The following is a 576,716-nucleotide window of genomic DNA, read 5'->3' on the forward strand; positions in this document are numbered from 1 at the left end:
GCCACCCAAGGCCTGTGAAAGTGTGGGATCATTGTCCAGGATGGATGGTAGATCCTTGATGATGCGTTGGAGGGGTTTTAGCTGGGGGCTGTATGTGATGGCCAGTGGAGTCCTGTTGGTTTCTCTCTTGGGTTTGTCTTGCAGTAGGAGGCTTCTGGGTACACGTCTGGCTCTGTTGATCTGTTTCCTTATTTCCTCATGCGGGTATTGTAGTTTTGAGAATGCTTGGTGGAGATTTTGTAGGTGTTGGTCTCTGTCTGAGGGGTTAGAGCAGATGCGGTTGTACCTCAGTGCTTGGCTGTAGACAATGGATCATGTGATGTGCCCGGGATGGAAGCTGGAGGCATGAAGGTAGGCATAGCGGTCGGTGGGTTTTCGATATAGGGTGGTGTTAATGTGACCATCACTTATTTGCACCGTGGTGTCAAGAAATTGGACCTCCCGTGTAGATTGGTCCAGGCTGATGTTGATGGTGGGGTGGAAGCTGTTGAAATCATGGTGGAATTTTTCCAGAGTCTCCTTCCCATGGGTCCAGATGATGAAGATGTCATCAATGTAGCGTAGATAGAGAAGGGGTGTGAGTGGACGAGAGCTGAGGAAGCGTTGTTCCAGGTCGGCCATGAAGATATTGGCATATTGTGGGGCCATGCGGGTGCCCATAGCAGTGCCACTGATCTGGAGATATATATTGTCATCAAATTTGAAATAGTTGTGTGTAAGTATAAAGGCTCAGAGCTCAGCAGCCAGTTGTGCTGTGGCATCATCAGGGATAATGTTCCTGACAGCTTGTATTCCATCTGTGTGTGGGATGTTTGTGTAGAGAGCCTCTACATCCATGGTGGCTAGGATGGTGTTTTCTGGGAGGTCACCAATGCATTGTAGTTTCCTCAGGAAATCAGTGGTGTCGCGGAGATAGCTGGGAGTGCTGGTGGCATAGGGTCTGAGTAGAGAGTCCATATATCCAGACAGTCCTTCAGTGAGAGTGCCAATGCCCGAGATGATGGGGCGTCCAGGATTTCCGGGTTTGTGGATCTTGGGTAGTAGATAGAATAACCCTGGTCGGGGCTCTAGGGGTATGTTGATTTCTTCTGGTGTTAGTGTAGGGAGTGTCCTGAGTAGATGCTGTAGTTTCTTAGTGTATTCCTCAGTGGGATCTGAGGGAAGTGGCCTGTAGAATTTGGTATTGGAGAGTTGTCTGGCTGCCTCTTTTTGATAGTCAGACCTGTTCATGATGACAACGGCATCTCCTTTATCAGTCTCTTTGATGATAATGTCAGGGTGGTTTCTGAGGCTGTGGATGGCATTGCGTTCTGCACGACTTAGGTTGTGAGGCAAGCGATGTTGTTGTTCCACGATTTCTGCCTGTGCACGCCGGCGGAAGCATTCAATGTATAGGTCCAGGCTGTCATTTCGACCCTCAGGAGGAGTCCATGTGGAGTTCTTTTTCTTGTGCTGTTGGTGGGAGGGCACCCGTGTATCAGTGCACTGTTCAGTGTTGTCCTGGAAGTATTCTTTGAGTCAGAGACGGCGAAAGTAGGCTTCCAGATCGCCACAGAACTGTATCATGTTGGTGGGGGTGGCAGGGCAGAAAGAGAGTCCCCGAGATAGGACAGACTTTTCTTCTGGGCTGAGTGTGTAGTTGGATAGATTGACGATATTGCTGGGTGGGTTAGGGGTACCACTGTTGTGGCCCCATGTGGCAGGTAGGAGTTTAGACAGCTTACAGTCCTTTTTCCTTTGAAGAGAGGTGAAGTGAGTAATGTAGATCTCCTGTCTTATTCTAGTGAAGTCCGTTTGTATAGAAGTTTGGTTATTAATGAGAGTCTCCAGGTTGGAGAGCTCTTTTTTGATGTTTTCCTGTTTGCTGTATAGGATGCTGATCAGGTGGTTCCTCAGTTTTTTTGATAGAGTATGACATAATCTCTCACTGTGGTCTGTGTAGTATGTAGATAGCAGTGGATTTTTTACCTTTAGTCCTAAAGGACTTTAAGTTCATTTAGTGCATTGGATGAGGTATACCACATGTTATGACAGGCATGTGTAGGACCAATGGATTTTGAAAGGAGTGTTGTGGAGGGGTGGGGGTGGTGGTGATCATCGTAGTAGTGGAAATATGTCTAAAGGTTTTGCATCTGTTGTTCTGTCAGGGTCTGGTGCTGCTTTGAGATGGTGTGTCCTGGTGTGTGGGGAGCTTGCTTCTGATGCTGATCAATATTGTCTCATTGTTTTCTTTGTATTCCCCCTCTGTCAGTCTGTATCCAACTGTTGTCTCTTGTTTTCTGTTAAGGGCTGTGCCTCTGTAGCACTTCAGTATAGACACTCCCTACGCTGATGGGTGTGATTCTCCCGTCAGCATAGGTAATTCAGCTCCCCAAGAGGAGGTATTCTTCTGTCGATCTAGTGCTGTCTACACCAGGGGTTAGGTAATCTTAACTATGTTGCACAGAGGTATGGATTTTTCACACCACTGAGTGATCAGTGTAGCTGGGTTGACCTAACTTTTTAGTGTAGCCCGGTCTTAGGCCATGTCTGCACTACCACTTATGTCAGCAAAACTTATGTCATTCAGGGGTGCGAAAAAACACACTCCTAAGCGACATACATTTTGCTGGTATAAATGGTAGTATGCACAGTCCTATGTCGGCAGGAAAGCTTCTCCCATCAACATAGCTACTGCCACTGCTGAAGTGGTTTTATTATGTCGACGGGAGAGTTCTCTCCCATCGGCATAGAACAGCTACACAAGCAATCTTACAGCAGCTCAGCTGCATCGATACAGCTGTGCCACTGTAAACTCGCTAGTGTAGACCTGGTCTAAAATTGAAAATCCTTTGGGGCTCAGACTGCTTTTTTGTCCTGTGTTTTTACAGTGTCTATCACAGTGGGATCCTGGTCCATGACTAGGGCTTCTAGGTGCTGCAGTAATACAAATAACTATCATTAATAATAATAACCTGGTACATAGAAATCTTGTGTAGTCTCATATTGTACTCAAGAGCTGGCTGCATTTTTAGTTGGTAGAGTAATTCCTGTATATATTGTTGTTAAATCACTTTGAGATTTTTCAGAATGAAAGGAACTATATAGAAGTAAGGCATTCTTATTTATTGCATTACTTTCTTTGTGCCAAAGTACAGCATCTCTTTTGTTTTTAACACTCATTTTAAAAAGATCCTGTCTGGTGATGTAAGCCAAAAATAGAAGTCTTGTTAAAATAATTATTAAAAAAGTAGCATTTTTGAAGGAATTCAAATATTACATTAATTCTTTATGTTTTGATGTAAATATTGCCCTATTATTTTTGAATCTCTTACAACCACAGGCCTTGAACTCTAGTGTACAGAGCTCTTAGGAACATGTAAGTTCTGGCCTGCTATCCAGTGATCTGCTAACAGTTGCTAGAATAGAACTCTGACAGGGGAGTTCAATCCTGGCCTCTGACTGGCAGAACACTGGGAATCCTGATTGGTTCCCAGCTTCTATTTAAAACATGCAGAGGACTAGAAAGTTGTCCATATAACTGGTTCCCTGTGCTTTGGACTCCATCACTTGCACTACCTGACCCTGCTTTCCTGGTAACTTGGCCTTGCCTAGCCTAACTGCCATCTGACTCCTGGTTTGCCCCCTGGCCTGTCTTGAACTGTGACATCCTGGTATTTGACTAGGCCTGGCCCCTGACTCCTGCTCTGACCAGTAGATCAAACCACCTATGTCCTGGTCCTGACAGGAACCAAACATGGTGCTAGCACATGATAAAGAGTAAGTAAAACTGACTTGTCTGTCTTAATTCAGAAATCAAATTAAATGCAAAAAAAGGGGGGGCACCATATAGGGTAAAAAGTACATTAGACTTTTAAAATTTCCTTGAACTTGAATAATCTCAGGTGTTAATGACAAGAAACAGGAAAAATTATTTAATTTTAAAGATCTTTAACATTGGCTATCAGCCTTAATGAAATGTTTCATAATATACATGATCATAGTTATAATGAAATCTAACTTTGATAAAACATGTATTACTCACTTATACAATTGTGAAGACACCTCCCAGTATATCTGTGTCTACAACAGAGAACTGAACTGTTTTCAGTTAAGCCTGTTAAAATGTACCAGTGTAAGCACAAATAGTTCATTGTGTCAACATTAGCCATACTGAATAAGTTACAAGATTAGAAACCCTTGCAGTTTTGCCATGCTTCCACATAAGTGCTGTTCTAAACCACTTTCAGTGCTGTCTGGGTACCTATCCCACAATTCATGTTACAGCTCCCAGAAGCAGTGCTATGTAGGGGATTCCAAAAGGCCTGGTGCCCAAGACAACAGTGGGAACAGAGGACAAACTCCCACAATCCCACAGAAAAATTCCTTTATTGCCTGTACCACTTTATGACCATGGAGATCAGGAGAAATGCTCAGCAAGAAACTTTTCTGTTGGAAAAGGGTAAAATATATGTTGGAATTTTTGAGAAGCCACTACAAGGAATCTGAGGTAGTATCCTTAGAGAGACAGGAACTGAGACCAGGAGCTCACCAAGCAGGTAAGCAAACATAGCTACCAAGAAAGCAGATGACTCTACAGTACTTGTGGAGAAGTTTTACTGGGTGAAGTAGCACTGCTGGGTCTGTATCTAGGTGACAGGTTGTTGGCGACATTTATCCTCAAGACCTATGATGATAAGCAATGGCTGCAGAAATTCTAGGTATGGAAGTAAATTTTCCTGGAACTCATGTTGAGCCTGACCTAAAACTGTAACTACAAACCAACAGAATGAGAGTCCTGCTTCATGTAGAAAAGATGGTGGTGATAGCCTGTGAAAGATGGCTACCCCCAGTTGCTAATGGCTTTATGGAAAGTAGTTTGGTTAAAGAAACCCAAGGCGGCTGCTGTCATGGTGGAGGTTTGCAGAGCACTGTGCTGCAGGACAAATTATCTGATCTACTAAGACCACTTTGCTCTGAAAATTACACAAGTGGTGGAAGTTAGAGTAGGCCCCTGCTAACTTCTGCCAGGCTTAGTGACTGGAGGTCAGGGAGCTGAAATCTGTGCCCTATTGCCATGAGTGACCACTAGTAGAGTCAACACCAAGATATTACAGGGGGGTTGTGATCAAGGTGGCAATGTGCTGAGGTCAATCAATTCTTAGAACAATAAGTTTCTCTAGTATAGACAAGGCTTCACATACACTTTAAAGCCTGCATATAAAGCTGACTTGTAATATATATTTCATGCATCTACGTGTCTTTCCTGTCTGGGGCACTCTGCCTGTAAATTATATTTGAGTGCTGGTTACTTTGGACAGCTGCACTGCCCTAACATTCTGGAAATGCCCCCCCTTCATCAGAGAGGGCTGTGTTTTACAAATAGACTTTGGAAGCTTTTGACATGAGACAAGTCTGGCAGTTTTACTGGGAACTTGACCGGTAGCAAATAGAATGCTTTCTATATCTTGGCATAAACAAATACTGCCCTGAGATGCTCCTGTTTAAAATGAACCCAGGAAGTTGGGGCAGAGAGAACATGTCCTTGAATCTCCTCCTACAGTGCAGTATTTGGTGCTAACTCTGGCACATCTATAAATTAATTTGTGTCTCAAATGATGGACCTAGCCCTAGGGAGGATCCAGCATTCATAGACAGAACCCTGTGTGACACTCTGTACCTCAGGGGAACACCCTACACCCCCATCTTATCTTTATAAAATGATTGTGTGGTAGCCAATGCAAACTTTGTCATGTTGGGTGTCTTCAGAAGGCTCATGATGCACTGAGCATGGTTGTTATAGTAATCATTGTTATAGTAATGTTATAGGTTATAATTTCATGTACGTAGTTATGAGGCTGAAAATGTATCCTCATGGTTTAAAATAAGCCCAGGCAAAAACTCTCCAAGAGCAAAAAGGCAGTTCACACCTCCTCGGGGCAGGTATGGGAAGAACTCAGCCCAGCCTCACAGGAACAAAGGACGCTAGCCTAGGCAGCAACAAAAGAATCTGTTAGACTCTCAAGGGAGTCACCCCCCCCTTCCTTTGGTCAGTTTGGAACTGTGATGAGGTAATGCTCACCTGACTCTGAAGGGGGGCGGGGACAAAGCCAAAAGAGAAGAAAGGACATGATAAAAGGGAGAGACATTTGCCATGCTCTCTCCCACCTACATCTACAGACACCACACCAAGCGACTGAAGCACTAATCAAAGGGCAGAGCCTGACTGAAGAGCAACCAGGCAGGCAGCAGTGAGAAGCATCTAAGTTTGTAAGGGCATTGAAAGTGTTTAGAGCAGCTTAGAATGAGTTTTGCTTTTATTTCATTTGAGCCTGACCTGTTATGCTTTGACTCATAATCACTTAAAATCTATCTTTATAGTTAATAAATCTGTTTGTTTATTCTACCTGAAGCAGTGCGTTTGGTTTGAAGCATGTGAGAGACTCCCCTGGGGATAACAAGCCTAGTACATATCAATTTCTTTGTTAAATTGACAAAGTCATATAAGCTTGCAGCACCCAGTGGGCATAACTGGACACTGCAAGATGGAGGTTCCTAGGGTCATGTCTGGGACCGGGGACATTGGCTAGTGTCATTCGCTTGCAAGTAGCTGGGAGCAGCTTACATGCCATAGGGCCTAGCTATGCGTGAACAGCCCAGTAGTAGGGGTTCTCACAGCAGAGCAGGATAAGGCTGGCTCCCAGAGTCAACGATTGGAGTGACCTAGCAGATCACCAGTCCAGATAACACCAGAGGGGAATGTCACACCCTGCCATGAGATTGACCCTTTTTTTCTGGATAAAAAAAACCTCAGCCACAAACTTTCTTTTAAAAGGATTTTTTCTCCTTTCCCCCTCATTCTTCTTGCATATGTAACCCTTCTGCCCCTCTGAGTTGGCAGCAACAAGGGCCTGGTTCAGTATCCAGGGGTTCCGTTTCAGTAACACAATGCATAACCGGCTCGAGCCCCCACCCAGTGACCTGGGACACTCACATACCACACCCCCCTGGGCGCCTCTAGGAGGCAATACTTCCCCTCTCGCAAGCACGGAGTCTGAGTGTAGCAAAATCTTTTTAATAAAGGAAGGAATTAATGCGGCATCCCATTGGAGAAACACCACAAACAGGGTTATAACACAAACCATAAACAAAAACCCACCTCCAAGTACTTTTGGCACTGTCCTTTTTCCCCTTAGGGTTTTAAGTCCAATCACCCCAAAGTCCAACAACCCAAAAGTCTCCGGTCAATGCCACCCCAGAGTTCGAGAGTTTATCTGTAGAGGTCCCTCCCCCCAGCCTGGATAGAAAGGGGCACCTTACGTGGTCCTGGGCCAACTGCCCTGCCTCTCCGTGGGTTCTGCTTCCGCCTTCTCCACGAACTGCTCCGCTTTACCAGCCGCTGCACGCTGCTCCTCCAGCCGTCCTCAGAAACTGCTCCGCTCCACCAGCTGCTCTGCTCCATGAGCTGCTCCGGTTCTCTCTGCAAACTGCTCGGCTCCACTCGCTCTGTGGGCCGCTCCACCCGTCCCACAGCTATTCCGCTCTGTCAGCCACTCTGCTGCCACCAGCTGTCCCATGATCCACTCCAGCCATCCCCACAAACTGCTCCACTCCACCAGCAGCTCTGTTCCACAGTATAGCTTTGGGCTCCCCACTAGTTAGCACCATACTCAGTGCTCTCAGCTCAGTTATTTTAGCTTTTTAGTGGTTTTCAGCTCATAGTAGGGGAGCCCCAGTACTAGTGCACCATTAGCCCAAAGTGATTTCAGCTCAGTAACCTGTATTTAAATTATTGAGGGAATAAAAAACTCATCTCTAACATTCCACAGTGGAGAGAGGAGGGGGTGCAACTGGTGCTTCTAGCTCCACAAGGAGCCTGCACCACCAGGCACAAATACCTGTCCCCAGCCTCTCTCTCAATTCCCTGGGTTTTGGAACCCATGTTCCATGTCTAGCCAGTACTGCCCAACTGAGGGTGAGCAATTTGTCACCAAGCAGTCCCACAGCTTGGGAGTCTGGGATAGGGTAGGCGTGCCTATGCAAATACACTCTCTGAAATTCTTTCCACCAGATGTCAGTGTAAAGCTTATCCTGACTCTGCTTACACATAATTATTCATGGTTATTTAGAGAGGGGAAAACTCCCTCTTTTCTTAGGGCAGGTCCACATTTACAATGGTGCACCGGCAGCTGCTGCACTGTTTTAAGTGAAGATGCTCCTATGCAGAGAGGAGAATATCTCCCATTAGCATTGCTAGCTACTGCCTCTCGGGGAGGTGGTTTGTGTCAGTGAAACAAGCTCTGCGAACAGGAGCTGCTAACAGGGAGTTTTGCAAGGGAGTTCAGAAGGGGAGTAGGAAGGAAGGGGGGGTCCCTTGTCGGTCCCATCTGTGACCCATTGGTCCCCTGAACCTATAAACTGAGCCACATCCAAAACCTTTCTGTTTACAGCAGAGCAGACAGGGAGCTGTAGACGGGAATTTGAGAGAGTTTGACAGAGGGAAGCTTACAATGGTGAGGAGGACCCGCAACACCTGTGCCAGCACTGCTTCTGTCTCCTCCACCTGCGCCTGTAGCCAGACAGAGCACCAAAGCATGGATGCTTCTACCCAGATTCTGGTGTGGGCTTGCGAAGACTGTAATTTGCAATTTCCACTTACTGATATCCAGACTGGGGGTGGCATCCAATGTGAAAGGTGCCTACTGGTGGAGTCTCTCAGGCAGCAGGTGGGAGAGCTACAGGAGGAGGTGGCTAGGCTGAGGAACATCCATATCAATGAGCAATTCCTGGACAGTATCCATGTGGAGACAGCTGACGGTGCTGTCCCAGTTGACAGGACTACCGACACACCAGTGGAGGAGGAGGCTCAGGGTGGACACAGCCAGCTGGTTACTTCTAGCAGCAGGCAGTGCTCCACCGCTGCTGCGAACCCTCCTGCTGTGGTAAAAGATAACTGTTATGCTCTTCTTGATACAGGAGAGAAGGAATCACCCCCAACAGTTAAGGAGGTGAAGCCTCGTATCCTTAAGGCTGGGAGGTCTGCTGCCACCACTGATAAGAAACGTAGGGTAGTGGTGGTTGGAGACTCTCTGCTGAGGGGGACAGAAACACCCATCTGTCGCCCTGACCGTTCATCCCGGGAGGTATGCTGCCTGCCAGGGGCCCGTATCCGAGATGTTACAGAGGCATTGTCGAGGATTATCCGGCCTCCTGACTACTACCCTATGCTACTCATCCATGTGGGCACAAATGATACTGTGAGGTGTGACACTGAGCAGATCAAGAGTGACTACAGGGCTCTGGGAGTACGGGTTAAGGAGTTTGGAGCGCAGGTGGTATTCTCTTCAATTCTTCCTGTTGAAGGTAGGGGTCCGGGCAGAGACAGATGCATCGTGGAGGTGAATGCCTGGCTGCGAAGATGGTGTCGCCAGGAGGGCTTTGGCTTCCTCGACCACGGGATGCTATTCGAGGAAGGACTGCTAGGAACAGATGGCGTTCACCTTTCGAAGAGGGGAAAGGTCTTATTTGCGCACAGACTGGCTAACCTAGTAAGGAGGGCTTTAAACTAGGTTCGACGGGGACAGGTGAGCAAAGCCCACAGGTAAGTGGGGAACAAGACCTGGGAGATGGGTTGGAAACAGGAGGGAGCACGGGCTATAATGGCAGAGAGGAAGGAGGGTCAGGGCGAAGCTGGGAGGCAAGATCAAACCAGTATCTTAGATGCCTATATACAAATGCAAGAAGTATGGGTAATAAGCAGGAAGAACTGGAAGTGCTAATAAATAAATACAACTATGACATTATTGGCATTACTGAAACTTGGTGGGATAATACACACGACTGGAATGTTGGTGTGGATGGGTATAGTTTGCTCAGGAAGGATAGACAGGGGAAAAAGGGAGGAGGTGTTGCCTTATATATTAAAAATGTACACACTTGGACTGAGGTGGAGATGGACATAGGAGACGGAAGTGTGGAGAGTCTCTGGGTTAGGCTAAAAGGGGTAAAAAACACAGGTGATGTCGTGCTGGGAGTCTACTACAGGCCACCTAATCAGGTGGATGAGGCTTTTTTCAAACAACTAACAAAATCATCCAAAGTCCAAGATTTGGTGGTGATGGGGGACTCCAACTATCCAGATACATGCTGGGAAAATAACACCGCGGGGCACAGACTATCCAATAAGTTCCTGGACTGCATTGCAGACAACTTTTTTATTTCAGAAAGTTGAAAAAGCTACTGGGGGGAAGCTGTTCTAGACTTGATTTTAACAAATAGGGAGGAACTTGTTGAGAATTTGAAAGTAGAAGGAAGCTTGGGTGAAAGTGATCATGAAATCATAGAATTTGCAATCCTAAAGAAGGGTAGAAGGGCAGCAGAATAGAGACAATGGATTTCAGGAAGGCGGATTTTGGTAAGCTCAGAGAGCTGATAGGTAAGGTCCCATGGGAATTAAGACTGAGGGGAAAAACAACTGAGGAAAGTTGGCAGTTTTTCAAAGGGACGCTATTAAGGGCCCAAAAGCAAGTTATTCCGATGGTTAGGAAAGATAGAAAATGTGGCAAAAGACCACCTTGGCTTACCCTTGAGATCTTGCGTGACCTACAAAATAAAAAGGCGTCATATAAAAAATGGAAAGTAGGTCAGATCATGAAGGATGAATATAGGCAAATAACACAGGAATGCAGAGGCAAGATTAGAAAAGCAAAGGCACAAAATGAACTCAAACTAGCAATGGGAATAAAGGGAAACAAGAAGACTTTTTATCAATACATTAGAAGCAAGAGGAAGACTAAGGACAGGGTAGGCCCACTGCTCAATGAGGAGGGGGAAACAGTAACGGGAGACTTGGAAATGGCAGAGATGCTTAATGACTTATTTGTTTCAGTCTTCACTGAGAAGTCTGAAGGAATGTCTAGAATAGTGAATGCTTACGGGAAGAGGGTAGGTTTAGAAGAGAAAATAAGAAAAGAGCAAGTAAAAAATCACTTAGAAAAGTTAGATGCCTGCAAGTCACCAGGGCCTGATGAAATGCATCCTAGAATACTCAAGGAGTTAATAGAAGAGGTATCTGAGCCTCTAGCTATTATCTTTGGGAAATCATGGGAGACGTGGGAGATTCCAGAAGACTGGAAGGGGGCAAATATAGTGCCCATCTATAAAAAGGGAAATAAAAACAACCCAGGAAACTACAGACCAGTTAGTTTAACTTCTGTGCCAGGGAAGATAATGGAGCAGGTAATCAAAGAAATCATCTGCAAACACTTGGAAGGTGGTAAGGTGATAGGGAATAGCCAGCATGGATCTGTAAAGAACAAATCGTGTCAAACTAATCTGATAGCGTTCTTTGATAGGATAACGAGCCTTGTGGATAAGGGAGAAGTGGTGGATGTTGTATACCTAGACTTTAGTAAGGCATTTGATACAGTCTCGCATGATATTCTTATAGATAAACTAGGAAAGTACAATTTAGATGGGGCTACTATAAGGTGGGTGCATAACTGGCTGGATAACCATACTCAGAGAGTAGTTGTTAATGGCTCCCAATCCTGCTGGAAAGGTAGAACAAGTGGGGTTCCGCAGGGGTCTGTTTTGGGACTGGTTCTGTTCAATATCTTCATCAACGATTTAGATGTTGGCATAGAAAGTACGCTTATTAAGTTTGCGGACGATACCAAATTGGGAAGGATTGCAACTGCTTTGGAGGATAGGGTCAAAATTCAAAATGATCTGGACAAATTGGAGAAATGGTCTGAGATAAACAGGATGAAGTTCAATAAAGATAAATGCAAAGTGCTCCACTTAGGAAGGAACAATCAGTTTCACACATACAGAATGGGAAGAGACTGTCTAGGAAGGAGTATGGCAGAAAGAGATCTAGGGGTCATAGTAGACAACAAGCTTAATATGAGTCAACAGTGTGATACTGTTGCAAAAAAAGCAAACATGATTCTGGGATGCATTAACAGGTGTGTTGTAAACAAGACACGAGAAGTCATTCTTCCGCTTTACTCTGCGCTGGTTAGGCCTCAACTGGAGTATTGTGTCCAGTTCAGGCACCGCATTTCAAGAAAGATGTGGAGAAACTGGAGAGGGTCCAGAGAAGAGCAACAAGAATGATTAAAGGTCTTGAGAACATGACCTATGAAGGAAGGCTGAAGGAATGGGGTTTGTTTAGTTTGGAAAAGAGAAAACTGAGAGGGGACCTGATAGCAGTTTTCAGGTATCTAAAAGGGTGTCATCAGGAGGAGGGAGAAAACTTGTTCACCTTAGCCTCCAATGATAGAACAAGAAGCAATGGGCTTAAACTGCAGCAAGGGAGATTCAGGTTGGACATTAGGAAAAAGTTCCTAACTGTCAGGGTAGTTAAACACTGGAATAAATTGGCTAGGGAGGTTGTGGAATCTCCATCTCTGGAGCTATTTAAGAGTAGGTTAGATAAATGTCTATTAGGGATGGTCTAGACAGTATTTGGTCCTGCCATGAGGGCAGGGGACTGGACTTGATAACCTCTCGAGGTCCCTTCCAGTCCTAGAGTCTATGAGTCTATGAGTCTGTCATTGACATAGCACTGTTTACAGTGGGGAAGAGGGGGCCAAGGTCAGTATAACTATGTAGCTCGGGGTGTGGATTTTTCACACCTCTGAATGACATAGTTTTGCCGGTATAGGTCTGTAATGTAGACTGGCCTTGGTTTTCTGAGACCAGAGACTTCTTTTCCATTTCAGTGTCTTTCCATTAATTTTAATGGACCTTCATTTGTCTTTTCCTGAGTTGTATAATTCTAGGTGCTTGGAGCTAGTCTCATTTGATGGCGGAGGCAGCCCCTCCCTGCCTGGCTCATTTGGCTACCTTGCTGTTGTGAGGTGGAGCTTAACTACTGCAACACAAATTATAAGCACCGTTTTATATCTACACAAATACATGCATTCATAACCACTGGGTATATATAGGTCACTATGACCATCAAGTTCAGAGCATTACCAGCATTCATAAAAGACCTTACTTTACATATTTGTATCCACAATAACATTGTATACAACCAGTTGATCAATTGCTTAGTCTTTGGGGGTTCAGTAGGTGACCAGATACCAAGTGTGAAAAATCAGGACAGTGGAGTGTGTGGGGGTAATAGGATCCTAAGACGAAGCCCTGAATATTGGAACATCTGGTGACTTTAGGGTCCAGACCTTCCTCCCCCTCCATTCTCCTCTTGGATTGTCTGGACCCTGATCGTTAGACATTGCTCCATTTTACTTTTAATTCTAATTTGTTTTACTTCCTGATACTCATGCTCAAGCACATTCGTGGTGATTGAATTCACTACACTGGACGAGAATGGTTAAATACCTTCTCCACCACACTAAAAAGTCTTTAACTTTTTTTTTAATAAAAAAGCCATGAAAACATTTCTATCCATATTAGCTTTGGTAAATTATGGGGCTTGTAGATGAGATGAGGCACTCCACAGTATCACACATGGAAAGATGCACACACCTGAGCTGAAGGAAGTACATTTTTATTTAATGAGCATAGTTTGAAATAAGAATTTAAGTAAAACACTTCAGAACAGATTATAATGAGATTCTGGTGTATCAGAATAGCAGAACTTCGATCTAACTGGGACTGGCGCCAGATCGGATAATCAAAAAGTCAGATAACGGACAAAGCTTTTTTACTTATCTTTCAGGATTAAGGAAGTGTGAGGTTGCAGCTCCAGTCTAGCAGTCACAGGAGAGATCACGCACTTCTAGACCTGAAGTCAGGCTCAACTAAGGTTGCTTTCCCCACTCTTCCCATTGGGAGCCATTTAATCTTGCAATCCTGCTCTTCAGTATTAAACCCTTGCTTAAGTAAACACTACCATGTTTCCTGAATGGCTGCAGTGCTTCCTTTTTGCAGGAGCAGCACCTCTTGAACATACATAATTAGAAAGCCAGGGCTTCTCTTCCAGCCAGGTCTCTCAGAGTCAGCACCACTGGCTTTGGGTTGTTAATTTCAGGCTAACAGATGTGCTGGTTGTTTGGTTAATGGAGAGAGCCAGATAATGGAGGCTCAAATAAATGAGATTCTAGTGTATATGATGTGTAGAGATCACTATAGTGAGGAAGTCTAATGATACTGGGCTTGAGAGCAGAATAAAATGTGTCACTAAACATATTGGTCTGATCCAAAGCGTGCTGAAGTCAATGGGTGTCTTAACATGCATTTTAAAAGGCTTTAAATTAGCAGTTTGCTTGAGCCTAATTTTGAAGCCTTGAACTAGATCTAAACCAGACCCATGCTCATCCAACCAAGTCATTTTCAACCCAACCCTTCACCCTGAACCTGAGTCAGTGCCATCTCCCCCCACACACCCTGCCTGTTGGTTTAGCACAGCAGTGTGTGCATTGACTGCTACTGAGGATGCTGGAACAATTTTTACAGGGGGCTGAGAGCCATTGAACCAAATTGTAAGCCCTGTATTATAATGGAAATCACTTCAAGTCAGCTGATGTGGAAGCACCTATGGCTTCTGCAAGTCCTGTGCCTGCTGGCCATTGCCCTCAGCTGTGCTTTGTGTGCTGCAGAGGTGCTGTGACTCACTGACGCATTTAATTCTGCAGCACATACAAGCAGAAGTAGGAGAGCCAACTCAAGCCCAAGAAGGTTGGGTTGTTTTCTGACCCAAACCTGACACTTGTAGTGGAGCCCCATTGAGTTTGGATTGGGTTGCAGGTTTCTGCTGTGAATCAGAGCCACATAGCTTGATTTTAAGAAATGTCAGCCACCTGCAGCTCTCATTAAAATACACTGAGTGCCCATCTCAAAATCAGGCCTGTATTGCCTGGAGTTCTACCAAAGTGGGAATGGAAGATCCCGCTGCTGTAGGGTGTCTGATGTTGCACTGGGGTTCCCATACTGGTTGGTGCTGAATGTGTCCTTTAACCAATTAGCTTAGTGCTTTTCCCACTTGTGACTTTTTGTGTCATGCTCCATAGATGACAATGCTCTCCCATTTTCCTCGTCCATCAGTTGCCACAGATTGATTTGTAGTGTTTCAGCCTATGATTTCTTCAGGTTTCTTGGGTTATTTAGTAGTTCAGGATGTGGCTTTATATTCTGCTGCTAGACGGGTTGTTCAAAGGCTTCCTTGGACATGAGTTGCTCTTTTCTCTCTATTGGGAAAGGAGTGGTGTGAGAGGGAGGACAGAGGAAAAAAGGTCTGTCTGAAAGGCCCAGATACACAAAGGTATTTAGGCTTCTAACTTCCATTGATTTCAACGGAAGTTAGGAGCACAAATACCTTTGTAGATCTGCACCAAAGTAATTTTTAAACATGTTATTATTGGATAGAAATGTGTGTGCACTCACAATGCTGCCTAATTGCAAGTGCTGTGTCAGGAGAGGAAACTATCTGATGATGCTGGTGGACACATTTATGCACAAGAACATGTTCAGCCAGATAAAAGCACTTCTGAACTCAGACAGATGATAGTCACTGCTGAGATCATTGTTCAGTGGTATGATTCAATTAGTTTTTAATGAGATAGTGGAAATAAATGCCAGCCATACAAATTGGTGCAGAAACTGGATTAGTTGGTGCCTGATAGATTCTGCACAGTGACAATGGCAGACTGAGAGACCAGAAAGTGACAGCTAAACTATTCTCTCAGTTAAATATTTGTGCAGACTCTCAGCTGTCATTTTGCTGCCTGGACCGCTGCCGGCTGCCCCTCAAAAATAAGCTTTGCCTCATTTTTCATAGTTTTGCGTTATGTCCCTGAAAGGGACGTGGTCACCCTAGCTGAAGGGAAAGCGCGGGAAGCGCGCCATTCCCTCCTCAGGCAGCTCCCTCCCTTCTTTGGCTGGGGAGAGGGGGAGGACACCCCCTTCTGCTCAATCCACTGTAACCACCGCTAGAGGAACCTGTGCCGCGCAGCCCTCGCCCTAGCTTCGGGCGGCCCTGCCCCTGGGGAGGGGCCAGTGAGAAGCGGCGACCCCAGAGACCAGGGTCGCTCCCTGGCTGAGGACAGGCGAGGGTTAGGAATCGAGGGGGCGCCCCGAGCCCACTGCTTCGGAAGCTGGGCGCCACCAGCCGCCCTCGAGCCGAGACGGGGCCGGGGCACATACAAACCTCTTGCAGGCTGCAGCAAATCCCAGCCCAGGGGGCGGGGCCAGCGCATGCGCAGGAAGCCGGGTGTGAGCCGGCCGGCTGGCAGCAGTGACCAGAGCCTACGGGAGTTCTCAGTTGGCTTCATGGTGCGGCACCTGGGTAGCGGCGGCGCTGCTGCTCCCCCCGTAGGAGGACGGGAGCCGGCGCCGCCGCGGAGCGAGGAGGAGGAGGGTGCGAGACAGCACCGCCAGTGCCAGGCGGGCGCCATGGAGGCGGCGGGCGCCCCGGAGCCCGGAGGCGGTGGCTGTAGCTGTTGCTCATCCCGGCCGTGCTGCAGGCTCCCGTGGGCACGGAAGGCGCCCGGTGAGGAGGGGAGCCCGGCCGGCGGTGGGGGGGAGTTGTGCCCTGCCTGCGTTGTGGGCTCCCCGCCCCTCGGGGGGACACCGCCAGGCGGGGGAAGCGGGCACCGGGCGCTTCCGACACGGTGCCTGGCGCAGGCTGCGCTCCTCGGGCCGCACTCCTGAGGGCGCCAGGCAGGCGAGTGGGCGATCTCCCGTCCTGGGGACAGCGCGGCCGCTGTCTGCTCCGCCTTCGCCTGGGCTAACGGCCAGCGAGCCCTGCGCGCTCACAGCTCGCTCCGCTGCCTCAACGCTCGCCCGCAGGCGCCCTGGAAAGCGGCCCAACGTCGGCTTTCCACAGGGGTTGGGCAACCACGAAGACGTGGCACGTGAGGATCGGGACACGTAGCTACCGGCGTTTGGACATCTTGCCCTCAAGTCTCCTGTTCCTTCAAGCTCTCTGGTTTGTCCCGTTCCCTCAGGCTAAAACAGTCTTAATTCGTTAAAGGTGCAAGTATGGAGAAGTGAAGTCAGATTGCTTGGAGCCACCATCTTAGCTTTCCTTAGCACTGTGTAACTTCGTGTTCAAAGGGCTTTAGGATCCTCCCCTAATAAGACCCCAGCATTCTGCACAGGTACAGAAATATCACTGTCCATTTTACATACTGGGAAACAAGGACACACAAAGCTTAAGTGATCTCTCCTGCCCCAGGCCACCCAGCAAGTGAGAGTCCAGAAGACTGAGAGATTCCTGGTTCCTAGCTTAGTGTTCATTTAACAAGACTGCACTTGCCTTACCCCTTACATCAAAGTCTCTGCTTTTGTTTTACCAAGCACTGAGATTGGCTTCCGTAGAGCTTATCTTGTGGGGACAACCAGTGCAGAGGGCATTTGTTCTTGGATTGTAAACTTTGTGTGCCAGTTTTGAATGCTGAGTAAATTAAAATGACTTAGAGATAACGGATAATGAACTTTGGCCATGTAAGCAATATTTTCTGAACCATACTCTGCTTATAATGAAGAAGTATGAGGGAAAATCCATATACTTGTGAGGCCTCCACTATGAGTCTTCATTGGCAATACAGATACTTTACTTCACTTTATTTTCTTTGATAGTCTGAGGTCATTTTTACATTTTATATTTGGTTATTTTGATTAGAGCCCCATTAATTTCTTTGTTTTTTTCTGGATTTTTGTGATTTCATTTTATTCATATGGGTGGGTCAGATCCTGCTTCTTTTAGGGATGAGGTGGGAGATCCTGCACTCACCATGCTCTGCAGGTTCACGTAGTTTCTCAAGCTGGTCACAGTGCGAGACCGAGACCCACACCCACACCTGACCAAAGCTGAGTGGGGCTGCAATCCCATGCCCAGAGCAGGGAGCTAGGCCCAGTCCTGTGGGGCAGGAGCCATCAGTGTGGGAGAGTTTTTCATTTCATTTAATTTTATACGTTTTTTGTTTTGCAATTGCGAAAAACATAGGGCTCTAGCCATGTTCCTGCGAAGACTTATGCAAGTGCTTGACTTTAAGAATATGAATACTATAGATGGGTGCTTAACTGACTGAGCTGTATTATAAGCAAGGGCCAATGTACCGAGCTTGTCTCCTGGAATTTGGGAAGTCCACAGACACAAACTTATTCCTGCAGCTTTCCTTAGGTCTGCCAGATAACTCCTCTCTCATGAAGGTTAGGAGCTCTTCTTCTGGCCTTCCCTGCCTTCTGGCCTTGGACAATGTCCTTTACCTTCTCTTGCCACCTCTCAACTACCCATTCAGTTTTTTGTAAACTAAGCATTATTTTTATCTGTATATATTTTGCAAGTATAACAATTACACATATGAAACTTAGACATATTAAATGTAAATGCTTACAAGAAAACTGAATGGGGCATGGGTCAGGAGGTACCTGTCTAGAGCTTAAAACAAGGGCTGGAGATTATGTAAAGGACTGGGGAGTAGAGCTGATTAGGGAACAGAACTAGGGAAACTAGTTCCCTAGAAGCTGCTGTAACACCTGCTCTGTTTAAATCTTTACACATCTAGTAGAGAAAGCTCAGGTGTCATTTAAAGCTTTCTTTTCCCAGTTCTCAGAGCTTTTCAAGTTGCTAGGCAATGATATTTTTGAACTGAAAGCATGTTTGTTGGAGTGGTTGAGTGTCATGTGGTAGAGGTTAATACAGGGGTCTGCAACCTTTCAGAAGTGGTGTGCCAAATCTTCATTTATTCACTCTGATTTAAGGTTTTGCGTGCCGGTAATACCTTTTAACATTTTTAGAATGTCTCTTTTTATAATATATAACTATATTGTTGTATGTAAAGTAAATAAGGTTTTTAAAGTGTTTAAGAAGCTTCATTTAAAATTAAATTAAATTAAAATGCAGAGCCCCGCAGACCAGTGGCCAGGACCTAGGCAGTGTGAGTGCCACTGAAAATCAGCTCATGTGCTGCCTTTGGCACACGTGCCATAGATTGCCTACCCCTGGGTTAATATTTGCAGACTGCTATTAGGAATGTTGCCTTACTGTACTTTCTTTTTGGTATGTACTTTGAAAGAAAATAAACTTGAACAACTTTAATTCTTGTGTGGGGAGGGAGGGTCTTATTTAATTTTATTAGTATTTAGTGTATTGAGAAGCACTGTATTATTTCGTAAGTTCTTGCTTTGATAATCTGAGATACCACTTTTTCAGTTCTAGTGTTCTCTGATATCTTTTTATTTTTTTGACAGTCCAGTGTTAGGTCACGATGGAGGAGTGCATTTTTCAGACATGCATAGTACACTGGATAGATTACTAAAGCTAAGAGTTCCCAGGAAATTTTTCTTTCTTTTCTTCAAATCATAAACTTATACCAGATGTGGAAGCTCTTGCTTTAATTTGATTGGCTATTCATTTCAGGGTTCCCATTATTTTGGTTGACTTCTACTTGTTGTAGTAATGAAACATGCTACCATGCAGGAAATAAGAATTTGATATTCTGTTTTTGTGCTTCTTTCCCTGACCCAGCATGGGTTTGGATTTCCTCTTCCAGCTGTAGGTCACTGAGTCTCCTTACTTTAATATCTCAGGCAATAATTTTGAAGCGTGTGTGTGTGTGTGTGTGTGTGTGTGTGTGTGTGTCAGAGAGAGAGAGACTGACTGACTTGCACAATGGGGACAATTACATTATTCGGGGATTAAAATTTATGCTAGTCTTCAGTTGCTAAAATCCTGGGCTAGTGCCAGAATAGCATAGAGGAATGAGTGACCGTTTTAAGGGCTGTTTTCTTATGAGCTACTAGAGCTAAAACAAATGTTGCAATCAACTGGAAATGTCATTAATTTCCCCCTCTAGTGTGGCTTGAGATTTTGAACCTTAAAGTGACATCATTTTGCCTTCCCTGTTCCCTCTATCCCACTTCAATTCCAATCTGATTTTAATGTCTGCTATCTTAAGAACTGTTAAAGCTGGACCCAATGTCATAAAACATTAGGCCTGCCTGGAATCCCATCTTTTAGATCAGAAGTGAGCAGACTACAGCCTGCTGGCCATATCCAGCCCATGGGACTGTCCTGCCCGGACCCTGAGCTCCCGGCGGGGGAGGCTAGCCCTCAGCCCCTTCTCTGCTGTTCCCCTTCCCCCACAGTGACACTGCCACGCAGGGAGCACTCTGGCCCGCCACTTGTGCCGGGCTGTGTGTCTTGCGCCCGCCCACCTCCCAGGCTTTCCAGTAAGCCAGTCTTGCCTCTCTGAGCGGCATGGTAAGGGGGTGGGGAGCCGTGGGGTTGGATAAGGGATAGGAGGTCCCGGGGGGCAGTTAGGGGCAGGTGGTCCCGGGGGGCAGTCAGGGAGCAGGAGGCGGTTGAATGGAGTGGAGGTTCTGGGGCAGGGGGTGGTCAGGGAATGGGGAATGGGGGAGGTTGGATAGCCATGGGTGCCCCAGGGTGGGGGCCTGTCAGGGGGCATGGTGTGTGGATAGGGGACAGGGAGCAGGGGGGAAGGGTGGATGGGTCAGGAGTTCTGAGGGGGCAGTCAGGGGGTGGGAAGTGATAGCCTGGCCCCCACCCCCTATCTGGTGTGGCACAGCCTTCCCTACCTAGCCCTCCATACTGTTTCTCAACACTGATGTAGCCCTTGGGTCACAGAGTTTGCCCACCCCTGTTTTAGATGGTATAGAGCAGTTTCTCAACCTTTTGAGTCATGATCCCAAGGAGGGTCAAAATGGGCTGTGAACAAACTTTCTTAATTAAATATTACAAATCCCTGTTTTGATTCTTTGTTGCTTGCTAGGCAACCTTCTGCTGTGTCCTGCCACATGGTTACTTCTGCTCCCTGAGATCTGTAAGCCTCCCTGCCTCTCCCATTATCTAAGAGGAGACATCTTTAATCACAACTAACTACTTTAGAGAGTGCCTGTTCCATTTATTATCTTAACACCATGACATATTATGCTTTTTGATATGTACAATCATGTTTTCCCTTCTAATGACATTAGAACTCCTTGCTGATATTGTACCCTTGTGAGTCTAACCTTCCTTCAATTAACAGTTCAGTGAGTAGAGTGTTCATCTTATTTTGCAAAGAGCTCCTGCTTTCTCTGGAGGCATGTTGGAGGTCACCAGCAGTTCATCTCCACCCCTTTTCCCATTTCTGAATCACTGGGGAACATGAAGGGAGACCAGGAAGAGAGAGAAAAATGTCACTGAACGGTGCCTGAAGTAGCAGGGAGCCTCAAGACCAGCAGAGAGGCAGAGTTAGGGATCTTCTTAAGGGGGGAAACTGGAAGAGGGAATCAGATGAATTCAAACTGGGATGAAACTCCTGTCTATAGAACTGGCAAAGATGCAAGGACTATTTAACAAGGCCATGACAATTGAACACTTGACTAGTTTTAAAATTATTTTAATTAAAAATCTTTCCATTTTAGTATCTGTTACAAGAAAATATTGGTAAATCCCCAAAACTCCAGAAATCCATAAAATAGATTTAAGGGGGCTGTGTTATGATGAAATGTGTGTTGCTTTATACTTGTTAAGGATAATAAATGTTTGTTTATATAGACAATGTAAGTTTCATGTTATACTTAATGAATCATTTCCTTGATTTTAAGTGCTTAGATTTTTTAGACAATGTGATAGGTAACTGTTATCAGTTAGCAACCTTAACTGGCTTGTTAAACAAAAATTTTGTCTTTGGAATTTTAATGAAGTAAGGTGACATATATACCTTAAGGTTCACTGTTTCATGACCTGGCAGGAACCAGTACACTTCCACAACCAGTTATATTTTGTAAGCCTCAAACCTGGAGCAGTGGTCAGAAAGAAACCTGATCCATGTAATCCAGTGGTCCTTAAACTTTTTCACATCATGCCCTCCCCCTAGACAAGTGTTATGGAGGCTGGGAGCGGGGCCACGGCTGGGAGCTGAGGTTGAGGGGCTGGGCTGGGGCCGGGAGTGGAGCCATGGCTGGGGATTGTGGGCAGGGGAGGGGCTGGGAGTGGAGTTGCAGTCGGGGGCTAGGGTGCAGCTGGGGCCAGAGTAGGACTGCGTGGTACTCCCCCTTCCCCTCCCCACCTGCCATGCCCCCCTGAATGTTCCTCCATGCCCCTCTAGAATGGTGTGCCCCGTGGTTTGGGGACCACTGATGCAGTGAATTTCTCAAATTACAATCAAATATTTTGATATTAGCCAAATAAGCTGACAATAAAATGTGATTTGTAAGGAGTTTAATGCCAGTATGTATTGAATTTCACCTCCTATACATCATATCTAAAAAAATATTAATAAGGGGCTATGTGGTGGACACAAGTGACTTGGAATGTACTTACAATAAAAGTGGTAGTTTTCTCTGTTTCTTTTGCCTTCCCACCCCTTGCTGCTTCCCCCATATAACTACATCATTTGGACAATCATACGGTATTTTCAAATACAACTGAAAAACCCACCATTAGCTAAATTACTATTAGTTACTAACTGGAATTTATTATCTGTTGCAGGAACAAAGAAGAAATTCACCTGCCCGGGACTTGGCCTGTTTTATACCATATTATCTGCCTTCCTTTTCTCAGTGGCTTCTTTATTTCTTAAAAAAATTGAAGATGTACATTCAGTGGAAATCAGTGCATTTCGATGTGTTTTCCAAATGGCATTTGTTCTTCCTGGTTTAATATACTATAAGTAGGTATTGTGGCTAAATACAAAATCTTGTGAGGTACCTAATGTTCTGTAGGTAATATTATATCCACAGCTATCATTAACTAAATTGGTGGGTAAATCTGACTGCAAGTATTATTTTAATACAGGCTTTAATTGAAGAAGTGAAATGTCTCAAGAAACATTTGTAACCTCACTAAATAAATGGCATTGGTTTTTTTTTTAATGACATTGAGATTCAGAAAACATGTCTGAGGGTTTTTTAAGTCAGGCTTGACAAAGCCCTGGCTGGGATGATTTTGTTGGGGATTGGTTCTGCTTTGAGCAAGGGATTGAACTAGATGACCTCCTCAGGTCCATTCCAACCCTGATATTCTATGATTCTATGAAATATTTTTAGCCTCTGAGCAGTAGGAGAAGGGACCATTCCAAAAATACCTCACTGAAACTCTTTGATATTATCCTTAAAAATAGAAAGTCATTAGTAGGATTTCTCTTTATATTATTTTCAATGGGGTCATTTTGCAAGCAGTACTACAGTGCCTAACACAATGGGATCTTGATTCTGATGGAGGCTTCTGGGTGTTACAGTAATTCAAAAAAATCTCTGCAGAGAACCAAGTTAAGGTATTCTGACAGTTTCATGATGAAAAGTCCCTCATTTGAGGGTATGAATGTAGAGAAATGTAATTAAATGTTTGATTATGAATCATCAGACAATGAGATCAATGTGATTATATCTTTGTTTTTCTTTAATTTTCAGAACAGGGTTTTTGGGACCTAAAGGTAAACGAGTTTTTCTTTTCTTTCGAGGATTCCTTGGCTCTGGTGCAATGATTCTTCTCTACTATGCTTTCCAAGTAATGCCTCTAGCTGATGCCACTGTTATAACTTTCAGCAGTCCAGTTTTTACATCATTATTAGCTTGGATATTTCTCAAGGAGAAATACAGCCTTTGGGATCTTCTTTTCACCCTCTTTACAATCACTGGAGTGGTGCTTATTGCAAGACCGCCTTTTCTGTTTGGATCCAGTATTACAGGGATTGAAGGAAACTATACAAATCATCTTAAAGGAACAATAGCTGCTGTTGTAAGTGCAGTATCAACAGCTTCAACTTTTGTTATATTAAGAAAGATGGGAAAATCTGTGAGTTATTTTTTGTCTATTTGGTATTATGCAGTAATTGGATTAATTGAATGCATTGTAGCACTGTTTGTAATAGATGAATGGACTTTACCATATTGTGGTACAGATAGACTTCTCCTAATATTAATTGGACTGTTAGGGTTGGGGGGTCAGATATTTATAACAAAAGCATTACAGATAGAGAAGGCTGGTCCTGTTGCCATAATGAAAACAATGGATGTGGTGTTCGCTTTTATCTTACAGATTCTTTTCCTCAATCATCTGCCGACTTGGTGGACAGTGGGTGGTGCCCTTTGTGTAGTAGCCAGTAGCTCTGGAACTGCCATTCGTAAGTGGCAACACAATTCAAAAAAGGCTAAAGAAAATGAAATCTAGCAAGTCAGACACTGTTTTATTACAGAAACAAAGATAAGCATCATAATCTTGGAAAAATATATTTTATAGTAAGATATATTTTATTTATTTAAAATATTTCATTTATTTAACTATTACCAAATTGTCCCCAAGAAAAGGAGTCAGATGACTTTCAAGCAGCATAGCAGATGTTTTAACTAGCTGGTTCTGCCTATGCTACTCAGTGTCATACTGAGCAAGGCATTGGTGTATTTTCACAGATCTTGCTGTCTCTGTTTCCTGATTGCTATTTTAAACAGGCAGTAACTATCTACAGAAGCTTATACTTTTCTTTCCCACAAACTAGTGTTGTTCCTTAAACATTTTGGGCCTTATTCTCCACTTCTCATACTTTGTATGGTCACTCATCTTTAAAGTGGGAGTAAAAGTCTATCATTCTAATGTTGTTGTTTGCATTCACTTACTACAGGTATAGCTGCATAGAATAGGAGCAAGGCAGTGGTATCTAATTATTTTTTTCTTAATTCTACACCAAGTTTTTTTATTTTTAATCTTACAAGTATTTAGTGACAGTTTCATGGATACACTTGCTCCAAGAAGTTAGGGCCCCATTCAGCAAAAAGAAACAACAACAAAATAATCTAGCTTCTGTACAACAGACATGCGAGGCTAACTTTTAATTTAAAGTGACTTTCCCAATAGACTGTCACATTTGATTTACTACTACTTTAGTTGCTACAATTTCAGTGATTAAAGAAAATGGTTGTTATTATAGCCCTTTGTTAATTGACCATTTCTTATGCTACAAAATGTTATGCTGTAGTTGCACTATTCTGAAATCTATGCAAAAATATATTTTATTTATATTTTTAGGTATTTAATTTAAATTTCTCAAAATGCTGTTCAACAAATTTTTTAATACTTTGTATACAAAGTATTTTTGTGAAAAAAGTTGCACTTTTCTTGGCTGTAGTTATGTTGTTTTAAAGTTTTATTGTAAAACCTCCCATTTCTTGTTTCACTAGCTAATGAAGGGTATTTAGAGATTCCACAAACAGCACTGATTAGCCAGCGTCATAGTGACAAATATACAAAATGTACCCTGCACTCCTCACATGTCGTCTTTAATGTTTGAAGACTACTTTTTGATAGCAATGACTACGGTAATATTAAAATATAGAGTTCAGTTTCCCAGTTATATGGGCAGGAAGAGAAGATCACTATAATACATAGTGGTTTCCCAAATGGATTGTGATCTACTGGTGGGTCTCAGTCCAATAGAGTTTTAAGATGGATTTAATTTTTGCTTTGGTGCCACCCCTTACACTGTGCCCTGTGGAGTTTTTCAGTCATTTTACATTGTTTCCTCTTTTCTGAAAGAGGAAAATCTTTTATACAAGAATACATCCTGTGTGTGGAAACAAACATAAAATAATGGATATAGTCTTATCTTGATGCACAGATATTTATACATGTACCATCACTTTCATGAGAGAAATTGTTAAACAACTGTTGCATTCCACTCGGCGGTGGTTTAGGTGAAGTGATTCCTGCATGTATAACACTAGTAAACTGCTTTAGGATGCTTCTAGAAGAAATGAGCCATATTTGTGTAAGATTGCCTCAGAATATATCCTGTGGGCTTGAGGCTGCTTTTGTTGATGTCAGGATCAAAACTCTAGGGAAAGGAATTAAGGAAACTTTTTTTAAAAAGATGAAAATATAACTGATCCAGTTTCAACAATACAGAATCATAAGTATTATGGAGGGTTGTCTCTTTTAGAAACGATGTTGAAAATGTTTGAATCCTATATTGACCCTGAATTATTATAAATTGATGCATATGATTTAGTAGCCTGCATTACCGAAGAAAGGTTATGTTGTCTTATTGTATATGAATATTTACTTAAGCATAGAAAATATGCAGATCTGAAGACAGTTTATTGGTTTAGTAACTTTGGAACAAATCTTTTTCTCAAGTTTTCTTGTTCAAACTTTCATCTTAAATGTAATTTACTGTCTTTGGTAAATGAGATATAGCTAGTCAGTCTTAAAACTGAAATTTTCATTAATCCTTTGTTGGTATCTGTTAGCAAACTGGCAAAGTAATTTTTCTTTGTCCAAAGCTATGAGATTTCTTTGGGGTTCTCCATGACCATTCACACTCATTACTCCCAAACTTTCTCACAATATTGCATGTATAGAAAGAAGGAAAACAATAAACCTGGTTTTGCTATCTGTTTGAACTATACATTTTTTTTGTTGTCCCAGATGTTTTAGGGCATGATGATGCAAGGTGTTGAGTATCTGGATATGTGCATCTCCCAATGAAATCAGTGGGAGTTGTAGGCATTCACTATCTTGCAAGATAGGGCTTATATTGTGTTACTTTCTTTATGAATCAAGCTAAGCAAATTTCTTTTATAACACTTTTTGCTCTTTAAAAAGGGCAATGCCTTCGTTTGTATTTTAAAAATCTTTTAGATGGTGGTTGCTCAAACAACATGGAGAGGAAGAGCTTCATTATAGTGATATATAGTAGTGCTGATATATTTATTTGTCCTGTTTATAAAGCATGATTTTAGGCATCTACAGCTTGCCTTCCCAGATTCATTTTTAATAGTGTAAATAATTTTAAATATTGTATGGTTTTTGAAGCACCTCAAAACAGATTTTTTAAAACCCATTTCAGATGCTTTTTTTCCTTCTCAAACTATAGCTAAAAAGTTAAATTTTATGGACAGTTTTGAAGAAAATCATTATGAAATGGCTAAAATAACTTCCTTAAAATGCAGTAGCTGCTGAAAATGCTTCTCTTTTAATAAGTTATACTGGGCATTCAAATATCTGTTTTTCAGGCACTTATACTGCAGACTTTAAAACTATATCAGGTTGAAACTTAGTTATCAGGTAATTTTTTTGGATTTCAGGTGCTATTTTGCCAGCCTCTAAATTAGAAACATGGCATTAATGTATAACATCTTTTAGTGTCCTTTAAAACGTTTTTATTAAGTTGGACAAATGTACTGTATTTCTTAGGAATTTTTTCTTAAGGAATATTATGCAATATTACTGCGTACAATTTTTATCATATAAAAGTCTGTTGAAATCAATGGGACACTTGTAACCACTGATTTCAGTAGCTCCTAAATAGAAAAAAATTATAAATAAAATGTTGTCCTGCACAAAAATGCAGGGTCAAAAGACTAAATATTTACTGGTGCATTGACCGGAGCATGTGCTATTTTACTAAGCAAAAATCAAATGAAATCAGCTGCTATGACTTCAGTGGGACTTTACAACTTTAGAGCCTTACTTTCCTGAATTATACTCAAGGCTTGTGGCCCAAAAGTCTTCATATGGTGACTGTAAAGCAGGCCAACATATCCAGGGTTTATTTGGTTGTGAAAAGCCCTAAAGAAAATCCAACTTCTGCACCAGGGTTTTAAGAACGTGCGTAAGGAAGAAACGGGATATACATGTAACTGAAATCCCTGCATACTAAACTCCCTGTCCAGTGTCTGGTTCTCTTTCCTCCTAGTATCCTGGTGCTGCACAGGCTTTGGGAGTTACTGCACCAATAGTGTTTGAGTAACCCCTTGTGTAGCACCATTGATGGGTGATGTGAGTCCAAGCCAGTTATGAGCTTTTTGCTGTCAAACTTTGTTAGAATCATGTTTTCCCACTTCCAAATGCTCAAATGTTGTTCTTCAATAGATAGAAGCTTCTTCCTCTGATTACATGTCATGATGAGATGGACTTACCACTCTTGATCACCATTTGGTGGGAAGAAATCTCTTGTTGAGCTTCGTTCAGGAACTGTCTGCTAGGGAAATGTTAATTTCTAGCTAGTCAGTCTCTTCAACATTTCTCCCTTTGCTGACTGGCATTTAGTCAGCCAGGAGAATCTGTTTCCCAGCTCCAAGTTAGGGACTCCACTAAACATGCAAGATACATCTCCAGCATCGATCCCGTAAGCACAATTGGATGCAGTCATGGACTCTGGAAGGTGGTAGGGTTGGCAATGCTGGTAGCAAGAGTGCAACATTGATTTTTGCCATTACATAGCTGCTATCAAGAAAGTTAAGTCTCTTGACTGTCAGCATGTCCAAAGAGGAGTGTGGTGGCTCTGTGAGCTTGCAGCTGGGGAAGGGATTTTGCGGCTTGATGTACCTCAGCACATCAGTATACAGGCCATACTGTATTGTCACTCATACAATTTATTGGAGTGGGTAATTTTATATACTACATGAGGTACAGTTTCACAAAAAATGGGCTAAAAATCAGATATTCCTAGCACTAATTGAAGAGTCTCTGTATTTATTATGTAGTTAAATGTCTGTGAAATTGTACGTTTTGTAGAAGTTACTGTTTCTGGTGTCTACTGATATATTTTTGAAAGATGACTTTAATTCCTGCATCTTGAAATGTTAAGAATATTTTCATAAGAGGTTTATATTTCATAATTGCTAATAAAATGAATATGAAGAATAAACAAGTTTGGTTTTCATTTGGTTAATAGAACAACTCTAGACATAACCTTTAACAGAGAACAGCTGATCAACCAGAGTCTATGGACCTAATTTTTAAAGGTGTTGAGCACCTACATCTCCAGTTGAAATCAATGAAAACTGTGGGTGCTCAGTATTTGTGAAAATCAAATCTATTTTTTCTGCTTCTGGTTTTCTTTAAACTTTGGGAATCAGGGCCTGATTACACCGAATCCCTTGTAGTCCATAGTCCATGCTTCACCTATTCTCAGAATGTGGTGAACCAGTATTGGCTAAGCTTCCCTAATTAATTGTGCCAATACATTCAACAACTTGCACGCAATGACCTGACTTTGTTGCTGTGTGCTAACTGTACATTTATACACAGATACCCATTGCTGAAGTCTGTAGCAGCACTGCTGCAGACTATTTTTTATACTGTGGAACCCACTCACTGAACAGTGTATACAAATATTACACACCAACTATGTTAAAAGAACATTAAGATTATAAAGTGAAATAGTCAAAAGGTTAGGAAATGCCAGATTTAAGGTTTCCTGTGAAACCTTTAATCTTGGCATTTCCTAAGTTTTGAGCATTTAATCAGGTCATCCTGTGGTATGTATTATAATACAGTCTGTAATTACATGATCACAACTATTTTTCCCCTCACAGGATCCTAGTCTCATCTAGTGTCCAGGACCAATGGTACTGAATTAATGGGCAGCTAGTCAATGTGTGACTTCAGGCCTTATCTACTGCACAATATTCAAATCCTGCTTTGAAGGCAAAATTTTTAATTTCTGCATGAGTTTTTCTATGGTGCTATTCACTGTAGTATCCAAGTACTTCACAAACATGAATGAATTATCTTCACAATGCTGCTATGAGTTAAGGGGATACTATTGTCCTCATTTTACAGATGAGGAGCTGAGACACAGAGAGATTTAAAATCAAATGGATCAACTAATTTTGGGTGCCCAGTTTCAGATGACTAGAACATGATTTTCAAAGTAATTAGCATTATGTAGCACTGTGTTCAAATTACAGCACCCATTGACTTAAGTTGCAGCTGTGAGTGAAAATTAAACCCCAGAGTCTCAAGTCAAGCACCCAGAAAATAAGGAACACACAATTTATGACCACCTATGAAAAATTTGGTTTAAGTGATGTGCCCAGCATCACACAGGAACTGTGTGACAGAGGCAGGGATATTAGTGCTCCAGAGCAGCATTCAAGTGTCTTAATCATGAAAGCATCCTTTCTCTTCCAGCAGTCCGTTGCCTCATTCACTTCACACTTTCCAGCTTCTGCAACAAATAAAGCAGTCCTCCTACAGACAGTAGCCTCCTTCATGACACAACCTTGACTCATCCCCAGAGTAAGCCTATCGTGTACTGGGAGACAGAAGTGATACAGAAAAAAATATATGATCATAACTTATACACAAGGGGCAAAATTAAGGTTGAGATCAGGCTAAAACATTTTAAGTTATGTTAACTGGCCATGTTTTTGTGTAGGCTCCCCCCAGGCTAAAACACGGACAGCTGACATGGCTTCAGATATGTTGGCCTTCATTTAAACACAATTTAAAGCCCTGTTAAAATTAACACAATTGAAAAACACCCTTTTTGCCTGTTAAAATGGTGGTGATATCAGTGCCTAACACAAGCAATGTACTTGGGTTAATTAAACTTCACATCACATCAACCTTCATAATCTATCCATTATGAAGCTCATGCTGTTTTATTAAAAATAGTACTTAATATGGTAAGTAAAGTTTAGAACAGCTTTTAAAGTGGGGAAAGGAAAACTTGCCATGGAAGAGTAGCTCTGCTGGCAATTGATATAATGGAAACTTTACAGATTTAGGTTGAAGTTATTTCTCATAGCAACACCATCATCTTTAAAATAAATACATTTAAATAACTAGATGTTTATAATTATAGCACCAGTTTTCTCTCAATCGGAATTTTACATCTGACCTAATTTGGGGAAGGGCTGAGCCAGTTCAGCTAAAACAGAAACACCCCTCATACTTTATCGGTATCCTGGATCAACCCAGAAACCACTTAATATTTTGTGATCCAAGTGTTACTTCCCATTTCTTATCTTCATGGAAAATTTGGAAGACAAGCCACAGTGTTCAAATGCCAGCTTTGTCCGATACCACACAAAAGCTACTCTAATTTTGTTCAGATATAACTCCTGAACATGTTAATTTCAGTATAGTGCTCCTGGATTGTGTTTAAAATTGAACATTAGGCTTGTCTGCACTAGAGCAGTTTAGTGTTGAAACAGTCATTTACGGCTCCCCAGAATGCCTAATACATATCACGTGCTTAACACATGAAAGAGAAAACAAAAGGAGAGAAGGTTCATTATATAACAAGAAATCATTAATAGTATCAGTTGTGCTACCCAACACTTGCTCCTTCTTCTCCCCTTCCAAAAAATTAACTTAGCATATAGTGTCTTGTTTCCTCCCATTCTTTGAGCATACAGCATAACCCCTATAGTGACCTCTGTCACAGATATGGCAGGAGGCAACTAATTCTAGGTTGAGGAGTCCTGTGGAGAATCTTGCTTACCCTTGAACCTGACCTTGGAGAGATCCTTTTCTGGATCCTATGGAGAAAATATCAAGAAAAAGGAAAGTTACTTACATCTCAAACTCCAATTACAAGGTATGGTCTCTGTCTGTATTCCACTGTGACTATGCATGCTCTCCTTGCGCCTGGGACTGGAGAAATCTTGCAAGCAGTGTCTTTTGGTCAGCTCCTGCACCCCTTGCTCTCCTCATACTCCATACAAAGGGTATAATGGGAGGGTGAATTGACCATCTTTACAATTCCTTCACTATTGAGAATCTAGTCATGATCCAAAGCAGAGGGGAAGGAGTCTGGGTAGTGGAATACAATAGGAATCACACATCTTGAACTCTAGTTACAAGGCAAAAAAGTTCCCTTTCTTTTTTGAGTTCTGATACCTATGTGTATTCCACTATGGGTCATTGGCAGTACTCAGAGGGGAAGTGGGTGCAAGGATGCAGCTGTTAAAGTTGCTTGTGGAAGCGCTGCCCCAAAGGATGTGTCAGCAGAGGAGTGTTGGACCAAGACATAATGTCTCTTGAATGTCTTAATGGATCTCCACATAGCTGACCTGCAAATATCAAGGGCACTGTTTGCCATTGGGGCCCTTACCCCATCTGGGAGAGGGAGCTGTCTCAACTGATACAGTAGGATACAGTGAGAGATCCACTTGGAGATCTTCTGATGGGATGTAGCTTGATCTCTGACTTATTCTGGTATGGCAATGATCTAGATGACTTACTGATCATTGTTGCTCAGGTAAAATGTCAATGCTTGTCTTATGTTGAGGGAATGAAGTCTCCTTTCCTTGCCAGAGGCATAGGGCTTTGGAAAAAACGCAGGTAAGTGAATTGACTGGTTTATGTGAAATTCTGAAACTAACTTAGGAGTGAATTTCAGTCATAGTAAGATTTTGTCTTTATGGAATATTGTCTATCATGGATCAGCCCTTACTGCCTTGAGTTCACCTACCCTTCTGGCTGAATTTGGGCTATAGTTTAGTTGGGCTTTCTGTTTGATTAGATCTATGTATGTACATTATATTAGTGTAGATCTGACACTAACAAAGCCCCATACTGTTTTATAGGCTATTGAATAGGATATCAGGATTTGGAAGGGACCTCAGGAGATCTAGTCCAACCCCCTGCTCAAAGCAGGACCAGTCCCCAGCTAAATCCCCCTTAAGGATTGAATTCACAATGCTGGGTTTAACAGACCAATGCTCAAACCACTGAGCTATCCCTCCCCGTAATCTCTGCATTGCACTCTAAACCTGGGCTCTGACTCAGGTTTAAGTCCAAGTCCCTCTTTCTTCCACACACAAATCAGTCTGACTCAGTACCCTGATAGGGGGGTGCATCAGAGCCTAAATTGTGTTATGTCTTGGGTCTGTTATTTTGCAGTGTGGATGCAGCTCAATCTGCAGACTCAGCCAGAGGTCTGTGTCATGCAGTATTAATTCAGTGTAGATGCTCAACTACATGCTTGGAAATAGAGTCCACAGCCCTGGGTTTACAATGCAGTGCAGTGTATGCGTATCCATAGAGTCTGTGTCAGCTAGATGGGAACCTGTGTATGTTATGGCAAGGATGGTAGGTGACACTAAACTAATGAGAAAAGGCTTTGTCAGCTGAATCACAGCACTGTGTATCAGCAACATATGCATAAATATTGTTCCAAATAGGCAGCTAGCTCTTGGTTAAGCAATGGCTTTGTGCAAAACACTCCCACAGTCATATCCACAGTCATTGGTCCTGCCTATTAGGCAGGGGAAAACTTAGAACTGCTTTTAATTTCATAGCCCTGCTAGTGCACAGCAATTTGCCAACTATTTAGAGGGCTGTATGTGGATCTTGAGAGGAAGATATAGCCCTAACAAAACATTATATACATTTTCTCGGTAATAAGGACTATGACATTCTTTAAACTACAGTCCTTCCTTTGTATTACAATGCCCATACCTCCTTTCTAACAGTAGATGGTGCTAGGCCTAATCATAATGAATCTAAAAAACTGCTCAAGGGTATGAATTCAAACACAAAATTCAGGTCATTCAAAAGTTAAGATTTGCTCATAGTGTCTTAGCACTGTTGTACATATTGTATATTATGACTAAGTTTCAGTTGGCCTAAATTGGTGTCAAAACACTGTATGCAATATATGCCATTTTTCAGTTAATCTAGGTGCATGGGCCCATGTGCTCTTCTCCACTGTTTAAAGCAAAGGATAGCAAACTGCACCTGGAAGCCAATAGAGACTCCTCTGCATTCTCCCATGCTCCTAACAACATCTCACACCCTGACTCAAATTAAAAACCTGTATCCCCAAGATAGGGGCATGTTGGCAGTGCCATCTCTGAAATTTGTCCTTTGTCCTAAACAGTCCTTGCAGATATGCTCTGTGTGCTACTACTAGGGTGTCAGAGAATAACTAAGTTCTCACTTTTTGGTTGAGTAAGCAAAGTCAGATACTTTATTTTTTCTTTACAATTGTATAAAGGGAGGGAGTGCCCTAGGACACAAGGTTTCCTCAGTCCTAGGCAGGTCTCTCTACAGGTAAACAATTACAGCAAGCATTTATACTTTTTGTTACATACAATAATAAGCAACAGCTGCGTTTTGTTTATACATAGGCCATTTTGATATTTTATTTTTTTGTTTTTATTTAGATGCCAGTTTACATTTCTTATTATTAACACAAGGTCGCAACAACTTCTCACACAGTTCTTTTCCATTTGCCTGACACAATCCTTGCTTCTACAAATCTCGCGTTATTAGGGTTACAGCTAGCCTAACTCTTGCTAACAAAAACTGTCATGCATTAAAATCCCTGTCAGTTCTTTCTCAATTTCCACAAGGGTGATCAGATAGTGTGAAAAATCGGGACGGGGGTGGGGAGTAACAGGCACCTATATAAGAAAAAGCCCCAAATATCCGGACTGTCCCTAAAAAATCGGGACATGTGGTCACCCTAGCTACTACTCAGGCAAGGGCTATGAGTGTTTCAGATCCTATTTCCTAAGCCTCTCGCTCTAGACGGGTGTGCCAGATGCCTCCAACTACCAAGCATTTCCCAGGGCTCCTACCCATCCTGTCTGCATGACCCACTCCTCCCCAACTGCTGTAGTACCTTCCCCTCCCAGTGATCTATATTCTTCCAAAGCAAAGAAGCAAGAGGTTCACTACTAGGTTTTGTTTCTTTATTTCAAACTCATAACAACTTAAATGGGCTTCAATCGCATCAGTTTCAAAATCAGCAGAACGTGAAGGATTCTGAACTAGCAGACTAGAAAGTATCTTCCATGCATTTCTGGTATTGACTGAAGTTTAAATATTATCTCAGAAATCAACATGCATCACTTTAAAAGTAAAGAACAGCCTCTCTAAGGAAGGAGGGTTATATTGAAATGAGAGAGCTGCAGGCTGGGAGAGGAATTTTTGATGAATGAGCATGAGGGGCCATGGCAAAGGCACGACTGCTTATTGGGACCAGCAGGTGTCACTATAATAGAATTTGTTTTGATAGTTGTCTGGGCAATTTACAAATATGAACAGAGAATAAAAGGGAGTTTAGAATTACTTGTAAATTGTATGATTAAAGCCCCTTGCTCTGTTGCAAAATACCTAACTACTTTATATTTTTATTTTCAAAAGAAAATTACAAGAGGAAATATACATTCCCATTAAGGTACCATAAAACCTATTCAACCACAATCAGGTGCTGATCAGAAACTGAGAGAAAAAGCCTTTTACTTAAAATATATATATATATATATATATAAATCATTGTGAAGGTCCACCTATTTATGGAATTTCTTTGTTTATTTTATGCAATTTAATTTTAGATTCAGATTTAAAAAAAAACTTTAGGTTAGCTCACAAATCACACTAACAGTAAAAAAAGATTTATATATTGCTGTTCCAGCTTCAGTATTTTCAGAATCTTGATTGGATTTAGTTTTATGATACTTGATTGCTTTCTACAACAGGGAAGTCCCTAAAGTAGAATATTTTGCAGTGAATCACACCTGTATAATGTACCTATTCAAACAGTGTATTTCTTTTCATGAAACAGTATTTTTACTACATGATAACAGGACAGAAAGCATAGAACATATTATGAAAGGTACATTGGAATTATGAGAACACTGTTAGACAACAGTCATTACCCCTGCCATATGGTAACATAGTCTTCTTTATTATTAAACAAATAAAGCTATAAAGAGAAATCTGGAATAGCATATACAGGAACTTCAAAGAACAAGGTAGTATTTTTTCACTCATCACCTTTGCTTGCCAGTCACATAGTTTTATTTTCCCAGCACTTCATTATCTCCTACCCTGTCCCAGAAAAAGTAGCTATTTGTGTAAGGGCTGGCCTTAAGCACAAGCAAAACAAGTAGCCACTTAAGGCCATGCTTTATTGGGGAGTGGTGGAATGGGGATCTCCTGTGTAAGGTCTAGAATTTATGAGTGAGTCTTATCCCCTCTCCATCAGTGGGACCGAGGTGGAGGAGGCTACTTACTGCAAATTTCCTTTTCTCTTCCAGTTTAAGACTCTCCAAACTATAACTTAAGATCAGACCTATTTGTCTCAGTTTTACTGGGAAAAAAATACCAATGCCTCTGCTTCTTCATTGGCAAACAAACTTCTGAGCACAACTATCTTCCTGCATACTTCCAGTGTGCCCAGATACAAATTGGGAGAAGGGAAGGAGCAGTTTGTGCTCTTCCTATGTATTCTATAGTAAAATTCTTGATAGTGTGCTGCCCTCTCTTAGATTACGTCACCTATCCTAAGAATTGGATAGGATAGGAAAACCAGTGTTAAATCCACAATTTTTTTTCTTCAAGGTGTTATCCCTTAAATTTGGAAAACCGGCTGGCTATGTAATTAATCTTTTTGAATATTACGTTTTAACATGTTAGAAACTAACATTTCTATCAATGTATCAGGAGCTCCCTTGTGTATTGGTTTCCCCAAGAGAGATACACATGTGTAAGCAGAGTCAGGATAAGCTCTACACTGACATCTGGTGGAAAGAAGTTCAGAGAGTGTATTTGCATAGGTACGCCCACCCTATCCCAGACTCCCAAGCTGTGGGATTGCTTGGTGACAAATTGCTCACCCTCAGTTGGGTGGTACTGGCTAGACATGGGACATGGGTTCCAAAACCCAGAGAATTGAGAGAGGCTGGGGAGAGGTATTTGTGCCTGGTGGTGCAGTCTCCTTGTGGAGCCAAAAGCACCAGTTACACCCCCCTCCTCTCTCCACTGTGGAATGTCAGAGTTGATTTTTTTTTTATTCCCTTAAGAATTTAAATACAGGTTACTGAGCTGAAATCACTTTGGGCTAATGGTGCACTCGCACTGGGGCTTCCCCCACTAAGAGCTGAAATAACTGAGCTGAGAGCACTGAGTACTGTGCTAACTAGTGGGGGAGCCTGAAGATATGCTGTGGAACAGAGCGGCTGGCGGAGTGGAGCAGTTGTGGGGACGGCTGGTGGCAGCAGAGCAGAGTAGCTGTGGGACGGGTGGAGCGGCCCACAGAGCGAGCGGAGCCGAGCAGTTTGCAGAGAGAACTGGAGCAGCTCATGGAGCAGAGCAGCTAGTGGAGCAGAGCAGTTTCTGAGGACGGCTGGAGGAGCAGCGTGGAGCGGCTGGTAAAGTGGAGCAGTTCGTGGAGAAGGTGGAAGCAGAACCCACGGAGAGGCAGGGCAGTTGGCCCCGGACCATGTAAGGTGCCCCTCTCTATCCAGGCTGGGGGGGGGGGAGGGACCTCTACAGATAAACTCTCGAACTCTGCGGTGGCATTGACCAGAGACTTTTGGGTTGTTGGACTTTGGGGTGATGGGACTTAAAACCCTAAGGGGAAAAAGGACAGTGCCAAACGTACTTGGAGGTGGGTTTTTGTTTATGGTTTGTGTTATAACCCTGTTTGTGGTGTTTCTCCAATGGGATGCCGCATTAATTCCTTCCTTTATTAAAAAGATTTTGCTACACTCAGACTCCGTGCTTGCGAGAGGGGAAGTATTGCCTCCTAGAGGCGCCCAGGGGGGTGTGGTATGTGAGTGTCCCAGGTCACTGGGTGGGGGCTCGAGCCGGTTATACATTGTGTTACTGAAACGGAACCCCTGGATACTGAACCCGGCCCTTGTTGCTGCCAACTCAGAGGGGCAGAAGGGTTACACATGGCAATTTGATCTAGTGCCCTAAATTTCTAGAGGTCACTATACTGTCTTTCCAAGTTTCATGGTGTCCTCGGACTAGTCTGTGACATGTTTAATATTTGTATTTTGTCTTCCACCTTCTCATTCCTTCCATCAGATTTAGCCAGCTGCATATCAAACTTAGAACATTACTCTGCAATCTTTACTAACTTAATTTTTAGTGATAAAAGAGTAGGTCTTCTTCTCATACCTGATGAATTACTTATAATACATAATTGCAAGATACATATTTGGCAAATAGGTATGTGCTGCCAATTCATTTTTGAAGCAATCTTTGATAAGCAATGGTACTTGATGTAATGGGACTTTCTAACAGAGGAAAGTGGAAATAGACTGCAGCCTTTCTGGTTCAGAAATAGTTAGTTCTGCTTCCTTTGAAGTCATTGGCAGCTTTTAGGTAAATCATAATATATGTATATTGTTGTGTAGAAGGATATGTGAATCTGTTTGGTACATTTGCAAATGCCTGCATGTGCAAATTTTAGAAATTGTACCTGCAAAACCAATTTGTCCCTGTGGCTTTTGCAGGTGCGCACAAGAATTAGAATTGATCAATTGTATGCAGAAGGATTTGCGTGTGTGTGTATATATATATATATATATAATACAATTTTGTAAGTGCAAAGTGGAAGTCACAGGCTAAACATTTGACTCAGATATGCTCCCCTGCAATGTAAAACATAGAGAAGATCCAAAAGAGTAAGCAAAAGTAGATAGTCCTCTGAGGTTGGGAAAGAGAAAGCAGTACCCTGAGCAAGCTAAAGTTGAAGCACCTCTGTGTCAATTTCACTCAGTCAGTTAGGGTCAATACACAGCTGCCCTGTGCAGCGTGTTTCTCTTTGGCCTTGGTACATATGTACATGTAAGTTAATATAGCTCCTATGCTTGCATCCAGGTATGTCTACACTGCAATCAAAAGTGTGATTGCAGCTTGTGTAGGCATACCCGCACTGGTTTTAATCTAGCTGGCAAGACCGAAAGTATCTCTAAAGCATATGCTGCACAACCCCACCTGGTCCACTTAATCATAGGATAGGGGAATATTATGTGGGCAAAGGAGCCAATAGCAGTACAATCCATAAAGGATTCATGGAGCCAGGGGCATAGAAAGGCTTAGCAATGCTGGAGATTGGTCAGCACATTAGAAAGCTGGAACTTCCAGTCCCTGCATATCCCCAAGGTCTACGGTATTTGGAGGCCATATCTCTTCCTTCTCTGTGCCCAGGGCTGGCTTTAGGCCTATTCCACCAATTCCTCCGAATCAGGCCCCGCACCTAAGAGGGCCCCGCACCCAGTGAGAATCCCTTCCCTGGCTAGAGGCGCCTTTTTAATTTTTAGTCACCTGGCGGTGCTTTGGGTCTTCAGCGGCACTTCAGCGATGGGTCCTTCACTCTCTCCAGGCCTTCAACAGCACTTCAGCGATGGGTCCTTCGCTTACTCTGGGTCTTCAGCGACACTTCGGCAGCGGGTTCTTCAGCACCGCTGAAGACCTGGAGCGAGTGACAGACCCACTGCCGAAGTGCCGCCAAAGACTCAGAGCACCGCCCGGTGAATAGAAGCCCCACGTGTTTTTTTACATGTGTTTTTTTTTAAGTCATCCGTGCCAGGGCCCCTCGAAACTGTTTGAATTGGACCCCGCACTTCCTAAAGCCGGCCCTATCTGTGCCCCCTCCAAAATCATCCCCATAAGTGGTTTATTCACTGGAAACTGGTTTAAAAAGGGAGTAAAAAAGGGAACAGAACACTTTGGCTAACCAAAGGCAAACATAACCCACAAACTAACAGTCAGAAAAATGAGAACAGAACAGAATTTGGGTAACTTCAAATTGGAACAGAAATGGAGAGAATGTACTGTCAGGAACAATCCTGCATTGTTGAAGAAATGTATTAATGACATATGCCTTTTCTCACCTCTAACAACTTCATTCTACAAAAAAAATCACCTAATTTAAGAAAATTTTTGCATAAAGCTGTAGATCAATATTGTGACATGGTACCTGGTCAGTTACATTTTTTCACAACTTCTAGGTGTAGTTATGTTAATAAATGTTAACATGATCAGGAATTACTGAGTGGGTCAGGGCTGTTTCCAGTTTCATTGTTAGATTCCTTATTATCAGCCTATGATGGGGTTGTTTAGCCTTGGTGAGTGATCCAATTTATAATTCATATGTCAGAGTTATAATGTAATGAGATGTCTGAAAAAAAGCACAATGTACAAATATTTTGAAGAAAGGAAATAAGGGCACATTACTTTTTGTAAAGCTGAAAGCTGCTCAGCAGATGTGGAAGGAATTACAGTAAAAGGAACCTCAAATGGCATATAAAGCAGGAGCTATAGTTTATTTTGTTTTTATTATGAAATAGAAAGAGAACACTCTAGTAAGATTCTGTTCCATTTAAAATTATATGGCTATATATTAATAATGGAACTAAACAAATTGTCCAAATTTAGGCTAGGTTATCTGGGGCTGAATATAAAATTCTTTGTAGTAATAGGATATTACAAGTAGAACATGACAAGTATTTACAAAAGTATTTAGAGTAAAGGTTTCACAGTTTCTGCATTGACATTCATTGGCCAAGCTTGCAAAGGACTTACCTCTGAGGTGAGTGGGAGGGAGTATGGGGGACATGTAGAGCTGCTGACATAGGGGAAGAATGGGGGACCCTAATATGGGATGGAATGGTGGCATATAAAACCCGTGGGGGGGAGATTGTGAGAACCTGGCATGTGGTGGAGCAGGAAATGCGGGAGGGGAGCACAAAGGGGCCCAAGCATTAGAGGATGGTGGGAGTTGCAGGGAGTCCCTGAAATAGAGGGGGATGAGAGGGTGGCACATAGGGAGCTTGTGGGGGGTGGGGCAGGGACTAATGCAAGGAACCCCTAGTAGGTTCAATGAGCTTGTCCAACAGAAGCTACAAAATGTGCAGTCCCCTATTTGTAAAATAATCTCCCCAGAAATTGGATTGATAGCAAATCACATGATAAAATGGGTTTTATTTTTTCATGTGATGATCAGTTCTTGTAAAACTCCACTCTTTTTCAGTTCACTAGTAAAGTGAAACATAGTCATTGACCTTTTTTTGTAGACTGATTGCCTGGCTAAGTTAATGGAAAGCTCTGGTCATGTCAATTCATTTCTGACTACCCATTATGTGTAATTGTACACGTTCCCACATTCTCACATTCTAAACACCTAATCAGCCAACCTGAAATTGGAAAAACAATAGGTTATTGGAATCTAGAGGAAAGAATGAACTAGAAAAAAATATTAACACTATTAAACTGTTAAAAGATCTATTTCACACGCTATTTTCTTTTTGTTGAAATCTTTTGCGGAAAAGTTATTTTGGAATTAAAGAAAAGAGTGAAGTGCTATTCATGACCACCTCCTTTTTTAATAGCCAGCATGTGACAGATAGCCCAGCAAATCTGTGGATATCCACTTTATATCTGTGGATATCTGCATCCGCGGATATCTATATCTGCGGATCACATTTGAGGATCATGGATGTACGCAGATCCAAATTATATTTCTAGAGCCCTGCAAATCTGTGAATATCCATTTTATATCCACAGACCATGTTTATGGGTCATGGAAACGGTTAATGTAGAGTCAGAAGGGGGCTAATTAACCCAACAGACCGCAGCTGAGGGGAATCAGGTGGCTAAATAATCCCCTGACTGAAGGAGCCAAGCTAGGGAGGAACGAGGAGAGGGAATTGGGAGGCTGGCAAATTTAGGTGGGGAGCGCCAGATGGTAAGGAAAGGGCTCCGGGAAGACAGTAAGGTCTAGAAAGGAACAAACTTTTGCTGTTGACTAGCAGGTCCCTGAGCTGGAACCTGGAGTAAAAGATTCCCCTGACAGCCACTAAGGATGTGGTACCATTTGGCAGTGAGTGAGAAGACTGCCTAGGATTGCTGAAGGAAGACTTTGAAATCCTGCAAGGGGAAAACACATACCATTATCTGGCTGGAGAATCAAGTCATGAAGCGGCAGCTCCTGAAGCAAGAGAGGGGCTGTGACTGAGAGAAGGAGAGAAAGATCTCATGCAACCACAGAAAGGGGTGCTGACAAAGCTACTTCCCAGGACAGCCAGGAGGAGGCACAATCCTAGTGGTGAGTAGAGCACCACATCACACAGGGAGATCAATTAACCCACTCTACTGTTCATACTTGATCTCCTGTCCATAAATCCTTTGCTGTATATAGACAGCAATCTTACTCTTTTAAATAACAGACATAAATTGTGGAGCACTGAGTACCAAAACCAAATGAGCCAGTAATGGGTTTCTCAGACATGTCTCTCAAGTAGCAAAGATGTTGTTGAATTAATGTATGAATCAAGTGCTACCAGGAATGCAACTATATATAGTACTTGTGACAAATGGTAGACACATAAGAATGCAACAATGGTAAATGAGAGTCAAATGTATGTCATTATTCTACTCACTTGTAAGTCTCAATCTAAGAAGAGCTTTGCTCTTAAACTTGAAATTACAGAATGCTTTCTTCTGACAACTGATGGGAAAGATAGCTCCCTCAACATGTCACTTTATAAAGACTTAAGTTTATTTTGCAGGTTCTTTGAATTGTACTAATGTAGAACAGTAGTAGACATCAAAGCAGTGGATAACATGAAATCTTTTGCAATGCCCCCTCACTTCACACGAGTTAGCCAGTGCCAAACAGTGCTGGCTGCAGCAGATAATATTGTGTATTGTGGGATATGCCAACCATATATTGCCTTACTGAAAACACACTATTTTACTATTGCCAAATTTTATATTGCCAAATTGCAGTAAACTGTCACTTTTAATACATCTTGGAATCTACATCTGTTTAATAGGTTTTAATGAGAAAACCAGAGAACAGTATTAAGTTGTCATAAATAAGTTTCACATAAGCTCAGGCTTTTTTACCACTATGTTGTGTAACCAAAAACACCTCAGTCCTTCTAAGATCTTTATACACAACAGCATCCACTGGCATGAGGCTACATCTGTTTGGAATGAAGGCTCAAAATCCTAGTATTGACCAGGACTAATTTGTCTTTGAGCTTTGTTTGCAGTGTATTGTAGCTGTGTTGGTCCGAGAAGGACATTAGAGAGATCAGATGGGTGAGGTAATATCTTTTTATTGGACCAACTTAAATAAAAGCTCAAAAGCTTGTCTCTCTCACCAACAGAGGCTGGTCTAATAAAAGATATTACCTTACACACTTAGGTTTTAGGGACATTAATGCAAGGTTTCCAAGAAAGATTAGGCTTTTCCTTGCCCTTGATAACTCTAGGGAAGATGTATACCATGTAGGCCCTCAAAACACCCAACAGAGATCCATGAAAATTGGGCCAGTCTGATTGGTGATTCTGGGATTGTTTTATTTGACTTCGTCTAATCTACTATTCCGCACTCTGTTATCTTCCTTTCCTCTTCCTGTTCTTAAAGTTTTGTATAGCTCTTAAGGAAGTTATATTATCAGAGTAGTATTTTAATGTGCTATGGGAGGGGAGAAAAGTCTCCTCTTGTTTTACAAGAATAATTCCCAGTTACACTAATGGAAGTCCTGTGCATGGGTTGTGGGGAAAATAGTCCACTAGCAGCAGCTTTATATCTGGATTCACCCATTTCCATAGTAATAAGTAGTTTTGTTCCTAATCTGATTTTGTAATGGCAGTACAAGTTAAACAAAGTGCATAATGTGAGCAGGTCTTTCTCACAAATATCTAAGATTTCCTTCCTTACAAATCTGTATAAGATATATTCTTGGAGGAATTCTGTGCCAAAACATTAAAAATTCTGTGCACGATATTTTAAAATTCTGCATAGTTTATTTGTCAAAATAACACAATATCATCACAGCAGTTTCAATTATGTTGATAACTTACTCGTTGACAAGTATTTTGAAATATGTCTAACAATACAGACAACAGCAAGGATTCAGGAAATCGTTTTGACAAACAAGATTCCTTACTAGGTATATTAATACAGAACTTTGAGTAATAGTTCATTTAAACTACAATACAGAATTATATTTCCTGCATCTCTCAGAAGCAGTGAAAAGGTTTGGGAGAGTTGGGGTAATGGAGGAGCTGAGGGACAGGAAAGTGATTGCTGGGAAGGAGCATGGGAGTGAACCTGGAGGGTTTTGTTGGGTGCGGGTGCAATAAGTACACAACAATTTTTTTCAGGGGGAGGGATAGCTGGGGAGCCTCCCCCATGCAGACACTGGCTGATGCCCTAGCCTCTCTATTCAGTCAGGCATATTTGTTCCCATGTGTCCCTGCACGTGCCCACATATCCACACCCGGATGTCCCTGCACCTCCACTCAGCAATGTGTCCCTGCACCCCAACTCAACCACCTCTCCCCCCCTTCCCTGTGGCCCTGCACCCCCACTCAGCCACCCCTCTTCCCCATCCCTGTGTGGCCCTGCACCCCCACTCAGCCATCCTTCTCCCCCTGTCCACATGTATCCCAGCACCCCAATTCCCATTCAGCTTCTGCCTCAGTCTGTCCTACCTTTTACTCCATTCTGTCTGACTCCCCATATCCTGTGCCTCCTCACCTGGTCCACAGGCAGAGCGCTGTGAGGAAAACAGACTCTCCTCCTCCCTTTGTTTGTTGTTTCTCAAATAGTCTTTGAAGAATCTGAGGCTATTAATATGAGCCAGAACTGCAGGATTGATCCTAATGTATGCAAAAAGTTCTCTAATTCAGTCATTATATCCCTAATTTTAAGAAAGGAAAATATGGGTTGTATAGCCCTAAATTCTCTTTATATTTTGATGCTAAGTTACTTTTTTACCATTTAATCAAAGTCTTGTTACATTTTAATTTGGTTATTTCAAATATTAGAAACTTATTACAGGGAAGTCTTAGTCTTGACTTGAAACGTCTCATTTACAGTCATGTTCCTAAAGGGCAATTTGAGAAGAAGCGCACAGACAAAAGAAGAAAATTCCATAAATACAGAACTTTGTATGCATAACTCTATAACCTGGTCTGTTCTGGTTGTGACTGTTAGATTCTACTGTGATATGTTAAATTATGAATATAACTCATAAGAGGCTCATGAAATTGCAGAACTGAGCTATAAAAGAACAGAAAGGTCCAATCATGCTTCCATTGGAATTGCTGGCAAAACTCCATTCACTTCAGAGGTCATAGAATGAGCCCCCAAAAGACAGATTTTTTCAGTAAAATTGTATCTTTTCCTTTGTGCAAAGGAACATCTTTTTCTCATTTTCAGAAAACAGAACTCAGTGGATTTCAACTTTCTTTTTGCTGAAAAGACTGTAAATGATCCAAGATAAAGTACAATATTAAAGAACAACAAAAAAGATTAATTTCCATCGAAACTATATTATTTACAATGCTGTTTCCATCATTGAATTGTTCTGAGAAGCCTGGATGCCAAACAAAAGCAAAATGTCCTAACATTAAAATATGTATGTATGCATTACATAGCAAATATATTAAAAAACTCATGGAAGATGAGAGAGATTCCAGAGAACTGAAAGAGGGCAAATATAGTGCAAATTTATAAAAAGGGGAATAAGGACATCTGGGGAATTCCAGACCAGTCAGCTTAACTTCAGTACCCAGAAAGATAGTGGAGCAAATAATCAAGCAATCAATTTGCAAACATCTAGAAGATAATAAAGTAATAAATAATAGTCAACATGGATTTGTCTAGAACAAATCGCTTCAAACCAACTTAACAGCTTTCTTTGATGGGGGAACAAGCCTTGTGCATAGTGGGGAAGTGGTGGATGTGGTATATCTTCATTTTAGTAAGGCTTTAATACTGTCTCACGTGACCTTCTCATTAACAAACTAGGGAAATATAGCCTAAATGGAGTTACTATAAGATGGGTGCATAACTAGTTGGAAAACCATTCACAAAGAGTAATTATTGGTGGTTCACTGCCAAGCTGGAATGTCATATTGAGTGGGGTCCTGCAGGGATTGATCCTGGGTCTGGTTCTGTTCAATATTTTCATAAATGATTTCGATAATGGCATAAAGAGTACACTAACAAAGTTAATAGACAATACCAAGCTGAGAGGAGTTGCAAGTGCTTTGGAGGATAGGCTTAAAATTCAAAATGATTTTGAATCTGGAGAAATGATCTGAAGAAAATAGGATGAAATTCAGTATGGACAAATGCAAAACATTCGAATTAGGAAGAAACAATCAGTTGCACAGACACAAAATGGGAAAATGACTGGCAAGGAAGGAGCATTGCAGAAAGAGATCTAGGAGTTTTAGTGGATCATAAGCTAAATAAGAGTCAAGAGTGTAATACTCTTGCAGAAAAAGCAAACATCATTCTGGGAGAGGGTGACCAGACGTCCCGATAAAATTGGGACTGTCCCGATATTTAGGTGTTTGTCCCGCGTCCCATCTGATCTTTGGTTGGGATGCAATTTGTCCCAATATTTCATTCCACAGGCAGCACTCGCCTTTTTTATTTATTTATTAATTTATTTATTTTGCTGCTCTGCTGCCAGCACTCGGCTTTTTTTTTCTCTACTGGCGGACCCCTGACCCCTCCACATGTGTCCCAATATTTTCTCCCTCTCATCTGGTCACCCTATTCTGGGATGTATTAGCAGGAGTGTTGTAAGCAAGACACGAAGTACAGTAACTCCTCACTTAACGTCCTCCTGCTTAATGTTTTTTGAAGTTATGTCGCTGCTCCATTAGGGAACACGCTCGTTTAAAGTTGTGCAATGCTCCCTTATAATGTTGTTTGGCTGACTTTACAAGGGAGCATTGCACAAATTCTTCTTCTCTGCCTCCTCCCCCTCCTTTCCTCCCTCCCTCCCTCCCAGAGCTTCCCCCACTGCCAAACAGCTGTTTGGCGGCACTTAGGACATCTGGGAGGGAGGGAGGGACTGAGCGGGGAAGCTCCCAGCCCGGCAGGCAGGGCCACTCGGAATGCAGAGGCTTTAGGGGCTGCAGGGCCCTGGGCTAAGGGGGCCACGGGACCCTGGCTTGCAGATCTAAAGCCTCTTTTGGAATGCAGTCCTGCAAGCATGGGCCAAAAGACTCAGGAGGAGCAGGTGCAGCCGCGCAGCCTGTGGCTAGAGAGAAGCTGCTCTTTCCCCTTCAAAGCACCACTTCTCTCTGGCTAGCTTTGAAGGGGAAAGAGCCACTTCTCTCTGGTCACTGGCTGCGTGGCCGCCCCTGCTCCTCCTGAGTCCTCCAGCCCGTGCTTGCAGGGCTACATTCCAAAAGGGGCTTTAGAGCTGCAGGTCAGGGCCCTGGGTCCCCCTTAGCCCAGGGCCCTGCAACCCCAAAATCCCCTGCATTCTGGGTGGCCCTGCCTGCTGGGGGGGGGGGAGGGGCAGCTCCCAGAATCGCAGCTCCCAGAATCGTGGCCATGGGGGCGGTGCTGCACTGAACAGAGCCACCTGCACACCCCCTGCATCAAACAGGAGCTGCCCCAGGTAAGTGCTCTGCACCTCCTGCCTGCCCCAGCCCTGAGCCTCCTCCCACACCCCCACCCTGAGCGCACTCCCACACTCTGCCTCCCAGACCCCGCACCCCCACTATGAGTGCCCTCTGACACCCTAACTCCCTTCCAGACCCTGCACCCCCAGCCCTGAGTCCCAAGAGGAGAATGGAGAAAAAAAGAATTAAAAACAGGCGGGAGGGAGATAAGATAAAATGCTCCCCCCACAGGGTGGCCCCAAAGATGAAGCAGAGCATAGGGCCCCACTAACTCTAAATCTGCCAATAGTTGGAGGGGGAGGAGCTGGGAAGTGCCATGTCTCTGCTCCTCTCCCTCCCTCCCAGAAAGTCCTAAGTGCTGACAAACAGCTGTTTGGTGGCAGGAAAGCCCTGGGAGGAAGGGGGAGGAGCGTGCTCTGGGGAGGAGGTGGAGTGGGGATGAGAAGAGGCGGGCCTGGAGCATTCCCTGGCAAAGTCAGCACCTGTTCTTCTGGGGGGAAGCTGCTGCTGTGCAAGGTGCTTCCTGGTGTCCTTGCCTGCCTCATTGTCTGCAGCGGGCTGTGCCTGTGTGGGGTAAGCCAGGGGCACCTCCCCACTGTAGTCCTGTACAGTATATAATGTCTTTTGTCTGCCCAAAAAATTTCCTTGGAACCTAACCCCCCACATTTACATTAAATCTTATGGGAAAATTGGAGTTGTTTAACATCGTTTCACTTGAAGTTGCATTTTTCAGGAACATAACTACAATATTAAGTGAGGAGTTACTGTAATTTTCACTCTGCTCTGCGATTATTAGGCCGCAGCTGGAATATTGTGTCCAGTTCTGGGTGCCATATTTCAGGAAAGATGTGGACAAATTGGAGGAAGTCCAGAGAAGAGCAACAAAAATTATTAAAGGTCTAGAAAACATAACCTATGAGGGAAGATTGAAAAAAAATGGGTTTGTTTAGTCTGGAGAAGGGGATATGATAACAGTTTTCAAGTACATATAAGGTTGTTAGAAGGAGGAAGAAGAAAACTTGTTCTCGTTAACACCTGAGGATAGGACAAGAAGCAATGGGCTTAAATTGCAACAAGGGAAGCTTAGGCTGGACATTTAGGAAAAACTTCCTGTCAGTGTAGTTAAGCACTGGAGTAAATTGCCTAGGGAGGTTGTGGAATCTCTGTCTAACTTGCTCTTAAAAATCTCCAATGATGAAAACCTGTCAGGAATGGTCCAGTTGTTATCTAGTCCTGCCTTGAGTGCAGGAACTGAACTAAATGACCTGAGGTCCCTTCAAGTCCTACACTTCTATGATTCTGTGGAGTGGCAATCCCATTGGATAACTAAAGGCCTAGTCAAATAATGTTGCACGGCTTCCTTAAGAATGCGAAATGTGACTCTGGGACACTGCCAGGGAAAGCAGGTTCTAGAAGTATATGCCCTTCCACCAGTCAAGGAACAAAATGCAAGAATGACCCATCAGATTGTAACAAAGGGAGAGAGTGAATCTCAGTCAGAGGAGTCTAAAACCACGTAAGATTTTTTTAATCCACATAATCAACACCTTGAACTGTGCTTGGAAGAAAATAGGCAGCCAGTGCAGAACATAGAGCTCTGATATTGAGCTAATTCGTTGGTTGCTTTTCAAGGGAAGCCCTGAGCACTGCAATAATTTTCCTCTAAGTTAAAGGCCTAGCTCACAGAGGTGAGAGGAAGAACAGTCACTGGGCAAAAGTGTAGGGGAAGAAAGACTCTTTAGAAATATCAATCATAAGAAACAGATCTAAAAATAAAGTTAAAATACTGTTAAATGGGATTAGACAGGTGAGTCTGAAGACATAATGAGATTATACAAATATAGACACATCTAATTAGATCAGATCAGTCAGACTTTGTTAGACACTCTTTGAACAATATTCACTGCCTGTTGAATTTCAATGTACTTCAATAAACTGGTAAGTTGTAACAATATTTTTAGGCACCAAAAAGGAATTTAGTTGCAGGGAATGGGACATTTATGTGCCATTTGGGGCAAACTTAAATCTGGCACTCTGTGTGGGGGGGGGGAAAGTATAGTCATTAGATTGGTCTCTCAAGATGAAAGGCTTTAATATATATCCTAATCATCTTGATCTACAGTGGTAGCCACTCTTCGTTTTAAGTGATCTTTGTGTTTAACTCATGGTACAAATTCCCTTGGGAATTAATATACTAAAAGATTTATCTTCCATTTACAGATTAAACGAGCTTCTGATTTTAGCGAGAACTACAGATAATCTCAGAAAATTGATGCAGTTCCTTTTATCATTATTAATAATTCTGTAGTAGTAAAGTAAGATGAATTAAAAGTTCATATGCTTAAAATATTTGTACTAAACCCCACAGCCTCATATTGTAATTTTTGTAAGAACTATTCCTCCAAGATTTTGAAAATATGTATTTTAAACAGTATTTAACTAGGGAAGGAACTTCCTGGAATAGTGTAGAGAAAACATTTGAACAGAAACACAGATAAGTAATAAGATGACAATAATAATTAAACATATTGGCTCAGATCTTCAAAAATAATTCTGAGGATCTGGACCATAGAGTCTGATATTCCTAATTTAATCCTATTTAAATGAGAGAAACTCCATTTAAATCAAAATGAGTATAAACAAGAAGAGAATCAAGATGATTGATTAAATTAATTAACATATTTACAATAAAATTATTATCCTTCTTAAAAATGTTCAATCGTAGTTAGATTTGAAAACAAGATTTCTCTTTACAAACTACTCAGGAAACTTCCTGATTGATTCTAAATATCAGAGATTTTACTGATGACTTGACTATATTAGGCAGAGGAGGCATATAACTGTTACAGCCAATAGAATACATTTCCTTGACCTGAAGAATAGCTTAATGAAAGCTTTCAAGCTTGTCTATCTCACCAACAGAAGTTGGTCTCATAAAAGATATTACCTCTCACACCTTGTCTCTAATAGACAGTAGATACATTTTGTGGTGTATTTTTGTTCAGAGATTAAACATTTTTCTGCATTATGATGTCAAAAGAGTATTATTATGTCTCCAAAGTTATTCACATAAGTCCAACAATATAACAATCAGGCTGGATGGAATCAGACTCACCCTGGTGAAGTGACATTATATGGTTGTTAACAAAGAGGTACTTACTGTTCTAACTCGGTTGTCTCCATAGACACATGGAGCATTTGTAAGACAGCAGCTTTGGTTAGGACCTTTTATGTGCTAGAGTCAAAATCTGAAAAACTCAGACATAAGTCCAAAATACCAGAACAGCTCTTTATATCCGCAACTTTGGGTTTTCTACTTACTTATTGTTACTATAGGGTATTGATTTAAATCAGTGTTTCGCAACCTTTTTGTCCTGATGACTCTCTTTGGACTTAAAAAAAAAATGTGACTAAGACTAAAAAAATTGACCCCCTACCTTAAATATTATTAAGTAAATTATGACTAATACACAGGGCCAGTATTAGTGGGTGGCAAGCAGGATAATTGTCCAGGGCCCCACACCACAGAGGACCTTGCAAAGCTAAGTTACATGCTTGAGCCTGGGGTGGCAGCGCTCGGGCTGAAGCATATTACTTAACTTTGCGAGGCCTCTGTGGCATAGGGCCCTGGGCAGTTTCCCTGCTTGACACCCCCTAATGCTAGCCCTGCACTTGCGACGCCCTAAACCTGTCCTGTGACAGCTCCCGGGAGTCATGAATCCAAGGTTGAGAAACAGTGATTCAAACTTCCTTTTAGCAGCTCAAACCATTAGAAACCATTTGATTTGAAATGAATACTTTCAGTAAGGCAACAGCCTTCAAACCTGAGACTGTGGATTTCCCTAGAGAACTCTCCTATAATGGGCAAGAATGTATCCTCCCTGATACAGAGGACCTGTCAACTGTGTATGGAAAGGGGATTGCTCAGCAGAACTGGTGGGCTATTCCATGTGTGCAGAATCTGTGCTGCAGTAGGAAAGAATGGGCAGTATAAGAGGTGAAGTGGATTGGGGACAATTAACTTTGTCCCTTGTGTGGCCTTATATACCTTCCCTAGCAAAGATCATTCATCTCCAAGCTATATTACCTTTTCCACATGACCCCACTGTAGATTTTGGAAGCCACTAGAAACAATGGGAGTCTCAGCTAGCATGACTCCAGTGGAACAGTGCTTCCAAGGAGCTAGGTGGAGTATAACTTCTTGAGGGTCCCCAGGGCTTTGCTGAACTTGTCAACAGACCCCATATTTTTTTTCTCTTGGGAAGAGGGCAAACCCCACCTCCCTGGTAGGATGATATGGGTAGAACTTCCACAAGAAGATCCTTACTGAAATTTCCTTCCCAAAGGCTCTTTCCTGTGTCTCTTACTGTGGAAGGAAGTGATCTGGCCCAAAATTAGTAAAAAGCAAGACTGTTTGAATAATAAATGTAGGTTTTTTGAATTCTAATATTGTGGTAGTGATACTATAGTTGAATTTGAGATACCCTTTTCAGTCTAAATGTGTGTTCATGTGTTTCTAACTCTTTTTTTTTTAATTTTTATTTTTAATTTCCTTGTGTGTGTTCTTAACTCATGGATGCATTTTGGAGGAAAACTTGAAGAAAATATTGACATTTTAAAATTATATAAACGTTAAAATGTTTTAAAATAGTTTGAAAATATTGTTATAAAATATCATAATTAAAGACAAAACTTTCCTCTACGCTCGATTCTGTAGATTTTACACCAGAGGGGGTAGTGTAGACCAGGGGTCGGCAACCTTTCAGAAGTGGTGTGCTGAGTCTTCATTTATTCACTCTAATTTAAGGTTTTGCGTGCCAGTAACACACATTAACATTTTTAGACGGTCTCTTTCTATGTCTATACTGTATAACTAAGCTATTGTTGTATGTAAAGTAAATAAGATTTTTAAAATGTTTAAGAAGCTTCATTTAAATTTAAATTAAAATACAGAGCCTCCTGGCTTGGTGGCCAGGACCCAGGCAGTGTGAGTGCCACTGAAAATCAGCTCATGTGCCGCCTTCGGCATGCGTGCCATAGGTTGCCTACCACTGGTGTATAATTATGTTGCTTAGTGAAAATCCACACCCGTGAGCGACATAGTTATACCAACCTCACTCCCCATGTAGACAGCGCTATGGCCCATCAGTATGGCTACCACCTCTCATGGAGGTGGATTAACTACGCTGAGAAGCTCTGCACTGCTGTAGCATTATATGAAGACAAGCCCTATGTATAGCACTAAAACCAGGAACTCTTGAGTTCTAATCCCAGCTCTTATACTTACTCCCTCTATAGTGTTGGGCAAGTCACTTAATTAATCTCACTTTGGACTAATTTCTCCACCTGTACAAGGGGAGTAAAACTTACCCAGTCACTGAGTTGCTATGAGAATTAATTAGTGTTCATTCATCACTTGGCAGTTCATCTGTACACTCATTTTGTACCTAGAACTCCAATTGGAAGGTTCCATATGGTGCAAGCTAAAAGGGAAACTATCAACTTGAAACTGATATTTATCTCTGACAATGTACTCATTTAAGCTACAAACAACACCTAGGATATTAGCCCAAATAAGCTTAGAGTTGATAATGTATTTTCTCTAAGATGCTAGCACTTACGTGGTAAATTTGAGTTGATTTTCTCCTCTCTCTATCATCAGGCCCACAGAAGCTATGAGCATTGTGTTGGCATTACTTTCAGCCTTGAATCCTAAAGAAGCTCAAAAGGCCAAGTAAGGAATAAAGGCCACCCTATCTAATCCTCACATAAAGGGATGATGAGTGTGATGTGGAGGCTTAGAGAAGAAGAAATGGAAGAATTTTCCATCTTGTGAGGGATTCCATGGACCCACATGACAGAAAAGTCTTTCAAAAGACTGTGATCTGAGTCCAACCCAGCAGAAGATAGTTTTCATAGCTGCAAAATGCTAGATTAGAAGCTGTCAATCAGAAAGAAGAACTCAGGCAGCCCCAAAATTATCACCTCAAAAGTCAACATTTAGAATGCAACACTGAAAGGGATGGAGCCCCTGAAGCAGATGTATAATTGTAGAGCATCGCCTCCTGAATAACACACAAGTTTTCAATAATTTTCCCAAAACTTAGTTCAGCAAAACCTTTTTTGTAGCCCCATTGATAAGGAGCTAAATATGAAGCCAGACTTCCTAAATGTCAGTTGTTCAGAGGAATTACTCTTGTTATACAATGCAGTAATGCCAGTGGACTATGCAGCGAAAAGTGAACTGTCCTGAAAAACCAAGTGATGCAATGTGGAGGGCAAAGAGATCATCTGAATGAATTATCCTCTAATTGGCAGCTTTAGAACTTGCCACCAAAGCCCTGGTGGTTATATTTATGCAGAATGTTTTTCCTGGATAAATCTTCACAAGCTGTTGCAGGCAGATCAGAAGGTCATATATACTTCTCTTCATTTCCTAAGTTACTACAGGTGGCTTACGTGAACCAGTAAGGCTTGTCTTTCTTGATCTGCCAACGACTTCCATGCAGTTTTTTAACCAGGAAAATCATGTGGAATACATAATTAACCATGGGGTTACATGAAAACTAATTTTATAGATATACCTATATATGCTATTCCTTATATTAAAATTTTATTTTAGTCTGCAACACTTTTCTGGACTAACAAGCACATAAAAATAGCTTGGAGGAAGGAGTCTTAATGCAATAGTTCTGCAACTCCATGGAAAGAAATAATCAAGATGCTAAAAAATTGGAGCATGTGTCCCATCTAATCAATCTAGTATTTCTAATGTGCCTATCACCATGGTATCAGACATGGACGTTTCACAATGTTTGCAATTTTCTATCTATTTAGGTATTTCTATGGTCATAGTATCTGAGAATCTCAAATATTAATGAATTTATCCTCACAGTACCCCTGTGAAACAGAAGTGTTATCCCACATTTACAGATGAGGAATGCGGTTACAGAGAGATTAGTTCCCCAATTCAGTAAGGTACTTAAGAATGCTTACCTTTGAAGCGTGTGAGTAGTCCTATTGACTTCTCATGTGCTTAACGAAGGCACATGTGTAAGTACCTTGCTGAATCAAGGATTAGATGATTTTCCCAATTTTTTCATTTTATGAAGGTTACAACCTTTTATTACTCTTCAGTACAATAAACATATACTCTCGCCAAGTTAATAAAAATCAAGTGCTAATATATTGTGAAGGAAAATGGCAGATACATTTTCCACTGGAATAATTTGATATAAGTTTCCTGTATTTATTGAAACAATTGAAAAAGCAGAGAGGCTCTATGAAAAGTTCTTTAAAGAGGCTGCTATTGCTTGTATTTGTACTCCCACTGCATGATTTTTACTAAACAATTTCTAATCCTCTTGTACTGAAATTTGGAGCTTTAAAAATTTAAATCTCACTATTTTATTTATTAAATTTATATTTATATATACACTGTTACAATATTTGTAAATTAAATATACTTGTGTACAAATAAAACATAAATAGTGCCGAAACACAATACAAACATTTTCAATTCAAAATGTGAATTGGCTAAGGTGAAAGAACCAACAAAATTTCACCCATGGCAAAAAAGGGCTATTACTATTAATGCCATATACTATGGGTGAAATCCAAACCACACTGAAGGCCATAAGGATTTCACCCAATATATGGTACATTTCAGAAGAGAATTATTAATATAAAGTATTTTGAATTGGTGTAACTGTTTTAATTTTAACTAAAACATAATTCAGATTAAACTAAACATAACAGTATAATCATATTAGGAAGGCTGAGGTGATCTGTTGTGGCTTGCACTTTTCATTCTTTACTCTAATAACCCTGCAGTTTAAGCTTGTTGAAAGAACCAAGCTTAAAATAAGTAGCTAGTAAAGCCATGTAATGTTAAGTGAATATTACAAATATCTAGCTACAGTAGTAGTAAAAAAAACAACCCTATGCTTTCAGAAAATATATGTCTTTCCTAGGTTTTACTTCACTAGACAGCTATGTTTACTGGTTTTAAAAGTCTGTTGTAACACATCTCATAGTAGACTCATTACACTTTGATTCACAACTATGCTACACTCAGTATAGGTGCCCACACTATCATAGTGTCGCCAATTTATAAAAAGCAACAAAGATTCCTGTGGAACCTTATAGACTAACAGAAATATTGGAGCATATCTGACGAAGTGGCTATTCACCCATGAAAGCTTATGCTCCAATACATCTTTTAGTCTATAAGGTGCCATAGGACTCTGTTGCTTTTTACAGATCCAGACTAACAGGGTTACCCCTCTGATACTTGTCACCATTTTATAATACTTGTCCTCTAAGCATGGTATAAAGAGATACTTTATTTCAGAAAATATATTGTAAGTGTTTAATATACAATAGTAAATACCTAATCCTCAAGTGTTAGATACTTTTCCCTTGGAAAACAGTATGAATTCCTTATATTAGAAGGGACTGAAGTAAATTAAGTGTTTTACAACTCAAACACTGGGACATCATCTCCACCCACCAGTTATGAGAATTTGTATTCTTTATATAGAAAAGTCCCAAAATAAAATTGCATGTTGTCTACAGCCAACTTTTGCTTTTTTCAAAATTAGAATACTACTTTTAAAATTAAGTTATAAAAAGATTGACTCTTTTTCTCCTTGTTGGACTCTGCAGGCAAAGACCAGAAAGTCTTGCATGCAAAGATGCACAGCTGAGTTAATTTAAATTGTATTTTTCCATAAAGTACTTGGAAAGTGTACAGTATTTCCCCCTTTCACAGACTTTAGCTAAGTCTTTCTTCCCACAGATAATGGTTGGCAGCAGTGCACAGTGCAGAGGTTGTGTGCTGCACTTCTGAACAAAGTCGTGAATTGAGCCATTGTTTTCACTGAGATAGCCTGCATTTTTCGCTGGACAGAGAGCAGGGTGTAAAAAAGGCACCTTGTGTGCAACTGTTGGCAAGGCTTGGAAGTGAATTAAAATCTCCACAAGGTCTGGGCAGCACAGCTCTGCTCGGTATTGAGCTCTTTGGAAGCACAGTTAGCTCAGACATTCCATTGCAGTGAGGCAGCAGCAGGGACACAACTCGACTCTACAGTCGAACGGGGGAAAAAAGCCAACTCTTTCACAGAGATTAGTCTCTAGACTGAACTTTCATTCACAACGTGTGAGACACACAATGGCTCTGGACCAGTTTCTGCTCTACAAAGATTTGGAGAAGGCTCTGTTATCCAGTGATCTTGAGTCACTGGGTATGACCACTTAAACAGAACGAGTTGCCTGCCAGAGGTAAGCAAAACTAACAGGAAAGGCTGAAAACAAATCGACTGAAGATGCACAACAGAGGTGGTGTAGGAAATTTTTGGGGAAGTAACTCTCTCCTTTTGAGTTTGGTCTTTACCCAAGTCCTTTCCTGCTTCCAAGCTCCGACGTTATTTGAGCTTTACAAACCAAATCAAATGTAAAAATAACAACTGAATGTATTTAGCAGTTTGGAAATCCCAGGCCCCAAATAGTTTGCTGTAGTGTCCTTGACACTCTAAGCTCAACATCTTAATTGATTTCAGCACCGAAGTTCTGAGCTTGAGCCTTTGAAGATGCACCATAATTCCAGAGCAGGCTGCAGCTCTAAAAGCGATGACAGGCACCGGGATACTGTCCTATTGCTTAAAAAGCAAATGCGTTACAGCTGGGAGGAGATAAATGCAGAGGTGTTTCTAACAATGTAAACTCTCGCTCAGGGCAGGTCGTACTACACACAATGGCGCAAACTCTTCGGATGTGGGTATGTATTTAATATTGCATTTAAGCATTTTAACCTGGATGGAAGAAGGGCAATGTACCTAACGCCTCACAGCGGTACATATAACCGGGGAGACCGGTCTGTGTGGAAGGCTCAGCCCCCATCTTGCCCTGTTGGTTATGCAGGCGCCCCCCTCTTGTGCTGTTGGGTCGGTAGAAAAACCTTCTTCCCTGCAGCATGTGTGATTTGCGGGAGGGGAGGAACAGGAGCCCGCTGGTGGAGGCACAGACATCCTGGCCCTGCAGTGTGCTAGAGGGGGAGGCTGCGGACCCTTTGGCGTTGTGACGCGCTGCCCTGCACTGTGTGTGCCCGTGAGGAGACTCCTCTGGGCTGTGCTGGCGGTGTAATGCAACCCCCCCCTGCGCGCTACAGTGGGCAGCGCCAGTTCCCGGGGCAGAGCGCGCAGGAGGAGGCGGCAGCAGCAGCACCTAGCGCTGCGCTGTTTGCCCTGGTGCTAATAACACAAGGTGCTTCCCTGCTCTGGCCCTACCACGCTCCCCTCAGGATGCCTGTGGCTGAGTGGGGGGGAGAGGGCTGGCCGGCCGTAGTCCTCCTCTTCTTCCCCCCTCCCCAGCCCCCGGGCTGAGCGAGCCCCCAGTTCTCCCGCTGCGCCTCCTTCCGCCCAGCTGGGCGTTACGATCCCGCAGGCCACCTCCCCCTCGGTCAGCGCGCGCTCCTCCTGCCGGCCCGCTCAGCGGAGCCGTTGAGTTCGGAGGCTGCCCTGACCCGGAGCCTGCCCTGCGCAGCCAGCCGGGGCGAGAGCCCTCGGGGCTGCTGCAGTGACCCGCCGCCCGGCCTCAGCTGCGGCAGCTGGAGGAAGAGGCTGGGGAGACGCTGAAAGTTGCCGTCTCCTGCTTATCCCTGGCAGCGGGTGAGGCGCTTCCACAGGCTCCTTGCCTGCGTTCGTGGGGCTCGGGTGGGTGGGTCTCCTGGTTGCCCAGAATCACTTCCAGAGGCTGTTTTGGGGGTTCGGGTGGTGAGAAAGTTCCCCCCCCAGTCACTGAGATATGGGGCCATGAGTCCACACCTGCACTACAGCAGCCTCATGGACATCAGGGGGGTTGTATTAGGTCTGACATCCTTGCATTGGCTACACTTGCACTCTAGTTTGTCACTCCCTTTGCTCCCCATATATCAGTTCTCCATTAGGCTTGTGAAGATGATGATCCACACTAACATGCAGTTTGTATGCAGTCACATTGCAATATTTAGTTGTAAAATATCCTCTTTCTCTGGAGAGGGTTTGAGGAAATACAGAGAGGGGGTATTTTTTGGGTGCGGATTGTAACAAACTTGTTATAAATTACAACCGGGCATAAAGTCCTCACTATCTTCCCCCTGAATTTCTCACTTTATAGCCTGGTTTATATCAGTAATAAGTTTCATATTTCATTGCTTTAAACATTCTGGCTAATCACATCTCAGTGGATTATTCTAGGTGAGGTGCAGCATCTGATCAACTACAAAGTTTTAGGTTACTGGGGTGAAGTGGTCTCTCCCCAGCATTTCAGTGGTTTATAATAATAAGTGTTCTCAGATGTTATAAAAGTTCATTCTGAGATGAAACCTGGCAATCAAAACAGCAAAGTGAAGAAAAAAAAAAAAAGATCCCCCTCCCCCGGTTCTGGCCTTGCCTTTGATATGTTTGAAAAAGTTTAGCTCTGTGAGTAACTTTGCATTCCTTACTAGTCCCATTTAAGTGTTTGCAGGACTGGGGACAAACTGTGCAAGATTTGCTAGTCTAATTCCCCAGAGTGTACAGTATACCTGAGAATCAGCAGGATAGTAGGATGATAACTGAAATGATACAGAAACTCATGAAAGGGTTGGCTGTGTTTCAAGGAGCAGGTAAATGTTCAGACTGGTTCTTATTTTGCTGTGCGGTTTGCCTATCCCTAATTGTAATGCACATTTGTGAGAGAATAGAATTAAAATTGGTATTTTATGTTTATATCAAGATTTTGTTGAATGAATAAAAACATAAATTTTATAAGTATTTCAGAAGTGGGGATGAGGTTTTGCCCCACTATAAACTTTTTTTTTCTCAACATCTGAGAATGATTAAAGAATTTAAATTCCAGAATTTATATTTACCTAATAATTATCTTAAATCAGAAGCCTTCCTTTTTATTTTTGAATCATCCTATGAGAAATAGAACTAACTACAAACAGTATATGTATATTTCTAATTAGATGAAAACAGTGACAAGATGAGCAACACCTAGACAAACAAGGGAGGAAAAAATAGCAAACAAAATCAAACTACAAATAACTTTATCACAGGAAACTGATTATATTGTAGATCACCAATAGAAAGCTGTTGAGAGAAACAAACTGGACTGCGTAAGTCATGAGAAACCGTGCCCAGTTTGCATAGAAATTAACAGGGGATTGCTAAATTCTTCCATTCTCCTCTTAGTCATCTGAGTAAAAGAAACTTCTCATATTTTGCCATGTTAAGACATTGATCCAATACATTATTACGAGTTCATTTTCACTTTCCTGTGTGTTGAGACAGGTTTCTTTGTAGCTAGATTTGCTCTTAGAACCCTCCCCTTTTTGAACCCAATTCTACAAAATGCCAGATACCCTCAACTCTGTACACTTTTATTTGGTATGTGTTGGGCAATGTATTTTTGTCAAATTAAGCACAATTTCATACTAAATACAGTTTAACCAATATATTTTCTATATTTTTGCATAATTTTGTTGATACATGAGAAAAGACAGAAAAAACTCTATCAGTAAAGTAAGGATAAGAAAAACAATAAATCGTCAAATAAAGTATTTCTAATAGATGTATCCATTGAGAGTCATGGAAGGGGTTCAGAAAAGGGCTACAAGAATGATTTAACATTTGGAAACACAGACTAGAAATAAGGCACAATCTTTTTAACAGTGTGGAAAATTAACTTTTGGAATAGTTTACTAAGGGTTGTGGTGGAGTCACTATCACCAGTAATTTTAAAATCAAGATTGGATACGTTTCTAAAAGATGTGTTGTAGTTCAGCCATAGATATTGGACCTGATACAGGAATTAATTCAGGGAAGTCTGAGTCTAACTTCCTGCATAACACAGTACATAAGTCACAATGGTCCCTTCTGGTCTTAAAATCTATATATCTATGAATAACTGCATTAAAATTCTAATTCTTGCTGAGCATTTCTCATTAATCATTAAAATAAAATATTTACTTTCTATTGATCTTTGAAATAATCTTCCAGTAGAAAAAGTATTGCCATATTGGTTGGTGTTCATTTTGAAAGAATCTTATCAGGAACCAGGCTCTTCAGGCAGGAACCGTCTTTTTGTTCTGCTTTTGTACAGCATCTAGCACAATGAGGTTCTGGGCAATGAATAGGTCTCCTTGGCACTATGCTAATACAACTAATTAATCATAATGTTTGCTGTATTTTTATATACTTTTTAAAAAAAATCCATAAATTAAACATAGTGTTTAATCATGCAACTCCAACATGAATAGAACTTATCCTCATAACTAGTCCCCTTGCAATCATTTGTTGTTAGTTGTGTGAATAAGGGATGTGGAATTAGGTCCACAGTCTTTAACTATGAAATATAATTAATTTGTAAGAGATTGCACTTTCAATTGTTTTTTTAATTATAAAAACTATTAGTATGCAAAAGCATGAGCCATGTTTGTCAGTGGTCAAATTCTGCCCTCAATTATGTTTTTAATCCCCTTTAAATTAGCATTCTTGTACATGAGTTCCTGAGGCCATAAGTGACTGAATACACAAATAAGAGCAGTATGATTTACATTGCATACTGCTTTGTTTGTCTTGGCAGACCTGTGTGGAGATCTGACTGTGGGTGGGGTTTCCAGAATCATGCTTCTGCCAAACGTGGATCATATTGCACTCTTGATTTCTGAGCAAAATTCCTATTTACTTTGAGAGTTGCATGTTGTAGAAGTGGGTCATTGTGTTAGCACTACCTATATATGGATCTCTTTTCTTTAGTGACAGAATTCTGATCTCTCTTGAAGTAAGTGACGTTTCTTCGGACTTACACCAGTGTGAGATCAGACTCTGGCTGTTAATGGTCTATTATGTTCTAACGCTCTAGTATTTGGGTGAATGACATAATTGAATGCAACTAGATACTAAATCAAACCATCTCCAATATTCCTTCCTGAACTATCGTAACCAGTCATAAATAATCCACCATAGTCAAACAAATACTTAACCTAAAAGGTGTCCTGTACTTGTTTCTGAAAACCTGTAAAGGTGACCTCTAACAGATTGCTCGGGGCTGAGCTTCAAAACTAAACTTTCTCCTCCAGAATCATCCAGTTTCCAAGTCCCCAAGACTGCACACCTACCAACTATCAGCAACGGTGCCTCAGGTGATCGTAGCTGTTGTGGTGATTCATTGGGTCATAAGCGAACTAGGCATCAAACCTCAGGGCATATATGAATATACCTCAAGGAAAATCTGTCTGCATCCAAATCTCCTATTCAGTCTAGGGAAGTTTTGGGTGTGTGAAATGCAGAATTGAGCCTTACATGAAGATTGGCATTCTGAAGGCTAGTGTTTCAGCTGTGACATTTTACTCACAGTAGTTTGCGGCACGCCTTACTAGACTAAATGGGTTCTGGGCTCTGGAATGTCTTTCGCTGTATATTGCAATCCACAGAAAAGTAATCTTAAGTAATTTGGTAAGAAAATTGCAGTGGAGATCTTTTTTAAAAAGGTAAAAATGAGCCACTTAATTTTTCCATTGACCTGTAAAGTTTTTTAATAAATACTTTAAAAAGATATTGAAATGGTATTTAAATATTTAAAGGTATTCTGATGTAAACTTCCAGTTAACTTCTTTGTGTTTCTTTCTGTTAATTCTTAATAACATATTTAAATACTTCTGGTTAAGCAGAAAGGTGAAAATGTTTGTGTACCAAAGTAAAGTTACATGAAAGGTATATGTGAAAGGTATTTTTAAATATTTATTTTGGGATAATATTTTAATTCTGTTAGTATGCACAAGTGCTGTATAACTTGCGTCTAATAATAGTATGTTTTGTTAAACAGATGACTCTCCAGTTGCATGTGACCTTGCCTAGTGTTGTAGGATTTTGCTGTCTGTTTTAGACAATGCTCTGATGTGGGACTTTTCCTCCCACAATATTTTTCTCCATCTGTGCTACAGTGTACAGCAAGAATGCCTCTGAAGTGAACTCTGGTATTTCTGAGGTTTGTGCTACAATACATCTTTATTCTAACATTTTTATAATGCATTCCTTTATTTCAAATACAAAACTCAGTTATTGGTTAAAATCAGCCACTTAGTTGGCCGATTTCCCCTCAAAACAGTGCGGGTAGTTTCAAGCAGCATTAACACCTGATTGAATTTCCACTTGGAAATCAGTGGGGTGTGAGGGAATCATGCTGTGTAGAGTAACTGCTCTGTGGATCTACTTCATCTACAGTGCTCCCAAATTCGCATGAAGGAACAAGCTTGTGGAGCTCCAGTTGAGAAACTTCCATGGTGTCAGCTCTCACCTTTTAATTTCTCTGGCTTGGTTCTGCTTGTTTTGGATCCTGCCTGCTTATGAAAATGAAGGGAAGAAAATTTTCATGTTTTTAATATCCAAACTAAAATGCTTTAAGAGCATATTTTGCTTCTTTGCTTTCCTTTGCTAGTTTTCATTTTCTCATTTTTTCTCAGATATATTTATAGCTAGATTAAGATAATGAATTGTTTAATTCATGTGAGTATATTAAGATAAATGTATTCGATAGGATGCTTCATTTAGTGGACAGTGATATTTTAATATTTATACTTCTAAAACTGTTTAATATTTATACATTTTACTAATAAGGTTCATGTCTGATGAATTTTCAAATAAACTAGACAGCTGCTGTATGTCTATATATCTCCCTTCTGCTCAAAATTATATGGGTGGGAACTAACTAATACAAACATTTCCTGGTCCTGTAAAAGTTGCAGGTCCATGTAATCTCATCTCTGTTAGTGTATGGAACTGAAAGAGGTGCAGGTGTAAGGTAAGCGATAAAAGCAGGGAAAGCATGTATCCAAGACTCCAATTCTGCAGATTATTGGCCAGCTGAATCCCTCTGCATTTCCCTCTGGCTCTTGCCAGTCATGCCTATTGCTTGATCAGGCCAGTAGGTTCACAGGTTGCTTATCCAAGGTGGTTCTGTGACATCTTGGGTAGTAAAGGGTTAAAGAGCAAACAGGATTGTTTGAAGTCCTTTTCCCCCCAGTGGTTCTTCCATAATTCTTGGAGCAAATATTGCTTAATGTGGCTCCTTCGGAGTTCTGGGACAGAATCTACTGTGTAGTGCAGCTTCCATCCAAGTCCGTCTCCCCGCCCCCAATGCAGTCTGTTGGTTGCACAGTTCTTTTGTAGTGGATATGCAGAAGGGGGAGTACCCTGCGTAGCTACCTTCCCTCTGTATGTGGTCATGTCATAACAGTGTCTGTAGTCTTGCTTCCCTTCACATGAAGCAGCTGGAAGAGGAGGTGAAAATAGGAGCTTTAGAAACTATTGTGTATAATTTTTATTAAAATGTACATACAATGAGGCCAACTAATCACATATTAAGGGAAAAGTTTTGGATACACACAATCCATAACATGAGTGGGAAATCTCTCAATTTCCATGGTGGTGGTTGTACTCTCAGGCCAGGTTTCAGGTAGATGCTTATACCAGGATTGTTTTAGATTTAATGACCTCTCAAAATGTAGGTATTGTAATAGGTTTTGATTTGGAGATCTGTTTCAGTTCTAGTTTCATGTAATAGTGTACTCTGCAATAATTAGGTGATGTCTAAACAAAAAATTCTACTTAAATCTTATTGGCCATTCAGTACACATACAGCCTAGATCTAGAGAAACTTGATCTCTTTCTGGGATCTATGGTCTCACTTGTATAATAAAACCAGTATCTCAGGGCTATGGCTTTTAAAAGACATTTTTCACTCTAATTAGCATGTATCATTTAAATATACAAGGTAGGCTTATGGGCCTTTTTTGTTGTATACATTTATAAAGCACCTGTCACCATATTAGTGTCTGTCACTGAACAATATATATTTCAAGTTATACAGCTCAGACTTAAGTATCTTGTTCCTTCTTTATTATTGCTATACAGCCTCACACTATACAATCAGTCATGTACATCTCGTTTTCTTAATAGTTTTTAAAAGGCAGTTAATCATGTGTTAGTAAGTGAGACTTCATCATACCACATGGGTGTCTTACAAAATATAATTTCTAATATTTGGAAATAAAGCTCATAAAATTAATTGTAGTGTTGGGTATAGCTCTTTTGTCTGGCAGAACATTTGGCAGAGTTCCAAAACTTGTATGCATTTCTGTATGTACTAGGTGGCAAAACATTTTGTCCAGTTCTTTCCTTTCACAGTCATCTATTTGCACTATGCAGATCTAGCTGTAGGAGGGATATGATAATATACATTGCTCAAAAACAAGGTCATTATGCAACCAATAACTAGTTCAGTATCTAATTCCTCTCTTGTGTTTTTGCTTTGGACTTTTCCCAGTTTCCCTCTTCTGCCCATAATGTCAAATCCTGTTTGTTACATAGAGGTTAGATTCTAAAAAAAGAGCAACTGATGTTGTAGTATTTTGTGGCACATATTGCCTGCTACAACAGAAAATCAGTTGTGTGATTGTACTTTCATTACTGTGTATGGTGACTGAATGAATGATCTTGAACACCAGTAATGGCTCTGTTTTCAGGGCCTGTTTCAATGTCCCTATCAGTACCCCAAAAAGTCTTTTGTTCTAATTTTTGAATCCCTGCAGACCAGTGAGCCACCTGAAGAAGCTGCCTATCAGCTGAGCTGGTGAAATCAGCAGAAGGCTGGCTGAAAACATAGGCCACGTCCAGACTAGGTATTAAAATCGATTTTAGATACGCAACTTCAGCTACGGGAATAACGTAGCTGAAGTCGAATTTCTAAAATCGAGGTACTCACCAGTCTGGACGGCGCGGCATCGATGTCCGCGGCTCTCCGTGTCGATTCCGGAACTCCGTCTGGATTGATGGAGTTCCGGAATCGATGTAAGCGCGCTCGGGGATCGATACATCGCGTCCAGACTAGACGCGATATATCGATCCCCGAGCTATCGATTTTAACCCGCCGATGCCGCGGGTTAGTCTGGACGAGGGCATAGAAACCAAAGACTACTTATCCACCAGCACATCACATACTAACACCTTGCCCTTCCCCCCGTAAGGCCTCTTCACAATCCTCAAGCTAGCCCTTCCCCAGCATAAAATGAAATCTATAGGGGGTTTGGGCAGGAGAGGGAAGGGGTGACTTTGCTGAGGAGATGAAGGAAGAATGAGCAAAAGTCTGTTCTATCTTCCCTAGTTGCCAAAACCCATCCTATGTCCACATCCCTGACCCCCACTACAACAGACCCTGCATCTCCCCACTTTAAACATTAGAGCAATTCATTGCCATGCCGGCTATGTTACAAAAACATCGTCCCACATTTTACTTAAATAATTTGGATGAGATGCTCTATTACAGATTGTATTACTAAATAGTTAACGGAAAGATGTATCTCTTTTACTCATTGCACGCTTTAAAAAACATTAGTTTCCATATGTACTATATTAATTCATTCATGCTGGGGGGCTACCTAAATTTTGCTATTTCACAATATTGATCTGAAGTAAATGTATAAACTTGTCTTTTAAATAGCATTAAAGACAGGGTGAATTATAGCTGTCAAACTGTCTAAATAGACATTTTCTATATCTGCTGCAAATTGTATTGACATTATCCCAGTACTATAACATTGGGTGGTGATGTTTGTAGTGTAATATTTTTTCACAGTAGCAGAGACATGGTGCATATAAAAACTCTGCTTTCCATCCAGCTGGCTCTTGGTTCTACATCAGAACAGATTTCAGAGAGGATTCCATTAAAGAGTTTGATACCTTGTTATCTGAGACAGATTTAACTGATTTTTAAATGAGAATGCCCCTTTTTGTCCAAACCATCCCTCCTTTGGTGCTTTGCCATCAGAATTTGATAGACATTAGGACCTGGAGTTTAAGACGTATGGGAACATGGATGAACCCCAAGATGTATTATTTAATACTGTCAGCCCATGTGACAAATGAAGGGGGAGGGGACTCCTTTTTATGGACAACCAGCCAGCCAGCTAAAAAATCCGTCTTCCTAGCTGTTCTCTACTTGCCTTACCTGTAAAGGGTTAAAAAGTCTGACTGCATACATAGGTAAAGGGAATTGAGTGGGAACCTGGCCAAAAGAGCTAATGGAAAGGTTAGAACTCTTTAAAATTGAAACAAGACTCCCCTTTTGTCTATCTGTGGTTGTTCTCTTGGAGAGCAGGGACAGAGCTGGAACTATGCTGTAAAAAGCTTTGTCAGGTATGAAAAATCATCAGATCATACCTAGAAACTACTTATTTAAAACCCCAGATATGTAAGTAGATCAGGAAATGTCTAGAAAGATGCAATTAGGTTTATCTCTTTTATTTTTGTATGGCATGTGGACTTCTCTGTACTAACCTCCAAATGCTTTTTGTTTTGCTTATAACCATTAAGCTGGACCTCAGGAAAACCATTCCTGAGGCCTAATCATTATATTTGCTTTTTTTAAATCTAGCAGTAGCCTAAATTCCAGATATATTTTCTTTCTTTTTGTTTTTAATAAAATTTACCTTTTTTAAAGAACAGAATTTGGTTTTTTTTGGGTTGTTTTTGTGTCCAAAGAGGTTGTGCATATGTTGTTTAATTAGCTGTTGGCAACCGTTGTTTTCCTTTGTTTTCTTTCTCAGCTCTTCCACAAGGGGAAGGGGGAGAGATGAAAAGGCTTGAGGGTACACCCCAGGGAGGAATTCACAAGTGTGCCTTCCTGGGCCCAAAGGGTTTTTTTTTGCACTTGGGTGGTGGTAGCATCTGCCCATCCCAGGTCAGAGAGAAGTTGTAAGCTTGGGAGTTTAATACAAGCCTGGAGTGGCCAGTATTATTTTTTGGAATCCTTGCGGGCCCCCACCTTCTGCACTCGGAAGTGCCAGAATGGGGAATCAGCCTTGACAGCCCACAACTTTACTTACACCATCTGAGAGTAAAGTATGTACAGATTTCATGGCAGAATGCTATTAACATCTAAAATCAGTTTTGCCACATAGTGACTCTAGCTTGGGTATTTGTTAGTTAATGAATGTAAAATATTTGGTTACTTAGATTAAATTTGCTGTTGCTTATTTGTGGTTAAGTGTATTTATTTTTTTAAAGTTTTTTGTTGTTTTTTCAGAGAGTGAACATTTTTATGGGTCCTGAAATTATTTGCACTGACATTTTTCTAGCAGTGGCAGTTCTATTGGACTTTAGAGGCACTTTAAAAATAAAGTTTTTAAAAAAATTAAATCACAAATATTTAAAAATTTAAACTATGTACATTTAAAAAATAGTACTTTCCCCTCTGTGGTTCCCTTTCCTGGCAAAACTGGAAGGCCCTTAGAGACTCAAGTTGCTGCTCTCTTAAGGGCTTCCTTTTTCTGTGCTCAAAAGGAACTATAGTAGCCCAAGGAATTTAGAGGAAAATATTGGGTTAAGGAAAAGATAAAATCTGTTTACACTACTTCAGTAGGCTCTTGTGAGTCTTCTTGGATGTGGAATCAGGGACTGCTTAGATGTCCACAACAGTGTGGGATGCAAATAGCTTTTTGTACTTTTCTGTGGGAAAAATTTAACATTTAAAAATGATTGTGAAAAATATTTTTTTTGCATAATTTAAACAATTTCCCTCATCATGGTACCTAAGAGCCCCAGTCATGGACCAGGGCCCTGTTGTGCTTGACGTTATACAAACCTAGAACAAAAAGACAGTCTTTGCCCCAAAGAGCTCACAGTCGATGTATAAGGCTAGAGACAACAAATGGGGGGAGTACAAGGAAGCAGTGAGACAATATTGTCTAAAATAAATAGACAAGACAGAGAGAGAGAGTGGGGGAAGAAGTACGGCACACAAGCAGAGTGAACAATATGATGGCTGGAAATGTCATGTTAGTTCCACATTTTATTTTGGAGTGTGTGCAGCAGCAGCTCCAGGCACCAGCACTCCAAGCGCATGCCTAAGGTAGCAAGCCGCAGGGGGTGGCTTTCTGGTCCCTACAAGGGCGCCAGTCAGGCTGTCTTCCTGGTGACTTGGCTGCGGGAGATCCCTGGTCCTGTGGATTCGGCAGCAATTTGTCTTGATTAATGTATGACTTCCCCTCTTAACGTCAGTTCTAACATGTCATCAGGCAATTTTTTTTACAATGAAAACAGTGTTACTAGCCCTCTAGGGTTCAAAAGTCACTTGATATGCCATCCAACATCATTAGATGGGGTGAAAAATAATAATTTTGGGGTCTTTATCCTAAGGTTCCTGAATCTTTATAGGTTACCACAACTATGAACATATTTTAAAAAATAAGTTGAAATTCTCAGCAATGACATGACTCCAGGAGCTGGAGCTTTAAGAGAAAACACAAAATTTTGTGAGACTGGCAATATGATGAGTTTTCAGGGTATTGCCAACCTGGTTAGAGATGAACACTATATACCGTTTAAGAACTGGGATTCTGAACTTGCGTTTCATGTTCTGCATTGATTGTAATCCTGATAGTTCTCAAGACAGCAGCTACTAAAAACAAGTCTGAAATGAGGTGGGCAATTCCCAACTTTCCAATGGTTGTATAGCATTAGACTCCTGGATGGATTCAGTTTCAGAATGAGGTACATAATTTCTAGTTTTGGTAGTTGGTAGATCAGTAGCTGTTTTAATATCCCTTGTCTCTCAGCTCAGTAGTGCCTTTTTTTATCTTTTAAGCCAATTTATTCAGACTGAAAAAAATTGGTTTTCCAGAGGGAAGACCACAGTCTATGTAGGAATAATGTTTTAATTGATCCCCAGCACGCTATTAGGAGGTACTCGAGGGAGTGGTATTAACTGATATTGCAGGCCAGATTCTCCTTAGGGGAAAAAGGATAATGCTAGCTGGAAAAACTTTCTCTTTTTGAGTCCATTTAAAAAAAACAAAAAAAAGCTTTGCCTGAACAAGTGTCCCTTGTTTTGTTCATTTGTCCAAGTTCATTTAAAAACCAAGCTGAAGGAAACTAATTAAACTTGAATTTTGAAGTATTGACTGTGCAGAGACTTTCTTTTGACCAGGCTCCAAAAATCCTGAATACATCAGGAAAATGGAAGTCAAAGCCTTCAGTTGTTGGTACAGACTGAAATGTTCCAGAGACCATCTATGGTGAACCTTATAATGAAAATGAAATCTAATAAAATCTTTGCCTCCATCTTTAGGCTCTATACATCTGCACAATCCTACTCCTTACCCTCCAGCCGTCATTCATACACACCCTTAAAAAGCTCATTTAGGTTATTGTCAGTTGTCCTCCTCATTTTCAAACAAGCACCTTCATGCTTCCTCTCCTGTTTGGGAGAAACTCCCTGTAAATATCCACAGAATGACTCATTATCACCCTTCAAGTCTCTCCCTAAAACTCTTATTTGCTGTGACACCTACACATACCTAACAATGGTTAGGCTACCAGTGTACTGAGACCACATTCTATCCTGCTGACCAATATGTTCTCAATGTTTCCTTGTACTCCTGTCATAAACAGATAGCTAAGGGTTAATGTCTCTTTCACCTGTAAAGGGTTAACAAACGGTGACCTGCAACACCTGACCAGAGGACCAATCAGGAGACAAGATACTTTCAAATCTCGGTGGAGGGAAGCCTTTGTTTTTTGGGGTTTTGCTTTGTTCTCTCTGGGCTCTGAGAGTGACCACACATACCTACGGCTCTCTAATCTTCTATTCCAATTTTGTAAGTATAAAGGTAGAAAGGCGGTATAGTCTTCTTATTTGTTTTCCTTTATTTGCAATTGTATTTGGCTGGAAGTATTTTAAATTGTATTTCTATTGGAGAAGGCTGTTTCTCCAATTTCTTAAGCTGACCGACCCTGTAACTTTTTACCATCTAAATTGCAGAGATAGACCTTTTACTTTTTTCTTTCTTTTTATTAAAAGTTTTGCTTTTAAGACCTGTCTGATTTTTTCCCCTTGTTGAGGCTCAAGGGAATTGAGTCTGTACTTAACAGGGAGGGAGGGGAGAAAGGGGAATCTCTTTATTTTAGATTCACGGAGCTTGAATCTGGATTGCCTCTGGGTGAAGGGAAAAGAGGAGGGGGGAAGGTATCATTCCTCTCTGTGTGGTGATTCAAGGAGTTGAATCACGGTGATCTCCTAGTGTACCCAGGGCGGGAAAGAGCTGGGAGGAAGAAAGGAGGGGGAAGGGAAATGGTTTATTCCCCTTTGTTGTGAGACTCAAGGAATTTGAGTCTTGGGGTCCCCAGGGAAGGTTTTGGGGGAGACCAGAGTCTATCAGGCGCTCTACTCTAAGTCCCGATTGGTGGCAGCATTACAGGATCTAAGCTGGTAATTAAGCTTAGGGGAATTCATGCTAGTACCCATATTTTGGACGCTAAGGTCCAGAATTGGGAAAGATACTATGACAACTCCCTCATCTATATATAGCCATAGTCTCTTGTCTTTTACTTAGTTCCTGACCCAAAGAGCCAATCTGTCTTTTTTTTTCCCTGTATTTCTACAGTGCCAAGCACAATGGGAGCCTGGTCTACAACTGGGTCTCCTAGGTGCTACGATAGTAATAATCATAATGTGGACTTGGAGGACTCTGGGTTGAAAGACAAAATAATAGATTTTACTACTCCATTAGCCATTACATCTGTTTTAAAGTTCTAAATACTCTTTATTTTGACATAACACTCTTCAATTAATGTTTAAATCAGGTATAATGTAATAAACTAAGTTCTTTTTGTCATAATATTTGTACTTCTATTGTTCAGCACCATTTGTCTGAGCAAACAAATTACTTAATGTTGTGAGCCTTAACAAATAGTTAAGTTTTATTCTTCCCAGATTTGGAGAAGAAAATTGAAGTACAGAGAGGTTAAGGTATCTTAAGTTGGGCACTCAAGAACTGAGAGACAGAGAATTAGAAGGCACTTCTAAAAGTAATGAGCCAAAATGCATGCATACTGCACTGGGCATCTATGAAATTTTCTTTGAAATTGGGACCCAATTGACTTATCTAAGGTCGCCCACTAAATCAGCAGCACCATGGGAATGGTCTCCTGACTACCAGTCTTGCATTCTAACCATCTGATAATGCTCACTGCTTTTAGTTAAGAAGACTTATGGCATTATGTGATGTAAGGAGGAAACAAAGGAATGGTCAAGTATATTCATCAACTCTGTATTTTATGATGAACACTTACTCTTAGCTTTGCAGTCAAGAGCATATTGCAAGTCACATCAGGATCATAAGCGAAGGATGAAGGTTTCTGGCAAGGGGAGTTTGGGCTGGGATTCCCTGGATTGAGAAGTTACTTCCCTACCCTGTTTATCAACTGTCATGAATCCTCTCTCATCCTCTTGCTAGTTTCTAAGAGTTAACTTTAAGGTTTTAATACTTATCCTCAGTCTTCTTTTAATAATAAAATGTAAGTATTGTAGTTGTTTCAGCATCCTCATTAGTTTGGTTTTCCTTCCTTATTATGTAGTGTTCATTACTTTTCCCCCTTTAGATTCCTCATACCCGTTGTGCACTGTGTTGATACATTTTCTTCTTGTTTCTTTAACCGTTATCCAACACTATTTAAGTTTACAATTCAATTTTATTCTTGCAACTTTTCAATGACATTATATGCCTAATCGTGTTGCTTCACCCTTTTTTCATTTAATTTAGTTTTTTGGGTTTTTTTAGAAAATTGTCTTCCTCATCACAGTGGGTTACTTTTGTTGTTTGTTTTACGTTAAACTGCAATGGAGTCAGTTTTTTTTGTAGGTGGTATAGATTCCACTAATTTCAGAGGGATGGATTGGAACAATAGAAGAGTAACTTCTTAATTGTAAATTTGTTCTGTGTGGCTCAGATCCATCTTTCTGGAGCCTATCCTAACTTCCTGAAGTCTGCTTGTCATTTTTGCCTTATAAAGGAAGGAAAGTTTTGTGTGTATATATAATAAGAATGAATGAGAGAGAAAAAGCTATAGGCAATATAATGGTTGGAAAAAACCTGAAATAGTTGTGGTCATCTTCCTAGCTGGATTGTACATGGATATCCAGCTATTCCTGAGGGTACATCTGATTAACTGTAGCAAGAGTCATTTTATAGATGAGTTATCTTTACATTTAAATGACCATTCTTTCAATAATTACACACATTTACATTAAACTAACATTATTAATATTATAAAGACAAGCACTTAGAAGTTAGCATTTCAGAATGAAGGGTGCCTGTTCAATTTTAATTTTGCATGCTCTGCTGCCCTCCACATATGTATTATGGTACAGTCTCATTCATTGCTCACAGTGGATGATGCCCACTGCATGAGCAGCTATTCCATATTTTGTTTCATCTTCATTACTCAATGTGTGGCTCTATCACTTATTTACTACATAAACTTCTATGCTAAAGACAGAATTCTTAATTTTCTCATGGGCTTTTCTATGGCACTTACCACTTTAATGTTCATGAAGCACTCTGATTCTAATCAGTTAATCTTCACAATACCCTTGTGAGGTAAGGAGATGCTGCTTTTCCCATTTTATAAATAAAGAGCAGAGGCATAGAGAGAGAGAGGTAAAAGTATCAACTAATTAGGGTGCCCAATTTGAGATGACTAGAACTTGATTTTCGGAGTATTTAGCATTCTATAGCACTTTGTGTTCAATGCACAACCCCTGTTAACTTAAGTTGGAGCTGTGACCGCTCAGCACTTCTGCAAATCAGACCCCCAGGGTCTCAAGTCAGGCACTCAGACCAGCTGTGAAAAGTTTGGCTTAAGTGACTTGCCTCTACCACAGAGTTCCTGTGTGATGCTGGTTAAGGATAGAATCCAGTTTTCCAGGATGGGATTCAGCTGCCTTAACCATAAGACCATCATTTTTCTTGCTATAGTCTTCTGCCTCATTCACGCACATTCCAGCTTCTGCAACAAATGAAGCAGGGGTCCTACAAACTACAATCTCCTTCATTACATAACGATGGCTCCTCTCTAGGGCAGGTTAATCTGAATGATGCAGGGATGGGGTGGAAAAATTAGTATGTGATTATGTAATTAAAGACTATCTTAATCTATGCACACAAAGGGGCTAAATTAAGGTTGCACAAGCAACTTTAACTCTGATATGTCTTAGGTTTTGAGTGACTGACTTTGTTACCTTAATGTTTTTTAGTGTAGTTATGTTTGTATGTAAAAATAAAAAGCTCCACAAATTCCATCATGTAGCATCATTTTAACACCCACATGAGTCATCTGTAGGATTGGAACCTTTTTAGGTCCAGTGCATGGACCTCTCCTTTTTGAGCTAATGGAGTAGTGCTAGCAGTAGATTGGCATATTTTATATGGACTGATAGTAGAGGAGACGGACACACACTTTGCTACTGGGGTTCAATGATAATGGCTGGCAGCAGGAGTCTGACACTCACGAATTTTGGGTCCCATATCATGCTCTGTATTTGAATGTACTCTGGTAGGCCCAGACTCTTCTGCTTGTTTCACCAAAAATTGTTCCCTTCTGCCCGAATCCTGACTCTTACCCACTCCTGGCTCTTTGTACTAGTCTTAGTCTCCTTTCCTGCCTAGTTTCAGTCCCCAGTCCTCAGGCTTTTTGACCAGCTAGTCCTAGTCTCCCGCTTTGGGCTTGATATCTGAGTATAATAACCCAAGTTTCTGTCCCTCTCTGCACTCAGTTCTAGTCTCTCGACATTCCATCTAGCTCCTCTTCTGTGCCAGCTGTCCCAGTCTCTTTCCCCCACCTCCCTTGGCTTCCAGTCTCCTTTCTTCCTCCCCCCCCCAGCTTTCTGTCCTAGGCTTGTCCCCCAGCTTCCAGTCAGAGTTTCTCTCCCCCCACCTCCAGTCCTAGTCTCACTTGATTTCTTGTCCCAATCTACTACTTTCCCTTCCTCTTAGGATGGATTTTGTCCCATCTGCATTTGAATCGTATTGCTTTCTCCTCCATGCTGCCTGGGCACCAGCCAGGGGACCACAGAAAGGACAAGTTCCCTGTTCTCATTTCTGATGCATGGCCTGGCCTGGAGCAGCCATTACAAGGAAAGTCTGGCTTTGTTGCTGTTGTCCTGGGCTGGAGCCTTCTGGTTCTCTCTATAGGGATGGTGCATCTAAAGTTTGGTCAGCACTAGGAGCTGTGAGAGGCTCAAGCATGCTCAATGAAGATGGGATCTCGGGAGATTTACTGCTGATATTGAAGAACTCTGATCGTCTTGTCTGGTACTCTTTAATATTTTTATTAATGACTTGGATGGTGCAGTAGAGAGTACACTTAAAATTTGCAGATGACACAGCTGAGAGAGATTGTAGGCACTTTGGAGGACAGGATTGGAATTCAAAATGATTTTGATAGATTAGAGAATTGATCTGAAATCAACAAGGTGAAAATAAAGACAAATGCAAATGACTACACTTTGGAAGGAAAAATGAAATGCACAAATACAAAATTGGGAATAACTGATTGGACAACAATACTGCAGAAAAGGATCTGAATCTTATAATAGGTCATAGAATCATAGAATATCATGGTTGGAAGGGACCTCAGGAGGTCATCTAGTCCAATCCCCTGCTCAAAGCAAGACCAGTCCCCAGCTAAATCATCCCAGCCAGGGATTCATCAAACCTGACCTGAAAAACCTCTAAGGCAAGAGATTCCACCACCTCTCTAAGTAACCCATTCCAGTGCTTTACCACCCTCTTAGTGAAAAAGCTTTTACCCAATATCCAACCTAAACCTTCCCTTCTGCAACTTGAGACCATTACTCCTTGTTCTGTCATCTGGTACCACTGAGAACAGTCTAGATCCATCCTCTTTGGAACCCCCTTTCAGGTAGTTGAAAGCAGTTATCAACCCTCCCTCCCCCATTCTTCTGCAGACTAAACAATCCCAGTTCCCTCAGTCTCTCATAAGTCATATGCTCCAGCCCCCTAATCATTTTTGTTGCCCTCCGCTGGACTCTTTCTAGTTTTTTCCACATCTTTCTTGTAGTGTGTGGCCCAAAACTGGACACAGTACTCCAGATGAGGCCTCACCAGTGCCAAATAGAGGGGAATGATCATGTCCCTCGATCTGCTGGCAATGTCCCTACTTATACAGCCCAAAATGCTATTAGCCTTCTTGGCAACAAGGGCATGCTGTTGACTCATATCCAGCTTCTCGTCCACTGTAACCCCTAGATCCTTTTCTGCAGAACTGCTGCCTAGTCTGTAGCAGTGCATGGGATTCTTCCATTCTAAGTGCAGGAATCTGCACTTGTCCTTGTTGAACTTCATCAGATTTCTTTTGGCCCAATCCTCTAATTTGTCTAGGTCCCTCTGTATCCTACCCCTACCCTCCAGTGTATGTACCACGCCTCCCAGTTTAGTGTCCTCTGCAAACTTGCTGAAGGTGCAGTCCACACCATTCTCCAGATTATTAATGAAGGTATTGAACAAAACTGACCCTTGGGGCACTCCGCTTGATACCAGTTGGCAACTAGACATGGAGCCATTGATCACTATCTGCTGAGCCCAACGATCTAGCCAGCTTTCTATCCACCTTTATAGTCCATTCATCCAGCCCATACTTTTTTAACTTGCTGGCAAGAATACTGTGGGAGACCGTGTCAAAAGCTTTGCTAAAGTCAAGGAATAACAAGTCCACTGCTTTCCCCTCATCTATAGATTAAACATGAGTCAACAAAGCAATATGGTTGTGAAAAACCCAAATGTCATTCTGGAATGTATCAACAGTTTTGTAAGGCACGAGATAATTATTCCACACTACTCAATAGCGGTGAGGCCTCAGCTGAAGTACTATGCCTGGTTTTGGGCACCACATTTTAAGAAAGATATGAACAAACTGCAGCGAATCCAGAGGAGAGCAACAAAAATTAGACCTCTGAAAAATTGAAGTTCGTATATGGTCAGTAGAGGTTGGTAGACATAGAAAAATAGGGCAGGAAGGGTTCTGAAAAAGTCCTCTAGACCAGTGGTCTCCAAACTTTTTTGATCGTGCACCCCATCAGTAACATTTTTTTTGAACACGCACCCCCATATATGTATATTTCTGTATAAATCATATGCATGTACTACTGTGCTAATATGTACATTCTATTTTTGTGTTTTTTATAATTAAAAAAAGATGAGATAAAGATGAAATAAACAATTTTAATTTTTTTTATTTTATTAATAAATAAAATAAAATTTATTAAAAAATAAAATAAATAAAAAATATTATTTTTTCGTGAGAGCAATGTGATTTGAATATGCTTAATTATTTTTGAAAATCTTGGTTTAACACTTTGTGATACAGCAATTCGAAGGTCTGGTTCTAAGTTCAGTTTATTTCGCACCTTGGTTTTAATGGCTGTCACAGCTGAAAAAGATGCCTCACAAAGATACATAGATCCAAATGGAAGAAGTGCATCATTGGCTGCACTTACTAAATTATGATACTCATTTTTCAATCCCATCCACCAATTTTGCAAAGGTTTTTGTTGAAATTTGGCCAGTAAATTTCCATCTTCCCTGATGTCAATCAGTTCTTGAAAACTAATTGGAAGGTGTTGCATTTTTATATTTTTAACAAATGGGTTCAAAACCCATTGAAACTCTTCGTTTGGAAGATTTTAAACAGGTTAGAAAATTCTGTTTCCAACTTTAAGTGTGCAGATCTGAGAGTTTTTATAGGTGACACACTTACATCGTTTTTGGCAGCAAAATCACATAACAGTGGAAACATTTCCAAACATCCATTTTGAAAATGCTCTCTCCGTAGCATGAGTTTCTTTCCAAAAGCAGTTACTTTCTCACTCTTTGTTAAAACGTCACCTTTACCTTGAAGGGACAGATTAAGTGTGTTTATTTTTTTTGAAAATATTTGCTAGGTAGCATACTACTGACAGCCACTTGTCATCACAGAAATTGTCAGTCAAATTTGGAACATTTTGTCTTTTTTTAAAAGAAAAATGTGTAACTCATCTTTAAGTTTGACAGCTCTTTTAAGCACTTTGCCGTGAGATAACCAGCGAACCTCTGTATGGTACAAAAGATTTTCGTGGTCACTCCCCATCTCATTAGAAAGTATTTTAAAGATTCTACTATTTAAAGGTCTTGTTTTTAAAAAAATTAACCATATCGATGACATCCTATAGCACTTTGTGCACTTCTGGCTCCAACTTCTTTGCTGCAATAGCTTGCCTATGAATGACGGAATGAATGAATTTCACGTGTGGTGCTATCTCTGTAACCTTACCCTGGAATCCTTTCTTTATTCCACTCAAAGCAGCCGCACCATTAGTGGTTACACTTACACAGTTTTTCCATAAAACATTGTTTTTATTTAAAAGTCACTTATTGTTGAGAATATATCTTCTCTGGTACATTTTTCCTTTAGTTGCTCACAAAAAAGTAGTTCTTTGTGTATTTCATATTGAAACAGAATCTAGCAAATACCATAAGCTGAGACATGTTAGAAACATCTATATTCTCATCCAACTGTACAGCAAACCTCCCAACTGCATAATTTGTTCTAATACTTGTTTCTTCAAATCTTCAGCAATTTTTTCTATGCATCTTCCAACAGTATTTGCAGACAAAGGAATGCATTTTAGTTTGTTGCTATATTGTTTTCTGTGTATTATTTCATCCATTTTTACCGTGGCAGGAAGAAGTGTTTCCCCAATGGTATGTGGCGTTTTGTCTTTCACTATTAAGTAAGAAACCTCAAAAGAGGCTTCTAAACATTTATCATTAAATTTAGTGAAATTTTGTAAAGTACTAGACTGAGTATCGCACGACTTTAAACATCGCTGAAAAAATTGTAGAGGTTTGTCTTCATGTTCTGGATGCTTAGTTTTTAAATGTCTTGCTAATCGTGATGGCTTCATATTATCATTAGCTAATATCTCAAGGCACAATATACACTTAGGGTGAGGTTCATCATTAATGATAGTAGATGTAAATCCGTATTTCACACTCTTCTTGATAATTTTGAATTTTTTTGGCCGACTTCTTGTCAGATCTGATTAGATCATCGTTGTTTTTACCTCGTAATGTGGCTGACGAAGAGCTCATACTGGGAGTATTTGAATAGTGGAACAGATTCTACCTTTCCCAACCCCTTACTTCAAAACAAAATATTTCAAAGGGGACACTTCCCTCCCACATCCCTTTTTTAATAAACTCTTGGGTGCTGCCTACTCCTGCTAGCACTCGCCTCCCTACAGATTTTTGTCTATTAATTTCTCTGCCATCTTCATTGTTCAAAGGTTTATACAACTGCATTCTTCCTATTCAGCTAAAATGACAAAATATCTTAAAATGTAATAACTTTGAACTTGTTAATATTAGATAAGTGCACAGGTAGCTTTTGCAACACATTATTTATTAATTAATACAACTTGTCCCAGTTAGATATACTATGAAGGCTAAAGTAGGAAAAAAGAATCTTAAATTCTCTTGGGTAAATTCCTATTCACAGGTCAAACAGTGAATGGTTCCTGTCTTGTCAAGGTAGCGGCTCTCCGTTTTTATAGTTCCACATTTTTTTGTGAAGCAGTTAGCTCAATCACATTCCCCAGGACTGGGTTGTCTGTCAATTACTGCAGTCAGGGCACACCTAATGAAGGTATTGTGCTACTTTGCCAAGTATAGGGTGAGGTTAATGGATGCAGTCATAACCTATTAACTGGAGACCTGAATGCAGTGAGGAATGCACTTATGAGAGAGTCTTTCCCCCCACCCCTCCTAAAATGGGTAGCAAGTAAATATTTCATGCTCTTTGTGGTTTAGCTGCTGCTGCAGTACTGAAATGCCTTTGGATAGGATCACTTTTAATACAGAATGCCCACAACAGCTGCAAGGGCAGAAGAGAAGTGCTCATAAGCATCCAAAGATACCTAACAGCAGTGATGGGCTAATAAGAGCCCTTGTGGTCCTCACAAAATCTGTGGCTAGCTGTTGATGCTCAATGGTGTATGAAATTCAACCTATGTAATGGTCTTTTGATACCATTCTCATTCAGTTCCTGGCTTCTTGTTTTCCTCTACCAATGCCTATATTGGGTTCAGGCAAGAAAACAGTAGAGGAATTCCATATCTGCCTGTTAGGTTCTTCCTTTCAGAGCATGGATTAGGCAAAACTCCGCTTATTTTCTTCTTCTTAGGAGCATAATAGAACTGTTAGATCAGTTGAGGTGTACCCCTCAGGAATGGGAAGTGGATGGTGATGGGAGACTGCCATGATGTCAGCTGCCAAAGGGAATGGTTTTCTCCTTGCAGCTATGGAAGAAAGGGGGGAAAAAGTGATGATGAGTAAACTAAATGTAATTTTAAATAATTTTGGAAGGCCTTTTACACTTTGAGATTGTATGGGTTTTTTTTTGTTCTTATTTTTAAAAAGCTCAGTATGGCCTTAATTTTAAAATGTAAGATCATGGAGTAAAAGCTGTATACCCATGCTTTAAAGAGAAAGGGTGTCAAAATCAACCATCTTCTAAAAGAAGTCTGAGTGGGTTATGTTAAGCATATCAAAGTCCTGAGTAGATACACTGACACATGTGAGCTGTGTAGTCACATTTAGAAACATCCTGCTCTGTTCTTCAGTAATTGATAGTCTCCTTCAAGTAGGCTAACAAACAAAAACAAAATAAACCCTTAAGCAAAATGGAGAGTGCTGCAAAGGCATTCTTTTTTCTGTTTGAGTTCTGTTTATCTTTGATTGATTGAAAGATACTATTGCACACTAAGAAGTCTACTAATAGAGACCCTGGGATTTTGTCAATATTTCTATAGCTCATGGACTCATTCAATCCATGTGAATTTACGTTAGAGTTTACAATGATTCCCATGACAGTTGTACATGTTAAAGCCTTGTTTTTGTTTTCCATTTGATCAATTAAAGAATATTTGGTTAATAAACTCTTAAGTTATACTAGAAAACACCTTGCAACACAACTAAAATATGCATTTTCATTTTTGCATAGTTTTGCTTTTTCAGTGTTTTAGTTCTAGCAACAGTAGATCTCTCAGAGATGAATTCACTGCCTGAATGACACAGATGTCAGGGTGGGCTTCCTCTCAGAGACTGATGTAACTGACAGGGTCACCACAAACAAAAAGCGAGCTTGGTTTTGCTTGCTGACCAAATATTATTGGTGGTAATTTTAAGTGGTGCTGCTGTTAATACCACAGTTTTTGAAAACACTTTGAAATTTCATAACGGAAATGTTTATGTGACTGATTGTCTTAAATATGTTAAGGAATGCTTGAAGTTGCAGACATGCACATGCTCTTCAATTTTTGGGTTATTAATTTTCCTCTAGGCAAAAATTAGTTTGACTTCTTGTGCTTTTTTTAAAAACAGGAATGATAAAATGCAAGCTGGATGGCAGATGTTCATAAAAGGGGAAGAAAACAGGTTTCAGAAAATGAATTGTTCGATTTAATATAATGTATTCTGAGAATGGCAGTGTAGTGGAGCAGTTGATGTTAGCTTTTTCTATTCAGAAATGTTAATTTTTCATCACGTCTTTCCAAAGTACTAAAAATATGCTGGCATTGATTGAGGAATAGCCTATGTAATGCCTTTCTCAAAATTGAACAATAAATGTTGTTTGAAACATACCAGCTAAGGGCCCAGTATCGGCAGCCTTACTCACTTTTGTTAGTACTTGGCTGCTCAAGTAGTCCTGTTTATTTTAACGGGTCTTAACTTTTAGAGCAAGGTACTGCACAATGTGAATAACTGTTGCGGATTGGGCCCTGTATTATTTTGAACTATTATGTTGTGTATTCCTTTTATGCTTTCTGCTATACCATCAGATTATATTTGCTTTAGTAATTAGGGATTTTAGATCTGGGCATAAAGGTCCACTTCCTGTTAACAGAGCCTCACTGTGTTTTTGGGTTTGTTTTATTTTGTGAGGGCCTCCTGCTTATTTTGCTGCCCCTAAGAATTCAACTATCTTCCAAAGCGTGCAGACTTTTCATTTCTGGTGCTGGCTTCCTTTGTGGGGCTGATTCTTTTGAGAAGAGATGTGTTTTGATAATAGAAAAAGAAATGGATGGATGCAGCAGTCATGTCAGTTTTCCAATATTTACTCTTTGAATTTTGACAATTAGGATTCTAATTCACAATTCTTAATAGAAACACGATATTTTGGAGTGATAAACAATATCCAGCTTTTCCATGCACATAGACCCTTAGCTATAAAAATAGAAATCTCTGACATTTAAAAACCTCTTATAGTCTTTTATCACCACCTCTAGCCAGATCTCCCAGAGCTATCCGTCCCTCCACTACATGATTTGACAGTGATTGTTTCCTCTAATTTCCATTCTAAGTTCTTGAGTTTCTCTCTTGCCCCATCCTTTGAATCATTTGCTCTCTGGAATTTCTGGTAAATCTCTGGTAAATGTGTTCATTTTCATTTAAGGGTTTGTGGTCTTGTATGCAGGACTTTCAGAACCATGATAGGTGAAAAAGCCTTCCATTATTTACTAGCATGTTTCATTCTTGGCTCATGAGTTTTCAGGTGTTAAACTGCCCAGAGTCTCAGGTGCTGTTCAGTTCCTTGACCTCTCATTTGACTTTAAGGCAAATGTTTTAGCAGACTTTTTGGAAATTAAATAATAGTAGGCCGTTAAGACCGTGACTTTTAACTCTGCTGGATATAAAAGATCACAAACAATGGTAAAGTTTTTGACTAAGGCTTTTTTGAACAGCTGTCTCTTTTGTTGGCTAAATAAAAATGTGCACTTAGCATATTATGGAACTATCAGTATTTGAATTTAGTATAGAAGTGGTGATGATCTCATACCGTACAGGTACGTTATTAAGGGCATCAGCAATATGTATGTCCGGGGATGTCAGGTTTAGGACCTGGCATGACTGTCTGCCTGTTTTGTTTTACCATCACTTACTGATTTCTTCAAGATAAGCTTGGTTGTTGCTTGGAGAATATCTTATCCATTATTTCCTAAACAGTCTGCACCTTGGAGGCATTATACTGGTGGGAATTGAAGTGGTATGTTACAGGTATGTTAGCAACAAGATGAAGGTCAGGGAAAGTGTGGGACTCTTACTGAATGGGAGAGGCAGCATAGTGACAGATGATGTGGGAAAAGCTGAAGTACTCAATCCGTTTTTTGCCTCGGTCTTCACAGACAAGGTCAGCTCCCAGACTGCTGCGTTAGGCAACACAGTATGGGGAGGAGGTGAGCAGCCCTCAGTGATGAAAGAACAGGTTAAGGACTATTTAGAAAAGCGGGACATGCACAAGTCCATGGGCCCATATCTAATGCATCCAAGGATGTTGAGGGAGTTGGCTGATGTGATTGCAGAGCCATTGGCCATTATCTTTGAAAATTCACGGTGACCTGCGGAGGTCCCGGATGATTGGAAAAAAGCAAATATAGTGCCCATATTTAAAAAAAAGAAAGAACTCAGGGAACCATAGACCGGTCAGCCTCACTTCAGTCCCTGGCAAAATCATGGAGCAGGTCCTCAAGGAATCCATTTTGAAGCACCTGGAGGAGAGGAAGGTGAACAGAAACATTCAACATGGATTCATCATGGATTCACCAAGGGCAAGTCATGTCTGACCACCCTGATTGCATTCTATGATGAGATAACTGTCTCTGTGGATATGGGGAAAGTGGTGGATGTGATATATCTTGACTTTAGCAAAGCTTTTGATACAGTCTCCCACAGTATTCTTGCCAGCAAGTTAAAGAAGCATGGATTGGATGAATAGACTATACGGTGGATAGAAAGCTGGCTAGATTGTCAGGCTCAACGGGTAGTGATCAACGGCTCAATGTCTGGTTGGCAGTCAGTATCAAGTCAGTTCTGGGGCCGGTTTTGTTCAACATCTTTATTAACGATCTGGATGATAGGATGAATTGCATCCTCAGCAAGTCCGCAGATGACACTAAGCTGGGGGGAGAGGTAGATATGCTGAAGGTTAGGGATAGGGTCCAAAGTGACCTAGACAAATTGGAGAATTGAGCCCAAAGAAATCTGATGAGGTTCAACAAGGACAAGTGCAGAGTCCTGTGCTTAGGCAGGAAGAATCCCATGCACCACTACAGGCTGGGAACTGACTGGCTAAGCAACAGTTCTGCAGAACAGGACCCGAGGATTACAGTGGGTGAGAAGCTGGATATGAGTCAGCAGTGTGCCCTTGTTGCCAAGAAGGTCAACGGCATATTGGACTGTATTAGTAGGAGCATTGCCAGCAGATTTGAGGAAAGTGATTTATTCCTCTCTATTTGGCACTGGTGAGGCCACACCTGGAGTATTGTGTCCAGTTTTGGTCCCCCCACTACAGAAGGCATGTGGACAAATTGGAGAGAGTCCAGCAGAGGGCAACGAAAAAGATTGGGGCACATGACTTATGAGGAGAGGCTGAGGGAACTGGGGTTATTTAGTCTGCAGAAGAGAAGAATGAGGGGGTATTTGATAGCAGCCTTCAACTACCTGAAGGGGGTTTCCAAAGAGGATGGAGCTAGGCTGTTCTCTGAGGTGGGAGATGACAGAACAAGAAGCAGTGGTCTCAAGTTGCAGTGGGGGAGGTCTTGGTTGGCTATTAGGAAACACTATTTCACTAGGAGGGTATTGAAGCACTGGAATAGATTACCTAGGGAGGTGGTGCAGTCTCCATCCTTAGAGGTTTTTAAGGCCTGGCTTGACAAAGCCCTGGCTGGGATGATTTAGTTGGTGTTGGCCCTGCTTTGAGCAGGGGATTGGACTAGATGACCTCCTGAGGTCTCTTCCAACCCTAATATTCTATGATTCTATGAATGTGTTCTCTTAATTTTATTACTTCCAATATCTGTTCCCTTAAAGTTCAACTTCTTGGCATTTTTTGCCTGACGTACTTTGAGCCTAAGTTCACATACTTTTTTTTTTTTTTTTTTTTTTTAAATTTAAAGCCTAGAAGAAGATAGGGTTATATAGTACATGCTGATGAGGCCATATTACACCTTGATGGCTATTGAGCCACTGTAAATGCTGTGCAGGCAGTTGCAATGTAGAAAGTATAAGGAATATTAGGTCAGACCAGATGTCTGTCTCTCAGCTATGACTTCACAACTTTCACTCATAAATCTTTCTGTTAGTGTTGAGCTGTTGCAATTAAGACCGATCTGTTACTTAAGGAGAGAAAATAGACACATGAATACACACTTTGTAACTGCTGTCATTAACTCTGGGATGGATTTAATTCGAAAGAGCACACCAAACACCAGAGAACGTTCATCTGAACTTTTGTTAACCATAAGGTAAAAAACAAATGAAAGTAAACAGTTGAATTTGAGATAATTTCCTTCTGTAAGAGACAGTAATTGTGTGAACCCATATGGAGCCAACACCTTAAACTGGGTAAGACTTTGGGCTACCAGGCATCCTTTTGTCTTGTAAGAGATGCCAGTAATAACTGTGGGGAAAATAGCTTATCTGTTGGTAGACTTCTTACTTCTGTGTAGTTGCTGCAGAAATGAGAGAGGCTTAATAGGATTCCATACAGTAGGCCAATAAGTGACCTGTTGTAGATGGGTGGAAGTGGTCCTCAACAACTGTATTGCTTGGCATGTGTGGTCAGTTAGGTCTTGGAGTTTTCTGGTTGGGAGCAGACAAAATGGATGAGTCAGGAATTCCATCCAGGCGAAGGAGAGATGATTCATCAGGTGATGTAGGGGAAAAATGTGGGAGATGAAGAATAATAATAAATTCAGGCAATCTAAATACATTCCTCATGCATCTATACAGTAGATGCCACTAAAAAACAACCAACTCAGGATTCATCCTCCATTCCAGGTAGTGTATTTGAAGCGACCAGGGGAACTTCAGAACTACAGAAACTCTGAATTATCAGTGGAAGTAATGGTACAACTACATGTCTGTCTTCAGTGCTGTTGTTGCTTTTCTCTATAAAATATTGAAAAGTGTAGATAGTAACTGTAGGTAGATATGTTCTTTTAGAAGTCTAGAGTATTTTTAGGAATTCATTTTGATCCTCAGAAAATAAGACTCGGGTGAGATAAAGCATAAGCACATTGCAGTCTGAGTATGGAGATAATGATGCACTGTAAAAAAGCATTAGGGTTTATGGTGGCATGTGTAGATCTGTGGTCAAAATACAAATGCTCACTGCAAAGTTTGATGCAGTTGGAATGGAAGAAGGATCCATAAGCCTGCATTGCACAAGTTCATCTGTTACTACCCTGACTTTAGTTGCTACATTATGTTGGTGATTCCAGTGAAGCAAAGGGAGATCTCTAGATTCTACAAAATCTTTGAACACTGTTGACGTTCCTGTTAGTCAAGATTGTAGTGGAGATTGGCAGGTTAAGTGTATGGCAATGTAATTAGCATGTCCCATAAATCTTCAAACCCGGGCAGTTTCCCTAGCTATGATGAAATGACAGTGTCCGGTGAAAGGGAAGACTATCTACAATATATAATGCAATGCAATTTTTTGTCATGGTTTCATTTATGAAAAATCAGAGAAAATGTACAGTATAACACCTTTGAAGGTCTCTTCCTATTTGGGTAGAGAGTCATCTGAAAAAAATCAAGTGTCTCACTTAGCTGGACATCTTGATATGAAGTTGGACTTGTTATCTTCACCCCCTTAAATCCAAGGGAATTAACAGTACATCCAATGATCTTTACTCAGTTGTGTGAGAAGTTGGAATTTCACGACTGGATTTATTTACGTAAAGTCAACACTGCCAGTTCTTTCAGCAACTGGGAAAAGGTGTGCAATAGTGAAAAATGTTTGGTCAGCAATGAAACTGCTGTTGGCACGTGCATTTTCCTGGGTCTGTGATTCACGACAGCCATAGAGAATGGAGAGGGAGATTAGTAATCTTGGTGGATTTGACTGAGATGGCGGATGATAGAAGGACTTTGTTCATTTCATCAAACTAGATCGGGATGGGCAAACTTTTTGCCAGAGTTGTGCAACTGTATGGAGGGCTGGGTAGGGAAGGCTGTGCCTCCTCAAACAGCCTTGGCCCCGCCACCATCCACCCCGTCCCACTTCCCGCCCCCTGACTGCCCCCCTCAGAACCTCCAACCCATCCAACCTCCCCGCTCTTTGTCCCCTGACCACCTCCTCCTGGGACCCCCACCCCCATCCAATCCCCCTGTCTTCTGACTGCCCTGACCCCTAATCAACACACCCGCCCCCTGACAGCCTCCCCGGGACTCCCACCTCTATCCAACCACCCTCTGTTCCTCATCCCCTGACCACCCCCTCCCGAAACCACCCTGCCCCTAACTGCCTCCTGGGATCATACTCCCTTATCTACCCCCCCCCCCCACTCCCTGTGTTCTGACTGCCCTCCCGACACCTATCCACATCCCCACCTCCTGACGTGCCCCCTGGGACTCCCACTCCCAACTGTCCCTGTTCTCCATCCCCTGACCGCCCCCCTCTAACGGACCACCTTGCCAACCGGTATGTAAAAGCGCAAGGGGTACTTTTCAGTGGTGCTGCAGGCACTGGTGGATCACAAGGGACGTTTCACCGACATCAATGTGGGATGGCTGGGAAAGGTGCATGATGCCTACATCGCATTCTCCTTCTCCTCTTCTTCCTCATCTGCAAAATTCTCCTCCCTTTTGTGTGAGGTGTCCACAGACAAGGGTGGGGTAGTGGTAGGATCCCCCCCTAGAATGTCATGCAGCTCATCATAGAAGTGGCATGTATGGGGCTCTGACCCGGAGCAACCGTTTGCCTCCTTTGTCTTTTGGTAGGCTTGCCTGAGCTCCTTAACTTTCATGTGGCACTGTTGTGAGTCACTATTGTAACTTCTCTTCACCATGCCCTATGTAATCTTGGCATATATATTAGCATTTCTTCTTTTTGATCGGAGTTTGGCCTGCACAGATTCTTCTCCCCATACAGCAATCAGATTCAGTGTCTCCTTTTCGGTCCATGCTGGAGCTCATTTGCGATGCCAGGGGACTGCATGGTCACCTGTGCTGCTGAGCTCGCCATGCTGACCAAACAGGAAATGAAATTCAAAATTTCCTGGGGCTTTTCCTGTGCACCTGGCTAGTGCATCGGAGTTCAAAGCGCTGTCCAGAGCGGTCACATTGGAGCACTCTGGGATAGCTCCCAGAAGCCAATACCATCGAATTGTGTCTGTACTACCCCAAATTTGACCCAGCGAGGTCGATTTTTAGCGCTACTCCTCTTGCCGGGGAGGAGTACAGAAGTAGATTTTAAGAGCCTTTTAGGTTGATGGAATGGGGTTGATTGTGTAGACGCACTCCTTCTTAAAATCAACCTAACACAGCTAAATTCGACCTAACCCCGTAGTTTAGACCAGGGCTTAGGTTGGTAGGGGTATAAACACATTTTTACCTAGCTTCTTTTTATAGCCTATGTCTAGATTTTTTTAAAATTTATTTAAATATGAAGTTATTAAAGAATAGTCAGTACTAGCTGGCACTTTAAATCTTAAAACACTGTCCCAGTAATTAAGCTAAGTGAATATAGATGAAAAATGTCCTTTATTAAATTGGTTTCAGTGTCTTATGGTTTGCAACCTAAAACATTTTGTGAATGTGAGTGCTGAAATGTTGCCATGTTATCTTTTAATTATTCACTTAATAATAATAATAACAACGTTGGCTGACCTTTGGATCCAGAGTGATTCACCTTTTGGGTCTAGTTTTCCACATTTTTACGTTTCTGTACTGATAGAGGGAACATATTTCATTTGAGGCTTAAATGATGTCAGAAAGGTACCAGTGTAGTTATTAGTGGATTTCTTTAGCTATTTAGTGCCTTTAGAAAATCTCCATGTGAGGCTATAACCAAGGTGCAGGCGTTTGTAGGTTGTCCTGTGTGCTTTCATATTCAAAATTATTTATACATCATAATGTTTTGAGTGCTTTTTGGCAAAATAATATTAATTGGGATAAGTTTAATAATAATTTAAACATTGTTTGCATATTTGTGGTGGTGTGTGTGTGTGTGTGTATATATATTTATATTTTAAGTTTTCTATACTCCCACAGATTTTGACTGCTCATGTGCAAGTATGCAGAAAGGGAGACTTCCGTGCCCTCCTTATTTGCATATCTCTGCAGAGGTGGTAACTAGTATCCTGGTGCTAGTTTTCCATAGGTGGAGGAATGCACGCTATACTTTAAAAAAGGGTTTAGCAGATGCTGTGCTCCCCTAGTATCCCTGGAGACATTCTACCCACCTCTATGTTCCTCAGACATATGCCCTTGTACAGCTGCAGTCTGTGAAGCACTCTCCCATGTGCCTGTGGCTTCAAAAGCTACATGTAATTCCCATGTTCCTGGGTGCGTCATTAGCAGCAGGGATCAAACCTGGGGCCTTATGGATCTTTATGCATGAGTCTCCACTGCTTGAGCTAAAAAATCCCAGCTTTTAGCTAGGGTTGTAGCAGATTTGTTAATCTCTAGGCCTAGCAACTACCAGAGGGGGACAGAGTGCCCAACTAAGTGAGCATGGATTAACTACAATATATAATCCTAGCCACAGAAATGTTTACGATTGAAAATGCCCATAGGCTTCCAGAATGTTTCAAAATATTATTTTATTTTAGTAGCTTCTTATGCTGGTGCACAGGTACTATGTTAACGTCAATGTTTTTACATTTTGAATGGTGTAAATTACCATTTATTGATCAGTTTTCTGGTCTTGAGTGAATGCTGTAAAATTAAGTTGCATACCAATGTTGTAAGCTTTTTCTGCCTTAAATAAATTAGTTGCTTTGAAAGAATCAGTTACTGAAGCAATAAATACATTATTCTTAGTGACCATTCATAGCATTTTCTCTTTATTTCTGGTTTAGCAGCATTACAGGAAATATATTTATGAATATGGTATATTAATTTACCTTTTTTAGGTTGGCTGGAATTTTCTTGTGCAGACAGGAAAGGTGAATTGGTAGTCTGAGGTGTATTGATAGATGAAAGAAATTCTCCAAAAATAGTACAGAATTTATGTATATATTTTGATCACTACAACGTCGTTCTTATATTAGAAGAGATCTAGTGCAGTACGGCACAGGAGTTGGAAGAATATAAACAAGGTATCTAGAGAAAGCAAAACTAAAAAGATGTTTTTTTACCCCATACTTTAAAATTGATTTTAAACACAGAGTGTTTAAAATAGTAAGCCAATCATGTCCTCTACATTAAAAGCCACAGGAGGCCAGAATGTAAGTAGAAAAGTCTATTGACTTGAACCGGGAGGGATTTCAGCTGCACTATCCCTTAAAACGGGGGTTTGGCAGCTCATGAAGGTGAGACTGCAGATCCCCATGCCGGTGTCTCCTTGCCTGTGCCTGACCAGAAGCCACACTAGTGGGAGGGTTGTACACTAGGGTAGTAATCCATAGAGATTAATGCAGAAAGATTCAGTGGAAACTCCTGTAGGCATTTTCCCTAAGTGTGATGTGGGAAAAGTTGCAAAGAAAAGTTTTCATGTCTGTTTAGGGAGATGGGTCAGGGTAGATAAAAATCAGTGATTTAAAAAAAAAACAGATTTTTCTGTTTTAAATTGGAATTTTTTTAATTAAATGGAGTACAGGTTTTTTTTTTTAAATCAGTTTAAAATTGAATTTGAAAATATAACAACCTATGTTCAGGCCTGAATATACCACTTATTAACATTTACATTAATTAAAAATACATATTTGTTGCCAGGTTTTCAAGAACTTAAGTCACTGAACTGGTAAAGTCACCAGATAGGCACCTTGCACTAGAGTTGTTTAAAGCACCTTTTGATAACAGTAACCTATTATCCTGTTAACTTATTAACCTGTTATACATGGAGAGGAGAATATTTTTTTAAATTTCAGCTTAGTCAATTAGCTCAATTGAATGACTAGTTCATTCAGAGTTAAGAAAAAGATTAGGAGTTGAAAAAGGAAAGCTTGTTGTCCTCTTCTAATCTATGAATAAAAACTAGGTATGAGAGAATGAGACCTGCTAATTCTAAAATCTGGAAGGACATAGTGACCAGAAACAATCAGTTTGATTCACTAACTACAAGTCTTCCTTTGTTTAGTAAATCAGTTAGTTTTAAAAGCAAAACGTTTTGATAAACCTTTTGGGTTTTTTATTATGTATCTAGCACATTTAGGGTTTTTTAATTAAAAAAAAAGATGTTATTTGTGCACAATTCACTATTTTCTAAGATTAAAAAATACAAACATTAAGAATCTGATTAAATATAACATAAGTATATAATAGCTGAAATAGATATGTATAGCTATACATATCCTCCTGGTTAGCAAAAAGAAGTGCCAAATTTAGTGTAAAGGCCCATATTTTGTTGCAAATCAACACTTTTACCAACCAGTGAGGTTCAACCTTCCTTTTGGTAAATAAGTAAATACCAAGGGAAAACAAGATTGAAACTGATTTAAATCAGTTTCCCCCATTGCTGAATTAAATCATAATTAAAATGGTGTGGTTTAAATCAATCCACCTTGAGGGCAGAGATGTGGCATGTAACATTATTGCTGAGGCACCCCTGACCCCTGGACAGAGTTTTGGGCATTGGCGGATGCTTTTTCTGATCCATTCATTCCCCAACTGGCTAAAATTGAGAGAGGTGATCTAGGCAGAAGTAACCAGTTTTATTTAAAATATTTCATTTGGGGAAGATTCTCTAATGGTAAGAAAATTGGTCAAGTGTACTCAGATTTTCAGAATTAAATGAAACCTTGATTTTACTAAAATGCTGTAACTGCAGGTGGTAATTAAAAAAATAATTTGTTTTAATAGTTAGGTGACAAGAAACAGCTGTTTAATTTAGAATGCTGCTTAAAAAAAAAAAAAGAAGCCAGGGGTTCTAAAAGCAATCTTTTCCTTGCTAAATATCAGGGCTTCTACTCTGTTGCCTTAGACACTAGATCATAATTCCTCCCCCCCCCCCCTTTTTTTTTTATGCCTTATCCTCTTTGGACTGGCCTCTCTCGGTTCTACTTCTATCTCTCTGGCCGTTCCTTAAACATCTCTTTTTTGTCTGGTCATCCTCTGTCCCGCTTGCCATAGTGATTCCACAGGAATCTATCTTTTGGCCCTTTTATTTTCTTTGTCATTTCTTTAGATCAGTGGTGCCCAGCCTTATTACACAGGAGGGATACATAAACCTAAGCACAACCTTGTGTGGGCCAGAGAGATTTAAAGTCACCTGTATTGATTTATATTTAGGTTGTTTCTAGGTACAGTATTGTCTTTTTACACACTTGTGTAAACTAAAATCATGTAAACACAATGACAAAACTCTAATGACTCAGCTGTTAGTATATTGCGTTGAAGCAGGCTGCCGGCCTTAGGAAATGCTCTGGTGGGTCATAGGTTGGGAAATGCTCTGATGGGTCATAGGTCAAGCACTCCTGCTTTAGGTGATCTTCTCTGCTCCACATGGCTTTAGTTAATATCTCTATGCTGATGACTCTTTAATTTGTTTGCTCCTGAGCTTTTTTTCATCCATTCATTTCCACATCTGAGCTTGTCATTCTGACATCTGCTGGATTGCTGTTCAAATTCAGCATTGTCAAAAGTTAACTCCTTATTTTTCCTCACAAACCCTCCCAATTCTTTGTCATTTTGACAAAGACCACCAACCTCCCTGGAGCTCAGGCTTGTTGTTAATTATTTGTATTACTATAATACCTTGGAGTCCAACTCCTGCTTTTAAAGGTGTTAGTTATGTGGAGTTCCTTCTAAACATGAGGTCCAGCATGAGAGAAAGAAGTAAGGAGCTTGTTTGAAAATGTAATAAATGGGGATAGAGTCTGGCTTCATGGGGTGACCACAGGTGAGAGTTGACATCACAGTGGTAAATGGGAGATGATAGATAAGATGGCAATAACTTGGGAGGGGATTAAAGTGAAGACCGGTAGCTTATGTTTGATGTGATAGAAAAGGGGGATGCAAAGAGAGTGGAGATGTGGTCAGAGACTGGCTAGGAAAATGATCTTTGCAGCAACATTCTGCATTAATATGAGTGTACAAGTTTGCTTTTGTCAAGCCCTGAGAAAAGGATATTACAATAGTAGATATGTGAGATGAGTTTTAGCTGTGTGGCTGGATAGGAAAGGACATATTTTAGAAATGTTTTGCAGAAGCAAGGGAGTTTGAGTTGATTCAGAACAGAGAGCATGTGCTTGTCTAGCTAAGCATGGGAGGGTTGTATGATATATGTTGCGCCAAGGAGAAACTATGTAACTTATGCTAGAGATCCTTACCTGGTTTTACTCCTGGTGTTGTCTCACCACAATAAGTATTTTATTGATTAATATAGAACTTGTTCCAGGTGTTTAACTCTTTCCCTCCTTCCAGGAGAAAGGATTGGGACTTGGGCAGAGGCAAGTGGCTGGTGACCTGGGATCCCCTTCCTCAACTCAGGGAACTTCCCACCTCACTCATTTTCTTTCAGTCCCTATTGCAAAAACTGTCATCCAGGCTCTCATAATTTCCCCTTTTGATACCTCCTCTTTGGCCTCCACGATACTCACATTAACCCTTCCAATCTGTACAAAATGTACATACAGTAACTTCTCACTTAATGTTGTAGTTATGTTCCTGAAAAAGGCAACATTGTTCCACTTAATGTTAAGTGACTCCAATTTCCCCATAAGAATTAATGTAAATGGCGGGGGGGGGGGTTAGGTTCCAGGGCAGCTTCCCCTACTCTGCAAGCACCAGGGGTGGGGGACTCAACCCTCAGCCTGCCCACTCCACCCTTCCCCCAAGACCCATCCTTGACCTGCCTCTTCTCCCCCCCCCACCTCATCCCCCTTTACTTTGCACGCTGCGTCCTGGCTCCTCCCTGCCTCTCGCCTCTCCCTTCTAAAGGCCACAGACCAGCTGATTGCCATGTTCGGGAGGCAGGGGAGGGAGGGGGAGCCTGCACACCGAGTCCTCGCTCCTCCCCCCTCCCTTCTGCCTGGGCAATCAGCTGGCTTGAGGCGTTCAGGAGGCAGGGGAGGAAGGGGGAGCCTGAGTGCTGAGTCCTCGCTCCTCCCTCCTGCCTCCAAAATGCTGCAAGCCAGCTGATTGCTACAGCCAGGAGGGAGGGGTAGGGAGGGGGAAGACACTGATCCGCGGGGTCTGCCGGTGGGTGGGAGGTGCTGGGGAGGGAGGGGGCATAGGGAGGCTGCCAGCTGTGGAGAAAGCAGGCACCCAAACAACGTAAGAGTAGAGCATTGCACAACTTTAAATGAGTTTGTTCCCTAATTGATCAGCAACGAAACGACGTTATGCGGGACGACTTTAAGTGAGGAGTTGCTGTACTAAAATGCTTGTTCTGACTGTGACAGGTTGGACTCTCTCTCCTGTCTGGGATGACACCTGATGTACTGGGGTGTAAATGAGCCTCTCCTTCTCAACCAACCTGTGTTCCCTCTCCCTGCTTTGCTGAATTAGGCTCTCTGGCCTCTTGTAGCGCACACACATGCAGGTAGGGCTCCACCCCGCTGCAGACACAGACTGAAGTCAGCTCTGTGTGGGAGGGCTACCCCAGCACTCACATGCCCACCCCTTTTGGGAGACAAACCCAAAATAATACTGTCTTGCACTGTATAGAAATATCTGTACAGTGGAGGCTCATAAAATTTTCCCTCTTCCTCAACGTGAAGCGAGAGATGCATGACTTCCCTCCCCCCACATTAGAAATTGCATAAACTGGGTTTAATAATAAACAAAACTAATTTTATGAACAATAAAAGGCAGTTTTCAAGTGGTTCAGGAGATAGTGAACAGAACAAAGCAGATTACTAAACAAATGAAACAAAACACACAAACTAAGCCTGACACGCTAAGTAGGTAGGATATAAATTAGAAATTTTTCACCCTGAATGATAAACAGGTTCTTACGGTTGCCTTGTTTTTTCCAGGTTTTCATACACAGGCTACAGATCTTAGCCCGGGACTATCACTTCTGACAGTTCAGTCTTTGTTCCTCAGGTGTTTTCAGGTGTGTTGTTGTAGGAAAAGTGAGGACCCTGCATGTTGTCATTGTCCCTCTTTTATATCTCTCTCCCTCCCATCCCCCACTTACTGTTTTTCTACAAACTTAATGGAAAGTTTTTTTTACTTTGACCTGGGTCAAACAGTTCCCATTGTGTAGAGCTATCTCTAAGAGGTTTCTATTGCAAACTGTTCCTGGGGTAATCTTTATGCTTGTGTTAATTTCTTCAGTAAGCCACTAACATTGTTTGACCTCATCTAATGTGGCACATTTGAAACACAGAGACATGGTCAATATTCCCAGCTTCAGATACAAAAATAATACATGCATACAAGTTGGATAAACACATTCAGTATATCATAACCTTTAATGATACCTTACATGAGTCATCTTGCATAAAGTACATCTCAGTTATGTCCATACCATAAGCATATTTACATAACGACTATGAAGCGTAATATCACAGTGGCCATGTCATGTTCCATTAGATCTCTTCTCTGGCTTTTCCTCCTTCATACCAAGTTCAATCCTCAGTCCTTGCCCTCAAGTTCCTGCACAACTGTCTTTTTACTTTTCTTTCACATCTCCTCTGCTGTACCAGTGGTAGCAGCCTTGATGCAAGACACTTGACTAGAAGAAATGAGTTACCTCGTAGTGGCAAGGTTTAAGGGCAATTAAGGATAGTCATGTAATCTTTAAAAAAAAAAAAAAAAAAACCCTGGTAGGGCATGATTATTCCATGTGTGTTGTAACTTCCCCCCTACTGTGTGTCTATCTCTAATTTTGATGAAAAGAATCAATTATTTTTCAAAGGACATCAATAATTAAACTTTTCTGAAAATATTTTACCAAATTTAGTGATAAGTAACCCCTAAAATAATTCTGAAAGATACAATATAAAAAAATGTATTTTTCACTTTGTTTATATTATGCATGTTCAATTTCACAGTTTCACCCCATACAGTCAAATTTTCCTGTTTGTGTTTATTTTCATACAATAGTGTGGAGAAGAACATGTTTTAAAATAAGAAAATGTGGTTGTAAAACCGTAAATATTGATGGAGGGAGTTTAAGGGGATGTCTATACAGCAAAAAGGCCTGTGGCAGTGAGTCTTCAAGCCCGATCAACTGATTTGGGCTTGCAGGGCTCATACTACGGGCTGGAGCCCAGGTTCTGAAACCCAAGCCCAGACATCCATACTATTGTGTTTAGCCCTGCAATATAAGCCCTGCAAGCAGGAGCGGCCCCAGAGTTTCTGGCGCCCTAGGCAGAATTCGGGGGGGTGGCATTTTGTGCGCTCCCCCTGGGGCGCGTGGGAGCTTCTGGTTCCACTCCCATCGCGCCGCCGAGGAAGGACCCTCCGCTGAAATGCTGCAGGCGACAGTGGCAGTCATTGAGCTGCTCAATTGCCGGCCGCTGTTTTCCGCAGCACGTCGGCAGAAGGTCCTTCTTCGGCGGTGTGACGGGAGCGGAACCAGAAGCTCCTGTGCGCCCGGTGGGGAGCGCACAAAATGCTGCCCCTTGAATCCTAGCACCCTATGTGACCGCCTAGGGTCGCCTAAGGGAAGCGCCAGCCCTTCCTGCAAGCCCAAGTTAGTTGACCTGAGCTCTGAGGCTTGCTGCTGCTCGTTGTGTAGATGTTCCCTAAGACAGATACTTCCTGAAACTATTTTCAACTTATTTTTTTTCAGATCATTAGATCTCAAGTTGACTGTGTCCTCTTAACATTCTATGAACAGCTTTTACATACTATTTCTTGTTGTTATGACTATGCATTTCATACCATGGAATTTAACACATTGTCTTTTTCTTGCAGGAAACTAATTACTATTGGATTTTATATGGTGAGATACATCTTTGTGATGGATTATATGTTCAAATATGCTCTTTTTCTACAAACTGTAGCAACAAACAGTACCCTGTGTATGACAGAGATGCTGACAGTGGAAAGAAAATCGTCAACTGGCAATATCACATTTAAAAACTGCTTTAAGAAAATCTGTAGTTCACATCAGTAATCCACAGCTGGTAAAGCTTTGTAGTTCGTAATAAAGGATTCAGTGTGTTTTTACACAGTGTGTCTGCACTGATAATTTAGCACTGGATTTTCATACACTGAAATCATGGTATGATTATCAGTAGGAAAAACAGAATATTATCTAAAAACTGTGTCAAAATGACCTCTGAGGAAATGGCAGCTTCTGTACTTGTGTCTGTGGCACAGGGTAAAATGATACCTGCTCAGTCAGCTGGAGATGAAAATAGTGAAAATGCTTTGGACACCAATGTTATAAAAAGACATATTGCTAATCAAGGAAGGCAGACTACGCATACTTTCTCGTACTTACACAGACTTAAAGAAGAACATCTTCAGGGCTCGCTGCCCAAAATTTTCTCTTTGGCAAATGGAGAAGAAATGACAGATAACAGGAGTAATGAAAACTTCTGGGAGAAAAACACATGCATGGAGTTTCTTAACATGAATTGCAACATTATAAAGAAAAAATACAAGAGCAATGTTCCGCATAACAAGTTACATAAATCATGTGATTCTTTAGCAGAAGAACACACATGCTTGGAAACTGGAATTTCTACTTCACAGGAAAGGACCATGTTTGCTGAAATTCAGTTGAAGATGGATGGACCTTCAGTAGAGATGAAGTCAAGAAACCAGTCAGTGGTAAATAAAAGTGGCACCGATGATGTTGATAATGTAACAGTGTTTCACTTTCGCTATGCTAGTGAAGGAAATATATCAAAAGCTTTGTGCACACTACACAACAGCTTCATTTTGGGTGATTGTTTACAGCATGTAAATCTTGGTGATGATCACACCAGCGATTCAACAGCCTGCACTTGTAAATTAATGGAATTGACAAATGATTGTGACAATAAAAATGGACAACAGTTGTGTGATAACTGTGACACTTTAAGGGACAAGTATTTATGTGTCGAAAGAGCAGCACGAAAAGTTAGAGTGGCGTGCTCAAGTCACAGCTTCTATGGTGGTAATTTTACTGGAAAAATGCCCTCAAAGCCCTTTCTGAGTCATTTTGAAGATTGCAGTGATAACTGTGAAGAAGGGATGGAGGAGTTTTATAGAAACAAAAAGGAACGTTCCACTTTACTAATCAGACGTTTTTGTAAAAATGATAAGGAGGTTAAAAAATCAGTTTATACGGGAACCAGGGCAATTGTTAGGACTTTACCTTCAGGGCATATTGGAGATGTTGCTTGGGACTATGTGGAGCAGAGGAGAAACAAGAGTGACTTAAAGCATTGTAGGATTATCGCAAAACATGTAACTATTCAAGCCCTAAGTCAGAAATTAAATTCTGATCTTGTGAAATCGATATGGTGTGAGGTAAGCTTTTAATATGTTTTTTCATGTAAACATGTACTGAACTGATGTTTTGATTTAACAAAATTATTACATAGTTTTATTGTTTAAGCTCTTGAAGAGGGTGTCAAACTAATGATTTAACTAACACAAACCTTGTAGATAAGACATAATACAGCCACAACCACTATGCAAAAACAAGCTTTTATTATGAATAACATTTAAGATGCATTTTATGATTGTCTGTTGGTACCAACTAGCATAACAATATGTTTATTAAGTCTTCCATTTTCTATGTTGAACACTCCTTTTTAGAAGGGTTTGTCTCATCCTTAAACTCATTTTGTCTAAAAACTGGCACAAGAGTTTCTAATCAGGGGTGCAATAAAAATAAATGATCCATTTTTATGAACTTTCTAAAAATGAAAGAGACATTCTTAATGTTTCAAAATTATTTTTTTTTACAATTTTCACACTAATACTATAATGTTCCATGATATGAATTGATATAGCACAATTGTAGTGAAACAATACAGGTTGCAGTAATAAGTATTTTAAAAAAAATCTAGATATTTCATCTGAATTTTCATGTTTGAACATTACATATAAATAACTATATCTTTATAATGTAGATTATGACAGTTGCATACTGTGTATTGATATATATGGTGTCTTAACTTACATTCTATTGACTAAATATCATTCTAAGCCTTCATCCACAATTAATACGAACTCATAAAAAGTTGTAGAAATGATATGGCACTTCCAAAATAAATAATATTAATTGTGAAGTACTTTTACATCATGCTGTTCAAAGTTCTGCAGTTCCATCACTATAGAACTGGAAGCAGAAACTGCACTTGGCAATGGAATTTATAAAAAAGCTTTTTTTTCACAATATTGCTAACAAAATGCCATTTTAGAATGGAAGATTAAAGTGTTTTTCTTTGGTATCAGGTTCAGCCAGCATCTAATGTCGGTGTTGCTGGGTATTTGACTTCACTTTGCCAACCATATGCTGCCATGACATTTAAAATAATTTAAAAGTCAGTTGTAATAAGTTTATATAAAATGAACTCTGATTATATTAATCATAGCATTACTCTTTAGTCGTGTTGACATCTGTTATTTTCATGCCACTAATATGTGTAAGTGATGTAGTATTTTGTGATTGGGCAATCATCTCAAGGGTATAAATACTGATATCAAATCCATTCTCCATTTTTGACATGGTTCTTGATTTTACAGTTTGACTAGTGAGCTGTCATTTTAACATTCACTTTGGATACCTGTGGTTCGGGCAGAATCTTAGTAAACAATATGTCCGAAGAACAACAAGTGTATCTAGATCTTGGAATGCAGCAACCAGTCACATATGGAGTAGTGGTGGAATTATTGCTACTCCAAAGGATATTGTTGCTATTGTCAGATCACTATATCAAGACTGAGAAAAGGCCATGTGACTGCCTGTTTAAAGAAAGAGTTTTAATTTCATCTTTTTTAAAAAAACAAAAACAAAACCTCTGTCCATATCCAGAAAAAGTGGAAGAAGTTTTCAAAGGCAACTAACTGGCATTTTTGACTTTGAAAATCTTCTCCAGTGTGTGTGTGAGTAATTCTCCTGCAGTAGTCCATATTGCATTTAAATATTATTTATTCTCATTCATTATTCAGTCGCATTTTCCTGGTATAATTTACACTTCCTATATACTTTCATTTTACTTTTTTCTAAATTATTTGAAGTGTTGAAGAAAAAATAAATTTGAAATACATTTATAGGGACTTCTAATTTTTGTTTCACATATCATATGGGAGAGGGTGAGCACTTTCTTTTTGTCCCTGATTTAAGTACTTAAGCATGTGAGTACTCCATAGGATTTAAGTGCGTTGCTGAATTGGGGGTGTGGAGCAAGCTGTTCCAGCTCACTACTGTGTAGAGAAATTTTCCTCAATTTCCTGAATAAGGTTTTTAAAGGAAAGCCAAAAATAAAATGAAAGACCTAGAGGTTTTCACCTTGTTTGTCTGTGCCTGACTTTTTGTTGGATCTCCGAAGTTACTGATTTGTTTACAGTTGAGTTAAGCAATTTTCCTGTGTTATGCTTGTATCTTCTTCTTTAATGAATTCTCCTATTCCTATGTTCATGAAGACTCTAAAAAGAATATAAGATAAAGAAATAAAGAAAATGTATCAGTAGAACTTTTTACATAAGCTTTTGCTTCTTTTTATGCTTGGCTGAAGTTATGAGAGAGATGAAGAAAATGGTATTTCTCAAAGCTTAGTTATTTATCCAGTATCTGAATGCTATTTTAGTGAGTTGGCCATGAACAGATATTGTACATCCAAAGTAGAGGAAGTCATCAACTCTTCCATATTCTTCTTCATCAATCACATATGTGCCTGTATTGACAGCATTCTCTCCTGCCTCCATAATTTTGGTCTTCTGTGTACTGACACACAATCCCAGTGTGTAGTTTCTGCTTTTATGCTCATAAAGAGTCTTTTTTTTTTTCATTTTGTCCAAGTTGGTATCTAGTATGACAATATCATCTGCAAAACCTAAGTTTGACAGCTTATTTCTTGCCCAAACAATACCATTGTCGTTGGCAGCAGCTGTCACTCTACTCATCAGAGTCTGTGATGTGCAGAAGAGAAGTGTGGATAATTATGCAATAGCAATTTTTAAGCATTCCATGTCTACGCTTTCTGTCCAAATGCAACCTGCAGACTAGTCATACAACGCTTTCATCAAATTCACATCTTTGCTGGAATTCCAGAGTGCCTCAGGATCTTCCAGCAGGCTTCTGTTGACACCATATTAAACACTTCCATAAAAATCAAGGAAGTTAAAAACCACCTTCTGCTGGTATTCTAGGCTTTTCTCAAGTCTTGTTGTGGTGAAAATCTGGTCTTGATACGACCTACTGGATTGACATCCAGTCTGATCTTCCCTGAGTATTTAATCAACAGCAGTTTTCACCATATTCAAAATGATAATGCAGAATGTTTCACCAGGTACAGATAATGTTATCTCTCCAGTTATCACAAATAAGCTGGCTCCCCTCACCCTCGCTTGGGAATTTTGCAGATACACCTTTTGTCTTATCTTTAGGACAGGTCTAGGATTCCTAAACCATTCTATACAATCTGCAGGTGCAGTTAATCATCACTTCCTCCCCATCTTTTAATGTTTTGGAATCTATCTTATCATAGTCTTGTGTTTTACCTCTCTCTTCAGTTAGTTTATGACTTTAGTTACTTCCTCAAAGACAATTACTTTTAGTGATATAAGTTGTCTGCTATTTCTTCACATTTCTCTGTGTTAGTGTTCTGGCTGATTAAGGGCAGCTGGAAATGTTTCGTCTAATGGGCTCTCTACCTTTCCTTTGTGTCTAAAATTATACCATCTCAAGTCTTCACAAGGCCACAACGGTTTGAGAATTAAGTCAGTTTTACAGATACTAGTAAAACCTTTTTAGAATCCCCTCTCTCGTATGCCACCTCAGCTTCTCTTGCTTTAGTGTCCAACAGTAGTGTTCTCCAGCTTCTTCTAATGGTAACACTTTCAAGCTGTTTCTGGGAGAAGTTATCATTGGATTTCCATATCAATTTGCTTTTCCTTGCGTGGAAATAATGTACTCATAATGCAAAGATTGCATGGACCATAGAATTTAACTAAATGTTCTCCATTGTCAATCTGCCCTGGCATGCCATGTCTGCCCATAATGTGTTCATATTCAGTATTATCATCACCAGCCTGTGTTATCCTCATCGGGATGTTTAAAAGCAATGTCATCTTTATTGGTCTGACTAAGGACATGCTGCAGTTTTTCATGGAAACAGTTTTTGACCTGTTCATCATTGTCACTTGTTGGCATATAACACTGAACAGCTGTGACTTTTGCATGGTTCATCACAAAGCAAGCAGTTAGTATTCTTGAGTTTACAGGTTCCCATTCCTTCAGTGCTTTAGATTCCTTGCTGAATAATATATCTAAGGCTTCCCAGTGTTTTTTGTCATCTTGTCTTCCAGAATATAAAACATTCATGCTTTTCAATGATGATTTGCCTTGTCCAGTGCCTCATCTCATTCAGTCCAAGTATACGCAGGCAAATATTTTCATTTCTCTGTAACTTGAGTCCTACCTGTGCTCCAAAGTGATCTAATATTCCAATATCCAATTCTTGTGTTAACCTTAGCTGTGAAGATACCTTGTTTCACTTTCACTATGATGATGATTCTCCATCATCATAGTGTTGGCTGGTTGGCCAGTACTATCTTGTCTTGTGTCCAGCAGACTGTGGTTCTCTATAGTTGATTTGTATTAGCAAGTTTGTGACAGACTCATCTTGTCTCTGGGGTGATTCTGTAATAAGAGAGAGTATTTTTATATGATCAGGTTGTTAGCCTGACTCTCAACCCCCTACCAGAAAGACTGGTGGACTGCCTTTAGTCTGGCTTCTACCTTTCGAACCATCTGGCTTTGGTAACCCTACTGGGAGCTTTGCTTGAAGCAGCATTTAACATCTTCTGGAAACGTCATACTGTGCAGCTACAGAAGGACTCTGCTATTGGCAGCAGAATTCCTGCCTCTGCTTGGTACCCAAAGCCCCCCTCTCAAGGGGAATATTGAAGGAAAATTCCATAGCAATGATCTCATGGAGTTCCTGTACCTCTCCCGCAGGTGTCTTTTTATAGGAGGCTACAATTGGCTCCCAATTTGGTATTTTATTGTGAAGGGATTTTAAAAAGTGCTATAATTCTGAGAAATCTCATTTTTCCACACCTTAAAACAGTATTTTATTTCACAAACCAATATATGCCTTAAAAGAAAAATGTTTTTTGTTCTGAAGATTGTGTTTATTTGACTTCATAAAAATATCTAAGATTCCTTGTAGTTAAGGATAGAGTGATTTTTACCTATTTAGAAATCAGAGATCAGTCTTCTCTACTAAAACTTCTCACCTGCTGGATGTTAGAACTTTTTCATTTAAAAATATGTAAAATTACCTCACTGTACCATACAGTGTTGCTCTGTGGTAAGGTTCACTAATGTTATGTCCCCAGTCATAAATAATGAAAGTATGCAGATGTCTGTACTTATGTATGACTTGGTAGATGGGCCACATTCCAATGAGGGAATGAGTCTGACCACATATTTACACAAATCTAGTGAGTGAATGTCAAGTTATGTATCTTTTCACTTAACAGACATTAGCTGAGATCAGATCACATTGTCACTTGCTCATTTAAGGAATGGGTGTATTTTAAATTTCTTGTAGGCATTTCTACCTTCAGTTATTAGAGTCCATCTCCTTTTACATGCACACTGCTTTCCCTGACCTTTCTGCCACTGCCACAATCAGTGTATATAGTGCAAGATGTTGAACATTTTGGTTGTGCAGATTTAATTTTAATTTATGGTCACACATCTACAAATTCAAGAAAAGTATCAGCAATACATAAAATTGTCATACAAAAGTAGTTTAAAAACAGACAAAATAAGAAAATAAAATGTTCAGTAAAATTTCCAGAATAATTATTGCAAAAGTGAGTAGCTTTTTTGCTCTAGGACTGAAGACCAGACACAACAGTGACCTAAATCTGCAAATTTCACTGTTCCCCAACCTATCACCTTCCACATGATGGTTTCTGATATTTCCTTTACTTATCCTATTCTGTAATTGACCTATTGTGCATAGTATTCAACAAGCATTCCTAGTATCTTTTTTATAAAAGTGTAGTAAAAAGTTGTTCTATAATATTGCTCGTTTCTTTATTATAGTATCCTTAATAGATGTTTTCCTATACCTGGAAATGAACTGTGTACTAGCCAAGTGTTTTTAATACATTTACTGAGTTTAAAAAAAAATTAAAATCAATCTTAGAGGGAAATGATAGCCAATAAATTAACGTGCTTTTTTTCCCATACTTTTTTCCCCTTGGTTCACTCTGAGTATGCATGTTTTGTTGGAACAATTGAGTGAACATCAGTATAGTCTTTTGAATAAGAAAATCAGAGCACTTATCCACACCAGTGAGATTGCCTTGTCATGGTAGAATAGCTGTGCCACTCAGCATAGTGCTGTCTGTGGTCTGTGGAACATGTGGGTACCATTGATAAGTATCTCTTTGCATGTTTGTTTCAGTGTTGGTTTGGAAAAGGCACTGTATTGTCTTGCTAAAAATGTTCCTGTTTGCTTGGACTACTGTAGTGTTAATAAGAGATGTAAGAAGGTGAGTTGAGGCTTCAGATGTATAGATAATATGGAAATTATTAGTTTCCTTGTATAGTGTATGGCTGCTCTTTGTGTATATTCCATGTACAGGTCTGCTTGTCCAACAGATACCTACATATAAATAGGAGATATCAATGTTCAGTCACCACATATGTTTAGTTCTCCCTTTTTATTTAGTGTATAATCTCTGTAGTGACGAGTAAAATGGAAAGAGGCTCCATTCAGTTATAGTCTACCTGTCACAGCATCTTGGATATGGAATATGAAGTCCTGTTGTTCTAGACCAGTGGTTTTCAGACTGCAGGTCGTGACTCAGTACTGGGTCACGGAATGGGTGACCGGGCCATTAAAAGTTCCATTGGTGGTGCTGTCTGGCTAAGGCAGTCTAGTTCCTACCACTTCTGACACTGCGCTGCGCCTCAGAAGCAGCCAGCAGCAGGTCTGGCTCCAGCAGCAGGTCTGGGGGCTGGCCAATGGGAGCTGTGGGGTTACGGAGCCTGCGGGCGAGAGCTGCACAAAGCCGCTTGTGCGCCTCAGCCTAGGAGCCAGACCTGCTGCTGGTCGCTTCTGGGTCGCAGTATGGTCCACAGAGTCAGGACAGGCAAGAAGCCTGCCTTAGCACTCCCTTTGCACCGCTGACCGGGAGCCGCCTGAGGTAAGCCCATTCCTCAATTCCCTGCCCCAGCCTGGAGCCCCCTCCTGCAACCCAAACTCCTCCTCCCCAGCCCCACCCCAGAGCTTGCATCCCCAGCCCAGTGCCTTGAACCCTCCTGCACCCCTGCCCCAGCCCAGAGTCGCCTCCCACACGCTGAACCCCTCATTCCCGGCCCCACCCCACAGCCCTCACCCCTGCACCCCAACCCTCTGCCCCAGCCCTGAGACGCTCCCACACCCCAAACCCCTCATCTCCAGCTCCATTGGGTCACAGGCATCAACAATTTTCTTCAACTGGGTTGCTGAAAAAAAGGTTTGAAAATCACTGTTCTAGACAACATATTTCGTAACTTTTGGATGATGAAATAATGTCAATGAATTTTGTAAAACAAATAGTTCTCTTCCCACACATATTTTCTATGATGTTTGAGCCTACAAAATGCTGAGCCTACAAGATGCTTTGCATCCTAACCCCAAGGCAGCAAAGTACACACAGCATTTACTGAATTTTTAAGTGCACAAGTACTCCAACTGACTTTCAAGTTAAGCATGGACTTGCATGATTTGCTGGTTTGGGGACAGAATGCTCATCTCTTTTGGAGGAGCAATTCTTTAAACAACTAGGCACAATGCAGTTCCTGAACACAAAACCTAAAAGGTCCAAAGAGGAAAAGCTAGTGAAAACAGGATGCAAAAATGACCATTGTAATACCAGCTTGTATGTAAAGGTCTTGCACCTAACTCTGAAGACAGCGAGAGAGACATTGATTCAGTATTGCCTACTCCAAGTGTTCAAAAATCCTGAATCAGGCCCCAGAAATCTTTAAATTGGTTTGAAGATAATGGAGCTTAAAAATAACCTCATTTTAAAAAAAATTACTTTTACTTATTAAAAAAAAACCTTCGAGGTACACTCTGTTCAAGTCTTCAAGCTTTTTTTCACAGCCATGAGGGCCAAAAATTTTAAAATGAAGGCTGAGATTCTCACATATCACATGACTCCAGGACATGGGGCTTTAAGAAATACATCAAATATTTGTGAGGGTTGGCAACATTACCTGTGGTTATGCTTGGGAACGAAGTTCTAAAGTTTTCTTGAATCAAGAAAACACTATCCCTGGCTTGATTCAAGAATAGCACTGTGATGGTGCTTAATTCCCATCACCTGTAAGGCAAGGGGGATGAGCTATGCTTTGCACCTAGGAATGTTTAACTGATTGTCTCTTGGCCAGAGGAGGAGGAGCTAGGTGGTATAAGGAGCAGAGAGAGCTCCCTTGGAAGTGGAAGATCCAGGAAAGAGAAGCTAGGTGGAAGAGTTCCCTTCCAGAGTAGAGGTTTGAAGGAAAGGCCAGTAGTTGTGATTGGCTTCTGAGTTTCAGGCGTTAACCTCTGAACCCCCTTAAACCACCTTCTTAAAAGACAAGGTCTGGCTGCGTCCTGACCCAGTTTTTTTTGCCCAAAGTGGTGTCGCAATTTCACGTCAGACGATATCTTTCTACCAGTCTTCTGCCCGAAACTGCACAAGTCAGAAGAGGAACAGTGTCCACATTCCCTGGATGTAAGACGGGTCCTAGTCGTTTATATTGACAGGACAAGACCCTTTCACAAATTGATGCAGTTTTTTGTTGTGATAACGGATAGGATGAAGGGCATTCTGCTGTCAGCCTAGAGGATTTCCTCCTGGATCATGGGCAGTATCTGAGTCTGCTACGAGCAAGCAGGGATCCCTCCCCTGGCCATTGTAAAGGCTCATTCCACCCTCAGTAGCCTTCCTGGCTCATATTCCTATGCAGGACATTTGCAGGCCCATGACTTGGTCATTGGTGCATACGTTTGCATCGAACTACACCATCACCCATAGGCCAGAGATGATGACAGCTTTGGCAGAACTGTGTTGCAAGCCGCATGTCCATGAACTTTGAGCCGACTTCCAGGGATGCTGCTTGTGAGACACCTAATATGGAATTGACATAAGCAAGCACTTGAAGAAGAAAAAAATTATCTGCCTTTCATAACTGTTCTTTGAGATATGTTGCTCACGTCCATTCCATTACCCACTCTCCGTCTCTGCCCTCGGAGTTGGCAGCAAGAAGGAACTGAGAGGGTGCGAGGCCGGCAACACCTCATACACTGGTGCATAAGCATGGCGCTCCAGAGTGCACCGGAGCCGGACCTACAGATCCCATTGTGGGGGTGGGAAATCTGGCAGCAGTGCACGCGGCACATGCACACCTAACATAGTATGGACATGAGCAACAGTTATGAAAGGTAGGTAACCGTTCTATTTACATCACTGTATAATAAAAATGTAATGAAGTTGTCTGTGGAATAATATGCAGTTAAACTGTACTCGAATACAGAGGTTCCCAAACAGTTTTCTCCGAGGACCACCCGTACAGCTGCAATAGGTGCTGTGGCCCAGTATTAACATGTGTCCACTATTAACATGTGTGAGAGGGATCCCGTGGGGGCATATGCAGCTCCTTGCCTTAGCAGGAAGTAGGGCCCGTGAGAGGGTAAAGGGGCCGGACTGGTGCCACAGACAACCCTTGCTGATACCCTCTGCCTGAGCAGCCTGCTGAGTGCCTTGAGCTGGTCACCTGGCAGCTTTTACCAGCAACCTAGCATGCCTCTCAGGGACCCCTTCTGGGGAGCGAGGGAAGGGCTTAGGGCCTGCCAGTGCACTCACTGTCGATCCTCAATTCCTGGAGGTACTCCAGGGGGCTGAACAGCCATGGATCGTGGGGTGCAGCGTCTCACAACAGGAATGGCCGCGAACTCTCCAGCCTCCCTGGGAGTTGTTGCTTCTCTGGGGTGGCCCCTTCTTCTGGCCCGGTGCCTCTGCTTCACCCTCTGCCACCTGCCAGGGACGCTGGACTCCTTCGGCCCTGAGCAGGGGCCGCTGCCACTCTGCCAATGTGTACCGTTTGGGAGGGGGGAACCTCCCCAAATCTGCTGATGGCGGACTGTCATAAACAGATAGCTAAGGGTTAATGTCTCTTTCACCTGAAGCACCTGACCAGAGGACCAATCAGGAAACCGGATTTTTTCAACTTTGGGTGGAGGGAATTTTGTGTCTGGGGTCTTTGTTTTCTGGCTGCCTGCTTTCTCTGAGCTTTGGAGAAGTAGTTCTGTTTTCTAATCTTTTGTTTCTAAGTGTAAGGACAAAGAGATCAGATAGTAAGTTATATGGTTTCTTTTCTTTGGTATTTGCATGAATATAAGTGCTGGAGTGCTTTGATTTGTATTCTTTTTGAATAAGGCTGTTTATTCAATATTCTTTTAAGCAATTGACCCTGTATTCGTCATCTTAATACAGAGAGACCATTTGTATTTTTTCTTTCTTTTTTATATAAAGCTTTCTTTTAAGACCTGTTGGAGTTTTTCTTTACTTCAGGGAAATTGAGTCTGTACTCACCAGGGAATTGGTGGGAGGAAGAAATCAGGGGAGATCGGTGTGTGTTGAATTGGCTAGCCTGATTTTGCATTCCCTCTGGGGGAATAGGAAAGTCCTTTTTGTTTCCGGGAACGGAGAGGGGGAGTCCCTCTGTTTGGATTCACAGAGCTTGTGTCTGTGTATCTCTCCAGGAGCACCTGGGGGGGGGGAAGGGAAAGGATTATTTCCCTTTGTTGTGAGACTCCAGGGATTTGGGTCTTGGGGTCCCCAGGGAAGGTTTTTCAGGGGGACCAGAGTGCCCCAAAACACTCTAATTTTTTGGGTGGTGGCAGCAAGTACCAGGTCCAAGCTGGTGACTAAGCTTGGAGGTTTTCATGCTAACCCCCATATTTTGGACGCTAAGGTCCAAATCAGGGGGCTGAACAGCCATGGATCGTGGGGTCCAGCGTCTCACAACAGGAATGGCCGCGAACTCTCTAGCCTCCCTGGGAGTTGTTGCTTCTCTGGGGTGGCCCCTTCTTCTGGCCCGGTGCCTCTGCTTCACCCTCTGCCACCTGCCAGGGACGCTGGACTCCTTCGGCCCTGAGCAGGGGCCGCTGCCACTCTGCCAATGTGTACCGTTTGGGAGGGGGGAACCTCCCCAAATCCGCTGATGGCGGACCATCCCGGATTGTGTTGCAGCCTATCTTTGGGCCACGACCCACAGTTTGGGAACCCCTGCTCTGAGTAACCATCATACCTTTCATCACAGTGCACAGCTAGAGTAAATAGGATGTATGCTCAGGGGAAGGGGTGCAGGGTTGAGGGACAGCTGCATACTGTAGTAACTTGCACTGAGCCCCTGTGCTGCAACTAAGCGAGGCTATGGCGCAGATGGTGATATGAATTGCTGCAGTCTCCCTATATAAGCTGTGGGAGAGTGGATCTCTGTTGTGACTGGGGAGTCCCCACGTACTGCCATTCCGATGATCCGCAATTTTACCCTTTTGACTTCATATTGCACAGAGCACTGGAATTCCCTGAATGGCCTTTTTTTTCTTTTTTACCCCAGTTGCCCCACACATGCATTTCCACTGTTTTAGGTCTTTTCTGATTGCAGGTGGAGCTAAAGAATTTGGCCCTAAACCACTAACATTTATGTTAAAACCTGTTTAGCACGAAACCTGTTATAATATATTGTTTACAGTTATTCTACTATATACATTATTTCAAAGTGTGAAAATACAGAAAAAAAAAACCAACCTACCCCGAAACCATATATAAATGGTTACGGGTTAGGGGTTGTTTTTTTTCTGTATTTTCACACTTTGAAATAACAATTTCCTCCCTACAGTCTGGAGGAGGGATTTTCATGACAATGTGGTATAAAGCAAATCTGCAAGTGCTGTTTCCCCCCTCTCTCGGGAAATTAATTTTCTTCCCTTCGTCTCCTCTGACCCTTCCATTACCATATATAAATATCTCATACTGGGAAGGGGTATTTCTAAATTTTAAAAGTAAGTTTGATATTTAGACGTTTAAAAATATTGAAGACTAGATAAAATTTTCCTTTATATCGTCTGAAACTCAAGGTGTTCTTAATCTTTTTTTAAAATTAAGAATCTGAGATCTTCAAACACATGTCTTAAAACATAGGTTCATGAACAAACATAATTAACTGGTGGTGTGGGGAGGAGAAGGGGAAGGAAGTAAAGCTCCAGCAGCAGCAACAGCAATGAAGCCAAAGGGACACAGAATGAGGTTTCTGCTTTGGCAAATGCTGTAAAAATTAAATTGAACTGGTTTAAATGAAACCCTATACTTCTATTTGCTTTGGTTAGGGTTATTCCATTTTTATGGCTTTGCTTTAGATATAGAAACTGTATACTGTTAGCATAAAATAGTCAATTGTACTACTATCATAGTTGATAGGTTTATCGATAAATTTATTTGCACTTATATGTGGTAGTATCTTAATGGCCTTCTGCTTCAAAAATATTTTGGGACAAATTTTTAACAAAAAGTTTTAGCTCTGAGCACATTCATGTATTTAGAGCCAATAGTGTGGGAGTCTTGGCAGGAGTAATAAAATATGCCTTCAGTTTTTCCAGCTTTTCTGTCCTTCCTTCTAGTGGTTATGTCTTAACTATAAAGAAGTACAGAGCTCTGTTTTAGAGAGTGTCACCTCTCAATATATTAAAAAGTTCATCTTAGGTCTTCGTAAATCAGGTTTCTGTGAATTATTTGTCAAACTTTTTAAAATTTAAAAACTTCACCTGCCTGTCAAAAGGACAGGATCTGATAAGCTATCCACTCTATTTAATATTGGTGGATAAAATCTGCTCATGAGTCAAGAAAATATTGGATATTGAAAACTGGAGTCATATATGTGAGTTTAGCAAGATCATAATGTTTTGAATTTATCTAACACACTTAATTCCAAGGCATCTCAGAAGGCTGAAGAAATTATACACCTACAAGCCTACTGAAATATTTGGGATAGATAGTCAGTGGGCATAAAGCATACTGTTAGGAAATTTAAGGCAAGGACATGTAGGAAAACCCCTATTCTTAAAAAGTGCCATGCTATCATCAGTGTCATTACAGAAAAGAATGGAGGACAACTTGAAAACTGTCTTTCCTGACATTCCATGGTGCTCCATTTCTTTACTTGTGAAAGAGTGTTTTTATCTTACTAGAATAGGAACATGTGGCTCCAGAGAGTCTAGTTAATGCAAATTATAGACCATTCTCTTCATTCTGTTTCACATTCATCCATGCACATCCATTCTCTTCAACAAGGTGGTACTCAGCATCAAGATATCAGGGTCACAGGCATAGCAGGCTCTCAATGAGCACCCTCCAAATGGTTGTGCTTGTTGATTGGGCAAGGGAACCAACAGTCTGCTACCTGAGCCTTGCAGCAGTCATACGGTAGCTGCTCAGTGCATACCATGTCTATAGCTGTGCTTTTCCTGCTCTCACTTCCAGTCCTTGCTCCAAGCCCTACTGCTCTAGCTCTATCACCAGCCTGTACCTGCTCCATTCTGGTTTGACTCCTGGTTCTGACTCTGGCTAAATCCCCGACTATGACTTCAATCTCCCCTTTGGCTTAGACTTGACTTTTGATTTTGGTTCTGACCCCCTGGCTACATCTGACTATGATTCCTGCTTAGGCTTTGGCTTCTGACCTTTGGCTTAGCTCCTTGATCCTGAATCCGGCTTCAGCCTTGGACTAGTGCCTGATCCCTGGATCTTCACTTGCCATTACCTGAACTGTCACTTCAGCCACCAGGCAAGGTCCTGCTCCACCCAGTAGGTAGACCACCCATAACCCAACAACTTATACGAGCTCCCGGAGGACAGAACTGACATTGGAAAAACAAGTAATAACAGCATAGTCCAGCAGTTAGGAACAATCACGATTAATCACAGTGGTGGTGTGCAATACTGTATAAGACATTAGGAAAGACAGAGTGTTAACATAGAATAAAACTGAACACATTGTCAAAGTTAGAATCAGGACTCACAATTTGTCAGACCACTCTGTTTATTAGTGCAGCGCTCCGCCAATAACATTCAGAATATGTGAGTGGCCATGCAAGGCCCAAACAGTCTTATTTATACAGATAAAAGAGCAGGAATTTAGACAAAGAGACAAAGAAATCAAAACAGTAAAATTCACCTGGGGGGCACAGCATGCATATCCTATTTCCTTACTAACTGTTATCGATCTAAGGCTAATGCTTCACCAATTGCCCTTAAACGGTGCAATTGTTCTATGTTAATGTCTGTATTCCTGACACCTGGTTGCAACATTCCAACAACCTTTGCTTAAAGGTACAGACAAAATTTCTTTAATCCTTTCTATTCTTACTATATAATTCATTCTACTTTCACAACATGAATGCAGCAGTCAGACACAATCATGATGACTCAGGATGGCATGGCAGCACAGAGCATTCATCAAGAATACCGGCAATAAGATAGGTCTGGAAATATAAAAATTCAGTCTCTGAGACTCATAGCTTATTGTTTTCTTAATCTGTATGCACCTAATAACTTCACCAGCAACTTGTCTGATTTTAGAAGTAATTTTCTATACAAAACATTTACCATACAATTGTTACATTTTGCATAAAATATTGTGCAAGTAGTCAGTTTCATAATACACCTCTACCCCGATATAACGCGACCCGATATAACACAAATTTGGATATAACGCAGTAAAGTAGCGCTCCAGGGGGGCAGGGCTGTGCACTCCGGCGGATCAAACCAAGTTTAATGTAACATGGTAAGATTTTTTTTTTTTGGCTCCCCAGGACAGCGTTATATCGGGGTAGAGGTGTATTTAAAAAGCACAACAGGACACAATTTTTAAAATGTAAGTCAAAAGTCAACATCTCTCATCTTTTTGATTCCTCTTCTAATCCTGCAATTTTAGTAGTCACAGTCATTCTAGCATTGGTAGAAGGGTCTGGATTCTTTTCCTCTATGGCAGAGGGAATGCCTAATTGATTCAGAGTGATGACAGGATGTCCAGCCCATAGCCATGTAGGTTATGATAGGTAATAACCACTTTAAGAAACTTTTCAATATCTGTTAAAGATTTCCTTACTGTTTATGCTTAGTCTCCACCTTCACTTGCTCTGGATCTAATTGAGCAAACTGACTTTTTTCACAGCAGTACGTTTTGAAGACCTTTTTTCAGCTTTATTTTTCAATGAGTGCGTTGATTGTTTATTAACAGCTGAGGAAAAATCCAATCTATTGGCCTCTATGCCAGGCCCTGGGGCTAGTCATTCTTGACATCTTTATTTCTGAAGCCTCTTTCATGCTTCTCCTCTTTGATGTAAGAGAGAGGCAGGAGAACCTAGGCCTGCGTCCACTCTTCTGGGTTCCAGGCCAGTGATCCTGTATGAAGTGGCTGGCAGCAATCTCTCCCAACCCCTTACAGTTTCCGTGGCATGCTTTCCTACCATGCCTCACCTGCAGACCATTCCTCAGAGTCATACCGTATGGTTGACTTCTCCAGAAGATCTGGTTTCCCAGGCTGCTTCTCACCTGTCTGTTGCTTTAGATCTCTGCTTTTGGTGGTTCCTCAGCCTCCGTTGCAACTGCTCAACTCTGTTACGAACAGGCCTTCTGAGCTACTTCTGTATGACAGGAGCTCTCCCCCTAGCCTTCCTCCTGAAGCTGAGGTCGTGGTTCAGATGATTAATAACTCACTCTTTCAGATAGCAGTTTCCCCAGCTCTCTCAAACATTGTTTATTCCCAAGATTGTTTCCTCTCTCCCAATTTTGACTAAGTCCTTGTATCTCAGGGCTGCCAAAATTTTAAAGGGTCCTGTCGTGATGGTGGGCTGACCCCCAGTCACCACTACCCTTAATGGGACAGATCACCCCAGATGATTAATTAGTAAAACATTGTTGCATTACCAGTTGTATGTAAGAGAATGTTCTTCAGTTGCATATATTCATTATTTCTTATTTTTATTTATGTGTATTACCAGAGCACTTGGAAGCCCTAGTCAAGGACTAGGACCACACTGTATGCGCTGTACAAACACAGAACAAAAAGATGGTCCCTGCTGCAGAGAGCTTACAATCTGAGTTTGAGTGAAATAATAATGGTGTCTCACTCCAGCACCTATATTTAACAGCTCTAGGTGATTTTGGAAATATTAAAAAAACAAACCCCAAAGTACAAGGATAAAAATCCAAAAATATACAAAGATCTTCCCCCACCATCCAATCGAGACTAAAATAGTATTAGCCCAAATAAGGGTCATAATGTGAACCCCCTACAGCACAGTTCTCAACTTCTTGCCATTAATAAAAGCTTGAGAAAATAGATGAGCTTTGCAGCATATCCTAAACATATCGGTTCTGTTGGATCTTTTGGGATCCTGTAGTAGAAAATGTATCACCAGCCTTCTCTATTTTAAATCAAAAGATTTAGTTTGAGTGCCTCTGTTGGTTACAGTTGTTAGTGTCACAAAACAAAATATAGGCAATTATAATTTTGATCTATTGCACATATGTAGTGTGTTCATTACTCTGTGTAACAACATTAAAAATACATGTGCTATGTAAGTAATTACTGTTGGTGTTCAAACCATAACTTTGAATTTCCTGGCTTTTATAGGTATACAGTTTCAATTTTAACATTTCAGTGAAAATTTCTGCATATCACTATTTCTTTTTTTTTTTTTTTAAAGGAACAAACAAACCCTTTGCACATTTACATAAACACATTCAGTATATTTGCTTCAATGTATACTTGAATATGGGTACAATTCCACATTCACTTGAAACTCATATTACATTAAAATAAACCCAGTTGTGTATTTCAGTAATCATGGATCCAGAAATGAAGTATTTCCATATGCAGACATTCCATTTAGTACGATCAGGCCCTATATGTATGAATCTCTCCAGCACAGTATGTTTTTTATTTTTAAAGGGAAAAGTGATGTATTGTGAATATGCAATATGAGACTTTCAAATCCAGTTTTTAAAAACACAATATGTGAAGTCAGTATTTCTCATTGAGGCCTTGGTACATGCCAAGTTTGAACTGAGTACAAAACTGCTTTTGTTATGTGGTGGGAAGGGGATAATCCAACAACCTAACTTTTTTTTTTAAAAGGTGAAGCTATTTTGGATAACAAAAATTACTAGAAGAAAATCTTTTTTTTAAATTCACTTTTAAACATGACTGTACTACCATATGGCAACAATGGTACTGTAAAACAGCAAATATTTACTCTTTCGTAAATGATTTTTACAGAAGCACTAGAAAAAAAAATAAAGTCCTGCTGGTACGTATATGGCATTCTGCAGCAATCTATCACAATAATTAACATTTAATGTATTTACTGTAAGTGTATCTTACAGTTTCATTCATATAAAAATACTGCATGTGTAAAAGGACACAATTTCCATATTTATTTCAAATTAAAAACAGTTACTTTGGTGGTAGGGCTGAAAACTATGATCAGTTTCCCTCTGTATAAATGCAGGACTCACCTGTGTGGTGCCTCCTGCTGGTTGTCTCTGGGAATTACCTCATCCAGCCTCCGGTGTGCCCTCTGCAGGTCAGTGTCCCGCTGCCGCTTTGCTCCTGTGTCCCTCCTGGACCCGGTACCATGTTAGCTACGGTGCTGCCCCTTGGCAGTAACCCCTTTGTCTCCGGGTCTCCCCTCCCTGGGGAGTCCCCACCCACTATTTCCATCTCACCTTAGTATAAGGTTACTGTCAGTCATTGTCTAGCCCCCGTGCCCTGGGGCAGACTGCAGTATCAGCCTACTCATCACCGGCAAGGTTGGGTTTGGACCTGCTGCCTTTGTCTACCCCGGGCTGCCCTCTGCAACCCCCAGTGCCCGCTGGCTTCTGCTAGGCTGCAGCCTGGGGCTTTCCAGGCTGGAGCTCTCCAGCTCCTCTGCCTTTCCCCAGCCCCGCTTCGCTATACTCTCTCTAACACAGGGAGTATGTGCTGCATTTCTATTGTATAACTATTTAACACTTGAGTGCAAATAGTGTTACCCCGGTATTTAACTCAAAATCATTTAGAAAGAAAAACTAAGTTTAATATTGCACAAGATTAATACCTAAATATAGCAATATGTGACTTTTCTTGGTTGTTAACTGTCCAGAATTATATCCTGGTTTATCAAAAGATTGGAGACAGAATTTAACAATATGATTGCTTCCCTTGAGCAATAAAGTAAATTAAGCTTTCATATTTAGCAGGCCATTCTGGAGCCTTTCAGATTTACTTCAGTTTGTCCAGTATATTTCTGACTCTGGTTTGGCATTCTGGAGCCTTTCAGATTTACTTCAGTTTGTCCAGTGTATTTCTGACTCTGGTTTGGAAAGATTGTGAATCCAGCCATTGCAGGTAATTGCTTCATTTCTGAATTTTGAAAACATTTATTTCTCTCAGCACTTTTGCTGTAACCAGCTGTTTCCTGTTTTTTCTCTCTGAGGCCCTGCTGCAGTGGAGATAAAGGCAGTGATGGTATGTTGCAGAATGAATATTGCTCACCTTTATAAAAGGATGGAAAGATGAAAGAACAAAAAAGATGGACTTATTACAAGTTAGCTTATGGAGAAATTCAGGAGACAATGCTGTCATTGTTGCACCTGTGAGGTCTTGGTACTGCTGTTCTCTTGGCTTTCACCCAGTGTTAGATGACAAGGCTGCTTCTACTAAAATAGGATCTCTTCCCATGAGGTGAAATTCAACACTCATCACAAAACCTCGAGCAGTGCATCTTTGTGTAGAGAATTCCACAGAGTTTGGGGGAACTGAATCCTCCAACCTCCAGAGATGTTTCAGGGCTACATCACAACACCTTGGTGTGCCCAAGATGAGGGTTTTTGGGTTGCCTGATTTGCATAAGGTCTTCAATGGGAGTACTCATAATGCATGAAGTTAAGCACGTGCATGAGTTTTTGCAGGATTGGGGACTAAATTTGTATCCATTACCCTTCTTGGTTTGCCACTCAGTGGTCCCCTTCACAGTGGCCTATTCTGGACGAGGGTGGAGCCCCCTTTGCAGTGCACAAGAAGCACTGTGATTTCCATCTGCTAGATATTCTGTCTCCATCACAAGAGTGAATTGGTGTGGAAACCTTGCATATACCCTATTTTGTATATGAAATTCCTCGATAAAGGCTAAAGTCTTCACTGACCTTTCCTTAGAACTCTTGACTCCCTAAAAGAATTTCAAGAGAGGAAAATGTATACATAGACACAGAGCCTAAGAGATTATTGTGCATTATTCTGTCATAAGGGCAGGCTGTGTATTGAGTGCTGCACAATGCACAAAAATAAAGACTCTTCTTACCATAAGTCGCTTATAGCGTAAAAGTTAGATGCAGAGAAAACAAGACACTGGGAAGTCTAGAATATCAATTTACTATAAACATGTTAGCAAACTTCTTTGGATTTTGTAGATTTTGTTTTTGTTTTTTTTTTTTGAACCACCTGAGCTCTATTTGAAGTTTGCAACTCCAATTAGTTTTCAAACTTTTTATCCTTCACTTAACCAATTTTTTCTAACGATGCTTCACTAATTAATATTTTTTAAAAGTCCTTTATTAGCTTAAAGGAAGCCTCTATTTCCTGTTAAGTAGTACTTTTAGTAGTCCTTTTACCCCTTCAACTTCAAATGTGAGGCTACCACAAATGAGTCTTACCAATATGTATGATGTTTTATATTTTTATTAGAATTTGTTCTCTTCCTTTCCATTCCTTTTAAGCAGAACCTAATATGAACTTGATAAGTGAGTCCAGTAGTGTTAGTAGAATGTTTAGGGTTATGGGAGGCAATGTGGCCTACCGGGTAGAGCACTGGACAGGGAGTCAGGAGACCTGAATTCTGCTCATGGCTCTGCCAGTGGTCTGCTGGGTGACCTTGGCAAGTCACGTCAACAGCCTGTGCCTTAGTTTCCCCATCTATAAATGGAGATCATGATACTGAACACCTTTGTAATGCTTTTTCAGATCTAATGATGAAAAGTGCTATAAAAGAGTTAGATATTACTATTATTAGCAGTGAACAGTTGAAAGGTACACTATTCTCAGTAACACAGTTTTAGACTGTGAAACTATTGTTTTCCAGGAACAAGCAGGTGTTTTGATTGAGGCTGAATATCCTTTTCATCATATTGAATAGCTACTGTATGTTATATTTTGTAGTGCTGTTTGGTTTTAGCTGTATACATTAGATGAAGATGCCCGTGTGCTTACGTCTACAATGATTTTGTTTTCTTCCAGGTCTTTGATAAAAATGTTAAATAGCATAGGGCCAAGAACTGATCCCTGTGGGACCCCACTAGAAACACATCTGTTGAATGATAGTTGTCCATTTACAATTATATTTTAAAACTATCATCTAGCTGTCTTCTAATCCATTTAATGTGCCATGTTAATTTTATATTCTAATTTGTAATCAAAATGTTGTATGATACCATGCCAAATGCCTTACAGAAGTCTAAGTATGTTACATCAATGCTATAATATTTATCAACCAAACTTGTAATCTCATCAAAAAGTTTAGTTTGATGAGATCTATTTCCTGTAAACACATGTAGACTGGAATTAATTATATTTCCCTTCTTTATTTCTTTATTAATCAAGTCCTGTATCAGCCACTCCATTATCTTGCCCAAGACTGATGTCAGACTGACACCTATAATCAGCTGGGTCATCCCATTTACCCTTTTTTCAATATTAATACAACATTAATTTTCTTCCAGTCTTCAGGAACTTCACCAGTGTTCCAAGACTTATTAAAAATGAACATTAATGAGCCAGCAAGCTCCTCAACCTGCTCTTCTAAAACTCTTGTATACACATTATCTGGACTTGCTGATTTTAAAATGTTTAATTTTAGTAGCTGCTGTTTTTAATATTTTCTTGAGATACCAGTGGAAGTGTTTATATGATTAAATCATTTGTGTCCTCCCCTCCCCCCGCAGTATTGAACAGAAATTTATGTAACACTTCTGCCTTTTCTGCATCATTATTGATAATTCTACCATTTCCATCCACTAATGGACTAATACTGTTAGGGTTCATTTTGTTCCCAACATATTTAAAAATCTCATTGTCCTTAACTCTTCTGCCCATACATTTCTCCTTTGTCCCTTATATTTTTTTCTACAATTCCTAGCTTTTGTTTTATATTCATTATTATCAACTTTTCCTTTCTTCCATTGGTGTTTATAGATAATATAAACTTCACTTCCTCTATATACCAGGTCTTTTAAAAAACAAACAAACAAACAAAAAAACACCACGACCACCTTCCTTAATGGTGGGTTTTTGGGCATATAGTAAAGCGTGCGTACACAATTGTCATTCATGTTTTTTCTGATGAAATTCTTCTTCCCAGCTGATATGGCTCATAGTTGCTTTCAACTTCGTGAAATTGGCCCTTTTAAAGCACCAAGTATATATATCACTGGTACGGACTTGAGTTGCTTTGCATATTATAAATGTGACGGAGTCATGATCACTTATACCTAAGCAACTATAATTTTTTTAGTCCTATGATCAGTTCCTCTTTTATCTCAACATAAGGTCTAATACAGAATTCCCCCATGTTTAATGCAACACTTTTCAGTTAAAAATTATCTATAATATTTTGAAATGTCAAGGATTTTTTAGGACAGGCAGCATGAAACCTCCAACATATGTCACTCAAACAGAAGTCCCCCATAATCACACAGCTTTCCCCCCTGCACATTATAGATAGGTGCATACAGAACTGGTCATCCTGTTCCCTAATATGATTTTGGTGGTCTGTAGCAGATACTAACTGATATCCCATCTTATGCTTTATGTGGTGGGATGTTGATCCATAAGCATTTAAGGTGATTTTCTTCTAAAATTATCACTGACTAAGAAACAGATCCATTTTTGACATTGTGCCACTCCCTCCCCCTTCCTAAATAGGTTACCACCATTGATTTTTAACAGTCCAGTTGTGTCAATGAGTGGTTCTCAACAACGGGTACGTGTACCTCTGGGGGGTATGCAGAGGTCTTCCGGGGGTACATCAACTCATATTTGCCTAGTTTTACAATAGGCTATAGAAGAAGTATTAGCAACAATTTCATACAGATAATGACTTATTTATATTGCTCTATATACTATGTGCTGAAATGTAAATACACTGTTTATATTTCAATTGATTTATTTTATAATTATATAAAAAAAAATGAGCAAGCAAGCATTTTTCAATAATAGTATGCTGACACTTTTGTAATTTTGTTTGATTCTGTAAGCAAGTCGTTTTAAAGTGAGATGAAACTTGGGGATATGCAAGACTAATCAGACTCCTGAAAGGGGTACAGTAGTTTGGAAAGATTGAGAGCCACTGGTGTGAATCATTCGACTAGGTTTTAGTAATACCAACTAGATTAGATTAAATTTATGTTAATAAATGAGCAATTCAAATTCTTGGTTTGTTACTCAAGATCTGAGTATTGGTATATTAGGCAATTAAAATGTTTCAGTTCATTTCTAGAATCTTCTGCCTTCTATCTTCCTTTGCTTGTGGGACAGGAAGGACCTCAGGGAAGATTGTTGCACACACTTCTTCTTTGTCATGCTTGAGTTCCCTGAGGTAATCTATTATCTAGACTGTGAGATATCTTGCAGTGCAGTGGCAATATGCATCATTACCAATAGTTCCTTGTCCATCGACTTAAGAAGTCTGTCCAGTCTTAGTGACATCCTATGTCTTGGCTCTGAGAAGGGAGCACACCATGCTGTTGTCCTCCTGCCCCTTGCAGATTGTTCTTTCTATTCTTCTAATACGGAATCCTTAATGAGGCTAGTCTATTTTCATTGGATGGTTGGAGAACTTTTTTATAGGCAAGCTTGATTTTTCTTACAGGTCGGGCTGTGCTGCTATCCACAGGTGTGTCCTCCTGTTCCCTTGGACTAGCTGGATCTTGAGAGGCCCCTTCCAGTTTCCACACTGAGAACATGACATTAATTGGAAACTTCTAGCTGTGTAGAATTCCTCCTTGTCCTCTTCTCTGTGGTGGCCACAGCCTGCCCATCTTTGTATGTCTCTAGCCAATTAGATTGCTACTGTGACCTCTTGCATCTGGTGGTTATGAATTGCCAGGTGTCCTTTCTGACTTTCTCTGATTTGCTTGGTCACCAGCTGCTTTCTTCCTTGAACCTGAGTTACTGATGTTTCCCAGATCTGGTTGTCTAGGAACTCCTCAGCTTCTCTGATTCTCCATAGCATCTCTACTTCAATTCAAGAATCTTTTCCTTTAGCACAGCCACCAACTTGCACTTCATGCATAGGAAGTCCCTTTTGGCTTCAGGTAGGAAAGAGAACATGGCACATCCGAAGCAAGTCACCACCACTAAACACTTGTTGGCTTTCTTGAAATTGTATGTATAGCTGACCCTGGAAAGAGAGCCTCTCTCACTCGCTCTCTCTGCCTTTGTTTGCAGCTCTCAAGCTTGCCTAGCTGGCAAGTGATTTTTATTTTATAAGTCTTCCTGCTTCTTGCAGCTCAGCTCTGCTTCTCACCACAAGAGCGCGATTAACTACTCAGACTTCGAAGAGTAGAACTGATCGAAGCTCCAAGGGCCAGAGCCTTGCAGCCCTTAGTAAGCCCTTGGCTTCTTACTCAGGGGCCTACGTATCAGCTATGCAGTTACAACACAGGGAACACTGACAACCTGCAGATGGACGAAATACACCACTCAGAGTTCTGCTACCTTCAAGCACAGAGTTTGCAGCCATGTTCTGCCCTCCATTAAACTTATATAATCTCATGGCATAAATAGGTTTCCCTGAAGGCAGAATCTTGCTCATTGTTTTTAACTTGAATCAAAGTAGTTATTTACATATGCATGCTTTAATTTGCACTCTATGGAGCTAAGTTTTTTCACAGAAGAGCTCTAAAAAGTAACTAAATAGGATCCATCCCAAAAGTTATTCTTAACATGAAAATTTGAAAAGTTGTTCTGTCGTCGTCTTTCATTTGGCTTGGATAGGTAGCAACGTTTACCAATTTTTATCTAGATTTGATAGTCAGCACATTGTTGCAGCAGTGAGCTGGTCAATGTCCTTCAGGCCCCTGGGAAAAGAACGAAGGGGATGCTCAGATATGAAATGCTTCATTGTTTGTGCCTGGTGACTTCAGGTGACCATTTAAAGAGGGTTTTTCCGCAACTCCCATGAGATGTCCTGATGTGATTGAATCTGCACCAGTCTTTCTGACATAAGTCAAAACCCGATGGTTCCTTGGCAGGATCAAGGAAGAGCTGTTTGTTTTGAGCTTTCGAAATGCTCCATGTGACTCTCCATTGAACCTCAGCGTCCAAGTTGAATGTAAAGGTTTTGATGTGGTTCCATAAAGGGATCTGGGATTTTAATCTTCTTTAGCGGGTTTGCAGGTCATTGTGTAACGGGATCCTTGTGTTTGCATCGACATGATTGAGACAGCGAGATGTCTGGGCAGCTTTTCTAATTTGTGAAGGCTGTATGTGCGATAGACTCCAGTTGACTGTTTCCCAGTCCTATCTTAGAGCATCTTTGATGCTATGCGCATGGCGTTTTTGAGCTGAGTATCAATGACGTTAGTGTGACTGCTATGGGGCCACACTGGCACACAGTATTCAGCCACGGAATATCCCAAGGCAATTGTTGTGGTTCATAGGGTCTGTGGACTGGAACCCCATGATGTTCCGGCCAGTTTTCTGATATGAGACCTGACTTTGTTTTGTCTCTTAGTAATATAGGTTTTAAAGTTTTTGTTTTTGTTAAACTTTTTTAAAAATTGTTTGGCTTACCGTGGACGGTCCCATGCTTATTTTTCTGAGCTACCCATCTGAAGATTCCATGTCCAATGAGCCCCCTCCTCTCGAAGATAGAGGAGCCCTATATTCATGGGTGTAGGGGCGAGGGGAGGGTAGAAGGATGCCAAGTACCCATGAAGGCCAAGGGTGGGGTGGCGAAGAGAGAGGTGCCCAGTACTCAGGGGGGATAGGGCTGGTACGAGGGGTGCCTGGTATTTGTGGGGGGGAGGGGTACCTAGTACCTATCGAAGGTGAGAGGTTACTCATAGGGTTGCCAACTTTCTAATAGCACACATAGGTGGAGTGGGTATGTCTATGCAAACGAGGTCAGCTCCTTAAGTCCTCTTCCCCAGCTCACCACTAGATGTTAGGGGAGAGCTCATTCAGACCCTGCTTACATATACAATGGCAGAGGATTTGTGTTCTAATATTGAGTTCTGTATACATCTTGTTTTCTCTAGATAATGTTTCTATTTGAAATTCTTCAGCTTTCTCACTTAAGTAATTGCAGGAAAGAAAGTCCAATATAGAAATTGATTCAGACTCGAAGCATTTTCTGATTGGAGAGTGAACCCACATTTCCATTTTGTGGTGGGGTATTGCCACAGGACATCTCACAATTTGTGTGTGACAAGTAAAATAAAATTAGAAAATTGAAAGATAACCAAATTACTGAAACTAATTTATATTTGCCATGAAGCACACTAAATCTGTTCCTCTACCTTCTGGCCTGTCAAAACATGGAAGCTCACTTTAGTAATATGTCCATTAACAGATGTGGTTAGCTGTTGGCCTTCCATACTTATACATTAGTGACATAAATAAGGATGGGGGGTATAAAAAGAATTTTATTTGATTTTTTTCCTACCTGGCTCAAGTTAAATCTCTGATCTGGTATGGGTCAGATGGCTCTATAGATTGGTAATGGGCCACGGAACCTTGTAGATCACTGGTTCAGATCCTGGTCAGCTTGCTAATAAATGCAAATTGCTGCCCTGTGAACAGCTGTTGATGCCATACCTGAAAAATGGTTAGAGGTTTCAGTCTACTTCTTATGGATAGATACCAAAGCTCTGGTTGGCAGCCTCAGTAGAAAGGACAACAGTCAAAGAGGAATGGAACTTCAATGGCACTCTTATCAAGAGTTGATCCTTCAAGAACAGGAAGGAGACTGAAGAAGCTTGCACTTTGGATAGTTGCTCATTGTGTAACTGTTCTGCAATAAAAGTGGCCTGATCTCAAAGTTGACTAACCATAGCTTCCATTAATGTCTGTGGGAGATCTAGATGCCTAGCACTTCTGACAGGCCTCTTATAGTTAGGTGCTTAAATACAGATTTATGTGCCTAATTTAGGCTTACAGATCTGAAAACTAGGATTCAACTTCCCTTGAAATGTTACCCTAAAAAAACCACATCATCTGTATGAATAGACAAGCTTTTACCAGCTATCCACATTCATATCCACTCAGGCATGATCTATATTAAGTTTTCTTGACATAGTTATATCGGTTTAGAGTGTGGAAAACACCACATACCTAACTGACAGCTGTGCTGGCAAAAACTCTGAGGTAGACAGTTATGTCAGCAAAAATGCCTTATTTTGTTTGAGGAACTGTACAAGCTGTACCTAGCAAAAGAACTGCACCTGCATATCCACTCGAAGGGTTTGCCAATAAGGCTATAGTGATATGGGCTGTCCTTAGCCATAGGCAGAATAGGCAGCCGCCTAGGGTACCACTAGGTCTGGGGGCACCACTCTGCGAGAGCCTCAACAGACGGGAAGCAGTGGAGCATGTAAGAGCAGGGCTGCTGGGTCCTAGAGAGAGCCGAATGCAGCACAGTCTGAGGGAGGGGATTGGCTGCTGGTGTCTCTGGGAAGGGGTGGGGGAAGGAAATCACCTTTGAGTGTGACTCTTTCCCCTGGCGTCAGGTGAGGCAGGCTCTGCGGCGCTGGCAGTATCCTTTGTTGTCCCCCATAACGTCCATTCTTCTCCCCTCTGCCCCACAGAGTACCCCCCCCATTTCTCTCTCCCTGCCATGGAGCACCCCTCTCTTCCCCCACCCCTCCATCAGGGCTGGGTTGGTGAGGTGCTGGGGGGGAGGGCAGGCTGGCTGGCTGCCTGCTGAGGAATGAAAGTGAAAGTATCTCACTTCCTTGGCAAGCAGCCAGGATTGGAATGGTTGCACAGGGTTGGGCTAGGGATAGCCAGATAGCATGTGTGAAAAATCAGGACAGGGGGTTGGGGTAGGGTGAGCAAATGTCCCACTTTCATAGGGCCAGTCCCAGTTTCGGGGTCTTTTTTTTTTTTTTTTTTTATGTAGGCTCCTATTCCCCCCGCCCACCTCGTCCTGATTTTTCACACTTGCTGTCTGGTCACCCTAGATAGGGGTAATTGGTGCCTATATAAGACAAAGCCCAAATATTATGACTGGCCCTATAAAATCAGGACATCTGGATCTGATCACCCTAGCTGGGGAGCACATCTCTCCCCTGGGCTGGCAGTGATCCATCTCATCTGGGGGGAGCTGCACAGGGCAGGATGAGCTGCTGTGGCTCCATGGGTGCCCCATCCCTGAGATCAGATGCTGTGCTGGGCTGGCGGTGGTGCCCATTGGCGTGTGATTGGACCTGAGGGTTTGCTGCTGCCACTCTGCACCCCAAGAGGTGGATTCTGAGGTCCAGCAGTTTTCCACCTATCTCCTCCTCTACTGCAGCTGATGGACCAGCAGGCTGGGGGGTGAGCCAAGCATGAAAGCAGTACTGTGTTGCCATTTAAAGTGTCATTTAACAACTTTGTTTGCCAAAAATGCTTGCTAACAATCCTGAATTCAATTTCAATATTTTTTTATATCGGTGTCTTAGCCAAAAACAGAAAATTAAGTTGTTGACAATTATTTGTGACAAGTTTGGTATGGGGAAGGGAGTGGGCCAGTTTTCATCAGAGAAACAAAAAATGTTGACTGACTTTCCTGTAGTCCTGTTACTGCTAAATAGAGCCCTCCAACAATTGTAATGTGCTCATCTCCTTATTAATGTATAGAGCAGGGGTCGGCAACCTATGGCACGTGCCAAAGGTGGCACGCGTGCTGATATTTGATGGCATGCAGCGGCGAGCTGAGCGGCTCAGCCTGCCACTGCTCTGGGGTTCCGGCTGCTGCCCCATTGGCACCCAGGGTCCCGGCTGCTGGCCCCACTCAGCACCCACTGCTGGCCTGGGGACCCCCAAAGGAAGACTGAGACCCGGGCTGAGCCACTCAACCCACTGTTGGCCTGGGGTTCCATTCACTCAGCTGGCAGCGGGCTGACGGGACTAAATTCAATGAAATAGGAAAACAAGAGCAACTAATGACAAAGTGCAAGAGCCTAGAGCAGTGGTCCCCAACCTTTTTCGTCTGGCGGGCGCCAGATGAAGTACCATAGTGGCGGACAAGCATCTGCCGAAATGATGCCTAATTTTGGCGGCATTTTGGCAGATGCTTATCCTCTGGCTAGTACGTGGGTGCACTGAGAGGCCCCTGTGGGCGCCAGGGCACCTGCGGGCACCGCGTTGGGGACCCCTGACCTAAAGAGCTTCTTGAAGCACGGTGATCGTTTTGATTTAAATGGACTTGAACTGTACGAAAAATTGAGTTGTTGCCACATGCAAAATTGATGATGGACATTGTACAGTTTATTCATACCAGCAAACTTGTTGACCTATATCCTAATGAGTACATTGCCACTCGTATTCTACTAACAATTCCTGTAACAGTAGCATCAGGAGAACAGAGTTTTTCAAAACTAAAGCTCATTAAAAACTATCTCCGCTCTACAATGAGTCAGGAACCCTTGACTGGTCTTGCTATTCTTGCAGTCGAACAAGACATCACTTTGTCTTTGTCATATAATGACATTATTACTGATTTTGCAACCAAAAGACGCCAGAAAGATTGCTTTTAATTAAAAACTAATCCTTGTTTCAATACCTCTTCATAGAAATTTCCAATAAAATGTTGACAAATTAAAAAAAATGATATTATTTGCATCATTCTGTCAAATCAGAATTTTTTCTATAGTGTTACTTCTTTAGTGCTAGTCCATCAGCATTACAGTGTGCTTAATTAAGTTAAACTGCCACATGCATGTTGTTAAAACCAAGTTTTCTAGTACTGTAAACTTATGTTTGTGTTGCTAAGAGCAAGACAGGCACGGGGGCACCAGTTTAATAATCTCGCCTAGGGCACCATAAATCCTAAGGACGGCCCTGGTAGTGATGGCCACTTTTTAGTGCAGACAAGGTCTAAATTTCAAAGTCTGCTTACAGGTTGTTATGTGGCTTCTAAGATTTTATCTACACTTAGGAGGGTTTTGTGGGCTTAGTTACACTGGCAAAACTTTCTACTATGGATGTGGTTATACTGGTATGCTTGTTCTGTCAACTAGGATAAGGCCTTGTCTATACTGTGGCAAAGTACCTGCTTCTCCTCAGCTGGCTCAGTCCCTTTTTGCCTTGGAAGCCTGGGCTTGGGCAAAGCAAAGTCCTTCTGGGTCGCGCAGGGTCTGACTGATCCTTTTCTCAGTCAGTCCCTTGCTCTGTTTCTCTCCCCTTCTAGGGACAGAGTGCAGTCTTCCTTGCTGGAAGAGTTCAGAGTCTTGCTGCACTTACTCGCTGGCAGGTTCTCTGCTTCTCTCACTCCCCCCTCCGCCCCGCTTCTCTGCCAGGGAGGGTTTGAAAAGGTCTCCAGCAATTGGGGCCAGCTGAACCTAATTAGTTCCCTGGTAACCCGTGTCCAGCTGAACCTTATTTCTCCATGGCTGTCTTCCCTCAATGGATAGGGAGAGGCCTTTTAACCCCTCTGGGACTAATTACTACCCCTCCCTGGGTAGCTATTTCTCCTGGGTTTGCCACATATTCTCCCTCTCCCCCCGCTCAACACTGTGACTTGGGCTACTTGGGTTGGAAAGCAGTGCACCCTTGACAGGCCATCCGCATTGCCATGTTGGGTTCCAGACCTATGTCGTACTGTGAAGTGGAAGGGTTGAAGCGACAGAAACCATCTGGTTACTCTCGCGTTTTTGTCCTTGTTTTGGTGCATCCACTGCAAAGGGGCATGGTCCGTGACCAGAGTAAACCTCCATGTAAGTAGATAGTAGCGGAGGCTTTCTATGGCCCATTTTACTGCCAGGCATTCCTTCTCCACTGTGGCGTATTTCCGTTCTCTAGGTAGGAGCTTCCTACTGAGGAAGAGGATGGAGTGTTAGTCATCGCTGACCATTTGTGAAAGCACTACTCCCAGCCTTACTTCCGAGGCATCCGTTTGTAGGATAAACTCCTTCCCCCAGTCTGGGGCTGCTAGTACGGGGTCCGTGCAGAGGGCCGTCCTCAGATCTGCAAAAGTGGCTTTGGCTGCGGCAGACCATTTTACTATGTCTGGGCCCTGAGCTTTGGTTAGGTCCGTTAATGGGCATGCCCTGGTGGCGAAGTGGGGAATGAACTGTCTATAGTACCCCACTAGTCCCAGGAATGCTCTGACCTGTTCTTTCCGGAGTGGTCGGGGCCACTTCTGTATAGCTTCTAACTTGTTGAACTGGGGCTTCACCACGCCCCTCCCCACTATATACCCAAGGTACTTGGCCTCAGCTAACCCGATCAAACATTTGGCAGGATTTGCAGTCAGTCCTGCCTTCCTCAAGGTGTCTAGGACTTCTTCTACCTTCTCCAGGTGCGTCTCCCAGTCGGGGCTATATATGATGACGTCATCGAGATAGGCAGCCATATACTTTCCATGGGATGGTAATAGTTTGTCCATTAGTCTTTGGAAAGTAGTGGGGGCCCCATGCAACCCAAAGGGGAGAACAGTGTACTGATATAGTCCTTCTGGAGTTGTAAAGGTCGTCTTCTCCTTGTCGGCCTTAGCCAGGGGGATCTGCCAGTAGCCCTTAGTAAGGTCAAGGGTAGACATAAACCGTGCCTTTCTCAGTCTGTCAATCAGTTCATCTATCCTGGGTATAGGGTATGCATCAAATTGGGACACCGCATTCATCTGGCTTAGGCACTAAAACCACGGGACTGGACCATTGACTATGAGATTCTTCGATGACTCCTAAGGCCAGCATCTTCCTGACCTCTTTCCTAATCTCCTCCCTCTTGGCCTCTGGGATCCTGTATGGCTTGACGTTCACCTTCACTCCAGGCTCTGTGAAGATGTGATGGTGAACCTCAGTAGTCCTGCCTGGCTTTTCCGAGAACACATCCTGGCTGCATTTGGTCAGGCTGATCACTTCTGATTGTTTTTCCGGAGTCAACTCCAGAGATATTCCCACCAAGTTGGGCTGATCGCCTTTAGGGGCTGGTGCCCCCAGCGCAACCACCGGAGCTTCTCTATCTTGCCAAGGCTTCAGCAGATTTATATGGTAGATCTGCTCCAGCTTCCGGCGACCTGGCTGCTGGACCTTATAGTCGACTTCTCCTATAGCTTCTATCACCTCATATGGCCCCTGCCACCTGGCCAGGAGCTTGCTCTCCACTGTGGGTATGAGCACAATCACTCGGTCCCCCATCTGGAACTTCCGGGTCATTGCTTGACGATTGTAGTACGTCCGTTGTGCCCCTTGGGCCTTCTCCATGTGTTCGCGCACAAGGGGGGTGACTTGGGCTATTCGGTCTTTCCTCTGCACCACATGTTCCACAACGTTTCTCCCTGGGTTCGGCTGTTCTTCCCAGTCTTCTTTAGCCAGGTCCAGTACGCCGCTGGGGTGTCGACCATATAACAGCTTGAAGGGGGAGAATCCAGTGGATGCTTGAGGAACTTCCTGTACAGCAAACAGTACATAAGGCAGCAGGGCGTCCCAGTCTTTCTCGTCACGACTAATCACCTTCCTAACATGTTTTTCAATGTCCTATTAAAAAGTTCGACGAGGCCATTGGTCTGGGGATGGTAGACCGATGTTCTAAGGGTCCGTATGTGGAGCATGGTACATAAGTCCTTCATCAGTTTAGACACAAAGGGGGTCTCTTGGTCAGTTAGGATCTCCTTAGGTATTCCTACTCTGGAAAAAATCTGGACTAATTCTTTGGCTATGGTCTTGGACATGGTATTCCATAGGGGAATGGCCTCGGGGTATCGGGTGGCATAATCTAGTACTACTAAGATGTTCTGATGGCCCCGGGCTGACTTCTCAAATGGCCTTACTATGTCCATAGCTATTCGCTCAAATGGAACCTCAATAATTGGCAGAGGTACCAGAGGGGCCCTTAAGTATGGCCGGGGCCCATGTATTTGGCATTCAGGACAGGAGATACAATATCACCAGACGGCCGCATAAATGCCAGGCCAAAAAACCTCTGTAGAATCCGATCAAAGGTCTTATCTACCCCTAGATAGGCCCCGAACAGATGACTATGGGCCAGATCCATTACCGCTCTCTGATGCTTCCGGGGGACCAGGAGTTGTTCTATGACTTGCTCTTGGACACGGACTACTCTATATAGCAGATCCTTCTTAATCATATAATATGGCCCTGGGCCCTTAACTCTCCCCTCCACTGGGACCCCATTTACCTCGACTACTTCCTTATGAATATTGTGGTATATGGGATCATTGGCCTGATCCTGACCAAAATTCCTGCATGCTGTCCCTATTTGTCTAAATTCGGGTGGGGGGGGTCTACCTCTGTCTCCCCCTCGGGGAAAGCCCCTGGGGAATCAGGTCCAATGATAGGGTTGTTCATGGCCGACCCAGTCCCGCTGTCAGCTGAGCCCCTTCTTTCCCCTGCCAGTGTAGACTTCAGGTACTGGGTCAGGATCCTCGTCCCCCTCCTTTTATCTGCTCTCCGTTCCCTCCGAGTCTTTCTGGACTACCCTGGCGGGGAGAACAAATTCTGGCTAAACTTATGGAAGGCGGGGGGAGGCTCACCTATCTGGGCCACACATTGGGTTCCAGGGTCATTATTTTCTTCTACCTCGTCCCTGGGGCGTAGGCTATCAAACCCCGGGAAGTCTCATCCGATAAGGACAGGGTAGGGGAGTTTCGGAACTACTCCCACCATCAGTTTAGTGGGGCTTCCAAGAACTTCTATGCTTATGGGGATGGTCGGATAACAGTTGACATCCCCATGCACACAGGATATTCCCGAGCGTTTGGCCTGGGATAGCTGGCCTGGCCTGACCAGCTTCCCTGAAACTAATGTGATTGCACTTCCCGAGTCTATTAAAGCTGTGGTCTCTATACTGTTCATCTTAACGGGCCTAGTGTATCTATGAGGGGCCATCGCAACCCTGACTAGACTTATTAGCTCGCGTGGTCCCCCTATATCTCCCAGTTCACATTGCATAGGCTCGCCTAGATTTGGGCATTGGGCAGCAATATGCCCTAGTTCGCCATAGGCATAACATCAGTACCCTGCTCGGGGCACCCCCTATTTTTTGGGCTGCTGCGATTTATCCCCCAAGTCTTTCTCCCCCAGTCCTCCAGTCTCTCCGAGACTGCAGGTCGCTCTTCTACCTCCTTCCTCCCCTCCATTGCCCGGCCTGGCGCTAGGGTAAACCGGGGCTCGGCGCAGAGACTGGTCTCCGATTCTGGCGTCTTCCTTCCCCGGTGGTCTGAGAAAGTTCTTGGGCTTCTAAGTGTCTCTCTACGAGAGCAACTAGTTCATCATAAGAGGAGGGATCATTCTGGCGGACCCACCCTCGTATGTCCAGTGGCAACCCCCTCATGTACCTGTCCAATACCAGGATTTCCACTACTTTCTATGGCCCATGGGTCTCGGGGCGGAGCCACTTCCAAGCGAGGTGTATCAGTTCAAATAGCTGGGACCTTGGTGCTTTGTCATCCCAGTACTTCCACTCATGGAAGCGCTGGGCCCTTATGGCCAGCGTCACGCCTGTCCTCACCAGGATTTCCACCTTCAACTGGGGGTAATCCCTAGCTGCTTCTATGGACATGTCAAAGTAGGCTTTCTGGGCCTCCTCACACAGGAATGGAGCCAGGAGGCCTGCCCACTGGTCTTGGGGCCAGGCCTCCTGCAGTGCCGTCCTCTCGAATACAAGGAGATATGCCTCTATATCGTCATCTGTTGTTATTTTCTGTAAATAGTTGCTCGCCCGTAGCAGCCGGGTCCCCTGGGCTCCATGCGTCAGCGTGGTCAGGGCTTTCAACTGGTTCACTACTTCATTCAGGGTGGCTCGATCTTGGGCCACTTGGCTCAGCAGCAGCTGGTTTGTCTCCTGTTAGACACATACTGACTCTTGCTGGGCCGCTATCTGTGCTCTGGTAGCCTCTTGTTGAGCCGCAGTGGCCTGTATTAGCGCCTTCACTATGACCTCCTCTTTTGATTTTACCTTGCCCTGAGATGGCTTTCCACAGAGCCTCACTCACTATGACTTCCCACCCCTGACACCATGCTGTGGCAAAGTACCTGCTTCTCCTCAGCTGGCTCAGTCCCTTTTTGTCTTGGAGGCACAGGCTTGGGCAAAGCAAAGTCCTTCCGGGTCGCACAGGGTCTGGTTGATCCTTTTCTCAGTCAGTCCCTTGCTCTGTTTCTCTCCCCTTCTGGGGACAGAGTGCAGTCTTCCTTGCTGGAAGAGTTCAGAGTCTTGCTGCACCTACTCGCTAGCAGCTTCTCTCACTCCCCCCCTCCCCTGCACTTCCCTGCCAGGGAGGGTTTGAAAAGGTCTCCAGCAATTGGGGCCAGCTGAACCTAATTAGTTCCCTGGTAACCCCTATTCCAGCTGAACCTTATTTCTCCATGGCTATCTCCCCTCAATGGATAGGGAGAGGCCTTTTAACCCCTCTGGGACTAATTACTATCCCTCCCTGGGTAGCTATTTCTCCTGGGTTTGCCACAATACTTAAAGGGGTTTATCGGTATCTATATCAATAAGACCCCATAGTGGACCCACAGCCCATCCTAACAAAAGAACTTTTTGCCAATACCAGTTTCATGCTTTTAACTGACATAGTTACGCCACTTAAGTGTAGACCAAGCCTAAGCTATTTTGGTATAAGCACAGTTATACCAGTATAATTGTGTGTAAACTAGAGCTTTTGCTGGTTTAGATATGTTTGTTTAAAAAAAATTACGCCCCTAACCATCATAGCTATGCCAGTAAAACTTTAAAGTGTAGATGGCCTAAGTGTTAAAATACATGTATTTATTCCAAATCTTAATCACAGCATGTATCTCCATCTCATGCATTGTGTTAACACAGTATTGTAATAGCTAATCTGTCTGCAAATCTTGTAAATTACAAGACCAAACGGGCAGAATATCTGAAATCAGGTAGCCCAAGCTTAAGTATATTTTTATTGAAACTGAGATGCACGTGCCCTCTAGTGGATAAAGTTGTTAATGCAATTTTATTGCAAATTTTGCTGTAGTTAATGAATAATTAATACAGGGAAACCCCACTATAACGTGCCCCGCAATAATGCAGATTCATCTATAAGGCAATCGTAAGGTGGCTCCAGTCATCCCAAGCAAAAAAAAAAATGAAAAAAAACAAAACAAAACTGCCAGAGTGCCGCTGAAGCGCAAAAAAGGAAAAAAGAGGCTGGAGCGCCGCCAAAGGAAAAAAAAAAAGGAATGTGCCTTCCCCACTGCCTGTTCACCCCCCCCCCCGCTTCTTCTTTTGGCTAGAAGAGCCATTCTCCTCCCCAGCTGCTCCTCGCTCTTCCTCTGCCCCTTGCACGTCTCCCCTGCTCTCCCCAAGTGTTTTCCTCTCTCGCTGCATGGCTGAGAGCCCCCGCTGCTGGAGCTGCACTCTTTCAGTTACTGTTATGGGCAGTTCGCAAATGCAAGTTGTTTTCTGCCCTAGAGAAATTGACCAGCTTGAAACGGACTTCGCTATACCGTGACCCCGCATTTATCGTGATTCAATTTTTTGTACCTCAATCTTCGTGTTATAGCGGGGTTTCACTGTATTCACATTCTGGACAACCTGGGTTTCAGTGTATCTGTTTTAGGTAGAACTTTGTTTATGTTTTTGTAATAAGATGTGAAAAGCATTCTGGAAAGGCTGTTCCCGTGTTTGTTCATAGGCAGAGGGTCAGGCCTCTGCCACCAGCTGTACTGTATATCCTGATGATATAATAACTTTGGAAATGAGTTCATTTTCCAGCTTCTGTTGTGATCTTTGACTTTTCTTACATATACAGACTTAACAATTCTATTATGCTGTATAGTTTTGTGATACAAAACAGCAAATTACTATTGGGATTTATGAGAATTGCATGATATGCTTAACATGATATCAGAAGTTTAAATATAGTGATTCATTTAATAAATTCCATAGCCTAACACTTTTTAAATATCAAGTTGGAAAAAATTAAACTGTTGTTAACAGGACAGAATTGAACAGTGTAAATGCATAATCTCAAAGAATAAGGACTAACTACTGAATCACTTACACCTATAAAGTAGAACCTCAGTTTTGAACACTTGAGGAATGGAGGTTGTTTGTAACTCAGAAATGTTCATAACTCTGAACAAAATGTTATGATTGTTCTTTCAAAAGTTTACAAGTGAATGCTAACTTAATACAGCTTTGAAACTTCACTATGCTGATGAAAAAAAATATTTTTTTAATAGTTTATGTTTAACATTGTACTATACTGTATTTGCCTTTTTGGGGGTCTCTGCTGCTGCCTGGTTGTATACTTCTGGTTCCAAAAGAGGGGAGTGATTGACTAGTCAGTCTGTAACTCTGGTGTTCGTAACTCTGAGGTCCTATTGTAAATCACAGAAGTCACTAAGATATGTGGGTGTAGCTGAGCATAGAATTTGGCCTTACATTTCCTTTTTTCACATCTTTCAGGAAGGTATACCATGCTGTTTATTCTATCATTGCAAAAAATGTTCTAGTACTGTACACAGTAGTATTGAGGTTCAGACTGGAACATCGGAACAGTCTTTGACTGTAGTTGCAGCGTTGCATTCAAACATGAACAGCAGGTTACATTTATCCTTTTTTCCTCCTTTCATTTGTGTTTAGGCAGTGCATTAGAAGAGTGGGTTTTGACCTGTGGTTTGTGGAACCCTGGAGGTCTGCAGACTGTCTGGCTAAGATTTCCAAAGGGGGGTCTGCACCTCCATTTGAAATTTTTTAGGGGTCCACAAATGAAAAAAGGTTGAAAACCACTGTATTAGAAACGGAAAGGATTTATTTAAAAGATATTACTACTCAGCTCCTTTTTAGAATTAGAGGATGCAGACACACAAGCAGTCCAGATATTATTAGTATATAAAATCAGAAAGCAAAGTGGTTGAATGGCTTTATCTGAGTAGCGGAACTGTGAATAATTAACTTCAAAGATACGTATAAAGTGTTTCTAGAAGTAATTTGTCTAAAATTGAATTAAAAAATCAGTTTTCCCCACTCTCTCCTAGTCATACCATACAGTCTGTTGCTAGAGTTATCATTTTACTATGTATGAAACATTATGGTAACCAGGAGCACCGGCAGACTTTTTGGCGCCATAGGCGGTGGAAGGTCCTGCCCCCAAAATGCCGACGACCGCGGCGGCTGGACGTTCGGCTGCCACGGTCGCCACTCACCAAATGTTAGCGCCCTAAGTGACCGTCTAGGTCGCCTAATGGGATGCGCCGGCCCTGATGGTAATTCTTTGGTCTATGTGAAATGAGTTGATGGTGCCAGCTGAGTTATGGTGGACAGGTATTCACCTCATAACACCCATCACCACAATTGGCACTAGTTGTATTTGTTTGTTTTTGAGTTGTACTAATAAAAAAAGCAACACAGCCCAAAAGTCTGTGTGCCTTTGGCAATCTTTATATACAGGCAAGTTGCATCTTAGGCACGTTTAACATGTGCAAATTCAGCTTTGCGCGGTCGGCAAAAACAGAAAAAAAAATAAAAGAAAAATTACAATATAAAAACTCCATCTGTAGTGCGGGCGATTCCGCCCGTCATTCAACTCAATGAGCATTTCACTATTCACGGTTTTCGCTTTACGCGCTAACCGTGGAATGTAACCCCTGCGTAAGATGAGACTTGCCTGTACTCAACAATACCGTTAATAAATCTCTCTCAATACATGAGAGAGGGCAAGAATTGATTGGGCATAGATTATGAACTATCCTATGACCCATATAGTCCCAATTCCACGAGGCACCCCTATTCAGGACAGTACCTAAGCATAGGCTGAATTGGGGCTACATTTAGATTTATAAGGGGCCAGTCAGAAGTGCTAAATGCATCCACATGCACATTTAGAATTTTAACTCTTTGATACAGGGACTCTATATGTTTGGCTCATTTTACTCATAGTATAGCACTGTGTATACATACGGTGCTATGCAAATAATAAATAGTTTAACAAAGATGTAAACACTCTGGTAAGTCTATGGGGAAACTTCCACTAGTGCCGTCTATGCTGCATCTGCACTGAGGACTTCAGTCTCCTGAGATGTCAACGTGGTCTGATTGATCATAGCAATACATCTGTGTAGATAATTAATATAATTCCCTATTTACAAAGGAGAATGTTAAGACACAAGGGTCAAATTTACCCTGGTAACTAACTTGTTGAGCTCAGTAGTGTTACATCAGGGATGAATTTGGGCTAGAGTGTGAATCCCTTAATCAGACTGGTGCGCAGTTACTCATACAAGTAATTTAATTGAAATCAGTGGAATAATTCATGGATAACTCAGTCTCTGTGTGATTTGCCCAGTCAGAGATGATTCAGTGTTATAAATGGAATAAAAACTTGGGATGCTTTGACTCCTACCCCCTATGTTTGGTGAACTAGACCACAGTTTGTCTGAAAAAGAAAAGTCAATTTTATTTAAAAGTATAAGATCAATAATAACATAAAAAGTCAAGCAATATAATTGACTGAACACAATTTTGTGCATCATAAATATTCACAAAACAGATGCAGCACAGGCACCAGTAGTGCACCTACTTCCACTCACTGACCTGCCAATCCACTTCTTGGATTAGTGTGTAGTTTGTCCTGATTGTCCTTGGCCTATGTGCTGAGACTGCCCATACAGATGCCAGATGCAGTGCTGATTTTAATGATATGGCAGCTTCCCCACTAAAATTACACAGGGATCACTAGCTCATTTTACAGTGGTCATTAAACAGTGGTCAGGGGAAAATGTATTTAGTACTAAGCTAGATATATGAAAAGGTGACTGCCAACAAGTCTTTCAGCCATCCAGCCTTCTAAACTTGGGGTCTTTTTTTCTTCTAGTATTGGGAATTCGGATGAAGAAATTCAGGGGATGAGTATCTCTTTTGTCAAATGATAAATATATCTTAATTATGTAAAGGTCAGAAATCATATTGTGATATAGTACTGTTAACATGTTTTATCAAATTAAATTAGGTTTGTAGCTGTTACTTCAAAAGAAAAGATTTTGGATCTCAGTGTAACAGAGGCAAAAAAATCTTTCAGCTTATTTCTGAACTAAGCTGCTTTATGTACTTCATGCTTCAACTATTTCAAGATGGAATAGCATGTACGGGTTTTCTTTAACTATTTTGTTGCCCTGTTCAAAAAAGTATCACTCAAGGGGTTCTATGCATGTGATTCATGTGGTCCTGTATCTTTTTAAAATGAACACTGCTGCTTTAAAATTACTTGGTCCTTTGATGCACTATGGAACGTACGTATTGAGCCAAAAATAGCTTCCATGGTTGTTTACCCTTGGAAGCTCAGAGCTTCAAAGGTCAAAACCACTGAGATGTATTGCCTATTCAGAAAAAGAACTTCCCCTTCAGTAGCGGTCATTGACATGATAGTCACCTGTTGCTGTCCTCTTTCCAGGCAAGGGTCAATAAGTCATTCAGGGTTGTAATATGGGGAGCAGGATTTTCCCAACATGACTAAATATTGGTCACTGAAAGGAGAAATATAAAGAGGGGTCCCGCATGAAGCAGGATGGGTTCCATAATGAGATCCAGGGAAATGAAATGGGCCACTGTAATTCCCCGACATTAACACACTCATGGAAAATAGTGTGATCAGGATTAATTAGAAGGCACTCGTGTCAATGGACAGATGATAGATGAAGCCTCCCCGCCCAACTTCCATTGGCGGACTGGAGTAGAAGTTTCTCACTCCCAGTTAAGGAGGTAAGGGGATGGAGGCTGGTCCTTTTCAACCATAGGGAGCCATGCAGAAGAGTTAGTTCAGCCCTATTTATTTATGTACAGGCTATTTGTGGCCTATAAATTAGTTACTTCACATCTAGAGCTGCAGCAAATCCCCCAGGCTGTAAAATCCAATGGGTTAAGAAGAGCAGATCTAGTAGAGGGAGTTTCATAGAGTAGAAGATGCGCAGCTAATTTTTATGAGCCTCTTTCGCCTGCCTCTTCTTCTGTACAGAATGGTGAAGAGTTACTTGGTTTGGTGTGTGTGGTTTTTGTCTTTGTATATGGGGTGGGGGTAGGGGTGGAGGTGAGCAGGGTATATGTGTGTTGTTGATGCCCTTTTTTTTTCAAACCTGAAAAAACAGTCATTCCCTGGGTTGTTTGCCAGTTATTGAGCCAACATCTATGGCTGTCCATTGCTTGGGGGAAGACTTTTTGCTGGATAGAACCCTATGTCATGACTGTTATATTAATCTTAACTGAAAAGAAAGATTTACTGCATGCACATCGTTTTGTCACTTAACATTTTGCCTGTTTTCATCTATATGAAATATATTGTATGAAAATGTTGCTAATGGCTAAACTGCAAAGATTATATTTTGCATAGTATGGAAAAGTCTTAATTAGTAGGATAATAAAAACACTGAGAGCTACATTACATTTGTACAAAGTTTTTTGTTTTTTTTCACTATGCAATATTATGTATTGGATGTAGTAGCCCTTAAAAAGACATAATCAAGTTCTGATGGGACCAATATCTAATACATTTAAAATTTTAAATTTTGAGAGTCATTGTTTTCTTATTTTATACCCTGTTGGGTTTTTTTAATACCATGATTCTTCAAGCACTGAGCAAGACCTTCAAACCTAAACATGGCAATTATAGTTCTATATGTGAATAAATCACTGAATATGAGATATAATGGTGAATGGTATGACTTGAAAAACTTAAAGTATATAGTGAGATACTGGTAGCTAGAAATTCTGGGGTGATGGATCTACATCTCTATTATGAGTATCAAATTAATTTTCCCCCAAAATGTAAAAATAGGCAATGACAATCGGACTAAATAAGATAAAATAAAATCTGAGACTGCTACCCTCAGTGCACTTATTGGGATGAAATAAGGATCCTATATTTTAACCTTCAAGCAAATGATACTGTACAGTACTTTCAATAAACATAATTTGGCATCCTTTAGCTTCTCACATTGTTTATTTTTTCTTGTTTTACTTCTGTATGGATGATAGTGAGAACAAACGTGTTTTCTGTACTGTTCTCAGGTCTATAGAAGTCATTTTCCTACCAGCAGATAGAAACAGAAAAAAAGCTTAAATTTTAAGCACTTATTCTGTATTTGAACTTCTCGGACTTGGGCAAGGGAAACCATCTCAGAGCACCTTCAATTTTGCAGTTCTTAAATAGTGGCAGTTTTCTTAATGCCAGTCTGCTCAGAAGAACAGCAGTCAGATATACATAAAGTCAAGATATCTGTTTAAGAAAGAGACAAGTTTGACACTCTGTGCCTTTGTGTTATGATCACAGTGTGCGCTCGGCTAAATTTGTTTTGTAATCGTGTGATCCTCACCATTGTAGGACTATAAAACATCCTCACAGACAGCTGGCATGTTACAGTTAGCTTCATATATTTTTGGAGGATTTACTTGAGTGAAAGAAAATCCTGAAGTCCAGTGGCAAACCCAGATCTGCCCGGTAGGTAGCTGCTTCTTCCCGGGTTTGTTTTTTCTCCACAGAAGGTTGTAACTGAAGTCATTACAGCTGCGGTTGTTGACCTACATGATCCAATAATAAAATCCCAAAAGACCTGGGAAAGGAAGGAACTTCTGTAAACAATATTGTAGGAGATAAACATCATTCTAAATCTTTAAAATTAAATTTACCTTTGGTGATTTTAGGAAGAATGCTGGCACTCTAATCGCTCTGCTCTAAGATAGTCATAAGACATTAATAAAATACAAACTGTGAATAATGGAAACTGCGGTTTCCTGGTTGTATTATGATACTCTTTATATAGTGTAAAACGATGATTAATGATAATTCTTGTATAAATGTTATATAAAAACAATATTGTCCTGTTTGGAAACAAATCTCTCAGCTATGAGAAAATACACATTTGTTATAATTTTTTACCCTATGAAGTGGTAGTTTCTCTAGAATATATATTATAGGTGAGACTGATTATTATTAAGGTTGCCTGACTCTTCCTATTAGCATTCCTGACATTTCCGTCTGTTTTCAGTTGCTTATAGACTTCAGTTGTTTGGGCTGAAATTTTCCATGCTGGGTATCTGCTTCGGGCTGATTTTTTGGGCAGAGGGGGTGCTCAGCCATTTCTGGGAATGAGGTTAGTGGAAAATACACTATTTGTCCCATGTTAAAAGATTCTCCTCAGTTTTTCCTTCAGTAGCTCTTGTGCTTCCATATTTTGGGCCAGGGACTTGAAACTTAGTAGGGTACTGGCTTTTGCGTTAAGTACTGTTGCTGCCCCAGTGAAAATCTGCCCAAATTTAGCCAAGTTATTTTTTGTTTAAATTGCAGTTCATGCATGTTCAGTAGAAACTTACTAGAACTTGGAATCTTTGGAGAATTTAGAGGCCATCTGCAATAAGCATGCTTCAGCCTGGGGCTTAGCAGGATTTTCCCTGTGATTGCAGCTCTGGCTGTGTGGGCCAAGCTAGGGCTGGTTGCCAACCTTGAGAGCAGGGAGCCTGTAATGGAATACTAAACTGTTAAGCCACTAGCTGCCATGGGGTGTAAAATGCCTTATTTCAGCTCACTTTAGCTGTATCTGGAAGAGCATTAAAGGATCTTACGATAAACACATCTGGTGTGTATCAGTTAGCTCTGTGACCAGTCCATATCTGATGTAGGGGAAAATGACATGGTGTCAGGTGTAAACTAAGAACAAAAATTAAAGAAACACCAACAAAATTTGCAGGATCTCATCAACATGCCACTCCTAGTGTCCCAGATAACTTCAGCTTTGACAAACTTTCACAATGGACAGACTGGAAACAATATTTTGCAAAATTGCATATTGCTACCAAGCTGCACAAAGAAACTGGAGATGGACAGGTGTGATAAATAAAGGGGCGGAGGTAGCTCCTTTTTATGGACACCCAAGTTCTAACTGTGGAAAACAGGAATTTCTTCCTACAGATGAAGCACTTGGAGGTGGAAGTGAAGGCAAAGCGCTTGGAAGTGGAGGCGAAGCATTTCGAGGCGGAAATGGAGCTGAAGCGCTTAGAGCTGGAAAGGGCTAAGCTGGGTCATCCAGGAAGCCCTAACAGTCCTCCTACAGGTACCACTCCCCGTTCCAAGAAATTCGCCACATACAGGGTAGGCGATGATACAGAGGCCTTCTTAAATTTTTTTGAAAGGGCCTGCCTTGGGTTCAACGTCCCTACAAACCAGTGTATGGTGGAGGTGAAACCACAACTCCGTGAACCCTTAGCAGAGGTGGGAGCTGAAATGCCTAAAGAACACATGAACGAATACAAACTTTTTAAACAAAAGGCCAGAATTAGGATGGGGCAAACACCCGAGCATGCCCATCAGCGATTCAGAGCCCTAAGGTGGAAACAAGACATGGCATTTTCCTGACATACTTACCACGTTGTAAAAAATGAGATGCCTGGATATCAGAAGCAAATGTTAAGTCTCTGGAAGATCTGTCTGTCTTAATACAAATGGAGAAGTGCTTAAAGGGTGTTCCTAAGAAAATAGAAAGATACATCCTAAATGGGAAGCCCAAGACTGTAATCGAGGTGGGGGAAATCGGAACCAAATAGGTGAAGGAGGCGGAGAAGAAGAAAGCTAGTAGCAGTTGGTGGGAATACCAGAAGGGGCAACCCGAAATGACACCCCACCATTGGGGTCAACCCAATGCCCCACCTCGCATGGAGAAGCCCTCCACACAGCCAGGAAGACCCCAGATGCCCTCTTGTCCCACCACCCTACTCTCCAACCATCCACCTTGCCCCAGCCCACAATCAGCTGGGCAATGTTTTAAATGTAATGAGCTGGGGCATGTGATGGCCAACTGCCCCAAGAGCACCAAACTCAGGCTATTGTTAGATTTTAAAAGAGCAACTACAAGGATTAAGCACCAAGAATAGCTTTCTTGAGGTCCATCTTAAAGGTTACAAGAAAACAGAAGCACCAGGGGTTAGCACAAAGAAGTCCACAAGCCATAAAGAAATAAAAAGAGAAACCTTATCACATCTTCCTAGACATTTCCTGATCTATTTACATATCTGGGGCTTTAAATGAGTAGTTCAGAGGTATGATACTGATAATTTTTTCATACATGGCCCAAGCTTCTCACATAGCTCTGCCCTGTCCGCCTCTCCCCAGGAAAACAACAACAGACAAAAGGAGAGTCTTTGTTTCAGTTTTTAAAAGTTCTTCTTCGAGTGATTGCTCATATCCATTCCAGTTAGGTGTGCACGCCGTGCATGCACGCTCGTCAGAGGATTTTTACCCTAGCAACTCCAGTGGGTTGGCAGGTTGCCCCCTGGAGTGGCGCCGCCATGGCGCTGGATATATACCCCTGCCGACCCGCCCGCTCCTCAGTTCCTTCTGAGTTCCTCAGTTACCGCCCGTGTTGGTCGTTGGAACAGTGAAGCGCGGCTTCGCTGTCCTCCACTTCCCTAGCTTCTCTCCGTTCGTCTGATCTCTTGTTGTGAATAGTTGATTTAGTTCATAGTATATTAGTTTTATAGTTTATAGTTGTTAGTTAGTTGTTGTACATAGTTTAGCGGGTTTTGGGCTCTAGCCCTTCCCCGCACCCGGTGCCCGGGCCCATGCCCAGTTCACCAGGGTTTAAACCGTGCTCGGCCTGTAAAAAGCCGATGCCCACAAGCAATCCCCACGACTCTTGCTTAAAGTGCCTCGGGGAATTGCATATCTGTGACAAGTGCCGCATTTGCAAGGCCTTTAAGCCACAGACTAAAAAGGAGAGGGACTTTCGGTTAAAGACTCTCCTTATGGAGGCAGCCCTTAACCCTCCGTCCTCGGCACCGAGCGCTGACAGCGCTTCTCTGGCACCGGACCGCGCCAGCCCCGCCAAGACACCTCGGCACCGGCCTTCTCCGGTACCGGGACCTGACCGAAGGCCTTCAACTTCTTCCACACCTTCGGTGCAGACTCGCCCGGATCGCCCGGTACCTACCCCTGCCGCAGCACCGACGATTGTGGTACCGTCGACTCTCCCAGGTCTCCAGCCTCCCATCGAGTCCGGTCTAGGAGAGCTCCCCGGTGAGACCTGTGGTCGAGCTGACGGGTCCCCTCCACGCTGGAGACATTCTCCTCGGCCAGGGTCCTTATTGCCATGACTGAATCGGCCCTGCCTCAACCCCCGGCACCGCCGGTGCGGGTTCTCCATTCCAGAGGCAAGCCTGCCGCTGTGAGGCCTCCTTCACTGGAGTCGACTAGCCGGCACCGATCCCGATCCAGGTCTCGGCACCGCTCCAGGTCTTGCGGTCGGTCCCGATCTCGACGCTGCTCACAGTCCCTGCACCGCTCACCCAGGCGGCACCGGTCGTACTCGCGGCGCAGATCCACCTCTCGTCCCGGTCGGTACTCTCGGTACTGCTCCGGCTCCAGGCACCGCTCCCAGCACCGAGACTCTCGCAGCCGGTCCCATCATAGACGATCGAGATCCAGGTCGACCTCCTGGCACCGCGCTGGTTGCAGGTCCCGGTCTCGATCTTGGCACCGATACGATTCCGGGTACCGATCCCCGGCACCGAGGAGGTCTCCAACGACGGGAGTGAGGGACTCATACCAGCCTCGCTCGGCTCCTCCATGGCCGTCCTGACGGCCGTCCCTGTCCTCTCAGACGGACAACGTATATGCCCCGGACACCGTCGTGCCTGCTGCCTTGTTCAGCGAGCCCCAGCGTCAGGATCATGGTCCGCAGCAGTGGGGATTCTGGACGCCCTGGGTGTACCATCAAGCCCCAGGTCCTGCCCCAGGTCCACCACGTTCGACGGCCTCGGAACACAGGGCACCAAAGGCCAAGATTACCCGCCCTATGGAGGAAGGGGTGACCCAGCCACAGGACTCTGAGCTCCCCAGGGAGACGGACACGATGCTTCAGGCGGAGCCCTCTTCAGACCCGCTCGTTGCAGGTCTCTCATCTTCGTCCTCCCCTGACGAGGCGGTAGCTAGAACCTCGTCAGCCAGCCCTCCTCCAACTGACCTCAGGGCCCACCAGGGCCTCCTCAGGCGTGTTGCACAAAACATGAACTTACAAGCCGAGGAGGTCCCAGAGGTCCAAGATCCAGTGGTGGACATACTGTCATCCGATGCCCCCACTAGAGTGGCTCTCCCACTTATCAAAACCATACAGGCCAATGCCACTACAATATGGCAGTCTCCGGCCTCTGTTCTGCCTGCTGCGCGAGGAGTAGAGCGCAAGTACATGGTGCCCTCAAAGGGCTATGAATATCTATATGTACATCCTCCTCCTTGCTCCCTTGTCATCCAGTCGGTTAACGAGAGGGAGCGCCGTGGCCAGCAGGCCCCAGCCCCTAAATCTAAGGATGCGAGGCGTATGGACCTGCTTGGGGGTAAAGTTTACTCTGCGGGAGCTCTCCAGCTCCGGGTGTCCAACCAGCAAGCCCTCCTTAGCCGCTATAGCTACAACACCTGGGCGGCGGCGGCGGACAAATTTAAGGAGCTGCTTCTGCAGGACACGCAGCAGGAGTTCTCAACGATCCTCAACGAGGGGAGAAAGGTCATGAGAACTTCCCTCCAAGCTTCCCTGGACGCCGCTGACTCAGCCGCTAGGACTCTGGCCTCTGGCGTGACTATGCACCGTATCTCGTGGCTGCAGGTCTCCAGCCTCCCACCGGAGCTCCAGCACACGATTCAGGACCTTCCATTTGAGGGTCAAGAGCTGTTCTTGGACAAAACTGACCCTAGGCTGCAGAGCCTAAAAGACAACAGGGTCATTATGCATTCGTTAGGGATGCACACGCCTGTAACTCAGCGCAGGCCCTTCCAACCCCAGCAGCACCGCCCTTACCCTCAACCCCGGCAAAGACAAGACTTCGCCAGATGGCGAGGCAGAAACGGCCGCCAGAGACAATCGGGCAACCAAGGGGGCCAGAACCAAAGCTCCTTCAAGCCTCCCTCCGGGCCAAAACCTTCCTTTTGAAGGTGCGCCCGAGGGCGTTGTACCAGTTTCTTTAAAGGATCCGTCTCCGCCCTTTTCCAGCCGGCTTTCCTTCTTTCTCCCTGCGTGGTCTCAGCTAACATCAGATCGTTGGGTCCTACGCACGTTGGAACTTGGATACCATCTGCAATTTATTTCAACCCCCCTCCCTCGTCCCTCTTCAGGGACCCCTCTCACGAGCAACTCCTCCTACAGGAGGTGCAAGCGCTCCTCGCCAAAGGAGCCATAGAGGAGGTACCAGAGCACAAACGGGGCAAGGGGTTTTATTCCCGCTACTTCCTGATCCCCAAGGCGAAGGGAGGACTCAGACCAATCCTCGATCTGCGGGAACTCAACAGATACATGGTAAAGTTGAAGTTCCATATGGTATCCCTGGGGACCATTATCCCATCCCTGGATCTTGGAGACTGGTATGCTGCCCTCAACATGCAAGATGCCAACTTCCACATAGCCATCTTTCCACTTCACAGGAGGTTCCTCCGGTTCGTGGTCAACTGGCAGCATTTTCAGTTCGCGGTCCTCTCGTTCGGCCTCTCTACAGCCCCAAGGGTATTCACCAAATGTATGGCTGTAGTTGCCGCCCACCTTCGCCGCAGTCGGATACACGTCTTTCCGTATCTAGACGACTGGCTTATCCGCGGGACCTCCGAGATGTGAGTCCTCAGTCACGTCCACATTGTCAAGAACCTTTTCCTACATCTAGGTCTAATGATCAATGTGGAAAAATCGACTCTAATCCCCACTCAGAGGATAGAATTTATTGGTGCCACCTTGGACTTGACTCTTGCCAAAGCCTGCCTACCACTGCCACAGTTCCAGGCTCTCACGGCCATCATCTGGAGGCTGCAAGTGGCGCCGCTAACTTTGGTACGCACTTGCCTCGCTCTCTTGGGCCACATGGCGGCCTGCACGTTCGTAACGAACTATGCAAGACTGCACCTATGGCCCCTCCAATCCTGGCTCAACTCCCAATACCGTCCAGCCAGGGATCCTATGGACATGGTCGTCACCATTCCCTCGACCGTGCTAGACTCCTTCCAGTGGTGGCTGGATCCCTCCATGGTGTGTGCGGGGCTCCCGTTCCACCCGCTCCAGCCCTCGGCGTCCCTGACAACGGATGCATCATCCCTCGGTTGGGGGGCTCAGCTCAGGCACCTACGCACCCAAGGCCGTTGGTCACCTCACGAGCTGGACCTCCACATCAACGTCCGGGAGCTGAGAGCGGTCCGCCTCGCTTGTCAGACGTTCCGACAACACTTGCAGGGCCGTTGTGTATCGGTATTCACCGACAACACAACAGCCATGCACTATATAAACAAATAGGGCGGCACGAGATCTTCACCCCTGTGCCAGGAAACCTTACAACTATGGGACTTCTGCATAGCCCATTCTATACACCTCGTCGCGTCCTTTCTCCCAAGAATTCAGAACACGCTGGCGGATCGCCTCAGCAGATCCTTCCTTTCCCACGAATGGTCGCTTCGCCCGGATGTTGCTCTTTCACTCTTCCGGAAGTGGGGGTTTCTCTGGATAGACCTCTTTGCATCCCGCGGGAACAGGAAATGCCAGACATTCTGCTCCTTTCAAGGCCTCTCACCGGGTTCAATGGGAGACGCCTTCCTTGTGCTGTGGACGACGCACCTGCTCTACGCCTTTCCACCGTTTCCATTCGTCCACAGGGTCCTACTGAAAGCACGCAGGGACAAAGCCCGCTTGATCATGATAGCTCCAGCGTGGCCTCGACAGCACTGGTACACCATGCTGCTAGACCTATCCATAGCCGACCCTGTTCCCCTGCCTCTTCACCTGGACCTGATTACCCAGGACCACGGCAGGCTCCGTCACCCGGACCTTCAGTCACTCCACTTCACGGTGTGGCTGACTCACTCTGAGCTGCGTTGCTCCACCTCGGTGCAGCAGGTACTCCTGGGTAGCAGGAAGCCTTCCACTAGAGCTACATATTTGGCCAAGTGGAAGCGCTTCGCGTGCTGGTGCGTGGAGCGGAACTTCCTTCCCACCGAGCTATCCATATCTAACATCTTGGATTACCTCTGGTCCCTCCAAACGACAGGGCTTGGCGGTATCATCTCTGAGGGTCCACTTGGGGGCCATCTCTACATTCCACCCAGGAGAGGATGGCCGCTCGGTTTTTTCCCATCCGATGGTGTCTAGGTTCCTTAAGGGCCTAGAGCGCCTCTACCCTCAGGTACGCCGCCCTACCCCAACATGGGACCTTAACCTGGTTCTTGCCAGACTCATGTCCCCTCCGTTTGAACCATTAGCAACTTGCTCCCTTCTCTACCTCTCCTGGAAAACCGCTTTCCTGGTGGCCATCACATCCACGAGACAGGTTTCGGAACTTCGGGCCCTCATGGTGGACCCCCCGTATACGGTGTTCCACAGAGACAAGGTGCAGTTGCAATCACATCCGGCCTTTCTCCCCAAGGTGGTATCGGCCTTCCACGTTAACCAGGAGATCTTCCTCCCTGTTTTCTTCCCAAAGCCGCATTCGTCTCAAAGGGAGCAGCAGCTACACTCCCTAGACGTTCGTAGAGCGCTTGCTTTTTATATAGAACGAACTAAGCCATTCCGCAGAACCCCCAACTGTTTGTCACGGTGACTGAGCGGATCAAAGGGCTTCCTGTCTCCTCGCAGCGGATTTCCTCCTGGGTAACGTCATGCATCCATGCATGTTACGACTTGGCTCACGTCCCATTGGGCCACGTGACTGCACACTCCACCAGGGCTCAAGCATCATCAGCTGCTTTCCTCGCTCACATGCCCATTCATGAAATCTGCCGTGCAGTGACCTGGTCCTCGGTCCACACTTTCGCCTCCCACTATGCCCTGGTTCAGCTGTCTAGGGATGACACAGCCTTCAGCTCCGCCGTATTGCACTCTGCAACATCTCACTCTGACCCCACCGCCTAGGTAAGGCTTGGGAATCACCTAACTGGAATGGATATGAGCAATCACTCGAAGAAGAAAAGACGGTTACTCACCTTTGTAACTGTTGTTCTTCAAGATGTGTTGCTCATATCCATTCCACACCCGCCCTCCTTCCCCACTGTCGGAGTAGCCGGCAAGAAGGAACTGAGGAGCGGGCGGGTCGGCAGGGGTATAAATCCAGTGCCATGGCGGCGCCACTCCAGGGTGTAAAAATCTTCCGACAAGCGTGCATGCGCGGCGTGCACACCTAACTGGAATGGATATGAGCAACACATCTGGAAGAACAGCAGTTACAAAGGTGAGTAACCATCTTCTAGCCTTCCCATTGGCTCTTTTGGCCAAGTGCCCACTCGCTTCCTTTTACCTGTGCATAGCAGTGAGATTTTTTAACCCTTTACAGGCAGAGCCATTAGAGAACTGCTACTAAGAGGGATTTTATAGTTACCGGCTGGCTGGGTGTCTGTAAAAGGGAGCTGCTCCCCTCTTTATTTATCACAACAGGTATCTTCTTCAATGTGTGCTTTGAGGCAGAGCACAATAGGCAGAGCATATCTTTAAATCCTTTGACTTTACTGAAGACAGTCACATAGATAATTATGAAAAGGTTCTGGTTATGTTTGATGCATACAGTAGAACCTCAGAGTTATGGACACTGGGAATGGAGGTTGTCCGTAACTCTGAACAAAGTGCAGTTTGGACTCCAGATCCAGCAGCTGGCACTCCAGGCCAGGCTTTAGCGGCAGTTGATGACCCAACTCAGTGCCTACATGAGTTTGCATCCTGGGGGTGGGGGAAGGGAGAGAGAGAGAAAAAACATGTCCCCCTCCTGGTGGGAGAAGTGAAAGCAGCGCAGACCCCAGAACTGCTCCTGCTCTGCTGGCTCTGGCTGCTTTGGGCTAGCAGCCCCAGCCTCTTGCTGTAAGTGGCTGCCCCGTGTGTGGGGATGGGAACAGAGGCAGGAAGCCCAAATGTGCCTATCTTTTAAGATGCAATATAGGCACAGTACAGTATTTGCTTCCCTCCTCCCCCCCACGTCTCTGTTGCTGCCTCATTGGGTATTTCTGGTTTCACATGGTGTCTGGTTGACCAGTCAATCTGTAACTCTAGTGTTCATATCTTTGAGGGTCTACTGTACTTTGTACCTCCAGAGAAATGTGGTTTATGGAAGAGCATGGTTTCCCCAGAGAACTGAAGAATGAGGGAAAAATGCTGAATGTTAACACTTGAGTGTTAAGGCATTATTGTAAAACCTCTGAGGCAGGGGTCCCCAACGTGATGCCCACGGGTGCTGTGGCGCCCGTGGGGGCATATAAATGCGCCTGCGTCCTGGCCGGTGCTGGAGCATCTGCTGAAATGCCGCTGAACTTTGGCGGCATTTCGGCACCCATGCCTCTCGATGACGCCGCTTGCCGCCGACAAGCGACGTCATCGAGAGGCGTTGGCGGCATTTTGGTGGATGCTCCACCGCTGCCACGGTCCTTCATCTGACGCCTGCTAGACGAAAAGGTTGGGGACCACTGCTCCTGAGGCAATCAGAGGGAACTCCCTGGCAAAGAGGGACAGATTCCAGTCTACATGCACAAGGAAAGTCATATCCCAAGAGATGATCATGTCCAGCCAGAGAGACACGGTGTAATAAATACATGAAATGTGGAGGTTTTGCATCTGTTTGCCACACCAAAGCACTCAGGGAATTAACTCATGCTACAGACAATGAGGAGTATTGTTTCTGGGATATATCCCTTGTGATGGCATAGAACCTGTCTAGAGAATATTCATGGCAAGACTATTGATTTTGAAATTGACTTAGGAGCTGATATCAGTCATATCAGAAGGGGCTTACAGTCACCTTCAACCCCTCCCAGAGCTGAAGTCACCTGACACAGCTCTAACTAGCCCTGGAGGTATTCTGAACTGCAAGAGACAGTTCACCACAAACGCTAAATGCATTGAGTGCATGTGATCAGAGGATCAAAGATCAACAACTTTCTCAGCTGCAGCATGGCAGCCAGGATTGGCCAGTGAGAAGGGTGGAAGAACTCAACAGAGGATTTAATGATATTGGGCTCTTGAAAGGAGATACAATACAAATCAGCTTGAGACACTGCTCAAACCATAAAGTGTACAAACACCTTTACCAGAGAGACCTTAGAAGAGACTAGCTGCAGATCTGTGCAGAGTCAGAGGACATCATTACCTGGTCATTGTGCATTATTTTTCCAAGTGCTGTATATCAAATAACATACTTGAAAGATGTAACTTGCTGCAGTGTTATCGAGAAACCAAAGTGCACTTTTGCTCACTTCCATTTTCTAGAACTACTAGTCGTGGACGACAGACCACAATTCACTGCAGCAGAATTTGTCATTCTGAATGGGAATGGAGGGGCTGAGAAAGCTGTACAGACTGCCAAAAAAATCCTACAGTAGGAAGATCCAGTCCTTCCTCCTCTGCGTTACACATAAACACCAACAGGGGCTACTTGACGTAGTCCAGCACTACTGCAGATGCAGAACACAAAAACGACGACTCCGATTCCAAACCAACCAGAGACCCTCATTGTAACTAATGGACAGCCAGATAACCAAATTGTTGTGCATTTGGGTCATGTAATTAGAAATCCAGTATGATTCAGAGACACTTAACAGACTTTTATACGTATTGAACTTCAAAGACAGTGTGATATTGTAAATTCCAGGAATGTAGATCTTTAAAGGGGAGATATAATGGAATATTAGACTGTATACTCTTTAGCCACTAGGTGGCACTGTGTGTAAAATGCCTTATTTGAACTAACCGCAGTCATACCTGGCAGATCTTTAGAGTTCTACAGTGAACTTATCTGGTGTGTGTAAGAAAGCTCTGTGACCAGTCCATATCTGGTAGAGAGGAACATGACAGTAGGGTGACCAGTTGTCCTGATTTTATAGGGACAGTCCCGATTTTTGGGTCTTTTTCTTATATAGGCTCCTATTACCTCTCACCCGCATCCCGATTTTTCACACTTGCTATCTGATCACCGTACACGACAGGTTGGGCAAGGAGACTGGGATTGACTAGGCAATTAGATTGGAAATGGGAGTCAGGGAGGGAAACAAGAAGGAGGGAGTGGGATCAAATGTTTATGGGGAGACTGAGATCAAATGAGGAGCCAGGGAGACTAGGAATGCCTGGGCAAGTAGACTGAGGCTGGAAACCTTGTGGGCAGGGAGAGGAAGGAAGGAAGGCAGAACTGATGAAGAGCTGTGGAGTGAGAATTGGGACTGACTGGGCAAAAACTGGTAAAAGGAACTGGGGTGGGGGTGAGGGACACTGAGATATGATGAGGAAATCAGGGAGGGAGACTGGGGACCAGTAGGAATGGGAAATGGAAGCCAGGGAGTGGGGCATGGAGAGAGATTAACTGAGGAGCTGGATGGGGGGAAATTGGGACTGGCTGGGCAAGGAGATGAGGGTCAAGAACCTGGGGGCGAAGGGGGAAATGGCTGGATGTGGGACTGGGAGTGGGAGATGAGGGAGTAGGATGGAGAGTCTGGAAGGGTGAGAGTAGGACTTGCAGGGCAAGAAGAATGGTATTGGCATGAAGAGCCAGGTGGGAGGAAGAGACAAGACTGGGATAGGGACAAGTTGGAGGGGATGAGGAAGTAGGGGCAAACTTGGGGAGAATAGAAGGCTCTGTGTCCACTAGGAAACACTCCCTCCAGAACCTGGAATGGGACCCAGGATTCCTGAGTTTCACCATTCGTCTGCTATCAGCACATATCTCTGAGACTCACTGGCAAAATGAGCCATCCTACGCTAATGCTAGTCCATGCAGAACAGAAGTCCCCAAACTGTGGGGCGTGCCCCCTGGAGATGTGGAGGAATGTCCGGGGAGATGCAGCGGGACCTGAACCAGCCCCCACGGGGAGGGGGAGAGCCCTTCCCTGCCCCCAGTTCTGCTGTGGTCCTGCCCTAACTGCATCCCCAGCTCCTGTCCATGTCCCTAGCCTTGGCGTGGTTCTGCTCCCGTCCCCAGCCTCTGGCCATGGCCCCCCTCCTGACCTCAGACCCAACCCCAGCTGCAGCCCAGCCTCTGCCCCTTTGCCCTGTCCGTGTCCCCCACCTCCCAGAGTCTCAGCCCCACTCGTGGCTCTGGGGGAGTGGGGGGATGCGGACAGGAGTAGGTAGGGTGCAACCCTCCAAAGTTTGGAGGATGACAACCTACTACTGCTATAATTTACTCTGTTAACTTAAGTGGGAGAGGTCTGTAGGAGGTAATTAAAGGTTCCAGCCCTGCTAATAACTCTTGTGGGTGTCACCATAATGCCATGCGATTAAATTTTCTGGATTTTTTTTGTTTCCTTTTTTAAAAAACCTAAGAAGTTTCTCTCTGACACACAAATCATGTTAAAAGAATATTATAAGGTTGCAAAGTCTAGGACGCAAAAGTTAGGAAGTGCAAGAATTAAGGTTGCCAATGCAACCTCCGTTTGCCCCCCCCTTATACCTATGCATTCTGATGCGATGTATAATTACATGATGACATGCTATTTTTTCCACAGGACTCCTGGTCTCATTCAGTGCACAGGATAGACCTGCTCTCAGGATGAATCAGAGTTGTTTAGTGAAGGTTACTGTTGTCTGTAGGACCTCTGCCTCATATGTTCTAGATTCTAGAAGTTCACATTCGAGGCAGTGAAGGACCTCATTGAGCTGTCGGTGCCAAATCTCCTCCCATGCAGGGAGAAGCCTCCGGCACCACCCAGGCGCATGCCGTCTAGAGGGAAACCAGCAATAGTGTGCCTCTCAAGGTCACGGATGCGGCACTGCTCACAGCACCGTTCTCCTTCAAGCTCGGCACAACGCACCTGCGACCCAACATGAGGTTACAGCACCAGAGGTGGATGAATCCACGACACCCTCGTCAGCATCTAAACATCGTTCCACAATGCCATCAGTCGCCCAGCACTGGAGTGAAGTGCCAGCCACCTACCTGGCACCGCATGAGAGGCACTGGTCCTGGTCCCGAGACTCCCAATACGATTCGTGGCACTGGTCCCTGACCTGTACCTCATAGCAACCTATGTGGCTGCTCAAGGATTGACACTGGCTTGGTCCTCTCCATCTGCATCCTCTGGTTCTGAGGCCAATTCTAATCACTCCAGCTACAGCAGGCACCAGACCGTGGCCACCAGAGAGTCCCACATAGCTTGGCAGCCACAGTGGCCCTTCAGGACCCTATGGGCCTACCATCAAAACCAGGGCACCATCTCCAGAGCGTCTAGGTCCGGGCAATCCATGCGACGCCACTCCAGGTCGCCATATAGGGCACGCCTCAATGGCAAGAGAGGCCACGCTCTCTAGATCGCCCTTGGATCCCCAAGAGCAGCCAACAGCAGCAGGCCCAATGCCTGTACTGTTGCCAAGTCAGACAATGCCTCAGGAGGTAGCAGCCTCGTCAGGCCTTGATGTGGCCCAGGCCTATAGAGACTTACAGGAGGGTCAGGACCAGGGCAACCAACAGTAGCTCACGTCTTCCTCTTCCCCAGATGAAGTGGTGATGGGTTCATCAGTCTCAGGACTGCCACTGATCGACCCTAGGGCCCACCAAGAGCTTCTCCACAGGACTGCCCTCAACATGGGCCTCCAAGCAGAGGAAACTGTCGAACAGGAGGATCCGATGGTGGACATCCTGGATCTGATCACACAGGACCACGGGCACCTTCTCCACCTGAACCTGCAGTTTCTGAACCTCATGGCTTGGAAACTCCATGGCTAAATCCTATGGAGAGCCAGTGCTCTCAGCCAGTGAGACAGATTCACCTTGGTAGTAGGAAACCTTCTATCAGGGCAACTTACCTGGCAAAGTGGAAAAAGTTCTTCTGCTGGTGTGAACCCAAACATCTGTAACCATTCTAGTTTTTTGTCCTGGTTATTTTGGACTACCTCCTACACCTCAAGCAACAAGGCCTGTCTCTTTCGTCCATCAGAGTGCACTGGCGGCTATCTCAGCTTTCCATCCAGGGGAATATGGGTGCTCGGTGTTCTCAAATCCCATGATGGGGCGCTTCCTTAAAGGATTGGAGAGGGTGTTCTCATATTCTTGTCCACCAATCCCAATCTGGAACCTGAATCTGGTCCTCTCCAAACTTGTGAGGCCACCATTTGAGCCCCTAGCCACTTGTTCCCTTCTCTTCCTTTTATGGAAGGTAGCGTTTCTGGTGGTCATTACATTGGCAAGGAGAGCTCTCGCCTCTGAACCGCCTTACATGGTGTTTCATAAGGGCAAAGTACAGCTTAGACTGCACCCCAAATTCCTTCCCAAGGTAGTCTCCCAGTTCCACATGGGCAGGGACATTTGCCTGCTGGTGTTCTTTTGAAAGCCTCACAGGAGCCTGCAACACTGCAGCTTACACACACTGGATGTTCAGAGAGCCTTAGCGTTCTACATAGTGTGCATGAGGCCTTTCCACCAATCAACCCAATTGTTTGTGGCCATAGCCGATAGAATGAAGGGCCTTCTAGTTTCTGCACAACGCATATCGTTCTGGACAGGAGCGGCGCCAGGGTTTCTGACGCCCTAGGCAGATGGCCATTTTGCCACCCCCTGCGCGTCCAGTGGACCTACCGCAGTCATACCGGCGGACGGTCCGCTGCTGGAAAGCGTCTGGTGGAGCTGCTGCAGTGATGCTGGCGGGCGGTCCACTGGTCTAAAGGCTCCGGTGGACCTACCGCAGGCATGACGCAGAAGGTCCGCCAGAGCCTTTAGAGCAGCGCACCGTCCGCTGAAATGACTGCGGCAGCTCCACTGGAGCCTTTCCAGCAGCAGACCATCCGCCAGCATGTCTGCGGTAGGTCCACCGGACCCGGGTGCTGCGCCCCCTGGCAAAATAGCACCCCGTCCCAATTCTGGCACCCTAGGCCATTGCCTAGGTCGCCTAAATGGTAGCGTCGGCCCTGGTTCTGGATCACAGACTGCATTCGCATGTGCTATGAGCTGGCCAAGGTCCCAGCCCCAGTAATCATGGCCCATTTGACCAGAGCGCAGGTCCCCATCCAGGAGATCTGCAAGGTAGCTACCTGGTCTTCAGTGCTCACGTTTACAGCCCACTATGCTGTCAACCAACAGGCCAGAGATGATGCGGCGGTTGGCAGAGCTGTCCTTTAATCAATTGCTCATACCCACCTCCAATGGTAAGCTTGTAAGTCACCTAATTGGAATGGATGTGAACAATCACTTGAAGAAGAAAAGATGGTTATTTACCTCTTGTAACTGTTGTTCTTCGAGTTGTTGTGTTCTCATTCATTACAATACCCACCCCCCTTTACCTCTGCCGGAGTCAACGGCAAGAAGAAACTGAAGGGGGGTACTATATACTCTGCCATAAGGGCGCCACTCTAGGGGGTTCCCCTGCCATCCTGATGGGAGCTGCTAAGAGAAAAAGTTTCCGATGTCCATACACCTAATTGTAATGGACACGAACAACACATCTTGAAGAACAACAGTTATGAGAGGTAAGTAATGGTCTTGTTTCAGGGTTGAGAAAGCTGGATTCTGTCAGAATTCTTATGTGATGCTGGTAAAGACATTTGAACCAAACTTTTCACAGTTCACACTAATTATGTGTTCATTTTCTGGGTGCTTGAATTGAGGCTGTTTAGTCTGATTTGCAGAAGAGCTGAGCACTCACAGTTGTAATAGAAGTCAGTAGGAACTGTGTTTGAAAAAATAAAGTGCTGTATAATGCTATGTACTCTGAAAAAATCAGGTCCTGGTTGTCCGAAATTGGGCACCCAAAATTCATGGATATGATTCCCCTAATCTTTGAGTCTGTTCCCCATCTGTAAAATTGGGATATATCCATTCAGCTTACAGGAGTGTTGTGAAAATTTGTTTGTGAAGCACTGTGTTATAATAACGAACACCATAGAGAAGTCCATGAGAAAATTAATAATTCTGTATTTAGAGCAGGGTTTAAATGATGGTGCAGTAAATAAGCTCTATGACCATATATTGAACACAGAGAAGAAAATGAAAACAAAACATTGAATAGCCATTTATTAGTTGAACACCATCCATTTTGCGCACTGAGATAGGCAGGATCCTGTGGACAAAATAGTATGGGATTTGTAATTAAAGACTATCAGAATGCATGCTTGTACTACATATGCACAAGCAATTTTAATTCTGGTAATTCCTAACTTTTGAATGCTTGACTTTGTTCTTTTAATATAGTTTTTTTGCATGTGTGTAATATATAGTATCTTGGGTCAAATATGTTTTTGCATGGTACTACATACAATATATAGAAAAGCTTTATCAATGTGAACCATCAAATATATACCTGTACCCCAATATAATACAGTCCTTGGGAGCCAAAAATCCCTACCACATTATAGGTGAAACCCTGTTATATTGGGGTAGCAGCAGCAGGGCTCCAGTGGTGATTTAAAGGGCCCGGGGCTCCCCGCAGCAGCCAGAGCCCCAGGCCCTTTAAATCACTGGCTGACCCCGCTGTTGCAGCCCCGGGGTAGCAGCAGCAGGGCTCCAGCAGTGATTTAAAGAGCCCCGGGCTCTGGCTGCTGTGGGGAGCCCGGGCCCTTTAAATAGACGGCTGAGCCCCACTGCCGCAGCTCCGGGGTAGCAGCGGCAGGGCTCCACCGGTGATTTAAAGGGCCCGGGGCTCCCTGCAGCGGCTGGAGCCCCAGAACCTTTAACAGACCAGCTGAGCCCTGCTGCCGCAATCCCAGGGTTACTGCATTATATGTGAACCCGTGTTGTATTGGATTGTGTTATATCGGGGTAGAGGTGTATTTATTTTACTTGTTCAATATATGAATGCATAGAAAAAGAACAGATAAATATGTTGTTCTTACACATCTCTGGAATTCAACTAAAATACTGAAATTTTAGAACAGAAACAAATCTGTTATTATACACACTTAGCCCGTTCTTCTTCAATCCTGGGCCAGTGCTGAACGGAGACAACTAATAGCCAAATTAGGTGGTAATGTTAATATGTTGACAACTGTAAAGAAGGATGAAACTTTCAAATTTATTTCCAGTTGTGATGGGCAGAATTTGAAAGCCAAGCCTCTACTCAGACTTCTTTTGAATGTCATGGAACATCTTTCCTGCTTGAGATTTTCTATATCATTCAGATTTGTTGTGAACGATTTATTCTAGAAGTTTCCTCTCCAGGTTTTCATTATTTTAAGAGAAGTACAATTCTAAATTATATAGAAACAGAAGACAGTGGGGCCAATCTGTAGAACTGAGATAATTACTATATAGTAGGGCTGTCGATTACTTGCAGCTAACTCACATGATTAACTGAAAAATTAATCACAATTAATTTACAGTTTTAATCGCACTGTTAAACAATAGACTACCAATTGAATATTTTGGATGTTTTTCTGCCTTTTCAAATATATTGATTTCTATTGCAACAAAGAATACGAAGTGTACACTGTTCACTTTATATTATTTTTTATTTCAAATATTTGCACTGTAAAATAAACAAAAGAAATAGTATTTTTCAGTTCACCTCATACAAGTGAACAATTTGCCAGTAGGTATCTGAGGGGCTCGTGGTGTCACACCATGACAATCAAAGAAGAGACAGTTTAGTGGTTAGAAAAGGGATTGGAAGTTATGTGATCTGGATTCGATGCCAGACTCTGCCATTTACTATTTCTGATTTTGGGAGTGTATTTTAACTTCTATATGCTTCACTTTTTCCACATTAGCAAAATAGAGAGATTTACTGTCTTTTGGACTCGATTTCTCCTTTCCCTTGGCCCCCTCTGCAACTAAACACACCTAGTGGGAGGTAAGAGAAATAATTGGCAAACTTTAGAAATGATAGCATGGAGAAAAATAAATATTAAAAATATTAATGACAGATATTTTCTACAAGGAATTAACACAGACTTTCCAGTGGATCCCTGTGAGATGCAGAAAGCTTGGGCTAAGCTTTAGTCTTTTTATGAATCCCTCTACAATGGCTTTCTGGACTTGGTCATTGTGTCTTTTCTCCTTACCAGTAACTATATGGGCAGGAAAGCTCTTGGTTATGTTGTTGTAGGCAGGAATTTTTTCATTAGAAGTTTTCTCTCCCTTCAAAGGGGAGAAGCTATTCAGGGATGCTCTGAATCAAAACCTTCAGGATTTCCATGATGAAATACATGTGATACTGGAGTTTGAAAGGCCATTCTTTCTTTCTCGGTGGTACAGGCCCAGGTTCCAGAGTGTGTACTAGGCTATGTCCTTTTAGGTAGGCCGGCAGACATGCAGGCTTAGTGAAGCCTATGTAAGAGAATTTTTGACAGTTGTGGTGTCTCCCTTGGTTCCCCAAGACAGGCTTGATGAAGAGAACAACAGTTGCTGGTGGATTTTAACACCTTTTCATCAGGGCTTCTCCCCCTATGTGCCCTCCTCCATTTCCACTCTCACAAGGAAATGGGAGCCCATGGCAGAAACACTTAATCGTCCATAGGAAATGAGGGTCATAATGCCACCTCTGGAGCACCAAAAAGGTCTCAGGTATTTATTCTCTGATCTTTGCAGTGTGAAAGAGGCCAGTAGCATTGAGATTAGTGTTACATTCCATGTGACTGAACTCTTTCATGATATACAGGCACTTCATAATGGAGGCATTTTGGTCAGTCATCTGCAGGGATTGTTTGTCCCTCTCAGGCGCAAGAGAGTACAGATGACCAGGAAACCGTTCAGGTGAAAGCATCTCCAAGTTTCTGCTCAAGAGGATCCCACAGCTGGAGAATCATATCTTTTGTTAATATGGTTCTTTGAGTGCTTGTTCATGTCAATTCCAATCAGGTGCGCACACGCCTGGCAGACGGAAGTTTTTTCCCATAGCAGCATCCGTCGGGTTAGCCTGGGCGCCCCCTGGAGTCACATCTTCATGGCACTCAATATAGAGCCCTGCCAACCTGCCACCCCCCGAGTTCCTTCTTACCACCTGTGATAGTTAGTGGGAATGTCCCATAGCTTTTGCCTTGGCATGTTTCGTTAGTTTCTGTTATACACGGTTCTTATAATTAGTGTTTGTGAGTAGTAACTTTAGTATAGCTTGTTAGTGTTGGCATTTCTTTGAGGGGTCCCACCCCCCGGCCAGCGCTCCCAGAGCTGGGGTATGCAGTGGTCCCCGGGTTTTAAAACTTGCGAGGCCTATGGCAAGTGTATGCCTAAAAGTAACCCGCACACCTTGTGTTTAAGGTGCCTATGGGAAAGTCAAGAAAAAGACTGGTTTAAGATCTGTTGAGGGTTTTCACTGGTGCTACAAAGGAAAAGGAGGCTGGGGAGGGGCTGCTCTCCCCCGGCCAAGACCAAGCGCCTGCTGCTGTGAGACCCAAGGTGGACCATGCCACCTCGTCCCCACCACCTGTATGGGTTGCGTCAACTGCTGCCTCAGTAGGGAGCCCAGTAGAGTCTGGACCTGCCTCACTCTCTGGCCCTGAGTCAAGAGCTGCACCTCCCGTCAACCCCAGAGACTTTTGAAGCGGTGCAGGACTTGCTACATCTCATGGTGCCGTTCTCCCCGCCTAAACGGGATACGTCACCAGCATCAGTCGGTCTCTGGGCACCATCAAGGGGGAAACCGGCCATGATACCACAGCAGTCCCCATCGCCGGAGTGCCACTCCTTGACACGGGCACAGGTCCAGGAACCACATCGCTCCTGTAGCCCACAACATGAACTGTTGCCACCGTGAAGCACCGCTCCTCTCTGGTACTCCTTCTTGGAGACATTGGAGTCAGACTCCTACCAGTCCCTCAGGAGTAGAAAGTTGTGGTCAAGACGAGACTATCAGCCATATCTGGCACTGTGGCTAGCACAATGGCAGCCCCTGGGCCTTTCACCAAGGTCAAGGGCGGAGCCAGGTGTCCCTCTCCGGAGCGACATCGGTAGCCTTGGCTACCTTCATTCCCAAGCGGTCGACATCCGATGCCAGGGTTCCAATGCCCACACCACTGCCATCAGCACGGGCACCATCTACATCAGTGGTCCCAGCACTGCCTGCTCTGGTACTGCTGGCTCCAGCACCATCAGTGGCAATTGCAGTGCCACAGCAGCCGTGGGTGCCACGAGACCCCCTAGGCACTGAGGGAAGGGAGCATCCACCTCTCATCTGCCCTTCATCGTCATCCTCCCTGGATGAGACAGTGGCAGGCATCTTGGTGGCCCCAGCACTAGAGGACAGCAGGGTCCTCCAACAACTGCTGTAGTGGGTGGCCCAGAACTTGAGGAACTGGTAGCCCAGAGGCTGAGGAAGTGGTGGAGGATGCAGACCCAGTGGTGGACATCTTCAGCCCCTCAGGCCCTGCCCACATTGCCCTGCCTTTAATCAAAACTATTTCTGACACCACAATGACCTTGTGGCAGACTCCAGCCTCATTGCCTCTGATGGCGAAGCAAAATGAGAGCTGTTACTTTTGTGTTGTTGAAGGGTTACGAGTACTTATATACAACCCACCCCACCCCCCTCAATTTCCGATGGTGGATGCTGCTAACCAGCATGAGCATCAGGGCTACCAGGGTCCTCCCCTAAGAACCAGGAGGCAAAAGGATTAGACATTTTCGGGAGAAAGGTGTACTCGACCAGCGGGTTGCGGCTCTGCATCGCAAACCAGCAGGCCATTGTGAGCAGATACTGCTTTAACACAAGTAGTGCAGTGGCCAGGTTTGCGGAGCTGCTGCCTCAGGACTCCTGCTCCAAATTCTCTGCCCTGGTGTGTTGTCAGAGGTGTTGTCAGATGCTACCAGTGTGGTGCTCTGCTGTCTCCTTGTTGGTATTACTCGGCTGCGTGCGTGTGCTCGCCCCGTGTGCTGCCCCAGCTCTGCAGATAGCTGATGCAGCAGACCCGACGAGAACCCCCAATGACCACAGACTCTAGTAAGGTGTAAAGTCACATCTGTTAGGTTTATTGCGATCTCGGACACAGTGGCAGTTCCCTGTAGGTTTCTTAGCCTATTTCAGGGCATACTACAAGAAAGTGACTCTTGGCAATGGACCCAGCTCAGTCAGTGGCGGGACTTTCCACTGCCCCCTCGGCTGGACAAAGACACCTCCCCAGGGATGCATTCTTATACACAGGTACAAACAAGTTACACATCACTCCTGATGTATTGAGGTGCAACCCCTTTATGCAGTAAGGTGCAACCCCTCTACGTAGTAAGGTGCCGCCTCTCACCTTGTACATGTTGGTTCGATCAAAACAACTCTATCCATCAATTTACCCTTTTGCCCGTCATTGGGATGGGTCGGCCTGTTCTTTCTTATCTGTGGAATGTTCCAGTATAAGGTGTTCTGGTACCGTGTTTACACTTCAATATGCTAGGTGAATATATGTTTATGCATCATCATCCCTTTCCTTGCCAGCATCTGTGAACTGAGCCGGCTTCCAGCTCACAGCTTGACTTTGCTTTTTAGCTAAGTCTTGACCATTACTTTAGTTCAGGCCTCAGACCTCATACTGGGCCTTTATCAGGGCCTTCACTTACTACATGGTGGAGGAGGGCAGACTGATCACCTGAGTCTCCCTACAGGCCACTCTGGATGGGGCGGATGCGGCCACATAGCTTATGGCTATGAGAGTGGCCATGAGGAGGAGCTCCTGGCTGCAAGTCTCTGGTCTGCTTTATGAGGTCCAGGAGACCACTTAGGACCTCCCCTTAGAGGGTTCGGCTATTTTCTCTGAAAAGACGCATAAAAGACTTCACAGCCTGAAAGACTCCAGAGCCACCCTCAAGTCGTTGAGCCTCCATACTCTCGCCACGCAGCGGAAGCATTTTAGGCCACAACCTCCTCCGTGGTTCAACCAGCCTCAGAACCGACAGGACAGTTCACAGAGGACAAACAAGAGCAGCAGGAAGAGGCCGTACTCCTCCTTAGGCCAGGGCTCTGGCCAGCCCAAGCCTTCATCCGGCCAGAAGCAGGCCTTTTGAAGGTGCGAACAAGGACGGCACATCAGTATGTGAACTGGATCCAACCTGCTTTACCTTCTTGTCCCAACTATCCCTTTTCTACCATGCGTGGGCCTGTATCACATCGGACTGATGGGTGCACTGCACGGTAGAAAGGGGATACTCACTCCAATTCTCAGCCCTCCCACCCTTCCATCCCCACTTCCTGTTCCTCTTCAGGGACCCTTCTCACAAGCAACTCATCATACAGGAGGTGCACTCGCTCCAGTTGCTAGGGGCAATACGTCATCCCTCTATCCTCCCTTGCCTGGATCCAGGAGACAGGTACAGATGTTTCCGTACCTTGATGATTGGCTGATCAAGGGCCACTCCAGGGCTCAAGTGGAGGCACAAGTAGACTTCATAAGACTGGCGTTTTGATGAACTAGGCCTTCTCCTGAATCTGGGGAAATCTGTGCTGTCCCCAGTTCAGCAGATAGAATTTATAGGGGCGGTAGTGGACTCGACACCAGCCAGGGCATAGCTCCCACAAGTGAGATTCTGGACCCTGGCCAATATCATTCGAAGTCTTAGGTAGTTCCCCACTACCACAGCAAGGAATTGCCTGAAACTCCTGGGATACATGGCTGCCTGTATGTACGTGTGCAACACGTCAGGGTCAGACTCTGGCTGCTCCAATTGTGGTTGGCCTCAGTGTATCAGCCAGCTCAGGACAGTTTGGACAGGGTCATAAGTCTTCCTCACCCGGTCCTTGACTCCCTCTTGTGATGGCTCGACCTGCAGGTAGTGTGTGCAGGAGTCCCCTTTACTAGCCCTCAGCCATCCCTCTCACTAGTGACAGATGCGTCAGCCTTGGGCTGGGGAGTACATTTGGGAGACCGCAGGACACAAGGCCTCCGGTCTCAGGTGGACTCGCTTTCCATATCATCGTCAGAAAGCTGAGAGTGGTCCACTTAGCATGCCAGACTTTCCAAGCCCACTTGGCCAGCAGATGCATATCAGTTATGACAGACAGCACCACAGCAATGTTTTATATCAACAAACGAGGATGTATGCTCCTCTCCCCTGTGCCAGGAAGCCCTCAGACTGTGGGATTTTTGTGTGGAGCATTCTGTACACCTGCAAGCATCGTACCTCCCTAGAGTACAGAACGAGTTGGTGGATCATCTTAGCAGGTCATTCTGCAGGGACAAGTGGTCCCTACACCCGGATGTTGCAAACTCCATATTCCAATGGTGGGGCTTTCCCCAAATAGACCTGTTTGCCACATGATGCAATAGGAAGTACCAGCAGTTTTGCTCCTTCCGGAATCACAGCCCGGATTCCATCGTGGACATGTTCCTCCTCCTATGGGGAGGCCATCTCCTATATGCAGTCCTGCCCACCTTCCTCATTCACAAGGTGCTCCTCAAGATATGGAGGGAAGAAGCTTCGGTGGTATTGATAGCTCCAGCCTGGGCCTGCCAACACTGGTACACATCTCTCCTGGAAATGTCCATGGAAGCCCCAGTCACCTTGCTGCTCTTCCCAGACTTGATGACTCAGGATCTTGGCCATCTCCAGCACCCGGACCCGAGTCGTTGCACCTCACGGCATGAAAACTCCACTACTGAACCCGATGGAGCTCTCCTGCTTGGACCCAGTTTGCCGAGTCCTTCTTGGCAGCAGGAAACCCTCCACCAGGGCTACCTACCTGGCCAAATGGAAGAGATTTTCAATCTGGTTAGTGCAACACTGTACATCGCTGATGCTCATCTCTATACCACTTTTATTAGACTATCTTCTCCATCTTAAGTAGCAAGACCTGACCATGTCAATAAAGGTTAACTTGACCGCCATTCTGGCCTTCCATCCAGGTTCAGAGGGACAGTTGGTCTTTGTCAACCCTATGGTCAGTTGTTTCCTGAAAGGTCTCGACAGATTATACCCACGTCTGACAACTGGTCCCGGCCTGGGGCCTTAACCTGGTCCTTTCCAAACTGGTGGGGCTGCCCTTCGAACCACTGACAACTTGCTCCCTGCTCTACCTCTCGTACAAGGTGGTGTTTCTGGTAGCGATAACCTTAGCCAGGAGGGTGTCTGAGCTCAAGGCCCTAACATCTGAGCCTCCTTACCCGGTGTTCTTTAAGGACAAGGTTTAGGTCAGGCCACACCCAGCTTACCTCCAGAAGGTTATCTCCCAATTTCACATCAACCAGGACATATTCCTCCCAGTATTCTATCCTAAGCTGCTCCTAAGCAGCAGGAAGCAGAGGCTTCACTCACTGGACGTCTGCAGAGTTCTAACCTTTTACATCAAAGAACACAAACGTTCCGGAAGTCCAATTAACTGTTTGTGGCCATGGCAGACAGGATGAAAGGTCTTACAGTCTCCTCTCAATGAATTTCATCGTGGATCATGTCCTGCATCTGAGAGTGCTACAGCCTGGCAGAGATGCCTGCATCTCCACTCACAGCACACTTCACCAGGGAGCAGCTCCTTCAGTAGCATTCCTGGTGCAGGTTCCCATCCAGGAAGTATGCAGAGCTGCAACGTGGTCCTCAATACATACTTTTATGTTGCATTATGCTATCACTCAGCAGGCTAGAGACGATGCGGCTTTTGGCAAAACAGTGCTCCAGTAAATGGACATCTGAACTCGGACCTCGCCTCCAGAGCATAGGTTGGAATTGACGTGAATAAGCACTCAAAGAAGAAAAAATGGTTACCCACCATCTCGTAACTGTTCTTCTAGATGTGTTCATGTCCATTCCAATACCCACCCACCTACCCCTCTGTCAGAGTAGCTGGCAAGAAGGAACTGAGAGGGTGGCAGGGCTCTATATTGAGCGCCATGAAGATGCGACTCTAGGGGGTGCCCAGGCCAACCCGACGGATGCTGCTAGGGGAAAACAATCTTCCGGCTGCAATGCACGCGCATGCACACACCTGATTGGAATGGACATAAGCAACACATCTCTAAGAATAACTCTTATGAGAAGGTGAGTAACCGTTTTTTTATTGGTCCAGGCAGCAGATTAACCATCTGATGCATCATGCACTGAGGAAGGAGACTCCAAATCACAGAGATGCAAAAGCAGTCCTTCACTTTTTTCTGGTTATCAAGAAGTCCTTGGAATGGTGGAAAGAAGTGACCTCTCTTCCAAAAATTGGAATAACAGCAAATGCCAGCCTCAGGGGTTGAGGTGGAAGGAACAACCCTGCATGTCCATTAGACACCAATGAGAGTGGTCCCTATGCATAAATCTGTTGGAACTTCATCCAGAGGCAGTCACATTTTAGTCTTGAAAGAGCAAGTTCAGTCCAGAAGGGGAGTTGATATGAACTGACAGTACAGCAGTGATGTCCTGCATGAAGAAGCAGAGCTGTATGAAGAGCACAGTGGAACACAATTAGCTAACCTTCAGAGTAGCTCATTTGGTTGGATCTCCCAGCACACAGGCAGACAGGCTGAGCTGCTGAAGACTCCATTGGGGAAAGCAGTCCCTGATTTCAGAGGTCTTCTAGTAAATCTGCCCAAGCTGGGACATCTGTTTGATGGAGTCGAGCAAATTCTGTACCTGGTTAAAATAGGCCTTCACACCAAGTGCTTTCTTCATCAGTTGGACTGGTCCACTACTGTATTTTTATCTTCCCTTCCCTCTCAGCCATCAAGACCTCTACAAATCTAAGACAGACCAGGCAGAAATATCCAGTTATTTCTGGAAGAGCTACTGAGCTTGAGTTCAATATGTTTAGATTCAGGTCTCAGTGTGCCTTTGTTTTGCAGAAATGTGTCAGCTGAAGGTCTGCTGTAGGAGAGGAGATCCCTGAAAAGTCAGAGCTTAACCAGAAAAGTAATTAGCTCTCTCTCTAGGCCTTGGAAACCCTTTATGTCCATGATTTACTACCAAACTAAGTAAAGATTGTATCACTGGTATACTATCGGGAGATAAAGTCTGTAGCTGTCTAGAGACTTTCCAGGAAAAGCTGCAGAGAGGAAGCCTTCATACCTTGAAAAGATACGAGTCATATTTACAAGCAATAAGGGACTTCTATTACATTTCTATCCTGTAATATCAAGACTTGTGAGGGTGGTGAACAATCTGACAGCATCACCATGTAGCTCTTGTGTATAGAGTTAATCTGATTCTTCAGACTGTTTTCCTCCCTTTGAGCCCTCAGACATGGTCTTTCCTTTCTTGTTTTCCCTTAAAGTAGCCTTTTGGATGGTTATTCTCTCTGCTAGAAAAGTTGAAGAAATTTGCTGCTTTGCTTTTTTTATGATCCTTTTCTGATTTTGCATAAAGATTAGGTGGCCCTTAAGACATTGCTCCATTTTGATCCCAAAGTTAATTTGGAATTTCAAAGGGAACAGACATTTAACTTCCCATCTTTCTGCGCCAACCCTTTCTTACCCAGAGAGGCCCTTTGGCACATTCTGAGTTTAGTTAAAAAGACAAATAAGTTCACTGAAAGAAGAGTATGTTCATGTCCATAGAGACGCAATGATCCCAAATACAACTGATGAGTTCATTCCCAAACCAAACACAAAATTTCACAGGACGATGAACATTTTTTGTCCTCCTTCTGCCCAATCTGAGTCCCCAAAGAGGAAAGGGAATTTCATTGTTTATATGCCAGAAGAGCAATTTAAATTGCGTTTGAACAAATCTGATAGACTTTTTGTTTTGTTGGGACTGCCAAGGACAGATTGGCTGCCTTGAAATCTTTCATTGCAAGGTGGTTCATACTGCACATTAAAGAAGCTTATAAGAATAAAGCAGTTTCTGTACTAGATGGTATCAGGGTTCATTCTACCAGGACAATGGTGTGGTCATAGGCACTTAGAATGAAGCTTTTATTACTGATCTTTGCAAATCTGCACTATGGTGCTCACACCATACCTTCAGTTTAGATGCTTTAGTCTAAATTTCAAAGAATTCATGTTACTTCAGTTGTTAATATACTGCATTATAATGATGTGACATTTTGAAGAATACACAGTATCTTCCCTAAATTTACATCGCATAAATCTGGGTAAAGTTTGAATTTTCTGAGGATATTCAACTAAATATGATACTTAATGTATGAGTTTAAATTAATTAAAAATAGGACCTGTTGAATTTATTTTTTTCTTTCTCACTTTGTGCAAAGCTATTTTGCTAATAAATGGCTAGTTTGTATCCTTCAAATGTTCTATGTAGTTAAAACTCATTTAAAACCAATGTCAGATACACAGTTGAAGAAATTACAAGTAAGCACACTTATTAATTGTTGTGTTCTAACTTTCATAGAATCATAGAATATCAGGATTGGAAGGGACCTCAGGAGGTCATCTAGTCCAACCCCCTGCTCAAAGCAGGACCAATCCCCAACTAAACCATCCCAGCCAGGACTTTGTCAAGCCTGACCTTAAAAACCTCTAAGGAAGGAGAGTCCACCACCTCCCTAGGTAACCCATTCCAGTGCTTCACCACCCTCCTAATGAAAAAGTTTTTCCCAATATCCAACCTAAACCTCCCCCACTGCAACTTGAGACCATTACTCCTTGTTCTGTCATCTGGTGCCACTGAGAACAGTCTAGATCCATCCTCTTTGGAACCCACTTTCAGGTAGTTGAAAGCAGCTATCAAATCCCACCCCCACCCCTCTTCTGTAGACTAAGCAATCCTAGTTCTCTCAGTCTCTCCTCATAAGTCATGTGCTCCAGCCTCCTAATAATTTTTGTTGCCCTCTGCTGGACTCTTTCCAGTTTTTCCACATTCTTCTTGTAGCGTGGGGCCCAAAACTGGATACAGTACTCCAGATGAGGCCTCACCAATGCTGAACAGAGGGTAATGATCACGTCCCTCAATCTGCTGGCAGTGCGCCTACTTATACATCCCAAAATACTGTTAGCCTTCTTGCAACAAGGGCACACTGTTGACTTCTATCCAGCTTCTCATCCACTGTAACCCCTAGGTCCTTTTCTGCGGAACTGCTGCCTAGCCATTCAGTCCCTAGTCTGTAGCAGTGCATGGGATTCTTCCATTCTAAGTGCAGGACTCTGCACTTGTCCTTGTTGAACTTCATCAGATTTCTTTTGGCCCAATCCTCTAATTTGTCCCTCTGTATCCTCTCCCTACCCTCCAGCATATCTAACACTCCTCCCAGTTTAGTGTCATCTTCAAACTTGCTGAGGGTGCAGTCCACGCCATCCTCCAGATCATTAGTGAAGATATTGAACAAAACTGGCCGTAGGGCCGCCCCTTGGGGCACTCCCCTTGATACCGGCTGCCAACTAGACATGGAGCCATTGATCACTACCCACTGAGCCCGACGATCTAGCCAGCTTTCTATCCACCTTATAGTCCATTCATCCAGACCATACTTCTTGCCGGCAAGAATGCTGTGGGAGACCGCATCAAAAGCTTTGCTAAAGTCAAGGAATAACACGTCCACTGCTTTCCCCTCATCCACAGAGCCAGTTTTCTCATCATAGAAGGCAATTACGTTAGTCAGGCATGACTTTCCCTTGGTGAATCCATGCTGACTGTTCCTGATCACTTTCCTCTCCTCTCAGTGCTTCAGAATTGATTCCTTGAGGACCTGCTCCATGATTTTTCCAGGGACTGAGGTGAGGCTGACTGACCAGTATGTTCACCAGTTTCTTTATTCAAAATGGCTGCTGTTTCTTAATTTGCAGTGGGATGGGAGGGAAGCTCCTCATGCCTTCAATAAAGATGGCCACCATTTCACTAAAGCCATCCATGTGAAAGTGGGGCTTGCTCTTCTGATATCTGTTTCTGTAATTTTGTGTCATCTTTTGATCAATGTCTTGCAAGCCAGTTTTTCATGTATGGTACTGGATTGAAAGAATGAATAGAAGGTCCAAGCAAGCTAATGCATATCAGCAGTGCAAGCCAAAGTATTTTGGCATTGTTGCATAAGGGGGAGCAGATACTGTCCTTGTACTAAACACTCTTTCTGTGTCAGCTGACAAGGGATTCGCTTCAATAGCAAAGACCATAGGTTTGAGATCCCTCTGAACATCTTTGTCTTCACTGTTGATATAAACACAAAAGTGTTCTTTAACTGGTTCTAAACTCAGATGTAACTTTTCACATACTCCTTAGTAATGATGGCCAATGTTTCCCCATTGTTTTCAATAAAATGTAGTTACAGGCTATCCCCATAGAATATGACTGCCATCTAAATGCTTGGCATGTGCAAGTGAGGGTGTTCTAGCCATGTCCTATTGTTTCCAATGGGACTGAAGCCACACTGCCAAAGGAGAGAGCGCCACTCTCTGTGATTTGTGGTTACAAAAACTGGACAGTCAATTGAGGAGCTAATCAATGCTCTAAACCCCATCTTGGTTAGAGGGAGAGTAGTTCTGAGCTCCCATGCTGGGGTTTGTCCAGCCTCTTTCAAATATCTGTGTCTTAACAGATGCTCCTTCACTCTGAAGCAAGGCAGAGTGGTTTCACCACGTCTCCTGGCCAGGAATGCAGGCTCCATTGTACTTGAATTAGACATGGTAGAAACAGGCCAGTCATTCTTTCCCTCAGAAATAAGCTCCATGATCCTCCCTTCAACCTGCTGTCTGCTCTGTCCCTTTCTTCAGACATCACTAATTCCATCCTGATTCCCACACACTACATAGGAAATTGTATGTGTGTGAGAAAAAGGGAAGACGTGCTTTCCAACACTTCTGTGCCCTTCCAGTGCTCTTGTATACTTGCCATATCAGAAGTCTTGGAAATTCCACTGCAAATTCCACTTTTAATTGAATTTTTTTGAGCCATTTATAATGACTCTTTCACAACAAATATAATGGACATTAGACTAGTTTAAAGCTATAAAAGGAAAGTTTCACTGAACAAAATATACAGCGACATTTACCAGTGCAGCTGTTTGTTTTTTTTCTGTCCACTTGTTATCAGAGAAGCATTACCTATAGGCAGGTGGTATGGTGCAGAGCAGGGGTTCTCAAACTGGGGGTCAGGAACCCCCCAGGGGGTCACAAAGTTCTTACATGGGGGGTCACAAACTGTCAGCCTCCACCCTAAAACCCGCTTTTCCTCCAGGATTTATAATGCTATTAAATATATAAAAAGTGTTTTTAATTTATTAGAAGGGGTCACACTCAGAGGCTTGCTATGTGAAAGGGGTCACCAGTACAAAAGTTTGAGAACCACTGGTGTAGAGGAAGTAAAATAAAATCAATGACCAGAAAGAGAGAAATTATTTTTCTTAAAGAGATTTTTTCTTAAAATACAGTTATTGTGTAACAGCTATTTTCCATTGCTGTTTGTGAAATCAAGGGCTTTATATCAGAAGGGGCAAAAATGGATCCAAATAGCTTGTACAGTAGAACCTCAGAATTACGAACACGTCGGGAATGGAGGTTGTTTGTAACTCTGAAATGTTCTTTTTTTCCCCCAAAAGTTTACAACTGAAAATTGACTTAGTACAGCTTTGAAACTTTACTATGCAGGAAAAAATGGTGCTTTTAACCTCCATATTTTAAATGAAACAAGCACAGAAAAAATTTCCTTACCTTGTCAAATCTTTTTTTAAACTTTCTCTTTATTTTTATAGTAGTTTGAATTTAACACAGTACTTTATTGTATTTGCCGTTGTTGTTGTTGTTGTTGTTTTTGGGGTTCTCTGCTGCTGCCTGATTGCATATTTCCGGTTCTAAATGAGTTGGGTGGTTGACCAGTCAGTTCCCAACTCTGATGTGTGTAACTCTGAAGTTCTACTGTACAAAGAAAACATGAACATCATGTTATTTTTGTTTCTATTTTGGAATAGTGAGAGATTTTATAGTAATATCAATTGTAATGCAACATCCGCCTATTGTATTTTAAATTGCTGTTAGCTATTGTATCACTGAAGTATCTGATGACATCCCCATTGCTTGAAGGAGGAAAAAGTGATGTTGAATGGGTTGTAGAAAAGCACTGTTAAAGTTAGTTAAAATATCTGTATATATTCCTTTCTTCAACACACACTTTATTATCTTCATGTCATTATCTATAATGGATAAAACAAGGGTATACTATGCAAGCATTGAAATATAAAGAGGAGTATAAGACTTATCTTCATATGGAGAGGAAGATGGAGAGAGAAAAGAATATTCTAACTATACTAACAAATTTGTTCTAAAGTAATGAAGCACACATACTTCTGTAGAATTTATTCTTTAATTTTTTCCTCTTGTTCATAGGTTGTCTGACATAGTGTCAGGAATAAATATTTTTCATTTGGTTAGTAAATAATGGACTGTTTACTTTGTTCTAAGTCTGAGTATTCCAAAGAGAAAAATATAAGTAATGCTTGATATGTTAGTACATTTGAACTGTACTTAAATTGCACAAAAATGCATAGTTCTATTCATCCTGTGCCATCCCTTTGCGAAAGACAAGGTGTACATTTGAGTAGTCTATGTAATAGGTTTTTTTCAACAGCATTTACTGACTGTAATGGGTCAGAATCTCTATAGAGCAGCGGCTCTCAAACTGGGGGTCATGACCATTACATGGGGGGGGGGTCATGAGCTGTCAGCCTCCACCCTAAACCTTGCTTTACCTCCAGCATTTATAATGGTGTTAAATATATTAAAAAGTTTTTTTTAATTTATAAGGGGGGCGGGTTGCACTCAGAGGCTTGCTATGTGAAAGGGGTCACCAGTACAAAAGTTTGAGAACCACTGTTATAGAGCATTCAGAGAGATTTGTAAGGCCACATTGTTATTGATCAATATGTCCGTCAGTACTGAAAGTAGATTTACAAGCTTTCATGAATGTGACATTTGACACGAGTGCTGCAAGCTGTATTATTTTTGCGGATGAGGGAAAATAAGAATGGGAACTGTATATGTAAACATAAAACATAATGCCTCCCCCCCTCAAAAAAAAGTTCTGTTAATGCTCATAAAATCACAATTTTAGGGACTGTGGTCCTTGTCTCCCTGAAAAACAGAAAAAATTTTCTGTGCTTACCTGAAAATCTCCCTCCTCCAAGTACTTAGGTCGTCAGATACAGCATCCTTTTAGTGAGTTTGGAACTCTAAAGGAGCAGATAATTTTTTTTAAATAAAAGGAAGGACTCCATTTCCTTAGTTTTGTTGTAGGTATGTATTGTTTAATGTTAATTTAAGAGCAATTTTAGAAGCTGAAACAGCTGAACTCCTTAGCTTGGTTATTACATTTTCTGGACACTCAGTGGTTCAGGCATTGGTCTGCGAAACTCAGGGTTGTGAGTTCAGTACTTGAGGGGGCCACTTAGGGATCTGGGGCAAAATCAGTACGTGGTCTGCTAATGAAGGCAGGGGGCTGGACTCGATGACCTTTCAGGGTCCCTTCCAGTTCTATGAGATAAGTATATCTCCATATAGATAGGTAAGAGGAGCAGCTTAACCTATTGCCAGTAACTGACATCTGTCTGTATATGTAGTCCGCAAAAAGGCTGAAGATTCAATGTTAGGATCTGTGAGCCTTGTTACCTGAAGAAAATACATTTCTTTAATCTTAAGCTTTGTGGTACAGCCTAAAAACAATTAGAAGAATTCCCTCTGATTGTCAAAAACTTTCAAAATGTTCTCCCTAACAAATCTCTGAGGGGAATCAACATCCTGAGTGGAGAGAGAGAAGATGTATAGAGCTCTTGCTTTTTGTTCATCTGTGGAGGACATACGTGACTGATCTCAAGTGCCAAGTATTTTCTACCTAGCTACTTGAATATATTTTTTAACCTTTGAATGGGGAAACCGGTTTATTTGTTGAAAAAGATTAAAATCTTAATGTCACCATTGTATGTAAATTAGGTTTAAAGATTCTAGATCCCCCTAAATTTAATCCCTCTATTTATTGAAAAGCTCCTTAGTTGCAGAAAAAAAAGAAAATCCTGTAAAGTGAACTTAGTTATGAATTGCTCTAATTGCAAAAGCATATCCATCCTCCTTGCTTTGTGTACCAGTTATTCTGACCTATTTAAAATAAGTCTTTTATTTCAGTGACAAAACATCCCATTAAAGGTGACGGTTGGGCATTAAGACAGAGACTGAGTTCTATGTTTCTTCCTTTTATATTTAACTTCTTGTCAAGGTCCCTTCCCCACTCTGGACTTGAGTACAGGTATGAGGACCTGCATGTGAACTCCTAACTGAATTACCAGCTTAGATCTGGTTTTGCTGCCACTACTCCCAAATACTAGCTCCCTTCCCTTGATAGTCTTGAAAGACTTCTTCACCAAGTTCCTGGTGAACACCGATCCAACCCCTTGGATCTTAACCCAAGGAAAATTTAACCAACCCCCCTCCTTTCCCCCACCAATTCCTGGTGAGTCCAGATCCAGTCCCCTTGGATTTTAAAACAAGAAAAAAATCAATCAGGTTCTTAAAAAGAAGATTTGTAATTAAAGAAAGAAAGGTAAAAATCATCTCTGTAAAATTAGAATGGAAAATAACTTTACAGGGTAATCAGATCCATAGAGCCCAGAGGAACCCCCTTTGGTTCAAAGTTACAGCAAACAGAGGTAAATCCTCTTAGCAAAAAGGAACATTTACAAGTTGAGAAAATAAAGATAAAGCTAACACGCCTTGCCTGGCTGTTACTTACAAGTTTGAAATATGAGAGAGTGGTTTAGAAAGATTTGGAGAGCATGGATTGATGTCTGGTCCCTCTTAGTCCCAAGAACGAACAACCCCAGAACAAAGAGCACACAAACAAAAGCCTTCCCCCGACCAAGATTTGAAAGTATCTTGTCCCCTTATTGGGCCTTTGGGTCAGGTGTCAGCCAGATTACCTGAGTTTCTTAACCCTTTACAAGTAAAAGGATTTTGGTGTCTCTGGCCAGGAGAGATTTTATAGTATTATACACAGGAGGGCTGTTCCCTTCCCTTTATAGTTATGACTCTCCTTTATATGAAAGAGTAAATATTTTGCAAGATATAAACATTTATTTCAACCAAAGCAACTTATCTAAAGAGTATTATATCAAGTTTTTAGTGTTTTAGATATGACTAAACAGAATTCATTCAAATCAGTATTTTCTACCAGGTGTAAGAAAGTGCTGTACTTTACATAAGAATGATAATTTCATATCTTCTGAGGGGGCAATCAGTTTTGTATTTTACAGGTGCGTATGTCTCTTTTAGCAAAGCAATGGGTTCACAGAGATAGAAGATTAATAAATTATTCTAGTTTACTTTTAATGATAATGTGGCACTCTTCCTCTTAGAATTTTAGTTCACTTAGGAAAAAATAGCATGGCTTAGGCTTTTGTACTCTTAAACTGAAACAATGTCTTATCAGGAAAAGATTTCTGTATTTCCCAACTAACACACAGTTCATCGATCCTGTTCAGCTCCAATATATTTAATTACTTCTGTTGAGACACTCTACTCACAAAAACTCTTGAGTGTGAAATAGAAGAAGAAGAAATCATGGCAGAGTGAGGGTTTTAAAATGGTCAACTCTTCTCCCACTGACAGATGTTGCTGCTCCTGGATTTGGGCACTGGGCTGAGTTGGAAAGTGACTATATTCTGGAATAGTCCTAGAAAGCATCATTCAAACCTATCTAGGTAGTTTTTTGCTGTAAAGTTTTTATCCCTTATGCTATTTCTTAGGGAAAGTTTTTTATCTTTTTTTAAAAACTGTATCCTTTTTTAATTGCTAATATAATGAGCTGTGATTTTTCACCTTCTGAGAAAGATTAGATCCTGGAGTGTAAATGATTTCCATTACTCTGTAGCTATAACTTAATGCATTGAGCTTTTCTGGTGTTTCCCACTCCCTTTACTATGCTTTCAAGATAAGAAAGTATGCGTTATAAATATGACTTTTGACCATGTTGTCTCTCCCCATTACTGAGAGGACAAATCATGAATAAGGCTATGTTTTTTCATGGGTATTTTTAGTAAAAGTCATGGACAAGTCACTGGCAGTAAACAAAAATTCACAGTCCATGACCTGTCCATGACTTGTACTATATATCCCTAACTAAAACTTGGGTTGTGTGTGCCTGGGGGTGGAGGGCAGGTTGGCAGGGCTGGCAGGCTCCCTACCTAGCTCCACACAGCTCCCCTGAAGAGACTGTCATGTCCCTGCAGTTCCTAGGGGGAAGGAAGGCCAGGGAGACTTTGTGTGCTGCCCCCACCATGAGCGTTGGCTCCGCAGTTCCCATTGGTCAGGAACCGCAGCCAATCGGAGCTGCAGAGATGGTGCCTACAGGCAGGAGCTGCAGGGACATGCTGGCCATTTCCGGGGAGGCTCCCCCCTGAGATAAGTGCCGCCCCTCACCCCAACTTCCTGCTCCAACCCTGAGCCCCCTCCCACACTAAAACTACTTGGGCTCGAGCAGCCCCACATCTAGCCACACCGGCCGCTGCAGAAGTCATGGAGGTCATGTAAAGTCACAAAATCCATGACCTCCAAGCAAGATGCTCAGCCTTAATCATGAACAATGGTGCTTGCATCCATATATCTTTTTTCTGTACTGTTGCTTGTTATTCTGATAGCAGCCTGGTAGTTTGCAACTAGTAATGACTTATCTATCCTCAGCCTTTCTTCTATTTTTTGAAATATTTTATAATAATAATTAATGATGCCTAGGTTGAGGGACTGCCATGGGTAACTGAATACTTATTTTAAAAAAATAGCTTCAAACAGTTTGGAACCATTAGAACCATGAGAATTTGAAAGTGGAAGGCAGCTTGGGTGAAAGTGATCATGAAATTATAGGAAAAAAAACGGAGTCCTTGTGGCACCTTAGAGACTAACAAATGTATTTGGGCATAAGCTTTTGTGGGTTAAAACCCACTTTATCAGACGCATGGAGTGGAAAATACAATAGAGATGTATAAATACACAGCATATGAAAAGATGAGAGTTGCCTTACCAAGTGGGGGGGTCAGTGCTAACGAGCCAATTCAATTAAGGTGGAAGTGGGCTAGTCTCAACATTTGATAAGAAGGGAGGAAAAATTACTTTAAGTACTAATGAGTTCAGCGTAATCAAGGTGGCCCATTTCAAACAGTTGACAAGAAGGTGTGAGTTTTTGTAGTGACCCATCCACTCCCAGTCTTTATTCAGGCCAGTTTGCAAATTAATTCCATTTCTACAGTTTCTCGTTGGAGTCTGTTTTTGAAGTTTTTTTTGTTGAAGAATTGCAACTTTTAAGTCTGCTATTAAGTGTCCAGGGAGATTGAAGTGGTTCACAGTCATGCTGGAAGGGCATAACAAGTGAGATCCTGCAGAGATCGATTATGGATCCAGTTCTGTTCAATATCTCCATCAATGATTTAGGTAACGGCACAAAGGGTACACTTATTAAATTTGCAGATGATACCAAGCTGAGAGGGATTGCAAGTACTTTGGAGGATAGGATTAAAATTCAAAATGATCTGGGGCAAACTGGAGAAATGGTCTGAAGTAAATAGGATGAAATTCAATAAGGACAAATGCAAAATACTGAGCAGGGTATAAGTTTCAAGTACATAAAAGGTTGTTACAAAGAGGAGAGAGAAGAATTGTTTGCCTTAACCTCTGAAGGTAGGACAAGAAGCAATGGTCATAAATTGCAGCAAGGGGGTTTTAGATTGGATATTAGGAAAAACTTCCTGTCAGGGTGGTTAAGCATTGGAATAAATTGCCTAGAAAGGTTGTGGAATCTCCGTCATTGGAGATTTTTAAGAGTAGGTTAGACAAACATCTGTCAGGAATGTCTAGACTTAGTCCTACCGCGAGAGCACAGGTCTGGACTAGATGACCTCTCAAGGTCCCCAGGGCCGGTGCAAGGATATTTTGCGCCCTAGGTGAAACTTCCACCTGGAGCCCTCTGCTCCCACCCCTCCCCCTAGAGCATTGCTTATTATAAACTTTCAAAAATGAATACTGCATAATGTGGCATTGTTCATTAGAATTAATACATATTCAGCTTGAAAATTTATTAATTTCATTATTTAGCCTACATATCTAATGAAAATAATTGAATAACCTGACAGGGTGTGGGGCTGGCTGGCTCTGGGCAGGGCAGGGGATGCGAAGCTGGTTAGAGATGGGGTGTGGGGTTGGCTGGAGACAGGGGGTGTGGGGCTGGCTGCGTGCAGGGCAGGGGGTGTGGGGCTGGCTATGGACAGGACAAGGAGTGCAGCAGGGGCTGGCTGCATGCAGGGCAGGGAGTGAGGGGTTGGCTGTGGGCAGGGCAGGAGGTGTGGGGCTGGCTGCGGGCAGGGAGTGAGGGGCTGGCTGGATACAGGGGTGTGGGGCTGGCTAGAGACAGGGCAGGGGGTGTGAGGCTGGCTGTCGGCAGGGCAGGGGGTGCAGCAGGGGTGGCTGCGGGTAGGGCAGGGGGTGAGGGGCTGGCTGGAGGCAGGGGCAGGGGAAGGGGTGTGGGGCTGACTGGAGGCAGGGCCGGGGATGAGGGGTTGACTGCAGTCAGGACAGGGGGTTCAGCTGCCATGGATGGAGCTGGAGCACAAAGAGCAGCTGCAGAAGAAAGAGCTGTTGGACAGAAAAAATCGGTTATGATTTTAATGGATCCAGAAGCAAAATAATTCTGTAATCAAAAAGACAAGTTTCCTGCTTTCCATTCCACAAAGATCTATTTCCAACCCAGGTAACTTATTATTTATTATATGTAGTAACTATGTTCTCACATTTGAATGATAAACTGTAGTGGTGTCGGAGTTCTTTGAAAATCCCTCAGCTCTTTTGCGGTGTTAGGAGTGAATGCTAGACCCTCGATTAATTACTTTTACCTTACTTCACGTGCCCATCTTTTGGTCATTAATTTTTGAAGTTAAATTAGATTTTCAAAGCCCAGCTTTAAAATGATGTTCATGCCGACAATTGCAATTTAATTCTCCAAACAGGGAAATCGATGCCTTGAAATTATGGGATCTAATTTTAAAATTGTATTAAAAATGTGGCAGTATAAAGGGGAAATATTTTAAAAGGTTTTACCAGCATCCCCATTACTGTTACCCAGGATTCTGCTTCAAGCAGTAACACAGGAGGGAGAGGGCAATGGACAGATTAGTGTTCAGTGGTACTTCAAACAAAAAGACATTTACTCTTAAATTATCTCGTTGATGCCTAATTGACGATCTAATAGCATGTATCAAGTACATCAAAACTTCCCTGAATAAGCTTGTTAGCATTTCTAAGGGGGACACTGAACCTTCCAAACAGTGATAAGGTTTCTGATCAGCCATATTTCAACCCTCCCCTCACCCCCCACTATTCCCTGATTGGGCAGGTAGGCAGCTCCGGTGCTGTCTGTGGGAGGTCTACTGGAGCTGCACGAGCAGCCGACTGTCCACGGGAGCTGCCTGCCGCCCCTTCCGGACCCCCTGGGCTGCCGGCTGCCGCGGTGGCACCCTGACCCATGGGACCCCCGGACTGCCGGCTGCCGCGGAGGCGCCCTGACCCAGGGGACATCCTGGGCTGCCGGCTGCCGCCTGGCAGCTCAGACTCCCTCTCTGTCCCAGCAGCAGTGGCTGCTCAACCATTTAAAAAAAAATGTGAGGGCGCTTTTTGGCGCCCTCAAATCTCGGCGCCCTAGGCAACTGCCTAGTCTGCCTAAATGGTTGCACCGACCCTGAAGGTCCCTTCTAGTCCTATGATTCTATTATTAAGTTTTGTGCACATAGCTAGTTAGCCTATGAATTTTGTCCATCTTTTTAGTCTAACCCTGGTCCTCCATATTTTGCTCTTTCATCCCATTATTTATTATTCTTACTTATTGCATGTTGTTTTAAATTCAATTTTGCTTTACATTTATCTTAATATACTGGTTAAACTTAACATGAACAAGGCAAAGCAGTCTTATTCTGGAATAAGAGTGTCCACACATGTTGTTCAGAAAAAGCTATTCCTGAATAACTCCATGTGTAGAAAAGCCTTTAGATTATTAACTCTTCAGGGAAGAGATTGTGTGTGTACAGTGTTTAATATTAGGGGGCTGTGATATATTGGGCCTCTGAGTGCTATTGCAATACAAAAACTTAATAACAATATTGCCGATGTTAGGTTGATAACTGCTGATGTTAGGTTGATATATTTTTTCATCTATCATGCATGGAACACTACATCCTTATTTTGAATAGTAGCTAGCATGCTCTTTGTTACTGTGAGAACATTGCAACCTCTGCTGATATAGGATGGCTGTGCTTTGTAGACACTTTGTCAAGCCATTTGCAAAAGTTTCTGTGGAGAATAGTGTGTCTGTGTCCCCATCAGAACAGATTAATTTAAATCACCTGTTGTTGTTTTTTAGCATGATTGAAATCCATGGGAGTTCGTTAGGAGCCTAATTTGCTAAGGTGCTTTTGAAAATCCCACTAGGCATCTGTCTGCATCTTTATTTGCCCAAATATCTTTAAAAATCTGGCCCTCTGTCCTTCAAGTTTTTAGAACTGTGGTAGATCTCATGCTGTCCCAACTGGTTTTTAGTCATAGATTAGAAGAGGAAAAGAAGCTTTCCTGCTTTTTCAGCACCCAAACAGTTTCTCAACTTTGACTGAACTCGTCTGAACGAGGAAAATATTTCTCTGCACCTGGTAGCTGAAAAAGTAATAAAGGCAAAAGCTTTTCTGTGCAAGAGAAACTGAAAATACTTTCATTTGGAAAAATGCATTCATTCCATTGTGAACACTGAAAATAATATACTTATTTAATGCAGTACATAACATTATAATGTATTTATAGAGCTTTAGTTGACCTCAAAAGCTGAAGTTGTTTTCCCCCGGTTTCTGTGTATACTTAAAAAAGCAGCAACTTTTAGCTCATTGAAATTTGAGGAGAGTTCAATGATTATTTAAATGATTTTTAATAAATTACAGGAAGTTTAGGCCTTAACATAGGTTGTCATACTTTCTAATTTTAATTTTGAGCAGGTTTATTTTTAAAAAGAAGAATGTACTTAAATAAAAAAAAATCATTAACTTTTATTTACCATGGCATAGTCCTTGGGCAATCCTGGAGCTAGAATGTTGACACAACAGAGTTTAAGGTATTGGCTGTGATCTAACAAAATCCAAAGTGGCCTGGGTCCAGGCTGCCTGAGGTATTGGCTGTTCCCAGATTCCATTCTGCCAGACCACAGAGCTGGAGCCCACTTGTTATCTAAGGCCATTATTCCCTGTGAGGGCTCTGGAACATGCTTCCTCCTGGGTCTGAAATAGTCCAAATTTGGTGACCTTTCAGGCGCACTACATAAACATATGTTTGATAGGGAGTTTGGAGGTATGCTTCCAGTAGTGATGAAGGGGCAGAACTGAGTTTTTGTAGGTGGCTATCAAGGTTGCTGTTGAATTGATCATTTTAATGATGCTGAGATTTAATTGTACACCATTACCTCGATATAATGCTGTCCTTGGGAGCCAAAAAATCTTACGTTATAGGTGAAACCGCATTATATCGAACTTGATTTGATCCGCCGGAGTGCGCAGCCCCACCCCCCCAAGAGCGCTGCTGTACTGCGTTGTATCCAAATTCGTGTTATATCGGGTGGCGTTATATCGGGGTAGAGGTGTATTGTTAAATGTTGTGTTAGGGTGCAGGGAGTCTTGGAGAGATGTCTTTGTAGTTACTGAAATAAAAATAAATACATAAATAAAAATGAAGACCAGATGTATTTTTGCACAGGGTGGGAGCAACTGACTTTTACATTGGTATGGTCAACATGCTAGGATATCATGTGCTGCTTTTCGGTAGACCCATGTTTGATTAATATAGGTGACTGGTGCCTTCCTAATTTTCCCTGGTTTCCTGATTGCAGTATTTTTGCTGCTGTCTTCAGCGCTAATCTCGGGTGGTTCTGAGCTTGTGTCATATAGTTGTTATGCAATGAAAATTTGATGCCATGGAGCTCTGGCTGTGTGATATTTTTCATTCCCTCTGAATTTCCTTATGGAGCTACCTTCCATTCACACCACTTTTGAGGAGTACAGTTTTTGCTGTGTTGCCTATCCTTCCTTGTCCTTTAAATCTGTTATAATAATAATAATTAATTAATATTTTTACTATTTATGTACTGCTTTTACATGTTCAAGTGCTATACACACATTTATTAATGAATCCTCACTACTCTTGTATTGAGTATGTAAATTGTTATCCTGTTTAGAAATGGGGACACTGAGGCAAAGATGGAGAGACTTGCCCAAATCCTTACAGATCAGGGCAGAGCCTGGACTTGAGCTCAAAGATCTTAACTTGCAACTCTGTGCTTGTTTCTTCATATCTTGCTGAACATCACTTTCCTGTCGTGCTGTACGGGGGGGTGACCTGTGGTGCATATGTAAGTGGCCAACTAGACAAATCAATGGGAAATTAAAGAACACCTTAATTCCCACACGTAACTCCTTTTCCAACAGCTTGGGAATGTTTGCTACCATGGCTGTAGAGAAATATTCATTCTTCTCTTTTTATTATATATTGAGGTTACCAACTGCTTATGTCTACATGTTTATGTCCTTACAGAACTTCTGGGTATACTGTAATTTATAGCATCATAAGAGTGGCTTTGAGTTACATATCCCAAATATGGCCTCTTTGTATCTTTTTTTTTTTTTTTTTTTTTTTTTTTGTCTTCCTGGTTCAGGATACCAACAACTTTTTGTTTCCTTCAGACCATGCTTTCTTTAAAAAATAAATAAATAAATAAATACAAAACAGAGACACTTTTCCTTTGTATACACTCAGTGCTGTGATCAGACCATGTAAAAGCTGTTGCACTGATCTGGGAATGGTTCAGAATGCCTGCCTTCCTGGACTGCTTTTTACTGTAACTGTGCTTAGTCACTTCTGATGTAGACAACTGGCTTTTTGCATACATGTCTCTACATTTTGTTAATAAATGCACAACTGAAATAACTGCACAGCCCAGGTTGCTCCTTTGAAGGTTAGTTGTAATGTGATCTTTCCCAGATGGTAAAGATTCTAGAACAGATTTTGCTATGCACTTCTTGGGAGAGACAACACAAAAGGCAAGGGGAGGGGCGAGGTGTACATCACCTTTTCACACTCCATATTCTGGGCTGCTATAAGGGGATGGTATGTTCCCCTGTGTAAACTGGAACAATCCCCAGGCCTGCTTTCACTGATGATGGCCTTAACAGGGGTGCCTAAAGACTTTGCCTCAGCCCAATCCCCTGCAGAGGTAAGCACTATATACTCCTACTTCTCCTCCTCCTATGCTAAGGACTGTAGGAGGCTGTTGCATAGGGCTTTTATGACAGCTCCTGCACTGGAGAAATTCTGCCTTGACCATTTGAGAGAACTCTTAAGAACTCTATATGCCTCTAGAGTTCTGCATAGGGTTACTCCTTCCCTTTTTAAATTGATAGGATTTTAAGAAATTGTTAATGAAATATCCACATTCTCCCTAAACAGTGCCCGCCTTTGGAGATCTGAAATACAATTATGGATGGTCAGTAGAAAAGGAGATCTGTAGCCGTTAGCAGTGCAGCCTACAACATCAAAGTGCGCTGGGAGACTGTGCACTTGCAGTAATAAGCTGAAGTCATGCTCTTGTGATATAGTTCTGATGGTAGAATTTGGTTCATAATTTGTACATGGTAATTCTGTAAATTTTCTTCAGCAGTATAACTATACAATACAGTTTAACTGCATATCTAGAAGTGATGGTTCCGAATTTTGGAGAAGAGCAATTTTTTTAAGTTCAGAGTTACTGGTTTGCATTGTATCAGTGACTTCATATTCTGGACTTGAAAATGATTTCTAATTAAAATAAGCAAAAAAATAGTTCCAGTGCTAAATCTTTTTAAAAGATTTTATTTTGCAGGAATGCATGTGATACCATAAGTCTGAAATGGTGCTTTCAGATAAATTTAACGTTACATCATTTAATTTGCAGAAATGTAAACATTAGCAAACATGCGAGCTCCTGTAGGTTTCAGCAAAATGATATATTCCAGATTTTCTTTGTGTGTGTTTTTTCGTTTTTACAATGAATTAAACTGGCTATAGGAGAAATAGCTTTCACAGGAACTGAAGAAGTGAGGCAGTACCATGTGAAATTCTGCAAAGGGATTAAGATTTGGCACTGTGCTTCGTTTCTCTGCAGGCTCTTAGGCATAGTCTCTGTAGACTAGAACAGACTGTCCTCTTGTGTAGCCGAATGCTGTTTGCTTGTTTTGGATGTTTGTTTTTTTTCCAGTTTCCATACTATTGTGTTGTTTTTATTACAAGTTAGTATGATATGGATGCTGTGGTGCACAAGAGAAAAAGGTATGGTTTATGTAGTATTGAATATCAAAAAGTTTTTTTATTTATGAATTGCAGGAGGATCTTTTCTTCTGCAGAAAGCAGAATGCAAGGTTGCAGCATATTATGTTCTTCCTTTGCATCTTGAATCAGTGCATTTTTCACTTTGACATGCTTCTGTTTTTCACTGCTTACTAATCTTTGCAGATATAAAAAACTAATAATACTCTCATAATGTTTGCATTAATTCTTTTTAATTTAAGTTGTGCACACAGAATTGCCTGCAGGTTTCCTAGCTTGTTGCTGGTTAATTCATTTTAAAGGATCTTGCAGTATTTTAGTATTTTAAAGTGATAAAACTCTAATGAAATTCTAACTGCTTGTATTATGTGGTTAGTAGAGTGTTTCATTCTCAACATATAAATATGGTGTAATTGGTCAACTTGCCTTGCCCTGACTCTCTTTTTCTGTTGTTTGTTTTTTGTAAAGAAAATTCTTGCACTTAGCCACAGTTTGTAATGTGAGCATTAAAAAACCTCAACAGATATTTTACTGATATTTAGAACTGTAATGTTAATTAAGCAATATTATATGTACAGTTAGAGTTTGGTAATAGAAGCATGGTGTTCACTGGAAAATGTATAAAATCCATAAAGTGAACATGTGAAATGTGCTTTTCTCTGTATTCAGTAAAAGTACATATAAAAAGTACAGGTACAAATTATGACTTATTGTGGTCAGTAGATGAGACTTTAGTAGGAAAGGATTGGGACCTATGCTGGGTCATTAAGTATTTCTTTATGTATGCTGAAAACAGGTTTGTGTTTAGATCTTCCAATGTATACATGTAAAATTAAAAACATAGTGGCACTTAACTGCCCACTAGTTAATCAAAGTGAAAGCATTATTTCCTTTTCACTGCTGTGTGTTGCTGTTAAACTCGTTGAATAAAACTTGAAAATTGTGTTATGTTCAGTATACTTGGCTAAGCTCTTAAAGTAATGTATTTCAGGAATTTAAACTATGAACACTACTTTTGACTTGACCTGGACAATTTGCTTTGGTTATTGAGGAATCATACTACCTATTGTTTTAAATAATGTGATAAAAATTTTAAAAGTGAAATAGGTAGTGATGGCTGTTTCTCATTTTCATTTGTATAGCAGTGGGATTATGCTGCTCTACATGCTAGAGGCTTCTATTACTGTTTAACTTTAGAGAGGTAGCTTACTAACTGTGCTAACATCATGTAGGCTGCAGAAGTGCTGGAACTAGGGGTATGGGGTGCTACTGCACCCACGGCCTAATGTGATTTCCATTAAATACAGGATTTACAGTTTGGTTCAATCAATGACTCTCAGCAGCCCCACTATACAAATTGCTCCAACACCCCGGTAGGCTCGGAATGCTATGATAAAACTTGGTGGCCTTGAGAATAGGGCTCAGATATTGACATGTTCCTTAGTGTAACTATGCAGTAAGAAAATCATAGAGGCAATTAAATAACAAAACAACTTCACACTGGTATTTACATAAATAATGTATATTATTATTATTGTGGTAGGGGCCAAAGGCATCAGGATCGAGGCCTCCTTGTGCTGTGAGTTGTATGAATGCACAGGAAGAGACAGTTTCTGCTGGAAAGAGCTAACAGTCTAAGAGTAATAAACACAAATGACTTATCCCATGGGATATATGGATACAATTCAATTATCATAATGATGATTGCCACACATCTGGTTAATTATGGGTGTGTGTGTGTGTTTACTTGTTTGTTTTATCAAGGCCAGAAGTGAAATGAAGAGGAATGACCTGGTCAGGCCATTAATATAAGCCACAGAGAAGGAAAGAAGAAGAAAGACATTGAGGAAAGATTTCAGAGTAGCAGCTGTGTTATTCTGTATCTGCAAAAAGAACAGGGTACTTGTGGCATCTTAGAGACTAACATATTTATTTGAACATATGCTTTCATGGGCTACAGCCCACTTCATGGGATGCGTGGAGTGGAAAATACAGTAGGAAGATATATATACACACAGAGAACATGAAAAAATGGGTGTTGCCATACCAACTGTAATGAAAGTAATCAATTAAGGTAGGCTATTATCAGCAGGAGAATATATCTATATCGATATATGGATATGGAACAGCTTCAGCAGAAGAGACTGAGCCCCACCACAGAATACCCTAGTAGCTAGGGCACTCACCTGGGAGGTGGAAGGCCTGAATTCAAGTCTCTGCTCCTCTCAGGCAGAGTAGGGATTTGAACTTGGGTGCTCCTACATGCTAAACAAGTGCTCTAACCACTGGGCTGTTGGGTAAGGGGATGGGGGTGGCTATGGCTTAAACATTGTGTCTTACATTTTGAAAAGCTACAACTAATTTTCCATCTCTGGTTTATCTTAATTTGTCCCAGGTTATAGATGCCTTATATTTTAGAAGACACTGTACTTGTCCAGTTTTCAGGTGAAGTTTTAAAAACGTGAACCACAGAGACTTGATTTCAAAGCAGGTTGTAATATGGTGTTTCATCAAAGCATTGACCTTTGTTTTTTTCCACGAAAATTCATGTTCTTAGCCTAGAAGGTTTCTATATGTACATAAAACAGCTTGGTGTTTAATGATACTTGTATAATTGACTGAACATAGCATCTTTGTGTTCAGTGGGAATTGTTTGCTCAGTATTCTATTTATGTAGCCAAGGACTGAAAAATACATGATTTTCTGTGAAGTCCATACCGCAGTAAGAAACACTGGAATGTGTGGAACCTCTGTACAGTTAAGAGTAGGGTATTCTAGTTTTTGTGGACATTAATGAGATGAACCTATAAAAGGGATTCCACACTAATTCTGCTCAGGTTCATATACCTCTCTCATCACAGTGTTATCTGAATGGATAAAGTTGTTTCAGCGTTCCTGTTAATTCCCAGGGTAATGCTACTGGAGCAGAATTAAGGTTGGTTCTGTGTTCTTAACAGTATATTTTCATACTTCAGAGCGTTTAAGGCTTTATAAAAGCGAACTTTAACCTTGAATTTCCAGGCAACCATTTTGTGTCTTTTTTATATTTATATATAATGTGATTTTGGCAATGATTTTCTGGCCTTTGGTAGATGACAATACTTTCAACTTTAATTATAGAGTAAACAATTTTTAGCTTGTTTTTTTTGGTTTTTTGAAAATTTGTCATATCATCCACTAGCATTTCTTCTCCCTGTTCTCCTACAGGCCTGGTGAGCTCCACAGAAGACAGTTCCTATACTGTGTGGGAGGAACGGTGGGGAAACTTTTACTTAGGTGGCATTTGGAAGCTTCACAGGCATGCAGCTCCTAATTCTTTACTTTTTCCTCAGTCTCTCCACAAAAAATTAAACAGCAGATTTATAAACATAGACTCATAGACTCATAGACTCTAGGACTGGAAGGGACCTCGAGAGGTCATCGAGTCCAGTCCCCTGCCCTCATGGCAGGACCAAATACTGTCTAGACCATCCCTGATAGACATTTATCTAACCTACTCTTAAATATCTCCAGCGATGGAGATTCCACAACTTCCCTAGGCAATCTATTCCAGTGTTTAACTACCCTGACAGTTAGGAACTTTTTCCTAATGTCCAATCTAAATCTCCCTTGCTGCAGTTTAAGCCCATTGTTTCTTGTTCTATCATTAGAGGCTAACGTGAACAAGTTTTCTCCCTCCTCCTGATGACACCCTTTTAGATACCTGAAAACTGCTATCAGGTCCCCTCTCAGTCTTCTCTTTTCCAAACTAAACAAACCCAATTCCTTCAGCCTTCCTTCATAGGTCATGTTCTCAAGACCTTTAATCATTCTTGTTGCTCTTCTCTGGACCCTCTCCAATTTCTCCACATCTTTCTTGAAATGCGGTGCCCAGAACTGGACACAATACTCCAGTTGAGGCCTAACCAGCGCAGAGTAAAGCGGAAGAATGACTTCTCGTGTCTTGTTTACAACACACCTGTTTATGCATCCCAGAATCACGTTTGCTTTTTTTGCAACAGTATCACACTGTTGACTCATATTAAGCTTGTGGTCCACTATGACCCCTAGATCTCTTTCTGCCATACTTCTTCCTAGACAGTCTCTTCCCATTCTGTATGTGTGAAACTGATTGTTCCTTCCTAAGTGGAGCACTTTGCATTTATCTTTATTGAACTTCATCCTGTTTACCTCAGACCATTTCTCCAACTTGTCCAGATCATTTTGAATTTTGACCCTGTCCTCCAAAGCAGTTGCAATCCCTCCCAGTTTGGTATCATCCGCAAACTTAATAAGCGTACTTTCTATGCCAACATCTAAATCGTTGATGAAGATATTGAACAGAACCGGCCCCAAAACAGACCCCTGCGGAACCCCACTTGTTATACCTTTCCAGCAGGATTGGGAGCCATTAACAACTACTCTCTGAGTACGGTTATCCAGCCAGTTATGCACCCACCTTATAGTAGCCCCATCTAAGTTGTACTTTCCTAGCTTATCTATAAGAATATCATGCGAGACCGTATCAAATGCCTTACTAAAGTCTAGGTATATCACATCCACCGCTTCTCCCTTATCCACAAGGCTCGTTATCCTATCAAAGAACGCTATCAGATTGGTTTGACACGATTTGTTCTTTACAAATCCATGCTGGCTATTCCCTATTACCTTACCACCTTCCAAGTGTTTGCAGATGATGCCTTTGATTACCTGCTCCATTATCTTCCCTGGCACAGAAGTTAAACTAACAGGTCTGTAATTTCCTGGGTTGTTTTTATTTCCCTTTTTATAGATGGGCACTATATTTGCCCCCTTCCAGTCTTCTGGAATCTCCCCCGTCTCCCATGATTTCCCAAAGATAATAGCTAGAGGCTCAGATACCTCTTCTATTAACTCCTTGAGTATTCTAGGATGCATTTCATCAGGCCCTGGTGACTTGCAGGCATCTAACTTTTCTAAGTGATTTTTTACTTGCTCTTTCGTTATTTTCTCTTCTAAACCTACCCTCTTCTCGTAAGCATTCACTATACTAGACATTCCTTCAGACTTCTCAGTGAAGACCGAAACAAAGAAGTCATTAAGCATCTCTGCCATTTCCAAGTCTCCCGTTACTGCTCCCCCCTCCTCATTGAGCAGTGGGCCTACCCTGTCCTTATTCTTCCTCTTGCTTCTAATGTATTGATAAAAAGTCTTCTTGTTTCCCTTTATTCCCATAGCTAGTTTGAGCTCATTTTGTGCCTTTGCTTGTCTAATCTTGCCTCTGCATTCCTGGGTTATTTGCCTATATTCATCCTTCGTGATCTGACCTAGTTTCCATTTTTTATATGACGCCTTTTTATTTTGTAGGTCCCGCAAGATCTCAAGGGTAAGCCAAGGTGGTCTTTTGCCACATTTTCTATCTTTCCTAACCATCGGAATAACTTGCTTTTGGGCCCTTAATAGCGTCCCTTTGAATAGCATCTATCTGATAACAAATTTTAATGGTTGCATGAGCCATGCATACTTTATCATGTGCATGTAAACCGCTGTTAATATCTAAATAATTATGTACCCTGCTCTCCCAAAACTAGTTAATGGCATATTCCTCACTAGAGTCAAGCTTTTAAAAATGTACCCTAAGGTTGATATGTGAAAGTTCAGATAGATCAGTTTGACTTACGATGATGTCATAATGATGTTTATAATAGGAAGCTAGTTTTAACCTTAGTTTTGAGGAGGTTAGCATTTGTCCATAAAGTCATTCATATATCACTCAATATGATATCTTTTCCATTTATAAAAATGGTTGCATTGGAACAGAAGTGTCCATGAATTTTGGTAAAGAAGTGCTTTGTATATACAAAGTTTCAGTTGAAACTAACACTAAAGCAAAATAAATCTCATGGATGCCTAAACTGTAGTCCTTGCGTCTGTAACAGTCCCCAGAGAATAAGGAAAGTTAATTTAAAGTATTTTTGTTCTTCTGGGCCTAAGCCAGATGTTTTAAATTCAGAAAATGAAGCCTCAAATGACATTCAACTCCAGTGGAAAAAGACAAAAGAACATATATATTTATCCTTTAATATCAGATTGGCTTTAGTAAAAGTTAAATATCACAATTTAAATATTTCGGGGGGGGGGTTGCAAGAAAGGCACAGCTACTTTGACGATTCACTAAATGTTAGGTTGGTTATCTTGTATAGACTGGGGCACAGACAATAAAACTAATAAATATTCATTTGTTCTCCTCACGATTCTGGATCTTGGAATTGCTTGCCGTAACTCCAGTTGGAGGTAGAGCATGATGTAACATATGAACTGATCAATTTTCACCAAACCTGACAGTGGTTACCATTGTCTCAGCAGAATTAAACACTGGACCTCCATATCTTTAACTGCCAACCATTTCTGGAATTATAGCTTTATTTTGTATAAAGGAGTATTCATTATTCTCTTCTATTACTACTGATATAGGTTCCTAACCTCTGTTTGCTTTGAGTGTCTTAATAGAAATATGGCCTTCTGGACATGATTTGTAGTCTGCAGTCCAAGTTACATGGGTCATTTTTGTACGCAGTACAGAAACATGATATGTGACAGTATAATATGCCTCCTTCTGCCATTCTCCCAAATAATAGTTGTTTTCTTAAACCAAGTGCAGGGCAAGTATGGCATGTGCTATTGGCTAAAAAGACCACAAATTCTTCTTCTTTGAGTAGATGCAAATGTATATTCCACGTAGGTAGCAGTACCGATGTCTGTGGCCTCTCCCCTAGCTATAGCTCCTCCTCCCAACCCCGTTCAGTTCCTTGTTACTGCCTGTTGGCGGGAGTTGGAGCTCAGTATAGTTGTTGTCTCCCAGCCTTGCATTGTTCTTTGAGTGATTGCTCATGTCAATTCCGTTTAGGTGTGTGTGTGCAGTGTGCATGGTAGCCGGAAGGTTTTTCCCCTAGCAGCATCCATCGGGTCAGTCCAGGTGACCCCTGGGGTTGTGCTTTCATGGCGCTGAATATAGGGCCCTGACGACCCACTACCACTTCAGTTCCTTCTTACCACCTGTGATGGTTAGCTAGAACGCTGGTAGCTCTTGCTTTGCAAGCTCAACTTCTCCAATAGTTTGAACTTTTGCCCTGTAAATAGTTAGATTTAGTATAGTGCTAGGATAAGTTTCAATTGGAGGTAACCCCCCTCTTTTGCTCCCTTTCCCTGGTACTGGGGCATGCCTCAATCCGCAGGGTTTAAGCTCTGTGCAGCGTATGACAAGTCTGTGGCAAGAAGTGACCCCCCACACACACACACTTCCTGCTTGAAGTGTTTGGGGGAAAGCCATCAAAGAATGCTGCAAGATCTGCAGTGGATTTTGTCCAAGGACTCAAAAAAAAAAAAAAAAAAAAAAAAAAAAAAAAAAGAGGGGTCAGCACCTCAAGATCCTGCTAATGGAGGCTGCTCAACATCCCCACTTGGACCTTGGCTCAGACACTGAGCACCTCAGTATTGGTGCGCAGTGCACCAGCACCGACGAGGTGTGAGTCGACGCCGAGGAAGGACTCTGCCAGAGACCCTTGGCACAAGCAGGGGTCCCCACATAGCAGTTCCACACAGAGCAGTGGGCAGTGCCATTCTCAATCCCTGGTGCCGTACAAAAACAGGAGACATGAAAGGGGCCACTCCCCCATGCCCAGGCCTGTGCAGAAGGAGCCCATCACCGTGACACCTGCATTGGGCCATGGGAGTTCGGCTCGACCGACTAGGGTCGCATCAGCTCTTGCCCCAGCATGGGAACAGTCAAGTCTGGGCCCCCAGCACTCCCCTCTCCAGGAGAAATGCGATTTCCAGTTGCCTTCCATGCATTCGAAGCCACCAAAGACCTTATCTCCTTTATTGTGCTGCCTTTCCCTCCGAGGCGAGACAGGACGCCAGGCTCAGTCTCAATGGCAGCCGTGAGACCCTCGGTGACGTCCAGAGGAAAACCGGCAATGCTACCATATTGGTTGACATCTCCTTGGCACTGGTCACCGGTGCAACCCACCAGCGGACCAGTAGGGGAACTGCATCCCTGAGTTCCAGGCACTGCTCCCCAGCATCGTGGGGCACCGTTGCTCTCTGGTCCTTGTATAGTGAGTCCTCAAAGTTGGAAGCGGAATCCCTACAGGTCCAGGAGGAGAAGGTGATCCAGGTCCAACAGATGTGGGCAGCAGCAGACTCACCCGGTGCCGTGTCCTGGTCAGTGGCAGGCCCTTGCTCAGTGCCCTTTCTCGACCCCCTGGGCGTTCCACCAAGATCAGAACCAGAGGTCCTACTCTAGGTTGGCGTCAATGGCCTCAGCTTCAAATATGCCTCTGGAACCTCACCATAGGCAGGACCTAGTGTCTGCCATGCCAGCACTGGCACCACCAGCACCCATTGCACTAGCACTGACATCAACCTCACCAGAGGACCAGGCATTGCATGATCCCCTCAGTGCTGAGGACTCACTCCCAGCTAGGGCTTCATCCTCGCCTGATGAGGCGGTGGCAGGAACATCAACGGCCCCCATCCTGGAGGACCATAGGGTGCTCCAGCGGCTGCTGGGGCGGGTAGTGCAGAACCTGGGCATCCAGACGGAGGAGATCGTTGAGATCACAGACCCTATGGTGGACATTCTCGCTCCCTCTGGTCCCTCCCACGTTGCCTTGCCGCTCATCTGAACAATTCAAGATGCTGTGGCAAACCCCTGCTTCTTTACCACCAATGGCGAAGAGGAATGAGCAGAAATATTTCGTTCCCTCTTAAGGAACATTTTCACACATCCCCTGCCGGACTCCCAAGTCGTAGCAGTGGCTAATGAACGGGAGCACCAAGGCTGTTGGACTCTCCCTGAAAAACCAGCAGGCCAAAAAGCTGGACCTCTTTGGGGGAAAAAAAATCTATTCCATCTCTTTCCTCATTAGGTACAGCTACAACTCCTGCAGAGTGATGGAAAAATTTAGTAAGTTATTGCTGGAAGACTCCAGGGCAGGATTCTCTTCCTTGTTAGAGGAGGGCAAGCTCATTGCCTGGGCTTTGCTGCAGGCAGCCTTAATGTTGCAGACTCAGCCACTCACACTATGGCCTCTGGGGTAGCCATGAGAAGGAGCTCCTGGCTACAGGTCTACCGTCTGAGGTCCAACAAACCATCCAGGACCTCCCTTTTGAGGACTTGACCGTCTTTTCAGAAAAAATGGGCTTGCGGCTTCATAGCCTCAAGGATTTGAGGGTCACCCTCAAGTCCCTTGGCCTGCACACTCTGGCTACTCAATGGAGGCATTTCAAGCCGCAGCCCCCACCTCATTTTTACCATCCTCAAACAGACTGGATTTTTCTTGAAGGCGGAATAGAAATAACAGAGAGAACCTCACCCTTTGTCAGCCCTGCGCTCTGGTCAGGCAAAACAATCCTCTGGACAGCAGCAGAACTTTTGAAGGTGCGCCCAGGGGCGACACATCAGTCTGAACGGTGTATCCATCCCACTTCATCTTTTTATGCCGAGTGTCCAATTTCTACCCTTCATGTGCTTGAATTACATTGGGTTGCTGGGTACTCCACGTGGTAGAAATGGGATACTCCCTCTAGTTCTCCCTCCCTCCCCATTCCTCTTCAGGGACCCTTTTCACAAGCAACTCCTCACACAGGAGGTGTATTTGCTCCTAATGCTGGGGGCAGTGGAAGAGGTTTCTCTTGCTGGTGATGGACACATCAGCATTGAGGTGGAGTGTACACCTGGGAGATCTCAGGACTTCACATCATCAGAGAGCTGAGAGCGGATCGTCTGGCATGCCAGACATTCCAAGTTCATCTGGAAGGTAAATACGTATTGTTCATGACGGACAATACAATGGCAGTGTTTTATATAAATGTGGCAGGGAGTGCATGCTCCTCTTCCCTGTGCTGGAAAGCCCTCAGACTTTTGCATAGTTCACACAATACACTTGGAAGCATCGTACCTCCCTGGAGTACAGCATGAGTTGGTGGACTATCTCAGCAGGTACTTTCATGGCCTCAAACGGTCCCTTTGCCCCGATGTCGTGAATACCATCTTCCAACAGTGGGGGTTTCCTAGATCGACTTATTCATCATGTGTCACAACAGGAAGTGCCTGCAATTCTGCTCCATCCTGAATCACAGCCTGGGCTCCATCATGGACGCGGTCCTCCTTCCCTGGAAGGAACACCTCCTGTACACATTTCCTCCGATACCTCTCATTCACAGGGTGCTCCTCAAGGTCTGAAGGTATGAGGCCTCAATGATATTGATAGCTTCAGCCTGACCTCGCCAGCACTGGTACAAATCCCTCCTGCAAATGTCTGTGGAAACCGTGATCATCTTATCACTGCTTCTGGACATGACAACCCAAGATCACAGCTGCCTCCAGCACCTGAACCTTGAATCGCTTCACCTCACGGTACGGAAGCTCTGCAGCTAAACTGGATGGAGCTTATGTGTTCGGGTCCAGTCAGGGAAGTCCTCCTTAGCAATAGGAAACCCTCCATTAGGGCTACCTATCTGGCCAAATGGAAGAGAGTCACAGTTTGGTCTTTGCAATACCTACCATCTCCAACGCTTGTGTCCATACCTATCATATTGGACTACCTTCTCTACCTAAAACAGCAAGGGCTTTCCATGTCATCAGTAAAGGTTTGCTTGGCCACCATATCTGCCTTCCATCCAGGCGTGGCGGGCCGGTCAGTCTTTGCCAACCACATGGTTAGTCATTTCCTAAAAGGCCTTAATAGACTCTACCCTCACAGTTGACAGCCAGTCCCAGCCTGGGACCTTAATCTGGACCTTTTCAGACTAATGGGGCCATCTTTCAAACTGCTGGAGACATGTTCTCTGCTGTACGTCTCATATAAGGTGGTGTTTCTGGTAGCAATAACGTCGGCCAGGAGGGCGTCTGAGCTCAAGGCCCTATCGTCCAAGCCTCCTTACACAGTGTTCTATAAGGACAAAGTTCAGCTCAGACGGCATCCGGCTTTTCTCCCGAAGGTTGTCTCCCAGTTTCATGTAACTAGGATATTTTTCTCCCAGTTTTCTACCCTAAGCCATACTCAAGCAGCAGGGAGCAAAAACTTCACTCATTGGACGTTTGCTGGGCGTTAACGTTCTATATCGAATGAACAAAACCATTCCAGAAATCCATTCAGCTGTTTATCACAGTAGCAGACAGAATGAAAGGGCTTCCAGTCTCCTGCCAAAGGATTTCTTTGTGGATCACATCCTGTATCAGGGTTTGCTAGGATCTGGTGAAGGTAGCAGCCCTTCTGCTGACAGCGCTCTCCATGGGGAGGATTAGCAGCATTCCTGGCCCATGTTTTGACACAAGAGAGCTGCAACTTGGTCATCTATGCATAGTTTTACCTCACATTATACTATTACGCATCAGGTTAGAGATGATGCAGCCTTTGATAGGGTGGTGCTTTAGTCTGCGAACCTTTGAGCTTTGACCCCATCTCCAAAACTTAGGCTTGGTAATTACTTAATTGGAATTGACATGAATAATCACTCAAAGAAAAAATGGTTACCTACCTTTTTGTAACTGTTCTTTGCGATGTGTTGTTCATGTCCATTCCAATACCTACGCACCTACTCCCCTTGTTGGAGCAATCCAGCAAGAAGGAACTGAAGTAGTGACGGGTCAGAAGGGCCTTATATTCAGTGCAATGAAGGTGAGATCGCGCAGGGTGCCCGGATCGACCTGAAGGGTATGGCTAGGGGAAAAACCTTCTGGCTGCGGTGCATGCGATGCATGCATACCTAATTGGAATGGACACAAGCAACACATTTCAAAGAATAGCAGTTATGAAAGGTGGGTAACTGTTTTTTCATCCTTCCTTAGCCTAGTTAGTTAGTTTAAAAGAAAAAAAGGTTATAGAATATATTGTTAGTGGTAGTTCTCCCCAGTCATGCCCTCACCGACGTTCAAGCATTGCCTTTTGTGTCCAGTGGCAAATCCGAAAAGTGATCCCCCACACACTGTGCTTCCTCTGTCTTGGCAAAGGCCACCTTGAATAGCATGGTTTGATCTGTAGCTTACTCAGAAAGAGGACGCAGGTGATGTGAGACCTTTGCTTCAAGCAGCATTTGCTTGAACAGGCCATGCAGCCACACCCAGTATTGAGGCCCTCCTTAGGCTCAAAGTGCTGCTGCTTCTTGTACTGTGGCAAGTGCAAAAGCTGTTCTCTGTCATTGGCACCAAAGAAGAGGTATCATAAGACCAATTGTGAGTGTTCCAGGTCATGGCGTGTCTCTTCTGCCTCCTGTAAGAGGAGTGTAGGCCAGCATGGAACTTGCTTCAGTGTGTGGGATGGCATGGGTACCTCCTATCCTTCCTCAGAACCAAGTAGGCAGGTCAGAAACCCTGTACTGTCAACTCTGGGTCTGGCCTCCAAGTGTCTGTTGAGTTCAGTACTGACAGGGGCGAAGCTGGTACTGACTATGCTGTGACATCAGCATACCATGCTGCAGCAGACCTACTGTGCCTTTCAGTCCCATCTTCGCTATTGGTTCAAGACTTGTCAAGACTGGCAGCTTAAATAGCCTCTCAAATGGAATGTGCTGCTGAATCCTCTGGCCCCTTGGCACCACACTCAGTGCAGGGAACCTCAGTACTGTGACCCTCTTCGGCACTGACGCAATTAACACTACAGATGCTTCGATGGTGGCTGTCACCCCCCTAGGTCAGTGCAGTCAGGTGCTCCGGTACCGCTGTTTGTGCTGGACTGACCTTGCCTACAGCACAGTATATTTGGTACTGGCAATATCGGCTTCATAGGGAGCGCCGATACCATCCTTGTTCTGGGCAACTGGTGGGTGGAATTTCCCTTTGGCTTCCTCCGGAGTTGCTCCGCCTGTGTCACTGAGGCCCAGGGCTCTAGTGGTTCAGAGTCAGGATCATCATCCTCCCACTCCACATCACCTGAGGAGATCCAGTGGACCTGTAAGTCTGCAAGGGTTGGCATGTACCCTGAGGCTGGGATGGAGGCCCTGGCACCTGTGCCTACTGGCCACCAATGCCGTACCCCTACGAGTGGGCCCCAGGACTCAGTGGGAAGCTCTTGACTCTCAGAGCCCTCATTCTTTGTCCCAATCAAAGGTGAGATCCCATCCGGTTGATATTCGTTGCTGTGGATCAGCTGCAAGCCCAGGCACCCAAGGTTCCCTTTCCTGCAAAGCCTCCAGAGTTTCCTCATCTGGATACATTATCCTAGGAGTAAGACCCGGCTGTGGCTCAGTTAAGGGCCTCATCCCTGGATGATGCAGTGCTGCCTGGTTTGTCTTCCCCTTCCATCCCAGAAGACTTTAAGGCATACCAGGACCTTTTGCAGTGTTTCTCCAGGAGACTATGCATAATACATAAACTAGTGGACGTTCTCCAGCACTCTGTCTCTAGGAGGGTGTCCCTCCCAATTAATGATGCACATCTTGAACCAACAAGAGCCATTTGGGGTACAGTGGCCACAGGACCACCAGTGGCCAAGCGCTGTTTTGTGCCTGTGCAGGATATGAGGTTCTTGACTTTAGTAAGGCTTTTGATATTGTCTCACATGGTCTTGTCATAAACAAACTAGGGAAATGCAACCTAGATGGAGCTACTATAAGGGGGGTGCAAAACTGGTTGAAAAACCATTCCCAGCATAGTTATCAGCGGTTCACAATCAAGCTGGAAGGGCATAACAAGTGAGGTCCCTCAAGGATCGGTTCTGGGTCTAGTTCTGGTCAATATCTTTATCGGTGATTTAGATAATGGCATAGAGAGTACACTTATAAAGTTTGTGGATGATAGGGGAAGGGTTGCAAGTACTTTGGTGGATAGGATTAAAATTCAAAATGATCTGGACAAACTGGAGAAATGGTCCAAAATAAATAGGATGAAATTCAATAAGGACAAAGGAAAAGTGTTCCACTTAGGAAGGAACAATCAGTTGCACGCATACAACATGGGAAATGACTGCTTAGGAAAGAGTACTGTGGGAAGGGACGTGGAGGTCATAGTGGACCACAAGCTACATATGAGTCAACAGTGTAACACTGTTACCAAAAAAAAAAGAAAGCAATCATCATTCTGGACTGTATTAGGAGGAGAATTACTTCTTGCGTCTTGCTTACAATACTTCTGCTCTACTCTGTGCTGATTAGGCTTCCACTGGAGTATTCTGTCCTGTTCTGGGTGCCACATATCAAGAAAGATTGGAGAAAGTCCAGCGAAGAGCAATAAAAATGATTAAAGGTCTCGAAAATATAACCTCTGAGGGAAGATTGGAAAAAAATTGGATTTGTTTATTCTGGAAAAGAGAAGACTGAGTGGGGACATAAGAGTTGTTCTTCGAGTGCTTGTTCACGTCCATTCCACATTAGGTGTGCGCGCGCCACGTGCATGAGTGTCCGGAAACTTTTCCCTTAGCGGTACCCGTTGGGCCCCCACCTAAGTGGCGCCACTGCGCCGTGCATATATACCCCCTCTGGCCCAACTCCTCCAGTTCCTTCTTACCGTCTGTGGAACAACCTCTTGCTCTCGTTCGAGAAGCAATACCTTAGCTTTAGAGTACTTAGTTGCTATCAGTTCGTTAGCATTCTATTGTTGTGGGCACTTGATAGATTAGGTGTTTGGAGGCTTCCATCACCTGCCCCGGGCTGCGGGGCTTGCCACAGGCCCACGGGTTTAAGGCTTGCTCTATGTGCCGCAAGCCTATGCCGGTTAGTGACCTCCATGACTCCTGTCCACGTTTCCTGGGGGAAGCACACCAAACAGAGAGATGTAAGCCTAGAACAAAGAAAGCGAGAGATTTTTGCTTGAAGCAGTTGTTGACGGAGGCAGCGCTGCAACCATTGGGCCCAGAGCGCCTGATGCTGGCTCCAGCCTCCTTGGTGCAGAGTGCCCCGGAGTCATCAAGAGACCTGATGCAAGACAAGCACCGCAAGCTGCTGGCCCCAGAGAAAAGTAGGCCCCGGCACCGCTCATCCTCCCCGGTGCAGCCCAAGGCCAAACCAAAAGAAGGGTATGGACGTTCCCCACAAAGGAGATCGGTGCCATCTAAGGGCCCGGGCATCGGAAAGAGCGGGATGGACATTGTACCGGCACCACAAATCCCTCTGAGTCAGGTCATAAGTGAACTCAGTGAGGACAATGGGGTCAAGGGAATATTGGATCAGCCCTCCATGCCCGACACCTTTTGAGGTGGAAAAGGACCTCATCGGGTTGTCGGCGGTGAGCCCTCTCCCAATCAGGGAGAAGCCGCTAGCACCCGGGCCCGCAGTGCCGTCGAGGGGAAAGCTGGCAACGGTGCGCGGTTCGAGGTCACCATCCCGGCATCGCTCCTGGCGTTGGTCCCAGTTGAGCGTTGAGTCTGCGGACTCTATTACCCCTGACAGAGAGGGAAACCTTGGTACCGGAGACAAGTCAACACACGGGGTTGGTGCAAGGGACTCGATGCTCTCTGACACCCTCCAGAGACTGGCACCAGGAGAAGGTGAGCCGACCATCGCTGAAGGCTTCCGGAAGTCACCGTTCCCAGTCCAGGTCTCGGGAGCACCAATACCGGTCCCAGTCCCGATTGGCAAGAAGCTGCTTGTAGACCTCCTGCCAGCACAGATCGAGGGCAACACCATGGCCTTTGTGCTCAGCATCGCCAGAATTGGGTGCTGGTACAGTTACCCGCACTGGGCACTGGACAGCAGAGAACACCTGGCTGTATGGCAACCCCAGTGGGGACAGCTGGAACACTGGCCCTTCTGGACTCCTTGGGCCTACCGCCCGCAGTGGCAAGGGGCTCCCTCCAGGGCCAGCTACTTGGTGCACCGGTACCAGTCCCCGCACCGATACTCCTCCATGCGGGAAGCTATGGTGTCCAGACCGCCTGCACCATTGCCGAGCAAGAAACAGGAGAAACTGGCACCGAGTCCAGTGCCTCTCTAGGGTCAGCTGTCCAGGCCTGAGCTGGAAGCCCTTCCTTTGGGGGAGGGGGACCAAGAGGACCAGCAGGAGGAAATGGAGCAGCTGCTGAACTCGTTATCCCCAGATGAAGCGGTGACAGACACAGTGGTATCACGACCTCCGCCAGTAGACCACAAGAGCTACTGCATAAGGTTGCTCATAACTTGGGGGTACAGGCCGAGGAGACGGTGGTGCAGGAGAACCCCATGGTGGACATTCTGAGCCCAGAGGGTCCATCCAGAATAGCACTTCCGCTTATTAAGACCATACAGTCGAACTAGAAGACTATATGGCAGACCCTGGCCTCCAGTGCCCCAACAGCCAAAGGTGTGGAATGCAAGTACTTTGTCCCGTCAAAAGGGTACGATGTCTTATTTTGCCACCCAAGCCCATGTTCCCTGGTAGTCTCAGCGGTAAACGAGAAAAAGCCCCATGGCCAGCAGGCCCTAGGCCCTGGCCCCTAAGGCCGAGGAAGCGAAGCGCCTGGTCCTGTTTGGCAGGAAGGTGTATTCCTCAGGGGGCCTCCAGCTGAGGATTGCTAACCAGCAGGTCATCGTCAACAGGCATAACTTCAACTCCTGAGTGGTAGTGGAGAAGTTTAAGGGCAGCCTCCCGCAGAGATCCCAACAGGCGTTTACGGTGCTGGTGGATGAAGGCAAGGCTGTAGCGACCTTTCTCCAGGCATCCTTTGAGTGGTCACAGCGTGACAGTTCTGATGGACAACACAACCGCCATGTTTTACATAAAATAAGCGGGGCGGAGCCTGCTCCTCGCCACTCTGCCACGAGGCTCTCCTCTGGAACTTCTGCATAGCCCACACCATTCACCTCGAGGCATCACGTCTCCCAGGGGACGAACTGGCGGACCACCTCAGCAAGTCGTACCGCATGCATGAGTGGATGGACGCTCAGAGCTGACATTGTGTATTCGCTCTTCCGCAAGTGGGGGTTTCCCTGGGTAGACCTCTTTTGCCGCCAGGGGCAACACCCAGTGCCCCCAGTTCTGCTCCTTCCAGGTCCGCATTCCGGGCTCAATAGCAGTGTTCACAGTTCCGTGGGGAGGGGAATTAAAATATGCCTTTCCCCCGCTTCGTCTGGTGCACAAGGTCTGCTCAAGGTGCGCAGGGATGGGGTGGTGGTCATCCTCATCGCCCCGGCCTGGCCCTGCCAACACTGATTCACCATGCTCCTGGAGCTATCGATGGAAGCCCCAGTAACCCTGCCCCTACACTGGGACCTCATCACGCAGGACGGAGGGCAGGTCCTCCACCTCGACCTGCAATCACTGCATCTGACAGCGTGGAGACTCTGTGACTGAACGCTTTGGAGGGCCAGTGCTCCCTCCCTGTGCAGCAGGTTCTACTTGGTAGTAGGAAGCCTTCTACCAGGGCAACATACCTTGCCAAGTAGAAAAAGTTCTCGTGCTGGTGTGGGCCCCAACAGGTCCAGCCATTCCAGACTCTGGTGCTGACCATTCTAGAGTACCTACTGCACCTCAAGCGGCAGGGACTGGCCCCGTCCTCGATCAGGGTGCATCTGGCGACCATCTCTGTCTTCCACCCTGTGTTTTCGGGGGGCTTGGTGTTCTCCCACCCAGTGGTGGGGCAGTTCCTTAAAAGGACTGGAGGTGTTCCCTTACTCATGCCCCCCGGCTCCCCCATGGAATTTCAACTTAGTCCTTTCTAAGCTCATGGAGCCCCGCTCGAGCCTGTTGCTACCTGCTCCCTCCTCCACTTTCCTGGAAGGTGGCATTCCTGGTGGCCATTACCTTAGCCAGAAGGGAATCTGAGCTGAGGGAACTTGCCTCCGAGCTGCCATATACAGTATTTCATAAAGACAAGGTTCATCTCTGCCCACACCTCAAGTTCCTCCCAAAGATGGTCTCACAATTCCATCTAGGCCAAGACATTTGTCTTCCAGTGTTTTTTCCCAAACCCCATGCGGACCCGAGTCACCACAGTCTGTGCTCCGTGGATGTCCGCCGAGTGTTGGCATTCTACTTGGAGTGCACCAAGCCTTTCCGTAAATCCACGCAGCTGTTCGTGGCCATGACAGAAAGGATGAGATGCCTCCCGGTGTTGGTGCAGCGAATCTCCTTCTGGGTTACAGACTGCATTCGGGCGTGTTATGACTCCACAGATGTTCCGGTCACGGCCCATTCGACCAGGACACAAGCAGCTTTAGCGGCTTTCCTGGCACAGGTCCCGATCCAGGAGATCTGCAGAGCAGTCACCTGATCATCAGTGCATACCTTTACGACCCTCTACGCGATCAACCAGCAGGCCTGAGGACGCAGCAGTTGGCTTGGTGATCCTCCGATAAATTGCTCCGTGACTCCTGCCCTCCTCTGAAGGTAACTTGTAATTCACTTAATGTGGAATGGATATGAACAAGCACTCAAAGAAGAAAAAAACGCTCACCTACCTTTTCGTAACTGTTGTTCTTCGAGATGTGTTGTTCACGTCCATTCCACCACCCGCCCTCCTACCCCTCTGTTAGAGTCGCTGGCAAGAAGGAACTGGAAGGGGTCAGGCTAGCTGCGGTATATATGCATAGTGCAGTGGCATCACTCAGGCAGGAGCCTCACTGGGCTGATGGGTACAGGTAAGGGAAAAGTTTTCGACGCTGGAGCATACGGGTGGTGCACACCTAATGTGGAATGGACTTGAACACCACATCTCGAAGAACAACAGTTATGAAAAGATAGGTAACCACTTTTTTTTTTCAAGTACGTAAAAGGTTGTTACAAGGAGGAGTGGGGAGAAAAATTGTTCTTTTTAACCTTGGAGGATAGGACAAGAAGCAATGGGCTTAAATTGCAGAAAGGACAGTTTAGGTTGGACATTACCCTGACAGGAAGCTTTCTGAGTTAAGCACTGGAATAAATTACTTAGGGAGATTGTGAAATCTTGGTCATGGGAGATTTTTAAGAGCAGGTTAGACAAACGTCTGTCAGTGATAGTCTAGATCAGCATATCTCAAACTGGGGTCTGCGAAGGTACTCCAAGGGGTCTGTGAGCCCTGCTCATCAACTCCTCCCACTCCCTCCCTCAACTCCTTCCCTACCCTCCCAGTGCCTCCTGCATGCTAAAAGTCCGGCGGTGCAGTGGGGTTAAGGCAGGTCTATCTGCCCTTGTTCAGTGCTGCTCCTGGAAGTGGATGGAATGTCCCTGTGGCCCCTGGCAGGAGGAGGGGTAGAAGGTCTCCATGCGCTGCCCCTGCCCTGACTCCACAGCTCCTCTTGTCCAGGAAATGCAGCCAATAGGAGCTGTGGGGGTGGTACCTTGCCCCCTCCCCTAGGAGCCACTGCCAGAGGGATGTGCCGGTCACTTTTGGGAGCCTCCCAGATAAGTGCCACCCGGCTGGAGCCCACACCTTCTCCTGCACCCCTGCCCCAGCCCAGAGCCTGCACCCAAACTCCCTCCCACAGCCTGCACCTCCTCCTGCACCCCAAACCCGTGCCCCAGCCTGGTGAAGGTGAGTGAGGATGGGAGAGATCAAGCAACGGAGGGAGTGGGGATGGAGTGAGCTGGGGATGTGGCCTCAGAGACGGGATAGGGCAGGGGTGTGGCCTCAGAGGGGGTGGCGCTAGGGCTAACTGGAGGAGCTTGTGGGTCCCTGAAAATTTTTAAATCAAAATGAGGGTCCTCGTGTTGCTAAAGTTTGAGAACTGCTGGTCTGGATAATACTTAGTCCCTTCCAGTGCTACGATTCTATAATTCTATTCCCATGTGGTCCCAAGGTCGCTGGCTGTAATGGCGGTGAATGACAGAGCTCGACAGGGCAGACCCACACCCATACCCAAGGACAGAGACTCTAAGCAGCCGGACCTTTTAGGTAGAAAGGTGGACACTTTGGCCAGTGTGAAGGCCTGCAGTTACTATGAGGAGGGCTTTCTGACTGCAAAACTCTGGCATTTCATTGGATGTCCAGCATCCTATTGAGGACTTGCCTTTTGATGGCAGAATGTTTTCAGGCAAGACAGATGACATACTGCATTCCTTTAAAGGTTCCAGGGCTACCTTGGAGGGGTACACGCCACCTGTGCAGAGACTCCACTACAGGGTGCAGCAACAGCATCCCTTTGTGCAGCTCTTTCCCCCGAGACAGCGAGACTACCCCAGGAAAAGGGATAGGTCTCACAGGGGGAAACGCTCGAGCTCAGAGGTTGGCCAATACTCGAAGAAGAAACAGTTACTTATTGTAACTGGTTCTTTGAGATGTGATGCAGATGTGTATTCCATACCATACCCTCCGTCCCCTCTACATTGGAGTTTTCCCCAGGATGTTCGATGGGGAAATGGGGTTGTGGCAATGCTGTCTCGTATAACTACTGACATGAGGCATGAGTGTCGCCCCTTTACAGGTACTGCTAGACAAAAGTCTCCAGCTTCAGCGCATGCATACACCTACCTGGAATACATGTGTGCGTCACATCTTGAAGATGTACAGTTACAGTAAGTAATCATTCCTTTCTTTAGGAGACTAGTGTTTTCACTACCTGCTCCCAGCTGCTCTCTTTCCAGCTGGAACACTCCAATACTCATACTCCTTTTGGAAGTAGATCATAATCTGACACAAATGTTATTGATGTTACAATATAGAAAAACACTTGGCACTTGTATTGATATTTATGTTCCAAGTACTGTACAAACAAACAATTTGCACAGCATACTCCCCTATATGAGATGGGGATTATTACTTGTATTTTTGCAGAAATTAAATAATTACTGGCAAACATTGAATTAATCATATACTTAAAGTAAGCATGTTCTTAAGTGGTTGGCCAGAGTGCTCAATGTCTTGCTAAATCCATCTCTAAATAAAAAGGGCCCTAAGAAGATGAAGACATTTAGGCCCACTTTTCAACTGCTTTGAAGGCTGAGGATTAGAATTGTAAGGATGCTCATGCCAGATATTTATGCTTTAAAAAAGGGGAAAAAAGTCTAATTCATTGAGGGCTGAGTAAAAGTAAATAAATAAATGTGGTACTTAGTGCAGGTTTCAGTATATATAAAGTTATTCCTACAGTTCTGTTAGTATTTGAAACCTGTATTTAATGCTGAACTTGTTTCTTTTCTTGGTTTTGAAATGTAAAAATAAAAAATACACCCCAAACTCTTAAATAGCATCACAAGCTCATTTGTCACTATAACATTGAGCTTTAAAGGGACTAAATGTAAAACTGGGAATGAAATACTGGGACATAGTTCCTTTAAATATTGAAATCTGGCAGCAGTAAACCATTTTAACTTTAAACATCAATTTCCACTCTCATAAATTCAAAGGAAAAATGGGATTTTTTTGGAAGGGTAAGATTTTTTTAAAATTCTTTCTGGTTATTGGTAATCCAAAGTGATAAGTGGGAAACTCATGATAATTTTGTCAAAATACACCAGCACTAAAAATTTATCTGATGCTGTTGATATTGTAATGTTAGTTTGGGCAAAGGATGGTACTTTTTCTATTTCTAGTTAATTAAAAAAAAACCCTTAGAATGGAAAATGTCTCTTTATAGAACAGATTTATTTTGTTTCATGAAATCATGTTCTGTAGCCTGACCTAAAAGACTATTAAACAATTCAATCATGAAAACACAGAATTTCCTGGCCCCTAAGTACTATCCAAAATGATCTTATAATTATTCATGTGAACCCTGTGAATCCAACAGCTGAAGTCCAAACAAACAAATAGGAACAGATTCAGTGTCTCAAAGTATACTGAGAATACTATCACAAAAAGTAGAAAATGAGAACTAGTTTTCCTGTATTAAGCAAATTAGTCCTGGTTACCCATTTATTAGCTATGCACCACAGAGATGATCTGGAAACATTGCAGATACAGTATTCACATAAGTCTCTTGCATCAGTATTTACTAATTTATCATAATCCAAAATATTTACAGCATCAACCAACTGTTGTGTGGCTGTAGTTTTATAATGTTTTATGTCTCTGATTTTGAACCATGTTGGTATACAACAATAGGTTTACAGTAGAACCTCAGAGTTACGAACACCAGAGTTACGAACTGAGCAGTCAGCCACACACCGCATTTGGAAACAGAGGTATGCAATCAGGCAGCAGCAGAACCCCCACCCCACCACCCCTACCAAAAAAACAAACAAACACATTACTGTATTTGTTTAGTAGTTTACGTTTAACAAAGGGAAAGCAGCATTTTTCTTCTGCATAGTAAAGTTTCAAAGCTGTATTAAGTCAATGTTCAGCTGCAAACTTTTGAAAGAACAGCCATAACGTTGTGTTCAGAGTTATGAACATTTCAGAGTTACAAACAACTTTATCTCCCACAAAGACCATAGACTTTATAGGAGTGACCTAGACTCAACTACAGCAAGAGCCTACCTCTCAATGGAAAGATTCCAAGTAATGAGCAACTTGATAAGACAAATCAACCGCAGTCAGAGTTTGCATTCCCTCTACAGTGCGTGGCTGCACAGGAGGCTACCAATTAATTAGTAGAGCCGCGCAGGCATACACACTGCACTCAGGGGCATGGCCATAGTTGGACCTGGAAGATGGCAGTGGAGTGAGATGGGGGGTGGTGATGGGGCGAGCTTGCAGCAACTCCCCCAACTCCGGGGCAGTTGTGGAGGGCCAGACACCTCATTCTCCCCACCTCCAGCCCCGGGGCTTCGGCGGGGAGAGAGGAACCCCCCCCCGCCCTTTCTCCCCACCGCAGCCCCAGGGCAGTCTTCACCCCAAACCCTTCATTCCCAGCTCCACCCCAGAGCCCACACCACCAGCTGGAGCCCTCGCTCTCTGCTCCCCAGCCCTGAGCCTCTTCCCATGCGCCGAATCCCTTGGCCCAACCCCCACCACACATCACCTCCATATTGGTGCACATAACAAAATTCATTCCTCACATGGATGGGAAAAATTAGAGGGAACATTGGTCAAGATCTGCCTTAATTACAAGATATGACCTCCGTTTGACAGCTTCCACGTATATTGCTTAAAAGCTTGGCTTCAGTCTGTTTACTCACCAGAGACAACATGAATACCAGGATCACAATCCCTGCCAAGGTCAGGCATCCTTTGTTTGATGGATGAAAGCAGAACAAGTGTGTTAGGGAGTCTCTTTCCTTACGCTCACACCTGATTCAAGCATGTTTATTATCATGCTTCCTATTTTTCCTATGCATTGGTGTAGTTTACTCTAGTGCCCTTAATTATCTCTTTAAAAGACTGCCAACTCTCCTGAACTCTTTGTTTTCCTCTTAGACTTGCTTTCTGCCTCTACTCACTACCATTGTAGACACCTCAATGAAAACCTCTGCTCAGTAAGCAGTGGCAGGCAGAACGTGTTGTGTGCCTAAAGAAGAGGATGGGAAATAATGCTGAAAATAATATAGTCTAAAGAGATGACATACCTCATTTGGAATACTGTGTTCAGTTACGGTGTCTCCATATTGAAAATTTAGGAATAGAAGTGGTGCAGAATCTGGCAATAATGGCTAATAAATGGGGGCTAATTTAGCTACAACGAGTCAGGAGAAAGATCTTGGCGTCATCGTGGATAGTTCTCTGAAGATGTCCACGCAGTGCGCAGAGGCAGTCCAAAAAGCAAACAGGATGTTAGGAATCATTAAAAAGGGGATAGAGAATAAGACTGAGAATATATTATTGCCCTTCTATAAATCCATGGTACGCCCACATCTCAAATACTGTGTACAGATGTGGTCTCCTCACCTCAAAAATGATATTCTAGCACTAGAAAAGGTTCAGAAAAGGGCAACTAAAACGATTAGGGGTTTGGAGAGGGTCCCATACGAGGAAAGATTAAAGATGAAATTAATAGGTAGCAGGTTTAAAACAAATAAAAGGAAGTTCTTCACACAGTGCACAGTCAACTTGTGGAACTCCTTACCTGAGGAGTTTGTGAAGGCTGGGACTATAACAATGTTTAAAAGGGAACTGGATGAATTCATGGTGGCTAAGTCCATAAATGGTTATTAGCCAGGAAGGGTAGAGAATGGTGTCCCTAGCCTCTGTTCATCAGAGGATGGAGATGGATGGCAGGAGAGAGATCACTTGATCATTGCCTGTTAGCTTCACTCCCTCTGGGGCACCTGGCATTGGCCACTGTCGGTAGACAGATACTGGGCTAGATGGACCTTTGGTCTGACCCAGTACGGCTGTTCTTATGTTCTTATGGTAAACAAAGGAGATTGAAAAGACTGAAACTGGTTAGTTTAGACAGAAAGAGACATGACTGAGTTGTATACAAAATAGATTTCACAGAAAAGATAAATCAGGAGCTCTTATTTATCCTTTTCATAATGCAAGAACAAGGTATACAATTAGATTGAAAGGCAATACATCTAAAGTTGGTTAAAAGGATTCTTTTATACAATTCATAATCACACTGTGGAACAAGATACCATTGAATCCTGCTAAGCTCTTGGACTCAGAAAAGGATTAGACATTTATATGGATAATGAAAACATCAAGTTACATAAGAGAGCATAAAAATATTAGGGATGTAAGTGCTTATGCTTTAGGAGACAAGCCAGCCAGCACTGGCTCAATCTTGCACGATACTGAGCACTCAGGCCTCAGTTCAGCAAAGCACTGAAACTACTAGGAGTACTCACATGCTTAAAGTTAAGCTCGTGCTTAAGTGGTTTGCTGGATTGGGGCCAGTGTGTCCAGTATCTTTCAAAATTGCTGCAAGATTTTCCTGCCCTAATTGCTTGGATAGGGAAAATTTTTATATGATTCCAAACTGTGCTTTTCACACATCCTTTGCCTTTTTCATCTTTGGATTTTTTCTATTTTATTTCCTAATTTTCCATCCCTATAACAATTTCAATATGACTTTTCAGTAACAAAAAGCATGAGCAAAGTGTTTATATTTATTTAGCTGCTGTAGTTGAGAGTAGTAAAGAGTGCCCTGGAAAGATCAGGTATGCGGTCAACTTTTGAAGATTGATAGATATTTGTATTGTCCAATTTCTTAACACTTGAGATGTAGGGTTATTTATCTGTAGAACGTTGTGAATGTTGGCAAATTTGACTCATAAATTCATCCAACAGCTTCTGTACATTTGTGTTGACCTTACAAGTTTTACAATGTATGCTGGAAACAAAATCAACAGTTTGGGTATGTCTACACTGCCCATGTTAGTGTGGCCGTGCTGTGACATGGGCAGTGTAGTCACACTTTATCGCTGCAGGAGAGCTCTCCCGGTGATGATAAATAACCACCCTGAACGAGCCGTGCTCCCAGCAATAAAGTACTGTGTATACTGGCGCTTTTCAGTGTGAAAAATGTTGTCACTTGGGTGGTTTTTTCACACCCCCTGAACGACTAAAGTTTTAGTGCTGAAAGTGGCAGTGTAGAGACAGCCTCACTTATGGCCTGATTTTCCAGCAGTGGCTGAGTACCTGTGGTTCCCATTCAAAGCCCTATTGTTTAGCCACCTCTAAAATCAGATCATTTTCATCTCAGGCCTTATCTACACTATAGAATTTTATCAATGCAAGTTACCCTGACAATTAAAAACTGGTATAATTACATCACTTGTGCATGTTCGCACAACTCTCCTGTTGGCAGAATGCATCTACGGTTGGTGCTCTAGCATTGACAGAGAGAGCAGTGCACTGTGGTAGCTATGTGACTGGCTGCTTGCCACATTCTACAGCTAGGAGTTGGGGGAAGGCAGAGTGGATCACAGTGCACCATTGGTGCAGGCTCAGTGTTCCATGATGCAGTATTTTCTGTCCCATAATGGGCTTCCGACTGTGTTTTGTGGCATTTTTCAGTGGTCTCTGTTTACTGTGCACCCACCATCTCTCTCTGACAGGATGGATCATGCACTGCTCTCTACTGTTGTGGTCATTGTTACGAGCACATTGTGGCTGGTCGTGCAGTATATCATGAGCACCCAATCTGAACAGGAATCACAAGTGCCTGACCTGCTGTGTGCTATGGAAAGAAACAACACCAGAGCAGCTGCACAGGGTGGACCATCACTTGCGAGTTTGGGAAACAAGCACTGAGTGGTCAGATTGCATCATTGTGCAGGTCTGGGATGATGTGCAGTGGCTGCAGAACTTTCAGATGCGGAAAGCCACCTTTCTGGAACAGTGTGTGGAGCTCGCCCAGGCGATTGCTATGTGGAATCAGCAACTCCAGACTGCTACCAGTCAGTCACAAATCAGTTTGGAGTCGGGAAGTTCACTGCTGGGGCTGCATTAACGCAAGTGTGCAGGGCCATTAATCGCATCCTACTATGAAAGACTTGACTCTTGGCAACGTGTGTGAAATAGTGGATGGCTTTGTGGCAATGGTATTCCCTAACTGCAGTGGGGCGATAGATGGCACACATATCCATAGGCACTGATTTGTTTTTGCTGGTGGGTGCTTTTGAAGAAGTGTATGTGTTCGGGGGGGTACTTCGCCAATGTTGGGAGGGATGTTATTTCATCATATTTATACACTTATTTCATATTCTACTTATTGAATGTGTCTATTATTGGTATCTTTACTATTTTAATAATGATTACGTTGTTATGAAGTACATCATTATGTTACAATAAATTACAATATATTAAAATCATTGCAATCACCTTCACTAGCATCTCAGTTTAAAGAAATGTCTCACTGTAGCTTTCTGGATGAAACTGTCAGCAATTTGATTCACATCTAATTCCCTGGTATTGTCTTGATGCACGTTAAGGACAGCTACATTACTCAGTTGCATCTGTCCCATTGGTGACTGGAGATAATTTTGAAGTTGTCTGAAGCTGGAGAGTGAATTCAGGATGATACAGGCACAGTGAGGAGGATTCAATTTGCCGTACTCTGGAAACATAGTACTTCCAGAGTACTGCAGATTACTCCAGGATCATCTTTGATGGGTAACAGCTGATTTAGGCACCATCATTTTGTATGTATGGTTGGGATTATATTCTGCCATGTGCATTACTTTGCATTTAACATTGAATTTCATCTGCCAATTTGTTTCCAAGTCTCCCAGTTTTGTGAGATCCCTTTGTAATTCTTTGCAGTTTGTTTTGGACTTAACTATCTTGAGTAATTTTGTATCATTTGCAAACTTTGCCACCTCACTGTTTACTCCTTTTTGCAGATCACTTATGAATATGTCAAACCAACTGATCCCAGTACAAGCCCCTCGGGGACACCGCTATTTTACTTCTCTCCATTCTGAAAATGGACCATTTATTCCTTCCCTTGGTTTTCTGTCTTTTAACTGGAATGTCTGGGAATGCTTTCAGGATCATCTAACAATCCTTAATTTAATTTAATGACAAGCTTTTTCTTATCTTAATCACCCTGCCTCTGTCTATAAACAAACTCCCTGCCCCAAGAGCAGAAGTTTTTAGCAGCACAGAACTCGTCACATTCCACACTCAAGCTCTGGTTCCTGGGTGCTGAGCACCCACTATTTTTTTTCTGTGGGTGCCTGAGCCCCAGAGCACCCACAGAGTCAGTGTTTATGCACATATCCCAGTTTTGTCCCCAGACCATCTTGCGATGGAGTACATCAGTAGAAATGGGTACTTCTCTTTTGCAGGTGCTTGTGGATCACCGTGGCCGTTACATTGACATAAATGTGGGGTGATTCGGGAAGGTGCAAGATGCACACATCTCCAGGAACACTGTCCTGTACAAAACACTGCAAGCAGGGGCTTTCTGTCCATACTAGAAGATTCCAGTGGGGGATGCTGAAATGCCCATAGGGTATGCTGGGTCTCCCAGGAACACTTTCTCCCACGGCTTATGAAGCCTTACACAGGAAACCTGGACAGCAGAAAAGAGCGCTTCAACAATAGGATGAGCAGTTGCAGAATGACTGTAGAATGTCCCTTTGGCAGATTAAAAGCATGCTGGTGCTGTGGTATGGCAGGCTAGTCCTAAATGAGGAAAATATTCCCATGGTCATAGAAGCCTGCTGTGTGCTCCATAACATTTGTGAAGCTATGGGTGAAAAGTTTCCCCCAAAATGGAATGAGGAGGTGGATTGCCTGGTGGCTGATTTTGAGCAACCAGATACCAGGGCTATTAGAGGAGTACAACAGGGTGGCTATTTGAATCAGGGAAGTTTTGAGGCACCATTTTGACAATGAGATCCATTAATATGTCATTCTATAAAGCCCTTTGCCATGCTTTGTTAACTAGCTGCCTTGCATTTAAAGTTTGATTCCTGACTATTATTTGTACTCAGAAAATGATCAAATTGCCACAGATTAATTGCAGCAGAAACCATAGTGTGTAGGAGACAAATGATGGATTATCTTTCAAAGAGTATGTTTTTATTAAATACCAACTAACAACATACACAAAAGGCTTGGTAGGAAGGGAATAACAATGAAGGGCAGTGTAGGCTCTTATAGCTATGTATAACTCCAGTTATCATTGTGGAAGCTGTCCAAAAGGGTGAAGTGAGACAGGCTGGGAAGTTGCAAGGAATGTGTGGGAAGAAGGGAGGCTGAGCATGCATGAATTCTGCTTGCAGCGTGATTAGGGACTTTAACATCTCCATTTGCTTCTCTATCACTTTTATCATCTGCTCGTGGCCTGTTAAAATTTGCTTCTGACTCTCTCTTCTGTCCTATCTATTTTATAATTTTCTTTTAAAGTCTATCTCCACACACTGTGTTCTTGTTTTTAGGCCTCTGAGGATTGGAGCACCTCTCGAAACATGACCTCCTTGCTACTTCTTGGTCACTTCCTTATCTGGTGGAGATGCTCCGCCAGTGAGTGGGGGATTTCACTGAAGGCCACATCTGGAGAAGCATAAGAAACAATAAACAGAAATATGATTGTTAGTGCATGCACAGCAAAGGGTCTCTGTTTTTTTTTTAACGGGATCACTGCAGGCAACTGGGGACAATATTGTAAATTCTGCTACCATTTTGCACAGGTTGGAGTCATTAAAACTGATATCTCACTCCTTGAGGGTAAGCAAGGGTGCATCTGCTGCATGCATGTGGCTTGAGATTAGGTGCCTATGTTGCTCACTTGTGTGCCACTTTGGTCCCTGCACAAGTGATTGCCGATTGGTGCAGGAAAGTTTCATACAATGGAGATGGATCAAAGTAGCTCTGCCAGGGAAAATTCGGCAGAGGATTGGCAAGTACCTCCAGGAAAATTTCCTAGAGATCTCTCTGGAGGACTCCCATGAAATCTCTGTGTGCGTTAACTCCTTGTTTCGATGCACTGCTTAGCTGCACAAGGGAATGTGAAGCACATGCAAACACAACTTGTCTTGTACATTTCTATCCCTTGACCCACTTCTAGACTATTCAAACCAAAAGGCAGCTCTACCTCATATAACCGAACAACAACAACTTAAAAAGATCGCTTTCCAGAGCTCTCTTCTCCTGCATTATTGACCAGAGCAATCAGGATGGGCATTGTCGGATACCTCCTGGAGGCCATTTACAGTGATGTAACCAAGCTCAGTGTCTACACTGACACTTTGTCGAAATAACTTTACCACAAAAAGCTCTGCGCCTCTTATTGAGGTGGTTTTATTTGGTCAGCATAGCAGGAGAGTTTTGTCAGCGGAAGGAGGACAAAAGGGAGGAGTGGGAGAGGGATAGCTCAGTGGTTTGAGCATTGTCCTGTTAAACCCAGGGTTGTGAGTTCAGTCCTTGGGGGGCCACTTGGGGATCTGGGGCAAAAATCAATACTTGGTCCTGCTAGTGAATGTAGGGGTCTGGACTCAATGACCCTTCAGGGTCCCTTCCAGTTCTACAAGATAGGTATAGCTCTATATTTTTATTAAGGAGCATTATAGTGTCTGCACCTCCTCTGTTTTGTTGATGATAGCTGACTTTTATCGATAAACTCTGTAGTGTAGACAAGGCCTCAGTCACACAGTATGTGAGGTGTTATGGAGTCAATAGAATTAATCTAAAGTTGTTAGTGAAGCAGTTTTTGTTATAAGCCTATTTTTGATTTCACATCTAACCTTCTGAAAAAAAGGTGGTACTTCTTTCCTGTCATTTTTTCATTCTTTCAGTTAAACAGAGAAATTTTGGGGAACATTAGATGTTAGAGACATGCCATTTTGGTATTAAATGGACATGGTTGGTGAGAATGTGAGGCAAAGTTTGTGGAATCTTAATTAGAAATGTTCCCATTTCCAATTTTAAAATCAGTTTTTTGTAAAGATTTTTATCAATACATTTCTTTGTTGTCTTAAAAACTTAGCAGCATTATTTTAATTTTTGGTATGAAATGGCAATTTTTTTGGTAGTTTTCTGCTGTTTTTAGTAAGCAGTACCTATAAGGTTTGATTTATTTGGGGGAAAAAATCAAGGAAAAGGTGGTAGGACATAACTTTGCAAAGAATATTGTTAATACAACTATGCAGCAGTACTGCCTCCAGCTGTGCTCTGATGAAAGAACTCTGGGAAAATACATGGTCCTTCAGAAAAAGATGTCGATTTTTGAGCAAATGGTATTCTTTCTTCCAAGTCATTACTGAACGTGTTCTCCAAGAGGTGATGTTGAGATGCTATTTTTCTGGACAAGACATAAAACCGAGATCTTGATTACATCTGGTCATCAGGGTCTCATGGCACTTCTTGAAAGTGTAAGGATTACAACGGTGTTGGCTTGGTCAACTTCTCATCTCAATAATTACTTTCTTTGTCTAAATTCCCCCTGAAATTTGTTTCCTGTAGCTTTCACTTCCTGCCTCAAACTACTACCAGGGTATAGTGTTAGACAAATCATGTTCTATCCCAGAGGAGATGAGTTTAGTGGTGAGAGAAGCAATTCTTGGCTCTAAGAATTTGTAAATTGCTTCAAGATGAAATGTAAGATGCTATTGTTAAAACTAGAACTCATAAATTTTCTGATTGAATTTTTTTTTATTTGGAAAATGCTGTTTTGTTGAAAACAAACTTCCAATGGGAATATGTTGATTTTCATGAAATTTTGTTTTTTCTTTGGGGAGGGAAACGAAGCATTTAGATAAAGTCAAATAATTTTGTCTCAACATTTTTGGAATTGAATATTTTGATTTTTCATTTTCAAAACAAAAAGTAATTTCAAATGTCTTTTATTTTCTATTACAATTTTTAAATGTCAGAACACAACATTTAGATTTTATCAAAACATTTAATTTGGAAATTTTGTTGGAGATTTTGAAATTCTTTGTTTTAATTCCTACTTGGAATGAGACAAACTGCAAAATCATGGAATTTCCCACAAAATAGAAATTTGTGGTTCCCATGCAGCTCCGTTGTTAACCCTTGACAGAACTGTGTTTTGTGAAGTTTTCATGTTCTCAAAAAATTATTTAAAATGATTTTTCAAGACATTTTCTAGGGAGAACTGCAGTCTGAAGGATCCTGGTTATCTCCCCTTCTTGCTTGGTTAAAAAAAACTGATAACAAATCAAGTCTGTACATAATAGGAATGCCACACTAGTGCTGTGCATAGTATTTTACTATACAGAGATTGCCTGTTATAATTTCAGGATAGTGTCATATTATAGCAAGATAATATTGTTACCATTCAACCAACCAAGTCTAATTTAAGCTCAGTCTATTATGTACATTTTGTCAATACTATGTTGCACTTTGGGATATATGTCAAATAATCTACATTTCTGCAAAATTTCAAAGGAATAAACCTTCATGTTTTGGCCATAACAGTAAGTAAGAACCATATAGTAGTAAGAAACATATTTATGCATGCTTTCAGTTTTACCCTTCTTAGGTTTGAGTAAGCTGTATCTTTATGACAACGATCAAGTTATAGAGAAAGTATCCTATATTAGGCTACAGAATTAATATTTGACTTATTCTTGTTTCAAAATGTTCTGGACTTTACACAATTAACAGCTGTTAGATATTTGGCAAAATAATTGCATTCCTTAAGGTCCTAAACTAAATACCTGAGATAAAAAGAAAATATGAAAAGAGAAACAGCTAAGCCATTTTAATGAATATAGGGAGTCATGCAGAAGTTTATAAAAAAGCAAAACAGATATTCTTGAGAGCTTCTGTATCCAATATTTGGAATACAGCAATGCTCAGGAAGTCATGTTTTGTTTTGGAGGAACATCAGTCATATCCCATAGTGCCAAGAACTGCGACAGTATTTAAGCTGCTGCTTCTCTTAATCTGCAAACCTACAATAACCTATCTGGAACAAGTACAGAATCATCCTTATCTTATAATTGACTAAATAGAAAAACAAGATTTAAGAGAAAAATATGCAGTATTTTCAAATGAATTAATTGACTTTGTAATTATAGTAATGTTGGTTGTTGCTCTAAATAAGTTTTTATCCCGAAAGGTTATCAACTTTCTGCCTTGCAAATGCCATTTTAAGTTTTTAGAAGCAAGGCTGAGTGCTGGGGTTTTTTTAGTAGTGATGTAATGATTGATTAGATATTTTATTAACAGTCATCTTGTTTCCAGGTATTTCCCAAATATGGATTTATTTGTGAGCTTATATAGATGGAATTCCTTGCTGAATTTAATCACATTTCCCAATATTAATTTTCATTTTTGTGTCAGAGACCAGTTGTCCTTTGGGAGTTTTTTGTATAATTTTGTATTAGAAGTTTTTCTATATTTTCTTTATTAACCACGAAGGATTCCACTCAGAGTTTAAAAAAAAAACGAGACAAGACAAAACAAGAAATTCTTTAAAGCAGTAATACATATTTAAATTCATGGGCACCAAGGGTACAGTAACACGCGGAAGACAGACACCACTAGCAATCCCTTTCCTTTTGGGTATGTTATGTAAAAAAACCCAAAGGATTGAGGTATAATGCTTTTTTTTTTAATTAATCCAGAGAGGTATTAATTATGGCGCACACAATTTTATCCATCCATATATATGCTTATCACGGTGTTAGAGATAAGAATATCCTGCTAAGTACTCATTGCTGTAATCAACTCTGTGCTGAGTTCTGCACTGATGATACAAGTAATCTGGGATAAATTCAGTGTTCCATAGTATAGCAGCACCTCTTGATCCATATGCTGCTCTCAATACTCATGGGAACTGTTAAATAGTGGTATGTGAGAGAGCTCAGTCTCAGGCAATAAAAAGCTTTGAAGACCCTGAATTTGAAATTGAGATCATGTGGGAAGCCAAGATAGTTTGTAGAGCACTTTGGTAATGTGTTCTTGTCAAACATTGTTCTTTAGTGCATAGACTGCCATATTCTAAAAGTGCTGGACCTCTTCTAGCCCATCATATTAATTTCCAATTACAGTAGTCAAGCCAAGGTAGAGATCGTGAATGGTGTTGGTTGGCTAAATTCACATCTGTCAGAATGGACCATAATTTGATAGTTAGCTAGATAGAAGAATGTGGTTTTGGTTGTTGTTTGCATGTCCAGTAGTAGTGAAAGGCATCTAGACCAGGGGTGGGCAAACATTTTGGCCCGAAGGCCAGACCTGGGTATGGAAATTGTATGGCGGGTCATGAATGCTCATGAAACTGGGGGTTGGGATGTGGGAGGGGGTGAGGGCTCTGGGGTAGGGCCGGAAATGAGGAGTTCAGGATGTGGGAGGGGGCTCTAGGGTGGGGCTAGGTGGTTGGGGGTGCAGGAGGGGGCTCTGGGCTGGGACTGAGGGATTTGGAGGGTGGAAGGGGCATCAGGGCTGGGGCAGGGGGTTGGGGCATGGGAGGGAGTCAAGGTGCAGGCTCTGGGCGGTGCTTACCTGAAGCAGCTTCTGGAAGCAGCCGCATGTTTCCGCCTCCGGCTCCTACATGGAGGCATGGCCAGGCAGCTCTGTGCGCTGCCCCATCTGCAGGTGTTGCCCCTGCAGCTCCTATGGTTCCCAGCCAATGGGAGCTGCGGGGGTGGTGCTTGGGGTGGGAGCAGCGTGTGGAGTCCCCTGGCTGCCTCTATGCATAGGAGCCGGAGCGGGGACATGTCACTGCTTCCAAGAGCCATGGCACTCACAGAGCGGGGCAAGACCCTGACCCCACTCCCTGGCTAGAGCATTGGAGTGAGACAAGCCCCGGACCCTGCTCCCCAGCAGGAAGTCAAGAGCTGGATTAAAATGTCTGAAGGGCCGGATGCAGCCCCTGGACCATAGTTTGCCCATCCCTGATCAAGACAGTGCAAGGACAGATGCCCTCATCAGCTGAGCATGATATTTTGATGTTTAAACTGTTTTCCTTTTCCTACCACCATCCTTTCAATCTTCCATGGCATTACCTTCAGTCAGCTGTTCTTTTTGTGAGTGATGGTCTTGCTTAGGTACTAGTGTGACTGCAAAATGGTGCTGTATGCATTCAGTGTTAAGGAGGTATAAAGCTGGGTGTAATCTGTATATTTCTGGTATTTACCGCCATCATGTCCGTTCTATGCTCCTTTCTTTAAAGGGCCCTTTTTGTAGGGAGGAGGGATAGCTCAGTGGTTTGAGCATTGGCTTGCTAAACCCAGGATTGTGAGTTCAATCCTTGAGGGGGCCATCTGGGGGGAAAAATACCTGTCAGGGACAGTACTTGGTCCTGCTAGTGAAGGCAGGGGACTGGACTCAATGACCTTTCAAGGTCCTTTCCAGTTCTATGAGATAGATATATCTGCACACCATTTATTGGAGGTAGTCCTCTGACTAAAATAAAAGGGAGCTGTATCTACACTCAATAACAAAGCAATACAAACCATATCTATGAGAATCATAGACATCAATTAAATAAATAAAATGTATAAACATTTTTATAATGGTTCAGTCCTCCAAATACACATGTGCATAAACCAATGAACCTACTCATATGAGTAAAGTTACGCATATTTGTGTTTGCATGCTGAGATATAAACTCTTTTCAGTCCTCCAGCAATTGTAGGTATTTACTTGTGCGTTAAGTAACCTGAACCTTTTAGACATTATTGTATTCAGAGCCCATACCTTTAAATTAGGTCTTTCTTGATCAAGGTAGTTTTATCACAGTTTGGACTTGTACAGAAGCTATGGAATAAAGGAGATTTGGGTATCTGTGTATAGCTCACTGAGGTGAAAAAAAAAAGTGAAGAACTAGATCACAAGTTTGTATGAGATGTCACCTGTAATTCTTCGCACATGTTCAAATGTTACAAAATAAATACATGATTCTTTGCAGATAGTGTTATCAAGTTCTGAAGTAATACTTTGATGGCCTCTCGCTAAATTTTTGTGTTTTAAGTGCGCATAGACTAGTCTGGTAAAGAGAAATTTTGCTACAGTAAATTTTAAATTTGTGAGCACTTATAAAACAGGTAAATTAGCCTTTTACGGGTAAAAATGAATTGGATTGCAGTTATTTGCGGTTGACTATAATTATGTACAGTGTCAATCTGTATTTTTTCAAAAGCTCATCTACATAAAGCAGAAGTTACATATTCAGTGCTTTAGCACATCAAAACAGACAGTGTTAGAAAATGTTATATGAAGTGCAGAGTCTTTGGAGACAGCAAGTGCCCTGAAGTCTACTTTATACAATAGGGATTAGCACCATTATTCTATATATATCTCTCCAACAAAACACTGTCGCCTATTTCTGTCAACAAACGGTTTCTTTGCTTTGGCAGCTGTAGGCAACAGAATATGCCTTTATAAATTGCCGAACCCGATTTTTAAAGTATTTTGGGAAGGTAACTGCAGTTTTTAGAAATTGTAATTATTTTAATTAACTAAATATTTTTCAGAACAAGCTAGAAAGACTAACTGTGCCTGCTCCTAAGGTATTCTAGAGACAGTCATTTATCAGTAAATGTGGTATACATAAATAAAAGTGCTGTGCTGTACTGTAGTTACACCTGAAGTACTCCTAAATGTTTGTAAATAACCAACATGAGACATAGTTCCAGTTTAAGCAGGATCAATATACAAGAATTAGTGGGAAATTGACACTTCTTAAAATCTAAAATTTGACAAACCCTGAAGTTTATTAGATCTGATCTGAAAAGTTATAAGCATACTAAATGCCCTTTTCCACGTTTCTCAGTTACTACGGATAATTTATTTTCAAAGTGTTATTTCCAAAGCAATGGGAGACTTGTATTGAAATTGTCAGTGATGGATATGTGAAAAGAGATTGCAAAAAGTCAACATTAGGTCTTGAGATCTTTCTTATAACTCTTCCCTGAAAATACAACATGTTGTATTCCCAGCAATGCAGGAAGTTGCCGGGTGTGACGTGTATGCAGCATTAATCATTATATTATAGAAATGTAGGGCTGGAAGGGATTTTGAGAGGTCATCTAGTCCAGCCCCCTGTGCTGGAGCAGGTCAGCTACACCTAGACTATCCCTGACAGGTGTTTGTCCAACCTGTTCTTAAAACCTCCAGTGATGGAGATTCTACAACCTCCCTTGGAAAACTATTCCTGTGCTTAACTATCCTTATAGTTAGAATTTTTTCCCATGATATCTAATCTAAATCTCCCTTGCTGCAGGATTATGTCTATTACTTCTTTCCTATCTTCAGTGGCAAGGAGAACAATCAATCACCTTAACATATTTGCAGACTGTTATGTGGTTCCCCTTCAGTCTTGTTTTCTAAAGACAGAAAATGTCCAGGTTTTTTCGCCTTTCTTCATAGGACACATTTTCTTTTATAATTTTTGTAGCTGTCCTCTGGGCTTTCTCCAGTGTGTCATTGTGACATTGCACTCGTATGATTTAATGAAAATATGCTAATGAGCGTGAATATAATGTAATTGGAATATGCTTCATGCGAAAGGTCTCTTGTAAGGTATCATTACAAAGCTTATAATCTACTGACTATGTTCATCCTATTTGTATGAATGTATCATTCTTGTATCTGAAACTAGGAATATGAAATATAATTCTGAGGTCCTATTCTAGTTATGTAAAGTGTGGGCCATTAATGGTGGTTTAGAATCTTGATGGCTCCCATCAGCTAGGACAACTGACTGTAGATGGCTCTGTTTACTTGCAAGCCTTCCTGTGAGTCGGGTGGGGAAGAATGAAGGCTTGGGGTCTCACAGGACAGGTGACCGTGCCACCTGGTACTGGAATCCATCTTAAACCTGGTGCTTTACCATTTATAAGGGGGGGTGGGGACCCAAAGAGACAAAAGATTCCCACCTTATGCCAAAACTATATAAGGGGAAGGAACAGAACAAAGGGGCTGCAGTCATGAGAAATCCCCTAGCTACCACCTGAGCTGGAACAAGGACTGTACGGGGGGAAGGATTGGGCCTAGACTAGAAAGGAGTCGAGTCTGTGAAAGAAGCTTATTGGAACATCTCTAAGGGTGAGATTTACCTGCATTTAGTTCCCTACTGTATTAGGCTTAGATTTGCGTGTTTTGTTTTATTTTGCTTGGTAATTTACTTTCTTCTGTCTGTTATTACTTGGAACCACTTAAATCCTACTTTTAATATGTAATAAAATCACTTTTTGCTTATTAATTAACCCAGAGCAAGTAATTAATATCTGGGGGAGCAAACAGCTGTGCATATTTCTCTATCAGTGTTATAAAGGGCAAACAATTTATGAGTTTACTCTGTATAAGCTTTATACAGAGTAAAACAGATTTATTTGGGGTTTGGATCCCATTGGGAATCTGGTGTCTGGGTGCTAGACACAGGAGTACTTCTTAAGCTGTTTTCAGTTAAGTCTGAAGCTTGTGGGGAATGTGGTTCAGACCTGGGTCTATGTTTGTAGCAGGCTAGTGTGTCTTGCTCAACAAGACAGAGTACAGAAGTCCCAAGCTGGCAGGGAAATCAGCTCAAAGGTAGTCTCAGCACATCAGGTGGCAGTCCCCAGGGGGTCTCTGTGACCCAACCTGTCACAATCATGTGTTTCTTAAAGTGTGACACCCAGAACTGGATACAATACTCCAACTGAGGCCTCACCAGTGCCAAGCAGAGCAGAACAGTTACCTCCCGTGTCTTACATACAACTCTCCTTTTAATACATCCTGGAATTATATTAGCCTTTTTTTCAGTTTTGCATCACATTTTTGACTTGTATTCAACCTGTGATCTACTATAGCTGCCAGATCCTTTTCTGCATTATTATTGCCTAGCAAGTTATTCCCAGTTTTGTATTTGTGCATTTCATTTTTCCTTCCTAAGTGAAGTACTTTGCATGCATCCTAACTGAATTTCATCTCGTTAATTTCAGACCAATTCTTGAATTTATTAAAGCCATTTTAAATTCTAATCTGGACCTATGAAGTGCTTGCAAGCCCACCCAACTTTGTGTCATTTATGAATTTTGTAAGCATATTCTCCGCTCAGCTATCCAAGTCATTAATGAAAATACTGACCAGTACTGGACCCAAGACAGACCACTGTGTGACCCTGCTAGATATGTCCTAGTTTGACAGCAAACCATTAATTACTTTTAAATATGTTCTTTCAATCAGTTATGTACCTACTTTATAATAGTTTCACCTAGCCCACATTACTCTAGTTTGCTTGTGATAATGTGTTGTGGGACCTACTAAGTAAAAAGCCTTACTAAAATCAAGATATATCGTGTCTACCAGTTTTCCCCTATCCTTTGACATAGTTACTAGCCTAAAGAAGGAAATTAGGTTAGTTTGACCCGATTTCTTTTTGACAAATCCATGCTGGCTAATATAACCCTATTATCATCTAAGTCAGTGGTTCTTAGTCCGCAGGCCACTTGCAGCCCAGTCAGCATGCAGCTGCAGCCCACATGACATCCTCTGACCCATACAGGTAGTATATATATTGTGCGGTGCAGCTATAACACACGGAGAGCTGCATATGCATCCCACAGTGATAACAGGTTGAGAATCACTGCACTAGGTGCTTAGAAATTGATTGTTTAATAATTTGTTCCAAGTAACTTTCCAGGTATTGAAGTTAAGCTGACTGGTATATAATTCACCTTTTAAAGATTGGCACTATGTTTACCTTCTGCAGTCTTCTGGGACCACACCTGTTCTCTGTGAGTTCTCGAAGATAAATGCTAACAGTTCCAAAATTACTTCAAGCTAGTTTCTCAAGAACCCTAGGGTCAATTTCATCAGGTCCTGCCAACTTGAGTACATTTAACTTATCTGAATATTTTTAACCTGTTCTTCCCCTATTTTGGCTTGAGTTCCTTCCCTATTACTGCTAGTATTAATTGTGTTAGGTATCTTGTCACCATTATCCTTTTTAGTGAAGACAGAAGCAAAATAGGCATTAAATACATCAGCTTCTTGACGTCACCTGTTATTTGGTCTCCTTCACCGCTATGTAGTGAACCTGCAGTTTCCTTCCATTTTCTCTTGCTCCTAATTTATTTATAGACCCTCTTCTTGTTACCGTTTGTCTCTTGCTAAGTGTAACTCATTTCGTGCCTCAGCCTTTCTGATTTTGTCCCTGTCTGAATGTAATTAATCATAACAAAATCCTAGACCTAGTGTAGGATCTAGAATTTTTACTATTAATTTCTCTTTATTTTAATGGTATATATGTGTTATACCTGAATGGTTCTTGATTTACTGAAAGAAGAACATTTTGTATCTTCAGAGCCAAGTCTTGAGAAACACTGCCTATACTTTGGAGAGGTTTCAATATCTACTGATATGTTTGCTCTGAGAGTTAAGGTTATATAATTCATAATTAGTAAATGCTAATAACACTTTTTGCTTAAACCATCAATTAAAATAGACAAAATTAGACATGGTCACATTTAAAATCTATCTGTGAACTTGTGGTGTATATTCACAAAGTAATTACTTGTGCAACACTTATACCATTGGGAATTGAGCATATTATTATAGGCATTTCAGTTAGTGACACCTATAGTTACAGTTGTATGGTGCTTTCCATTGTAAGATTATAGTGTTGGTTGCTTATAACTTTGGCATACTTAACGCTTGACCTGAAATTTTCCAGGTTGGGTATGAGCCTCAAGTTTCTTGTTGATTTATTTTGTTCTTTTAATATTTTGGCTAAAAATGTTTAGCTATTTCTGAGAACAAAGTTAGGGAAAATATATTGTTTTGTCCATGCTGGGAAAAAAGTGCATGCGTCTGAGAGAGCACAATCTCCTACAGAACCCTTCGTTTTTCCTGAGTCTCAACAGTCCTTGGCTGTCTAGAAAATAACTGTGAAACCTACTTCCAAAGTGTGACTCTCCATCCTTTTCTAGTGGCAAATGTGCAGAGAAGATAACTTATCTTCTGTTACCATCTATTCTTAGCTCAAGTGGTAGAGGACTATGTTGGGGATCTTCAGATATGAGGCCTGATGATGACCTGTGGAGGGGGAGGGGACTAGTATGGTTCAACATGGTGAATTTTTTCTTTTCAATTTTTAACTTTTTAAAAAACTTGGGAAATAACATTTTTTAAAAAGACTACATTAAAGAAATATCAAGGTTGCAAAGTCGAACACTCAAAAGTTAGGAAACACCAGAATTAAGGTACCCTATGCAATCTTTATTTGGCCCCCTTGTGCGTGCGAGTTATGGGCAGTCTTCAATTACATGATTACACTATTTTTTCCGCAGGATCCCTGCCTTACTCAGTGCACAGGCTGGACCTGGTTTGAGGATAAATCACGGTTGGGTAGTGAAGAGGAGTTCTCTTTAGGATCTCTGCTTTATTTGTTACAGAAACTAGAAAGTATGTGGTGAGTAAGGCAGGGAACTGTAGGAAAAGAAGGGTGGTCTCATGGTTTAGGCAGTTGAATTTCACCCTCGAAAATTGGATTCTATGCCTGCTTCTGCCACAGGATTTCTTTGTGATTTTGGGCAAAACACACTGTGACGGGTTCTGTCACAGAGATCCCTCCCAATCACCTGATGTGCTGAAGTTACCTCTGAGCCAGTTTTCCCTGCCAGTTTGAGACTCCAGAACCCTACCTTTGTTGAGGCAGACACACTAGTTTGCTGAAACACAGATCCAGGTCTGGTCCACACCCCTAAAGCTGCAGGCTTTAACCAAAAACTCCTCAGCAGGTCATCTATCTCCAACGTCCAGACACCCAGTTCCCAATGGGATCCAAACCCCAAATAAATCCATTTTACTCTGTATAAAGCTTATATAGGGTAAACTCATAAATTATCCACTGTTTATAACACTGATAGAGAGATATGCACAGCTGTTTGCTCACCCAGGTATTAATCACTTACTCTGGGTTAATTAACAAAAATGATTTTATTACGTATAAAAAGTGTGATTTAAGTGATTTTACGTAATAGACAAAACAAAATAAGTCACCAAGCAAAATAAAGCAAAAACACACAAGTCAAAGCCTAATACATTAAGAAATTGATTACAGGTAAAATCTCACCCTCAGACATGTTCCAATAAGCTGCTTTCACAGACTAGACTCCTTCCTCATCTGAGCCCAATCCTTTCCTCTGGTACAGTCCTTGTTAGTTCCAGTAGACATCTTAGGTATTAAGCAGGGGCTTTCTCATCACTGGTCCGCTTTGTCCTCCTTTTATAGCTCTGGCACAAGGTGGGAATCTTTTGTCTCCCTGGGTCCCCACCCTTCCTTCTGAACCACCATTAATGAGTTATACTTCGTATTTTTAGCTTCAGATACAAGAATGATATATGCATACAAATAGGATGAACACACTCAGTAGATTGTAAGCTTTGTAACGATACCTTACAAGAGACCTTTTGCATAAAGCATATTCCAGTTACATGATATTCATAAACATATTTCCATAAAGCATGTGGAGTGCAATGTCACACACACAAACCAATGTTTTCACAGCTGGCCCACAGTGTGTTCCTTGTTTTCTGTATACCCAAACTTGAGACACCTAGATTGTGCTTTCCAGAAGCTCTTAGAACTTACAGCGACAACTGAGGATAATAAAAGCTGTGCAATAAGCATATAAAGTGCTATAAAATGCTATGTACTCCGAAAACCCATGGTTTCTCAAATTGGGTATTCAAAATTTGTTGATAGTGTTAACAAGTTTAGGTTCAATCTGTGTCTCAGTTCCCCAGGTGTAAAATGAGGATAATACCACTACTACACCTCACAGGGATGTTTGAAGATAAATTCATTAATGTTTTTAAAGAGCTGAGATATATGAGATCACTATAGGAAAAACCCTTGATGAAAGTAATAGTTCTGTTTTCTGTGCAGGGCTTGGATGATATGCAGTAAATAATGCATGGGGCCAACATCAAATTATGAGGATTGAAATAATTACATATCTACAGTAACCATTCAGTGAGCACACTCCATTCCATGCGCTAAATGAGGCAGAGGTCCTATGGAAAAATAGTATTTGATCATGTAATTAAAGACTGTATCATCATGCATATATATAAGGAGGCTGGATTGAGGTGGCATGGGCAACATTCTGGCATTTCCTAACTTTTGTGAGCTTGACTTTGCATCCTTAACATTCTTTTCATAAGTTTTTAAAAAGTAGTATGTATAGGCCTATGTGGTATGGTGTAGAATACAATGGAGGAGGAACTCTCTTTTCTCCTGAACAGCATGGAGAGAGAGCGATGTCTCCAAGGGCTCAGTGTTCAGCATTTCTTGCTACACCGTTTTGAAATGTGTGGCATATAATCACCCCATTTTTCCCTGCAGTTGTTTACTGGAGGAAGTACCTCCTCTGAGAGCACCTCTTCTTGCTTGGTAAAAATTAGGACTGTGTTCTTGCTTAGAGTTCATTCTTGCTTTCCTTGAACTAACTAACTAGTTTCATGCCTATATAGTCCAACCTCCTGCTTTGAGCAGGGAGTGGGACTAGATGACCTCCTGAGGTCTCTTCTAATCCTAATCTTCTATGAGTCTATGTTTGTGTAGAATTCAGAAAACAGTTTTATTCTAAAAAAATAAAATAAAGTGGCACAATTAAAACCTTAATGCTTTACGTAGAATGTTAGAAAAAGTTAAGAAACAAGCCGAAAAATAATATTAATTATGGAAAAGTGACGCGGTCTCATGCCTTTATATCAGTATACTATTACATTAATGCCACAATCAAATTCTCACTGGGATTAAGAAATCTATATTTGTTATCTAGTAATAGGTTAAGTTTGATTCATCCTGTTGACATCAAATGCCTAAAGACCTCATTCATTGTTTTCTAATTTTAGAAAGGAAGAGCCCTTTGAGGTCAGTCAGGTTGCCTCAACATTGGGTTATGAGTCACAGATGCTGTATTTCTAATAAAATTAAAAGCTTCAAAAGTGACTCACCTTGGAAAAGATTAAATCCATAGAGATCATTTGTGGTTTATATTCTGTATTAACAAGTCTGAGAGTTTTCTGTCCAGGAGTAATTGAATTGCATTACTAAATGTGATTTTAAGTGATCAGTTACATAATTTACTATTATATTACAGACTAAATAAAATTGAAATTGCTTCCCCAAAGTTGTTGTACTGGTAATAAACAAATACTAATTTTAAGATTAAAATATGTATTTTAATAAACATTGCATTATATTTGAGTCCCAAATATTATGGCTTAAAATGAACACTAATGTATTAATTGGGGGCCAAATTCTTCCACACTAGCTCAAACAAAACATCAGTTGCTTTCAATGAGTGTTTTGCCTGAATTAAAACTGCAGAATTGGTAGAAGGTATCAAAAATATTACCACATTAATTAATATATTTTTATGCATCTGTTCAAATTATGTTTAGAGTTTTAAGCCTGTTACAACCATGCCTTTAACTATAGGTCGAGTCTAGTAGTACTGTAGTAAAACTGTGTTCATATTGCTGTATGGTAAAACAAATGAAAGTAAACCACTAATGGTTGCTGTTTATCTCCCACTGATATAATACAGAAAGGGCAAAATGGAGTGGGGTTTGTCAGTGAAGTAAATTGAAGCCTAATGCACACATTTATAGATAGAATTTTTCTGTAATTTCAAGTTAAATTCTAATTTTAAATATGTGTGAGGAGGCATTGGGAGTAAAACACACTGCCGAGGGGCAGGGGAAGGGCAGTTGACCAAAAGCAAACCTAGAAAAAAACTGTTAAGCAAGTAGTACTGTTTGTGCTACCATCACATTACTGTGCATGTCTATAGCACCTTTCACTTGAAAATTACAAATATCAGAGGGGTAGCCGTCTTAGTTTGGATTTGTAAAAAGCAACAAAGAGTCCTGTGGCACTTTATAGACTAACAGATGTATTGGAGCATAAGCTTTATATTTATATATCATTATAATTAATTATATGAAAGTTAAAAGAACAAATAGAATTCAGCCCAGTATATCTAAGAGAAGCAGCCATTTTGTCAGTAACGTAGTCAATGAATTAAAAAAACCCCAAACCCTAAATAGAAAGTGCTTGTGAATAAGGAAGGCAAAGTGGACAAGCCTGAACTGATAGCCTTACACCAAAACTTTCAGATAGTTAGAAGACTTTGGTGAGGAAGATCCAGGGATGAGGTCCTTGAACTGACCAGATTGTCTCCAGTCTGATCAAAATGAAAGCTGGTGTTGGAGAACAAGGACAACATGACTGAACTAACATTGCTCTTTTTAATTGTGATGGGACTAAATGTAGAGTGTTTTCAGTGAGGGATCCTTGACACTGGAATTTGCTTCTGTTGGTGTTCCAGAGTCTGGATTTGTTAACCTTCAGGTTGTGCTGCAAGGCTCATCTGTTTTATGTGTTTCAGGAGGCGTAATGAGTAATTGGCTGGTACAACTTTATAGTCTGAGCTGGGGTGGTTTGGGAGAGTCCTTATTTTGGGACCTTGGACCCCATTTTATATTGGTTTTATAAAGATTGTACGTTTGCCCCTGGATGGGAAATTTTGTAGTAAAAAGAAATGTATACATAAGTTGGACTTTGGCCATAACACCATGGCTAACACTCCCAGATCGAATATAAAAGGGATCTTTAACGGAACAAAGTGTCAGAGTTTTGCATCTTATCCGGAAGATGGTATCTCTAGGGCATTGGTTAAAGAAAAGTGCCTGAATCGCTAGCACCACTCTCTACCACTTAGGGTTTTTTGGTAATCTCGTATCTAAGCAATGAACCAGCCTTATACTGATTAGCTAGCAAGATCTGATGGAATCACAGTACAAAGTTATTGAAGGGCTGAACTAATGGTCTGAGTCTAGATATCACAGTACTATGCACCTTTACAAGGTGGTCTGGGCTCAGGACTCTCTCATCTGTTCAATTAGGGCTAAGAGTATTATGGAGATCGAGTCTTTTGTAGGAGGAAGATTTGTTCATGGTACAATGACAAATAAGTGCTTATCCCTCCCATGGATTTTCATTAAAGTTAGGTGCATAACTATCATCTGTAACTTTGAAAATCTCCCTTCAGACGCACTTCCATTCTGATTTCAGAATGCAGCAGAATTTGTCTTGTTGTCATACATAGTGTGTGAGGCAAAATCCATTGCATTTATAAAAAATATTCTAGTAACATTAGTACAACCTTGGATGCCATATTTATAGACAAACATTTGTGTTTGTACATTTTGTTGATACTTTCCCTCACAGTTCATCCTGAGTAGCCTATCTTCTGCTGCTCCTTATCTAGATTTCCCCTTTCTTTATAATGTGTTCTCTTTGCTTTCATGTCACCATCTCTGGAAATACTGTAGCAGTGAACTTTGCTGTGAGGGTGAAGAGAAAGGAAACCCAAGAGTTAATAAAATAATTTTAAAAATCAAAGCAAATACAGTCAGTCTCTCACCTAATAAAATTCCTTCCTTAATCTACAGCATTAGTAAGATTAACTTGTCGATTTTAAAACTACTTAAATGTTAAATTCAGAAGTAATTATTTCAGGTAAAGTAGATCTATTGAGTGAAGTGAGAATAATGATTTAACTCCAAAGGTGTAAATTGCTTGCACTGCTGTCTATTTTCGGAACAGGCCTTTGTAAGCTATCTCAGTATCCATACTGGTAACTATTTAGATGACCTTTTGCTACATTAATTTTTGGTTCGCTAATTCACATTATTTAATTTAAAAAAGTAAACCTTTAAAAAAGATTATTAACATTAATCGACAATTTAGCCATATAAGAATGTGAAAAATCAAGTGTTTTCTTGTATATTACATGAGAGAGATTTCTGGAAGCTTTTTGCTTTGATCATTAGGCTCTTTTAAAGTAAACAAAAATTACTTGGTTGCTAAGCCATAGAATTACTTAGTGTCTGAGCATGAGTATTGAAAAAAGAGAACTAAACCAATATTAGGAAGAGAATCTAGGCATATGCTGGATGTAGGTAATGAGCATGACACCAGAACATCTTGAAAGATTGTTCTTATGGATTAAAAAAAATTCTTAAACCAAAAAAACCCTCTTAATGAAACTGTTTTTACTGCCATTGAAATCAATAGGACGTTATTCATTACTCAAAAAAAGTCTAGTCTTATAATAATGTTAATAATTATTAATTTAATGTTGGCTAAGTTTCTCTTCATTGCATATTTTAATAATATGATGAACAGTAATGCCTCTTTGGATTGGGACACTCTAAAGTAGTAGTTTTTAAGCATCCTATTAGGAAACAGCCTTATTTAAATAGCTAGTTTAAGATCCACACTCAAAATCTTTGCAAATCAGATTTGGATTCTTAGAATTTTCCAGTTTAATATATAAATACAAAGTTCTAGCTAGTAGAGTGTTTGCTGTTTGAGCCCACTGAACTTTTGCATGCTGATGTTTTTTCGAGAGGTTCAGTTTATTGTCGTCAGTAATTGAACTAACACTTCATGCTTTTATGTTCTTCACAGATCTACAATGCAGTGAAGGAGGAAGACGTGGCAGAAGATACTTTTGAATATTCTCTCCATCCTCTGAGAGAACTTCCAACACTAAATGCAGATTGCGGATGCAAAAATGTCTCTTTTGTAAAACCCTTTGTAGAAAGTGCTTGCTCTGAATACCGTGCCACTTTACAAAGGACGTCACTCTCTAACTTTATCACTGGTGCTCTACTAGAAGCAACTACATCACTGGGAGCAAGAAATGGTCTTCTAAACATCTTTGGAGGGTCAACTGGAAGGACGATGCTTAAAGGTAATAAAGGAAAATTTTGTTGTTTTGAACCTTTACACAACTATATTAAGTACAGAAAATCTTTGTATTATAGAATGCTGCACTGTGTACTATACTTTATATTCCCCTCTGTGGAACTGGCAGAGATAGATGAAAGTACTGTACACTTGCAGAGGCTTTCCTGTTCAATTCAGTCTGTGTCGAAGTGGCTATCTGTGTCAGTTTGGTGAGAAGGCTAAAGTGCTTATAAACTGAAATATTCCATACTACAAAAGAAACATGAATATTTGTTTCTCTTTAGAAATGTTCCAGTCACCATCCCACTAATTAAAGTTTATGCTATAGTTGTCAAGAAGTCAAATGTTTCTTTGTACTGTAATGAATTAAATGGACTCATTATTTTAGACAAGTCTGTACTAGATCTAATAATTTTTGTTTTTGTTATTATTTTACACAGTATTATGCTGTAAGTGTTTATAGTTCATTTACTGTTTTTTCTGTGCCCTCATCTCTATTGTATCTGAGCACCTCCGATACATTAGTGTACCCCTATAAGAAAGGGAAGTGTTTTTCTCAGTTGAGGGATTGAAGCAATAGAAATTCTTACTTGCCCAGAGTCACTCAGGAGAGTTGGTGACAAAATTGGGAACAGAATCAAGATCTCTTGAGTCCCAATCCAATTCCTTAACCAGAAGATCATCCTTCTTCTCTTTACAGACGAATAATGGTATAGTTCCTGCTTAGAAGAGTTTACAATTCAAGGCCTCACTTCTGCAATCTGATCAGTGTGATTGGATCCTTGAGCCTGCATGAAATCCCTTTAAAATTATTGAGACTATGCATGAGTACAATTGTCTGCTCATGCAAATCAGATTATAAATTAAAGCCCTAAAATGAGTGGGGGGGATTAGACTAGGTGGTAAAACAGTGTGTGGAATAGGGCTGGTGGAGTGTCAGCAATAAGAAGTTGCAGTTTAGGTGATTATGCACAGGTCTTGAGAGTTTCATTTATTATTATTCTAATAAAAGAAGAGTGCTTATAAACCTTCCTTGAAGAAGTCTGTTTTGAGGAGGCACTTGTAGGGAGAAAAGGGAGAAGTTATAATGGGATAGAGACAGAAAGGAAGCCCCAGATATAAGCAGTCTCGTGTAAGAAGGTATGAAGCTGAGTGCAGAAGAAGGAAAATAAAGTACTGATTAGTGAATGGATTGGAATGGGATAAGAGGAAGAGCTGGAGAGTGTAAGTGTAATGATAGTACAACAGTAGCAGTGCTATAAATAGGACTAGAAAATGTTCACAAAAACAGAATTATATACATTTATTTGAAAGTTTCTTGAAAAGTAGTTACCAGTGTTGTATATGTCTAAATATGGAAACCTAGAATCATCTAGTTACTAGTTTTCAGTAACAAAAAGTACATCTAAATTTAAACATTTTTGTTCTGTAGTAGCTATCTGGATCTTGATAACTGCAGATATTGATCAAAATAGCATTATATCGGGCAAAGATTGAAGGGAGTAGTTAATTGTTATGAAGCAGTACGTTCATTTGTTTAGCGAAACATTCATTTTGTGTGCTTTATCTAGTTCAACAGGGAGTTATCTTTTGGGTTGTTTTTAGGGATTGCGAAGTGCTTTAGGATATGCTGTATAAAAGGCAGTAGGGAAGGATATATTGTTTGGCACTGTATTGATAGTACTGTATGTTGACAAATATTCGTATATAATAGAACAGCAGATAATAAGATATGAGTTAAAGATCGTTTAAAAAGTTGTTACAATTTTGGATATACACTCAAGATACATTTCAGTCTCTGTCAAATGAACCAGAAACTTGTTTGTTACTGAAAGTTAGCAGGTCTTTTGTCAAAATGTTTATATGTAACATGGGAAAAATTCTGTTATCCATGTTTAAAACATGCTGTGGTGATTAAAAATTTTTGGACCTTAATTTTAAACATGTATATATTAGTACATTTAATTGAAAAATACATTAGCGATTTTATATAGGTACTGTATTCTACCAGGGTCCAGGGAGGGCCAGGTGGCCTATTGGTTGGAATGAGTGACTTCCGGTCCCTTGCTTCTCTGTTCGAGGTGCCTGAGTCTTTGAGGTAGTAGAACCTGGTCCCTTCCACTCCAGCTGGTCTTAGTCCGTGGCCTGTATGAATCAACCCCTGAATTATGGATATCCTGCGGAGAGTCTACATCCACTGTCCTGTGCTCCTTCCTACTGCTGTCCCTTCAGTTTGGGGCATAACCCCTATAATCCAAGTTGTTGGGATGGCTTGTCTCTTGCAGTGCCCCCTTGTGCACCTTGGGTGGTATCCTGCTGTGGTCCCAGGTTCATTCTGGGTAGGGCAGCCTAAGTTTGGCAGGGTTGGAACCCAACAAGATCTCTGTGCTACAGTTACCAAGTTATCTCTTAAGCCAGTTGCTCCTAAGTCTCTCCTCCACAATCTCCTTTAGCCAGGGAGATGGTACTTATTTCCTGGTGACTGCCTTCACTGGCAGGTTAGTGATCCTTTCCCTCTGGTAGGGAGGCAGCTAGCTCCTGCCTCTTTGACAGTCAGCCCTGAACTGAGTCAGTTTCTCTTTTTCCTCCCCCTCCAGGCCAGGCATTGGCTGCAGGTATGATGAGTCAGGGCTGACTGGACCCAAAGGCTCTCTTTAGCCCCTTCCATGTCGGAGAGCAGTTTCTCCACTTCATGACACATGCAAATGCTTTCTTAAGCATAAACTGATACCATTTGTTCTTTGATGGGAAAATATGGATTGTCTAGCTAATTCTAAGTTTCTTCTATAATATTCATGAGAGCAGGAGTATTATAGAATCATAGAACTAGATGAGACCTTGAGAGGTCTTCTACTCTAGTCCCCTGCATTCATGACAGGACTAAGTATTATCTAGACTATCTCTTACAGGTGTTTGTCTAACTTTCTCTTAAAAATCTCCAGTGATGGAGATTCTGCCTTCCTAGGCAATTTATTCCTGTGCTTGACTGCCCTGATAATTAGGAAGTTTTTCCTAATGTCCAACCTAAACCATCCTTGCTGCAATTTGAGCATGTATCTTATTCTAAAATCACCATTTAAAAGTTGAATGGATCAAAACTGACTTTGATGGAGAGATGCCTGTTTGTTTAATTCTCAAAATATTAACTATAAACAAGAAGGTTACTAGTTTTATACTACACCTCTACCTCAATACAATGCTGTACTCGGGAGCCAAAAAATCTTACTGCGTTATAAATGAAACCGCATTATATTAAACTTGCAGCCCTTCCTTCCCGGAGCACTGCTTTACCACGTTATATCCGAATTCGTGTTATATCATGTCGCGTTATATCGAGGTAGAGGTGTATTTATAAAAAGTTTGTTTATAGATACAGTAGAGACCTAAATGTACTACTGGTAAAATGTCATTATTAAACAAGCATCTGTCACAAGAGAGTTGGCTTTATCTAGAGGATTTGAGTGGTAACGTAGAATTGACCAGGAAGAGTTCCTGGCTGCTGGGAGGGAGAGCATGTTGGAATTCTTGCTCGTAGTCCTGCCCTTTTGTTGCCATAGTTCCTTGTGATTCCCTTCCTTGACCTACATTTTTGGTGACAATCAGGAACATTTCATTTACAGCCGTGATGTAAATCCTGTTTTACTTCTATCCTAGTGGTCACAGCAATGGCCACTTCTAATATTTTAGGTGTTATGTTTGTCGCGCACTTGCAAGGAATTACTTTTCTGTCCTACCGAATATTAACCTTCCCATCTAGAAGTGGTAAGCAGTGAAAAAGACGAAACTTCAAGGAATATAGCAACTCACTCCATCTTATCTGTACCATGGCAGGCAGAGTTTAACCTGTAGTCAACATAACTTGTAGACAAGCCCTTACATTACAAAACTACAGAAGTTATTAAACTATCTACGCAAGTGGGATAAATACTTGCAAGCTTCTTTTTAACTATAACATAAGATAAATTTACCCCATATGGAACAACTTATTTACCCATGCCAGAGCTCTTTCTTCAAGATGATGTTTAATTTTTTTTAATTTTTACAGTTTGTACACGTATGTTACCTTTTTATCAATTATTAAAACAATTTATAATTCCTAACAGACTGAATCCTAAAATTTGATTTCCAGTGAAAAGTGCAACTCGTTAACTATAGTGGTACAACTAGTGACTAACAGCCTGCTTGTTATGGACACTTGTTGTTTGTTGTTATTATGCTTTATCTGTTTTATTTTTCCTTTTTCTACAGGTGAATATCACTCTGTCAGTAATACAGTGATACTACTTTATTAATATGCAAGCCAAGCACCTGCTGCAACCCAGGATACATGAGACAGGGCATTTAATTCCTGACTCATTTAGTCATTGACTAAATCCATAAAATAACTGAAGAATACAGAAATACTTTTTAATAACTTAAGAATCTGGAAATGTCAAATATTTTGGTGGTTTCAGCTGCTCTGTTTTCCCCATTGTGGTTCAGCAAGCCATTGGTCAAAGTTTTACCTTAAGGCTTGCTATCTCTGTACATTGTATAGTATTTTACAATTTGAAAAATAAATGGAGCCAAATATAAAAAGGGTAGCAAGACCCATGACTCAGGTGTCTCTGGTGGGAACATTTTGTGTCAGCTATGATTCCAGTAACTGATATTAACTCTTTATAACTCAAAGAAGCCTGATGTTTTGTCTAAACTAGTGAAAATGGCCATAGGTCTGATATTTTATTCACCCACAGACTCAGTGACGCAACTCTGGCAGCCTGGAATCTTGTGAAACATTATTGTTAAGGAGAGAGGTTCCCAGAGGGTAAGAGAATTCCCATAGTTGACCAGAAATTACCAGATTAGTAATTTAACATTGACCCAGTTTAGATTTGATAACTATTCAGATGTAAACAGCAGGAATTTCAGGCTTACAACGCAATCATTTCACAGATTCAAGTTTGACAAGAGTTAAGAAATTAAAATTCTGAGGACTTGTGTGTTAATTATCACAATCAACTTTGCAGAAGTATGGCTAGAAGTATGTTGTTTTTCCTGATGTTTTTACCACCTCTTTATGGCTGATTCTCTTACTTGACCAATTTTTAAATAAACTCCAAATAATATTTTAATTATAATTTATAATTATAATTAATAATTATAATTAGTCCTTAGTAAATTGATGGATATAGTATTTGTTCACTACATACTATTTGTTTCTCAGGATTTTCTTTTTCATGAGTGCATGTAACAGGAAAATTTGAGGAGGCTTATTGTAGATTTTATTTTGCTGCCCTGCAGTTTTACATTTCCATATGGGCAAGATGGTGACGCGTACTGTTTGTGACTGGGCCAGATATTTAGAGGAATTTTGGTGTCTAAAGATGCAGTTAGATACTCAGTGTGATTTTTCAAAGCACCTAAGTGCCTAACATCCATTGAAATCAATAAGAGTTAGATGTGTAGGTGCTTTTGTTTCCCACCTGCATTTACAGAGAAAGCTGTATCAGAGTGGGATAATTAACCCCCAGGAAAGGTCCGTGGCAGTACCACCTTTGCCACCATTTCACAGGACTTCTGCTGTGCGAAATTACAGCTGGGGTTCTATAGGAGCCTGTCCCAATGGCAGCTGGTCAGGAGAAGTGAATTAGCATGTCTCCTGGACATAGGGTGACCAGATGTCCTGATTTTATAGGGACAGTCCTGATTTTTGGGTCTTTTTCTTATACAGACTCCTATTACCTCCCACCCCCTGTCCCAATTTTTTATACTTGCTGTCTGGTTGCCCTACGTGGGTGCCACGTTTCAGCCTGCACAGGGTGTTGTCAAGGCTCAGGCAGAGCAGGTGCTATATTTTTGTAGTTGAGTCTGCTGCTGCTTCAGGCACATTTTCTGTTGGTGGGGTCTGTGTCTTTGTTTCCAAAAGCAAAAGAAAGCTTACCCCAGGACATGAATCTGGCCATATTAAGATTTCCTCTGTTGTTAGCTGTGAAATTAAGGGTTTGCTGAGTATGAGTGTGTGGACCATGGCTAAGATCTATAGTGTGTGCAAATGCCGAAGTTAATTTTAAAATGAAAGTTTGTACATTTTATGAAGTTTAATTAGTCTGAAAAAAATAGAATTTTTAGTGCATGTGTTTAATCCTTTAGAGTGTGTTTTTAAATTGCTTATTATTTTAAAAGCCTAAAACCTCATTTGAATGAGCCTTGTAAAAGTAATATCCATGGGAACATTTATAGTGTAGAGTGGAACTTGCTTGGTATGTTTATGTTAGCTTGTCAGTCAGAAGCAAAAAAAACCCCAAGGACCTCAAGACATTGAGTCATCACTAAAGATTCCCTTGAAGTTTTGTTTCCAGCAAACAAATGAGAAAGAAATCAACACTACATTTACAGTAAAATGCAATTTTATTTATCATCAGATAAAATATGTGGGATACTAATATGTGCTTTTGGTTAAATTCCAAGATATCCTATTCAGTTTTCTTATTAAAACAAAAGAAATTCTGAATTTTCTTTAGCCTTTCAAACAGACATTTGGTTTCAAAATATATCTAATGTTGTTTTACCAATTGTGAATGATCTATTTTCTACTGATAGAGAAATAATGAACAAAAATTCATATTTTTGTCAAATTTTCATTAACATAATTTTATCTCTCCTTTATCTCCATGATGAATCTTATAGTATAGTATGAATCTTATAATATTTAATATTAATTCCTCAGGGATATAAATTTAATAGATGTCAATTGTAGAATTGAAACAACACCAAATGTATATGTTTCATGTCTAAGAAAAAGAAACATAGTGTTGTTATTATCAGGCTTTATTTCCAGTTCCATACCAAAAAAGTAAAGTTTTTTCAAACAAAAAGTTTATGCCGCATATAACCAAATCATGCTTAAGTGTAGTATTTGAGTTCTAGGTCTAACCAAGTTGTTTTCTTGAGCTTCCAGGGGAAATTGAGAGAGGTTTCTCATGGTGGCTTTCCTTTCTTAAATCTTCTTTACCCTAGCTAACTTTATATACCTGATTTTCCATTTGTGTAGTTCTGCTGCTTCTAGCAATGGAAAAAGTTGGAGTGTAGACAAAGCTCAGGTTAAGGTAAGATTCATAGACTCTAGGACTGGAAGGGACCTTGTGAGGTCATCGAGTCCAGTCCCCTGCCCTCATGGCAGGACCAAATACTGTCTAGACCATCCCTGATAGACATTTATCTAACCTACTCTTAAATATCTCCAGAGATGGAGATTCCACAACCTCCCTAGGCAATTTATTCCAGTGTTTAACTACCCTGACAGTTAGGAACTTTTTCCTGATGTCCAACCTAAATCTCCCTTGCTGCAGTTTAAGCCCATTGCTTCTTGTTCTATCATTAGAGGCTAAGGTGAACAAGGTTTCTCCCTCCTCCTGGTGACACCCTTTTAGATACCTGAATACTGCTGTCATATCCCCTCTGTCTTCTCTTTTCCAAACTAAATAAACCCAGTTCTTTCAGCCTTCCTTCATAGGTCATATTCTCAAGACCTTTAATCATTCTTGTTGCTCTTCTCTGGACCCTCTCCAATTTCTCCACATCTTTCTTGAAATGTGGTGCCCAGAACTGGACACAATACTCCAGTTGAGGCGTAACCAGCGCAGAGTAGAGCGGAAGAATGACTTCTTGTGTCTTGTTTACAACACATCTGTTACTGCGTCCCAGAATCACGTTTGCTTTTTTTGCAACAGTATCACACTGTTGACTCATATTTAGCTTGTGGTCCACTATGACCCCTAGATCTTTCTGCCACACTCCTTCCTAGACAGTCTCTTCCCATTCTGTATGTGTGAAACTGATTGTTCCTTCCTAAGTGGAGCACTTTGCATTTGTCTTTATTGAACTTCATCCGGTTTACCTCAGACCATTTCTCCAATTTGTCCAGATCATTTTGAATTTTGACCCTGTCCACCAAAGCAGTTGCAATCCCTCCCAGTTTGGTATCGTCTGCAAACTTAATAAGCGTACTTTCTATGCCAACCTCTAAGTCGTTGATGAAGATATTGAACAGAGCCGGTCCCAAAACAGACCCCTGCGGAACCCCACTTGTTCTACCTTTCCAGCAGGATTGGGAGCCATTAATAACTACTCTCTGAGTACGGTTATCCAGCCATTTATGCGCCCACCTTATAGTAGCCCCATCTAAATTGTATTTGCCTAGTTTATCAATGAGGATATCATGCGAGACCGTATCAAATGCCTTACTAAAGTCTAGGTATATCACATCCACCGCTTCTCCCTTATGCACAAGACTCGTTATCCTATCAAAGAAAGCTGTCAGATTGGTTTGACACGATTTGTTCTTTATAAATCCATGCTGGCTATTCCCTATCACCTTACCACCTTCCAAGTGTTTGCAGATGATTTCTTTAATTACTTGCTCCATTATCTTCCCTGGCACAGAAGTTAGACTAACTGGTCTGTAGTATCCTGGGTTGTTTTTATTTCCCTTTTTATAGATGGGCACTATATTTGCCCTTTTCTAGTCTTCTGGGAATCTCTCCCGTCTCCTATGACTTTTTCCAAAGATAATAGCTAGAGGCTCAGATACCTCCTCTATTAACTCCTTGAGTATTCTAGGATGCCTTTCATCAGGCCCTGGTGACTTGCAGGCATCTAACTTTTCTAAGTGATTTTTAACTTTCTCTTTTTTTATTTTATCTTCTAAACCTACCCCCTTCCCATAAGCATTCACTATGTTAGACATTCTTTCAGACTTCTCAGTGAAGACCGAAACAAAGAAGTCATTAAGCATCTCTGCCATTTCCAAGTTTCCTGTTACTGTTTCTCCCTCCTCACTGAGCAGTGGGCCTACCCTGTCCTTGGTCTTCCTCTTGCTTCTAATGTATTGATAAAAAGTCTTCTTGTTTCCCTTTATTCCGATAGCTAGTTTGAGCTCATTTTGTGCCTTTGCCTTTCTAATCTTGCCCTTGCATTTCTATGTAGTTTGCCTATATTCATCCTTTGTAATCTGTCCTAGTTTCCATTTTTTATATGTCTCCTTTTTATTTTGTAGATGATGCAAGATCTCGTGGTTAAGCCAAACTGGTCTTTTGTCACATTTTCTATCTTTCCTACCCAGTGGAATAGCTTGCTTTTGGGACCTTAATAATGTCCCTTTGAAAAACTGCCAACTCTCCTCAGTTGTTTTTCCCCTTAATTTTGATTCCCATGAGAGCTTACCTATCAGCTCTCTGAGCTTACCAAAATCCGCCTTCTTGAAATCCATTGTCTCTATTTTGATGTACTCCCTTCTACTCTTCCTTAGAATTGCAAATTCTATGATTTCATTATCACTTTCACCCAAGCTTCCTTCTACTTTCAAATTCTCAACGAGTTCCTGCCTATTTGTTAATATCAAGTCTAGAACAGCTTCCCCCCCAGTAGCTTTTTCAACCTTCTGAAATAAAAAGTTGTCTGCAATGCAGTCCAGGAACTTATTGGATAGTCTGTGCCCTGCGGTGTTATTTTCCCAACATATATCTGGAAAGTTGAAGTCCCCCATCACCACCAAATCTTGGGCTTTGGATGATTTTGTTAGTTGTTTAAAAAAAGCCTCATCCACCTCTTCCAGCTGAAACAGACATAAAAATGCCACTATAGCTACGACCAATGGACATAACCGGGGTGGCGCCATGGTGCCGGGCCCAGAGTCAGAAGGGGCCCCAGCCAGCCTGATCCCCCGACCGACTGAGTCGGCCACGAAAGCTGCCCTCACCCTTGCTCCGCCCCGCCTCTTCCCACCCCTGCTGCATATCAGCCCTGCCCCCACTCCATCTCTTACCCCCCCCCCAGCCCTCTCTCCTGAGCTACGCATCCTGGGAGACTGCAGCAGGGATCGGGCCTGCCCTGCACACACCGGACTGCAGGAAGTGGAGCAACCCAGCCCCAACCCGCTCAGCTCTGCTGGCTCATGCTGGGGGGCAGTTTCCCCTCTACCTCCCAAGCCTGGGAAGAAGATGGAGCAGTGGGGAAGGGGCATGGGATGGGGGAGAGAAGGGGGCAGGGGAAGTGGGGGTGGGGGGAAGCGAGGGCTGGGGAAAAGAGGCAGTGGGGAAGGAAGTGGCTGGGATTAGGAGGAGATGGAGCGATGGGGAAGGGGCATGGGATGAGGAAGAGAAGGGGATGTGAGAAGCAGGGGCAAGGGGAAGCTGGAGCCCAGCATGCGGCATCCCCTTGGCAGAAGCTGGGGCTCCCCTGTTAAGCAGGCCCATCAAACCCTCACCCTGACAAACCCCACCTCTCCTGCATTTGTACCACCCTGATGAGCCCCCCAACACCCTCCCCACTGAGCCCCAAACACCTTCATCTATACCCCCCTGCTGAGCCCCAAACACCTTCACCTGGATCCCCTGCAGTGTCCCAATGAGCTCCTGTACGTCCAGATTTCCCATTGAGCCACCTCCACCCAGATTGCCCCACAAAGAACTCTTTTACCCCCACCTGGATTCCCCCGCCCCACACTAAGTCCCTCTGCACTTGGATCCTGCTGCTGGGCTGAGCCTGTTCACCCACACTTGGTGCACGGGGGGCAGGGCTCTAGGGTGTCTCTGTGACAGATCTGGCCCTTGCACTGTGTCAGAGTCGGGTGCAGCCTCACTGTCTAGTCCCTGTCCGGGGGTGGGGTGGGGGTGGGGGTGGGGGAGGCTGTAGAGTAATCTCCCACCTCTATGCAACCAGTGGCCTATGCTCCCCACTGCCATGTTGGAGCCTCCACATCTATTTATTGGCAAATAAAATTTGCAGAATTTTAAAATATTGTGCACAGAATTTTTAATTTTTTGGTGCAGAATCCCATCAGAAATGTGGTGTGATGTGCAGCTGTGATGGTGGGACTGTGAGGAAGGTGGTCAGCAGTGGGGAGTCTGTGGGCGAGGGGTGCTGGGCGAGCAGTGTGGTGCGCAGGGTGCTATGCTGGGAGGCCAGTGGGGGAGATCTTTGGGAGAGTTGGGGGTGGGCATAGAGACCTGTCATGGAGGCCTCTGGGCGAGGGGCTCTGGGCATAAGGATGGGGCACTGGGCAGGGGTGAGGTGTGGTGTGGGCTTGCCCTCAAGGGGAAGGGGAATGCTGGGAGCACAGGGCTGGGCAGGCCAGTGTGCGTCTGGCATCTGCAGGTTTGTAAACAGTGCCCTCCTGCTGGGCTGCGCAGAGCAGGGCTGCTCCTGCTGCGCTGTGCCTCATTGCTCCCTGCCCGCCCTTCGCTCTGGAGACTGACCATCCTGCTCCCCTGCACCTTGCCCCATGGGGAGTCCACAAATATGTTTGGCACTGGGCCCACAAAAGTTAATCTGGCCCTGTCAATGGAGAATTATGATATCTATGTAATTTGTTAATTTAGATGCAGTCCAAGAGGTGGCTATCTCTTTATAGGCCCCTCAGTTAGTGTTTTTGTTTGTTTTGTTTTTGTTTTTGTTTTTCTAGTGAATCAGGCTTGCTGAAAGATTCAGAGAGGTTTTTGTTTTTGTTTTTGTTTTTTCCCTCCCCACTTTTCCAAGCTATACTGGAATATAGCTGGAAAATAACTGCCTTGGATCCTAGCTTTCTCTCTAGCTATTTCTCCCAATATCTAAGTTGATGCCATATCACTTTATTGGTAAAACTGGGATGGGGTACATACTAGGTGTTTCAGGCAGGAAGTCTTGTAATTTAAAAAAAAAAAAAAAAAAAAAAAAAAAAAAACAACCCTAACCTGCAGGTTTTGTAGTGCTTAGAATAAAATTTCCCAAAGCAAAATTAATTCAGTTTATTATTTTTACAGGATGACTGGTACCGTTTGAGAGAATGCGTTCAATTCCACTTGTGACTAATCAGCTGCCTGATAGAAGGCATTAAGTGTGAAAACCCAGGCGTGTTAAGACACAGAGGAAGCAGAGGCGGGAAGGGGAAGCAGGGAACTGGTGAGTTCCCTGGAATGAGCTGTATGAGAGTTTCACTACCCCCTCCCTCAGAAAAAGCACAAGTTGGGAGCTGCGGGGGGACGGGAGGTCAGGGGAGAGCTGGCACAAAGAAAGAACAGAAGAGAGTTGGTGGGACAAGACTGACCAGAGCTGCAGAACCCTACCTAGCAGAAGGATCTGAGTAAAGAGGAAGATCTAGCTCAGCCAGGAGCAGGCCAAACCCAAGAGAAGATGATGATTCTGGAGGAATATGAGGGATAGGACTCAGGCAAAGGAAGTGTGGGGAATGGAACAGCAGGGTTCCTCCTCACAGAAGTCTTGAGGGAAGGGATGTAGCAGAAGACTTGTAAGGTGCTTGGAGAATGACCAGCATGATAGAGGCCCTGGAATAGGGACACAGGAACAAGGATTGTTACCTCTTAGGTAGGTGAGCTGGAGGCAGGATGAGCCTGGGATAGGGACAACAGAACTAAAGAACAGCTTTTTAACTATTTTTACTTTGGGGTTTGTGAACTGTTTCACTTCAAAGGACCTGTGAATGATGCACGTATATTAATAAGGTGATGATCAGAAACAGTGCTTACATCAGAGGGACATTATTTCTTTTCTGGGTGGGCGAGATGGCTGCTGCTCTGATCTGTGGCCAAAAAAAAAAGGGGGGGGGTAACTCCAGTCAGCTCTGGGGGCTGAAGAAGGAGTAGTTGAGGCAGGACTTGCGTATATTGCCGTTCTTTGCTGCTTGAGGGCTCTATGCCCGGGTGGGCCCTGTAACTATTACCTTTTGCCTACTTAAACAGCACTGATAAAAATAAATTTCACTTGTGCCCAGTGCTGTGGGTAAACAAACTTATTTCCTATATAAGGCACATAAATATAAAAATCTAACATGATTAAAAACTATTTTGTTTATAATTGTGTTACCAAAATCAAAGGCTCTTTTGAATCCCAGTATTTCAACTTTTTTCGGAGGAGGTGGGTAACCTGACCTTTCAGCAAGCGAGCCAAATGCATGTCTTCTTCATGGCTTACACAAAGCATGTCAGTTATGCATTTTGCCACAGTTTGTAGCTTTAAATGGAGCAGCTGCTGCCTAACAGTGTGGACAAGTGCTGTGTGCTGTCTTTTTGTGGTATTGAAGTACCTGTTCTTCTGGCATTTTAGAAAGAAACTAAGATTCAATAAAAGATACTTTAGCTGGTAAGATTTACATTTTTATGGGCTGTAAAAGAAAGACTTAATGTCTTTATGAAGCAAGACGAGTTTTGTAGAGAGAGAAGTAATGAGTTGTTTTTTAATCTAGTCAACTCATCAATGTCTGCTATTTAATAACACGGCTTTGAGGACACTTACACTGTTGCTAAGTGGAAAATAAAGCAGAGACACAATTTAAGCAATGTTAAATACAAAGGCCTCTCAGACTTGTAAATATGTATTTTGTAGTTTAATCTATGTTTGAAATGAAAAGGAGTCTTTCTGGGGTCTGTAGGTATAATTTGTGTTGATTTTCTTCTCATTGCAACTAATTTAGGTTGATTGGTGAAATATATTTGTGGGACATGCTTTTATTTCTTACTTTATAATGGTAAGATTACATAAAACAGTTGAAATATTTATATTTGCTCCAATTAACTTTTGAAGAAAACTAAACAGGTGATTGTGCCTCATACAGTACAACCTCAGACTTACAAACACCTTAGGAATGGAGGTTGTTCATAACTCTGAACAAAACATTATGGTGGTTCTTTCAAAAGTTTACAAGTGAACAGTGACTCAATACAGCTTTGAAACTTTACTATGCAGACGAAAAATACTGCTTTTAAATATCTTAATGTAAATGAAGCAAGGAAAGAAACAGTTTCCTTACCTTGTCAATTCTTTTTTAAAAACTTTCCCTTTATTTTTTAGTAGTTTATGTTTAGCACAGTACTGCATTATATTTGCTTTTTTGTTTTTTGGTCTCTGTTGCTGCCTGATTGCATACTTATGATTCCAAATGTGTGGTTGACTGGTCAGTTTGTAACTCTGTTATTGGTAGCTCTGAGGTTTTACTGTAGTTCATAAATAATACAGATAAGATGTCATGATTTAGCAAAAATTTTGGAGTGTAAGAATTAATTTCTGCTTTGGTTCTTATACATGGCCAGGTTTCGATCTTTTGAAATTATGCATATGATTTGCTGCAGATTTGTTCTTTGTAGCTGCAATAGTGTTGTCAATAATTTTCCCTTTTCCTGTGTAAAGTTCTTGAGTTCATAATGTTACTAATTTCATATATAATTGTGGAGTAACTCTTCTCCTACATTATTAAAAGTAAATTACACAAGTACCAGTATTTTCAAACACATTTAATAAGATTCTTTGAAACAGGAATCAGGGGTATATTTTGTATGATAATGTTTATGCTTCCCAAAATTGACTGTTAGTTAAAGTATATATCAAACATGCACCATTCAAGGCGATAATATGCCATTGCAATAGGAAAATTATAGCTGCTATCAGTAGCTACATTTTACTTTACAATGTACACCGTAAAAGCCCTGATTTGAGTCATGTCTGCATTAATAGCAACATAATAGGATCTACTAATAAAAATGTAAACTATTCCTGGGTTTGCAATTCAGGGATTCTGAGAATATGCCATGATTCAATTTTAAATTCCACATTGTTTTTTTTTTCAGCTTGCTTGCTTTCAGGAAGAGAAAGTATGTTGCTTTTATTGCCCACCACTTTAGTTGATTTTTTTCTGCACAACGCAGGAGGCACCCATCTTCCATTGCACAGATATAAAGTACATGATACCACTACTTGACTAACAAAAGCAATATTCACATTAATTACATGACAGAGCTGTGCTAGATTACAGAAATTTTGCAAGGATCTGAGATGTGCAGTGTACAAACAGCATAATTTGATTCTAGATCTCTAACTCTGACAATATGAAAGTTTCAGTTATTTTAGAAGTTTAAATAAAAGTTGAGAAGAATACTTTAAGTTATCAAAAAGAAATTTAAAGTTACAAAGTTCAACTCAGCCCTCAGATACATAGAAGTATCTTCCATTGACTTCAATAGTCTGATTTGGTATCATTATACTAGCTTTTTTTTCTAAAATGAAGGGAGGTGTGAACAGTTTCTGTTAATGCAAATTTGTTATTAATAAATTATTGGATTACATTAACTACAGATTCTCTAATGTTTGTACACTATTTTCTATGAAAAAAGTTGCATGTATAAAAATGCATTGTTCTAAATTTTAATAATTACAGAATAAATGAGCCATCAATGTGTTTTCTCACATCCAAATTGTGAATGTTGTGGTTTTCCACTTGTATAAATATCTAAGCCTAAACATGGATTTTCAGTTCTTTGAAGCACTTAAAATAATGACAAAAGTTTTTTTTTAAATTAATTAGAAGAATATTGGGGGTTGCACAGTTTAAGGCTCAGTGCTACTCTGAAACTACTGGATTTCTGTATACCTGATTTCATATGAATTGAAATTAGAAGATTTTAATACAGATTCTTTTTCTTTCTTTTCAAATTTAAGAAGTAGATCTGCTTCTGGAAGTAGATCTGCTTCTGATGCTACTACAGTAGTTCTTCCCCCTTTCTTCATTTATTTTTTTCTGTGGGACTACTGAGCGCAAAATAGCTGCTCTCTTACCTTCCACATTCCTCCAAGAAAAAGGAAGGAATTTTTAAAATTGAATTGCTTGTTAATTTATATAGAATATTTGGGAGCAAGGACGCTGGAGGATATTGCAAACATTTGCGCACTAGCCACTTCCATTTAAATTCAGTGAATAATCTGTGTACATGGCCACGCATGCTCACAAATTCCAGTTTCAGTGTGAAGAATCAAAGAAGTGAAAAATTGCTTTATTTTAGTTCATTCTGTCTTCTGTATAATCAGTCCTGTTATAGTACTTCTGTACATATCTCCTTCCCAAAATGGCATATTTTTCAGCTTGTGCATAGATTATCTCTCATTAGAGTGGGGGGAAATTGTAATAATAGAGGCAAGGAAGTTTGGAACTTGTGTGTGTGTATGCGTGTGTGTTACTATTACTTCTAGAGAAGACATGGTCTAAACTTATTTAGCGGTCTTTTACACAGGGATTTTGCATAATATTCTTTGTGAAACCTGAGTGGGTACCTAAGTAGGGCTGTTATATGGACAGATTTTTCAAAGGTTACTTAGATAACGTGTTCAATACTTTTTCTCCTAGTCATTTTTCAAAAGGAACAGAATTTGGCTTTGTGAGAGTCTGTAATTAATTTTACAACTTTACAACTAATGCACAAGAGTAGCATTGAACTACATGCTTTGTCATGTGAGCTGTTGCCCTGTAGAAGTTTTGTGGGGAGTTTCTGGCAGAGTATGGCTAGTGCTGTTCTCTGCAATCTCCTGCCCATTTATGGAATCCAAACAGAGAGACTTCTGCAAGACAAAGCGAATTATAGAATCGTAGAAATGTAGGCCTAAAAGGGACCTCAAAAAGTCATCAAGTTCAGCTCCCTGCTCTGAGCCAGGACCAAGTAAACCTAGACTGTTCCTGACAGATGTTTGTCCAGTGTGTTCTTAAAAACCTCCAGTGATGGAAATTCCACAGCTTCCCTTGGAAACCTAGTCCAGAACTTAATTATCCATACAGTTAGGAAGTTTTTTTCCTTAATATGTAACTTAAATCTCTCTTGCTGCAGTTTAAGTCAATTACTTCGTGTCCAATCTGGAATAGAGAGCAATCAATTATCAGTACTCCAGCTGAGACCTCACCAGTGCCAAGTAGAGCAGGACAATTAACTCTCATCTCATACATACAGCATGCCTGTTAATAAACCCCAGAATGATATTAGCCTTTTTTGCAGCTGCATTACACTGTTGACTCCTGTTCAGTTTTTGATCCACTGTAACTCTCATCATTTCCAGCAGTACTACTGCCTAGCCAGTTATTCTCCATTTTGTAGTTGTGCATTTGATTTGTCCTTCCTAAGTGAAGTACTTTTTGTTATATTTACTGAATTTCATCTTGCTGAATTCAGACCAATTTTCTAATTTGTCAAGGTCTTTTTGAATTTTAATCCTGTCCTCCAAAGTGCTTGCAACCCCTCCCCACTTGGTGTTATCCCAAACATTTTAAACATACTTTCCATTCAGTTGTCCAAATCATTAATGAAAATACTGACTAGTACCAGACTTAGGACTGACTGCTGTAGCACCCTACTAGATAAAACCTCCCAATCTGGCAGGGAACCATTGATAACTGCTCTTTGAGTATGGTCTTTCAAACAGTTTGCACCTACTGTGACGTTGCACTCCATATGATTTTATGAAAATATGCTAATAAGTGTGAATATAATGTAACTGGAATATGCTTCATGCAAAAGATCTCTCATAAGGTATCATTACGGAATCCATGACTTCCAGCAATCTCCGTGACTTCAGCCTACAGTGGTCAGGGGCTGCAGGGTCCCCCGAAGCCTGTGGGGGCAGGAGCTGCAGCGTCCGCTGCCACCTCTGGTGGCTCCTGTAGCTCCTGGCCACTGCCCCCTCCTCACATGCCCCCAGCCCCCTGCCATGACTCTTGCACTCCCCACATCCCCACCCCCACCCTGAGCACCAAACGGGAGCTCCTGCACACACACCCCACATTCCCACCTGCACCCCTCGCACCAAATGGGAGCTGCCCAGGTAAGTGCCCCACACCCAAACCTCCTGCCCCAACCCTGAGCCCCCCTCCTTCATTCTAGCTCCTGGCCAGACCCTTCACCCCCAGCCCTGTGCTCAGTGCACTCCCACTCTCAGCTCAGTGCAGAGAGAGGAAGAGAATGGGCCAGAACCAGGGAGAAGGTAGGTACCCACTGTATGTGGGCAGGACCAAGATCCCAGACCGGCAGTGGGCTGAGCGGGTCCGGCAGCCGGGATCCCAGCTGGCAGGAGCCAGCAGATGGAGCCCCTGAGCGGCAGTGGGCTCAGCCACTCAGCCCACTGCTGGTCTGGGGTCCCAGCCGCTGGTCCCGCACAGCCCACTACTAGTCTGGGGTTCTGGCTGCTGGACCCTTGCCAGCCGGGGTCCCGGCCATGGACCCCGTTCAGCCTGCTGCTGGCCTAGGTGAACAGAATCCCAGACGAGTAGCGGGCTGAGTGGGCCGGTGGCGTATGATCAACATTTTAATTTAATTTTAAATTAAGCTTCTTAAACATTTTGAAAACCTTGTTTATTTTACAATACAACAATAGTTTAGTTATATAATATATAGACTTATAGAGAGAGACCTTATAAAAAACATTAAAATGTATTACTGGCACGCAAAACCTTAAATTAAAGTGAATAAAGGAAGACTTGGCACACCACTTCTGAAAGGTTGCCGACTCCTGCAACATACTTTGGCATAACTCCATTGAAGTCAAGTGGTTATACTGTACAGAAACCATGCACTTGACATGTTTTTTGTGTGTGTGTCTATATACTTCTGAGCGAGCATAACCTTAGCTACCATCATTGTTCAGTCACACTGTTCTTATCAGTATGCAGGTTTTACTGAATTATGTTTGTGTGTCTTTGTATAAATTGAGCCTCTGCATCCTGTAATTGAGCCGCTGGCATCGCTTTGTGATTCCTGAGAGCTTGCTAAGAATAACTGGCCAGTAGCAGTACTTTTTTAAAAGAAATATTGGCATGATATAATACTTATATAATATAACAAACATGAGCTACTGTGATAGGAAGTTGTAAAATGATATGTTAATCTTTAAGAAAACAGATTTCCAGTAGCTTCCTAGAGCTCCTTTCATCCCAGTCATATAGGAAAAATCACTTTGAGAAGGAAAGACTGCTATTATTATTATTATTATTATTTATTTAGGATGTTGACTGCTAATTGATTTAACTAGATATTAGAATAAAATCCACCTATTAAAATTTACAACAAGCGTGCTTTAAAATATTTTAAAACCAAGGAACTTGGCTGTTGCCTGAGAACAAATCCCCTTTCATTTGCCGTGTCACTATGTACTCGATAAATTTAGCTAGTGGTGGTGTTCAGTACCAAAATGTTGTTCTGGCATGCTGGAAACTTGGTTCAGGTTGCAATTCAGGAAGAACCCAGGGTCAGGGGTGACTAGGAGCCTCTCTGAGCTGTGCGGGTGAGTGGGCTCTGCCTCCCTTAACACACTGATCAGAGCACAAAAATGAAGATATTCTAGAAATGTGGCCTGTTTTTTTCTGCATTGATTTCTTTGGGTCATGAATGCTATGTGGTATATATGTGAGCTACTCTCCAACTAGCCTAATCCACCCGTATTGGCAAATGCTCCTGTCCTGTCACTCACAGCTTTCCAGCTCACTTTGCACGGGTCTTCTGACTACTTCCATGGTGACATTGCAGAATACCTATTTATGTTTAAGGAAAAAGCAAAGTTAAAAAACACTTCTCTAAGTTGCAGGTATTTGCTGGCTCATTTTTTAACCTTTCCATGACTTGAGAGCAGTCCCAGTGTTTAGTCCATGATTTGTAGAAGAAATAACAAAACCTGCTTCCATCTCCAGAGAAGTGATGTTCACCTCATCTCCATCTCCTTTTGCACTCTTTTCATCAGACCTCTCCTTCCCAGACTGTAACTTTCCAAAATCATTGTATCAGTTGATAGAAAAAGTATTTTGAGCCACAATGTATTTTCACACACCAAATTGCCACTGAAGACTGAAGCGGCGGCGGTAGAGATGCAGATCGCGATCGCAGCTTTTTTTTTTTTTTTTTTCCTCCTCTTGCTTGAGGCAGCAAAAACCCTGGAGCCAGCCCTGCCTGGGGCTTCCCAGCCCACAAGGCCTTTCCCCAACCCTACCTCACTTTAGGTCCCTGGGTGAGTTCTGTACTAACAATTATACTAACAATTAGGAAATGAACAAAGTACAAAACAGCTATGTAACAATTTAAGACTATAAAATGGAAAGTGTACAGAACTAGCAGCACGTAAATAAAAAATCTGATTTAAATTAAACTGATACACATTTAAAAATTTATTTAAATTTTTTAAACTGATTTCTTTTAAATCATTATTTTACCACCCTGCCTACAATTGGGGCATAAAGTATATTGTATAAAATAAAGCTTTTTTTATAACTGTCAAACTTTTTATAAAATTTGTTGAAAAGCATATTAACCACTAGGATGAGACTGAACATGCCAAATTTCAGTCTGGAATTCTGATATCTGAATCATCAAACTGGCAAGGGATATTAAAAAAAATTCCCCTATGACATAGTATTGCACAATTTGTCCAGTACAGACATGTTATGCCCTCTTCTGATCATTTTTGAAGAAAGCCTACCAAAGTGCATAGATCATTGTTCATTTGCATTATAAGCATTTCTATAGCACCACTGAAAAATGTATTGATAGCCTCACAACTATAGTTATTAGGGGGCAGAATAATACTTTCCTTTGGTATAAATACAGGAATAGAGTCTTCATCTTGGTTTACTTCTAACACTGCTTGTAAATGTAAGGGAATAGATATTTTTCAGCTTGTGCATAGGTTCTCTCTCATTAGAGTATTCATGCACACCTTTTATGGTCAAAACAGAATGCTTTCCCATGCCTATGTGTGTTTTCTCTGTAAATCTGATGCACTTTGACCTATCCAAATCCTGATATCTGGGTCATTTTTGCAGTCAGTTTTAAGTCAGAAGTAGTATAGGCAGGTTGTCTTACAAGTAATAAAGTTACTTTATTCTTATAGATCAAACCCTTTTTATGAACATTGGTCAAAAATATTGCAATAACTGATATAAGGAAAAGAGCAGTGTTTAAGGACTCTGATAGTTAAAATGAAGCCATTGCCTATCCTTAAAATACACACTGATTTTTAAAATATGTAATTTTTTGTGACTTGCTGTCCTGGTTACTAGCACTCCATATTTTGCTTTCTGCTGACATCCAATATGCCGGTCAAAGCATAAGCCGATATTGTTTGGCCCACAACGAGAACCTAATTCAATAAAATATCAATTTGGTGGCTGCCCTTTGCAAGCTCCTCAAATCAGATTCTGTTTGAGAGCAAAGCATCATAAATGTACATCAGTATACATCTGCAGTGGTTTTGCTTGTGATGTGAGGTTCAGTAGATTAACATCATAAAAACTGATTGCTTTACTTGTTCGCTCTTCGCTTGTTTTGCGTTGTAATTGTATTTAAATAAAATCTTGATCTGAAGGACATTGTAAATTTGCAAATTTGATCTAACTGTGAAGTATAGCAAATACACAGTGCATCAGATCAAAACTGCAGAACAATTTGAAGTGTTGAGAACAATGGTTGATCTAAGTGATATGAGATTTTTGTGTATCTAAATGTAATATACTAAAGCACGAGTAACAGCCAGCAGCAATATGAAGATGACTGCCACTGTGGAAGCAGTAGTTGTAATGGTACATAAATAGAATGAAGTTGCATTATATTGCTATTTATGAAAAAGTTACTGCCATTCTTGAGTGTGTTACGTATAGACGTGCAGTGTTTCCTGTGAAACTGTGGAGAGGATTACTAGAACCTCAGCTCTGTTGATTATCTGCACTTGATTTAAAGTTCAAGATCCATTTTATTAAATTACCACATATACTTGTTCATAAGCTGAATTTTTTTAGTAAAAAAAGGGCAGCACCAGGGAAGGGGGTTGGCTTATGAATGGGTATACAGAGGGAGAGGTGGGACACAGCCCCTCCTCCCAACAGAGGGAGCAAGGAGAGGCAGCACAGCCAGCAGAGCCAGAAGGGAAGAGGCAGGGCCAGAGTGTCTCTGCTTCTGGCCATGCTGCTCTCCTCCCAGCCTCCAAAGCAGATTCAGCTCCAGGACTGGCAGGCTGCAGCCATGCCGCTTGGTTCCGCCCCTTAGAGGAGGCTGTGGCTGCGCTGCTCGGCCCGCTGGAGCATGCGGCCATGCTGCCCGGCCCAGTCCGCTGGAATATGCTGTGGCTGTGCCGCCTGATCTGGCCCACCAGAGCAGGCTGTGGCCGTGCTGCCCAGCCTGCCAGAGCAGCTCCAGCCAGGTCAGAGACATCCTCCCCTGGCCCTCCACAGATAAGGTGGGATGGGATGGGGAGAGTATGGGGGTCCTGGGCTAGGCATGAGGTCATGTAGGGGGTAGTCATGGGTTACTCCCCTGACCTCCAGCTTCTCCCCCCCCCCAAAAAAAATTCCCCACAGTTGCTGTCCTGGCCCATCAGGGTAAGCAGCTGGCGTGCTGGGACACTTTGTTTACTTAGGTTTACCTCCGTGCCTGCGGACACTCGTAAATAAACGATCTTGGCCCACCAGCAGCTTATCCTGATGGTCCGGGAGCTAGAGTTTGCTGACCCCTGAATTATAGGGTCGGCTTATGAACAAGTCATTAAAAATTTCCATTTTTACTTATCCATATTGGGTGGGGGGTCAGCTTATAAACAAATCGGCTTATGATCGAGTATATATGGTATTCCTTTTTCCTCTTATTTTCCTTTCAAATGTAGATCCAGGAATCTCTCCTTTAGTCCAGGCCTGTAACCACTTGCCTCTGCTCCTGTTTGTAATTCTTAGATCATGTTGTACTACTATTTTATTAATCCAAATCTCATGTAATTATAAGTTTCGCTGATCATACTTTCATATGCATTCTGGTACTCACTTTATGGAGGTACCCCAAATCACTAGTTTTAGAAAAAGAAACCAGTGTCCCCCCAGGAGAGAGAGAATATTCTAAGCCTCTGAATCTTTGATTATTTTAGTAAAATATAATTTTTGAAAGAAGGTGGGATCTATCCATTTCAGTTGTGTATGCAATGGAGTTTAGTCTGAACCTGCTGGTGGTGAAGGCTGTGGCAAACTTCCCATTGACTTCAGTGAGAGTAGGATCAGGCCCTTAGATATTTTTATCTACAACAAGTTTTTTGTATACAAAATTGATGAACAGTGGATTCAAGTTCATTTTAAAAAAGAGCAAAATGTTTTAAATTATATGCAAAATGAACAGGAAAGTAACATAAGCTTATTGATTTGATTACTATGGTGCTGGATGATTTAACGCCCCAAAGACTACAATAACCACTTTCCTAGTTATGCCATTCTTTATTTGAAGGCCATGTTTGTTTAGCAATTACAAGTTATGTATAAAACTTATTTTTCTGAATGTTTTCTGTATTTTAAGTATGTGTCATGAATAGTCCGGACAACATTCTTATAATAATCCTGTTAATGTACATTGTTAGGAAGCTGCTTTTCCCTGTCTCTTAACAAAACTAAGTATGGAGAAAATATTTCTTCCAGAAACAAAAACAACCTTGCAATAAAATAAAGACCCAGAGTGTAATCTAGCCCTGTTGAAGTCAATGGCAAAACTCCCACTGACTACAATGGGGCCAGGATTTCACCACAGCTTGCTGATACCATTTCATTGTAACATAATGTTTGTTTTCATGGATCTCTGGGCTGAAATTTAAAGCACATACAAATCTGGGTGAAATCTTTGGGTGTAGCTTGTTAAAATTATATTTATTATTGCATTCTTTTTACCATGTCTATTGGGTGATGCTGGAGTAGATGGGGCATTAGCGTGTGATGCTGAGGATAGGTGTTTAGTCATTTTATCTGCTGTATGTGTTACCTTTTGATAACAGTTGAGAAACAGAGCTTTATGGATTTTATATCATGTCATTCAGAATAGCCCAATTTAGTGGAAGCAATGTCTGTTATTAAAAAAGACAGCTCTGTTTGAGGTTTTCAGTGAGGAGATGCTATACTAAATGAAATAACTACTTTCATTACCAAATCTATTTGCAATCCACATGTTTTGTTTTAGAACACACAGTTTGTCACAATCCAAAAATCTTTCACTAGCAGCCTTCTGGAGAGTGCACCCTTTTTTTTTTTTTTTACATTTCGTATTGTTTTTCTTCCCTTGCATTACTGTTTTTTAGTATATCTGAGGTACTATTTTGCTTAAAATAGATGTTGGTATAAAAAACAGCTAGACAATGAAGGCAAGACATTAACTGCATGTTCTCATTTATAAACTCATCAAACCCTGTTGAAAGGCAATTTTCATCTCAGCATGAGGTTCACTGTTTCTAAGTTGTACTTCTTTTATTAGTACAGTTGCTTTACTGTGACCATCCTGCTTCATTATGATTCTGCATTTCATCTTTTCTGGGGTATCAAATTTGAGTTCTTGAATTTGAGTTTGGACAATAAGGGCTCAATACTGCAGTCGTTACTTGATTAAATTTCACATTGGAAGCGGTGTGATTTTTGTCTGAATAAGAACAGCAAGGTTGAATACTAAAATGGTAACCAGGATTAATGCTGTTGACATCTATGTGCCCGAAGTTTGGGCTATTTATTTTCTTTATATCTTTCTACAAATTCCATATATTTAAAAAAAATATTTTTCAAAATCAATCCTGAAACTTTATTCACATAAAAAAGTTGATGCCAGCAGTCCTGAAGTTATATAACCAACCAAAGAATAACAAATTTCTGTCTGTGAATTATAAGAGCAATTCCATAACTAAACAGATGTTAATTTCAAGTTTATAAAAATATAATATAGTAAACAGTGAGATAATTTATCTTAAATTTAGTAGACAGTAATCAAAGAGGTTCTATAGATCCTGTCATTAATACAATATGCAGGCATAGAATAGTGATATAAATGGTAACAGATAGTTAACACAGGCATTCATTTGACTTCTTTTCCACGTTTTCTTAAATTTTTGAAAAATACCTTGGCAGTGTCCTTTTAAGTAAATTCCCTAGTTTTCATATTTAGAAAATCCCAAATAAATTGCATGCAAGTACTTCAACCACAAAAATGATAGAGCCCAACAAGAGAAATGAGGTCAACTAAAACAGAGGCTTTCAGCACTTCACTGTGCTCTTTATATGGTGTTCTGTCCCTCCCTCCATCTCTCATGGTGTATTCCATCTATGGAATTTCTCATATATACTGCATATGTACAAAATGTGTTGAAATTTAAAAAGATAAGGTAATTAAGATTGTCTGCTTGTTGAGTTTCTGTGAAAATAGTCTGTTGTTAGAAATACACTAGCTCTTTATAGATCAGTGCAGGCCTCCATGCAGCATGGTTCAGAAAAGTCAGAGATGCACTGTGTCTAGGGTGAATTTTCTTTTTCGGTTAAGGACACTTTTCTGTGTTTGAGTCTCCAAGGGCAGACTTAACTATATTTCTCAGATTCTTAACTAGATAATTCCTTTAGTAGGAAAGAAAAGTAGTAAAAAAGTTTGTTGTTCTTCACGTATATGTCTCTATGGGTGCTCCACTATAGGATGTGAATTCTCCAGTGTGCTCTCGATCGGAGAATGCAAGTAGTGTCCGTGGGCTCACGCCAGAGCATAGCAGAGCCTTGTGCATCCAAATGAGGGCATATACGGAGGCACGGACTCACCACTACTGAGTTCCTTCTCAGTCCCCTGCAGCTTAAGATGGAGCAACCGCATGCCTGCTGTTCTCAGCTTCCCACCGTTTCTGACTGTCATAAACAGATGGTTAAGGGTTAATGTCTCTTTTACCTGTAAAGGGTTAAGAAGCTCAGTGAACCTGGCTGACACCTGACCAGAGGACCAATAGGAGAACAAGATACTTTGAAATCTTGGTGGAGGGAAATCTTTGTTTGTGCTTTTTGTTTTGGTTCATTGTTCGCTGTTAGGGCTAAGAGGGACCAGACATACACCCAAACTTTCCCAATCTTTCTGAATCAGTCTTTCATGTTTCAAAATTGTAAGTATAGCCAGGCAAGGCGGATTAGTCTTATGTTTGTTTTATTTCAACTTGTGAATGTTTTCCCTTTTGCTGGAAGGATTTTTACTTCTGTTTGCTGTAACTTTGAATCTCAGGCTGTGGGCGGGGGGAGTCCCTCTAGGCTATATGAATCTGAGTACCCTGTAAACATTTTCCATCCTGATTTTACAAAGATAATTTTTACCTTTTCTTTCTTTAATTAAAAGCTTTCTTTTTAAGAACCTGATTGATTTTTCCTTGTTTTGGAATCCAAGGGATTGAGTCTAAACTCACCAGGGACTGGTGGGGGGAAAAGGAAGGGAATGGTTAATTCCTCTTTGTTTTAAGATCCAAGGAATTTGGATCTGTGTAGCTTCCCAAGGCAACCCAGGGAGGGGAAAGTCTTGGGGGGGGGGAAATAAGGGGAGATGGTTTATTTCTCCTTATTTTAAGACCCAAGGGGTTTGGGTCTTGGGTTCCCCAGGGAAGGTTTTGGGGGAACAGGAAGTGTGCCAAACACTATATTTTTGGCTGGTGGCAGCGTACCAAATTTAAGCTAGTAATTAAGCTTAAAAGTGATCATGCAGGTCCCCACTTTTTGGACACTAAAGTTCAAAGTGGGGAAAAAAACCTTGACACTGACATAGCAATTTTTTCTTAGTCTTTTTCTTCTACTTTGTTTGTTATTAGTTATTTTATTTCTTTTTTAGTTCTAGTTGGAAGGGGGTTACCGTCCTCCCCTTCTTAGGACCCCTGGTTTTGGTCCTTTAGCACTCTGTGTTATGTCGAAGACCCTGGGGTTTAAGCCCTGCCAGACCTGACACAGGTTCTTTCCCCATAATGACAGGCATGTCTCTGCTGCCTCGGAGTGCCCACCTCTAAGTATAAGGTCTGTATGGGATTTGAAGGCAGGTCTCAAAAAGGCAGAGAGGCTGACTGAAGCTCCTTCTAACTGAGCATTCAGTAGCCCCAGCAATGGCTGCTCCTCCAGCCCCCATACATCAGCCTTACCATTCCCAAGCTTCCCTAGTCGCAGCAGCCTTTTTGGAAGCTAGGACTTCTAAAAAGAAGATGCCTCTTTCTCCTTCCAGTTAGCCTAAGAAGAGGGGTAGTCACTCCATAAATGCCACTCTAAGGATGCCGCATGTCCTTCAAGGGATACACCTGAAGCTCCATCTGATCCCAGAACCGAGCCACCGGTACCACACAAGAAGCAGTGTGTGGACAAGTTGTCTAGCAGGCATCAGCCTGCCTTGATACCGACTGACAGGCACCAAGAGATGGATGGGCCTCCTTCACATGCCCCAGTACAGTTATCTCCATTTCACCAGGCCTTTAAAGTTAGAGAAGCTGATACTGTGCTCACCATCTCAGCACTGCCAACTCTTGGTACCTACTCAATCTTTTCAATATCATAGCCCTCCATATTTCTTTCCTTGGAGGTCTTGGACTCTCCCTTGCTTCACTCCTCTACCAGGGCCCCCTCTCTGGTACCGCCTAGATGGATTGAACCTTGGTCATATCTCCAGCCTTCAGTATGGGTACTTATCTTTGAAGCTGCCCAAGGAACAATTCTACTTCAGGTCTTGGTATATTGCTCTTTTTCTGTGCCTTACCACTGTACCCTGCTGAGTCAGCACTCTGAAGGAGCTCTTTTGGACCTCACCAGATGCCCTAGAGCTGGGGGCTATGACTATCCATGGGGACCCTTTCCCCAACTGCCTCCTTAGTGGGCTTACTGGAATCCCTGGGGCCATCTTGATGAACAATTTTATAGGGTTCCATATTGTATCAATCATTGGTACTGACTGACCAATCTTTGGTACCATTGGATCTCCATCTGGTACTGTATGATCTCCCTCTGGTAGCTTATGCCTCCTCTGCATCTGGAGACACAGAGGTATAGCAAGACCGACAGATGGAGGGAAACTCACCCTATCAGCTAAATTCTTCTCATCCTTAGATGAAATGGTAATGCCTCCATCACCTTCTTTCATTGGTGACTTTCAGGCCTTTTAAGACTGCATGAAATGCCCGGTGGAATCCCTCTAGATACTATTAGAGGAGGTTCAGGAGTCTCAACACTCCTTGGTGGACGTTTTAAATATTCCCCTCTACCCCCTCAGGGAAAGATTGCCCTCCCAATAAACGAGGCTCTGTTATTGCCTGCCTGTACAGTCTGGCTGGCACCTGCCACTATCCAGCCCACTTGTAAGTGGGCAAATAAAAAATATTGTATTCCAAACAAAGGAATGGAACATTTCTTTCCCCACACTGCTACCAATTCCTTGGTGGTGGATGCAGCTAATGAAAGGAATAGGCAGGCCCATTCCAGATTTCTCCTTATGATAAGTAGACAAACTTTTAGATATCTTGGATGGGAAAAGCTATTCCTTGACAATTCTCCAATTTTGCCTGGCAATCTGCCAAACCCTGTTGGCAAAATATGACTTTAATACATATTCCAGGTTCACTCTTTTATTGAACATCTGCCGCAGGACCAGAGGGAACAATTTTGACCCCTCATTTTGGAGGGTTAAAACCTCCCTCCAAGCTCCCCTAGATACTGCGGACATAGCTACTAGATTCCTACCCATGGGTGTGGTTATGCGAAAAGCATCCTGGCTCCAGTCTTCCAGCGTCTTGAAAGAGGTGCAGAATACAGTTGAAGACCTTCCTTTTGAAGGACTCAGACTCTTCAGCTCTGATTCGTACTCCTTCCTCCATCCTCTGAAGGACTTGAGAGCTATCTTATGATCACTGGGAATTTATGTTCCTGCAACAAAAAGATATTTTAACAGGTGTCAAACATCACAGTGAACTAGGCCTTTTCAGTACGACCTGCAACAAGGGTTTCCAGACCTTCAGACATTCAGAGGAGATCTAGACCTCAGAAAAGGGGATCTCCCTCTTCTACAGCAATACCTTTCTCTAAGGGTATGTGTATACAGAAGAGAAAAATCCCTGGGTGGCCCATGCCAGCTGACTCAGGCTTGCAGGGCTAGGGCAGTGGGGCTGTTTCATTGCTTTGTAGTTTTCCAGGCTCAGGCTGGAGCCTGGGCTCTGGGACACAGCAATGAAACAGCTCCACAGACTGAATCGGCTGGCATGGGCCAGCTGCGGATTTTTGTCTGCTGAGTAGACATAGCCTGAGAAACAGTTCTGACATCTTGGTTGAAGATCTCAAGCAATCTACTTTCCTGGATCCTGTGCTAAACGATTCCATCCATCCTCCCTTTGGAGATTGGCGATCACTGGAGATCATTTCCTCCCTGACTGAGAACAGACTATTTTGGACAGATGGATTTTGGAGGTGATTGATGTGGGATACTCCATATGATTCCACAGTATTTTCCACCCTGAGGAAATCTTCCTTTGAACTGATAGCTTCCTGTTCTCCCCTCCACCTCTACCTCAAGACTTGGTTCCTTATACATCACTTCAGCTAGATGAATGGGAGCACTCACCTGCCAAATACCACCTTTTATAAAAACTGAGTTACACTTTGTCCCCATCCTCGCTTTCTCCCAAAGGTCTCTTCAGAATATTTCATTAATCAAGTGATTTGGCTGCCAGTGTTCTACCCAAAACCTCATGCCTCCAGAGAGGAGACCAGCCTACATATGCCAGATGTCAGAAGGGCCCTCGCTGTCTACCATGACAGGACTAAGATCTTCTGGGCCTGTCCTAGGCTCTTTGTAACATTTGCTGAGAGAATGAAGAGTCAACTTATTTCCACCAAGACTGTCAAAATGGGTTTAGGGTTTCATCTGAACTTGCTATGAATCCAGTGGGATGCAGCTGCCTCAGAGTTGCAGCATAGTCCACAAGAGCTCAGTCCACATTTATGACTCCACTGAAGGACATTCTCATAACAGACATTTGTAGGAGTGCAAGTTGATCTTCCATCCATACCTTTGCCAGGCATTATGCCATCTTAACAGCCTCCAGAGATACTACATTTGGTGTCTCAGTCCTCCAAACTGGACTTGCAAACTCTGCCCCCACCTTTTTGCTGAGTTACTGCTTGGGACTTTCCTATGGTGGAGTACCCATAGGGCCATATACTTGAATAGATATTACTTACCTTACAGTGACTTGAGTTCTTTTAAAATGTTTTATCCCTATGGGTTCCATACCCACCTTCCTTCCTTGGCTGTGAAGGCTCTCCTCTATATGCCCTGATTTGGAGACAATAATTGCTTTTGGTACAGGCACAGGCCTGTGGACACTGCTTTTCATTCTCCAACTGAGAGTGCACGGGCATATGAGCATCCTATGTTGGAACACTCATAGGGACAAAACATCTCAAAGAACTCAAGTTCAGTGTAAAGTATGTAACCTCTCCTCCTCATGTCTATCAGCATAAGATTAGGATGACCAATGAGTCCTCTAAAGCTAGGAAGAAGTTATGAAGCAGTGACCAATAGTTAAAAAGATTCTCTGATACAACTAGTACCTTCACTCTTCAGAGGAATATTTTGGGTTAAATATTGAAACCTTTCTTCAACTAGTCAGTATCATGAGCTGACAACTCCATGTGAGAGGTACGCCTGTATTTCCTGTATCTGTACCCACAATTCGTTCTCAACTCCCCCCTTTTTTTAACTTAAAATTAATTTTTTCTACCAACATAACCAGCCCTTTTCTTCACACCCTGATCTCTGCCCACTTGAAAAAGGAGGATAATTAGCTCCTTTTTCCTTCTCTATATAATATTGGTCACAATAACAATAATAATAATTAATAAATGACTGCACTTTACATGTTCAAAGTACTATCTGAATATTAACTAATCAAACCTTGCAATATCCCTCTGATGTAAAACTGACACATTTAATTTTAGTATGTTTTATATCCTAAAAAGGCTGAATGCAATTAGTCTGGATAAGCATTTGAAAGCTTACTCTAACTGAATCTCAGAACCTTTCATAATTGTTCAGCACAATGGATAGATGAGATGATCCTGATGCAAAGAGTGAACAGGGTATGTTGTCCAGGCTTGCTGGAAGAAAGGTAGCGGTGCTTTACTGTTTGGGGGTGGGAGGGTAAGAGGAAGTCAGAAGCTGCATCAAAAAGAGAGGTGAGGGTCAGCATGGCAACACTGGCTCATACCCTGGGAATGTAAGTGGGAAGGGTTAAAACGGGCATGCCAGGATGTTAGAAGGCCTTTTTCCACTCAGCCCGCAAAGCAGCACCCAGCCTCCCTCCCCTGAAGGTTGTGAATACCAGGTTTGGTTAGTACCTGCTGTGGGCATTTTGCTAGTTGCTTCTTTTTAGGGGGGCTGGGAAGGAATTTTTCCCTCACTACCATATTGGCCTAAGTCAGAGGTGGGCAAGATATGGCCCACGGGACTATCCTGCCCGGTCCCTGAGCTCCCGGCTGGGAAGGCTAGCCCCCGGCTCCTCACTCACTGTCCCCCCTACCTGCAGCCACGCTGCCGACTGGGCAGCACTCTGGATGGCAGAGCTGCACGCTCCTGCAGAGCAGCACAGCAGCGTGTCTGGCTCTGGCTGGGCGGTGTGGCTACCAGACATGCTGCTCTGAGTGGCATGATAAGGGGGCTGGGGCCAGGGGGCTCGATAAGGTGAGGGGTTGGATAAGTGTGGAATGGGGGGTTGAATAGGCATGGGATCCCTGGGGGCTTGTCAGGGGACAGGGAGTGGGGGGGGGTTAGGATAGGCGTCGTAGTCCCAGGGGGCCTGTTGGGGGTGGGGGTGTGGATAGGGGTCGAGTGGCAGTCAGGGAACTGGGATCAGGGGGGTTGGATAGTGGGTGGGGTCATAGGAGAGCAGTTAGGGGCAGAGGGTCCTGGGAGAGGGTGGTTAGGGGACGAGTGGGGGCGGGTTTAGATGGGTCGGTGGTTCTTAGGGGGGCAGCCAGGGGGCAGGAAGTGGGAGGGAGCGGATTAGGGGTGGGGGCCAGGCTATTTGGGGAGGCACTGCGTTCACTGCCTGGCCCTCCATACAGTTTTGCAACCCCAATGTGGTTTAAGTAAAAAAACAATGTATGAGAACAAAAAAATGCAGTCTTAGTATGTTTTTGCACAATCAAGTATAATAGATGAAGGAAAGAAGCTACATAATATTTTGTTTTGTTTTGTTTTAGAACGTCAACCGTGCACATCTATGGCTGGTTCAAATGTGCTCCCCTCCAGTGTAGCTGGTATCAGTAAAGAGCTGATAGAACTTCAGCACCTCATTCAGTTCCCAGAGGAGGTTGCTAGTATTCTGACTGAACAGGAACAGGATCTCTACCGAAAGATCTTGCCCATTGACTACCTCTGCTTCTTAACCAGGGATTTGGGTAATGCTGAATGTCAGAGCAAACTTCCATGCATTAAAGCTTCCATATCTGCAACTATTCTTTCTTCCCAAAATGTTGTTGAAGATCTCGTGACAAGATTTAATGAGGTAAGACAAGATATTTTAATTACTTCATAAGTGGTTTGATACAATTTATGGGCCAGTTTTTCCCTTTTATCTAAGGGATACTCTGACAATAATTTTTAAAAATGAATGATGAAATTTTTAAAGCTGATCAGGGAGCCACACGACTTCTATTGATATTAATGGGAGTTGTATGACTAACTTACTTAGTCAACTTTGAAAATCTCAACCCAGGCTTTTCTCCCAAATTGGAAATGTAAACAAGAAAAAAAACATTTAAATCAAGTCTTGTTCTCCTGTAATGTGTTTATTTTGGCATGTATTCTCAATCACATTATTACTCTGCTCAGAAGCTGGAGGGTATTTGTTTTGTGGACAAAGAATGATCTTCTTAGTAGTCAGCATGGAAGGATTATGAACTAGGAGTTTTTGGACTCCACTAACTACTTGCATAATGATTTAACTGTAATCTGGAGAAAGTTAATCCCTTTGTGTGTCTTGGATATTATTATACAAGAAATGTGACTTAGCTGAGTACTTTTCCATGAACCGTATCTGGAGGTCCTTAGTATGGTTTTTTTTTTCTCAGTTTTTAGTCAGGTAAACTCCGATTGACTTTAATGGAAATTTGACCAAGGGAAAACTTAGTAAAGACCTCAGGATTCAGCTCTGGGAAAATATATTAAAAATGAATAGTTACTTTAAAAATGGAATACAATATACAGTGTTAAATCAGTAGGACTGTCCTAAATTTATGAAAACCAAAAATACAGTTTTATCTCAATCCTACCCTTTGCTCAGTCTGTTGTGCCTAACCATAGGATGTATTTTGTATTCTTAAATGAGATACTAAAATTCAGTGATAGCGCAGAAATAAGTGTTAGATCAGGCCATGTATTTAACCCGTAATGAACAGTCTGAGTCCTAGGTAAATAAAAACTGAGAACTAACCTCTTCCAAAATATTTTTATTCCTAGCAGGTCTCAAGATCTAGGTACTTAAAATCCTGTAATTCTTTTGGTTTTTCCTAATTCAGTGCTAAGATAAGAACATTTAGTGATAGAAAACTGGTAAATACTGTCTTGAGAATGCTACAGAAAGCTTTTCAATTATGTAAATAACCTCTAGTTACAGCCGTTTCTGAAATATTCGTCCCAATTCTCCAGTATGTTGGGGCTACTTTGTGTTTCTCGGTAGTGAGAAGAAGTCTTGAAGCCATCAGCTCCAACCTGTGGAGGATTCTCCCTCCCTAGGGTACCTATCTTATGGCCACTGCATAAGGAATGTCATTGGGAAGAAAGGGGCGTGGCCAGAGCGCTCTTGTGTCCTGGCAATCTGCAGTTGCCCAAGTGGCCCTTTGGGGCATTTTGTAGTTAACTAGTGCAAACTAGGAAAGCCTTTGTGGTGTTGTAACTTGCAGTTTGGGACAGGGGCTGGGTGAAATATTTTGGCCAAAACATTTTTTGTTGAAAAAATATAGAACTCCAAAATGGTTTGCAAACTTGTGTTTATTTCCCTGAATTGTTCAGTTTTGGGAGGAGTGAGAAAGACCTGAAAAAGGTTTTGATTTTTGAAAAGTTTTTGAAAAACATTTTGATTTTTTGTTTTGAAACATCTTTTTGTTTGCTTTAAATTTTCTTTAGTTTTTTTTGTTCAACTTGAAACTAAATTTTTACATTTTTTTTCCCAATTCATGGAATAGTCTGTAAAACTTCAATTTTGGGTTCACCCAAAACTAATATTTCCCCTCAATTTTTTTGAAAATTGCCAGACAACTGAAAAAAAATCTGTTATTCGAACTGCTCTGTGTGAGACCACAACAGCCCCAGGATTAGGGAGGACGCCACTGATTTAAAAGCAATGATGAGATTTTAAATTCTGATCTTGTGATTTGTCGAGGATGGCTAGGAGTATTTTATGTCCAGTGTGAAGCTGAAAATTAAAGCTACCCATTGACATTACTATATTTTCTAACTTTAGTGCGTTGTGATCTATCAGACTTTGCAACTGTCACTATGCTTTCAACCTAACTGTACTTTTTTTGGCACTACTCCAAGATTAATTCCTCAGAGCAGCCGTTCTCAAACTCTGGGTTGTAACTCCATTTTAATGGGCTCACCAGGGCTGGCATTAGACTTGCTAGGGCCAAAGTTCCACTACCCAGGGCTGAAGCCAAAGCCCTGGGCGGGGCTCAAGTTACAAGCCTCCCACCTGGGGCTGAATCCCTTGAGCGTTGGCTCCCCACCCAGGGAGGGGACTTGGACAGGCTCAAGCTTCAGTCTCCCCTCCTGGGGTCGTGCAGTAATTTTTGTTGCTGGAAAGGGGTCATAGTTCAATGAAGTTTGAGAACCCCTGCCTCAGAGTATTGTAATTTTAACTTGTGCATATACTACTTAATCATCAATACAATGTATTACTTCTAAGCGTTATTTGCAATAGATCTTATTAACTCAAAAAAAGTTGTGTTTAAATGGAGTTGCTGTGTAACATTCACTGCCCCTAATAAATCAGTATCTTAGCATCTGCTTTATTTTATAGCACAGTTGAATATATATCAGTGTCATATTCTACTAACAAGAGTGGACTTTCTAAATGGCTTTGTTTTCAAATGTGCGAGAAAATTCCTGCACAGAGAGTCATACTTTTGTTGGCAGAAGACAATGAGTGCTTGCTGATTTTCTGGCATTGCCTATAAGAATACTGGAGTATATTTATACTCTGGGAGCCAAAATGAATTTCAAAATGACAGGCTTTTGCTACATAATGGGAGAAGATTATTTCATATCATTTTCCTTCTTTTCAATAGAAATTATTGCATGCAAACTATCTTTCATGTAGTGATGTGCTTTGTGAATTTTTTTTATAAATGTAACTGAAAAGTTATCCTATTTAGTAGTTGTTGTTTCATGATAAAAAGGAAATTCAGCCAAATCTTAACACACTTAAAGGAGTTTTCACCGAATAAGGACTGCAGGATTGGTATTAAGTATCTTCTGCAAAAAATGTGCCTGTTAGGCGTAATCATCTAGGGACAAATCCTGTTCTCATTGAAATAAATGTTGTTATTACTACTATTTAATATTTATATTACAACAATACCTAGATGCCTCTTTCATGATCCAGGCACCAAATTTCCATTGACTTCATGGTGCAGGATCAAGCCGTAGAGAGTAGAAAGTGCAGTTGCTATTATGAAACTTTTGCTTACTGTATATTTAAATGGCATCACTGGAGGATATAGACAACACAATAAGGTAATGTTCTGGTAGCTTTTATTTGCTTTAATTTTCTTAAATCACTCTAGTTACCACTTGTTCACACTTTGGACTTGAATTGCAATATTTGGGCTTAGAAGGGAGGAAAAGCATGTTAATAGCTCATAAGAGGCAATATAAGGGATATTAAAAGGGGAAAGAATCCATGATATATGATCAAAACCTTATGGAATGGGAATGATTTATGCAGGGTAATCTGGAGGAAGGGGCAGAGTCAGAAATTAGCTGTTTTATGCACCATGTATAATTTCTGTTTAATTTGGAGCACTTAAGTGTATTGGATCTGCTTGTGTGTCAGTATACATTTATTTTTTGGTTTGCTTTTGTTATGAGATGACAGCATGGAACTCCTGTCATACAGGCTTTTGAAAATGCAAGAAAAAGTTTAAAAAAAAAAGTTAAATTAAAAAATGTAGTGAATGGTCTGCCTCTCTATTAACATAACACATAGGGAGAAATGTGTTAGTTTTGCTCCTAGTCAGAAGAGATTTGAGGCAGAATGTATTTAATTCAATTGGAAGGAGCCATGCAGAGTGTCTGAGGCCTTTCCATAAATAAAAGGTGATCAGCATAAATATAAGAGTGGTTAGGAGAGATCTTGGCGAGCAACAATATCATTCACAAGATGTGAACCACTTCTGATTGGACTAGAGCCGCATGTGGACTCCTGACTTCTGAGGGCAATTGTAGGGATAAATTAAATTATTCAGATATTTTTCAGCAATGTCTGCAAAAGTGAGAACACTTGGGTATCGGTTTTCCAGGGATCATGAAATGGTGCGTTTTAATTCTGAACAGCATCGGGATTATGAATGAGGGGGAACCTGATGCTATTTCAATGCAGTTGGATCAAGCACAGATATAATAAGATCTCGTGATGGTCCAATCTTAGAAAAAAGTTTCTTATGAATATAATTGCTATAGTGTCAGCATTTCATTGTTGCTTCAGTAGGCTCACTTATATTCATGACTAGAATAAGTACCTCTACTGCAGTTAGAAGACACCTTTATCGGTCAAAAATGGTTATTTAAGATAAGCATTTATTGTTTTGGGTTTTTTCCCCAGAGATTTAGGGAAAGCTTTTAGAGAAAATAGTAGCACTAAGATTAGAGAGAAACTACCTTTATCTATAACATTCTGATAAAAAGAAAATAGAATAATAAAAGCACCTTCAATACAGACTTCAGTTGTGGCATAGAGGTGCTAGAGCAAGATAGCATAGATTGAAATTACTGGCCAGAACTTCACAAATAACAGAATGAATACATGACTAGCAAATTATTTTCTTGATGATCTGAGCCTGGATAAGGGAAGCCTGCCTCTGTTTAAGGAAGCATGACCATTTGGGTATTGGAGGTATGTGATTCAGGGAGTATATATCATTACCTTGGAGAGACTTCCTTGCCGGAAATTTGTAACCCAGTGGTCTGCGTGCCTTACATGTTTCGCTTTGTGCCTGAGCCACAGATGAGTCTGTTTACAAGCCACAGCTATAAAGAGCCTGCTTCCTTAGCTCAGGTTACTTTCATATCTAGAAGTCCCCAATTCAGTCCCTTGTGTCAGCCATGATGGCAACTGTCCTAGTTTCATCCAATCACTTTTTTCAAAAATATGTGAGGGGAAAAAAGGCTAATGGTGAATAATCTGTGACATATAAAGAGTAACAGAACTACTCTCAGAAATGGCCAGGTACCCTGGTCTGTATTCCACCTTCTTCACTGTACTCTTGAAGATTGGGTAGTATAGACAGTTCTAGCTCTAAAGGGCCTAACCAAATCCACAAGGAAATACAGGTTCCAAATATAATATACCTGTCATCTGGAAAACCTGCCATTTCTCTCGGGAATTTATTATCTCTGATGGACCTTCCAGGTGAATATGCATGTAACAGTGTGGCCCAATCTCATAAGATCTCTAGTGTTTTTGTAGCCTCTGCAACATTTTTTTCAGCTTTCTCATAAGATCAAATTCACTGGAGTTAATATAGAAAGGAAAAGTAGTGGTGAACATTACTACTAGAGTACAGATTACTAATAATGCTAATATAGAAAGACAGGATATTACATTGAAGAAATAGTTGATAAAACTGACATTAAAATGTAAAAAAATGAAAAAAACAAAACCTTGTCGATATGGGGGCTAGATATGTACTGGACTTTAAAAAGAAAAAATCAAAATGTTGGAGAATGAGGGAAGGCAAAACATTTTAGGTTAATTTCCAGTAAGTGAAGACAATATTGATCTGTTCAGATTCATAGGAAAGCTATCTGATCTTCTAGATCTCTAAGATTAAAATGATCCAATGTGTACTCAGTGATGCTATAAAACTACTGTGATGAGATATTGTAGTGCAGAGGAAAACAGAAGATTACAGTATGATAGTTATCCTGGCTGATAAAAGAGAAACAGGACTGAGAGAGAATAGTGGCTTAAGACATGGAGGTATTAAAATCCTCATTTTTCCAGAATTGACACAGAGCAGATGAAAAGGGAAGTTGCAGATTAAGTAGTCCTTGTGAAGGAATAAAATCTGCTGTACTTGTAACCAGTGAGGTTGCAGGTCACATATGGAGAACAGACCCATCTGTTCTCAGACATCCTATCATCAGCTGCTTTGTTGCTCTAAATCTGATAAGAAGAGCAGATTGAAAACAAAGCAGGAAATTCCATCAAAGTCAGAAAAAAAGACAGAACCATAAAGCCATGATAAATGACATAGGGCTTGTCTATCAGAGGATTTTAAAGCAAATCAAACTAAGTTTAACTGGTTTGAAAATGGTCACATACACATCGCTCAATCACTGTATGCTGACTGCACATTTGCTCTAAACTCAAGAGTCCTTTGGCCAAATAGACTAGGTTTGCTGCAAATTGAATTAGTGCAGTCTGTTATTCTTGTGAACGCAGTCACTGTGCACCACTTGTGACATGCTTCCATCAGCTGTCCCATAGTGCTTTGCAGATTAACCATTATTGATGTGTTCGTTCACCTGTATGCCCTTCCCTGCTCTGGTATCAAGTTCCCAGGATGTCTCCTTCTTTCTTTAAAAGATGGGGGGGGAGCCAGAATTTGCTCATTTGCTTCTGGATCCGAGTGTTTCAGCATTTTTGCAATACAACTGTATCTAGAGTGATAGCACTTTAGAAGCTGCATAACATGTCTTGCACAGCTGCTTGGAGCTCTGCTGAGATCCTGGATCTTGTTACCATCTTGGAACAAGCATCAGGATAGAAAGCTCTTGTGGCCAGCTACTGAAACAAAGACTTTTTTTGTGGATATTGCCAAGCAGATATCTGAAAGGAGCCATGACTGGGATCTGAAAGGAGCCATGAGCTGACCAGTGCCATATAAAGAGCAAGCAGCTCAGAAGTACTGTACATTGAAATGAGCAACAAAAGAATGCAGTTGAGCAGAGAATATGTGACCTGTTCAGTGTATGATGAACTGGACAGGATTCTACACCATATAAAGCTTGCTGGCTGCACTCTTCCCTCCCTTTCCTTCCACTGAGGACAACTTACGAGGCCCACAGGAGGATGCTGGGGATAAGCTATCCCCTGAGTAGTAGGATCTTTTTTGGACTTAGGCCCCTGAGTTTGGCCAGCTGGAAAACCAGTTGCAGTCATGTCCTGCTGCAATGTGCCCTGAATCTTGCCCTGCATCAGCCTAGCCAAAATCAAGAGTCAGACAACCTAACGGGGCTGTAGAGGGGCTTACTATCTAGCTTGGCCTTGACATACCCTCATAGCTCCCCCCCCCCATAACTTTGACATCATACAGGCACCACAAACACACAAACAAAACCGTGTAGTTAAAGCAGCAACATAATTTTAACCCACCCACTCTCCCAACCTATTAAGGAACAGCAGCAAATACATATATACAGCAAAGAGAAATCCCAGGACACCCAGTGTCTCCTCACGCACAAAACTGTGCTGTGTAACGATACAAGAAGCAGCTATCGCAGGCTTGAGAAGAGGGATTAGCCTTTCCCTAGGAGTAGGGAACCCTTTACTTTAACTGCTGGTGGATCATTTGTAAGGCTTTTGACCACTCTTTGGACTTGGAAAGTAGTTGGTAGGAAGTCGTCCAGGGAAGTAATTCAAGTACTCTGGAGTGGCTGTGATCACTGCCTCTGACAGGTCAGAGCCTGATAGAGAGGGAGGGACCAGGCTCCCCTAACAATCACCCTTTCATGAAGGGGGTACAGCCTGCCACCTCACCCCCTGTGGAGATAAGGGCAGGAAGATAGAGATATTGTAAGCTCTGAGTCAAGGGTGCTCCACACACAGGTGCCCAGAGGTGGGCTGAAGACCCTTTGTTTTGTGGGGACATTGGACTATATGCATTTTGTTGAACTCTGTGACCTCATAAAGGGGCAAATTCAATTGGTGACCTGGCCAGAGGGCCAAGTTGCTACCTACTGGAAGGTGGACTATCACAGTGTCTGAGTGATTGCTGGCAAGAGATGGGGGATGAGCTGAGACACAGTGACCTACCTGTTAGTCAGCACCACTGAACAGCCTAGCCCTGTGACACTGCCATTGAATGTTCTCAGGCACCTCACCATCTGCTTTGTGGGTGCAGCAGGCAAAGTCTAATACAGAATGCTGTAATACAGTCCAAGCATTCATGCTTGCCACGATTGTGGCGTGGTGCATTTCTGGTTCCATGGTGATAGGAATTTGGAAATTGCACTAACATGCTCAGAAAGGAAGCATGGTGCTGAGATAGCGGAAACATGGGATTAGGGGGAAAAAAATACGAAACCTCCTGGCTTCCACTTTGCATCCTATACAACTCACAGTGAAAACAATACCAGGATGTATACTACTCAGCTGAGAAACAAAGCACCATAGGTTACATCCCAAAAATGTTACTCCCTCAGTTCACAGCAAGCCACTTCCGTGTGTTCACATAATGCAAACTGGAAACAAAATGGGTGTCCATGCCGTCGGTGCGACTTGTATACTGCAAATTACCAGGTATGCATCAAATTGCTTTGTATTAAATCCCAGGTATAGCCTCCTACCCGGGCTACAACTTTTATCGGCAACGAATGCTCTCTGCCTTCCTGATAGAAATGTAACTGAATTTGAAACTTTAATAATAAGAAAATTTAACAAACAACAGTTCCAAAAAGCAATGTGCCTTCTCCAATCCTGTTGCTGAGATGAGATTTAATACACAAAAACAAAGGAAAAAGTTACAGGAACCTGGGACTCCAAAATTTCCTTATATACTTGATATTGCTCCAAAGTGGGATTATTTTTTATTGTAGCAAATTGTATTCTCAGTTATTGTTAAGACCCTATATTTTGTATGCCCTTTTCATTTCTTGTGACTGTCATGTATATGCAATTTAACAAGTGTATTATCCTGCATTTCTAGAAGGATTGTAAAGGGGAAAAAAATAGTGCTGCTTAATTTATTTTTCTGAGATTATTCATACATGGCAGAAAAATTAGGGAGTAGGTTTACATAGAACAGAACTGTTTTTTCTTTTTTCTCCATCTCTTTCCTCACCCAGTTGGCTGAGGTTTGTGATGATCTCAGCAAAGTAGAAAACATTTGCAGTCCTTTGACCTGTTTGGCTTGCAACTCAATTTGTTTTGTATATATACTTGTATTTTTTCTAAGCACTTCATATTGTTTACCAGTAACCTTGTTCCTGTCACTTTTATAAATAATTTTTGGGGTGGAATGTTGCATGAAATGTTGTGGACACATACAGGTTCAAATTTTCAACAAAGGCTGGCTTAATAAAAAAGTGTCAGCATCCTACATTTGTTCCCAAATTCTAGCCTCTTATGTCAGTTTGTTTCCAAGCCATGGGGAGAAAGGGCCTTCTTTAAAAACAAAGGAAAAAATTAACTATTTTTAGAAATTGTAGATGTCCAAATTACAATTTAGATTTAATGGTTTAATATAGGATATTGACATTCCTTTCACAAAGTAAAGTCTTTCAGAAACCTTAAAAAATGTGTCATGGTATTGATAAACTTCTCTGACATAGTAATTAATATATTAGAGTCTGAATGTCCTCACTTGTACCAGTTTTACATGATTATTAAATAATTTAATTCAGTAGTTACTCTTGATCTACACAAGTGTCAGAGGTAAATCAGGCTTTAAATGTGTAGAATGTTCTGAATAGTACGTGTGTGTAAACAATTCTATTAATAGATTTTAAAACTATAGTATAGCTTATGTCATGTGTATGCAGGTAATTAATGTGCTTTCAGTATGTTCCTGATTTTAGTTCCTAAATGAAGGTCTCACATTCAGTAAGACCAACTGTATAGAAACCCCATAATTTTTGAAAGTTTGATTAAAAAACTCAGTTGTGCTATCTCAGTCCTTTTGAGCACAACTTGTACCCCTCAGAGATTGTAGAACCATGTTAAGCACAAGACTATGCGAGAGTGATGCACTGGATCAGGATAAAGACAGTTATTCTTTCCAGTTATAAAAAATAATTACAAGTTGCATGTGTAATATGCAATATAGTAGTGGGATTAGAATTACAGTAAAATTGACCAGATACTATACTGTTGTTGGGTCCTGTAAAAGTCTAGGGATAAGAGAAATCCAATAATAATTAATAGGGCTGTCAAGCTATTAAAAAAATCATGCTTGATCGTGTGATTAAAAAAATTAATCATGACTGATTATGCAATTAATTGCACTGTTAAACAATAGAATACCATTTTTTAAAATATTTTTGGATATTTTCTAATATATTGATTTCAATTACAACAGAATACAGACTGAACAGTGCTCACTTTGTTTATTTTTTATTGCAAATATTTGCACTGCAAAAAACCCTGAGAGAAATAGTATTTTTCAATTAACATAATACGAGTACGGGAGTGCACTCCCTTTATCATGAAAGTGCAACATACAAATGTAAAATTATGTATAAAAATAACCACATTCAAAAATAAAACAATGTAAAATTTCACAGTCCGCAAGTCCACTCAGTTCTACTTCTTGTTCAGCCAGTTGCTCAGATAAACAAGTTTGTTTACATTTGTAGGAGATAAGGCCTGTGTCTTGTTTATAGTGTCATCTGAAAGTGAGAACAGGTGTTCTCATGGCACTGTTGTAGCTGGGATTGCAAGATATTTACGTGCCAGATGTGCTAAAGATTCATGTGTCCCTTCATGCTTCAACCACGATTCCAGGGGACATACATCCATGCTGATGATGGGTTCTGTTCCGTAACAATCTAAAGCAGCGTGGACCAACATGTTCATTTTCTTTATCTGAGTCAGATGCCACCAGCAGAAGGTTGTTTTTCTTTTTTGGTGGTTTGGGTTCTGTAGTTTCCACATCGGAGTGCTGCTCTTTTAAGACTTCTGAAAAGAGGCTTCACACTTTGTCCCTCTCAGATTTTGGAAGGCACTTCAGATTCTTAAACTTTTGGTTGAATTCTGTAGTTATCTGTAGAAATCTCACATTCTTTGCAAAAATCTGCAGTGAAAGTGTTCTTAAAATGAAAACGTGTGCTGGGTCATCATCCAAGACTATATATGGCAGAATGCGGGTAAAACAAAGCAGGGGGACAGACACTTCCCCCTCAAGGAGTTCAGTCATCAATTTAATTAACACATTTTTTTAACGAGCATCATCAGCATGGAAACGTCCTCTGGAATGGCCAAAGCATGAAGGGGCATACAAATGTTTAGTATATCTGGCATGTAAGTACCTTGAAATGCTGGCTACAAAAGTCCATGCAAATGCCTGTTCTCACTTTCTGGTGACACTGTAAATAAGAAGAGGGGCAGCATTATCTCTTGTAAGTGTAAACAAACTTGTTTGTCTTAGCGACTGGCTGAACAAGAAATAGGACTGAATGGACTTGTAGACTCAGAAATTTTACATTGTTCTGTTTGAGTGCAGTTATGTAACAAATTGCATTTGTAAGTTGCACTTTCAGGACAAAGAGATTGCACTATGGTACTTGTATGAAGTGAATTGAAAAATACTATTTGTACAGTGCAAATATTTGTAATAAAAATATACTTTGATTTCAATTACAACACAATATATATGAAAGCGTAGAAAAATATTTAATAAATTTCAGTTGGTATTCTATTGTTTAACAGTGAGATTAAAACAGATTAATTTTTGAGTAAATTGCACGAGTTAACTGCAATTAATCAACAGACCTAATAATTAATAGTATGATCAGTTTGTAATGAGGTTAATGCCCAAAGTCCCCAATTAGGATTAGGTTCTCATTATACTGGATGACATACAATCATACAAGTGGACATGGGCCCTGACCCAGATACTTGACAACGTCATCTGAAAAAGACAAGTGAATGTGGCAGACACTAGGAGGAAAGAGGGAATAAAGGGAGGAGAAAGAGGGATCTAGTCTGAGTGCTCCAAAAGAGTATAAAAGCATAAACAAAACAAAAAAATCCATCCTGCACTGAAATATGTTCTCCCATTGATATGTTTTTATTTTACTTTCTTCTGGGGCAGTTATGGTGAATCATTCGAGGTCTTAGTTTCAGGTACAACATACAATATTCTACTATACATCAGCACATTTTTTAATCTGATGCAACTAAAAGTGCGGGGGGTGGGAAATCCCTGTATTTGTAATGTTTTCCTTTTGAAATTAATTGATGTTTGCATGATGTTTTCATAGTTGGTTTACATGGCTCACTGCCTGTTTTTCCTTGTGGTGTTCTGTTGTATGTTTACTTCATAGTAGTTTGTTTTATGTTTGCAAGTTTTCAAAGTGATGATCTGAGTGGTATGAGAATATGTACCTGGAGTAATTTAAGAGCTGAGAGTTTTGTTTGTGGGACCCTAATGATTTTCTGAAGTTCATCAAGTTCTTGGATGCCATGACTTTGTAATCTACTGGGAGTATGTCTACACTGTAGAAGGTGGTGTGATTTTCTGCTTGGGTGAGCGTACTCATGCTAGCTTTAATCTAGCTAGCACACTAAAAATAGCAGTGCACACATGTCCACATGGGCTTCAGAGCAGGCTGGCAATGCACATATGTACTGAGAAGCCAGTGGGTTGTACAGCCTCTCCACTGTGATAACAAAAGACCAGAGTCTGTTGGCAGTAACGCTGGTACAATTCCAGAGTATTTCTGGCATAACAGTCTAATCTGATGACTCCAGGATATATTGACTAGGGCTTTATTCATTGTTAAATCTGTTAAGATTTTAATTCTGATGACAGTGAAAATAATTAAAGGAATGTATTGGAGAGCACCTCTTTCATTACAAATCAAGCACTCTACAACTATGTATAACAATTATATCAAATATACAGTAGTTAACAAGCAGTCCTTCAGATTTTCATAGGTTTCCAATGTTTGTGTGTTAATGTTCCCTTTCAGCTCGTACATCTGGGTTACATTATTGATATCTTTGCCTTCAGTTGAATTAAATAAGCATGACACTTATATAGCTTGAAAACTTTGTGAAAATGTATTAGCTGCTAGGTTAAATCTTTAGTTACGTCTCACCTACCATTTGATAGTCCTACGTGCCAAAGAGCGAAGCATATTCATTCTATGTAAGAAAATCATATTTTAGATTAAAAAATATGAAGAGAGCACAGTGTCTCTCTCTCTCTCTCTTGTTACAGGGTGCAGCAACTCTGAGAATAATAAAATGGCAGCTGTCTCAACTCAGACGGAGGACCAGATTCTCAACTGCTGTAAATGCGCATAGCTCCTTGACTTAATGGAACTACGCTGATTAATACCTGCTGACAGTCTGCCTAGAATTAGTAAAAATATAATATAGTGTAGGACCCGGAGAACAAAAGTATGATACAGTGGTATGTTCTATAGTTCGAATTGATTCCAGGTTCCTATAATTACCCAGATTTCACCCATTCCTCAATTTCCCCCCAAATAGAACATTCCTAAAATTTTACATTATGTCTTATTCCAGGTTTTAATTTTTCTAGGAAACTTTTGGGGAAAAAATCATAAGGAGTTTTAAAGTTAGGCAGCCAAATTCTGTGTTATACTGTGACCCATTTTAGTCACCCTGGAAATGCAAAAAGGGCCATAAAGCCAGTGGGTCCAGGTACTCTGACAAATACGCTGTCTGCTTGCAGTCCCCAGTGTATAGTGGAGGGAAGGCAGCATGGCCAAAGTGCCACTGAATTATAGCCATTGAGAAGCAGCCAAAACAGTTTCTTGGAGCCACAGGTAACTTGAAACTGCCTTAAATTTTGTCAGGGGCAAGGTCCAGAATAGGGGAGGCACAAAGATAAATTTGTGTACCTCACAGTGCCTCTAGGTATCTGCATCTAAGCATTTGAGAACAAAATTGAGGGTGTTGTGTACTGGATTTGGGAAGTGGCTTTCATCCCTGGCCGAAGACTGATAAAGTTCTCACACTTATGCCTTTTTTGTGACAAGTAAAAAAATCCACTCTTTTTAGAAATCTGTATTTTGATGAGACTACTGAATTCTTACCTAGTTTGCTGTGATAGTCAATAATTCAGCATCCCCATCTTAATAGCACATACTGAAACATGAATTTGGGTTATTCAGCTGAATATCCAGTTCCAACAATAATCTACCAGTTTCTGGTCCTTTGGGAGATTACTTCTTCCTTCTGTCTGGAGAGAGGGACAAGCAGAGACAGTGAAATATTTTTTGCTTCCTTTCTGTGAAAGCTAGGGGAAGGGACCAGATTAGGAAATGGAGAGATCTTTAGTAGTGAGGGAAGGGGGGCGGAAACAGGAAGCCATGGGGCAGGGATCATCACTTTCTCTTTATGAACCTATGAGAGTGAACAGAGAAGATCCATTAAGGGCAGATTGTGCAGGGGAGTCAGCAGAGGTGTACATATGGAAATCTTCACACCCCACCCTCACATTACAAAGAAAGGAGCTGGAGAGGGAGAGAGAAAGAAAGTGCACAAGGACTGTGAGGGATCTTCAGTACTCTTCTTCCCAGGAAGATTTCTTCAGGGACATGCTTCTCGCCTTCTCACTCAGGAGAAAGTAGGAGCAATGAGCATTCGTTCAGTGAATCTCTCTCAATTCTTCTTCTCTTGGACAGAGAGAGGTGAAAATCCCCTTATTCTTCTTCGAGTGATTGCTCACATCCATTCCAGTTAGGTGTGCGCGCTGCGCGTGCACGTTCGTCGGAAACTTTTTACCCTAGCAACTCCAGTGGGCCGGCAGGTCGCCCCCCGGAGCGGTGCCGCCACGGCGCCCAACACATATCCCTGCCGGCCCGCCCGCTCCTCAGTTCCTTCTTACCGCCGTGTCGGTCGTTGGAACTGTGGAGCGCGGCATAGCTGTCCTCCACGTCCCTAGCTCTCCTAGTTCTCTATCGTTTATCTATCGTTCATCTCTAGTTCCATTATAGTTGTTAATTAGTTTGTTAAGCAGGTAGTTAAGTTAAATAGTTGCTAAGTAGTTCTTTGCCAGGGGCTTAGCCCTTCCCGGCACCCGGCGCCAGGCTCATGCCTGTTTCGCCGGGCTTCAAGCAGTGTGCGGCCTGCAAGAAGCCCATGCCTACCAGCGATCCCCACGAAGCGTGCCTGAAGTGCCTCGGGGAATCGCACAGATCCGACAAGTGCCGCATCTGTAAGGCCTTTAAGCCGAGGACAAAGAAGGAGAGGGATCAGAGGCTCCGAACTCTCCTAATGGAGGCGGCACTTGACCCGACGGCTTCGCAGGCCGTGGTATCGGCACCGGCACCGGATCGCTCCGGCACCGAGAAGACTCCTCGGCACCGACCCTCTCCGGCACTGGAGTCAGAGCCAAGGCCGTCGAAGTCTGATACTCCGGCCAGGAAGACCCGGCTAGAGCGCCCGGCCTCGACATCGGCCGTGGCGCCGCCGGCTCCGTCAGCACCGTTGACTCCGGGCCCGGCGGGTCCGTTGAGTCCGGTACCGCGGAGCTCCCCCATGAGATCTGGGGTTGAGATAGTGGTCCCGTCCACACCGGAGACCTTCGCCTCCGCTCGGGACCTTATTGCCCTGACTGAGCCCACTCGGCTGCCACCCCCGGTACCTCCGGTGCGGGTCGTGTCCAGAGGCAAGCCCATGATATCGGCACCGCCCAGAGGCAGTCGTTCACGATCCAGGTCCCGACGTCTTGGGCGCTCCAGATCCCGACGCCGCTCGCAGTCCCGGCACCGCTCCCCTCAGCGGTACCGGTCGCACTCGCGGCACCGGTCGGCATCGAGACGGTCGCGGTCAGGCTCCAGTCGTCGACACCGGCACCGCGATTCCAGGAGCGGGTCCCGACGCTACTCGCCGCACCGGTCGACCTCCCGGCACCGAGCTGGTGGCAGGTCCCGGTCTCGGTCGACCTCCCGGCACCGAGCTGGTGGCAGGTCCCGGTCGACCTCCCGGCACCGAGCTGGTGGCAGGTCCCGGCACCGAAGCGGCGCCCGGTACCGATCAGGATCCCGGCACCGTGACAGATCCCGGTCCCGATCCCGATCCCGGCACCGATATGACTCCCGGCACCGGTCCCCGGCACCGAGACGATCCTCCGTGCCGGCCCGCGCAGACCCTTACCATCCAGGGTCGGCCCCACCATGGCCCTCGAGACAGCCGTCCGTATCTTCCCAGACGGACAGCGGGTATGCGTTGGGCACCGACAGGCAGGCGGCGCTGTTCGGTGATCCGCCGCTGCAGGACCAAGGCCCACAACAGTGGGGATTCTGGACACCCTGGGCATACCATCAGGCCCAGGGCCCCCAGCAGCTCCCTGCTAGACCGGCGACTGCGGAGCGTAGGGCCCCTGAAGCCTCGTTGTCTCGCCCCCCTCCCTCCCCGGAAGGGGAGGAAGGGTCCAAGCAGCAGGACTCCGCTACGGCTCCGGAGGCAGAGGCGAGGGCTGAGGAAGACCCTCAGTTAGACACTCTCGTGCCTGGGGTCTCATCTTCCTCCTCCCCGGATGAGGCGGTGGCGGGTACCTCCTCCAACAGTCCCCCCCCGCTGGATCTCAGGGCGCACCAAGACCTCCTCAGGTGCTTGGCTCAAAATCTGAGTCTGCAGGCAGAGGAGGTCTCGGAGATAGAGGATCCAATTGTAACCATCCTCTCTTCTGATGCTCCCACCAGGGTCGCCCTGCCCTTCATACGGACCATCCAGGCCAACGCCAATACCATCTGGCAGTCCCCGGCCTCCATCCCTCCGACAGCGAAAGGGGTCGAGAGGAAGTACATGGCCCCTTCTAGGGGATACGAATATCTCCATGTACACCCGACTCCGGGTTCACTGGTGGTGCAATCAGTGAACGATAGGGAGCGTCACGGCCAGGAGGCTCCAGCCCCCAAATCCAGAGAAGCCAGGCGGGTGGACCTCCTTGGCCGTAAGGTGTATTCGGCTGGGGCGCTGCAGCTCAGGGTCTCCAACCAGCAGGCCCTGCTGAGCAGATATGCCTTTAATTCCTGGGTGGCAGTGGACAAATTTAAGGAGCTGCTGCCACAGGATGCTCGCCAAGAGTTTACGGCCATCTTGGACGAAGGCAAGAAGGTCGCACGCACGGCCTTACAAGCCTCCTTGGACGCTGCGGACTCGGCTGCCCGTACCCTCGCGTCAGGAGTTACGATGCGTCGCATCTCCTGGCTGCAGGTTTCCGGACTTCCGCCGGAGCTCCAGCATACCATACAGGACCTTCCTGTCGAAGGCCAGGGCCTGTTTTCTGATAAGACAGACCCCAGACTCAAGAGTCTAAAAGACAACCGGGTTATTATGCGGTCCCTCGGGATGCACACCCCCGTGACGCAGCGTAGACCCTTTAGGTCGCAACAACAGCAGCAACGTAGGCCGTTTTCCCAGTTCCGCCAGCGGCAGGACCTTTACAGGCGCCGCGGCAGGAACGGAAGGCGCAGACAGTCGGGGAACCAAGGGGGGCAGAACCAAGGCTCCTCAAAACCCCCGCCTGGTCCTAAGCCTTCATTTTGAAGGTGCGCCCGAGGGCGCGGTAACAGTTTCCCCTATGGATCCTTCCCCCCCGTTTTCCAACCGCCTTTCGTTTTTCCTCCCGGCGTGGTCCCAAATAACATCGGACCGCTGGGTCTTGAGCATGGTGCAGACGGGATACCGCCTGCAGTTTGTTTCATTTCCTCCTTCCCGCCCTCCTTCCTCGTCCCTCTTCAGGGACCCCTCTCACAAGCAATTCCTTCGGCAGGAGGTGCAGACGCTCCTCAGCAAAGGAGCTATAGAGGCGGTTCCGGAAAACGAGAAAGGTAAGGGGTTTTATTCCTGCTACTTTCTGATCCCCAAGGCCAAGGGGGGCCTCAGGCCTATCCTCGACCTGCGAGAACTCAACAAATACCTCGTGAAGTTGAAGTTCCGCATGGTATCCCTGGGGACCATTATTCCATCCCTGGATCCGGGAGACTGGTACGCCGCCCTCGACATGCAGGACGCGTATTTCCACATTGCCATTTGGCCACGCCACAGACGCTTTCTCCGCTTCGTTGTGGGGGCTCTTCATTATCAGTTTGCAGTCCTCCCATTCGGCCTGTCCACGGCCCCGAGGGTGTTTACAAGATGCATGGCAGTTGTCGTGGTGCATCTTCGGCGCAACCGTGTCCACGTGTTCCCTTATCTGGACGACTGGTTGATTCGGGGCACGTCGGAACAGCAAGTCAACAGCCATGTCCGCGTGATCACCGGCATGTTTGCAAGTCTGGGCCTCTTGATAAACACAGACAAGTCCACCCTGAGGCCCACGCAGAAGGTGGAATTTATCGGGGCCGTCCTGGACGCCACTGTGGGCAGGGCCTCCCTGCCTCTGCAACGGTTTCAGACCATGGCGGCGATCGTTCAACGTTTGCGGTCAGCCCCATTTACGTCAGTGAGGACATGTCTAACCCTGTTAGGCCACATGGCGGCGTGCACCTTTGTGACCGACTACGCTCGGCTCCACATGAGGCCTCTCCAGCTGTGGCTTATCAGTCATTACAGGCCGGCAAGGCAACCGTTAGACATGTTAGTCACAATCCCCCAGAAGGTCTTAGATTCTCTCGGCTGGTGGTTAGACCAGTCCGTATTATGTGCGGGTCTTCCCTTCCACCCCTCTCAGCCCTCGGTATCCCTGACAACGGATGCCTCAGATCTAGGCTGGGGGGCCCACCTAGGGGCCCTGCAGACACAGGGCCTGTGGTCCCAGGAGGAGGTGGGGCTACACATCAACATGCGGGAGTTGAGAGCGGTCCGCCTTGCTTGTCAAGCGTTCTGTCATCAGCTTCAGGGTCGTTGTGTCGCCGTGTTCACGGACAACACGATGACCATGTACTATATCAACAAGCAGGGCGGCACCAGGTCCTCCTCCCTGTGCCACGAGGCGATACGACTCTGGGACTTTTGCGTAGCCCACTCCATTCACCTCAGGGCTTCCTTCCTCCCTGGAGTACGGAACACGCTGGCGGATCGATTGAGCAGATCCTTCCTGTCACACGAGTGGTCCCTTCGCCCGGACGTCGCTCTCTCCATTTTCCGGAGGTGGGGTTATCCCCGGGTGGACCTCTTCGCGTCCAAGGGGAACAGGAAGTGCCAAGCGTTCTGCTCCTTTCAGGGCAGGGAGCCGGGGTCGATAGCGGATGCCTTCCTCATCCAGTGGTCGACCCACCTGTACTATGCGTTTCCCCCGTTCCCTCTGGTCCACAAGGTCCTCCTGAAGGTGCGCAGAGACAGGGCTCTCGTGATCATGGTGGCCCCGGCATGGCCCAGGCAGCACTGGTACACCATGCTGCTGGACTTGGCCATAGCCGACCCAGTTCCCCTGCCCCTTCATCCGGACCTGATTACCCAGGACCACGGGACCCTCTGTCACCCAGACCTGCAGTCGCTGCACCTAGCGGCGTGGCTCCTGCGTGGCTGACTGGTTCCGAGCTGCGCTGCTCCACGCCTGTGAGAGAGGTGCTCTTGAGCAGCAGGAAACCGTCCACAAGAGCCACATATTTGGCGAAATGGAAGCGCTTCTCCTGTTGGTGCGTAGAGAGAAATCTCCGCCCTATGGAAGTTTCGATAACCGAAATCTTAGACTACGTTTGGTCCCTCAAAGGGCAAGGTCTGGCCTTATCGTCGTTGCGAGTCCACCTAGCAGCTATCTCCACCTTTCACCTGGGTGCGGACGGTCGCTCCGTTTTTTCTCACCCGACGGTGTCGAGATTCCTGAAAGGGCTGGAACGTTTATTCCCTAACGTCCGTCCCCCTGCTCCAACCTGGGATCTTAACCTGGTGTTGTCCCAGCTCATGGGGCCCCCCTTTGAGCCGTTAGCTACTTGCTCCCTGCTCTACCTCTCTTGGAAAACTGCCTTTCTAGTGGCTATCACCTCAGCTAGACGGGTGTCGGAGCTCCGAGCTCTTGTGGTAGACCCCCCATATACGGTCTTCCACAAGGACAAGGTGCAGCTGAGACCACACCCTGCTTTTCTGCCCAAGGTGGTCTCAGCCTTCCACGTCAACCAAGAGATTTTCCTTCCGGTTTTTTTCCCAAAACCTCACTTCTCAGGCAGGGAGCAGCAGCTCCACTCGCTGGATGTCCGTAGGGCTCTCGCGTTCTACATAGAGAGGACTAAGCCCTTCCGAAAATCCCCCCAGCTTTTCGTGGCGGTAGCAGATCGTATGAAAGGGCTTCCTATCTCCTCCCAGAGGGTATCCTCTTGGGTTACGTCCTGTATCAGGACCTGTTATGACTTGGCCCATGTCCCTACGGGCCGTGTGACTGCGCATTCTACCAGGGCGCAGGCGTCGTCGCTGGCTTTCCTCGCCCGCGTGCCCATCCAGGAAATCTGTCGGGCAGCGACCTGGTCATCGGTCCACACCTTTGCTTCCCACTACGCCCTGGTCCAGCAGTCGAGGGAGGATGCGGCCTTCGGAACTGCAGTGCTCCGTGCCGCGACTTCTCACTCCGACCCCACCGCCTAGGTATGGCTTGGGAGTCACCTAACTGGAATGGATGTGAGCAATCACTCGAAGAAGAAAAGACGGTTACTCACCTTTGTAACTGTTGTTCTTCGAGATGTGTTGCTCACATCCATTCCACACCCGCCCTCCTTCCCCACTGTCGGAGTAGCCGGCAAGAAGGAACTGAGGAGCGGGCGGGCCGGCAGGGATATGTGTTGGGCGCCGTGGCGGCGCCGCTCCGGGGGGCGACCTGCCGGCCCACTGGAGTTGCTAGGGTAAAAAGTTTCCGACGAACGTGCACGCGCGGCGCGCACACCTAACTGGAATGGATGTGAGCAACACATCTCGAAGAACAACAGTTACAAAGGTGAGTAACCGTCTTTTCCTTGATGCACCCCACTCTTGTTGTATATGTATATGTATACCTGTGGAGGGGTGGGGGGCAAATTTAGAATTCTTCACCCACTGCATGCTTAAGTCAATAAAGAAAATGATTTAATGCATGGTAATCTATTTTCAGTTATTTATCATTTATTTCTCAACCTAAACTTGTAATGTGTTCCATATTGTGGTGCAGGTAAAGTGTGATATCTTAAAAACAAAACTCAGTTCAGGTAACCCAGAAACATTTACACTGAATGTAACTAAACTTATGGGAGGAGAGCAAGGATGAAAAGTTTCAGTATGAAAAGGTAACTTTTTGAAAAATTAAAAATGCCTGAAAACAAGTGAGGAATTAAAGTATCTCCTGAACTGTATCTCTTGTATGGCACTGCTACTTTGATACTATAATCGTGCATTAGGTTTGTCACTAATCTGCTTTCTAACAAAAGTCTAATTATTTGTCAAATTTAAATAACTGATAGTTTTAATGGCATAATGTTTCAGGTTCTCATTATCATTCAAAACAAAATTAAAAAAAAATCAGGAGATACATGACCTAAAACTATCTAACGGGGGTTGCACTCACCTCTTGCAAGTACCCCCTGGCTGAGTGCATGTGCCTGCACTCTCTACCTGTTTGTGGTGGGTCTTCACGGACTCAGCCCTCTGGCTGAGTCACATACAGTCTGTCTGTGATAAAAGCAAAGCAAACCCTTTCGGGGTACAAGTCCAACAGGGACCTCTCCCAGTGCCCTCTATAATATCTCTCCGTTTGTCCCTGCTTTGGACTAGAGCAGTGCCCCAGGGCTCCTTCCCTGGAGGCAATGACTTCACCGTCTCAAGGCCTTTCTGGCCCCAGCTCTTCAGCTGGACCACTACATTGACTCCCCTTCTAGGGTACCTCAAAGTCCAGGCCCACCCTCTACTTCAGGTCCCAGCCCAGGGACCCTATAGATAGCAGTCATCCCTTTAAATAAACTGTGTTGCTGCTATAATTCCCTGGGCCAGTTCCCCATGGCTCCCGCACAGTCTTCACCCTTACCTCAGGGCCTTGTCCTGGTAGAGTCCCAGTAGCCAACCCAGAGCACCACTCTCCACCAACTCTAGCAAGAAACTGAACTCACTCTGCCCCTGCAGCTCTTCTTATACTAGCCTGCTGGGCCCTGATATCTGCTTCCCACACAGCCACTCTAGGAAACTCGGAGGACCTCTCTACTGCCCTTTTCTGGGGGCAAAGTGTGGCCAGGCCACAAGGTCTCCATCAGGGGGGCTCAGAGCCTAGTCCACCCTGTCACACTATCATTTTACTGTAATAATGGAATGTAAATAAACATTGCTCCATCTTCAGTCAGCATTTTTTCACAATGCCGAAATGGGTTTGCATAATACTTTTTAAAAGATTATGTTGTACAAATATCAAACTGTTTTCAGTCCTTGTCCTCGTGTTTAATCAGGGAAGGGAGATTGTTCGTAACTCTGAAATGTTCATAACAACCATAACATTTTTGTTCAGAGTTCTTTCAAAAGTTTACAACTGAACATTGACTTAGTACAGCTTGGAAACTTCACTATGCAGAAAAAAAATGCTGCTTTTAACCATCTTAATTTAAATGAAACAAGGACAGAAACAGTTTCCTTAACTTGTCAAATCTTTTTTAAACACCCTCCCCTTTTTTTAAAGTAGTTTACCTTTAACACAGTACTGAACTGTATTTACTCCCCCCTGCTGCTTGATTGCATACTTCTGGTTCCAAATGAAGTGTGTGGTTGGCCAGTCAGTTCTTAACTCTGGTATTTGTAACTCTGAGGTTCAACTGTATATGTCACTGGAGTTGTATGAAATAGCCTAAGCATATTGGTGAATCTGGTCCATCACGTTTCTCTCAGCAGTATTTTGACTTCAGAGAGAAGTGATAAAATTGCAGTTGCTTGATATGAAGAATGACTTTAGGATTCATAGTACACAGAATGAAATCACTTTTCAAATAGTAGAATGAATTTTTTCTTATCACTATATAGTGCATACTATCTTGATGAAGATTCTTATTTTATATGCCTACAGTTTTAATGTGTAGCTCAGTTTTATATTAATAATTGAACAGATTTGTTGCATACAGGACTATAGATTGAGACATTTATCCTTTGCAAAATGCAAAAATTCACCTCTAGTCTCGGTTTGAGAGATTTAATGTACTTAATTACTCTGTCAGTATAAAAGTGTGCTTCCTACTCCAGTAAAATTACTATTAATTCAGCTGCACTTTTACAGAAGAATATGCACCATTTATTTTTGTATACTAGGTTATAGAAGAGGCATGTGCTGTAATTTTATCCTGTGATAAACCTGTAAATTTGTTCATCCTTTCATTTACTAGCAACAGTATATATTATATCTCAGTGATGCAGATAATAGCACATATCCTAATTTAATTTTTTAAAATACATTACTGCTCCATCCATTGTGTTGCAAAAGGGTTAAAAATTCTTCAATTAAAGAAAAAAGAGCAGGGTAATGTCTTCTGCAGCATATTACTCTTTGAAACATGCCCCACAAAGACACTGAACTGGTGAAGAAGTCTTGCAAACATTTTAGGGGGGACAGAGTGTGGTTCACTGGACAGGATACTGGACTGGGAGTTAGAAAAACAAGGTTCTATTCCCAGTTCTGCCAGTATGACCTTAAGCAAGCCACTTCATCACTCTGTGCCTTCATCCATTTACAGTGCAAGCTCTTTGGGGCATGGACACTTACACTATATGAATTGCTTAGTACAGTGCAGTTTCTTGGGCCTCTAGATTTTACTCTAATACAAATAATATATAATAATTTCTTCAGGTGCCAAATGTACCCATATGTGGCAGTGTCACAGGGCAACAACTCACCCCTGCAGCACCTCCTGTCAGTCATCTTGGGAATTAGCTCTTCAACCTAGGAGTGCCCTCTGCAGGCCAGCATCCCACTTCCTGCTGGATCCTAAGTCCCTCCTGGACCCCAGTTCCCCTTTCAGGCCAGGGTGCTGCTCCCTGCAGTACCCCACAGTCTCTCTGGCTCTCCTCTGCCCCCCAGGAACCCCCAACCCCTTATCCCCACCTAACCTCAGTCTTTGGCTACTGCCAGTCACCATCTAGCCCCTATTCACTGGGGCAGACTTCAGTATAATCACCACTCATCATCAGCAAGGAGGGTTTGGACCTGCTGCCTCTGCCTACCCTTGGGCTCCCCTCTGCAACCTCAGTATCCTTCTTGGCCTTTAAGGAGGCCTGCAGCCTGGGGGGTTTCCAGGCTGGAGCTCCCCAGCTCCTCTGGCCTTCCCCCAGCCCTGTCCCACTGTAGGTACCTTTGTCAGTTCCCAGGCAGCCAGGCCCTTCTCCCTCAAGAGCTAGAGGAAGAGTGTGTCCGAGCCTCTGGCTCACAGCCCTTTTATAAGGCTAGCTGAGGTCTGGTTGGGGCATGGCCGCAGCTGTGCCTGCTTCACCAAATCAGGCTGGGAGCTGCTTCCCCCAGCCACAGTCCTCTCCTGGACTGTTTTAAACCCCTCAGGATAGGAGCTTGTGACCACCCCGCTACAGGCAGGCAGCTGTATGTACTCTGCATTTCAGTTTTCTAACCAATGAATAGCTCTGACTCCATGAACTGTTGTCATAATTTTCATTGCTATTCAAACAAGTCAGAGATGAAGTGTATTATTAGGAGATAGGTATTTGTGATATTCTTTTTAAATGTATGTTCACTCTGGCTATGAAATCGAATGAATTTATTCAAATCAGGCTGGCATGCAATTTGAAAAATTGTAGTAGCCGTATAAGTATATCATGCTTGTAGTAGTTCAACATGATTAATATGTACATTTTTGGAGGAGTCTTCTGATTTCATGTTCCTGCGAAATATTTCCTCTCTTCAGTTGCCAGTGCATTCACTTTCAAGCCAAAACAAACATGTATATTACTGATGTGTGTGTGTTAGGTTCACATGTATCTACCTTTTAATTCTTCATATAGCAGAAATCTTGTCATATGTCAAATGGAAGAAAAATAATTTGATCCAATAACTTCTTAATATTGGAGACAAATTTGATATCCTTCTTGGAGGTGAGGGGGACATAGCCATTCAGCTATATCAGGTACTTATAATGCCCACAGAATCAAAATGTCTGAGTGCCTCGAAGTCTTTTATGTATGTATCCTTACAACACCTATGTGAGATAGGGAAATGTGAGTACTGATATCTGCTGTAGGTCAGTGAGCAGAATTACAAGAGTGGGGAAATGAAGTAATGCTCTCCCCAGGGCAGTTTCATTTCCTTTTGTCTTTTATTGATTCACACAGGATTCCAAACAAAAAGCAAAGTAATCAAAATAAATGAAGTGCTAGTTCATAAACAACCATTTCTGGTGCTATTTATTTAATGGGCATTGGGCTTCTATGGTGATAGAATGTAGGTTGAAACACTGATTCCTAATGTACATTTGGAAGTCAACTTTATGAAAGTGATATTGCTCAGTTTTTCTGGGTTCCCCAGCCAAAACTATGGAATACAAAAAATTACACTGAAAGAAAATTAAATCTCAAAAGCTAAAAAATGTGAAAAATCAGATTGCTTTAATTTGACCTATTGTGTGTATACATTTAGATAGTTTAGTGTCACATAGGAAGTCTATGGCAGAACCAGAAATAGCACCCAGCTCTTCTGGGTCCTAATGTGCCTTAAACACAGGGAAAAATTCTATTTATTCTGGAGCATTCTGCCTCATTCACACTGCATTCTGTGCCACTGCCTAAGGAGAGGTCCTGTGGAACAAACAGTATGTTAATTAAAAATTGTATCAATCCAAGTAATGAGACATAACCTGAGAGCCCCTGAGAGGGTCCTTTTCCTGTGTTTGCTCAATCCTTTGTATTAGATCAGTGAAGGCAGTTGGCTATCAGCTGTGCACCACTTGTTGGTAGCTAAACTTGGGGGCCTTTCCAGTGCAGGGTCCACATCATAAGGATATATAGATCTGCCCTTAAATCATCCATCCAAAAAATGCCTTTACGCAGTAGGTGGCGGTTGTCAGGAATGTAGGAGTTGTGTTATTTATAGACCCGTAAATGAAAAATTGCCAGTTATATAGAGTTGTGGGTTTTGGAGGGAGGAAGGGGAGTGGTGGGGTGGTGGTGGTTCGGGGAGGGGGGGATTGTCTTGTTTTCTAACTAATAGAACACCATAATCTTTTCAGAAAGGTAACAAAGTCTCACTGATAGGTCTGTTTAAAGTGTTTTCTTTGTGAATCTAGTTACAGGAGTTTTTCAAGCTATTTATTTACATATCTTTTAAAAAATAAAAAAACAAAGGGAATTATGAAAATTGGAGGAGAAATCACCAGGCAAGTCCTGCAATTTCAGGTCTTGAAAATGGGCAGCTTTGTTCATTGTAAATAAGGGTCTTCGGTTACCAAAGTATGTTCCATGATAGATTTATTACTGGCTTCACCTAAATTTGTCTATACAACTGTTGCAGAAATTTTGGCTTAAAAAAGGTGAAACACTGAATGATTCTCATTGACTTCAAAAATTCACAGTATAGTTGTGGTCAAATGCTGACGTAATTTTGCCTTTCTAAATAATATTAAACTTTAGAACTATTTGAAAAATAGCCATTTGTATAAGGAAAGCTATATTAGCAAAATAAGATAAGTGTAACAACCTAATAAAAATATTTGAAAAAACAATGAGATTTTAGAGTTAATTTAAATTCATCTAATAAAAATATATATATATTGGCCAAACCCATAACATTTAAAATAAATGGAGAAAATGCTAAAACAAGAGGTAATCTTACGGTTACCACACAATCCTTTATTCAGTTTACAGCACAAACAATTAAAGTTTCAAAGAACCCCAAACCATATAGGTCTTTGTGAACTGCTATTATTTAGTACATTGCTAAGCTACTATTTAAATTGCCAGGACAACTGACAAAGATCCTATTGTGCTCAGAGTCAAATTTAAATAGGGCTCTTGTAACTCTGTGAAAAATTCCAGCTGAGGCTTTGTATTGTTTCCGGTATGGCTGAAATTTGGCACAAAGACGTGATGCAAAGTCACGTGAAAATATTATGTATATCTTAACTAATTATCTGTTTGGTTTCATTTTGTATAATTAGAAGCTAATATTAAATTTGTGTGGAGAGATATTGAGAGGTCCATTACTTTCTACCCACCTGAATGAAAGGGCAGTGCTAATAATCAACTCAAGTGGCTTGTGTTTCAATTTATGACTTACATGCATCTAGCTGTCATTATTATAGTGATCCAGCAAACATACGTTTTCTCGTCCTTTTTCAACTAATCAGTGCAGTGAAAATCTAATGATAGCATTGGTATGGTGATTCTTGTTGTGGAGCGAAGGGGTATTATAATGAGGGTTATGTAAACAGAACTGTGTGTGAGAGGAAATAAAATTGAGGAATCATATGTAAGACATGCATATGGAGGGCCACACGACCTGAACCTAAAGCTGTGATTGACACAGGAACTTGGAGGAATAAGTCTCAGTGTTAGTTAGCTCTGAGTACCCTTGTTGAACCCTTAGAGCTTGATTCTGATCTTAAGCATGTGTATCATCAACAGTGGAATAATCTGTGCATGTTTGAGGCCTGTCACAAGTGCCACAGATTCTGCAGCCTCCAAAGAGACGTTAGGCCAGTTATGTGCGGTTAACGTACCTATGCTTTAAGATCTCCTAAATGGGGTGTATGATTTGACCCAAATTAGGAGGGGCTAGCTCTATACACTTAGTTCACATCTTTCTATCTAAAATACACATTTCAGGAGGGCATTTTATGAGCCTTACTGATTCCATACACACTTTAATTAATAATATATCTAAGCTGCCTCTGAGGTGCAGTTAATGAATGGCTAGCTGACAGGCTACATGTGATTTTATACACATTTCAGCTAATTCAGAGATTGAAAATTCAGCATGATGCATTCCCAGAAAAACCTAGGGCCAGATTTTTAAAGTTATCTAGATGCCTAACTGACACTGCTTTCACACCAGAGACTGTAGTAAGGGGCCTTTGGGCCTAGTTCCCTTCCTCTGCTGCCACCTCTATAACAGGACCCCTTCTTCTCAGAGATTGCTTTGTTATGCATATCCCAGGCTGAGGCCTCCATGGGAAAGATAGACCTACCTGGCCCATATGGATCCCAGGCAGTAGAGAGGGGTAGAACATCTGGGGAGCGCATCCTTGAGCCAGTCCTTTCCTTGAGAGACCTAGAAGGGATGTATGTGGAGAAGGGGAGACACATAAACCCAGCTTCCATGAGGACAGGGGGATCACTAGCCACTTCAATATTTCCAGAGCAGTCTGTGAGCTCAAGTTCACTTGTGTGTCTGAAGCAGAATTATGGGGACAAACTCCCAAAAGGAAAATAAATAGTAAAATCAGTGCTGCTTCCCCAGCTCACGTTCATGGAGTGCAACAGGACAGATAATCCTTCACAGAGTGCAGCATGGGAAATAATCCTCAGCACTTGATTCCCCTTCTCAACTTCATCGAATGTAGCAGAGTATATTAATGCACAAAAGACCTGGGCATAGACATATGCTGATTCTTCCAGGTGTGCATACACACACCTTACAAAAACAATTACAAGGATAATTCTTCCTCCTTTGGGGAGGAAGCCTGGCAGTCTAAATTAGAGTTGGAGAATCAAATAGTAAAATATATATATTTTTTAAAAGTAGAATTCGAATCTGTTGCATGCATGTATATGGGGCTTTGGTTCTTAGGAACAGATGCTTGGACAAATCAGTTCCCAAGCTCTCTTACAGTAGGAAGCTTTATGGGGAACTGAGGCTATTCATAGTAATCAGAAAAGTCAATATATAATCCTGGCTCCTGCCAGACGCTACTGGAAGGAATACAGATTATATGGCAAATTGAAGTAGTCCCTAAAGTATAACAGGAGAAAATACCTCTTTGCAAGTAATAGCTAGAACAAGTGCGGAGTCAGTAACTACCCTGTAGTGTCTCAGAGCTATCTGCAGGTCTCCCAACAGCTCTGTCTGGAATTAGAGCCCTGATTTGTTCCAGACTCTTTCAGTTTTGGAGCAGAAGAGCTTTGATCAGATGAGGCCACTGAACATTGTCCAGCGGAGGTACCTTAAGGAACTGTGCAAGAAACAGGGAAATAGCTTTGTCTCATTCACTGTCTCAGCAACCAATGGAGAGGCCACAGCACAAATGAAATCATCCATCATATACTTCAGACTGGAGTGTTACAATTCCCCCTCCCTCCCAATCAGCTTTCTAGCCTCAGAGAATTAGGGAAAACAGAGCAGAGCCCTGTCTGAAACATCTAAATAAGTTCCTAACAGAGGCTTATCTTCAAAGCATTCCCATTTTACCATCCTCAGACAACGTTTATGTTTTGCAGATGGATGGCAGCCTTTTTCTTTTCCTAACTTTGATCATAACCATTTGATCTTTCATGTCCTCCCAAGGTCTCTCTCTCCAGCATCATGGTAGCAATAACATTGACTCTAGGGAAGACGGAGATTCACTTATCTCTTCCGAGATGATTTTTCTGATTAGGGTTCTGTTCAGGGAGAAAGCTGAAGCAGTTATAGAGTGATATGGTTCCTGGAGGATCAGGACAAATACATGGTGCCAGGGAAATGAATCGTATGCCTGGGCTGTAGATGAATACTGTCAGGTACCAGGTCTTCTCCCAGAAGAATGTTACTAGAAGATTAAGATGGCCATAATGGAAAATAAAAGATGTCACAGAAACAAACATTCAATTTTTACTGGAACCCATTGGGAATTCTGATCTTATACACAGGTATGATTCAGTGATCCAGAATTCATATGATACCTATCTAATAATTGCAGGTATTCCCATCACCATATCTCATTCTTTGGCAATGATCTGTCTCTAATTTTACATTATCTGTTCCCACAAATGGTGAATGCAGAAAATCAGATTTGGTTTTGTTTGTTTTTTATTTTAAGGGATTTTCCCAATTCATTTGAGGGATTGTGTACCAGAACTAAAGACCACAACATCCATGAGCTGGAACACAATGATTCATTGAGGTTTTGGAGCACTTTTCCTTCCATAGATAAGACTTGTTCTAGTCATGGCAGTTAATGTGTCTAATAGGGTTTTCATAATAACTGGGAAGAACATAACCAGCCTCACCCTAGAGAGAGTGAGTCTTGGAGCAGAGTTACCTTTCTCTATATGTACTGCCTGACAAGACCGAGAAGAACACCAAGATATACATGGCAAAAGTCAGATTAGCAGTGTGGCTCCTTCACCTAGAAATAGATCCCTCATCATAAATCAATTTGAAGGATTGGTGATTGACTTCTTTGCATATGGAAACATAAATAAGGTGCCCTGTGGTTTCTCTGCATGTCAGGAACAAGAATGTGAAGCACTGAATGACCTTTCTCAAACCTGGGCAAGGTCCCTGCTATATGATAAGAGCACGGGAACAAGTTACCCAGGTTATGCTCTGCAAGATAAAGAGACTATAGTTTTCAGGCCTGATTGAATCTTCAGATGTCTGTATCTCACATAGGAGGTCTGATATAAAATAAAATAAAAAATACTCCATCTGGGACCAGAAGAATTTAAAATGAATACTTTGATGAAGTGATTCTTGTTCACATGGGTCCCAAAGGAGAAGTCAACAAATAGAAATTATTCTATGGGATTGTGCAAAATAACTTAATTACCATATTAAATCAATGGAACATAGGCTTGAGTTCCTCCAGGAGGGCTTTGTTGTGCATGTATAAGAGAGTCCAAGAAAAAAGGCCATGTCTGTGTAATATAATAATCTCAGCCTGTCCAAGAAAAGAAACTTTTGTACACATCCCAACATTATATGCTTCTTAGGGCATAAACTTTATTTCAATCTCACAAGGTCAGGTATGACCTTGGAACCTGATTTTGCTCCTTACAATACTACCCCAGAGTGAACACCTGCAGGAGGTACCATTATACTTGCTGTGCATTGGGTATGCCTCCTAATGGCTATTATCGCCAATCAGATGAATTTTTATTTTAAGCCGCTTCCTCTGATGAGACCCAATATCGTACCTTTAATTCAGACAGGAAGTTCTCTCAACTGTCATAGCATTCATTTCCTAAGTAAATTCAAGATACATTCCTCCTTCAGTTAAGCATCAAAGTCCTATCTTTAGAAGTGCTGATAATCCTGTATTGAGATCTTCTAGACAGCCAAATGGGCATCAGTACATAGGTTCACCAGATTCTGCACATTGGTCACCTACCTTAGTCATTGTCATTTCCTGTCTTTTGCAGAAGTTTTCTCCCTGCCTTACTGTCTAGGAGAAGATAGAGGAGTCAACATTTAAAAGATGATACTGCTTCTACCTTAGAGTCACACTGCTGTGAAAATAACATTGTAACAGATTTGTGGTCCTTTGTACAAAGAATAGGAAAATTTGTCCATGCTTACCTGAAAATTTCCTTTTTTCAGGTAATAAGGTCCACAGATCCAGGCCACCTTGGAAACAAATGGATCTTTCAGAATAGAGTTGAACATTGATATTAAAGGATTTCGATTTTTTGTCATTAGAATGTATTATGCTCTGCAGTTGGAGAAATTGCTGTGCTTTTTTTCAAAGACTATTTAACATAATTTAGGAAAGTAAATGTGAGTCATGTGGAAGTTATCTCAGATGCAGGGAACTTCAGGAAGTGAGGCATTCCCCTGCTGCCAGTGACTAACAAGTTCTGGTTCTGCCCCCAACATGTAAACAAACTGAAATATTCATTCTAACAGATCTGTGTGCCTTATTACTCAAAGGAAGGACATTTTCAGATAAGCAGAGACAGATTTTCCTATTCTTATTTGTTTGTTTGTTACATTGTGTTTTTAAACAGTTAATGAAAGAAGATAATTTAATGGATATTGCTTTTAAATAATCTGAATAAATATTGTGGCATATTATGGAAAGGACAGTGTGGCACGTATCTCTGTGAAATGAAAGACATGTTGCACTTCAATTTAGCAACTGAGGAGATCCAGATGCCATCTCTCAGCCAAAATTCTAACTGGTCATATGCTTTACACTTTATTAAATTACTTATTACAGGATGCACCGTGAAATGTTGTAACACTAATTACATAATTTTGCAATACATATTAGATACTATACAAAATTTGTAATTGCAACAGGAAATGAAATTGGAGTATTAATTTTGTACATTCTGCTTTGTGATCAAACAAATGTTAGCTATACTGTTTGCAATATTGCTCAAGCATTGTTTATTTCATGAAATGTCTTCATTACTGTTCCAGTCTGGTTAAAGAATAACTAGAATACCCATTTCGGACTAAACCGCTAGAAAAAGGCATATATTAGACCAAAAAAATGGGTCTAATCCATAGCCCATTGAAGTCAATAGGAACTTTTCCATTGACTTCAGTGAGCTTTGGATCAGGCCCTATGTGCATAAATAAGTCTAATCTGTAAAGTCCATAAAGGTCTGGATTATGGGCCTAGACATCTATAAGATCTGCTGTATAGAAATATACTAGACAATAGTGATAATCAGTAGCAAACATCAGTATATATCAGCAGTTGTGCTGTTCATGTAGTACACAGAAATGCACATACTTTTATTAATTCAAATTTTTATTTTCTTTTTTTCCCTGAAGAAGAAAACTCAGGCCTCCTAAATCTTGTAGCATTTTTATAAATACATGCAATAGGTGAGAATCTCACCCCTTATTACTCTGGGTAAAAGGACACCAGTAGTGTCATTGGGTGCTAACAGTTTCAGATCCATCTAAGAGAGAATTCCTCGTGCACAGGAATTGTGGAAGAAACCTGATGTTGGAGGCAACCTAGGGTTGGGGTTTGTGGTGGGAAGTGTTCCGAGAGCAGAGTAGCAGCACCTGACACTGGAGAGATTCTGGGTTGTGCTGCTGCCCTTAGGCAGGCATGAAAAGGCTGTTGTAAATTAGATAGCCTTCAGGGACTGTCTAAATTGTGCAGCTCCTGGAGCAGCCCAGAATCAGGTGTGGCTTAAAACCACATCAACCCTCTCTCCATCTGTGAGTTCTGTGCTGCAGCTCTTAGAGGCACAGCATAGCATTTCACGTCTGTGTACAGCCCTTTTTGAAAATATACTTACTTGAGTGTGTATTTATTTGAAACATAGAACTGTTTCTGCCTCCTGAGTAAATTAGGGATTCTTTACAACATGCATTAGCCCGCATCAGAGGGGTATAGATTCTTGTGCACACTAGTGTGTCATGCACTAACGTACCCATGTGGGACCCTGCTGGCACACATTAAAAGTTCCCTAGTGCATGTTAATATAGTACTGTTTGAAATGGGACTCCAGAAACATGCACCAGGGAACTTTTAGTGTGTGCCAGCAGGGGTCCACGTGGACTAGTTAGCGCGCAACATGCTAGTATGCATTGGAGTTCATGCATCTCTGTTGTGGGCTAATGCATTGCAGTTTTAAAACACTGGCAATATATAGGAACATTTTTTGCACCTCATTGACTTACTTTCCCCTTATTAATTTATTTAAAGAGAGGAAACTTAAATGTAAAAATACATTTGAATAATGCTGAAAATGTGACACAAGCCAATAACAAAGCTAGTTGGCTGGCTGGCTTTCTTTCTTTCACTGTCGAATTTAGGGTAAAGCCATAACTTTGCATTTCCTGAATTTTGCTGGTTTCTGTCAACCATAATATTACTTACACAGTCTTTCATTAATAGTATAGTATGTTAATACATTTCAACATTAAGAAAACAGTGAAACTTGACTTTCTTGCACTTGATTAAATTGGGCATCAGAAAGATTGAAAAGCAAGAGAATAATTTTATTCGTAGTTCTTGCTTTTACTGTATTTGCTGTTGTCATGACCCAGAATGAGGAACAGAGAATACTGTGTCTGTATAGGCTAAGGAAAATGTAGTGATGTATATAACCTTATGTGTTTTCATAAATTGTTTTCAATTCAACGAATTTTCAGTTAATTTCACGTTTGGTTTGTGTCTTTAAGTATATCAGTAGGACATTAAATACAGATTTCTTTCGCTGGGGGAAGCTAGTGGTCTCAATTGTTTTGTGACGCTCTCATCACTCTGGTAATAGCTATAAACACATAAATCATTGAAGACCAAAAGAAGAATGGAACTCAATGTCAGTGAACAGATCACATTTATTACTTTATGATTAAAAATATTTCTACAGTGATAAAAAGCAACCCCTAGGGAATCATACTGTAAAAAGAAACAGTTGGTTTAAATTAGATTTCCATATGAAATATATCTATTTTTTGTGGATGTTGTGGGAAAGTAAACTGAAAAATTTCGGTGTGGCAAATATCTATGCCTGACCAGATTTTAAATATGAACAGAATCATATAGTTTGCTGATTTCTGAGGCTGGGATAAATTACCAAAAAGAACTTGACAATAAGGTCAGATTTGGAAAGTGGTATTTTCTGCTTCATTTCTTATATAACAAATAGCTATAGTCACTAATTATTAAACGTATTTAGAGTATATTGCAGTGAACAAATCTGCACATCAAGAAAAAATATATACAAATGCCAGCAAAAAATATTCTCTAATTTATAAACTGCCGCTTCTGACCTGTTGCCCAAGTTGAATAAAATGGGTTATCTAAAATTTTCAAAGCCACGTAGGAGATTTAGGTGCCAGTTCCCATTGATTTTAGTGGGAATTGGTCTTGCAAATCCTTTAGGCGGCTTTGAAAATCTTAGCCCTAATCTACAACACAGTATCTGTTATTGTTCAGCATTTTGGGTTTAAAATAAATAACTTTTAAAAGCATTTTGAGATTCAAATACTTTGCATATATGTGTGTGTGATATGGATATACATATGGTATTTATAATATATATGGTGAATGTTTTTGTGTGATTTTATTGTGTGTGGGTATATATATAATTTGATGAAATATCTTATTTTCCCTCCGATAGAGACAATTTAAGATTAATATATATTCATTCTATTGCATTAAATGTTCCAAATAACATAGCCATGGCTGATTTCTTGTACTGTACATTTTGTTTTATTAGGTGAGCTCTTGGGTTACGTGGTTGATCCTTACTGCCGGTTCTATGGAGGAGAAACGAGAAGTCTTCTCATATTTAGTACATGTGGCAAAATGCTGCTGGAACATGGGAAACTACAATGCTGTAATGGAATTCTTGGCAGGGCTTAGGTACTGGCAACTCATTTTTACATAAGGAAGTTTCAGAGATAGAGATTAAACTACAGCTTTTATTAAGCACAACTCCCCTCTGAAGGACAATGTGTGGCATTGAATCAATCAGTCTGTTGAGCTGTATTCTGTTGCTAAGTCTCATCATTTCATCTTTTGAATTTCTCATAATTATTCTGGAAAAATTAAACATGGTGAAAGACAGACATTTCTCAGAATGCTCGGGAGACATCATCATCTATCCTGGTACATGCTAAATATGTTAAATTGAAAACATGGAGATACATTTTTCAAATAGATGATTTAAATGAGAAAAGAAGAGTGTAAAAGCAGTTCTGTTTTAACTATGTGTAACCCACTACAGCTACTATAGTCTTAGGGTTGGAGTTTCAGTAACAAAGGTAGTGAAACTATAAAAGTTAAAGTAATATTATTATAGGTCAAAAAATGTCAAATAAAGCTCCTTCCTTAGGTCAGTCCATTTTACCTACAGTAACTGCTGCTGGGTTCTCAGAACAGTAGGTGATCTTACATACAGTATACAATGAATTTTTTTGTAGTAGAAAGAGTTAAGTCTAAAGTTCCAGCCTCTTAACTCTGACTTTCCTTGTATTTTGTGTTTGCATAGCAAACTTTTAATATGTTTTTACTGCAGCTTTTTGTGGTTTAATAAGCACACTCGTGCTGTTAGTTTACATTTTTAATATATGAAACACATTCAAAGCACTCACAAACACAAGAGGCCTTGTCTTGAAGAACATATCCACGGCCTCCCAGGCCATGTAAGCCTGAGAAGGCTGTGAATCGTTGTTCTACGACAAGCTAGCCTATTCAAGGAGAAGTCAAAACTGTAATAAGAGTTTAATTATGTCTCTTGTGAGTGCACTGCATGAGGGAAGGGGAGGAAAGGAAGGGTACTGCCAGAGCTTTATGCAGTGGTCAAGGAGATAGTGCTGGGTGGGATATCTTGTATTAGCTGTCCTGTAGCACTGCTGGTGTGCAGGGTGCGGAGGGGTGGAATTGCCAGGGCTCTGCCCAAACATGTTCCGCTGAGGAAACTTCTAGCAGTGCTAATGTATTCTCTCGTGCAGTCCTAAAACCATTTTTGTTTGGTTATAAACATTCCTTTGAGCATCTACAACACAAACATTGCCGCAGCATGCTAGTGCACGAAAGCTGGAAAGTGAAACTAACTAGAAACAAAAGTGAAATTGTTTATTTTAAGTTTATTTTCATTGTCCAATCTAAGGGAAATGCAAAAAATGTAATAATCAACATTAATTATTTAAAATCAGTTTTGAAAATTACTTCACTCTTGCTTATCTAAAGATTACTAATAATACAGCATAGGAAATGTTATGTACAGATAGGTTTATCATGACATTGTTCCTTTAACTATCTCTGATTTTCTTCCACTACTCTGTTTTTAAGGAGTGTAACAAGATAAATGTAAAAGTTTCCTCTTTTCCTTCCCAAGCTGTTGTGCCTAACTCTCTTAGATTCTGTTGAAAATCCCAGCTGTAGCTCCAACAATATCTAGATCTCATTACTCAGCTTTGAATGTTCATTTTGGTGTTCAATTATTCAAAAGGAAAAAATTGCTCTATTAGCCTGAGCTTTTCTATGAATACCCAACTGAATTTGTCTCATTCACTTACAGGGGTCGGCAGCGTGTCCATACATGGACACAAGTGTCTGTGGTAAAAAATTTGAGGTCCATGGGAGCGCTCACCTCAGGTAGCTCTCCACAAGCAGTTCCCTGTCCCTGGTGTTGCTGGCAGAGGTATGACCAGACACCTGGTGGCTCTGCAGGCACACTGCCTCTGTTCCCCCTACCCAACCGCTGACTCCACGGCTCCCAGCCTATTGGTCAGAAACCACTGTCAATGGGAGCTGTGAGGGGCGGTGCCTGCAGACTGAGGCAGTTTGCCTGCAGAGCTGCCTGGCTGCACGTGCCTCCACCAACAACAGCAGGGATGGGGAGCTGCTTGCGGGAGTGGTGGTGAGCCACCTGAGGTGAGCCTCCCTGCAAGCGGCTCCCCGTCCTTGCTGTTGCTGTGGAGGCACGGCTCTGCATGCTGCTTCTGTCCCCCCCCAGCGCTGACACTGCGGCTCCCAGCCCATTGGTCAGGAACCATGGCCAATAGGAACTGCGGGGGCAGCACCTGCAGACGGGGCAGCATGCAGAGCCACCTGGCCGCACCTCCACATAGGAGTTGGAAGTGGGACATACCGCTGCTTCCGGGAACTGCTTGAGGTAAGCGCTGCATGGAGCCTGCATACACACACGCCCATGCCCCACTCCCCTGGCCCAGCTCTGATTCCTCCTCCTGCCCTTCAAACACCTTGGTCCCAGCTAGGAGCACCCTCCTACACCCCAAACACCTCACCCCCAGAGCTAGCCTGGAGCCTGCACTCCCAGCTGGAGCCCTCACACCAGCCCCTACACCCAACCCCTGCTCCAGCCCAGAGCCCCCTCTGGCACCCTGAACCCTCATTTCTGGCCCCACCCTGGAGCCTGCATCCCCAGCCCAAAGCCCATACCACTTCCCATACCCCAACCCTCTTCCTCAGCCTGGAGCCCTCTCTTGCCACCTACCAATGTCTGTCACTAAGTCCAATAATTTTATCAAGTGTTCATTGCGCAATATGGTGGTGCTGACCCCTATTTCTGAATAATTCTAATGAAAGTAAGACTAATTTTTTTTAATAGAAGAGATCAACTTCTGGGGTTGAACTTCAATGTAAACTATGTTTTTTTACAAATGTTTTGTTGTCTATTTGCAATAGGTCTAGAAAAGTTTTAAAAATGTGGCAGTTCATGGATCAATCTGATATTGAAACCATGCGAAGTCTGAAGGATGCTATGGCACAACATGAATCATCCTCTGAATATCGGAAAGTGGTAAATCGTGCTCTGAATATTCCAGGCTGTAAAGTAGTTCCTTTCTGTGGTGTATTTTTAAAGGAGCTTTGTGACGTTTTGGATGGAGCAGCAAGCCTCATCAGACTTTGCCCACAGTATAATTCCCAGGATGAAACATTAGAGGTAAATTATTATGAGATCGCATCGATGTTATAAATGGTTACATGCCCACATCCTGTATACAGTGAAAATAGCTCCCTACCAAATTGTAGATGATAGTGAAATTATTATTTGACAGTTATTGAAGATGACAATTGATCAAATCCCTTCTGTTCAATGCAGTTGATTAAACTTTTTGTGGCTTTCTCTAAACCAAAGTGTAATCCATGGTATCAAATCTCAATCCAGTTATACAATAACAACTCATATTCATTTTTTTTTAAATTAATTTAAAGTGGTTTGTTTACATATAGGAATGACAAATACATTGCAACTACAATTGCAATGAACAATGAACATATATGCCAAAGAATCTCATTCTGTAAGATGCTAAGCACTTCCTTTAAAGGATAGTGCTCTTAACTTCTACTTAATTCAATAGTAATAGAGGTAAATAAGAGTTCAGAACCTCAGTGTTTCAGACCCTTAATGTATGAAAAGAAGCAATTCTTCGAGTATGTGTCAGTGTGGATCCTGAGGTAGGTGCTTAGGCATGCGAGCCTGGAATCTTTTAATAGCAACGTCCGGCAGGGCCGTGAATGCAGCCCTGTGCTACTTCATGCTCTCGTGCAAAGACATAAAGGGTGGAGAGGCCCTGACCTTCTCTCGATTCCTTCTTAGTGTCTGTGGCAGTGAGACAGACCTGAAATTTGTCTGACCTGCTTCTGGTTTCAGAACCCTTTTCCAGTGAAGAAATCCTTCTGCACTTCTCCTTTTAATTAGATCCTTCATCTTAGACTTTTTTGTTGGGTATTCACGAAAAAAAGAAAGAGAGCAAGCAATTAAGACAGACATGGGGGAGACCCCCCCGTACAGCAGAGTGAGGTGCTTTGTGCTAATCTCTAGCTATGGCAGGCTCAAAACCCACTATGTTTAATGTGTGCCCTTCCTGTTATGGTTTCATGCATCTCATAGATGAACGTAGCAGATTGATAGGTTACAAGGCCAGAAGGGACCATTGTGATCATCTAGTTTGACCTCCTGTATAACACAGGCTATAGAACTTTATCAAAATAATTCCATTTGAAATAGAACAGATTTTTTAAAATCTAAATATAATTTTATAATTGCCAGTGATAGAGACTCTACCCTAACCTTTGTTAGATTGTTCCAGTGGTTAATTACCCTCACTGTTAAAAATTATTTGCCTCATTTCCAGTCTAAATTTGTCTAGCCTCAACTTCCAGTCTGTTCTGCCTTGGTAAAGGTTACATCACCAACAAATGTTCCATCTGCCACTCCTTTTCAACCCACACCTGGAAATCCCAAGACATGAGGCTCAAACATGAGGGGCCACCAAATGAAATTAATGGGCAGCAGTTTTAAAACAAATAAAAGGAAGTTCTTCACACATCTCGCCATCTACTTGTGGAACTCCTTGCCTGAGGAGGTTGTGAAGGCTGGGACTATAACAGTGTTTAAAAGATAACTGGATACATTCATGGAGATTAAGTCCCTAGGCTCTGTTTGTCATAGGGTAGAGATGGATGGCAGGAGAGAGATCACTTGATCATTGCCTGTTAGGTTCACTCCCTCTGGGGCACCTGGCATTGGCTACTGTTGGTAGACAGGATACTGGACTAGATGGACCTTTGGTCTGACCCATTACGGCCATTCTTATGTTCTTATGTATGGTCTTAACTGCCCCTCTTGTACCTATACATGAAGATAGCTTCAGATTCAGGAGCACCAGATCCAAGGAGATTGTGTTCATTGATCACCCTGTCTATATCAGGCACCACATCTCTGGCTCCAGTAGGAAAAAGAAGCCAAAGAATGGTGTCAATACCATTGTCACCAGTGCTGACATCACCAACAGCAACTGACTGCATTGACATCGTCTTCAGGACAGAGAGACCTGGCACTGCCTTCTGAGATGGAGAGGCACTCCACCACCAAGCGCAAACACAGCAATCAACTGGTATCAAAGTCGGTTTCTGCAGAAAGAAACAAGGACTAGAAAGAAGCCCTTGAAATCCTCAGCATCGATAAGGCATAGTGTCATGGCACCAGTGAGACCAAGAGACCAGATGGTTGCACTAGTACTGACACTGATACAGCGAACTGCTCCAGTACTGATCCTGAAACCAGAACCCTTCTTGGTATCAAGACATTCCTTCAAAAAGCCCCCCTCATGACTCCTCTTGGTGCCAAAACAAGCCTAGACACCAATACTGATACTGGAACCAGGCCATTCCTTCTCCCTGACCTCAAGCAAGGAACCGTTGTCCAAGAGGAAAGGACAGTACCTGCAAGGGTACTCTGAAGGTATGTGGTACAAAGCCCCTGTGCAGGACTGGGAATGGATGGGACACCCACAGTTTAATCAGGAGCAGTACAACTTGCTGTACTGACTTTACTGAGGCCCTACCTTTCCACAGGTCCCGTAGCAGGGCCTCTTCCCAGGGCTCAGAAAAGAGGAGATGATCTTGGTCACCATCAGCAATGCTTTCTTCAGCACCCTCACCAGTACTGCATGGACCTTCCAAAGACATGGTGGAGTTAATAAGAGAGACACTCCAGCTGCCCTTCTTACCTAAAGAATTCTCCTCATCCCTGGATGAATCAGCCATCATAGCCCCAACACTGGCAGTCAGTGACTTCCAGTCTTTCCTGGAGTTGCTGCCAAGTATAGCTGACACATTGGACATGGAAATGATGGTGTTCCAGGAAGACAATCATAAATTATTTGACAACCTCAGCACCTCCATGCCCACAAGAATTGCCCTCCCAGTCAATGAGGACATTTTAGACCCAATGAAGGGTTTGGGGCACATCCCTACCTCACTCCCTTCTGTCTTGGAAGCAGCTGGAAAAACACTGCCAAGTCCCACCCAGAAGTTTTGATTACTTTTATGTCCATCTGACACTGCTCATCATCTCTGCAGTTCAGGAGAGATGTAGATCCACCAACAGGACATTTCTGGAAGGAAAGCATCTCTCCAATTTTGCATTACAACCAATATGGTGCTGTTTGCAAAATACAACTTTCTGATATGGGAGAGGGTGGCTTCCTTCCTATCTCAGCTCCCACAGGTATATAGGGAAAAACTGAGACATGATCAAGGAAGGGCAGATGATAGCCAAGACAGCACTACAAGTGGCAGTGGATGAATCCAGTATAGCTGCTTAATTTATCTCCACAGCAGTCGTAAGGCACCAAGTCTCCTGGGTTCAGGCATCTGGAGTATCAAGGGAAGTCCAGGCTACAACTGAGGACTTACCCTTTGAAGATATGCATTTAAATAGCCAATGAAAGGAAGAGGCACTGCACTGTCTCAAGGATTTCAGACCAACACTCAGCTTTTTGGACATTTATACCTCAGTACCATACTGCAAAACCTTCTAGTACCAGCCATTTCAGAAACTGAGACTGTCATCTTTCTCTCATAGCTGCCAGCCTGAGTATTCATCCAGAAAGTGACTCCACTGTTCATGGAGGCACCCCTCCTCCCCCTTCTGTGTTACAAATCAATCTCTCTCTACCCCCCCCCAGAGGCAGGAGGTTTGATGAGATGATTGAGAACCATGCCAAAACCACTCCAGAGCTGACTTTCAGATATCTTTTCTCCACCTTAACTGGACACTTTCCTCCAGCAGTGAAAGTGCGGCCCTTTTTTACATCTTCCCACCAATCCTAGCAATTTCCAGAGTGATTGCCAAAGTTAGACAAAATTGGATATGATTTATCTTGGTAGTTAGCTCCCAAAATAGTTCTTGTTGGCAGTCTTTCTGCAACACCAGCCTGACTTCCAGACCACCCACATTTATTGTACAAGATATATGTCAAGTACTCCATCTGAACCCAAAGTTGCTGATGCTGAAGGTTTGGATATTGGCTGGCTGAACATCATGGAAAAGCACTGCTCCTTGCATAATCAGGAGATCCTGACATCAGGCAGGAAACTATCCATAAGGAAAACTTACTCTTCTAAACATAAAAGGTTCTTGATGTGGGCAGCCCAACGTGGCCTGGACCCAATGTAGGTCCCAGTAATGAAGATTCTTTTCTAATTGTTGCAATTAAAACATTCTGGGATTTTAGTTCAATTAAGATCCATCTGGTGGCAATTTCAGCATATTATCCAGCAATTCAGTCTCTTTCAATCTTCTCTCATCTGTCGGTATCCAGATTCCTTAAGTGCCTTTTACATGTTCACTCATTGGTTAGAGACCCTGAATGGGACTTCAGTGTTGTCCTTCATAGGCTTATAGAGTCCCCTTTGAGTCCCTTTCCAACATCTATCCAATATGCTCTCAAAAACAGTATTCCTGGTTGCCATCACTTCAACTAGAAGAGTCAGTGAGATCCATCAGCTCATAGCAGAACCTCTGTCTACCTGATTTCATAGAGACTAAATGGTCCTGAGACGTTACGCAAAACTCCTTCCCAAGGTGGTTTTAGAAATGCATTTGAATCAATCAGTGAACTAACGTGTTCTTCCCATAGCCACGTTCCAGGCAAGAGGAGAAGAAACTCCATACCTTGGTTTATTGGGTTCTTTGAAACTATATTGAGAGGATCAAATCTTTCAGACTGTCCCCATGTTTATATGAGGCTATAGCTAGCCACTCTAAAGGGCAAACCATTTCATCCCTAAAATTTTAAAATGTATCACGCTATGCTACCAGGTGGCTGATGTTCATCTCCCATTGACAGCTTGGGAATCATTCTACTAGAGCTCAAGTGGCATCCTCAACATGGTTCTGCAATGTGCCAGTACCTGAAATCTGCCAGGCTGCTATGTGGAGCAACCTGCTCACATTTGTCAAGCATTATGCACTGAACTTTTGGGAGAGCTGTACTCCCATTTGTCTTAAACAGTTGCAGCTGATTCTCCTCATGTCCACCATCCTTAAGAGGCGACTACTTGACAGTCACCTACAGTGGTGGCTTACACATACCTGAAGAAGAAAAGTTACCCTACAGTAAAAGTGAATCCTCGAGATGATGTTAGCAGTGTAGATCCCATGACCTGCCCTTTGCTCCATCCACAATTTGAGTCTTCAGCTAACACAAGCTTCAAATTGCAAGGGAACTGAGGGAGGGTCAGTTCTTGGGCCCTTTATCCTCTTCCAAGGGAGCACAAGAAGGCACAGGGCACATGCATGGCCCTAATAGGAATTGCTATTAAAAAAAAAATCCAATCTCATACACGTGTGATACAGCGATATCTATAGTGGGATCCACGCTGACTACAACATCTTGAAAAATCACAGTCATTATAAGATAAATAACCGTTCTTTCCATTTTTTCCTTTCAAATAATCCCTCAAGTGTAGAGATTGAAGCTGAGATTTTCAGAGTCTAAAGAAATTAATATTATTTATTTGTTTATATTATTGTAATGCCTAGAAGTCCTAGTAATAGACCAGAATTAGGTGTCCAACTCCCGCTGAAAGTCAGTGGTTGATCTGTGCCTCACATGCTAAGGCCCCTTTGAAAATCGCAAGTTAAACTCTATTTCTGTCAGTTTACTTAACTATGCACTATTCTAACTGTTCATTATATTAACCATTTGGGCTTTTTTAGTTTGTTTCAGATTACAGTGGGCAAGATAATTTCTTGCAACGAATAGGCCAAGATGGTTTAAATAATATGGAAAAAGAATCAACAGCAAACAGTATCTTTCAAACCATTCGGAGTTGTAACCGCAGTTTGGAATCTGAAGAAGTTGAAGACAATTTTAGTGAAGGAGGCAATTCAAGAAAAAACTCTTTGAAGGATAGAAACCGATACCAGTAAGTTTTACATTGTATAGGTTACTGTGCTATTTTTCTGTGTGTTTCAAGATTTTTCATGTTTAATTTACTGTTGTCTGAGTCTCAGTTATGGTAACAACATGAAACTTTAATATAAGTATCCTTTAATTTTGCCCCTTCCAATTTCAGCTGTTTTCCCAGAGTTATGCTTGATATTAGGATGTTCGTATGCTTGGAATCTCTCAATAGTTTTATCTTCTTTTGTGATGTAATTACTTCCAGGCAAATCCCTTTCATCTTGCCTAGAGAGATTTAGAAACCCACAGTTACATTGTGATTTTGATCAGTTGTGCCAGAAATAGCACCTTGGCATCTCTGTTATCAAAGCTCAGAACATTATATCCTGTGGGTTAGAACAGCATTCTACCCTAGTTAATATAAAGGTTATTTAGTATTGTTTATAAGTCTGCTACTTTTTAAGGATATGTTCATTTGAAGGTCATAATTATCTCAGGAAGTATCTTTGAAAGCTATCGATATTTCGAATTTTCATACTGGATCAGTCCAGCTATTTAGCATAGGTGTTTCTTATTTATGACACGTGAAAAAGCTTGGATTTGAGCAACCTCAGATTCCCAGTTCCCACTTGTACAGCGAGAGGTCCAGCAGTAGATCAGTATCATACCAGTATACAGTACAGTATTGGTCACATGGGAATAGTGATAAGTCCAAAGCCTGCTAAATCATTTCATCTTCCAAAGTGTTGCTTTGTTTTTCTAGTTGTCTTTCTTATTGAATTTAAAGAGGAAAAAATTTTAAGGGGAATGAAATTTATATATCTAGCTTCTAATCTGAGATCAGTCTCCCACAGTGCATTTCTAACTAACCACAGCTATTCAGCATAGAAACAGGAGAAAAATGCAGTTGGGTGAGATGATGGTTCTATGTGCATCACAGTCTTTCCCAAGAAGTGTAGTTCTGTTTTAAAGAGAGGAACTTTTGTTTTTACAAAGAGCTTTAGTCGAATCTAATAAATTTAAAATGTCACAGTAGCAGATAGTTTACAGGAAGCATGCTCCCTGCCTCTGTAGGGGTATTAGATAAAGTAGTCTGATCCACATGACAGATAGGAAGATACCCACATGTTTAGAGGCATCCAGACTGGTTGAGCCACCTATGTATAAAGTCCAGTAAGTGAGCATCTGAGAAGGTACTACCAGCTTCCTGTGTTTATTTCATTTACATGCAATTGTAAATTTCATTTTAAAGAAATAATCTTTGTTTCCTGAAATAACATTTTCTAATAGAATTATTAACATCTGGCCTTAGTTCCTTCTAAGCAGCGAAGCAGTAACTGATGCCAAGAAAGGCTGTCCTACTTCATTGTCCATTTACGTCATCCCTTGATTGCGGAAGAGTGCTGTAGAAAACCCATAGTCTTTAAAATTTCTTACAACTTACACGCTTCCTTCCCCAAATTATTTTTCTTAACTAACATCTAACATTTTAAAACTAGTATTTAATTCACAGCTCAGATTTAAAAGAAACTTGGGAAAACAACATTTCACTTATTGAAGCAAAGTAAAGTGATGGTAGTAATGGTAAAACAATATAAGGGAAAGTAACTTCTCCTGTAAATGTTTAATCATTGCCTTGGATCATATGTTCTATATCTATATACATAAATGAAATTAAATGAATTCATCCTTCTTTGAGCAATATCAGTCTGTCCTGTCTGCTTCCCTAAAGACTTCATCCCTCTGTAGTCAGGCCCTCCTGGCCGACAGCAGTCGGAGCTTGAAGTCTCCTTTCCCTTCCCACTGTCCTGTTTTCTCCACCTTGTACACACTGAGAACTCTGAGAGAGACAGGAGCTTGCAGCAGAGAAGAATGAGGCAATACCATGTTGCTCTTTTTTTGTGTAGCAGCTGGAAAAGCAGGTTTGTTTTAAAATATTGTGCACTGATGACAGCTTTTCCAGTGAGATGGGAATAATAATTTGCATGTAGTATGTGAGGTCATTAACTTATGCTGTTCTGTGTATGTTAATATTTGGTTACTTAGTAAAGTTAAAAAGTATTTTAATTATAATTATTTATTTAAACTAAAGATTGTTTAGTACTGGAAATCTTGATTTTTGTAAGGGTGATATATGAAACTCTAATATTTTGGAGTCCTTGTGGCACCTTAGAGACTAACAGATTTATTTGGGCATAAGTTTTCGTGGGCTAAAACCCACTTCATCAGATGCATGGAGTGAAAAATACAGTAAGCAGGATATATACTATAGCACATGAAACGATGGGAGTTGCCTTACTAAGTGGGGGGTCAGTGCTAATGAGTCAATTTGATTAAGATGGAAATGGACTTTTCTTAACAGTTGACAAGAACGGGTAAATACCAAGGGAGGGAAAATTACGTTTGTAGTGCTAACGAGCCAGTTCAATTAAGGTGGAAGTGCTAATGAGTGTGAATATAATGTAATTGGAATATGCTTCATGCAAAAGGTCTCTTGTTAAGGTATCATTATAAAGCTTATAACCTACTGACTGTGTTCATCCTATTTGTATGAATGTATCATTCTTGTATCTGAAACTAGGAATATGAAATATAACTCTGAGGTCCTATTCTAGTTATGTAAAGTGTGGGCCATTAATGGTGGTTTAGAATCTTGTTGGTTCTTCTTCGAGTGATTGCTCACATCCATTCCAGTTAGGTGTGCGCGCTGCGCGTGCACGTTCGTCGGAAACTTTTTTACCCTAGCAATTCCAGTGGGCCGGCAGGTCGCCCCCTAGAGTGGCGCCGCCATGGCGCTCCATATATACCCCTGCCGGCCCACCCGCTCCTCAGTTCCTTCTTACCGCCGTGTCGGTCGTTGGAACTGTGGAGCGCGGCGTAGCTGTCCTCCACGTCCCTAGCTCTCCTTGTTAACTCTCGTTAATTGTTATAGTTGTTAGTCAGATTGTTAAGTGTAGTTAGTGAGTAATTAAGTGTCAATAGTGTTGTAGATAGTTATTCGCCGGGGGCTGTAGCCCTTTCCGGGTCCTCCCATTTGGCCTTTCCACGGCCCCGAGGGTCTTTACGAAATGCATGGCAGTGGTTGTGGCACATCTTCGGCGCAATCGTATCCACGTGTTCCCTTACCTAGACGATTGGTTAATTCGGGGCACGTCGGAACTGCAGGTTTGCAGCCACGTCCGCGTGATCACCGGCCTGTTTGCTACCTTGGGCCTCATGATCAACGTGGACAAGTCCACTCTGATTCCCACGCAGAGGGTGGAGTTCATCGGGGCCGTCCTGGACGCCACCGTCGCCAGGGCTCTTCTACCATTGCCGAGGTACCAGGCATTGTCGGCGATCGTTCATCGGTTGCTGGCAGCCCCCTTAACATCCATACGGACATGTCTAGCCCTGTTAGGCCATATGGCAGCATGCACGTTTGTGACCGGTCATGCTCGGCTCCGCATGAGGCCCCTCCAGTTGTGGCTCATCGAACATTACCGTCCGGCAAGGCAGCCGCTGGACATGCTGATCACTATCCCCCAGGGGGTGTTGGATTCTCTCGATTGGTGGCTGAACCAGTCGGTGGTATGTGCGGGGCTCCCCTTCCACCCGCCTCAGCCCTCGGTGTCCCTGACAATGGATGCCTCGGATCTTGGCTGGGGGGCCCACCTGGGAACCCTGAGAACACAGGGCCTGTGGTCCCCGCAGGAGGTGAAGTTGCATATCAACATGCGGGAGTTGAGAGCGGTCCGCCTTGCTTGTCAAACATTCTGTCACCAGCTCCAAGGTCGTTGTGTCGCGGTGTTTACCGACAACACGACGACCATGTACTATATCAACAAGCAGGGCGGCACCAGCAAGTGGAAGCGTTTCTCCTGTTGGTGCATGGAAAAAGGTCTCTGCCCTATGGAAGTTTCGGTGGCCAATATCTTAGACTATGTTTGGTCCCTCAAACAACAGGGTCTAGCGATATCGTCGTTGCGGGTCCACCTGGCAGCTATCTCCACCTTTCACCCGGGTGGGGATGGCCGCTCCGTTTTTTCTCACCCGACGGTGTCTAGATTCCTTAAGGGGCTGGAACGTTTATACCCTAACATCCGCCTCCCTGCTCCAACATGGGATCTTAACCTAGTGTTGTCTCGGCTCATGGGGCCCCCCTTCGAGCCGCTAGGTACTTGCTCCCTACTTTATCTCTCTTGGAAGACTGCCTTTTTAGTTGCTATCACCTCAGCTAGGCGGGTGTTGGAACTCCGGGCTCTTGTGGTAGACCCCCCGTATACAGTCTTCCACAAAGATAAGGTACAGCTGAGACCACACCCTGCCTTTCTCCCCAAGGTTGTCTCAACCTTCCACATCAACCAAGAGATATTCCTCCCGGTTTTTTTCCCGAAGCCTCACGCTTCAGACAGGGAGCAACAACTCCACTCGCTTGATGTCCGTAGGGCTCTCGCGTTCTATGTGGAGAGGACCAAGCCGTTCCGCAAATCCCCCCAGCTTTTCGTGGCAGTAGCGGACCGCATGAAGGGGCTTCCTATCTCCTCACAGAGGTTGTCCTCATGGGTAACGTCCTGTATCAGGACCTGCTATGAGTTGGCCCATGTTCCTACGGGCCGTGTGACTGCGCACTCTACCAGGGCGCAGGCGTCGTCGCTGGCTTTCCTCGCCCGTGTGCCCATCCAGGAGATCTGTCGGGCAGCGACCTGGTCATCGGTCCACACCTTTGCTTCCCACTACACCCTGGTCCAGCAGTCGAGGGAAGACGCGGCCTTCGGATCTGCAGTGCTCCATGCCGCGACTTCTCACTCCGACCCCACCGCCTAGGTATGGCTTGGGATTCACCTAACTGGAATGGATGTGAGCAATCACTCGAAGAAGAAAAGACGGTTACTCATCTTTGTAACTGTTGGTCTTCGAGATGTGTTGCTCACATCCATTCCACACCCGCCCTCCTTCCCCACTGTCGGAGTAACCGGCAAGAAGGAACTTAGGAGCGGGTGGGCCGGCAGGGGTATATATGGAGCGCCATGGCGGCGCCACTCTAGGGGGCGACCTGCCGGCCCACTGGAGTTGCTAGGGTAAAAAAGTTTCCGACGAACGTGCACGCGCGGCGCGCACACCTAACTGGAATGGATGTGAGCAACACATCTCGAAGAACAACAGTTACAAAGGTGAGTAACCGTCTTCTCCCATCACCTAGGACAACTGACTGTAGATGGCTCTGTTTACTTACAAGCCTTCCTGTGAGTCGGGTGGGGAAGAATGAAGGCTTGGGGTCTCACAGGACAGGTGACCATGCCACCTGGTACTGGAATCCATCTTAAACCTGGTGCTTTTCCATTTATAAGGAGAGGTGGGGACCCAAAGAGACAAAAGATTCCCACCTTATGCCAAAGCTATATAAGGGGAAGGAACAGAACAAAGGGGCTGCAGTCATGAGAAATCCCCTAGCTACCACCTGAGCTGGAACAAGGACTGTAGGGGGAGAAGGACTGGGCCCAGACTAGAAAGGAGTCGAGTCTGTGAAAGAAGCTTATTGGATGGAACATCTCTAAAGGTGAGATTTACCTGCATTTAGTTCCCTTTTTGAAGTGACCCATGCGTAATTTTCCCTCTACTGATACTCACAACTTCTTGTCAGCTGTTGAGAACAGGCCACTTCCACCTTAATTGAATCGGCTTGTTAGCACTGACCGTCCACTTGATAAGGCAGCTCCCATCGTTTCATGTACTATAATATATATTCTGCTTACTGTATTTTTCACTCTGTGCATCTGATGAAGTGGGTTTTAGCCCACGAAATCTTATGTCCAAATAAATTTGTTAGTCTCTAAGATGCCACAAGGACTCCTCATTGTTTTTTCTGATACAGGCTATCATAGTTACCACTCTGAAAGCTTGAATATTTTTATGTTTGGAGGAAATGTCACATAATTTGCTTCAGTGTTATAATTCAAAATGAAAATGAAGATCTTCCATTAATTGATTTTTCCTGAATTAATTACAGAACTGAGGCCATGAGTCCACAAAAATAGATAATTTAGCTTGAACTGAAGAATATAAGGGGCATCTAGCAAAGTAAAGGAATATGTTTATCAGTTTTCCTACTCTTACTAGTTGATAAGATGTTTAGCACTCTGTGATCAGTGACTTGGCTATTCACCTGGAATTTCCTGACATGCCAAGTATATGTCAATGATTCATTTTTATTAGGGCTTCCTCTTTTCAGGGATAAAGCAGGCTGGGTAGAAAGACAGAAAATTGCCAAAGCAAGTACAATTACTTGTCATCTCCTTCATATCTCACTCCTATGACAGACAGGATAGGGTTATTTTTCTAATTTAAAATGCTTATATCAAATTATTTCAAACGTGTGACATTTAAATATTGTCAAAATCAATGTATACCACAGTAAATTGAGATAGAAGCTCCTCCTAATTTTCCTGTGGTTTAATGTTTTCATACACAACAGCATATAAGAGTGGGAATCTATAAAAGATGGGTGTCATTGGAGAAGGGGAAATTACATAATCTACTTGTAATTTGATGTCCTTAAAAGTGATATGGCTGTGAGAGTCATATTCACCTATTCACTCCAAAGGAAGAACTGGAATTTTATTTTGATTCATTAGAAATCTTAGAAATTCGTTAGAAATTTTGATTGTGGATGGAAAAGAACTGACCTACAGAAGCTTGCCTATAGTATATGTACTTTTTCAAGGTTTGTTAATCTACTAATTTACGCCGAAGTTCTAAATTTTGCCACATAATCCTTTTAATGATTGATCGTACTTTGGAGACACAAGCCATATTGTATATGTATGAATCAACACTTTTAAAGCACAGTAATTTCTCTTTAGAATAAGCATGAAAATCCACAGGATTTTTTATATATTGCATCCCTTGCTATTTCCTCCCTAAAACTACATTCTGTTCTAACATTTCCTTTTATGTGTTTCCTTCATTCCTAATGCATCTCAGTACAACACATGCAAAGAAAACCTCTGAGTCAAACCGAGTTCTGTAAGTTTGTTCTTAGCACTTCCTAAGCTATATTGCTTGTGCTAGCTACTGCCAGAAATTAATTGTGCATTTTTGTGTGGTTGCTTCATATAAATCTGAATCCTTCCTGTGCTGCAAGATGTTGCTTAGAGCATGGGCAAGGCTCTGCCATTCCTGTCTATCCTGGGCTGCTCTTTGCAAGTCCTCTCTGTTGTTAAATGCTGTAAATATTTTCTAGGATATGTGTAGGGTTGGCTGCTTTTTTCAATTTGAAAAAGTTATTCTTGTATGGTCATAACAAATACTTTAATGTTTAGACACGGGGTGAGATGCATTGAAGTCAACAGCAATGTATACTAGCTGAGGATCTGGCGTATGATTGTTCTTTTTACATTCAGTACAGCAGTACATGTATGTTTTTAATTTGGTAGAAGCAGCTCTTGTAGGGAGGAGATTTTGGATAAATGAATTCTGTTCTCATAAACCATATTCGTTAATTTAGATTTTTCATAGCAGCTGTTTCTAAGAACATTAAAGGTATTCAATATATTTTGATTGAAAGCTACAAACATTGTGATTGATATGTTACTGATATAACATTTCACATGTTCAAAATAGAAATATTCACTAATTAATTCTCACAACACTCTTCTGAACAAGGTATGTGTTGTTGTCGTCACTATTTTATAGATGATAACATTGAAGGTATGTCTATGCTATGAGCAAGGGGTATGATTCCCACCTCACGTATGCATACTCATGCTAGCTCTCATTGAGTTAGCACACTAAAAATAGTGATGTAGCCAGGGTGGCACATGTTGCGGCTAGTAGTGGCGTGGGCTAGCCGTGCTGAGTGCAAAGCCTCCTGAACCCTATGGTACTTGGAATAGCTTGCCCTCCGCCTGTGCTACCCCAGCTACACTACTATTTTCAGTTTGCTAGCTTGATGGGAGCTAGTGTAAGTATGTCTGAGTGAGCTGGGAATCACACCTGTAGCTCCTAAATGTAGATATAGCCTAAGACAGAGAGAGAGTAAGTAACTTGCTCAAGGCCACACAGTGAATCTCTGAAGAGTAGAAATATAATGCAGGAATTAGCCCTCAATCCACTAGGCTGTGCTGCCAACGTCTGCAGCCAAAGCTATTGTATGGATTGGATTTAGAAACTGTAATCACTTTGGTTTTAGATCCCCTGTGAAAGTTGTTCATAATTAATAACTTTTTAAATGTGCATTTTTGTACAGGTGATGTTTTGGGGGGAAACCTGAAAAAATTGTCATCATACATTTTTTCTCTGTCTCTAATACAGTGATACCAATCCTAATCAATCTGTTAATTAATTAGTTTGTCCAAAATTACAGTAGTATATAGGTACATTCTATATACTATATAATACAATATTGTCAAAGTCTTTAAGCATAGATGTCCTTGTACCTCTAAACAGTACGATGTTAATCTGCTGCTGAATTTAAACTATAGTAGAACAGGTTTTAAAGATAGTATTGTAGCTAAACGTGCATAGAGTAAATGAAAACATGTATATCAGATGTTCCACTATGTATACAGTATATATACAAATACTAGATAACGTAAGTGTTGTATCCTACTTCACATACAGGTTTATAATTGGAGATCTCTCAGATTCAGAAAATGACATATCTGAGCAGTCAAAAGAGTGGGACACAAATACAACTGAAGAGCAGCAAAAAGCATACAGTCATGGAATAGAACTCATTCCCTGGTATGTGTTATCAATCAGAGCTGATGTCCATCAGTTCATGCTACAAGGGGCAACTGTCATACATTATGACCAGGAGATGCATCTCTCAGCACGCTGTTTTCTTCAGCTTCAACCTGACAATAGTACTTTGACATGGATAAAACCCACCACAGCTTGCCCTGCAAATACTAAAGTAAAACTAGGTGCGCTAGGTAGCACTGCTGAGCTTGGTAAATTTCAGTTTCTTGGCAGTACTGGATTGAATGGACTGGTGGAAGGTTTCTTGGATTTGTTTTCAGCAAAGGCTGTGTACATGGGGCACTCTGGCATTGATATGCACACTGTGTGTGTTCAAAATAAACTGTGTAGTATGTCCCTTGAAGAGAATGGAGTAACTCTACTATATGGACTTCAAACTACTGATAACAAGTTGCTGCACTTTGTGGCTCCAAAATATACTGCCAAAATGCTGTATAATGGATTGCTAGAATTAACAAAAGCTGTAAGAAAAATGAGGAAATTCCCTGATCAGAGGTTGCAGTGGCTACGGAAACAGTATGTCTGCCTTTATCAGGTAAGGTACATTGTAATCATCTAGTGTATAAATAAGTGAAAGTTTCCAAGTTACCAACAATATGCATATTCATATCTGTTTTAGGCAGGTTAAGGTTGAAAATACAAAACCTGATTCTCCACCATTACATTAATTTGACATTGGCATAACTCCACTGAAGTCAGCAGATTGACACAAGCCTGAAACTAGTGAATCTGGCCTTTGATATTCCAGTTAATCAAAGGCTATTTGATACACTAAAATCAAGTATTAAACAGATCTTTTGTATTAAGCAGATCTTAATACATCAGAAAATAAAAAGTGAAACTGGTATGCTAATTGGGCCTTTGAAGTTAGTGTTTAATTAAACAGGAAGCAATGCCCAGAACTACACAGGAGCTCAAATCTTGAGCAGTGAAAGGTGGGATAAAAACACAAAACAAAAAGCAAAACATGTTGCCAATAATAACAACAAAACAAACAGCAGTACTTTAACTATAAGTGAAACTTTCCTTGCTTTTGATGTTCTGTCTTTCACTGATTTATAGTGGGTATCTTCACTACTATTTCAGAAAATGTTTGAGTCTTTCTGCCGTACTGTACCTAGTCTTTTTTTTGTAGGAGGATGGCAGGTTTGAAGGCCCAACCTTGGCTCAGGCTGTTGAACTCTTTGGAGGCAGACGCTGGAGTGCAAGGAACACAAGCACAGGGGCCCTGACCAGAAGCACTGAGAAACCCAGTGTGCAGAGAAACAACACTCTGGGAATAAGCACAGCCAAGAAAAAGAAGAAAGTACTCATGAGGGTAGACTGTTTTGTTATTAATGTACTAATCCTGTGATCTAGCCAGTTTAAGCTATTTATAATACAGTTTTTGTATAGTTAACCGTGTATTCTGAATCAGAGAAAAGATCAGTGTATAATAATACGGTTATTATAACTTTGAAACTGTGTTAATTGCAATGGCAGTTCCCTGGCTTATTATTTATTTAGGAGTGGTTTATTTTTCCTCACACCACGGGAAGCCCCGGATTTTGGGGGACAGCATGTAGAACAATGGGGTGCAGACTGATTGAGACCTTTATTTGGTACCTCCCCTCTGAGCTGTTCCAGTAATTGGAGATCAGCTGAGCACAGGAGTTGCCCAGGCCACATGTTCTTTTTCATGGACATACATTCTTTTCACAAGTGGCCAAGAGAGGGGTCATGTACGTACTGGTATGACGGCTCTACGCTACCCAAAGATTCCTTTAGTCAGGGGGATTCCTCAAGGGGCCAGATGCACCTGCTCTAGGACTGTTCTATGCCAATGGAATAGCGCAAAGCCAACCAGAGTACTCCAGAAAAACAAGGCTATTGTCTCGTTCTGTGTGATGTCACACTGAGGTGACAGCCAAAGTTTCCACACTCCTTTGTGTAACTTTCATGAGATTTAAATTACCTCTTTTCTATCTAGAGCAGGGGTCCCCAACGCAGTGCCCGCGGGCGCCATGGTGCCCACAAGGGCATCTAAGTGCGCCCGTGTCCTGGCCAGCAGTGGAGCATCCGCCGAAATGCCACTGAATTTCTGTGGCATTTCGGTGGTGATACCTCTCGATGACACCACTTGCCGCTGACAAGTGATGTCATCGAGAGGCGTTGCTACTGAAATGCTGCAGAAATTCAGCGGCATTTCAGCAGATACTCCACCACCGCCACAGTCCTTTGTCTGGTGCCCGCCAGACGAAAAGGTTGGGGACCACTGATCTAGAGTGATGGTGGCAATTATCAGCATTTACAGCAGCCTTCTTTAATGTTTAATGTAGAATAGCTGATTCATGTCCAGTTTTGTCATTCACAAAAATAATATAGGATAAAACAAATAACATTTTAAAGATGTTTATGACAGTGTTCACTTTTTCCAGGGTGAAAGCGGAGATGCTACTGATGATGAGATGGCAACTCGTAAGACAAAAAGCTATAAGGAATATCGTAATAGAAGTGGTTCTGACCCTCAAGACATTGATGAACAAGAAGAATCAGGTAGATATAATAGGTCCAGGAGTTAGATCCCTTTTAATGTTTTGTTTTGAATAATTTTGACACAGCTAATGATGGGTGAAATGTTACAGTGGGCAAAAGTTTCAATAGGCTTTATTCTATATAAAAATAATAGTTATTTGTTTATTAATAGGAAGTTACAGCGCTGACACACGCATTTGTGGCGTGATAGTGTTGTCAGGATGGTATTTTCTGCAAATACTGTAAGCTTTTTACATTAATTTGTATTGTTCTTTTTCGAATACTTACTGTCATAAACAGATAGTTAAGGGTTAATAGAACAGGAGTACTTCATGTCTCTTTTGACTGTAAAGGGTTAACAAGTTCAGTGAGCCTGGCTGTCACCTGACCAGAGGACCAATCAAGGGATAGGATACTTTCAAATCTTGAGGGAGGGAAGTTTTTGTGTGTGCTGTTAGTTTTTGGTGGTGGTTCTCTCTGGGTTCTGAGAGTGACCAGACGTGCAACCAGGTTTCTCTCCAATCTCTCTGATACAGTCTCTTATATGTCCAGAATAGTGAGTACTAGGTAGATAAGGCGAGTTAGGCCTATGTTTGTTTTCTTTATTTGCAAATGTGTATTTGGCTGGAAGGAGTTCAAATTTGTATTTTGCTGAAAGGATTTTAATTTGTACTTGTACACTTAGGCTGGGAGGGTATTCCCAGTGTCTATAGCTGAAAGACCCTGTAACATATTCCATCTTAAATTTACAAAGATAATTTTTACTGTTTTTCTTTCTTTAATTAAAAGCTTTTCTTGTTTAAGAACCTGATTGTTTTTTATTTATTCTGGTGTGAGATCCCAGGGGACAGGGTCTGGATTCACCAGGGAGTTGGTGGGGAGAAAAGAGGGAAGGGGGAGAGAGAGGTTAATTTCTCTTTGTGTTAGGATTACTTTCTCTCTCAGGGAGAGTCTGGGAGGGGGAGAGAGAAGGAGGGGGGAAGGTGGATTTTCCTCTCTGTTTTAAGATTCAAGGAGTTTGAATCACAGTGATCTTCCAGGGTAACCCAGGGAGGGGAAGCCTGGGAGAGGCAATGGTGAGGGAAAGGGTTTACTTTCCTTATGTTAAGATCCTTATGTTAAGGGTCTGGGTCTTGGGGGTCCCCAGGTAAGGTTTTGGGGGGACCAGAGTGCACCAGGCACTGGAATTCCTGGTTAGTGGCAGCGCTACAAGTACTAAGCTGGTAATTGAGCTTAGAGGAATTCAGGCTGGTATCCCATCTTTTGGACGCTAAGGTTCAGAGTGGGGAATTATACCATGACACTTGCTCATGTGAATTCCATTCTAGGTGTGTGCGCGCCTACATGTGCAGTTGTCAGAGATTTTTGCCTTAGTGGTATCCGTTGGGGGTTGGCTGTGGCACCGTGTTCATGCGTCGGTATATTAGGTGCCATGGCCCTATGCCCTCTCAGTTCCTTCTTACCGGCTGTAGTGGCTAGTCAGAGCGCCTTTCCCTTGCCTAGCAAGGGTTAGCGGTTCTCTCTCCTTGGACTTCAAGCCTTAGAGCCTTGTAAATAGTTTGTTTACAGTAGTTAGTTAATAAGTAGTCGTTAAGTAGTATAGTTAGAGAGAGAGAGTCCCAATGGGGACTTTGGCCCAGGCGGAGCATGCCCCGATCTCTGGGTTTTAAGCCCTGCTCTGTCTGCAACAGGCGTGTGCCTGTTAGTGACCCCCATAGCAGCTGTCCAAAGTGCTTGAGGAAATCATATGTGAAGGACAAGTGTCACATCTATAAGAACTTTCGTTCCAGAACTCAGATAGAGTGCGACATCCATTTGAGGGCCCTCCTCATGGAGGCTGCTCTCCGCCTGGCTTCTGAGCCTTCCTGGCTGGACTCTACTCCTAGCACTCCAGCCGTGGTGCGCCGTACACACCCGGCACTGGGCTTTGCCTGGCACCACTCCCTGTTGCTGGTGCCTAAGAAGAAGTCAAAGAAATGCAGCTCCTCAGCATCAAGCAAGAAGGACCAAGGGGCATCGGGCAAAGGACCCAGTTCGGGCCGCCAGACCAGCCCAGAGCCACATGGGGATGACTCCCTGATGGGGCACCCTAGCCCCCCAAGGGATCTGCCACTGACTCCCAGGAGTGGTAGGGGACTCAGACTCGGGGCAGGGCTGACACTTCCCAGGCTGTCCCGGAGCCTAGGGAGCAAAGGCCTTTATCAGCACTACAGGCACTGTGTGCAGCACAGGACACGGCAAGAGCTCTCTACAAGAGCAAGCTAGCCATAAAGACCCCCCCAAAGGGCAAGCGAATGCTGCCAATCTCCGGAGCTGAGACGACACTTTCTGTCTCCACGCACCATGTCTCTATCTTCTGCAGGACGCCCTAGATCACTGGCACTGCGATCGCGGTCTCCGCCCTCTCAACACAGGTTACCCAGAGAGAGGCGTCAGTCACCATATCGTCGGCACCAATCATCCTCCCACCAGCTGTCTCCTCTGCGCAGATCCCCGTCTCCTAGACCATGGAAAAGTCTGCAATGCGGTACTGATCCCATTGCCCCCGGCACCAGTCCACCTACTCAAGACACCAGTCTCCTGCGGTGACAGTTAGTTATCAGACACAAGCTTCGACAGTCCCTCCATGGTCACTGAAAGGTGATTCTCCCGGCGCAGAAAGGGAATTCAGTCCTTCACCGAGGCAACACCGGCATGACTGGGCACCTGATGTTGTGTCGATCTCTGCGACACCATCTTGGCAGCAAGGCCAGTGGCCAGCACAGTGACCCTACTGTAGTGTGTGGGGCATGCCTGTGATGCCAATGCCTCCTTCGGTCCATGATTCATCCGCTGGTGCAGAGCAGCAACCAACAGCACCAAGCTCAGTGCACAAAGTGCACTCGGAGGCTGGGGTAGAGGACCAAGTGCTCACCCCGAAACCCTCTTCCCCTGTGGGGGATAATGCCCCGGGGTCTCCCCCAGCGACCCAGTTGTTCTTGTCCCCAGAGGAGGTGGTGACAGGACCCTCTCATGCCACCCCACCACATGATTTTAAAGACTTGGGCTTGGAAGTGGAGGAGGTGGCCAAACAGGCGGACACTCTCTTTAATGTATTCTCAGCATTTACCCCCACTCATATTACACTACCAGTACATGATAGGGTCTTGAAAATAGCCAAAGCCCTCTGGCAAACTCCATCTTCCAGCCCTACCACTTCCAAGAATGCCGAGAAAAAATATTTCACCCCAGCCAGGGGTTCTGAATATTTGTATGCCCACCCACCTCTGGGCTCATTGGTCATCTCTACAGCCAACGAGAAGGACAGATGGGGCAAACCAGTTCGATGCCTAGAAATAAGGCGGCCATGAGGCTAGACCTTTTTGGAAGGACGATTTATTCAATGGCCAGTCTTCAGTTCTTGGGGGCTAACCACCAGGCTCTCTTGGGGAAATACAACTTTAACTTATGGAACTCCCTCTGTAAGTTCAAGGAATCCCTGCCCCAGATCTCAACCCAGGAATTCGTGGCCCTGGTGGAGGAGGGTACGGCAGCGGCTGGGTGTTCCCTCCAAATGGCATAGGACGTGGCCAATTTGGCAGCTTGGGTGGTCATATTGGTGGTGTTCATGAGGCAGAGCTCCTGGCTTCAGACCACTGGGCTGTCCTCAGAAATGCAGACCTCGATTCAAGATCTTCCCTTTGATGGGAACAGTATTTTTGTGGAGCAGACCTATGTGAGGATACACAGTCTGAAGGACACTCGGGCCACCTTTCACTCGCTCAATCTGCATATGTCGCAGTTGGCAAGGAAGCAGTTCCAGCCACCCCCGACACCAAGGCCTTGGCAGCCTCAACAAGGGCCTGCAAGGAGAAGAGATAGAGACACAAGTTTTAGTCATCGCTGCCCTCCTTCCTCCTGCTCACCTGCACAACCCAGCCTGGCAAAGCATGATGGGGGCCAGAAGCTCTCATTTTTGAGAGTGTGCTCAAGAGCCATGCCCCAGTCAACTCACCAGATCCGCCTCGTTCTTTCCTCAACTGTCTTCATCCCTACCATTTGGTCTGGTCATGGGTCACCTCAGACTGTTAGGTGCTAGAGATTGTATCTCAGGGCTACACCCTGCAATTTCACGCCCCTAATCCTTCCCCTTCCCTCTTCAAGAAACCCTCTCACAAGCAACTTCTCGTTCAAGAGGTTGAAAACCTCATGCAGCTGGGGTCGGTGGAAGAGGTCTCTCAGGACATGAGATAAAAAGGGTTCTCCCATTATTTCCTAATCCCAAAAGCAAAAGGGGGGCTGGGACCCATTCTGGACCTGCGGAGTCTCAACAAGTTTCTCAAGAAGTTGAAGTTTTGCATGGTCTCCCTGGCTTCCATCATCCCTTCCCTGGATCCGGGAGACTGGTACGCCACCCTTAATCTGAAGGGCACTTATTTCCATATCTCCATCTTCCAAGGTCATAGACGATTCCTCCATTTTATAGTGGGTGGATGCCATTTCCAGTTCATGGTGCTGCCCTTTGGTCTCTTGTCTGCCCCAAGGATATTCACAAAATATATGACAGCAGTGGGCTTACCTGAGGCGTTGAGGGGTTCAGGTCTACCTGTATCTCAACGATTGGCCATTAAGGACAAATCTCGGGAGCAGGTACAGATGAGTCTCGATCTGGTACGTTCCACCTGCCACAACCTGGGCCTGTTGATAAACTAAAAGAAATCGACCTCAAGGCCAGTGCAATGGATAGAGTTCATTGGGGCAGTCCTCGACTCCACACGAGCCAGAGCCTTCCTTTTGGAGGCACGTTTTCAGGCCATGTTGGACCTGATCTCCCATGTGAAAAACTACCCACTACCACTGCTCACACCTGCCTGCAATTGTTAGGCCACATGGTTGCATGTACGTACATGGTCTGGCATGCCCATCTCTGTATCCGCCCACTGCAAGCGTGGTTGGCATTGGTCTACATCCCCAACAGGAATGATCTAGACTGGGTAGTCAGGGTGCCATTTCACATCCAGTCATCCCTGGATTGGTGGTTGAGCCCTGAGTTGGTGTTGGAGGAAGTTCTCTTTGCAGCCCTGGCCCCATCACTGACCCTGGTTTCCAGTGCCTCGGATCTGGGCTAGGGAGCCCACCTGGGTGAGCTCAGCATGCAAGGCCGCTGGTTGTGAGACAATCTGGCCTTCCACATAAATATCAGGGAGCTCAAAGCAGTTCCCCTGGCCTGCCAAGCTTTCCTGCCCCACCTGAAAGGCAATGTGGTGTAGGTCCTGATGGACAATACCACTGCAATGTGTTACATCGACAAGCAGGGCAGAGTCAGGTCGTTGGCCCTTTGCCAATAAACTCTCTGCCTGTGGGACTTCTTTGTGCAGTATGCCATCCATCTGGATAGTCACACATTTCCCCGAGGCCAGGAACATGTTAGCAGATTGCCTCAGCAGGATCTTCTCATCTCACTACGAGTGATCACTCCAGACAGAGGTGGTATAATCTTTTAGAGGTGAGGGAATCCCCACGTGGACTTGTTCATGACCCATCAGAACAAGAAACGCTGTGTGTTCTGCTCAAGCTGGAGAATGGACAGGGTCTCCCTGTCAGACACCTTTTTGCTCCCATGGTTGGGGTCTCTGATGTATGCCTTCTCACCAGTGCTGTTAATCCACAGAGTCCTCGTGAAGATCAAACAGGACATGGTAAAGGTGATCCTGATAGCCCCTGTGTGGCCTCAACAGCACTGGTTCGGCACGCTGCTGGACCTTTCAGTGGCAGACCCACTGTAGCTGCCTCTTTGGCAGGACCTGCTGTCCCAGAACCATGGCAGTTGTTTGCAGCCAAACCTGGCAGCGCTGCACCTGACAGCATGGCTACTGCATGGTTAAATGCAGAAGAACGGGAAATCTTGCCCAGTGTCAAACAGGTCTTGTTGAGTAGCAGAAAGCCCTCCACCAGAGTGACCTACCTGGCCAAATGGAAAAGGTTCACGTGCTGGACCTTGGACCACAGCATCCGGGCCGAGCAGGGCTCACTGCAGGCAATCCTGGATTATCTTCTGCACCTCAAGCTCCAGGGGCTGTCCCTTATCATCAATCAAAGTCCACTTGGCCGCTATTTTGGCCTTCTACCCTCTGCTCCAGGGCAGGTCAGGTCAGTCTTTGCTCATGGCATGATGGTCCGGTTTTTGAAAGGTCTGGAGCATCTCTACCTGCACATCCTCCCTGGGACCCGAATCTTGTGCTGTCACAGCTCATGGGTCCCCCTTCAAGCCTCTGACTTCCTGCTCTACTTCTCTCCTGGAAGGTTTTGTTCCTGGTTGTGATAACATCTGCCCGCAGGGTCTCTGAGATCAGGGTGCTTACTTCGGAGCTGCTGTATACATTGTTCTACAAGGACAAGGTCCAGCTGCAGCTGCATCCAGCGTTCCTGCCCAAGGCAGTTTCACAGTTTCATACCAGCCAGGACATATACTTACCTGTCTTCTTTCCGAAGCATCATAAATCAGAAGAGGAGCGCAAATTGCACACCCTGGACGTCAGGAGGGTGCTTGCCTTCTACATTGTCAAGACTAAACCAGTTCGCAAGTCAATGTAGTTGTTCATTGTGGTGGCAGATAGATGAAAGGTTGCCCAATGTCTGCTCAGAGGATTTCATCCTGGATCACAGCCTGCATCCGTTACTGCTGCGAGGTGACAAAAGTGCCTTCGCTGGCGACTGTGACTGCCCACTCCACTAGGGTGCAGGCTTCATTGGTGACCTTCGTAGCTCAGGTGACAATTCAAGATATCTGCAGGGCCGCTACCTGGTCATCTAGCCGCATGTTTACAACTCATTATGCGCTTACTCAGCAAGCCCGAGATGATGCTGGCTTCGGTAGAGCAGTGTTGCAAGCTGCACAACCGTGAACTCCGAGCCCACCTCCATGAATATGCTTGTGAGTCATCTAGAATGGAATCGACATGACCAAGCACTTGAAGAAGAAAAAATGGTTACCTACCTTTTGTAACTGTTGTTCTTCAAGATGTGTTGCTCATGTCCATTCCATTACCCACCCTCCTACCCCTCTGTTGGCGTAGCCAGCAAAAAGGAATTGAGAAGGTGTAGGGCCGGCAGTGCCTAACATACCGATGCATGAGTGTGGCACTCAGGAGGGCGCCAGAGACAAACCTACCGATACCGCAAAAGCAAAAATCTCCGACAACTGTGCCCCTGGATGCACACACACCTAGAATGGAATCGACATGAGCAATACATTTCAAAGAACAACAGTTACAAAAAGTAGATAACGGGTTTTATTCTGTGATTGCTTTTTCAATGAATTTTCAATAATAAATACTATAATTATTAATTTTATAGCGCTAACAAGACCTAATATTCATAAAATACTGTTCAAGATATGTTTTTGAGTGGTACAAAACAAATTTAGAAATTCTTTGGGGTTTTACTCAGTTTTATTCAGTGATAGTATGTGAGTGTCGTGTAGAAATAATGCTAGTGATGCAAAATTTTGTTTTCTTTCATAGATCAGAATATCGTGATTAATGCCTCTGCCTCTAACACTCTGCCATCTAGAAGAGCTCATTCTCTGACTGCATCTGGATCTCCTAGCGTAGCACCTGGGGCATCTGCACCAATCAGACCAGTCTCCTCTCCTGTAATGTCATCTTCAAGCAAGAGTCAGGCTAGGTAGGGACAAAATCTGTAATTTTTAAAGATCTAATTATTAACAGTATAAGTTATGACTGAAGTGCTGTCCTAGATACACATAAGTATGGAGCTTACCTTTTCCAGTTTTTGCATATTCCAGAGATCATTTGCACAGATTTTGGTCACAGATGCTCCATGTGTGTAACTATCATTAACTGAAGTATTTCAGCTGCGTAAACTGAGTTACATAGGTGCTTTGCACAAGTTAGTTCAACCTCAAGGAGCATAAACCTACACTAGGATTTCTGGTGGAAGTTGTCCTGTTTTGCCAGGAAATAATAGGGATATTGTCTGGAACCGTTCCTTTCCCACACACTTCCCTCCTCTTTTTACCTGCAGTAGTTTTCAGTCCTATATTCAGTGCAGAAGATCATGCTTTTGACTGTGCAGTGCCATGGTGTACTATCATGTGTTAATTCATTATTTTTATTTATGATTTATTTTATTACACCATAGATGTGCACGGCATTTAACAGACATACAAGATGATAAAGTCCCTGCTATGGGGACCTTCCAGTCTAAATGAGACAGATAACACAATGAATAGTTTGGGTAGGGATGATAAGGAAGGAGGGAAAGACAACAGTAAACAGCATGAAAAGATCATTGCTAATATCTGTAGTGCAAAACTTGCTGTTTTTGCCTTGAAAGTCACTTTCTAAGACTTGCTTGTTCTCTTTACATACAGTGGGCAGTTCTGCACTCCATCATGCAGGGCCAATGGGTGTATATATCATAATAAGATTTATCTCTACTATAACCCTTCTGCCCCTCTGAGTTGGCGGCAGCAAGGGCCGGGTTCAGTATCCAGGGGTTCCGTTTCAGTAACACAATGCATAACCGGCTTGAGCCCCCACCCAGTGACCTGGGACACTTACATACCACACCCCCCTGGGCGCCTCTAGGAGGCAATACTTACCCTCTCACAAGCATGGAGTCTGAGTGTAGCAAAATCTTTTTAATAAAGAAGGAATCAGTGCAGTATCCCATTGGAGAAACACCACAAACAGGGTTATAACACAAACCATAAACAAAAACCCACCTCCAAGTACGTTTGGCAATGTCCTTTTTCTCCTTAGGGTCTTAAGTCCAATCACCCCAAAGTCCAACAACTCAAAAGTCTCTGGTCAGTGCCACCCCAGAGTACGAGAGTTTATCTGTAGAGGTCCCTCCCCCCAGCCTGGGTAGAAAGGGGCACCTTACGTGGTCTGGGGCCAACTGCCCTGCCTCTCCATGGGTTCTGCTTCCACCTTCTCCATGAACTGCTCCGCTTTACCAGCCACTCCACTCTGCTTCTCCAGCCGTCCTCACAAACTGCTCTGCTCCACCAGCTGCTCTGCTCCATGAGCTGCTCCAGTTCTCCCTGCAAACTGCTCACTCTGTGGGCCGCTCCACCTGTCCCACAGATACTCCGCTCTGCCAGCCGCTCTGCTCCACCAGCTGTCCCGTGATCCGCTCCAGCCATCCCCACAAACTGCTCCACTCCGCCAGCTGCTCTGTTCCACAGTATAGCTTCAGGGTCCCCCACTAGTTAGCACAGTACTCAGTGCTCTTAGCTCAGTGATTTCAGCTCTTTAGTGATTTCAACTCTTAGTGATCTCAGCTCTTAGTAGGGGAGCCCCAGTGCTAGAGCACCATTAGCCCAAAGTGAGTTCAGCTCAGTAACCTGTATCTAGATTCTTGAGGGAATAAAAAAATCAACTCTGACATTCCACAGTGGAGAGAGGAGTGGGTGGAACTGGTGCTTCTGGCTCCACAAGGAGACTGCACCACCAGGCACAAATACCTATCCCCAGCCTTTCTCAATTCACTGGGTTTTGGAACCCATGTCCCTTGTCTAGCAAGTACCACTCAACTGAGGTTGAGTCATTTCTGTCACAAAGCAGTCCCACAGCTCGGCAGCCTGGGATGGGGTAGGCGTGCCTATGCAAATACACTCTCTGAAATTCTTTCCACCAGATGTCAGGGTAGAGCTCATCCTGACTCTGCTTACACTACTATATGGCTTTCACGTTACATTTTTCAAAAAGGCTATAACAAATTTAATTCACAGTACCTTGAAAAAGCATCACAAATTGATGCCACAGCAGTTGCTTCCCAATTTTGAAAATCTATGTTATGTTTAATTTCATTTGCCAAAATAATTGATGTTCCGTATATGTAGAGCACCTGGAACTTTGTAATATTTCAGTGTGCCATTAATTTGGCACAAGCAAGAAAAATCTGTTGACTGTATTGTAGCATTCCACAATTCCATACTCATTTTGAGTTAAATCCTGAGGACCCATAACTCTCGCTAACTGTAGTGAGAAGTATGGATACTCAAGTATGTGTTCAACACTTCTCAAGATTTTGGGTGAGATTCTGTGCTGTACCTCTAAAGCTATGTCTACGCAGCAGTGTAAATCAATGATTAGCAAGACTCAAGTCAGCTGACCCATGTCAGGGAACTCTGGACTTCAGCATCTACATTGCATTTTAACCCTAGGTTAAGAATTTCCTGACCCATGATCGAATCTAGGGTTCTGGCAGTGCATAGACCCAAGTCAAAGTAAACATATACCAAAGTGCTTACTGTCCCTGCCCCCACTCCATATTGACACTCTAGCCCTAAGAACATGATGCACTGTGGGAAAACTCTACTGCCTACCCTGTTTCCTAATTGGCAGCACTATTGATAGGACTCAGATGCCCATAATATGTGCACAAGTACATAAATTGCATAACTAGCTCCTTTGGTGGCTGTCTCAGTGGAATGACTGCAGTTTGAGAAGGGTTTATACTGAATTACCATCTGATCTGATAGTTGGCTCTCCGCCTCTAGACTGAGTCACATTGGTGGGAAAATGCCCATGAGCACCTGTTCTCAGGATAATTAAGACATTAGTGTCCAGGGCTGTCAAACTATTAAAATGAAACCTTGCAATTTAATTTTTTTTAAATGGAATGTTCCATGATGGTGTTTTTGCCTGGATTTTTTTATTTATTTTTGTCTGTTTGTTTTGAAGTTTGACATAAAATGTAGGTTTCAGAGGAAAAAACACACACACCCCCCAGCTGCAGAGCAGTGAAGTGCATCCCCAGGGCTTGGGGTGCAGTGTGCTCCACCACCCCATGCGGATCCCTTATCTTTGTATAGGGTCAAATTCTGGAGTCCAGGTTTCAGTCCTTGCCCAGATATAAGTCTTATAGACTTCAGCAGAAATACTCATGAATAAGGCAAGCAGGATTTGATCCTGTGTATTATCTATCGGGTTGAGAACCATCTCCAATAGCTCCCTCTCCTTGGCTAAAGAAAACTTTGCATTTCTCTGAATAGTATTCTTACTTTACTTTTTGCTGTCCAGTATTCTTATTACTTGGCCAAAGCGCTTGGAGGGAGGGCTGGCTGGGTTGGAGGGTTGATTCAAAATTATTAAACAGAAAATTAGCATGGATATAAAAGCTGGGTTGTTTGGTGTGTTTTTTTTTTCAAATAAAGTATCAAAGCCTCAGTGACCCAAGTGGATATCGAAAAGTCATGTAACTGAGTCACTCAGCCCCATTTCCTACTCTTCCTCCTATCTGCTTCATGAGTGCCAAAATCCTGGCTCTGTGTGGACCATGGCAACTATATTTTAAACCTGAAAATTAATCCAGCTCAGAGCAGGATTAGCTGCCACTGAAACCAGACGTTACTACCCAGCTGGCAAAATGGCATCAACATCCTTTTAATTCCTTTTTCTCATTTAAGCTGGATTCCCTTTTTGCTTCAGTCAAAGACAGTATGTCCTGATGATCCTTTAATCCTGCCTCTGCCACAATGAGGGAGGCAGGGATAAGGGATCCCTAGGAGATTACAGAAAACTTTTGGGGCTGGCTCCCACTCACTGTCCTCTCAGTGCATGCTTCCCATGTGCCCCTGCACACACAGCCCCAGTGTGGGCAGGAGGGCCCCAGGAGCAAGGGTCAGAGACTAGAGCAGGCACCAAGTGGCTGCCTTGCAGGGAGGTGGAGCTGCAGACCCCCTACATCCCGGTGGCTGGAAGTCGCCTGCTGCCTGTCAGCTTTGTTTCCTGCTTCGGGCAAGCTCCGCACAGCAGCGAGGAGGAGCTGGAGCCACCGCTGCAGGAGGCTGCGGGGAAGTTTTGGGGCTGGCTCCCAGTCACCACCCTGACAGCACATGCAGCCGAGGTGGCAGCCGAGGTGCTCCTGCACACATGGAACCAGGGGAGTGAGGCCAGAGAGCAGAGCGGGGACCAAACAGCTGCCCTGCAGGGAGCGGGAGCAGCTGGGGTGTCGGAGGTCATCTCTCCTCTGGCCATACTGAGCAGGAATCTCTGCTGCTTCCCCTCCCTGCAGGGCAGCTGCTTGGTCCCCTCTCCGCTCTCTGGCCCTTGCACCTGGGCCCCCTTGGGGCTGCATGTGCATAGTTGCCCTGTGTGCTCTGAAGCCAGCCCCAAACCTTCGCCGCAGTGAGGAGGAGCTGGAGCTGCCGCCGCTGCCACCATGTGAGGGCTGCAGAGAACTTTTGGGGCTGGCTCCCACTTCCCACCCTGACAGTGCACACAACCTGGGTGCCTTTGCACGTGTAGCCCCAGCGAGGGTGGGGGGGGGGCCAGAAGCAAGGGCCAGAGAGTAGAGCAGAGATCAAGGAAATAGTAAGCCAGTAGTCTGACCAACTAAACTGGCATAGGATGAAAATGAGCATGACTAAGATTGCGGTCATCTGGGTGCCACAGGGAAACTGGACACAGAGATTAATGGAGTGAAACTAAACCAGACTGACCAGTTCAAGTACTTTGGTGTCTGAGTCATGGAAGATGGCAAGCTTGAACATGAGATACAGTCGAGACTGGGGAGTTCTGGAAGAATATGGAATAACACCTCAGGGGCAGTGTATGATAAGCATATGCCACTGAGACTGAAAGCACAACTAAACAGAACAATGGTGTACCCCAAAATGCTGCTTCGTGAGAAGCATTTGCAACAAAGAGATGGCAGGTTCAAAATGCCTACAAGCGTTTGAGATGAGATTTCTTCATGCCATAAGATGAATTACATGAATAGAGAGATTCTGAAATGAAAGTATTGGGATGGAAGTCAAAGTTCATGATGTGGCTGACAAAATCCAGGAAGCGCAACTTCACTGGTTTGGACACATGCAGAGGATGAATGAAGGGGACCTGGTGAAAACAGCATGGCAGAAGAAAGTGGTAGGAAAGAGACCCTGAGGAAAACTGAGGAAGCGTAGATGGACTGCACCAAACATGGTAAGCAGGTGAACTGTAGTATCACCTCAAACAGATGAAGGAGACTGATGCTGGCATGATGACCTGACCCCAGCTGATGGGATAAGAGGAAGATGAAGAAGAATTAATAATTTATACTGGATTATTTTTATTTTATTTTTCTCTGTTCTGAGTTTCTGGTTTACAATATATGCCTTAGGGACAAAAGAGCACAGTCAGCCATGGTCCAAGCAGGTGCAGCTCCAATGAAATCAATGATGCCTACCTACACATGGCCCATCACATGGCTATTTGCTATGTATTTGATTCAACACTCCACAGTTTTCCAGTTTACAGCTTTGAAACTATCTAGTCCATCACAGAATTGCAGATGTCCATAGGAACTGAGGGCACTCAGGACCTTGCAGGATCAAACCCTAAAATACTTTTGCTATGAGGATATAAAATATATTTGCTCAGATTCCCCCTAATTTACCCAAGATGAGTCAATGGGGGTTGCACAGGTGCAAGTGAAAGCAGAATTTGGCCTGATATGCCTCAAAAAAACCTATCCACCTGCTTTGGTTAGTAATGTTCATTTTGTTTGGCATTACTGTGCCAAGTACATTATGGCATGTAATGTGTTAATTAACATTTTTAATATCTCTCATAACATTTTTGCTAGACAATGAAAATAACTGAGAATAACATAGAAAAAGTCTCCAGGCTCCAGAACATAGAATGAAATATGTAATCTAGAATGGAACATCAAGGGCTATATTACTGTGTCATCTACATATAGCAGCTTCTCGCCTTTTCCGATTGGGATCTTCCTGCTCACATAGTCCAGATATATGATAAACAACAGCAGACTTAGGGATGACCCCTGGTGCAATACGATTTCCACTTCAGAAAGACTTGTCATTCTAAAACATTTACATCACTTACATTACATTACATCATTTACTTCACTGTTTTAGGTGATCTGTATAGGGCATTGACCATAGTTATTAAATACTCAGACACTCCATATTTCTTCAGCCCTGGTGAGAACATCCTTTTATCCACTTTAATTATATTACCCTCTTTTAATTTTTATTCATCAAGACCAATATCAACCGTTCCATAATTTTGCGCAGGATTGATGTCAAGGTGACAGGCCTATATTTATCCAGGTAATCCTGTTTATTCGTTTAAAATATTGGAACAACATTAATTTTCTGCCAGTCTTCTGGAACTTCCCCAGTGTTCCAAGACTTATTGAAAATCATCAGTAACAGTTCAGAGAACTTCTTGGACAGCTCTTTTAAAATTCTTGGATTTAAGTTATCTGGACCAGTTAAGTTAAAAATATCTAACTTTAGTAGCTGCTGTTCAACATCCTCTTGAGTTAGGCCTCAACTGGAGTACTGTGTCCAGTTCTGGGCACCGCATTTCAAGAAAGATGTGGAGAAATTGGAGAGGGTCCAGAGAAGAGTAACAAGAATGATTAAAGGTCTTGAGAACATGACCTCTGAAGAAAGGCTGAAGGAATTGGATTTGTTTAGTTTGGAAAAGAGAAGACTGAGAGTGGACATGATAGCAGTTTTCAGGTATCTAAAAGGATGTCATCAGGAGGAGGGAGAAAACTTGTTTACCTTAGCCTCTAATGATAGAACAAGAAGCAATGGGCTTAAACTGCAGCAAGGGAGATTTAGGTTGGACATTAGGAAAAAGTTCCTAACTGTCAGGGTAGTTAAACACTGGAATAGATTGCCTAGGGAAGTTGTGGAATCTCCATCTCTGGAGCTATTTAAGAGTAGGTTAGATAAATGTCTTTTAGGGATGGTCTAGACAGTATTTGGTCCTGCCATGAGGGCAGGGGACTTGACTCGATGACCTCTTGAGTCCCTTCCAGTCCTAGAGTCTATGAGTTGGAATGGAAAGTATTTCATCATCATCATCTAATATCTATACATCATGTAAATTTTTCACAAATACAGAACAGAAATTCTTATTGAACACCTCTGCCTTTTTTAACACTTTTGACCACAGATTTCTCCTTATGTCCTTTTGCTTCCTTAATACAAATTAGAAGTTAGGAGAAAACTGATAAAAGTGTTAGCAGCTTCTCCTTTTTTCCATTTGTTATATATTGGGGTGTTTTGTTAGTCTCTAAAGTGCCACCAAGTACTACTGTTCTTTTTGCAGATATAGATTAACGCGGCTGCTACTCTGAAACCTATTATTATTATTTTATTATATAGCTGTTTTCAAATCCCCTCTGAGCCAGGCTGTTTTTAACCAATGTAGCCGCCTTTCTCAGTTGTTAGACTCTGGGTTTTAGGCATCTAGTAACATGTTCTTAAACAGTTCTCAATTGTCTTTCACAATTTTCTGTTTTAATTCTTTCTCACAGCCTATTTGGTTCATAATTGTTTTCAGCTTGTGAAATTGGCCTTTTTAAAGCACCAGGTGTATATATATATATATATATATTATTGGTTTTGATTCTATTTGGACTTAATAAAAAGTAATCAAGTCACAATCATTTATGCCTAAGCAACCACTTATTTTTAGTACTGTGAACATTCCTCAACTCACACTCAGGAGGTTCTACTCTGCTTGCCCTTCCCTTAATCTATGTGGGTGAAGGAAGGAAGCCTGTGATACCTTGTTCTGTTGCGGTACCAAAGCCCAGACGTTTCACGAGCTTGATGCACCTTAAATCAGAACATGATAACGTTAGCTGATTACTGTAAGATTTGGCACCTGCAGCCAAGTGTCATAAAAACAGTCTCCAGTTTGTTCCATCTTCGTCACGCCAGTGCAACCATAGAACTGAATGTTTATTTGAATGGTCAGAAGAAGCATGAAATAGAACCAGTCTATCTAGATGTGACCTTTAGACCGCACACTGAGTTACCATGCCCACCTGAAGATGACAACAGCTAAAGTTAAGATGCTCAACAATCTTCTTAGCAAACTGGCAGGTTCATGGGGTGCTCGTGCTCCAAGTTTGCAGATGTCAGCTCTTGCTACCTCATACTGAGCACCTGTTTGGAGTTGATCATCACACACCAAACTGGTGGATACACAGTTATATGCCACCATGTGTATCATCCCCGGCACCCTGTGTCCGAGTCCACTCCCACGGCTTCCAGTTCTGAGTAATATTGTTCCTTCTCAAATCAGACGAGAGGTTGCCACTGGCAAGTTACTGGAGGAAGTATGCACCAACTCAAGCCTGCCACTGCACAATGACCTTTTTAAACCACTAGCTGCATGTTTGCCGTCAAGTCGCCCATTATGGTCACATCTGCCACGCCAGGATGTTAAGGCAGAAACACTCTGGTGAGAGGAATGGATATGTTATAATCCCCAACCAATCCCTCGTTGCCGACCCCACAGTTTGCCTGCTTGGGTTTGACCTGCCCTGTCACCAGTGGTCCCTGTTGAACAGGTTCTGGACTGAGCAAGGACTCTTCACAGCTAACCAGTATCGCTGGGGCTTTTGTGACAGCTCCTTGTGCAGCTGTGTTGCAACACAGACGATGATGCACGTTGTCGATGAATGCCTGCTGACTAGGTTCAGCGGTGGCCTAGAAGAACTGCATCATGCCACTGAATATGCCATTGCTTGGCTAGATGACTATGCTCACGCTAAATAAATTTGAGGAGGCGGGTGTCCCAAATGGTAATTCTTCCTTACAAGAGATCAGGCCTGAATGGAAAAGTGGGGCAGCCATGGCTTAGTTTCTCTCTGTGCCACTGCTGATATTCCTGGCAGTTTCTTGGGAAGCCCAGGCTGCTTCTGGGGACTGGCTCCATCTCTGTTCCGTCCATTCCATGTGACCAGGGAAATACGGGGCGGGGCGGGGGCAGCTAAAGGCTGTGTCACCTGCTGGAATTGGCAGGCAGGGAGCCCCCTACTGGGCATCTCCCTGCCTCACCAATGCACCCTGCTGTTGGAGATGTCCAAGTGTGACACATTTATTTCCTGCATATAATCCAGAAAGAATAATTTATTTATTATGCTAGCATTATACCTAAGGAATTCTGTAGGTTTCCAGCATGCTTCTCATTTTAATTGTCTTGCTGGTAAAATACTAAAAGCAAACTTCCTGTGATCCTCATAAACAGCAGGACATATTTCTTTTAGGCTTTGTGCTATAGCAATAGTAGGATTATTTTGTTAAGTGAAAAAAAAATAAAACTTGTTGTTTTGTGCCTATTTAAATTAGATTCTTCCATGCATGGAAAGTTTTCAATAGAATTTCTTTATTTGCCTTGGCAAAGTTTGCAGTGGTCTTTAGGGGAACGAGTGGCCAGTATGAAATACAGAATCAAAGTACAAACTCTGATTGCATCCACTAAGAAGTATTGTTTTGTTTCCTTCTTTCAAATGTTGATAATAAATATATTAAAAAAAAGCTAGAGTAGACCTTTAGTGCAATGCTGCCTAATATTTCACAATCCGTGGAAGTTAAATGTAAGAAAATAACAGCAATCTCATTTTATTTTAGTACTTGGAGCAGTAGTAGCTGGCATGGCCGAGTCAAAGGAGGATTGAAGGGGTTTCAGAACTTTATGGTTTCCGATAGTAATATGAGTTTTGTTGAGTTTGTAGAGCTCTTCAAGTCTTTCAGGTAAAATCTATTTGACTAATCACATTCATCACATCAAAGTTGGTAAAAATCTATTTTAAGAAAAAAAGCACAAAGTGAATATTCTTCCTGTATCCTAGTGTTCGAAGCCGCAAGGATCTTAAAGACCTCTTTGATGTCTATGCTGTACCCTGCAATCGATCAGGTTCTGATTCTACTCCACTTTATACTAATCTGAAAATTGATGAGAACACCAGTGGACTCCAGCCTGATTTAGGTTTGTTAAATTTAATTTCAGCAAGAAAATAACACTTTAGAGAACTGAACTACTAATCCTGCTGAAGTGGGGGGCACAATCAGCTTACATTTGACAGTGAGTTAGAACCTTAACTAAAGGGTCACTACCATAATAACAGTTCATCATATTCCATCCATACACAACTGACTATATCGGGGTAGAGGTGTGTGTGTGTGTGTGTGTGTGTGTGTGTATAAAATACATGTCTCAGAATGAAAACTTCATGTATGGTCAAGTCAGTAATAAAGAGCCAAATCCTGAAGAACTCGCTCAACTCTCAATAAAGAAAGAGTTCCACTGATGTAAATAGGAATCTTGCCTGACTAAGTCTTGGCTAAGAATTTCAGGAGTTGATCCATAGTTATTGAAAATTGATTTTTTCCAGTGAATACAATTTTAATTCCTTTGAATAATTCAGAGTGGTATGAATAATAGAATAGTACTTGCCTAATTTATCTCCAGGTGATAAAATGAAACTCCTCAAATATTTATGTTCATATTTATGTTTTAGATTTATTGACCAGGAATGTATCAGATCTGGGTTTGTTCATTAATAGTAGACAGCAACTATCAGAGAACCAGAGACAGATATCTGATGCCATTGCTGCTGCTAGCATTGTAACTAATGGTACTGGAGTAGAAAGCACATCACTGGGAATATTTGGAGTGGGCATCCAGCAACTCAATGACTTCTTAGTGAATTGCCAAGGTGAACACTGCACCTACGATGAAATCCTCAGTATTATCCAGGTCTGTAATATAAACATTTTGCAATGCATCTATTCATTCTATAGAGGTTTTTGTTTCCTCCATTTTTTTCCCTGCATGTGTTCTTTCTCTGGCCAGTCTCCAGAACAGTACCCACTGTATCACCTATATGGAGATTGGATTTCCTCCTTTGGAACCACTGCCAATTCTGTTCCCTCAGTTTGCAAGAAACTTCTCTAAGCACAGTGTACCCAATAGTCCTATTCCATGAGATCAATGTTTCATTTCTATAATGTGTCTTACCTCCATTTAATATGGACAAAATTATCCAAGTTGAGTTTTGTATCCATTGTATTATAAAAATTAAATGTCTAGCTACCATAATGTAAATTTTGAGTCCTTTTTATTTTTGTCTTATGTAATCCAAAACTAAGTCCGTACTCTACAGGGTTTAACAAAACTGTCAAAACATTTTGAACAGTTCAGATGTTAGGCAAGTATGTGCAATATACAGTACATTTACAGCAAGGTTAAAAAATCAGGCTGTCTAGGGGAATTTCAGAATGACACTTCATTATTCTATATGGTTTTTATACAAGTTGATGTGTTGTTGAACACTGGTAAATAAATACAAATAGTTATTTCCTTTTAGATGATGGCACTGAGTATTATATATAAGAATAAGAACATGCATGATTTTAAATAATAATGTAGATCAACATTCTACATTTGTAAGCTCTGCAATATTATTAATTTTATATATTTAGTGACTTTGCTAACTCCTATAACTATTATCAATATAGTGAAGACACTTCTGAATTCAGACTGCATATGGTTTCCAAGTGCCAGCTCATTAGTTTGATGTACAAATTACACTATAAAAAATGAATTAAAGCCTTTTACCTAAAGCATGTGATACATGTTTCTTTTTATAAAAATAATGTTATTCTCTTACTGTTTCTTACAGAAATTTGAACCCAGCGTCAATATGTGCCAGCAGGGACTTCTGTCATTTGAAGGATTTGCAAGGTAATTAGCCACATATGAAGTTAACATACATGTGATGTTATTTTTGCGCATTTTGCTAAATATTCGTCACAGACTATTATTTCTGCACCTTTAGGTTTTTGATGGATAAAGACAATTTTGCCTCAAAAAATGACGAGTCACAAGAGAATATTGAAGAGTTACAGCTACCGCTGTCATATTATTACATTGAGTCTTCACACAATACATACCTCACAGGCCATCAGCTTAAAGGAGAATCGTCAGTAGAGCTTTACAGCCAGGTATGCAGAGTTAGATCATTGCATAGTTTTCAGCATGAACTTGTTTGTTTAACTAAGAAGTCACGCAGACATGGCCTTTTTGCTTTGAAAACCCAAATGTTCTGAGCCCCTGCTTGTAAAATGTAGGAAAACATGATGTGTGGGAAAGCTGCCTGTGTGCACAGTTGTGTTCAAATGCTTTTACTAGGGCAAAAAATGGGTTTAGTTTGAGAATCATAGCATTTAGACACTAGTCATTCTGACCTAACTTACTAAAATTAGACTTTCCCACAGGAAAGACTGATCTAATATGTTAGTTTATTTAAATTTCAAAAACACCATTCAGATATTGTACATTGTACTGAAAAGACAATTTTCTAATGAAAACATCACTCCTGACAGTATACTTCTAGGAATATTATACTATGTCTCTGACCCTGTGTCTAATTGGTGACAAACCTGAAAAGAATGATTTCTCTCTCTGGGTTTTGGGTCTATATTTTTGATATGTGTATTCAACAAATGTTACAGAAAACATCAAACTTCCTGTGATTGGGATTATTATTACTCACCATATTAAAGAGAAATCCATTCAAGTGTGACAGGCTCACAAAAGGTCTTCTGTATACTTCAGCCCTTTGTTTATGTGTTGGGGAGGTGGACTGTGTGTGAGAAAGCCATGAGTAAAGTGGCTGCATAGTGGTGCTGTGGAGTAAGTTTCTGTGACAGCCTCATACAGGATGGCAGTGTTGGGGGAGGTAGGATAGGGATCCATTGTCCTTAACACCCAAAGTGATGTGAAAGAGCTGCAGGCACTCTTTCAGCAGCCCGTAAGCTAAAATAATGGTCCATAAGGTGAAATGGGAACACTATTGCAGCTCTGTTCTCCAGGGTGGGGTTAGGGTGCCCCCTCCACTGACATAACTGGAGTAATAGTAATAGGATGAAATTTAATAGTGAAAAGTGCCAGGTTATGCATTTAGGGATTAATAACAAGAATTTTGGTTATAAATTGGGGATACATCAGTTGGAAAAAACAGAGGAGGAGAAGGACCTCGGAGTATTGGTTGATCACAGGATGACTATGAGCCACCAGTGTGATATGGCCGTTATAAAAGCTAATGCTGTCTTGGGATGCATCAGGCCAGATATTTCCAGTAAAGATAAGGAGGTGTTAGTACCGTTATACAAGGCACTGGGGAGACCTCATCTGGAATATTGTGTGCAGTTCTGGTCTCCCATGTTTAAGAATGATGAATTCAAACTGGAACAGGGGCAGAGAAAGGCTACTAGAATGATCTGAGGAATGGAAAACCTGTCATCTGAAAGGAGACTCAAAGAGCTTGGCTTGTTTAGCCTAACCAAAAGAAGGTTGAGGGGGGATATGATTGCTCTTTATAAATATATCAGAGGGATAAATATCAAGGAGGGAGAGGAATTATTTAAGCTTAGTACCAGTGTGGACACAAGAACAAATGGATATAAACTGGATACTAGGAAGTTTAGACTTGAAATTAGATGAAGGTTTCTAACCATTAGAGGAGTGAAGTTCTGGAACAGCCTTCCAAGGGGAGTAGTAGGGGCAAAAGACATATCTGGCTTCAAGAATAAGCTTGATAAGTTTATGGAGGGGATGGTATGATGGGATAGCCTAATTTTGGCAATTAATTCATCTTTGATTATTAGCAGATAAATATGCCTAATGGTCTGTGATGGGATGTTAGATGGGGTGGGATCTGAGTTACTACAGAGAATTCTTTCCTGGGTGCTAGCTGGTGAGTCTTACCCACATGCTCAGGATTTAACTGATCGCATATTAGGGGTCGAGAAGGAATTTTCCTCCAGGACAGATTGGCAGAGGCCCTGGAGGTTTTTCACCTTCCTCTGCAGCATGGGGCCTGGGTCACTTGCTGGAGGATTTTCTGCACCTTGAGGTCTTTAAACCATGATTTGAGGACTTCAGTAACTCAGACATAGGTTAGGGGATTGTTACAGGAGTGGGTGGGTGAGATTCTGTGGCCTGCATTATGCAGGAGGTCAGACTAGATGATCATAAAGGTCCCTTCTGACCTTAAAGTCTGAGTCTATAATGTACTTCCATTGTCTAAGGCTCTGAGCAGGATAAATGAATTTCATCCTAATCATATATGTACTTTACCTGAAGTTATACTGATTCCAGAAAGCTTTATTCCAATAAAAAGTTATAGTCCAGAAGGCTCTCTTGCAGTTGCCCTCCTCCATCCTGGAGAAAATATCTGTTTAGATATCCACCTGCTTCTGCAGTCAGGAAGATGTAAATATTTCTCACCCAGTGTAAGCTCCTGGCACTTCAAGGAACACTTTTTGCAACTGTGATAGGGTGTCTTGCCCTTATGGGTTTGAGAATCTGGGGCTAGCCAATCCTGGTAAGAGGCAAACCTGGGTTGAATCAGGTGATTCTTTATAAAGGTTGACAGATGGCTACAGTGAAGGGGGAAGCTCAGGGAACTGCAGAAAGAAATGAAGGCAGTCAGGCTTCTGCAGTGATGACCTTGATACCAGGGGGTTTGGAAGTCAGAGACATAAGATTCCAGCAAAGTAGGGCCTGGGGTGGCCTGCTAAAGCAGGAGAAGCCTAGGCAAGAAGGCCTGGTAATAGGGTGAATTGGAGACTGCTGTGAGTGAGCAAGCTCCTGCAGAAAGACCTGGGACATGGGGTTTCCCTACTGAAGGTGTGTCTAGTCAGCAGAAAAAGACCCACAGCAATAAGTCTTGGAGCCCCCGTCAACTGAAACTCAGTGAGGGGGAAGGGTCTCAGACCCTAGGCTCCCGCTGGAGCCCAAATGTCTACACTGCTATTTGTAGCCCCATAATGCAAGGCCGAGTCAGTTAACCTGGGCTCTGAAACTTGCTGCTGTGGGGTTTTGTTTTGTTTTGTGTGTAGTTGTAGCCCAAGACTACAGGCAGGAAAAGCCTGGGAGTGACCTGACGAAGGTAAAAGTGATGCACTGTGTTTTCAGATTTTGAGTTTTATCTTGGAGATTTATTTATGTGAATAAACTCGAACCCCCATAGAAGGGTGATGAATGGACAAGAAAGCCTTGTGTAGAGTTCGTTTAAGAAGACTTTTGAGGGAGAAATTGTTATCAGAGCATCACAGAGGTACCCTGGGGCTAGGGTTGTCAACTTTCTAATTTCAGAAAACCAAACACCCTCACCCCGACCCTTCCCTGAGGCCCTACCCCGCTCCTTCATCTCCCCTCCTCCAGTGCTCACTCCCCCAGCCCCCCGGTTCACTTGCTTATTTTCACCAGGCTGGGGATGTGGGAGGGGTTGAGGGCTCTAGGGTGGGGGTGAGGGGCTTGGGGTGTAGGAGGGGGCTCCAGACTGGGTCCAAGGGATTCAGAGTGTGCTCCGAGCTGTGGCAGTGGGTTGGGGCATGGGAGGAGGTTCAGGGTGTGGGATCTGGGCAACTCTGCCTGGTGTGGTTTGCAGGAGCTCCGGCAGGTGCTTTTGTCAGGCGGCCCCTTAAATAGCAGATGCACCAGTGCTGCCTTGGTTTTTCCTGGATCTCAGAGGCTGTTCTGTTTGCCATGAATCCTGGACACATGGCTCGGCCAGCGCACCGAGGACAAAAGTTTTTCTTCTTTTCTGGAATGCGGGGCAGGGGAATGCTGCACCCCAGCATAGCCCAAATCACAGCAGCTCTAGGGAGAGCGCTGCTGCAGGCCCCCTCCATCTCTCCCCACTGTATGCAGTGACTCCCCAGCCTGGCCGTTGGCTGGGGCCTCCCTGCCCAACTGCTGCCCGACCCGGCTGGGACCCATTCCCTGGGAGAGCAGCCCCAGGCTTCTGCACAGCCCATTCACCCCTGGGAGGAGACTTATCAGCTGACAGCCCCTTACCTGCTAGTCGCATGGTCCCGAGACAAGCCCGGCGCAGCAGCCCCCGTAGAGTGGGGTACTGGGCCTAGGGCAGGCAGTGGCAGCTCACCCTGACCCCCTTCCCTGCCGCCGGCTGCATGCAGACCCTGGGGAGCCGGAGCTGCTCCTCTCTCCGCTCCTGCCAGCCGGGGAACAGCAGGCCAGGCAGGGAGGGGGCTGAAGGTACTTCCTAAAGGCCACAATGCCCACTCTGCAGGGATTCCCTGGCCGTCATGGTGGCTGCTGCCTAGGGTTAACCCTGCTGGTCTCAGCCTGCAGCCGGATGCCTTTCCTAGCCCTTCCGCTGGGATCCGCCCTCTGCCCACGAGCTCCACAGAAAGAGCTGCTGCAGGCCCCCTCCTCACCTGCTGCCGCTGTCTGGACTGTTAATGGCCTGGTTAGCAGTACTGACCGGAGCCACCAGGTCCCTTTTCGACCTGGCATTCAGATCAAAAACTGGATGCCTGGCATCCTACCTAGGGCATGAGGGGCCACATGGAGGCAGCTGACCCCACTCAGCAACCAAATTCCCATTCTCTCTGCCTCCAGCAGCAATGCTGGTAGCTTCTGAAATTTCTTTCTATTTCTAATAGGAACCTTTCTTTTCAATTCTTGCTTTCTAATATTCTTCATTTTCCTGCTGTCTCTCTGTGTGGGATCCAGTTGTTTGGGATAGTGGCTTCCATGGTTTCCTTTCACACCACAATAAAGTAGCTTTCATGGGCAGCAACTTCCTCCAGCTGCCATTTAGCACTGCACCCCTTTTTCTCTCTTTGTTTTTGTACAGTTGCTGTTCACATGGGATCTATTATTCATTTGTGTTACAGGTTCTCTTACAAGGCTGTAGGAGTGTGGAATTAGACTGCTGGGATGGTGATGATGGGATGCCTATCATTTATCATGGACATACACTCACTACAAAGATCCCTTTTAAGGTATATTGACAATTTCTTGCAGAAAGTAGAAATTAATCAGTAAAGAAATTTAATAACTTGTTCACTTCTAGAAAGAAACAAGTCACTAAGGGTTTGTGTACACAGCAATTAGACACCCATGGCTGGCCTATGCCAGTGATGTGGGCTTGTGGGGCTCATGCTAAAGGGGCTGTTTAACTGCAGAGTAAACATTCAGGTTTGGGCTGCAGCCTGAGCTCTGGGACCCTCCCACCTCACAGGGTCCCAGGACCTAGGCCTAAGCGTGTGGATATGTCTACATTGCACATGGGAGCATTCTTCCCAACACGGGTAGACAGATACACGCTAGCATTGTTCAAGCTATCACACTAGAAATAGAAGAGTAGCCCGGGGTAGCACGGGCAGCAGCTTGAGCTAGCCACCTGAGTACAAATGTGCCTGGACCCTCAGGTACCCAGTCAGATGACTAGGCCAAGCTGCGGCCCAGACAATCTCAGCTACACTGCTATGTTTACTGTGTGTTAGCTCAAGCAAAGCTAGTGTCTGTCTGTCTGCCTGTGCTGGAAAGCACAATTTCGGATACAGTGCAGACAACCCTAAATGGAATAGCAACAGACAATATAAAGTCATATTGTATTTTGAATCATGGAATCAATACTCGGAAATAATCAACTATAAATATTTTATGCTTTTCAAATTAGAGAATTCTAACTCTTGTAACATTTACATTTCGGTTCTTATAGGATGTAGCTGAAGCTATTGATCGCAGTGCCTTTATCACCTCTGATATGCCAATCATCATATCTATAGAGAACCACTGTTCATTGCCTCAGCAACGCAAGATGGCTGAAATTTTTAAGGTTAGTCATAGTGTATTATATTATTCAAAGTGCATGGCTGGGGATTTTGTTTTTCATGATATCTCACTTATTCTCAATATTTCAGAATGTATTTGGAGATAAGCTGGTAACTAAGTTTTTATTTGAGAGTGACTTCTCTGATGATCCTATGCTCCCTTCACCGGACCAACTGAGAAGAAAAGTGCTGCTGAAAAACAAAAAACTCAAAGCCCATCAAACTCCAGTGGATATTTTAAAACAGAAGGTAAATTATTTCCCTAACAAACATTCTGAGATTTAAGTTGTGGTTTAGAAAAAGCAATAGTAGTTAAAGTTTTGCCAATTTAACATGGACAACAGAACCAGTCTAATGGACATCGTGGATTATATAGCAACATAATATAAATATATAAAATAAAAATATAATTACAAAAGTACTTGGTTTATTTTCATGGGGTTTTTTTTTGTTTTAATTATGATACGTAGTAAACACAATGTAGTATATTTGGTAAAAGTAATGTAGTTTTACCAAACACTTTGCTATTAAATGTTTGCTCAGAAATGGAGAGAAGCCACCCCAAGGTTTTTTGGTGTGTGCATTTTGTTTTGTTATACTTCGTTATCTTTTTGGATTTAGCAAAGTTCTGCTGTATTTTTACCATATTCAAGCCAGGTGCCTTAAACAAATGTTTTTTTTTCGCTTGTTACCAATTCATTTTATTTCATGGCAGAATTTTACCATTTTTATTATACTATATTTCCATATGGTAGGTAGAAAATTTTCCTGAAATATGTGACATCTGGTGACATCTCCACCATCTTTTAATTTTTGAGTGGATGAAATGCTCTTACAGAAGTTGGAATCTTCTCTTTACAAGGAAATCGAGTGCCATGTGGGCAACAACAATGCAAACTTCCTTTACATTACAGTCCCTTTTATTTTAATCTATACAGCTCAGCCCTTCCTTCATTTTTTCCACAGGGACTAAACAGTAACTGTGTTCCAGTTACCAATGGCTCGGAATTAATGGCAAACATCCCATGTAGTGAAATGGATTATTTAGTGGGAACTGGACTTTTTCAAAAGTGTGATCTTATCTATAGATCCACAATGGCTCCCTTTTCACTTTGGGTAAATGTAATCCCAGTAAATAATCCAAAAAGCTGGACAATTATATATATATATGATTCACAGTCAGATCTTCCTTGAAATTTATTTTATTAACAACTCCTGTGATGCAGGTATCAATGTTACATGGATTTTCAGAGGTTAGAGGAGGAGATTTAAGCCCATCATGGAATCACAGTTAACAGTAAATAAACTATTTTGGGAGATGGGAGGAATTTTTGGGCTTCTATACAAAGGAAAGTTTCACCAGTTAACTACTATAGTTAAACCACTAACTCCCCATATGTTTTTTGGATATTTTTGTTTTGTCTAAACTGCTTCCAAAGTGCCTTAAACTAAACCATAAACTCTTATATTGGACTAACAATGGGCACATGGGGATTTATACCTGTGTAACTACAGATGTTTAAATTCACTCTTCACTTTTTACTGGTATAACTTTCCCATGTAGACAGTCCTTTAGAATAGCTATTTTTCCTCCTATAAAAACAGGACACTGAACAGATACATATGAATAAGAATATTATAAATAGAACTTTTTTGCTGTTTAAATATGTGAGTGCTTTAAAAATTATTTAAACGCTGTAGGCTCATCAGCTGGCATACATGCAAGCCCAGGCCAGTAATGGTGGCAATGCTGGTAATCCCATCACTAATAATGAAGAGGAGGAGGATGAAGAGGATGAATATGACTACGACTATGAATCTCTCTCTGATGGTAAAGAAATATAGTTATTACCATGCTGTATTTAGAGAATTTTTGGTTTATAAAGTTTCTCCATACTTATGACTGACTTTAACTGTTTAAATTTGTTTCAGTTAGAATAGATCAAACAAGATGTAGTGAGACATTTGCATGAGAAAATTAGACTGTACCACTTTTTATGTATTTGTTACTGTATAATCTAGTGTCACTTATAATGAGTGATAACTTTTATTCATTCTAAATTACATCAAAATAATAGTGTATATAAATGAATTACAAAGAACTATATTTTACATAAACCCTGTTTTCTTTGAGGGTTTTAACACCTCAGAGTTCATGCATTCTTCATATTAATTCCTTTTCCCTAAGGGCCGAAGAGTGGCCTGGCTTGTGCAGTGGTATAAGGAGGTAACGGGGCATAAGGCACTCCCTTACCGTTGTGCCATGTGCTTCATAGATAGCAGCACAGGAGGGGAAGCAAGCTTTGCAGAGCCACTACAACTCAGGGCCTACACAAACTGGCAGGGAGTGAGCAGATCCTTGGCTCCCTCTCCCAAGAGCTCCTGCTAGCATAGATGCACCTGGGTGTCTGGTAACCTACGTTGCACTGGGCTAGGCCTGGCACAGTTTGCTCCCTCACTAGAGCAGTGGGGAAATTGTGAAGGAGATTTTGACTCTTCCTGGACTGCTCATGGGGCTGGACCACATCACAGAGGCACTTGTTCAGGTCAGATCTTATAGTTACAATGTAGCCCTAGGTGTCCATATATGTTTGCAAGCATGCCATTGCTGTTGTTAGTAAGTTAAACTAGTGATTTTTGTGCTAAGAGTTAAATCATGTTGCCAACGTTCAAACAATTTTTCAGGGACAGTATTCAGAACAGGTGCAGAACATCCTTTTACTGAGTGCAGCATATATACTTGCAGTCTGGGGCCTGGACATGTTCCTGAAGTCATCAGTGAAGTTACACTAGAAATGAATTGGCCCAAGACATTCAAAAGTGATGTTAGTTTCATAACTGATAACTGTCAGAAAATGCGTCATGTGAAGATACATCACAACTAGTAGCCAAATTCATACTACCCAGAGACATGGCAAAAGAATAAAACATTTCATTAATTAAAACTTAAGACCAAATAGTGCCTGACCTTTACACAGGTGACCAAGTTTATGAAAGGCACAAAGCTCAGCACTTCCTGTAGTGCCAGACTTGTGTTTAAGTGGCACAGCGAAACCTTTCACAAATGAAATTTTTGTTTTTCTGTTGGTGATGATAAAATTAACAAAATAAAATTTAATAAGGAGACTTAATGACTGACTGCTGCTGATTTTTCTAAGATAAATATGAAAGTGGGTCAGATTTTGGTGCCTGCTTCACCGGCTTTGTGCTGTTCCAACAGCACAAGATGGCTGGAAAGACTACTTAACTGTCTACCTGAAGATTCTTCTACAGAGGGAGAATCTTCAGGTGGCATAGATGAAAATATGCTATTCCAAATACAGATGTTTCTTACACATTGGGCAGGAAGAAATTACAGGTTGCCCACTGTAAGTTGTACTTGAAACATGTTCCATTAGGAGAAGACTGGAAAAATCTGAAATCAACAAACAATTGTGCACAATGCAGTACAAAAAGTAACTTGTGGCATGCTTTACTGCTTTAATAAAATGGTTACACTGTTTGTTTTAACTATTATAATATTTGGCAGAACTAATCTAAATAATAATCATCTGAAAACTTTAGAAGATTTCAGTTTTATTTTCCTTTAACAATGCTGTCGTTTTGCATAATGCTCATAGTTTTAAAATTGACACTTAATTTTCATATTTTTTCTGGCTATATTTCTTAATTTCCTTTACTCTTATCCCCTTTCTGACTCTGTTTTCCTGTAGCTGATGTCCTTAATGCTTCTCCTGCTCCTAACAGCCAGGAAGGTAAAAGCCATTTGGTTGAGCATTTTAACTGCATGAATTTCAGCACTGTGTCTCCAACTTGTTAAAAGTATGTAGTGTAAATATATGGTATCTCCTTTGTATTAATTGAAAATGCATTCAAATGGTGTCATTATGCCTTATTTACTGGTCAGGTATCATTGGAAAGCTGCATATGAAACACTGGTTATTCATAAAGATACTGTGGTCCAAAATATATATATTTAATAAGCTACTGAGACATTTAGAAAGTTTTATTTATTTACTTACACACACACACACACACACACACACACACACACACACACACACACACACACACACACACACACACACACACACACACACACACAGTATAGAGAGCCAGAGTAAACAAAAAATGTTTCCCATTGTGGCAGTTTTTCCATTCTTATAAATCACTCTAATTTGGGGGGGCCAGTCAGGGTAAGTCTCTAGCATAGGAGTCGGCAACCTTTCAGAAGTGGTGTGTCGAGTCTTCATTTATTCACTCTAATTTAAGGTTTCACGTGCCAGTAATACATTTTAATGTTTTTAGATCTCTTTCTATAAGTCTATAATATGTAACTAAACTACATTGTATGTAAAATAAATAAGGTTTTTAAAATGTTTAAGAAGTATAATTTAAAATTAAATTAAAATGCAGAGCCCCCCTGGACCGGTGACCAGGACCCAGGCAGTATGAGTGCCACTGAAAATCAGCTCTCCTGCCGCCTTCGGCACACGTGCTATAGGTTGCCTACTCCTGCTCTAGTACGTACATGAGGCATTCTTTTTAATGGAGAAGAATGCCTCAAGCATATAGGAAGTGTGTATATATGGAGTGGGGGCAGCATGAGAATCAAAGTCTGAAATGTGAAGATACTTTTTAAAATTACTGATTACTGACTAAACTATATTAACTGATAAACTTCTGCAATTCTTGACTATTCAAGAATAATACCTCTTAAATACTTTTGATGGCAAGCCTTTGTTTCTTGATTTGCCAAAGAGAACGTGGAAATATTTTAACTCATATTTATTAAATGATTTTCTGGTTTTAATATCTACTGAACAAAAAAGACAGTGTAGAAGATTTCATCGAAGAGCCATATGCTAACAAGAATCAATCCTTATTCTTAAAAAAATGAAGGAGAAATGGTTTAACCAGTAAATAAGTTATTTTTGCCAGTTGGTTATTCAGACATGTAACTAGGTGCTTTATCCAAAACAACTTGTAGTTGAATTAAATTTGCAGTTAATTCTTGGTCTGCATATTGTTTATCTAAAATCAATTAATTTCTAGATAATATTCTGGAAGACCGACCTGAGACTAAATCATCCAGTGATAAACTGCAATTTGAATATAATGAAGAAACTGCCAAGAGAATAAAGAAGACCGATTGCATTACTTATAACAATAAAGGAAAGGTAATACTTTTTTTTCCTCTCGCCCAAACCTTTTGACATGGATCCAGCTTTAGAAGGATTTGATTTGCTCAGATGACTGAACCAACACATGGCAAATGCACTTTAATGTAAACAAATAGCTGGAAGCAGGGAACCATCCTAGGGAAGATAAGGTAAATGCGACAAGCATCCAGGTCAGGGAAAAGGATTCAGAGTTTATTGTGGACATAACATTGAACTCATTAGACCAGTATGCAACAGCAATAAAAATAGGCAAAGAAATGTATAGGCTGTGAGCCAATGTCTACTGAAGTCAATGGGAGTCTTTACACTGGCTTTAATGGGCATCAGATCAAGTCCCTAACCTTACTAGTAGAGAAAAATAGTATAAAACAAAAGAGTTTACTTTAATGGAAGGTTGTTGTTAAATTCCATCTGGATAATCTACACAGTCTTGGTTGGTTGTACTGTAGGTGGGAATATATTATTTATCTCATTACCATGTGGTGGCAAAGTGACCTAATAAAGAACTCTAAAATATTAAAAAGATTGCTAAAGTTCATAAAAGGAAAGGGTTTCAAAAACATAATCTAAACAGCAGTGGACGAGTTCTGTTCTCAGTGAGGCTGTCCCCTGCTACATCCCTGCCCACTGCAGGAGACAGCCATGCTGCACCAGAGGCAGAGAGATGTCAGGAAGCATACTGTGACTCAGTCACAGTGGTTCCTTGGTCAGCTCCTGGCCAACACTGCTATTATGGATTGAGAGTAAATTCTTAGTCAGGCTCATATCTAGCAATGAAGTACAGTGTCCATTCACAATTTAGTAATTCACTCTTGTTTCAAATTCTGTTGATGCAGTTTAAGCTTCCCTGCCCTTGCTCTTTATAAAAGACTGTCCGTCTCACTATCAAAATTATACAAGTCTTGATTTTCTGTGATTATGCTCTATATGTGTAATGCTATAACTGATGTTTGTGAAAGTAAGTTGAGTTTTTATATAAAAAGCAATTGTTGATAAATACCATATGGTTTTGCGAGTACTTAACTGCAGCTCATAAAGTTCATGCTTTATCTTCTTGACTTTCGTAATTCCATGGAACACACACTGTTTATCAGATCTGAGGATTACTTTTTTCCAAACCCAGGCAATTTACCAGATATTATTGTACTTCACTGTGAACTCATTTTTGACACACACTCCTCATGATATATGCAAAATGCTGGGCTCATCAGAACATTTTTCCAGGCTCGGGTGCACTGTATACTGACTCCATCTTTACTGTTTCCATTTAGTTCACTGGGAGTTCTGTGAACAGAACAAAGACAAAATATGGCCCACTGTCCACAATGCATTTAAGAAAACCAATAAGTATATCACTATAATTATTTAAAACGATAGTTTTCGTAGTAGAGTTTTTCCTGAAAGGTATATCTTATACTGTTTTAAATCAGGATAATACAGATTTATTTAGAACAGATCTGAGCAATCTTTTTTATTAAGGATCCAGGTTTATGTGAGTTTTGTGTTGTTAATCAGTAATAATTAGATCATAATATATTTTATACATATCTTAATGGTATGAGATACATAGAGAAATCCACACTTAGTATATTCCTGCAAGGTATTGAATATCATGAATTTCTATGTGCATCTTTTTCTTTCAATCTAAAGTGAAAACAACACCAATTAATAACTTTTTTCAAAAATTGATTTTAAAAAATAAACACTGGAAAACAAACCTGACAAAATTACCAAACTTCAAGTCAGTTAAAAATAAGTGCACCAGTATATTGGCTGCATATAAACTGGCTCAACATAAGAAATGTCAATTTATGCATTAATTTGTCACATTAACAATCCAACTTCTACCATTTTGCTTGCTTATGTGACAATACTCTTTGTAAAACAATGCCTCAGGTGATTAGAACCGACTCCCTTTACCTCAAAGCAACTCCGGACGCTTACTAGAAGAAAAATGGTGCTGATGCCTGTATATTTGCATTTTCTTCTTTTACAGGCAAAAATGAATTTTATTCATAAGATTGCATGTATTTTTCCTCACTACTTCAGCTGATTCATCCCATTTTTAACAGCCCCTTTTGACCCATTTTCTTTTTGTGCAATTTTGCTAAAATCTCCAGACATCTCTCCCCTTGCATATTCACTGTCCCCAACGGCTGTATTCTATCCTGCAGTTTCCCACCCTTCTTGTTTTCCATCAAGAGCATGTGAAATAATATCTTCACTAGTGTTTCAAACACAAACAAACAAAAAACAAAACAAAAATATATGAATTTGAAATAATTTTCACTCATTTAAAGATGACCTTCTGTGGAATTTTCTTCCAGCTGTTGTACTGTCTTTCTCTCTCAGGTTTTTTCCAGTTGTGGCAAAGTCTCACAGCTGTTGGTTGATGAGATTCAGATTGTAACAGATAGTGTAGGGCCTGGTCTACACTACGCGTTTAAACCGAATTTAGCAGTGTTAAACCGATTTAACCCTGCACCCGTTGATATAAAGAGCTCTTTAAACCGGTTTCTGTACTCCTCCCTGACGAGAAGAGTAGCGCTGAAATCGGTATTGCCATGTCAGATGAGGGTTAGTGTGGCTGCAAATCTATGGTATTGGTCTGTGGGCGGTATCCCACAGTGCACCATTGTGACCGCTCTGGAAAGCAATCTAAACTCGGATGCACTGGCCAGGTAGACAGGAAAAGCCCCGCGAACTTTTGAATTTCATTTCCTGTTTGCCCAGCGTGGAGCTCTGATCAGCATGGGTGGCGATGCAGTCCCAAATCCAAAAAGAGCTCCAGCATGGACCGTACGGGAGATACTGTATGGGGAGACAAGTCTGTTCTATCACAGCTCCATTACAGAAGACAAAATGACAAAGCATTTGAAAAAGTCTCCAGGCTATGATAGACAGAGGCCACAGCAGGGACTCAACACAGTGCTGCGTGACAAGCATAATGGAAAGCCAAAGAATCAAATGGATGCTCATGGAGGGAGGGAGGAGGTACTGAGGACTCCAGCTATCCCACAGTCCCTGTAGTCTCCGAAAAGCATTTGCATTCTTGGCTGAGCTCCCAATGCCTGTAGGGTCAAATACATTGTCTGGGGTGGTTCAGGGTATATCTCGTCAATTTACCCCCCTCACCCCCCCCGTAAAAGAAAAGGGAAAAAAATCGTTTCTTGACTTTTTTCAATGTCACCGTATGCCTACTGCATGCTGCTGATAGACGCAGTGCTGCGGCACTGAACAGCAGCATCCTCTCCCCTCCCCTCCCCAGTGGCAGACGGTACAGTACAAAATGACTGATAGCCGTCCTCCTCATCCTGTGAGTGCTCCTGGCTGGCCTCGGTGAAAATAGGAATGACTCCCAGTCATTCCCAGCAGATGGTACAGAACGGCTGGTAACCGTCTTCATCATAGCAACTGGAGGCTGAGCTCCATCAGCTCTCCCCCCCCCCCCCCCGTTCATATCTAAAGAAAAGATTCTGTACTGCCTGGACTATCAAAGCAGCGGGAGGCTGGGCTTCTCTCCCTCGCCACCATTTAATGTCCTGCCTGGACTATTATAGCAGCTGGAGGCTGCCTCCCCCTCATTTAATCTTACTAAAAAGTCAGTGTTTCTTATTCCTGCATTCTTTATTACTTCATCACACAAATGGGGGGACACTGCAATGGTAGCCCAAGAGGGTTGGGGGAGGAGGGAAGCAACGGGTGGGGTTGTTGCAGGGGCACCCCCTAGAATGGCATGCAGCTCATCATTTCTGCAGGATCTGACACGGAGCGGCTGTGCTCTCTTGTTCTCTAGTACACTTGCCCCATGTTCTAGGCAGGACTGATGCTATTTTTAGATAAAATATAAAGGAGGGAATGACCCGGGGAGTCATTCCAATTTTTGTCTTTGCGCCCCCTGCCGGCCTCAGCGAAGGCCAGCCAGGAGCATTCATGACAGCAGCAGATGGTACGGAACGACTGATAACCGTCATCTCATCGCCAATTTACAATGGCATGGCAGACGGTACAATAGGGATGGTAACCATCTCTGCTAGCTTTCAAAGGAAAAGGAATGCTGCTGTGTAGCACTGCAGTACCGCCTCTGTCAGCAGCATCCAGTACACACACGGTGACAGTAACAAAAGGCAAAATGAGCTCCATGGCTGCCATGCAATGGCGTCTGCCAGGGCAATCCAGGGAAAAAGGGCGCGAAATGATTGTCTGCCATTGCTTTCATAGAGGAAGGAATGAGTGATGACATTTACCCAGAATCACCCACGACACTGTTTTTGCACCATCATGCATTGGGATCTCAACCCAGAATTCCAATGGGCGAGGGAGACTGTGGGAACTATGGGATAGCTACAGGATAGCTACCCACAGTGCAACGCTCCAGAAATCAACGCTAACCTCGGTACATGGATGCACACCGCCGAATTATTGTGCTTTGTGTGGCCGCATGCACTCGACTTTATACAATCTGTTTTACAAAACCGGTTTATGTAAAATTGGAATAATCCTGTAGTGTAGATGTACCCTAGGTGTGTCCTTACTGATTATCATACATTCAGCCATAGTTAATGTGAGCTATTCCCATGCACGCAGGGAATCTCACTTACCCAGATTATTGCTGGAAGTTCAACTTGAATATCAACCTTCCCCTCTTCCCAACCATGCACATATTGTGTGGTACAACTTTTTCAGTTAACTGGCAGAATTGCAATTTGCTTTTAGTAAAATTTACAAAAAGTAAAATGAGAAACTGGTTTTTAAAGTCATTTTGTCTTTATGAACAGAAAGTATCACACACCTCTGCTTTACACTGAGTGAAGCTCCCTATCTATGGATTAACATGTTTAAAAAGGGGTTGAAAATAAAGCGTAAAACCTCCCTTCAGGGTCTTGACTGGTGATTCCTTAATATATAAAGGAATAGTGAGTGTTACTCTTTGTGTCATGCTGAGCAGGGATTGCAAGGCTGCTGCAATCCATAAGTGTAATCAGAGGCTACATGGAGGCACAAGTAAGGTAAAGTACTAGTGACCATATTTTCACGAGCTGAATGCCTATTTATTTAGTAACTTAAATAAATGACCAGATCAGGTGTTGCATTGTTTGGGATATCTGGTAGTAAGTCTCAAGCCCTCCATATGCTTGGTTTCCTGCTTTCAAGAGTGCAGGATAAAAAAAGTAGTGTGGAGAATGACATGGAGGGTGTGAGTGGAGAATGAGCATATTTGAGAAGACAAGGGCTTAAGACATCATCATCAGAATCATAGAAATGTAGTGCTGGAAGGGATCTTGATAAATTATCAAGTCCAGCCCTCAGTGCTAAGATAGTTTCTCTAATCTTTTCTTAAAGACCTCCAGTGATGGAGACTCTACAACCTCCACGCGAAGTCTATTCCAGATCTTAACTACCCTTATAGTTAGAAAGTTTTTCCTAATATCTAACCTAAATCATCTTTGCTACAGATTAATTCTTCTTGGCCTACTTTCATTGCACATGGAGAACAATTGATCACAGTGCTCTTTATAACAGCCCTTAACATATTTGAAGACTGTTATCCGGTCCCTCTTCCATTTTCTTTTCTCAAGACTACATATGCCCATTTTTTTAACCTTTCCTCATAGGTCAGGTTTTCTAAACCCTTTGTCATTTTTGTTGCTCTTCTCTGAACTCTCTCCAATTGGACCACATCTTTCCTGAAGTCTGGCACCCAGAACTGAACACAGTACTCCAGCTTAGGCTTCACCAGTGCCGAGCAGAGTCGGATAATTACCTCCCATGTCTGACATAGGATGCTGCTGTTAATACAACCCAGAATATTAGCCTTGTTCGCAAGTGCATCACAGTGACTCCTATTCAGTTTTTGATCCAGTATAATCCCCCATGCCCTTTTCAGCAGCACCAGCAGCTCGCCATTTATCCCCCATTTTGTAGTTGTGTATTTGGTATTTCCTGCCTAAGTGTAGTACTTTGCACTTGTCTGCACTGAATATCATCTTGTTGAATGCAAATGAGCTGCTGAGTTCTCACTCCCACTGTTAGTCAGAAGTAATTTAGGGCTGAATTTTTAAAATTATCTAGGTGTATTTTGAGTACTACTGTAATAATATATGGTAGTGAATGAGAAAAAAAGATGCATGCATAAATCCATTACGTGAGGCTGTAGAACCATGTGTGCTGAATGTGAGAAAACCATGTCGAGAGTGTATATGAGGTATGCTAGAACACTTTCATTTTCAGACCTTCTGTATATACATCACTTGAATTGTCACTTAGGTTTATGACATGGAACTGGGTGAAGAATTTTATCTTCCACAAAATAAGAAGGAAAGTAGACAGATAGCACCAGAGCTCTCAGATCTTGTCATCTATTGCCAAGCTGTGAAATTCCCTGGTAAGTATGCTTATTGCTTTATATTTTCTAAACATTTGGAACATTACAGTGATCTAATTGTAACTGTAGAATTCAAACTGCAATATATGGGGAACATGCCTTTTTGTGGTTATGGATTCTGTATGATGACTGATGATTCTATGTGCTGCTTTTGTCATGGAGAAAAAAAGCACTCCAATCTTTAAACTGTAGTAAACTGGCAGGGCCAGCTCCAGCCCCAGCATTCCAAGCAGGTGCTTGGGGCAGCAATTTGCAAGGGGCGGCAGTCCGGGTGTGTGTTTGCCGCCCCAAGCAGCATGCCGAATTGCTGCCGCAGACGGTGGGGGCAGTCCGTGTGCCATTAGGGCGGCTCGTGCGTTTCCACAGCGGCGCCAATTCGGCTAACACTTGAAACTGCCCGATGCAGTGTCCCAGTCAACAACCTGTACTCCCAAGGAACAGATAGTAACTATAGTTTTGGAGCAGTAAGCTCTGATGACCTGGGGTCCCACAGTATTGGTTTCATCAAAGCCAAGTAGAGTGGTAATATAACCTCCCTACTTTTACTTGATATTTCCCTATTTATACATCCTAAAACAAACGTTTTCTTCCTTCTCATTGATAAAAATGTTAAACAGGATAGGGCCAAGAATTGATTCCTGTGGGCCCTCACTGGAAATATTATCAGTTGATGATGATTCCCCAATTACAATCCCATTTTGAGACCTATCAGTTAGTCAGTTTTTAATCCATTTAATGTGTGCCATGTTGAACTTGTATTGATCTAGTTTCTTAATCAAAATGTTGTGTGGTGCCAACTCAAATGCCTTATAGAAGTCTAAGTATATTACAGCAGCACTGTTACCTTTATCAACCCAACTTGTAATCTCATCAAAAAAAGAGATCATGAGTTTGATAACATATATTTTCCATAAGCCCATGTCAATTGGCACTTATTATAATACCCTCCTCTAATTCATGAAAGCATTTTATTCTGATTTGTTTATGGTGTGGAGAACGAGAATGTCTGTATGAATATTATGAATGTTACCTCATTTTACCTGCTCGTTTTACCTGTCTTACTACATGGAGTTGAATTAAAAAGGGTTGTTAGGAAAAGCCAGGAAACAATACCATGGTCACAGCTAAGCTTTGGATAAACAACTTCCAGGGGGAAATGGCAGAGCTACTAAATGAAGAAGATGCTCTTCCTAGGTGCCATCTGAATGTTAACGCTGCTGTTTTGCCAAGGCCAGAGTTTAAGATCAAAAGAATAATGCTCCACTGAAAAATCCCTGCCTAGAGAGAAAGGGAGAATGATTTGTTTGTAGATGTTAAGGGCAAGACTCAGCGAGAGAAACTGAGATAGGCAGAGCATGCAGCAGGGTTCTGTGGGATGTATCGGAGGCAGTTGGGTTCACTTATGCTTTGAGAGAGGCGATGAACTGTAGACAGGACCCAGGCAGGCAGACCTTTTGTGGTTTTAACTTTTTCCTCTGTTTGCTATGTAACATTCTATGAATGAACTGTATGTCTCTTTGGAAGGAGCTGTGCTGAGTCACCTTAATCAGCCAGTGGTCACAGGCTTCCAGAGAGAAGTGCCTTGCAGGGACCAATAACAGCTTTGTCTGTCATCTTAACACAGTTGAAATCAGGGTGTTGCCACCCAGGGATCCAGTCTAGGTGTGATAAAGCCAGGGAGTTCCACCAAGAGAGAGGGAAAGGCAGAGAAACTGTCACTTGAGAGGTGCATTCAAGACGCCCTGTAACTATGACAGCACTGTGGGAATAAGGAGAGTTGTTGCCTATTGATCCAATCCAAAGAGTGCCACTGTGGGAAGAATGCAGCAGGTAGAGGCCCTGTCACTTGGAAGAGGTGCCTGAAGTAGACACTGGGGGACAGATGACAGATGCAGTTTTCTCCTGAGCCATCACATGTGGCTAGGGCTCAACTTACAGTAGTGTTTTGCTTTGCCCTCAGATAATTTAGGTAACAGGTTAGTCTGTTTCCTCAGTGACTGTCTCCACAACAAGGTCTTGAAATATAATACTTGATTGCAAAAAGTTTTCCTTTTTTGAGACTTTATTTAATCCTCCAGTGTGGAAAGGACCCCACACCAGAAAAAATTAACTCACCAAGTGGGCCCAGTTCTAGGGTCCAGGTGACATCCATTTTGTACCACCTTTTATGTTCTTGGCCATGGACTAGGATGGCCCCAGGGGCAACTCAGAGCAGCTTTAGCACTGCTCTAGTTTGCTCCTGGCTACGGATGGCCACCAAAAGACCATTCGGGCCATCAGTGCTCTGGCCATGCCCTGTATGTCAGGGAAGCAGATGAAGAGGTGGTATAGGGCTGGCTATGCAGCCTCTACACCACCTGGAAATTAACCATGTAACAAGTAACCCTAGTTTACAGATACTTTGTGCTGCTGGGGCAGTGCAAATGAGCTGTATCAAGGTCCAGGATCCGGCCAAATATATGTTGAAAGGCCAGAAGTCTGCTATAAGTTATCAATTGCTCCATCTTCTTCCTAAATAATCTGAAGTTCTTCTTCGAGTGATTGCTCGTATCCATTCCAGTTAGGTGTGCGCGCTGTGCGTGCACGTTCATCGGAAGATTTTTACCCTAGCAACTCCAGTGGGCCGGCAGGTCGCCCCTAGAGTGGCGCCGGCATGGTGCCTGATATATACCCCTGCCGTGCCCCCTCCTCCTCAGTTCCTTCTTACCACCGTGTCGGTCATTGGAACGGTGGAGCGCGGCATAGCGGTCCTCCACGTCCCTAGCTCTCCATTGTCTCGTGTTCCAATGGTTGTATATAGTTATAGTTGTAATTAGACTTTTTAGTATTAGTTGTTAGTTGTAGTACTTGTAAATAGTTAGCGGGCTTGGGCGCGAGCCCTCCCCCGTGCCCAGCGCCGGTCCCATGCCCTGCTCACCAGGGTTTAAACAGTGCTCGGCCTGCAAGAAGCTGATGCCAACGAGCGATCCCCACGATGCTTGCCTGAAGTGCCTTGGGGAATCGCATATCTCTGAGAAGTGCCACATTTGTAAGGCATTTAAGCCAAGAACAAAGAAGGAGAGGGATCAGCGCTTAAAGACCCTCTTAATGGAAGCAGCTTAACCCTCCAGCCTCGACGCCGAGCGCCGGCTCCGCTCCGGCACCGGACTGCTCCGGCACTGGGAAGACGCCGTGGCACCGGCCTTCCCTGGCACCAGGGCCAGAAGCAAGGCCTTTGATGTCTGCCACTCCAGCCAAGCAGACGCGGACGGTGCGCCCGGCACTGTCTACTGCCGCGGCACCGATGATAGGGATTCCATCGACTCCGGGCCCGGGAGGTCCATCGAATCCGGTCCCTCACAGCTCCCCCATAAGATCCGGGGTCGAGCTAGTGGTTCCCTCGACGCCAGAGACATTTGCTTCCGCTCGGGACCTGATTGCTTTGACTGAACCTACGCTACCCCAACCCCCGGTGCTTCCGGTGCGGGTTCTGCAGTCAAAGGGCAAGCTTACGACCTTGTGAGCTCCATCTCCGGGTTCACCGAGTCGGCACCGATCCCCATCAAGATCCCGGCACCGTGGACGATCTCAGTCGGGACACCGCTCGCAGTCCTGGCACCGCTCCCCGCGACGGTACCGGTCATATTCGTGGCACCGATCCTCTTCACAGAGGTCCCTGTACTCCCGGCACTGTTCTGGCTCGAGCCACCGCTACCGGCACCGAGATTCCAGAAGCCGCTCCCATCGTCGGCGTTTGGCATCCTGGTCGACCTCCCGGCACCGCGCTGGTAGTAAGTCCCGGTCTCGATCCCGGCACCGGTATGACTCCCGGCACCGGTCCCCGGCACTGAGTAGGTCGACGTCGTCTAGACAGAGGGACCCGTATCAGTCCCATTCGGCTCCACCTTGGCCATCCCGACAGCCGTCTGTCTCCTCTCACACAGACAGTGCGTAGCTATGGACGCGGACAGACCTGCTGCTCTCTTCCAGGAGCCCCCTCCGCAGGAGCATGGACCACAGCAGTGGGGCTTCTGGACCTCCTGGGCATACCATCAAGCCCAAGAGCAGCAACAGGTTCCCCCACGTCCAGCAATGTCAGAGCACAGGGCTCCAGAGGCCACACTGTCTTGTCCTCCCCAGTCCCCTACAGAGGAGGGATTGTCTCACCAGCGGGACCCTGACCTCCCTCCAGAGCCGGAAGCATTGCTCCAGACCGAGCATCTTGCAGATCCACTCCTGCCGGGGGTCTCCTCGTCATCCTCCCCGGATGAGGCAGTGGCTGGAACAACATCCACCAGCCCTCCTCCCCTCGACCTCAGAGCGCATCAAGACCTCCTCCGGCGCGTGGCGCAAAACATGAATTTGCAGGCCAAGGAGGTCTCAGAAATTGAGGATCCAGTGGTGAGCATATTGTCTGCGGATGCTCCCACTCGTGTCGCCCTCCCCTTTATATGGACCATTCAGGCCAATGCCACTATCATCCAGCAGTCGCCGGCATCAGTTTCCCCCGCAGCACGCAGCGTGGAACGCAAATACATGGTGCCCTCGAAAGGGTACGAGTATCTCTATGTCCACCCACCCCCGTGCTCCCTCGTCATACAATCTGTGAACGAGAGGGAGCGTCACGGCCAACAGGCCCCGGCACCGAAGTCTAAAGAAGCGAGGCGCATGGACCTGCTTGGCTGAAAGGTCTATTCTGCGGGCGCTCTCCAGCTTCGGGTGTCCAACCAACAAGCTCTCCTTAGCCGCTACACTTATAACACCTGGGTGGTAGCGGACAAATTTAAGGAGTTGCTTCCACAAGATGCCCTTCAGGAATTTGCAGCAATCCTTGACGAGGGCAAGAAGGTGGCACGTACTTCTCTGCAAGCATCCCTCGATGCCGCAGATTCGGCCGCCAGGACTCTGTCTTCTGGCATGACCATGCGCAGGCTTTCCTGGCTTCAGGTCTCTGGTCTTCCTCCGGAGCTCCAATACACCATTCAGGACCTCCCGTTTGAAGGCCAGGGCCTGTTTTCGGACAAGACCGACCCCAGGCTGCAAAGCCTTAAAGACAATAGGGTCATCATGCGCTCTTTGGGGGTGCATACACCAGTCACCGAGCACAGACCCTTCCGGCCTCAACAGCAGCGCCGGCCCTACTCTCAACCTCGCCAGAGGCAGGACTTCGCCAGATGCCGAAGTAGGAACGGCCGGTGTAGACAATCGGGCAACCAAGGGGGGCAAAACCAGAGCTCCTCCAAGGCTCCCTCTGGCCCAAAGCCTTCATTTTGAAGGTGCGCCTGAGGGCGATGCACCAGTTTCCCTCCCGGATCCATCCCCACTATTCTCCAACTGTCTTTCGTTTTTCCTCCCGGCGTGGTCCCAACTGGCATCAGACCGTTGGGTCTTACGCACATTACAAGCTGGATACCATCTGCAGTTTGTTTCGCACCTCCCCTCCCACCCTCCTCCTCCATCCCTCTTCAGGGACCGCTCTCCCGAGCAACTCCTCATTCAGGAGGTGCAGACGCTCCTCGACAAAGGAGCCATAGAGGAGGTTCCAGAGGCCCAGCGAGGCAAGGGTTTTATTCCCATTACTTTCTGATCCCCAAAACCAAGGGAGGCCTCAGACCTATCCTCAGTCTGCGCGAATTCAACAGATACGTCATGAAGTTGAAGTTCCGTATGGTATCCTTGGGGACCATTATCCCGTCCTTGGATCCTGGAGACTGGTATGTCGCCCTCGACATGCAAGATGCATATTTTCATATAGCCATCTTTCCGCCGCACAGACGGTTCCTTCAGTTTGTGATCAACCGCTGCCACTGTCAGTTCGCGGTCCTCCCGTTCGGCCTCTCCACGGCCCCGAGGGTGTTCACCAAATGTATGGCTGTAGTCATCGCCCACCTCTGTCGCAGCTGCATACATGTATTTCTGTACCTCGACGACTGGCTGATTTGGGGGTCATCAGAGGCGCAAGTCCTCAGCCATGTCCGCATGGTCAGCCGTCTCTTCGAGAACTTGGGTCTCATCCTCAATATAGAAAAGTCAACGCTAATCCCCACTCACAGGATAGAGTTTATCGGAGCACTTCTGGACTCGACTCTGGCCAGAGCCGTTCTTCCTCTAGCAAGGTTCCAGACCTTGACAGCCATTATACGACGACTGCAGTCAGCACCCTTGACCTCCATATGCACGTGCCTAACTCTATTGGGCCACATGGCGGCTTGCACGTTTGTCACGCGGTATGCGCGGCTTCGCATGAGGCCCCTCCAGTCCTGGCTCATCAGTCAGTACCGTCCGGCCCAGCACCTTCTGGACGCGGTTGTTACCGTTCCCCAGGACATATTAGGTTCCCTGAGGTGGTGGCTGGACCAGTCTGTGGTATGTGCGGGGCTGCCGTTCCATCCGCCCCAGCCTTCGGTATCCCTGACAACAGACGCCTCAGATCTAGGTTGGGGGGGCCCATCTCAGAACCCTACGGACACAAGATCGGTGGTCAACTCACGAACTAGCCCTCCACATCAACATACGGGAACTGAGGGCAGTCCGCCTTGCTTGTCAAACATTCCATCTTCAACTTCAGGGTCGCTGTGTCTCGGTATTCACCGACAACACAACGACCATGTATTACATCAACAAGCAGGGCGGCACGAGGTCTTCTGCCCTGTGTCAAGAGACTGTGAGGCTCTGAGACTTCTGCATAAGTCCACTCCATTCACCTCATCGCATCCTACCTTCCCAGGGTTCGGAACACGCTGGCGGATCATCTGAGCAGATCCTTCCACGAGTGGTCCCTTCGCCCGGACGTTGCCCTTTCGCTCTTCCAGAGGTGGGGATGTCCTCAGATGGACCTCTTCGCGTCCCGAGGGAACAGGAAATGCCAGATGTTCTGCTCCTTTCAAGGCCGGGAACCAGGTTCGGTAGCAGATGCCTTCCTTTTCCCCTGGACAACGCATCTGTTCTACGCATTCCCTCCGTTCCCGCTCATCCACAAGGTCCTTCTGAAGGTGCACAGGGACAGGGCCTGCTTGATCATGATAGCTCCAGCGTGGCCCAGGCAACATTGGTACTCCATGTTGCTGGACCTGTCTCTAGCCGACCCTGTTCCCCTGCCCCTTCACCTGGACCTGATCACCCAGGACCACGGCAGGCTACGTCACCCAGACCTGCAATCCCTGCACCTCACGGCGTGGCTCCTGAGTGGCTGACCCAGTCCGAGCTCCGTTGCTCTACCCCAGTGCGGCAGGTGCTCCTGGGCAGCAGGAAGCCTTCCACCAGAGCGACTTATTCAGCGAAATGGAAGCGCTTCGCCTGCTGGTGTGCGGAACGCAGTTTCCTTCCCACTGAGGTCTCTATTGCCATTATCTTGGACTACATCTGGTCCCTTAAGGAACAGGGCCTGGCGATATCATCTCTTTGGGTTTATCTGGCGGCGATCTCCACCTTTCACCCAGGGGAGGATGGCCGATCGGTGTTCTCTCACCCTATGGTGACGAGATTCCTTAAAGGATTGAAGCGTCTCTACCCCTAGGTTCGACACCCTACCCCTACCTGGGACCTGAACCTAGTTCTCACCTGACTCATGTCCCCCCCGCTTGAGCCATTAGCGACTTGCTCCCTGGTCTGTCTCTCCTGGAAGACTGCCTTCCTGGTGGCCATCACCTCAGCCAGACAGGTGTCGGAGGTCCGGGCTCTCACTGTAGATCCCCCCTATACGGTGTTCCACAGGGACAAGGTCCAGCTGAGACCGCACCCAGCCTTTCTCCCCAAGGTGGTCTCAGCCTTTCATGTCAACCAGGACATCTTTCTCCCTGTCTTTTTCCCAAAGCCCCACTCGTCCCGCAGGGAGCAGCAGCTTCACTCGCTGGACGTCCATCGAGCGCTTGCTTTCTGTATAGAGAGAACCAAGCCGTTCTGCAAATCCCCCCAACTCTTTGTGGCAGTAGCGGAACGGGCCAAGGGGTTACCGGTTTCCTCTCAAAGAATCTCCTCATGGGTAACATCCTGAATCCGAGCCTGCTATGACTCGGCTCGTACTCCTCCGGGTCACGTGACTGCGCACTCTACCAGGGCTCAAGCGTCATCGACAGCTTTCCTCGCCCACGTGCCCATCCAGGAGATCTGAAGGGCAGCGACCTGGTCCTCCGTTCGTACCTTCGCTTCCCATTATGCCCTGGTCCAGCAGTCCAGAGATGACACGGCCTTCGGCTCCGCAGTGCTACACGCTGCGACTTCTCACTCCGACCCCACCGCCTAGGTAAGGCTTGGGATTCATCTAACTGGAATGGATATGAGCAATCACTCGAAGAAGAAAAGACGGTTACTCACCTTTGTAACTGTTGTTCTTCGAGATGTGTTGCTCATATCCATTCCACACCCGCCCTCCTTCCCCACTGTCAGAGTAGCTGGCAAGAAGGAACTGAGGAGCGGGCGGGCTGGCAGGGGTATATATCCGGCGCCATGCCGGCGCCACTCTAGGGGGTGACCTGCTGGCCCACCGGAGTTGCTAGGGTAAAAATCTTCCGACGAACGTGCACGCGCGGCGCGCGCACCTAACTGGAATGGATATGAGCAACACATCTCGAAGAACAACAGTTACAAAGGTGAGTAACCGTCTTTTTTCAATTTACATTTTCTGTGCAATTTTTTTTTCAATTCTTAATAAAAAATTAAGAAAAATGTAAGTTACAAGTATGTCATTTAGCATTCTTCATTCACATGGCTTTATGTGTTGAGCGGATCTCAGAAGAACTCCAGAAGAACTTCAGTTAGATCTGATCAAAACCCACTGAAATCAATGGAAAGGAATTTAAATTAGTGGAAGTGGAATCCACTGATTTCAGTGAACTTTAGATCATGTCCTCAATGATTGTTTTGAATATATGTATATGGAATAATAATATTTATTATAGTGCTTTTCATCTGAGTATCTCAAAACAGTCACAATCATTAAATGATTAAAAGATTTTGCACACTTACAAATATTTTCCATGGTTGAAATATGAGTTATAAATACTAGTTTTAATATAATATAACATGGCCTAGAAAAGACTCATGGGTCAACTGGTATATTACCCTATGGTTCTTTGGGATTGTCCTTACAGCAAATGTAGTCATTTTTGCCAGGATCATTTGAACACATAGTGTCGTTGCCTATAGTGTGTCAGTAGCATGATATGCTATACTTGTATGTTTTGATTTACCAAAAAAACTGGTTGGATATGTGTTGAGTAGCATTAGTTTTTGGGTCTGAGTTTATTGTGACTGTTCAGTGTAGAATTTGTTTTGAGAGTCATTGGGGCTGTTCTGTAATATGACACTTAAATCACTTCCTGCTCTCCAGCCAAAAATAAATCTCAGGCAACAGTTATGTCAAAGATTTTTTTTCCTGTGCTGATGATTGTAAATATAGTTAGACTCAGTTACTGGGAATAATATGCTAGTTGTCCTGTGTGCTACTTTAGTATTAGTGCCTCAAAGAATAACTTGGAAAATGATGGAAAATGTCATGCCCTCTTGGTCATGTTTTTTGGCTTATTTATTTTATTTTTATGGGAACAGGCCTGTCAACGCTAAATCCATCTGGCTCTAGCAGAGGAAAGGAAAGAAAAAGCAGGAAGTCCATTTTTGGCAACAATCCGGGCAGACTAAGCCCTGGGGAGCCAGCAACACTTGCCAAAGCATCTGGAAAAGGTAAAGTCGGGATCTTCTTTCACCAATCGTGGAATGACTGTAGTCCAACACATACACCAGATCAAGTTGTTAAAGATCAAACAATTTACTGTGTGCATGCTGCTCTTGAATTTTGGAATCACTTTTCATTAACAGTGCAGCTATTACAATAACTTCTGTATAAAGAATCAACTGTAAAGTAATGGAATGTTATTATAGGATTAATTTGCTGGAGGTATAAAGTCAGTCAGTTAAAAATTACTGATGAAAATGATTGATTCACAATTAAAATATTTGTATCTTATAGCTTGAACATGTATTTTAGGATTAAGTTTATATCTTAAAAGATATGTGAGGAGATTTTAACGGGTGCAAATGACAGTTAAAATGGCAGTTAGCTGTTTATGTCTTGAAAAGCTTCGCCATAGTCTTTGGGAAAAATCCTGCACTTAGTCTTTGTCCAAACTTCAGTGGGGCTGCAAGGGATATAAATCAGAAAAGAATTTGGCGCTCCATCTTTTACTGCAGGCTGTATAGTTAAGTTTGAAAGTTACATAGTAGTCTTAAAGAAATTTTATACCCTTTCCATTTAAACAATCTCCATATTCCAAGCAGTGTACTAGCAATATTATAAAGGTGTCCAGCTATGAATTAAGAGTCAAGACTCATTTCAAATTGTTAAGATATTCTCACACATTAAATACTACATTAAATATGTACTCATTTAATTCAAGGAAATGATATTCAAATATTTATTTATGGAAATATCTATTAATATATGTCTAGTTATAGTATCAATTAGTATTTAACCATTATGTAGTCAGTCTCTCACTAATTGCTCTTACTGCATATGAGGAAAGAAACGTGATACCTATGTGAACAGTGTGGTTTCTAGAGATCATTTATTTTTACCCAACCCAAAATACATAAATATGCTTCACAGGAAAAAACTGATGCTTGAGGTCTGAGGATCTGCAGCTATAATTTGAGATTAATGTTTATTTTCCAGGTCCTTTTGAGGGTGCCCGGCAAACCTGGGAAGAACTTTGTTCTCCTCCTTTCAACTCTACAACTTCTCTCAGTTCTATCATAAGGACACCTAAATGTTATCATATCTCTTCACTGAATGAGAATGCTGCCAAACGTCTGTGCAGACGGTATTCTCAGAAACTGATTGAGCATACCACCTGTCAGCTATTGAGAACATATCCTGCTGCCACACGCATTGACTCTTCAAACCCCCATCCCCTTATATTCTGGCTCCATGGAATACAGCTTGTGGCAGTTAACTATCAAACTGATGGTATGGGTAGAATAATTCCTCTAGTAAAATATTTTTATGTACATTTTAAATATTATAAAATAAGTGCTTCCTTAATTATGAAACTGTATTTACCATAATATTCCTTTACCTTACCATCATCTGTATTTGTGGATTTATTAAACAGATGTTGGGTTATTTGGCAAAGATACTGTACTTGAAAAAGATTTAAACCAACTACAAAAAGAAAAAGATAAAGATATACAGTAAACTTCATTGTGGCAGATGTGAAGTTTCAAGTGAATATACACCTGGGTGGTAACTCATAAAGAATGGGGCCCAGATTGTTTCCATTAGCACAGCCTGCATAAAAAGTGTTGCATAAGGGCTCCACTCCAGAAATAGCCTTGGGAGAAGTTGTGACACTTGTTCCCAGGGAGGTAATTTATGTCAGCTCTTGAAAGGGTGCATCTTCCTTCCCAACACATGCCTGCCCAGCCAACCAACCTTCCTCACCCACTTGCTTGCCACAGAGAACATCACACCTTGCACTGTACCCAGAAGGGAGACAAATGATTTGAGTAAAACTCCATGTGGCCATTTGAGATGTGTTGGGGGGCTTTACCTGGCATTAGTCCCTTGTGCAACTATGTTAAGGCTAAAAGCAATCTGTGCCTAATATGGTAGGTGTTTTGCCTCACTGATGACATGGAAGTGCCTAGAGCACTGCACCCACAGACACCATAATTGGCTGGAATCCATCACTTTTCCACTGTCGTAGCCATAGCATCATTTATGATGTCAAGTATCAGAGGGGTGGCCATGTTAGTCTGGATCTGTAAAAGCAGCAAAGAGTCCTGTGGCACCTTATAGACTAACAGACATATTGGAGCATGAGCTTTCGTGGGTGAATACTCACTTCGTCGGATGCATCCGATGAAGTGGGTATTCACCCACGAAAGCTCATGCTCCAATACGTCTGTTAGTCTATAAGGTGCCACAGGACTCTTTGCATCATTTATGATAACTCTTTAAGAATACAAAGGCACTGAATTCCCTTATCCTAGAAGTGACTCCTCTGGAACGAAGTCTGGGTGCTAATGCAGTGATGGTTACCATCTTTGGGCCATATTCTCTCCCTATTTATGCTCCCTTATCTTTTGGGTTTTCATAGAAAGTTGCTCCATTCAGCTGTCTTCAAATTACATAATCCATTTTTTCATCCTAGATTTTGGGGCAAATCTCAGGAAACTTGCTAGGTATTGTTCATGGGTGTGGCCAAGACCTAATTGGAACAAAAACTAGAAAATGGGTAAAACTAGAAAATCCTTATTTTTTAAAGTATAAACTATTTGAGCAATTTGGATATGTAAGTTAAAGCTGTCCCCTGAAATTTAATATTAGTTTTATACTGTCAGTTCAATTTTAACAGTAATTTTTTTGAAAACCCACATTTTGCTGTCTTTCTTTTGAAACTTCACTATTTTTCAGTTGTGACTGCTTTACTTTTGCAGATCTCCCTCTGCATCTTAATGCAGCGATGTTTGAGGCGAATGGTGGCTGTGGGTGTGTTTTGAAACCCCCTGTTCTGTGGGACAAGAACTGTCCAATGTACCAGCAATTTTCTCCATTAGACCGAGATCTGTATAATATAGAGCCAGCTATATATTCTTTAACAGTAAGTACATTTTAAGGGAATGCTAAATATTAAAAATATTAATATTAAAAGCTAAATATTCAAACTGCATGTCGTGTAACTTCAGTCCTAAAAGGATCCCATCACTTTACAATCGCACTTTTATATTATGTGACGGGGCGACGACTCACCGGTGCAGCACCTCCTGCTGGTTGTCCTGGGAATTAGCTCTTCCAGCCTGGAGCACCCTCTGCAGGCCAGTGTCTCACCTGCCGCTGACCCCTGCGTCCCTCACGGTGCCCCTCTATATGAGGATTCTGCCCACCGCAGTACCCCTTCACTGTGGATCTGCCCTCCCAGGGTAACCCCCAACTTCCTATTCCCACCTTGCCTCAGTGGCTGCTGCCAGTCTCCATTTAGCTCCCGCTCACTCGGGCAGATGGCAGTCTGTAAAAAAACTCATCATCGGCAAGGGAGGTTGGACCAGATGCCTCTGCCTATTCCTGGGCTGCCCCTCTGCAGCCCTAGTACCCTTCTGTGGGAACTTAACTCAGCCTGCAGCCTAGGGCTTTGCTAGGCTTGAGCTCCTCAGCTCTCTCTGCCCTTCCCCGGCACTGCTCCACCCTAGGTACCCTCCTCAGCTTCCCAGGCATCCAGGTCCTTCTCTCTCTGACAGCTGGAGAGAGAATGTCTTAGTCCTTCTGGCCCACCACCCTCTTATAAGGGCCAGCTGGGCCCTGATTGCACTGGCTACAGCTGTGCCTGCTTTCCCAATCTGCCCAGGTTTTCTCCAGCCACAGCCCTCTCCAGGGCTGCGTTAACCCCTTCAGGGTCAGAGCGGGGTGACCATCCCGCTATATATTCTATAATAATAATATGAGAATGGCCATATTGGGTCAGACCAAAGGTCCATATAGCCCAGTATCCTATCTTCTGACAGTGACCAGTGCCCCAGAGGGAATGAACAGAACAGGTAATCATCAAGTGATCCATTCCGTTTCCCATTCCCAGCTTCTGGCAAACAGAGGCTAGGGACACCATCCCCAGGGGTGGCTCCAGGCCCCAGCACGCCAAGCGCGTGCTTGGGGTGGCAAGCCGCAGGGGGCACTTTGCCTGCACCGTGAGGGCGGCAGGCAGGCTGCCTTCGGTGGCTTACCTGCGGAGGGTCCGCTGGTCCTGCGGCTCCGGCGGACATCCCGCAGGAGTGCCTGCGAGAGGTCCACTGAAGCCGCGGGCAGCGGACCCTCCGTGCTTGGGGCAGCAAAATGCTTAGAGCCGCCCCTGACCATCCCTGCCCATCCTGGCTAATAGCCATATATGGACCTATCCTTCATGAACTTACCTAGTTCTTTTTTGAACCCTGTTATAGTCTTGGCATTCACAACATCCTCTGGCAAAGAGTTCCACAGACTTACTGTGCGTTCTGTGAAAAAATACTTCCTTTTGTTTGTTTTAAACCTGCAGCCTGTTAATTTCAATTGGTCAACCCAGTTCTTGTGTTATGAGAAGGAGTAAATAACAGTTCCTTATTTACTTTCTCCACACCAGTCATGATTTTATAGATGTCAATCATATCCCCTCTTAGGGTACGTCTACACTACGGGATTATTCCGATTTTACATAAACCGGTTTTATAAAACAGATTGTATAAAGTCGAGTGCACGCAGCCACACTAAGCACATTAATTCGGCGGTGCGCATCCATGGTCCGAGGCTAGCGTCGATTTCCGGAGCGTTGCACTGTGGGTAGCTATTCCGAAGCTATCCCATAGTTCCCGCAGTCTCCCCCACCCCTTAGAATTCTGGGTTTAGAGCACAGTGGCTGATGAGGCAAAAATCATTGTCGCGGGTGGTTCTGGGTAAATGTCGTCATTCATTCCTTCGGGAAAGCAATGGCAGACAATCATTTCGCGCCCTTTTTCCCTGGATTGCCCTGGCAGACACCATAGCACGGCAACCATGGAGCCCGTTCAGCTTTTTTTTTTTTTTTACAGTCACCGTATGTGTACTGGATGCTGCGGACAGAGGCGATACTCCAGTGCTACACAGCAGCATTCATTTGCTTTTGCATGATAGCAGAGACGGTTACCAGTCATTCTGTACTGTCTGCTGCCAGTGTAAATTGGCAATGAGATGACGGTTATCTATCTTTCTGTACTGTTCGCTGCTATCATGGGTGCCCCTGGCTGAGATCAGCGGGGGGCGCAAAAGCAAAACTGGGAATGACTCCCCGAGTCAATCCCTCCTTTATGGTTTCTGAAAATAGTCAGTCCTGCCTAGAATATGGGGCAAGTGTACTAGAGAACCAGTGTATCAGAGAGCACAGCTGCTCCATGTCAGATCCTGCAGAAATGATGAGCTACATGCCATTCACGGGGGGGTGCCCCTGCAACAACCCCACCCGTTGCTTCCCTTCTCCCCCAACCTTCCTGGGCTACCGTGGCAGTGTCCCCCCCATTTGTGTCATGAAGTTATAAAGAATGCAGGAATAAGAAACAGTGCCTTGTTAGTGAGATAAAATGAGGGGGAGGCAGCCTCCAGGTGCTTTGACAGTCCAGGCAGGACATTAAGCGGTGCGGAGGAGAGGAGCCCAGCATCCCGCTGCTATGATAGTCCAGGCAGTACAGAATCTTTTCTTTACACAGGAAAGGGAGGGGGCTGATGGAGCTCAGCCCCCAGTTGCTATGATGAGGACAATTACCAGCCGTTCTGTCCTATCTACTGGGAATGACCAGGAATCATTCCTATTTTTACCCAGGGGCTCCCGGCCGACCTCACCTGAGGCAAGCCAGGAGCACTCACAGGCTGATGGTGACGACGGATATCAGTCATATTGTGCCATCTCCCACCAGGGAGGGGAGAGGAGCGGATACTGCTCTTCACTGCTGCAGCAGAGCGTCTACCAGCAGCATTCAGTAGACATAGGGTGACATTGAAAGAAGTCAAGAAACGCTTTCTTTCCCTTTTCTTTCACGTGTGTGTGTGGGGGAGTAAATTGACGAGCTATTCCTTGAACCATGCCGGACAATGTGTTTGAACCTACAAGCACTGGGAGCTCAGCCAAGAATGCAAATACTTTTCGGAGACTGCTGGGGACTGTGGGCTAGCTGGAGTCCTCAGTACCCCCTCCCTCCCTCCATGAGTGTCCATTTGAGTCTCTGGCTTCCCGTTACGCTTGTCACGCAGCACTGTGTAGCCTGTAGATTTTTTTTTCAAACGCTTTGGCATTTCGTCTTCTGTAACGGAGCTTTGACAGAACAGATTTGTCTCCCCATACAGTGATCAGATTCAGTATCTCCTGTATGGTCCATGCTGGAGCTCTTTTTGGATTTGGGACTGCATTGCCACCCATGCTGATCAGAGCTCCACGCTGGGCAAACAGGAAATTAAAATCAAAATTTCACGGGGCTTTTCCTGTTTACCTGGCCACTGCATCCTAGCTGAGATTGCTGTCCAGAGCGGTCACAGTGGTGCACTGTGGGATACCGCCCGGAGGCCAATACTGTCGATTTGCGGCCACACTAACCCTAATCCGATATGGTAATACCGATTTTAGCGCTACTCCTCTCATCAGGGAGGAGTACAGAAACCAATTTAAAGAGCCTTTTATGTCAATATAAAGGGCCTCGTAGTGTGGATGGGTACAGCATTAAATCGGTTTAACGCTGCTAAAATCGGTTTAAACGCGTAGTGTAGACCAGGCCTTAGTCATCTCTTTTCCAAGCTGAAAAGTCCAGTTTTCTTATCTCTCCACATACAGCAGCCGTTCCATACCCCTAATAATTTTTGTTGCCCTTTTCTGAACCTTTTCCAATTCCAGTATATCTTTTTTGAGACTGGGCGACCACATCTGCACATATGGATTTATATAGAGGCAATATGATATTTTCTATCTTATTGTCAATCCCTTTCTTAATGATTCCCAACATTCTGTTTTCTTTTTTGACTGTGTCTGCACATTGAGTGGATGTTTTCAGAGAACTGTCCACAATGACTCCAAGATCACTTTCTTGAGTGGTAACAGCTAATTTAGACCCAATCATTTTATATGTATAGTTGGGATTATGTTTTCCAATGTAAAAGCAGCAAAGAATCCTGTGGCACCATTGTCCAGGATGAGTTGTAGATCCTTGATGATGCATTGGAGGGGTTTTAGCTGGGGCCTGTATGTGATGGCCAGTGGAGTCCTGTTGGTTTCTTTCTTGGGTTTGTCTTGCAGTAGGAGGCTTCTGGGTGCACGTCTGGCTCTGTTGATCTGTTTCCAGAGTCTCCTTCCTTCTGGAAAAATTCCACCATGATTTCAGCAGCTTCCACCCCACCATCAACCTCAGCCTGGACCAATCTACACGGGAGGTCCACTTTCTTGACACCACGGTGCAAATAAGTGATGGTCACATTAACACCACCCTATATCGAAAACCTACCAACCGCTATGCCTACCTTCATGCCTCCAGCTTCCACCCCAGACACATCACACGATCCATTGTCTACAGCCAAGCACTGAGGTACAACCGCATCTGCTCTAACCCCTCAGACAGAGACCAACACCTACAAAATCTCCACCAAGCATTCTCAAAACTACAATACCCGCACGAGGAAATAAGGAAACAGATCAACAGAGCCAGATCTACAACCCATCCTGGACAATGATCCCACACTTTCACAGGCCTTGGGTGGCAGGCCAGTCCTCGCCCACAGACAACCTGCCAACCTGAAACATATTCTCACCAGTAACTGCACACCGCACCATAATAACTCTAACTCAGGAACCAATCCATGCAACAAACCTCGATGCCAACTCTGCCCACATATCTACACCAGCGACACCATCACAGGACCTAACCAGATCAACCACACCATCACTGGTTCATTCACCTGCACATCCACCAATATAATACACGCCATCATATGCCAGCAATGCCCCTCTGCTATGTACATCGGCCAAACTGGACAGTCTCTACGGAAAAGGATAAATGGACACAAATCAGACATTAGGAATGGCAATATACAAAAACCTGTAGGAGAGCACTTCAACCTCCCTGGCCACACTATAGCAGACATTAAGGTGGCCATCCTGCAGCAAAAAAACTTCAGGACCAGACTTCAAAGAGAAACTGCTGAGCTTCAGTTCATCTGCAAATTTGACACCATCAGCTCAGGATTGAACAAAGACTGTGAATGGCTTGCCAACTACAGAACCAGTTTCTCCTCTCTTGGTTTTCACACCTCAACTGCTAGAACAGGGCCTCATCCTCCCTGATTGAACTGACCTCGTTATCTCTAGCTTGCTTGCTAGCGTATATATACCTGCCCCTGGAAATTTCCACTACATGCATCTGAGGAAGTTGGTATTCACCCACGAAAGCTCATGCTCCAAAATGTCTGTTAGTCTATAAGGTACCACAGGATTCTTTGCTGCTTTTACAGATCCAGACTAACACGGCTACCCCTCTGATACATTTTCCAATGTGCATTTCTTTGCGTTGATCAACCTTGAATTTCATCTGCCATTTTGTTTCCCAGTCACGCAGTTTTGTGAGATCCTTTTGTAGCTCTTTGCAGTCTGGCTGGGACTTAACTATCCTGAGTAGTTTTGTATCATCTGCAAATTTTGCCACCTCACTATTTACCCCCTTTTCCAGATCATTTATGAATGTGTTGAATAAGACTGGTCCCAGTACAGACCCTTAGGGAATGCCACTATTTACCTTTCTCCATTCTGAAAACTGACCATTTATTCTTTCCCTTTGTTTCCTATCCTTTAACTAGTTACCGATCCATGAGAGCACCTTCCCCCTTATCCCATGACAGCTTATCTGGGGACCTTGTCAAAGAGTTTTTGAAAATCTTAAGTGCACTATATCCACTGGATCCCCCTGGTCCACATGCTTGTTGAACCCCTCAAAGAATTCTAGTAGATTGGTGAGGCATGATTTCCCTTTACAAAAACCGTGTTGACCCTTCCCCAGCAAATTATATTAATCCATGTGTCTGATAAGTTTGTTCTTTACTATAGTTTCAAACAGTTTGCCCGGTACTGAAGTCAGGCTTACCGGCCTGTAATTGCTGGGATCACCTCTGGAGCCATTTTTAAAAATTGGCATCACATTAGCTATCCTTCAGTCATTTGGTACAGAATAATGACTTGTAATAACTAAGATCAGTATAACTAAAAGAAGTTACTGGGGGGGAAGTTCTCTAGTTCATTTGTTCGTGCATTGACAGCACTGTGTTTATAGAGGCTTTTACTGTTTCCCCTTGTTGACGTGAGTGCTTACCCCTTGGGTACCTCTACGTACCGAGACATGGCGATGCATGGGACTGGACCTCTCACACCTCTCTGGTGGCCACCTTCTCGGCTCTGATGACCAGAGTCATCTCTGGACTCTCTCACTGGGTCTTCTATGGCTCAGCCCTTCCCCCAAGTCACACAACAGTTCAGCTCCCCTTCTGAGATTCAGTCCCATTCCAGGGTTCATCTGAAAAGCAGTTTTTTCACACCACCTGGGCTTAACTCTAAACAAAAAGGTCCTTTGCCCTCCTATGCTCCTCCCCTCATCAGGATGGTGACTGAGTGTTGGGAGTCCAAATACGACTTAAATTAGCCTTCTGCTTGTATCTCATTTTCTGGTATTCACAGACCCTAGGTGGGAGTTCTTCGCCACTCTAGGGCCTCACCGTAGGAAGTAGCCCTGCCTCTGTAGCTGTGTTTTCTGGCCAGAGACAATCCCAAATAATGGACCTTCTTTGAGGCCCTTCAGAGGGTCAGGGAACTGTCCCTAGCTTCTCTCTCCTGGATCCCTCCCCATCAACTGAACTCCCTCAGCTTCTTATACAGCCTAGCTCCACCCCCCAGGGGTCTCTGGTAATCGTGCTTCTTGCAGCTTCCCAGTCCCAGCCAGCTCCATTTTCAACCAGTCCTTACTCAGCCTGCTCTGTTACTCTTTTTGGAACAGCAGTTATGGAATCATAGAAATGTAGGGGCTGAAAGGGGCATCGAAGTCAGCAAGTCCAGCCCCTAGTGCTGAGGCAGGACCAAGTAAAACTAGGTCATCCCTGACAGGTGTTTGTCCAACCTGTTCTTAAAAACCTCCAATGATGAGGATTCCATAGCCTCCCTTGGAAGCTTATTTCAGAACTTAACTACTCTTATAGTTAGTAAGTTTTTCTTAATATCTAACCTAAATCTCCCTTGCTGCATATGAAGCCTGTTGTTTCTTGTCCAACCTTCAGTGGACATGGAGAACAATTGATCACAGTCCTCTTTATAACAGCCCTTGACACATTTGAAGACTGTGATCAGGTCACTGCCTCAGTCTTCTTTCCCCAAGATTAAACATGCCCAGGTTTTTAACTTTCCGCATAGGTCAAGTTTTCTAAACCTTTTATCATTTTTGTTTCTCTTCTCTGGACTATTTCCAATTTTTCCACATCTTTCTTCAAGTCTGACACCCAGACCTGGATACAGTACTACAGCTGAGGCCTCGTCAGTGCCCAGGAGAGTGGGATAATCACCTCCCATGTCTTATAGTCCTGTTAACACACCCCAGAATATTAGCCTTTTTCATAATTGCATCATATTAGTGACTGCTATTCAGTTTGTGTTCCACTAAAACACCCAGATCCTTCTCAGCAGTGCTTCTTCCTAGCCAATTATTCCCCATTTGGTGCTGTGCCGTTGATTTTTCCTTCCTAACTGAGATACTTCGTACTTGTCTTTACTGAATGTCATCTTGTTGAATTCAGCTCTCCAATTTGTCACTGTCTTTTTGAATTGTAATCTTGGCCTCCAAAGTGCTTCCAACCCTGTTTGGTGTCATCAGCAAATTTTATAAGCATCCTCTTCACTCCATTAACCAAATCATTAATGAAAATATTGAATAGTACCAGACCCAGGACTGACCCCTGGAGGACCCCGCTAGATACACCCTCTCATTTTCACAGTGAACCATTGATAACTACTCTGAATACAGTCTTTCAACCAGCTGTGCACCCATCTTATAATAATTTCATCTAGATCACATTTCCCTAATTTGCTTATGAGACTATCATGTGGGACTGTGTCAAAAGTCTTACTACAATCAAGATATATCTACTAGGCCAGCATTCCTGTCAAAGAAGGAAGTGAGGTTGGTTTGGCAGGCTTTCTTCTTGACAAATCCATGCTGGCTATTCCATATAACCCTATTATCATCTAGATAATGCTTACAAATTGATTGTTTAATAATTTGTTACAATATCTTTCCATGTAGTGAAGTTAGGCTGACTGCACCGTAGGTCCTTGGGTCCTCTTTCTTCCTCTTTTCAAAGATAAGTACGTTTGCCCTTTTCCAGTCCTCTGGGATCTCACTCATTTTCTATGAGTTTCTCAAAGATAATCACTAATGGTTCCAGGATTGCTGCAGCCAGGGCCGGCTTTAGGCCGATTCCTCCTAATTCCCGGGCCCCGCGCCTAAGAGGGCCCTGCAGCGTCCGGGAGAGGGGCCCCGCAAGATAAGGCCCCGGAAGACAACTACTGCCGAGGAAGGACCCTCTACTGAATTGCCGCTGCTATCTTCGACGGCAGCTCAATCGCTGCCGCTGTCTTCGGCGGCATTTCGGCAGCAGCCGGCCCTGGCTGCAGCTAGTTCCTCAAGTACTCTAGGATGAATTTCTTCAGGCTTTGCCACCTTGAATACATCTAACCAGTACTTATTGCCCTTTATATCCCTTGCTAGATGTATTTTATTTTGTGCCTTAGCCTTTCTGATTTTATCCCTGCATGCTTGTGCTATTCTTTTGTACTTATCCTTAGCAATTTATACATTTTTCCACTTTTTGTAGAATTCATTTTTTATTTTCAGGTCATTGAAGAGCTCCTGAGGGAGCCATATTGTCCTCTTACTATTCTTTCTATTCTTTCCTTCACATAGGGGTAGTTTGCAGTTGTGCTTTTAATACTGTCTCCTTGAGAAATTGCCAGCTCTTCTGAACTCCTGTAACTCTTAGATCAGTGGTTCTCAACCAGGGGTCCGAGGCCCCCTGGAGGGCCACAAGCAAGTTTCATGGGGGGCTCCAAGCATGGCCAGTGTTAGACTCACTAGGGCCCAAGGCAGAAAGCCAAAGCCCCACCATGCAGGACTGCAGCCCAGGGCACTGAGCCCCACCACCTGGGGCTGAAGCCGAAGCCTGAGGAACTTAGCTTCACAGTGGAGCCCTGGGCACTTACCCTGATTGCTACCCCTTAACACTGGCCCTGGGTTTTATATGCAGAAAAACAGTTGTTGTGGCACAGCTGGACTGTGCAGTTTTTATAGCATGTTGGGGGGCGGGGGGCTTACAAAGAAAAATTTTGAGTACTGCTCCTTAGATGAGTTCCCAGGGGACCTGGGACCTACCAGTTTTCTGAGTTTTAGTCTGCTTTTTTGAAATCCATTGTCCTTGTTCTGCTGCTTTCACTACTTCCTTTCATTAGAATCACAAAATTTATCATTTCATGATCTCTTTCACCCAAGTTGCCTTCAACCTTCAGATTCCAACCAATCCCTCCCCTATCGGTCAGAATCAAGTCCAAAATGGCTGTCCTCCTGGTTACTGCCTCCATTTTCTGAAACAAAAAGTTGTCCTAATACAGTCCAAAAACTTATTGGAAATTTTGTGTTTTGACATATTACTTTTCCAACAAATGTCTGGCTGGTTAGCCCCACATTACTATTTGGTCTTATGTTTTGGATATATCTGTTTGTTCCAGAAATGCCTCGTTCACCTCTGTGACGAGGTTCCCTCTACTCTCGTGGCATTTCCTGCTGGTCGCTCTGGGGATTAGCTCGTCTCATTCTGTGACCTCCTCAGTGGTCTCTCCACCCGTCGTCTTCTCTGTATGCAGTCTCTCTCACTCTCAGTGCTGCCACTTCTGGTCCGTGGCTTGGCCTTACAACCAGGTCACTAAGTCCCTCCCTTTCTTTGGAAATCACAGTTTTTCTGGACCAGCTATCTGGCGGGCATCTCTTACACCCTGTACAACTACCCTGTAGCTAGTAAGGGAACCCAGGCCTACCCTCAACACTGGGTTCCTGCTCAGAGACCCTATAATGTGCAGCCTGGGTCTGTACTGCCTTTGACCTTGTTGCCATTTCCCTAGGCTTTTTCCTACCGAACTGGCTCCCCTCACACTGGATCTGCCAGCTTCTCTACTCCCTCCTCTCAGGGAGTTGGTGCAGCCTGCCTTCCTCCAGCCTCAAATACTCTTGTCCCCCTTTCGAGGGAGTGACTGCCCTTCCCTAGCTGCAGCCCTCCTCTCTAGACAGCTACTTGCCTTTCTACAGATCCCGTCCTGTTCCTGCCCAGATGAGCCCATTCCTCCTCCATTAGCTCCCTGTCTTGCAGCCTAATTAGTAGCTTGGGCCCATCTGGCCTCACCCAGCTCTTGCCAGGCCAGTGTGTTTGCACGCCCAATCACAACCTCCTGTTCCTGATCTGGTGGTCTGTAGTGGACCCTACCATGACATCACCCCTATTTTTCCCCTTTTATCTTTACCCATAGATTTTCAAGTGGTTTATCTCTCACCTCCTTCTGGACCTCAGAACAAGTGGATATGTTTTTTTTTATGTATATTGCAACACCTCCTCCCTTTTTATCCTGACTGCTAGGCGAACGAGCGATATCCCTCTGTACCAATACTGAAGTCGTGAGACTTATCCCACCAGGTCAATTAAATCAGAATTTAGCTTATATACGAATACTTCTAGTTCTTCCCATTTATTCCCCATACTCCTTGCATTTGTGTATAGAGATGTAAGATGTTGAGCAGATTCCCCTACTGATTTCTCTTGTTGCTCCTATGACTTTAGTGTAATTTTCTGTCTCCCCCTCTCTGCTCCCCCACATCTAGCACTCTGCTGATCTGCCTAGACACCTGGCTCCAGGGTCCCAACACAGAGGTTGGCACTACTCCTCCACCCAGGCACAGACAACTGAGCAACAAAATAGCAGATTAAATTCAGTGTTGTGAAATGCAAAATAATATACATTAGAAAACATAATCCCAACTATGCATAGAAAATGATGGGGTCTAAATTGATACCATTCAAGAAACAGATCTTTGGGTCATCATGGATAGTTGTCTGACATCTGCTCAACGTGCAGTGGCAGTCAAAAAAGCTAACAATGTTAGAAACCATTAGGAAAGGGATAGATAATAAGACAAAAAATATCATAATGACAATATAAAAATCCATGGTTTGCCGACACCTTGAATACTGCATGCAGTTCTGGTGGCCCCATCTCAAAAAAGATACATTAAAATTAGAGCTGCCAAGTGAGTAAAAAAGTTAATTGCGCCATTAATCACAGTGTTAAACAATAATAGAATACCATTTAATTATTTTGGGATGTTTTCTACATTTTCAAATATATTGATTTCAATTACAACACAGAATAGAAAGTGTATAGTGTTCACTTTATATTTACTTTTTGATTACAAGTATTTGCACTGTAAAAAAACAAAATAAATAGTATTTTTCAATTCACCTAATACAAGTACTGTAGTGCAATCTCTTTATCATGAAAGTTGAACTTGAATTATGTACAAAAAAACTGCATTTAAAAATAAAACAATGTAACATTTTAGAGCCTGCAAGTCCACTCAGTCCTACATCTTGTTCAGCCAGTTGCTCAGACAAACAAGTTTGTTTGCATTTGGAGGAGATAATGCTGCCCACTTGTTCACAGTGTCACCTGAAAGTGAGAACCGGCATTCTCCTGGCACTGTTGTAGCCAGCATTGTAAGATATTTACGTGCCAGATGCTCTAAAGATTCACATATCCCTTCATACTTCAACCACCATTCCAGGGGACATGCGTCCATGCTGACGACGGGTTCTGCTCGATAACAATCCAAATTGACGCATGCTCATTTCCATTAGCTGAATCAGATGCCACCAGCAGAAGGTTGATTTTCTTTTTTGGTGGTTCGGGTTCTGTAGTTTCCACATCAGAGTGTTGCTCTTTTAAGACTTCTGAAAGCATGCTCCACATCTGTCCCTCTCAGATTTTGGAAGACACTTCAGATTCTTAAATCTTGGGTCAAGGGCTGTAGCTATCTTTAGAAATCTCACATTGATACCTTCTTTGTGTTTTGTAAAATCTGTAAAAGTGAAAGTGTTCTTAAAATGAACAACATGTGCTAGGTCATCTCTATAACTGCTATAACATGAAATATATGGCAGAATGCAGGTAAAATAGAGCAGGGGAACATACAATTCTCCCCCCAAGAAGTTCAGTTGCAAATTTAATTAACACATTTTTTTAACGAGCATCATTAGCATGGAAACGTCCTGGAATGGTGGCCGAAGCATGAAGGGACATACGAATGTTTCACGTATCTGGCACATAAATACCTTGCAATGCCAGCTACAACAGTGCCATGCAAATATCTGTTCTCACTTTCTGGTGGCATTGCAAATAAGAAGAGGGCAGCATTATCTCCTGTAAATGTAAACAAACTTGTTTGTCATAGGGCTGCGGGGGGGAATTGATCTAAGATACGCAACTTCAGCTACACTGTTCGTGTAGCTGAAGTCAAAGTATCTTAGTTCGACTTACCTGGCCGTCCTCACGGTGCTGAGTCGACTGCCGCAGCTCCCCCCTCAACGCTGCTTACTCCTCCTGCCAAGGTGGAGCATGGGCATCGATTCGTGGATCGATTTATCGTGTCTAGATGAGACGCAATAAATTGATCCCCTATAGATCTATTACTGCCCGCTGATTCTGCGCCTAGTATAGACGTACCCTTAGCGATTGGCTGAACAAAAAGTAGAACTGAGTGGACTTGTAGGCTCTGAAGTTTTGTCTGTGAGAGCAATTCTGTAACAAAAAAAAATCTACATTTGTAAATTTTACTTTCATGATAAAGAAATGATAAAGTACTTGTATGAGGTGAATTGAAAAGTACTGTTTCTTTTGTTTATCATTTTTACAGTGCAAATATTTGTAATAAAAATATACACTGATTTCAATTACAACACAGAATACAGTATATATGAAAATGTAGAACAACATTCAAAATATTTAATAAATTTCAATTGTAATTCTATTGTTTAACAGTGCGATTAAAACTGCGATTAATCATGATTAATTTTTTGAGTTAATCACATAAGTAACTGTGATTAATAGACCGGCCTAATTAAAATTAGAAAAAGTAGAGAAAGGCAACAAAAATTATTAGGGATATGGAACAGATTCCATATGAGGAGAGATTAAAAAGAGTGAGACAGTTTAGTTGAGAAAAGAAATGACTAAGGGAGGATATGATAGAGGCTTATAAAATCATGAATGGTGTGAAGAAGGTGAATAATGGAAGTGCTTTACCCCTTTACATAGCACAAGAACCAGGGATCATCCAATGAAATTAATAGGCAGCACATTGAGAACAAACTAAGGGAAGTACTTCTTCACACTACACACAGTCAACCTGTGGAACTCATTGCCAGGAGATGTTGAGAAGGCCAAAAGTATAACTGGACTCAAAAAAAGAGTTAGATAAGTTCATGGTGGACAAGTCCATCAATGGCTGTTAGCCAGAATAGTCAGGGATGCAACCCCATGCTCTGAGTGTCCCTTAACATCTGACTGCCAGAAGCTGGACCTGTTCATTCCCTCTGAAATATCTGGTACCAGCCACAGTCAGAAGATAGGATACTGGGTAAGATGGACTGTTGGTCTGACCCACTATTGCCATTCATATGTTCTTATGTTCCAATAACTCCCCCATTTTCCTGTTCTGTCACAGGCCTTTATAGCCCCCTGTGTAGCCTGCCTCCTTTTAATTGGTTCAGTTCAGCCTACCTGCTCTGACACTGGGGAGCTGTGCCTGGTTTACTCACAGGGCCCAGCTACTCTGTGACACCACCATAGTGTCAGTTAGGAGGCCCTGATCCTGAAAACATTACACTGGGGGCAGTCACTTGAATAATGTTATACATATGCTTAAGTATTTTCAGGGCTTCATTTCTCCCTTACTGAAAAGACGTTTATAAACATCAGTAGGGGTGCAGTGAAAAACCTTTAAATCTTTTTTTAAATAATATAATATAATGAGGACATATTATTTAAAGGATGTTCTGTCAGAAATTTGAATGTTTTTAAATTACTCCCTTTGTGGAGATATTTGAGAAAATTTATATGACATTAACAGGAATCAAATGTATCCTAATTTTGAGCATTTAGGGTCAAATTCTCTCATTTATCAGAGTAGCTCCATTGCAGGCAGTGGAGTTACTCTGATAACTGAGAGGAAAAATTGACCCTTATTATCTTGATTCCAAGTACAAGTACCTTTTCTTTGATTAACCTTCAAATATTTTGAATTGTTACATTCATGATATATGTTCTATTTTTCAAATGAAAGATACACTAGCAATTGTACTTGTTTTAAGCTGCTCTGTTTCTGAAATTACTATCTTGGCAATTTAGAATACTGAATCAAGGTTGTAATTAGATCAGCATGTTAACAAATTGTTCTTTGGAGTATGATAAATTTTATTTAACTTGAAAATGCAACATTAAAAAAAACCCAGCCCACTAATTGGTTACTTTGTGTTCTCCTCTGCTTCAGATTGTGTCTGGACAAAATGTTTGTCCTAGCAACAGCACAGGAAGTCCATGCATTGAAGTTGATGTACTTGGGATGTCTTTGGATAGCTGCCATTTCCGCACAAAACCCATTCATCGCAATACTCTCAACCCCATGTGGAATGAACAGTTTCTGTACCGGGTTCACTTTGAGGATCTGGTCTTTCTTAGATTTGCGGTTGTTGAAAACAACAGCTCAGCTATAACCGCTCAAAGAATCATTCCACTAAAGGCTCTAAAAAGAGGTAAAATACAATTTGCACTAACTTTGTATATAGTGCCTAGATCCTGAATTACTACTGAGAGTGCTCAGCATCACTTTGTGGGATGTATTTAGTTCTGGGGCCATCTGTCTCAGATGTCAATTAGAGCATTTTCAGTGCCCAGGTTATATTGTGCTGGCTACACTTTGCCCCCAGAGACCATTCCAAGAACTTGTGATTACTAGGGAAGAAAGATGTACCACCCCTGCTCCCTTTTCCATGGCTATGCTCGCTGCACCAATGGCTGGAAAAGGTGGGGGACAAAGTGTAGGGGTGCTACAGTAACTGTCACCTAGGATTTCCTCTACACCAGGAAATCCTCAAGACAGGTCGTCAAGTTGGTCTCAGGGCTATCTTATGCCATTGTGGTAAAACAGAGTAGTCTTAACATACTGAATTACGTTCATTGTCCAGGATAAATATAAGTATTTTTATGCTGTTTAATACTTCTAATTTATGTTTTTGCTTTCATGAATGAATGTATTTTGTACACAAAAGACGGAATTACTTCAGTGGGAGTTAAGGGCATTCAGTCTCCTGAGGTACTCAACACTTCATAGGATCATGCCCTTCCTGTTGTGCAAACAGGAATTTAAATTCAAATGATTACAGTGCTTTGATAGTTCAGGCATAGCAAAATCTTAAATGCTCAAGTTTTCAACTTTATAAATCATGTATTCCACTTCAACATAATATGCTTGACAATTTTTCTCTGCCCCAATGACATATTGTTTTAGGGTATAGACATCTCCAGCTACGAAACCAACACAATGAAGCCTTAGAAATCTCAAGCTTATTCATAAACAGTCGGAGGATGGAAGAAAATCCCTCTGGGAATGTTGTGCCTACTTCTTTGGTAATTTGCTTTATGTGAATATCAAATATATTTGTCCATGTGTTCCAAATGACTAATAAACTGTTACAGTACTTCGGTGAGACAAGCTGGGTGAGATAATATCTTTTATTGGACCACCTTCCATTGATGGAAGAGACAGAGACAAGTTGTGTAGCTCGAAAGCTTGTCTCCATCAACGGAAGGTGGTTTAATAAAAGATATTATCTCACCCACCTTATTTTTCTCAGATCCTGGGACGAGCTGGCTACAGCACTGCATATTACAATACATAGACACTTAGGACCACTTTTTTAAAACACTCGGAGCTTGTCTACACAGATATTCAGTTCTCGGCAAGCTGGAGTGTGAATCTACCCCGCACTAGCCTGCCATGGACTAACTGTCCCTGTGGGTCCTGTGGACGTGCTTTAACGGTTAGTTAATGAGCTTGATTCAGATCATATTAATAAACTGGTCATGCGTGCCAGCAGGGTAGATTCACACTCCAGATTGCCATGAACTAAATATTCATGTAGACAAGCCTTGAGTGTTGCAATGTTTAACTTCTAGTCACCCCACCACCCAGTGAAATCCTCAGAACCAAGTTAAGTGCTATATATAATCCATCAGGAGAGTTAGCTGCCTACAATGGGATTCACAGAAGCTGGCAAGCTGAGCGGAGAGCCACCTAAGCCTGTCATTAGGAAATGCTGAGGAGAGGGTGTGGCTTGAGCCCGACCCCTCATAGGTAGTTAGGTGCTGAACTCCAGGCTGGCGGGAGGTGTCTTTCTGCTCTCAGGATTCACAGCCACAAACCCTCTCCTGGACTTAGGGCTGACCTGGCTGAAGCACCTTTCTCACAAAAAACAAAAGGGGGAAGACTTTCCAGCCCACGATAGGCAATAGGTGAGTGGTCAGGCCACTCACCTGTGACGTGAGGGGCCTCTTTTCAAAACTTTGCTCTGTCTGACTTGGAGCAGGGACTTGAACTTGTCTCCCATATCCCAGGTAACCACTAGGCTATAGAGTCAATTTCTAACTCTCTATCCCAGTGAATATTTAATTGTTTATACAAAATGGAGTAGCTTCAACAGGAGAGATGGAGAGTGACACCCCTCTCCCAAGTGGTTTGGAACCCTCACTTGGGATGTCAGAGACCTGGGCTCATGTCCCTGCTCTAAATCAGAGTTGGGATTTGAAAACACATCTTCCACAGCCATGGTCAGTGCCCTAGCTATTGGGTATTCTGGAGGAGACACACATGCCAGCCAGCCCCAAAAACTCCTGAACTGGTTATCCCCAACTGTCTTTGTGTGCGGCCCAATCTGGTAGGCATACTCCAAGACAACCTGCTGGATCAGAGCCCACTGGGGAGACAGTAAATAGTAAATTTGCAAAAAAGCATTTTTGGGCTACTGAAACTATTCACAAATTCAGGTAGAATTCAGCAAATAATTTCGGTCCAAAAATTGGTTGTCTTTGAACCAATCAAAATGATTTGGTTTTATCCTTTTGAAACACAGTTTTATATAGAAATTTAGCTATCGTTATCAAAACAATTAGATATCAATTACTCATTGAGCTCTAGTCAGGATTTAGACAGTTTTGTGCCTGTTCTAGGAAACTTCACCAGCAGAAACTCGGGCACCTACAGGGTTAAGTGGCAGCTGAACAGGGTGTTTGGAGATCTCCTGGCACCCAAATGTTGGACTTTGCCACCTAAAGTGGCAGTTAGCTGTGCCAAAGTGATCCTGAAAAACACAGTAGGTGTCTATCTGCATCTTTAGGTGCCTAAATACCTTTGAAAATCTGGCCTTCAGGGCAGAGCTATAGATTTCTCCTTATGTTATATCTTTAAGTATCAATAATTTTAAGGCTATATACCGTTAAATGCCAAAAAGTTTATCAGCTATATCAGTGATACTCAGACTCAGTGGTTCAGGGAGCCCCAATTAGCGAGCAACATTACCCAAAAGAGCTACAGTAGTGTGAATTCATGGTTTCATTTACTGTAGTATTATTCATAGTTAACAGAGGAAATATTTAGTTTTATAATGAATAATATATATGTATATCTATATATATATATAATGCTCAGAGCAATATAAGTTAATAACTTTATTTAATTGGTAATAACATAGTAAAAGCATCCTGCTTGGTTACTAACTTAGATTGGTTAATAATTAAACTACACGATGTTTTAATATTATGTGCTGAAAAGAGCTGCAGGAGACACATTAAGAGCCACTTGTGGCTCAGGTGGCCTCCAGTCTGAGTATCACTGAGCTAGAGCCCTGGGTCCAGTTGAGTCATACTCAGTTGTTGGGCATAGGGGTGGGAGCAAAGTTGTCTGTCCAGTGTCTGTTTCCTTATATGTGTGTCATTAGCAGTTCAGTTGAGACCAAAAGTGATGCAAGTCAGAGACAATTGCTTCTGTTCTTTGGACACAGTGAGATGGCTCTTAGCAGTGTTAGTCTCGGAATATTAGAGAGACAAGGTGCATGAAAAAATGGGAAGGTGATAGAACTCTAAAAGGAAAAGGGGCTTCACCAGGGGTATAATCTGTATAAAGCAGCTCAGTGTGCTGGACTTTTTATTTTTTTATTTATTTGAAAATGCATTATTAATCCCATCGCTGATGCCTAATGTATACAATATGTCAACCAAAACATATCTTCTGGCTATCTCATGTGCACAGGCCTCAGCAGAATAAAAGCTAATTAATAACCCCCCAAGAGGAAGTATGTTATATATACATACTCATGGATTTTAGGGCTAGAAGGGCACTTATAATCAACTGTCTGTACCTTATTCATAAACCACAAAACTTCTCCCAGTAATTACTGCATTGAGCCTAATAACTTGTGGTTAACAGACATCCAGTAATGGAGAATCATAGCAGATCCTTGGGTAAGGTGCTCCAATAGTTAATTACTCTGACTGTTAAATTGTGCCTGATTTCCAGTTTGACTTTTGTCTAACTTCCAGCCATCAGATCTGGCTATGCCTCTGTCTGCTAGAATGGAAGAGTGTGTAGGTATTATAGATTGGTCTATGCATTTTTCTGTGAGACCTATAAATAATATGCCTATATATCTGAAAAAATATTATCTGTCGTTTTGAACAGTTGTTTAGCACAGAAGAGAAGAGAACTTCAATATGTACAAGGTCACAATACATGGAATTCCAGGCCCTGAACCCTTTACTGTTTTTACTATAAGTGAAGGGACTACAGCAGCACAGCTTCTTCATCAAGTAAGTATGTCCACTTGCCCTATATAGAAGGTCACAAGAATCCATAGTAATCAGCTATGTGCTGGGTAATATCTGACCTTCCTACTTTTATTTGGAATCATTACATTTAATAAAATGGATGCATTAACAAATATATTTTTTACCACTTTAAAGGGTAAGAGATTATTTTGTAAATCTTTTTGCTAAGGAATTAATTGAACAGCTAAGATATTAGTGAAGTTTTCCAAATCTTGATCTTTAGGTAATTATTTTTAATATATGAAATGCAATTCAGTAACCAAAATATATATAAAATTTAGTTTTCTTTTTGCAGTCCTGCAGTTTGAATTAATCAATATGACAGAAAATAATTAGCTAAAATTACAGGAGTCTACATTTTATTACAAGAAGGAGCTGTATATGGTTAATTATTTAATGATAAATCAAAGTCCACGTGATATAACGTTCTCATAACAAATCATTACTTCAGGATTTTATCATGTCCTACGTTTCTTTTTGATTTTGTGTATATTCAATGTCACAGCTCCTCTAGTGGTTTTAACGACCATTGCGAAGTTCATTATAAGAATTCCTCATTGCCATACTACCTTGGGCTGTGAGTTAAACAAAGGGAGAGCTGGACTTGGTCAGTACTTAGAAGGAAAACAGGGTTCTTTGGTGACTGGTGATTCTGTAGTTGGTGCTCTTCTTGAATCAGTGCTGAACCAAACCTGCAGCCTGGTGTAGGGGGTAGTTTGCTGTTGGAGATGCTTTCTTTCAGAAGAAACGCAACGCTGAGGTCAGGATCACCTGTAGTTATTAAATAACATGATGCTTTACCTACTATTAGAGGTGTTCCTGCTAGTTTACTGTTTGGTACCTACTTAAATTTATAGTTTAATTTGGCTTTATAGAAGACATATATGTAATTTGGGGTCTTTGAAAATTAATATTTTATTAATAAAAACATTTAAAATAACCAGAATTTTAGGAGTTTAATATAAGCTTTTTCAAATCACCTTGACCTGATCTTAGCATACAGTTTGTGAACTATTTAAAAGACCAATGCCCTTGTTACTCTGGGTTGTTGTTGCACAAAGTTGCCTAAAGCTGGTCACTGTAGCGGAATCTTATTTCACAATATGAAAATGAAGCCCACATCAAGGGTGATGAAATTCCAGTGTTAGGACATGGCAGAATGACTCAAATCCCAATCTAAGGGAAGAAAGTGCAGTGTCCTGAAACTGCCACAATACCTGTGCAATTATGTACCAACTGAATGCTGTCATCAACGTAAGACCAATTTTTCTGCAACTCTCTGATGATAATTAGGAATCAGCTAAAATGAGGAATAATACGAAGCTTTGTGCAAAATTCAGACTGAGCCATGGTCATGGTTTAAAAAGTTTTGGTTACACGTAACACTTTTCCACCATACTTCCAGGATCCAGCTAGGAGCAGAAAGGCCAAATACCACAAGACAGGTGGTTCTTGAGGTATTTCTGATCTAGCCAGAAACAATTTAATGAGAATGTCCAATCTACCCTTCACATCCCTTCCTCACAGCATTTCCTGTCAGGGGGTACTGTAGGCTAACAACTGTGATTGGGCCAGTTTGAGATAATACTGTATACTGTGGATCACTTCTGAGCAACAGCTGAACATGAAGTTAAAGCTGGATAATGACCAAAGTTTTCTCTGGTGCTGAAGATCTGTTTGGACACCGTATTACCTATCACTATTTTTAATGTCTGTGCAAACAAAGATGGGAGAGCTTTTGAACAGTGGGTTAGACTGGTTGCCCTTGCATGTACACTTTTCTGTTTAATTCTTTGAATATTCCAGAAATACAGAGTAAATGTTAAAGGGTTTAGTTCATGAGTAGAAAAACCTAAAACTGATTAACTCAACAGAGGTTGCATCCGAAGAAAGCTTATGCTGAAATAAATTTGTTAATCTCTAAGGTGCCACAAGTACTCCCATTCTTCTTTCAACAGGGGTTGTTATTTCAGCAGTGGGAAAATACTGTACTGGGTTTATGAATAAATTGATCAGCCAAACTGGACAGACATAAATTCAAATAGTATTGCCTTGTCTGGAATTGTTGAACTGTTTGGGCAATCTAAAGAGAACAGTATATTAGTTAGGAGTAGCAGATCAGAAATACTTGTCTACATCACCAGAATGAAATAATTGATCATAGCTTTTTGTAAACACATTCATTCATAGCTACTAAACACACACCGTTTCTGTCTAGCATTCTAATAGTTGTTTATGTGTTGTGGTTCTGTCTCAGATTTTGGCTACCACAAAAAGCACTGAATCACATGCTCCAGATTATTTTCTGATGGAGGAAAAATGTTTTATATCTAAAGAAAAGACTGAGTGCAGGAAACCACCATTCCAGAGGGTGATTGGCCCTGAGGAAGGGCTAGTACAGCTTTTGAATAGCTGGTTCCCAGAAGAAGGATATGTTGGAAGGATTATCTTTAAAACCCAAGAGGAAGTAAGTCTGTTCTAGAAAAACTGTCATTTACATACATAGCTAAAAATAATGACCACAAGAGGGACAATAAGAGCATCACATTTGGTTTGCTAACTGGAAATTAATCTTATTGACACACAGAGGACCGCTGAGCATTGTCAAGTTTTATGCACCTATCATTTAGAATACCTGTGCAAAGACAGACACACTTTTACACAGCCCTGTTGATCTCTGAAATGCATCATGGTTGTTGTTTAGTATTTGTATAAATCAGAATCAGGCCATTATTGTACTGGGCACTGTACAAAAAAATACAGTCCCTGCTCCCAAGGAGTTTAGATTTTTAATAGTGATTAGATATGAAAGGATGTCAAATATAAGAAACGAAAGGAGTAAGATAGATGAGGGTCATAGCTGTTGGAACTAGATTGTAATTATTAGCAAGAGTATACTATGGAGACAGCAAGGCTTTTTCTTATTTAATTACCTTTAGATAAAGAACCTCAGCAACTGAGAGGATAGGGAAGGTGTTGTCAGTAACAAAATGGGGGAAGAGGCAGGGTTCTAGAAGGAAGAGAAGTCAGTTTTAGCTGCTGTCAGTCAGGACATCCATGAGATGTCCTCAAATACAGGGATTCGGGTGCAGGGAGAAGAGTCAGAAGTAGAAAGGCACCTAATTAAATGACCTGGTTTTCAGGAGTGCTGAGACCTGAAACTCTGTTCAGCACTAAGTGGCAGTTATTTAGTTTGAGTGAGAGTATGTTGTGTACATATCCATTTGTATATTTAGATAAACATATATACACAAAATTTATGAGAGTTTATTTAACTCTTGGGATGTTTGAGAATGAAAAGTTCTGACAGTGCAAATTTTATTTGATAAATTTGCAGAGAAATATTTTTTTATCCTTTTACTATTTCTACAGTTCTTCTGTTGCAGCTTGTTTTCATAAAATCTTTAGTGCAGGTCTTTTTTCCTAGCCTCCAATCCAGTCTTATTTTGGTACATTTACTTCATCCTCCACAAAGCAAAAGGTTATCAGATGTGCATTTGTTTGGGGAAACAAGTGTATGCTTATTCAGTAGAAAGTATTATTTTGAGTTTTGTGGGAGGAGCTAGGTACACTGAATTAATACATGAACCCTTCACTTTGGAAAACATAGGTCAAAATCCATCTAACTGAAAACTAGTGTGAAGGTTTAGTTTTAGTCTTCGTGGGACACTAGTCACCACCAAACACCTTTACAATTTGGCACAAATCCAGAGGTGGCAGTCTGTTCTAGACAGTGGAAGTACATTAACATTCCCATTAGGTGACATAAGACCCTTTTAAAAATCCAACCTTTAGGTCACTTTTCTCAACTAAATACATTTTTTGCTTTCTCTTTACATTTTTTTACAGAATTTGAATGGGAGAAACATTTTTCAAGAAGAGAAAGAAGATGCAAACATCAGTTCTGAAGACGATAGTTTCTTTGTTCAAGTGCATGATGTTTCCCCAGAGCAGCCTCGCACTGTCATCAAAGCTCCCCGCTTTAGCACAGCACAGGATGTCATACAACAGGTAGAAAGCCTTTCTTTCAGTTTTTTCCTGTTTCCACTCAGTAAGTTCCCTATTCATTTGCTAGAGATGGGTTCATACAAGAAATGTTAACTGAGTTTTTTGTTCTCAGTTAATGGAACAAATCCTGAGCAAAAAAGCTCTTCGCTTCTGCCAATTTGGACTAAGCATCTACTCAGAAAACACAGTGGGGTATTATGTCTTTAACTTGCCTTTTTTTTTTTTTTAAACAGACTCTTTGCAAAGCCAAGTATTCCTACAGCATTCTGAGTAATCCCAACCCAAATGACTATGTCCTCTTGGAGGAGGTGACAAAAGAGCTAGCGAACAAAAAGTCAACATCTAAGCCATCACAGAGAATTCTCTCTGATCAAGAGTGTGTGTTTCAGGCTCAGAGCAAGTGGAAGGGAGCAGGGAAGTTTATCCTTAAACTTAAAGAACAAGTTCACGTAAGTGATTGAAAATCCTTTTGTTGTTTTTAAAAATGGGGTTTGATCAAATATTTGGAATTGCAAATTAAAACATATTCCTTGACAAGAACATACATAAGACTGGCCATACTGGGTCAGACCAAAGGTCCATCTAGCCCAGTATTCTGTCTTCTGACAGTGGCCAGTGCCAGGTGCGCCCGAGGGAATGAACAAAACAGGTAATCAAGTGATCTGTCGCTCATTCCCAGCTTCTGGCAAACAGAGGCTAGGGACTCCATCCCTGCCCATCCTGGCTAATAGCCATTGATGGACCTATCCTTCATGAACTTATCTAGTTCTTTTTTGAACCCTGTTATAGTCTTGGCCTTCACAACATCCTCTGGCAAGGAGTTCCACAGGTTGACTGTGTGTTGTGTTAAAAAATACTTCCTTTTGTTTGTTTTAACCTGCTGCCTATTAATTTCATTTGGTGGCCTCTAGATCTTCTGTTATGAAGAGTAAATAACACTTCCTCATTTACTTTCTCCACACGAGTCATGATTTTATAGACATCAATCATACCCCTCCTTAGTCATCTCTTTTCCAAAATGAAAAGTCCAGGTCTTATTATGTCCCCACATACGGCAGCTGTTCCATACCCCTAATCATTTTATTGCCCTTTTCTGAACCTTTTCCAAGTCCAATATCTCTTTTTGATATGGGGTGACTACATCTGCACACCATATTCAAGATGTGGGCGTACTATGGATTTATACAGAGGCAATATGATATCTTGTCTTATCAATCCCTTTCTTAATGATTCCCCACATTCTGTTCGCTTGACTGCCGCTGCACATTGAGTGGATTTTTACAGAGAACTGTCCACAATGACTCCAAGCTCTTTCTTGAGTGGTAACAGCTAATTTAGACCCCATCATTTTATATATATACTTGAGATTGATTATGTTTTCCAATGTGCATTTCTTTGCATTTATCAACCTTGAATTTAATCTGCCAGTTGTTGCCAAGTCACCCAGTTTTGTGAGATCTTTTTGTAGCTCTTTGCAGTCTGCCTGGGACTTTAGTTTTGTATCATCTGCAAATTTTACCCCCTTTTCCAGAATATTTATAAATATGTTGAATAGGACTGGTCCCAGTACAGACCCCTGGGGGGCACAACTGTTTATCTCTCTCCATTCTGAAAACTGACCATTTATTCCTATCCTTTGTTTCCTATCTTTTAATCAGGTACCAATCCATGAGAGCACCTTCCCTCTTATCCCATGACTGCTTATTTTGCTTAAGAACCTTTGGTGAGAGACCTTGTCAAAGGCTTTCTGAAAATCTAAATACACTATATTCATTGGATCCCTTGTTCACATGCTTGTTGACCCCCTCAAAGAATTCTAGTAGATTGGTGAGGCATGGTTTCCCTTTACAAAAATCATGTTGACTATTCCCCCAACAAATTATGTTCATCTATGTGTCTGACAGTTTTGTTCTTTACTATAGTTTCAATCAGTTTGCCTGGTACTGGTCAGGCTTACCGTCCTGTAATTGCTGGGTCACCTCTGGAGCTCCTTTTAAAAATTGGCATCACATTGGCTATCTTCCAGTCATTTGGTACAGAAGCTGATTTAAACAATAGGTTACAGATGACAGTTAGGAGTCCTGCAATTTCACATTTGAATTGGTTCAGAATGCCATCTGGTCCCAGTGACTTATTACTATTTAGTTTATCAATTTGTTCCAAAACCTTCTCTAATGACACCTCAATGTGGGACAATTCATCAGATTTGTCACCTAAAAAGAATGGCTCAGGTCTGGGAATCTCCCTCACATCCTCAAGACCAACACAAAGAATTCATTTCAATTGTCCGCAATGCCCTTATCCTCGATTGCTCTTTTAGCATCTAGATCATCCACTGGCCCCAGTGGTTGTTTAGCAGGCTTCTGGCTTCTGATGCAATTAAAAAAAAAATTTGAGTCTTTAGCTAGCTGTTCTTCAAATTCTTTTTTGGCCTTCCTAATTATATTTTTACACTTCATTTGCAAGAGTTTATGCTTCTCCTTCTTTTCTTCATTGTAATTTATCTTCTACTTTTTAAAGGATGCCTTTTTGCCTCTCACTGCTTCTTTTACTTTGTTTTTTAACCATGGTGGCTCTATGTTTTTTAATTTGGGGTATACATTTAAATTGAGCCTCTATTATGGCATCTTTAACGTTTCCATGCAGCTTGTAAGGATTTAACTTTTGGTGCTGTATCTTTTAATTTAACTAACCTCCTTTTTGTGTAGTTCCCCTTTCTGAAATTAAATGCTACAGTGTTGGGCTCCTGTGGTGTTTTCCCCACCACAGGGATGTTAAATTTAATTATATTATGGTCACTATTATCAAGCGGTCCAGCTATATTCACCTCTTGGCCCTGACCCTGTGCTCCACTTAGGACTAAATCAAGAATAACACTCTGGCCCCCTGTCAGAGAGACATTTTTAATTTTAAAATGAAAGTGCTAAGTTGATTCCACTTCATTTTTGTACCAAATATGGTCAAGAAGGGAAAAAACCCACAGAATGCCAGATCTCTGACAATTCTCAACTAGAGACAAAGTGGGTGAGAATGGATGCACCGCAAGAGTCAGAGGAACTTTTTAGGCTGGATGTAGCATAAAGCTTTCTTGCAACACAACAGTAAATTCCTTCTGTGCCATGCTTTCATAGCCAAGTGGAACTACACTCTTTTGTGCATATACTACTGGTGAGCTAACCTCAGGTCTGATCCTGCTAAAGGCTCAGGGCTACAAAGGCTTAGGCTCAGCGATGAAGTGTCTTGTCTTTAGGTGCCCTGCTGTCCAGTGGAATCCTCAGCCCAGAGTTACGATGTCCTGACTCTCTATACAATGCACAGGGAGAGAGATATGCACCAAAAGGATGGAATTCACTAAGCCAGAAAACAGAGCAGGAAGCCGACAAACTAGCCAGTAGGAAATGACAGGAGGGACATGGCCTAATCCCTGCCCCTCAAAGGGACTTAGGTACCTAACTCTGGGCTGGAGGGAGCCCCAAATTCTCAATGCACAGGCCATGAACCTTGTCCTGGAGTGAAATACCTAAACCAGGTCAACCCTTTCTCTCACAAGTTGGAGACCATAGCCCACAGCCCAGCAGTTAGAGCCAGTTCAAATCCCCCCTCTGCCTGTGAACCCAGGTTTGCCCCTCTGAGGTGAGTGCCCCAACTACTGAGCTGTAGGGTATTTTGGATGAGAGTTTAAGCTGTTCCACTTTGCTCCAATGAATATTTTATATATGGACTGGAACCTGGGTCTCCTAGGAGACAGCCCAAATCACTGGGCTAGTGAGTCAAATTTCACACACTCAGGCCCAATTAATATTTTATACAAAGTGGAACAGTTTCGTCAAGAGATCAACCCCAGAATACCCTAGGGGTTAGGGCACTCATCTTGGAGGTAGACCTTGGTTCAGCTGCCTATTCCACATCCTCGTGAGTGCTCTAACCACTGGACTATTGGCTACTAAGGGAAAAGGAAGTGCCCTGATTTGGTAGGCATGCTCTCTGGTGGCCTTCGAGCACACCTACTGTAATGGGTGAGATTGATTGAGGGAGAGGGATGCTTACCGTTAGAATCCTGCCAGGCTTTGGTGGCTATGCACATGTCCATGGATGAGGTGGCAGCTGAACTGGGGTTTTGAGGATCTAAATTGTTGAGATACCCCTGAGTGCTCCCACCATTCATGTCATTGTTTTATTGACCATGCTGGGAAGTGAAATACACAAAACTTACAGGAGTTGAGTTGACACAAGGTCAGTCACTAAAAGACAGCAGCAGAGAGCAAAATGCTATTTTCCCACTAATTTATTTCTAATGGACACCTGTTGTGGATTCCAGGTGCAATCCACACCAGTGAGGGTTGCCACTATTTGTCCTGCAACTCTGGGTGCCTTACAATACTTTGCTGCTGTAGCTCCCAGCTTGGGACACCAGCCTACAAGCATGCAGGTCACAGCCTGAAGTCTGTGTGTGCTAGACAGCCCTGGTACAGCAGCTCTGATCCCACGAGTCTGTCTACAGCCCCATGCAGGTTTCCACCTGCCTCCGTTACAACTGGCAAGGTGACCCCTGAATTTCTCCAAAACCATGTGCTCTGCAATGTCCAATCCATTCCTGGACTGTTCAGAGAAGTAATATGGTTCCTTTGTTCAAGACACACAAGCATACCAGATTATTAGCTTGCGTAAATACACCTCTCTTAACACCGCACTCAGTTGGTTTACAGTAAAAAATAAAACAGCCTCTGTTCTGTTAATAAATTTAAGTGATGTCAAGTAAAAGGAATAAAGTTAGAGTTGCAAGCAAATAAAAGTGAAAACACCCATCTAAAACTTAATCTAGCAAGGTACAGGCTTTGTTCAAGCTGGTTCCTCTTACCAATCTTCTTTCTTCTCAGCTATGGCTGACTTTTCCTCAGTCGGGACCCTCTAGAAAAGCACAAGGGGCTGGCTTTCCTTATCTTCCTGGATGGAAAGATCTTTGCCTAAGCAGGTTTCTTACCTATATTCAGTTTCCAGAGATTTCAACCAGTTTGGCTGAAAAACCCATCTTTCTCAGCTTACTAGAGCTCTGTTCCCTTGTGTCTGTCTAGTCGAGGATGCCAAAAATGGCTTCTTTCTTTGCTTATATATTCCAAAGCTCGGTAACTTAGTTTCAAGAGGCAGGATGACCTCTTGCTAGTCTTCCCTTCTCATGAACTTCCCATCCTGCTGCATGTAAATGAACCTTCCATTCTTTTGATTCCACATAGAAGACAGGTAAGTAACTGCCTTTTCTCCTGTCTGGGAGGGAATCTGTTTCTCCCCGTTTGGCCACAGACTTTAAAATGTAATAATAGTATGTAAGTATCTGTATTTCCTCAGATAGTGTTAATACATACATTTCACAATAATATTATTGTGTCACATTAGTTTTCTGCACACTGTATACAATATTAACTGTATTCTAAAAATCAATTGATTCATGTGCTTATCACTTGAGGTTCAATCCCTGCCCTTCCTCCTCCTCCCCCCCACCTTTATAGACCAGTAAACCATTGCAATGTATTCTTCTGAAGGTTACCCCGCAAAGTAGTTTATTCTAGCTGTAAGGAAGGCAACATGAAGTCTGATGGTGCAGGACACTACATTCTGTTTCTCCCCTCATTTGTTAGCTTAATAGCTTTGTTTACCTAATATGTAAAAATGGACCTTCATTGTCTTCATCTGAAGATTGGGCTGGACAGAGAATCAAACACACCGAAGGCAGAGCTATTTAACCAACTCCGCCCAACATGCTGGGTTTAAGCACACTTTAGTCATAATTCAAATACAAATACATTCATAACTCTTAATACCCACCATGTACATACATCACAAGAATATTAATGATGAGTTACTAGTTTTCAAATGATACCTCAAAGGCATATTTTGTGCAACCGTTATTACAGTAGTGCATAGGCTGTGAATACGGAGGTGCTTAGTATCTCAACACCTGCCCCTGTAAAACCTAACCTTTCATTTTTGGTTTTTTAACTGAAAAATTCTCAGGTTTTACAAAAGCTGTTAAGCAATTTTCACCCAAAGTTTGGACTGTTCAGGTACATGAAAATACTGATTTTCTGAAGAAAATCCACTACATTACATCAGGTAAATGTGTTTGTTAATAATAAATTAGTCTAAGTAACGCAACATAGTGGAAGTTACACACACATGAGCACACATGTACATTGGTGCTCAGCTCCTAAAACTGGAACTCTGCAGGCCTTGACCCAGAGGAGAATGGTGGCTTGGTAACCCAGGTTAGTGCTGACCACTCCTCTAGAGAGTTGATTTCTCTCCTTCCAGAGTGGGAAGCTGAGTCAGAAGTAATCTGACTTCTTTCTGCACTGCCTTTTTCCCTCCTGTCCTGTCCCCCTGTATTACCCAGAGAACTTTGAAGTTAATTTTTACATTTTTGTAATAAAGACTCAGAAAATTTTAAACAAAATTAAAACCAAAAATAAAGCATCTTGTTAAAGCTCATCAGTTACATTAAGAAAAACCTTTCAGCCAGCAGCCTTGGCCCTACTTCACACCATACAGCTCCTGCTACAATATCTAGAAATCTTAATCTGTCTTAGCTCTCCGATTCCAATTCCTGTAACTCTGCATCCCCATTTCCCTGCTGTATTACCGTGGGCTAAGTACAATTTTGAATAATAGGTGTACAGAACCCTGTGAACTGCTGTCATTTTGTTGCCTTTATTCCCAGCCAGTGGAAAAGCAGCTTGCTGCTGTAGCTGGAGCTCTTGACACTTGTGAAGTAGCAGGGAGAAACTGCATATTAAATACAGAATTGAACCACTTAATACTTCTACCCCTTGGTGTTATTCTCCCCTGCCATAGCTATATGGTTCCTTTTCCCAAAAAGAGATGTTGCTTCTTTAGCATTGCATTTATAGGAAGTACATTGTGAATACAGTTTATCTACTTATCTATAATGTATCAGTCATGACTATCTAGGCAGCAGAGTTGCTAAGGCTTAAGGCCATGTTTAGCAGCATTCTCGTGCCGTAGTTTTAAAATAATTTTTGGTGGGAGACACTCAGGACACTGCTTTTGTGAACCTGACAGGGAAGATTTGAAAAATGCTATTTGCTCTCACATGAAATCCAAACCATATTTCAAACCTCAAAGTATCAGTGAGCTGACAATCTTGTAATTTAACTGTTTCTGATGGCTGTGGGGTTTTTTTTGGTTTTTTTTTACAGGCAGTACGAGATGATAAAAGAAAAGGCATTTCATTTGCTAGTGAACTTAAGAAATTAACTAAGTCAAGTAAACAGTATCGTGGTTTCACATCATCACCTTTGCAGAACTCACCAGACAATACCCAGACTAAAGATGAAAAATCTGCAGGCAGTCTGACATTTAGTGACAATATGGAATAACATCCATAAATGCCAGCAGTATGTTCTATGCAGGTATGACATGTGTGCTCCTTGTTTCTAAATCAGACATACTCTTTGTTGATTTTTCAAGGTACAATTTATAATTTTTTTTCAAAAGTGTGCTTGGTAAACCCTAGTGAAGTACAACAAGCAGCCAGAAGTTCATGAAAACTCTCTATGCTTTTAGGTTATAACTCTGTACTGGCACAAACCTATACACAGGCAGTCCTAAAGATAAATGCAAATCTAAATGCTGTGAAAATTGCTAGGAACATAGGAGTTTTACTTCGCCTACTGTGCCCGCATCGTCCTAGGGTCCATCACAGCAGGTAACCTGACAATGGCCAGTCCTTTTTAGAAAGACTCTAACTTGGCTTCAGCATACACTGTGACAGTGAGTTCCACAGGTAATGCAGTGTGCTAACTGGTATTTCCACACAGGCTCTTAATTAAGATATGCCGTCATTTTGTGTTATGGGACAGCTGAACTTTACTAAACATTAATTTATATGCATTTAATATTATTCAATTTAAAAAATATGATCTCTTACTCCTCTCTCCATACATAAACTGTTTTTAAATCTCTATATAGAAATACTTGTGGCAGAGCGTCTAAGAATTTTATTGTCCCTTTCTGAATCTTTTAAATTTCTTCTAGCTTGCTTGAGCTAAAGTGACAAACCCCAATGCGGAATTCAGGATGACAGTGTACCATCTATGTACATGACAGATGAGTTCCAGACACATTACTATTAGCACTGGGCTTACTCTAACTCCAAAAGATTTTTTCTGAGAGGTACCAGCTAGTTAAGATGGAAGAAAATCTTGCCCAAACTATCTTTAATAACCCCCTATCACATGAAGCAGTGATTCCTTTCCATTCATTGTCAATGATCAAGATACTATTTAAATCTACTGTGTCACTTCATCAGAATTCAAGTAATAAGGCTGCCAATAATACTTTGTTACAAAATTCCTTTAAAATTTACTTTATGGTATGCAGGCACCTGTTTATACTCTTGTATTTGAATTTAAATGCTATCGTTATCTCTTCCCTTTTCCAGGTGACTTTAAAGGCCCCAAAATGCCAAAGACAAAAAGCCACTCTGAGGCTGACAAAACCAGAGTGAGATAGAGGAAATCCGACAATCTTTCTCCACCCAGCCTTGCATTTACTTGATAACTGGAACCAACATCACAGATTCCCTTCTGCATTCTCCATGAAGGAAACTGTGGAGGCCTAAACTATTCAGCACTAGCTTGGCCTATTCCAGACTGTGCTTCTTGGTGACAGATACAGATTTAGTAATGCTGAGTGGGATGTTACAGTTTCTAATGTTTGGAAAGATGCTTGCCAGCATTTGAAAGAGCGATTCCTTTCTTCCCAAATATCTTCACATCTGCAAAGGAAGATTTAAGCAGATTTCTTAAATTGTACTTTGTAAACAGAAACATCTTTTTTAATAAACAAAAGATATAACTAATTGCTTTAAGGGAAGAGAATTAGAACTAGACTGTTCTGTGTTTTATATGAAAATAATGCGCCTTTAATGGTTCCTGTTCAACACTATTAGGTGATTGTAAAAAGATTTACATAGACTGTAAATTTCTTGGCATCACAGATTTAATTTTGGTGATATACTCAAAACGCTTACCATAGTTATTTATGGTTTATCTACGTTCACAAAATAATCATGCACAAACAGCTAACTAAACCTAATTGATAAGAGATATTTTGACAAGGAACAACATTTTCTTCATTCAAATTCTAGTTTTCCAGGCTTGTGTTTTAAGTAAGAATAATTATTTATTTTCATGTTCCAAGGTATGTGTAATATATTTATCATACTGTACCTATTTTAAAAACTGTAGCTTTATCTTTTTTGGTTTAGGGAGAAAATAGTAATTATTTTCTGTTGAAAAGAAACATTCAGAAAATAACTGTTGGAAGCATGCAATTGCTTAACATTTCAATTGTGAAATCATAGTAAAATAATCTCAACATTAGTGTGTGTTAGAGAATGGAAAATATTATAGGCATCTAAATATTTTTTATAAATGAGAAAATAACTTCTGCTTATATCCAGAGTGTGTAAAGAACCCAGGCTACTCCATTTGTTTTCCAATATAAACCGTGACATGTTTATGTAGAAGCACTGCTGTAAAGTTTTGTATATGTCTGAAATCATGATTTTTTAAAGAAGTTAGTTATAGCTGTATCATTTTCTTCAGTGTTAGTAAAAAGCAGTTCATACTGACTTATACAAAGTAAGCGCACAAATGAAACTGCCATCCTTCTGATGTCCATACACAAGAACTTTGTCTAGTAACTAAACTGTTCAGCACAAGCTTTGGCTACAGTTCAGACCATATGACTGACGCAGGGATTGCTGTAGATGAATAAATCAAGAAATGGCAAATCAGTTAACTAAGTTGATAGGTCAGAAAGAGAAGCAAGGCTCCATTAAAAGTTCAATGAAATGTAGGGAGATGATTCAAGCAGTCTGATTTGCTAATATAAAGGGTATTAATTCTCTGTGCTGGAGGGTCTACATCCCTGGTATGGTCTCTAGCACAAAAAGCTGCTGTTTCTAAAGAGAATACAGAAAGAAGTTAGAAAGCAACTATCACCTTGCAGGAAGTGTCCTCTTCAGGCTGATTCCAACATTAAAAAAACAAACAAACTACACATTCAAAACTCCCTTACTGAGGCATACCCAGCAGTCATTCACTGAACCCACATACTTATTTTGAAATTCATCTGTCTTTATCGCATTTTAAAAATAGTAACCATACCAGCTATCTATTCTGAAGTCTGAGAAATTAGCAATATTTTCAAGCAGTGCTGTGTCACTGGTCTAAACGTGGTTTTTAGAGTTACACTGGAGAAGATTACACAGATATTTTGAAAAGTGAGTAGGCATGTAGCAGGCCCCTTTACAGGGCTGACTTTACAGGCCCCTAAGCTGCTTAGGCTCTTATGAAAATCCTACTAGTCACCTATCTGCATCTTTTTTGAAAATGGGCCTTAAGTCTCTCAATTACTTCAGATTTCAGGACTGTTTATGGTGAACAAAAATAGCTGCTCGAAAGTCCCTATGCTGTCCTTCGATCCTTAGTCCGTCCATGTCTAATTCTAAAGTAACCAGTCCCACTGTGAGAGAGACAGGAAATTCAGTCTCCATGGCACATAATGAAGAAGTGAAATTACATGGTGTTTTATTACCCCTTCAAGCAATAGTTGCATTGATAGTGTATAACTACTGTATGTATATCTTTCATATGTCCTTTGGCTAGAGCTTAGATGAAGGTCTGATCCCTTTTTTTAAAATGTTTTAGTGTGTGTGTATATATATATATCTCCCCTGCATTAGTTGTTAAATCCAGTTAGATGCATGAAAATATTTTTTTTAATAAAAAATTTACCCTTCATTTGATAAATGGATTCTCCACCTATTTCCATTAGCACTGAAAGGAAGATGGTTGGTTCCTGCCAAATTTGGGCACCAGTATCAGCACAGGTGTGGGAAAGCTTTTGTAAATCTACTACAGATCCAGCAGCAGGAGAACTCTTGTATAGGAATACCACAAACATTGTAATTTCTCATTGCTACTAGACTTTAAAGAAAATTTAGATAAGGGCATCCTCGATTATAACATGTAAAGCAGGTAAAATCTGGCAGCCATTTAAAAAGCAACAGATTTATGCTATTTGTGACTAACATACATTCACTGTGTAACTGCAGGATGTAGTTTATCCATAAGGACATTTTCTTTTTATTTTAGCCTTGCCCAATTGTCATGAATACTTAACCAGCCACAGGACAATACCTACTTAAAAGCATAATGGTAATGAGAAAACCTAGCATTGTGCATGTTCAGTTTAAAAAAAAATAAACTCATTTTACAGAGGTATGCATGCTAGAATTTTCCAAAACTGATTATATTGCATTAGGGTGTTTTTTTCATTAATGTACATCAATTTACTTAAATTTTAAAAAATAGGGAAGATTAATCAACACCACATTATGTTCTGCATTAGTTAATTGCATTCATGTTGTTTTGGTCACAAACAAAAGTAGAGGAAGCACATAAGCTCTCCATTTTTATAAGCCTACAAATCCCCCAAAATGAAATTATACAGAGCTATTACTCTTGTGTTAAACTGCTTTAACTTATTTAAAACACCATAAACAGATTTAACATCAAGCTGTTTGGTTAACAGGAAAATCTGTCCTGTTTACCCATAGGTTTCCTTTCTTCAAGAAAACAAGTCCACAGATATATATTAATGGGTTTGATGGATGGACAGTTGTGGTTCTGCCTCCTTGGCAGTCCATGCTGACTGCCATCATATGGATCTGTGGACCTGGATTTGATAAGGTAACATTTTTATTACAAACTATTCATAGGAAATAATTTATCACAGCACAGTATATAATATAAATCTTCCCAAAACATACAAATGATAGCAGGACTCAACATGGGCAGTCCACTTCCTGTTACCTGTTTTGTAAAGAAAACATTTTATTCTACACTTAAGCATTTTTTTTAACCCTTCCTACCTACGTCTGTATTTGTTTCTATGTAAAGTGAATGCTGGTATCAGCGCTTGCATGGGATTGACATTGGAAGCCATAGGTCTTGGCTGTGTTGCACACTACTCAGTTTTCAGGAACTGGATTGTTGTATTGACTGGTGTTCTGTCACGTTTTAAGATTAAAAAAAAACAAACCCTAAAAGATATAAAAGTACTATGTCACATTTTAAAAACATACATCACATTTGTTTTTAGTTTTATTATTACTAATATTACTTGGTGGAATGTGTCAATAACCATCTCCTGAAAAATAACAATTAGCCTCTAGAGACCACTATCAAGTTATCAAGAATAAGATTTTAACGGAGAAGTATCTCAGCATTAAGATCACATTCTCTTTAAATGCAATTTGACTTTATAAAAGAGAACGTGTCAGTGGCTTTTTACTTCAAAATTGAGTCTTCAGCTTCTGAATGCCAGTGATTTTGCTCTAGCTCTCAGAATGCAATTTAGCTTCAGCAGATGATTATTAGTCACTTTGTTGTTCCTAGCCCATTAGATGTAAGGATGGTGGAGTGTTTGTGATAAACATTTTGTAACTGCTGCAGTGCTACACAGTTGACAGAAGTAACAAACACAAAACAAAAAATAATAGCAGTAAATATTTCTCTCTCACATATATTGGCTATTTCAACTGATGTATCAGTTGTGCAATTGTCTTTATTCTGCTGCTTTAAAGTGTGTCAAAATGTTTTGTCAATGTCCTACCAGTACGTGCCAGTTTTTATAAATTTTACATAATTTAAAAACTATGTATTTTAAAACTGACTTTCCACCTGGACTACTTTTTCTCTGACTTGAAAAGTAAACTTATATTTGTATATGTTGGCAAAATAAATGGTTTGCAAAGTGGAACTTTAGTTCTTCTTTCCTGAACTGCCAAAACTCTTGGCAGTAGGGACACTTTCTAAAGTTTTCACAACTTAAATCACATCTCTTTCCCCGACCCCCGAGTCATTTAAGAACAGAAGTATTCAAATGCTATGGAGATGGGGGATAATATAAATTACTAGGAGATCCAGAAGACTATGTGGGATACTATTTGTACAAAGCCACAAGCATTCTATAGGTCCTTTTTACAGTTGAGGTAGTAAAAACATAGGTTTTAAAATATACTAATTTATAGGGACTCACCAGTACCTACCTCAAAAATGAGATTTTTGTGCATTTGTGTCTTACTTCTTAGAACTATTTAACCTATTTTGATTGAAAATTGATAGCATGGTGGTATTAAATTAGATATTTAAAACAGATTTCACAGTAATTATGGTAGCACCTAAAGGTCTGATCTGTTCTACAATAAAGGAAACATTTACTAAGTGTTGAGGGTTACCCGCCATGTGAAAAAAGTCTGAGGGCAGGGACCATCTTTTTGTTCTCTGTGTGTGCAGTGCCTAGCACAACAGGGTCCTGGTCCATTCCTAGGACTCCCGGGTGCTACGATAATACAAACAATCACCACCTTGCACAACTGAAGCCTCTGTTGCATAGCATACCACACACCAAATCAGTTTTACACAAAGTCATATGTAAAGTGAATGTCAGAACTCTCACTTTTAAATAATTTCATGCAATTTATCTGCAAAGCTGACATGAAAATGGCATTAAAAACACAACTTATGCTAAGCTAACCAACCAAAAGGCCAGGGACGAGTACTCATAAGACACACACACAAAAAAGTTTATATCTTTACCCTGAATCTCTGTAACAGTGCTGGTTCACTGAAGATATTGCAGAATGTCTGATTCTGTGACATTCAAAATACCATGAGTAGCACTGGAATTCAGCATATTATGATGCCCAATTCTGAAATACCTTCAGTGGACCAGTAAAACCCAAGAGGATTTCACTGAAAGTCATTTAAAAGAGAGATGAATGGATAGGGCAAGTTAGACAAGAGAAACAATTCAAGGTATTGCTCTCGGGATGCAGAGTCCCTAGATGTCTTAAAATAAGCATCAGAGAATGCAATCCTATGTGAATACTTCCTAAAATATGCATCCAGTTAGTTATAAACAAACATAAACCCAACGAATCTCTTGCAAAATATATATTTATGTAAACAAAAAATATTGCAATAATCTACATCTCAAGCAATATTGAAGTCACATGCCGTCAGACTTTTATACTTCCAGAAGTTGCTTTTGTTACAGTTCAGTATGGTTCCTGTGAGAATGCAGCCTACTTAGTTAACCAATAGGTTCTGGTTAACAGCAAAACACTGCTGTTACTTTGTGTGCATCGGAGATGGATCATACACTTTTATCTTTCCATAGCAGGACTTTATCTGAATTCCTGTAAAGATGACGGGCAACAATTTCTTTCTGCTATTCCCCCTCCCCCCCCAATTAAGAAGTCAGTTATACTGGGTTGTAATACTTATGATAGGGATGATTCCTTTAAGTGTTTAGCAAAATCCAAGGGTCTGTGAACAGCAGTCTCACTGAGATGTGTCTGAATCAATTCCTTTAAATCTTCATTTACAAATGAATCCCCTTGTAAAAATTTATCCTGGAAAGAATCAAAATGTTAGATATTTTACATCATTTATACAACTATCTAAATAAGGTCAACATAGGGGTTTTCATTAGTGTCTCAAAGTAGTAGTGATAATTTTACTACTTTATTTTTCCTTCCCTAGATCACCTTCTGAAGGTGAGGACAGCAAATGTTCATTGATCCCTATTCACCGAGCCAGGGAGAGCTTGTCAGTCTGAGCAGGGGAGATCAGAGAAAGCACTTGCTTTCTAGACATGCTTTCTTCTTTGTAACTAAGCTAAGGGGAGCTTGCCACATCAAACTATTTTCCTCTCCATTTTTAATAACTCAGTTTTAAGAATACTACAGTGTGAAACACCCACACACCTCTCAAAAAACTGTCCTCTAGCCTCTAAGGAGAGGCACAGAAGGCAAAAGGAGCCTAAATTTCCACTCATGGTTTCTGTCAAAGGGCCTGGACAGAAGTGCTCTGTCCCACTGAGGTGTGTTGCAAAGCCCTATGGCAGGCAGACTCCAGAGGAGAAGCAAGTGGGCCAGGGTATGGCAAAGTGAGATACTGTCAGAGTTTGTTAGAGAAGCAGTAAGATTCTTAAGCAATAAACAAGACTCAAATTTAAGAGACCTAAGTATCTTTAATGTAAAAACTACGTAGAGTTACTGATTTTTTTTCTTAACTATATTCAGAGGTATTACATGCTAGGTATTCTCACTCAAGTACTAGACAGTTCTACTTCCATCTGCCAGTCCCAGTGCTGCTCTGCCAGACATGCAGCTAATGTGATAACCCAGGGGAACAGGCAAGTTTACAAGCCATACAAGTTTTCATACAAGTCAGTTATTTATTTATTCTGTGCTGTCAGAAGGCTGCTGACATTAGTAGATTATCAGTAGGAGTTCTAGTATCTATTTGGGTGTTTAAGAAAGGATGTTGAAAGAGACAGTACCTTTTTTCTGGGTGTAACTGATGCTACAGGAGGATTAAAAGTCATTCCTTTCATATTATATGTCTCAAAAAGATCTGTGCCAGATCTACAATACAAGATCAGTTTTACACAATTAAAAAAGACACAGTATGAAGTATATGTCCATAAAACAAGTCTCACTTCAGTACTCTATGAACTCAAAGTAACCTGCTCCTCAAATCACTATTTCAGTCATGCAAGGGAAGAATACCTGGTAATACAGAATATCAACTGGAAAAGTGATATGAATCAGAAATGTAGAGGTAGGACAAATAGACAAATTAAAAGCAATAAAGAGGCTTTAAATTATTATATTGAGATTAACTACATAGCTGTGGCACAAACAAAGATGGAAATGAGGGAGATTAGAGTCCAGCTCACATAGACAATTGCTATGCTTGCCTGACAAAGTTCCACACAGTCTATCCTCTCATACTCCAGAACCCTGCACCGCAATTGGTTTTCATTGAACTGTCACAGACCAGCAACGCTGCTCCTTATTAAGATCCCTAGGCTGCTACTGAGCAACACAACATGCTTTTGCTCCTCTGAGGGCAGAGTATGCTGCATTTGCAGGACTTTTATCCTCTGCATGGCCAGGAAACAAGCCCTTAGAGAAAGCAGCCAGCTTTTGGTGATTATAAAAGAACCATCATACTTTTGTTCTTCAAAAGTATTTTTCTTGCAACATATGGAAAATTACTCACTAGGGAATTTTATAACACAGAACAAACAGCTTCTACTTTGCCAATGAACTATTTTTCAAAACATATGCATCATATCTCCCACCTTCGGCTCAGATCTGGTCTGAGAGCTTCTGAACCTTCAGCTGGAGCTCCAGCAATAAGGTGATCTGCAAATTTCTGTACTATTGGATGATAGTGTCTCTGAAAGAAAGAAGGGGATTGGTGAGGTACAGGATACCATGTACTTAGGTACTTCGACAATAATAATAATAATAATACTGTATTTACACACTCCATAGAAAACTTTCAGCAAACTTCTTTTCTGTTTCAGGATGAGACTAAGGATTAGCCTGTGTTCTGAGGGTTACACATGCTTTGTTACCAACTCATAAAACCAATCAAATAGTTCGGATGCAATGTCCATGACAGTTTCACTACAGTTAATCTTAACTCTTTTTCTTCCAGTAGATAGTTCTAGCCAGGGTTATAGACAAACATTTTCCATTATCTATTTGCAGAGATAGGCCTTAAATATAAGTTCTGGAATGAGTAGGCTGCATTAAAAGCATACTGATAAAACGTAAGGGCCATAAAGGTTTTCATTAGGCTAACAGCTCCACTGAAACAATTTATCAAACAAACAGGTTAATGTAAAGATTTCCCTTACTGCCATCTTTGTCCCTGCCTCAGATAGGTAGTTCATCTCAGTATAATAATTGAAAGCCTCTTTTTAATTTTAGTCTAGTTGGTCTAACACTCAACTCTGTATAATTTCTCTGTTTATCTGCAACACAATAACTTTGCAATGCCACATCCCAATCAATTTCAAAATTAAAAGAAATGTTCTAGGCACTGGTAGGCACAAACCTATTGATTCTGCTGCAAATTAGAAAACAGGAAAAGATTGAATCACAGGAAAATCAGGCAGAGGAATCTCTCTGCCGCGCCCCCTGCTGCACATTAACCTGCTGTGCTGGGAGCTTGGATTCTACCAGAAAGAAGAAAGCCTTTCAGGGAGGATTTTGAGAGGGGTGGGGAGGAGAGAATCCAAGACTGCAGGGATGAGGTAGTGGGGGAGCAGAGACCCAGAGAGAACTGAGGAGTGGGGGTGAAAAATGGTGGTGACGAGGGAAGCAGGGACAAGGGGGAAAGGGAGATACTGGGTGGATTGGCAAGGAAGCAGGGATCCATAGTGGGGGGAGCATAGGAGACAGGGAAGGGAAAGTGGCACTGGAGGAAGGGGGAGAAGCAGGGATCTGGAATGGGGAGGAATGAAGGGACCATATCGTGGGGAATGAGGGTGCGCACATGGTACATGGGGAGAGTGATATGGAACACACTGAGAGCCCATGGCCTGTGACAGAGAGGTGGATGGGGGGAACACAGAGCTCCTGTCATGAGGGAAGGGATGGAGGGGGGAGTTGCAGGGAGGCCCTGAAACACGCTGCCACACAGGGAGATTGTAGGGAAGAATGAAGGGATGCAAGTAGACCTGACGGGTGCAACGTGCTTGGCCTACACTAGCCACAAAGCATGAGACCCCCTAGCATAAATACACAGAAAGAGTGTACATAGAACACAAGATTTCATCAGCCACCATCACAACAACCTACCTGGAAATACTATTGTAACAAACTGAAAGTACTGAGTTAGCAGAAGTTAGACAAGCGTATGTCATTCATTTAGAATCCACAGTCTAGAGATTACAGCATTGAGCTGAGCTCTGTATTTAGTTAAGCATATAAACATTTAGCAAGCTCCCCAGAATTACCTAAATAGTAACTCACCCGTAGCGCATGTAATTCCCACAGAGCTGTGTTCTGGGCATTGCAACACTCTGGCTCATCCAATTCTGGGAGATAAAGTCCACTACCGTGAGCCTCATTGTCTAGCAGGAGGTCTGTTTTTGGGAATGTCTATCACACCATCACATAGAAAAATTGATTATCTCACATAAAAAAGTTAAATGCATATAACATGGTAACACAAGTTTAAGAGTGTAACCAAACATTCAGCACTATTTAGACTCAGCAGTACTTACGGAAATCCTGCTTTCATATTTAAAATATGTCAAAATATTCTCCAGTAAAATAAAACAATTTAAACACTACATAACAATTCATGGACTAGTAAATTCTGCAACCCAGCGTCTCCCCCAATTGTAGAGGAGACTGCTAGCAGAAAGGAAATAATCAAGTAAGAAATTTTCCATTCCAGCAAGTGACTAAGAACTTACTTGCATCAATATTCTGTTGGTTGCCAAGATCCCAACACTGGAATTTGGAAGGACATGGAGAGCAAGTGTGGAAAGTCGCTTTATGAAAGCAAGGGCTCGTTGCTGGGAAACCTGTTTCCTACGTTTGGTAAGCATTACATCCAGGCATTGAAGCACTATCACCATGTCATCATTCGTAGCACCTCAAAAATCAGAATATGTAAAAAACTTATTTAAAGGCAGCAAGAGACTTTCCACACGAGAAAGAAAATACTCTGTGAAGGAGGTTGTTTAGAAATCAGAGCCCTAGATCTATTTATTTATCCATTCATTCTACTATTTATGTACTAAAGCATAAATAATAGTTCAAACAACAGTGGTTATTAATATGATAGACAAAAACACCCATTTACTTTTATAAAACTATTCCTGCTCTGAGCAGACTCAATATCTTTGCATCTTTAACAATACATTTATTCAAACAAGGATGTTTAAATTCACAAAGATTCTTTTGGTCCTAATCTCACTCATCATTCTATCAAATATTTATAGTTATAAAAGTGTACTCATCCAATGTTTTGGCTGTATATACAATAAAAACAATGTATAACATATAGTTAATTCATGAGTTCCTCCTATACAAGATAATGAAATCCATTTTAACTAAATGAATCCTTACTTTAATAAGTATCTTTTCATAAAGTGTTAAAGCATATATTAAGAGCAATTAATGTTGAAAATATAAAACTTACAAAAGATCAATAGAGATTTCAATTGCCTCTGCAAAGAATCAAGTCATATGGAGTCAAAAGACAGATTTCTATGAGAGGTTAGATCGGGGATGGGCCATTAGAAGCCCAGGGGCAGCATCTGGTCCACCAGATCATTTTATTTGGCCCACCACAGCCCAGCTCAGGGCAAGCAATCCAGCAATGCCAGGGGCAGGAAAGGATGGGAGGGCCCTGCCTGCGTACATTCATGTCATATGATGCTATAGCAAGAGCCAATGGGCAGACGCAGGAAGTCAGGCCCAGCCCAAGCTCCACAGGCCACTAGCTACTGCTGTGGGATGAGTACGAGGCAGATGTGCTCTCCAACCCCTCCCCTAGATGGCAAGGTGTGACATTCCTCCGGTCACACCCATCGGCCCACCAGAGAGTTTTAGTGGATTCTGTGGCCCTGTGCTCTCTTAAATTTACAAGTGCCTGGGTTAGATGCTGATTCAAAGTCACTCACTAGACCCTAATGAAATCTGACACTATTTGAAATTCGTATTAAGTAATGCCATAATATATATACTAACTTGAGAGAAGAACCAAGCAGTTAAAACAAAGGATGGCAAAGGCATCTTAAAATTAAGTATCATACAAATAAAAACAACAGTCTATGCATTCAGATGTTAAAATAAGACACTGAAGTTACCTGCATGTAGCTTAAATAGTGTCCTGTAAAGGTGACTGTAGAACTTCGAAGGGTCAATGTTAAGAACATCACCTATTTAAAAAATAATCCCAGATAAGTAGGTTTACTTCACTAACCTATCAGCTAAAATCAAATTATGACGTTTATATTTTAGAGAACTTACCTTGCCCAGACAGAATATGAAAAGCAGTGAGAACGCAATGAAGACTCTCCCGATAGCTTAGATCCTGGGAATTCAAAAGAATAGCTGATACACAATAGATAAAGCTTTACTTTCAAAAAATGTCTCAGGAAATTACCTCATTAGGAAAAAGCTCAACTTACCCCAGATGCAATGAGAGAATGCAGAACAACCAACAGGTCATCAAAAAATTCTACATTTATCAGATGGGCAAACCTAGAATCAGGGAGATTTTTATTTTTCTTTAACTATAGACAATTTTATCTGCAAGCTTATTCAAAGCATTCTGTGACCTGCCAAATACTATGACCTGCCAAAGACTACATCCTCTACTTCCATCAAATGCCCTACTCTATATTTGCACAGCTTGATAATGCAATCCCTAGACACATATCTCAACTTTTCATTAACACTACTGCACAGAGCAAAGAATGACTTTCAATTTCTTTATTAACACACACCAGAATAAATAATGCAATCACCTAATGATTTAAAGGATTTTTGTGATGTAAATCCCATACTGACAATTAGATATTACAATGAAAGACATTAGAAATGCTCAAATATACAAACTGATACACTTTGGTGTGCTTTATTCATCTATTCTTCATGCAGTTCAACTGCTCATACAAAAGATTCTAAAATGTCTTTTTGCTGACTCATTTTTTTCTGAAATACATAGAAAATAATATTGACTCATAGCTCTTACTTTGCAAGACCTTCCAGTACTGCAGGCAAAAGAGGGGATTTCTGTACTTTCTTCAGTATTCTGAAGTAAGTTAAAAATACAATATTCAGAGTCTCTGTGTGCTGTAGAAAAAAGTACATAAAATCATATCAGTATGCATAGAAAACAGGTATTGCTGATTCATTTAAACTAAACTCAAAGCTTTCCTTTTCCTCTTACTTTTTTGAATTTTGAACTCACTAGCCCCCCCAAATCCTAATAATTTCCAAAAATTCCTATCACAGAGGACACAGTCACACACTACTGAGTCAGCAGGTAGATTTTAGATTCTGTAGTAAACTAAAATTAATGGCAATATTTCTAAATTTGACCAACATAAATCATGCTTTTAAATTCCATTTTGACGCAACATCTCATTCAAAGAAAGAATGGAGAAGACCTGCTTAAATATAAATAAAAGGAAATAAATGCCAACAAATTGATACTGAACAGTTGCATATATTTAAAGGGAAGCTGTTTTAAATAGGTACTGTCAGGCTGCCAGTGTGCCTGTCACCCTGGGGTAAGGACTACACAATTGAAACTGAAAACTGACATCATAATAAACATTGATAGGGCTTCTAGCAGCAGAATTTTTCTGACACATATAAAGGAACCCTATTACAGATTCAAGTAATTCCAGGTCTGCTGTAGACTGTAACCTAGTCAGTCAGTTACAAATTACAGGTATTCTTTTCCTTTCTTTGTGCTCCACCTGTGTTTGTATACTTTCAGTGTCCTCAACATAGCTAGGTCAGTTAGTTGCAAAAAAAATGAACCCTCCCCAGTTCCTACCTCATGACATACAATAACCTTTCTGCCTGAGAAAAGGCCTTCCATGCCTTGTATCACTAGCCTCTCAGTGCACTATTATTACCGAATGAGCTAATGTGACAAAGAAAAGACAACAAATTGGACCACAAAAGAAACTTCAGACAGCTAGTTTTAATTGCTTGCAAGAACTCATGCAAAAGCAGAAAAATAATTTCTCCAATTCCCTACCAGTTTCAGTTTTTTTTCTTTACTCTCTGAGGCTTCTGCTTCCAGGAGTTCTCGTTCCAGCTTCTCTTCTGCTTTCTTCCACTGAAAATATATTCATTTTAAAGACATTTAATATTCTGGCAAATTAAAAAATTCCACTTCTCACTAAGCCTGGAGCCCCAAAGTTCACAGGTATCTGGAATAACCGTGTTCAGCACTCTGCTGATCCTTTGTGAGTCCCCTGGTGGAATGAAGTTGTCTTAATGATGGCAGAAGGGTAACTCATTTTCTAAACATCCCCTTTCCACCAACTAATAAATAGAACTGAGTCATTATTAAAAGTTTTGCTAATTATTATAATAAATACCGGGAAAAGGATAGAATTAGAAAGATCAAACATTCCTTGATGTGCCCCAAAATGCTCTATACACAGTGCTAATGCAACGCATTTACCAGTGCCAAAGGATAGAAGGTAAAGAGAAGTCAATTTCAACTATACCTTTCTTTGCATCCTTGAAAGATTTTTCCTTTTCTCCTTAAAGGACATGAACTTTTTCTTCGCAGTAATGTCTTCTGCGTCTTTTTTTACTTCTACTTCTTTAATTCTTAGATGAAGGAATATTTTTAGCACCTAAAATTGAGAAAGAAAACATAACATATTTAGTGCCTGAAGTTTAACAAAGTCATGTGCAGCAAATTTACAACAGATTATCAACATCAGGAACTTCAAGACTGCGTGTGTCTGATTGAGCTTTTGCCATGCAATACTGGAGAATCTTACAGTTTTATATAGTTAATTAGAAAACATACACAATGCATTTTCATAAAATACTAATTTATAGCAGTCTTCCTTTAACTATAAACTCTGGCTCCTGCAACATATTTAGTCACCTTCACCTATTTTCTTGGCTTAAATCCAGTGACTAGAACCTATAACCTGAGCATGCCTTAATTTGTTAGACAATCAGACTACACCTCTTGTAGGCACAACTGCAAAACTATCCCCATGCAAAGGAAAGATAGGAAGTACAGTAAGAGTCCAATATGGCTTCATCAGAAGCTATTTAATTACCTGAAAATAAAAAAAAGAAGCCTACAAGAAGAGGAAACATGAATAACCAAGGAGTACAAAAGAGCAGCACAAGCATGAAGGGAACAAATCAGAAAAGCTCAGGCACAAAATTAGTTGCACCTAGCAAAAAGCAGTAAGAGGAAGTTCTTTAAATGCATCAGGTTTGTCAATCAGACTACATCTCTTGTGTCTTTTTTAAGGGAAGTCAAGAAGCCCTAAACTTGTTCTATGCTCAGGAAAAGTGAAGAAATACTCAAAGGCTTTGTATAGTCTTTGTATAGTCTTTCACTGTTTTTGCCATTGTCAAAAGAAATTCTAAAGTACAACAGAAAGAAACTTACCTCAGGTCTAACATCATAATTTCTGCTCTTTACAAGGCCAGAAATCACCTTAACGACACCCAGAGAAACAGAGCCCAGTTTGTCTTGTTTAAAGAGCTTCTTTACAGATTCACAGCACATTTCAGAAATCTGTAAAGTTAATTGAAACGTTTATTCTCAGAAAATGATATAAAAAAGAGACAAGTTCATGCCAATAATTACTCGACTAAGTTTCTATGTCAAAATTTAAAATGGTGTGAATATCCACTTTCAATAAAAAAGTCATCAAGTACAGAGAGAAAGTCTGTAAAACAAAGTGTTGAAAAGAGAGGCATGCTACGGTTGCTTTGTAATTAACTTTCAAAAGTTAGAAATATTTTTCATATAAGAGAGAACACCTCTTAAATCAAACAATAACTTAGAAAGATACCCACCAATTTTGATGTGTCATTCATGAGAGGTACAATCAGGACATGATGTTATTGTGGAAATTGAAGTGAGGCAGCACCACAAGAAGCTCACACAGGCACTTGACTGCAATCTCTTGCCAGACCTTTATATGCTTTTAATGAGATCACGTACTTTTCTCAGCTTCCTTGCTTCCAGTCTGAATAAAACATTATTTTGTTGTTTTATTACGCAAAACTTAGCTACTGCATATTTTGAGTATTTTTCTGGCGGCTTTCTTAATGCTTTAGTAAAACAAATCTCAAGTACAGCTTTCTATGAATAACAATCAGGAAAATGTTAGGTGCAGAAAGCAATATTCATTCCAAGCATAAACACTATCCTACAAACACTTATACAGGCGAGTAGCTTTGTGCACATAACTAGGCCATTTCAGTTCAACAGGACGATGCATGTGCAATTGATGGCAGGATCAGGACCTTGTATCTAGGAATGTACTTAACTAAGAAATGAGGGAAAGCCACACTATACCTTTAACTGTTTGTTCCAGATTTTCCAAGTAAAACTTGTACTGGCTCACAAGGCCTTCTTCAAACTCTCTTAGTTTCTGAGTTTCTTTTCTAACTGTAAACATAATACAGGTAAATTATTTTTTAAAGACCTAAGTATTTCAGTTAACTAATACTGCCAATATAAGGTTTGGTGTTTGTTTTTTTTTCCCCTTGGTTTTGGGGATTGTTTTGTATTTTTTTTTTTTATCCATGAAGTTTAGTTTTTACAAGAGCTTTCCCAGGTATTATACAGCTCTACCCCAATATAACACGACCCAATATAACACAAATTCGGATACAAGGCAGTAAAGCAGTGCCTCGGGAGGACAGCGCTGTGCACTCCGGTGGATCAAAGCAAGTTCGATATAACGCGATTTCACTTATAACGTGGTAAGATTTTTTGGCTCCAGAGGACAGCGTTATATTGGGGTAAAGATGTATTAAAATAACTTTTCTGTACACGTTTTGCTGCTTGGAGATCTTTTTCTGCCACTAGACTACTACTTCACTAACAGGTATTAAGAGGGATTTAGGATAGGACTGCCTTTATGTAAAACAAGTTTAAGCCAGAATCCTGAGTTGTGCCACCTCAATTGGTAAACACCTTCTAAACCAACATTTTACAAAATTCCAGGAGAATAAGGTATTCTGCTTTTATTTAGCAGAGAATGAAAAGTACATGCAGAAATCTGATCCAATGTAAGGGACATACAGGAAAATAAATCTGAATTAACTAAAGTGTGAATTTGAAGTGGATCAGTAAAACTGCATTAAACCCCATGTGAACACTCTTATTCAACACTGAAGTGGCCTTAATTCGGTTTAGCTTAAAACACTTTCAAAATAAGTTAAAATAAATCAAATTAAGGCCATTTTAATCCCAAATCAAAGCATCCACACAGGGATTTTAATGCAGTTTAACTAATTCATTTCAAATTCACACCTTTGGTTAATTCAGATTAACTTTCCTGTATGTCCCCATATATATACAAGCCCGAAAATACATGAATAATTGTATTCTTTATTATAGCATTTAATGGCTTTTCTTTTGGTTCAATTCCCTTGCCTGACACTGAGTACTGTTTTGTTCCTAGGTTACTGCTACTGAAAATTACCTATATATTACATACTCCTTAATGCGAAACCTTTTTGGTGACTCTGAATTTACAAGTGTTTAAAACGAAGTATAAAAAAATAAATCAAACATTTTACAAATGATACTTTGATTTTCTCTCGTTTAATATTTTATTTCTTTCAATTTAACGTTTTAAACTAAAGCTGTAAATGTTTATTGCTAATTAAATAAAACTATATAAACAGCAGCAGCAGTTGGGTGTGTTGGAGGGGGCTTGGGAGGAGGAGTGTTACCTCAGGGTGGGGGGCTCCCTGGCTCCCACTGGCATGACCATGCAGCTCCTAGGTGGAGGAGGGGCGAGGGGACTCCATGCATTGCCTGCGCCCACAAGCCCCACTCAGTCAATGGAAGCTGCACAGCCGGGCCTTACGGCATGAGCAGCACACAGAGCCCTCTGGCCCCTCCACCACCTAGGATGGGAGCCCCTACCAGCTCTGCCAACCTTCCCGCCACCCAGCACCAGCAAGATCCTGGGCCACCTCCTCCAGCACCCCCAGATCACCCGGGGCCCTCCGTCCAAGTTTTAGTTAGCGGTATATAGTAAAAGTCATGGACAGATCACGGGCTGTGAATTTCATGACTTTTATTAAAAATACCCCTGACTAAAATGTAGCCTTAGCTATAATCTCATTAACACACAGGTCCTCAAACGGGGAGGGTGCAGGGCCGGGCCAGGCCACCCCCCATGAGGGGGAGAGAGGTACCACCCAGCCCTGCTCTGCCCTCTGTTCCACTCCAGCTCTGGCTCCCAGCTCTGCCTCCTCCCCTGGCTCCAGCCCCAGCCTTGGTCCCCAACCGTGGTTTCTGATCCTAGCCCCAGCCACGGCTCCGTTCCCAGCCCCAGATCCACCCCCAATGCAGCGCCAACCTTGCCCCTCTTACCCCCACCTCCACCTCCTCACCCCTCCCTGCCCTGGAGCTGAGGCCCTGCTCCCAGCCGGGGCGCAGACAGGGGTAAGGGGGAGGCACAACTCTGAAAAGTTTGGGGACCACTGCATTAACAGGTGAAGAGCCTCTCTGGGTATGTCTACACTGTAATGTAAACCCAGGATTAGCAAGACTTGACTCAGCTAACCAGCGTTAGGGAACCGTGGGCTTGAGCAGATAACACTGAGTTAAAATACAGTGTAAGACTTTCCTTGCCCATGCTCAAACCTATGGCTCTGGAGTCTACACTGCAGTGCACAGACCCAAGTCAAAGTAATCATATCTCAAAGTCCCTAGTGCCCTCCCCGATCCCCAAATGTGGCTGCTCTAGCCTAGGACCTAGGTGCACTGTGCGAAAACTTTACTGCCTGCCCTGCCCATTACAGGAAGTTTGAAGCAGCCTGCTTGGCAAAAGGCTTGATCAGTTTGTTCTCCAGGACGTTCTCAGATACTGCATTTGCTGATTGGTGATCAGAAGGTTAATGATGACCTGAGTTGCCGCCATTTACAAAAGGGGCCTCCATTTCAATAAAGTGGATTGCAGATTGTTGGGACAGAGAGGAATAAGGAAGTTGTCCCATGGAATAGTGGGATACTTCCAGCTGACTCCCTGGAAACTAGTCACGCGGGGCTCCATCTACACTGTAAAGCAATAACGCAAATTCGTACCCCCCAGCCCTGCAGGGTACTAGGATCCTGGGTCCACGCCCTGTGTTAGTGCAATTGAAGTATAGACACTACGGCTCAAGCATGGGCTTTTGCTGCAGTGTAAACATATCCCATAAGTACTTCATGTTAAAGTAGGACTTGTTAAATTTGTTCAAAAAATAGATTTCTGTTAAACACCTATTTTAATAGGCTGTCCCTGATCTAAAAACAACAAACTATCCACCCTATTTTATTGAAACCCGCAGTTTCACCTTGGTATGTTTTTCTGCTTCAGTCAGAGGCCGAATTTTGTAAGAAGGAGTAATATCTTTGAATATTTCCATCAGAGAAACCATCACCAGCTTCCGAACAATCACAGCCACATTGGGGTCTTGTTCCATTAGCATGGCACGCAACTCTTTCAGCTTCTTTATCTGTTCAAGAAAACATGGTGCAGGATAAATAAAGGTTATATACCAAATAACACCAATGAATTCATGTAGATTTTAACTACTGGTGGGTATGGGTAATAACAAACACAGTCATGCAGATTTACTTTGTCTGCAGAACCACCATGGCGCCCACTTTTGCTGTCCTGTCTCTGCTGATTTTTGGTTTTCCATGGGTGCATAACTTGTTGCATACTTTGCCATTCCTTGATTACTTCAGGTTTTTGTAATTAATTGATTTTACTATACCACACACAAAAAAATCTAACACTACTCACGCTGTTTTCTGGGTCAGATAGAATGGCAGCTGCTAAGGCTGCAATGTGTCTCTTCTTCTCCTGCAGCTTCCTTCTCCTTTGAATTAGCAGTTCATCTGTAGTGAGCACAGGCTGGGGTTCTTCACAAGATTCTAATACAATAAAGTTTAATAGTTAACTTTTCCCCATTAGTTCCAACTCTTTAACTGTATGTTAGAAACCACTTAAGTATCAAACTGTTACTCAGTAGACAATATCATAATGTTAAGTTAAGCAGTACAGCACTCAAAAGCAGCCCAAGAATTTTTTCAGGGCCATGTGATGACTTATGCAAATTACAAGACCCACTTCACCTCTTCCAACCCAAAATAAACAAAGGAATAATGTTGTCAAACTTGGTAGGCTAGGTCTGGGCTTGAGATACATTTTTTCTGTTAAATTTCAAGTGAATTGGACAAGGGGATTTTGAATTGCAATACTCTAAGAAACTGAAGTGTTAGCAAGACTAAATAAATAAAAAAGTACAGTGATAAAACATAGCTGTACAGACTCTCATCAAACTGAGCTCTCATGCACTGAACAAAAGACTAATTAATTAAATCAATTTTAAAAGTGATTAAGATTTTAATTAACAACAACCAAATGGCTTGTTGGTGCTAATGAACTTAAAAAAGATGACAACAACTGGAGATCTGAACTTTCATTTTTTTTAATTTTTTTTTTTAAATTACCTCAAAGTGTAAATCCATCACTATGGTGGTTTCTCAATAGAAAAAGGAAAGTTTCCAACAAAACTGAAGACAGGTTGTGTCATAAACAGATGGCTAAGGGTTAATGTCTCTTTCACTTGGAAAGGAGTAACCTGAAATACCTGACCAGAGGACCAATCAGGAAACAAGACTTTTTCAAATCTGGGTGGAGGGAAGTTTTGGGTGTGAGTTCTTTGTCTTGTGTCTGACCCTCTCGGCTCTGAGAGTGATCTTTCTGTCTCCTGCCTTTCTAATCTTCTGTTTCCCAGTTGTAAGTACAAAAGAGGTAAGACAGTAGGTTTATATTGTTTGTTTTTTGTATTTACATGTGTGTAGTTGCTGGAATGTGTTAAATTGTATTCTTTGTGGATAAGGCTGTTTATTCATATTTCTTTTAAGCAATTGACCCTGTATTTGTCACCTTAATACAGAGAGACCATTTTTATGTATTTTTCTTTCTTCTTATAAAGCTTTCTTTTTTAGACCTGTTGGAGTTTTTCTTTAGTGGGAATTCCAGGGAATTAAGTCTGCAACTCACCAGGGAATTGGTGGGAGGAAGAAGTCAGGGGGAAAATCTCTTTGTGTTAGATTTACTAAGCCTGACTTTGCATACCCTCTGGGTGAAAAGGGAAGTACTTGTGTTTCCAGGACTGGAAACGGGGAGGGTGGAGTCCCTCTGTTTAGATTCACGGAGCTTGCTTCTGTGTATCTCTCCAGGAACCCAGGGAGGGAACACCTGGAAGGGAGAAGGGGGGGAAATGGCTTATTTCCCTTTGTTGTAAGACTCAAGGAATTTGGGTCTTTGGGGTCCCCGGGGAAGGTTTTTGGGGGGACCAGAGTGCCCCAAAACACTCTAATTTTTTGGGTGGTGGCAGCTTTACCAGGTCCAAGCTGGTAACTAAGCTTGAAGGTTTTCATGCTAACACCCATATTTTGGACGCTAAGGTCCAAATCTGGGAAATATGTTATGACATGGTGGCAGCCGTGGGATAGATAGAATCCAGAAGCCAGTAGGAATATTATATTTTTCTTTTCTCTGCTAGGGCCTTTTAAGCAGAGAGGGTTTGGTTTTAAAAGGAACCAGAGAGAATTTTTTTTTCTGTTCTCTCCTGGCAGTAGCTTGCATATTAAGCAAGGAACCATTAAGCTGTGACAAACAGGTCTTTTGTCAGACAATAGCACTCCCATTGAGAGTCAAATATCCAGCAATACACATGCAAATAAAGTGGTTTTTCTGGTTTACTTTACATTTAAAAGATTAGCTAGAGGAAGAAAGGGAAAAAGGCATTGTTGCTAGGCAGACCCCAGGAGGCAACAGAGAAGCTGCAGTTCAGACAATAAACACCAGAGGGCGCCTCAGCACAAGAAAGCAGAAAACATGAGTTCCAAGGAAAGCCTAAGGCAGGAGCGAGCACGGCAATAAGCCATAGACAAAGAAAATGAACATAAGAGACGGATAGAACTAATTAATGTAGAACTAGCCAAGGAAGAGGCAGCCCACAAAAGAAAACAACAAGAAAAAGAGGTAGCTCACAGAAGGAAACAAGAAGAAAAAGAGGTGGCTCACAGAAGGAAACAAGAAAAAGAAGATGCAGCCCACAGAAGACAGATAGAACTCCAGAGGGAGGCCCACCGCCAGACCCTGGAATTAAAAAAGGCTAAGCAACATACCCCAGCCAATCCTAACAACCCTTCGCCAATTATGGTTCCACGTCCCAAGAAATTTCCCACCTACAAGGCAGGTGATGACACTGAGGCGTTCTTAGAAAATTTTGTAAGAGTCTGTCTTGGGTACAGCATCCCTGAAGACCAGTACATGGTAGAATTGAGGCCACAGCTCAGTGGACCTTTAGCAGAGGTGGCAGCTGAAATGCCTAAGGAGAAAATGAACGACTATAAACTTTTTCAAACCAAGGCCAGATATAGAATGGGGATAACCCCGGATCATGCCCGTCGGCGTTTCAGAACCCAAAAGTGGAAACCAGATGTGTCATTTCCCAAACACACCTACTACGTTGGGAAAAATTATGAGGCCTGGATATCAGGAAACAATGTTAAATCCATAAACGAACTGCACCTCCTCATACAAATGGAGCAGTTCTTGGATGGTGTTCCTGAGAACATAACACGGTACATACAAGATGGAAAACCCAAAAATCTCACCGAGGCGGGGGAGATTGGAGCCAGATGGATGGAAGTGGCAGAAAGCAAGAAAGCTACTGTCAAGGGGAACGAATACCCCAGAGGGCCCACCGACCATAAACCCTACAACTGAGGACAACCAAAGACCACACCTACAACCCAAGGAAAGCCACAGACACCCTATTCTTCCACCTCTCCATTAACTCACCTCGACCCAGTGACCAGGCAGCTGGAAGATGCTTTAAGTGTAATGAACTGGGACATATCAAGGTCAACTGCCCAAAGAACGCCAACCAAGTGCAGTTCATTACACGACCCTCACACCAAAAATCCCCAGGCCCAGATGCCTCTCAAATACCCTTGAAGCGAAGGGAAAATTTGAGAGTGGGCGGAAAAAAGGTTACTGCTAACACCCATATTTTGGACGCTAAGGTCCAAATCTGGGAAATATGTTGTGACAGGTTGTTTCTAAACTAAAGTTTTTAATAACAAAAAAGGTGTTTTCAACCGTAAAACTTCTAATGCTTTTTTTGAGGCAGAGTTTTGTAACCTGAAAACAGAGAGTAGGAGACATTAAAAATTAAGATTATTCGAGTCAGCTATTTTAATAGGGGCAAAAAGGGTGGTGCCTTCCTGCTCCCCCTCCCCCTAGTCCCACAAGCACACACCAGTAGACTTTTTAAGGTGCACACTTCCAATGGATCCAAGGGCTTGCAAGGTGTGTGCATGTGTGTGTGTGTGTGGGGGGGGGGAAGATACATAGGCTGAGGAAAGTATAGAGCTTGTGAGACTGAGAAAACTAGGTGATCTGATGGTAGAGAAGTAAGAAACAGAAGAGTGAACAAAAGCGGAGAAGGGGAACAGCAGAACAGGGTACATTCCACACATCCTTGTAAACATTAAGAGTCTCAGCATTACCCCCTCTCCCGATCAGCTCCCAATCAGGCTAAACAGGCACAATCAGTAGCTTCAAAATTTAAAATGTTGTTGCCCTCTGAATCCTTGCAACGTTAGTACGCTCATTGGGAGCCCACCCTAATTTCCACCAGGGTAGCCACGGTCCTCACAACCACCCACTAGAGATCCAATTAGACTCAGCAGCACAAAGCATAAATAGTGTCACCAATCTCCCAACTCCATTTAGGTTTCTAGCCAGCCAACGAGTCAATTTTAGGTAGTCAGGTAGCACCTGAGGCTGGCTGGAGGGACTGGGGTTGGCTTGGCCCGGCCCAGCCCAGACTTGCACTGTGGTGGGGGTTTGGGCCTCCTTCATCTGGAGGGCCCCTCACAAACCTCCTATCACTTGAGTGGAGGTGTTGGAACGCAACTTCAAAATGAATTTTCTAATGTTCCCCAAGAGGCTGCTGCACTTAGGATTTCTATTACTGTGCATCTCCAAACACTGTGGGCCCCAGGAGATCCACAGGAAGAGGAGGAGGAATGCTTCCAGGTGTGCTGCCCCCTACAATCCTTCTACTCTACCTACTTCTCCCTAGGAAGGGATACCCTTATAAGGTGTACAGGAAAAGTATGTCATCAAGTGGAGTATAATTCTCAGCTGAAGAAGGCATATCTGTGTTAGTTCTAACTGAGCTGGCATGCTGAGTGCAGTTGTGGCATCCTGAGTGGCAGGAGGGGCTCACTACCTGAGTACATGACTGTCCAAGACACTATGTAAGAACTTGGGATGGCTAGACTCTCCCACTGCCCTGACTACACTCTATTTTTAGCATTCCAGCTCGATCCAAGCTAGCATGGGTATGTCTCCTCAAGCCAGAAGTTTAGTCCCAGGCTGATATGCAGACATACTCTAAACTGCAGACAATGCAGAATTTTCAAAATGCTTTTAAAAACGTAAGATACCTCCAAAATGTGTACATACAGTTTGGCAGTTTGTAAGATTCAATACTCCCTCAGCTGAGTTTCTAACTCTTGTAAAAAGGAGCAGAGTGTATGTCTGCTTTGAATGTGAAAGTGGTTTTCTCTATGTACACCGTGACAACATACAAACCCAATGCATAAACCAAATATTGGCAGTTTGACTGGAGAGAGAATTTGCAACAGAATATTTTGATGTAAATTTATCACAACATAATTCATACTATATCATTTCAACAACTTTACTTGCATTTCCTGATGACTGTTTAATTTACTCAAATGTGTGTTTTGGCTTTTGTTGCCTTGACTAAAACTGGCCAGGAAACTCAGGATATCTGGTTCGCAGGAAATTTTGATATTTTGAAATCTGGTTTTGTTCTGTTGTCAACAAATTGCCATGTTCCCAATGAGCTCTAGCCATGACTGAGAGAGTTAGGGCTGTGCTTATCATTTGAGTGAGACTCTGTGGCTTATTGTGGAAGTGCAACTTGAATTCCAAGTTTTCTGGGTTTTTCACATTTGATTGTTCAAGCTAAAAATATTCTTGAAAGGTAATATATACTCAAAACACTGATACATGCTTCATTTTAAGATTTTTGTTTTTTGGAATAACCACCATGAACCAGGCAAGCCAGAGATTCCTGAACTAAGAATGAGGCTTCTTCCCTAACTGGTGAAAAAGGCACAACAGTTCCAAAGGACTTAGCCTAAGCATCAATTCTGGAGACATCAACACATCAAAACGGTATTAAATGAAGTAATTCTGAAGTCACCAACAGAATTTTTTCCTGTAAGTCCTGGAGTTCTAGCAGGTGAGCATGAAGCAAGACAGGACTCACTGCCAAATTGTGCGAGCAAAATGACGCTTGACTGAATTGAGCTGTCTGTTCCAAAACCACCTAAGCAAAATACATTCTGTGGTAAATGACTTTATTAAACAGAAAAAATCACTTTCAGTTGTCTAAGTGTAACAGGGTGTTTTATTACCTTCTACCACCTCCATTTCTTCTGTGTCTTCCTCCTCTTCGTTCTGAGCAACACTGATGACTGCAAGAACAGAATGTATATTACAAACCTAATACTCAGGTTAAAAAAAAACTAATAAAATATAATCTTGCTAGCTGCTGTTACGTTGAATCCAGCACCAGTTTCTTACCTGGCTTTTCCATTGTTTGTGGAATAATGCCACTTTTGTCTTTGATAGGAAGCAGGTGAATAAGTTCTTTTTCTGGCTCAGTCTGCATGCGCCTTGGCATTTTCTCATATCTGTCAATCACGCTTTCCTGTTTTCGTTTCTTAGCATGAACAGGTTCACTGTATAGTGTAAGACAGACTATTCAATTCATCAACAAATTAGATATTAACTGTAAATTCAAAGTAGGCTGTCAAAATTAAAATCCTACACCTGAAAAAAAAGTCATGCAGTACATCATGAACCAGAACATCTGAGTGAGTTTCAGTGTCAGTTGCCGCTCCAGTTATTATTCACTGTTCTATGAATAAAAATGAACAAAAAATCCACCCTCCCATTCATCTCCAATGTTTAGTAAACTCAGATATGAAAGCACATGGCTTAGTTAACTTAATAAAAGAATGCACTATAAAATTCATAAGCAAACACTTTATTTGAAAGTTACAAGTAAAAATAAGTCAGTAATGTTATTTTGTGAATGTCCACATTTTTACACTGGCCCCCAAGCTGGTTTCTAAGGGCTGGTAACTGAAATCAGTTTAAAAACAAACAAACAAAAATGTTTAACAAGCAGTGCAACCCCTTAGCATTGACAAAAGTGTTTATCTGTTTAGCTGCTAACAATCTAAAACAAAACAGACATTCTTAAGCCAATACAAATGGGCCCATAGGGGGTGTTCCAAGTTCAATCGCAAAAACTTGTGTGTAAGTCAGTCTTAATAGAGGAATGAAATGCCCATTAGAAGAACTGTGAAAACCTAATTAGTGTGGCTACTATCAGTCAAGATGCCTTGGGCCAAAGCAGTAGGCTGTGAAAAAGAGAGCAGAAGAAAGAGGCCTCACTGTCATACGATCTGCCATAGCAAACAGACCAGTGTCCTAGTTATAGTCTGATGTGCCATCTCCTTTTACAGGCTGTCATAACTTAATTTGTTTTCATTCAGTTCTGATTCCTAACCTGTATATGTTTATACGTGACTACACAAATCTTAGTTTTGTAAATAATAGGTAACCATCCTATGGTCCAGCAGGGGAATTAGACATTGCAATGCCTAATTTTTAGGCACCTAGAAAATCAATGGAATAGCAGCAGGATCCCCAAAGCCTGAGATGGTGGCCTAGGGAATGCATGGGAAGAAATAGGTGCCTGAGAATGCAAACCACAAAAGCCAGCAAGCTAGGCAGAGAGCTGTCTAAACTAGCCAATGGGAGATGCCAACAAGAGGGGTATGTCCTCAGCCCTGCCCCTCTCACAGTTAGGCAGTTTCACAGTTCAGGACTGCAGGGAGGTGCCTATATGTGTTGCAATGCATAGCAAGGAACCCTTCTTCTGGAGTCAAGCAGCTTAGGCACCTAAGCTGTTTCTTGTGGGAAGTGCATAACTCCATGCGTAACAGTCAGAGGAGGTGATGCCACTGTTACCTACCTTATAATTTTAGCCTAGTGGTTAGAGCACTTTCCTGGGATGGGGGACACCTGGATTCAATTACCTCCTCTGCCTGATGAGAACGAAGAATTTGAAAAGGAGTCTCCCACCTCTTTGGAGAGTGTTCTATCCGCTGGGCTATGGGATATTCTGATGTGGGGCTCCCTCACTCTCTGCTGTTGAAGCTGTTCCATTTTCAATAAATAATTAAAGAGTCATTAGAGCAGAGGGACTGGACCTTGCAACTCCCATCTCCCAGGCTACAGTCTCTCTCACTCTTTTTCTCTAGCCCAAGTACTTTAATCAATCATTGGGCTAAAAACCTATAAGGGAGCCACAACCACCTCCACCTCCGGCCAGATTCTGAATGGGGCCTGATCCAGTAGATATGCTCAGAGCACTGAACTAAGCCCTGTAGTTAAAATAGGCATTCCCCCAGTTTATGGATCATGCTGAGGCTTAGGCAAGAGATGGACACCTGAGCACCAAGAGTGTGGCAGCAGCAGACATGACCAGAAGCAGAACTTAGAACTTTTACAGCAAAACTTTAGGCACTGATGTAGGTGCCTACAGGGTTACATGGCAGTTGAGTGAGGAATCTGTGGGTTGTAGTGGCTTTTACAACTGGAACTTAGGTGCTTAAAGTCCCCCTGTGGATCTTGGCCATAGTGGCTACAATGTGGACGTTTCTGTGAACTTTTCACAATTGATAGGAATAAAAAGCAGAAGAATATGGGATTTAAAATTGAAAAATGCTACATTCTGTGCTTTAGAAGACAATATGAAGTAACAAAAATTTGGCACAGTGGCTAATTTTCGAACGTTTATCTCAACAATTTAAAAATGTCTTTTTAAAATTAAAAGAAACTTCGTCAAACTAAAAGATCTATACTTGCACAATGTAATTCAATAAATACACACATTTACAGTTTTCTATTTCAGCTGTTCTGTAACAAATCTGGGAACCGAGCTGTGTTTTAAAAATAAAATTTTATCTTAGATAACACCTTGAAGACCAGCTACAGCATTTTACATAGCATGACAAATGCAGGAAGCTGTAACTCTGTATGTCAAAAATTATTTTTTAGCATGTTTCAGACACTGGTCTACATTACTGATTAATAGTTTATAAAACTTTAGAAAATCCATTTGAATTAGGATTAGCATAAATGTTGGAAGCAGAAAGTTACTTCCTTCTTTTTAAAAGCCAAAATTAATTCCAAATCAATATTCTTTAAAAAAAAGAGAGTCCTCTGAGCTGATACTTTCTATATCAAATGAAGCAATTTTTTTATAACTCATGAAACAGAAAAGTTTAGTTTATACTGGAAATTAGAACAAACTATTAACTTCACAGCTCCCATGGTCATGGCATTTCCTACATGTGACCACTAGTAGGAGACTGGTTCCTTCTCCCTAGCTACTACCACTGCCTGTAGGAACCAAAAAACATCTTGAGCTTTGGGGATTCCATCTGCCTCACACGAGGGAGCTGAGACAGGAGTGAAAATTGTGCAGACAAGGTATCTTAGGAGAAAGTAATTTCCCAGCATTAGAGGGTTGCTACAGTAGTGTTGATGAATGTGTTAATAGAAAATGTGTGACTAGAACAAGAAAAGTCTAAAATTGGAAGCATTATTAACCTCACTACAGCTTATGGACTGTAAGGGTACATCAGAATACTTACACAGAAGAAAGGTCTCTCGTTACAAATGATGCTTTTTGAGCTAAATCTTCCATTAATTTCAGGTCATCTTCATCCATCATATCCAGTGGAAGAGCTTCCTCTTCCTCTTCTCTTTCAGCTGTATCAGAGAACAATGGATAGACTTGTGAGCCACTGCACTTGTATGCAAACTTCAAATTACACCTTTCCTGTATTTGTCAATCTTCTCAGCTCCACACTCCAGCCCCAATCCTACAAACACACATGCTGAACTTTAGTCCTGTGATTAGACCCATACACAATAGTAGAACTATTCCTACGAATAAAGTCACTCACATAAGTATTTGCAAAATTGGGGCCTTAAGTCTTCCTGGCTCCACAACCATTATCAAGATAATAAAAAAAGGACCTCATCAATCTCAGTAGGTCAAATAAACCTGACTGAAGAATAATCCCATCTAAAAGGATTTCATTTGGGGTAGTCATGCCCAAATAATTCTTTCCTTCATATTTCTAGTGTTAGGAAGGTGGTTTTGTTCTCTTTTTGAAGAAAAAAGAAGATAAAAGCTAGTACATGTGCATTCTGCATCATACCACGTGCAAGCTCCATCATCAAGGAATCTATATGAACATTTTTGACATGCTTAAGTGATATGTGGGCTTGTTTTGAAAAGACAGAATAGTTAGGAATTCAGGTTCAATATAGCTTTTGAGTCTGAGTCTATAGGAATGTACAAACCTGACAGCCAGAAAAATAACAGGCTCAGGATCTAGTTTGGAATAGGACACAACAAAGTGAGCAGTGCAGTTACCAAACATAATACTGAACATAAATTGGTCCAGACAGTAATCTATGCAAGCAGTCTTGAGGATAAGAAAAGAAAATTCAGAGACGTCAGGAATGAAAAAAAGTGATTGTGTGAATATTGAAGCATAAGTTTGTCTTTATAATGGGCAACTCTGATGTCATACTTTTCCTGCAGTTCATTTTGTAAAGCACTGTATACTGTTTATTCGTGCATAAAAAATAATCTAAGCATTATTACAATTTTCTCACCACACTCCATGCAAGTAACCCTTTGATGCAGTGGCAAAGAACTGACTGATAATAATCTACAAAAAGGAAAATCAAGACTCAAGCATCTGTACATATTCACTAATGGCAGTATCAGAATAAAGAACAAATTTTTAACTATTGGGTTCAGTTCTGGTTTCACTAGATAAAAATTACAATGTCATGCTTACCTCTCATCCCCATCTATGCAAAATGGATCAGAAACCTTGCTAAATTCACTATCTGACACAAGCAAACACTCACCTGCATGTTTTTTCTTGTTTTCTTCCAATGGAACAGATGTTCTGGATGTAACATCTTTGACAGCTTGCCTAAGTTTTCTTTGCTCTTTTCGATATTTCTTAGCAATGCTCTGCTGCTTAAACTGTTTATTCTTTAACTTATTGTCAAGTTTTACCTTACTAGTTTTCAGCAACTTGCGAAAGCTTGGAACTCGTTTTTTATTTTTTCTCTGGAAATCAACAGAAAACTTCAGTTAACTGAAGATTCATGTTTATTTTTGTTAAAAAAAAAAAAAAGGCACTAAATTTAAGTGAAAGATTTAAACCAGACATGCTAACCCTCACTAACACCTGTGCTGGATAACATATCTTGTGAACAGATTTCAGTGCTTAGATTTAAAGTATACCCAATTCCTAATTAGTGAAATTAATGTATTAAGTGGAATAACCTGGAAACAAACAGGTCAAAAATTTTACATAAACATTTCTGAACAATCCTAATTGATATTTCTGTGATCTGTTCCTAGGATAAGCTGTACAGCAGGGATCGGCAACCTTTGGCATGCAGCTCGCCAGGGTAAGCATCCTGGCGGACTGGGCTGGTTTGTTTACCTGCTGCGTCCGCAGATTCGGCCAATTGCGGCTCTCGCTAGCCACAGTTCACTGCTTCAGGCCAATGGGGGCAGCAGGAAGTGGTGGCCAGTAGGTTTCTCGGACCGCGCCACTTCCCACCTCCCCCATTGGCCTGGGAAGGCGAACCACAGCCAGTGGGAGCCATGATCGGCCGAACCTGCGGATGCAGCAGGTAAACAAACCTGTCCAGCCTGCCAGGGGACTTAACCTAGCATGCCAAAGGTTGTCGATCCCTGCTGTATAGCATGTAGAATGATGGAGACCTAGTTCATGACTAGGGCTCCCAAGAACCATGGGAGTACAATGTCCCGGTTAATTTTATTATCAGCAATATTGGAAGCCAATTTCCATAAGATATCACGGATCTGCTTCTGAGTTATCTGTAGGGGTGATGAAGTGAACATTTCAAAAGGTGCCGGGCTTGCTCCCGAAGAGGTATAAGGCAGAGGAGTAACTGGACAGCGCTGCCTCTTCACATGAGGGCTTTCACAGGCCTCGTCTATCTCCTCACCCTTCCTCTTCAGCACCAGGCCTGAGGTGCTGCTGATGGGGACAAGGCGGCACAGAGACAGGCAGCTTTGGCTGGCGTCAGTCTCTAGCCGACTAAGAACCCCGGAACCGTCTCTCTGCGCTCCACCGCCGGGCCCGCCTTGGAGAGGCTGCGCGGGCCTCAGCGGCCAGCCGGCACGGGGCACAAGGAACTCGTGTGCCTGCCTCAAACGGACACCACAGGCCCCCACAGCTCATAGCCCTGGCCACGCGGGAGGGCGCCACACCGCCAGCCGCCCTCCCATGGCCCGGCTCTCCCCCTCACAGTCCCTGTGCCCCCCAGCTCCGAGCCGCCTACAGCCACATCCCCCGCCCCGGTTCTCCCCCACACAGCGGCTTGTGCCCCCGGCTCCGAACCTCCCACAGCCACCCCCCGCGCCCTCCCCCACGGGACCCCGCTTCCCCCACAGTGCCGAGCCCTTACCCCACCCCACCACACACACGGCCCCGTTTCCCGGCACGGCTCTCCCCCTCACAGTCCCTGTGCCCCCCGGCTCCGAGCCGCCAACAGCCACATCCCCCGCCCCGGCTCTCCCCCACACAGCGGCTTGTGCCCCCGCGGCCCCGTTTCCCGGCACGGCTCTCCCCCTCACAGCCCCAGTCCCCCACTGCCCCGCAGAGCCCAACCCAGGGCCCCTCACCGGCTTCATTGCCGCGGCTCTAAGGGTCCCGGACACACGCGGCCGCTGCGCAGGCCCGGAAGCGCGGGGCGGGGCGGGGCTGAGCTGCCTCACAGCGGCCTCTGGCGGCTGGAGGCGAGCACGCTACCGAGCCCCGGTCGTGTGTACCCCCGCCTCGCCCCGCCCCCAGCTCGGCCCCGCCCCCCGCCAGCCAGCTGGGGCTGCAGCACCCCGCCTTAAAGGACCCGGGGCCCCACCTGCCCTCTGACACGTGAGGCAATAGCTGCAGGCATAGCCCTTTAAATACTAGTCCTGATACTGCGTGATATGCTGTTTTGCTGAAAATGTGAAACCCACTCACGGGTTCGTCCATCCGCGGAGTTATTTCTGGTTAGCTGCATCTATGGAGACTACATGGACATAAGAGAGTTAATCAATCAGGAACAACTCCCTATGAAGACAAGTCAAGGGTGGTTTCCAGGGGCCCAGTTTTTGACCAGCCAGAAAAATATTTACTGGTACTAGAAAACCTGCCACCCTCACCCAGGAATGCTGAAACAGTTTTTATAGTGGGGGTGCTGAAGCCATTTAACTAAACTGTAAACCCTGTGTATAATGGAAACCACATCATGCCAGCACCCCTGCACCTTTGGTTCCAGCACCTATACCCTCACCCTGCTAAGTTATGCCCTAAACCAAAATGACAAGGTGAAACAGAAAACAACATTCCTAACCAGTAGCTATTCGGCAAGATTTGAAAGCACCCACTTCATTCTGTAGAGTAGCTAGTCACCTACTTACACTCCTGTTCACTTCACACAGCATGAAACCAACCTCTTTTGAAAGCTGTTTCACATGAATTTGAAACAAGTCATAGTAAGCCAAGTATCAGAGGGGTAGCCGTGTTAGTCTGGATCGGTAAAAGCAGCAAGGAATCCTGTGGCACCTTATAGACTAACAGTCATTTTGGAGCATGAGCTTTCGTGGGTGAATACCCACTTTGTCAGATGCATGATGCATGCATCTGACAAAGTGGGTATTCACCCACGAAAGCTCATGCTCCAAAACATGTTAGTCTATAAGGTGCCACAAGATTCTTTGCTGCTTTTATAGTAAGCCAGTTACACAACCTTCAAAACTGGCTGAAGTTAGAATGATCTGTCCCTAACATAAAGCAAACAAACAGTTAGCTAAAGGCTATTTTGTTTGTTTTCCTACATGGGTTGTTTGGATGTCTCTGAAAAGGTTTGTTACATTCCTGTGAAATTGTGTTGTCTTAGTTTATAAAACTAGCATTGATGGTGCAAGACAGAGTACCATTCTTTAGCCTCCATTAAGTCTGATTCTTCTATCCCTCCACAATCCATATGCTTAACACCACAGCAACTAGGCTTCCTGTGAGGAAGGCCGAACCCTTCAGCTTCCCAGGACTGGTACAATATCATTCCCCATTACTGATGGCCTAGCTAACATAGGTTGGCACTTGGTACCATGAACATTGTTCCTCTAATTAAGAAGAGCTGAGAGAAAGCCAACAGGACTTGGCTCTCCCAAACAGTTGGATGAATGCCTTTGCTGTCCCTAAGAGAGAAGTGAACTGACAACTAATGCCCTAGCTAAAGTCCTAAGATAAAGCAGCAGGTACTGAAATCATTTATTATTCTATCCACACTCCACCACATCATGGGATTATTTGCATAACTGTCACAGGTATACTCACTGATATTTGGCAAATTAAGGATCAAGGTCTGGCAGAAGCAGAGAGAGAGTTTCCAGCTCATAATCCTTTTTGAAAATTAAGCTACAAATTGAGGGTACTAACAAATTGTTGCTACTACTTTACATGTTGATCACAAGAAGTCTGGACAGAATTTCAAGAGTTTATCGTCTGAATACATGTTTAGGGACGAGGTTTTAACATCAGTAGAGGAAAATAGTAGCACATTTTGTCTATTACCAACTTACAACTGGAGGCTGAGCACAGACTACTCCCCACCCTCCTGTCTTCTGAAACACCAAAAAAAAATTGTTATATGAAGCACTCTCGTATCCTCATTCTATAGTAAATACTTATATGGTCCCCATCAGCAGCATATCTGAGCACCTAACAGTCTTTAATGTATTTGTCCTCACTACAGGTTCCCAAGTCCTAGGCAACTACCCTAACCACTGGACCATCCCACTTTTTTCCCCTCTTTTTTAAAAATAATTCACAAGCATTGGTGTGAGTTGTAACGCAGAACCATTTTTCTGTTTTGGATTTTCATTGAGCATAGTTATTAGTAGGTGCTTCATGAAAGCACCTCTGAGGATAGGACAAGAAGCAAAGGGCTTAAATTGCAGCAAAGGAGGTTCAGGTTGAACATTAGGAAAAATTTCCTCTCAGGGTAGTAAAGCACTGGAATAAATTGCCTAGAGAGGTTGTGGGATCTCCATCATCAGAGATTTTTTAAGAGCAGGTTAGACAAACACCTGTCAGGAATGGTCTAGAATAGATAATACTTAGTCCTGCCATGAGTGCAGGGAACTGGACTAGATGATTTCTCAAGGTCCCTTCCAGTCCTATGATTCTATGAAAGCAATAGTAACCATTTCCAACGTGCTGGTTCTGGACCAATCCTTTCATTATACCCTTGATGATCAGACTGATCCTTTATTAGCATCTAACTTCAGCAGAACAAAACCTTCAGGTAGGGTGACCAGACAGCAAGTGTGAAAAATCAGGACACTTTTTTTCAAGGGGGTGAGGGGACCGTATAGTTGTGTATATAAGACAAAGATCCTAATATCAGGACATCTGGTCACCCTACCTGAAGCACATATGATATTACTGCTCATAATTCAGATGTCTCCTATACTCAAATTACTATCCAATTAATGTTAATCACTTTATTGCCTGAATTGTAATACTGTTCTCTTCTGATCTATTGACAGAGGAAAGGTCACCATTATACCACTTCTGTCCAAATTTTCACTATTTCCCTGACGTAGAACAAGGTTTGGTGATGACAGCAGACTGATTTCCACCTCCTCCTCACACTATCAGAAAAGCAACCCCTTGTCAGAACTAATTCAACATGTGCCTTTAGATCCATAATGGAATAAGGCGTGACTCACTGAATACAAGTCAGTTTTTCCATCCCCTTGAATGTCCCTGGCAACACAGCTAACATGTCCATCTATTATCAAGATAGCAAAATGCCCACCTTGACTCTGGCTCCAACAATGACCCAAGGACAGGACCACAAATGGAACACTTTCATGGGGGCATTCTCCACATCCCCAGCCTAGCTCACCAGCAAACCAGCACACTCAGATCAATATCAACTCATTTGTATTACAGTAGTACCCAAAGGCCCCACTATTCTGGGCACTGTACATGCATTAAATGGGATAGATCAGCAATGTTGCTGAATCTACCAGCAACGCAGTATATCAAGCTCATCAATAAATACATTATTTTAATTTTCCTCACTACAAGAAAATCATTTAGGTACAATTCTATCAGATTGAAGAGAAAAGTTTTGCAAGAAGTTTTTTAGGCAAGAATTTTCTCCTGTATTAAATTAAAGTTGTATGAGAGGGGTAGCCGTGCTAGTCTGGATCTGTAAAAAGCGACAGAGCACTGTGTGGCACCTATAGAAATTTCTAGAAGCAAGTTTCTTCATGAGGTTGATGGATTTCCACTCCACACGGCTAAATGCAGCGCCTTGCATGGTGTCAAAGCACTGCATTTAGCCGTATGGAATGGAAATCCATCTGGAAATTTCCACCACATGCGTCTGATGAAGTGAGTATTCACCCACGAAAGCTTATGATCCAATACTTCTGTTAGTCTATAAGGTGCCACAGGACTCTTTGTTGCTAAATTAAAGATGATGTCCCAAAAGGGAAAAGAGACTCAAGTACTTGTTCTGCTTATGAGTTTTATTTACACAGGATTGTTACCAGTGGTCTTAAATGAAGGCTAGATCCCTTCTATTTACAATTTTATATACATGTTTGTACTTGAAAAGAAAGAAAACTGTACAACAGAACTCAAAAATAAAATACAAATAAATTGGATCCAATTAAAGTAGTGAATACACATAAGAAAAAATCTCAGACATTTTAACTTTAAATTGTATGTTATGAGTAGTATATTTAAATGTAGTTTTAAACCAGATAGCGACATAAAAAGTTTCACCACACTAATTCAAATTTTTAACCAGAACAAGTTATGCAGACTCTGCTTTTAACACTGAACAACTGAAAAAACCTCCCAAATTTAAAAGTATGTAATGATAAATCTGACTTCATTTCCACAAAGAGGGACCAATTACAAAAATCACAGGTAAGCAATTTATTTACATTAAATACTATCAAAAATGGACTCAAAGAGCAAGTGTTGCTAAGATCGAACCTTGTGTTTTACATATTTTAGAAACTAGGAAATATCTGCTTGTGTGACATGTACCATATGATCTTATTTCTCATACAATTAAAAGTATTGCCAAACAATATGCTTTTTGGATTTTTTAGTATTGCACACCATAAAAGAAAGTTTCAAAAACTATTCTGTCTGCATTTTTTTTCAGTATTTGTGTGTGGACTGAAATTTTTAGTATCAATGCTCCTGAAAACATACAGAGACTGTTGTCAGAAGATTGTTTTTAGTGTTTACCATCAAGCATAAGAGTGAACCATTTCTTTTATTAGTAATGGTTAAGCAAGATAAAAAACTGTTGTGGCAAATAACTGTTAAAAGGAAATTTAAGTGGATATTCCATGAAGTAAGCTGCACACCCAATACTTCAAAAAACAAATGACTGAAACCATCTGTTACCCATGCTAGCTAGATTAAGAACTGTAGCAGCAGTATACCTACCCATGCTACCATTATACTTTAATTTGCAGTGTACAAACACTTTTATAATACACTACAAATAATGGGCCTGATATTACCAGCATTTAAGTCAATTGGTCTTTTGCTGCCGATTTCATCTCTAGCAGGACTGGGCACAATATTTCCACGGCTCCTGAGTTAAATTTGCCTAAGCTGAAGAATGAAGCTACAATTTAAGTGAGCTAAATAAGACATACCCCAATGCTTTATATTATCTGGTACAAACTAACCTAAACAAACTAATTTGGTCCACGATATTTCTTACTGGCTAATTGTGGAGGTAATATTTGTACCAGAGTGTTTGGTTCAGATAGCAGTTCTTGGGCCTTATTTAATATTTAACATTTTCATCACTCTCCCAAAAAAGTGCCTTTGTGGTATTTGTAAAAAAATGTATGCCTAAATTTCTTTAAGTACCAACAAAAAGTTATTACAAATGTTTATTGCATTCAGCAGATTCTTTTTAAATATTAAATATTTATTACCCACTTCTCAGTTTCACAAGTTTTAGTATTTTGCTCTCTGTGAAAACAATTCTTTCCACAAAAAGCTACTTAATACTGGCAACAGGGTGAAGATTTCATAAATTTCCGCCACTGTATTCAGTCAAATACTGTCTCTCTTCATGTTTCTTAAGCTTTTCTCTATAGTGGTTTTCATGTAAAAATGATGTAATAATTCCTTTTTAATCAAGTGGTTTTCTACAATGTCAATAGACCTTTACATTATGGAGATTAGCTTTTCAGTGCTGGGCTATGGTTCTTGTCACCTTCTTTGTTGTCCTTCATTAGTGAGGCAAACACCTATAAATTAGTGTTAAAAAGGCAGGTTAAAATGACATGTAATATTAAAAAAGATTTTAAACCTAATCAACATTTATCATAACATAGGTTACCCTTATAAAGAGATCATAATACAGATGTTTTTCTCAACAAGGATTATTTACATTTATCATAAACCTGAGGATCCGATCCCTATGTTTCCCCTAATGTCTAATCTTTAGGCCAAGTGTTATAACTGCTAACCCACACAAGAAGAGTCTGACTGAAAGGGACCAGAAGCCAGATACCACTAATCCTTATTGGCCACAATCAAGGAATTTCCCTTTCCCCTCCATCCTAGGAAGTACTTCCACAGCTCCAGCTTCCTCCAGAAGCAAACAGCTGAGCTCAGACATTTCACATGGCAAAGCACTATCAAGTAGCCCAGATCACATGATGACTTCACTTAATAAACTACCATATGTATTTGGTTTATGGATGAGTTTTTTTAGTTTAAAAAAAAAAAAAAAAGGAAGCACCAGTGAAGCGGGTCAGCTTATGAACAGGCATAGAGGGAGAAGTGGGACACATCCCCTCTCCCAAACAGAGGGAGCAAGGAGAGGCAGCACAGCCAGCAGAGCCAGAAAGGAAGAGGCAGGGCCAGAGCCTCTCCACTTCTGGCCATGCTGCTCTCCCTCCAGCCTGTGAAGCAGCTGCAGTTCCGGGGCTGGCAGACTGCAGCTGTGCCACTCGGCCCTGCACCCCAGAGCAGGCTGTGGCCGCGCCGCTCGGCCCACTGGAGCATGCTACAGCCCTGCCACCTGGCCCAGCCCGCTAGAACATGCAGCTGCGCCGCCCAGTCTGGCCCACCAGATAAGGTGGGAAGGGATGGCATGGGGAGAATATGGGGGTCCTGGGCTGGGGTGTGAGGTCACGGGGGGGGTGGAGTCCCAGGGGTTATTCCCTGACCCCCAGCTTCTCCCCCCCAAAAAAAACATTTCCTCACCAGTTGCTGTCCTGGCCCGTCATGGTAAGCAGCTGGCACACCGGGACACTTTGTTTACCTCAAGTGTCCACAAGCAAGGAGGCAAACCTAAGTAAACAAACCATCTTGGCCCACCAGCTGCTTATCCTGGTGGCCCGAGAGCCAAAAAGTTTGCTGACCCCTGAATTATAGGGTCATCTTATGAATAGGTCATAAAAATTTTCCATTTTTACTTATCCATCGGGGGGGGGAGTGCATGTCAGCTTATAAACGAACTAGCTTATGATGGTACCTGTTCTTCACTGCTCAAGGGCACTGTGCAAAAGGGCCTGATATAGCAAAAATGTGTTTGGCATCTCTTTCATCCCGACCACGGGTTTTGTACTCTTGTAGTCTGATGTGGACTTCAGCAACAACAATGCAAACATTTGCTGAATATTGGATTTTAAATATTTTTCCTACAATTTCTAAAAAAAAAATTCTGGGCACATATAGAAAAACACGACCAGCTCCTGAGCTGCTAACGCCCACAAGAGATTCAAATGCCACAACAATTCAAAGCTGTACTAAACAGAAGCAAGATATTTTGCTGAAAAAGTGCCCTGTAAAATTCACTTTAAATCCTATATCTTAGTCAATTTTCCAGTTAGGACATATTTCATATAATTAATAAATTTAATGTTTTACAGTAAATTTGTTTTCTGGACTTATAACTCAACTATGGCATTTTCCCCTACTGTTTCTGCACTGGACTGGAAAGTTGGTCTTATACAGAGTCCTAAGGATGCCTGAACCTATTCATTTTAGGGCAACCATTTTATTATGGCTCTCTTCAAAGCTCCATGACCATGTAGCAGGCAAAAAACACAACTTCTCGTAACTCTTGTTCTTCAAGATGTGTTGTTCAGGTCCATTCCAATTAGGTATGCCTGCGCTGCATGCACTGCAGTCAGAAAGTTTTTCCCTTAGCAGTATCCATTGTGTCAACTCAGGCGCACCCTAGGGTCGCACCTTTATGGCACTGGATATAGGACCCTGCCAACCCCACCCCCAGTTCCTTCGTGCCAGCTGCTCTGACAGAAGGGTAGAAGGGTGGGAATTGGAATAGACATGAACAGTTATGAGAAGGTAGGTAATCTTTTTTTCTTCGAGAGCTTGTTCATGTCAGTTCCAATTAGGCGATTACTAAGTCCAAGTTTGGAGGCGGGATCGGCGCTCAGAGGTTTGCTGACTGTCACACCGCTCTACCAAAGACTGCATCATCTCTGGCCTAGTGGATGATAGTGTAATGTGAGGTAAAAGTGTGTATTGATGACCACATTGCCACTCTGCATATTTCCTGGATTGGAACATGCTCCAGGAATGCAGCTGATGAAGCCTGCACCTTCGTGGAGCATGCTGTAAGCGGAGGGGCAGGTACCTCTGTAAGGTTGTAGCATGCCCAGATGCAGGACATGATCCATAACGAAATCCCTTTCATTCAGTACACTACTATGGACAAACACCTGAATGGACTTCCGGAACGGTTTTGTCTGCTCAGCGTAAAAGGTTAATGCCTGTCGAACGTCCGCATGACATTTTTCCTCCCTGCTGCTGGAGAGCAGATTAGGGCAGAAACTGGGAGAAAGATGTCCTGGTTGACGTGAAACCGGGAGACAACCTTAGGAAGGAAAACTGGATGCAGCCTGGACTGAACTTTGTCCTTATAGAACACAGTGTAAGGGGGCTCTGATATTAAGGCTTTGAGCTCAGACCCTTCCTGGCTGACATGATTGCCACCAGAACCACCACCTTGTATGAGAGTACATGTTACCAGAGGTTCAAAAGATGGCCCCATTAGCCTGGAAAGGACCAGGTTGAAGTCTCATGCCTGTCAGATGTGCAGGTATAGCTGTCCAGCCCTTTCAGGAAAAGGCCAACCATGGGGTCGGCAAAGACCGACTGACCACCTGCACCTGGATGGAAGGCAGAAATGGCAGTCAAGTGAACCTTTATTAACGACCTGGACAACCCCTGCTGCTTGAAATGGAGAAGGTAGTCCAGTATGAGGGGTATGGACAGCGTTGTGCTGACCAGACTGAAAATCTCCTCTGCTTGGCCAGGTAGGTAGCCCTTGTGGAAGGTTTCCTACTGCCAAGGAGACTTGTCTGACCGGGTCTGAATAAACGAGCTCCATTGGGTTCAGCCACAGAGCTTCCACACTGTGAGGTGCAATGATTCAAGGTTCAGGTGCTGGAGACGGCCGTGATCCTGAGTTAGCAAGTCCAGGAAGAGCGGCGGCAAGGTGATTGGGGCTTCCACGGACATTTCCAGAAGAGAGACATGTACCAGTGCTGACAGGGCCAGGTTGGAGCTACCAATATCACTGAGGCCTCATCACTCTGAACTCTGAGGAGCACTTTGTGAACACGAGAAATGGGAGGGAATGCATTCAAGAGGTTTCCCTTCCAGGGAAAGAGAAAAGTGTCTGTGATAGAGCCTGAGCTGTGAATCAGGAAGGAGCAAAAATATTGGTACTTCCTGTTGCATCCTGTGGCAAACAAGTCTATCTGGGAAAAACCCCACTGTTGGAAGATAGAGACTGCAAAATCCAGGCACAAGGATAACTTGTGGCTGTGGAACGACCTGCTGAGATAATCCGCCAATCTGTTCTGTACTCCAGGGAGGTACAATGCTTCCAGGTGTACTGAGTGAGCTACGCAGAAGTCACACAGTTTGAGGGCTTCCCGGCACACAGGAGAGGAGCGTGCACCCCGTCTGTTTATATAAAATATCACTGTCGTGTTGTCTGTCATAACCAATACACATTTCCCATCCAGATGAACTCTGAAGGTCTGGCATGCTAGGTGGACCGCTCTCAACTCTCTGACATTGATATGGAGGGAGGGCTCCGTCTGTGACCAGAGATCTTGGGTCCTGAGGTCTCTCAGGTGCGCCCCACCTCCCACCCCAATGCAGACGTGATCATCACCAGCAAAAGGGATGGTTGAGGTCTGGCGAACGGGACCCCCGTGTTCACCACCTACGGGTTGAGCCACCACAGGATGAGTCGAGGACCAGATGAGGTAAAGTGACTATCTTGTCCAGACCATCCCCAGCTAGCCATGCCTAAAGAGGCCAGAGTCTGAGTCTAGCATGCTGTACGACATAGGTGCAAGTGGCCACATGTCCCAGAAGCTTCACACAATTCCTTGCTGTGGTGGTAAGAAACTGTCTGAGGTTTCAAATGATGTTGCCCAGGGACTGGAACTTCCATTCCAGGAGGTACACCCTGGCCTGTGTGGAGTCTAGTACCACCCCTATATACTCTATCCTCTGAAGTGGGGACAGAGTTGACTTTTGCATATTGAGAAGCCTAGTTTGTCAAAAGTTGCTCTTATGAAGCCGACTTGTGCCTCCACTTGCGTCCAGAGCGGCCCTTAATTAGCCAGTCGTTGAGGTATGGAAAAACCTATACTTGTTGTCTGCGCAAGAACACAACCATGACTGCCATGCACTTGGTAAACACTCGAGGAGCCACTGACAGGCCAAACAGGAGGACTGTGAACCAGTAGTGACTGTGGTTCACTACGAACCTGAGGTACCTCCTGGGAGATGGTGTGATCGCAATGTGAAAGTAAGTGTCCTTCAAATTGAGGGCAGCAAACCAGTCCCCTGGATCCAAGAAAAGGATAACGGAGGCCAAAAAACATGCAGCTCCTGAGGAACCTCTTCCACTGAGGGCTGCCTGAAGTGAGGCTTGGGCAACCAGCTTTCCTTCCTCCACTTGGGAGGAGAATTCTGCCCTAGAGTCCTCCAGCAACAACTCCATGAATTTGGCAGTTATAATTGCCAGGTGGTTAGAGATCCAGAGTTGTAGCCCCCCGAGTGGCATACACTTTCCTCCTGTTTTTTTGGGAAGGGGCCTGGTAGCCTTGGTTCACACTCATTTGCCACAGCTGCCACTAGGGAGTCCGGGGGCAAGTGGATATAGAGGTGCTCAAAACTCTTTCCTCTTTGCTGTTGGTAGTAAATAGGCTGGAGTCTGCCACAAGGTCTTAGTAGTCTCTTGTCTGGTCCCTATCAGAGGCAAGGTAAAATGGGAGGGACCAGAAAGGGCAGGGATGTCCATCATCAGGTCAGAGGACTCGACCCCCTCCTCAGCCTGGATGCCCTGCTGGAGCACCCTACTGTCCTCTAGGGCTGGGGCCGTTGATGTGCCCGCCACTGCCTTGTCAGGCGAGGACGACGACAAGACCCTAGGTGGGAGTGGGTCGTGCTTGCTACCCTCGACATCAAAGGGATCTCACTATGTGGCCGGTGCTATCAGTGCCGCAGCGAGCATGGCCGACATCCATGTCAGTACTGGAGGTATCGGTGCCAGCAGTACAGCGACTGTCTAGGAGGCTGAGGGCACATACGACGCCGACTCCACAGAAGCCAACCTAGAATAGGACCGGTGGCTCTGGCCCTGGTGGAAAGCCCAGGGGGTTCAAAAGAGTCATGGGGCTGCCAATGACCCAGACATGGTCCCAGCTGCAGGTGGTGTCCTTGTCTGTAGGACCTTAAACTCCTGCTCCTTCTGGACCTGATGCGGTAGGACTCCACTTCCGACTCAGAGGACTCTGTATAAGAAGACCATGCAGCAGTGGAAACTGTTGGTGCCAGAGAGCGGCGTCTAGGGCTTGGGGACCAATGTGGCTCCCATACCCATGTGCTCATCGACAACACCAGTCACTGGTGCCAAGGAGATGGCAACCAGGGCAGCATCAGCACCAGTTTGCCCCTGGACGGCACCAGGGGCCTCACGGGTGCTGCTGAGACTGACGCAGGCGTCCTGTCCCATCTTGGGGTGGGGGGAAAGGGGAGGTGATGCCATGAGGGCAATCAGGTCTTCAGCCAGTTCAAATGCCTCCAGCGTGGATGGCACCTGCAAGTCACGGTTCTCCCGAACCGGGCAGTGGAGGGGGTCTGGACTCAACTGGTCCCGGGGGGAGGGGCAGGAATCAACATGACTCTCGATGCAGAGGCCAAGCTCACGTGGCCTAACACAGGTCTCACAGTGGGCTCCTATAGCGCTGCTCTGGGCATGAGGGAGCATCCCCTTTCTGGTCTTCTCTTCTTGTGGAGGACTGGAGCAAGATAGGTGTTGCCCACCGCCCTGTGTGGAGCTCCTATGGGGCAACAACTGCCGGTGCCAAGAGTTTCAATTAGAGTCCTTTCTCGGTGCCGACTTATGTCCTAACTGTGCCAGGGCCCCACGCACCGGTGCCGAGGCTCTTGGCATTGGCCCCCCCATCAGGGTCCAAATGGGGGCACAAAGCAGCCTCTATCAGAAGCACCTTGAGGCGCTGCTCCCTCTCTTTTTGGGTGCTTGGGTGAAAACTCCTGCAGATCTTGCAGCACTCCTTGAGGTGGCCTCCCCCCAGACACTTCAGGCAAGAAATGTGAGGGGCACTTTTTGGCATATGCTTGCCACAGTCTATGCAGGGTTTAAACCCCAAGAATTGAGGAATGCCCTGGTACTGGAGAAAAAAAAGAGGGGAGGGGAAGAGTGCACCCCCAACTAAATCCTAACTAATACAACTATACACTATAGACAAACTATTTACACGAAGAAGTCAAGAAACTAAGGGAGTTGCACTTACAGAGCGAGAGCCACGAGCATTCCAGCCAACTGTCACTGGTGATAAGAAAGAACTGAGGGAGTGGTAGGTTGGCAGAGTCCTATATCCAGCACCATAAAGGTGCGACCCCAGGGGGCACCTGAGCCGATCCAACGGATACTGCTAGGGAGAAAAAAAAAAAAAAAAAACTTTCCAACTGCCATGCACACAGCACACACACCCCTAACTGTAATTGACATGAACAAGCACTCAAAGAAGAACTGTCATTCTTGCACTTATTTTCCAATGAAGGAAGTAGTAAGCCATCACTTCCATGAATGACACCGGATCGGCTCTTCAAATAGATAAGAAGGATGCACTTCACATGAAGAGACAGCAGTCCAAACATATGCTTTTAATACAGTTTTTTTTTTAAATAAAGAAACACCACATACAACAGATTTCCAGCAGAAAGTAGGATCTATAATGGGGGAATTACCCTACATGTTTTGAAATTATATAGGCCACTGCCCATTTTGAGAAATGTATATTATTAATAACTTCTAGTCACATTATTATTTTCGCTCACCTGGGCCCATTTTTTGTTACTATTCTGCATCTGAATAGCTGCAATGCAACTAAAAAGCTTTTCTGATGTGATGTCTTCAGGCAGTTTTGTTAGAAACTGTGCTATATGAATGAAGTCCATCTGTAGGAGGATATCTTCATATAATCGAAGGATTCCTAATCCTGTTCTAAACAAAAACTCTTCTCCGTCTCTACAAAAGACATCCCAGACTCGACAGGCCAGATCAAGTGGTAGTGACTTGCTGTAGAGTGTGAAGATCCTATAATGTACAAAAAGGTAACCGGTTAGTGCTATTGTTTTACTTCAGAAACATGATCGGATCCCATACCCCTCCCTTCTCTAGGTTACTGAAAGCTATCAAATGACAAATTAGCACTGACATGTTCAAAAGCTAAATGTTTTCTAGTTTTATCCTTTGTCAAATAGCTGCAATCTTAAAAGCTAGCAGAGTTTGATGGTCCCCTAGAATTTAAATTCCCAATCTGAGATTGTCTGCTATTTCCTTCCCATGCTACAGGGAATACTTCATTTGAGAGCCTTCCTTTTCCCATTCCTCACAGAGCAATTCAAATATTCCCCACCCATCGCAGTTCAAATGTCTCCAAAGAGACAATGTGGAGTAGGGATATACAACACTCTGAACAGTGCTTTTTCCTTGACTTTTGTTTTAGTTTAGGCTTCAGTGGCATTTTTATCCAGTTGACTGGAAAAGGCTTGAGGCATCATATGGATATGTCCAAAAACAAATTTTAGCTGTTCTGACAGGCAAAGATGACATTCAAACTTTAGGTTGATTAGCAGTTTCTGAACAATTTTAATTTTTTAAGGACAGATCAACATTTTGTTATTCTGAGGAAATGATGGCATGAAATTTATTCAGGTGACATTAGACATTGGCAACACATACAATTCATGACATACATTCAGGATCACTTCATTTCTAAATCCAGTTAGTTCTGGGATGAAGCAAAACAGCTCTTCAATGCACAACACCTCACAAAACACTTCAGAGTCGTAAAAGGAGAATATTGGAATCAATTAAAACTTGGGGAAACAATTAGGGGAAAACAAAGGTTTTTTTACATTTGTGTTAATATTGGTGGCAATCCAAACTACTTTGAAGATGTGTGGATGTAGCAAATTTTAAATTATTTTCTTGCCAATACATTTTAATATATTGGATATAATAGCACTACCAATTAATATGTCTTGTAGTTACCAATCACGGATCAACTCAATTAAAAAGTGTTTTTAAAATGTTATTCTGTTAAATGTATATATAAATATGTATTATGGTACTTTGCTCACATTTTTAAAAAGAGTACTAACTGTTTTCCATTCTTCCTTTATTTTTTTTCCTCTCCTCATTTTTAGTGTATTCCTCCAATTTGAACATTAAGTACTTTCACATGTTTGTTACTCCTAAGTCTACACTTTCACTTTAATTTATTTTTTTATTCTGCCTCTACCTTAGTTTTCCCTTCAGACTCTCCTCTTACTCTTTTATTCAGTATCTCTTTACTGCTCCCTCTACCACTACAACTGGACCAAAATGTCACTCCCTTGAGCCTCCTCTTCCTGCCCAGGTTACAACTAAGCATCTCAACTATGTGGTATTAGAGCAAGTTCAAAAGGCCTACTAAATTCTTTGAATGTTGTTTTCTATATGAACGTATGTGTTATTTCTACTTCCAGTTCATAAATGTATACTGATGCTGGAATTATGTACTCCTATCAGGGCTGCCATGGGATATGCAGCTGTGCAAAGTAATTCTCCAGGAGTTTGTGAGACCCAGAAAGTTTGGAGGTAGTTTTAGTCCCACACAAACTCATGACCTATACTGTACTTCTGCTGGGGGAAAAAATGATGCAAAATGGGGAAAAATCATAGGCAATTGCTAAATCAGGTTTGCTGTGACCAATAGCTTACCAGTCTATCAAGTATATGTCTGGAGTAAGACTATATGATTTGAAGTGAAGAAATAGTTTTGGGAGATTTTCTTCAAAGAATACTTCAAACGCTGCAAAATATTTCAGCATCTGTAGAGGGAAGTATCACAAAAATTGAAGATCTTCAAACCTTAAAACTCGTCCATAGTACAACAAATTCTGCTTTTTATTTCTCTCTAGAAATGTATGTCTTTAGGTAATTAATCACACTAGCTTGATTGTCTAATTCTAACCATCATTAGAAATTGTTTGCTATCCAAACGAATGAAGGATTAAAATGTTACTAATAGTAAGAATACCTTCTGAGTCAAAGAATAAAATCAAGGTCTAATACATTACAATTGGTTAGCATACCATGCTGTGATCCACACGAAAAAAGGCCAGCTGGCATGGCTTGTTTAGGAGGTTTGCAAAGGCAATGAAAGCATCTGCCTCTTCCAGATTGAGAATGAGTACTGCGGCAATGAAGGACATCCCTTGTACCTTCAATGGGGAAGTGCAATTAGCACACAAAGAATAAATAGCACAGTATCTTATATGTTTGTAAATGCAAATATTTATAATCTGCAATGTGTCATTAACCAATTACAAAAAATTTTGAGATGTATACAAGATAACATGGTTAAGTAAAGGCAAAATATTAAACCAGTAATTGCAAAATTCTTTACAACAAGTAGCTAAAAACAGCAATAACATGGCTCCAAGAAAATCATATTTATTATACAGAAGTAAGTTGGAGATGTTTGTCACTGAGGTTCCAGGAACATCTTGGGTGATCAAAGGTGCTCTGGGATTTGGAATGCCCCCTCTCTTTAGGAAAGGCAACAGGCTGGATGCAGAGCTCATTAGCTCAGCAAAGAGAGTTTGGTCCCAAATTCATTGCTCAGGTATGGAAAAACTGCCACAGGGAAATGAATCACATGGGAAAGGGTTCAGGCACAGCCAACTACATTGGAACAGAGAACACTCCAGTTACACGCTAACGTCAACTGGAACATTTCCATTAGCTAATGCCATTTGTTCTCATACCCCAAGCTCACACTCCCTAAGTGCATATATAGTTAGTTACATTTAAATTTTTACACCTCCTCTGCTGCCTGGGAATCTAGGAGCAGAGAAGTCAAAGTGCCTATCTATTTCTCCCACTATTTCTACCTACTGACATGTTTCACCTCCATCTCATCTAGATGACAACAGTGTTTGGGAACTTTTAAAAAAAGAGCATTGTAACAGCAACAATCTACTTTCTTTACAGAACTTCCCTACCTGTAATAGGGACCATAACATCAAGTAGGTTTTCAGAGAGATATGCATCATATGCTCATTTAAGATGGGAACTACTTTTAAAACTGCTGGTAGCACAGCACAATAAAAGTTCAGAGAATTAGAAGCTTTGATATACTGTAACTTAAATATCTGCACTATGAAAAATATATCAGTGCATAGAGCAAATACTTACATATCCCACATCAGGTCTGTAACACGTATATGCTCCTAAGACACTATGCAAGAGATCATGATATGGACCTCCCTTGGGGAGAGAAAAAAAAATGTGAATTCATACTGAAAAAGGTACAGAGAAGGGCTACTAGGTTTTCCATTCCTCAGATTATCCTATCTTATGAAAGGAGACTCAAAGAGCTTGGCTTGTTTACCTTAACCAAAAGAAGGCTGAGGGGAGATATGATTGTTCTTTATAAATATATCAGAGGGATAAATATTGGGGGGGGGGGGGGGGAAGAGGAATTATTTAAGCTTAGTACCAATGTGGACACAAGAACAAATGGACATAAACTGGAGACTAGGAAGTTTAGACTTGAAATTAGATGAAGGTTTCTAACCATTAGAGGAGTGAAGTTCTGGAACAGCCTTCCAAGGGGAGTAGTGGGGGAAAAGACAAATTTGGTTTCAAGACTAAGCTTGATAAGTTTATGGAGGGATGGTATGATAGGATAGCCTAATTTTGGCAATTAATTTGTCTTTGATTATTAGCAGGTAAATATGCCCAGTGGTCTGTGATGGGATGTTAGATGGAGCGGGATCTGAGTTACTACAGAGAATTCTTTCCTGGGTGCTAGCTGGTGAGTCTGGCCCACATGCTCAGGGTTTAACTGATCGCCATATTTGGGGTCGGGAAGGAATTTTCCTCCAGGGCAGGTTGGCAGATTCCCTGGAGGTTTTTCGCCTTCCTCTGCAGCATGGGGCACAGGTCACTTGATGGAGGATTCTCTGCATCTTGGAGGTCTTTAAACCACAATTTGAGGACTTCAATAACTCAGACATAGGCTAGGGGTTTGTTACAGGAGTGGGTGTGTGAGATTTTGTGGCCTGCATTGTGCGGGAGGTCAGACTAGATGATCATAAGGGTCCCTTCTGACCTTAAGTCTATGAGTACTTCTGTAAAGCTTTCCTCAACCAAGGTAACTAAACCAATTAAATCAATTATTATTTTAAGACTCAAAGGCGAGACCCTAAATTACTATGCTATTTGTTACCACTGAATCCCCAACTTCACCATACACACTAATTTTGCTTCAGGATCTACAATTATAAAAAGCAATTCTTAATATAGTGTTACTGTCAAGAATACCATCACTGCCACATTTAAAAACAAAACAACACAACACACACATATATGGGGTCCTGCGTTCAATGGCTATAAAATCTCATCTCAACTTTGCAGTTATTTTGAATGGACACACATAGTGAAAATACACTTCATTCAAGTGACACCACAAGCTCTTCAACTCTTGACACAGTACAAATGTGAATTCACAAAGCTATGGCCTCTTCATGAAATAGATTTTAAAATCTCTCACCTTCTGAAAAATATAGAAGGACGGAAATGTGCGTGATATATCCAGCTTAATTAGTTCCAGGCTGGCCTCACGGTCAGCAACAGACACACCTGCATCTGCAAGTAAACAAAAAAAAAGTCATTTACAAAAATGGATAAAATACACAGCTACTTCTATAGACACGTCTTTATGAGTCAATATGAAGTCACACGTGCATATACAGAAAGAATTTCAGGAAATTGTCAGTGTCTAAAACAGAAGAAAGAAAGAATTAATTCTTGTTCTCTCTCTAAATGTACTTCCTCCACAAAGCCATACTGTAAGAGCTGCATACCTAGGTACATATTCAGAGAACTTTTTCGAAGGAGCGGCTACTTAGCTTACAACAATTGGAGTTCTTTTAGATGCCTTTGTCCACATGGATCTCGCTGAAAGTGAATGTGCACCCTGTGCATGCAAACCTAGACTATTTTAGCCTGCAATGTCTGTTGGAGGCTGAGCATGCCTCCTTGCACACGCTAACTTTCCCTCACCTACAAGACAGGAACCCCTCTAAGGCATGCTACAGACATTGTAGAGTGCACCCTAACTGTAGAGGGATGGAAATGCTTATTCATAGCATACAAGATCTTAATACTATCAGTTCCATTAAAATCAGGCCAACTGGTGCTGCAGGTAGAGAAAGCTCTTTGCCACTGGTCTCTCAGATCACAGCCTCACCTCTGTGTCCAGAAACTACACAAGTATCAGATGGGGGGCGTGGGGGGAAATAATCAGGCTTTTCTTGTTTCTCCAATTTCTCTCCAAAAACACCCAGTAGGTTTCTGCCCACTGATACCTGGAACATTCCTGATTTTTTTTTAATTGAGCAGGTCAACAGAAGATAAAAGAAAATAAGATTCATTACAATAAGTTCTTGCTGCCTTGATCCCCTCCTGCTGCCCCTGGACCTCCCTACCACCCAATTGCAACCTCCATGTTTAATTATGCCTCTTAACTGCCAACTTCTGTTCAAAATCAGTTCTAGGGTCATATGGCTAGAGTCATACAACTCCTATAGTGAGGCTCTGGAAGCAATGTCATGAAGGAGAATCAGAGTTAACAGCCAGTTTACTAATCCAGAATTGTCACTCTAGTAATTCAAGAATTGCCAACTAATTTTCAATTGGTTAGCAGCAACCACTAAGAACCGATTTAGCATCAAGATACCACACAGCAAACTGCTTAAAGACAGGTTTCGGGAACTGCCCTGCTGTGAAAACTCCTGTTTTAAAATCAATCAAGTAGAATGGAAAATATTAATTTCTGTAACTAACTCCAAGTTGGCTCTTACCAGTTTTGTTTTTTTTAATCTTACTTGACTACAAAAAAGTCATGTCATGAAATCTCATTTTCTCTTATTAAATGTGTATAAAATTCAGAGTAATAAACACTTTCATTTCCATTAATAAATGCTCGTCAGTAAAATAAATACTATAACAGCCAGTAGGCAGTAGCTGTATCTGTCAACATTTAAAAGCTAGAAAGTTATCTGAGGAGAAAAATAGAGAAAACTTGAAAACACATGGGATTAGAAAAGCTTTTGGAAAGATGTGAAAAAAGAAGAATATTTTGCTAAAAGAATTAAAGGCCAATCTAAATACATAAAGTAAAATCTCTGGTATTTTCTGGACTTCTCTACATAATCATCAACTAACATCTTCCTGCTCTTGAAAACATAGGGGAAAAAAAATAAACAAACATACTTCAAGTCCATTTGGTTTGTACTTCCTTTGGAAATTTATAAGAAAAGTAACATAAATGCAATATGAATACGTTAAACCAGAGCTAGAGCCCCATTTTTCCTTTTTAAGGGTGTCAAAATAAGCAAATCATTCTACTTGAAAGGTGATACTACAATAATAATAATAATTAAAATTAAAATCAAACTGGTGGTGGTAATACAGTGCAAAAGTAAAAAGGATATTAAAGTCACTTAAACATGTATGCCAAAGATAATTAAGCTTAGTGTCATGCTCATATATACAAAGATTTTTAAAAACAGTTTGTCTCAGATTAGTCACAGATGTGGACTGAGGAAAGCCTGAGTAATTTACTGGCAAAGAAACTTTGGATGGTGTAAGCAGAAATGTGGACAAAAATATTTTTCACTTTCACATGATTATTTTTTCAAAACATAGCAGCTCAAAAATATAGCAAAGTGATTGTTATGGCAGTAAACATTTTATTAACCTCTACAAAAATAGTACCCCTACTTAAAAGTACAACAACAAAACAAAAAAATAATTAAATGAAATGACATTTTAGAGGAAAAATCTCAGTAGTAGCGGCACAATAAATTAATACTTATGACAAAGATTTTTCAACAATAAAAGTAAGCCATCCCCACAATATGCAACTGAAGAAATTGGGGACAAAACTGAAAAATGCAGAGGGATTTAAAATCCACAGATGCATGTATATAAACAAATGTTAATATCCCCATTTCATAGATATGAGAGGGGCAAGAGGGTCTTGCAGTTAGGAACCAGACTGGGACAAAGACCTCAGGCAAATCACAATCTTCTCATCTTTGTTTCCCCATCTGTAAAATGGTTGCCAATACTTTCCTGTCTCACGGCTGTTCATTTATGTTTGTGAGGCATTTAGATACTAAGATAATGAGAATCACACAAGCATGGCTAGGAATGGCAGAGATTATACTAGAATTTAGGATCTTCTGGCTCTTTTTGTGCTTGATCTGTTAGACTTCTGGAAAGACATGATGTTACTGATCCTGGATTTTCAAAGACTCAAAGGAAAAACATTCACTTAAAAATTAATTTTGACATTAAGAAACTGCTCCCGCCAACAATATGTCTTTTTGCAGGCACCTCTCTTAGCATGGGGAGCGCTAGAGCGTATCCACTCTGTGACTTGCTACAAGAAAAAAGCATCAAGGACAAACTGGACCTCAACGCACTGAAGGTCTTAATTCTCATCTGAATTGAGCCTCTGAGCTTTCAGACGTATGCCCATCTGTATGTCAAACCATACAAAAAGCCCTGCAAATCATCTTTTGTATTATCATTGTAAGAACACACCTTCTAGATCATTCTCTGAATTTGTCTCACTGAAGCTTTTCCATCGTTCCTTGGCTCTGGATAAGAAGATTTCATAGAGTTCTGCAAAACAACAGAGCAAAACCATAGCCAACACACACAACCATAATGAAATATATTCAAAATAGAGCTCTTTAGCTCAGGTCTCAACTGCCCTCCCCCTCCCCCCAAATCTATGGTCTAGGATCTTAAAATGAGAAAATGCATTAGATGAGGTTACTAAAATTTCACTGCATTATACTTTTACACCTACAGAGTTCCAGAAATATCTACTATATTATGCTTTGTTCCATGATGAACATTCAAATCACAGAAGAGGGTGTAGAAACAAATCCTTGTTTTCATTACACATTTATTGAAACAAACCCACTTGTAAAAGCAGGCAAGTACTGTGTCCAGTTCGGGAAAGATGTGGATAAACTGGAGAGAGTCCAGAGGACAGCAACAAAAATGATAAAAAGGTTTAGCAAACCTGATCTCTGAGGAAAGGTTTAAAAACTGAGCATGTTTACTCTTGAGAAAAGACGACTGGGGGAGGGGGTCAATAAGTCTTCAAATATGTTAAAGGCTGTTATAACGAGGATGGTGATCAGTTGTTCTCTGATCCATGTCTTGTATAAGGCTCAAGAATTACTATTGCTTATGATTTTTAGAATGAAAAGTTAGTAAATTTACTTTGAAGTTTCCATTAAAAATTGATATTTATTATAAAGAACTTGTGAAGGTGCAACCAATCAAGGTTTGGCTGTACATTGCTTTTTACCCCTGCAGACATGTCTTGACCTACCCAAACTGCTTTTTTTACAGTGTTTGGAATTGGGAGATTTATTTTTTATTTGCAATTTAAAGAACAAAAAAACATTGAGCCATCACTCCTCTTTCCTAAGCATTGGCTTTGGCATGGTATACCAGAGCTTTTCCTCTATGTAGTGGTTTCAACAGAATTTAGAAGAGTTCTTCTATCTGTCTTTTAGCTATATAAAAAGAGTTTATTTGCTATTCACCAACAGTTCATGGCACTTGATCCATGAGAGCATTTTATTTTAAAAAAACACTACAGGCAGAGTACTCGTTAATAGTATGTACAATATATAAGGAATAGAATAGCACTTAGTTGGTTATTATGCTCTTGCAAACACTCTGATAGCTTGGGTTAAATGCCTGATGCACTGAAATAGTTTTGAAGCAGGTCAATATTTAAAACTTGTCAATGCACAAAAATGTATAAAAATTGTGTGACTGAAGTTAGCAACAAGTTCCAAACACGTAACTCAGTCTTTTTATTCTTTTCTAAATGAGCTGGAGATCATTAAAGCATATTATAATCACACTCAAGTATATATATTACTCAAGCATTCCCCCTGCCCCCGCAAAAAAAAAAAAAAAAAAAAAAAATCAAATACCTAAATTCAGTTCTCAACTTAGATTTTTAATTACTCTAATCCATAAGTGAAAAAAAATATCTTTCCTTTAAAAGCAGCAAAGAATCCTGTGGCACCTTATAGACTAACAGACATTTTGGAGCATGAGCTTTCGTGGGTGAATACCCATTTCGTCAGATGCATGTCATCTGACAAAGTGGGTATTCACCCACGAAAGCTCATGCTCCAAAACGTCTGTTAGTCTATAAGATGCCACAGGATTCTTTGCTGCTTTTACAGATCCAGACTAACACGGCTACCCCTCTGATATCTTTCCTTTATGTATCTTTGGGGGGAAATGTGTCTTTATACTCAAAAGGTGTGCTCCAGAATAAAAAAAATTGTGCAATTTTTATGTATTAGTTACATAGCAATGAAAAGAGGTGTTTAGAATGGAAACAAAGTCCTCATAGCTCACAAAGGACTGTGCTTATAAGGCTGTGAAATATTATTTCTATAATAAGTGATCACATCCTAAAAGGTGTCAGTGGTTTTCTTCAAACCTGACTTTTTTCTTCATTTTAAAAACTGTATTAAAAACTCACTATTCATAACTTTTTAAAAGAAAAAGCCTCAAATAAGCTGACAACCATTCAGTGGCGAAGTGCAATATTTCTGATTTGCCTGATCTGTAAAAGGGATCATTCCCCCTTATCAGAGACAGCAGAGGAAAGAAAGAGGAGGGGGGAGAGAGATCAGTACTAGTTTGAATAAATAAAATAGAGAATTTTGCATAAAAGGGTACATATACATGACCCGCACCATGAGTAATATTTAATTCATTTCCTATAGCTAGACTCCAGACCTTCCCACGAACACTTGGGGGTAACCCCTGCCACCACAATTCTCGAACTCTTCTGGTAGTACGCCTATGGGAAAAAAGAAAGAAAGGAAAATTTAGTAATTCCTGTTCCTGGCCTCACTGAGAAGTTTAGCAGTAACATGACAAGCTACTACTCATGTCAAAATTCAAAGCTCTCTGCTTATGCTCTTGGACTGAAAAGGGTTAAGACCACAATGCCAGCAGCCCACTGTAAGGAACATCCCACGTTGCTATAATAATTCCTCATCATATCTGAAGCACTAATGATGGGATATAAACCTTCTTTGACTAGTAGGATCAGTCCAGCATATGGTCAGGAGTATGGTGGAAGAACATGAAGTGGGTGGTTCCTCTGTGTTCTAAGAAGGGGGAAAATAAACCACATTTGTATTAGACTTACACTAGGAAAAACGTGTTTACTCACATGCCTTCCCAGTTAGGTAATATTTCATTGATCCAAATCACCATAGCATTAGCAATATTCTCCTCTTGCTTGAATCGTTCTTTCATTATTCTTTTCCTTTTATGTGCTTCTTTAATTTCTGTTAAATAGACAATGGTTTTAATGCATGATACTATAGGAGCACTGAGCTGGATAGTTAAATATTCTGATAGTTTTGACCTTTTCCAGAGACTAAGAGTTAGACATATGAAAAATATACTTGCATATGAACTGCTTTAGAGATTGAAAGCAGGGATTATCAAATTAGTTCTTTAAATAAACTCATTTCCCTAGAAAATAAGTCATGTACAAATACATAGGTCTTCTTACATGCCTCATTGTTGGCTTCAAATGGAGTCCTGCTTTGAAAAGTGACTATAAAAATAACAATGCAGTGTTTCACATTTACTGTAGCTAAATGATTTCCATGTCAAATGTACTCAGTTTATCATAAATGGTTTTCTCCAAAACCAACCATGCAAATCAATCTTGGGGCCTGAGAGTCAAGATGGCTTCAACCCTTTTCATACTTCACCCCCAAAAGGGCTAAATTTGGAAGCGGGGTGAGGGTTTAGAGGCTCTTGTGACGCACAGCAATCCAGTCTTTCCACCATCTAATGCCATGTTTCTTCCTCCATTATAGTCTGTTTCCATGACAGCATCATCTCTCTCAATGGTTCTCTTGCATGTCATCTATTGCCTTCCTCTTTTCCGTCTTCCCCCAGGTGGTATCCAACCCAGGTTGTGTCTAGGAATACAATTTTTTGATATCTGTATAACATGTCTAAAACTACTACAGCCTTCTCTCTCAAATCATTGTCTCTTCAGTCTGCTGGCCAGTCCTTTGTGCCATACATCAGTGCTGGTTACTTTATCCCAGCAGCAGACACCAAGTATTCTTCAGACGCATTTCTGATAGAATGGATTAAGTTCCCTGTTGTAGGTTTCTAGCATTTGCTAAGTTTCAGAAGCAGATAATGTGAGTGTCACAATGGCACCACAGAACTTGATCTTGATTCTTGGGTGAATCTCGTTGTTTTTCCAGATAGCTGCTAGCATCGAAAAAGGCTCCACTGTGCTTACAAGATATACAAATTTATTAGCCATGCTGTATACTTCACTATCACATCTGCACCATCACTGCTAATGCCTTCTTCAACAATCACGGCTTTCATTTTCTTCCAGATAATTCTTAATTCTATTTCGGTGGCCTCACATTTGTCATTGGTACTGGGGTCTTTTTCATAGCATCATCACCACGTCTCCAACAGAACATGTCATCTGCAAAGGTGAGATCCTGAAGTTTTCCTCTACTTCATATAATTGCTTCTTCCTTTCATGATGCTTTTCACATCACGTAATCTATCACAATGCAGAAGAGGAAAAGTGATAAAATGCACCTGTTGTGCTCCAGTGATGATATCAAATCAGACAGACAATCTCTCTAGTGTGTCCTTACACAGCATTTTGAATCTTCAGACAGCATCCTGGCCCATGTCACGATCTTTTTAAGAAGCCCATATTGTCACAAGACCTTCCATAGCAACTCTCTATAAGTGCAGTCCAAAATTTTGGTGAAATCTATAAAGTTCAAATTAATCTTTTTCTGTAAGCAAGGCCTCCCTCAATCAATCATCTCAAGGTGAAGATGTGGTCTGTACACAGTCTTTCTGGTCTAAAGCCTACTTGCTCAGGATGCAGTTTTTCATTTATGACCAGTTTCCTCCTCTCTCCCTCCCCCGCCAATAGTACACTACAGAACACTTTTCCGATATGTAAAGTAGCATTATTCCTTGCCAGATGTTGCTCGGGGGGGGGGGGGTTGGTTTGTGTTTTTTTAAATTTACAGATCACACATTTCTTTCCTCCTCTGGGCAGAATTCTCTCCCTTAAACTATATCACAAAGTTTATGTTTTTCCATGAACTACTACCTGCTCCCCTTTACATATTTCAGGAGTGATCTTATCTTGACCTGGCACTTTGCCATTTTTAGCTGCTTAATTGCTTCCTCTCTTTCTGCTTCTGACATTTCTAGCATTGAGCTATTTAATTCTTCATGTTCTTCACATCCATCAATTGGAATTGTTGGCCCTGGCTGGTTGAGTACTTCATTAAAATATTCTCACTATTGTGCCTTTTTTTTCTACTTTCATTAATTAAAAATCTTCCATCTTCTGCTTTTATGATGCTTCTTTGGCTTTTTTTTTTTTGTCAAGTCATTCTCTCTTATCTTTCCAATACAACTTCTTTATCTTTCTCTACATACCCCTGTTGCGGCATGCGTTGTTGTTCCTGCTATCATATCACTCATGCTTGTCTCTTTTAAAAGAGGAACAGACAAAAACAGAAAGCTGAGAATCTGGAGCAAATGATGGCAGCTTAGAAGAGGTAGAAGTAAAACATTCCACCATGTACCAGCCTAGTCCAAAAGTTCTGGAGGGAAAAAAAATATTCCCTCAACTGCGTGTGCATCCCACAATCTTTAATTTTGTAAATAACTGTATTTGTTTCATTATTCTCCACTGGAACCTAGAAAACAACTCTGTTGATGAGTATCAGAGGGGTAGCCGTGTTAGTCTGGATCTGTAAAAGCAGCAAAGAATCCTGTGGCACCTTATAGACTAACAGACGTTTTGGAGCATGAGCTTTCGTGGGTGAATACCCACTTGCTCAGATGCATGCATCTTTGCTGCTTCTTTTGATGAGATTATTTTGGCTCTGCTGAGCTAATGAGAGGAAGAGCACAGTAATAGCTCATTTTTGTCACTGAAGTTAGTAGATGTGCCTCAATATGCACAAGGACAGATCTGTCCAGTAAAAAGGTACTATTTTTAGTCACTTTTCAAAGCAGACACTCCCTTCCAGCATGTGTATTATGTGATTCCATATAAACAAATCAAATGGCTGCTCTTTAACACAATAACATTTTGCTTTCATTCTTGACTGTGGAAGAGGTTCCTTGGTACAAGTTAGCATATTTTAAAAAGAAAATGGATTCTGCTTTTGTTTTAGGTTTGTTTGTTTAAAGGTAGTCTCTCTTTACAGGATATGATTAAGGAGCAGAGGTAGAAACACTGCTACTGCCTATTCAGCCATCATGCACATTGCCAATCAGCAATTCACAATCCCAAGAGAACTCTGTCCAACTGTATTCAGAAAGCAACTGACTGTTAGTCCACTGGCACCATAAATACTTCTGAAAGAATAGTGCCCAACATCTACCGCTGGCTTTCAAAATTTAAGAACTTTAGAGGTATGGGATTTCTCTTCAAGTCATTTGAGTGGCAATCTATTTTTAGATTACTGCACACTGTATAATTTGATGAAGTGTTTGCATTAAAATAATCTCAGACGAAAACTCCTGAAAATGGCCTGCTGAACGAACACGAACACACACACACACACCCCAAAAGCTCTCTTCTTACAGCAAAATCTCTGACAAGCTAAGAAATTATCTGTTTTAGAAGATGTTAAGCTTATCAGAATTGTAAATAATCTTCAGAGAAACCCCACAGGGTTTAAATGTCATCTACTCAAAGATTATAGGTTATTACCAAATTTCCAAGTTAATTAAATAGAGCCAGTGGTTTGGACCAACAGAAATCTGACCACAATTAATATAACTAGAAGCACTCCTTTAGCATGGCTGAATACAAAATGTCTAGTAAAGTGAGTTCTAAACCATGTTCTACCAATAGCGTGTTTTTTTACCTCTATTGTAGCTGTATGTCCTGAGTAGGGTGACCAGATGTCCTGTTTTCAAAAAGGGACAGTCCCATTTTTGGACTTTTTCTTATATAGGTGCCTATTACCCCCACTCTGTCCTGTTTTTTTCACAGTTGCTCTCTGGTAACCCTCGTCCTGAACATCTGACTTTACAGTATTTCTTACACACTGGAAGATTCCATCAATCCCAGTGTAACTACAGTAAATTATAGCTAGAGCATTAGCAATAGTGAAGTTTAAAATGCGAACATCTGCATTCTAAACTCATTTTCAGTTATTCAGTTTTCTGAAACTTTCACCTATTGGGATTCAGTTTAACATGCTGAATGTCTGCCAGGAAGATGATTTTGGTTTTGCTTAAACCTTTTTTTCAATTCAATTATTCTTGATTGTACAAAGATCAAAATTATTTTCCTATGATACAAGGAGAAGAGAATAGTGGATTTTTTTTTTTAAAAGAGAAAAAGTTTAGCACTGAAATGGCTAAGGGGCAAAATACTGAAGTTTGGCCTTGCACTGAGGTGTATTGTAGCACTGAAGGAAATAGTATTCTGTTGAAAACTGATCTGGATTCAGCTGTGTTAAAGCCATTGATAATCTGGCATATTCAGTTGAAGTGTCACGGACCCCCCGCCACCGAATTATCCACCAAAGATCCGGAGTGGAAGAAGCTCCAGGGGCCCGGGCCCCGCGAGAGTTTTCCAGGGCCCCTGGAGCGAATGAAGGACCCTGCTCCAGGGGACCCAAAAAGTCTGGGGGGGGGCTGTAGGGCCCAGGGCAAATTGCCCCACTTGCCCTCCCCTCTGGGAAGCCCTGGGACAGGAAGTTCCACATAATTCTTACTGAGAGTTTTCAGTGCTACTGCAACAGAAGTTATATGTAGTAATAATTTTGGTTTATTGTGACCAGGCCTGCCGACCGGGGGTTGGCGGGGCAAAGGGGGCAATTGCCCAGACGGGCCACAGAGCTCCTAGATGCACGCAGCGTGGTACTGGCAGCAGCGAAGGCAGCCAGATGGGCATGTGGAAACCCTGGCCATGCCAGAAGAGCACGCCCAGCAGCAGCTTGCTGGGCACCAGCAATCGCAGGCGCAGCACCACACGCATGCACACACTTCAGTGAATGCCATTGCCACTTCACATATTTGTATCTTAAAAATAATATCTAACAATATTCAGGATGGCATCTTTGGCTATGACGTTTTCAGGCAGTTCAGTGTATCATGATCAATAAAACTGGTCTCTGTCCAAAGATACAAAGCCCCACATTCAGCACATGCATACAAATGACTTTTCCTCTCAAAAATCATATGAAGTCCAATATTTGTGTTGTATGTTTTATGACAACTTCCTCTTTCATAGTATATGTACTGTATGTGATCCATCATATCCCATAAAGAATTGAATTTCAGGTAGCTGAAGGCTGCTACCAAATCTCCCCTCATTCTTCTCTTCTGCAGATTAAATAAGCCCAGTTTCCTTAGCATCTCCTCATAAATCATGTGCCCCAGCCCCCTAATCATTTTTGTTGCCCTCCAATTTCATTCCATAATGTATTTAATTTAAATACACAATTCAAAATAAATTCCACATCTTATATTTGGACTCACAATTTGTTTAATATTGGTGCTGTAACTGGAAAAAAAAGTTAACCATATCAAGCAATGCCAAAACTTACATTTAGTGGGTTCTAATGTGTTATCAATAGGATAAAAAGTAGTGTTGTAAACCTCAGTCATCACCTTCTAGAAGGCCCACTGACTGTTTTGTCCTGGGGCCCGGAATTGCTGTCGACGGGCCTGATCGTGACAATTCCCATACCTACCTATATGACTAATTTAAAAGCAGCTCAAAGGCTTTTAGATGCTATCTTGTGGTTTACATATTTAGAATAATAAAGTTTTTTTTAGATGATCCATTGTTAACAGTAACATCAAAAATAAAAGGGGGGGATGCAAAAGTGAACTCTTTGATATGCACATGGATAAGCTGGGGTTTGCATGCACGTGATCTTTGAAGTTCCTTGGCATCCACAGGGGTTCATGTGCCCTTTTGAAGATCTGGCCCTAAGTAATAGCAATTGTGATGGTAGCACCAGGGTAGCTGGAAAGATTTAAGCACCTAGTAAGTTTCCAGCTTATCATACTGCACAAAAAAGTTAAATCAAGTTTCCACTTAAGTATTGGAGACTATATTCAATGTGAGAATCCATTTATTCACAACAGTGATGAAATTAAAAAGGCTACAAGTTGAGACTGGTGGTCAGATTTAAACTGCGAGCGTGCCTGTGAGTTTTGAAGCACAACATGTATAGTATTAGCCCAGAAATGTAGTCTTTAATGTAAATACTGGCCTAAAAGCTAAAAATGTCCTTATTCTCTCATTTTTGCTATAGAAGATAGCTAACTATAACCATGGTAATACAGTTCTAACATACCTCGTTTTTTTGCCTCTGCCACCATTTCATCATATTCTTGTCTGTGACGTAAAGCCTCCTCTATGGATTTGGCAGGAAGATTTCTGAAAACAAGTCATTTCTGAATTCAATATATGGATGACATTCTGGACCATTTCAAGACAGACTGACTGGTTTCTCTCTCCTTTTTAAGGTGAATTTAGTGATTATATTACGTGTCTGAATATCAGTAATAGAAAATGAAGTTCATTATGGTGAAACATTTGTATACAAATCTACCAGACAAGTATTTTTGCATATATTGGCTCTTATCATGCTCCTCACTGTTAGTAAAGAGACTAAGTGACTTGCTTAAGATGAAACAGAATGTGGCAGAGCCAGGAACAGAATCCAGATCTCCCAAGCACCAGTCCAATTCCATAATCATAAAGCTAACCTTCCTCTAAACCCAGCCGCTGAAGAACAACCTCCAAGGTAGAGAAGCTCTATGTCATTCAATCACTGCTCTCTGCTAAAATTGGTAATAAGTTTGCCAAACACTACCACGAGCAATGGTATTTTGAGTGATGTACACAAAAATATACCCTAAGAACAAGATTTTCACTACAATGCAATAATCCAGAACTTCCATTAAGACATAATATATATTACTGTAAAACTTGGTACTTCACTGTGAAGTATAGGCTCTTCATAAGTCAGCATATTTTAGGTTTTGCCAATAAGCTGTTTTTATCACCACATATACAAGCAATACCTGTTAGAGCATAGTGTGAAAAAGATGCATTCTGGCAGGCTATGAAAACATCTGCTAGAATGGCCTTCATGAAGCTGCAGAACTAATTTCACTGAGGCATGCTTGAAAGTCAGAGATTCTTTTACTAGAAAAAAAAAAAAAAAAACTTTTGCCCAACTAGAACAAAGTTATTTTAACTTAGTGAAATCTCACAGTTCTCATGGAACTTTTACAGTCATACAAGAAGCCTTGTATGAGGTTAAAACATTCATTCTACGTTTCCTGTTCCAAGGTTCAGTTTCATTACGATGTATGAACCCTGAGGATTTTTATTCACACATTGAGAGAAAATACCAGAAGTTTACTGTCCCACACCACTGATTGAGCTTGCATATCCCTGGGAAAACTAAAATATTCTAATAAAATGGTGGTAAAAATTTCCCAAAGAGATTGAATATGAAACTGCATAAATGCATATTAGAATTTTTTTCACTGATAATGAAAGTTAAATCAGCCAAGTGATGGATTAACGGAGTCTTGATGATTATTTAAAACTCATAAAAAAATTCCTGCAATTCAAAGAATTCAGAACAAAAAAAGACTATATATTGCTCCCTTAACTATTATCTTCTCAAATGTCTACTTCTCATTGTATTCAGCGGCTTGTATAATGTGGTGTCACATGGTAACAGCACAGTAGTTTAGAAACAACCTCTGGTTTCCTAGTCTTTTGAAAATATTTAGGAATGATCTCAGCCTCCATAGAGGGAGACAGAGGGTTCATCATATTTTAGCACACCCAAATGAAAGAAAAACAATATTATAGTCTGAAGACAGCCTTAAGATAAATGCTGAGCAAGAGTAAATGTATTAGGTAAGACATTAGATATATAAAGGTTAACATGGTATCTGCTTCCGGAAAGCAACAGTCTCCTTTTGCTGGGCTAGAAGCAGCAGGTTTGATTACCTCTCGATTCTTTTATTGTCAGTGATAATTAAAAACTCAGACTTCAAAGCTCTGAGTGGAGGATGGGGTGGGGAATTCAGTAACCAAACTGCTAATAGCTCAACCTCAATTTCATTTTGGCTACCCTTTATCAACAGAATAAATATAACTTTTAATGTGACTTTTTAATAGGATTTGCTATCATGGATATAAAAATTAAACTTATATGTGCTCCAAAAATACAATCAACTCATGTAAGCATTGATATGCGGGTATATATTAACAAGTAAAGACTGTTGAGTGGGGATAGAATGCACTTACATGAAACATTAGTATTGCTTTTATACACTGCATCACCAACTTTTATACTTTATGCAACTGTATAAGAGTTTAATATATTGAAACAGTGAAGGAGGGATATCTTATAGAAATTCTCTTAGTCTGTAAAGGTGGTGGAAAAGAAAATAAATTGCATGAGGTGTTTTCCAGAAGCAAGTTCCAGGGCGCTTGCAGGCTAGAAAGTACATAGGAGCAAGCTCACATTGCCATAGTCAGAACCCAACATATTTAGGTGGTGAGCAATTATCTTGTATTTCCTGGCAACAGCATCTTTTCACCATATGCCAGAATTACATTTTTTATACCTAAAATTAGGCTCCCATGGTGACCGGTCTCAGATTATGCTCAGATAACCATTGGTGCTGACACCTTTTTGGTGGTCTAGCAAATTAAATATTTTAGGAACCAAACAGTAGAGAAATGAGGTTTTAGGAGAGGTCCTTAAGAGAATCTCTTATAATAGAACTCTTCATTCTGCAGATTCCAAGAATCAGTGTCATAGACAACTACGTGACAGCACTACAGGATGAATATATAGGGCAAAATTCTAGCTCCATTGAAGTCAATGGAGCAAAACTCTCATTGACTCTAATGAGGTCAGTATTTCACCATATTATTTAGTTAAGGTCTCAGATTGAGTAATTTATAAGGAAATTGTTCCAGTTTGACCAGTATAGTACTTTAAGAAAGAAAATTGTAAACAGGACACCAAAGTTATTTAACCTTTGCTAGGTCGGGAGGCAGGTGCACATGTATGTACACTATGTTATTATCTACTTCATGGCAGAATTCATTACTATACTTACGACGGTCGATCCTCCAAAATAAGAGCAGTAGTTGAAAGTGGTTCAAATTCAAAATTTTTACGTCTTGTTGCCTGGGGTGGAGGTTTACATGTTCTTCCTGTTCGTGCTTCATATTCCTAAGTAATGTAATTAAAAGAAAGCATTAAAACCCCCAACGCTTCAAGCTTCCTTATAAATACGGGACATGTTTACAAAATGAATCAATGAGGAACTAACATTCCAGCTTTAAATGATTTACATCAACCAGGAGATGCTGCTATTTCATGTCCATCAGAGAGTGAAAACTAATGAGAAGGTTACATTTCACAAATCAATGCATCTGGTTACAACGGAGCAATGATTACATTCTAAATATAAATTCGTATTTGTGTGCAATTGACAAACTATAAAAACCAGTGTAAATGTGCTTTACAATGTTAATTGCGTATAAAAATTCTATTGGAGCAGTAATATGTAGAATTACAAAAAGTACTAATTAAGAGGAGTCTTAGTTCCCCTTCCTCGTTTTTATTTTTCAAAATTTTCCTTTTTCTCCTTAATGGCTGCTCTTGCTTCTGATTTCCACCTTTCCCCAACATCTTTTTGAATACCAATGGAGGATGTGTTCTTGTTGTTCAAACTTAACTATACAACACATATTAGTACTGTAAGCAAGGTCTTATTTTTATCATTCCATCTGTTATGGATGTATGTGTTTTAATTTGTATCCTTATGAGCGAGAATGAAGTAAGTGACTTCCTAATTAGCCAATGTATATTTAAGGGAGGGATGTAAGACATTTAAGATATCCCACTGCAACCTCAAATACCCACCCTTTATTGACTTCCAAGTTACCTCATGACTCATTCTTATATACAGATTACAATTCAAGATTTTTCCTATGTGAAATAATTCAGCTCAAACCCAAATGACATTTTTATCATAAAACATTATCTTTATGCAAAAAACTAAACGCTGGCTTATCCTTTTTAATTCAGTTTCTTTCACATGCTGCAGTTTAACAAAAATGGACTATATAAAGGTGACTGTTTGTTTTTAAAAGAGGAGCGCAGAAGGTTTAAGTACATTGGAACCAACTGTTAAAATAGGCCTGTTCTGAAGATGAGCCAAGAAACTTGTCCAAACTCACATGAATAAGTTTAAAAAAATAAGTTTCTCTCTATACATTTCAGCACTGTCTACTTTCAGACATAAAAAAATGTTTTACACTGAATTTCCTGAAACAAAAAGAATCTATTTCCTACAGAAATATATTACCCATCATAAATATTTTATTTAGAAATAAATAGCAAAATGGTAAATGAAAAGCTGCTGATTAGGCAGCTGTTTCTGCCTGATCAGGTACAGCAGTCTGTTCCAGAAATTGTTTCCACTTGAATTTCACACACTATGTGTAAGATTTTTGTTTACACCTTTTCACTACTAAGTATTTATATGCAGGAATAAAAGAGGTTATTGACTTGTCCTATATATTCCATTCATACAGGACATTTATTCTAAAAGGTTCTGAAAAGTGAAAACAATTTTAAAAGTTATCTGTATAACAACTTAAGTCTTACAAAAAAAGTGACCATGCAACCTCAAAACTATAAGGTGCTGAAACCTTTAGATAATGTTCGAGCAAAAATATTGTTCATCATAGAGTCGCATAACTCTCACCCGTGGTTGATAGTAAAGCGTCTGCTAAGGTAGTCTGCTGGTATGTTCTGGTTCCCTGGAAGATAAACTGTCAGCAAGGTGATCTGATAGGTCACACATCAATTCCATAGACTGACCACTTCTCCACAAAGGGGGATGGTAAAAGATGACCATCATTTGTGACATCATTGAAGATCACCGTACCTTCATAAACAGGAGAAAGGTCTTGCAAGTCCTTAGGACTGCCCACAATTCCAAAATATTGATGCACATCCTGGACTCTCAAAATATCTAAGTGCCCTGCACTGTGTGGCTGTTGCCCATGTGAGCTCCCCTAAGCGAGGGCGGCTCTATGTTTTTTGCCGCCCCAAGCACGGCAGTCAGGCGGGCTTCGGCTGGTCACGTGGATTCAGCGGCATTTCTGCCGACGCTGTGGGACCAGTGGACCTCCCGCAGGCATGTCGCCAAAGGCTGCCTGACTGTCACCCTCACATGCTGGTACCTGGAGGTGCCCCTGAACCTAAGAGAGACATCTGTAATAATTTTTTTCCAGTGAGGGGGAAAGAAAAGGAACGTCCAAGCATACCTGGTGGGGATTCTTCCATCACAGCAAAGATTACATAACTATGGCAGGAACAGTTACTATAGCATTCTTACAGTGTTGATTTCAAGAGTACATTGACTGAAGCCACACCTGCAGGCTATGAAAATGCAGTCTGGCAAATGGCATTATGTAACTGCATAAAGCCATATGATGCAGTAGAGAAAAAACCTCTGTGCTTCAAGATGGTCTATGGAGGTCGTTCGCTGCCTGGAACCTGTCCATCAGCAGATGAACCTCTGTGTGACAGAATTTAGAAACACTCTGATGAAGTCTAAGCCTACATTGGAGTGAGAACAGATTTTTCCTCGAGTTCACACTGACCGCCCCTTCCCCTCTCTGGGGAAGGAAGATGTTGAAACACTGACAAAATTGACTTATAGGCTTCTTGACATGTCTTAGCAATGAGAAGCCAGTCGCTGAGACAGGAAGACACTGTGCCTGACACAGGCACAAAATACCTTGACCGAATTGCAGCATTCTGTACTAAAAGTGGGTTGGAGCCCATCATAAATCTCAGAAAATGTCTGAGTAAGGTTTGAATATCTACATGAAAGTATGCATCTACATCAAGAGCTGTAAACCACATCATCTTCTAAGGATGGGACTATAGACGCCAGTGTAACCATGCAAAACTTGAGTTTGTGAATAAAATGATTGAGAGGGCAGAGATCGAAAATGGGTCTCCAGCTGCCTTTCTTCAGTACTAGGAAGTTGAGTAAAACCCCTTTCCCTGGTACGTAAGAGGTACCTGCTCTATTGTGCCTCAATGCAAGAGGAATTCTACTTCTTGTTTGAGAATTTCCTTATGAGAATGGCCCCTTAAAAAGGGGTGGGGAAGAGGCAGGGAGGAAAACTCAATCATATAGCCAGAATGGATGATGTTTCATACCCTCATCTTGCACTCTCTTCCACATCTAGAGTGCAACAACAAAAGATGTTTGGGAATGGGCAGGTGGTGGTCTTATTGGTTTGCAGCTTTTGTATTCCACTCAAAATGACACTTAACTAGGAGTTGGGGCTGGGGCTGGGGCTGGAATGATGCTGCTGCTGCAGAAAGTGCAGGGAAAAGAGAGACTTCTGAACCCTTTGCCTCCTATGGAGTGGCTCATGAGATCTCTGGTGGCCTAGGCTTGTATGACTGCCTACTGAATTTCCTCTTTGGGATAGGTATATATATATTCCCAGAGCTCAGGATGGTCCTGAAGTCCTTCAGGATATGTAAAGACTTCTGTCTTTTGGTTAAAAAGATGAGTTTCTTCAAAGTGCAGAAGAGTGCTCCTGACAACCATCTTGCCTTTTTTCTAGGAGAGCCTGAAACTGAGCTCTGTCCTGATGGGGAAGCATGTCTATGAAGTCTGAAAATTTGGAATAGTTCAGGTAATCATTCTTAGCCATCAGTGCTTGGTAGTTGGGTATCTTGAACTGAAGACTGGTAAAAGAGAAAAAAAAAACCCACTTACTTCCTAATAGATTTGCTTGCCTTCTTTGTCAACTGGAGTAGATATAAGGTGTTGCTATCTTGATCTTTCTGCGGCAGCCTGAATCACCTAAGAATTAGAAGAAGGATGAGTAAAGAAAAATTTTACCCTTTGGCTGGGACAAAACCTTCTTCCCTCTTATGGATAGGGGGAGCAGCTGTGGCTGGGAGTATGCCAGACTGTTCTTGTTGGCTCCCTGATGGTTTTGTTAATAAGAAGCACTCTTCTTCTGGAACCGGAAGACTGAAGGAGGTCCAATAGCTTACGTTGAGTATCCTCAACTTCCTCAAGTGAAATCTGTAACTCCTCTACAATTTGTACATAATAGATCCTGGAACTTCATATTGTCATTGGGGGATATGGAGACATTAGAGCCACTGCTTCATCTAGAGAAGAAGACTACAATCTTGTCAATATCAGAGGAACTGCTGGATCTGGCACATAATCTTCATCTTCAATGGGTTCAGGAGGAAGCTCTGGTTGACCTCTCATTAGGGAGGGGAGGTTGTTTAGAGTCCCTAGAGGACTGAACCAAGCTTATGGGATGGTACAGGTCCCAAGGTCCCCAATCTGGCCAGTAAGATGGGTCAAATGGAAGTTGCAGTGTCCCCATAACATGAGGTAACAAACACTGCAAGACAGATATTGAGGTACAAGTTGATCCTAAATTGGTCCAGGTCCCTTGTCCAGAAAGATATGCCTCAGAGAACAAAACTTTAGTTCATCGGATGATTACAGGTCTCCTGAGGAAGAAAAAGCTGATGATAGTACCAACAGTCCTGCTGGAGAAAAATCACAAGCAGAGAATGGAATGGGACTCCTCTCATCAGTTGCAGTCTCCTGGTGGAGTCAGGACCTCCTTCATGAAGGAAGGACCTGATAGAGGAGACTGAGAATTTGTGAAAGCAAAAATGTCCTCATGTGGATAAGACTCAACTCTCCCGACAGTGTAAGGGATCCTGTCTGCTCAAACTGATGGAGCTACAGTAGTTAGTGTGTGCCATAGTTGTGCAAGATGAAGTTGGTACAGTTGGTAGCTGAGGCTCTCAATGGTTGCTTCTAATTGGTACAGTCAGATCCCAGAGTTTGGCTGGATGGTACCAGAGGCACCATTGTTAAAAGATCGCAATCCAGTACCAACAGAGCCCTGGATTTATAGGCTCTCTTGTCATGCCCCTGAGATATTCTAAATTCTCTTGGACTGAGCCTGAAGACATTAGGCAGGGCTGTATCCGACCTCTTCTAAGTGGATTTGGAAGCAGATTTATTCTCATGAGAATGCTCCCAGCCTTCCCAACAAGACACCAGTGAGGGATCTGTAGAGGTAGACTTCCTCACTCCTGAGTCAGACCTCATGGTAGGAGAGGTACTCCTTGCTAAGTCAGGCCTTGTATTGGAGCGGAACCTATCAGGTGCTCAAGGAGAAGTTTCCACCTTTCATGCGTACAACTGGGGAACAAGCAGCAGATACTGTACCCCACATTAATGCAGGCTCCCCCAAGGTAGTGCAGGCAGCATTGATTGTCACTGCTGACTGAGAAGTAGTGCAGGCAAGAAACTCAAAATCTTGAAGCCTGGAGTCCTGAGCATAGTCTAGGACTTGCAGTGGGGTAGCTGACTATAAAAGTAAAACTAGAATTTTAGAGTTTTATCTGGTAAAAACTTTTCACAAATATGTATTTACAGATAAACATAAGTTTCTAGGCACTGGAGGTTCCAACCTGAGCCATATGGCGGTGAGAAGGAACTAGAGAGGCAGTCAGTCTGCCCGCCCCACCCTTTTTCTTCTCAGTCAGAGGCACAAGGAGAGTAAGGGATGCAGACCAACAGACACAGTTTTCAAAATTCTCCTGCTACAGGCACATGGAGTGCATGCGTACCCACAGTGGAATGCACATAGGGACCAGTACTCGTAGATTAAATATAATAGGTTTCATTCTTTAATTCCTTTATCTAGAACTCCAGACAGCTTAAAAGAATGCTCTATCCACACTTTACAGAATATTTTAGAATAGCCCAGTTAGATGGGTTTTAAAAAAAATAAATTAGTTTGAGATAAAAGTTCTATGTTCACAGTCTTGGCTCAAATTCCTGAAGAGAGATCTCTTATTATATTGTCTTTAAACTCACAGAAATAATAGATTAAAAGTCTGGACTTCTGACAGTTGAGAATTTAAAAATGTATAAAACTAACCCAAAACATCAATGGAGCAAGAGTAATAAGTACTCTCTTCTGTTTGAAACAAATGGTCTGAGGTCTCAAAGACCCATATCCTAGAGAAAGGATGCAATTTTGTCCCTGGAGAAGGAAGCAAATAAATGGGTACGTGAAAAGAGAAGCCCAGTGGGACTCCAATAGCTTAGATACTGTAGCAGGCATGTTGATTGGCCAAATGGCCTTTTTCCAGTCCCTGAAGCATTCTAATTACTCACTTTCAGTTAGCAGTTCAAGAAGTTCTTAAATGACACACTGGGAATCGAGGGGAGAGCTATTTTTCATGGATGCACTCAAAGGGGATCCATAGTTAGTCTGAGTTGCATGATAAAAATAGCAGCGTACTCAACAAAAAGAAAAATAAATTAATTCATCCTGCATCTCAGACAACAATTACATTCTTAGCTTTGATTTGTGCGATTAAAAGACAGAGGTACCAATTAAATTATATTAAACTTTTTGGTTCCAAGGACCCTGTGTGTCTAGTTTTACCAAAACAATGTTTTCATACTCTTAAATACAGAAAAGATATAATGATTGAAAAAAAAATTGACAGTTTCCCTACTCCCAAAGTGGTCAACTAAAGCCAAAAATATTATAAACAATATTAACAATTGTTATAGTTAAAAGTCCCAAGCACACAATTTTCTTGAATGTGTGCCCCCTCCCACCTTTGGAGTCTGATCACTTTAAATGTAGGTCATACTTCTGGGGCACACCAGGCCTTGTTTATGTTCATTATCAAAGAAGCCACCACCTTCAGGCTTCAGAATGTAAGCTAAGGGTTTTTTTGTTTTGGTTTGTTTTGGGGGGTGCGGGGGGATATCTGAAATATCCTTGGTCAAAAAAGCTAGATTGCTTCCCTGAGGGGCATAAGGTGACACCATCTTGTGTCCTAGTTCAAAAGGCCTTAGCTAAAGCATTAGTGAAACAGTCTGATAGAAAGGACAGGGGAAAGGCCCCATCTGACCACAATACTAGACATGACGGAAAAAGAAAAAGAGCATCAGAACTGCTTGCATACCTTTATATTTAGGGTCCTGACAGAAGTCATACACCAGCTTCACTGACAGTTCAGACCTGAGAAGAGTTGAGCCCTGAAGAGGGTGTACAGTTTGGGTATTTCCCGATTCATTCTTGGTACACTCTCACCAAAAAACGGAAGTGTACAACAATAATCAGTTGAGCAAAGCTAATTAAGAAATGCAGCAAATCAAAAATCAGGAGGTGTGGCCCTTTCATCCCAAATTTTCTGGCATAATTCAACTGTTGCCCCTCCCTATCACAAGAAACAAGCCTACAAAACCATGCAGAGAAATATAAGAAAGATTCTTCAAAAGGACTTTTTACAGACAGTAGCAATGGCTGAAGTTGGTTATCAGACTCCTAATCTTGTGGAAATAAACACACTTCTAAGAATAGTTGTCAGCAGGAAATTTTAATTGTACAAACTCAGTAGGATGCCACAAAGCATTAATAGAGACTCAAAACTGAGACCAGAATAGTTTCCAAACTAAGATAACTATTATAGTTGGAGCCAATTTCAGCCTTGAGAAAAGTTTTAACATAGCAGTTTACTGTACCAGAACCTTCCTCTGGAAGAAGATTCCTGCATAAGAACCTTCATGTTTCTGGAAAAATAAGATTTTTTCATGAGATCCAAGAAATTGTATTGAGCATGCATGAAACCCATTAGTTTATAACATTCTAGAAAATGTGGATATTAGTGAACATTTTCTCCATATACACTGTGGACTACTACAATTATCAAAGATTCCCAATATTCTTAAATCTGTACCTAACATGCGATCTTTCACAAATTCTCAGCTGTGCATTGAGAAAGTTACTACTTAATATTAAGTGAAATGTGCAGTTATAAAATACTAGTTTGTGATTGGGTATATGTATTTTTTATTTTGACAAAGAGGAACAAAGTTACTAGAAATGGCAAATGTTTGAACAAATGTCAACCAAAACTTCAGATCCATAATTGGACTGAACTGTTTGATTTTTAGTGTGAACAGCTGTTAGATATTAACTTGCTGCTAGAACTAAGTTCTGAAACTCATTCACCAAGACTTCAAGAGCTGATGCCTCTGTGCTTAAGCAACTAAACTGCAAGTAAATGTATTGCAAGCTTTAGGTCTGAACTGCAGGATTTGATCAAGAATTATACAAGTTCAGGTGGAATCAACATCTTCTATTCAACACTGGTAACAGTTTAAAAGTTTGTCTGCAAAATCCTTTATTATACAAAACACCAGCTGATATTTGGCAGGACAGTAAAACGTAAGTTATAGTTACTTACCCAATAGTGACTGTATATCTTCAAGATGGGTGGTCCAAACTGATTTCACTGTTGGCGCAAACATACACATCGGATTCTTTTGAAAAGCTGTGCCCACTGGGGCCACAACTGCACCTTACTCACCCTCTTGCTGCAGTTAGCAGGGAGGGTTGGGGGGGGGCGTAAAAAGAATAGGGCAGCTCAATTCCTTCACTCAGTACAAGGACTCCTATCAGCAGGGCTGGAGAAAGGGAAGTAGAATCTATGTGGACACCACATTTACCATACAGTAAGTTATTTGTTCTTCAAGTGACCATCCACACAGATTCAACTCTTGGTGATTAGCAAGCAGTAATCCTAATCCCAGAAGGAAGGGGAATGGAGGCCTACTTGAAGAATGATTGCAGAATGGCCCTTTGGATGTTTCTGTAAGACAGGGGTTGGCAAACTGCCAATGGGCTGAATCTGGCCGCTCAGGGCTTTGGATCCAGCCCACAGGAATGCCACCCCCACGCCGCCGCTCCAGCACCATGTCCCTGCAGCCCTCCGGGGGGCCAAGGGCTGAGTAACTGCCCTTGCCTGTGGTTCCCAGTCAATGGGAGCTTCGGGGGAGGTACCCACAGGCAAGGGCAGAGCCCTCTACCCCCCTTCCCACAGGGGCTGCAGGGACGTGGTGCCAGCCACTCCCTGGAGCAACATGGGAGTGAAGGCACGGGTGGGTGCCGCTGTCACCCCAGAGCCGCTCCAAGTAAGCAGTGCCAAGCCAGAGCCCACACCTCAAACCCCTCCTCCATCCCAACTCCCTGCCCTCAGCCCCCTAACTGCACCTTGCACCTCAACCCCCTGCCATGAGCCCCCTCCCACACTCTGCACCCCTCCCTGCACCACTGCCCTGAGCCCCCTTCCACACTGTGTGCCACCTCCTGCAACTCAACCCCTTCTGAGCCCCCTCGTACAATCTGCATCCCTCCTCTGCCCCAACCCCTTGCCCTGAGCCCCTTCCTGCACACCACACCCCCTCCCACACCGCGCACTCCCTCCAACACCTCAACCCCCTGCCCCAGCCCTATATTCATGGCCTTGCAATTTCCCCACTCAGATGTGGCCCTCGGGCCAAAAAGTCTGCTCATCCCAGGTATAGGATCTAGAAGTCTCCACCATGGAGTGGACAGGAGATGGGGTGGGGGGAAATGCAAAAATATGGACTAACATGACCACACCAGAGGGAAGTGCTGGCCCTGCATACAAGAAGGCCCACTGAAACCAAATGAGCCACTGTGAAACAAAAGACAAAAAACTTTGCTGATTGCCACTCCCTCCACTTCCCCCCTCCCCAAAGAGGAGACAGGCATAGACAGCTGTACCATCAGTTTGAACTCTAGGGCAGGGGTTCTCAACTTTTTTCTTTCTGAGGCCCCGCTCAATATGCTATAAAAACTCCAGGGCCCAGCAAGGGAGGGAGAAGACTCAGGGATCCAGGCTAGGGGTGGGCCCTTGGGCATAAGCATACTTAGACTTCTATTTTGGGGGGGCAAGGGCCAGTAGGGCTTGGGCCAGCTCCACATGACAGGGTCCAGGGACGCAGTGCCACCTCCACCCTGACCCACCTCAGCAGACCACCCAGCTTGACTAGGTTGTGGAGGGGGGGGCAACTCAGGGTGTAGGGTGGGGAGTAGCTAGGGACTGTGTACAGGCAGGGAGTAGCTCAGGGTGCAGGTAGGGGGGGTAGCTAGGGGTTGTGTGCCAGAAGGGCTCACCTATGGTAATTACTCCCCCTGCCTAGGCAGCTCTTACCAGTTGCTTGAGCTGAGGAGCAGCCACAATCCCAGGCACCAGCAGCAGGAAATAGAACAACACGGCTGCCTGCTCCATGGCTGCCCGCCTCTGACCTGGCCAAGGGGCAGGGGCTCGGGGGCAGTGACAGGAGGAAATGGGGGCGGGAGGGTGGAGCTGCCCTCAGGACTGCTCTGCCACTGCAGGAATGGAAGGCAACCAGCCTTCAGCCCCACAGCTTGGGGGGGCACTGAGGCTCAGGTTCTCGGTTCCAGCCGCAGGGTCCCACCGCCCCCCTGAAAGGGCCTGAGGCCCCCTAGGGAGACGCAGACCGCCAGTTAAGAACCCACTGCTCTAGGGGAAGGGAATACAAATGTCTGACCAGAAGGAACTGTGTAACTATGCTACTTGGAATTTGGAGAAATCACTAATTTCTAACCATAAGTAAGGGAACCCCAAGCTGCTTAGCTTAGGTTAACATTAAAGGGCATAGAGATCTTGAAAATTACAGCAGCTTCTATTACTGTCTTAAGTTTCAAAAGGTAACACATTTGTGAGAGAGTGTTTATGGACTTTAACCACATAAAATAACTTTTTCAGTTAATAAGTCTTTAGTTAGTTTATTACAGGATTGACTATAAGCATTGTCTTTGATGAGAGATCTAAGGTACAACTGACCTGGAGTAAGTGACTGGTCCTTTAGGACTGGAGGTAACCTGAATATTGTGATTTTTGGTGTAAAGAGCCATCTACCACAAAAAGGCAGGCTTGCCTGCATGGCAATACTATCCTCTTAGGCACTGCGGTCTCCTGTGACTCCATGTTAGGGTTGTTATAGGTTGAGGAACTCACACTTGATATTTGGTCAGTGAAATCTAATTCTAGAACACACGACCAGTTTGGTGGTTTTGCCCTGTTCTTTAACAGTCTCCACTAAGGTTGGCACTCATAGTTGAGAGCCGTTCTAGACACCTTGACAGCATAGTCACTTAAGAGATCATTAAGAGGAAAAAGCTCAGCCTGCACAGTCATCTACTGGCTGCATTTTGCACTATACCTGTGATCGACTCTCAGAACTCAAGTCTTTTTCATCCTAGGTCAAAGGAATTGAGTGTCATAGCACGAATTGATAGAATGGCAAACTCTGAGGGCTCTTAACAAAAAAATAGATTTTTTCTCCTGCAGTATATTACAGTCTTCATGAAAAGGTACTTCACTGGAACTCAGTTTCTGTTCCTATTGCCGCAGACTTTTTGTGCAACCAGTGCACACTGGTTAATCTCTCCTTGCTTTCTGTTCCTCATCTACTTCCCCCCTACAAAGTAGTACTTCACGGACAAGTTTATTAATGCTTGAGGTGTTTAGATTCAACAGTGATTTGTGCCTTAGAAAACCCTACAAATAAAAATTAAATATATCCAGTTTCTTTCCACCAAGTGCAGACTAGGTTAAAACTCATTTAACAGCAACTACATGGAAAACTGCAGCAAAGCTAACGCACCCAGAAATTTAAAGTGCAGCACAGTAGCCTGTCTAGTGGACAGCAAAGTTTCCGTTGATTAAATGTTGGTGGACATGGGGTGCTGAACAGGCTTTAATGTTAAGTTTTAATAGTTAACATTTGTGCAAACCTTTGAATAGGTAAAATACTATTACAAGTGATAGAATTTTTATTGAAGACTTGATGTACTAAGCCACTTTGAAGGACAAAAAGGATGTTATTTTCTTTCCTCTACTTAGTCTGTTGCAGAATTAAAAGTTCATTGTTTTAAAAAAAATTATACTTCTAGCCTTTAAGAGCTGTGCCTTCTGGGGCTGCCTGTACCAAGTCTGAATTAAGTGGGGAAGGTTGAGTGCAAAGCTACCCATCTAGCCTCATTAAAAAAACAAAAACAAAAACAAAAAAACCCTCACTGGTTATAGAAATTGAACCAGGCTTCCATTTGAGTACAAATGGCTGCTCATTAGAGAACACTGCCAACTCCTCATGCTACATGAAAGTTCCTGTTGAAAGCCAGTCTCTAGAAGCCAGAACCCTAGAATGTTTGATACTGGCAATAAGAAAACACTTTAAAATGGAAGAGCAGTTTAGTGAAGTTTGAGGAAAGACCCCTCCTGGCCAGTGGAAACATGGTATCATTGTCAAAACCATTGTAAAATATCCCAAAAGGGTGATCTTACTAACAGGGCTGGCTCTAGGCACCAGCAACGCAAACAAGTGCTTGGGGCAGCATATTTGCAGGAGCAGCATTCGAGCCATCCTTCTCTTTTTTTTTTTTTTTTTTTTGTGCTTGAGGGCCGGTCATAGTGCCCCATGACACTCACTTCCTCCCCTCTCAATGCTGCAGAAGCCTCAGAGCAGCAGGGATGCAACATGGGAGCTGAGAACCCAGAGGGGGCCCTGGGAGCTGTAGTTCCTTGGTTAGCTCCCTGCTCATAGAGCCGGCCCTAGAACAGAGAAAGAACTACACTTCCCAGCACTCCTTTGGCAGCGATCAAAGGGAGCAGGAGGGAATAAGGTAGCTGACACCTCATGCTGCAGGGGCTGCTGTGGCAGGGCGGCCAGGAGCAGCAGCAGGCCCTCAGGGGGGCGCTCTCTGGGGCTCCACTCCCCGCCAGTGGCCCCCTGCTGGGGCGGTCCCCTGGCTCTGCCCTCCTGGGTCCTGCCAATCCTGGAGGTGGGAGCCCTGGCTGGAGGGACCCTGGGCTGAGGCTTGGCCCAGGAGCACCACTGCTTATCCCAACCCTGCCAGCACTGGACCGGCTGGAGGTGAGGGGAGAGTGGGCGAAATCAGGGCTCCCCCGGCCGCCAGGAAGGAGTCGGGTGGATGCAGCTTCCAACCCTGCTAGCGTAATGAATGGGCTGCTGATGACCCGCCCTGAGAGCGAGTTACCCAGTGACCCAGGGTTGGAGTGGCGGGGGGGGAGGGGGGAGAAGTCCAGAGTCGGGGGCACGGAGGGGAGCCCATGGCTGGGGACAGCCAAAAATTTTTTTGCTTGGGGAGGCAAAAAAAAACAAAAAAAAAAACTTAGAGCTGGCCCTGCTTACTCACAACTAGAGAGGAGTTACACTACTTTCTCTTGTAGGGAAAGCCTTCTGATGTGTGATGCTAAACAAGATGAAAGGAGCGGAGGAGGCAAAGTTTAGAGAAGATCAGGCTGGATTCAGGCACAAGAGATAGTGTGAACATTTGATCTGCACAAAGTACCATTATAAAAGAACGTATAGAATAGCAATCTTTCCTCATTATCAATTTCATTAAATTTTCAAAGGGCATATTTTTACAACCTGCTCTGACAGAATATTGAGGAATATTCTTCAGTCCTACAGAATCCCAGCTGAAGCTGTCAACATCATCAAGGCCATGTACAGAGATGCAAGATGCTTTGTAGAAGTGAACCACCAGACAACATAATGGTTCAATGTGGACACTGGCATGAAACGGGGCTGCACTGTTGTTTGACATTGCCACGGACTGGATAAAGAAGTGCATAACCTATACAAATACTGGTATAGGATGGACAGATGGAAAATGCCTAGAAGACTTGGACTTTGCAGATGATATTGTGCTACTGAACAATTCCCCCAAAAATTTAGAGAGACTACCTGGCCACAAACAAACAAATAAATAAAACCCACATGCCAAGGGGGAGCTCAAAATTAGTTATGCTAAAACAAACATCCTTGAAACTCACGTCATCAAGCAGTAACATCACATTAGAAGGCAAAAATCAAGAAATTAGAGCCGTTCATCTACCTGGGCAGCACCATATTCGCCAACTGAAGACAAGAAGGAAGTGACATGAAGAAAGGAAAGGCATCCAGAATATTTACTAATCAGGATATGGAAATCAAAGATGTATGGCACCAGAATAAAAGTGAGAATTTTCAATTCAAATGTAATTTCAGTGTTACCATATGGCTGCGAGAGCTGGAGATCTACAAAATCATTAGGAAAAAAGGAAGCCTTAGAAAATAAGCGCCTGTGAAAGATTCTGGGTATTGGTTGGAAAAACTTCATTATCAAAGAAGAGATTCAAGAAAATCACTAACCAGTAGCTTTTTTCCATCAGAATCTGAAAGAAACACTGAACATATTTAGGGCATATACTCCAGATGCCAATACAGAGACTCCCACATGAAGCTATCAAGTGAACACCAAATAGTGTCAGAAAATGAAGGCACCCAAAAGAAGCCTTAAGAATCACCCTTCGCAGCAAGGGCAGAACAGTCAATCAACACCATAGAGCAGCAGGAAACAGCAGAGGAATGAAAGATACATTTCTGCCATGTGCACCAACAGTGGACAGGGATGGATGTAAGAATTTTTACTAATATTTGGGGGAGGAACAAAAGGCCATTATCTTCAAGGAGAATGTCAGAATTCTGACAAATCCTTAATAAAACTCCAAATAAGTTCATCTCCAAAAATTTCACATCAGCTCAGGTATCCACCTAAATAAAAATGAAATATGATAAAATATAAGTAGGCAGGTGAACACCAGCAGAGAGTATGAACAAGATGCTATTTCTCCTTTTATTCCACAAGATACAAGTTTACCTGACCCAGTGCTGCTAGCCCATTCACTGTTAGCAGCAGAAATATGGGAGAGTAGTTGAAAGAAAGCCTCTGAAGTGATAGGGACCCTGCCAAAGTCCCATCCTCACACCCCTCACCCTGGTCCCTTTCTCCATGAATAAGAAGAGGTAGACTTAATAGCACAGTTTAAGAGAAAAATTTACAAAACAAATAAACAAATGTTTGGTCTTCAGTAGTGCCAGAAAGTTTAGAGAACTTCTGCAAGTTCTCGGAAGACATTTATGAAACTGTGTAAGATCTCATCAGAATTTAAAGATTATTCATTCAATATTAAAATCCAAACTTAGGTCCATAATATTGGAAACTGACAGTCATCGTGTTGCTAAAACAGCTGTCTAATTCACCAATTTTCATTGAAAACAGTGACACGCATCTTGTTGCCATAAAGTTTGTTCTAGCTTGAGTCCAAGAAAAGCTGGCAGTAGTTTTACCGTAATACTAAGTTAGCCACTAAAATACTATTTTGTATTAAATGATCTGAGTGACAGTGGACTAGAACTACAGTAACTCCTCACTTAACGAAACAATGTTAACCAGGATGACTTTATAAGGCTGCTGATCTATTAGAGAATATACTCATTTAAAATCATGTGAAGTTCCGTTATAAGGTTATTTGGCTCAACCCACTCCACCTGCCCGACACTCCTGCTGGGGAGCGGGGTCGGGAGTTTGCCCCATTCCGCCCTCCCAGCGTTCCAGCTGGCGAGTGGGGTCAGCTCACAGGGGCTTATCCCACCCCGCCCACCTGGCATTCCAGCCAGGGAGTGGGCAAGCCCCTGACCCTGCTCCCCGGCACGAGAGCCGGACGGGCAGAGTGGGGTAAGCCCCCGTGCCCCAACCCCACTATGCCCTGCCTCAACCAAGCTTCACAATCATCATTGGTGAGTACAGTATTAGTTTGTTTAACATTTAAAACTTATACTGTATATGTACATAATGACTTTTTTCTAGCAAAAAACATTTCCCTGGAATCCAACACACACCATTTACATTAATTCTTATGGGGAAATTGGAGTCGCTTCACACTGTTTTGCTTAAAGTAGCATTTTTCAGGAACATAACAACAACGTCAAATGAGGAGTTACTGTATGTGGTCTAGCACTCCCACAGGTATGACATCAAAATTTAAACTGTTAGAATATAGACTTTAACATTAAGATTTATTTATTTATTTAACCAAAAGTCAGATCCATTTTATAATCACTATAATATGATATACCTGTGCTTAAACTTCAGGGGAAGGGTAGTTCCTAACAGTGCAGGGAAGCCAACTCTGAAACACGAGCACCATTCCATCTGACAGATTGCATCTTTAGATGTAGCCATAAGGCTGGGTCAGAAGTGGTCATGACCTTTACCCTAGCATAACTCCCAGATAAGATTATAGCAGATCAAGTCACTTTCACTCCTTGTTGTAACTGAAGCAACAGAACAGCTCTACACAATCCAACAAGCTTACTATGTAACACAGTGAGCCTTTAAGACACTTTTCTCTAGGTTCTCTCCTGTCATTTTGAACTAAATACCTCTGATTTTTATATCATTAGTCCTTTTCAGGGGCACAGTGGATACTGGCAAACTCACTCTATCGACTCCATGCTTTTATTAAAAGTAACAGATAGGGCTCTACACTAATTCATATAAGGTAGATAATTGTCTAAATGAGTTCACATAGTTCTTTTAGGGTCTTAATTTCACAAAAATTTGTAAGGCTGATTGGAGACCCAATTGGAAAGGTAACTCCACACATCACAGCAGTTTCAAAAATACAGTCACCAAAAGAATGGCTAAGACAAGAGCTAATTTTTTAAAAAATAGAACTGTTTAGGAATATATTTTCCTATACGAGTTCTTTTTAAAAAGCCATTACTTCATATAATGCCCATTCCAGAGAAAGAGATTGGAATTTATATTAATGTAAAACTCTTATCTAATAGATATGTGAGCACGACTGAAATTGAAAGGGAAGCCTATTCTCAAGCACTTAGCAGTTAGTTAGCATTCTGTCTTTCAGATCATCTGAAGCTTTAAGAGATCCACTCTCACTGCTATCTTTATTTATCAACAAACTGTATAAACGGATTCCACCCAGTTTTAACAAAACTGTACAGGCCAAAAACAAACTTACATCAAACTCTCAGGGCTGGTCTACACTGGGTGGAGGCAGGTGGGGTCGATGCAAGATACGCAACTTCAGCTATGAGAAGAGCGTAGCTGAAGTTGACATATCTTATTTTGACTTGCCTCCCAGGCCGTGGCTCCCCGATTGACTCTGCTTCCGCCTCTCGCCCTGGTGGAGTTCCAGAGTCAATGGGGAGCGCAGCAGGGAATCGATTTATCACATCTAGATGAGATGCGATAAAGCGATCCCCAATAGATAGATCGATCGCTATCCGGCGGATAGTGTGGACGTACCCTCAGTGTCAGCGCAGAGTTATGGGTGGTAATGATTTAAATAGCACCACACAAAACAATTAAAGAAGGCTTAAATTTTATTTTAACATCAATGATCTTCAAATGGCACACCAATTAGACTTCCAAAGATACTGCTCACTGAAAACTTTTCCAACCTACCATACAAAGGGCACTGCTATACCTGTACAGATTTACGGTTTCATATTACAGAATATTTACTATATAACCAAGTTGAACAATGCTACCCAAGCAAATTACGCCATTTAGAATGATATTAGGTTGCTGCAGCTTAGAGGGAACTTAGGACCATTGTCATCTTCAAGTCTGACCTCTTGCATAACAGGCCAGAGAGCGTCCCCAAATTATTCCTAGAATATATATATCTTTTAGAAAAACATCAAACCTTGATTTAAAAAATGGCCAATGAGGAGAATCTACCACAACCCTTGGTAAGCTGTTCCAATGATTAATTACTTTCATAGTTAAAAATTTACACTTTATTTCTAGTCTGAGTTTGTCTAGCTTCAATTTCCTTATACTGATACTTATAGATGTAATCAAGTCACTCAATCTTCTCTTCATTAAGCTAACCAGATTGAGAGCCCTGAGTCTATCACTATAAGCCATGTTTTTTAAATCCTTTAATCATTCTCATGGCTTTTCTCTGAAGCATCTCCAATTTATCAATATCCTTCTTGAACTACGGGCACCAGAACTGGACACAGCATTCCAGCAGCGGTTACACCAGTGCCAAATACAGAGGTAAGTAAAACAATCTCTCAGCTGCTACTCAGGATTCCCCTATTTATACATCCAAGGATTGCATTAGCTCTTTTGGTCACAGCATTGCACAGGGAGCTCATGTTCAAATGATTATCCATCACTACTCCCTAATCTTTTTCATAGTCACTGCTTCTCCAGACAGAGTCCCGCTTCCTGTAACTATGGCCTATATTCTTTCTTCCTAGACATGTTTCACTGAACCAGAAGATGTGTTGAGAAACACTGGCTCCCAGGTCAGAAGAACCAAGCGTATGGCCAAAAGCTTGAGTACATTAAAGCTCAACTTCTACTTTTCTTGGGTCCAAAAGCCTTCAACTGCATGAACTCTAGGTAGGCTCCTCCCCAGCCCAGGAGACATGTATCTAAAGTGTTATGGGTAAGGACATGGAGGAGGAAGAAGAGGTAGACACTATAAAATGGGGCTGGAGTTCCCATCAGGCCAGTGGAACAGAAGGGGTCTTCCCAAGAGAAGAGCAATTTCCATCTGACCACAAAGAAAGGACTGAAAGGGACATGCATGCTCTACTCCTGAGGGTATTCTTAAATTTTTGATGCAAAAATCTGTGCACATTTTAAAATTCTGCAAACTTGTGTTATTTTGACAAATAAAATATGCAGACTATAATCACACCATTTTCAATTATTTGCTGACAGGGTTTTGGTTTTTTTAACTAAATTACCAAAAAAATTGAAAATGGTGCGATTATAGTGTGTTATTTTGACAAAAAATATGCAGAAGTTTGCAGGATTTTAAAAAAATTTTAATTTCTACCCCCAAAATTAAGAGTACCAGGGCGTGTGGCGTGATCTGGGTACAGGCATCTTAGCAGAGGTGCAGGGGGAAGGGCGGCTCATTGGGAGGTTCCGGGTGCAGGAGGAATGGGACTTTGCAGAGGAGTTCAAGTGAAGGTGGTTAGGGCTCAGCAGGGAGGCTCAGTTGGAGTATGGAGTCAGGGTGTAGCTGGCTGGAACTCAGTGGGGTGAGGGTCCGAATGCAGGGCTCTGGGTACTAGGGGGCTCCTGATGCATGGAGTGAGGCTCAGTGGGGTGGGTTCTGGATGCAGGAAGTTACAGGCAGTGGTGATGCCTGGGGGGGGGGGTCCAGATGCATGGGGGTTGGTTGGACAGGGGGAACAGCTCCCCCTACAGTGACCCCTTTTCCCCATGGCTGAGGAGCGACAGGGCCAGGAAGTGAGGGAAAGGTCACTGGAGGGAAAGCTGTTCCCCATGCTCCCAACTCCCATGCATGGGGACCCCCGCACCCAACCTCCCTCCCCCCTGCATACAGAACCCCCACCTCATCGAGACTCACCTCCTGCACACAGACAACATCCTCGCCCTCGGACAACTGCCTCTCCCCTCGCCCCCGCCCTGTGGTACAGAGCTTCCTGCAGCCAGGGAAGGTTTTGGGGCTTGATCTGACCCAGCCCCAGCTGATCCATGCAGGAGAGGGGGAAGGGAGAACTCAGTTTCCCTCGACCTCCTTCCCCCCCCAGGACTAACATCCCTGGGCGGCCAGAGCAGCCCCAGACCTACACTCCAACCCCCTATCCAGTGACTTACCCCTCCCTGGCAGCGCAGGTGTGTTTGTTCGGGCGGCCAGGGAAGAGGTGAGTGAACACTGATGCAGCTTCTCTTTGCTTCCCCACAGAAACCATTTTTCTGCAGGAAGCAAAGAGAATCTTCAGGGGGACATGTTTCTGCATGTGTGCAGTGGTGGAGAATTTCCCCAGTAGTAATGTACCATTGCCCATAGGGGCAAGTTCACATAGGCCACATGCCTCCCAAGATAGGCAAAGTCATGCTGACTGGGTGAAATACGTGGAAACACCTTAAGCCTGGGAGGATTATAGTGTGAGAAATGTATCATGAGAAAGGAAAGCTTTGGCAACCCATGCACAAGGGATGTAATTCCTGAGAGAAAGACAGGTCAGAGAGACCTTCCCTTCGTTGATTAAGGACCTATTGTGAGCTTTGTAAATCAGAACCCTGTCATAAATAAGTCAGTTTGGTGAAGATGAAGAGGTTTTTCAGATGGGATACACTTGTAATCACTATCAAAGCACAAGCTTGTAAACAGAACTGACAAGATGATGTCACTATGGATTAACTAGGCTCCAAAGAACAGGTACTATATTGCAAAGAAAAATCCCCAAGGAAAAAGTGAGGCTAATGCAAGTGGACCAACAGCCATGAAAACTTGGAGGAATTCCCTGAAGTCCACTGAACAGCATGAATAGAAGATCTGGGAATCTCTATACAAAGTTTTTTTGTGGGACCATCTGAGATAGCAAAGATGTAGGAAGGGGTGAAAGTCCCCATGGTGCATATGTCAATCAGAAGATGAGTGTAGAAAACATTGAGAATTCTTCTGGGAAAGATGACATGATGGCTCTCTTGCAAGGACTTCTGGAAACTGTGACCGAAGAATGAGATAATCTGAGATCAAAAAGGACAAGTGGAAGCTGGGAAACCTGAAGAATGAGTAAAAACAACTGTTTACCACCAACTCCCTTATGTAAGGTGGCTCAACTGATATCCAATCAGTCCACCCGAAAAAGTCAGTAAAACGCAGAAGCATTAAGTGTGTTGGGGGAGGAGGAGAGATGGCAAGGCCTCTAGATCTGCAGCAATAAAGGCAGCATCAGAGGTTGCTTTACACAAGTGGATGGTGAGCCAGGCAGAATCTATAAAAAAGATTGTGCCTTGTGATGGTGTTTGAGGCGAAGGAACTTAAGGAAGATACTACATTCAGTTGTAGAGCAAAAGATACAAAGGCCCAAATGTCTGGCATCCCAAAGGTGAATGCCATACCTGCCTCAGTGGAATCCAGTGGAGAAACCATCAAGTCAGTGGGACAAAGTGGATTTTGACAGGGGCAATTTAACACTGTCATTCATCCTAGAGATAGAGAATATTATGTCTAGGTCTTGGAGAGATCACATATTAATTTACCATGGGACAGGATCATGAGGCCTCTTGTCCACAAGGGATTCTTGTGCTTTAATTATTGGGAGGGTCTCTTGAAGAAAGTCTCCTCAGGCTGAGCCTTTAGAATTTTCACCACCATGGCAAGACTGGAGAATGGACTCTTCCTCCATGTCAGGGGCAGTCTGAATCCTGATTCAAGCTGGTGTACTTTAGATCCTCATTAACCAAAACTGTGATCACAGGAGAGGAGGCTAGTTTGGAGAAACCCCACTAAAGCAGGGAAAATGCATGCAAAAAATCAGAGCAGAACCTAGGGCGCTCATTTCTGTAAAATTGGTTTGAGAGAAGTCAGGGTGGGAAGGAAGATTGCCCCCAGGAAGAATTTTTGCCCTTGCATGATTTGAGGGCTCCAAATATCAAGAATTAAATCCTGGCAAAGCTGCTTAGGAGTTCAGATACCATTAGGTGTGACAGGCAGCCATTGCATCAGGAACAGCTGGAACAAAGATGCTTGCCACAAGCACACAAACAAACAAAAATTATGCAATAAAAGACGGCAGCCAGAGACTTTTATAGAAAGACCATAACTCTATTTTGCATCTTGCTTCCTGGTAGGTGAAACCAAACACATAGCAAAATACTGTAGTGTTGAAACTCTTCATTTGACTATAACCTACTATAAATCTTCTGCTATTTAAACCCAAATTAACTGGTACATTAGTTTTAAAAAAACAGTGGTAATTTTATATCAATTCTTAAATTACATTAGTGAGGTCAATGAGTGTAACATTTACTTGTTGCTAATGGTATCTAATGACTGGATGATTTAGTGCCATAACTACTCATGCTACCATGAAAATGTGATGTTCATTCTACTTTAATGATTGCTAAACAATCCCATGCATGGCATAGAATGTGACTAGAAAAAATATATTAAATTCCATACCCCTGTGTTTAACAGATTGAGGGTAGATACTGATGTAACTCTGCCAGAACTGTCATCCTAATGAGAAAAACAGAAGTAAAGCCTTAGTAAAAAGTTGTAAAGTCAATCAAATATTGCAATATGCATGTTAAAACTCATTTTTGCACAACTTTCTGTATTCCTAAAGTAGTTTTTACTTTGAGGCAAGGATGCTCTCTCTCTCCTACCATACATAGGCTTGCCTTACCTTTCACAAATATACCAGGGTATAGCACATATGTGAAGTCTCACCTATACAAAATGTGAGTCTTTAACGTGTTGCAATGGGGTCATAGAGCTTTCATTCTGAGACAGGTCTTCCTTCTCCTTTCATACTCCTTCACTCCAGCCCAATTTTTACATTTCTTCTTTTCTGGGACCAAAACCTCAAGTACTTCATAGCGTAAACTCTGTGGCCAACGGTGCAGATTGTCTGTTCCACAATTATAAACACTCCCTCCATTACTGGAAGCTGGGGATATACATATCTGCTAAACTATTAGCCTCTCATGAAGCAGAAACACATGTACAATGTCACACCAATTTTGTGCCTCATTGTAAAAGACAGCATGGAGACAAAAGATTAAGAAGAGACTGACAAAAATGATGACTAGGTAGTATTCAGGAGCTGAGCTAATTGGTGCCACTCTAAAGAAGTTTCGCTACTAGAAATGTTAGTAATTAACTGTAGCTAACAATCAAGCTAACTTAAGTTTGAAAAGACAAATTAAAGCCTCTCTTATCACATTTTCCCCCCTTTTTGATACTATGGCATTAGACTGCCCATACATCAGAACAAGATCTACCTCTTTGGAATTAGCATCAGTAAAATCCATCATGTTCAAGAAAAGTACCTTTCACAGAGAACGAGCATGTCACCTGAATGACAGACTTAGGCTCCGATAACCTATGATGAGGCTAAGAATGAATTCAAATCCAAATCCAGATTGCTGGCAATGGGGAGTGGGTGGGAAATCAAACTCATTTGTTACTTAACTGAGTAATACAAGTTTCAGTTTCAAGTCTATCAAAATAAACAGATATTAAGCAAAAAAAGCCAACCACAAATCTCTAAAAAGCTGACACTAAACAGATAGCAAAATAAGGGTAATTTCTATCCCAAAATACACTCATCTTCACATAAAACATTTTACAGATACATTGCCAAATCCAAAAACTTAATTCTTCAGTCCTTGAACCTAAAAGTTAACGTCAGAATAAGTGCTCAGTGACCAAGCTGATAGTTAACATACTGTAAACTCAGGGGTTTGCATTACGATTTCTAGTGCCCCCTCGAGAGATCTTTTAATAGATATTTATAGGAATGCAGGAATTGCCATACTAGGTCAGATCCAATGTCCATCTACTCCAGTACCTGATAATTCAGAGAAAGGAGCAAAAACCCTACAACAGCCAGAGATTGACTAACAGCTCTGAAACATGAGGTTTAATACGCTCCTTCCAAAAAAAAAAAAAATTGCCAAAAACGGTAACTGGATATTCTTTATATCCTTGTGTGTCCATATAAATATCCAGTCCCTTTTCAAAATCTTAAAAATTCTTGACCTCAGTGACTTCCTTTGGCAATAAGTACCACAGATTAATTACGTGTGTGAAAATATTTCCTTCGACTAATTTTTAAATTTCCCACCTTTTAATTTTACTACATTACACATTTGTTCTCATGTGATGAGACAGGGAGAAAAGTACCGACCTACCTTTTGAATAAAAGTTGTAGAACGTCCCCTCTTATTTGCTTAAGGTAAACAACTTCAGCATTTTCAATCTCTTCATATGAGAGGTTTTCTGTGACCCTGATAAAGTACCCTATTTACCAATCAGTTTGTATAAAAAAATTGCTCAATTTAATTTGTAACTGTATATACACACTCACTGTTACACTACTTAACAGAACTCTTCCTTGAAAACTATTTCTCCCCAGAATATCGAATTACCAATGTTTCAAAATGAGTCATCTGCCTGTCACAAATCATCATCATTCTAGATTGAGATAGTTCATTCTGTCTATGAGGCTGCTTCAGCAGATATGAAAGTACTTAGAATTACTGGTCATCCATCCAAAGGTCACAAAACCATAGAAGAGGGTAGAAAGAACTCAGACAGAACAGAAGACCAAGGCCATCCATGTTGAAATCTTTGAACTAGCAGAACAAACAACCATTAAAGCCTCCTGCAAATGTTTTGGAGGATCCTCCTTTGCTGGATCTGCTATCTTTTGGAACCAAGACAGATCACAGTCCAACGCACACTGTTGAAACTCTAGGATCTTAAAGAGTTCCAGACATGGAAGCTACTCTCAGTAGAAAATAAGAAAGGCTCTGTTTCAAAGAAAAATCAAGTCCTACTGCCCTGCCTTAAAAAAAAAAAAAAAAAAAAGGCCTGCAATGGCACAGACAAAGCACCCAGTCAGAAAACTGGATCCATAAAACCAGTTGGACGTCCCCAGATCTGATGAAATCTTAACTTTCTTGTGTTACCTATCTTAAGAGAAGCTGGATTGGGCAAACAACTACATTAAAAAGGTGATAAAGAATGAGCACAGAGACTCAACCTTTCCCTTAGCGTATTATTTCTTTAGAGTCTCAGAGATGGAGATTTCCTGTATATCACATTCTCAACAGTTGAAATCTACATATTTTATAGCAGTCAGCAAGAGGGATTATCCCCCATCAACTTCAATACCTTTGTGGTAACGCTGATATGTCCAGTCAGATGTGAGGTATAAAGCCAAGGAGATGAGATCAATGTCATTAATTACTCAGATCCAACGGCTGACAGCACCTTTAGAATCAACACAGTTTGCGACCCTCAGAGCAGTGGTCTCCAAACTTTTTTGATCGTGCACCTCTATCAGTAAAAAAATTTTGAGCATGCACCCCCAATATATGTATATTTATGTATAAATTATATACACGTACTATACTAATATTACATACATTATAAAACATACAAAAAATCTCTCATCCTTTAATTTCTAAAGATAAAACAATATTTTTAAAATAATTTTTATTGTATTTTATTAACAGTATATAAAACCTTTCTGCTCAAAAAAATTAATTTTTAGTGAGAGCAATGTGATTGAATATGCTTCATTATTTCTGAAAATCTTGGTTTAACACTTTGTGATACAGAGATTCAAAGGTCTGGATTAGGGTTAGGGTGTGAGAGGGGGCTCGGTGGGGTGCAGGGTCTGGAAGGGAGTTAGGGTGCAGGAGGGCACTCAGGGTGGGAGTGCGGGAGGAGGCTCAGGGCTGGGGCAGGCAAGAGATGCAGAGCACTTACCTGGGGCAGCTCCTGTTTGGTGCAGGGGGTGTGCAGGTCGCTCTGCGCAGTGCGGCACCACCCCCATGGCCATGATTCAGAGAGTCACAATTCTGGGAGCTCCCCCCCGACCCCTGGGTGGCAGGACCACCCAGAACGCAGGGGCTTAAGCTCTAAAGCCGCTTTCAGAATGCTGCCCTGCAAGCACGGGCTTGAGAACTCAGGAGGAGCAGGGGCAGCGGCAAAGCCAGTGGCCAGAGAAAAGTGGCCGCTTCTCTCCAGCCGGCTTTGAAGAGGGAAAGCACCGCTTCTTTCCGGCCGCTGGGTGCAACTGCCTCTGCTCCTCCTTAGGCCAGAGGACTCAGGGCCGCATTCGGAAAGGGGCTTTAGAGCTGCAGACCAGGACCCCGAGGTCCCCTTAGCCCAGGGCCCTGCAGTCCCTAAAGCCCCTGCATTATGGGTGGCCCTGCCTACAAGAGGAGGCAGCGGCCAGCAACTTCCCTACTCGCTAGTTCCCTCCCTCCTCCAGCCGCCCTTCCCACCCCTCCAGCGGTGCTCCTCCTGCCATGCTCCCCAATGGATCATCTTGAGCACCCCACTCTGAAGACCACTGCCTTAGAGGGCTCTACTAGAGAAACACACAAGGCACACTTCTCAAGCAAACATCCAAACATTTGCCATGGGTGTCAGACACGGGAATCTTACTATCACAGGAATAAGACAAAGTTTTCTAACTTTAGATTCCTACTTATTAATTTAGGAGCCTAAAGAAGTGATTTTGAAAAAAGTGTTGTGGGATGCTTGGGTGTCTAAACACGCCTATAAAAGCCTAGCACCAAGATTTGAAAATGATGGCTGTACTTAAAAAACAAACACAAAAAACCCTAAAATGTTTGTCTGCCAAAACAATGTTGGGGGAGCGGAGAGAGGAGGTGACAGCCGGGAAAGGGGAGAAAAATTCTTTTACAGGCAAAATGAATGACGACAAAATAAAGTTTAAGATCTACAAAATCCCCGTGAAAAATTGCTAACAAAGTATTACAAAAGAATCCTAGTTTCACTCCATGCAAAGTGAGAGTTGAGGCTGCACAGTTGATACTAACTGGCAGAAAGTGGGGAACTGGGGGATGGGTGAGAAGGGGCACCAGTGCCTTGGGCTTTAATTCCAATTTACCTTCTAAAGAGACAAGGTGGATGAGGTCACTAATATCCTGAAACTGACACAGCTACTGCTATACTACATAGTTAGTGTGACAGGTTTGGTCACAGAGACCCCCTTGGGACTGTCACCTGACATGCTGAAGTTCCCTCTGGGCCAGTCTTCGCTGCCAGCTTGGGACTTCAGAACCCTGCCTTGTTGAGACAGACACACTAGCCTGCTGCAACACAGACCCAAGTCTGGTCCACGCCCCCAAAGCTGCAGGCTTAACTGAAAACAGCTTAGCAGGTTACCTGCCTCCAGCACCCAGACACCCAGCTCCCAGTGGGATCCAAACTCCAAATAAATCTGTTTTATTCTGTATAAAGCTTACTCTGGGTTCATTAATAAACAAAAGTGATTTAAAGTATAAAAAGTAGGTTTTAAGTGGTTTCCAGTAATAACAGACAGAACAAAGTAAGTCACCAAGCAAAATAAAGTAAAAAACACACAAGTCTAAGCCTAATACATTAAGAAACTGATTACAGGTATAATCTCACCCTCAGAAGTGTTCCAATAAGCTTCTTTCCCAGACTAAATGCCTTCCTAGTCTGGGCCCAATCCTCTCCCCGGTACAGTCTTTGTTAGTTCCAGCAGACATCTTAGGTGGAAAGCAGGCCTGTTCTCATGACCGGCAGCCCTTTTGTCCTGTTCCACTCCCTGTTATAGCTGCCTTGTGCCAAAGGAATCTTTTGTCCAAGTCCCCACCCCTCCTTCTAAATGGAAAAAGTACCAGATTTAAGATGGATTCCAGTATCATGTGACATAGTCACATGTCACTGTAAGACCTCATTCTTCATTACTCACGGGCTGGCCTATACACACACAGGAAGGCTTGCAGGTAAATAAACCATTTGCAGCCAATTGGAGCCATCAAGATTCTAAACTACCATTAATGGCTCACACTTTGCATAATCACTAGGACCTCAGAATTATACTTCATATTTCTATTTTCAGATACAAGAATGAAACATTCATACAAATAGGATGAAAAAAATTCAGTAGGTTATAATCTTTGTAATAATATCTTATGCCTCTGCGTAAGACATATTCCAGTTACATCATACTCACATTCACAAACATATTTCCATAATACATATGGAGTGCAATATTACAGTTAGTTTCTAGGCTGTCTGGAAACAAATGATACAGTTTTAAAATTTTAGTTAAGGTGCACAACTCCACAAAGAGGGAAACTGAAGCAGTACCCAAGGATTTTCTTGAATGGTTGTATGTGTCTGTTACCTTCTGATTCCACCGGAAAGACAACGAAGCTTCACTGTAGAAGTGGGAGTTACTGAAATCAACAATTAAATCTTTAACTGAAGGAGTTCCTAGTGAGAGACTGATGGGAGAAACATGTAACATTTTAGTATCAGTTGTCTAAACTGTATTCTTAAAATTTATTCATCTACATTTGGGTTATTGCTGATTTATGCACTATATGTATCTTATGACTTTAAAAACAAATTTTGTATTTATGGATAATCTAAGCACTGTACTCAGATGTACAGACACTTTTCTTATCCTGTGTACTACATAAATTTTTAACATTAGCTTTAACAAAAATTTTTAATCAGTTGTGTGTCCTGTTTTCAGGGAGCACATAATACCCATGATCTATGGTCTGCCCTATGGTCCATCAAGAAACTGATGGATGTTTAAGATGTTGGTTTTCATCTATATACATTCCTAAATAGCTAGGAATCCTGCCTGCCTTAGATAGAGATTGCTTCTCTTCCTGTGGGCTGTATCAGATGCTGAGGTCCTGAGCTAACAGCCCACTTCTCTTAAACAGGAATGGTCTTACAGGAGAGTGTTTCTGGTGAGTAGTTGCAGCACTAGAACTTAGGCCCAAGGGAAGTGGGAGTATCTGTAAATGCCTGGATTTGTTGATTTTCAGAGCACACTGCAAAACTATTTTCCTCTGGGTTTTCCTAAGGAAGGAAGGGTGGGGGTGGGTGGTGTCAGGGGGCCTGCACTGACGCCATGTATGGATTTAGAGGGGCGAGTTATTGTGGTGGGTTGAGAGGCTCAATGTACATGGATGCTGATCCAGCCTATTTTGCGTCTTATTTCTCTCACACACACACACACACACACACCTGGCCCTACTAAAGTTTGTGTGACCCTATCTCAGAGGGTTCTACTAGAGAAACACACAAGCCATACTTCTCAGGCAAATATCCAACCATTGGTATGAGTGTCAGACACAGGAATCTCACTATCGACTTCAATGGAGTTAAGACTTCATTAGAGTTCAGGCAGGCACTCCAGCATTGACAACTTTTGCCAACTGAAACCCTCTCACATTACGCTTTTGATTATGACCTCCTGTGTTCAATATCCATTTTCCAAGACCTGATGACAATCCTAACTTTTTTCAGATATTAGTTGTAGGACAATGACAAAAATAGTCTACAAGTGCTATTTGGTGTTTTGTCAGATTGGTTGCTTAATGCTAGCACCCTTGCTTATGTAGATGTGAGAGTAAATAATGGCTGCTGCTCTTTTCTGCATTGTTTTAGAACTGATTTCGTATTCTGCTTTTTAGAGTGTCTGAGACTTAGAATTTAGAAAAAAATCTGCTTTTTTTATTCTAAGGTTCCTAAAAAGGCTTTACCTGGCTAAAAGGAGGAGATAATGCAAACTATATTAGAATATGCAGATATACATCTGTGAGAGATAGAAAGACATGAGAAAAATGAAAAAAAAAGATACCATCTCTGTTTTGTAGCCCAAGCAGGGTTCAGGAATCACTTTAAGCTTTACTTTTATGGTAAACTGATTGTATTGGTCTTCAAAGAAATATTTTCATTAATAAAAGCATGAACTGAATTTAGATGCCTCAATCAGTATTTCACTTGACTATGTCACTTACACCACAAAAACAGATATAAATATCTCCCATCTAATGAATAAGGTATTTTCAAAAAAAGGGAAACAAACTAGTTTTACTTAATTTTAAACAGATCTGCCACTTTAATCAGTACCAATTGAAATACATTATATGCATCATGTGCTGCAAATGCATTTCAGCTTCAACCTTATTTCATGTAAAAACAATCACATTTTATTTCAAAAGTATAAGACAATGATTTTTAAAGTGAGAAGGCAAGCACAGTTTACTAGTCAGGATTTCTGTTAATCCATATATTCTCCTATTTAAATTGACAATTACACTTCATGTCACAGTTCATCAGAATAAAAACTTCAGTACACCAAATACATTTTTGGCACTTTTAATCCTAAAAGGTTGCTATCTTTTCCATTATTAAACAGGGGGGGGGAAGGAAGCACAGCTGGTGGGAGACATCCAGGAAAAAAAAAAAAATCACATCCTGCTTGTAAAGTTTTAAATCCAATGAGAACTGAGACAGCCAAGAGCTGCAAGCTGAGAGAATTAGCCTGCCAAGAACTTTCAACTTTTGATCCATTTACAGCTGCAAAATCTAACCAGAAGTATGTGGGTCTCTATAGCTGAATGAGCGGTAATCTTTTGGAAAAGATAATATGTAATTTGCTGCATGAAAATATAAATAAAATCAATAGACTTACTCTTGAAACTATTTCCTTGCAGTACTTTCTGCATGTGTATAGGGTAATTTTTTCCAATCTCAGTAGTTCTCTGAAGACAGTATCCATTACAGAGTCACATTTCTGGGACTGGTGGCTTCAGGGAGTTCTCAAACCAAGTTTCCAGATTTTCTGAAGGACCTTATTTGTGACAGCCTGTTAGTATCACCACCTATTCCATTTTTTGTGAAGGAATAGTTTGCACTAAAATCTAGTAGTTAGACCAGATGACTAGGAGTCCAACTCTTGAATGGAAATCCTGACTACCATTAACTTGCTTTGTGACCTTGAGCACACTCTTTAGGGTTGCCACCTCTGATGTACCAAAGACCAGAGGATGATCCTGTGCCTGCAACACAGGAAGGCTGATAGTGTGCACTAATCACTCTTACAAATTTCCTGAGACAACTATCTTAAAAAAAAAAAAAGGGGGGGGGGGGAGGCGCGGAAGGTGATCTTGGGAAAACCTGGGTAGGTGGGCAACCCTATTTAACAGATATTACTTTCTCCATAGCTAGAAACAGAAATACCTACCTACTGTACAAGCATAGTGTGAAGATAAATCTTCAGGTTCTGAACTCTTAGAGTGCTATGGTTATTTAAAGAGGCTTCAGTGTTAACTTAGTACAGCTGAACACACACAAAAAACCCAAAACATTTGTTTTAGGCCCAAGTAATAGTTGAAATATCAAAATGTCACGGAATAAGGAACTCCTTACAAATCAGAATTTTTTTTGTATCAACAAATCTTATTTCAACATTTTGAAAGTATTTGACATTCCCTGAAACAATGTTTTGTTTCAAGTAAGTTAAACATTAAACTGCATCTGCCTACAAGTGCCATGGTGCCTCATGGAAGCATAGTTTGGGTGCATCATTCCCTTATTCTTTCCTATGGGTTGGCCTCCCTGGCAGGACTATGCATCACTTGATGTACTGTAGTCCTATTACTCCCATGATGTAGCTCAGTCAGAGGTGAGACAACAATGCAAGGTATAGTGCAGCCAAGAAGCCAAGACCACAGGATAGAATGGGGAAATGGAGCACTTGAACTGCCATTCATTCCCATGAGATACTATGGTACAGAGACAGATGCAGCATGATGTTCAGCTAACTCAAAATTACGTGCTCGGAGTCAGTCAACATGCCACACACATAAAATAATTCAGATTTGGGTCCAACCGACCAAAAACAAAATATTTCATTTGAATTTTTCTGCACAGAAAGTTTTGATTTTGTAGAAGCTACATTAAAAATCATTTAGATTGAAGATCCCCAACCAATTCCCTGAGTTGGATGGTTACCTCAATAACAAAGAGCAAACAAATGGCATATTCTAAATTACTCTGCAATATTGGAAGGATAAATTTAGATATATTTTACATGTCTTTAAAAGAAAAAACCAAATGACCCTTTTGAGAACGCAAACTCGTTAATGATTTATTTTTGCTTAACTTTCTCAATAATTACGATACTGGTTATTTGTTTTATACCTGGTATTGCCATTAAGTTCTACTTAGGGGATCACCACTTCACTAACTTCATTTGTGTTATTGGTCACTATGGGATTTTTTCTATTCAATGCAGTTTTGTACTCTTAAATCTTCTCTCTTTAGTGAGAGAAAGCTAGTTCTAATCCAGAGATCATCATCAAAAGTCCTTTTTCAGATCTGTAGTCTTCTTTAGCTAAATTGATAGAGCTTTTCTCTAAGTTTCAAGCCCTCTGATCTCTAGAATATAGAAATATGAAAGGAGAATCTCAGCTTTCATTTATGAATTAGTATATTTAATCTCTCTTGGCAAAAGGGGTTTTGGTATGTAAACAGATAAACCAATTACTGGGATTGTGATTGGATTTTTCCTAAAGACCATACAATTCATTCATGTCTTACAAACCCCTCCCCATCCCCTCTGTTTCTTTGGAATCCATGAAAGCCACATGAACCTCAATTTTGGAGATGACCTTAGATTAGCACCCAGCTATGGGAGGCCATGGTTTAAGGGCAGGTCAACACTTAAAATCCTGCAACAATGCAGCTGCATCGCTGTAGCACTTAAGTGAAGATGCTCCTACATCAATAGCAGAGCTTCTCTTGTCAGTGTAGTTACTCCACCTCCCCAAGAGGTGGTAGCTATGTCGACAGAAGCTCTTCTGTCAACATGGCACTGCCTACATTGGGGGTTAGCCTAGTATAACTACATCGCTGAAGGATGTGAATTTTTTGTACCCCTAAGTGACATAGTTATACCAATATAGATCTGTAGTGGTGACCTGGCCTTGGATTGGTAAAACTTCCTATCAATGACACAAAGACTGATGTAAGCATGCTCTCTCCAGTGGCCTGCCTCAGCCAAGACAACACCTCTGTTGAACAACCAGCTTGACATGTAGGCACTTTGGGAAGGCGTATTTAGTGAACTCTCATTGGACTTTTCAAACAAGTAGTAATACATGGCCACACGCATTTTGTGTAAGTGGTCCATAGGTGTTCCCACAGGAATTGGCTTCCAACTTTCCCTGGGGCTGCTCAACCCCCTCTCAGCTCCAGGCCCCACACCCACTCCACCTCTTCTCCCAAGGCCCCACTCCTGCCCCACCTCTTCCTGCTCAGTTCCGCCCTCTCACCCCCATTCCTCCCCCTCCCTCTCAGCACCTCCTGCATGCCACGAAACAGCTGATCTATGGAGGTGGGGAGGTGCTGGCAGGGATCTTACCTTAAAACCAGTTTGGAACTACTAATACATGTAACCAAACTAACAACAGCACCAATGAAAGAAGGGCTTTAGCACACAAACCTCACCTCAGAGTCAACACACTTCCATATGTTCCCCCCCAGTTCTCTACTTCCTGTTCTCATCAAGTTTGACAGAGTATTATTGTGGGCAACACAATTTAGACCAGGTACTAGAGGCAACATTTTAATTTATCTTTAGTAAAATGCACCTTCATCCATTAGAATCTTTGCTGGATTAACAAAGCGGACCAAAATTTTCCAAGAGACAGGACTGAGTTTTCACAGAAGCTGCTTGCTTAGAGGGAGTACCATCACTTCTGGAAAACGGTTCCACTATCCATGTGGATTTTCAAGGCACAATTAGGAAATGACTCAAGTTTGGAATCTCAGGTTGGGTTCTGACTCCCATAATTCACATCAGCCAAATGTGTTCTCATCTTGTAAAGTCCCATGCTGTGGCTGGAATGCTGACAGAGCACTCGAACAATAATCTGAAGCCATTAAAACACTGAAGATAAATGGTTGTGTTGTCTTATCTAAGATATTACCTAAATACTATACAATATCTAGACATACAGAAAAGAAGATGCATTCATCACTTTAAGGTTACTTAGAAGTCTCATTTTGAATGTAACAAAAATTAAGCAGATATTCACTGGGGGTAGGGGGTGGGGGTAGAAGACGGAAGTAAATTTGCTGATCTGATGGACTACAATTTGTCCCAAGAGCAAGTTCCTTCACTTCAGGGAAAGAGGAACTGACGACTGGAAACTGTCTAGTCCACCACCTCTATTCCGAAGAAGATAGACCCGAAACCTCTGGATTCTTAGTATATAGTATTTATTGGAGACAGAGAACCAAGAATGTTAAATCAGCAGATACTTTTAGAGAACACTTCTTTTCACAATTAAGGAAGCCACCATTTAACATTCAAATTAAAAGGAAAAAACTACATTTGAAGATGCACACCTTTTAACATACAACTTTTATTGCTTAATCTAAGGAAGTCACATCTTAAAATAGAGTTTGGTTTATCATTTATCCCAGCAAGTCCTGATTAAACACTGTTGCGATTTCAGCACAAGTGACTTTTTTTTTTTTTGCAGTCTTGCTTGCTCCTTCCCCAGCCATATTTTTAAGCCCATAGCAAAACACTACAGGATTCTATGACTGATATTTTCCATCTAGGAGTTCTTCAAGCTCCAGAAAAACCTTCCCATTTTTCACTTCACTGCTTCACAAAGGACTCCTATTGCAGAAAATCTTTAAAAAAATAAAAAAGGATGACAGAACATAGCTCCCTCCAGAGCTTGTCAAGCCTGTCAGTTGCAACTGTTAGCAGAGGAGCATGGGGAAAAAGAGAGAAGCCAGAGAGAAGAGAAGTCACAGAGGGGGAAAAAAGCTCTCCGCTCAGGTCTCGTCTACAAACCTAGAAATTAACTATATCATTACATATAGCAACCTAGCTATATCATTCAGGGCTGGGAAAAATTTCACACCATATGCAAGGCAGTTATGTCAACCAAACCCCCACTGTACAAGCAGCTAGGTCAATAGAAGAATTCTTCCACTGACCTATTTACCTCTCAGAGAGGTGGATTACTTGCATTAAAGAGAAAACTCCATCCGTGAATGTGGGAAGTATCTACACTACAGCAACACAGCTGCAGAGCCTTAGCTGTGCGCTTGTAGCATAAAGAAGGCCTCTGGTTATTGCCTCCACCAGCACAAGAGAAAGGAACTCAAATTCACTAGTTCAGCACACTATACTGCCTTTGAACTGCAGGGACACACTCATGTGTTTAGTATTTTCGAACATTAATATTGTATTACTACTGATTATTCACTTTAATAAAGCAGTGGCATTATTATGTAATAGCAGAGGAATAGCACACTAAAAACATACAGGGATGAACATAAGACAATAAGGCATTATAATTGATAGAAGCAGCACGATCGATCACCTTTGAATGAATTTTTTGGCCATCTCTCCCTAGAGCCCAAATGCCTTCAGAAACCACAAGCTTCTGGACTTAGACCAAAAAGAGATATACGAATAGATTTTATTTCTACCAAGATATTCACTGAGGAGGTCAAACTAAAAGTCTGCCTGTAGGAAAGCCACAAGATTTCTTTTTAGAGACTCTTACAATTTTTGATGAATGACTGAATCTGTAGTTGCCTTTTTTTAACATGGAAGTCTTGTATAGAAAGAAAAAATTATCCTGAATAATCCCGGAGTTGAATAAAACTGTTTTTATTCAATTAACTGGAGCATCAAAGAATCAAAAACGTTTAATAACAATCTCATTAACTCTCCACCCAGTCTCAAGTAAGAATTCCAGGGAATATATAGAAGTTCTAATGTGATTATTCATCCATGTAAAACACAGGGCATAGTTTAACTGAAGGCAGTGTCTGTTTGCTAACTAAACTTTTTTCAAGGAGACTAAAATGAAGTTATATTCAGGACTAGCAGGGAAAATGCAAACAAAAAATATTTTATGATCACAGCGTATGGCTGGGTCACCAAAAACAGCAACTAAAATCACAAATTTGGCAGGCAGAGGTGTGGCTATAACAAAGGGAAAAAAAATGTTAAAAAAAAGTTTTGTCCCGTCCTTCTTTGAAAAAAAAAAAAAATTATTTCTGGTTTTACTACAAAAAACTACCTTTACATGTATAAAGCTAGGATATCAGTCATTTATATTTAAAAAAAACAGATTCCACATTTCCATGCATTTATTCTATGCAGAACTGTCTATTTTATAAACTGTTCTTGAGTGAGTTATACCCCTTTATAAAAGGTAATAGGCAGGGGCCTACTTCAGAAAAATTAAAGGTGGGGCAGGTAAAGTTGTGCTGGCATATAAAACATCATACACCTCTACCCCGATATAACGCAGCCCTCCGGAGACAAAAAAAATCTCACCGCATTATAGGTGAGACAGCGTTATATCAAACTTGCTTCCCCCCCCCCGCCCCATTCCTTGTTCCCTGACCGCTCCCTCCAGAGACCCCTATCCCTAATTGCCCCCAGGATCCCACCCCCTACCCAACCCCCATCTCCTGACTGCTCCAACCCCTATCCACCCCTCCCTGCCTCCTGACAGGCACTCATCGGCAGCGGAGAGAAGTGGAGCAGCCCAGTCCCAGTCCGTTCCACCCTGCCATTGTGCTCCGCTTCCTGCCGTCGGTGAGTGCAGAGAGGTTGGGGAAAGGATGCCCCCTCGCACTCATCTGCAGCAGGAAATGGAGTGACGCAGCCCCAGCCTACTCCGCTTTCCTTGCCCCAGCCCCAGCCTTGTCGCTGGGGGGCAGCTGGGGAAAGGTCCTGCACTCACCTGCGGCAGGAAGCAGAGTGCCATGGCTGGGAGTTGGCTGGGTCTGGACTGCTCTGCTTCCCGCCGTCAGTGAGTGCGGGGAGGCTGGGGAAAAAAGACGCCCTCCGCACTCACCAGTGGCAGGAAGCGGAGCAAGGCAGCCTCAGCCCGCTCTACTCTGCCACCTCCCAGCTGCGGCACTCTGCTTCCCGCTGCAGGTGAGTGCAGGGAGGTTGGAGAAAGGACGCTCCCTATACTCACCTGCGGCGTGAAGTGGAGCGGCGTGGCTGGGAGCTGGCAGGTTGGACCGGGCTGGAGCCAGACTGCTCCGCTTCTGCCCCTGCAGGTGAGTGCGGGGGGGATCCCTTCCTCCAAGTCCCCTCCCCCAAGCAACATGGCAGGGGCTGAGGCTAGGAAACAGAGCAGGCTGCTTCTGGCTCCCCGCTAATCCCCCGGGCCATTTTGGGACTGCGGGGCCCCCAAAAGTGCCTTCCCACAACTCCTGCCCCCCAGACCTGGGGAGGGGAGGCGGGGGGAAGAGCCCCTGACTGCCCACAAGACTCTCTGCCCCTTATCAAACCCCTCAGCCCCAGCCTGGCCCGACACCCTTAACACGCTGCTCAGAGCTTTACCATGTTGTATGCGAACCCGCGTTCTATCGGTTCGCGTTCTATCAAGGTAGAGGTGTATGTGATTTTGCGAGGGGCAAGAAGTGGAAAACATTACTGAGCACAGAGAGTTTAAGAAGTCTGGGAACTGGAAAATTCCCCTCCTCCCCTTGCTTGTTAGAAAGGTAGGCTCCTGGTAATAGGTATCAGCTCAAAAGAAATGGAGTGTGATATTGAACATCCTCTATTTACCATGGACCAAGAGATCATTTTCTAAACTTTATTTGCCCAAATGCTGAGAAATAATGAGAAAGTTGTCTTTACTGATACTGAAATCTAAGGAACTTGCAAGTACAGACTGGGAGTTTGGTGGGGGAGGGGTAAACTCATCACGCTAGAGGTGAGAGGGTAGAAGAGAAAGATACTGACAAAAGAAACACTCTTACAGAATGCTCTCTCAATATTCGATTCAGCCAAGAACATACAAATACGTTGACTGGGAGATTAATTTTTTTGCCTTAATTTTTCTCAGCTTCATTCTTCCAAGCTGGTACACTAGCTGCCAACTGCACATCACAAGCTAACAGAATCCATGTCCCAGAGAGATATTTTTACCCCTCAAGGAGGACAATTTTCTCATAGCCTCCCTTACTGGGATTTCCACTGAGGATCAGCAGCTTTAAAATCTCAATTGGGGGTTCAAAGAAACAGTGCATCACCTAACCAGCCTGGTCACACTCCTTCACACACACCCCAAAAAAGGTAACACTAGCGCTGTACTGGCTAGTTCTGCTTTGCCAGGGTCTCATCTCTTGCCACAGAAGTTCCAGATGCTTTGACCACTACAGACTCTTCTCTGGGCAGACTTTTCACATTGAGTACCCTGAGCCCCACAAGAAGCCAATTTAACCTAGGACTGAATCTAACTGATCTCTGCATTATCTGTAGACAATTACTGTTCATCCACACTAGGGGAAAAAACTAACGTTTGTTTTTAATAATGTGTTCACTAACAGTTAAGATTCTAGTAACAAGGCAGTTTGTGGGTTCTCACAGGTGTTAACAGGTTGAGGTAAACCACTAGTTTATTTGTAAAACCACAAACGGTCTTTTCCACATTAGGATTTTACCATATATTAGCTAACATGATCAAATAAAACCCACACCTTTTCTCCTCATGAAGACCAGGCCTGAGTGGACATTTCTAACCTGATTTGGAGTGGTATACCATTTTTTGTCTTAATATAGCCAGTCACCAAGCTCTCTCCCACAATCTTATAATACAAATTAGTTTGCTTATAAGTCATTCAGAATGTGAGGAAAGTTTGTAAATACTGAAAGACCATTATTTTTAAATCAGAATATATTTTAGTACTGTTAAAACAACTGGATGCACATGAATTGTTTTCACACATTTTTTCTACTGCTCTCCGAAATATGGAAGAAAACTTTGTTTATTGAATTAAGTTCCACTGAGTGAGCTGAGGTATCCATTCTCTGCTTGAAAAGTTACTTGAGAAACAAGGAAAAATGTAACTATTTTTCTTTCAATAAAAGGCAACACTAAAAAAGGTTCTTCTGACTCTCAAGCTGGGTGCCATGACGGGAACATCAACTAAAAATCCAACTCATTCTTAAAAGAACCAAAGAAGAAATTACAGAAGTTTCATACCTAAAACTACGTGAGATGGTTACTCACCTGCTGAATTATTTTGGAATCTTTCTGAAAGTTTTCTCTGGGAGGGACTTTTCCAAATAACTTCCAGCCAGGAGCACTGTGGAGACCAGGTTTGAGTTCCTTTGTCCTTTTGGTGAAAAAGTTTCTGGGGAGAGGGGAAGAGCGGGAGGGGAAAAAAAAAAAAAGAAAATACTTTTAAATTACAGGCATCTTACAATACTAAAGTTTGTCTCAATTTTAGATTCGTTGTAGCCCAGTACATCTTTGCAGAGACTTAATGTTCAGCAGAGCAAATATTTGTTTGTGTATTACCTTTATTTTCTCTTGTTCTTTAAAAAAATGTGAATAATGTATAAAATAAGAATTGTCACGTGCTATTGAAATAAATGTCCAATTGTTTTCAATAATTACTTGAGATGATACACCGCTGGATAGCTTTCTTTTTAATGTTTAGTGTTTTACAGTTGTAAAAAAAAAAAAAAAAAAAAAAACAGGAATAAATGGCTATAGCATTAAATTTCAGAGCATCTGCAGGATATTGGAGGACTCACCTATTTTTTAGGCGTTCAGAATATTGTGCATCTAGCTTATGACTTTGTGGTGATAGTATGTTTAAAAAAATAATATTTAATCATTGAGCCAAGGATGGTGAATTTAAGTCTTTGTGATACAAAAATGAGCTGGAAAGTGATTTAAAAAAAAAGTTTTCCTAGTCCAAAATACTAGAGACATTGGTACTATAATATACATCATTCCACTGATTAACAATAAACCCAGGACAACATTTCTAAAAAAAGTATGTTGTGATATAGAACACCACATACCAAAAAGTTTTAATTTCAGAGTATTTGTGGTGGAGCTTGTCTCCAAGTATTAGGGCAGTGGTCGGCAACCTTTCAGTAGTGGTGTGCCGAATCTTCATTTATTCACTCTGATGTAAGGTTTCACGTGCCAGTAATACATTTTAACATTTTTAGAAGGTCTCTTTCTCTAAGTCTATAATATATAACTAAACTATTGTTGTATGTAAAGTAACTAAGGTTTTTTAAAAGTTTAAGAAGGTTCATTTAAAATTAAATTAAAATGCAGAACCCTCAGACCAGTGGCCAGGACCCAGGCAGTGTGAGCGTCCCTGAAAATCAGCTTGCATGCCGCCTTCGGCACCCGTGCCATAGGTTGCCTACCCCTGTATTAGGGTGACCAGATGTCCCAATTTTATAGGGTCTGTCCTAATTTTGGGGGATCTCTCTTATATAGGCACCTCTTACCCCCTACCCCATATCCCGATTTTTCACACTTGCTATCTGGTCACCCTACCACGTATTAAATTTCAGCCTGTAACAACTCAGTGCTCTCATGTATGGGGGAATATAGCTTGTCCAGGAAGGGCAGGCACAGTAAAAAGGGAGGCGGTCCTGCATTATACATTAAGAACATACACTTGTTCTGAGGTCCACAAGGAGGTGATTGGCAGACCAGGTGAAAATCTGTGGGTAAAGATAAAGAGTCGGGGGGTGGGGGATAGGAGTGATGTCATGGTAAAGTCTTCTATACTCCACCATATCAAGAAGAGGTGGATTAGGCATTTCTAGAACAAATAAAAGATACATCCAAAACACCAGACCTAGTAGTAATGTGGGACTAACCACTCAAGACATCTGTTGGAAAACCACAAAATTTCTAATACTTTTTTGGAATGTATAAGGGACAACTTTTTATTTCAGAAAGTGGAGACAGTCATTTTCAACTAGTTTCTACCTAAGAGGGAGAAATTGATAAGGAAACTGAAGGCAACCTGCGTGATCATAAAATGGAAGGAGTGTAAGCAACAGAATAAAGATAATGGATTTCAAAAAAAGCAGACAAACTCAGAACTGATAGGAATGAGGTCCCATGGAAGGGCAATCTAAGGGAAAAAGGAGTTCAGGAGACCTGGCAGTTTCTTAAGGAGGCAATACTTAAGACACAATGATTGCGGGCAATCCCAATGTGAAGGAAAGATCAGAAGAATAGTAAGAGCCCAACTACGGCTCCATCAGGAGCTCTTTAATGACCTGAATATCAAAAAGGAAGCCTACAAGAAAGTGGAAACAGACAAATGGCTAAGGAGGAGGAGTACAAAAAACAAAAATAAAAAAAGTAGCCTCATATTACTAAATAAGATACAAAATATAGATGTGCAGTGATAGCCAATATAATTAATGTTACAAAGCAGTTCCGATTTCAGCACCCATTTTCACATTCCGATTTTCTGAAACATACACAATTGTTAAGCTAAGAATGTGAATCTGTCCACAGATAAATTTCTTTTGGAAAAAATTTCTGCAATTAGAGTATATGTGCTATGGGGAAATTTGTACATTATTCTCCCATTGCAATTTACTCCAACTTCTCTCTATCAATCAATCATCCATAAATAAATGAATAAAATAAATCAGGGCTACAAACAGCTCAGATTGGGAAATTAAAAAAAGCTGTGACTGGAAAAAACCTCACTCACTTAGCATACGCCCAATAAACACGTCCTAGGTACTACTGTAATACAAATGAATAAATGTTTAAAGTTTCTCAGCAGAGCACAGTGAAACCAATTCACTGATGTCTCCACACCAGTGTTTCCCAAAACTTGGGATGCTGCTTGTTTAGGGAAAGCCCCTGGCGGGCTGGGCCAGTTTGTTTACCTGCCGCGTCCACAGGTCCAGCCAATCGTGTCTCCTACTGGCCGTGGTTCGCTGCTCCAGGCCAATGGAGGCTGCTGGAAGCGGCGGCCAGTATGTCCGTCAGCTCCCATTGGCCTGAAGAAGCGAACCGTGGCCAGCGGGAGCTGCGATCAGCCAGACCTGTGGACGTGGCAGGTAAACAAACAGGCCTGGCCCGCCAGGAGCTTTCCCTAAACAAGCGGAATCCCAAGTTTGGGAAACACTGCTCTACACGCTTGTCTTACCTGATCAAGGGATTGTGAAGTGGCAAACACTCCCACTAGAATTTGCACAAAACAGAAACGGTAGAGGTTTCATTGAAACATAGCAAATATTAAAACCACCAAAATCTGCACAGGCTTAGCATCAGGAACAGAAGAGAAATTCATCCTTAAAGGAATAGCCAAGCCAATCCTGTAATTTTAGAAGGTCTCCGTGTTTGTGACAGTCTTCATGAAGTTGTAAAAATTAGAAAAAAAAAGAAGTTTCCAGAACTTCCATTGTGAAGTTAATGCCAGCATAATGCAGATTGCCAAAAAATGTCTAAGCAAAAGTCTCATCAGCAATACTCCTTGATTCACTCAAAGTTACCTCACTATGGTGTGAGCTGCTCAATGTAGTAGAGACTCACACATTTAACATAGTTTAAAAAGAAAAAAAAAAGGCAATAAAACACAAAAATGAAACAACATTGTTAATGCAACACTAAGTCAGCACAAGTATATGTAGTTTAGGGCTTATCTACACCGCCCCACAGTTTAGAGTGCTGCAATTTTAAAATTTTACATCATGATTTAAATTATGTCAGATTTACTTATTAGTTGTTTGCTTTCTTCCCATTTTACAATTTTAAATTGGAAAAGTGAACATTTTGTACTGGTTCCTTTAAATACTCTCCCAATAGGTAGAATTTCAAATTTTAGAGACTTTTCTAAGAGACTTCATACTTGAAATGCTCATCTGCTGAAACAGTTGTAAAGACCTTCATTAACATCATTTCTGTGGGAACACCACAAAATTCAAACATAAAACTAGTAAGTAAATAACCTAAACTATATTTGCAACCAACACCAATTTCCAGTATGTTGAACTTCAATTCTGTTTTTGTGGCTTTGATTGAGCTATATTCCATTAGGGTCCATAATGGCACCTGTATTCCTATATCACTTTGGAGCAAAATAGTCAATGAAGAAATTTACAACAACTTTTAGCGTATTTAAAAAGTCTAAAAACTTTGCTATTAACAATGAAGCAAGTTTTAACAAAAAAAATTTGTGTCATAAAAAGAAAAGTTTGGCTAAAATTGTATTTTTATTATTTATGCTTCTAACACTTTGTGCATGCGTAACTTTACTCAGATGAATGGTCCTATTTATTCTCATTCATAATTACGTACCTGCATATGTGTATGAAGGAACAGGGCCTTAATTTTCACATATTCTGTTTTTGCTAATAGCAACTTTGTAAGTTCCAATAAGATATCCTACTAGTAGTAGCATTTTAAAAGGCAATTATAATTTAGTTCATTATATGTTTCAGTTAGGGCTGCCAAGAGATTAAAAAAATTAATCACGATTAATTGCACTGTTAAACAATACAATACCATTTAAGTATTTTTGGATGTTTTCTACATTTTCAAATATATTGATTTAAATTACAATACAGAATACAAAGTGTACAATGCTCACTTTATATTTGTTTTTATTACAAATATTAGCACTATAAAAAACAAGAGAAATAGTATTTTGCAATTCACCTAATACAAGTACTGTAGTACAGTCTCTATCAAGAAAGTTGAACTTACAAATGTAGAATTATGTATAAAAATAACTGCATTCAAAAATAAAACAAATGTAAAACTTTAGAGCCTACAAATTCACTTTGTCCTATTTCTTGTTCAGCCAATCAGTAAGACGAACAGGTTTGTTTACATTTATGGGAGATAATGCTGCCCACTTATTTACGTCACCAGAAAGTGAAAATAGGCATTCACTTAGGACTTTTGTAGCCAGCATTGCAAGGTATTTATGTTCAGTTATGCTAAACTGTTTTGGTTTTGAGTTCAGTTGTTACATATAAATATAGTTTTTTTCTTCTAAATTTCACGATAAAGAGATTTCACTACAGTACTTGTATGAGGTGAATTGAAAAATACTATTTCTTTTATCATTTTTACAGTGCAAATATTTATAATCAAAAATATAAAGTAAGCACTGTACACTTTGTATTCTGCACTGTAATTCAAATCAATATAGTAGAAAATGTAGAAAACCATCCATAAATATTTAATAAATTTCAGTTGGTATTCTATTGTGTAACAGTGCGATAAAAAATAATTGTGATAAAAAAAATTAATCACAATTAATTGTAGTTTTAGAGTTAATTGTGAGTTAACTGTGATCAATCAACAGCCCTAATTTTAATCTAAAGCATCACATTTTGAAACAAGTTTTAGAAAGCTTCAACTTGGTTTACATTAATGATTTAAGGAAAATTATTTGAATCATGATAATTTAGGTTGCTCCACTTCTAAAGTGTATACCTTGGATCTTAAGTGAGGAAGTTCTCATGGTTGATTTTAAAAATAAGCTTCCTAACTGACTGAGCCATGTTCAGAGGCATTTTAAAATTAAAATAAAACTTTGAAATGGATCACTGCTTTGCAGTGCTGGTCTAGATGCATTTAAAAATAAGTGTAGTTATGTGTTGAACACAAACAAGAATCACTACAAGATCAGTCAATTTTCTTTATCTGAACAACTATGGACCACCAATTTTTCCATGCTTACACACAAAAAGTTAATACATTATATGTGACAGAAATTCAACTGCAGTTAAGATTAGAGAAATCCTCGTCTTGTAAGTACCATAACTCAAACAGATGAGGATACTATCTAATTATACCATTTTGTATTTTTATATCCACTGCATTTTGTGTTTGTATATTATTTTGTAAAATGCATGAACTGTATAATTTTACTAGCAAAAACTGTGTCTCAAATTTACAAGATAAAAATACAACTTGAGTCAGATAAGGAACCATTTATCAAGACTAAAGCATGCCCTGTTTTATGCAGATTTACGTTCTTGCCTAGCTTGCAGCAGTCATTCACAAACTCAGTTGCCAATATTTCCAGGATATGAAGAGTGAGACTGTGGCTTATTAAGGGATAGGAGTTTCCCCTAATGTTATACTACTTCCAGGCAAAGTAAGTTACAAGTTTTGAATCATCTGGGTCCTTAAGTTACATTTTCAAAATGAAGTAGAGTACACTTCAACTGTGTCTTCCGTGTAAACGTACACACTTCCACCCACCCAACAAGATAACTTCAGATCATGCAGGCCTGTAATTTCTCTCTCATTTTCCTTCACGTCCTCACAAGACTTTTAGAGCCCAATACAAAAAAGAGTTAATTTATTATTGGGAGCAACACAGCAGCTTAAAATGAAAAAAAAATATATATATATATACATACATATACACACACACACACACACACACACACACACACACACACACACACAGCATGTTAAGAACAAATTCTATTACATCCTTGTCTCACAAACAAAGTATAAGGATAATGGCATATAGGAAAAAAAATAGAGTAAAAGTAAAAGCAACAAAGTATTTACATGTGGCCAGAGTTAACAACACATTTTTAAGAGGTGAGTGTCACTTCTGAACAATTTATAAGCATAACAAATGTAATTCAACACAGTCTATAAATAATGAATCACTAAAAAGAAATAACATCTTCCAGATAAGCATCCACTAGCTTTCCAGGTCGACAAAGGAGTCAATGTCTTAAAAAAAAATTTTTTTTTAAAGTTATGAATCAATTGTGAGCATTTACACAGTGGCAGAAGGTGTGTCCTTGGATTGTATTTTGTACAGAAATCAATCTTGGGATCAGGGATCGGAATGTCACTGCCTGTCAAGTATTGCAGATCTGCATTAGATGGCATAATCCACGAGTTAATTTTGTTGCTTATACATGTTCAACCCCACATACTTTCTCAAATTACTAATTATGAGCAAGATCAAAGAGAGTGCATGAGGAGATATATTAATATATCCAGTTCTGGGCACCATACCTTAAGAAAGATCTGGCTAAATTGGAGGGAGTCCAGAGAACAACAAAAACGATTTCTAAAAGATTTAGAAAACCTGACCTATGAGGAACGGTTAAAAAACTGGGCATATTTAGTCTTGACAAAAGATGAGTAAGTGGTGAGGGGGGAAGATCATTTTCTCCATGTCCACTGAAGGTAGGACAAGAAATACTCAGCTTAGTCTGCAGCAAGGGAGATTTAGTTTAGATGTTAGGCAAAGGTTTCTAATTATATGGGCAGTTAAGCTCTGGAATAGGCTTTCAAGAAAACGCTGTAGAATTCCCGTCATTGCAGGTTTTTCAGAACAGGCTGAAGAAACACCTGTCAGTTATTATCTAGGTTTACTTGGTCCTGCCTCAGAACAGGGGCAGGACTAGATGACTTCTCGAGGTCCCTTCCAGCCCTACTTTTCTAGAATTCTGTAACTCTATAAGAGTGCACTCAAGTCTCAAGGCTTGGCTACACTCGAAACTCCAAAGCGCTGCTGCGGGAGTGCTCCCGCGGCAGCGCTTTGAAGTGCGAGTGTGGTCACGGCGCCAGCACTGGGAGAAAGCTCTCCCAGCGCTGCAGGTACTCCACCTCCCCGTGGAGATTAGCTTACAGCGCTGGAAGCCACGCTCCCAGCGCTGGGGCACTGTTTACACTGGCACTTTACAGCGCTGTAACTTGCTGCGCTCAGGGGGGTGTTTTTTCACACCCCTGAGCAAGAAAGTTGCAGCGCTGTAAAGCACCAGTGTAGCGAAGGCATCATACACAAAGGGACAAGCATTGGGAATTATATAACTGCGTATTTTACTAGCCTAAATATAATTTAAATCTAGGAATAAGTAACGGACTTCAATCTTTATAATAGCCATTAAAAAAGTTATACAGTCAAAACTGACCTCCGTGTAACATACTAAGACAAGACATTTGAAAAATCAGTGTGCTTTAAGACCAACGCAGAACATGATGTCCAATCCATGTTTATTTTCACTGGACTCAATGTAATCAGAAAACTTTACAAAAAGGTAAGCTTCTGGTTCATGATTTAGTTACTAGCTTTAATTTTAAAAACGGAGAAAACAGAATAAGGAAATTCTTATTCTTTGTGTTACCAAACTAGTAAAGCTGTGGTTCATAACAAGATGTTTAACACAGAAGGGAAGAAAAAAAAAAGGCTAAGCATAATAATGATTTCCAAAAGTCTTAACATATTTTAAGTAGAAAAGTTACGAAGATATACAAACTGGAAGAATGACTAATAGAGATGTATACAGCATATTTCCAACATTTTTTGCTACTCAGTTTGCAAAGTGAGACTTCATCTCTGTGTACTCAGACATTTCCTATCACTATACAGAAACAAGATTTTAAAATTTAGACCAATCAGAATAAAGCTATTCCAGCCTTGCCTATATTAATACAATTAAGTTATTTCCCAAACCACCACGTTCTCCATCAAAGGAATCCAGTGTATTATAAAATTGCTCAGAAAAGGAGGTACTACTTGAAACAGGCATGTAGAAAGAAAACTGGGAATTGCCATCTTTCCAGTTGTTTCTTGAAAGGCTGTCAAAGCTTATAGTTTCAGAGATTACGGATAACCAAAAGAGAAAGCTATAACAAAATACATTCCATACAGACAGCTAAATTTAATTACAGATGCATGAGTCAGGAAATGACAGGTAAGGTTTAATCATAAATTTCCAGAGAATCCCTGCCTCGATCAATCAACAGGCTGGTGCAGTCAATGCGGCAGCCACAATTTACTTCTTATTGTCAATATAGAATGAATGGACCTGCACCTTATCCATTACACACTGTTAAACCTGTAGACTGAAGGCCTAAATTTGCTCTTTGGCAATTCTGAGTAAATCCATTGTCTTCCTTACACTAATCCAGGGGCCAGCAACTTCAGAAGTGCTGTGCCGAGTCTTCATTTATTCACTCTAATTTAAGGTTTCGTGTGCCAGTAATACATTTTAATGTTTTTTGACGGTCACTTTCTATAATATAACTAAACTATTGTTGTATGTTAAGTAAATAAGGTCTTTAAAATGTTTAAGAAGCTACATTTAAAATTAAAATGCAGAGCGCCCTGGACTGGTGGCCAGGAACTGGCCAGTGTGAGTGCTACTGAAAATCAGCTTGTGTGCCATAGGTTCCTACCCCTGCACTAATCAAACTAAATCACGTTATTTACATATGACCCCCCTCCATAATTAAGTGCACAGATGGAATGGTGTGCAGTGCATTAAGAAAGGGTACATAGTGAAACCTATCTTGCATGTGTGCCCCTCATTCTGGACAACAGTAGATTATTTTGGGTTTTTAACTATCACAGTAAATTTACTACATTTCATTACACGCCTTTGGTTTGCTTGCTGTACTTCATTCAACCAGTGCAGCTAGCTATGCAAGTAGCTATTTAATTACACCTCAACCCCGATAGAACATGACCTGATAGAACATGTTCGCATACAACACGGTAAAGCTCTGACATTAAGGGTGTCAGGCCAGGCTGGGGGATTTGATAAGGGGTAGAGGGTGTCGTGGGCAGTCAGGGGCTCCCCGCACCCCAGGGTCTGGGGGGCAGGAGCTGTGGAAGGGCACTTTTGGGGGCCCTGCAGTCCCAGAGGATTAGTGGGAGGCCAGGAGCAGCCCACTCTGCTTCCCTTGCCCCGGTCCCAACCGAGTCGCTCAGGGGAGGGGGTTTGAGGGAAGGGATCCCCCCCGCACTCACCAGCAGCAGCGGAAGCGGAGCAGCCCGCTCCCAGCCATGGCATTCCACTTCCCGCCGCAGGACCTTTCCTCAGGCGCCTCCCAGCGATACAGCTTGGGCCGGGGAAAGGAAAGCGAAGCAGGCTGGGGCCATGTCACTCCACTTTCCACTGCAGGCGAGTTGGGGGTGGGTGGGGCATTCTTTCCCCAACCTCGCCACACTCACTGACGGCAGAAAGCGGAGCGCCATGGCTGGGAGCTGGCATGGTGGAGCAGACTGAGGTCAGGCTGCTCCACTTCCCGCCGCTGCTGGTGAGTGCCTGTCAAGGGGCGGGGAGGGGTGGATAGGGGTCAGAACACTCAAGAGAAATGTGGATTAGGTAGGAGGTGATTAGGGATGGGGGTGTCTGGAGGGGGCAGTCAGAGAACAAGGGGAGCAAAGCGAGTTTGATATAACGCGGTGAGATTTTTTGTCTCCCGAGGACCGCATTATATTGGGATAGAGGTGTATTATAATATACATAGCCGAGAAAAATTACAAGGTGTATGTAAAAACAATCTTGACTTTCTCCACATTCTAAGTATTTCACTTTGCTGACTTAAAGACAGACTGCAAAAAAAAGTATTTCTTTTAAAGGAGTTTTGCCCTTTCTTCTTCTTCTTTATGATATATAAAGATGACTTGACCATCCTGCCACTCTTCTCTTCCTCTCCACAATTTTTCTTGATGTTCTAATATTTCTCAAGTCAGAAACATGCATGTACGGTCTTCCCAGTTTTGCTGAATAACTTTATGAGGAGAGGGGAGAGTGAGTGTCTCAGATTTTTATTATGAATCCACACCTTAATTAACAGATGATGAGTTGAAGATTCATCACCCAAGTCCTCCTCTTTGGAAAATTCTCATTGAACATCAGCATTAGAAACAGAAGTTAATGTATACCAAAACCTAAAATTTATTTTCCCTTTCAACTGGTCAGCTCTCATTTCTTGAAACATCAGTTTCACTTGTTCTCTTGCTTATCCGCAGTCTTTTAGGATGTACAAGACCTGTATTTCTAATGTTAAACAGAAATTGCAAAATTCTTAAATACTGAAGTCTTCTTTATACATCACAAAACAACAAGCCGAACAATTTTTCCCCTCCCTTTGCAGGTCAAGTTTAAGTTACAGAAGTTTTTGTATAGAATTCCTTAAATTGGTTGGTGTTTTTTGTTGTTCCTCTCGCCTCCCTTCCCCAGGAAATCAATAAAACAAAAATGCCATCAACAGAACAGCATGTCTTGCATATGATGTGCACTTAATGCTTGGATCTTACTGAATGAAGCAATTTTTAGTAAGACAACCAACCAGTTAAGCAAAGTCTCAGCTGCTGTCAGACTTGCCTGGAACCTAGATGAACTGGTAGGGGAAGAGTTGACTTGTGGTAGAATGAGTCTCAGATGTCACTGAAGGATGCACAGTGTCAGACCCTGCCTCCTGATAGTCAGGCCTACTAGTCGGAGTAGAGGGAAAGCCTGAGATAGGGTCGGACTGAGCAGAAGATAGCACTGGAACCTATTGAGGATCAGAACCAAAATCAGAGTCTATAGACAAGCCAAAACAGAACTGTACCTGGAGGTGCAGGCCAGAGGTCAAAGCCAGGTGGTTAGAATCCAAGGGGGTCAGGAAGTGGAAGCTGGAGCAAGGCAAGGACAAGACTAGAACAGGGCTCAGGCAAGGCTGGGGCAGAAACAAGATCAGAAACAGGCTGGGAGTTTAGAGTCTGATCTGCTGCATTGCAGTGTGAGGGTTCCTGGCCAACAGTGCTGTTGTATTGGGGAAATACCTGAGCCTGGGGGTCATCTGACCCAGGCTCCACTGAGAGTTAAGCTGCTGTCACATGCCTGAAGACTGATACCATTCACAAAGAGCCCGCAGTGTAAGTTAGTGCAGCTGGATTGTTGCAGAATGCCTGAGTGGCGACTCACAACAGGTCTGTTGCAGAAGCACCTCTTGAGTTTTGGCACCTAACGGCCCCTGTTGGCAGGGCAGCTGAGCTAGCAGCCCTGGTTTGGCTGCAAGTTTGCCTCACAGACAGAAGCATTGTTATATTGCACTTGGATGACTAATTGAACCAAAATGGCTGTAGCACTCAAGTTGCTAGTCTACATCAGACTGAAGTCATGAAAACTGAAGCAGTTATGACCTGCTCAGGGCTTGTCAACACACTGCATTAGTGTACACCAGCTGGGGTGTAATTTCTAGTGCATACCAGCATGTTGCACTTCAACTGCCCATATGGGCTCTGCTGGCATGCACTAATTTCCTTTCTGTGCTGTTATGGAATTTTTAGTGAATGCTAGCAGGGTCCACATGGGCAGTGAGCAACACATGTAAAGCACACTGGAATTTATACCACAGCTAATGTACACTAACACTGTATAGATAAGCCCTCAAGGTTACTACAGTTGTAACACTTAGAACTAATAAAAGTATTACAAGCACCTATGGGTAGATTGTGTTTTATCAGTTTGAACAAAGCTCTTAGTGACAAGTATGCCTAGTACAGACCAGCCTTACAAGTACAACAGATTCCAATACTCTATCAACAAACTGGTAACCTTAAACTCAACCATGCATACCAAGGAACATTAGGGTTAAAAACACTAATTTTAATAAATACAGAAAAGAAAAATAAAGGGAAGGACGATAAATCAAATATCCTCACCATTCACACATGTACAAAAGAGTTCTGGCTATAGACAAACATGGAGATACTATACAGCAACTGCCTAACTATGTTAATGTTTAATGATTTGACAGAAACACTTCGTGATCAGATGGGAAGAAAACATACTTGAAATGGGCACTATTAAAAATACTAACAGAACACATCACCAAAAGCAAAGGCAAAAAAAGCCTAAAAAATAAAGAAACCTAGATTTTTAGAAGTAGTTTCTCAATTTATTACAGGTTGGTTTTTCTTCTTTGAGCTACAAAGTGGCTGCACTAAATGTATTCATGCAATTCTAGTAACTTGTTCACATAAATCTGGTAGAACTAGACAGAAGGTCTCAGAAGGGCCAAGAAATAATGGCAGAATAAGTTGTTGTTCTGCATTTACTGTACATTACATGTGCCAAAAAAGCCTTCAAATTATTTTTGATTGCAACTTTAAAATATGCACGCTTTTTTGTCTTGTTTGCACAATTTTAGCCAAGCTACACTGTAGGTGGGAAAACGTTATTTGAAGTTAACTATAATGATCACTGCAACCAAATTTGAGTCCAGCAGCTTTTTACCAAAACAGACAGCTGAAGCTGCAAATGAACTAGAATGAGCAGAAGCCAAAAAATAAGCATAATTAATAAACTAGCAGCAGTGTTTAGATCAGCTACGTATAGAAGATAATTTTTCTGATAACTGACCTCTTTTCAGTTCCCCATCTGCTTATTAAGATCAACAGTAGGAGCAAGATGTGATGATAATCAGCTTTTGAGGTACAGCCAGAGGAACATGTTTACAATACAGTAAAGGACACGTGGGCTTAGATGACTTTTCCACTAGTGATCCCCTTCTCTGCCCTGTGTCCCTACCCAAACTAACCTGGCACTATCTGCTACCCCACTCTAGGAAATACTACTTTAAAAGTTTTCTCTTTGAAAGTACAACAATGATTCCCCTGGACTGTTTTATTCCATCAATAATATACTTACAATGTGTCTTGTTCTTTTTTTATGTAACTGCCATAGTAACTAACTGTTCAGATTACACTAGCAAGGACAACTCTTCACTAAGGTGAATTTGAGAAACAAGAAACTGAACCATGTTCCATTAGATTTTATTTCTGCAAAATTTACATTAAACATGCTATTCAAAATAGCAACAATGTAAACATTGAGGGGGAAAAATGAAAAGATGCAGGACAAAAAACAGTTCACAGTTCTTAAGCTGTAAACTTGAGAATAAAATGGCAATCAAGTATCTTACCAACAACTGTCAGGTGACTATAAAGTGAGATAGTAAAAATGTTCTTGGGAAAGGAATAATAGCTATGTGCATAACAAATACATGTTCTTGCATATATATTACATAACTGTAAAACTTTTTAAAACTTTTATACCCTAGAAAAGCCATCACAAAAACAATGGTTCCCAACCTTCTTGCTGGAGCCCTGGTACAGTTACTGCTGTCTGATCTCCATCTGTTTCCTTCTCTTGCCCTTTTACAGTTCATTCTTTGACTTTTTTGGAGGGGGGGGGGCTGAGAAAAGGGGGGGAAGCAGAAGCATTATTTGTTTTCATTCCCCTTCAGTTTTCCATACTCACTGGGAGGCTTCATGCAGCTAGAGCAGGGGGTTCCACTAGCATTGCTCAAAAATTATCTGAACAATGAGACAAGAGACACACTTGGGCTAATAGGCTGCTGTCTCAGGCCACATCTACAGTATGGGAATTCTACCAGCATACCTACAGTGCCATAGCTATGCCGCCATAACCTAACAGCATAGACACAGCGTATGCTAATGGAAGGGGGTTTTCTATTGCTGTAGGAACATCATTTCCCAAAGCGACGGTAGCTAAGTTGACAGAAACATTCTTCTATCAACCTAGCTACAACTTGAGGGTCAGAAAACTATAGTCTCTCGGTGCAGATTCTTCAGCTTCAGGTTCACTATGTCAACCTAAATGTAAAGCATACACCAGGACTCAGACTATAATTATGTGCCACAAGAGCTACTGCCAGATTTATGTACATTAAGGCTCAGTCTACACTTAAATTTAAAATAGACATAACTGTGTCACCAAGGGGTAGGAAAAATCCACACCAAGCACTGCAGTTATGCCAACTCAACTCGCAGTGCAGATGCAACGAGGCAACATAAGAGTGTTTCCATCGACCTAACTACCATTGCTTGGGGAGGTGGTGTTCCTATAGCAGTGGAAACACTCCTTCTGTCACTGTATGCTGCATCTACACTACAGGATTATACAGATGTAACTATATAGCAGTACAGTGCCTGTTAAGTAGACAAGGTCTAAGAGAAGGCAGGTAGCTTTCAAGAAACTTTGGCCATAGCATCAGACACACACATTTAAGGTGGAGGCAGATGGATTTGGGGACATGCAATTTTCCCTGCCTCACTGATCATCAGCCCTAACAAACCGCTCAATTACTATGGCTGTCTTACAGGAGGCCCACACTGCATGCTGGGGGGAAAATGAAAAGAAAAATAGAACAAGAAAGATGGTGAAAACTTATTTCCAAGAAAAAAAATTAGCACTATATCAAATAGATTTGACAGTACTTGGCAGAGATTGGGACTTTGGTTTCAAGACTAACAACGATCACATCAAATTTCTCTCACATGTGGGCATTAGGTTTGATATTTAAGGTTTCAGTTTACGTTAATATTGTGACAGTCTAGGTTCTGACTATTGAAAGAAGGAAGTGATTCTGTGATTAAGCACAAAGTTGTGTTCAGCTGTAACTTACAAACAGCAAGTAGTCACACTTACAAGGCAGTTTGAGTTCTAGCATGCCTTCCTTATTGAATGTTTACCAAAAAGCCTGAAGGAAACACTTATTTCTGGTCTATTAGTCTAGTCAGCTGCCTCTTTTGCATTTAAATGTCTTGTACCAAAAACAAAACAGAAAACAAAAGGCAGCTACATTTTAGACTCATTTTAAATAAAACAGAGGACAGAATAAAGTAAGAAAATGAAAAAGTCAGAGTTTTAACACAAAACTACAGGGGAAGAACAGAGAAGTGATTCTCCCTTCTATAAAAAGCACCTTCAGTGGAAATCAAGGCATGCATAACTGGTATTGTTGGCAAGTACTGCAACTTAAAGGTTTGGTACCAGCGTCATTTATGACTTTGTGCTCATTGTAATACAATGATCTATTCAGAAGATTCACAAGAGATCCCATTGTCACTACTGAGGATTCACTCATAGGGCAACTTTAACAGTCCCAGACCTGTTCCTCTTCAAACAAAAACTATCAAATTCCACGATATTTAAACACTTTAAAAAAAGGGAGGTGAGGTGGCAGGGAAGGGTTTCTAGCCCTAAAAGTTGCAAAGATAACCTACAACACCTGCAGGAGACCCACGCGGATCCGGCCGCCGAAGCCAGCTGGCGGCTGGAGTGGGGGGACGGGGTCTACTTCAGCCATCTTACAAAAGGAGCATATGGGCTTGTCTTACACAGAGCAGCAAGGGGTCTGATTTCTAAAAACACATTAACTGGTCTAGGCAGACCCTGCTGGTGCAAGCTAAAAGTTCCCTACTGTGCTTTAATATAGTGGTGTTTGAGCACTAAGTTAAAGCACACTAGGAAACCTGATGCTGTGTGGTAAGGTCTACCCAAACCAGTTAGTACACTTTAGAAATCACTCCAATGCTTTAGCAGGGTTTCTCCAAACTGCAGCAAAATGGAAATTTAGGTCTATAATAGAAAAGGTTTGCCAGTAAAGCTGTACCAGCAAACTCTCCTAGAGTAGATGCAGCTTGTATCAGGAAAAGAATGTTTTTGCCAGTATAGTACACAGATTCCCCAAGTAAAATAAGTTGTAATGGCAAAAACACTTAAGCCAGTATATAACTGCATCTACATCAGGATGGTTTGTCAGAAAAGAAGTATTGGGAGGAATAAAAGTCATCTTCTCCACACCAAACATTAGTATACTGGTGAAAGTTTGTAGTACAGACCTGGATTTAGCCCTGTCAGTCTTCACTGATTCCCAGAAGACTACTCAGTGTTACTTGGCTACTACTTTGGAAATCAATAAACAACAAGAACTGGAGTTATTAATTTGGAATACTCAAAAAATGAGGCAGGGGAGCATAGAGTACTGGAAACAAAAAAATGACACAAAAGCAAAGGAGAGAGAGCAGATGCCCCATGCACTCCCATTGCATTACACAGGAAACTGGTAGACACCTCCCTCAATCCATCCTTGAAGCAGTCAGGAGGCTCTTCAGAAATGAAGACAAATTTATCAGGCAGTTACTAGCTTGAGGATAACTCCAAAGCAGAATCCAGGGATAGCATCCAGTAGGAATCCAAGCACCTTCCCCTTCCCCAGCAGCTGCAGCAAGGGAAAGTCTGCTTCTCACTTGGGCATTGTCTCTGCAGAGTGAAACTCATCTTTCATATCAATCTTCGGCTAGCAGGTTTACTCTATCTGATTTCTTGTAAGATTTCCAAACCTTGTGCGTGAGAAGATTGTATTAGTTAACTGGATGTGAGAGATTGCATACTTATACCTGAGACTGATTTTGGAGGAAAAAAAGATAAAGGGGGCGGGGAGAGGGAGGAAGAGAATTAAGACAATGCAGGGAAAGAGAACAACATAGAGAAGAGTGAGAGTGTAGGTAAATACCCATGATCTATTACAGGATAGGCTGTGTCCATTGAGGCATATTAACCCTGTATTATACAGGAGAGACCCCAGAATTAAACAGCTCTGCCTTTCAAAGGTCTTTCCTCCTAATTTACTCCAAACAGGCTTAGCACTGAAGCCAATTGGTGGCTTGTACAATTTTCCACGCTCTGCTTATGAATGAAAAGCTGCTGTTTCTTTATCATGTTTTCAATTAAGTCCCATAGCTTTCTGATTGAAAGTTACTGAGGAGCAGAAAACTACGATACAGTCATAGTATTTTGACAGCAATTCTCAAACCTAGAAGAGTTTATTTTATTCCAAAATATTCTCCAGAGACCTGTGGCCATTAAGTTAACATGGATCATGCTACTGCTGTAACTACTTTGACATGTGATGAAGTCTTCAGTTTTGAAATCAACAAACTCAGGGTCTGGAGTTCCAAAACTGTCTTAAAGGGCACAGCTATACTTACAGCATTGCATCGACTGCTGAAGACACTACCTACCTTAAAGAGAGGGCTTCTCCAGTCCATGTAGATACTCCACCTCCCCCAGAGGTGGTAGCTATGTCCACCAGGTCAGTGTAACTATGTTGCCAGGGGTCTGGATTTTCCACATCCCACAGCAAGGTACTTTTAACTGACATATGTTTGTAGCGTACAGGAGGAATCAGTGTTCTTAGATTCCCTCCCAAGTGCACAGTCGGCCTCTCTCTGGCTGGCAGGACTAGCAGATACTCAAGTATTGCACACAATTCTACCGTTGCTGGAAGTTAGTGCTAACGTTATCAGTATCAGAGGAGTAGCCATGTTAGTCCGGATCTGTAAAAAGCAACAAAGGGTCCTGTGGCACCTTACAGACTAACAGAAGTATTGGAGCATAAGCTTTCGTGGGTGAATGTGTTTGATAAAGTGGGTATTCACCCATGAAAGCTTATGCTCCAATACCTCTGTTACTCTACAAGGTCTCTTGGTAACATTACCAGTGTTACTGAAAATGACTCTTTGACATTTAAATAGTCTTTATGCTTAAAAGCTGAGTGAGTGGGTAGGTGGGGGTCAGGTCACAGTTCCCAGTGCTAGTTTCAGGAGGCCTTAGTGAAATAGGACAGCACAGCATCAGGTCACCTTGGGAGGATCTCTGCACGGACTAACGATATTTTTGCAGTTTATTCCACCCATCAGCTCACTGCTGTCCCTGGTCTCCCATGCACCGGGGCAGTGTCCTTTCCTTCTCCCTCCCCAGCTAGGAAGGTCAGTATCGCTCCCGCCCCGGTAACACGGGCTCCAGGAGAGGGGGGGAATCTCACCTTACAATGAAGTCGGTGATGCCGCCGCCGCCGCCGCTGCTGCTGCCAGGGACAGCAATTCTCTTGGTTTTGTCCGTCGGCTCCTGGGAAGGGGCCGGGGCTGTGGCTGGTGTCCCCCCATGGGGCAGGTGCTCCGGGGCGCTTCGCCGCCGGCTCACTTCGTAGGTGTTGCGGGAATTCAGGTTAATGTCTGTGAAGCCCAGAGGCGCCGGGCAAAGGGCTCCTGCCGCAGCAGCCCCATCGCTGCAGTCCCGGGGAGTCCGGACGCCGGCTGCGGCTTCTGACGGGCTTTCAGTCCCAGCTCCGCTACCAACCGCTGCGCCCCCCTCCGGATCGGGCCCCAAGTAACAACTTCTCAGCTGCTCTTCAAGGGCGGGCCCCGCCGGCGGGCTCGCCCGGCTCGCGCCGCCCCCCGGCTCCGGCTGGGGATCGGGGAGGAAATGAGGGACGCCCCCATTGGGCAGTCTCGCTTCCTCCTCCTCAGGCCCCGGCTCGGTCCGCACGGCCCAAGCAGGCGGCTCCTCCGGCGGCAGCAGGAAGCCGGCGTCCCCGTTGGTCATTCTCCCGTGGGGGCCCAGGACACAGGCGGCCCCGTTGGGGGGTCTCTCCGGGCAGCACTTGCAGCCCAGCCCCGCAGGCGCCGTGGGGCCGACCTTCCCGGCCAGGTACCGCTGCAGCAGCAGCTCCTCCTGCCCCGAGCCGCCGCTCAGGCTCCGGCTCCGGCTCCCATCCCGCTCCCCGTCCTCCTCCGCCTCCTCCTCCTGCCGGCCCGCGGGAAACAAGGCTGCGCCGCCCTGAGCTCCGGCATCGTCCGGCCCAACCATTTGCCGCCCCGCAGCCCCCGGGATGCCAGTGGCGCAGCTGGGGGCGGAGGGGGCGCACGAGCCCCCCCGGCGCAGCGGACCGAGGGGGACGGGCGGGCGCGCGCTACTCTTCACACTGCGAGCCGCAGCTACCGCTAGCTCAGCTCACCGCATCGGACGGCGGCCTGGGGCAGCCCGGCTCACGCAGGCGCACAACAGCGGCAGCCCCCAGCCAAAGGCGGTTCCACTCTAGAGAAGCAGCCTAGACCTAACCCTGGAATATCCGGTATCATAGAGATGCCACCTAGATAGGATCCTCCCCATAGGAGGGGAATCTCGGATTTCCTTTACCATACAAGACTTCCTTACGCTCAGTTCCCGTTACCGTATTCTACCTAACACTCCCTCATGCACATGAGAAAAGACTGTTTCCATGACGATATTCATCAAAACCCAGCCTCTCCCAGTTACCATAGTCCATCTGAAACCACCTCCTATAAAATCGGATCCCAGTAGCCACAGGTGTAATTACTAATGGGTAACAGCCGCATCAACCAAAGGCATGAGCTAGACTACAGACTTCATTGGTGTCGGACTGAACCATTTAGTTCCAATATGCTGATGCCCCTTCATTTTATACTATACAAGTAGAAAGGTGGACAGGTAGAAGCTGGTGAGAAGGGGGTATGGTGTAGTTCAGTGGTCCCCAATGTGGGGCCGCAGGTGCCATGGCGCCTGCCAGGGCATTTATGTGCACCCACCCAGCAGGGGAGAGAAGCCGTGGCCCGGCACCTAACGGGGACAGAGAACTCAGGCTGCGAGCTCTGTGTTCTCTGTGCCCAGCAGGTGCGGGGCCCAACTAATGCCCAGCAGGGGAGACAAGCTGCAGCCCTGTGCCTGCCGGGGACAGAGAACTCTAGGGGTGCAGGCCAGGAGCTGGTATTCTCTGTCCTCGCAGCTTCTCACTGGATTCATATATTACGTTATATTAAATATGATGTTTTTCATATTTAATGTACAAATACAAAATAAGCCTTGAAAAATTGTTGGCGCCTGCCACACTCTTCTGAAAACATGAACATGCTACTGGCCACAAAGAGGTTGGGGACCACTGGGATAGTTAATATCTAGTGCAGCCTAGGACTCAGGCTTGCTCAGTTAAAGCTAATGATAACATTAACTCCTGCACAAGACAGGCCCTGGGGCAGCTTCATCAGGGCCACCCAGAGGATTCAGGGGGCCTGGGGTCTTCAGTGGCCGGGGGCCCCTGCCACCAAATTGCCGCCAAAGACCCGGAGCAGAAGAAGCTCTGGGGGCTTTGGCCCCGTGAGAGCTTTCAAGGGTCCCCGGAGCAAGTGAAGGACCCCACTCCAGGAGCCCCAAAAAACTCTCGTGGGGGCCTGGGGCAAATTGCCCCACTTGCCCTCCCCCTCTGGGCAGCCCAGAGCTTCATACTTGTGAAGTGGTGCAATAAACTCAGAAATTTCATCTAAACACACACAGCTCAGGAGCCTAATCTTGGTTCCCAGGCAGCAACCACATTAAATGTGACCACCTCTTTTTGACTCCTTCTAAATCAATGGCGTCCAACATTTTCAGCCCCTTTATTGCAAAGAGGGGAAGAGATGACAATATTTAGGGGAAGGTTCTTCTCCCTTTGCACCATATGGATGGCACAGAGGGAGCAGAAACCACAGTATATCCCATGCTGAGGATTTCCCTAATGTGGGGAGAGACATCAGTGGTCTTTAGTGTCAGCACAGCCAGCTCCCATGCCCCCTTTCTGAACAGTCACCACACAGTGCAGTGCTACTATTCCCCAGTGCTTTCTGGTCCCTTGTGGGATCACAGTCAATCACTGCAAGTTAGAGCAGCCCTCTGGTTGCCATATCCCACACTGGGGCCGAGAATTAGGTAGGTATAACTGACTTTTGGTTCTCACCTTATCTTTTCCCCATCCCCTTCCTGAGCTGATCAGGTTGATGGGAGGCAGGGACAGACAGAGAAAAAGGGGAAACCATGCTTTGCTAGGTGCTTCCCCCTAAGCTCAAGCAGAGCCAGTGGAACATGTATCCAGCCCTCCTTGGAGAGAGCTAGATTAAGACAAATTGAGGCCTCTGAGATACAACAAGATGAGCCTTTCCCCCAAATATCTGTGCCCCCATACTGTTTCCTCACAGCCATCCGATGTGGCAGAATGCCCAACATGCTGCAGGAACAGCAGCAGTAGTACTGGATCCCTTTCTCACTCTTCTATGAATAGCTGCTAAAGGATGGAGCCACTGAAGCAGCAGGGGTGCCCCCCCCAAACTTCTTACTCCAGAATCTGAGCTGTTTTTGCCTGTAGGGGTAGGCCAACCCTTCTGTGCACTGCTGTGACGGAGTCCTCTGTTGGGATGGTGTTGGCAGGGCTCCCCAGAGCAGTTGGGGTCTTATTAAGAAGAGATTGGAATGAATGGGGTACACTTCTCAAGGCTGCCTACCGACTGAGTTTACATCTCTACACCAATCATGCGTGGTTCACACTTTCAAGTTTTTCTTCCCAGCCATGAGGGCTGGAAACTTACCAATTTTCTTTCCCTTTGTCTTCTGCTTTTAAATTAAAGTGGAGAGTCTGATATAATTACATGAGTCTGACTTCAAGAACCTATGATTAGGTTTACATAGTGCATACACCTTAAGGGAGCCCTGTCCCTCAGCTTTCTGTAGTCTGGCAGGGAAGCAGTGGATTCTCCATCCCTAACAATTTTAAAATCACAGGGCACAGCTCAGAGAACAAATTTTCAATTTACTTTCCATTACACAGTTTCTTAACTGTTGCCCTTGAGGGCCATTGTTTAGAGTCTCAAAGCCCCAGGCTTGACACCACTTTTCTAATCCAACTGACTGCTTTCAGTTGCTTATTGGGGACTCCTATATGCCTTTTTCATAATACAAGAGCTAAGGGACATTCTGCGATAATGAAAAAGCAGCATATTTAAAAGTTATGAGGGCTACTTTTTTTAGAATGTCACATAACTTATGAGATCAAGTATCAGAGGGGTAGCCGTGTTAGTCTGTATCCACAAAAACAACAAGGAGTCTGGTGGCATCTTAAAGACTAACAGATTTATTTGGGCATAAGCTTTCCCCCAAGGTTTTTACCCACAAAAGCTTATGCCCAAATAAATCTGTTAGTCTTTAAAGTGCCACCAGACTCCTCGTAACTTACGAGACTCATTTTGCTAGCTCAGTAGGTATACAGGAGCAGGATCCTAATGGGGAACATAAGCCAAGGTCATGTTCAGATTGTCCTATATAATTTAACAGAGGTTCCTTAACATGCCAAATTGTTCAAAAACAGCTACAGATTTTGCATGTCCAACATGAGCCTGATTTTCAGAGCACTTGCAGTTTCTACTGACTTCAGCTGAAGCCTTAACTCCCATCAGACACACACACACACAGAGATTCCAATGATGCAATTTCCACATAAAAATTAATATTAACCTTAGATCAACTACATAGATCATATTACAGAAAAAACATTTTAAGGCCACTATTTGCAATAGGACACCATATCCCCCACACACCAATAGAAAACCAAACACAGAACATGTAATGTACTTTATTAGAGACGCATCAACTTTGTATCAGTCATCAAAAACACATGATGCCATAACCAATAAACATGGACAAAGATGGACAAGGATGCCTGTTAGTCGTTGAGTTCGAGGGTAAAGATATGTGGGCTGAGGTTGGTAGAAAGGAGATAGTTGAGGATAAGAACGGAAACCGCTGAATATAGTGTAGGGGTGTTGAATGATTTAATTACTAACTTTTTGTGTTTCACTTTGGGCCTAGCAACCTTAACTTGCAGCTGAAGAGTTTTTTGTAGGGAAATCTACAATAAGCAAATGCTAAGTTCTGATATTAAGTAGAGACTAAAATAGGGTAAAAAGGGACGAGGAAAAAGCATAATGGTAAAAAATCGTAAAAAGTAAAAAAAGGTGGATTTTGAGGAGAAAGTTAAAGAAGGAAGTAAGGATGCTTGGCATACAAGAAAGAGAGAGATATTCTAGGTGAAAGGAGAAGCTTGAAAAGTGTCATGAAGACGAGCAACATGAGCAGACAAAGGATGAGAATGTGAGAAGAGCAGGCAAGAAGACCTACAGAAAATGAAGCGTGGACAGGAGCAGAGCTGTGCAGGAACTACAATGTTGTACAGTCAGAGAGGTCTAGTGAAGGGGCATGACGTGGAGGTGACAGAGTTGTCAACAGAAGTGGAGAAAGGAAGCAGGGAGAAAGTTGTGGAGGACAGATATGTTCAATTTCTGCCATGTTTTTCCTTAAGGAAGCAGCAGGACACCCATATCAGAAAGACACAGAAAAGACATGAACATAGTCAAGGGTAGGAAAGTAGAATTAAGTCTCATTATAGCATAAAGCTTAAAATAGACTCATCCAAGAGTTAGCGTAGAGAAGAAAAAAAAGTAAAAATGAAAACCCAGCCCTGGGGAACATCAGCAAAAAGGGACAGGGAAAAAGGAAAGGATTTTTAAAAAATAGTGTTAAAGGAGTCATCAGCAACAACAGAAAATGAAGAAACAAAAACTACAAAAGTCCAAAAAAGAGAGAGTCATGAAGTTCGTAAGGACTAGAGCAGTGGTTCCCAAACCTTAATAACCTGTGAACCCCTTTCACCTAAATGTTGTCTTGTGAACCCCCTGCTAAAAATGAATATTTCCAAGGATTTTCTAATTTACCTGAGTATAAATTATAAAAGCAATGATCTTGGAAATATAAAATTTGTTTTTAATACATGCTTATTACACACTATTTATTATTAATCATTACAGTATTTTTATTACATTATGAATGTAAGCAGAGTCAGAATGAGCGCTACCCTGACATCTGGTGGTGAGTTGTAGAAAAGGACATCAGCATCTGATCTCATTTGCATGGGCACACCCATCCTGCCTAACACAATGGCCTGCCTGCCCAAATGGTCACTTTGGCTGCTGTGGGATCCCCAGTCTCTTTGTTATTGGGGCAGGAGTAATAAAGTGTTGTTATCCTGGTTATGTGAATCAAGGACAGTAAAACCGTACTTGGCATTTTATGATGGAGGGATTCGCCCTCAGCCTTGCAGCACTCACTAGGCAAGCGGCATGGGTTCCAAAGCCCAGTGAACTAAGAGAGGAGGGGGACAGGTATGTGCACCTGGTAGTGTAGACTGAGAGCCACCACTGTCATCCCATCTTCTCTCCAATGTGCAATAACAGAGCTACTTCTATTCCAGTGGAAGTCTTGTTATATACTATAGAACTGAAATCACTGATACCTAGATCTAAGCATTAGACCTACTTTGGGCTCGTAGTGCACCAGCACTGAGGCTCCACTAACTACCAGCTGAAGTCACTAAGTGCTGTGTTAAGTAGGAGGGGAGCCTGAAGACAAGTTGGTGGAGTGGACGGTGGCTGGTGGAGAGCAGAGTGGAGCAGCCAGCAGGACCACTGGCTGAGAAGTGAAGATTGTCGCAGAACCCCATGGAGAGGCATGGCACTTGGCCATCAACCTGAGCAGCAAAGCATGTAAGATGCCCCTCATACCTCCCCCTCCCCCCCACACACTTTCACCCAGGCTGGGAGGTAAACTCTGCAGATGAACTTCTGAACACTGGCCAGAAACTGTGGGTGGGGTGACTATTGGGTTGCTGAAAAGGACATTGCCAAACTAACTTGGGGGTGGGTCTTTTGCTCATGGTTTGTCTTATGAATCCTGTTTGTGGTGTTTCCCCAAGATAATGCCGCATTGTTTCCCTCCTTTATTAAAAGGCTTTTACTACACTCAGACTCCATGCTTGTGAGAGGGGAAGTATTGCCTCGTAGAGGTGCCCAGGGGGTGGTATATAATTGTCTCAGGTCACTGGTTTTGCATTGTTATTAAAATGGAACACCTAGACACTGAACCCGGCCCTTGTTGCTGCCAACTCTGACAGGCAGAAGGGTTACATGAAAATGGCAACACTTCCTGGATCCCACTTTCATAGTTTGTATTCTTTGAATAAGCCTGTCATAAGACAAGGCTCCTATGTTTCATCAAGGAGTATCAGATGTGAAACAGCATGAAGGTAGTTAAGAAGCTAACTCAAACAGTTCCTCCTACACAAGCATTCAGGTCTTGAGCAGTCCAGGCAAAACACACATTACAACAAAGCTTAAACTTGTTCATAATTTTAAAAACAATACTAGCTGCCTATTTAATTTTAAAAACAACAAAAAATAGCCACCTCCCTTTCCATTTATTAGAAGGAGTCTTGAAGCTTAACTCTCCTCAGTGTGATAGATATGCTTGCTTTGATCTCCTTAGCTCTTGGAAGCTGCTGGCCCCATGCTGCCCCGGTCCCTAGGGACAGCTCTGTCCACCATTATGGAATTTCTCCCCCCCCCCCCCCATAACCCCCTGTAACATTTCACAAACCCCAGTTTGGGAACCATTGCACTAAAGGGATGAAGGAGAATGAGCACAGAGAACAGATCATAGATATGGAAAGAGATTACTTTTGTGATCTTCTGAGTGGGCAGTTTCACAGGAAAGGAGAGGGCAGAAGTTCAAGCGAAGACATCAGAGCAAAAGGACTAACCACATGAGTAAGGTCTGCAGGATCAAGCAAAGGCTTTGAGTGGAAGCAATACTCCCATGACAAATTCTATGGGCACTAATTAAATAAAGCAGCAAATTAAAGAAATAAGGAAAGCTGTATGTGTGGGGAGCAGCAGGGTCTAAAAGATGGATTATATTTGGTAGTTCGTACTTACAGGCAATATCATTTGCTTTTAAGAGAACGTTATTTTTCTTTCTCCCTTTAATGCTGAAACAGGACTGCTTAGTAAGTCTTGTCCAGCAATAACTTTCTTGCTGCTTGGGACTTTAAGCCACACTATTTTTCATTAGAGAATTTTGTAAGTTACTATCCTCCCTTAAGTGTAACAGAGTCCTGTAATAGAAGAAACTGTTACAAGAGTGAAATAATGTCGCTAAACTTACCTTTCAAAAGGGGAAATATCTAATTCTCTTGGAAACTCCTGGCTAGAGGAGTCCTCCATTTAATGACTCCCTCCTCAAAGTTTCCTTTAATCTGTAGTGTGGCAGAACAACCTGGCTTTATAGGCAGTCAGCTGGAGCATGCTCAGTACAAGGAAGGAAGCCTCAACTGCATAAAAGTGTTTCCTCCTTAATTTTAATCCTTTCTTCTATTAATGGGAGTTTTGAAGAGAAATAGTTTTATCTGGGAATACTTACAGGGATCTCTTTCTCTCTCTCTCTTTAAACAGAATGTTGTGTTTTCTTATTGTTTACTTTCTTGAGCTACAAATCATTGCTAGAGCTTCAGGGTCAGAAAATCTGCTGGGGCTAGTTTTAATAACTGTTTATTATCTTGGTTTTATTTTTCTCTTTCTCTATCCTCAATTTACAGATACAGTGCTTCATGTATGATTTCAGAAGTGTATTTTTTACCACCTCTCTTGAATATGGATCTTAGCATCTAGGTAAAACCAGGAATTTGGAGCTTTTGGATTTTCTGGCTAGACCAGCCACTCTCTGGCCCCAATTCTAGGGATTCCCACAGCTCTGGCCTGTAAACCAGCAGAGCCAGCATACAGCAACTGGAAAGCTAATAGATCTCCCCATGGAGGAACACTCCAAGTGTAAGAGGGATATCTATGGTGCACAGGGCAGAATGGCCCTACGCTACAACCCTGGCAGTCCCTTTCAGTGAAGGGGCATGGGTGGGAGGAGGGTCTATCATGGTTTATGAGTTAATTGGACCGTTAGGTTTGCATCCCACAAGCTGTGCCATAAATAATGTTATTTTTAACAGACTCAGACTTAGCTTTATCAATAACCTCTTACGATGACCTTCGTACTTTATTAACCTAAGCATGCAAGAAATTCAAAGTGAAACCAATTTGTTTTCTTAATACTTTTCTTAGCAATAAAGAACTAACGATGTTACAGTCAAAGAATTCCCAGCTTGAATTAATTTCCCCAGCCAAAGACATATACTGTCTCACAACTGGCTGACATTTGTACTGTGATGTCATCTTATTATAGTGCCATCCCAGAAGCTTTCAGATTTCTGGTGTCTAGAAGGGGCTGGCTTTATGGAGAAGCAGTGCTCTTAAAGAGATGTTATAGAGCAAGAGCAAGCTTCTGGCACCTATGTGACCATCCCAGCAGAATTAGCTAAACTGGTATTGCACCTTAACATTGTGTGGCAACATGAGTTTGTGAACACAATTACATCAACACCTTTAGGTTGAATTTAGGGTTAAACAACATTTGTACCAATGCATTTTGAGCAGGGGAGATCTTTGCAATTTTCATCCATTTGACTCAAACTGTTCCACCAAATGTATTTGCTGGAGACATTCAATATCTAATATTTTTTAAATAAACGAACAACCCTATACTAGACCTGATCTTTCACTGAGTTCCCAAAGGGGGAGTCAGCTATGTGGGAATCAGATCATTAGGTTCTGCATTTTAGCAATGGGAGCTTGCTTCCAAAGCCCAAGATAAGAAATTACATTTTTTCTCCAAATATCTCCTCTGTGAAATATGGGGCAATGATGAGGTATGCGCACACCCTTCAGCAAAGAGTCACTGAAGTGAAAAAAGTTTACAAAGTAACTTTTAGACCTCATGCCATACTATTCTTATCCTGGCATAGTTTCTCTGAAAGCACTCTCATGTGATTCTGCTCTTTGAGTCAACAAGACAGACGCAGGAGATGAGTAGCACCTTGGACAAGAAAATTTTGCCTTATAACTTAATTTTTCCTTTTACTAGGACATTATCACCTCCACCAAGTGTATTTATTTGGCATGGCTGACAGCTTCTTCAGGAAATAGATGACTCTTTAATCTATCAGTGAAAGGCATAATGAGATTAAAATGCTTAGAAGCAGAAGATAGATGAATTGACTAGAAATAGGGTGGAATAGTTTACCACTGGAATAGTTTACCTAGGAACACGGTAGATTCTCCATCTCTTGAATTCTTTAAATCAAGATTGATTGTCTGTTTGAGTTATAGTACATATTTTAGGAAGACAGTCTGAGCTTGATGTGGAAGTTACCAAGTGAGGCTCTATGCCTTGCATTATGCAGGTCACCAGATTATATAATAATGGTCCCTTCTCACCCTGAAATCTGTCAATCTATATGAAACCATGCCACAGCCTTCTTCGGGACTGCTAGCAATATTTTTTCATCCAGACTCATCAGCTGCTAGAGGCAGTGTCAGAGCACATATGATTTCTTCCTCTCCCATCATTTTCAAGGACAAGATTTTAGACACACAACATGACCTGAACCACATTTATAATACACCTCTTGACTGTATAATGTTTTGATGTCTTAAATTCCCGAAGGAATTTCAGGACAATTTCAAAATTCATTCATTCCTTGCATTAGTGGGATGAAATCCAACTAATCACAGCTTGGATCCTTGAAGGATGTTTCCTTTCTGGAACTTCTAGAGGTACAATGTTCTACATTAATGAGTAGTCCTTGTGAGGGCGTCCTATTCTCATAGCTTTGAAAAAGTGTTGGCAAATCATCCGTTGAAGAAGTCTCACTTAATTTGACTGCAATCATAATTACAGGTGTAAATGGGTGTTTGTCATCAGCAGTTTAATCAAAGTCCTAAGGAAAATGGCACAAGTGCTGGCTTTCATACTCTTAGTACTTGCAAGCACTTCAGACTGAGTGAGTGTAACATGCACTACCATGAACTGGCAGGACTACTTGCAGTAGTAAGCACTATATTTGATCATAAGTGCTTGCAAGATTGGATTCCTTATCTATACTTACTGCTTCTTTGAGAGCTATGATCTGGGTTATGTCACTGCTACCTCTGCAGACTCAGGCAAATATATTACTACTGTAATATAAGCTTTTCAGAACATTCCACTAAATACAGCTTTGTCTAATAAATATAAGTGTTTCATTTCTGAATACCTCTGAAACTTTGAATATCTTTACATGACTTATTTAGTCTCACATACAATAAGCATTGCTGGAGAGATGCTTTCATATATTTAAACCATTCAAACGTGGTCCTCAATAAATTTGTTGAGCTTTCGGTTTATTAAAATAGCAATCCTTTCCCCAGGACAGAAACAAATATGACATTTTGTATATGATGCCAAATGTCTTTGTAACTTGGTTATCTACATTAACTATGGTTAAATAGGTTTATTCAAAAGTATAACCATTTTCAAACAAAAAGCAAGAAAATTGTCGATTGTTCAAGATGAAAAATATTTAGGGGAGATATAACAACTGACAATCATATCCAAAGTTTAAGCTTTCACTTCACAAGAAACAAGTAGTAGTATTTCAAGTCATTTAACAATATGACCTTAGGCAACTCGTTTAAACTTCAGTGCCTCAGTTTCACACCTATAAAATAGGGATCATATTACTTATCTAAAGTATTTTAACGTCCTTTATGAAACGTGTTATATATGTGCAAATTACTGTTTTTTTATATTGTTTGTGTTACAGATAAAAAAGAGAAACAGGGTTTTTTTTTTGAAAGGAGGAATTTATTATATGATTATTATGTTATATTATGAAACAGCAGAGTATTTATGTAAAATCTTAACCTTTTGAATACAGACCTAAATCTCCCTTGCTGCAGTTTAAGCCCATTGCTTCCTTAGCCTCCAATGATAGAACAAGAAGCAATGGGCTTAAACTGCAGCAAGGGAGATTTAGGTTGGACATTAGGAAAAAGTTCCTAACTGTCAGGGTAGTTAAACACTGGAATAGATTGCCTAGGGGAAGTTGTGGAATCTCCATCTCTGCAGATATTCAAGAGTAGGTTAGATAAATGTCTATTAGGGATGGTCTATACAGTATTTTGTCCTGCCATGAGGGCAGGGGACTGGACTCGATGACCTCTCGAGGTCCCTTCCAGTCCTAGAGTCTGAGTCTATATTCAAAAGGTTAAGATTTTACATAAATACTCTGCTGTTTCATAATATAACATAATAATCATATAATAAATTCCTCCTTTCAAAAAAAAACGTTTCTCTTTTTTATCTGTAACACAAACAATGTAAAAAACAGTAGTTTGCACATATATAACACGTTTCATAAAGGACGTTAAAATACTTTAGATAAGTAATATGATCCCTATTTTATAGGTGTGAAACTGAGGCACTGAAGTTTAAACGAGGTGCCTAAGGTCACAAAGTTCAACACTGACAGCTAAAAATGGAATCCAGATTTCCTGACTTTAGTTCTATATCGGGGTGGGCAAACTTTTTGGCTCGAGGGCCGCGTTGGGTTTCAGAAATTGTATGGAGGGCTGGTTAGAGGAGGCTGTGCCTCCTCAAACAGCCAGGCATGGCCCAGCCCCAACCCTCCTCTAGCCCCCCCTGCTTCTCGCCCCCGATGTCCCCCCCCCCCAGGATCCCTGCCCCATCTACCCCAGATCCCTGCCTCATTTACCCCTCCTGCTTTCTGTCCCCTGACCAGCCCCGGAACCCGTGCCCCTAACTGCTCCCCCCACTGCCCCAGCCAACCAACCTCTCTCCCTCCTGACTGCACTATCCACCCCCCCTAATTCCTGTTCCCTGACTGCCCTCTGAACCCCCACCCCTGACTGCCCCATCCAAGCCCTCCTCTCATTCCTGACAGCCCCCTCACCTCCAGGACCCCTGCTCCATCCACCCACCCTGCTCCCTGACTGCCCCCGGAACCCCCACCCCGACTGCCCCCCACCACTCCATCCAACCCCTCCTCTCCTTCCTGACTGCCCCCTCACCCCCAGACCTCTGCCCCATCCAACCACCCCTTCTCCCTGACCACCTCCGAAACCCCCACCCCTATTCACCCCTGTTCCCCGCCCTCTGACCGCCCCAACCGCTATCCACACCCCCGGCTCCTGACCACCCCCCAAACTCCCCTGCCCTCTATCCAATCCTCACTGCTCCCTTACTGCGCTGCCCGGAGCACCAGTGGCTGGCACCGCTACAACCACACCGCCCGGCTGGAGCCAGCCACACACTGCGCAGCACAGAGCACCGAGTCAGCACAGAGCTACCCCAGGAGCTCGCAGCCCTGCTGCCCAAAGCATTGCACCCATGGCACAGTGAGCTCAGGCTGCAGGGGTGGGAGGACAGCGTGGGAGGGGCAGAGGGCTAGCCTCCCAGGCCAGGAGCTCCAGGGCCAGGCAGAACAGTCCCGCGGGCCACAGTTTGCCCACCTCTATTCTATATTCTAACTGCTACACAGTGTAATCAGATAGTCTTCAAACTTGTGCATTCCTTTAAAAGCCTTTAACAGGCATTTTAAAACAAAAAACTACTCTCTGTGAGATCTATTTTAAAATCTTGTAATGGTGAAATTTGGTTACCAAGCTCCCATAGATAAAACTCAATGCAAGTGGAACGAACGTAGGAGTGTCTCTTGTACAAGAGTCTTTTTGCAGTCTTTTTGATCCTCTGCACAATTTTCAGCTACAGAGCATATTCCACTGCACAGACTGAAACAAGTTTATCCTGTCACACAAGATTGTATAAGCCAATCTCAATGTCACCCTTCTTTGTTTACAGTTTATCTAGGAACACTTTATCCTGCACTGGATCTTAATATGTTAGTCAGGATCTGCCTGGCTTTATAATATGAAACTGAATTATAAACCTGTGATAACTGAAACATAAAAGTTAATTCCAGAGCGAAACTTGGTACAGAAAACATCAAGCAGGAAATGGACATTTTGTAAAAAGAATTATACAAAATCTATTTCAGTGGTTGGTAAGTCTTAGTTTAAATTTAAAAATTCCCAACAATAAACCAAGTGCACTTCTGTGTGGTCCACTCCTGATGCAATACTAATGCACTTCCTCATAGTTCAAGTGACTCCCCCACTAAATTCACCCTGTCCCTAAGCTCCAGACAGAGGCCATATCTTAAAGCTGCAGCCATGTTTCTAAAATAAATGACAAAATACCATTTCAGAAAGGATCCCCAAATTCTAAAAGAAGCTGGTGTGAAATTATTAAAACGCTCGTTCTATCCATTTGTCACAGTATCTGAAGTTCTCATTTCATGAGAGGTAAAACAACACTGATTTTTAACTGCTGGTGTTCTATTTAAAAAAAAAAATCTAACTTCCCCCCTCTCTCTATTCCATTCCACCTATCAGAAGGCTGCTTGAGACTCCATTGGTGCCACCCATATTTGAGGCAAAGTCACGGAGGCAAAGAACAGAAGCAGGGGTTGCTTGCATGTATGAGCTATTACCATAGCCACATTGGAAACAGAGGGAGGAAGGAAAGCCCATAATTTTACCTGTAGCAGCAGAAGCAAACTTATAGAAAAAGGAAGGGTGGATCTAGGGAAGCTTTCCCCATGCCAAATTGAATCTCTCCTCTACCCCACCCCACAGTCTGCTGCTCCCAGATGGGGGGGGGGGTCATTCAATGTTGATTTAACCCTTAGAAACTTAATGATTATGTCCCAGATAGTGTGTGTATCTCCAGTTTCCTTCCTCAACTCAGCTGCTCAAAGACACTCTTCCTAGCCTTTTCTTTGCACCCCCTGAAGCTCCAAACCCACCCTCTTATCTGACATTCTTCATGAGCTGGCCTCAGAGTATAGCTGTGGGGCCTCTTCCTTTTCTTCCCCAATTCCAATCCCTGCCATTTCTATGAGCCACCTATCTCCTATTTCTTCTATCTTGGCAGAGCTGCATGGCACAAGATTCATCAGCGGGGCAAGGCTCCCAGGCAGGCAGATAAGTTGCTGGCCTTGGAAAGGTGGGATTGGCTCTCCATAGCAGTCCTGGTCTGGCCTCTCCTCTACCTGCTTGCAAATTACCGCACTCTCTGAAAACTCACCCAAAATACCTGGAAACTAGCCAGTCCTATGTTTTAAAATAAAGACAGATTTTAATGCACAATGTTTCTTGTCCTTGTATAATGTTACGCAGGAAGGTGTTAATGACTGCTGTCAATCACAGACCTAGTTAAAGTCAATTGGTATAGTAAGCATCCTTCTATCAGACTAAATTAAAGAGCAATTAAATGCCTCTTGTGTAGCAATAGATGAAACAATAGATGCTACTTCCCAAAGCACTGGCCTGCATGGAGAGGCCTGAGCAGAAGCTAAACTATGTGTGCAGAGGACTGATTGAAAATTCAGGGGATTGGGTATTGATTGGTTATAATTGTGTATGTGTAAAGCAGAAAGCAACAAGAAAGCCAGGAGAAAGCAAGAGAAGTAGCAGAAAGCTTGCCCCAAGAAAGAGCAGAGACAGAGCTTCTTGGGGCACAGGACACACTCCAGAGACAAGCTTTGAAATTATGATCAAAGAAACTGCTTGTTTGTTCTTATTGCATTCAGGGAACACACCTTGCTGTACATTCTTTGTAAATAAACAGGACTGCACTAAAGAAATACCTGACTCTCATGATCAATTTCTTCTCCTAATGGAAACAACCCAGCAAGGGCTGGAATACTAGCTAACTGCTCAGGCTAAAAAGTAACAATAACTGACATACACATTTATTAGTCATGCAGTTTTGCAAGGTTTTGGTTCCAAGTGCAGTCCCCTCACTTATGTGATTAGAATAAGGAATAGTTTGTTTCTTATTCCCAAATCAATATGTATGAATAGCAATAGCTGAGCAGTCACAAAACCTCATATATTCTGTTTTATATGGAATGATCCTGTGTATTTGGCAGTTTACGTGAGAGGCTTTGGCTCCCCTGACATTCTATTTTGGTAAGAATATCTTCATAAACCAACCATAATGATTTGTACTTATGTTTTCCAACCAAAGATCTCATCACAGTCGACAACCAACAATTAAAAAAAGCATCACCACCTGAAGTCTTGCCCATTTGTGCTTAGAACATTCCTCACAGTGTTTTAGTCCCAGAATTAAATGTAAGTGCAGGGACTAAACATACTACATACCTGTACTAAGATAATTTAGCCTCTGATTCCTTATCAGTACATCCTAATGCCTCGTAAAAAGCATCACTGACAACTTAAGTTTTACTGCTTTGAACTAAAAATTATGTGCCCGACTAAGGATCATACAAGGTTATCCAGTCATAGAGGGTATAACATCCAAGAAGCATTATGCCTACAGAAGCTAGGAGCAGGTATTACCTCAAGGGGTGCTGAGGGAGCATGCTTATTACTGGCTGCTGGATGACTCCTGCCCACTGAATAGTTTCAGTGTTTACTTTCTGATACACTGTAGGGGCAGGGCTATATTCTTGAGCAACAATAGCCCCTCAGGGACTGGCATACTTCTACCAGCTCCAGCCAACCTCCCCTCTTGGGCTCTCGTAGTGCAAGCAGCCCAAATATGGATGCCTCCTGTGCATTATTTTCTCCCTCTGTGTCAAAGCAGGCATAATTGGACCTATTGTGTAATTAAAAAAATAAAATTACTCAATGCAAACTGTATCCAAACAATCTTGAGTCTGAAAAAAAATGAATACAAGCAAAAGAATTTCAGAGGCTTTATTCCTCTCCAAATTGTAAGCCTCACAGAGTGCCTTCCTAATTACTTTGACTGCTGTTGTTTCAAATGTTGCTTGTGAATGTATTTGCTTTATTTAATGTCAGCCTTTAACTCTTTAAAAATGCAGTTTATGTCGAGTGAATTAACAGACTGCATAATACTAAAGCTCTGTATATGACTGCACTGTGTTTAATGTAGCTTGTGCATTACTTTCAAGCTCTGCAAATCAAAGATTCAAATAATAGGACTGATAATTTCTTTAGTACAAGCCACAATCCTTCTAATATTTCATGTTTTGCAAATGTATTTTATCATACTCAGAATAACAAGCCTTGCATGCTTCTAATAGATATTCCTCAGACACTAGTTTAAATGATCTAACACAGAAAGAATGTGTATGTTTTGTAGAAAATTGAAGTGATTTATATGGCTCAGTGAATATCACCTAATAATCAGTTATTTAGTCCATAAGTCTCACATCAATTCAGAAAGAAAATAAAGCTTCACTATCCCCATTTTACAAATAGTGAAATGTAGGCAGAGAGATTAATTAATTTACCAAGGTTACACAAAGATCAGAAGCAAAACTGTGACTAGAATCCCAAGTTCCTGATTTTCAGCCTCATTATTTAGCTGTAGACTCATGCTGCATCTTCACTATCACTGTTAATAGTACAGTTAAAACTGTGGCTAATAACTCCAGTACCCTGGCTATCCTACAAGTGACACAAGCGAGAAATTCTTTGCTCTGCCTCCAAACTTGAAATTGGAGCCGCACCAATAGATCCATGTGGCCGTGGAAATCAGATTGAGGGACTGGGCCTGTATGATCGCTCTCTCCCTTCCTTCTTGGGAAATCCTCGTTTTTTCCTTCCTGTATTTTTATGTGCATGCAGTACTGTTTTGGTAGCTAAGGAATATGCCTAATAGGCCAGATTCAGTCTCTTGATTCCCAGTTTACTGTTTTAACAACTTTTCACATACAATGCAGATTTTCTTGATTTCATCTCAGTTTTTTAAGTTCATGTAGAACGTATCTATTACATGACTGAAAGACTAGACAATGAGAATGTTACCAGAATCCCCTGTCTGTTCTAGGGCAAAATTCTGCTCTTACCGATGCATGTTTAAGTCAGTGGGAGTTATGTCTCTATCTCCTCTGAAAAATGTAGTTAATACTAGTTTGCATGTACTTCATTCACTGCTTTTTAATCTGCAGATCTCACAGTGCTTTGCAAAAGCAGACAAACACTATTACCCCTGCTTTCAGTTGGCCTAATTAAGGTCCAAATCCCACAGTGAGCTTTATTTGGGCAGAACCCTGCATCCACATGGAACTCCACTGAAGTTAATGGGGACGTATGCAGCCCTGGACACCCTGATCCTGCAATGAGCCAAGTCAGGGAATGCCAACTTTTGGCATGCGGCCTGTCAGGGAAATCCACTGGCGGGCCGGGACAGTTTGTTTACCTGCAGCGTCCACAAGTTTGGCTGATTGCAGCTCCCGCTGGCTGTGGTTCGGCATTCCAGGCCAATGGGGGCTGCGGGAAGCGGGGCAGGCTGCAGGATCTTAGAATCATTGTGGATAGTTCTCTGAAAACATCCACTCAATGTGCAGTGGTAGTCAAAAAAGGGAACAGAATGTTGGGAATCATTAAGAAAGGAATAGAGAAGACAGAATATTTGTTGCCTCTATATAAATTCTATGTTACGCCCATATCCTGTATACTGCATGCAGACGTGGTCACCCCATCTCATAACACAAGAACTAGGGGTCACCAAATTAAATTATAGTAAAAGCTTTTTTTATCCAGCATGTTGGGGGAATGGGGGGTGCCAGTAAATGAAAAATGCCAGTTAGCTAAGGAGAGAGTTTGGGTGCGGGAGGGAGTGTGGGGCTGGGGCATGGGAGGGGGGAAGAGTGTGGGGCATAGGCTCTGGGAGGGAGGTTGGGTGTGATGGGGGCTCAGGGCAGAGGGTTGGGGCATGGTAGGGGCTTTGGGGTGCTGGATCTGGGGGGTGCCCACCTCGGGCGGCTCCTTGCAAGTGGCAACCTGTCTTGCTGCTCCTAGGCAGAGGTGCGGCAGATGGCTCTGCATACTGTCCCAGTCCTGCCCTGAGCACTGGCTCTGCACTCCCTCCTGCACTCTTTATGGCCTTTCCTCCACTTAGGAGCAGCAGGGACATGTCACCCCTTCCAGGGAGCCATGCAGAGCCAAGTAGAGAGCCTGCCAGCCCCGCACCAACCAGACTGTAAACCAGACTTTCTATGAAGATTAGAAATGCCGTTTTTTAGAGCTTTCCGGTTGGTACAGAGCCGGATAACACAGCTTTTAGGCAGCAGGTTTAAAACAAACAAAAGGAAGTATTTTTCCACACAACACACATTCAGTCTGTGGAACTCTTTGCCAGAGGATGTTGTGAAGGTCAAGACTATAACAGGGTTCAAAAAAGAAGAAGGTAAATTCACGGAGAACTGATTTGTTAAAAAAGCCAAATTATGCTTTTAAATATATTGATAACACTATTTATAGAACCTTAACATCAATCAATTAACCTTTTTGTCTTGAGAAAAGGAGATTTCAATGAAATGAGGCAGCTAGCCAAAAAACACTGAAGTCAAAAGTAAAAAAATATAATTCTTACATTTGGAATTGGTGTTACTTAAGAAAACAAATGATAGTGTCTCAGATGCCATCTGTACCTTTGAAAAACAGGGAAGCAGTAAGACAAGAAGTAAACCAGTATGTTAAATGGCAATGTTCAAGAGATGGTTCAAACCTAAGATCCTCATCCTCCAGAATTTTTAAATCTAATCCTAGTGAACCCAGTTAGGATCATGAACTGCAGCAGGCAAACTGAAAGAATGAACCTAAAAGGGCTAATATAGAAGAGCAAATAGTTAAATAATCTCTATTTGTTTTTATATCTTTACCTATGTCAGAAGCAGGAAGCCTATGAAAGAATCTGTGGGTCCACTGGATCGCATGGGGTGTTAAAAGCATCAATCAAGGAAGATATGGACATCACTAAGAAGCTAAATGACTTCTCTGTATCAGTATTCTCTATAAAGGAGAGATATCTACCTACAACTACCCCTTACCTGGTAATAACCACGAGGTACTATCAGAGACTGATATGTCAAATGGAGGAACAGGAACACATTGATAATTTACAAGCAATACGTCACCATACCCAGATGGTACATCTAAGGTCTGGTCTACGCTGCAGGGTTAGGTCAAATTTAGCCGCGTTAGGTCGATTTTAAAATGAATACGTCCACACAACCAATCCCATTCAATCGACCTAAAGGGCTCTTAAAATCAACTTTTGTACTCTTCCCCGGCGAGGGGAGTAGTGCTAAAATTGAGTTTGTTGGGTTGAATTTGGGGTAGTGTGGACGCAAATTGACGGTATTGGCCTCCGGGAGCTATCTCAGAGTGTTCCATTGTGACCGCTCTGGACAGCACTTTGAACTCCAATGCACTAGCCAGGTACACAAGAAAAGCCCTGGGAACTTTTAAATTTCATTTCCCATTTTGTCAGCATGGTGAACTCAGCAGCACAGGTGACCATACAGTCCCCCCAGAATCGTAGAGCACAGAATGTGTCTACACTCCCCCTATCATCTCCGTTCCTGAAGTTATTGCAGATTAGAAGGCGAAAAAAAAAGCACTCGCGATGACATGTTTTCCAAGCTCATGCAGTCCTCCCGCACTGATAGGGCACAGCTTAATGCATGGAGGCATTCAGTGGCAGAGGCCAGGAAAGAATTAAGTGAGCATGAAGAGCAGGATGTGATACTGAGGCTAATGGGAGAGCAAATAGACATGATGACACGTCTGTGGCGGCTGCAGGAAAGCCAACAAGAGCATAGACCCCTGCTGCACCCACTGTATATCCGCCTACCCTCCTCCCCATGTTCCATAGCCGCCTCATCCAGACACCAAAGAACGCGGAGGGGAGGAGGCTCCGGGCACTCAGCCACTCCACTCCAGAGGATGGCCCAAGCAACAGAAGGCTGTCATTCAAACAGTTTGATTTTTAGTATGACTACAATAAGCAATGTGGCCTTGTCCTTCCGTCCTCCCCCATCCCGCCAGGGCTACCTTGTCTGTTCTCTCAATTTTTTTTAAATTAATAAAGAAAGAATGCATGGTTTCAAAACAATAGTTACTTTATTTTGAAGGGAGGAGGGTGGCTGGCTTACAGGGAATTAAAATCAACAAAGGGGGCGGGTTTGCATCAAGAAGAAACACACACAACTGTCACACCGAAGCCTGGCCAGTCATGAAACTGGTTTTCAAAGCCTCTCTGATGCATGCCTTGCTGTGCTCATATAATCGCCCTGGTGTCTGGCTGCTCAAAATCGGACACCAGATGATTTGCCTCAACCTCCCACCCCACCATAAATGTCTCTCCCTTCCTCCCACAGATATTATGGAGCAAAGAGCAAGGAGCAATAACAACGGGAATGTTGGCTACACTGAGGTCTGACCAACAGCGCCAGCGAGTTTTTAAACCTCCAAAGGCACATTCTACCACCATTCTGCACTTGCTCAGCCTATAGTCGAACTGCTCCTTACTACTGTCCAGGCTTCATGAACAGATCCCCTGAGCTCGTCGCTGGGGAGCAGGAGAGCAGAGTTGCAGGGGAAGTGAAGGAGTCATTCACCATGTCCTGGAGGTTGCTAGGAACTGGGCAGGGAAGACATTCCCAGAACCTCCAACCAAGCTACATGTACGACAAGGATGGTTACCAGTCCTACTGCACCGTCTGCTGCCAGCAGCACCCAGAAGGACCAGGATGGATCCCCCGAGCTCATAGCTGGGGAGCTGGAGAGCAGAGTTGCAGCGGAAGCAGTGGATGATGATGGTGCAGTAGGACTGCTAACCGTCTGCTGGAAGACAAGGAGCTGCTGCTGTGTAGCAAAGCCAGCTGCTGCAGGTGCTTCTGTGTCAAATGCTTGGAGGTTCGGGTAGTGCAAAGTACCTCAGCCAAGGCAAAAAAACAAAACAAAACCACAAACTGTCACGGACAGCACTTGGTCCTGCTAGTGAAGGCAGGGGCTGGACTCAATGACCTTTTAGCTCTATGAGAGAGCTTTTTCTTTTTTGGAGATACACTTGTTACATGTGTCAACCACAGAAGTGCTATGGAATGTTACAGGGCCAACCAGACTGGAATGTATGGCTGCAAGACTTCTTCATCAGTGATAAAGGACAGGAATATGATGCCCCTAAAATCCAAAAAGGCCGTCACGTTTCCCAGAGTCACTACCCTTGATAACAGAACGTCAACGATTGCACTGGCTACTTAGATCACAGCAGACTTACCCGCAACAGCAGCAATGATGGTGAGCTGAGTGGGCTCCATGCTTGCCGTGGTATGACATCTGCACAGGTAACTCAGGAAAAAAGGCGCGAAACAATTGTCTGTCGTTGCTTTCACAGAGGGAGGGGCGATTGACAACATATACCCAAAACCACCCGAGACAATGTTTTTGCCCCATCAGGCATTGAGAGATTAACCCAGAATTCCAGTGGGTGGTGGAGACTGCAGGAACTGTGGGATAGCTACCCACAGTGCACTGCTCCTTAAGTCGATGCTAGCCACGGTAGTGAGGACGCACTCCACCGACTTAATGTGCTTAATGTGGACATATGTAATCGACTGTATAAAATAGATTTCTAAAAATCAACTTCTATAAAATTGACCTAATTTCGTAGTGTAGATATACCCTTAGAGTTCTGAAGGGGCTTAAGAATGAAGTGACTAAGCTAACCATAACACGCAATCTCCCACTAAAAACAGCTTCTGCACCAGCGGACTTGAAGATAGCAAATGCTGTACCTATATTTAACTGCAACACAGGGGACTCACCAACGGAGGATAATAAATTCAGGACTTCTGGATCTAAAAGGATGAGCATCTATCTATGCCTGTGCTAAAAGTCTCAGCTCTGTTAATTTGAGGCTAATAACCGATTCACAAATCTCTACGTGATCCATTGTATAAGCATGGGTTACAAAAAAAAGGCTCTAGGAGTGATCCAAAGAAATTAGACAAATCAGTCTTCTACCTGCCCCTAGTGAGCTTCAAGGCAGTAAGGATCCAGTGCCTCAGAAGGATCCAGCCCATAGTGAGAATAAATTACAGACAACTTGATGTACAATAGTTCCATATATTAGCTGTATGTATACACATGTATCCAAGAGGGACCTATCATAAACAGATAGTTAAGAGTTAATTTTTCTTTTACCTGTAAAGGGTTAACAGTAAACCTGGAACACCTGACAAGAGGACCAATCAGGAGACAAGATACTTGCAAATCTCAGTGGAGGGAAGCCTTTGTTTTGGGCTGTTTTGCGAGGTTTTTGTTCTCTCTGGGTTCTGAGAGGGATCAGACATCTAAGCAGATATCTCCAAATTTCTGAAACAGCCTCTTCTGATCAATTTAGTAAGTACCAATTAGGAAGGCGGTTTAGTCTTTTTGTTTGTTTTCTTTATTTGCAAATGTGTATTTGCTGGAAGGATTGTATCTCTGTTGCTTAAACTTGTATTTGTGCTGGGGGGAGGATTTTCTCTAGTGTTTATAAGCTGAAAGACCCTGTAACATTTGTCATCTTGATTTTACAGAGATAACTTTTACTTTTTTATTTCTTTTATTAAAAGCTTTTCTTTTTAAGAACCTGATTGATTTTTGGCTATCTTGTGTAAGACCCAAGGGGAGAGAGTCTGCACTCACCAGGGAACTGGTGGGAGGAAGGAGAGAAGGGGGGAGGAAAAGCCTGATTTCTCTCTGTTTTAAGATTCAAGGAGTTTGAATCACAGTGATCTTCCAGGGTAACCCAGGGAGGGGAAGCCTGGGAGAGGCAATGGTGGGGGAAAGGGTTTACTTTCCTTGTGTTAAGATCCAGGGGGTCTGGGTCTTGGGGTCCCCGGGAAGGTTTTGGGGGGACCAGAGTGTACCAGGCATTGCAAGTCCTGGTTGGTGGCAGCACTACAAGATCTAAGCTGGTAATTAAGCTTAGGGGGGTTCATGCTGGTACCCCATCTTTTGGACGCTAAGGTTCAGAGTGGGGGCTTATACCACGACATGGTGTGCAGCGTCTGGGAAAAACAGAATCCATAAGCCAGTAGGATTTTTTTTTCTCTTTTCTCTCTGCTAGCTGTTTGTAAGCAGGAGAGAGAGGGGGGGTTTAAAACTACAGCCAGAAAATTTTTTTTTTCATTTTCTCCTTTCTGGTTGTGCAAAGAGACTGCCTGAAGGCAGAGGCATTAAGGTTTAACGAGGGTCTTTTGTTAAACAAAGGGACTACAGCTGTGAGTCAGCGAAACCAGCAAAACACATTTGCAAATGAAAGAGGTTTTTTTTTCTAACTCTGTCGGCAAAGGCTAGTTAGAAGGTGGTAGAGGAACTCTGTTGCTAAGCAACCCTAAGGAAGCAGCTGAGAAGCAGCATTTCAAGCAGTAAACAGCAGAGGGCATACCCAGCCCAAGAAAACCAGGAACCATGAGTTTCAAGGAAGCCCTGAAACAGGAACAAATCAAAGACGCAGACCACAAGCGAGACATGGAAAGAAAACAGAAAGAAATAGAAATAAGAGAAAAAGAGGTGGAGCTGAGAGAAAGAGAAGAAAAAACCAAAGAGGTGGCCCACAAAAGAGAACAAGAAGCCAAAGATGCAGCCCACCAACGAGAGATGGAAAAACAACAAAAAGAGATGGAAAAGCAACAAAAAGAGAGGGAAGAGAGGGGAAAAAGAGAGAAAGCATGAACTGGAATTAGCACAGGCTAGCCAGCATGCTCCAGCCAACCCTAACAACCCTTCTCCAGTTATGGTTCCACATCCCAAGAAATTTCCCACCTACAAGGTAGGTGATGACATTGAGGCCTTCTTAGAAAATTTTGAAAGGGCCTGCCTTGGATACAGCATCTCTGAAGACCAGTATATGGTAGAGCTGCGACAACAGCTCAATGGACCCTTAGCAGAGGTGGCGGCTCAAATGCCTAGGGAAACCATGAACGATTATAAACTTTTTCAAACCAAGGCCAGAATCAGAATGGGGATAACACCTGAGCATGCCCGTCGGCGGTTCAGAGCCCTAAGGTGGAAGCCAGATGTGTCATTTCCCCGACATGCCCACCACATTGGAAAGAATTATGATGCCTGGATATCAGGAACAAAAGTTAAAACTCTGGACGAGCTGCACCTCCTAATACAAATGGAGCAGTTCTTAGAGGGTGTTCCTGAGGAAATAGAAAGGTACATCCTAGATGGGAAAGCCAAAACTGTAACAGAGGCGGGGGAGATTGGACCAAATGGATGGAAGTGACAGAAAAGAAAAAAGCTACTGTCAAGGGGAGTGAATACCACAGGGGGCACACCGACAATAAACCCTATAACTGAGGGCAAACCAAGACCCCACCTACAACCCAAGGAAAAAAGACGGTTACTCACCTTTGTAACTGTTGTTCTTCGAGATGTGTTGCTCACATCCATTCCAGTTAGGTGTGCGCGCCGCGCGTGCACATTCGTCGGAAACTTTTTACCCTAGCAACTCCAGTGGGCCGGCAGGTCGCCCCCTGGAGTGGCGCCGCCATGGCGCCCAATATATATCCCTGCCGGCCCGCCCGCTCCTCAGTTCCTTCTTGCCGGCTACTCCGACAGTGGGGAAGGAGGGCGGGTGTGGAATGGATGTGAGCAACACATCTCGAAGAACAACAGTTACAAAGGTGAGTAACCGTCTTTTCTTCTTCGAGTGATTGCTCACATCCATTCCAGTTAGGTGACTCCCAAGCCATACCTAGGCGGTGGGGTCGGAGTGAGAAGTCGCGGCATGGAGCACTGCAGTTCCGAAGGCCGCATCCTCTCTCGACTGCTGTACCAGGGCGTAGTGGGAAGCAAAGGTGTGGACCGATGACCAGGTCGCTGCCCGACAGATTTCCTGGATGGGCACACGGGCGAGGAAAGCCAGCGACGACGCCTGCGCCCTGGTAGAATGCGCAGTCACACGGCCCGTAGGGACATGGGCCAAGTCATAACAGGTCCTGATACAGGACGTAACCCACGAGGATAACCTCTGGGAGGAGATAGGAAGCCCTTTCATACGGTCCGCTACCGCCACGAAAAGCTGGGGGGATTTGCGGAAGGGTTTGGTCCTCTCTATGTAGAACGCGAGAGCTCTACGGACATCCAGCGAGTGGAGCTGCTGCTCCCTGCCTGAGGAGTGAGGTTTTGGGAAAAAAACCGGGAGGAAAATCTCTTGGTTGACGTGGAAGGCTGAGACCACCTTGGGTAGAAAGGCAGGGTGTGGTCTAAGCTGTACCTTGTCTTTGTGGAAGACCGTATATGGGGGGTCTACCACAAGGGCTCGGAGTTCCGACACCCGTCTAGCTGAGGTGATAGCTACTAGAAAGGCAGCCTTCCAAGAGAGGTAAAGCAGGGAGCAAGTAGCTAACGGCTCAAAGGGGGGCCCCATGAGCCGGGACAACACCAGGTTAAGATCCCAGGTTGGAGCAGGGGGACGGACGTTAGGGAATAACCGTTCCAGCCCTTTAAGAAATCTCGACACCGTCGGGTGAGAAAAAACGGAGCGACCGTCCGCACCCGGGTGAAAGGTGGAGATAGCTGCCAGATGGACTCGCAACGACGATAAGGCCAGACCAAGTTCTTTGAGGGACCAAACATAGTCTAAGATTTCGGATACCGAAACTTCCATAGGGCGGAGATTTCTCTCTACGCACCAACAGGAGAAGCGTTTCCATTTTGCCGAATATGTGGCTCTTGTGGACGGTTTCCTGCTGCTCAAGAGCACCTCTCTCACAGGCGTGGAGCAGCGCAGCTCGGAACCAGTTAGCCACGCAGGAGCCACGCCGCTAGGTGCAGCGACTGCAGGTCTGGGTGACAGAGGGACCCGTGGTCCTGGGTAATCAGGTCCGGATGAAGGGGCAGGGGAACTGGGTCGGCTACGGCCAAGTCTAGCAGCATGGTGTACCAGTGCTGTCTGGGCCATGCCGGGGCCACCATGATCACACGAGCCCTGTCTCTGCGCACCTTCAGGAGGACCTTGTGAACCAGAGGGAACGGAGGAAACGCATAGTACAGGTGGGTCGACCACTGGATGAGGAAGGCATCCGCTATCGACCCCGGCTCCCTGCCCTGAAAAGAGCAGAACACTTGGCACTTCCTGTTCCCCTTGGACGCAAAGAGGTCCACCCGGGGATAACCCCACCTCCGGAAAATGGAGAGAGAGCGACGTCCGGGCGAAGGGACCACTCGTGTGACAGGAAGGATCTGCTCAATCGATCCGCCAGCGTGTTCCGTACTCCGGGAAGGAAGGAAGCCCTGAGGTGAATGGAGTGGGCTACGCAAAAGTCCCAGAGTCGTATCGCCTCGAGGCACAGGGAGGAGGACCTGGTGCCGCCCTGCTTGTTGATATAATACATGGTCGTCGTGTTGTCCGTGAACACGGCTACACAACGACCCTGAAGCTGATGACAAAACGTTTGGCAAGCAAGGCGGACCGCTCTCAACTCCCTCATGTTGATGTGTAGCCCCACCTCCTCCTGGGACCATAGGCCCTGCGTCCGCAGGGTCCCTAGGTGGGCCCCCCAGCCTAGATCTGAGGCATCCGTTGTCAGGGATACCGAGGGCTGAGACGGGTGAAAGGGAAGACCCGCACACAATACGGACTGGTCCAACCACCAGCCGAGGGAATCTAAGACCTTCTGGGGGATTGTGATTAACATGTCTAACGGTTGCCTTGGCCTGTAATGACTGATAAGCCACAGCTGGAGAGGCCTCATGCGGAGCCGAGCGTAGTCGGTCACAAAAGTGCACGCCGCCATGTGGCCTAACAGGGTTAGACATGTCCTCACTGACGTCAACTGGGCTGTCCGCAAGCGTTGAACGATCGCCGCCATGGTCTGGAACCGCTGCCGAGGCAGCGAGGCCCTGCCCACAGTGGCGTCCAGGACGGCCCCGATAAATTCCACCTTCTGAGTGGGCCTCAGGGTGGACTTGTCTGTGTTTATCAAGAGGCCCAGACTCGCAAACATGCCGGTGATCACGCGGACATGGCTGTTCACCTGCTGTTCCGACGTGCCCCGAATCAACCAATCGTCCAGATAAGGGAACACGTGGACACGGTTGCGCCGAAGATGCGCCACGACAACTGCCATGCATTTTGTAAACACCCTCGGGGCCGTGGACAGGCCAAACGGGAGGACCGCAAATTGATAATGACGAGCCCCCACAACGAAGCGGAGGAAGCGTCTGTGGCGCGGCCAAATGGCAATGTGGAAATACGCGTCCTGCATGTCGAGGGCGGCGTACCAGTCTCCCGGATCCAGGGATGGAATAATGGTCCCCAGGGATACCATGCGGAACTTCAACTTCACGAGGTATTTGTTGAGCTCTCGCAGGTCGAGGATAGGCCTGAGGCCCCCCTTGGCCTTGGGGATCAGAAAGTAGCGGGAATAAAACCCCTTGCCTTTCTCGTTTTCGGGAACCGCCTCTATAGCTCCTTTGCTGAGGAGCGTCTGCACCTCCTGCCGAAGGAATTGCTCGTGAGAGGGGTCCCTGAAGAGGGACGAGGAAGGAGGGCGGGAAGGAGGAAACGAAACAAACTGCAGGCGGTACCCCGTCTGCACCACGCTTAAGACCCAGCGGTCTGATGTTATTTAGGACCACGCCGGGAGGAAAAACGAAAGGCGGTTGGAAAACGGGGGGGAAGGATCCATAGGGGAAACTGTTACTGCGCCCTCGAGCGCCCCTTCAAAATGAAGGCTTAGGACCAGGCGGGGGTTTTGAGGAGCCTTGGTTCTGCCCCCCTTGGTTCCCCGACTGCCTGCGCCTCCCGTTCCTGCCGCGGCGCCTGTAAAGGTCCTGCCGCTGGCGGAACTGGGAAAACGGCCTGCGTTGTTGTTGTTGTTGTTGTTGTGGCCGGAAGGGTCTACGCTGCGTCACGGGAGTGTGCATCCCGAGGGACCGCATAACGACTCGGTTGTCTTTCAGACTCTTGAGTCTGGGGTCTGTTTTGTCAGAAAACAGGCCCTGGCCTTCGAAAGGAAGGTCTTGTATAGTATGCTGGAGTTCCGGCGGAAGGCCGGAAACCTGCAGCCAGGAGATGTGACGCATCGTAACTCCTGACGCAAGGGTACGGGCAGCCGAGTCCGCAGCGTCCAAGGAGGCTTGCAAGGCCGTGCGTGCGACCTTCTTGCCTTCGTCCAAGATGGCCGCGAACTCTTGGCGAGCATCCTGTGGCAGCAGCTCCTTAAATTTGTCCACTGCCACCCAGGAATCAAAGGCATATCTGCTCAGCAGGGCCTGCTGGTTGGAGACCCTGAGCTGCAGCGCCCCAGCCGAATACACCTTACGGCCAAGGAGGTCCATCCGCCTGGCCTCTCTGGACTTGGGGGCCGGAGCCTCCTGGCCGTGACGCTCCCTATCGTTCACCGATTGCACTACCAGTGAACCGGGAGTGGGGTGAACATGTAGATATTCATAGCCCCTAGAAGGGGCCATGTACTTTCTCTCGACTCCTTTCGCTGTCGGAGGGATGGAGGCCGGGGACTGCCAGATAGTATTGGCATTGGCCTGGATGGTCCGTATGAAGGGCAGGGCGACCCTGGTGGGAGCATCAGAAGAGAGGATGGTAACAATTGGGTCCTCTATCTCCGAGACCTCCTCTGCCTGCAGATTCAGGTTTTGAGCCAATCGCCTGAGGAGGTCCTGGTGCGCCCTAAGATCCAGCGGGGGGGGACTGTTGGAGGAGGTACCCGCCACCGCCTCATCCGCGGAGGAGGATGATGAGACCCCAGGCACAATAGTGTCCAACTGAGGGTCTTCCTCAGCCCTCGCCTCTGCCTCCGGAGCCACAGCGGAGTCCTGCTGTTTGGACCCTTCGTCCCCTTCCGGGGAGGGAGGGGGGCGAGACAAGGAGGCTTCAGGGGCCCTACGCTCCACAGTCGCCGGCCTAGCAGGGAGCTGCTGGGGGCCCTGGGCCTGATGGTACGCCCAGGGTGTCCAGAATCCCCACTGTTGTGGGCCTTGGTCCTGCAGCGGCGGATCAGCAAACAGCGCCGCCTGCCGGTCGGTGCCCAGCGCATAGCCGCTGTCCGTCTGGGAGGATACGGACGGCTGCCTCGAGGGCCACGGTGGGGCCGACCCTGGATAGTACGGGTCTGCGCGGGCCGGCACGGAGGATCGTCTCGGTGCCGGGGACCGGTGCCGGGAGTCATATCGGTGCCGGGATCGGGACCGGGACCGGGATCTGTCACGGTGCCGGGCGCCGCTTCGGTGCCGGGCGCCGCTTCGGTGCCGGGACCTACTACCAGCTCGGTGCCGGGAGGTCGACCGGGACCGGGACCTGCCACCAGGCTCGGTGCCGGGAGGTCGACCGGGACCTGCCACCAGCTCGGTGCCGGGAGGTCGAGCGAGACCGGGACCGGGACCTGCCACCAGCTCGGTGCCGGGAGGTCGACCGGTGCGGCGAGTAGCGTCGGGACCTGCTCCTGGAGTCGCGGTGCCGGTGTCGACTGGAGCCTGACCGCGACCGTCTCGATGCCGACCGGTGCCGCGAGTGCGACCGGTACCGCTGAGGGGAGCGGTGCCGGGACTGCGAGCGGCGTCGGGATCTGGAGCGCCCAAGACGTCGGGACCTGGATCGGGAACGACTGTCTGTGGGCGGTGCCGACATCATGGGCTTGCCTCTGGACGCGACCCGCACCGGAGGTACCGGGGGTGGCAGCCGAGTAGGCTCCGTCAGGGCAATAAGGTCCCGAGCCGAGGCGAAGGTCTCCGGTGTGGATGGGACCACTATCTCAACCCCAGATCTCATGGGGGAGCTCGGCGGCACCGGACTCAACGGACCCGCCGGGCCCGGAGTCAACGGTGCTGACGGTGCCGGCGGCGCCGCGGCCGATGTCGAGGCCGGGCGCTCTAGCCGGGTCTGCCTGGCCGGAGTATTAGACTTCGACGGCCTTGGCTCTGGCTCCAGTGCCGGAGAGGGTCGGTGCCGAGGAGTCTTCTCAGTGCCGGAGCGATCCGGTGCCGGTGCCGATACCACGGCCTGCGAAGCCGTCGGGTCAAGTGCCGCCTCCATCAGGAGAGTTCGGAGCCTTTGATCCCTCTCCTTCTTTGTCCTCGGCTTAAAGGCCTTACAGATGCGGCACTTGTCAGATCTGTGCGATTCCCCGAGGCACTTCAGGCACGCTTCGTGGGGATCGCTGGTAGGCATGGGCTTCTTGCAGGCCGCACACTGCTTGAAGCCCGGTGAACCAGGCATGAGCCCGGTGCCGGGTGCCGGGAAGGGCTAAGCCCCCGGTGAAGAAGTACTTAACAACTAATTAACTTAACTATCAACTTAACAAACTATTTAACAACTGTAATGGAACTAGAGAATAACAATAGATAACGATAGATAACTAGGAGAGCTAGGGACGTGGAGGACAGCTATGCCGCGCTCCACAGTTCCAACGACCGACACGGCGGTAAGAAGGAACTGAGGAGCGGGCGGGCCGGCAGGGATATATATTGGGCGCCATGGCGGCGCCACTCCAGGGGGCGACCTGCCGGCCCACTGGAGTTGCTAGGGTAAAAAGTTTCCGACGAACGTGCACGCGCGGCGCGCACACCTAACTGGAATGGATGTGAGCAATCACTCGAAGAAGAACCTCAGACTCCCTATTATCCCACCTCACCAGTCTCCAGTAACCCACCTCGGCCCAGTGACCAGGCAGCTCGGCGATGCTTTAAGTGTAATGAACTGGGACATATAAAGGCCAACTGCTCCAAGAACCCCAACCGAGTGCAGTTCATTACACCACCATCACACCAAAGATCCCCAGGCCCAGATACTTCTCAAATACCCTTGGAGTGAAGGAAAATTTTGAGAGTGGGCGGAAAGAAGGTTATCGCGTGGAGAGACACGGGGGCACAAGTGTCAGCTATCCACCAATCCTTAGTGGACCCCAAATTCATCAGCCCAAAGGCCCAAGTGACAATTTACCCCTTCATGTCAAAAGCTGTAGACTTGCTTACAGCTGAACTGCCTGTCCAGTACAAAGGCTGGTCAGGAATGTGGACTTTTGCAGTCTATGACAATTATTCCATCCCCATGCTACTGGGGGAAGACTTGGCCAACCAGATAAAGCGGGCCAAGAGGGTGGGAATGGTTACACGCAGCCAAGCCAGACAAGCTTCCAGACCCATCCCTGTTCCTGAGCCGTCCACAAGGGGCCCGTCTGTGTTACCAAAGACTCAGACAGAGGTAGTGGACCCGGATCCCCTGCCAACAACGGCAACAGCCACAGTGCCTCCAGTCCCAGACCCGGAACTGGAAAAGCAACCAGCAACAGAACCGTTGCCAGCACTGACACCAGTGCTTGCAAAACCATCTTCAACCCCAATGCCAGAGGGTGCCAGCGGGCCTGAACTGGCAGAAGCAACAGACAACCATACCTAAGAGGCTCAGTCAGAGCCTGAAATACCACCTGGTGCACCAGTGGAGAGTGGTTCACCAGCAACAAAAGCAATCCCATCACCTACATCGCTTCCAGAGGGACCAAGCCAAAGACCACAGTCTAAGGAAGAACTGGTGTCTCCAGCCTCAAGGGAACAGTTCCAGACTGAGCAGGAAGCAGATGACAGCCTTCAGAAAGCTTGGGCGGCAGCACGGAGCACCCCACCGCCTCTCAGCTCTTCTAACTGATCCACGTTTGTTATAGAACAAGGACTTTTATACAAGGAGACTCTTTCTGGTGGACATCAGGAAGACTGGCACCCACAAAAACTGTTGGTGGTTCCAACTAAGTACCGGGGGAATCTCTTAAGCTTAGCCCGTGATCATCCCAGTGGCCATGCTGGGGTGAACAGAACCAAAGACAGGTTGGGGAAGTCCTTCCACTGGGAGGGGATGGGCAAGGACGTTGCCAAGTATGTCCGGTCTTGTGAGGTGTGCCAAAGAGTGGGAAAGCCCCAAGACCAGGTCAAGGCCCCTCTCCAGCCACTCCCCATAATTGAGGTCCCATTTCAGCGAGTAGCTGTGGATATTCTGGGTCCTTTCCCAAAAAAGACCCCCAGAGGAAAGCAGTACATACTGACTTTCATGGACTTTGCTACCTGATGGCTGGAAGCAGTAGCTCTAGGCAACACCAGGGCTAAAACTGTGTGCCAGGCCCTAATAGACATTTTTGCCAGGGTAGGTTGGCCCTCCAACATCCTTACAGATTCAGGGACTAACTTCCTGGCAGGAACCATGAAAGAACTGTGGGAAGCTCATGGGGTGAATCAATTGGTTGCCACCCCTTACCACTATCAAACCAATGGCTTGGTGGAAAGGTTTAATAGAACTTTGGGGGTCAAGATATGTAAATTCATGAATGAGCACTCCAATAATTGGGACCTAGTGTTGCAGCTGTTGCTCTTTGCCTACAGGGCTGTACCACATCCCAGTTTAGGGTTTTCACCGTTTGAACTTGTGTATGGCCATGAGGTTAAGGGGCCATTACAGTTGGTGAAGCAGCAATGGGAGGGGTTTACACCTTCTCCAGGAACTAACATTCTAGACTTTGTAAGCAACCTGCAAAGCACCCTCCGACAATTGAGGCCAAACAAACCTACTTAACTAGTTAGCCTAACTGGTGAAAAGTGGATAAAGTTTCATGAATGGTTAAAATGATTGGTTATATAAAACTAGTTAAGAAAATATGTGCGAAGGAGACAGATAGACTGAATTAATGTTAACAGAAAGGATCTACCAATACCATTCAAGGACTGGATTAAGATTATGACTGGTAAACAAAATTGGTTTGGCAGAAATTAGGCCTAATTAGTTCGTCCACCAATGAGAGGATCAATTGGGGCCCTTAAACAGAAACTTTAGGAGAGAACAGTTTTTGTTTTTGCTTTTTAACCATTACTGCCAGAACACCAGAACTTGATGCTCCACTGAGGATGCTTAACCATCATTGCTGCACCAGTGAGGACCCAAGCCTAATGCATGTGAGGTCTTGCTCTGTCTTCCCCTCCCTGATGTACTCTTCTCTATCCCCCATTATCTTCCTCCTGTCCTATCACTCTCTGCTGGCTTTTCACCTGATCCTGAAATCAACTTTACTGCATACTACCAATATAGGGACATTATATGGCCAATCCCATTCTGCCCAGGTTGTGAAGTACCAGTGAAGGAGAGGAACCTCAGCAGATCAACTAGATGATGTCCCTGACTCAGGAGGACAGCAAAGGTCCAAAGCAACTGCTTTCGTGGCTGATCTACCAGCTCAAAGCGTGCATCTGTGACATACCAGCCACCCTGTATCCTGAGAACATCAACAAAAGTCATATCTTCCCCTATCTTTACTATCCTCTCTCTTGTCTCCCTTCTTTGTCTCTGTTTGTCTAAAGCAGGAAAGTGATTATCATTCCTGACTCAGAAATGAACAATAGAACTAACACTTTCTTCCCCACCAAGGAGGGCTGTTCAACTAAATAAGAGACTTGAACCTATATTCAATGTCTCCAAAAAGGGACTTTAATAGGCTTTAAGTAAGTTTGTTTGCATAATCACTCAATTACAGTTTCAATGTGTTTTGCCCAATCTTGATTTTTTTTTTCTTTTCTGTGTTTCAGTTAATACATTTCTGACTTTTGGCATGAATTTCTAATATGTTTGCCAAGATGCTATGGTCTCTATATACCAAACCCTGAACTTTGTTTGATGCTGGAAAAGGGTAGGGGCTTGTCTACACAGAAAAGTTACATTAACATAGCCATGTTTCTCAAGGGTGTGGATTTTTCACATCCCTGAGAGACCTAGTGAATGAAGCCAACTTAACCCCTGCTATGGATGTTGTTAGTATTCTCCTAAGAATTCTTCTGTCAACCAAACTACTGCATCTCAGGGAGGTGGATTACCTATAGTGATGGGAAAACCCATCAACAGTAAATAACAAACCATCATGACTATTCTTATTTATTCGGCAGAGTCAGAACAAATCTACTGTTCACTACTCAACCGAAAGCAAAATAATGAATGGTATTTGATAAACTGAGCACAAATCTGTAGTTACTACCTTAATGAGATCATGCTGTGCCAGTGAGATTTGGAGCTAGCCTGCATGCAGTATGGAACCATAGCATGGAATTCATCATTAATCTACACTAGTTTCATCCTTGCCAATAAGATAGAATATAACAGCCCAAGAACTGCAGCACCTTTCCTGCTGAGATGGAGCGGGCAGGACAGGATAACCAAACAACCTGAGACCCTAGGTCAGCCAGGTGGGGGGGGGAGTGGGGCAGCAGAGGAGCAGGATTAAGTCATCATGACCCCTCAGGTGTCAGGCCTTGTGCCTTTGGCTCTCCTGAGGTGGAATTCTGCAATCCTCCTAGTCTCAAACTGAGCCCTGGGCTACAGCACCTTGTGTATCAACCACACTTACCCAGATGTCTGATTGAGTTTGGGCACTTGCAGTTCTTCCCTTCAGGAGTCTGGCCAGTAGCAAATACACTGACCACACAACCTTCTTAACCTACAGTATTCTTTATTTAAGTAGTAGGAAAAAATATTTTAGAAAAAAGGGGATTTTATAACAAGAAACAGCCTACACATCAGTCACCTAGAAAGCTATCATTCCTCAATGGCAATCTATGCAAGCTTAACGTCTAACACTCCCAGCAATGTCCTGTGTGCCCCACTAGTTCCTCCAAACAACTAGTGTCTCTCTTGAGAAAGGCTCCTTTTAATTCTGCCACAGTTCTTTTGTTCTTTTTCCATGTTCATGGGCATTTTCTTGTCCTGGTTCAAACCAGTTTTCTAGGTTGGCTGGGGACAGAGGCAAAATCAAAGCTAGCTATAGTTCTGGCATTTTCTCTGAACAACTTTTAAGTGTTTACTGAGAAGTGGTTGTCTTCAGCTATACTTTTACTTCCTGCCTGTTTTCCCAGACAGAGAGAAATCAATATAGTCATACAGAAAACAACATAACCAGGGCAACATATAGTATTCATAAATCATTACAGAGCAGACTGAAAAGAAAGAAATGCAGGTGTTCTTGGTATGTGTGCGCTCTGGTTATTTAAAGGGAACAGTTACTGAGCTTATATTTATTATTCCATAGAAGCTGTCATGGATTTAGGTCAGCACCAATGCCATTTCAAAAGCTAAGGTAATTCTTTATTTCTTTAATTGGTACTTCCAGTCTGAAGGTTTATTTTAGACTTTCCATTAAAGAGTCTACACTGAGGACAATGCCATCATGCAAAAGAAAAAAACTCCTCTCAACCACAACTTCTGTGAACACAATGGGCCAGATTCCCTTCTCACATGGTGTAAACCAGGAGTAAATTCACTGTAGTCAACAGAGGTGCTTCAGTGTAAATTTGGTATAAATGAGGTAGAAACAGGCCCAATGTGATTCACACAGTTATTAACAACATACTTCAGGTTTCAGAGTAGCAGCCATGTTAGTCTGTATCCACAAAAAGAACAGGAGTACTTGTGGCACCTTAGAGACTAACAGATTTATTTCAGCATGAGCATTCGTGAGCTACAGCTCACTTCTTCGGATGCACAGAATGGAACACACAGACAGGAGATATTTATACATACAGAGAACATGAAAAGGTGGAAGTGTGCATACCAACAGGAAGAGTCTAATCAATTGAGATGAGCTATCATCAGCAGGAGAAAAAAAAACTTTTGAAGTGATAATTAAGATGACCCATAGAAGGTGTGAGGAGAACTTAACATAGGGAAATAGATTCAATTAGTGTAATGACCCAACCATTCCCAGTCTCTGTTTAAACCTAAGTTAATTGTATCTAATTTGCATATTAACTCAAGTTCAGAAGTCTCTCTTTGGAGTCTGTTTTTGAAAATTTTTTGTTGCAAAATTGCCACCTTCAAGTCTGTCACTGAGTGGTTAGAGAGGTTGAAGTGTTCTCCTACTGGTTTTTTAATGTTATGATTCCTGAGGTCAGATTTGTGTCCATTTATTCTTTTGCATACAGACTGTCCGGTTTGGCCAATGTACATGGCAGAGGGGCATTGCTGGCACATGATGGCATATATCACGTTGGCAGATGTGCAGGTGAACATGATATACGCCATCATATGCCAGCAATGCATCTATCATCTATTTTTCTTGCATGATCTTTGAGGAGGAGTCCTAACCAGGACTGTGACATGTTGTATTGCTAAATTGATTATGATATCACAGACTGATCATATGCTCTTCATCACAGAATCAAGAAAGAGGCTGTAAAGAAGAAACTCCTTAAAAAAAGAAAAAACAACGGGAATTTTGCACAGGATCTGAAAAATTAAGGTCCTGCATAGGAGATGTAGCCTTCAGGGGGAAAGAACTAGGCACTCAGTTCTTCATTCCAGGAAGCTGCATCCATAACACTTGGCAGTTCTACTTTTCCGCACAGACAATACAATGTATTTTGGGGACATCAGCTTACTTCACATGTATTTTCTTATAAAAACATTTCCAGCAGCTAAAGTATTCCTCAGTATATTGGGCCAGATCCTTAGCTTCACTAAGGTCACTTTGTGCCACAATATACAAACATTTTTTCAGAGTGCAAAGCATCACAGAGTCACATCACAATGGACAGTAAACACAACATGCAAGAGTCATTGTCCAGCAATCTTCCTCCACATTCTGCAGCCTTCACACTGCTTTGAGAAGGATGCCATACTGTATCCTGTCCAGAAAACCACATTGTCAAACCACACTCGCCATAGGTACCCCCTTCTCTGGCAGCTGACACCAGTCCCTGCAAAACTTGCTTCAGCACCCTTCCTCTGTTCATCTGATCCACATGCCCTGAAAACACAAGTTTTTTTGTCTGATCATCTTGATATTAGGTATCACTCTGGTTATGCTGTAAATTTAGGCAATTACCTGCTCATTAGTCATGTAAAGAATAACTAATGTGCAGCAATCGCTGTAGCGTTTCAGTTTGAAGGCAGTATGCCTCTTAATATCCTGTGTCCTTAACATCCGTGTCTCACATGCATATTGCAAGATGCTAGAGACAAGAGACTGCAGCAAGTTCATTTTATACTTCTTGGTAATACCTTTGTTTCTCCAAACATGGTTAAGAGTCACTGAAGCAGTAGGGGAATCTAATTCTATGTGGGCTCTCTAAGTGGTGTTTAGCATCCACTGTAGTCATGGTACCCAGCTATTTGAAGTGCTCAATGCACTCCAAGTTCTCTCAGATTCCATCTGCTAAAATGAGAGAATCAGTGTCAACATTCAAAGTATCTTCACTAGCTTTAGTTAAAACCCCAATAAGATAAATAGAAGATGGGGCAGAGGAGTTCACACCTTTTCAGCCATTTTTCCAGCTGGTCAGCAGATTTTGGAAGACAATAATCTGCTGATTTTTGTTCAGTCTACACTAGAAGGATTTCTTTGTAACCATGAGGTGGTTTTTTTAAGTTAAAATTCTGCAGAAGCTGAATGTGTCAGGAAGGCCATATAAATACATCAAGTGGGCCAGATATGGTCTGGGCGTTTAACAATGCTGGTTTAGTGCTATGATCCAGTCTTTAATCTATCTGCATCTCAGTCTTCCCACCTGTAAGATCAGGACCATTTTCATAGGGGTAATGAGGATGGATTACTTAGCATTTCCATAGCTGCAAAATATTTACACAAAGTATAATGTAAACAAAAATGGTTCAGGTTTTGTTGTTTTTTTTAAATCAAAGAAACAAATTGAGTGTTTTCTGTTTTGCACTGTGTTTAAGAAGTGAAGTGAAGAAACTTCTACTTAAAACAGACCAGTGCTTTCCTGTCTAACTAATTTCTTTTATACATAGTTCAGTTGGGGGAATCTCTGGGGTCTCCTTGTAAATAATCTCTTGGCCCACATATCTGGAAAAAATAAAAATACTTGAGGTATAACAGATGACAGTTTGGAAAACAATAAAACAGAAACCAGATGGGACAATAATATTTTGTGCATGGATTCTTTGTTAGTGCTTCTAGCCTCCCCAGCACTGCAAGTGTGAAGGTTCCAAATACAGTAGGAACATGCTGAACGTTGTTGGAATCTGTTCCTCTGAATACACTGGGTAGAGAAAACTGGGACACATTGAACGCAAGGTTATACTGCATAGCTGTGAGGATTGAAGAGACTTTACTTGCACGGAGGATATTTATAAAATTAAACAATGTGAATCTTCTCTTTTTTTCAAAATGTATTTTCACCGTAGTTTGTCTCATTTGAAGGGTATTTGAGGGAGTGGCTATTTGTTTCTTCCCAACCAGGCCCCCGATCCTGCATTCCTTGTGCACTGGGACTCCTACTGTAGTCACTTGGAATTTAGGGTGTGCAATAAATGCATTATGAGGCCTTGGAAGGAAAGCAAACAAGGATGGCAGAGGCATGACTAGTTCCCTATTACTATATTTTACACTGTAGCGGCACCCAACATGTGAGAGGCATTGTTTTAGCACAGAGGAGATGCAGTACCAAATAGATGACAATCTAAAAAGAGAAAGACAGATGAAGGAGAAAGAAAGGGGAACAACTTACAAGCAGAGTATTTACAGGTCACTAATTTTTGGACAGGTGCTCTATGGTTCCCTACACTTACAGAAAATAATGAATCACTGTTAAAGTAATTGCTTGCAAAAGTGAAGTTTAGCTAAACACTTCCTAACTAGGTCTACATTTGGGTCATACTGGAAACTACCTTTTTGCAAACTGAATGGACAGGAAAGCTCTTATTTTATTCATTGAATGAAACAAGACAAACCGAAGTTTGAAACTCCACTTATTGATTCCTTTTTCCCAATTAGATTGTAGTGAAAAAAACATCAAGGAAACACACACTATCTTTTCTATATGGTGCTTATGCATGTTGCAGCTGTACATACTGAAAGATGTTATGTTTTCTCTGATTTTGTACAAAAAAGAAAGTCAATCAAACTTCCTCCAGAACTCTGGTGTATATGCAAATTATGGATGCTCTTGCATGAAACAGTCATCCTAGACTGTGAGCTTCTGGGGCAGGACTGTCTTTGCTTGTACACTAGCTAATATAATAGGCCTGTCATAAACAGATAGCTAAGGGTTAATGTCTCTTTCACCTGTAAAGGGTTAACAAACAGTGACCTGCAGCACCTGACCAGAGGACCAATCAGGAGACAAAATACTTTCAAATCTCGGTGGAGGGAACCCTTTGTTTGTGTTTTGGGGGTTTTGCTTTGTTCTCTCTGGGCTCTGAGAGTGACCACACGTACCTACAGGCTCTCTAATCTTCTATTCCAATTTTGTAAGTATAAAGGTAGAAAGGCGGTATAGTCTTTTTATTTGTTTTCCTTTATTTGCAAATGTGTATTTGGCTGGAAGTATTTTAAATTGTATTTCTATTGGAGGAGGCTATTTCTCCAATTTCTTAAGCTGACAGACCCTGTAACTTTTTATCATCTAAATTGCAGAGATAGACCTTTTACTTTTTTCTTTCTTTTTATTAAAAGTTTTGCTTTTAAGACCTGTCTGGTTTTTTTCCCCTTGTTGAGGCTCAAGGGAATTGAGTCTGTACTTAACAGGGAAGGAGAAGGGAGGGGAAGGGTGGAATCCCTTTGTTTTAGATTCACGGAGCATGAATCTGTCTCTCTCTCCAGGAGACCTAATTTCTTTATGTTGTGATTCAAGGGGTTTGAATCACAGTAATCTTCCAGGGTAACCCAGGGAGGGGAAGGCTGACAAAGGCAATGGTGAGGAAAGGGGTTTACTTTCCTTGTGTTAAGATCTAGGGGGTCTGGGTCTTGGGGGTCCCCAGGCAAGATTTTGGGGGGACCAGAGTGTATCAGGCACTCAAATTCCTGATTGGTGGCAGCTTATCAGATCTAAGCTGGTAATTAAGCTTAGAGGAATTCATGCTAGTACCCCAACTTCTGGACTCTAAGGTTCAGATTGGGGAAAGATATTATGACAAGGCCATTAATCCCTGTTTGGACTCCTGCGTTGCAGCCACAATACAAACAATAAATGAAATACAACATTCTATGCAGCCAACACAGTCACCTTCCTTTGGGGAAAATATACAGGTTTTATTCTGCTATACATGCATCTTTCACAATTGTAGTTTAGAAAAAAAAAATTGTCCTTTACTCTCAGTAGTGTACATCCCAGGAGACAGGTGTCTGTCTACATGATAAAAAACCAACCTTAGAGCCATCATCTTGTTAGCAGTCTCAGCAGATAAGATAGAACAAAATAGTCTTGATGATTGTACCTTCTCATCTGAAGAAATCATCTCTCTCCTGGTAAGGTTCGAGGTACATCACTGGAATGATATACAGGAGGCTTGTAGCGCTGTTGTTCATGATGTGCCTGTTCTATGTATAAATAGATGATTTCACCATGATGAGTAACTATGACATCATTCTTAAAACATTTGATGAACATTTCATTCCAAAAGGAGATCTAATTCTCATATGTGCATGCTTTTACCAAAGGGTACAAAGGCCCAGAGTAAGCATGTTAATATCTTTATATGAAAAAACAAAGTATGGTGACATTAGGAAGAAGAATACATAAGACTTTCTAATAGATGAGATTTTTAAAAAGGAATTTTCAGGAAAAAAATACAAACTTAGAAAAGTTACTGAGTTTACTGTGGAGCAGGAAATACAAGGAACATGGCAATATGATTTTGTGAACATGCAAGTCACCCAGAAAGCAATAGTGGAATTATGGTGCAAGAAAAAAGGAAAAGGAAGCACTATTCAAATAATCTCTTAAAAGCACAGTTTCCTGAGCACAGCATAGCAGGCATGGTATGGGAGAACACAAGATGGAGGAGTCTGCTCAGCCAATGACAAGATGTTCAGGAAACATGTTAGAATAAAGGAACATGTCCGTCAAAGCAAATAAATCAGAGATTCCTATTTCCTGGGACCTCTGGCCAAAGACAGCATTTATTAACAGGTTGGGCTGTTAATCTCAATATGAGCATGCTGCTAAATTTAAACAAATTCGTGAGCAGAGGTGATTGATTTGTAAAGACTTTTAAGGGGGGGAGTCCAAGAGCAGCCCAGGAAAGTCATTTAACCCATGTGAGCTGTGCTGAGCATTTTCCTTAGCTGCTATTTGATGTAGTTTTCATTCCTTAACAAGGAAGCATATGTTCATCTACAAACAATCCCTGATGTTATAAAACTATTTCTAACTGTCATCTGTCTTTGCCAACAGTTGCTGAAAGGAGGCCTGTCATAAACAGATAGCTAAGGGTTAATGTCTCTTTCACCTGAAACACCTGACCAGAGAACCAATCAGGAAACCGGATTTTTTCAACTTTGGGTGGAGGGAATTGTGTGTCTGGGGTCTTTGTTTTCTGTCTGCCTGCTTTCTCTGAGCTTTGGAGAAGTAGTTTCTACTCTCTATTCTTCTGTTTCTAAGTGTAAGGACAAAGAGATCAGATAGTAAGTTATATGGTTTCTTTTCTTTGGTATTTGCATGAATATAAGTGCTGGAGTGCTTTGAATTGTATTCTTTTTGAATAAGGCTGTTTATTCAATATTCTTTTAAGAAATTGCCCTGTATTGTATCATCTTAATACAGAGAGACCATTTGTATTTTTTCTTTCCTTTTTTTATAAAGCTTTCTTTTAAGACCTGTTGGAGTTTTTCTTTACTTCAGGGAAATTGAATCTGTATTCACCAGGGAATTGGTGGGAGGAAGAAATCAGGGGAGATCTGTGTGTGGGTTGGATTTGCTAGCCTGATTTTGCATTTCCTCTGGGTGAAGAGGAAAGTGCTTTTGTTTCCAGGATTGGAAACGGAGAGGGCAAGTCACTCTGTTTGGATTCACAGAGCTTGTGTCTGTGTATCTCTCCAGGAGCACCTGGAGGGGGGAAGGGAAAAAGGATTATTTCCCTTTGTTGTGAGACTCAAGGGATTTGGGTCTTGGGGTCCCCAGGGAAGGTTTTTCAGGGGGACCAGAGTGCCCCAAAACACTCTAATTTTTTGGGTGGTGGCAGCAAGTACCAGGTCCAAGCTGGTAACTAAGCTTGGAGGTTTTCATGCTAACCCCCATATTTTGGACGCTAAGGTCCAGATTTGGGACTAAGGTTATGTCATGGTGTAGCCTGTGCTGAGCATTTTCCTTAGCTGCTATTTGATGTAGTTTTCATTCCTTAACAAGGAAGCATATGTTCATCTACAAACAATCCCTGATGTTATAAAACTATTTCTAACTGTCATCTGTCTTTGCCAACAGTTGCTGAAAGGAGGCCAGAAGGAGAATAGGACTTCATGAAAGTGGCTCCCAGTGCTATAGCAGGGCTAAACAACTCTTTTGTTTGCATTCAGAAGATCATTTCCTCTGGCACAAGAAGACACAAAACTTTTAAAGACTTCAAACTAAAAATGTGGGTATTACAAGGGAGCTCTGGGGCCTGATCTTGCTAGGTGCCAGGCACCCTCAGTGCCCGCTGACATCAATGGGAGTTGAGGGTGCTGGGGACTTTGCAGGATGAAGCCATCGAGGCCCATTTCTGGCCTCTCCTCTGAGAGGGTTGTAGCTCCCTCTGCAGTGCAAGAGCTGTTTTTACTCTGCAAGAGGGGCAGGCTGGGGAATCTTTAGACTCCTGCCTCTGTACTGTGCACAGCTGCCGAGCACCCAGCCTGGCTTGCCTCATAATGCACAAAATAGCTAATCAGATAAGTCAATGTAACAGGGGGCTTGGAGGGCCAGGCAGTGTAGGGATTGGCGCGCTTGATGTCCAGCCCCTTCTTTTCTTGATCAACATGCCTCAGTCTTTCGGAAAGCAGAGGTAAGGGAACCCATGTCCTCCCACTCCACAGGGCCCTGTATGAGTTGACCCCTGAACAGGGGGAACTCCAAGCAGGAAGTCCAAAAGCCACTGCCCTGGGCTAATTCCTACCACAGTCCCTTCAGTTTGGGGGATGGCCCCTAGTGTCCAGTTTGCTGGGGCAGCTTGTCTCCCATGGCACCCTCCAATGGATCTGGGCAGGGCCCTGCTGCAGTCCCAGACTCCTTTGGGCAGGGCAACCATGAGTTTGGTGAAGCCAAACCGCACAATGTCTCTAGGCTGCAGTCACCCAGTTACCTCAATTGCTGGAGGTTCTGAGGTCTCCTCCACAGTCTCCCTTGGCTGGGAGACAGAATGAGCTCCCTGGTGGCTGCCTTGGCTAGCAGGCTAGTGATCCTTCTTTCAAGTAGCACCATAGCTAGTTCCTGCCTCTTCACCAGTTAGCCTTGAACTGGACCTGGCTCTCTCCTTTTCTCCTCACTCCAGGCCTGGCATTGGCTGCAGGTATGATGGGCAGGGCTAGCTGGGCCCAAAGGCTCTCCTTAACCCCTACCATGCTGGCAGGAAGTTTCTCTGCTTCATCACAGTCAGTGTATTTCCATGAAAGACAAGCATTTATTTAAGTATGACCCCATTCTCTTATATAAGGAGTATGTTTTGGGAGGATGGGGAAGGAGATAAGAATATGCTAATTAAAGAAATGGTCAGGTCCTTATGCAGCAATCCATGATGCTTAAAATGTTATGTGTACATATTACATATTTAAAAACAATTACCTAGGCTTCTGAATCATCTGAGTTCTTAACACTGCCTGCTTATCTGCCTGCCTAGGACTGGAAATTGCAGCTACCTTATGTTCTGAAGCATGGCTACACTTGCGGTCATTAACAGTAATTCTTAAGGACTAAAATAATGGGAACTAGATATTATTCCCAGTGATTTCAGGAGAAACATTCATAAAAATAAGATTTGCCCAACTAGATCTCCAAGATCAACATTTTTATATGTGTCTGCAGTCAAAACAAACCCAAGTTTGTTACATGTTACAATTGTGCAATATCACCACGTGGATGAAATTGCCTATAAACTGAAGATAGCTTCCTAGCCCATGGAGTAAGAACTAGCTAGAATAATACTCATTACAGATATAAAGCCTATATTGTGTTAGTATCAGAAAAGATTGCGCTAGAGCTCTGATCTGAGTTTTTCTAAAGTAGAAAAGTTGCACAAATAGGGAAGGCAACTTTATGTAGTTGTTAAAGTTGAAGCTTGGGAGACCTGATTTCTATTCTCACCTCTTCAAATGACTGTGACCTTACACAAGTCACCTAACCTCAAAATGTTCAGTGAAATTCACAAGTCAACAACTGAGCTGCTATTCACACTAGGTTGAACAAAAGCAGAAAATATCACATATGTTCTACAGTACGGGTGGGCAAACTTTTTGGCCTGAAGGCCACATATGAGTGGGGAAAACGCATGCAGAGCCATGAATGTAGGGCTGGAGCAAGGGGGTGGGGTGCAGGAGGGAGTGTGGGGTGTGGAGGGGGTGGGGTGTGCAGGAAGGGGCTCAGGGCAAGGAGTTGGGGCAGATGAGGGGTGCGGGGTGTATGAGGGGGCTCAGGGCAGGGGGTAGGGGTGCAGGGAGGGGTGCACAGTGCGGGAGGGGATTCAGGGCAGGGGGTTGGGGTGCAGGAGGGGTGTGGCAGGGGGCCATGGACAGGGGGATTGGGTGTGGGGTGCAGCAGGGGGCTGGGGTGCAGGCAAGGGGCTCAGGGCAAGGAGTTGGGGTGAGGGGTGCAGGATAGGTTCAGGGTATGGGCTGCAACTCAGTGCCGCTTACCTGGAGTGGCTCTGGGGTGGCAGTGGTGCGCACCAGGGCCGTGCCGCTCAGGGAAGCGGCCAGCACTACATTCCTGCGACCCCTGGGCGGAGGGGGGGCAAAAGGCTGAGAGCTCTGCCCTTGCCTGTAGGTACCTCTCCCGAAGCTCCCATTGTCTGCAGTTTCCTGTTCCCGGCCAATGGGAGCTTCGGGGGAGGGACCCACAGGCAAGGCCAGCGCACTCAGCCCCCTGCCATTCCCCCAGGGATGCAGGGACATGGTGTCAGCCACTTCCCAGAGTGGCGCAAGGCTGTGGTGCAACAGGGGGCAATCACGAGGGCCGGATCCAGCCCATGGGCTGTAGTTTGCCCACCCCTGCTCTGCAGGCAAGCCTCTTCAGCAGAGTTCAGTTATACTCTTAGACATATTGGTACAGGTACAATAGAACATATGCACAAGACCCAAGCTCTGTGTCATGTGATGAAGTCAGAATCAAACTTTCCTTAAAAATGACTAACTACGGACTTGTCTACACAGGTAGACTCAGGAAAGTTAATCCAAATGAAATCCATTAATGAAAACTGTGGATATTTAAACCACATTAAACCCTGCATGGATGCTTTTATTCAGAACTGACGTTGCCTTAATTCAGTTTAGGTCAATTCAAGACATTAACTCATTTTGTAAATTAAGCTAAACCAAATTTAAGTCACTTTAATTCTGAATCAGCATGTCCACATAAGGGTTACAGTGATTTAATTATCTACTATAAAAGTTAAGTCAGATTAATTTTCCTGAGTGGCCCAGTGTAGACAGGCCCCATTATATAGCTGTTACGGTTGCAAAGGAAAGCTTGAAAATGTGACCCAAATGTAAGTTATGCTGTGATGTCTTCCTGAATCTGCAGGCAGAAAAAAGAACAGCAACCATTAAATCCCAGGAGAAACCATCCGGTCTTGCACCCACCACCAGGATAGGCCTGGCTCCTATTGCTCTGGGAGGCAGCAGGACTGGGTTATTAGGAAGTATGGATGCCCCACTGTACTCTGTGGGATGGCTCTGACTTGATGAGGCTCAGATGCACCACAGAACTCTGCTCCTCTCCTTGGCTCCACAGGTCAGACTGGGTGGTGAGACAAAATGGTGATCCTTTCCCAAACACCATCCGCCAAAATGAGTTGCCACTCAGTGGACTGAGACGGTCCCATGATCACCTTTATCCTTTCTTACATGCTTTGATAGTAGTGAAATAGTCAGCAATGTAGACATGCCAAAGGTTATTAACTAGCATTTGCGTTAACAACCCATTGAAATGAATGGGGCAGTTCACTCCTCGTGGTGCTTGTTTCACGCTCTCTGCAGATGCAGGCAAGCACCACTTCATCTGTTTAGACTGGGTCAGGTCAAGAGTTTCCCCCTTACTATAAAGTCTCTTTTTAGAAAAAAAGAAAGTTTAGAATCTGGAGAACAAGATGGCAGCTCAAAGATATACCACATTACAAGTCACCCATATTTGAGTCTTGCTTTCACTGCAGGCACAGTGAACAAATTCAGTGTTTTAAGCCATGTCTGCACTACAGGCATTACAGAAGCACAGCTACTGCACTGAATGGGCTTAATTATCATGGACTTAAAAAAAGGAACATGTGGTGGTAAAATCTGATGATGATACCGGTCAAAGGAAGAGAGTTAATATAAGAGACTAGGAGAACACAGTGCAGCAGGACTTGGATAGAAAAATATTCTTGATAGCTATGGAGTACCGAAATGTTTTGTTGTATGCACAAGCAGCAGTTATTTCAACTCAGATTCATCTGTTCTGCATGCCTGTGCAATTTACTGTCAGGTACTAAACTTGTGTCCGGTGTTTTTAGTGCTTGACACTAGATGTCTCTCTTGTGCTGAGAAATGGTGCTCTTTCAGAAGCAACTGGTGAGCAACCAGCATTTCCAAAGACAGAAAATTGACCTTGTTGTGCCACACCACATTCTGAACTGTAGGGTTTTGGAACAATACTGCACACTAGAATATACTGGCCAAAAACATTACAATTTAGAATACTGTAAAAGCAGCAAAGAATCCTGTGGCACCTTATAGACTAACAGACGTTTTGGAGCATGAGCTTTCGTGGGTGAATACCCACTTCCTCAGATGCATGTAGTGGAAATATCCAGGGGCAGGTATATATATGCTAGCAAGCAAGCTAGAGATAACGAGGTCAGTTCAATCAGGGAGGATGAGGCCCTGTTCTAGCAGTTGAGGTGTGAAAACCAAGAGAGGAGAAACTGGTTCTGTAGTTGGCAAGCCATTCACAGTCTTTGTTCAATCCTGAGCTGATGGTGTCAAATTTGCAGATGAACTAAAGCTCAGCAGTTTCTCTTTGAAGTCTGGTCGTGAAGTTTTTTTGCTGCAGGATGGCCACCTTAAGGTCTGCTATAGGGTGGCCAGGGAGGTTGAAGTGCTCTCCTACAGGTTTTTGTATATTGCCATTCCTAATGTCTGATTTGTGTCCATTTATCCTTTTCCGTAGAGACTGTCCAGTTTGGCCGATGTACATAGCAGAGGGGCATTGCTGGCATATGATGGCGTATATTACATTGGTGGATGTGCAGGTGAATGAACCAGTGATGGTGTGGCTGATCTGGTTAGGTCCTGTGATGGTGTTGCTGGTGTAGATATGTGGGCAGAGTTGGCATTGAGGTTTGTTGCATGGATTGGTTCCTGAGTTAGAGTTATTATGGTGCGGTGTGCAGTTACTGGTGAGAATATGTTTCAGATTGGCAGGTTGTCTGTGGGCAAGGACTGGCCTGCCACCCAAGGCCTGTGAAAGTGGGGGATCATTGTCCAGGATGGGTTGTAGATCCTTGATGATGCGTTGGAGGGGTTTTAGCTGGGGGCTGTATGTGATGGCCAGTGGAGTCCTGTTGGTTTGTTTCTTGGGTTTGTCTTGCAGTAGGAGGCTTCTGGGTACACGTCTAGCTCTGTTGATCTGTTTCCTTATTTCCTCGTGCGGGTATTGTAGTTTTGAGAATGCTTGGTGGAGATTTTGTAGGTGTTGGTCTCTGTCTGAGGGGTTAGAGCAGATGCGGTTGTACCTCAGTGCTTGGCTGTAGACAATGGATCGTGTGATGTGTCCGGGATGGAAGCTGGAGGCATGAAGGTAGGCATAGCGGTCGGTAGATTTTCGATATAGGGTGGTGTTAATGTGACCATCACTTATTTGCACCGTGGTGTCAAGAAAGTGGATCTCCTGTGTAGATTGGTCCAGGCTGAGGTTGATGGTGGGGTGGAAGCTGTTGAAATCGTGGTGGAATTTTTCCAGAGTCTCCTTCCCATGGCTCCAGATGATGAAGATGTCATCAATGTAGCGTAGGTAGAGAAGGGGCGTGAGTGGACGAGAGCTGAGGAAGCGTTGTTCCAGGTCGGCCATAAAGATATTGGCATATTGTGGGGCCATGCGGGTGCCCATAGCAGTGCCACTGGTCTGGAGATATATATTGTCATCAAATTTGAAATAGTTGTGTGTGAGTATAAAGGCTCAGAGCTCAGCAGCCAGTTGTGCTGTGGCATCATCAGGGATAGTGTTCCTGACAGCTTGTATTCCATCTGTGTGTGGGATGTTTGTGTAGAGAGCCTCTACATCCATGGTGGCTAGGATGGCGTTTTCTGGGAGGTGACCAATGCATTGTAGTTTCCTCAGGAAATCAGTGGTGTCACGGAGATAGCTGGGAGTGCTGGTGGCATAGGGTCTGAGTGGAGAGTCCATATATCCAGACAGTCCTTCAGTGAGATTGTCTGGATATATGTCCAGAGACTGTCTGGATATATGTCCAGAGACTGTCTGGATATATGTCCAGAGACTGTCGAACACTATCCCTGATGATGCCACAGCACAACTGGCTGCTGAGCTCTGTGCCTTTATACTCACACACAACTATTTCAAATTTGATGACAATATATATCTCCAGACCAGTGGCACTGCTATGGGCACCCGCATGGCCCCACAATATGCCAATATCTTTATGGCCGACCTGGAACAACGCTTCCTCAGCTCTCGTCCACTCACGCCCCTTCTTTACCTACGCTACATTGATGACATCTTCATCATCTGGAGCCATGGGAAGGAGACTCTGGAAAAATTCCACCACGATTTCAACAGCTTCCACCCCACCATCAACCTCAGCCTGGACCAATCTACACAGGAGATCCACTTTCTTGACACCACGGTGCAAATAAGTGATGGTCACATTAACACCACCCTATATCGAAAACCTACCGACTGCTATGCCTACCTTCATGCCTCCAGCTTCCATCCCAGACACATCACACGATCCATTGTCTACAGCCAAGCACTGAGGTACAACCGCATCTGCTCTAACCCCTCAGACAGAGACCAACACCTACAAAATCTCCACCAAGCATTCTCAAAATTACAATACCCGCACGAGGAAATAAGGAAACAGATCAACAAAGCCAGACGTGTACCCAGAAGCCTCCTACTGCAAGACAAACCCAAGAAACAAACCAACAGGACTCCACTGGCCATCACATACAGCCCCCAGCTAAAACCCCTCCAACGCATCATCAAGGATCTACAACCCATCCTGGACAATGATCCCCCACTTTCACAGGCCTTGGGTGGCAGGCCAGTCATTGCCCACAGACAACCTGCCAACCTGAAACATATTCTCACCAGTAACTGCACACTGCACCATAATAACTCTAACTCAGGAACCAATCCATGCAACAAACCTCGATGCCAACTCTGCCCACATATCTACACCAGCAACACCATCACAGGACCTAACCAGATCAGCCACACCATCACTGGTTCATTCACCTGCACATCCACCAATGTAATATACGCCATCATATGCCAGCAATGCCCGTCTGCTATGTACATCGGCCAAACTGGACAGTCTCTACGGAAAAGGATAAATGGACACAAATCAGACATTAGGAATGGCAATATACAAAAACCTGTAGGAGAACACTTCAACCTCCCTGGCCACACTATAGCAGACCCTAAGGTGGCCATCCTGCAGCAAAAAAACTTCACGACCAGACTTCAAAGAGAAACTGCTGAGCTTCAGTTCATCTGCAAATTTGACACCATCAGCTCAGGATTGAACAAAGACTGTGAATGGCTTGCCAACTACAGAACCAGTTTCTCCTCTCTTGGTTTTCACACCTCAACTGCTAGAACAGGGCCTCATCCTCCCTGATTGAACTGACCTCATTATCTCTAGCTTGCTTGCTAGCATATATATACCTGCCCCTGGATATTTCCACTACATGCATCTGAGGAAGTGGGTATTCATCCACGAAAGCTCATGCTCCAAAACGTCTGTTAGTCTATAAGGTGCCACAGGATTCTTCGCTGCTTTTACAGATCCAGACTAACACGGCTACCCCTCTGATATAATTTAGAATACTGTTACTGCAGTGTTTTGGATCACTACTCTAGAGTACATCTGTATTTTTAAATTGAGGTACAACTTGCTATTACTTAGTATTATGGTAATTGCTCAAGACCCTAACTAAGACCATGGCCCCAGTGTGCTACACACTGTACAGATATAGCTAAGGGAAAGTCTCTGCTCCGAGGGAGCTTTTGAGCTGCAAATATGTTACAGCCAATATGTTTGTTTGTTCATTTTTGAGATGGAGTTTTGCAGGGAGGAGGTTAGCTAAAGAGAGAGACAAAGGAAAGGAGAGGGGGACATTGAAGGGAGCGGTAAAAGGGAAAAGGAGAAGAGGATGGAATTTGGGGGCTATGGAGGACAGGCTGAGGGAGGCTGAAATAAAGCAACAACTAGGAAGGGGGTGGGAAGGAGTTGGTGCAAACAGCCAAGCAGCAGAGGGGAAAGAATGTCCAGAGTAAAAGCCAAACACAGCCCTCAGGCACTGATGACATTATCAGCATTCAAAGTACCTCCCACTCTGCTGTAGCTGCATGTCTCTGCTCCTGCCATCTTAGTTTCTGGGGGACTCTTCCCATTCATTTTTTTCTTCCATGAGCTCGCAGGACTGCGGGGAGGAGTGCAGCTGCATGGGCCACCCTGCACAGTTATAGGTCCAAGGGTCCTAACTAGGAACAAGCAGTTGTGTAGTTTTGCAACTGTAGTGAGGGGGTCTCCCTCCCTGACAGATGGGGAAGAGAACCGCAACTGCCTCCAGGTGGGCAGAACCAGGATACCCATGGCTGCCCCGTTGGAAGCAGAAGTAGGACAAGAACTGGAACTATAAAAGGCAGGCCCTCCAACTCAGTGGGAGAAGTGCTGCTAGAGGAGCAGGATGTCTCCCCCTGGCTGCTGGAGCTTGGAGCCGAGGGAGGCCACTACAGTGCCAGAGACCCAGAGGAAAAGACAGTTACCTTTTCCATAACCGGTGTTCTTCGAGATGTGTTGCTCGTGTCTATCCCACAATAGATGTGCATGCTTGCCACGTGCACCAGAAGTTTTTCCGCTAGCAGTACCTGTAGGGGGTAGCGCCCTCTCCACGACAACCTGGAGTGACGCCTCCATGGCGCAGTATAAGAGGCGCTGCATGCTCCCCCCACCCTCAGTTTCTTCTTGCTAGACAACTTCGACAGAGGGGAAGGAGGGTGGGATGTGGAAAAGACATGAGCAACACCAGTTACAGAAAAGGTAAGTGTCTTTTCTTCTTCCAGGGATTGCTCGTGTGTATTCAACAATAGGTGATTCCAAGCTATATCTGTTGGAGGTGGGTAGGAGTTCATAAGTTCCCGGGATGAAGAACGGCCCTGCCAAACCCAGCGTCTTCCCCGGTCTGGGGGATAAATGCATAGTGTGAGGTGAACATATGAACCAAAGACCATGTGGCAGCCCTACAAATATCCTGAATGGGGACTTGAGCCATGAAGGCAGCCGACAAAGCCTGCGCTCGAGTCGAATGTGCCCTCACAATGGGTGGCGAGGGAACACCCGCCAATTTGTAACAGGAACAGATGCACGAAGTGATCCAATTGGACAGACTTTTTGAGTGGAAATCGGCTGGCTCTTCAAGCGCTCAGCCAAGGCGACGAACAGTTGCAAGGACTTTCTAAACGGCTTAGTCCGCTCGAGGCAGAAAGTCAGAGCCTGCCACATATCGAGTGTGTGGGGATGGTGCTCCTCACTGGAGAAGTGAAGCTTGGGGCAGAGAACCAGTAGAAAAATGTCCTGACCCATGTGGTAGGCAGAGACCACCTTTGGGAGGAACGTGGGGTGTGGGCGGAGCTGGACCTTGTCCTTATGAAAGACGGCTCAGAGGTCAGGGCCCTGAGCTCCAAGACTCGCCAGGCCGACATGACTGCAACCAGGAAGCACACCTTCCACGAGAGGTGAGACTAGGAGCATGTAGCCAGTGGTTCAAACGGGGGCCCCATGAGATGAGCCAACATCAGGTTTAGGTCCCACTGTGGGACTGGGGATCTAGAATATGGAAAAAGACGGTCCAAACCCTTAGGGAACCAGCCAGTCATAGCATGGGAAAATACCATGTGCCCTTGCACCAGCAGATGGAAGTCCGATATGGCTGCCAGGTGTACCCTGACTGATGAGGGCGGCAGGCCCTGGGTCTTCAGGTGGAGGAGGTAATCAAGGATAAGCTGGGTCACTGGGGAGATACTCTGGTCCGCCGCCCACCTAGAAAATCAGGACCACTTCACCAAATAAGCAAGGCGAGTGGAGGACCGTCTATTTTCGAGGAGGACGTGCTGAACCTAGTCCAAGCACATCCGTTCTTCTCCACCTAACCACTGAGCAGCCACACCGTGAGGTGAAGAGCCCCTGGGTTGGGATGGAGGCAGCAGCCCTGGTCCTGAGAGAGCAGGTCAGAGAGAGCGGGCAGAGTGTTAACAGCCATGGCGGACGGGGTGGGCCTGCATTCCCCTGCCACCTCACTGTCAGGGGTGGCAGCCTGTCAGCTATTCCCCTGTGAAGGGAGTCACACTAGGAGCATTGCAGCAAGAAGGCGGGGTCTCCCTCCCTGATGGCCAGGGAGAGAACTGCAATCGCCTTACAGCAAATGTTTAAAGTATGAAACTACAGGTAGTGGGTGGTTAGCTGCCTGTGATTTTAGTAAAATGTCTGCAGCCATGCAGCTTCAAGCTGATCTCAAATTAAGAAGCACTGGAACAGGTCAGAACTGAGATTGGAGATCTCCAGGAGCTGTAGGAAGTGGCCTAAATGCAGGTTGTATTTTTTCCACTGAGCTAGAACTGGGATAATCCAACAACAAATATTTGTGCATACCAGTTATTTGAATCAGCAGGTGGTTTAACCCTGTTTATTTGCAAACATTTGGATGAATGTTCCCAAGCACAGCCCTCAGGTACTGTTCCCAATTATGTGCATGGAAAGAAAATCATCATGAATGTGAGTACAAATTTCTTACAAGTATCGACCCAAAAAAGCAATCATGGTACTCGGAAAAGAATTGTTTTATTATAAAAATAAGGTTAATTGAAGAGTCACAAATAGAGAACAAACATAAAAGCCACAACCAGAATCTGACTAGCCTGGCACTACACTTGCTCTCCATGTAACTCATATCACTAAACTCATTTCCTATTTTTCCTCACACTCATTGGCATTCATGTGGAATGGCACATAACTGCTAAATTCCCTCATTAGGGATTAATTTTAAGGCATCTCAGTCCTGCAGTGAAAGATTTTACTGTGATTTTAGTGACTTTTGCAATTCTATTTTATTTTTGTAGTAATATATTAGCACAAAGGGCTCAATGGCATATAGTAAATTACCATATATACTTGTTCATTAGCACGTTTATTTATAAGCCGACCCCGCCTCCTCCCCCAAGATGGTTAGGTAAAAATAGCAAAAACTGTATGATCCTTTCATAAGCCGACTTTATATTTCAGGGGTTGGCAAACTTTGGCTCCCGGACATCAGGGTAAGCCACTGGCGGGCCAGGATGTTTTGTTTACTTGGAGTGTATGCAGGTACAGAGCCCCTCAGCTCCCTATGGCCGCGGTTCACCGTTCCCAGCCAATGGGAGCTTCAAAAAGTGGTACGCATGCCTGCAGATGCTCTGGGTAAACAAAACGACAATGTATTAGATATTCAATTCAATGATTCCATAGAGTTTAAAACCATCAGATTTTGATGTAGACCTGTTTATAAGCCAACCCCCACTCTTTGATGCATCACTTTTTAACCAAAACTATTTGGCTTATCAACGAGTATATACCGTAAATTCAAATTACCATGGCTTGGGAGTTTTATAAAAAGGCAAAAAACAAGCTGAGCAAGGATCTTAACTCTATGTGGGTCTTAAAAATTTCATGAAGAATTTATGGCTGTTGCGTAACTCAGCCACCTATCTCCTGAGCTGGATGAGCAGAAGGCATATGATACTCTCTCTGCACAAACTGCACTGGTTCTCTACTTACTACTAGATCCATGTCAATTTCAGATACTCATCTACTAGGCCCTCAATGGAATAGGACCCAGATATCTCAAAGACTGCCTCTCTTTCTAATACTGATGATCATTTAGTGGACTTGGACTAACAGAAACCAGGTTTGAACTCAAGGGAGTTTGCAGATGAGCCTTCTCAACAGCTAGCCTAAAGCCAAGGAGAACTCCCAAAAGATATCAATGAGAGTTCTAGACCACTGACATCTCCAAAAAAATGCTGTGCTATTCTATTTTATGCACTTGTTGTTCAGTGTCAACAATAATGTGCTTCACAGAAAACAAGATAAAGTCCCAGCTCTTCAAAACATTCACTAACCAACTGAAGTAGAAGAAAATGTGGTAGCACACTCCAAAACAGAAGCCAATGATTAACCAAAGAGCAGAATGCAAAATTGCCTGTCACTTCTAACCTAATCATACTGATTTTCTGTAACTCATGTACAGCACCTTGATATCACGACAAGCTCTTTGGATATGCTTACAGATCTAATACATTTTTGTACAGAATTTATAATATAGATGTGAATGTGAGACTCCTTTAATTCATACTATAGCTATTTGTAAATCAGGCAAAAACACTAGTTCAGACCATACCTTGTTTGTATATCTGGAATTCTAATAGGACTTCCAGCTGAAGTTAACTAGAGTTTTGAATACACAAAAAATACAGGAACAGGACCATAAATTATATTTTCAGTCATGGCAGCTACTGATAACTGGTCTAGAAGTATTAGTACTAATACAGAAGAAAATACTAGCTGGAAGAACAAGTATTAGATTATTCTTTATGTAAGTACTTTGGGGGAGGAGCTTTTTGTTCTGTTTGTACAGTTCCAGCATCATGGTGGACAGGTCCATTACTAGGGCTCCTAGGTGCTACCACAATATATATATATATATATATACACACACACACAGCTTTTCCCTCCAACCCTAGAAACCCTTTTGGTGATTATACAGCACACTCACTGTACCATGTATCTTTACTATTATTATTTCTTGCATTAAATTCCAGGTACAATGTAACATGGTTACAGGGACCCTTTCCTGCTCCCTGGCTCAGTCTTTCATACAGCTTGTTTTTTTCCTGCAACCTATCCAGCTACTGAGATAATCAGCTCATTATACTCCCTACAGGTGCAAGTGTTCCCCTCTAAGGGAACATCTACACAGGGACAAAGAGACCTACAGCCCCAGCTGGGCGAGGTCTGCTGACTCAGACTCATGGGTCTTGGGCTTAATGGCTAAAAACTGCAGTATAGCTGGTTGGGCTCAGGCAGGACCCCAAGCTCTAGGACCCTCCATCTTTACAGGGTCCTGCCTGAACCCAAATGTCTACACAGCAATTTTTTAACCCTCAGTTTTTCACCCCATGAGCTGACCTAGGCTAATCAGTTTTGTTTTAATCCCTATGTAGATGCACTCTGACCTTCCAAACTCAATCACGCAACTTAATGCCTTCCTACTCTAACTACACCTAGTGTCCTGTGTGTTCTAAGTGACCAGGGTGCTGGCTCCCAAAATGGGCTCTGTTTGTAACTGCTCACAGCACCCTATCACAGTCCAAAATTAAAGAAGAAATTGCAAAAGCACATGTAGGAAAAACATTCTGAGATATCTTGACACATACTATTTTATTCTGAGAAAATTTACATTTCACCAGTCAAATGTATAAATTTCAAAAAGTATCTAAAGTCTTGAGAATAGAGAAATTGTTGCTAATATATATTCTAGTAGCCCTTCTGCTCACTCAGACATACATGGAGGACTGAGTGGCATGGGGTTGCTCTTGCTTCTAGAAAGAGTGGAGTATTTTTTTTTCCAAATGTGATTGTCTGGGTTGGAGATTGATTTGTTATATAGATCCAGGCTGGCTTAGACTGGCATTGTCATTATAGTTGTTTTGCACAGGATACGTATTTTATATTCTATCCCAGTGCTTAAATATTCAGGGGCAGACACTTTCAGTCAAATTAAATAAAGGAGTGTTTATAAAAGATATGAGTTTAATTAAAATGGGCAAGATTCACCCTGATGTCGACAGAGCGCAATAATCGTTGTACCAGAACAACTCCCTATGTGGACACTCTTATTCTGGAATAGAAGTGCCTTCTTCAGATTTAGCTTAATCCACTTTCAAAATCCACTTTCAGTCACCAAATTCTTATTCTAAAATAGGAGTGTCCACATGAGAAATTATTCCAGAGTAATTATTCTGAAATAGCTATATCAGTAAATTTCCAGGTGTAAACAAGCCCTAAGAATAATTTATTTAACATTATTTTGAAGTTTCCTCAAAGCAAATAAAACAAGAGTCAATAACCCACTACCAAACCAAACAAGTGAACAGCATTTGATTAAATAAACACCCTGCCTTATAAACCATGCAGAATATAGGTTTATCATTGAGTGGAATAGTGTAAACATTATGTCAAAGAAGTTCTGTTTTAAGGACTCCCTCTCTCTCTCTCTCTCTCTCTTTGGGTGGGTGTATGTGTGTGTTTGCATGCACCAGGCTGGGGAGGAGCATAGCCTGGGGTAGCCACTCCTGTGCTATTGATAATACATTCATGCTCCATACACCCTTCTAACACAGACTAATCCTACATGCAGACTCACACACTTTTCTAATAGACTACTTCACCTCACGCAGTGCACGGTAAGTTTAACCAAAGAAGGAAAACAGGATCTGATTTTGTGAGGAAGTTTTGTTTTGAGGTGAGTTTGTTAGTGAACTCTGGCCACACATTATCTTTGATGCTAGAATTAGAAAGAGATTTGTTCTCCAATCATGCTGCCAGTGGCCTTGTATCCATATTTACAAACATCTTTCTGTTTGTTAAGACTTGGACTCTTAACTAATTTAGAGAATTTATTTTGCACTGGGGAATACAGCAAAGAGAAGTTTAGAATGCAGTGAAGCGGTTGTTAACTTGCTTTAGCTATGTAAGGAAAAAGAGAGAGCATAAAGCAGGAAAACAATATTGTAGAGAAAAATCTTTGTCGATCGTTGATGGTGTTCTAAGAACCAATCTGCATAGCATAATATGTCAAAGCAAAAACAAAGCAGAGTTTGGTTATTGCAAATGATGGCATTATCTATCTTCAGTATATAGATTTCAAGTTTGTGTAATAAAACCGCAAGTGAATACCTCAGGAACAGAAACTGTTTATAGTAAAACCACCCATCTGTGGAGAGTGCAGAGATGTGGTGACTTCTGTGATTAACAGTGCCGATTAGTGAATGACCCTTTCTGACAAAGACTAAGAGCAGCACATCCCTTGGTCTTATATTTGATTAGGATTTAGGGAGCACTAATGAATTAATGTTTGCAGGAAGATATGAAGTAAACAGCTATATTCATGACAAGTATTAATGTCTATTATTACGGAAGGTGCTGTCTCAGCAACCTTTCAGATACGGTTAATAAAGGCGTTATAAATGCTTCATAAATAATAACAGTGATCTAGTGGGGCATGTCCAATGCTGATGCGCGTGTGCTTGATGAGAGATGCATATTAATAATAATTAGCCATGCCTGTGGCTGTGTCGCTATGCTGCATGCTCCCTGCTAAGTGTGCGCCCTGTCTGTCTCTCTAGGGCTCGGGGGATGCCGAGGGCCCCTCGCTCCTTCGCCGGGACTCTCCATCCCTGCTGCACTTGCACGACAAAAGGCAGCCGCAGCAGCTCCACTGACCTAATGAGATGAGGGTCTCCGGAGCCCTTCCACTGAGCCTCCTGCTCCTGGGCTGCCTGGGGGGCGCCGCCAGCAGGCAGGCCCGAGGAGCTGGTGAGAATGCGGAGCGCCCCGCGCCCTGGGCGCAAGCCGGGCAGTTCTCTACCCGGGAGCAGCATGTGTGCAGCTGGCAGCTGGTCCGAGGGGAGGAGGCCACCGAGCTGCAGCTGAGTTGCCAGGCGCCTGGAGAGGGCGGCAGCGAGGGGCTCCGGTGCGCGTACCGGGGCCAGCCGGAGCGCTGCGCTGCCTACGGCGCCAAGAGCCGCCAGTACTGGAAGCAGATCCTGGGCAAGCTGCGCCGGAAGCGCCACCCCTGCCAGGATGGCAGCCCGCTCAAAGCCCGGCTCTGCAGTAGCAAGAAGGGGCCGCCCGAGGCGCAGCTGCGCTTAGCACCCCTCAGCCCCAGCCCTGCGGCGCCTGGGGCCGCCGGGGGCCCCGCCAGAGGCAACGCCAAGGGCCAGGGCAGTGTCCAGCAGGCGCCTACACTGCAGCAGCCCGGGGCCCCCGGCGCCAAGGCGATGAGCAGCGGGGCACACGCTGGTGCCCCGGAGAAGCGGGGCAAGGCGGGCAAGAGGAAAGGGGGTCCCGGCTCCCCGGTGCCCCCCGAGCGGCGGCCGCCCACGGCTGGGGGGAACCCGGAGCCGCCCACGGAGCTGAGCGAGGACCTGGCCGAGACCTACTGTGCGGAGCGGTGGCACTCGCTCTGCAGCTTCTTCGTCAACTTCTGGAACGGCTGAGGGCACAGGGCGGCGGTGGGGGGCGAGGAAAGGGGGGGAAGGGTCGGGCCCAGGCGGGTGGGTGGGGCGGAGCGGAGCTGGGGGTAGGAGCGTGCAGCCGTGGGACACCCGGGTGGGGGGAGGGGTATAACTTACTCATTGGTACTAACCATACAGCCGCTGCTAAGCCCGGGGCACGGCGGGAGCTGTGGCCAGGCCTTTGCACGGGGAGTTATTGGCTAACATGACTGACCAGTCCTTCCTTCCACACTAAACAAGCATCATGCCGCGTGTAGTCTGCGCTGCTGTTTCGGAGGTTTCTGCTCTGGGGGATGACATGCGCCCCATGGCCTACGCTCCGGTAGTTAACGCCTAGATTTTCTGTATTGTGACTCGCGATTACTCGCTGGGAAAGGGCTTTCCCTTGTTCACCAGGACCAAACGTGTGCCAGTGAGTTGTATTGCAGATGCTGATGGGTGCAACATTAATAAAGATGCAACTCTTTTACAGCAGTGTGTGTGTGATCTCTCACTTGCCCCAGCCTGCTTGTGGTTGTGATGCCACAACTGAACCCGGCAGGACCAACTGAGGAGTTGAGGAAGCAGTGCCTTACATTAACTGGCTGTTAACATGATTCCCTGAAGGTGGATAAGGGCCATGAGATCTTGAAAGACTTTCCGAGGTGGCAGGACGCCTACACAGCACTGGGGCAACAGTGAAATTATACCCCCCTTTGAGAATATTGTGCAAACCTTTCATCCTACTGAAGCTAGCCATTCATACAAGACTTAGTTTCTTTTCTAGTCTATTGTGAAAAGCTCCAGCAAAACAACAGTCAATATTTATGTGGCTATAGAGGCTGTCACTGTAAGCTATTGCTTTCTCTGTTTCTTGTGTCCTGCATTGTGGAATGCTGAGAAACACTGAAAGGGATCTACTTTCTCTAGGTGCCCTGGGAACATGCTCTCTTTTCCTCCACCCATGCAAATGAAACATTTTTCAGTTAATATGCATTAAAATACACTCCTCTGAGTCATAATTTAGGTACTTTTTCCTTAGTTTATTATTTAAGTCTCTTTGGTTGGTATTCTTTCAAAGGTGACACCCCCCACTCACCTTTTCATAGCACTTCTGCAGCACCATTTGCATCAGTTTTCAGAAAATAAATTGAAACAGTTGTCTCCATTGACCCAGTTCACACCTGTTTTTCCTCAGGAAAGTGTCAGTTATTACACTTCAGTTACTTATGGCC

At 42.7% G+C, this 576,716-nt stretch overlaps 5 protein-coding genes across 8 annotated transcripts; 3 read left to right on the forward strand and 2 right to left on the reverse strand.

Annotated features, from left to right (window-relative positions):
• Nucleotides 1-16,205: 16,205 nt before the first annotated feature.
• Nucleotides 16,206-28,495, forward strand: SLC35G1 (solute carrier family 35 member G1). The gene is made up of 3 exons (XM_030570832.1): nucleotides 16,206-16,438; nucleotides 22,391-22,571; nucleotides 23,311-28,495. Exons 1-3 carry the CDS (start codon nucleotides 16,219-16,221, stop codon nucleotides 24,068-24,070), a joined length of 1,161 nt encoding a protein of 386 aa, XP_030426692.1. The 5' UTR covers nucleotides 16,206-16,218; the 3' UTR covers nucleotides 24,071-28,495.
• A 27,506-nt stretch (nucleotides 28,496-56,001) lies between these two features.
• PLCE1 (phospholipase C epsilon 1) lies at nucleotides 56,002-396,614 on the forward strand. Its single transcript, XM_030568608.1, is given in 33 exon segments — nucleotides 56,002-56,107; nucleotides 95,559-97,106; nucleotides 228,679-228,964; nucleotides 260,759-261,063; nucleotides 295,684-295,829; nucleotides 298,620-298,878; nucleotides 304,447-304,655; nucleotides 313,235-313,910; nucleotides 314,511-314,693; nucleotides 315,793-315,910; nucleotides 323,392-323,554; nucleotides 333,291-333,413; nucleotides 333,512-333,648; nucleotides 334,181-334,419; nucleotides 335,345-335,406; nucleotides 335,501-335,666; nucleotides 340,374-340,481; nucleotides 341,204-341,320; nucleotides 341,406-341,564; nucleotides 343,017-343,146; nucleotides 346,371-346,495; nucleotides 352,766-352,883; nucleotides 362,409-362,540; nucleotides 363,529-363,822; nucleotides 365,295-365,458; nucleotides 380,010-380,271; nucleotides 381,027-381,145; nucleotides 384,252-384,273; nucleotides 384,276-384,379; nucleotides 386,655-386,864; nucleotides 388,247-388,408; nucleotides 388,639-388,854; nucleotides 395,617-396,614. Coding segments are annotated over 32 exon segments (6,930 nt in total). The 5' UTR covers nucleotides 56,002-56,107; nucleotides 95,559-95,870; the 3' UTR covers nucleotides 395,797-396,614.
• A 3,689-nt stretch (nucleotides 396,615-400,303) lies between these two features.
• NOC3L (NOC3 like DNA replication regulator) lies at nucleotides 400,304-428,101 on the reverse strand. The gene is given in 24 exon segments (XM_030568609.1): nucleotides 400,304-400,532; nucleotides 402,777-402,908; nucleotides 403,841-403,925; nucleotides 404,648-404,745; nucleotides 406,332-406,460; nucleotides 406,781-406,962; nucleotides 408,182-408,253; nucleotides 408,345-408,408; nucleotides 408,506-408,578; nucleotides 409,072-409,172; nucleotides 410,092-410,172; nucleotides 410,570-410,701; nucleotides 411,484-411,612; nucleotides 411,897-411,937; nucleotides 411,940-412,006; nucleotides 412,008-412,069; nucleotides 412,402-412,495; nucleotides 415,404-415,565; nucleotides 415,859-415,989; nucleotides 421,594-421,653; nucleotides 421,763-421,920; nucleotides 424,912-425,029; nucleotides 426,209-426,416; nucleotides 428,010-428,101. Coding segments are annotated over 23 exon segments (2,388 nt in total). The 5' UTR covers nucleotides 428,019-428,101; the 3' UTR covers nucleotides 400,304-400,532.
• A 3,802-nt stretch (nucleotides 428,102-431,903) lies between these two features.
• TBC1D12 (TBC1 domain family member 12) lies at nucleotides 431,904-517,467 on the reverse strand. 3 transcript variants are annotated; one of them, XM_030569706.1, is made up of 14 exons: nucleotides 516,582-517,467; nucleotides 498,405-498,528; nucleotides 481,966-482,022; nucleotides 460,295-460,410; nucleotides 457,492-457,574; nucleotides 451,311-451,428; nucleotides 450,826-450,932; nucleotides 448,625-448,705; nucleotides 445,563-445,657; nucleotides 444,203-444,274; nucleotides 443,098-443,226; nucleotides 442,724-442,833; nucleotides 440,794-441,052; nucleotides 431,904-433,676 (listed from the first exon to the last, which is right to left on the reverse strand). In XM_030569706.1, exons 1-14 carry the CDS (start codon nucleotides 517,403-517,405, stop codon nucleotides 433,608-433,610), a joined length of 2,244 nt encoding a protein of 747 aa, XP_030425566.1. In that variant the 5' UTR covers nucleotides 517,406-517,467; the 3' UTR covers nucleotides 431,904-433,607. The 3 variants fall into 3 exon arrangements, with proteins under 3 accessions (XP_030425566.1, XP_030425567.1, XP_030425568.1); XM_030569707.1 differs by lacking the exon at nucleotides 481,966-482,022 and having other exon boundaries at nucleotides 516,582-517,466; XM_030569708.1 differs by lacking the exons at nucleotides 481,966-482,022; nucleotides 498,405-498,528; nucleotides 516,582-517,467 and adding an exon at nucleotides 467,254-467,352.
• Nucleotides 517,468-573,587: 56,120 nt separating this feature from the next.
• On the forward strand, nucleotides 573,588-575,508 carry FGFBP3 (fibroblast growth factor binding protein 3). 2 transcript variants are annotated; one of them, XM_030569709.1, is made up of 2 exons: nucleotides 573,588-573,669; nucleotides 574,612-575,508. In XM_030569709.1, exon 2 carries the CDS (start codon nucleotides 574,717-574,719, stop codon nucleotides 575,482-575,484), a length of 768 nt encoding a protein of 255 aa, XP_030425569.1. In that variant the 5' UTR covers nucleotides 573,588-573,669; nucleotides 574,612-574,716; the 3' UTR covers nucleotides 575,485-575,508. The 2 variants fall into 2 exon arrangements, with proteins under 2 accessions (XP_030425569.1, XP_030425570.1); XM_030569710.1 differs by having other exon boundaries at nucleotides 573,644-573,728.
• The last annotated feature ends 1,208 nt before the right edge of the window (nucleotides 575,509-576,716 follow it).

This window comes from Gopherus evgoodei, chromosome 7 (genome assembly GCF_007399415.2).
Source record: "Gopherus evgoodei ecotype Sinaloan lineage chromosome 7, rGopEvg1_v1.p, whole genome shotgun sequence".
Lineage (NCBI taxonomy): Eukaryota > Metazoa > Chordata > Testudines > Testudinidae > Gopherus > Gopherus evgoodei.

Coding starts and splice junctions, on each gene's coding strand:
- FGFBP3 (XM_030569709.1), top strand. CDS start 574,717: ATGAGGGTCTCCGGAGCCCTTCCACTGAGCCTCCTGCTCCTGGGCTGC.
- TBC1D12 (XM_030569706.1), bottom strand. CDS start 517,405: ATGGTTGGGCCGGACGATGCCGGAGCTCAGGGCGGCGCAGCCTTGTTT. Junction 445,658..448,624: donor TTCAGAGAATGATCTAGAAG/GTGTGTTCTTAC, acceptor GTTTACTTGCAG/ATGCAGGTGTGTCTGTTGCT. Junction 441,053..442,723: donor GACATATACTTGATAGACTG/GTAAGCTATTGG, acceptor TGTACATTATAG/GATCTTCACACTCTACAGCA.
- SLC35G1 (XM_030570832.1), top strand. CDS start 16,219: ATGGTGCGGCACCTGGGTAGCGGCGGCGCTGCTGCTCCCCCCGTAGGA. Junction 16,439..22,390: donor GTGGGCACGGAAGGCGCCCG/GTGAGGAGGGGA, acceptor TATCTGTTGCAG/GAACAAAGAAGAAATTCACC. Junction 22,572..23,310: donor CCTGGTTTAATATACTATAA/GTAGGTATTGTG, acceptor TTTAATTTTCAG/AACAGGGTTTTTGGGACCTA.